The sequence below is a fragment of the Tamandua tetradactyla genome, chromosome 2 (genome assembly GCF_023851605.1).
Source record: "Tamandua tetradactyla isolate mTamTet1 chromosome 2, mTamTet1.pri, whole genome shotgun sequence".
Classification (NCBI taxonomy): domain Eukaryota; kingdom Metazoa; phylum Chordata; class Mammalia; order Pilosa; family Myrmecophagidae; genus Tamandua; species Tamandua tetradactyla.
In genome coordinates, this window is record NC_135328.1 from 44,638,158 (window position 1) to 45,185,621 (window position 547,464).

Sequence of the window (547,464 nt, forward strand, 5' to 3'; positions counted from 1 at the left end):
TTCAGGACCTTATGGTAGGCAATGAATTTTTACATTTTATGCCAAAAGCATGAGCAACAAAAGAAAAGATGGACTACATCAAAATAAAAAACTTGTACATCCAAGGACATTATCAAGAAAGTGAAAAGACAACCTATGGAATGGAAGAAAATATTTGGAAATTATATCTCTATTAAGGATTTTATATCCAGAATATATAGTCTTCTACAACTCAACAACAAAAAGATCAACAACCCAGTTAAAAATTGGGCGAAGGATTTGAATAAAAATTGGATGAAGCATTTGATGATATTCACATCATCAATCATATGAAATACAAAAATACACCCAACATCATTAGCTATTACAGAAATGTAAATTAAAACTGCAATGAGATACAGCTTCATACCCTGTAGCTTAGCTATTTAAAAATTTGAAAACAGCAAGTGTTGGAAAGGATATGGAGAAATAGAAACCCTCATACATTGTTGATTGGAATGTAAAATGGTGCAGCTAATGTGGAAAACAGTTTGGTAGTTACTCAGAAAGTTGAACACAGAATTACTATGCAATTGCATTCCTAGGTATATACCCCAAATAACTGAAAACAGGGACTCAGAGGAGTATACACTGATGTTCATTGCAGTATTATTCACAATAGCCAAAAGATGAAAGCAACCCAAGCATCTATCAACAGATGAATGGACAAACAAAATGTGGTATATCCAAATAATGGAATATTATTTCAGCCATAAAAAGAAATAAAATGCTAGTGCATGCTATAATATGGATGAACTTTGGAAATATCAAATTGAGTGAAATAAGCCAGATACAAGACTATAAGGCACAATAAAAACATTGAGTCCCAAGGAATGAATGGAGAAAGTGAGCCAACAGGACTCCTTTCTTTGAGTAGCATGATTGTTTACCCCATACAGAGCCTGGGGACTCAGCCAAACTTTTCCAAACTCCCCAGGCACTAAAGAGTGAGTCATCCTGGAATTCCCTCTCACCAGCTGTCACACAGTTCCCAAAAGATGTGGAGAGTCTCCATGGACTCTGAGACAGCAGAGAGGGAAGGAGGAGGCAGAAGAAAAAGGGGGGCTATTCCTTCAGAGCCCAAGAAGAGTATAAGTCTTCCCTACCTCTGGAATGTGGCACGTCCCTGCTACCTCCACCTTGCCATTCTCACCCTCAAAGCTGGACAGAAGCTTCTTTGCTGAAACAGCTCCCCACCTACCACCAACTTCTAGGTAGGTCCTAACAGTCCAATACCCACACACCATCACAGTGACAACAGGTAAATGTACCTAGAGCAGAGCATTTAAATGTCTGTGTGCTGGGGGAGAATGAGCTAAGAACTCAGGGTAGTGAGGAAGAGAGTCCTGTAGATTGAAAGGAAAGGACAATAGACAATAGATTGAAGCCATATGAGAAAGTAAAAGTAACAATGACAGTAAATATAAATGCCAGAACAACAGTATTTGGGATTTGCAGCTCCACTTTTTACTTTTGACAGGATCTAAAAGGCAAATGCATCAAATGTAATGATAAATCAGTGGTTTGGGACTTATAAACATGTAATTTTGACAAAGAACTACATAAAGGCAGGGGACGGAAGAGTATAGGAATGGAGTTTGCATTTACATTAATTAGCACCTCGTTTTACCTGATCAGTACCTTGCAAGACCCTCCATGTAAGTTGAAAATCGCACATAATAGCAAACCCCCTTATTTAATAAATATTTCTTATACAAACATACCTACCACACTTTTTATAAATAAGGCAAATAAACACTATAGTAACAATAAGTAAACAAAATTAATTGTAGAAATTATTTTAAAAATTCTAACTTTCTCACATGCACACCTTGCCCATCCCTAGCATTGTGTACCATCTCAAGTTCCCTTCATCCCCTCCTCTAAAGGAAAAAAAAATTGTCAGGGGCCAATGGGAGGCGGGGAAGGCACCTGACATCTGTGGGCCACCCAGGGCGTTGCCCGAGAAAGTGGCTGGGTCTGCGTTCTGCCTCTCCACCTCCATTTCCTCCCTGCGGCAGTGCTCCCCTCTGTATAGAGCACACATGGTAGCAAATCCCATTATTATTTTTTTAAGTATTTCTTATATGAATATACCTACCACATATTTTTATAAATAAGGCAAATAAGCACTCTATTCACAATAAGTAAACAAAAGTAATCATAGAAATAATTTCCACATTTTAAAATTCTCTCTGCCTTTATTATTTTCAGTTGCCAATTATGTATACCTGAATTCACATGAGAGTTAGTGTAAAATGAGGTCCTACTGTACTAGTGAAGTTAAGTTGGTATCAAGGTAAAGAAGATTGTTATAGATTTAGGGTATTAAATTTAAGCTTCAAGGAAACTACAAAGAAAATACGCAAGCTCACAGGCACAAAAAGTAAAGTACAGGTTGCCAGAAGTGGGGGACAGTGGGAATGGAGAATTAATCCATATTGGGTGTGGGGTTTATGTTTGGGTAGATAGGAGAGTTTTAGTAAGAGAAGGTGGTGAGGGTACTGCAACATTGTGAATTGATTAATCTCTCAATGGTGTGCTTAGGATTGGTTGAGATGGGAAATTTTATGTTGTATATATAGTCTCATTGTTTTAAAAAAAGAGCTAACAACCAAAAGAAATAATGACAAATTCAATACATGTGTGGTAGTTAGAATCCGTTGTCAACTTGGCCAGGTGAAGGTGCCTCCATCTGTTGCTGTGGACATGAACCGATGGCATGTGAACCTCATCTGTTGTTGATTATATCTGCAGTTGGCTAGGAGGCGTGCCTGCTTCAGTGAATGATGTTTCATTTAATTGGGTGGTGCTTAAATGAGAGAGCTTTACTTAGCACAGTCCAAGCAGCTCAGCATGCCTCATCTCGGCACTTGCAACTCAGCCCGGGCCTTTGGAGATGCAGAAAGAAATCGCCCCGGGGAAAGTTAGTTGGAACCCAGAGGCTTGGAGAGAAGGCCAGCAGAGATCACCCTGTGTCTTTCCATGTAAGAAAGAACCTTAGTTGAAAGTTAGCTGCCTTTCCTCTGAAGAATTAATGAAATAAATCCTCTTTTATTAAAAGCCAATCAATCCATCTCTGGTGTGTTGCATTCCGGCAGCTACCAAACTAGAACAACATGATTCTAGACAGGATCTAATAAGGGAGGAGAAAAGGCTCAAGAGGAAATAATTGGAACATATGAAAAAAATTTGAAAACAGACTGTAAGCTTTATGACAATGCTTAATTTCTTGAACTTGATAACTGCACTCGGTGATTACATAAGTGAACATCCTCGGTCTTAGGAAAAGCACATGACAATATTAAGTGTTCAAGGAGCATGATGTGTATAATTTACACTTCAGTGCTCAGAAAATGGATCGATGAATGGATGGATGGATAGACTGACGCGGCAAATGTGGTAAAATGTTAAAACTGGTAGATTTGTATATCTGAGAGGATGGGTGATGTTGCAGTTCTGTGTATGGATTTTGCATTATTTTTGTAACTGTCCTGTAAGTTTGAAGGCATTTCAAAATAAAGTTTAAATTAAAAACAAACAGGAAATTGAGCTAAGAAACTAAGTCTCAAGCCTCTGCATTATGCTACATGTAACCTGAATTTTAACAGTTTAGATTGTTATTTGTCAAATAAGCAAGCATGAAAGAAAAGAAAAGAAAATAGCAGCTCTAATAAAATTCAAGAATGTAAAAAAAAAAAGAAAAAGCAGTAGTAGCAACAGCATGGAGAGGTAGAGATGGAATAAGCATGGCTACCAGCTCGGAAGCTCACACATAATCATGATAATGAGGCTTGGACCAGGGCCATGAAAGTCCATGAGAGAAGTGGATTGGCCCAAGAGGTACTTACTGCAGAGGCACCACAGGCAGGTGAGGGAGAAAGTGGGAATGGAGTCATCCTCACAAGTTAAAGATCGTTGATTTCTTCATCTATGAAATAGGTATGAAAGTATCCATTCATAGCAGTTTGATAAATATTAAATGAGATCATGCATGCAAAATGCCTGGAGCATCATAAGCCACTCCTTAAACTGGGTAGAAAGAGAGGTAAAGACAAAAACATGTTCCTCTCCTCTCCTTCAGGTCACATATATATCGGTGTGTATGTGAAATTATTTGGTAAAGAGCGCTCCCCTCCTGCCAGCCTCAAAGTTCAATTACAGCACCCATATTCACACCTGTATCCCTTGTGCTCATACAGGGTGTGTCACATAGAGGGTGGTTAATAAATACTTGTGGGATAGATAATTAGAGACAGAATAATTGACAAATGGTTATGATTAAATCAACTGCTCAATTAATAATCAATAAATAGATATAGATAGTTGATAGGCAGATGTCAAAGGCATTAAGCCCAGAAACTGACAGATGAAAGTAGGAGTCAGACAAAAATAGGGATGTTAGAAAGATTACAGAAGACAATATGATCAGTTTTAGCCTAAGTGGAGCCAGAAGTCTGAAAGCCCAGTAACCTACAGTCTTCCATTTCCTCCCTATTATTGAGTAGCACCTAAGAACAACCCAGAAGCTGGAAACTTGAGTCTTCAGTCTCAGTGGCAAACTCCACACTGAACTACACTCCCCAACCCCACAATGTCAGGATTGCTCCTTATGGGTTGTAACACAAAAGAAAGAAGTTAATAGAGAATTAACTCTATCTTTTACACACACATACACACACACACACACACACACACACACCTACACACTCCATAATACCTACAAAAATGAAGTTCCAGGATTCTTGCATACAAAAATTTCAAAACACTTTAAAAGCTCTGAAGCCCCATTGTCTCAATTTTACAGGTGGAAACATGGAGAGGCGTTTATAGCAGCTCTGCTCCTCACTTTGTGAAGGTGAGTATTGTTTGCTTTCCCATGTCGAGAGACCAAAACATATAAGGTGCTGGTGAACAACTGGGTTCTGGATGCACAACTTCAGCCATCCAGCTGACTTCATTCACCGAGAACATGCAGTTGGGTGCAGCTGGAAACCCGTTGTTTTCTTTATTCCTAGAGGCTGGCTGATTTTCACAATTCACCCCACCAAGGAGAAAGGGAAGACACCTAAAATTCTGTATCCCTTAGGATATACAGATGAATTAGGCATGGTCCCAGACCTCAGGATGTTTAGCTAGGTAAGAGCAGACAACGCTGATAATTATAAAACAATGGAGTAGGCTATGATACAGAGGGTCCAGTATGTGAGAATCCAGCATGAAAGGTTGGGGAATGAGGTGTTCAGATAGATCTTCTTATAAAAGATGACCTATGAGTTAAGAAAGAACAGATCTGGATATGGGGAGGAGGCAAAGGTGGTAAAATGTGCTGCCCTGGGGCCCACTTTCTGATTGGAACAACCAGCAGTATGTTTTGTGTATATATATATATATATATATATATATATATATACACACACACACACATAGAAAATATATTTTGTGTGTGTTTTTTCATCAACCTGTTTTGTTCTGCAAATTAATTTTTTTCTCAATGAGTTTTGGAAATTTCTCCATATTGATTTTGTAGGTTGAATCCATTCCTGTTTAAGTACTGTGAGCCTACTGACAAACATTTAGTTTCAACTAATGTTTGGCTATTACAAACAGTCCAAAAGTGTACATTCTAGTGCCTGTATCCTGTGTACAAATGTGAGAGTTTTCAAAGACAAACACCAAGAAATAAAGTTACTAGGGTATGTAAAGTTCGGGGTAGTTAACTGTCAAACTCTCCTCCAAATGTCCCAATTTAAATTCCCACCAGCATAACATCATCAACATGTGATAACATCGAACTTTTTCTCATCCAAGCTTTGCTTTGTAGTAAGGCCCTCATCACCCTCACCAGGCACCGGTAGGTCCAAAACAGATCAATTTCTCTTAAAGGAAGAAGGAAGAGCACTTACTCCCCTCTGCCAGGCCCTATGCTGCACACCTATTGCCTATTAGAACTCTCCAATATAGATAATAGAATTCCTACTTTATAATGAAAAAGCTGAGACTGAAAGAGATGAAGTGACTTGCCTGAAGTTGCACACTAGAAAGTGGTAGAAGCCGGAATCAAAACCAAGTCTGAAAAACAAACAAGTCTGCATACTGTTAAGTCTTTTCATTGCTTCATGTGTTCAACTAAAATTGATTGATGAGTGATTATATATCAGACCCTGGAGATAAAAAAACCAAAAAATAAGGAAAAAATTAAACAGAAAAACGAATTGCATGTGGTTGATAGGGGAAATTTAGAGTTATACATGGTACCAGTGGGAAAGCCAATGGTTAAAACATGGAACTGTATAGCTCAGTAAATTCTGTGGTTGATGACAACATGATTAATAGTACAAATATACAAAATGTACAAATGTACAAAACTCTTGCAAGGAGTTAATAATAGAGTGGTATATGGGGGGAAATGCACCTACTACAACTTATGAACCATAGTTAACATGTAGTTAACTATAAAACATTTGATTAATATATAGTTAACCTTAATAGTCTCATCAACAGAAACAAATGTACTATACCAATCGATGGGGGATAAGGGGTATAGCATATCTTGGATTTTCCTTTTTTTTTTTTCTTGGTGTAATGAAAATGTTCTAAAATGTATTGTGGTGATGACTGCACAATTATGTGATGGTACTGTGAGCCATTTGATTGTATACTTCGGATGGATTATATGATGTGTGAGTATATCTCAATAAAATTGCATTAGAAAAGAAAAAACCTGATAATCACAATTAAAACGTTTTTATAAACATGTATTGCAGAGCCATACATAGCACACAATAATCCCTGATAAATGTTTGTTGAAGAAGAGACACATAAAAGATATTTTCAATGAAATGGCCAAGTGTCACAATGGATATATGCTCCAGTACCACACGATACAAACAAGGTAGAAGTGGAATTTTCTTTTGGTAGATCAGGGAATGCTTCACATTGGACACAGCTTTCATCAAACACAGAAAGAGGAAACAGGTTCTAGGTAGAGGGAATCATTGCAAAGGCATGGGGTATGAAACAACATTGCATTTTCTGGGATTTACACTGCTTTTGATTGCCTTAGAACTGCTTCCTTCCAGATTTCAGGTAGCACATCTAGTTCAATCCAATTCATTAGACCTTAGTTAAATTCTTGTTGTGTGTCAGGCCCTGTTTGAGGTGTTTTATATAAATTATCGCATTGAATCCCTGCAAAAACCTTCTACAAGCTTTTTGTTCACATTATACAGATGAGAAAATTGATGCTCAAAGTTGTGAAAAATCCAGTCCAGAAATACATTCAAATCCTCTGTTCTTTCTATTCCTTGCTCTCTCCCCAAGATACCAGACCACTGCTGCACTCTCCATTTCCAGGTCCTATACCAATGGGAAGATGTCCTCCCGGCAAATATCAAAACCTATAGCTTGTTACTCTTTGGATCAACAAGATTCTCTGCCCAGTCCATTGAATCCCCTTTCTTCCCTGGGAAACTGGAGAGGATATATATGGAGCTTTCAGTCCTTGACCCGACCTCATCATCTATTCATTTAACAAATAGTTATTGAGCACCTACTTTGCACCAGGCCACATCCTCAGTACTATGGATACAAAAGTGAATGACATACAAGACTCTTGTTTTCACGAAGATTAAATTTTGGTCACTTTGCAGAGTTAAAAACTAAGGTTTGGGGAGGTTAATTACCTTGTCTATGGCACTACACAATTTTGTGACCCATTTCATGAACTTTCAGTGCTTTCTCCTCTATCAAAGGCATGACCTCTCTCTCATCTCTCTCTTGCTTTGCTCTCCTCAGTCTCTGTCCAGCAGATGACCCCAGAGAATCTGACCTGGGCCAGGGTGGCCCCTGCTGAATTCATCCTCCTGGGCATCACTGATTGCTGGAATCTGCGCATAACCCTCTTCCTGATCCTCTTGCCCGTCTACCTGCTGAGCCTACTGGGAAATGTGGGCATGGTTCTGTTGATCTGCATGGATGCTCGACTCCACACACCTATGTACTTCTTCCTAGCCAACCTCTCCCTACTGGACGCCTGCTATTCTTCAGCCATAGGCCCCAAGATGCTAGTGGACCTGCTCCTGCCCCGTGCTACCATTTCTTATGCAGCCTGTGCCCTACAGATGTTTGTCTTTGCAGGGCTGGCTGATTCTGAGTGCTGCCTCTTGGCAGCGATGGCTTATGACCGCTACATGGCCATTGGGAACCCTCTTCTCTATACAACGGTCATGTCACGGCGCCTGTGCCTGGCCTTGCTGGGAGCATCAGGCCTGGGTGGTGCAGTGAGTGCCATTGTTCACACGACCTTCACCTTTCGCCTAAGCTTCTGCCATTCCCATGAGATCAACAGCTTCTTCTGCGATATCCCTCCACTTTTGGCCATCTCATGCAATGACATTAGTCTCAATGAACTTCTCCTCTTTACCATCTGTGGCTTCATCCAGACAGCCACAGTATTAGCTATTGCTGTGTCTTATGGCTTCATTGCTGGGGCTGTGATCTGCATGCGCTCAGCCGAGGGCCGACAGCGAGCAGCCTCTACCTGTGGCTCCCACCTCACAGCTGTGGCTATGCTGTATGGGACACTCATTTTCATGTACCTGCGTCCTAGCTCCAGCTATGCTCTGGACACTGACAAGATGGCATCAGTGTTCTACACACTTGTCATCCCAGCTCTCAACCCACTCATCTACAGCCTCCGCAATAAGGAGGTTAAGGATGCCCTCAGGAGGACCTGGAGCCATCTCCACTGTCCAGGGCAAGGGCACCAATAAGAGACTGGGAGGGCCCAATTAGGATGGGCTATGAAGAGACTGAGAGGATACTCTTTTTGTTCCTTGTCACTGTGGATAAAGATGGATGTGCTTCTAGCTTCAGTGTCTCTTCTAATTGTTTATGGGGCAACGACGGGAGAGGAAAGGAAGCACGTAGAAGAGAGGCTGAAATCTGGGGATAATATTAGTGATACACCTAGAGTTAGAACCAAGATGAGGTTAATGTCATTACTGAGCTGCCTTAGATTCCCCAATGTCCAAAGCATAAAAGTGCCTAGATGTTATCAGGTGAAGTAACATAAGGTTTATTTGCCACCTGTACTGATAAGCAGGCTAAAACACCAAATGAGAGCTGTGTTGACTCCAAGTTTCCCCATTTATGGTTCTTCATGGCCAAAGAGTCTGCTGCTATTCAACTTGATCTCAGGAGAGCATCTTCAGAACTCATTCATGCAAAGAATGGGAGGGATCTGATTAGTCAAATATCCCTCCCTTGTAGCCTGTGGATTCCATCCCTCAAGGAAACGGCAGAAGAGCATCAGAACATACACAAACTCATTCCTAAAATACCAACAGTTGGGCAGTGAGATGGTGGCTCAGTAGCAGAATTCTGGCCTGCCATGCCAGAGACCCAGGTTCGAATCCCAGAGCCTGCCTATGTAAAAAAAAAAAGGGTTAAAATGCCAAAAGTTGAGTTAGGATTTGGCCAACAGTAGATTAGTTCAAGCATAGGATAGGGTCAGAATTATGGTTATGGTTAGAATAGGATTAGGATTAAGGCTAGGTTATGCCTACGAGCAGAGTTAGGTCTTGGGTAAAACCAGAATTAGGTTTAGAATTGAGCTATTAGACAAATTCAGGATTGAATTTAAATTATATAGAATTTAGGATTTGGATTGGTTTTAATTAGGAGTAAATTTGGAATAAATTTAGAAGTGAGTCTAAGTTTGGGTAAATGTCACCTCTTATTAGAAATCTTAGAAATATTTTAAGGTTAGTGTTAGAGTACAAGATTAAGATTGTCCATTTTCCTTTTTATTGCTAGATTAAATGTGAATAGAGTTTAGATTGAATCAGAGCTCTGCTAGATTTAAGGTGAGTTGGTGTATGTTTGTGATAGGCTTAAGTCACAGTCTAGTTACTATTACATTTAGGCTAGGATCAAAACTAAAGTTAGGGATATAAAGAACATTTAAAGTTTCAAACTGACATGTTTTGGGTCACTATAAGACTTAGCGTTACGGATAATGGTTAATGTTTCCTAAAGCATAAGGGTAGAGATTGTGTACCTGTGACAATCCCGTGAGATCAACAATTTCTTCTGTGATATCCCTCCACTGCACACTCAGAGTTACGAGTTTCATTCAGAGTTATGAGCATGCTTGGGTGAGCCTGTGGTTTGCAGGGTTGATATCATGACTGGTTTGTGTCAAGATTACAAAATCCAGAGGCAGAGTTGGGGTTAGGAGAGAAAATGCTGTAATACAGACAGATCTCTTGGGCAGTGGTAACCACAGTGCTCTGAGCCTTGGGCCACACTGGACCCCCTAGACCCAATGCTTTTGGGACTGCCATCCACCAGAATTCACAGCTTTGACAGAATTTCTTTTGTCTCCGTGACACAGGTACACATGGGCAAGTTCCAAGGCACTGCATTCTGCCTAGGAAAGTTTCTCCATGCAGGAGCACAACAGGACTGGGCCCTGGGAGTTACATGCAGAAGTTTCCAAGGAGAGGTGAAGCATGGCCAGAGCCAAGTGTTATCTCCTTCCTGACCCGCCTTCCAGTTCCTCTGATTATGACCAAGGCAAGGCTAAAGGTAGACAACGTGTGGGATGCAAATATCTCAATATCACCACCTAGTAAGTTCACCATGGAGTCTCTCCCTTGGGCCCCAGCCAGAGACTAGCCTTGTCCTCCAACCTTCCCTTCAAGAAGAAATTAACCACTTGACACTTAGATACAGGGATACTTAAGGCTTTAGCCAGTATTAGGGTGGTGATGTCCCTTGCTAACATGACCTTCCCTCTTAGTAACTATGGCCTTCTTGGAAGTCAAATGGAGAAAGGGCTGTGGACAAGACCATCTCTTCAAATCTTAGGATTTCTAATATGATGACCCACTGTCATGATTTTCCTGGAACTCAGGGAGGTTCTTGGGATGTGGGATTTTAGATTTTAAAACTAAAACAGTTCTAGGCAAATTGGGATGAGTTGGTCATCCTATCAGGAAACCCATTTCTTAATGAGCCTGCATCTTGAAAGCAGGCAATGCAAAATCCCAAATTCAGCCCAAAGGAGCACATTTTGTCAAAATCTTAAATACATTCACATTGCTTCTCTTTTTCACAAGTTTTCATAATCCTTTCTCAGTTCACAATCTCCTCTAGCCTCTTGTCACCACAATGACCAACGAGTCATGACAAAGACTGGAGAGGCATTATCAGAAGAGTTGGCAACTGCAAGACTACAAATGTGAGGTTTTCTCCCACTTCCATCATGTTTATACTCAAAGACTCCATGGCCTCTACTTTTTTTACATGGGTTCTTAGGCTCTCAGCAACCACCTGGTTAGGGGAAAGTTTCCAGACAGGGATGGTCCCTCCCATCATCTTGGCCCTTCAGATGTCCATGTGTCCTTCCACATGTTTAGCATCAGCAGATTAGCCAGGCACAATAAATTCTATATAAATCCTACAAATCAACTATGTGAATAATTAAGTTACAGGCTAGATGCTATGCCTGTTTACTATATCAGAAAAACACGAGAGGAGAGGGAGGGATTAGAAGACAGTAACAGAGGCCAACCTAGAGAATAAAGGAAGAACTCTCCCTTCAAAAGTGAAACACTGAGGGCGGTGTGATGGTGGCTCAGTGGCAGAATTCTTGCCTGCCATGCCAGAGACCTGGGTTCAATTTCTGGTGCCTGCCCATGGTTGGGGGGGGGGGGGGTTGCCAAATGAGATGTTGAGTGAAACTCACTCAATTCTCATAAAGTACTTCCCTTTTAAACCTCCTTCAACACCATTTACTAAGACAGGAAGTCAGGACAGGAGCAGATTTGCGGTGAGGAAGCAGCACTTATTACACAAAATAAGTTAAGGGCTGAAACATGGGTGGGGTTTGAATAAGCAGAATTGAAGGAAAAGGGTATTCCAAAGGGGAAAGAATAGGATACAGAGAGGTAGGAAGATAAACGAAATCGGTGTATGCAAGAGATGCTAAGAAGACCAATTTAACTGGCTTGAAAGAGGTGTTTTGGAGAAGTGTAAGGAAGTTTGAAGATTGAGGATTTAGGAACAGGAAAGACACTCATGGCTGTTATATCATAAATACCAGGTAAAGGACTTGGACTTTATTCAATAGGTGATAGGGAATTATTGAAAGTTCCTATGTTCAAAATCTCCTCTATGGTTGTTCCAACACTGAGTCTTGCAAAGTCTTTCCCATCTGGAAAGATACATAAAGGCACAATTCCCTCATACAATAATGCACCCACCTCAACACGTTCCCCTTCAAACACAGACCTGGTCTCATATCAGAAACATGCACACAAAAAAACACTCTCGTAAGTATGACTACCCACAGATATACAGATACAGCTGCACACTCACATACTCAAGCTCATGAACACATACAGTGCCACAAAGACACATTCACTCTCTCCACATCCAGCCTTAAATCCTACACGCACTGTCTCACAAAAACACTCACAGAACCATATGCACTGACAGTCACCATAGATACATTTCCTCCACCCTCCTACCCTTCCTACAAGAAGCCAGCAGGCCACTACTGGGGGGATAGTAAGGTTAGTCTCTGTTGGTCTCTGTAGTTGACCCTGTAAACCCTGGACTCTCCTGTCCCTGTCCCTGGTCATTCTGCTTGGGGTTCAGGAGTTAGCCAGGCCCTCTCTCTAGCCACCATAAGACAGGAACTGGGGAGCAGCAGCTTCACCAAGCATAGGGCCCCTGAATATCACTCCTACACCAGACATACCGGTCCCCAGAGTTGGAGGCAGCAACAACTACTCACTCCCCCATTAAAGTGGGCCCTAGAGAGGAAGGATAATAAACCCCAGAGCCGAGCTGTTTCTTGCCCCAGGGATGAAAGGGATGGGATTGCCTCTGGAGAGAAGCTAAGGTGCTCCCAAGGCCCCAAATCCTGTAAGTGTGGTTAGTGACTCTCTCCTCAGACCTTCCAGTGAAAGGACACACCTGTTTTGTTCCCTGCTTTTGTGTCCCCCTGGTGTGGAGAGACCAGAGGGTATACCTGGAGGTAAAGGACCAGGCTGGAGAGTGTGTTGCTCTGTCTTCTTGTGTGTGGCAGTGTGCATGAATCACATGTGAGTATGAGAGTGTGTGTTATATGTTTGAGGCTGTGATTGGGTATCACCATCACTGCGTGATGAGGTCATTGAGTGAGGGGCAGCGTGGACGTGGATGTGTCCCTCAAGGGCAGTGCATGTCTGTTGCCCCCTATCATGAGCCTGTGTGACTGTAAACATGTGTGTGAAAGTGTGAGGCTGTGGGACCCTGAGACCATGCATGGGGATATGACGGTGTGATCAACAGTGTGACTGGTTGTGACTGGGTGTGCATGAACGACTTGGTAGAGTGCTTATGTACAATAGGTGGTCAGGGAAGGCATGAATGCACATGATGGGTCAGAGTAGCTGTGACGGTGGTGAATGCCTCCCTGAACAGGAGTATGTGCATAATTGTCATCCTCCAGCCTCAGCATGCTTGTGGGATGACCACATGATTACGTGTTTGCTTATCCAGATCTGTGGGTCTCTGTGGTTGTGCTTGTCTGCATATCCACTTAGGTATGAATGCATGGGTTGGGTCCACGTTTCTGTATTGTACCTGTATGCTTGATTGTGCCTGAATGTTTGCAGAGTCCAGCTTGGGGCTGCACGTCTGCATGTTAACACACGTTTTTGTTTGTGACTATATAGAAGTGTTTCTGAAAACAGTCCCAGATATTTGGATGTTCATTGGGTCCAATTTAGACATGTGTCAGAGCAGGTACAATTTCCAAAAGCAATTTTATAAATAGGCTCCCACCTCTCCATTCTACTCACTCATCCTGATCCACTGTCTTTCCTAGATGGTGGGGCATGATATGAGTCAGAGAAAAGGGGGTCAAAGCCAGAAGAGTCTTTCTAAGAAATGGAGGAATGAAAGAGACTAGGGTGGGAAGGTCCTTCATCTGATTTTGTTTTTTTTTTTTTATAGAGGACATAAAAGAAGTTGGGAACAATTCCACCTGAGTGAGCCATCTATGGAGAAAGGTGAAGCCAACCAACCCACCCAAATGCATTATTTACCACCAGGCACCACCTTGGAGAGAAAGGAGGGTAGAAGAAAAAGCCCTGAATGAGGAAGGGGGAGAGGGAATAACTAAAGCTAATCTACAAAAGCAAATGGCCCCACATTGCCTGTTGCTTCTCGCCTTCCTCACCTCTGTCTTCGTGAGGGGCCCCTCATGTCCTCCAATATGTGTTCTTAATAAATTTTCTGCCTTATTAAAACAAAATTAAAGATAATTAGTGCATGGAAAATAGCTCTTTGGAAATTAGAATTTAGTACAGATAGACAAAAAAGGAGAAAAGATGAAACTGCATTTAAGATACATAATGAAGTTACAAAAAAAAGAGACTAGACAAAGTGTGAGAGAGATAATAGCCAAAAACATAATAACTAAGAACTTTCCAAAATTTGATCACAGATATAAAGTTTCAAGTTAGGAGAAGCACCAAGCCCCAGTTAGTAAAATTAAAAGCATAAGTGAATAAGTAGATTTACACCTAGATATCCCATAATGAAACTATATCCCAACGACAAAGAGAGAACCTCAAAGCAGTGAAGACATTACTTACAAGGAACCACAATTGGTTGTATGACAGCAATGGGGTAGATAAGGGAAATTGGCACTTTCATACATTCTTATACTTTGGTATAATATAGTGGAGAGCTTTTATATAAATAAAAATCAAACTTAAAAATGTTGATATATTTGTCTCAATAATTTCATGTCTGATAATTTATCCAAAGGAATTATTTGGACAAGTATATGTTCTAGGTTGTTTATCACAGTTGTTCATGACATTAAAGAGTTATAAAGAACTTAAATTTGTATTGTTAGGGGACTGCCAAAAAATATAATGAAATAACATTCAACCATTAAAAAGAATGAGACTGGGCGGGCCACGGTGGCTCGGCAGGCAAGAATGCTTGCCTGCCATGCCAGAGGACCCGGGTTCGATCCCCGGTGCCTGCCCATGTAAAAAAAAAAAAAATAGAATCAGACTAACGTATTTATCTATATTGAGTTCTAAGGTGTCACCGTTTACCTGACTTGGGTATGTTATTTGACCTCTCTGAGCCTCAGTTTCATCATCCCCTAAATGGGGATAAAAATGGCACCTATTAGGGTCATTTTGATGGTTAAACAAACTAATGAAGGACATAGTGAACACTATATAATTGGTGTTTTAAATTATGTATTTCATTTGTTCAATAAGTATATAGTGATTACCATGTGCAAGGTACTAAGTGCTTTAGAAATACTCTTTACAAATATTAATGTGTTCATAAGTGAAAAGGCAGGCTAGCATATAGCATATGCTATACTTTATACATTATAATATATATAATAAACTGTTAACAGTCATTCTCTCTGTTAAAAACAAAATTTAAAGAAAAGAAGTGAGGAGGTCATTCCTCTACCGGGACAGTCTCCATATAGTCCACAGCAAGGTCCAGAAACTTGTATCCTAAAACTCCTCTTCTTTTAAAACCCCCTCTTAGAGAACGGTCCAGGGTTTATGCAGTGGGATCCCGACAGGGGAAAAAAATGTTGGCATTGAAATCTCTGTCCTTAAGAGTTAAATCTCTGCATCTACTGCAGGTGTGTCCATCTATCCACAGGTGTGTCTGTCTGCATGAGTTTCTCACAAAGAAGTGTGCATTTGCTAGGTGCTTAATAAGTGTTTGCTTTCATGTGAAAATGTTTCCAGGGATATGGGGAGTCAACCAGATTTTTTTGCTCTAGTTTTCCTTAACATCACAGAGTATCATACTTGGAAGTGGCGTTAAAGATCTCTTAATTCAGCCCCCTTATTTGACAGAGGAGGAGCCTAAAGCTCAGAGAGGAAAAAAGCTGTGGGAAGTTAAATGGCTTGTGCACAATCACTCCTGTGTGCAAAGTTAGTATTTAAGTAGTTGGGTCTATTTGCATCTAAACACATGCTATTTTTCATGGCCAGGAATCCTTGAGCAACATAGTCAATTCTCACCCTTTTTCTTAGATGTGAAAAGATGACCCGTCAGTCAAAAGGAACCTCTGGGGTTCCACACAAAGATCCAGCCCAGACATGGATACTTCCAACAAGTCTTCAGAGGAAGCCCTATTCATCCTATCGGGACTGACAACAAATCCCGGCCAGCGGCAGCCTCTCTTTGCACTGTTCTGGGTCTTGTATGTGGCAGGCGTCCTGGGCAACGGACTCATTGTGGCTGCCATCCGGGCCAGTCCAGCCCTTCATGTACCCGTGTACTTCTTGCTGGCCCATCTATCCTTTGCTGACCTCTGCTTCACCTCTGTCACTGTGCCTAAGATGTTGGCCAACTTGTTGGCCCAAGATCACTCTATCTCTCTGGCTGGCTGCCTGACCCAAATGTACTTCTTTTTTGCCCTGGGTGTAACTGATAGCTGTCTCCTGGCTGCCATGGCCTATGACCACTATGTGGCCATCCGGTACCCCCTCCACTATGCCACAAGGATGTCCCGGCCCATGTGCACAGCCCTGGTGGGGACTGCATGGCTGGTATCCCATGTCCACTCTCTCTTGCACATCCTGCTCATGGCCCGCTTATCGTTCTGTGCATCCCACAGGTGCCCCACTTCTTCTGTGACCATCAGCCTCTCTTAAGGCTCTCGTGCTCCAACACTCGCCACATCCAGCTACTCATCTTCACCGAGGGTGCTGCAGTGATGGTCACTCCCTTCCTGCTCATTCTCGCCTCCTGCGGGGCCATTGCAGCTGCCATGATCCGGCTGCCCTCAGCCTCTGGGAGGGTCCGGGCTGTGTCCACCTGTGGCTCCCACTTGGCCGTGGTGGGCCTCTTCTATGGTACAGTCATTGCAGTCTACTTCCGGCCCACGTCTCAATATGAGGCAGAGCGGGGCCGTGTGGCCGCCATCATGTACACCATCATTACTCCCATGCTGAACCCTGTCATCTACAGCCTCCGGAATCGTGATGTGCAGGGGGCACTCCAAGCCCTTTTCATGGGCAGAGGATCTCAGCTGGTGACTCCTAAGGCTGGACCCGATCAAGGACAGACCCTGAATCACCCACACTGTGATAATTTTATGTCACTTGGCTAGATTATGGTGTTTGGGCAAATACGGGTCTAGTTGTTGCTGTGGAGGAGTTTTGGTACACAGGGTTAGCATTCACAATCAGTTCACTTTAAGTAGAGAAGATCACCTTCCATAACTTGCACACTGGGCCACACCCAATAAATTGGAGGTCTTAATGGCAAGAACTGAGGACTCCCAGGATCAGAAAGAATTTTGCCTCAATACTATACATCCCACCACTTCCTGAGTTTCCAGCCCAAGGAGTTAAATCTTCAATGGCATTGTTCAGTATCACTCTTACCAGAATTTCAAGACTTCAAGATCACTCTTACCAGACTTTCCTGCCTCCAGCCTGCTCTACAGAATTCAAACTTGCCAGCCTAGTGCCAACAACTGTGTGAGCCGGTTCTTTATAATTTTTATGTATTTATTTTGGTTCTCTTTCTCTGGAACAGAGATACACACAGTGACAACTCATGGATTTGATCATCTCTTCTGTGTTTTTTTGTTTTAATCATAATAGCTATCATTTTCTGAGCACCTACCACGAAGCAGATCCTTACCTGATGTTATTTTATTCTCACAACAACCTTTGAAGCAGATATTAGGTTCCAGTTTTACAGACAAGGTGACTTCCCCAAGTTTAAATGATTCATAGGTGGCAAAACTTGGGTCTTTCCTGCCACATCACGTGCTCTTCTAATAGTCACTCCCAGGCACTGAGAGAGCATTTTAGGATGGAATGTGACCTGGAATTTAGGTCACATTGTTGTGTATACTCAAATAAATTAATGTTTACTTCTCAAACTGTCTGGGGCAGGAAAAAAAGTTCACATGCCAATGTATGAAGGGCTGAGCTCTCCCAAATACAGTCTGCTACGTGAGAGGCACTCTGGACATCTGAGATAAATAAATGATTGTATTTTTTTTAGAAGCAGTCCGTTTTCTTATTCTCTTTTCTTGTACTTGCTTGCTATGATGACACCTATTCAGTTATACATGGCATTCTGAGGAAGGAGCATGCCATGGACACAAAAGTTAATCAAAAAATAGCAAAGCAGAGAAGAACAGAGAAGGCATGGGAAATAGGCATTGGAGGCAGCTGGAGGAAGCATTTGATGTTACTGTATTGCCAGTACTTCACTTTTTTAATCCACAAAACACCTGGGTATTCTTATTGCCATTTTATGGTTAAGGAAACTGAGGCTCAAGGCAGGGGTCTAGTTGGTAGAGGCACCTGAACAAGACCTTATACTATTCAGGTCGCTCATGTGCATTTAACTGGGCTTCAGTAAAAGGACTTGCAAGAAGAACTCTCAGACTGGGGCAGATGCACCATCTCAGGCTACTGAGGAGAAATTTCACAGTTTGAAATGCCTTCATGATGTGCCCAGGTTTTTATTAAACAGGTTTGTGAGGCAGAAGCATTTATGTCCATGTCTTTCTCCAAGAAATGCACCCACACTCACCCTGTCCTTCCCACCCTCTGCCTCCAGAGAAGAGGGAAACTCAGCACTCCTGGAGCTGACTTAGCCACAGGCCTTTCCAATTTCCAAAAACAAGCCTGCTGGTAACTGGTTCCAGAACTACCACTGTATTAACCCACTGAGATCTAAAAGAGAGCTTAAAGGTCTTTGGTCCAGTGGCTTTCAAACTTTTTTATAAGCAGAAAAGACTTTTTTTTTCCAAGTTAAATCTTACATAGAAACCCAATTAATAAAACAGGAGGAAAAAAACCACAGCAGTACACTGTGAATGAGGTGAGGGTCAGAGGCCTTGAGTTCACCTTCTCAGCCTCCCCCAATGCTTTCTCCCTCCATCCTGTAGGTTCCCTGATCTAACTCAACTCCCTTATCTGATAAATTGGGAAAGTGAGGCCCAGAGTAGGTAAGGGACCTGCCCAAGACCACACAGAGTCAGCGGCAATATCTAGGCTTCCTTGCAGAGCCTGCCAGTGCTCCATAGCTCAGCCCCGCAGTGACACTTAGGCCATTCATACTTGGTCCCCCTTCCTCCCGTTTCATACCCATGTTATCATGCTGGAAAGCCTGATACTCTGTCAGGAGCTTGTCCCCTACATCACAACCCACTTACTTCCTCTGCCTTCTCTAATGCTGGTCATGATATACATCGACCACTCCACACACACCTGTATCATCAGGTGGCAGTCATCTGCTGACTTGTCAGAGACCTTGCCTGAGTTGTCTCTGCATCCGCAGAACATGGCACAGAGACTATTCTTATTGACATGCTGTTCCACTTAGTTCCTAATCAGTGTGACTTAATGCAGGTGCTAATTTTTGGTTAGACAGGATTGTCCCATGAATTGTAGGATTCTTACCACACCTCATATCTGTCTTCTGAGTAACAACATAATTCTCCAATCCTTGTGACAAACTCAAAACACCCCCTAATATTTTCAAAAGCCCTATAAGAGGTGTTATGCCTCTACCTGTGTAGACCCCAGTGTTGAGAGCTCCACCTAAATAATTTAAGAAGATTTTAGGATGATCTTCCTGGGCTCCCAAGTTCTTCTTTTCTCTAGTTTTTTACATCCCAAATGGGCATAAAGTCCCCTAAGGCACTGGTTGTCAAGCTTTAGCACACATCAGAATCACCTGAGATGCTTATGTCAAATACATATTCACTCTCACCCCCACCCCCACTCCCACTCCCCAAATTTGAGAACTAAGAAGGTCTTGAAGGAGGATTGGGATTGCATTTTGAATGAGCAGCCCTGGTGATTTGGATGCAAGGTGGTCTTCACACTTAAAGAATTGCTGACCTAAACTGTACCAAAGCCAGACAACTTGAGAATGTCAAAAGGGTGATGGCATCCTTGTCTGGGGAAAGTCTGAGCTGGTTGGTGTTCAGAGATGACAGGAATGCTGTAAGAAATATACGACCAGGAAAAAGATGGACAGACAAAGCTTATAATGAACACTTGGAAGAAGGAACTTCTGTAACTCTTACCAACTTTCTTGTGTGATATATTTCTTTCTGCTCTCTTGACTTCAACAGGAGAGGGCTTCTGGGATGATGGTGGACTGGAGTGGTGTGAGTTCACTCCTGCTCCATGAAACAAGATAGAAGACAGGGAGAAAATGTCCAGAACTGAAGGTCTCAGGGTGTAAATAGTCTAGGAGAGTCCTTAGGAAATTTGGGGGAGAAGGATCAGGGGAGAGTAAGGGGATCAGGTGACCGGAATCCCCATCAGGTGGGCTGTGGTGCAGTGGGGAGGTACGATAGGAGGGAACTGACCCTCCTCGGCTCTAGCCTGCACATCTGTTGGCTGCGAAAACCTCCCCACGTGGGTATGGTGGGCAGCGTCTGCAGGGAACCCAGAGGCCAGTGACTGTCCACCGCAGGGCGGGCCTCCCAATGGGGGGAGTGATTACCCGGTCGGGTACAAGAAAAGCCACTCGCCGTCGGGGTATCTGCTGGCCTACCAGCGCTGCGGATCAGCTAATCCCCTTCGCTGGTCAGCTCCCCAGTCCCGTCGTAGAAACCCACCTGCTGCCTGATTTCTGTCGAACACGCGAGTGGAGTTGCTTCGGCCAGCAGGGACAGGACCGAGGGAGGAGACTCTAGCATGCCATCTGCTGGCCACATGCGGTAAGTGCAGGTCGGCTGCACCAGACAGGGAGGGGGAAAGCTTGAGGGAGGAGGAGCCTCATGGTCACCACCTTCTGGGGAGACAGGGTAAGTGCAGGCAAGCTAACTCCCTGTTTAGGTCTTTATTTTTATTTTCTTTTTACTTAATATTCTTTTTTTCTTCCCCCCTTTTAAAACATAGTTTCTATATATTTTTATTGGTAGTATAATGATTCTTTTCATTTTTAAAAAAATTTTAATAGCTATTTATATTATATTTTTATTATTTTCTATTTTTATTTCACATATTATTTTTTATTATTCCATTTAATTTATCTTTATGACTACTATTATTATTTTTCCCTTAAATTTCCTCACCCTCTGCTGGGTGCCAGCCTAACTTCACTCCCAGTATATCCTGGGGTGTCTCCTTTTGATTCTGGGGCCTACTAATATTGGGGTGTATTTTGTTGTGGTTCTTTCTGCGTTTCATGTTTTTATTATATTATTACTTTACTTTATAATTAATATCTCATTTTTCTTCTTTTTCTCATTCTGTGTGTGTGTGTGTGTGTGTGTATGTGTGTGTGTGTGCGCATAGCTGGGAGTCAAGCCAGGATCTCCCACATAGTGGGCTGCCATTCTGTCGCTGGAATACCTGTGCACCCAACTTGGCTTCTAATAGGCACTTAAATTGAATTATATCTCCTACATGATATCTGGACCTTGTTTTGGTAGAGAACAACCAACAAACAAAGTTTAAAAGGAAACATTCAGCAAAAACTAAGTAAATACAAACTTTAGAAGAGTGAAGGAAACCAACTTGCAAAATAACCATATCAAGATGATCAAGTGCCCCGAACACAACAGAAAATCACAAAGCACATAAGGATCCAAGCAGAAATGACCCAGCCAAACAACCAAATCAAAATTCCAAAGAGAGTGCAGAATATGGAACAACTACTCAAGGATATTTATAAAGAAATAAAGGATGTCAGGAAGATACTAGAAGAGTATATAGAAGAATTTGGGAGGTTAAATAGAAAATTTGGCAGATCTCACAGAAATGAAAGATACAGTAGACCAAATTAAAAATATACAGGAGACACATGATAACAGATCCGAAGAAGCAGAAGGAAGAATAAGTGAGCTAGAAGATAGAAAAATAGAACTAGAGTGCACAGAAGAACAAATGGCAAGAAAAAATGGGGAAAATGCAACTGGATCTTAGGGAAATGATGAACAAGAGGCATGAAAATATAAGAATCATTGGTGTCCCAGAAGTAGATGAGAAGATTAAAGGGAAAGTTAGTTGAAGATATAATCAGAGAAAACTTTCCAACCTTTATAAAAGACATAAATATGCAAATCAAAGAGGTCCAGCAAACTCCAAATAGAATAAATCCAAACAAGTCTACTCCAGGACATATACTAATCAGACTTTGAGGTATTGAAGAGAAATAGAAAGGCCTGAAAACAGCAGGAGAAAAGCAATCTACAAGGGAAAACACATAGACTGACTTCAGACTACTCAACAGGCACCATGGAAGCAAGAAGACAGTGGCATGATATTTTTTAGATCCCGAATGAGAAAGGCTTTCAACCAAGAATTCTTTATCCAGCCAAGTTATCCTTCAAAATTCAGAGAGAGATTAAAACCTTCAAAGACAAAGAAAGACTGAGGGAACTAGTCAACAAGAGACCAGCCCTACAAGAAATATTAAAGGGAACCCTGTCAGCTGAAACAAAAAAACAAGAGAAGGTCTGGAGGAGGGCGCAGAATTGAAGAGTATGAGTAAAGGTAATTTAAAGGAAAAGGGAGAGAGAAGGAAAATAATATATAGATCTGACAAATTAAAACTATAGGACAAGTTGGTACAGTCAAGAACTGCTTTTACAGTAGTTACTTTGAATGTTAATGGACTAAACTCATCAGTTAAAAGATACAGACTGACAGAATGGATCAAAAAACATAATCCATCTATATGCTGTTTACAAGCAACACATCTTAGACTCAAGTACACAGTTAGATTGAAAGTGAAAGGATGGGAAAAGATTTTCTATGTAAGCTGTAACCAAAAGAAAGCAGGAGTGGCTATACTAATATCAGACAAAATAGACTTTAAATGTAAAGATGTCATAAGAGGCAAAGAAGGACACTACATATTAATAAAAGGGACAATTCACCAGGAAGAAATAACAATCATAACTGTGTAAGCTCCCTATAAGGGGCTCTGAAGTACATGAGGCACATATTGAAAATATGGAAGGGAGCTATAGACATATCAACACTAATAGTGGGCAACTTCAATACACCATCCTCTGCTATAGATAGAACAACCACACGGAGGATCAACAAGGAAATAGAGAACCTAAACAATAGGATAAATGAATTAGATCTAAGAGACATATATGGATCATTACATCTCAAAACATCTCAAAACAAAATTACATTCTTCTCTAGTGCACATGGAACATTCTCCAGGATAGATCATGAAGAAATTTTTAAAAATCCATAAGAGAATATTATAAGCAACTATATGCCAACAAACTAGACAACTTAGATGAAATGGACAAATTCCTAGAAACACATGACTTACCTGTACTGACTTGAGAAGAAATAGAAGATCTCAACAAGCCAATTAAAAGTAAAGCGATCCGGGGGGCCGGCCGCAGTGGCTCAGCAGGCAGAGCTCTCGCCTAGCCATGCTGGAGACCCCGGTTCAATTCCCCATGTCTGCATGCAAAAAAAAAGTAAAGCGATCCGAGGGAGTCAAGATGGAGGCTCAGTGAGGTGTGGTTCATCCTCCAGAACAGCTGGTAAATAGCCAGGAACAGTACAGCACAACTGCTGGGGACACATCAGTGACCAGACACACAGCGTGCCCCAGTCTGGACCAGCTGGACCAGCTGGGAGCCACCCCAAACTGTGAGTTCCCCAAGCCGTGGTGTCTGGTGCCCTTCCGCCACAGACTGCTATCCCAAAGGGGAAAGGAAAGAGACTTTAATAGCAGCAGGGGCTGAGCACAACAAAAAATGTGGAATTAGTTAACGAATTCTGACTACTAAAAATAGGCCCCCAGCTCAGCTGAACCTCCAGTAAAAGTGGAGGTCGCTGGTTTTTGCCCTGGCACAGAGGGGGCAGGGCTTACAGAAAAAGAAAAAAGAAAAAAACAGGGGTTTTATGGATCTGAAAAGGTCTAGCCCCTGCAGGAAAGGAAGAAGCACAACTGACCTAGAGATACACAGAGCAATGTACCAACTTAAGCTCTTGATTGCCAAACCTGAGGAACGGGGTCCTTCTCTGAAAAGCATTTTTCTTTTTCTCTTTTGTGGCTGTGTTTCTATGGACTGATTACTTTTTGGATACAGCTGCAAGACTTCTTGGGCTCCAATGCCCCAGGCATAGGCAGAATTAAGCTTGTTTGAGTGCTTGTCTGGAGCCTGTGCCTTCCCCGGTAGAGCAATGGGGTCCAGCTCAGGTGGAATCCCTCCCTCAAGGAGTTCAGATCCCAGGGACTGGAAAAGTGAAGCAATAAAAGCCAGCTACAACCTCTCCTCGATCTCCACCATGCCTCCAGCAGGGAGAGTCTGCTGAACCTCATCACCTTATGCAGGTGGGACCTGCAGGCAGAAAAGCACCACATATTGGGCAGGATAGGAAAAACGCAAAGTCCAGAGACCTCATAGGAAAGCCTTTTAACTTGCTGGGTCTCACCCTCAGGGAAAACTGATGCAGGTAGCTCTTTCCTCCTGAGAGGAGACCAGTTTGGTCTGGGAAAATCTGACTTGAGTCTATAATACCTAAGTAGACCCTCCTAAGGGGTGGGGGAAAGGCACCATACAGGCAGGGCAAGAAACAAAAAAACAAGAACTGAAAAATTCTGATCTATTAAACAAAACCTAAGCTAGAGGACTAGAATAAGCTGAACTGAATGTCAAAGAACAGAGAGATAACAAAGTCATCCAGGAAGAAAATCCTAGGGAAAAGAAAGTGAAAACAATCTCCAGAATAAACTAATTAAGGTAATTAAATGCCTAGACTCCAGCAAAAAATAATGAATCACACTAAGAAAATTGAAGAAATGGCCCAGTCAAAGGAACAAACCAACAATTCAAATGAGATACAGGAGTTGAAACAATTAATTCAGAATGTTCGAACAGATATGGAAAACCTCATCAAAAACCATATCAATGAATTGAGGGAGGATATAAAGAAGGCAAGGAATGGACAAAAAAGAAGAAATTGAAAGTCTGAAAAAACAAATCCCAGAACTTATGGGAATGAAAGGCACAGTAGAAGAGATGAAAAAAAAAAAAAAAAAACAATGCAAACCTACAATGTCAGATTACAAGAGGCAAAAGATGTGATTAATGCACTGGAGGATGGGACATCTGAAATCTGACAAGCAAAAGAAAATATAGGGAAAAGAATGGAAAAAAATGCGCAGGGACTCAGGGAACTGAATGACAACATGAAGCGCACGAATATACGTGTTGTTGGTGTCCCAGAAGGAGAAGAGAAGGGAAAAGGAGGAGAAAGACTAATGGAGGAAATTATCACTGAAAATTTCCCAACTCTTATGAAAGACTTAAAATTACAGATCCAAAAGGTGCAGCGTACCCCAAAGAAAATAGATCCAAATAGACGTTCTCCAAGACACTTACTAATCAGAATGTCAGATGTCAAAGAGAAAGAGAGAATCTTGAAAGCAGCAAAAGAAAAACAATCCATCACATACAAGGGAAGCCCAGTAAGATTATGCATAGACTTCTCAGCAGAAACCATGGAGGTGAGAAGATAGTTGGATGATATATTTAAGTTACTAAAAGAGAAAAACTGCCAACCAAAAATTCTATATCCAGCAAAATTGTCCTTCAAAAATGGGGGGGGGGTGAACTTCCAGTTCTGCAAGAAATTTGGCTTCATAAAAGATATATTGCAGACAATGACTTTTTGCAAGATTCCCAGTGAGGATGGACCAGACACTCTCGTTGGGGCAAAATCCAGAAGAATATGACATCAGCAGAAATTACCTCCAAGGCTAGTAGTGGTGGAAATCCTTCACTAGTCTATGGAACCCATGGCATTCTCAGAATTCCAGTAAATCAGAATTCTCACTTCACCCTGTGGCCCCAATGCCTCATCAAAAATTAACAAACAGACTTCCGGAGAAGATGGCGGCTTAGTAAGATGCACGGGTCTTAGTTCCTCCTCCAGAACAGCTACTAGGGGAGTAGAAATGATACAGAACAGCTCCCGGAGCCACGACAGAGATCAAGAAGACAGCGTACCCCATTCTGGAATGGCTGACTGGCTGGGAGAACCTGCTCCGGTGAGATCGCCGAGGGGTGCGGGCTTCCCCGGGCCGGGGCGGCAAGCGGCTGGAGTCCCTACCTTCCTCCTTCCCAGGCCAGCTGGGAGAATTGGACAGGCAGTCCCCTCAAGCCGCGGCGGCTGGTGCCCCCCCTAAGCGCGGACCCCCGGACCAACTGGGAGAATTGGATCAGAGATCCCCAGGCCACAGAGAACGGTGACCAGGGTCCCTTCCAAACACGTGGCTTCCTGGTCCGGCTGGGAACGGTGCACTCTCCTGGGCCGCGGCGGCTGGCGCACTCCCGCCACGTTTGGCGCCCCGGGCCGGCTAGGAGATTCGAACGGGTGCTCTCTGGGGCTGCGGCGGCCGGCGAACCTCCCCGCGTTTGGATCCCCAGGCCGGCTGGCACTGTTCCAAGCCACTTCGGCTGGCGAACCTCCCCCACGGCGAGAGTTTTCCAAAATTAAAGGGCCCACAGCACCTTTTACTGGTGGGACCCGCAGACAAACGAGTGCCACGAGCGCCACCTACTGGGCAGGATAAGAAAAACAGAACCCAGAGATTTCACAGAAAAATCTTTCAACCTGTTGGGTCCAACACCCAGGGAAATCTGACTAAATGCCCAGACGCCAGCAGAAGATAACGGATCACGCTCAGAAAATTGAAAATATGGCCCAGTCAAAGGAACAAACCAATAGTTCAAATGAGATACAGGAGCTGAGACAACTAATGCTGAATATACGAACAGAAATGGAAAACCTCTTCAAAAAAAATCGATAAATTGAGGGAGGACATGAAGAAGACATGGGCTGAACAAAAAGAAGAAATAGAAAAACTGAAAAAACAAATCACAGAACTTATGGAAGTGAAGGATAAAGTAGAAAAGATGGAAAAAAACAATGGATACCTACAATGATAGATTTAAAGAGACAGAAGACAGAATTAGTGAACTGGAGGATGGAACATCTGAAATCCGACAAGAAACAGAAACTATAGGGAAAAGAATGGAAAAACTTGAGCAGGGGCTCAGGGAATTCAAGGACAACATGAACCGCACAAATATACGTGTTGTGGGTGTCCCAGAAGGAGAAGAGAAGGGAAAAGGAGGAGAAAAACTAATGGAAGAAATTATCACTGAAAATTTCCCAACTCTTATGAAAGACCTAAAATTACAGATCCAAGAAGTGCAGCGCACCCCAAAGAGAATAGACCCAAATAGGCGTTCTCCAAGATACTTACTAGTTAGAATGTCAGAGGTCAAAGAGAAAGAGAGGATCTTGAAAGCAGCAAGAGAAAAACAATCTGTCACATACAAGGGAAACCTATTAGACTATGTGTAGATTTCTCAGCAGAAACCATGGAAGCTAGAAGACAGTGGGATGATATATTTAAATTACTAAAAGAGAAAAACTGCCAACCAAGACTTCTATATCCAGCAAAATTGTCCTTCAAAAATGAGGGAGAAATTAAAACATTTATAGACAAAAAGTCACTGAGAGAATTTGTGACCAAGAGACCAGCTCTGCAAGAAATACTAAAGGGAGCACTAGTGTCAGATAGGAAAAGACAGAAGAGAAGGTATGGAGAAGAGTGTAGAAAGAAGGAAAATCAGCTATGATTTTGTACATAATACAAAAGACAAAATGGTAGAGGAAAATATTATCCAAACAGTAATAATACTAAATGTCAATGGACTGAATTCCCCAATCAAAAGACATAGACTGGCAGAATGGATTAAAAAACAGGATCCTTCTATATGCTGTCTACAGGAAACACATCTTAGGCCCAAAGATAAACACAGGTTCAAAGTGAAAGATTGGGAAAAGATATTTCATGCAAATAACAACCAGAAAAGAGCAGGAGTAGCTATACTAATACCCAACAAATTAGACTTCAAATGTAAAACAGCTAAAAGAGACAAAGAAGGACACTATCTACTAATAAAAGGAACAATTAAACAAGAAGACATAACAATCATAAATATTTATGCACCAAACCGGAATGCCCCTAACTACGTGAGGAATACACTGCAAACACTGAAAAGGGAAATAGACACATATACCATAACAGTTAGAGACTTCAATTCACCACTCTCATCAATGGACAGAACATCTAGACAGAGGATCAATAAAGAAATAGAGAATCTGAATATTACTATAAATGAGCTAGACTTAACAGACATTTATAGGACATTACATCCCACAACAGCAGGATACACCTTTTTCTCAAGTGCTCATGGATCATTCTCAAAGATAGACCATATGTTGGGTCACAAAACAAGTCTTAACAAATTTAAAAAGATTGAAATCATACACAACACTTTCTCGGACCATAAAGGAATGAAGTTGGAAATGAATAATAGACGGAGTGCCAGAAAATTCACAAATACGTGGAGGCTCAACAACACACTCTTAAACAACGAGTGGGTCAAAGAAGAAATTGCTAGAGAAATTAGTAAATATCTCGAGGCGAATGAAAATGAAAACACAACATATCAAAACCTATGGGATGCAGCAAAGGCAGTGCTAAGAGGGAAATTTATTGCCCTAAATGCCTATATCAGAAAAGAAGAAAAGGCAAAAATGCAGGAATTAACTGTCCACTTGGAAGAACTGGAGAAAGAACAGCAAACTAATCCCAAAGCAAGCAAAAGGAAAGAAATAACAAAGATTAGAGCAGAAATAAATGAAATTGGGAACATGAAAACAATAGAGAAAATCAATAAGACCAGAAGTTGGTTCTATGAGAAAATGAATAAGATTGAGGGGCCCTTAGCAAGACTGACAAAAAGAAGAAGAGAGAGGATGCAAATAAATAAGATCAGAAATGGAAGAGAAGACATAACTACTGACCTCACAGAAATAAAGGAGGTACTAACAGGATACTATGAACAACTTTACGCTAATAAATACAACAATTTAGATGAAATGGACAGGTTCCTGGAAAGACATGAACAACCAACTTTGACTCAAGAAGAAATAGATGACCTCAACAAACCAATCACAAGTAAAGAAATTGAATCAGTCATTCAAAAGCTTCATAAAAAGAAAAGTCCAGGACCAGACGGCTTCACATATGAATTCCATCAAACATTCCAGAAAGAATTAGTACCAACTCTCCTCAAACGCTTCAAAAAAATCGAAGCGGAGGGAAAACTACCTAATTCATTCTATGAAGCCAACATCACCCTCATGCCAAAACCAGGCAAAGATATTACAAAAAAAGAAAACTACAGGCCAATCTCTCTAATGAATATGGATGCAAAAATCCTCAATAAAATTCCAGCAAATCGTATCCAACAACACATTAAAAGAATTATACATCATGACCAAGTAGGATTCATCCCAGGTATGCAAGGATGCTTCAACATAAGAAAATCAATTAATGTAATACACCATATCAACAAATCAAAGCAGAAAAATCACATGATCATCTCAATTGATGCAGAGAAGGCATTTGACAAGATTCAACATCCTTTCCTGTTGAAAACACTTCAAAGGATAGGAATACAAGGGAACTTCCTTAAAATGATAGAGGGAATATATGAAAAACCCACAGCTAATATCATCCTCAATGGGGAAAAATTGAAAACTTTTCCCCTAAGATCTGGAACAAGACAAGGATGTCCACTATCACCACTATTATTCAACATTGTGTTGGAGGTTCTAGCCAGAGCAATTAGACAAGAAAAAGAAATACAAGGCATCAAAATTGGAAAGGAAGAAGTAAAACTATCACTGTTTGCAGACGATATGATACTATACGTCAAAAACCCGGAAAAATCCACAACAAAACTACTAGAGCTAATAAATGAGTACAGCAAAGTGGCAGGTTACAAGATCAACATTCAAAAATCTGTAGCATTTCTATACACTAGTAATGAACAAGCTGAGGGGGAAATCAAGAAACAAATCCCATTTACAATTGCAACTAAAAGAATAAAATACCTAGGAATAAATTTAACTAAAGAGATAAAAAACCTATATAAAGAAAACTACAAAAAACTGTTAAAAGAAATCACAGAAGACCTAAATAGATGGAAGGGCATACGATGTTCATGGATTGGAAGAATAAATACAGTTAAGATGTCAATCCTACCTAAATTGATCTACAGATTCAATGCAATACCAATCAAAATCCCAACAACTTATTTTTCAGAAAGAGAAAAACCAATAAGCAAATTTATCTGGAAGGGCAGGGTGCCCCAAATTGCTAAAAACATCTTGAGGAAAAAAAACGAAGCTGGAGGTCTCGCGCTGCCTGACTTTAAGGCATATTATGAAGCCACAGTGGTCAAAACAGCATGGTATTGGCATAAAGATAGATATATCGACCAATGGAATCGAATACAGTGCTCAGATATAGACCCTCTCATCTATGGACATTTGATCTTTGATAAGGCAGTCAAGCCAACTCACCTGGGACAGAACAGTCTCTTCAATAAATGGTGCCTAGAGAACTGGTGATCCATATGCAAAAGAATGAAAGAAGACCCGTATCTCACACCCTATACAAAAGTTAACTCAAAATGGATCAAAGATCTAAACATTAGGTCTAAGACCATAAAACAGTTAGAGGGAAATGTAGGGAGATATCTTATGGAACTTACAATTGGAGGCGGTTTTATGGACCTTAAACCTAAAGCAAGAGCACTGAAGAAGGAAATAAATAAATGGGAGCTCCTCAAAATTAAACACTTTTGTGCATCAAAGAGCTTCATCAAGAAAGTAGAAAGACAGCCTACACAATGGGAGACAATATTTGTAAATGACATATCAGATAAAGGTCTAGTATCCAGAATTTATAAAGAGATTGTCCAACTCAACAAAAAGACAGCCAACCCAATTACAAAATGGGAAAAAGACATGAACAGACACGTATCTAGAAGAGGAAATACAAATGACCAAAAGGCACATGAAGAGATGCTCAATGTCCCTGGCCATTAGAGAAATGCAAATCAAAACCACAATGAGATATCATCTCACACCCACCAGAATGGCCATTATCAACAAAACAGAAAATGACAAGTGCTGGAGAGGATGCGGAGAAAGAGGCACACTTATCCACTGTTGGTGGGAATGTCAAAGGGTGCAACCACTGTGGAAGGCAGTTTGGCGGTTCCTCAAAAAGCTGAATATAGAATTGCCATACGACCCAGCAATACCATTGCTAGGTATCTACTCAAAGGACTTAAGGGCAAAGACACAAACGGACATTTGCCCACCAATGTTTATAGCAGCGTTATTTACAATTGCAAAGAGATGGAAACAGCCAAAATGTCCATCAACAGACGAGTGGCTAAACAAACTGTGGTATAGGCATACGATGGAATATTATGCAGCTTTAAGACAGAATAAACTTATAAAGCATGTAATAACATGGATGGACCTAGAGAACATTGTGCTGAGTGAGTCTAGCCAAAAACTAAAGGACAAATACTGTATGGTCCCACTGATGTGAACCGACATTCGAGAATAAACTTGGAATATGTCATTGGTAACAGTCCAGCAGGAGTTACAAACAGGGTAAGATAATGGGTAATTGGAGCTGAAGGGATACAGACTGTGCAACAGGACTAGATACAAAAACTCAAAAATGGACAGCACAATAATACCTAATTGTAAAGTAATCATGTTAAAACACTGAATGAAGCTGCATCTGAGCTATAGGTTTTTTTTTTTTGTCTGTCTGTTTGTTTGTTTGTCTTTTTTTTTTCTTTTTCCTTTTCTTTTTTTTTACTATTATTATTATTTTTATTTTTTTCTCTATATTAACATTCTATATCTTTTTCTGTTGTTTTGCTAGTTCTTTTTCTAAATCAATGCAAATGTACTAAGAAATGATGATCATGCATCTATGTGATGATGTTAAGAATTACTGATTGCATATGTAGAATGGAATGATTTCTAAATGTTGGGTTAATTTCTTTTTTTTTCTTTAATTAATTAAAAATAAATAAATAAATAAATAATAATAATAATAATAAACAGCACACAGAAAACCCAGAGAAGGTAAGAGGAAGTCTCTGAAGTGGGAAGCTCTAAGAAATGTGAAATCTGGAAAAGAAGGATCAGCAGCAGCTACCATGTGCCTCATTATCTGTCAGAGGAGCCCAAGCTCTCTGACAACCAGTCTTCAGAGAAGGTACCATCCTGTTGATGCCTTAATTGAGAAATTTTCATGGCTTTACAACTGTAAACTTGTAAACTAATTAATCCTCATTGTCAAAAGCATTTCTATTAATGGTATATCTCATTTTGTCAGCTTTATTAAACCAAAACAATCACAAACATTAGAAATCCAATAGAAAAATGGGCAAAAATTATCAATGGGAAAATAACCAATGAAAAAATTTAAAAAGATTAACAGATTTTGAATCAAATAAATGAAAATTAAAACCATAATGTACTCACTGACATTTTACATCCAGCAGATTAACAAAAAATTTAGAAAGTTGTATTGAGAATGTAGAATAATATAAATTCTTATATACTGTTGATGCTAATGCAAATTGATAGAATCACATTGGAAGACAATTTGGAAGAATCTAGAAAAGTTGGAGGTATGCATAAATTAATGCCTAGCAATACTACTCAATGACCATAATAGCCATAAATACATAAATAAAAGTAATAAGGACAAAAAATAAATCTGTAAATATTTGAAATTGTTATCAAGAGGAAATTGAATAAATAAATTGTTGGATAATAAATTTACAATGGAATTAATGTATAATGAAAGTGAGCACAAACACCCATGCTAATGAAAAAAAAAGTGAGTCTAGAAAGCATATATAAACTCAACAGGAAACTTTAACAAACACACATTATAAAGCTAATACAAAAAGCAAAGGAATGATAAAGGCAGAAGATGGTTACCTCTGCTCTGGGAAAGATCAGGAAAGACGTGTGAATATTGTGATTGCTGTATCTTAAGATGAGTGTTGGGCAGGCATTCATTTTATTGTACTTTATACACAATGTACTTATGTATACCTCCTTTTTCAATGATAAAGTATTTTATTTAAAAAAGAGGAAAGTGCAATTCAGATGAGAGAAACCAGGAAAGTAAATACAAGTGAAAAGAGCTCAACATATGAGAGCTTAACTAGAGAATAGCACGGTCTGTAAATCAGAAGATGGAAACTGACATTAGACAGAAAGAGTTTCTGAATTGTGCTAAAAGGGAAGAAAAGGGAAAGAGTACATATAAAAAACAGATAAGTATTTCTAATAAAATGTATAAAGCAAAAAAAAAAATAATAAGGGGGAAACAAAACATCTGCAGACAAAAAATCACTGAGATAATTCGTGACCATGAGACCGGCTCTGCAAGAAATACTAAAGGGAGCACTAGAGACAGATAAGAAGATAGGAGAGAGAGGTGTGGAGAAGAGTATAGAAATGAAGACTATCAGTAAAGGTAAAAAGAAGAAAAATTAAATAAGACATATAAAATCCAAAAGGCAAAATGGTAGAAGAAAGTACTGCCCATAGAGTAATAACACTAAATGTTAATGGATTAAACTCACCAATCAAAAGACATAGACTGGTAGAATGCATTAAAAAACAGGACCCATTTATATGCTATCTACAAGAAATGCATCTTAGACCCAAGGATAAACATAGGTTGAAAGTGAAAGGTTGGGAAAGATATTCCATGCAAATAACAATCACAAAAGAGCAGGAGTAGCTATACTAATATTCAATAAATTAGACTTCAAATGTAAAATAGTTAAAAGAGACAAAGAAGGGCACTATGTATTAATAAAAGGAACAATTCAACAATAAGTCATAGCAATCATAAATATTTATGCACCAAGCCAGAATGCTCCAAAATACATGAGACAAACATTGAAAAGAGAAATAGACACATCTACCATAATAGTTGGAGACTTCAACTTCCCACTTTCATCAATGGACAGAACGTCTAGACAGAGGATCAATACAGAAACAGAGAAGTTGAATAATATAATAAATGAGCTAGACTTAACAGATATATATAGAACATTACACCCCACAACAGCAGGATACACCTTTTTCTCAAGTGCTTATGGATCATTCTCAAGGACAGACCTTATGCTGGGTCACAAAGCAAGTCTCAATAAATTTAAAAAGACTGAAATCATACAAAACACTTTCTCAGATCAGAAAGGAATGAAGCTGGAAATCAATAATAGGCACAGTGCCAGAAAATTCACAAATATATGGGAGCTCAACAACTCACTTTTAAACAACCAGTGGGTCAAGGAAGAAATTACAAGAGAAATTAGTAAATATCTTGAGGCAAATGAAAATGAAAACACAACATATCAAAATTTATGGGATGCAGCAAAGGCAGTGCTAAGAGGGAAATTAATTGCCCTAAATGCCTATATCAAAAAAGAAGAGCAAAAATCAAGGAATTAACTGTCCACTTGGAAGAACTAAAGAAAGAACAGCAAATTAACCCCAAAGCAAGCAAAAGGAATGAAATAATGAAGATTAGAGCAGAAATAAATGAAATTGAGAACATGAAAACAATTGAATCAACAAAATCAGAAGTTGGTTCTATGAGAAAATCAGTAAGATTGATGGACCCTTAGTGAGGTTGACAAAAAGAAGAATAGAGAAGATGCAAATAAATAAAATCAGAAATGGAAAAGGAGACATAACCACTGACCCCACAGAAATAAAGGAAGTAATGACAGGATACTATGAACAATTTTATGCTAATAAACTAGACAATGTAGATGAAATGGACAACTTCCTAGAAAGGCATGAACAACTAACATTGACTCGAGAAGAAATAGATACCTCAACAAACCAATCACAAATAAAGAAATTGAATCAGTCATTAAGAAGCTCCCCAAAAAGAAAAGTCCAGGGCCAGATGACTTCACATGTGAATTCTATCAAACATTCAAGAAAGAATTAGTACCAATCCTGCTCAAACTCTTCAAAAAAATTGAAAAGGAGGGAAGGCTACCTAATTCATTCTACGAAGCCAACATCAAGCTCACACCAAAGCCAGACAAAGATATTAAAAGAAAAGAGAAATATAGACCAATCTCTCTAATGAATATAGATGCAAAAATCCTCAACAACATTCTAGCAAATTGAATCAAGGAGCACGTAAAAAGAATTATACAACATGACCAGGTAGGATTCATCCCAGATATGCAAGGATGGTTCAACATAAGAAAATCAATTAATGCAATACACCATATCAACAAATCAAAGCAGAAAAAACACATGATCACCTTGATTGATTCAGAAAAGGCATTTGACAAAATCCAACATCCTTTCTTGGTAAAAACACTTCAAAGGATAGAAATAGAAGGGAACTTCCTCAACATAATAAAGGGAATATATGAAAACCCACAGCTAACATAATTCTCAATGTGGAAAAACTGAAAACTTTCCCCCTGAGATCAGGAACAAGACAAGGATGTCCACTATCACCATTGTTATTCAACATTGTGTTGGAAGTTCTAGCCAGAGCAATTAGACAAGAAAAAGAAATACAAGGCATCAGAATTGGAAAGGAGGAAGTAAAAACTGTCACTGTTTGCAGATGATATGATGCCATATGTCAAAAACCCTGAAAATCCACAACAAAACTACTAGAGCTAATAAATCCACAGCAAAGTGGCAGGTTACAACATCAACACTCAAAAATCTATAGTGTTTCTATACACTAGTAATGAACAATCTGAGGGGGAAATCAAGAAAAAATCCATTTAAAATTGCAACCAAAAGAATAAAATATTTAGGAATAAATTTAACTAAAGAGACAAAAGACCTATACAAATAAACCACAAGAAATTGTCAAAAGAAATCACAGAAGACCTAAATAAATGGAAGGGCATACTGTGTTCATGGATTGGAAGACTAAATATAATTAAGATGTCAATTCTACCTAAATTGATTAACAGATTCAATGCACTATCAATTACAATCACAAAAACCTACTTTTCAGAAATAGAAAAACCAATAAGCAAATTTATCTGCAGGGGCAGTGTGCCCCAAATAGCTAAAAATATCCTGAGAAAGAAAAATGAAGTTGGAGGCCTCACGCTACCTGACTTTAAGGTGTATTATGAAGCTACAGTGGTCAAAACAGCATGGTACTGGCATAAAGATAGATATGTGGACCAATGGAATCGAATGGACCCTCTCATCTATGGACAATTGAGCTTTGATAAGGCAGTCAAGCCAACTCACCTGGGACAGAACAGTCTTTTCAATAAATGGTACCTAGAGAACTGGATATCCACTTGCAAAAGAATGAAAGAGGATCCATATTTCACCCTTTACAAAGATTAACTCAAAATGGATCAAAGACCTAAACATTAGATCTAAGACCATAAAACTTTTAGAAGAAAATGCGAAATAAGAAATATCTTATCAATCTTATAATAGGAGGCAGTTTCCTAGACCTTATACCCGAAGCACGAGCATTGAAGAAAGAAAGAAAGAAATGGGAACTCCTCAAAATTAAACACTTTCGGGCAGGCCACAGTAGTTCATCAGGCAGAGTTTTCACCTGCCATGCTGGAGACTCAGCTTCGATTCCTGGTGCCTACCCATGCAAAAAAAAAAAAAAATTAAACACTTTTGTGCATCAAAGATCTTCATCAAGAAGGTAAAAAGACAGCCTACACAATGGGAGACAATATTTGGAAACGATATATCAGATAAAGGTCTAGTATCCAGAATATATAAAGAGATTTTTCAACTGAACAACAAAAAGACAGACAACTCAATTACAAAATGGGTAAAAGACACGAACAGACACTTCTCAGAAGAGGAAATACAAATGACCAAAAGGCACATGAAAAATGCTCAACTTCCCTGGCTATTAGGGAAATGCAAATCAAAACCACAATGGGATATCATCTCACGCCCACCAGAATGGCCATTATCAATAAAACAAAAATGACATGTGCTGGAGAGGATGTGGAGAAAGAGAACACGTAAATGGATAGCACCCTTATCCACTGTTGGTGGGAATGTCAAATGGTACAACCACTGTGGAAGACAGTGTGGCAGTTCCTCAGGAAGCTAAGTTAGAATTGCCATATGATCTGGCAATACCATTGCTAGGTATCTACTCAAAGGACATGAGGGCAAGAACACAAAAGGACATTTGCACACCAATGTTTATAGCAGCATTATTTACAATTGCCAAGAGAAGGAAACAGTCAAAATGTCCATCAACAGACAAGTGGGTAAGCAAGCTGTGGTATTTACATATGATGGAATATTATGCAGCTGTAAAAAAGAATAAAGTCATGAAGCATGTAACAACGTGGATGGACCTTAAGGACATTATGCTGAGTAAGGTTAGCCAGAAACAAAAGAACAAATACTGTATGGTCTCACTGATATGAACCTGACGTTAGCAAATGAACTTGGAGAATTTCAGTTGGTAACAGAGACCATCAGGAGATAGAAATAGGATAGCTATTGGGTAATTGGAGCTGAAGGGATACAGATTGTGCAACAAGACTGATTGTAAAACTTCAGAAATGGATAGCACAATACTATCCAACTGTAATAAAATAATGTTAGAACACTGAATGAAGCTGAATGTGAGAATGATAGAGGGAGGAGGGCTGGGGGCACAAATGAAATCAGAAGGAAAGATAGACAATAAAGACTGAGATGATATGCCATCTAGGAATGCCTAGAGCGTATAATGATGGTGACTAAATGTGCAAATTTAAAAATGTTTCTGCATGAGGAAGAACAAAGGGATGTCAATAATGCAGGGTGTTGAAAATAGATGGTAATTAATATTTTAAAACTTTAACGTATGTGTGAGACAAGCAAAAATGTTTATTTGCTACAAAATCTATATTTTTGACTGGTGCATTTCCTAATATAACTTGTGTGGACAGCTTAATTGAACACCATAGTACTTGGAACGTTGCACAGGGCATGAGATTTTGTAGGTTTGTCCAGAGTGATCCCCAGATAAATCCCAGAGTGATTTGAACAGTGAATAGGGAAATATTTGGAGAGTCCCATAGGGGGAATGGTGAGAAAGGGGAAAATTCAACTTCCCCAAGTGGAGGATCTTGATGTTCTCACAGGCAGTGGGGACAGCCAAAGCAATAGGCCAAGCCTCCAATTTGGGGGTTTGTTCATATGAAACTTAATCCCACAAAAGATAGGCTAAGCCTACTTAAAATTAGGTCTAAAAGTCACCCCCTAGAGAACCTCTTCTGTTGCTCAGATGTGGCCTCTCTCTCTCAGCGGACACAGCAAACAGACTCACTGCCCTCCCCCTCTCTACATGGGTCATGACTCCCAGTTGTGTGGACCTTCCTGGCAGCATGGGACAGAAATCCTAGAATGAGCTGGAACTCAGCACCAAGGGATTAAGAAAATCTTCTCCACCAAAAGGAGGAAGAGTGAAATGAGACAAAATAAAATGTCAATGGCTGAGAGATTCCGAACAGAGTCGAGAGGTTATCCTCGAGGTTATTCTTACGCATTAAATAGATATCACCTTGTTAGTCAAGATGTAATGGAGAGGCTGGAGGGAACTGCCTGAAAATGTGGAGCTGTGCTCTGGTGGCCATGTTTCTTGAAGATAATTGTATGATGATATGGCTCTCGCAGTGTGACTGTGTGGTTGTGAGAGCCTTGGGTCTGATGCTCCTTTTGTCTACCTTATGGATGGACAAGTAAAACACATGGATTAAAAATAAGTAAATAATAGGGGGAACAAATGTTAAAATAAATTTAGCAGATTGAAATGCTGGTGATCCGTGAAGGGGAGGGGTAAAGGGTAAGGTATGAATGAATTTTTTTGTCTTCTTTTTATTGCTTTTTCTGAATTGATGCAGATGTTCTAAGAAATGATCATGATGATGAATATATAACAATGTGATGATAGTGTGAGTTATTGTTTATATAACAAGAATGGAATGATCATATGATAAGAATGTTTGCATTCGTTCGTGATTATGTAACATAAATAAAAAATTAATTAATTTAAAAAAGAAAGGGAGGGGTAAGGGGTATGGTATGTATGAATTTGTCTTTTTATTTTTTTTTCTGAATTGATGCAAATGTTCCAAGAAATGCTCCTGATGATGAATATGCAACTATGTGATGATATTGTGAATGACCGATTATATATGTAGAACGGAATGATCAAAAGATAAGAATATTTGCGTTTGTTTGGTGTTTTTTGGTATTTTAAAAAAAATTTAATTAAAAGAAAAAAGAGGTAAGGTATGTATGATTTTTTTCTGTCTTTTTATTGCTTTTTCTGAATGATGCAGATGTTCTAAGAAATGATCATGATGATGAATGTACAACTATGTGATGATAGTGTGAGTTATTGATTATATAACAAGAACAGAATGATCATATGATAAGAATGTTTGTGTTTATATGTGGTTATGTATCATAAATAAAAAATAAATAAATAAATTTTTTTTAAAAAGTAACGAGATCCAATAAGTCATCAAAAATTTTCCCACACACACAAAAAAGCTTAGGACCACATGGCTTCACAGGAGAATTTTATCAAATATTTCAAAAAGCACTAATGCCAATCCTACTCAAACTCTTCCCAGACACTGAAGAAAAAGGAATGCTACTATCTCATTTTATGATGCTAACATCACTCTAATACCAAAATTGGATAAAGATGATACAAGAAAAGAAAATTACAGACCAATCTCCCTAATAAATATAGAAAATTCTTAACAAAGTACTAGCAAATCATATCCAATGCCACATTAAAAGAATAATACATTGTGATCAAGTGAGATTCATACCAGGAATGGAAGAGTGGTTGAACATAAGAAAATCAATCAACATAATACAGCACATTAACAAATTGAAAGGGGAAAATCACATGATCATATTGACTGATGCTGAAAAAGCATTTGACAAAATTCAGTATCTTTTACTGATGAAAACACTTCAAAAGTTAGGTATTGAAGGAAAATTTCTCAATATCATAAAGGGCATATATGAAAAACCCATAGTCAGCATCATACTTAATGGTGAGAAATTGAAAGCATTCTCCTTGAGATCCAGGATGAGACAAGGAGGCCCATTGTCACCTATATTATTCAACATTGTGTTAGAAGTACTAGCTGGAGCAATTATACAGGACGAAGAATTAAAAGGCATCCAAATAGGAAAGGAAGAAGTAAAACTCATTATTTGCAGATGACATGATTCTATACTTAAAAAACCCTGAGAACGCTACAGCAAAACTACTTAAGCTAATAAAAAAAATTCAGTAAAGTGGCAGGATACAAGATTAATGTACAAAAATCAATAATGTTTCTATATGCAAGCAATGACCTATCTGAGGTGATAACTAAGGAGAAAATTCCATTCAGAAATTGTGACTAGAAGAATTAGGTATCTAGGAATAAGCATAAATTGGGATGTCAAGGACTTATACATGGAAGATTACCAAAAAAATGAAAAAAGAAATTTTAAAATGACAAAATAGATGGAAAGATATTCCATGCTCATAGATAAGAAGGTTGAATTTCGTCAAGATGTTGATTCTCCCCAAACTGATCTATAGATTCAATACAATACCAACAAAAATCCCAGCAATCTACTTTGAAGACTTGGAAAAGCTGTTTATCAAATTTATATGAAAGGGAAAGAGACCCTGAATAGCTAAAGATATCCTTAAAAAGAAGAGTAATCTGGGACCATAGGAAGAAAGGTTTATTAGGTCTGGAACCGAAAATTTCTGTGGTGCATAATCTAACTCAACCTATCTGTATCACTCATTTGAACAGTTGAAACACAGGGAGCCCAGAATAAGAAAGAGGTCATTTAATCCTGTATAGATTAATGTAATGCCTGGATACATCCTAGAATATATTAAGCAGATAATCAAAAAAGTATTGGCAAAGTTCCTTAAGGGATGGGAGAAAAATATGGAACTATTAAACCTTACCATCTGGGAATCTCCTGATACTGTGTCAAACTTTAGGGACACCCAAATCAATAGGCCATGCTCTTGATCTTGAGGCTTACTCTTGTGACGCTTATAGGCAGCAGAGAAGCTTAGACTATCGATAGGCGTGCCTAGGAGTTACTTCAGGAGGACCTCTTGTTGCTCAGATGGGGCCTCACTCTAAACCGAACTCTGCAAATGAAATCATTGCCCTATGTGGGACATGACATCCAGGGCTGAAGTCTCCCTGGCAACATGGGAGATGACGCCCAGGGATGAATCTGGCCCTGACACCATGGGATCAACAATTCCATCCTGACCAAAAGGGGGAAAAGAAGGTAACTAATAAAGTATCAGTGACAGAGAGAGTTCAAATAGAGTCAAGAGGCTATTCTGGAGGTTGCTTTTATGCATGCTCCAGTTATACATTGCTATCTATTATAACCTTCCAAACCCCAACCAGGATGATTCCAGCCAATCCTAAATAACACGTAGGGCAATGTATAAGATTCCACAAAGGTTCCAGGTACTAGAGCAACTCTACAGAAACCTACAACCTCCAGATGAGTCCCTGATCCAAATAAGTCCTGAAACCTAGCCCAGCCTCTCCAGAACATAAGATAGTTCCATCTCCCTACCCCCGTATTAGTGACAGACCCTTCCAACATGAAAAAGTTAGAGTGGCCATAGCCCAAACACCCCTAAGAGAAGGATGGAAAGATCAAAGGTGATGGTGGAGTTACACAGAAAATATAGAGTTAACAAATGAATATGAATGCTGACTCATTAAATTTATATCTCTTTTAGTCTCCAGTATCTTAGGGCAACTAGAAGTAAAAATCTAAAATTGTGGAACTGTAACCCATGTCAAACTCTGTAATATGTTCTACAACTAATTGTGGTGCTGTGCTTTGAAATGTGTTGCTTTTTTGTATATATGTTATTTTCCACAAAAAAAAAAAAAAAAAGAAAGAAAACAAAGTCGATTGTGATGACAAAAAAAAGTAAGCCTTCTAGCCTCCTATATTCTGGAGCAGCTAGAAGGAAAAATGTGAGAGGATCATATGGTAGCCCATGGCAAAGTCTAGGATCTGTCCTGTAACTATTTGTTGAAGAGTGCTTTGAAAACAATCCCTTTTTTATTTCTTTGCTTTGTATACATGTTATACCATACAATAAAAAAGTTAAACAAATAAATATATAAATAAATAAAGAGATCATCCTGGGTTATCCAGGCAGGAAAAAAAAAAAAAAAAGAGTAAACTGGGAGGTCTATGGTCTATCACTTTCTGACTTTAAAGCTTACTATACAGCCCACAACAGCATGGTACTGGCACAAAGATAGGACTGAGCAGTGGAACAGAACTGAGAATGCAGAGACTGACCACCAAATTTGATCTTCAGTAAGTCCCCCAAATCCACTGAATTAGGACAGAATAGTCTTTTCAATAAATGGGCATGGGAGAACTGGATTTCCCTAGTCAAAAAAAGTGAAAGAAGACCCTTACCTTACACTGTGTACAAAAATGAATTCAAAATGGATCAAAGACCTAAATGTAAGAGCCAATGCCATAAAATTTCCAGGAAAAAAATGTAGGGAAACATCTTCAACATCTAGTAAAACGAGGTAGCTTCTAAAACTTTATACCCAAAGCAGAAGCTGTGAAAGAAAAAAATAAACAAATGGGAACTTCTTAAGATCAAGAGCTTCGGGTGCACAGCTATTTCAGTGGTAGAATGCTCGCCCTTTATGTGGGAGACCCCAGCTGGATTCCCAGACTATGCACTGAAAAAAAAAAAAAATCAAGAGCTTCTGTGCCTCAAAGGACTTTCTTAAAAAGGTGGAGAGGCAGCTAACACAATGGGAGAAAATATTTGGAAACCACATATCAGATAAAGGCTTAATAGCCTGTGCACCTAAAGAAATTATACAGCTCAACAACAAAAGAACAAACAACCCAATTATTAAATGGGCAGAGGAAATGAATAGGCACTTTTCTGAAGAGCAAATACAGATGGCTGAAAAAGCACATGAAATGCTGCTCATCTTCATTGGCTATAAGGCAAATGAAAATTAAGACAATGAGCTATCACCTCAAACCTATAAGAACGGCTGCTGTTAAACAAACAGGAAACTATAAATGTTGGAGAGGATGCAGACAAATTAGAACAACTATTCACTGTGGGTGGCAACGTAAAATGGTTCAGCTGCTGTGAAAGCCATTTGGAGATTCCTCAGAAAACTATGACCCCTGACCCAGTAATACCGAGAAGAGTTGAGGGCAGTGACACGAACAGACATTTGCACACCGATGTTCATAGTGATACTATCCACAATTGCCAAGAGATGGAAACAATCCAGGTGCCCATCAACAGACAAGGAGATAAACAAAGTGTGGTATACAGATATGATGGAATATTAAGCAGCATTTAGACAAAACGATGTCCCAAAACAAATGACAATGTGGATGAATCTTGAGTACATAATGAGTGAAATAAGTCAGACACAAAAGGACAAATACTGGATGATTCCGTTATTACGACTCTGACAAAGTCACCAGTGTTTCGAAGCAGCTAGAAGGAAAAATCTGAGATGAGGGCATAGTAGCCCATGACAAACTCTAGAAACTGTTCTGTAGCTGCTTGTTGAAGTGTGTTTTGAAAATTGTTACTTTTTTCTTTCTTTTCTTTGCATATATATGTTGTATTTTGCAACAAAATATGGTAAAACAAAAACAACTATAGTCAGTGTCCTAGTTTGCTAGCTGCCAGAATGCAATATACCAGAAACAGAATGGCTTTTAAAAAGGGGAATTTAATAAGTTGCTAGTTTACAGTTCTGAGGCCGAGAAAATGTCCCAATTAAAGCAAGTCTATAGAAATGTCCAATCTAAGGCATCCATGGAAAGATACCTTGGTTCAAGAAGGCTAATGAAGTTCAGGGTCTATCTCTCTAATGAGAAGGCACATGGCAAACACAGTCAGGGTTTCTCTCACAGCTGGAAGGGCACTTGGCGAGCACAGCATCATCTGCTAGCTTTCTCTCCTGGCTTCTTGTTTCATGAAGCTCCCCGGGAGGTGTTTTCCTTCTTCATTTCCAAAGGTCACTGGCTGGCGGACTCTCTGCTTCATGGTGCTGCAGCATTCTCTGCTCTCTCTGAATCTCCTTCATTCTCCAAAATGTTTTCCTCTTTTATAGGACTCCAGAAACTTATCAAGACCCACCCAAATGGGTGGAGACATGTCGTCACCTAATCCAGTTTAGATGATCTAATTACAGTTTCAAACATAGAGTATTAAATAGGGATATATTCTACCTTTATGAAATGGGATTTTGATTGAAACATGGCTTTTCTAGGGGACATACATCCTTTCAAACTAGCACAAATGGTATCTAAGTTAGTGTTTAATACTTTGCTATCTGAATATGTAGACTTTTTCCTTGTTGCCTTAATTTTAAAGTAGCTTATGAAACTTACTGTGCAAACTCAGGCTTTACAATGATTATATGTACACCTTATTTAAATATGCCTATGGTTAAGCTAACTAAGATATCCATTGTCAGTGGTTCTAAGTGTATTGTTTGTTTCCTTAAATTAAAAAAAATTTAATAGGAACCTGCTTGGTCTTTTTCTCCATTAGTCCAGGACCCTGACAAGGCCATAGCATCTAAGGGGTGTGTGGTTCCTAATTCATAATGACCATCTGAGCCCCCTCCTCTATGTAAACCAACCCTATGTAAACACCCCTGCCCTAGTGTTAATTATACCCTCTTGGAACTCCTGGTTTGTGTGTCTTTTCCTCGCTCTCCTCCAACTACCCTCAATATACATCACACCAAAAATTCCTTCAGGACAGAAAATATGTCTGACTTCTCTCTCTGCCAACAAATAACATGGATCGTCCACAGTGGACAATTAGAAGAGAGGAATGACTGAATACACTTCCAGGAAGATAATCATTTAGAGTAACATGATGGTGACAGCAACCTGAGGCCTTCGGGTCGACGGAGAGCTATATGGAATAAACAGCTGAGAATGTGGATAGCTACAATTAACCGATCACCAACCATGGGACAGGCACCCCTCATCTCTTTCCAAGGCCTTCTTGCAATATTATTATCCTCTGTCCGTAGATGAGGCTACCTATAGGATTCTAAGTTCTGAACTTTTAAGTTCTAGGATTATGTCCTGACTCTACCACCTGCTAACTGGTTGAACCTGGGCAAAATGCGTAATTGTAAAATGAGGATAATACTATCTAACTGGGCTGGTTGTCAGAATTATCTAAGAAAATATGCAGAACAATGACCTAGCACATAGGAAGTCTCAATACATTTTGGTTAAGAGTAGGAGAGACAGTCATGAGGGATAAATGGGTTTGAGGTTTGGGTGCAAAATCAGTGTCCTTAACCACTGAACAACCTCCTCCACACCTCACAGCGTCTTTTCCCTAGTGGGCACCTCTGCCTTCTGAGTCTCTCCCTCAACCCACTTTTTTCTCACCCATAACTGAAAGTTAAGTGTGTGTATGTGTGTGTGCGTGTGTATGTGTATGTATGAAAGTTAAGGATATGTTTATGAAAGTTAATTGTATGTTGCATTCATCAAATAACGTTTTGTAATACATCATTTAAAGTGTGTGAATTTAATACTTTCCTAAAAACAAATGCTCTAAAATCATTCATATCTGGTGCTAGACAGATAGCCCCTCAGCTCCAAATGGGAAGTCTGCACCCCAGCTTCTTAACACAAAAAAACAAGCAAAAAAATATTCTCTCTTCTGCTGCCACCCTGTGGGCACATCAGGTTACAAACAGCATTTCACAATGGCAGGGCTGGGTGGGGCTTTAACTTGATCTTGTTAATTAGTTCTGAGTGAACATAGATAGCACACCTCTACTATGTGACATTTATGGAAAAGCAATATAACAAATGGTTTGCCCTATTATGGTGAACTCAGAGTACTCATCGCTTTATGGATTTTCCTCTCTTAAGTGGCAAATATTTACATATGTCAGCTGGAATCAGAGAGCAGAGATGACTGGACACAGTCCCTACCCCAGAGACGTCATGGTCTAATGTGCAAAAAAATACTTAACAACTCAACTCTGGCAACCACACACGCTTGAGATGGGGTTACCCTAGAGGAAAGTGAGACAGAGTCATTTAAGTCACCCAGGTGTTCACATTATAGCATGATGACAATAGATAGTTTATTGAGTTCTCTCTGTGTGTTCTAAGAAAAATGCTAAATGTTTTGCAGGTATTAACTCACTGACCTCTCATCCTAACTGTTCTTATCTTCACTGGACAGGAGCGAAGACAAAGGCACAGGTAGTACTTGCTGAAGTCAGGCTTTAAACCCAATCTGATCCCTCAGACTTTTTCTTCACCGATGTTGCCATAACCTGTAGCAGCACACTGAATGGTATCACTGCTTCTTTCCAGAGAGACAGTCTAGAAAGACTTATTAAGGATCGAGAGAGGATGTGAGATTTGAGCTAAAGTCTTGAAGGATATATGGAGTTTTCCTGAGATGACAAGGGGATCGGGGGTCTTAAATAAAGCTGTGTTCTAACAAATGGGTTGGGGCTTTGCATAGGATGGATAGAAATAAACAGATAATGTTTATGGAATGGTTATAATTTGCCACATTGTGCTAGGAACTTTAGTTCATTGAACTCTTGCAGCACACCTCTGAGACATTTACTACAATTATCCTCATTTGGGAGACCAAAGCTCAGGGAAACTAAGAAATTTACCTAGGGCTATCCTCACAATCAAAAATAAATTATTGGATTGCTAATTGCCATGGTATGCCAACCCCCAACCAACAGTATTCCTGTATACTCTTAAGATCACCCAGGGCTCTATCTGACACTCTATAAATGTTTCACTCCCTAAGTTTATTGTTCAGAAATCTAAAACTTCCAGATGGTTCCTAGGCCACATAAGCCCTAAAACCCCAAGTTACCAGCCTCTCCAATAGCATCAACCAGTTGCATCCTCCTACCCCATAATGTCAACACTTCTTTTCAATATTAAAAAGTTAGAATGGCCATTGCCCAAATATCCCTAAAGAGTGGAGAAGAATCAAAGGAGGAGGAGTTGTATCAGAGAAGATAGGATTTAACAAATGAGTATGACCCCTGAATCATACTGATACTTCTTTTCAGTCTCCAGTATCTCAGAGCAGATAGAAGGAAGCACCTGAAATGGTGGAACTGTAACCCATAGCATATTGAAAAATGTTCTAAAACTACTGCTTTTTGTATATATATTTCACAATAAAAAATGGTTTTTGGTGGAAAGAATAAGAATGGGTATGAGAGTCCTCTGAGAATAATTTCTTATATCGACTTTCAGACTAGATATATGTTTTACATGCTCAAAAGAAGTTAAATAAAAAAGGATGAGGCAAAAAGCAGATCTTAAATTTGAATCATACAAAAACAAATGAATCTACTATAACAAACTGGTATAACTACACAGAAGGAATTAATTCAAATAAATTTTTAATTCAGGAGGCTATACATCCTTAGCAGGATACACTCTAAAGGACAAAAAAAGAACTGCAAAGAAATATTGAAAACTTTGGAGATACTGTTGCTTAGCATCATAGACATACTTTGAAATTATTATGTATTTTATGATAGTAAAAATCTGCAAATATGTGGATGTTGGGAATGCTTTCATAGTGGGAGAAGGGAGAATGGGGGAAGGTAAGGAAGAACCACATGGTGACTTTAAATGGGAAGTATCACCATGAAGTCACTTTTAAAATATATATATTTTTTTCTCCTCTGTCCACTGAAAGGGCATAGAAGCCAACGGTATTCCAGCAGCAATGAGCATTACTTAGCATGCAGATTTTACTTCTAACTACCATTCTCCACTAAAAGAAACCAGAACTTCTTGGAAAAATGGCTAATCCCAAGTCCTAAGCAGAGAAAGTCATGTGATCCTGGGACATATTAGGCCCGAAAGAAAGGAATTGCTCAAAGACTAAGGGTTCACGTTGAAAGGACACAGGAACTGGTTTGAAAAGGCTACCCCTGGCCAAACTTGCAACAACTTGAGAATTGAAAAGAATCATGGCAATAGACACTGGGTGTTTACTCAGATTAAATGATACTGAGAGAGAGAAGGAGAGGTAGAGCTCTTCTTTGTAAAAACTACCAGGTAATAAATGTGAAAAGGAATGACAGAAAATCACCTTCTGCATACACCAATGTAATAATTTGGTTCAAGCACGGATCACCAATGGTTTCTAAAACTTAGCTGAAAAGGTATTGGGAAAAAAAGGATATTCACACAGTCTCAAAGTAGCATGTCACAGATAATTACTACTTACAACGGGTAAAATAATTTTGCAATGTAGAAATCTGGCACTCACCAACATCATAAAATGATTAAATTCAGCATCAACAAACATCATGTTCCCCTATCTTGAGACAGTAATAATTATGCAATAACTCTGGTCATATTAGTGCCAGAAATGAGGAAACACTCAGAGAAATCAGAATGTGGGGCATTCTATAAGTAAATAAGCCTGGGCTCTTTAGAAAGCCTCTGACATGAAACACAAACACAAACACAAAAACAAAGGTAGCTAAAAACAGACTAAAGTGACAATGTGTGAAGCTCGACTGGAGCCTGGATTTTAAAAAATCTTAAAAGAAATTTTGGGAACAAGTAGGAAAAATTGTATATGACTTATATTTTGGATATTGTTGAATTATCATTAATTGTCTTAGTTGCTATAAGGCTACTTATTGTTTTTATAAGGGAGAATGACCTTATTCTTAGGTGACCCAGCAGAAAGATTTAGGAGTGAAGTCAAAATATCTGCAACATACTTACAAATGTTTCAGCAAAAAACAGAGCACAGTAACTACTGATGAAGCTAAGTGAAGGGTATACAGGTGTTAACTGTAGTATTCCTTCAATTTTTCCTTCAATTCCTTCAACAGGTTTTTAAGTTTTCTAAATAAAAGGTGGATGTTAAAAGTTCATTGATTCATAAACTCTGAGAGCCCAAGGGTCTTAAAGAGATCCTTAAATTCAACCTCTCATTTTACAAAAGGGGAAACTGAGGCCCAGGGAGAGGAAGACAAGAGCATACGGTTGCTTACTGAGAAAGCTAGAGTTCATGTTAACTATTTTTCTGGCCCAGGTCACCGATAGCAAAACACAGGTGCCAGTAGTTAGGGAGGGGTATAGCGGGGCTTTGGGAGGACATGTGGAGAGATGTTAGAAAGGAAGTATCACAGCAGGGTCACATTGTGGGTCACAAGCACCGCTCAGACTTGAGGAGAATCTCATCTGAAACATAGGCCAACACAAGAGACCAAGGCTCCACCCAACTTAATTCCTTTTTCTGTCTTCTTTAAATTAATTCCTTTATTTTTTCCCTATAACCTATTCTCTGCTACTTAAAAAAAAAATTCTCTATTTTATTGCCCCTTGATCATTTTGCTTTTTCCACCAAGAATTAACATGACATCATGGAAGTAATACAGATACTGGAACTGGACAGTCTAGATCTGATAATAAGTCCTGTCCCTACCTACTAGTTGTACAATTTGGAATAGTTAGTCAATCCCATTAAGTCTTGGTTTCTTCATCTTTGAAAAATTACTACTTCCTACCTTGAAAGGATATGGCATGCAATAAGTCAACTTATTTTTATTCTTCACCATTGTTTACTAATCTCCTATCAAGTGCCAGGCACAACTGAGGACACTGGGGACAATAAAAACAGACAAGACTATTTGAAGGCTGACAGTGCACTAGGCCTTGTTCTAAGGGAAGGCGTTCAGTATCTTGGCCAGAAGGCCAGTAAATGTCAGCCAGCTCCCAGAATCCAGGTTCTAAACCATTGTTATTCACCAGGAAGGAAAACAAAGTCACTACTCTCATCCCAGAGGAAAGTGAAATACGGAAAACTACTGGGATATAGTTTATGCCAGACAAGTATTAGTTTCTTTTCCCTTCCCCCAATTTCAAGACTAAAAAAAGATAATCACATCAAATGAAGAGGAAGAAAAGCAATCTGAAGACTCTCCTGTTTCAGCTCCTTCCCTCCCTGACTCTTACTCAAAGAAAAAAGAAAACGTTAGTGAGCACTTGTTTTGTGACAGATGATGTCACTTGCCTTAATCCGTAGGTCAGTGGTCCTCAAACATTAAGGGCCTCTGAATCGCCAGAAGGCCTTTGAAAAACCAGTCACCCCCAGAGTTTCTGATTCAACAGGTCTAGGGTGCAGCCCAAGAATCTCCACTTTTAACAAGTTCCCAGGTAGTGCTGACACTGCTACTCTGAGGGCCACATGTTGAGAAGCAATCACAGAAGAACCCTATGAAAAGGGTATTTTTCATTGTACAGATGAAGACGTTAAGTCTCAAGGAGGGGAACAGCCTCACTAGAAGCTACACCGCTAGTAAGTGACAGACACCGGATACAAACAGGATCTTTCTGACCCCAAAGCCTATGCTGTTTCCACTACAACTAAACTAGGGATTTAATATTCTAGGATTTCCCATATATGTCTGCTCACTTTATTCTAGAATTTCTGTTAGTGAAATACAAAACCAGGTTTTGTGCATGAGTGCATAATATATTTTCATTCCCAATGCAAACAGAAGACTTTAAAAACACTATTTTTAAATGCCACTGTAGATTTGTCCAATAATTCCTCTTCTAGAAATCTATCCTATAAGAAAGATCCAAAATACCGCCTTCAATACAAATAGGTTTACTACATCTTTTAACAAAAAACTGGGAACCTAAATATTCAACATAAAGGGACTGGTTAAATAAATTATGCAATTTCCAAATGATGGGATATTATAAAATCACTAGATATTATTTATTCAGAATTTTTATAACATGACAAAATATTCATGATATGTATATAAAGCAGAACACAGACCTAAATTTAGTAAGCTCTCATTAAAACACTAAAAATGACCAAAAGGAAATTAAACTAGAACGCTGACAATATTAACTCTGCTTCTATATTTCTGTATTCTACACTTTCTATAAACATGAAATGCTTTTTAATCAGAATAACCAAGTATTTCTTTTTGTTAACTACAACAGACATTTTCACAATTCCTCTGCAGAATTTTGCTAGTCAATTAGCAAAATAAAAAAAAACTAGTCAGTTCCTGAATAGCCATGAAAATCAAAACTGTGAATCTCAAAGCTAATTATTTAATTCCAGATTTCATTTTCCCTGATCCAGAGTATACATTTTTAAAATAATAAGCAAGCAAAAACTAAGACGACAATCATTATTATAAATACCCAGAAAAAAAGATTAGAAAGATACCTGTATACATGATAATGGATTATTTTTGGTTGGTGGAATTATAAGGCTTTTTTCAGGTCCTTTCAGTTCAACAATTTTATTACATTTTCTATAACGAACAACTATTAATTTTGTGATAAAAAAAGCCTTTGCTATTTTTAAGCAAATTACAGTACATAACAGAATATCAATAGCCATTAAAAATGTTTCAGAAGGGCGGGCCACGGTGGCTCAGCAGGCAGAGTTCTCACCTGCCATGTGGAGGCCCAGGTTCAATTCCTGGTGCCTGCCCATGCAAAAAAATAAGTTTCAGAAGAGTATTTAATAACATGAAAAAAGTTTATATTATTAGCTGAACGTACTATAAAACTGTATGTCCAGAATGTTCCCATTGTTTTGTTTTTTAAAAAAAATTTTCTATGTATACATGAAAAACACCATAGAAGGAAATAGCCTAAGATTTAATAGTATTTGACTTTAGGTGGTAAAATCAGAAATTATTCTAATTTTAAATGCTCCTGTCATTACAAATTACTAATTTATTATTTAAATGCTCCTGTCCAATAGAAATTATTGCAACTTTCTTAATTTTGCTTCTATATTTTGTAAATTTTCCTCTAATGAACATGAATTACTTTTCCAACATGCCAAAAAAAAATGTTTTAACAATCTACATTAAAAAAAAAAGTTACACTGTTAAATAAAAAGACAAAGAATGAAATAACCAGGAGTATCTTATTAAAAGATCCTCCATTAAAAGTACTTTCCAGCGCTACCTTAGCTCTAATTTTTAGGCCGAGCCAGTATTCCAGCACCAAGAAGGCAGTCAGCATCACTCTCTCCAACTATTCCAGACTTAACAATGCTTGAACAGGATGCTGATTTCAGCAACAGAGATCACTCCTCTTATGGAACAAAATGTCATCATCTGGAATCTTTAAGCAAGACCTTAATAGAAAAGATCAGGGTCTAGGGTTTTGGAAAAATTAACTACTTTCTAGGACTGTGGATCTGATTATGAGTGAGTTTAATTGCAATCACTTGATTAAAGAAATGCAATATTTATACTGCAAATATCACAGTGACTACAGAATTATACTCTCAAAAATGGTAGAGAGCTCTGAGATCATCTGAAGATAGTTTCTAGGACACTTTCTTAAGGATGCTTTGTAAATATTGACTGGAAACAATAACAGATATATCATGCTAGAGAATCTTCAGTAAGCAGTTCGAAAGCCTGACTTCCTGTTCATACAATTGTAGGTCACTTTATCACTAGCCATAAGGTGATTCAACTTTCTGATTTAATCTAAGAATTTCTTGACTTTACACTTAATAAAAGGGACTACAAAGAACAGCTGAAAAGCCAGAAGACACAGGAAGAAACAAAAATAAATAATGAACATGTCTCTTCCAGCCCAAACAATAAGAAACCTGCAACTAGACTGTCAATCTATTTCCAGATCACTATCCTCACTGTGACAGGCAGCAGAGTTACAAACAGATGTCAGCACCAAAACTTCCTTTTCTGGGAGTAAACCAAATTCCTGTAGAAAAGCTTCCAGGTCCACAGCAAAGAAATCTTCTCCCAGCTGGTCAGTAACACGAACAAAATTGCCAATCAATTCGCCCCCCTTGTAGATAAGCAGGGCAGGAAGGGCATTCCTGGTAAACCGAGTGCTGGCCCCAATCACTGAGCTCTTTACCCGGCAGAACTTGACAGACGGGTACTCTGTGGCAAGGCAGATCATGCAACCATTCATGGCTTCAGTCCCTGGAATGCCATCCTCATAAATATGGACCATGATGAGGGTGCTTTTCTGTTCTTTATCAATCATGTCTAAAAACCCTTCTCCACTGGGGATCTCAAAAACCTGCTTGAACTGGGGACCCTTATGAAGCTGCTGCCGCATCTCTTCCATTCTCTGCTTCCGGTACTGCTGTAGAAACTCTTCATCATCTCGGTCTTCATTCATCAGGGCAAACTCCTTAAGAGTCATCTGCCAGAGGACCAAAAGCATAGGAGACATAGAACAAAACATTCATGAAAATAGTCAACATGAACTGCGTGCTTAACATCTATGAGCCACCATGCTAAGTACTTTCTATGCAATATACTTCACTGAATCCTTATGATAATCCCATCAGGAAAGGACTTTTATTACTCCCCATTTACAAATAAGGTTCCCAGACATGACATTATTTGCACCAGTTTGCACAGGTAGTAAGTATAAGATCAGGATTCAAATCAGATTTTTAAAAATCCAGATTTAACTATGTATCTTTGCCTCTCAATCCAAATAGGCAACATCAAATAATAGCACTTCCCTAGCTCTTTTTCTTTGTTAGCTGTGACAACAGCTTTTTATTTAAAAAACCAACAAGATGTTAAGGAGCTTTAAAAAGAACACATACTCTATGTCCAGCACCCTGCTCCTATACAAAATCAAAACATTCACACACTCACATACATGCTCTAAAAATTTACTTTTCTTTTTGATATGTTAATAGTCATGTGATGAAATAGTTTTGCTTTTATCACAGCCAACATCATGGGTATAACAATTAAGCTGTAGCGTCCTTTAGCCACTTAGCATTATTATATCATAAATATTTCCTCGTACTTACACATTTTTTAAATAAAATTATATATAGGAGGACAAATACTGTATGGTCTCACTGATATGAACTGACATTAGTGAATAAACTTGGAATATTTCGTTGGTAACAGAGACCACCAGGAGATAGAAATAGGGTGAGATATTGGGTAATTGGAGCTGAAGGGATACAGATTGTGCAATAGGACTGAATATAAAAACTCAGAAATGGACAGCACAATACTACCTAACTGTAATTACGTTAAAACACTGAATGAAGCTGCATGTGAAAATGATAGAGGGAGGAGGGCTGGGGGCATAAATGAAATCAGAAAGAAAGGTAGATGTTAAAGATTGAGATGGTATAACATAGGAATGCCTAGAGTGTATAATATAGTGACTTAATGTACAAATTTAAAAAAACGTTTTTGCATGAGGAAGAACAAAGGAATGTCATTACTGCAGGGTGCTGAAAATAGATGGTAATTAATATTTTAAAATCTCACCTTATGTGTGAGACTAAAGCAAAAAATGTTTATTTGGTACAAAATTTTTATCTTGACTAGTGCATTTCCTAATATAACTTACGTAGATAGTTTGATTGAACACCATAAGTACTTGGAATCTCAGGTAAGACATGAGATTTTGTTGGTTTGTCCAGAGTGATGCCCCGATGAATCCCAGAGTGATTCCATCAGTGAGTGGAAAAGTATCTGCAAAGCCCACTGTGGGGAATGGTGAGAACGGGGAGTTGAACTGTTGATATTCTCACAAGCAGTGTGGACAACCAAAGCTATAGGCTGAGCGCCCAGTCTTGGGGTTTGTTCATATGAAACTTAACCCCACAAGATAGGTCAAGTCTACTTAAAATTTAGGCCTAAGAGTCACCCCCAAGAGAGCCTCTTTTGTTGCTCAGATATGGCCTCTCTCTCCAGTCAACACAGCAAGCAGACTCACCACCCTTCCCCTGTCTACGTGGGACATGACTTCTAGGGGTGTGGACCTTTATGGCAACATGGGACAGAAATTCGAGAATGAGCTGAAACTCAGCATCAAGAGATTGAGAAAAACCCTAGAATGAGCTGAGACCCAGCATCGAGGGACTGAGAAAACCTTTTCCACCAAAAGGGGGAAGAGTGAAATGAGACAAAGTATCAATGGCTGAGAGATTCCAAACAGAGTAGAGAGGTTATCCTGGAGGTTATTCTTATGCATTAAGTAGATGCCACCTTGTTACTCAAGATGTAATGGAGAGGCTGGAGGGAACTGCCTGAAAATATAGAGCTGTGTTTCACTAGCCATGTTTCTTAAGGATGACTGAATAATGATATAGCTTTCACAATGTGACTGTGTGATTGTGAAAACCTTGTGTCTGATGCTCCTTTTATCTACCTTGTCAACAAATGAGCAGAACATATGGAGTAAAAATAAATAATATGGGGAACAAATGTTAAAATAATTTAGTTTGAAATGCTTGTGATCAATGAAAGGGGTATGGTATGTATAATTTTTTTTTTCTGTTTTCGTTTTATTTCTTTTTCTATTGTCTTCTTATTTCTTTTTCTGAATTGATGCAAAAGTTCTAAGAAATGATGAATATGCAACTAAGTGATGATATTGTGAATTACTGATTATATATGTTAATGTTTTAGCTCATTTGTTAAATTTTTTTTAATTAATAAATAAATTTTTAAAAAAATTATATATAGGGCAGGCCACGGTGGCTTAGCAGGCAGAGCTCTCACCTGCCATGCCAGAGACCCAAGTTCGATTCCCCGTGCCTGCCCATGAAAAAAAAAATTATATATAATATGTCATACTTTAACTACTTCCCAATTTCTGATATTCAGGCAGTTTCCAATCTTATTCTAATGCAGATAACTCAGCAAGACAAGGACAAACTCTCTCAAGATCAACCTATGTGATGTGCTGCTTCATTTTGATCTTTCACCTCAGTATAAAGCAGCAGCTGTTAGCAGTGTGCCTAATGCCTAGCAGCTAGCTTAAGTTCTAAAAGCTTCTTCCTTCTCCTGCCCTGATGCAGCAAGACATCCCTGGCTCCTGTAATAAATTCCCAGCTCCACCTAACCTGTGTAAAATGGAGTATGAGGGGTAGGGAAGGAGACTAGAAGAGAACAGATGTTACTGTATCATAACATGCACCATTCTAAGTCACTGTTTAACTTATTCCTAATTTTCTTACAGTCTCATAGCTCTCCACTCTTTCTCAGCTTACCAGAGTGTGGCTCTTCCTGTCATATTAAAAGGTCTTTGTTTGAGTCTAATGCCAGAAATAATCCTCCAGGTCCAGGCTAATGACTCCATGTTTAATCCTCTTATCTGCTCCCTAATCCTGACTGGTATTTTCAGCCAATAGTTGTTTTGGCTATAGCTAAATGATCTCAGGCACTCCCAGACATTCACTTATGGTCTGAGGGCATGAGGAGAAATAGAGGCTCCTTTTAACTTGGAGAAGGTAACGAAGGGAATCAGGGACCTAGCTTCAAATATTTTCCACAGTATTTTCTCACTAGAATAAATTCTCATGAACAGGTTTCCGGTGAAATAGAGTACTGCCACAGAAAGCATAAGAGAACCTGAATTAGGATCCTAACACCACCACTCACTAGATATGTAAACCTGAGCTAGTCACTTCCTCTTTCTAACACTGATTTCCTTATCTGTAAAGCAGGGATAATACTACCAATTTCAGGGGTTATTATAAATTTCTAGCCCAAGAAAAGTCCTTCCTAAAGGATAGGAAATTAATATTTACTGAGCACAGTCAATGAGCCAGGCACTGTAAGAGGCATTTTATCCACACAGGCCTAAAGTCAGGATACTAATCTCTTTTTTGGGGGGGGCGGGGGGGGATGCATGGTCTAGGAATAGAACCTAGGTCTCCCGCATGGAAAGCAAGCATTCAACCACTGAACTACCTGTACACCCAATACTGACCTCTTTTAAACAATGTAAACCAGACTGAGAAGGGAAGAGCTCATAGTGTCAGAGCTGAGATTTAAACTTGGGTTGTTGAGTTATGACATGACTCTGTACTTTTCCCTGCACTGCACAGCTTCTTGGAGGTCAAATCAAATATTCCCTAGCTCCTGAATAGCCAACCCAAGTCCTAGCAGCCAGGGCAACTTCTGAAAAAAGCCTGGATGCTGCTGATTACCTTCCCACTGATCCTCTCTTGAAGGTCCTTCTGTTTCTGTTGCTCCTCTTCTTCATCCAGATGGGACCTGCAAGTCATTGAGAGTTTCTTGATAAGCCTTTCCATCTCTCGGCACTGCTCCTCCCTTTGCTCGGTCTCTAGTTGCTTGAAACGACGCCAGTCATTGATCACACCTTTTGGACCTAAGCGGAGGTAAACACGGAAGAGACTGAGAAGAATGGGGACTGAATTAAGGACTAGCTGCCAGGAAGTCACATCCATCTCAAGCTTGCTTTACCTACTACACAGTAACACACAGGGGCAGAGTGACCTATACACAATGATGTCCGCTGCAGTGTGGTTTGCAATTATTACGGGAGCAGGCTAATGCACATTAAGAGATGAGTTAAATGAATTACAGTTCATTTACTCAAAAGAATATATTAACTCTTAGAAAAAATGACGCAGCTCTGTATTTCTTACCATGAAAAACATTTGAAATACACTATTAGGTTAAACAAAAGAGCAAAATGCAGAACAATGTCCAATTTTTATTAAAAAAAACCCTATGTGTATATATGAATATTTATAAACATTGATATACATATGTGTATAAAAAAAAAAGGGTTAGACGGATATAAAAACTGTTAACAGTGGTTGTCTCCAGGAAGTGATATCTGGGGAGACTGGTGAAAGAGAACTTTTACTCTTTTTTTTCTCTACTTTTGTATTGCATGAATTTTTTTTTTTTTTTTTTGAGAGAGGGAGGAAAGGAAGGAAAGACAGAGAAGGAAGGAAGGGAGGAAGAAAGGGAAACATTTTTAAACATTTTCTTGTTTTATTATATTTTGTTTGTTTGTTTGTTTGTTACATGGGCTGGGGCCGGGAATCGAACCGGGGTCCTCCGGCACGGCAGGCAAGCACTCTTGCCCGCTGAGCCACCGCGGCCCGCCCTGCATGAATTTTTATAACAAGTTTGTGGTAAGTGGTATAACTGTTCTCCATTATTTATGCCACCAACACAACACCACACCCCGAAAGAGGATTATACATTCCTGCCCTTTGTCATGCTGCCTGCAACAGCTTCTGTGGGTCAAATAAAGATAGCCCCAGCCCACTATTGTCAGGCCTAGCTAGATGACTTGCTTTGGCCAAGGGAACATGAACAAACATGACAAATACCAACTCTGAACTAAAGCTTTATGAGTCACTGCATGTCTCCAACAGTACTCTCTTGCTTCTGTGTGCTACCACGAAAATGCTGTGTACCAAATGGGGGTTACTCCTTCAGCCTAGCTCCTGGAATGAGAGGACTTATGAAACAGAAGCAGAGCCACCACTAACCCACAGACAGCATGTAACAGAATAGGAAAATGAACTTCTGTTACCATAAGAAGCTGTTGAGATTTGGGGGTCATTTATTACTGCAAAAAACCAACATAAGATATATTGAAGTATGTAACAACATGGATGGACCTTAAGGATATTTTACTGAGTGAGATTAGCCAGAAACAAAAGGACAAATACTGTATGGTCTCATTGATATGAATTAACATTAACGAATGAACTTAGATAATTTCAGTTAAGAACAGAAGTCATCAGGAGATAGAAATAGGGTAGACATTGGGTAATTGGAACTGAAGGGATACAGATTGTGCAACGGAACTGACTGTAAAAATTCAGAAATGGATAGCACAATACTGCCTAACTGTAATACAATAATGTTAGAACACTGAATGAAGCTGAATGTGAGAATGATAGAGGAAGGAGGCCTAGGGACACAAATGAAATCAGAAGGAAAGATAGACAATAAAGACCGAGATGGTATAATCTAGGAATGCCTAGAGGGTATAATGATAGTGACTAAATGTACAAATTTAAAAATGTTTTGCATGATGAAGAACAAAGGAATGTCAATAATGCAGGCTGTTGAAAATAGATGGTAATTAATACTTCAAAACTTTAACTTATGTGTGAGACTAAAGCAAAAAATATATATTTGGTACAAAATTTATATTCTAACTAGTGCATTTCCTGATATAACTTATGTGGACAGCTTAACTGAACACCATAAGTACATGGAACCTTGAGTAGGGCATGAGATTTTGTAGGTTTGTTTTGAGTGATGCCTCGATAAATCCCAGAAGGATTTGAACAGTGAATAAAAAAATATTCGCAAAGTCCACTTGGGGGAATGGTGAGAAAGGGGGAAAATTCAACTTCCCCAAGTGGAGAATTCTTGATATTCTTACAAGCAGTGGGGACAACCAAAGCAACAGGCTGAGCCCCCAATTTTGGAGTCTGTTCTTATGAAACTTAACCCGCAAAGGATACGCTAAGCCTACTTAAAATTAGGCTTAAGAGTCACCCCCAAGAGAAGCTCTTCTGTTGCTCAGGTGTGGCCTCTCTCACTCAACATAACAAGCAAACTCACTGCCCTCCTCCTCTCTATGTGGGACATGACTCCCAGGGGTATGGACCTTCCTGGCAACGTGGGACAGAAATCCTAGAATGAGCTGGGACTCAGCACCAAGGCATTGAGAAAAACTTCTCAACTGAAAGGAAGAAGAGAGAAATGAGACAAAATAAAGTCAATGGCTGAGAGACTCCAAACAGAGTCGAGAGGTTATCCTGGAGGTTATTCTCACGCATTAAATAGATATCACCTTCTTAGTTAAGGCATAACAGAGAGGCTGGAGGGAAGTGCCTGAAAACGTAGAGCTGTGTCTCAGTAGCCATGTTTCTTGAAGATGATTATATAAGGATATAGCTTTCCCAATGTGACTGTGTCATTGTGAAAACCTCGTGTCTGATGCTTCTTTTATCTACCTTATGGAGAGATGAGTAAAACATATGGATTAAAAATAAATAAATAATCGGGGGAACAAATGTTAAAATAAATTTGGCAGATTGAAATGCTAGTGATCAATGAAAGGGAGGGGTAAGGGGTACGGTATGTATGAATTTTTTTCTGTTTTCTTTTTATTTCTTTTTCTGAATTGATGCAAATGTTCTAAGAAATGATCATGATGATGAATATACAACTGTGTGATGAAAAAAAGAATGTTCATATGGTATGCTGATTGGTTTTATTAACAAAAATTTTTTAAAAATAGGAAAAAACCAACATAAATATCCATGTGAAGAAATCACTAAAATGTATCAAGAAACACTAAGACTTGAATAAATAGAAAAGCAACACCATGTTCTTGAATAGGAAGACTCAACATCACAAAGGTGTCCATTTCCCTAAATCATTACATATATTTAATGCTTTCTTAATTAAAATATGTGAGTATACATGAGTGCAAGCATCTACATTTGCTTTGGAAAAAAGTAAGAAAACAAAAGTTAGGAAAATACTGGCACAGAAGAGTATTGAAGGGGACCAGCTCTACCAGACACCAAAACTTGACACTACAGTAATTTAAAATGATGTGACACAGCCCACTAATAGACAAATCAAAAGAAATTAAAAAGTATAACTAAAGACCCAAATACAAACAGAAATCTAGTACGTAACAAATCTAACATCCACATTACTAGTTTTCTGATATCATGTGAATTGCAGGTGTGCATTTGAAGAACAGGATTCAAACCAAGCCAGGATGAGTCTGCTACCATGACATTATGGTACATTTACACTGCACAGGAAAGAAGCTGGAAGAATGCACAATGACCTGATTAAGGTTATCTCTGGAAGCCGACTAGTGTTAGAGAGAAATGAACTTTCTAATGGATACATATTTAATGGACATTTTTAAAGTCTGTTCACAGAGTTCAGAGTTTTCCAGTACCTGTGTTAACTGAGATGCCTTCGCCTACCAGCTCAGACTCTGCAGGGATCGAACTGCCAGCCAGGGCACCCCTGCCTCTGTCCTTGTCCTCTGGGTCACTGTCCTCATCTTCACTGCTACTATAGTAGTATTGCAGCTTCTCACCCAGCAACTTATCATCCAGGGTCGTCATGGTACCTGGGAGAAGGTAACATATTAGGTGCTCTGCTGGCTTGAATTGGACAGACATGAACCTGAGAGGCAGGAGGCACCCTTGTGCTGAGATGCTACAATTTACAGGGCACTAAAAATGATTTTCTTTTCCATAAAGTTGACAACTAATCCATACCACGACCTGCGAGACAGGAATTATCATGTTCTAATTAGGAATTTTTCTATACCAAGCTCTATAGCAAATGGTGGAGCTGGGATAAGGGCCCAGGACTGCCTGACTTCAAGAGACTGAAGGTTGAGTTGCTAACTTCTAATTGAAAAATTAGGTAAGAATCCTCAGGAAAAAAGTCAACACCAAGAAGAGCAGCATCAAAAACATGATGCTGAGTCTCAGTGTACCTAATACAATCATCCACCTGTCTCTTGGCTTTAGCCTCCAAGTCAGCATACCTCGAGGGTCTGGATGGGTAATCAATGAAGTCTATCAACTCCGACTGACTAAAAGAAGATTCCATAATAACTCCCAAGTGTATAAAGAACCACAGATTAGGACCAGGATTCTTTATTTTAAGAAACCAGGCACTTCTGGGGGAAAGGTGCAACTCAGCTCCTCACAGGGTTGCTTGAGAATCTAGTAGGGATGGTGAAAAAGTCTAGTGCTCCTTTCTCTAAGGACCTCAACACTATAGCCTTCATTAGAGATTTATCACCCAGGCCTGTCAACAAGGTGACTCCACAAAGGAGCTCTTGAAAGCAAGGTCTGCTAATCTCCGCTCTTAATGTCCAGCACAAGTCCTATGCACGACGTGCTACACCCATATAAAGACAGCCTGCATCTGTGAAGGAATCCGGGGACTCCGGCAGCTAGACAGGGAAAAGGGTGCAAAGGAGGTAAGGCATGCTGACAGAAAGGCACAGGTGCAAGAAAGGGTAGGGCAAGATCTCAGGTCGGGATCGATCATGCACTGACCAACGACGAGCCAGAGACGAGCCAAGCCGGCTCGGAGTAGGAGGAGCGAGACCGGAGGGAGGTGAGCTCGGTGAGGGCTGACCGCGAAACGGCGGCGGAGAGGCGCGCGGAGCCTTTAGAAAAGCTTAAGGGAGGTGGGGCCCGCCGAGACCTCGGGGCAGGGAAGTCGCGGAGACCGCAGGGCCACTGGGGTGCGCAAATAATGCCATTTTACACAGGCTGGCTGACTACCCTCCCTTCCGCATTCCACCGCCGCTATTCTTCTCCACTGACCCCCTACCTCCCACTTAAATTACCCGACCTAGCTCGGTCCGGTTCGCTTCCGGATGACACCTCAGGGCACGGGAAAGACGAGAGCGCTCGGTTAGAAAACGAGAACTAGGTCCGCGTTTTAAGCGCTAAGAGAAAAGCTGCAGAAGACCCGACTGCGCGGACCAATGGGGCGGCCCCCTTACGTCACGGCAAACACGCTACCCAATTAAAAGAAGCTCCGCCCGGCGGCCGCCAGGGAGAATCTACGGGTTCTGCTTTGACACAAAACACCCCGACAATAATAGTATGCTTTCAGTTGCTTTTGTTTTAGTTTTGATGCTCGACTTTGAGCAACAAGGATTTATTTGTCCTTTTAAGTTTCCAAAGATATCCCACATTTTTAATTGTTTTTGTCATAACATATACTAGGACGAAAAATATAGTCGCAGAGGCGTTAAGTAATTCGCCGAAATACACAACCCTTTAACACAAAGCTTGGATTTTTTTTTTTTTTTTTTTGGATTTTTTTTTTTTTTTTTTTAAGCCAAGTCCCTTGCAACTCAACGCGGTGTGAAATCCTGGATTGGATTCTGGAACACAAAATGGACATGAGTGGGACAGCTGACGAAATTTGAATAAGGCCTACTCACTAACTTTGTACTGTATCAATAACAACGATAATTGTATACGATTATATAAAATTTAACCTTTGGGAATTCTGGGCGAGGAGTATAAGGGTACTCGATATTCGTTTTGCAACTTTAAAAAAAAATCGAAACGTATTTAAAATTAAATTTTTTTTAAAAATCTAATCTCTAATTTAAAAAAAGTTAAAAAAAAACTAATCCCTGAAATATTTTGATGTGTCCATACACACCTAAGAAGCCGCTCATAGAAAGCTGTGCAAATTGAATCATTTAAAATATATTAGGACGACACACTGTTTAAAATAGGGCTCTTAATTTGAGTGAGAGACTCTTAATTTAGGGTTCTAGGAATCCCCCTGAAATTGTCTGAAAATTTGTGTATGTGCATTTTCTGAGAAACTGTTGAGGTTATCAAAAGGGTCAGAAGTCCTTCCAAACTTAAGAACTATTCATTTGACTTTTTGTATTTTTGTTTGCTGTGTGAAAAAATTTAATCACCTTTGTGCGAACAACAGACTTAAACAGCAGACTTGTGTGAACAAGCAGATTAAAGTGATATAACCAGCATCCTGCAACAGTGTCTGTACATAGGAGATCCCCATAAATATTTATTAAATGAATGTACAATGAATGCTTTGTTTTAATTTCGTTTTTACTCACATACTCCTGAAGTGGGAAGTGGGAGAGAGGGTGTCTCCCCCTTTGGTGGTGGCTTCTTGTCCTTCAAAATTCACATTTAATGTATGACTTTCATTCTGGAGAGAGCTCTCAGTGCTGCCTAATAATCCTACATTTTCCTAGGCAGATTACTCTCCCACTCTCCCAAAAGGAGCAATTCACAACCTTGTCTCAAATCTTCAACACTCCCTCATCTCCCTTGACTCAATTGAAGACCTTGATTTGTATTTCACTTGATAAGTAGAAGCAATCAGAAGAGAATTGCACTTGCTCCCATTCCCAAGTGTACAAAACCACCCCACACACATATACACATCAGTACCTTTTAAATGACCCCCAGTGAAACAGGAGATCCCATTGCTAAAGCCTAGTGAAGGAATTTGCTCCTGTAATTATCTCTTCTCCTGGATTATCAAGTTTTCTTCCTACAGTATACTAATACACTTTTATAGTTATTAACTTTAAATAAAGGAACTTTATGATGGCATTTACAACCTGTAAAAGTCAATAATGTACTCAGTGAAGCTGTGGATAATATATTGATTGCTGCTGGTAGAGTGTAAATTGATACAATTTCTATAGACGGTGTTCTAGTTTGCAAGCTGCCCAAATGCAATACACCTGAAATGGAATGCTTTTTAAAAGGGAAATTTATTAAGCTGCTAGTTTACAGTTCTAAGGCCGAGAAAATGTCCAAATTAAAACAAGGCTATAAAAATGTCCAATATAAGGGGGGCATCCAGGGAAAGAATCTTGAAGAAGGCCGATGACTTTCAGGGTTTCTCTCTCAGCTGGAAAGGCCGATGGTGAGATTGCTAGCTTTCTCTGGGTCTCTGTCCCTTCTCCTTCTCTTGGCTCTGTGTTTCTGGTGGCTCTCATGGTTCTAAGCTTTTTCCAAAAATGGTTCCTCTTAAAGGGCTCCATTAAGCAACCCCAACTTGAATGGGTGGAGACATATCTCCATGGAAACCATCTAATCAAAGGTTACTATCCACAATTGGGTGGGTCACATCTCCATGGAAACGATAAAAAAGATTCCACCCAGCGATATTGAATGAAGATTAAAGGATATGGCTTTTTTGGGGTACATGATAGCTTCAAACCAGCACAGATGGTAATTGAGAAATATTAAAATTGCTAAAACATGTATCTTTTGATCCAGCAATTCCACTTTTGGAAGTTCATCCTGTAGATATACTTGAATGGGTATCTTGTTTAGTTAAAAAAAAAAAAAAAAGCAAGGTGGAAAACAGTGTGAGTCTCCTGTCTGCAAAAAAAATTGGGGCAAATAACATTCTTACTTTAATATGCATGAAGAAAGTGTGGAAGAATATACAGTAAATAAAATGATTACCTTTGCTTGGGCAGATAGAATGCAAGAGTGGAAGTGAGATCTTTCATATTTAACTTTATATATGTAATTTTTAATCATCTGAATTTATTATCAATTCTGTTCCAAAATTAAATTTAATGAAAGTAAGTCCTCAGTTTACTTCCCATCCCTTTCCAACTAGTGTCTTATTTCTCTGATCCTCGTTACAACCAGACCAATCTAACAAAAGTAAAGTGAAATTTCACAGTTTATTTTCATTTCTCTGATAACCCAAGTGTTTTTGTTTCCTCACTTCTAAAGCAGATACCATGCAATGGGTTGGCTTAAACAATAAATGGGAATTTATTGGCTCACAGTTTTGAGGCTATTCAAAATCAAGGCATTATCAAGGGGGTGCTTTCTCCCAGAAGATTGTGACATTCTGGGGTTGGCTGCCAGTGATTCTTGGTCCTCGGCTCTTCTGTTATGTGGCAGTGCACATGGCAGCTTCTCCTGGCTTTTCTGGATTCCGTAGACTTCTGGCTTCTTTTACTTTCTGTGTCCTAATTCCATTCTGCCTATAAAGGACTTCAGCAATAGAATTAAGACCTATCCTGATTCATTTGGGCCACATCTTAACTGAAGTAACGTCGTCAAAAGGTCCTATTTACAATGGGTTCACACCGACAGGAATGGATTAAGATTATGTTTTCCTGGAGTACGTAGCTCCATAGCACCACAGGTGAGTGCAGAAAAAAAAATACATGAATTTAAAGTTAATCTAGTTCTTTTTTATTCTTACTTTACAAAATTAAGTGATTAATTAATCAAGGGTGCAATGCTCATTTCTGGCTGTTTGTATCCCAGGGAGGAAACTAAAAGTCTCTGTCACTGGTCTTTTTTATTTGTAGACTCTTGGGAGGAGGCTATCTACTTCTGGAAGTTGTCTGCTCTTGTAGGCCTTTTAGACAGACGTAGAGTCAGATATTAAGTGGGACTGGGTATCAAGATTGTAAGACCTTAACCATATTTATGCTGGGATATATATCTTCATGAGTGTATGTCCTAGAGTTTAAGAATAGTTTGTGTGTGTGTGTGTGTGTGTGTGTGTGTAAGAATATCTGAAATTTTCTTTTCTGGCACAATTTTAAGACTTACTTTCATAGGTGTCTCATTATATATATTCAGTCTCCTGGAGTATATCCAGTGATATCCTTTTGGGGAATGAAGCTTGCATCTGTTTGGAATATGATTTGTACACATGACAATAGCCAACAGGATCATTCATTTGTAACTTTGAAATGATATTGATAATGAATTTTTTAATGTGAGAACCATGTATAATTTGTAGTTTTTAAAGTAATTTTACCTGTGAGATTTTTGTTTATCACTAGAGTATACTGAAGGGATTCCCTAGTGAGAAAATCAAAATCCTTAAGCTGTTTTGTGACTGTCATTTAGTCATTTAGCAAGGGAAAATCTGAATCCAATTAGAATATATACAAACTACTATTAAAACATTTAAAGCTTTGAAGTAACTGAATGAAATTCATATATAAATGTTGAAATGCCTTGAGGCAGGGGTTCCAATGTTTGTTCCACTCTTACAGTTTGTCTAATTATGATAAAGCAAGATTTTATTTTCCATTGAGTTTCTCATGTAAAAAAATTTTTGAACAAATTTACCCATTACTAGGGCTATTTTTTTAAGTATTAAAGATCTAGAGATGGTTTTGAATGACACCAAGCAATACAAGATGATCTTTTCCTCTCTCTCCCTCCCTTCCTTCCTCCCTCTCTCCCTCCCTCTTTCCCTTCCTTTCTTCTGGGAATTGAGGCAGTTTTTTTGCAATCAAATAAGTCTTTCATATTTAGAAATCAAATTAAACTACTATTTTTATCATATTAACGAAGAATAAACCAGTAAAGGCTGCTTCCTTATATAAAAGTCAGATACTTCTTTTTTTAGTTTAAAAAGTATTATCTTCAGTATGGGCTTTAATTTTGTTTTCTGAAACTTTCTTCAGATTTGGATTTTCTTTAATAATCTGACATTAAATTTCTTTATAAATGTTTTATTAAGGCACCTGAGGAAATTAGAAAGCCTCTGTGCTTTCATAGATTTAGTAACGAAATTTTCTTTAAACAGTTCACTGATTTAAAATGTAAGGAGTGAAATTTCATTTTAAGAAATATTTGAGTTTCTCTTATTTTACATTATGTAAGTGCTTATTAATCTCTATAAGCCAATAAGAATGGAGCTCCATTAAATTTTAAGAGACTTTATAATCACTTCTGGTCTTCTAATATGGTACATTACAAAACTCAGATTTTCAAATGCTAAACCAACTTTGCATTCCTGGGATAAGCCCTACTTGGACATATATACTTTGTGCCTGTGTGTGTGTGAGTGTTGCTGGGATTTAACATTTTAAGGATTTCTGCATGTATGTTCATGAGGGATATGAATCTGTAGTTTTCTTTTTTCATAATTTGTCAGGTTTGAGTACCAGGGTTATGTTGTTGTATTAGGGTGCTCTAGAAAAACAGAACCAACAAGAGATATCTGTAAATATGATATTTATAAAAGTGTCTCATGCAACCATGGGGATGTAAGAATCCAAAATCTGTATGGCAGGCTGCGAGCTGGCAGCTCCAATGAAGGTCCTCAATGAACTCTCAGGAGAGATTGGCTGGCTGAAGCAGAAAGAGGGATTATCTGTCTCTTCTGAATCCTCCTTAAAAGCCTTCTGGCAATTAGATTAAGCATCACTCATTGCAGAAGACACTCCCCTTAGCTGACTGCAGATGTAATCAGCATGGAGGCAGCCAAAGTGCTCATGATTTAAGTCCATTATCCTCACAGCAACAGATAGGCCAGTGCTTGCTTGTCCAGACAACTGGGTACTATCACCTGGCCAAGTTGACACATGAACCTGACCATCACAGTTGTTATTTAAAAAAAAAAAAAGTCGTTGGGAAGTTTCCTCTACTTCCATTTTCTGAAAGCGCTTCCATAGAACTGGTGTTATTTCTTCCTTCAATGTTTAATAGAATTCACTTGTGAAAATATCTGGGTAGGGAGTTCACTATGTGGGAAGATTTTTAATAACAGATTCAATTTCTTTAATAGAGATAGGGCTGTGGTAGGCAATGTCTGAAATAGCTCCTGTGCCAATTATTATTACCTCTCAGCTCCCAATTCACTCTTCAAAATATGATTTGCAATAATGGACAGAATTCCTTTAACCATCTCTCCTTCGCAGTGAGCACAATGATCAGCAATAGAGGGTGCTAATGAGGCATTGCAGGAGGTAGTTTTTCCTGCTGTTTCCAGCTGCTGCAGTGGTGTGGATGTAAGGATATCTGGCAGAGCTCTTCCCAGCCATGCATCCAGTACACGTCGCCCCTGGATGGCCTTGCAACCTTGGTCTGCCTTAGCAATAATCTCCCCATGGCCCTCGACACAGAAACTGGTACCCTGAAGGATTCCTGCCCCCAACAGTATCAGAAGGCCTTCTGCCTGCATTGGCACCGAAAAGCCTTCTACCAGCGCTGATGCCCCAGTTCCCTCTGTAGGCTCTTGCACAGTTCATCTGTGGGGTTGGGGGCTGCTTCCCACTTGCCAGCAACCAGTTCTGGCCTGGGAAAACCAGAAACATCTCTGTTTTCCAGTGGGCTTAACTATACCTTCTCTAATGAGATCTGAATCCCAGCCTTAGGAAGGGGGCTCCCTTCCAAGTTTGTCCTTTCTTAGGTACTCTCCCTCAGCCATAGGGTTCCATACAGGATTTCCTTTTTATCTTATAGTCATTTATTAGAGTTTAATAGTTCTTTATATTTAACTTGACCTGTTTAACCTACTGTGTGGTTTCTACCTCCTGATTGACCTACACGACTGATATAGCTCCCAATAAGCACCGCCTCCTGGTATTCACGCCCTTGAGGAATTCCTTCCCCTTGATTATGGGCTGAACCTACTGATTTGTTTCTAAAGAAAAGAATATGACAAAAATGATGGATGTCACTTCCAAGGCTAGGTTATAAAAGGCTGTGACTTACTTCTGTCTGGCTTTCTCTCTTGGCTCCTCACCCTTGCTACTCAGATGAAGCAAGCTAACCATATTGTGAGCTATGGAGAGGTCTCATGTGGCAAGGCAGTGAGGGCAATCTCCAGCCAATAGCCAGCAAAAACTGAGACCCTCATTCCAACAGTCCATGAGGAATTGCATGCTGCCAACAATCATAGGAAGCAGAGCCTTCCTAGTGAAGCTTTGAGACGACTACAGCCCTGGCCAACACCCTGATTGTTGCCTACTGGAGATACCCTGAGCAGAGGACCCAGCTAAGCCATACCTGGATTCCTGACCTACATAAACTGTGAGAAAATAAATGTTGTTTTAAACCACCAAGTATTAGGGTAATTTGTTATGTAACAATAGATAACTACTACAAGGGTTATTGCAGTTTACTTCTTCATTCAGTATCAATTTTGGTGAGTTTTATTTTTCAAGGCATTTGTCCATTGCCTGTAAGCTAAGATCTTATATTCTAAGGTACTAATTACCTTCATAGGTAAACAAAGTATGCCAATTTATTTGCTCAAAGAATACTTCAAAATTGTCCACAGAAAAACGTATATATAAATACTCATAGCAGCTTTATTTGTAACAGCCAAAAATTTGAAACAACCAGAATGCCCTTCAAGGGGTAAATGTTAAATAAATTTTGGTACATACGTATCATGGCATTACAACTCAGCAACAAAATGGAACAAGCTATTAACACATGCAACAATTTGGATGGATCTCAAAGAAATTATGCTGAGTGAAAAAAGCCAATCTCAAAAGGTTACAGACCATAACTATTTCATTTATATAACATCCTTGAAATGGCAAAATTATAAATGAAGAACAGATTAGTGGTTGCCCATGGTTAGGATGGGAGAATGGGGGAGAAGTATGGGCATGACTATAAAGGAACAGCATGAGGGATCTTTGAGGTAATGGAACAATTTGCTTACACAAATTTACACGTGATAAAATTCCCTAGAACTACACACACAGACACACAAGTGCATGTAAAGCCAGTGAAATCTGAATAAGGTCTGTGGATTGTACCAATATCAATTTCTTGGTTTTGATACTGTACTATGGTTAGGTAAGATGTTACTGCTAGAGGAAACTAGATGAAGGATCCATGTGTCCTCTCTGTTCTATTTTTACAACTTCCTATGAATTTATAATTATTTCAAAATATGAATTAAAAAATAGTTCAGTTAATCCTATCTATTCTCATGGCTTTAAATACCTATTTTAAACAGCACTCCCCCACCCCGCCCCTTATCTCCATCAGAGTGCCCACCGAGGTTTACTTTTGAGTAAATAAAGACCGGAAGAAAGTGAGAGATCTAGCCATGAAGATATTCTTTGGGGGCAGGGGAAGCCTTCTAGTCTTAGAGAGCAGCAAGTATAAAGATGGGAGTATGCCTGGTGTGTTGAAGAACATCAAAGCAGCCAGTGTGGCTGGAACATAGTAAGCAAAATACCCAAGCTTTTACTCTTGAGTAACATGAGAAGCATTAGAGGGATTTTGAGCAAAGGAGTGAAATGACCAGACTTCAGTTTTAACAGGATCATTCTAGCTGCTGTGGTCAAAATAGGTCAAGGTAGGAAAGGGAAGAAGCGCAGAGAAAAGGAATCTATCACAATAACTTGATTGATATATGACTGTGGCTTGAATTTGACATTTGACAAGTGGTCAAATTTGGAATATATTGTGAAGGTGGAGCTGACAGTATTTGCTGATGGACTAATTGTGAGCAAGAGTAGTCATGGGGAAGTAACTGAAATGGGAGGAGCTACAGGTTGGGGAGGCAGGAAATACCAGAAAACTCACATTTGGACATGTTAAGTTTAATTGGAGATCCTCAGTAGACTGCCCTCTCTAAAACTGTCCATTATGCTGAGAATTACTAACTCAGAATTACTTACACAATGGATGTATTACTTCTATCTAAATTAACCTTTTACTCACTTCTTGTCTGTCCCTCCAACTATAATGTAAGTTTCATGAAGTTAGGGACTAGTTCACTCCTGTATCCTGTATCCTAAATGGCTGGTATATAGTAGGCTCCTAAAAAATATCTGTTAAAAGAATGTCTGAAAATCTTAAAGTCTTGGACATTTGAAGATAGATACTATTTGATGCACCTGTGCTAAGACAAGTATGGTTCCCAAATGTGACTGCACATTGGAAACACATAGGGAGCTTCAAAAGTACTGATGCCTTAGTCCCACTCTGAGATTGTGATTTAATTGGTCTGGAGTATGATCTGGTCTTTGGAATTTTTAAAAGCTCCCTACGGGAATTGTTAATATGTAGATAAGTTTGGGAACTACTGCACTATGGGGCTTTCAATTATTAAAAAAAATTTTTTTAGTCCTTATTAAAGCGCATAATTCAGTAATTCAGCAAATTTACTTTTAATTTTATAAAATAAATTAACTACATTTTATAGTTATAGTTAATATAGTATTAACTATAAAGGAAATAAAATCTTCCTGGAATTTTAGATGTTTCCTTAAATTTCCTCTCCTTTGCCTGGATCAATTATCCATGGTTCAATAGTCACTTTCTCCAAGGCTTATACAAGATTACAGGTTACAAATATTTGTCTCTTTCAACAAGTCTGGGATTCTCAGCCAAATCTAACCCAACTTAATGTGTATACATCTAACATACTCCCTATATGCAAGTAACAACAAATCCTGGCAATTGCTCTCTCCTATCTTTCAGATCCACCTCTTTCCCTCCATCTCCACATGGCTATGTTCTCAATATTTATCACCTAGTTGACCGGACCTTCTAATTCATCAATCTCAGTTTTGCTTTTCACACTGCTGCCAAAGTGATCTTTCTAAAGACTCAAGTTGTTCAGACCATTTAACTTCCAAGATTCTCTGGTAGTCTTTTTGTGTTGTAGTCTATGTTCTTCATAGATGGTCCCTATCTACTCCTTTTAGCTATGTGACCTTGGGCAAATTCTCCAAGAGCTCTGCCTCAGTTTTCTCATTTACATAACGGCAATAATGATGGTACCTAAGTTATAACATGTTATATTATAGCACTTACAACTATAACTATAATAAATGCTCTAAGAGTTAGCCATTTATATTATTACTCAGAGAATCACTGTTCTTAAAAACACCCCTTCCATTGTACCACTTATGGCTAAAATTCCTAACAACACACCCTGAGTGGTGGAAAGAGGGTGGACCTGAACCAAAATTCTGACTCCACTACTTCCAGTTATGAGGACTTGGGCAAGTTACTTACACATCTCATATGTAAAATGGGGACTATAATGTCTGCAGTAAAGGATTAATATATAAAGTGGGTTGTTGTGAAGATAGGGTAGGTGCTTAGGGTGTTTCTTCCCCTCGTCTCTACTCGGTAAAATTTTATTCAGCCTGTAAAGCCTAGCCAGGTCATTTCTGAGAGAAGCACCTCCTCTGACTCAACACTCCACTCCTACTTGCCCCTTAATTTCTCTTTTGGAGTACACATACACTCTAATAGAAGATAGCTCACCCATCTGGTTATTCAAATTTGTCTTTCCCATGTTACTTACTGTGAGCTTCTAGAAGCCTATAACTTTAATGACAAGCACAGATAGAGGCTTCAATGTTAGATGAGGGAATGCATAAACCTACTCAAGACCCAGTGAAAACAGTGTCCAGATCACTCAGGCCGTTCTCTTTTCATATTCTGAGCCCCTGGAGAACTGTCTTCTACTTCTTCTGATAAAGTGTTTTGAACTAGTTAGTTATTTGTCCTATTTTCTCCAATGGACTGTGAATTCGTAGCATTCTCCTACACGGAAAGTGCTCTGTATTAATGAAGTGACTAACAGAATGAAGGGGCATTTCACCCTCTCTAAATCTATTCATTTCTTTCAGATCCTTTCCAATGACAGAAAGGATAAAGCAGGTGAGCATTTCAACCCCAACTTAAGGAGTTCCTCGTAGCTTTGTTATGTCAAAAAATATACCAAAGAAATCAAGATAAATATGCCATAAATTTAATATTGACACTATACAAATATTTAAGGTGGACAAATAATTTTATTTTTTGCATGCAAATACATGTCAAGTACTGCAAACTTTTTCCATCAATTTTCTCTCAAACACTGAAAATCATGATGCTCTATTCTGTGAACAGCCAAAGCTAATATCTCTTCACTTCAGTGCTACAGCAAAAACACACAGAATTCACTCTTTGCTATTCACTATCATCACAACCCTCATTGTTTCATCTCTGCCCTCCCCCCATACATAGGCCTTATGAGTCCTAGCCTTCCCCTCTTTAATCCTATTTCTATAGCACAAAGGGAAACATTACAATTTGGAAATTCAAATTGAAATAAATGGAATAGAATTTATTCCCATATATATTCCCCATTTCATTGTACAGAATTATTTTAAATTATAGTTTTAAATAGAAGCTGAGTATATGCCTTAAAAATGAGCATTAAATCCATCTTAGAGATGGTGCCTGCTTTTTACATGATGGGTGTACACCATCTTTAATTTCATTTACATTTCAATCGAACAATAGATTTGCAAAGAAAATGTCTAATACAGACGTAAAAATATTCACACTAGAGCTTTACAATCGGTTGTACAATTGACAAACAGGCCTCTTTTCCCAAACTTTCCAGCTAAGCAAATTTATAAAATGTAATCAATGCAACAAGAAAAACATTTCTCTTTCACTTCCAGGGAAAAGAATATGCAATAAACAGTATAAATGCAGACAGCAGTTGCTGCAAGCTAACCACGATACTCCCAAGTGGCTGTACAGTGGATATGTGCAGTACGAATAAAAGCCACATGTGTTGTATCACAACTACAGTATAATTGTTTGCCCAGCTAAGAGAATGCATGCATTTCCATGCCTTGGGTTATTAATGTGAGGCCTTATTCTTGAGAGGTTGATGGCATATGTGCAAATGACCTTGGCTTTTGGCAGTACTAACTGCAGCCAGTATCTGTGTTCCACTGGCTTGAGGATATTTTAAATTTTATTAAAAGAAAAAACTGCCAATTTCAGACTGGGGGGAATAACTGCTCTTGGAGTAAAAATAAGACTCCATTCTAATGTGGGTTCTTCCGGTCTGTGGCTTGGACTCCTTGTATTCCCTTGCCTGCAAAGGGATACAAAGAAACTGCTAGTATAAAGGAGTTACTAGCAAATTTATTCAATTTATCCAGAATATGGGATACTCCTTGAGCATGTTCATTTGTGTTCTGCTTACAGAAGGGGTCCCTATACAGAAGTGTTAGTAAGTGATCCCATCAACACTCTTCATTCACTAAAACACAAGAAACTAATATATAGTTGCAATGCAACTTTTCCCTTTAATGTTTTGTTACCAATACTGGTGACAACCTGCTCAGAAAATGACTGAAAGAAGCTAGGGAAGAAATACTGTGATTCAAAGTGGAAATCACTTGCCAAATCTGTTAACAAGACAACATGGGTTTTAATATTTAAATTGCGATCTAAACTGCAAAAGCTAGCTAGATATTTTTAAAAACAATTTTAAATTTCTACAAGTTGTTATGCAACCTGTAATTTTCTCAAGGCAGCATACAGAATTTGGATGTTAGAATATAGTTAGAATCAACTCAAAATTTGAGTGAAAGTGACTAAGTCGATACAACCTGAAAACTTGGTTCTAGTACGGGAAGTTTCATTATTATTCTTTTATTATAGTAAATAGCTACCAGAAAAAAAAATTGGTGTCATTAACCTAATAAACTACCTTCTCTCAAAAATTATAGTGCACAACTTTCATGCATGACACTGGTTTATCATATGCCACTGAAAGTTATGGCAAGAAAGAAAAGGGAATCTACTTTGTTCAAGTACTAACCAAAAGAAATACATAGGTAACTTTCTCAGAATTCATAAAACGAAATGAGATCATAAAAGAAAACCAGTGATACCATGTCCACAGTGTCTGAATGAGGCATATGGACTTTGAAATAAGGCTTAGAAATAGGGGGAAAAAAAAAACAAAAACAAAATACACAAACAAAAAGAATGAAAGAAAAAAAAACCCACCACTTTCCTGCTCTCCAGACTAGAGCCCAGTTTTCCCTGATTATTAGGCCATACGCAATATGCAGATTAGTTATCAACATTATAAATTTCCTCTTCTGTTGGCTTTATATCCTTTGATTTCCAAGCATGTGTATATCACAATGTGTTGGTAAAACTATCAAATGACAGGAAATGCCCCCCAAATTTAAGAAAAGCAACCTAGATACTCTTTTGAAGGATCAGATAATCAGCTCTCTTCTGTAAAGAACCAATGTCTTTACTTCATGTGACAAACAGAAGGTGGCCACCAGACAGAAAAAGGATGCAATACATAATAATGCCAACCAGAAACAGTTTCTATGTTGTTAGTGAGAAAGAGAGTGAGTTTTTAAGAACAAGGAGGTATTGTTTTATGGGATCACTGCTCAAGACCAGCATGAAGTTGGCAGGTATATACAAAAAACTGAAGCAAATATAATTTCACTGGTAAGTAGGCAAACACTAAGCAGTTTACCTCAACCCCTTCCAGCAGAGCACAACCAAGTTTCAAAATTTCAATTTTAAAATGAAAAAGATATGGTTAAATACACAAGATCAATTTATGTAGTATATATTCACCCTCAGAACGTGCTGAAGATGTTTTGTGTAGTTCTGTTGCAAAGAGGGTTCTTTCCCTGAGGGCACATAAGGAGCTCTCAAACTGTTAATAGGTCTCTATTTTGTAACAAAATAGCAATTTTAAAATCTTAAAAAAAAATACATTACCTTCAACATGGAAGATCTCACTATTTTAAGTATCCATGAAATAGACATACTGGTTTGCATATCCTTTTTTGGAATTACAAACAGCAAATAAAGTATACTGGAAGCATTTCAAATGTAATAAGCACATATCTATAGAAAGGTTCTGATATAAATTATATAACAATCATGTTCCTATAATATTCTAGTCTAATTTATAATGTCAGAAATAAGTTAATGCAACATGGTTTAAAACTCTTGTTCCTATTCATTTCAGAGTGAAATAAATAAAATATCTTTGTAGGGATGGGGAGCACTGGCCATGGGAAAAGGTACAGTACTAACTAAAGGAAACGAAGTCAAGGCTACTGTACTGTTATGCTACAAACAAACATCTTCATACATTTGAATATTAAATAAATGTGTAAGATCTTCCATACTGACACCGGAATATCAAAACTACCCTTTTGTTTCTCAGGTATATTTACAACTTATCAGTCACCTTATGAGCATGTTCATTAAGACAGGTATCAAACACCAGTATTTACTTATTCTGATCAAGAAATTTCAGGGAAATGTCAACCCTCCCACCCCTGGAAATGTGCACAAAACTTTTTATCAAAATTTTATCTGATACAATGCTGTGGTTTTGTAAAATAACTAAATAGCTCAGACGACCAATAACATGATCCTGTTTAAGCATCGTGCTAGCAGGAAAAGCCCTTACATACAGTACACCTGGTGAAAGATCAGCTTGGCTTAAAATATTCCAGTACAATTTTCAGAGTAAACAACTTCACAGAAGTTAATTAAAATAATAATAATAAAAGTCAAACTAATCTTAAAGAAACAGGAGAAAAACAAAGAGACAGACTGTAGGTAAGATCACCAGGAAGGAGTACCCAGCTTTTGTTTTCAAAATGTTGACTGAAATTTAGGCTTCAATGAAATATCTCCCACAATTCTTGGACATGACCAGTTGATGCATGAACATACTGCATATTTTCAGATGCCAAGTCAAAACAATTTTCAGTCACATTAGCAAGGCATAAATTATTCATATTTTGAAGTACGAATAAAGTTTAGCCAATGTTCTATTACATGGTTCATAGTCTTATCAAACTAACAGTCAGAAAACAAGCAAAATTAAACCTGAACATGAAGTAACAATAAACAATATTTAACCAAAATAATGTAGAGAACATCCAAATTAATTAGTTTAAATTAAAAACCCAGCAATACCATCTTGTTAGTCAGTGCAAACGCTACATACAGGGTTTTCTCAAGAAAGCTGAAAGCACCTGATTCTTTTGCCAAGTCATCAGATTCAATAATGTACAGGCTTAAATCTGCATTTAAAAAACTGCCATTACATTAGTGCATAATTTATCAAAATTGTAAAAACGATTCTGCATAACTTAGGAGAATTTAATATCTAGTACATCAGCTGAAAGACTTAGGCACTTGGTTATATTTTTAATTACTTACTTCAACAAGTAGCCTGTGTATAAATATTAGTAGTAATAAAGCAGAAACTATTCTTGAAAAATGGAAAATTAAAAAAACGATTTCAATGTTACAGATAAAAGCACTGCACCACACTCCTACATATAATGCAGTAAAGAAAGCTAGTGTATAACCCTGTAAAATTCTATGGTAAGAATGCCTAACCTCACACTCTTCAAAGTAAAAAATAAAAGAAAAAAATTTTTTTAAATCCATGCAAAGTCTCATAACAAAAGATAAATAAAGCAGCTGGAATGAGATGGAATTTTTTCTCAGTGAAACATAAAATAGAAATAAATAAGTTAATTAAGTCTACTTTCACTAGATGTATCATTGTAGGATCCTGCTAGTTTAATAACTGAGTTGTTAATTTTCTATTGAAGCCATTTAAAATAGGAAATGGCTCAGTTACTGCACCGGATTGCTACAAACTCATAAAAAGCTGCTTGAAGCTTAAGTTAAATGTTGTCCAAATTCCAATCATTTCTGGAAAGTGAACATGTTATTCTAGTAAAGTAAATTCTTTTTTTTTTTTTTCAGAACGCTAATGCAAGAGGGCTTGAAGTATCAAAGAGTCCACAGGAAATGGATGCCCCCAGTAATATCTTCTTTTTTAAAAAAAATATACATTATATAATATATATTATATATATATATATATATAAAAAGCTAGTGTAAATGCTTCCATGGTGTAGTCACAAATTTGAAAGATGAACCTCCTTTCAGCTGTTAAGCATCTTCCCATTTGCAATAGGTTTTAAAAAGTCGTTTTTATCTTCAGACATAACGTGAGTTTTCAGAATCAGGTTGCCAACACTGACAGATGTGGTGATGGGGAGGCAATTTGCATTATTTATGGACACTGGAAGTGGCTGGCTAAAGCAAGACGTTACCGGCAGAACTGTTTTTTGTTCCTCCCTGTGGGGGGAAAATGACATTGAAAACAAATTAGCTCTAAGTGAAAACTTTTAGAATAAACATGTACGCTAAAGAAAAATTTCATCAAAATTTCAGAGCTCATAGCAAAGGTATAGCTTTATTCACTGACCGTATCAGGTCACTAAAAAAGGCCTGTTTTCTAAACATTATAAGTGAAATACTGCTAATTTAAGGCCACAAACTATAACGTTCAAGATTAAACTCATAATAGGACTGAATTTTTCAAACCAGTTACAGAAAATGGCAATATTACAGCCACAAAAATCTTAACATGAATTTTTAACAAGGAAAAAGGATTTTTTGTAGTCTATAGGTTTGGCTATCAGATTGAAGAATCTGATGTGGAAGGCAAAGACTAACTTGTATCCCAACAAAGAGCAAATTTCAGGCTATTAAAAAAAAACACTATATATATATGTATTGGTCAATCTGATGTATAAATTCCCTCACAGCATAAAGCCATAAATGAAACTGAACACTACATCTGCTATTTACTGGTTATGAATTTTCTGTCTAACACTCACAGAATCACATGGTCTTCACCTAAGCTCTGTCTCTTCTGCTCTAGTGGTTCCTTCTGATGCTGTTGGACTGGAAGCCCATTTTCTACTGCTGTCCCATTCAGCATCTGATCATTTTGAGAACTGATACCAAGTTGTATGTCCAGGATCTCCTAAGAAAATAAAACCTGTTAATCTTTCATTTAAAAGTATTTTATTCTTTATTTTCCAATGGTACAAAACCTCCTAAATATCTAATTGTGGTACTTACTTCAATTTGTTCACCTTGTCCGTCAGGTTCATCAGTATCAAGTGCTGAAAGCTCTAACTCAATATCCCTATCAGGCTTAGTATCTGTTGCATCTTCTGTATAATCACTCTGTAAATTAAAAAATACTGATTTTTTACTTGTGGAAACTGGGATTTCCCTTTTAAATTAAAGCAGAACTCCAATATTATAACTAAATATTTATTTAAGAAATCTGGGACCACAATCTATTTTTACTCAAGTTTTAAAAACAATTATCTATCAGAAAAAAGTACAATAAATGCACCATTATATAAACCAAAGTAGAGAAGCAGCAAATATAACAAATCATTAAACAAGATGTTGCGAGGTTCAGTTTTTTACCTCTCCATTTCTCAATTCAATTTCCTTGCTTAGAAGATTTAAGGAAAGGTGTCGGCCTTCATCCAGGGAATTCCACTTCTGTTGCATGGCCAGAGCATTGGCTTCCCTCTGAAGAAGTAATGAGTTACTCTTGGCCTGGGGGTGGGGTGGGGGGAGTAATAACTTTCAACCACAGCTTTCAAATCCAATTCAATTTTTAAAAAATTCAAGTCTGAGAAACATAGAGCCTACCTGCTGAAGTTCAATGCTCAAAAGATCTCCAGTACTGGAATGCTTTCTATGACCAGATAAATCAGTAACAATGAATCTGTCCCTTTAAAGAGAAATATTTTTTTTGTAGTAAAACTGAAAGAAATCAAGTAACTAAAGCAATAAATTATATAGTTCATGTAACAGATTGATGCTGAAAGCTTCAGTCATTATTCCGAATGTGAAAGGACAATTTTTTCACAAATTTGTTCCATAGCTCAAACAAAGCACATTCATGAACAAATGGGGGTAGGATTTGTTCTCTGAGGATACATATAAATCTGAGAATACAGAATTCTAAAGAATTAAAAGCATCTTTACCTTTCAATATAGTGTGCTGACGGTGTGGCCTCATTGCCATATGAGCTCCACCTTGAATCAACAGCATTGACATAAGGAACATAGTCTATAAAAATGTAAAAACAATAATCACATCAGTGTATAGATATGACTGCATACTTTTTTTTTTTAATTTTAAATAGAGTAGTAGTAGGTCCACGGGCAAATCATGCAGAAAGAGGTCACATATACTCCACCCCTCGCACAGAGTTTTCCCTATTATTGACATTTTGCATTAGTGCAGTACCTTTGTTACAAATGATGAAACAATATTATTATAACTATACTATTATTATAGTCCATAGTTTACATTAGGGCTCACTCTTTGTGTTGTACTGTTCTTTTTCTTTTTATTTTTTGAATGTATACTTTTTTAAAAAGATCTGTATCCTATCCTAATAGTCATGTGGTCCTGGTTAAACCATTTAATTCTGAGTTTACCGCGATGTTAAATGTAGGGAAAAGTTCATACTTTTGGTGCTGACAATGAAAAACCACAGTGCCTAGCACATGTCAGGCTACGTTAAATGGATTACCTGATACACTGATGGGCTTAGTTGCACTTCCTTGGGAAGCAGTGGCTTGGACAGGATCCGTGGTGTGGTAACCTGTTCGGGAAGATCTGGAGATTGCACCCCATTTTGAGATGATAGGTCCATCACTGAAAGGAATAATTGGGTCTTCTTCTTTTGCCCTTCTCTGAGTTTCAAATAAATGCACTCTTCTTTTAATATCTCCACTGTCCAGATCCTGCATAAATCAAAAAAGATCAATGAAAGGACTGTTGGGAATTGCTTCAGCTAGTAAATCAAGTATACGTTATTAAAAGATATATAATAATGGTAGCCTATTTCAAATTCTGGGATCTGTTCTATATCTACTTACTGAAGTGTGCTTTGAAAATTATTGTTTACTTTCTTTGCTTTGTATATATGCTACATTATACAATTAAAAAGTTAAAAAAACATAAGTTTTCTGGTAAATTTAACAATAGCTCTAGATCTCAATGATAATTCAATGTCTATTTTAAACCACTGAACTATGCTCAAATACTTTAAATGTGAAATGCAATTTATTTCAGACTTACCCAAATATAACCCTGCTGCTTACAGATGAGTTATATAGCAACAATATGCAGATGAAAGCATTCAATTATTCTTAGACTTGAGTCAACATGCATTATTCCCTCCCCCACAAAATCATACCATTAACACAGCATTTGAATTAGCAATTACATCTTTGGGCTCTGAATCGATGGCATTTATACAGGAGCCTATGGTGCCACAAGACCAAGGAGAATAATGGGAAAGATGATCTTCTTCGTATTTTGTACCACTCACACTTTCAGAGAACTGATTGGAGGGGGAAAAAAAGCATAGCCAATTAGAAAGAAACTTAAAATTTGTAAACTTGTAACTGATGTAAGTTAATCATTATAGTATACACAGGAGTTCATAATGAACAATTACACTTTTAATAAATAACATAAAAAAAACTCTCATAAATAACAAACAGTACTTATACTATTTGTATTTATATTATTTATGAGTAGAAAATAGCATGCTGGTTTCTTGAAGATGATTGTATAATGATATACCTTTCACAATGTGACTGTGTGATTGTGAAAAACTTGTGTCTGATGCTCCTTTTATCTACCTTTTCAACAGACGAGTAGAACATATGGAATAAAAATAAATAATGGGGGAACAAATGTTAAAATAAATTTAGTTTGAAATGCTAGTGATCAATGAAAGGGAGGGGTAAGGGGTATGGTATATATGAATTATTTTTCTGTTCTCTCTTTATTTCTTTTGCTGAATAGATGCAAATGTTCCAAGAAATGATCATGATGATGAATATGCAACTATGTGATGATATTGTGAATTACTGATTATATATGTAGAATGGAATAATCAAAAGTTAGGAATGTTTGTGTTTGGTGTTTTTTGGTATTAAAAAAATTTTTTTTAATTAAAAAAAGAAAATAGTATGCTTTGTCTTTTTGCTTCATCCTCTAAATATTCATAAAGAACCCTTAATAAACCATCAAAACCAATCAACACGTATTGCAACAAATAGCAATACCATTTCTAACTTGAAAAGGTAAAAGAAAAAAACACACAAACATACCAGCACATAGACACACATCACAGGCCCCACCCATCCTAAGGGTCTATAAATTTTTCGAGAAAATAATAATGTGTATATAAGGGAACATAACTAAAAAACTGTGTAGTATTTATTAAGTAATGCACAAAAGAAATTCAGAGAAGGCTATGGTAATAAAACAGGATAAATTTTAAAGAGATGTGAGAAAGTATTACCATAGTACTAGAACACTAAAGTTCTAACTATCATTAAATTTAGTTTACTATTTACACAGATAAAAGAACTTAAGACCAAAAAGATTAAATGCCTTATCCCAATTCATTTTGCTAGTTAATAGCAGATCTAAGTCTCAGGGAAAAAGTTACCTCCTAAAGCACAGTAGGAAAACTGGAAACACATTTTCTATCAGGCAAATGTCACTTTGTTGTCAAGATGTTTACCTGCTTTGAAGAAGTTTAAGTTTGATAAGATGGATATGAATCTAGTTTAACATATAATGATTTATTGAAATATTTATGAAATAATATAATATCTATGATTATTTCACAATAATCCAGTAGGAAGATGGGGTATGAAATCAAAAAAGACTGGCCATGAGTTGTTAATTATGGAAGCTAAGTAACAGGTGTATGGGTTTTTTTATACTATTCTCTCTACATTTGTATAAGTTTGAAAGTTTTCATAAAAAGATTTAAAAATTTTATTTTAGGACTACTAGGAGTAGAGAGAACAGAATAAATAAGAGGACACTATTTAAAAAATTTAACGTCCTAACATAACATAGATTATTACTGACTGAAAACACCAGGGTAAAGAGAAACCATCTGATACAAAACCTGGTTTTGCAGTGCAAAGTACAATAATTAACAGGGGTATAAGCAGCATGAGTAATAAAGTAGGCCATTTCTGTACCTCTTGTGATGTACGGAAAAAATGCCTCAAAGAGGATTCAAATCCCATGTCTACTACTTACAGACCTGGGCAAATTACTTAACTTCTCTGAGTAGAATTCTTCATCCGTAAAACAGGGAAAATACCTACACCCTGAAGTTTTTGTAAGAATTAAAAAATTAACATTATGTAAATGCTTAGTACAGTGCACGGCACGAGTAAGTATGCAATAAATGGTAGATAAAGTTCTTATTAATAAAAATCATAAAAACAATAAGAACTACACTGCTGGAAAGATTCTGGATTCTTGGTGGAAAAGGACCATGTATGTCTTAATGGTCTTCAGAATCTCACAACAGTAAGCCATAGTGTTTACACACTCAATGTTTACTGAACTATACTAACTGAACACCCAACCATTGAGAAATATCTAACATAGCTAATCCTGGTTTAAATGTGTGCTCTGAAGCCAGCTGTTTGATCTATCTTGGCAATGTTAAATGATTAAAACCATTCTTACATCAGTACGAAAGTCTACACTGAATAGAGGAGAAGGCGGTGTTGGTGACTGTGTTGCCACAGGAAGAGTTGAAGAGACAAGTGGTGCTTTCTGAGTGTGATACTGTGCCCACTGCTCTGGTTTTCTTCTTATCTGCTCTTCGTAACTGGTTTTCAAATGACCACAAGGTTCCTAAAGAGGGATAAAACAAACTATCTTAATAATCTAGGGAGCAGTAGATAAATTTAACTACCCTTATTTCAACTGATGAGAACAAATTATTATGTAACAACAAAAATACAGCAAGGAAGCCACCACACCCTATTCCCTATGCACTTGAAGTTATTCAATCAACTAATGTTAAAAGTAAAATTGGATCACTCACTTTTCTAATTTAAGAAGGTCAATTGTAAATATGTGGGGATACTGAAGAAAGGCCCTGTGCTTGTATTTTGAAGATTTCTTTCAATCTTCCCATCAGTTTCCTATCAAAATATAATATTTATTGAGCATTTATTTGTATCAGGCCCAGTTTTAAGAGGTTTGTTTTTTTTCTGATTTAATACTCACCACAGTTTAATGAGGTAGGTACTATCATTTCCATTAAATGGATAAATAAACTGAGGCTCAGAAAGGTCAAATAACTTTCTTAAGTCACAGAATTAATAAATGGAGGAGCCATGATATATATACCTGGGCAATTTGCTCCAGACACTGTGTTCTTAACCACTACACCATAACAGCATTTCTATTCCTATTATCACTTACCCTTGGTAAAGGCACAGTCGTCCTTGGCTCACTTGCTGGCTGACAAGCCACTGAATAATACCCATCTAATGAGTTATATCGTTCCCTCAAAGAGGTCTGATAGACAGATGAATGCATCACATCCATTGGAGGCAAAGAATTGCTTCTAATAATGTCATCTCGTTGGTACATAGGTGGGCGCCAGATGCGCCTGCTGTCATACACAGGAGCATACATTCCAGAAGGTACTGGAGGTACTGGTCCATACGGCTGCGGAGGAGGAGGTTGGTAAGGAGAAGAATTCATTCGATCTCGAGGGGAAAATGTACTGTAATGATCGGCATATGGCACGGAAGCAGGAGGGAGGGAGGACTCTGGAACATTATTGGACCTCACAAAGCGAGGAACACAAGGAGCCACACCAGCTGGTACCGTTGGAGGTGGTGGGTAGTACCCTTGAAAATTGGAAAGAGGAATATTTAATGTGATCTTAGTAAATTCAACATTATATAATGGCTTAAGTCTAAAGCAGCCTTTAATGTGGGAAAATAAAATAAGCTTTGCACCTTACCTTAGTTACCCTGTTTTATGAGGAGGCAACATACTTTCAAGACACCACTAAATGAAAATCATTAATGTTCAATACTTTGTTAAATTGCTCCTTATAAACACACGACAGAACTATTAACAGATGGTTGGTAAATTTCTTTCTAGGGCACTTATTGCCACAGGTTTTAGATTTAAATCATTGATACTCTTTAAAAAATACTTTCATTGAGACATATCCACATACATACAGTACAACCACATTATATAATCAATGGCTCACAATATCACATAGCTGTGTATTCTTTACCATGATCATTTTTAGAACATCTGCATCACTCCAGAAAAAGACAAAAAGAAAAAACTGAACCCATATATCCCATGTTCACCCTCCCTCTCATTGACCCAAAGTATTTCATCTACACAACTTTTACTCTTTATCCCCTCCCCTTATTTATTTATTTTTTATCCCCCCCTTTTTTTACTCATCTGTCTACACCCTGGATAAAAGGAGCACCAGACACAAGGTTTTAACAATCACACAGTCACATTTTAAAAGCCATATAATTATATAATCTTCTTCAAGAATCAAGGTTATTGGAACACAATTCGACAGTTTCAGATACTTTCCTCCAGTACACCACAAACTAAAAAGGGATATCCATATAACATAAGAATAACCTTCAGGAAAACCTCCTAATTCGCTTGAAATCTCTCAGCCAATGACACTTTATTTTGTCTCATTTCTCACTTCCCCCTTTTGGTCAAGAAGGCTTTCTCATTCTGATGCAGATCATTGATTCTTATCTTTTTGTGGGGGCAAGAGTTAAACATCTTTTTCAAAATCTATATAAGCTATGCATGATCTCAGGAAAACATACATGTCTAACCCAAACATTCTGCATACCATCTCAGGGAATTTACAGAACCCCCCCTGAAGTTCATTCACAGATCCTATATTAGAGTCATAGGAATTACAACTTTAAAAATACTGGTATATAATATATAAACTCAGAGATTCTCATGGCTGGAAAAAAACTTGGGTGTCACGTAGTCCAAAGGATTAGTTTATGTTGACATTTTAGATAGATATAAATAATCCACCCACTATCTAAAAACAAATGTTAAATCACATTTTTTTCCCCTTAGAATTATCTAAAAAGTCTAAAATTGTCAAAAATTACTTACCTGTTTGTGGATACTGTGGTACTTCAAAGGGTATCTGAGTTCTTGGATCTTGAAAATACTGAATGTTTTCAGAATGCTGAGGATATACTGGTATTCTAGTTACAAATGGGCTGGATTTTGGAGGCACAGAATTCAGCTCTGTTCCAACATTAGGGGGCCCAGCTGAGGTAGCTGCTACATTACTTACAGGAGTCTTGGGTGGAGAACCAACTTTACTGGGGAGAAAATTTAACAAAGGGCAAAAGACAAATCACTGTGACTGTTAAAGTCTCTCCCAAGAGGAGTTTTTTAGTAAAATTACACTATGAGACCATTTACAGAAAACATTTTAGACATTTCCGTACTGACATATATGGCAATGAATTTCATTGTCACTCTTCATTGCTAATTCAAAGGGTCACAGTAGCCTATACCATAACATTTAAACTAATACTATGAAAAGGCAAAATCTTAGAATTACAAGAAAAAGGCAAAAAAATCCATGACAAGGTAATCACTGCCTCATGAAATCATGCAACAATCAAAAAATACAGATTAAAGGAAAAAAGCTAATTTTCAGTCACATCCTAGTCAGACAATTAGATTACTACAGTTATACCCTAAACAACTTTCAGGATTCTAGGTTCTCCTTCACAACAACCCCTCTCATACCTCTGTGCTTTTAACTGTATTGGTCCTCTAACTGGAAGGCTCCTTACTTACCACTCACACTTTTAGAATTAGACCAGGTATCATCATCTCATCGCTAAGAAGTCTTCCACTATACTTCCCTGTAGAATTATTCATCTTTTTTTCTGTGTTTCCATAAAATTTGGAAAACAACTCCAGTATAGTACCTTCTAGAGTGTTTTATATTATGTGTTTACATGTTTATTTCCCCAACTAGACTGGAAGACCATTAAAAACAGGGACTTACAGTGTGCATGTAGGTGATCCATAATTTCTGAATGAATAAATAAATGCTATATTCAGACTCATTTTTAAAACATGTTCCTTGGTCCATCATTCTTTTTTTAATACAGATATAAGTCACATACCATAAAATGCACCCTTTTTATACATGTTCAATTCAGTGATTTTTGAGATATATATATATATATATATATATATATTTTCACCAGGTTATGTAACCCATACTACTACATAATTAGGGAAAATTTTCATCACCCCAAAAACAAATGGTCCCTGTTCACATTCATTCACCATTCCTCCCCTCCAGCAGCCCCTTGGCAATCACTAATCTTTCAGTTCCCATGGACTTGCCTATTCTGGAAATTTTATATGAATGGAATCATACAATATGTAGCCTATTGTTTATGGCTTCGTTTACTTAGCATATTTTCAAAGTTCAGCCTTGTAATGTGTAACAGTACTTCATTTTTTTTTCATTTCTATAGCTGAGTAATATTCCACTGAAAGTATATAAAAGGTTCACATTACCTTGCCATAACACTTCAAAAAGCTCATTTCCTAAAGCTATATATTATATATATACATCATAAAGTCTTTGTAATCTGGTATCAACTTATTTGTCCAATCTTGTTTTACTCCAGTCTATATCATAAACCTTCAGTTTTAAAAGGCTAATCTCCACAATAGTCAATAGAATTATCAACAAACTTAAATCAAGTTTTGCTGTTTGCTTTTCTGAAATCTCTCACATTTCTTCCAGCTATGTTATGTTTTCTTGTCTTTTAATCCAACTCCAGTATTGCTTCATTTATATAAATGTTATTTCCACAACTCTATCCTAAATTCCTTAAAGGCAGAGATATGTACTTTTTACATATTTCTAACGTGTCAAAAGCAGAATGATTGAACAAAAAACATCTGTTATCTAGACAATGTTCTGATAAATGTTTTCTAAAATCTCTCCCAGGTAAGATCATAAGAGTCCTTTAATAAACAATTCCCCTCATCATATGCTGAAGACAGAAGTAGAAATATTAATGTTTACCTAGTTATCATTTTTTATTACATGAAATCGATAGCAGTTTACTGTGTGCCCAGCATAATGTTTGTTTCTAACAAGTCTATAATCAATACTGACAGACTATTTATGGAAAACAAAAACTAAACATGCATTTAGCTCATATTTATAAAAGATGCCAAAAGAATACCAAAATATAAGATTTTAGAGTTAGAAGTAACTTTTCAGATCCTCTCAAAGTTTTCAAAATATTAATAATGGTGGTAAAATAATAATAGAAGATACTTATTGAGTGCTTACTATATGGAACTCAGTAAATTGTACATTGCATTTACAATTTAATCCTCTCAAGTAACATATAAAAATGGGTACTATATAAAAATGGGTACTATGATTTCATGGATGAATAAAATGAGAAACAGTACAGAGAGATTAGATTAAGTAACTGACTTAAGATCAAACAGCTAGGAAGCAGTGAGTCAAAGTTTGACTCCAAATTTCCCCTCTTAACTGTACACCCCATTAGAGAGTACAAATGAGGTAGATGGAATTGTTCTGGATGAAATGGGCTGCAGGATCAGTATCTCACCTGCTTAGGTAATTACTTAGCTCCTTTCCAGCACCTCTATGGAATTAATTCTAAAGTTCAAAGAAACAAGTGAAAAAAACCTAATTTGGTCTAACCCCATTAGTTTACAGTTAAGAACAACAAAAAACAGAGTTGAAGTGACTTTAACAAGGTCACAGAAGTAGCTATTCAAAGCTAGGATTAGAACTTAAATTTCTTGTAATGCTTTTTCTACTACATCAAACATTCGGTATAAAAATTCTGATTAGTTTTTACTCAGGATAAATAAAAACACTCAGGGGTTTCTAAAAACAATAAAGAGTTCACATTAATTGAGTTTTACCTAATACCTACTTTTCAGTTACAGACTCTGGAGAGGGCCCAGCAGCATTCTGACCATTAGTGCCAACCTTCCCCACTTTCTTCACAGTCTCCAGAGCTCTTAATGCATTGTCAGTGCTACGTGGGATTAGCTGGGATACACTGTTTTCTGCATTTGAAATCCCGTTTGTACTTGGAACAATTTTCCCAGTTGTTTCAGTACTTCCTATGACAGAAATGACATTTCCGGCTGTGGTTGTAACAGTGTTGCTTACACCAACTTTATTTAGAAGAGGAAACGTTCTTACAGTTGCACTGATTTTTTTGTTCCTTAACCGATACCTGTTTCAAAAACAATCAAAATATCAGTGAATATTTCACTAAATCTTACTCTAAAAAAAAAAGGCTAGGGAAAAGATTTTAAAAGGAGGACAAAGCTTTTTAAAAAGTTTCTTCAGCTAAATATTAAATATAGCCTACATCAAACTCTGCTGTGATAGATGCCACATGAAAATATGATATATGCCACTTACAGATGTACACAGTATAGTAGGCACATAATTAATTGCTTTAGCAAAGTGCACATATATTCAAAGAAGCTTTTTAGGGAATGGGAAGGGATTCTCTTGAAAACTGCATATAATTAGAATATAATGTACACCATGTGAAAATGATAAGAACTGATACCAAATTTAATTGGGAACACAGAATGAATAGAAGAAGAATGTAAAAGTTGAAAGCATTTTCTGCTATTCCTAAATTGTTAAAGCAGCATATAATTTAATAAATAAAAACATATAACTCATTCTTAATATGTTAAGTATTATATTTAATATCTGTACTTTTTAGATTAATGTTATGTGTAGAGTAAAAACATTCAGGTTAAAGACTTTTCTGATATTAAATTTTTAGTTTTATTTATGGTGACCAGATACTGTACTCCAAGAAAATTTGTTTTCACCTATATAACAAAAACTTCATTATAATGCAGTCCCTCCAATATTTTAAAGTAGAGAGCAATTATATTACATGAACAGAAATAAAACTATACACATTTGAGGTCATAATTATAAATAGATAATCTATTATTGATTTTTTATGAATAAATATTAATAGCATTAGTTATTATCAATTTTTCAGAATTGTTTCCCCATTGTTGTCCTTCAGTATCTATCAACAGTTTCATTATTCAATTCTTCTCTTTCTCTCTGTCTCAAACACAGACATATAAATATATACACACAAAATACACTAAATAAAACTGAAGTCTTTTCACATCAGACTGGCTGAAGGTGTAGTGATAGAAAATGAAGTTAAAACAACAACAAAACAGGTTATAGTCAGTTTACAAGTGCCATCTTGTGGGCACTGAGGAACCAATGATTGCTTTATAATTAAGGAGGGACATGAGTAGACCTGTATTTTAGAAAGACATTTTGGAGGTATGGAAGGGCCCAAAGATCCCTGTACTTTCTTCAACATGCTCTCTGAAACCTGCTCTTCATTCGTGACTTCAAAAACTCTTACACAAAATGCTTAGCTGCATCCTGCTTTTCATCTTCAAGGACAAACTGCAGATGTCCTTAAGTTACCAAAAACATTCTATTCTAGCAAGCAAAAAATAAAAGTTTTGATTGTGAGCCTAACAGAATCACCATTCAAAAGACAGCAGTTATGAGAAGTAAAATCTTAATCAAGGGAAATAAAGTGAATGACACGTATACACAGGGTCCTAGCATCAGAGTAGGTAAAGTCATTTCCTACTCAGGTAAGAACACTTTCATCACTTAGAATCTGAACCTCATTCCTGAAAAAGATAAGTACCCCTATTTTTAAAAAAAAAAAAATCCATGAGCTTCTGTAAACACTCACTCCATTCCTTATTCAGCTTAGAATCCACTATCCACCAATCTCCTGCAAAATACCTTAGCCTACTTCCCCTGTTGAATTAAACCGATAAAAACTCTAATTTTGGTTAAACACAATTCTTTACTTACTCAAACTTCATACGGCCAAAAGAAAAGTACTGATTTTCTATATGAAACCATTTTCCATCTTAGCAAAAGACACCACCCAATAAAGTAGGCCCCAAACCTTAACTCCTCTCTATTCTTCATATCCCATATTCAATCTGTCAGTCCTGTCAGTTCTACTTTCAAAATATATTTTAAATCCAACCACTTTTCATCATTTCCATTGCTACAGTCTAGGACCAAGCTCATCTGGACCACAGCAGCAGTTTCTTAATTGGCCTATATTCGTGGAGAAGACAGAGTGACATTTCTAAGACAAAACTGAAATCTCACCATTCCACTTGAATAAAACCCTATAATGCCTTCCTGTTGCAACCAGAATAAAATCCAAATTCCTTATTTCCATAGCCCACCAGAACAATATGATTGGGCCCTTGCCTACCTCTCCAACCTTATCTTTTTTCGTTCTTCTCATTCACCATCCTTCAGATGCACTGGTCTTTTTATTTCCTGAACATGCCAAGCTTGTTTCCAACTCAATCACTTCTGGAAAGTGAACATGTTATCCTAGTAAATTCTTTTTTTTTCCCTCCAGAATGCTAATACAAGAGGGCTTGAAGTATCAGAGGGTCATAGGAAATGGAGGTTCTAAATCACTTATGCTAAACTTATTCCTACATAAGTACAGTTTCAAAGCAAACCATTTTGCAATATAAAGAACTCTACAATGTGAAACGACTTGTATTTCTGAAATTCATCACAAACTTTAAGACTGCATATGACACTACAATAGTAACTAAAAATTAAACCTATATTAAAGAAAATTCTCATAACTTACTTTTCAAGTTCTTCCTGAGAATGGGCAAATGTACAATTTGTTCCTCGTGGACAACCCCCTTGCTGTCGCAAATCTCTGCACATGCTAGTCTTGTATTTGCTGTTTGGCTGAGGCTACAAAAAAGGAAAACATCAGATGCGTGTTACAGTAAAGATTCCAGTTGTTACTCTTGGAATTTCAGAACTTACTCTTTCACTTAGATAAGTAGTCCTTACACTGAAACAACTGCCCATCCATTGAAATGGTATTTCTGTTGTGAGCTATGTAGTATAACCTAGAGGTGGTATTTCAGAAATTTCTTCTCAGGAATATCTGAAACTGGCTCAACTATTGCTTGTTAGACAACACAATGCCCAAGAAAATAAATCAGTTTATTGCTGTCTTAAAATTCTGAAAACAAAATCTAACTATTTTTGTATGCTATGTGGTAGGGGTCACATTTCATTCTTTCCTACGTGAATATCCCATTTTCACAGGACCATTTTTGAATTTTTTTTTTTTTTTGGAGTGCACGGGCTGGGACTCAAATCCAGGTATCCTGGCACAGCAGGTGGGAATTCTACCACTGAACTACTCGTGCACCAATTTTTAAAAGCACAAAAAAGATAAGCTATAAGTTTTGACAACTTAAATTTCCCAAGAAAAGTAGTATATGGTTTTCACTGAGAGTGAAAATTTTTTTTTTTTTTTTTTTACATGGGCAGGCACCGGGAATCGAACCCGGGTCCTTGGGCATGGCAGGCAAGCACTCTTACCTGCCGAGCCACCGTGGCCCGCCCAGAGTGAAAAATTTTTAAATACCAATTCATTTGACAACTTTAGGATACAGTGTTCAGAACTGTTTAAGTTCACACAAACAATGAAGCAGAATACAAAAAAAAAACCCAATTATAATCAGTTGCAAACTATATTTTGCAGCAATATCTTTTTGCAATCTAAAAGGTCACTATTTTTATGACACTAATAAGACAGAAACATTTATCTTTCAGTTAATATTTGAGTATTATACCTTATAAATAATGAAAATAGATGAGTAGAAAGATCAGATTTTGGAGTAGTTTTGATCCCAACTTTCTCACATACTGCCAAGCATGACCTCAGATATGTTATCTAACCTCTTTAAACTTCAGTTTGAGAGCAGCAATCACTTTGTAAGTGATGGTAAGTATTAAGAAATAATAAATGTAAAATATCTGAACATAGTAACTGTTCCATAGTAACTTAATAAATGAACATTATTAAAAATAAAGGGGAAAAATAAATAAATAATAAAGAGTTAAATTTTAAATTAAGTCCTTCTGACCTTGAAAACGTAAATTCCAAACATTTATAAATTCAGTTGGGTGAGAGCAATGGAGAAAAAATGTGACAATTTCCCCATATCAGAAAAAAATTAGACAAAATGTTTGGAAGGAATCATTTATACTTGGTTCATAACATTATGCAGTGGACTGAATTCATATCCAAGAAACTCTCCAAACTCTTGCTGTGCTATGAAATGCTTATTCAGGTACACTAAAAGAAGAGAGATAATAAAAACTTATGATGGAGGAGCATCACATGAAGAGTCCACTAATCAAACAGCTTGTTTAAAGTTCAGGATGAAACTGTATTAGTGACAACAGCAGTCAGAAGTGCAATAAATGTACTTACTTGAGGTGTCTCATGGCCTTTCCTACTGTAATTTTGTATGAAGTCCACAAGACCATGAACTACTGTTTTAACAGCTACCATTGCATTTTCTAGCTGCTCCCAAGTTGGTGAAACAGCATCTAAAATAAGGCGCCAAGACGAAGGGATGAGGGGAAATTTTGTTAACAATAATTCTCTTGTGCTACTTACCTCAAAGATAGAAAAAGTATAAGCAACTAAGCATTTCCCACATACCTGGGTTAGGGTCTATATTTGCAAGAAGCTCTAAATGAGGTCTCAGTCTATTTAAGTTAGCTGGATCACCTGTTCGTTGTAAAACAATTGTCAATTCCTGGACACTCTTTGCAAATGATTCTGGAGACTGGAGCTAACAAACAAAAGAGAGAATGGCTTTTACCCTGGTTCTTATGGCACATCTGTATTCAAATGCTTTCATTTAGATTAACATAGTAGGTTTTCAAGTGTCTTCAGCTTCCACAGTAGGACTATCAATGATGAGCGAAATTCTCACCTCAGAATCTGCCCTATGAAATTCATCACTAGACACTTGGAAAACTTATTTATAAGCTTTATTAGTTCTGTGGGGTCAGAATGCAGATAAACCCGAGACTCTATAAGCCTGGCTTCTTTTGCTAATATCTTGTTTTTGCTTCCCTGTTGCCTCAGCTAGTTGATTTTGAAAGTTAAAAAATAAAATAAAATAGAAAAAAAAAAAGACAAGATAATTTTTAAAAATCTGGTATTTTAAAATGCAGGGCTCTCCTATTGGTTGCCTCTTCAGTTCTTTAAAAAATTCCATTCTCTTCAATATAACATCAATACCTCTTAATTTCACAAACCTTATCAATGATAGATTGCATGTGTGATTTATGTGCCAAGTCACCATACAGAAGTGAGGACCACTGCTCAGGTGAAATACGAAGTCCTGCTTCCATAGCAATATGAACAATCTGGGCATCATGCTCTCTACGTAATGCTTCATAACTCCGAAATTCCTCTTTCAACTGCATCAGGGAAGAATCTTCATCCCTTTTGGTGACCTTAAGAAACAGAATGGAAGGGGAAAACCCATCAGAATTGGCTTGTTCTTTTCACTCCAACCAATTCATTCATTTATTTGGTGGGGAGGGGGCATACCTACAAAATATCAGATACCACACAAAGAAGATACAATAATGGTCTCACAGAAAATCTTTTTGGAATTTACATAACCAAATACACAATCCACTGCTTTTAATGAGCTCAGTAGTGGTAGAGAAAACAGATTTGTAAACAGAAAATTACAGCATAAAGTTGCTATTTATTAAAAGGCTCTATGGCAACACAAAGGAAAGGCAATTGAATCTGACTGGTGAAGAAGGGGGCTGATAGCAGAAAAGGCTTTCCCCAATTGAAAGCTAAAAAATCTGAATTTAGAAGAATAAACAGGAGTTCCCCAGGCAGAGAAGGGTGAGGAATAGAATTCTAAAGGGTGGTAAGTGCATGAAATAAAAACATGAAAGAGCAGAACACATAGAGTTAAAGGCTAAGATGTAGGCTGGAGAAGAATCACAGAGGATCTTATATACTATGGTAAGGAAATTGGACATCATCCTGAAGGGAATGGGGAGCCATTGAGGATCTTTAAGCAGGGGAGTGGCATGATCCATTAATATGTTTAAAAAGCATTAGTTTGCCAGCAGAGGATAGACTGAGAGATAAAAATAAGCAAGAAATCCAGTCAACTACCAGTTGACCGCAGGGTGATTAAGAAATTTTCTGCCACCACAGAAATTATCACTAGGGTATTTATACAGCCTTAATCTATACTTGACTCAAGTGATATTAAAAAAAAAAGAAAAATCAAATTCAAAGTCAGAGTTTCACATGTCCCAGTGTCCCAGTAAAGTTACTTAATTACCCAAACATTTAGGTATATGGCTAGTTAATTTCCACAACAGATGATACACATTTATTCCTGAACTATTAAAACTTAATGGTCAGTGCCTGCCCATGTAAAAAAAAAACTTAATGGCCACAAAGAAATCTGAAACTCGGTTAGGATTCAGAACACCAAGGACTAGTCTAGGCTCTAAAACTTAGATCAGTCAAGTCATTCAAAATATTTGAAAAATAGTTTCCTCACTTGTAAAATGAAAATATTCCCAGACTACCTTACTATAGCTGTGTGGCATGAAAGCCCTCATGAATGTGAACATAGGAAAATGAAGTTAACGTCTGAGAGTTAAAAAATAATATCACTTTACCATGGATGTAATTAAATCTCCTTGGGGATCTATAAATTCATTATAGAAAGTTTTGGGTGCCCAAAATGCTGAATAATATAATCTTAGGTATGATAAAAAGTAGAATGTGATTAACTTTATAACTTGAAATAAAAAAGAATCTATATTCCACTGTATTACTTAAACACTGACTGAGGAAACAAAAGGAAAAATTATCAACTAAAGAACAGAAAAAAACAAATCCAAAGAACCAGAGGATAGTAACACTCATCCAAGAACCACCCAGGGTACAGAATTCCCCATCGGTAGCGTTAGTGTCTCCTTATTTGAGTAAGGATGAATGTAGGTGACTAACTGAGCCTGATATTATTAAAGTTCTAATAATATGAATCAAAACCATCTGTGAAGGGTGGCTAAGCAGGCAGAGTTCTAGCCTGCCATGCCAGAGACCTGGGTTCAATTCCTGGTGCCTGCCTATGCAAAAAAAAAAAAAAATCATCTGTGAAGATAAATCCTGAAAAGTAGAGGAGCCAGCATCTCCAGAACATCAACTAGTTTCATCCCCTTACCCCATATTATCTACAGCTCCTTCCCACATGAAAAAATTAGAATGCACATAGCCCAATTACCCCTAAAAAGAGGGAGAAAGATCAAAGTTGATGGTGGAGTTATACAGAAAAGGTAGGGCTTAACAAATGAATATGATTGCTGAATCATTATATTGATATTTCTTTTAGTCTCCAGTATCTTAGAGCAGCTAGAGGTAAACCTAAAATTTTCAAATTGTAACCCATACCAAACTCTGAAATCTGTTCTACAACTAATTGCTGTGATGCAGTTTAAATTTATGTTTTTTTTGTTATTTTTTCACAAGAAGAAAAATATTTTTCTTCTAGCTTCCAGTGTTTTGGAGCACATGGAAGGAAAAATCTGAAATAGTGGAATGGCAACCCTAACAAACTCTGAAATCTGTTCTGTAACCACTTGTTGAAATATACTTTGAAAATCAATGTTTTTTCTTTCTTATCTTTGTATATTTGTTATATTTAACAATACAAAACGTTTTTTAAAAATCATCTGTGAAGCTTTGAAAAATGCAATCTCAGGTCAACTGAACCAGAATTCCTAGATTTGGAGGCTATGGAAAAGCCTATATGAAAAAAACAAAGCATGTATGAAAAACAAAGCATATATGAAAGCTAAAGTCTTATTCCAGATACAATGAATCAGAACCCCTAGAGATGGGTGGGGCCCAGGAAAATAGATACTTTCAAAAGCTCATAGGAGATTCTGATGTGTGCCATTCAATTAAGAAGTAGGTACACTAAACATTAGAATCATTAACTTTCCTTCTTCTGATTCTATGCTCAGCAAGTAAACATTTGATAGCCTTTTACCGAAAAACATCTGCCAATATAAGAACTCAGAATATTTAAGAATTGTACGTCTCATTACAAATTAATTAATCTGATAATCTGGTGTATGTGACCTTGGTTAGGGTGAGTTTGTTCTTGAGGAAAGAATTCTTTTGTATGTACCCACAAAATTCAGGTCTCCAAGCCTATAAAGCTGAGGACGAGACCTTGGACAATGGTGAGTTTACTAAAGTAAATGCCACCCAAGTGAGATCTTTTGGCAATTAAAGTAAGTATGATATTCTTTTACACTTCTATAGACTATGCTTTAACATTTTAAACTACAGGGCTGTGAGGATGAAATGAGAGCATAAAATTGAAATAACTTCCTAAACTAGTATTATTCAAATATCAGATATTAGTAGCCATTACAGATCCAGAATAACAATAAAGTGCAAATCAATATAAAACCTATGAAGAAAAACCATCCAGAAACAGACAGTGTGAGAACCTAGTCAGTTTCTTCAGGATGACAAATGATCTCTGCCACTTGGGAGCTGAGCCAAAAACATTATGCTTGAGGAAATAAGAGAGTCATTTCAACTGTTGGCCTAAACATGAAATCAAGCACTATGACAATAACAGCAGAGATGGTGTCTAAGCCTCATTAGCTGAGTTAAGTGAACTCATTTGAACATACTTCCATCATCAATTACCCATTATCTCAAATTGAATAGTCTCCGAAAAAAACTTTTTCTATTCGTATGTACTAATTTCACTTTTGGGACCATAAAACCAACAAAATAACTTAAACAAACTTTGGTTTCAAACTTAGATTTTTACTTTCTATTTCCAAGTCCTTAGGCCTTTCACAAGTCATAGCCAGAAACCTTTACTCTTGTAATACGCAGTAACTTCAAGGATTCAGCCTGTTTTAAGGCTTTCCACTTCTCTCAGTACCTGTTGCCACCCACTAGATTTAGACAATGAAACCATACTTCTAAATATCTTGGAGTTCCTCCTCGCTCTTTTCACACACAAAAAAAACAAGACCTAAATGCAAAGTGCAGCAATCTCTTCAACTTTTCACTTTCTTGTTGTCCCTAAAACAGAAATGCCAAGTTCAGATTAAGGGCTTTAATTTGAATCACTAAAGGGAAAGAGCTAACAAAAATAATGAGGAAGTTAACAAGGATAATCAACTTCTATGAAGTTTTCAGTATGGTTTCTTATCCCTTTTAAGATGGAATGCAAATGAATTAGGCTTCCTTAGTTCACTTTACTCTTGTAAGCGTCAAGTTTACCAAACTATTTCTTTAAGTTCTGCTCCATGTTACTGACACCTTCATATATATGCTCTTATTACCAAAGGCAATTTCACAAATACAATCAATGCAGAGGTGAAATGTTACCTCTCAATTCTAGTAAGCATTCTGCATTTCTGAGCCCTCCAGATAGTGTAACACCTATCCTAGAAAGACTCTGTCTGAAATACAGGTGAGTAATCTGATTCCTAGCATTTAATTTAAAGCAAGTTTCTTAATACTTACCTTAAAACAAGAAGCTCGGTATAGTAGCTGTACCACATGCCCAATACTTGTTTTTGATGCCTGAGGAAATCTTGGTTCTAGTCTTTGCACAACAAAAAGTACCAGAACTTTCCTTGAGAGAGCAGAACCATCTTCTAATGCCAGTAACACCAGCTTCAAGGCTTCTTCTTGCATAGCTATAAATATTAAAGTACAGAACATGAATTCATGATACATGAGGAACCTTTTGGCAATGGTGAACAATGCTGCTATGAACACTGGTAAACACGTACCTGCTGAAATCCCTGTTTTCAACTCCTTTTGGTATATATCTGGGAGTAGAATTGCTGGGTCATACAAGTAACTCTATGTTTAACTCTTTGAGGAGCCAAAAAATTGTCTACTACAGCAGCTGAACCCTTTTACATTCTCACCAGCAATGTACAAGAGTCCCTCCCAATTTCTCCACATCTTTGCTAATACTAATTTTTTTTTTTTTTAATAATAGCCATCCTTTTGAGTGTGAACTGGTATCTTACAGTTTTGATTTGCATTTCCTTACTGACACTGAGAATTTTATCATGTGCTTATGGGCCATTTGTATATCTTCTTTAGAGAATGTCTATTTAAGAGTTTGGTCATTTTATGATTGGGCTGTTTGTCTAGTCATAGCAACAAAGATATCTGATACCTGGTCTAGTGATTCTTAGGTAAAAGCAAATAACCATGAGGAGACATTCAAAGGCAACATTCTTGAATTATATATAGATGAGGGTTTTTAAAGTTATGTTAAAATTTAACTTAGCTAAATTTTCTCTCTACACAAAAGTAGAGATAACACAAACCCATAAAGCAACTATTGCCAATTTCATATACCCTTTCATCCTCTTTTTTAGTTTGTCTTGGCTGGAGTATTTTGAAGTAAATCCCAGGTATATGTTAATTCACTCTTAGCTCAATATGCACTTTCAACAGGTAAGGACTTTTTGTGGTTTGCTAATATACACCATTATCACACCTAACAAAAGTAATAGTAATCCCTTAATACCATCTAATATCCAGTCTATGTTCCATTTTCCTGTTTTTTCATAATGTCATCTTAGAGCTGGCTTGTTTTAATTGATAATTAAAGTTCACACATTGCTTTTGGTTGAATTGTCAAAGTTTAAAAATCTATATATAATTATACTAGCTCCCCACCACCTTCTGTCCTCCCTTTTCAAACAAAATCCATTTATTTGTTGAAAAACAATGTCATTTTTCTGAAGAATTTTGCATTCTGGATTTGGCTAATTCTGCATCTAGTGTTTTTAAATATATTCATCTATCCTTCTTATTTCCTGTAAAATTTATTAGATTCAGAATGTTTTGTTCTTTGCCAAACATACACCTTATTCCACGTTATCACATCAGTAGATACCTAAGATCTCTCTCTCTCTCTCTCTCTCTCATTTTGAATAATATTAAGATTGGTCAGTGAGTCAAGACCTTATTTAGTCATTATAAATTCCCCCATCAACCTTTTACCTAATGGTTTTAATAGCTACTAATAATGCTTCCCTACACCCTTAATCTATTTGGGGTTGCACAATTGTGATTTTCTGTCACTTTTTTCTTAATTTATTAGCTGGAATTCTGTCTTTAAAAGAGGAACCATCCCTTAAACAGCTTGCATAGGAAAGTCAAGAAAAAAAAACTACTTGATTTCTCCCCGTCCTTGCCATTTCAATTTTCAGAATTACCTGTTGGTGCCACAGTAATCACCAAAAATAACCAATCAATGTTTTCTGCACTACTGAACTCATGTGTATTTTTATATTTTCTATGTTTCAACTTATTAGTTAGTAATTCATGCTCAAATTGTCCCATTTAGGGCCAATGGGAATTTACTTTCTTGCCTTTTTGACAAACTCCAGTAGTTCTGATAGCTTTTTTGCTGTCTAACACACGACTTCCCCGGCTCATAGTAACCCTAGAACTGGAATAAGGCATTTGTCAAAAAAGTCCTTCTTTTTAGCGTAAATACTATTCATTAATGACCATATTTTGGAGGCTACAGTTATTCTTTGCTTCTAGGACTTCTCAGGTGACAGACCTAGGAAAGAGGCATTTTTAGAAAGAGAAAAATAAGTGAGTTCTGACATTGCCAATTTAAGATCTGTATGGTTTATACTTAAATTCTTTGATTTTATACTTGCATTTTTAAAAAATTTTTTTTATTAATCAAAAAAAAGAAAAGAAATTAACACAACATTTAGAAATCATTCCATTCTACACATGCACTCAGTAATTCTTAGTATCATCACATAGATGTATGATCATCATTTCTTAGTACATTTGCGTCGATTTAGGAAAAGAACTAGCAAAACAGAAAAAGATATAGAATGTTAATATAGAGAAGAGAATTAAAATAATAATACTAATAAAAAATATATATATATAAAGGAAAAAGAAAAAAACAAAAACAAGAGATACAAACAAACAAACAAACAAAAAACCATATTTCAGGTACAGCTTCATTCAGTGTTCCAACATAGTTACATTACACTTAGGTATTATTGTGCTGTCCATTTTTGAGTTTTTGTATCTAGTCCTGTTGCACAGTCTGTATCCCTTCAGCTCCAATTACCCATTATCTTACCCTGTTTCTAACTCCTGCTGGTCTCTGTTACCAATGATATATTCCAAGCTGATTCTCGAATGTCGGTTCACATCAGTGGGACCATACAGTATTTGTCCTTTAGTTTTGGGCTAGACTCACTCAGCATAATGTTCTCTAGGTCCATCCATGTTATTACATGCTTCATAAGTTTAGTCTGTCTTAAAGCTGCATAATATTCCATTGTAGGTATACGCCACAGTTTGTTTAGCCACTCGTCTGTTGATGGACATTTTGGCTGTTTCCATCTCTTTGCAATTGTAGATAATGCTGCTATAAACACTGGTGTGCAAATGCCCATCTGTGTCTTTGCCCTTAAGTCCTTTGAGTAGATACCTAGCAGTGGTATTGCTGGGTCGTAATCCATTCTGCCATTCTATGTCTTTTGATTGGGAAATTCAGTCCATTAACTTTTAGTGTTATTACTGTTTGGATAATATTTTCCTCTACCATTTTGGCTTTTGTATTATATATATCATATCTGATTTTCCTTCTTTCTACACTTTACTCCATACCTCTCTCTTCTGTCTTTTCGTATCTGACTCTAGTGCTCCCTTTAGTATTTCTTGCAGAGCTGGTCTCTTGGTCACAAATTCTCTCAGTGACTTTTTGTCTATAAATGTTTTAATTTCTCCTTGATTTTTGAAGGACAATTTTGCTGGATATAGGAGTCTTGGTTGGCAGTTTTTCTCTTTTAGTAATTTAAATATATCATCCCACTGTCTTCTAGCTTCCATGGTTTCTGCTGAGAAATCTACACATAGTCTTATTGGGTTTCCCTTGTATGTGACAGATTGTTTTTCTCTTGCTGCTTTCAAGATCCTCTCTTTCTCTTTGACCTCTGACATTCTAACTAGTAAATGTCTTGGAGAACGCCTATTTGGGTCTATTCTCTTTGGGGTGCGCTGCACTTCTTGGATCTGTAAATTTAGGTCTTTCATAAGAATTGGGAAATTTTCAGTGATAATTTCTTCCATTAGTTTTTCTCCTCCTTTTCCCTTCTCTTCTCCTTCTGGGACACCCACAACACGTATATTTGTGCGCTTCATATTGTCATTCAGTTCCCTGATCCCCTGCTCAAGTTTTTCCATTCTTTTCCCTATAGTTTCTGTTTCTTTTTGGAATTCAGATGTTCCATCCTCCAGTTCACTAATTGTAGCTTCTGTCTCTTTAGATCTACCATTGTAGGTATCCATTGTTTTTTCCATTTTTTCTTCTTTGTCCTTCACTCCCATAAGTTCTGTGATTTGTTTTTTCAGATTTTCTATTTCTTCTTTTTGTTCAGCCCATGTCTTCTTCATGTCCTTCCTCAATTTATTGATTTGGTTTTTGAAGAGTTTTTCCATTTCTGTTCGTATATTCAGCATTAGTTGTCTCAGCTCCTGTATCTCATTTGAACTTTTGGTTTGTTCCTTTGACTGGGCCATATCTTCAATTTTCCGAGCGTCATCCATTATTTTCTGCTGGTGTCTGGGCATTTGATCAGATTTCCCTGGGTGTGGGACCCAGCTGGTTGAAAGCTTTTTCTGTGAAATCTCTGGGCTGTTTTTCTTTTCCTGCCCAGTAGGTGGCGCTCGTCTGTCTGCGGGGCCCACCAGTAAAAGATGCTGTGGCTCCTTTAACTCGCCAATCCGAATCTCGCAGTCGGCCTGGGAAACTGCGTGTGGAGGCGGGGGTCGCCGGCCGCAGCGGCTTGGGGGAGTGCCGGTCCAAATTGCCCAGCTGGCCCGAGACGCCAAGCGTGACAGGAGGGCCCCGCTATCCAACGTTCCCAGTCAGACCGGGGAGCCACGTGCGTGGAGGGGACCCCAGTCGCCAGCCGCCCTGGCCGGGAAAACGCGCGCCCCTCCCGTATCTCACCGCAGCGGATTCTCCCTGCCCGTTCAGCCGTTCCAGAATGGGGTACGCTGTCTTTTTGGTCTCTGTCGTGACTCCGGGAGCTGTTTTGTATTGTTTCTGTTTCTTTAGTTGCTTTTCTGGAGGAGGAACTAAGACCCGCGCGTCTTACTAAGCCGCCATCTTCTCGAGAAGAGCTATACTTGCATATTTTATACTTGCATATTTTTTTCAGTGTTGAAAATCTTGGTTCCTGATAGCATTAACATAATTTATCCTTTATCCTACTGTAGGTCTGTTTAAAATAATACAAATTACAAAAAATGAATACCCAGGACTCAGACTCTATAAAAGTTTCACTTACTAAGTTTATTTTTAACCGTCAGACAGTTCCTAGGCCACAAAAGTTCTGAAACCCAAAGTTACCAGTTTCTTCAAGACCATCCAACCAGCTGCATTCCCCTGCCCCATAATGTTCACATCCCTTTTCAACATGAAGTCAGAATGGTCATTGCCCAAATATCACTAAAGACTGACAGAAGCCTCAAAGGAGAAGTTATAAAAGAAAAGATAGGATTTAACAAATGAGTATGAATACTGAATCATTATACTGATATTTATCTGTAGTCTGTTCTAGAGCAGCTAGAAGGAAATCTAAAACTGTGGAACTATAACCCATACCATATTTTGAGATTTGTTCTAAAACTACTTGTTAAAATGTACTTTGAAAGTTATTGCTTTTTTGTACCTATTTCACAATAAAATATATTTTTAAAAAATACTGTGTTCTAATATCACCAAAAACACTTATTTTCTTTATGGATACATGCCTACTTAATGCATGTCTTAGTCTATTTTTAATTTTTAGGGACTGCTTCATTTTATTCCTTTTTATTAAAAGATTTTAAATTTATTTTCATTAAAAATTGCTTTATAATTGCTGGTACACTCTCCCATCTACTTTAAGAACTGGGGCACACATTGACTGATTTGTTAATCTGGATGACAAGTGATTTGGGCTGGAGTTTAAAATTGATATCCCCAAACAAAAAGAAGCAGTAGACAAAATTCCAAGAATCCAAGTGCAAATAGGTACAGTTCAGTTATTGATGTGACATTTCCAAAGATCCTTCAGGGACTGTGTTTCTGTCCTAGGATTTTTAATGCTTCCCTGGAAGTATCAAAGGCTGCATGGTAAAAGGCAGGATGCAGAGGCTTGGGTCTCGGGATTTAGAGTTGAATGGGATCAGATTGGAATCCCAGCTTTGCCACTGACTAGCTGTATGGCCTTGAAATGTTACTTAACCTCAAGCCATTCAAATTCTCTGAGCCTCAGTTTCCTCATATATAGAATAGAAATAAGAGCAGCATCTAGCTGTTTAGATAGCTGTAATGATGAAGTAAGGGGAAAGCTCATGCAGGACTCAGCACCAGGCATTGTGACAACTCAATCAGCCCCAGTGCGGGCCACCCTAAACATTGTATGTAACTCGAGATCAGCATAAGTCACGTTCTCCAACATACTTCAGCCTTGGCTGTCAAATAGCAACATAACCAAGTTCTCCTATAATAATGCTAATAAAGTTCTTTCAAATTAAAAAGAAAATATGCTTTATAATCACAAAGGGCATTTATATGGTTCCAAAGTTAAAAGTATAAAAAAGGGTACATTCAGAGAGTTCAGTCCCTGTCCTCTTTCCCTTGGTTACTCCCTCTGTAATTTTATTACTTTTAATCTTTCCTGCCATCATTTCTTTCAGTAAATATAACCTAGTAAGTAAATGTAGCTATCTCCCTCCCTTTCTTAAATACAAGGTAATATAAAGCACATTATTCTGCACCTTGCTTTAATTTTTTCATGTAACAATGTAACGAGATCACTGCAGCTGCATAGTATTCTTTTGGTAAGATATACCATAGTTTACTAAATTAGTCCCCGCCCATAAACATTCAGGTTGTTTTCAGATGTGTGCTATTACAAACAGAGCTTTGTAACTTTATGCATTTTCTATTTTTTGATATCATATATCTGGGATACATATTTAGAAGTAGGATTGCTGGGTCAAATTGTAAAGGCATAGGTGATTTTGCTAGATGTTGTCAAGTTCTTTTCTTTTCCTTAAAAATCTGTACCACATCAAGGGATTGAGAAAAACCCTAGAATGAGCTGAGACTTAGCATCAAGGGATTGAGAAAACCTTCTCGACCAAAAGGGGGAAGAGTGAAATGAGACAAAGTGTCAATGGCTGAGAGATTCCAAACAGAGTCGAGAGGTTATCCTGGAGATTATTCTTATGCATTAAGTAGATATCACCTTGTTATCCAAGATGTAATGGAGAGGCTGGAGGGAACTGCCTGAAAATGTAGAGCTGTGTTCCAGCAGCCATGTTTCTTGATGATGACTGAATAATGATACAGCGTTCACAATGTGACTGTGTGATGGTGAAAACCTTGTGTCTGATGCTCCTTTTATCTACCTTGTCAACAAACAAGTAGAACATATGGAATAAAAATAAATAATAGGGGGAACAAATGTTAAAATAAATTTAGTTTGAAATGCTAGTGATCAATGAAAGCGAGGGATAAGTGGTATGGTATGCATAATCTTTTTTTCTCTGTTTTCATTTTATTTCTTTTTCTGTTGTCTTTTTTTTTCTTTTTCTGAATTGATGCAAATGTTTTAAGAAATGATGAATATGCAACTATGTGGTGATATTGTGAATTACTGATCATCTATATATATGTAGAACGGAATGATCATATGTTTATGTTTTAGTTCCTTTGTTGTTAAATTTTTTTTAATTAATAAAAAAAAAAATCTGTACCACTTTGTATTCCTCCCATTACTGGAAGAAAAGTACCTGTTTCCCCACAGCCCTGGCATCAGAGTGTACTGCCAAACTTTTGGATATTTGCAAATCTGAAAGGTGAGGAATGGTATCTCAGTTTAATTTTAACGTACATTTCTCTTAATATGAATGAGGGAGGTTGAGTATCTTTTTACACGTTTGAGGGTCATTTGCATTACTGTTCCATGTTGAATTTTCTGTTTACATCTTTTTTTCAATTGGGTTATTGGTCTTTTTTCCCTGAATTTTAAAAAGCTCCTTAGTAACACTTTTATTAGCCTTGTATCTGTGACATAATTTACAAATATATACCCCAATTTATCTGTCTTTTTACTGCTTATAGGTTCTTGCAATGAAATTTGAAAATAAATTATGCAGACTAGTATCAATCTTTTCTCTTACTGCTTCTGAATTCGGAGTCAAAGTTAGAAGTGTTCCCTACTCGAATTATATAAAGGAATTCAGTCTTTTGTTTTTACTAGCATATTTTATTATTTTTAATCATAAGTATTTCTGACCCATTTGGAATTTATATAGCTATACAGTATAAGGAATATATCCAATTTTATATTTTTCCACATGACTATCTAGCTGCCCAATGACACTAATTAAAAAGGCTTCCCTTACAAAATTAAATTCTACCTGGACTGTAATTCTAAATGAGAAAGGTAAAACAATAAAACTCCTAGAAGATAACACAGGAAAATACTTCATAATTTGGAATAGGTAAAGATATTTAAAACGGAACATAGCACTAACCACACATACACAAAAAATTTTCTCCTGATAATTTTTACTTTCTTTAGAATATTTTAAGTTTTTAAAAAATCAAGAGGTTAAAAAATTTTTTCTGACCAAAAAAATGTTCACCTTTCCTTTACTATCTGGTAATCTTGGGCCCCTCTGACTCAGTTTCTAATTTGTAAAATTGGAGCTGGTCAACGACTATTTGAAGGCCGTTGAGGATTAATTGAGAAATTTGTTCTAAAAACACCGAAGCAGTATCTATTATACAGATTATGATTAACAAATCTAGTTTATCTCTAATTATGCCAAAATTTGTAAGTATAAATAAAGACGATGGGTTGAGTCTGAAAATTCTTACCTAGCTCTAGAAATTGGCACTCTCAGGTCCTGACAGACAATAAAAAAGGCAGACAATCACTGTAATATTAGTTGTTACCTGGGCCTAGAAACTGGCATCCTCGAGCCCTAACAGCAGCCCACAGATTAGCAGACAATTGCTGAGGGTTCTGGTGCTGTAATATTAGTTCTGTAACAGTTCTTTCTCCAAGTGAACGGGCTGCTCTCATGGCTCTTACACGACCTTCTTCCTCCACCAGTTGACAGTTTACAAGCGTCACCAGCTTCCTTTGCATTGGACGGCTCAGTGCACTCTGGTTCAAACTAGCTACACCTTTAGAGAAAAAGAAAGGAAGACAATTAAACTTCAAAAAAAAAAACAACAGGTGGTGCAATGATGGCTCAGTGGCCGAATTCTAGTCTGCTATGCCAGAGATCTGGGCTTCTTTTCAGACCCTGCCCATGTAAAAAAAAAAAAATCTACAAGCCAGTTTTCATTAACTGTATTTCTATATTTTAACTATTAAGACACTATTCCTCTGAAGACTCAAGTTCAATTCCCGGTGTCTGCCCGTGCAAAAAAAAAAAACAAAAAGAAGACAATTTCTAATAAGTCCCTTTTAAGATACTTTCACTTTTCCAACAATGAGTATTCTGTCTCTCTTTACTATTCTGTAATACTAAGAAGCCTTTTTAATTACTTTAATTATCCTGTTCTGTGAGTTTATGTCCTCCTTAAAACAGAGTACTTAGGATTTATTTAGTCTATCAATGGTCAATTCTCAGCCTTTATCTTATTAGCCCTTTCGAAATCATTCACTACAGCTGTTCACACCCTACTACTTTAAGCACTTTCTTTTCCTGGCTCCCAGAACACCCAATGCTCTAGGTTTTCTTCCTGTCTTCTCCTTTTTTCCCCCCAGTATTCTTTGCTGGTTTCATCATTTCTCCCTGGACACTTGATGTTAAAGGGCCGTAGGACCCAATTCTTGTCCTCTTCTCTATCTACACTCACTACTGAGGTGATTTCATTAATTCTCATTGCCTTAAATACCACTCCTAAAATTACAGCTCCTAGACTTCATTCCTTAACTTAAAACTCATTTATCCAACTGGTAACTTGATACAGCATCCAAGTGAAGAGTAAACAGCTCAAACTTAACATGAACAAACTGAACTCCTGATCTTGCCTAAATCTGATGTACCAACAACATGCCCTATTTCATTTTATAGCAACTCCTCTTATCAGAGGCTCAGCCAAAAAACAAACAAACAAAAAATCCTTGACTCTGTTCTTCCTCTCATACCACATGTAATCATTAAGAAACTCACTTGGCTCCACCCGTCAAAACATATCCAGACTGGACACTTCTTACCACCTGCATTGCTACTAACCTTGTCATATCAGCCTCTTAATCAAACACACTACTTCTTTTGCCCTTGTATTATGATTTTCCAACAGAGCAGCTACTGATTCTTTTAAAACATCAGATTGTGTCACTCCTTTGTTCAAAACCCTGCAAAAACTCCCCAATTTCACTCGGAGAAAAATCTCAAGCATTTAAAAAGCCCTGTAAGGTCACATTATCTGGCCTCACCACTTCCTCTTATTTCATTTCATCCATCTCTCTCACTCATACTCCTTCAGGCAGTCTCTGTAGATGCTAGGCATGCCTTGGGGACTTTGCCCTGGCTATTCACTGTGCCTGGAACACTTTTCCCAGAAACCTACATGACTATCTTACCTCTTTCAAGTCATTGCTCAACAGTCACATTTTTAATGAGGCCTACACTGACCACCCTATTTAAAACTGAAAACTGCCTTTTAACTCTACCTGATATTTCTAACAGTATTCTTTTTTTCATAGCAATTATCATTTACAACATACCATATAATGTGTTTATTATACTTATTATTTCTACCTTTACTAAAATATAAGTGTGACGAAGACTTATATAGTACCTGGCACTTAGACCATGCTCTATGGAATCTAATAAGTCAATGAATGAATGAATGAATGAGGTGGATATGTATCTATGCCTTAAATACTCAATAATGCAATGCACAGAGCAGGTACAAAACAAATACATGATTGACTGATTGATTCATTCATTCATTCAACAAGTATTTAATACCCTTACAATGTGTCAATCATGGGATAAACACTGATAAAATTCTGCTTCTATCTCAGCACTTAAAATAATCTAGACACTTGTCTCCCCAAACAGATTATGAGGTTCATGAAAGTATTACCTTAACCACTTTAAGTGCTTAATAAAGTTTGATAAATGGTTGACAGAATAAATGAATATATGAAGTTGTCTTAATAGGACTTATCAAAACTAATATTATACTATAGCACTATTGCTTTAATCAGGGGAATACAAATACGTGTAAATCTCAATATATAGCATGCCAAATGAAGTATTAAATTAATAACATCATGGCTATTTTCAGAAAATAGAATAATATATTCTCATTCAAAAAATATTTCAAGATTTCTCAGACAAATTCCTTTTCTAAAACTTGCATCAAGTAATAGGGCATCAATATCAAGTCTTCCAAAACAAATAAATTAACAAGTCCTACCTTTTCCTCCACTTAGTGGTTTTAAGTAGAGTGCCAAATCCTCAACGCATTTCTTTGCAACCTCATAGTGTTTGTTCTCACCTAGATTACTTAATTTTATTGACTGATGATCTGGTACCTAAAAAAAGAAAAACTGCAGAAATACTCATCTAGCCTATGCAAGTATTATTTATCTATTTGGTGGTTACCCAGATGAGTATAAAATTATACTATTATGAATATGGAGATAGTATATCAAAACCATTTAAGAAAAATCAAACCTAATTATGACACAATTGACTACAGATGTACCCTGATTTCAGAAAGTCTAACTTAATTATAAACTTTGAAAAGAGATTTTGTCCTTTAAAAGGGAAACTACTAATATTAAGATACTAAGAATATGGAGTATTTTAGTTCGCTAAATTTTCTAATTGGTGATTAATCAGAAAAATTCTTACTTTATTGTTTTAATACATAATGTACGAAGTATAAAATCTCATCTTCCTCACCTGTAAAATGGGGATAATAACTACATTAATAGTTATGGTAAGAATTAGTAATATTAGATGTTGAATGCTTACCATCATACCTCACATAAAGTAGACCCTAATTAAATGGAAGTTATAAACCTAGGGTCTTGCTCTGATTCAACAAAATGATTATAAACATGGAATACTCATTATATAGCACACAGCATAAGAAACTGCAAAATTTTTACTAATATATACCTCCCTAAATAAACCATAAAAAGGAATGAAGTTCTGATACATGCTACAACATAATGAACCTTGAAGGTTATCATGTTGAGTGAAATAAGCTAGACACAAAAAGTTAAATATTTTATGATCTTTCTCATATGAAATATCTAGAAGAAACAAATTTCATAAAGACAGATAGTAGATGATGGGTTGTCAAGGGAAGGGAAAAGGGAGGTATCACTTAATGTGTACAGAGTTTCTGTTTAAGGCAATAAAAAAAGTTTAGGTGATGGATGTAGATAATAGCACAATATTGGGATTATAATTTATACAACTGAATTGTACACTTGAAAGTGGTTAAAAAATTTTGAAGGGCGGTGCAAAGGTGGCTCAGTGGCAGAATTCTCACCTGCCATGCCAGAGACCTGGGTTCGTTTCCCACAGCCTGCTCATGTAAAAAAAAAGAAGAAAAAATCGGGTTCCATGTTACTACAATAAAAAGTGAAAAAAAAAAACAGAAACAAAAACCAAAAAAACCAAAAAACCTCTGAGGGTTCCAATAGATTGGATTCTGGCCAAAGCTTTGATTATATTTATTTTCATATCACCAACTGAACAAATATGTATGTGTGTTTACATAAAATATATGTATCTACCAATATCACTTACCAATTATAAAATTTATTATTTTGACCACAGGATTGAACACAAAAATACAAAACTGCAATGGCATTTACAGTTTTGCATATGGATTTATGATATTAATAAAAGAAAATCTCTTGCAAAATAGTGATGAAAATAAGATACAATGATACAATTTTTTATTTCTCAAATATCACTGCACATATTTTGTACCCTTACTGAACAAAACTCAGTAATTATTACATATACCAAATTAGTAAAATCTTGAGAGCTTACCTGGGCTCCAACTAACTGGAGAAGTGCAAAGTTGACAGGAAGCACATCAATATCTGTGTTGATGGCAGTCTGATCAAAAGGACAAGCTTTTCGGTGAAGTTTATTCAAGCAGGTCTTGCAAACAGTGTGTGAACAACCTAAACTGATGGGTTTGTGCACGTTCTCATCAAATTCATTATAGCAGATTGGACAGGACAGAAATTCTGTCCATTGAGCTGCCTGCACAGGCATTTTGGAAGCTGGATGCACAGTCTAGCAGATCATTATTTTTCTGTGTAGTGTTTTGTAAGCTGGAATGGACAAAAGTAAGAATTAATCATATAATCATTATTTACATTTCAGAATTACTGTTAAGACCAACTATCACAGCTTCAGAACCTAAAATATATACGAATATTTTGTTTTTTAATAAATTACCTGAATTAGATTTCTGAAACTCTGTTCAGAAATAATGCCCTAATAGTAGTCCTTTCAACTAAAGTCTGTGCTTACATCAGTTGCTCATATAAGAGTATCAAAACTTTCGTGTATTTTTCTTAGCGGGCATATCAAACAAGTAGATTTATTTCACATTCTATTTTTAGGAACAGATGCTACTTTGGATTGCTGAGGTTTTTATGTTTATTTTCCTTGGATAACCATTACCCCAAAAGATAAAGCCTAAGAATTAATGAACTTTGGAATATTAAATATGAATAATACTATAATGAGTCAAGTGTGAAGAAACAGCCTTGCCACCTTAATGACCAAGTCCGTCAAGGATATATTTAACTTGGCAGCTTCATGAAGAAGGACATTTCTGCTTAGAACTTGACTAAGAGGCTAAGTAAGTTTCTGAAAATCAACCCACAAGGTTATGAAGATAGAGCTACTTGCTTTGAGATGCTGAAAATTAAGAAGAGTAATAAATGAATGATGCTGACTGCTAACTATGGTACACCAAAGAAAATATTTAATTATTCACATTATCTTAAAAATTTTATAAGTGGTTCATAACAGTACTTCTGACAAAACCTTATCATTTAGTGATTGGTATATACATTGCATTACTAAAAAGCGTCAGGTCCAAAGAGGACACTATAGAAGAATAAAACATTATTCTCACCTTACAATTCTAAGTAGAAAAAAAGAAAAATGTAAATTTCTATCTATGCTGTGAATACAACTTGAAAAAGATCATATAAAAGATTTAGCATCAAGACTGTCTTCTAATTTTAAAAATTTAGACACATAACTTGAATACTCTATATTTCTGTATTTCAAAATCTTCCTTATCTTCCGATTCAAAATTTACGTAAGTCTGTCAAAAGACTCTCTGGTGAAGAGAAAATTTAGATATTTAGGGCAATTAACCAATAACCTTGTTCATACCTCTGTTTACCAACTCAAGCATAAATGTAGTCAGATTCAGGTGAGAAAACTATACAACTGAAAGCATGCTCTGTTATTTCAATATCCAAATGAAGAATAGTTTTAGTCTATATTGGGTTTTTATGTTCATAAAAACTAATATTTTAAAAAACACCTTGATAAATGAATTACAGGGCTTGTTAGGTAAAAAGTATCCTATACAAACTTTTTCTCAGATAGCTCTAACGTAAAATATCTGTTATTTTTTCTTTTTAATTGAGCCAAATCTTACAAGTCATAACTTACTCTTTTACCTTCACATCGCCACACTTATTAATGTCAATAATCTAAAAAACAGTTAGCTTCCAATTTTGAGATGAGCACTAAGCAGGTAAACACATCAGATTTAATGTTCACTTTTCTAGGCTGCAGGAAAAAGAAAAGTTCTGTCAGGAAAAATAAATTTTATCTTAAATCTACTACTGAGAACTCTATTTTAGTTAATAACTTGAACCAATGATTTATCAAAACAAGACTGGATTTTTTTTTTTTTAATAATGATCTATTTGGAAAAGCTAGTTCAGTGAGTTAAGGTACTATAGGCCCTTAGGTAACAGGATACAAATAGCAAAACCCTTTCCTTACTCAGTTTTCCAAGATTATCTTGAAATGCTTTACATTAAAAGTTAACTTTTGGGAGGAAAAAGGAACTCAAGTCTGGAACTACACATAAATATTTTAAGTTCTCATATTTTCACCTTCTATTCAGTTTTGAAGGGTTTCAAACCATTTCAGAACATACTTGATAGTTCTATGTTATAATATCCCACATATGCTTTTAGGAAGGAACTCTGTCAAATCATCCTCCTGTGAAGAAGTGTCAGATTCTAATTTTCTGACACAAAAATTTTAAAGTAAACTTTTCTTATATAATGAGCTATATGTAACATTTTTACTTTTTAAAAATGTTTTCTTCAATTACCTTATCAATAAATTATAGGTTTTTCAATTAAAGAAGAAGGCAAATTAAAATAAAACCTTATCTAAAACATGGACGATATTTACATAAGCCACTAAAATGTTTAGTGATAAAATTAGATTCTCATTCCTTTGAAAAAGATACTTAATAAAATTTTACCTAGGAAATATTTTGTAACTATCAAAAAATAATATAAATCCTATTATCTTTCTAATTAAAAAAAAAAAACTAAATGAACCATGGAAAGCTAAGAACATTTCCCAATGTGTAAAAATTCTAGATTTATATTATATGTTTTATTTTAATTGCTAATAAATTTATAGTTAATACTGACAGATATTCATGCTAAAGATACTCCCCAAACATGTCAAATTGAGATTAAATGGATATAAAAGCCAGTAACTAGATACCTAAGGGAATTACTTAAGAAAATTCTAATTATTTTTGTTAACTAATTTTAGGTACAAGTTACTTAGACTGAAGGACAGCAATATAGGTGTGTGAAACTCTAAATTATAAAGGTGGGACCTTAAACATTTTTATTCTAGTGGTTTTTTAGTCTGTAAGTTCTTTGCTAACTCATAACACAGGAAAAATAACAGACATCTCTCATGATTCAAATTACAAACTGCTTTATTAAAAAAAAAAAAAGGATTTGCAAAGTCCCCTTAGGGGAACGGTGAGCAAAAGGAAAACTCAACTTCCCCAAGTGGAGAATTCTTGATATTCTTACAGGCAGTGGAGACAACCAAAGCAATAGGCTGAGCCCCCAATTTTGGGGTTTGTTCATATGAAATTAACCCCACAAAGGACAGGCTTAGCCTACTTAAAATTAGGCCTAAGAGTCACCCACAAGAGAACCTCTTTTATTGCTCAGATGTGGCCTCTGAGAGACAGCCAACACAACAAGCAAACTCACCACCCTTCCCCTCTCTATGTGGAACATGACTCCCACCGGTGTGGACCTTCCTGGCAACATGGGACCGAAATCTCAGAATGAGCTGGGACTCAGCACCAAGGGATTGAGAAAACCTTTTTGACTGAAAGGGGAAAGAGAGAAATGAGACAAAATAAAGTGTCAATGGCTGAGAGATTCCAAACAGAGTTGAGGGGTTATCCTGGAGGCTATTCTCACACATTAAATAGATATCACTTTTTTAGTTAAGGCATAACAGAGAGGCTAGAGGGAACTGCCTGAAAATGTAGAGCTGTGTTCCAGTAGCCATGTTTCTTGATGACTGTATAATATAGCTTTCTCAATGTGACTGTGTGATTGTGAAAACCTTGTGTCTGATGCTGCTTTTATCAACTGTATGGACAGATGAGTAAAACATATGGATTAAAAATAAATAAATAATGGAACAAATGTTAAAATAAAATTAGTAGATTGAAATACTAGTGACCAACAGAAGGGAGGGGTAAGGGGAATGGTACGTATGAATTTTTTTTCTGTTTTCTTTTTATTTCTTTTTGTGAATTGATGCAAATGCTTTAAGAAATGATCATGATGATATACAGCTATGTGATTAAAAAAAGAATGTTCATATTGCATGTTGAATGGTTTTATTAATAAACATTAAAAAAAAACTGCTTTATTAAGAGCAAATTACATACACAGAAGTACTTTCATTTGTTATTAGTCCACTATATTGTGAAGGCAGTTCAGGACTATGTCATCTGATTTTAAAATGCCAGAATAAAATGCATGGCTCTTTCATAGCTACATAAGAACATACAGTATTTTACAATTCTCTGTATAAAGATGTAAACACTGTACTAAACTTAGAACTCAGGTATGTTTATTAAAATAATCACTTTAATTTCAGTTCACCCAATTGAGGTGAATTTGAGGTGAATCACTGGAATTACTGAAAGGACTGTAACAGGATTTCTCGATTCAGAAACCTTAAAAATAATTACTTTGGACTTAGAAATTATATTTAAAGCATCATAGGTGCAATTTAGGCCCTAAGCTAAAAAACAGAAACAGTGGAAATAATCTAAAATCTCTAAAACTCAGCATAAACCATAGCAAAAGGACTGAGAAAAAGGAGTTGAATTACAATTTTAAAGACTGCTTTTATATGTGACTTCATTGTAAGTAGAGAAGATGTATGATGAGCTTTACTTCTTAAAAGCATCATGGGTTTTATTAAATATGAGATTTAACTTTCAATACATTCTAATATGGCAGTCAGATAACTTCCTACTTTAACTAATTAACCAATAATGTTCTGCTTCTTTAGATATGACTACACTACTTATTTCTGAGAGAGCAATTACTAATTCTGACCTATCAATTAAGGGCCACTGGATACTTTATCCTTCATATTATCAAAACGCCTTAGTCCTCTGATTACTTAGGCTATAAGAGGCTACTCTATCAAGATGTTTTTGATTTTCATGTATCTACTATTACTCAGTTAATTCATTCCTTGGGAAAGGACATATTCTAGAACAACACTACCCAACAGAAATACCATATGAGGCACATACGCAATTTTAAATTTCCCAGTAATCATATATAAAAAGGGAAAAGGAAACAACCTGTTATTTAACCCAATCAAGCCAAAATATTTCAACACACAATCAAAATTAAAAATTATAAATGAGAGATATTTTAAATACTTTTTGGTGTGTATTTTACAGTTACAGCACGCCTCAATTCATAGCAGCTGTATTTCAAGTGTGCAGTTGCCACAAACGGATGGTACTGGACAGTTTAGCTCTAGAGTACTGAATAAAGTAAATTGAATTTGATGTGAAAGTCACACGTAAGAAGGCTTTCATAAAACTAAAAGCTCTGAGGATCATAAGCATGTAACTTACAAAATTCATGAGGCTGGGTGCAAAACATCAACTTATTTCTAATTTTTGGCTAGCTTTATTTTACCACATGCTTCCTTTTGCCATCACTAGAAAGTGAAACTTCAACGGACTCCAACCAAAACTATAAACAAGTACTTATAGTGACCTTGTTGTAAATTCATTTAGCATACTTAAGTATTGCATACAATACAAAATTTCTATTTTTGAATGTAAAATTCTGAGTTTAAAGAAGAATGCTTTGCCAAAAGAATTTTTTATTTTTTAAAACTGGAAGACACAAAATTACAAAAGCAGAAAGGGAATTAATGAAAACATACAAACAAAAAGACTTAAAAAGACTTCTGAGATGTCAGGCTAACATAACAGTAGTAACGGATCCGGAATAACTCAAAGTATCCACCAACCCGTACACTGAAACTAAATCCTCAAAGAATAGGAGGCTGTGTAAATTTTAGCTTTTGCTAAAAATGACTGTGATATATGTTTGACTGATCTTCTAGCAATTTCCCAAACGTTAACATTTGGAAAATACAAATCCCCAAATCAACAAAAATTGCAATATTGAGAAACGGTCTTTAACAAGATGCAATGGCCTCTTATTCACTCTTCAAAAACTGAATGGGGAAGTAAACAACACAAAAAAGGGATGTGAGCTTAGAACAGCCTCCTAACTTTTAAGACAGATAAAAGAAGCTAACAATACAATATATGAGCTATTCTTAATGCCTCAAAATACCTTAATATCTCAAAATAAAAAAATGCATTTAATCATATAATAACGGTGCACAGGTTAACTAAAACTCTGCTTCTTTGGTTTTGGGTGTTATTATATCAGTTTGGTGTAGTAACATTGGCTTTCTCCTGTTCACCAAAAGTTTCTACTGGAACTTAAAAGTGTGACCAATACAAAAATAGAAAAAAGATTTCTTAAAATAAGCACTTTGTCGTTCTAATCAAATTGGGATCAGGAAGAGTGGGAAGTAAAAGACGGGACCTAGGTAAAAAGAAAGAAAAGAAGAGAACCTATGTAGTTCTAAATAACAAACAAAAATAGCTTGGGAATTACTTGGTTAGATCTATTTTATGCCCAAGATTAGTTGAGAACATTTTGGTGTTAAGGCTCTATCTGCAGGCATCTTAAACTCTTCTCCTGTGAATCGAAGAATGGAAATGACAGTTACTCTCATCTTTTCCCTTCCTTAAAGCTAAGGACAGAGCAAAGTAGAGCTGCTTCTCTGAGAAACAAAGATGCTTTCTACCATTCTTCTAAGATGGTGGAAGTCTCTTCAAGTGGCTTCCCCAAGAAGGAAAAATGAAAGAGGGAAAGAAGGCCATAGCACAATTCCCTGGTTCTATTTCATACCACTGCTTCAAGTCACATCCCCTGTGCAACCACTCTGGTCTAGCCCTCTCTCTAAAAGGAGGTTAAGCCCTCCCAAGGCATTGTTTGGCAAGGTCCCTCTTTACCACTTCGTTCGCTTCCACCATCCCTGCGCTGGGGTCTCGGAAAGCCCCAGGGCAAAAAGCAGAAAAGCCAGGAGAGGACTGGGTTTCTAAGACCTCTTCCCAAACCCCTCTGAACTAGTATAAGGATGGGAAAAGGGGTCTGGCCTTTGCTAGACTGGGTTCTTTTGGGGTCAGAAATGTTCACCTCGGCCGGTGTCGACAAGAGGTAGCCATTTGCGCTGCTCGTTCCGCATTGAAAAAGCCCTGCCTTGGCAAGGGGCCTTTTCAGGCCCCGCGCTCCCTGTCCCGGTGTCAGGTGCGGCCCTCAGTTCCCGACCCGCGGGCTCCAGCAGTGACACAAGCCCGGGGCTGAGGCCAATTTCCCGCAGGGGACCGGGGACCGGGGACAGGGGTTGGGGCCCAAACCGCATCGCTCCCGCTCCCGCCCCCGCCCTACCTGAGGGGGCCCGGGTGGGGTCGCTAAGGGCCGCTCCCGGGAGCCCCGCGACGGCGCGTCTCGGCGACTGAGGCGCCTCGTCTTGCCGGGGCAGAGCTCGGCGGCGGCTCTACAACCTCAAGCTCCATCGGGAGCTACAGGGACAGCCCCGTTGGCGGCAGCGGCGGCGGCGGCGGCGGAGGCCGCTACGGGGCCTCCTCCCTCCGCCTCCTCCTACTTCTCTTCCTCCGCCTCCACACCACGGAGGCGGACCTGGAGGGATCCCGAACTAGAGCTCGCGAGAAGATGCTCCCCACCTCACGCGAGACTACACAAGCCCGGGAGTTGGAGTATTACAAGACAAACGCGATACACTCCGCTTGTCAACTAAATTGTAGATCAGCTTCACTCTGGTAGAGACCGTCTACCCCCATCACGTGACGAGGGAGCTCCGGTGCACTGTGGGAGGCGCTGTTAAAAGTAGGAAAGCCAAAGGGGTTGATGGGAAACTCCCTACATGTCATCTGCGCGTTAAACCAGCCTCCTAGACGTTGGTTCAAGAACCCTATGACTCACTCACCCCGTGAAAAGCGTGGTCTCCATCCTTGAGGCAGGATCTGGTCTGTGTTCCATTCTATTTCACCCTCCCCTAATCAAATGCTGACCGATCAGATCTCTCAGTCCCTTCACATAGGTGCCAAGCAATCTCCCAATTAAAATAAAAATGAAAAAAAAAAGTTTGTTTAGCAGGTGCTTCCACATACCTTACTTCTTATTGAAGAGAAAACTGAATATCGAAAAAACAGAAAGGGACAAAAATCCAAGCACACGCACGTTGAGAATTAAAACAAAACAGGGTAAGGCGTCATTTGGTTACTCTTGACAGTAAGCATGAACCTTTAAATTGACTTAAAAAAATTCAAGCATGTTATACCATTATATATATCTTATATAATCTTAATATCTTAATGAATATTTGTTTAACCTTCATAAATATCTTAATGAATATTTGTTTAACCATAGTTCCACAGCAAACTGGAAGATATAATCCTGTTTTTATAAAAGGTAGTAACCTTATTTTATAAAGGAACTGACAGTAGGATTATAGGAATTAAAATGTATGGACTACATTAGGTGATAAATTTTTCAATTTTCACTATTTAGTAATTTTATTTTTATATTTATATTTCATTTACTCACGATGATCCTAAAAAGCAGGTATTAACTACTTTCATTGAGAAACTGTGAACACTGGTTAAGAAAATAACCATGAATTCTAACTAAACTCAAGGCATTTTCCAATATGAAAACAGATGTCCAATAAAGCAGCTGTGGAAGTAAATTTACCACAACTTAGACGACATGGAAAAATCAGTGTAGCTTTCCAGTAAAAGATTCATTACTTACTTCAAAGACTTTTCTTCCATGTGTTAGCCTTTTCATTCTCTTCTCTTTATGAAAAATATGACAACATTCCAGAAGAAAGGTTTCCAGTATGGTTCACTTGTTTTAACGTTTCTTAACCCACTGGATAGTGTTGGATGCTGCATATATATTTTTTTTTTCAAAAGTGGCCTATAATTACAATTACAATTCTACCCCCATTTTCCCCTGGTACTCCCTATCCCTGCATCATTTTTTCCAAAACCATTTTCAGTATCTGACATACATAGACTTTATGTGCTTACTATTTATCTTCCTTCACTAGAATATGTTTCATAAGCACAGGGGTTTTTATATACCTAACTTCTAGTACAGTTACTATTGTAGGGAGTCAGCAAATATTTGTTTAATGAATGATGAAAGAAACAGCCAGCAGAAAATGTTTCCTCCTTTAAAATCCACAGATTTAATAAAAACACACAGCTCTCCATTCTCACCTCCAGTTTATTACTTCTAAGGCATAAAATAGTGATATCCAAAGAAAGAGGGCAAGGAATTTCTCTTACAACAAATTACCTTTTCAAGATCTTTTATACATCAACAGCAGTAAAGGATGAGCCTGAACTCAAACATACCTTGCATTTTCTTCATATCAGAAACACAAACAACTAAAAGAATATTTTACATGTATAAATTCTATACTTTACCTTGACATACCTGCATTTAAAAAAAATTCTATTTTCCTGAAACTATTTAGATAAATCATGCAGACACACACTCTTCTGGGAATGTTTTCAGATCACTCTGCTACTGAACAGAAATAAATATAATAATAAATAACATCCATCAGTTTCACAAAACACACCTCCCCACCATAGAAAAATCTCAAAGTGCATTACAAAATATTTCACAATAATCTTACAAGGCACACGAAAACTTAAACATAGTTCCAACCATGATTTTTTTTCAAACATCTAAGATAGTAGGTGCCAGTTTCTAAAAAAAGAAAAGTTTATACTATTCTTTTACCCTTACCCTTACATTCCAATCCCTCCCCCAAGAAATTTCATTCCAGGAAGCAAAAAAAAGAAAAATATTTAATCACTAGTAAATTCTTTTGGAAAGGAAATATTCCCATGCCTACAAATGGCCAATTATTAAGTCAAATGAGAAAGAAAGTTAGTACTGAGCTATCATGTTCTCCAGTGGAAGAAAAATACCATTTACTTTATAAAAATCCTGTGTCCAGAGTCCTCAAGTAGCAACATTCATAAAGACACAAAATACTCCTCTTTTGCTTTTCCCTCTTCTCTGCTCTCAGGAACTCATAAAATCATAGAATTTCAGGCCTGGAATTATGTTTTAAATCATAAACATCTAAACTATCAGTTTACATGTGAAGTTAAGAAGAGACAGTGTCCAGTAACATTAAATAGTAACCTGTGTATGAAGTCAATTTTCTCATCTGTAAAATACGAGAACTGGATTTTTAGTCTCTTCTAGAGTTAAAACTACATGAAAATTACATTTTCCACAAAGGTATCACAAAAAAGATATCTGACATTTATAACAATATGATTTGTCACTAAATTCTTATAAATAGTACAAAGTATATTACATTGGAAAATATGGAAGGGCTTTAATAGAAACTAAAAATAGCAGAAAACCTACATATTGCTGAGGTGAACAGAGGAGGAATAGAACCTCTTGCAAGTAAGATGTATCAATGTCAGGCTTTTTAACCTAAAATAGTTCCTGTGTTTCAGAATATATACTTAGCCCTGCAATACATTTTCTTTTTCATTCTAAAGAACAAAAAAATTTTGTATTATATGTAAGTAGGGATATTATAGAACTATGGCTCATAACACAATCTGAAATTTTACTCTCATTTTTTAAGTAACTGTACAATCACAGTTTTGATTTTGGCACATTTCTGGAACTTAAGGATAAAAGTTTAGGTAATGGAGTACCTGCTATATGATTCCATTTATATGACTGTTCTGGAAAAGGCAAAATTATAGCAATAAAAAAATCATCAGTGGTTGTCAAAGGTCAGGAGTAGGAAGGGTTGACTACAAAGGAGCAGAATAAGGGAGCTTCTTAGGTGATGAAACTGTTCTATATCCTGATTGTGGTGTTAGGTGCAAAAGCCTACCCATAGTTAAAACTCAGAACTATAGGAAAAGGTTAATTTTACTAAATGCTAGTTATATATATATATATATATATATATATATATATATATATTTATATATATATAAATATATATATATATAAAAAGAAAAGAATAAGTGGCAGAACAAATATCTTTGGCAAAGTTGGAATTTCAAAGAAATGTTATTTTACAGAGCTGATGCCAATCGTATAATTTTACTGGCCACAAAATTACTAAATACAACTGTTTTAAATAAAATCAAGAAAGTTGGACTCAATCATATAAAAAATATGTATACTAGTAATTCATGGAAATAATTTTAAGGAATATCAGTCCAAGAATTCACAAATTGTGCTACTCTTGAGCGAAATTAAATTATGTTTCTTTACAGTTTGCAGACCAGGTACCTTAGTATTTAATTTGGAATTCAAGAGTAATTAGTCAAAAGTTAAAAATTAAACAAGAAAAATCTTATCAGCTCTTAAAAGTAGTTATATTCAGTGGTAGAATGCTCACTTGCCATGTGGAAGACTCAGGTTCAATTCCCGGCCCATGTACAAAAAAAAAAAAAGTAGTTACACTAATAACTGTATTTAGATTTATTTTCTCTATTATTCTAATTCATAAACATATTATATAGTTGGATTTTATACTTAAATCAATTATCTAGAGACTCCAAATCAGAATCTGGAAATACTGCTGGATCCCATCTGTCATAGAATCAAAAATATTTTAAAAAGGAACACTATTTCTCTACATATACCACTGGGACATATACATAACGTATGAAGTAAGAGAGAATCCCATCAGCTTTTCCCTAACTCCCCCAACTCTGTAACTCTTAGTAGAAGTTCAGGAAGAATAACATGTGTAGGCAAACTTAAAGATGGAAGGAATGTAGTATTACAAATGCTGTATTTCTACAGAAAGATGTGGCTAACAGAATGATATATAGCAAATGTGTGATTCTAATTACAGTAGATTTTGCCTTTTAAGATCAGGCCTGGGTAGTTTTTCACCACTGCTTCTGCCATGGACAGAGGTTAAATGCTTTTTGAGGGCAGATTTGTGCTTGAAATCCATATCACAACAGTGGCATTTATATGGCCGATCACCACTGTGTATATTCAAGTGGTCCTGAAGAGTGCTTTTAGCAGTAAATGTCTTCAAGCACACACTACACTGAAAGGGCCGTATCCCCATATGCCCTCGAATGTGCCGGTTGAGATTTTTCTTCTGTGTAAATGTTTTCCCACACTGTAAACACAAGAATAGTTTATGCATCTTAAGGTGACGCAGATAGTTTTCAACGTGAAGAAAGCCTCGAGGGCACCTGGGGCATTGATGCCTCAGTGAATAACCCTCCTCTAGATTCTGAAACTCATTCACTATACCACAACTTCCTTCAGTATTCTCACAAAATAACCCCTGGCCTTGATTTCCAGAAACTTCTGCCACTCTGCTCTCAACTGTAGAATTGATCAGTGAATGCTGTGTTTCAGAGAAATACATGCTTGCCTTTGAAGAAGTACAAGGCTGTGAAAACTGCCCATTTTCTACATCGGCTGTACTGATAGATTCCACATGGAGGATACAAATTTCATTATCTTTAAAACCTATATCTACTGTAGATAGCTCTGGTGACTTCATTTCCTTTCTCTCTGATGTCAAGCTCTCTACTGTAGACTGTAAAGCATTATTCTCTTCTTTAATGTGGAAATTCATGTTTATAGGACTATCTTCTGAAATTTCAATTATCTCACAGTCTTTATCTGAATTTTCTTCTTCATTCTTTACATCTGGATCAGAGGATTGACACAAGTCAGTATGCTGGTTGTTGTTTTTCATAGAGAGATCAATTTCAAGATACTTTGACAAAGCTTCTGTGCATTTTTCCACAATGTGAACCATCTGTAGGTAACTAGCAGCAGTCAAATATTTCAAAAGTTCTTTCCTTTTAACTTCAAGTGCTCCGGTATAACAAGAGAGCAACAATTTTCTGCCAACTTCTGCACTTTGCAAGATAGTGATTCTGACATGTTTTGACTGGGTAAGTAGAAACTGATCTCTCATAAAAGTGGAGCAAGCAGCCAAAATCACCTTGTGTCCCTGGAACTCAGTGTCATTAATATAAATTGATACATCACAAAATAAATTCTGCTGTCTCAAGAGATTCATTTGTTGCAGGACCACATCCCCTTGCTGTTCAAATTGGAAGTGCAGAACATCAGATTCTGTAGCCATGGTCACAATCTAAGCAAAATAAAACACAAACTTGATGTAAGGATAGGGAATGCTTTCCTATACTGTGTTAGCAAAGAACAAAAACAAGAAAAAAACACAAAACTGAATTGGGAAAAAGAAGGCCCAAATTTTATTCTGGGTGCTATCAGTGAACCCCTATCCCACCATCTGAAAAACCCAGAAAATTATAATGCATTTCATTATACTTTTTTTTTGTTATAACATTTATCACACTGAATTATAGTTAGCGGTTTCTACTGTTTGTCTCTTTTGGTACATTTTATATGCCTTTTGGGGAAGGACACTATAGATTTTGACTATCCATTAACAAGCACTGTGCCCACCACAAGATATTTAACATAGTATCCCACTCCCCACCATTACTGCAGGTCCTCATTGTCTTAAAACAGGTCTCCTTGATACCAAACTGTCCTCTATTTTACACTACACTCCTGAGTGCCACCAGCATCAACTTCCTTTCAAACATTTTTGAGTTTTAAATTTCTACCTTCTGCTTTGAATCTTCTGTGGCTCTCCTCTACCTCCAGGACAGACAGACCTCCTTAGCACAGTATACAAGATCTTTCACAATCTGGTCCTAATCCACCATTATGGCTTTACCTCCCACTATTCTCTATTTCATACTACAAGCTCTTTCGATATTAAATTTTTTAGGATTGCTCAGACAGAAACAACCCGAATACACCTTTGTACATCTATTAGATTTTGCATCTTGTGATTTGCTTCTTTTAACGCCCAAATTAAATACCACTTATATGACTCCTCCTCCCGTCTTCCCGACACAGCTTGTTGCTCCCAAAGCACCGCGAGATGGTGCCTGTTCCATTTGTGTTCATGCACAGACCAGAGTCAAGCAAAGAGCAGAAGAGCTCAGGAACATCCGTTGAAGTGAAAAATCTTTAAGACCAGGTGGCCTTAAAGATCTTTGTAGGTCGGCACACAAGTCTCCCCGAGCCAAGCCTGCCCTAGCCAAGGCCCTGTCGACCAGGTGGTGGCAGCACCACGTTAGGTACCCGGGGTGGCGCTCAGCTCCCCTCCTCCTCCTACTCTTCTTCAGACCTCTCCACCAGCCAGAACCTCCTTTGGGCTCACTCACCGACTCTGAAACTAGAGTCGAGGCTACCGCAGCAGAGGTGGCCCAAACCGGAAGTTGGACTCAGTCTAGAAGGAAACTCATCCGGTGTCAACCACCTTTATTCTCCGCAAGGGGCGGGCTGAATGCCCCGGAAGGACATCTTTAAACGTGTGTGTGTGTGTGTGTGTGTGTGTGTGTGTGTGTGTGTGTGTGGACATCTTTAAACGTGTGTGTGTGTGTGTGTGTCTCTCTCTCTCACTTGGCCCCCACCCTTGGAGTCTTAGAAAGGCGCCCAAATTCCAGCGAACCCCATTTCTCCTGTCCCAGTTTCGGCACGCGATCCGTTCCCGTTCGTGAGTTCTCCGGCATGCCTGAGTCAACCGGGCGTGAAGTTGGTTTTCAGCGCGTCGAGACAAAGATTTCCTATCGCCGGGACCCCCGGGAGGCCTTTATGATTATGGAGGGAACGGGCAGTGCGGGGTCTCTTCTTACTATGGCCATCTACAACTTAAAAGGTGGCGGAGGAAAGGAAGAGGAGATTATCATAGGGATTTCTGTTTTGAGATTGCCTAATTGCCCCGTCAAGATCTGGCTCCAACCTCTGGATCTAACTTCACCATTTCTAAACTGTCCCCTACCATATATCGGGGAAACCCAGTTTCTGAACTTATGGCCCTCCTTTTTCTCTCTTAAAAACGTGTCATAAATCACATCATCCCTGAAGCCTTCCTGAACTGCCCCTAATTTAGCTCTCTCAGTTGGGAGCTTGTAATTCCTTTTCCTGCACTCATTAATACACCTATCACACCTGTACTGAAAGTATTTGCGTCCCATCTAGTCGGAGATATTTAGGAAAGTGATCATGGCTTACTCTTTGCATCCTCCAGTGCCTAGCATTTAGTAGGCAGCTACTTGAACGATTTCTTAGAATAGTTCTAAGCTGCTTATCGCAGCAATCAAAAGGTTCTTAGGGAAATACTTGATTCTAGTAATGACCAATTTCTGGTTTACCAAGCTTTCCTTCTGAAGGCAACCCCAGAATGCTTGATTAATAGTGTTTAAAAAAACAGGAGTGAAGAAGGCATTCCTGAATTCAAATTCAAGCAATTGAAATGCAAAGAAGGAGAAAGAGTGAGAATATAAACCAGACACCAGAGCTTTAATTGTCACACTTTTATTAAGGAAACTTCCCCATAATAAGTGAAGAGGTAGTTCATAGTATGTCTAACATACAACAGATTTACAACAGCTATTCATCAGCTGAAATAAGATGTTCTGGGTTGTTTTTTTTAGGACAATGTTAGAAGTGAGACTGGTCACCCCCCATTTATAGATCTTCTAATAAAGAAACTAATACAAATGAAAACCACATCTGATTTACCTCAAAGCCAGTTTGGAGTTTGTCTTTAAGATTAAATAATAAATAAATAACCGTGGCACAGTGATTTGTTTTTAAACCAAACTATGGTAAAGAAAGTCCTCTATCTTTTTTAGTTATCCTGGTATCCATAAAAGACTAATGCTGGATAACTGAAGTTTTAAAAATTCTTCTCTTCAATAATCTAGCATTGAAAGTCATCTTCCCCTGCAAAGTGTTATTTGATATCAGTGACTTAACCATTTTGCAATACAATGTAAGAACATGTATAAACAAAGGAAAAAAGACAAGTCCCTTGACTTTTGAAGAAAATGTCTCACAGAAACACAGAACATCTCTCCAGCCAAGAAATGGAGGCAATGGTAAATCACTTCAGTGATTTGTATTTGAAAAAAGTGAGAACTAAACGTTTTACCAAGACAAAATCTTCAAGATGATTTTTTAAATGATCAAAGAAAGCAAGACAGTTTTATTACTCCTAGTATAAAATCAAACTGAGACCTGTCTAAGATCACATGAGATTATAAACTCTATGGGTACAGGTACTATGTCAATCTTACCTTCATATCCCTAGTGTTTAGCAAAGTACCTGGCAACAGTAGGTGCTTCATAAATGTTTCTTGAGTGACTGAATTAACCCAGAAGCAGTCTCCAACCAAAGAGACCAATCTTATTGGAACCCAGGCTTTCTTAGTCTTCAAACCCATAACAAAAACAGGACATGAATGTTAGCAAAACAAGCACTCCAAATTGAAATTTCCCTGTGATGCAATAATGTTCTTAGATAATATCAAAAACATTGCTTGATATGTTGCATAGAACTGGTACTCTTTGTCTGGGTCACAGAAAAATCAGAATGCTAGGAAATATCATTAGACCAAATAATGAGTGACCTTAAGTATAAGATACCTACTGGTCTTATCACTCAATGGTATTCTCATTTTAAATTTTTGAATGAATGAGAGAAACTATGCCTCAAATCAGTTTCACATGCAAATGCCTCAAATTATAACAACTTTAAAAATTCCATCCTTTTACACAAATTAAGCCTAATTTTTTTTATCTGTGCATGCACTCTCATAGTTTGAAAATGAAACAAAAATTTGATAGAAACTAAAGTTTCCAGATAAAACAGTTTCATATTTGGATCCTTCTCAAATTATTACTTGCCAATAATGCCCTTTCCCTCCCTAATCAACACCCAGCAAATCAGTCATATGCTACTCACTCTAACCAGAAAACAATTAACTAACAAATAAATCCCTCTGTAATATTTGGTGGTAAAGTCTAGGCAGTGTTGGAGAGCCAACAGGGATACACAAAGATGAAACACAAAGCTGAGAGCATTTTGCTAGTAAATTATTCTTGATAATATCCTACATTGTTTTAAGGCTGGGGAAAGTGGGAGGATGTGAAGAGACAGCTCATATTTCGTCACTCATCTTTTGGGCAACCTTGTTCAGGCCACCTCTTTGGGCTCTGAGCCCCAATTTAAAATGAAGAAAGTAGAGAAAATGACCTCTGAAGGTTCTCTGAGGACCTAGCACTCTTTTTACTTAAACCTAACTCATGGGTCAAAAACAAGTAAGGATAAGAAGTTTTGTTTTTTTTTAAGTATAACACATGCTTTAGGAAAAACCGCTGCTTTGTTTTCCATATTGGAAAATCAACTTTGAATTAATGATCTATCACTAAGAGATGACAAGGCGGCACTATGTATCTTAGAGGACAATCTGAATGCAAAAATTTGATTGTCCCTTTCTGACCCACTTAACTTTATTCATCCATTTTTGAAATTAAGGTACACTAGGAATGACACTGTAGAGACTCCTGTAGTACAATGGACAAACTCTGATGGACAGACTCACCTGTCTGATGGCTAACCTCTGAAGCAAAGTCTACCAATTAGTCGCCTTTTAGAGAGACTGTTATACTTCCAAACATTTTAAGTGTGCATGGAACAATCTTGGCTTCAAAAACATCAAAGTATATTACATATTACTTAAAATTATCTGGCCGCCTCTTCATGGGATGGCCAGGAAAACCTCCCTTGTAAGTGCTATCTAATAACCATAGTTCTATCCTTTGTTGATTATAACTACAGTCTTTATGGTGATCCCTAACTATTTGTCAACAGGTGTTGCGGAACAATTCAGTGACATGAAGTTTGGCCATAATACTGTTGTAAAGAGTACCAAATAAACCAAAATTCTTTTTTATAACTAGCTCCAACACAAGTGCAGATGACGGCAGGCAGATTCATTCATTTATCAGACAGATGAATTATCAAAAGGCAACCAGAATTTCTATCACATATCAGGTCAACAGCAGTATCATTTTAAATATCATCCTATGTTCTGCCAAAAAAAAACATATTATGCATTTAGCATAGCATCTTTTAGTGGAGAGTAGATGATGCTGTTATCTTGTTGGTATCTTCAGAATGTGCCTGGTGAAAAGCCTAGAATAGTGTCAGTCTGAGACACAAGTCAATGTTAGGTAAACAAATGACATACTCCCTTGGGAAATGAAAATAAGACACAACACCATAAACAATTCAAAAAAGGAAGGCAACACCACTCCCAGTGGTAAACTGCCTGGTCTATTAGTGCTTTGATTCAGCCCCTGAAACCTGCACAGAGGCTTTGGGGAAGTCAAACTAGCAAAATCACTCCTACAAAGACTTAAGACTACTGCCCCATTCTCAGTCAGGTCTAATTGTGGGCATGAAGCCCCTGTTCAATTCACACAAGTACTATCATTCCTTAAGTTCAGGACAGCTTGGGCTAGTTTACCTGCATCCAGGACCTGGGTTGCATCAGACTGTGACTGACAACCTTTAGAGTCTGTGACTGTTGTACATGCAAAAGAATCAAAATCCACTGTGAGATCTTGCACATTTCTTTCATTGGCATTATCAAAGCTGTTTTTACCATGCAGTTGCTTAAGGTGTTTCCTCAAAACTGGCTTATGTGCAAAAACCATGTCACAATAGTTACACTTATGGGGCTTATCTCCACTGTGAAGGTTAAGATGATCCTGTAAGGAACACTTCTGAGAAAAGGTTTTCCCACAGATCTTACATTGGAAAGGTTTAATGCCGGCATGCACACGCATGTGTCGATGAAGGTTGCCTTTCTGAGTAAAAGTCTTGCCGCAGAGTAGGCACATAAAGAGTTTGTGCATTTTTAAATGGTTGGCGTAGTTCTCCAGGTGACGAAACACCCTGGTACATTTTGGGCACTGGTGATGCCACTGTAGGCCTTTGTCTACACCTCGGATATTAGGCCCAAAGACATCTTTTGAGGCCATGATGATGTTATCACTGCCTGTATAAGAAAGGGCATAATTGTGGAGATGATTTTGTTCTATTTCACTTACTCTGTTTTCCACAGTTGAATTTATCAGGGAGTGCTGGGGCTCTGATGAATGTAAAGCAGAGGGTTCAGAAGAAATAAACTGGTTCTGATCTTTTTTACTTCTAACCTCTGAGACATCCCCAATAGATTCTACCTTAACAATCTGAATATCACTGTCCTCCATATCCATACTGTCTTCAGATGGATGAATACAAGGTGAATCCTGCTTTGGGGAGCCTCTGGCATCTCCCTGTTGTTCTTTTGACTGGGGAGAAGCACTCTGCTGTTCACATCCCTCTTTACTATCCATTGGCTGTTTTGGCTTTATAAACTTCCATAGGGCCTGCGTGCATCGTTCTACAATGTGGCTCATCTGAAGAAAACTTGCAGCAGTCAAGTAATTTACCAGTTCCATCTCAGGGAATTCCAGCACACCACTATAACAGGATAAGAGCAATTGTCTCCCCACTTCGGAACTCTGTAATATGGAGATTTTCACCTCTTTGGAATCATTCAATAAAAACTGGTCTCTTAAGAAGGGGGAACCTGCAGCAAATACAATTTTATGTCCCTGTACCTCAATATCATCTATGAGAACTGTAACATCACAAAATTTATTCTCTTCTCTTAATTTGTTCATTTTTTGTAACATTGAATCTCCATAATTTTCAAACTTGAAGTGAAGGAGATCTGATCTTTCAGACATTTTGGCAGACCTAAAGAACAGAAATGTAAAAAGGTTGAATTTAAGAAAATTCAAACAATTAAGAAACTTGGATTTATTTTCCAAAAACAAATTTGTGTTGTCACATCTGCTAACATGTATCCAAATTAAATTTTTCCTTGAAAGAAGAAGCTACCATAACAGCTTCCAAAGGTAGTTAAAAAATCACCTCTTACCAACTTCAGTGTCAACTGCATCAAAGGAGTGACCATGTATCAGTGTAAATAGCCTGGGCATCCATTCAATTTTTAAAGACCCTTAATACAACAACGGGGCTTGCCTTAGTCCAAGAGTATTTTTTCTCTTCTCAAAAGAGAATTATATCAAGTTTCAAAAGCAAACTAAACCAAAACAAATAAAAACAAAGTAACTAATTTCTTTTCCACGAAACTGGGAATTTAACTGTTTTACAAAGTAAAACAACTCTTTTCCTTTGCTTTGTATTTTAAAGAACTGCAGCTACATTGCTTGCTCCACTCTGGACCAAACCCTCTTCTGTTTAAACTGATGTGAATGTATTCAATCAAGTATTTCTATGAAAAAATGAAAGTCACAGATCTAAAAGGACAAAACTTGGATAGTGTCAAAGACATAAATCTTTATCTTATGCATCCTGGACAAATTTAACTCTGCCCCCCCCCTTTTAACTCCCTTTTAAGAAGCATTTCTTGATATAGAAAAATCAGGTGAGCACTTAGTGGGTACCTGAGTAAGACTAAAATGAAGCTAATCAATCCCTAATTGTTTCAGTTCTTTCCTCTTTGTTATTATGCATTGATCATTACTCATAATCTGGTCTACTAGATTTAGAAACGTTACCTAACTGTTCCCTGGCTTCCAGCTACTATTCCTTCTTCCAACTAATGCACCACTACCAGTTATTTTTATAAAAACACAGACCTAATTATATTCCATTCTTCCTAAAGTCCTTCAGTGCCTTCCCATTACCTCTTGAATATGAACTGATTAATTAAACCTAGTAATAATTAAACACTGGTATAACCTAGTAATAATTAACATAAACACTGGCATACTAAAGTCTGGAGATGTCTTTACCAAAATACACACACAAACACACACACAAAAAACTCTGTATATTACTCCCTTTATATAGAATATCCGTTGGAGAAAGTTTCCATCATCTGGTCCCATATTCTCCAAATGAAAATTTTTATGATCATAACTTGGCTTCCCATGTGTCTCCCTAAAGGGAAGGATGAGTTAGCTATGCCATCATAATTCTAGTCGACCAGTCTTTATAAAAACAATAAGTTGGCATTCTGTGCTTATATATTAGTTTTCTATGAGATCAGGAGATATATCTGGTCTATCTTTAAGAAATAGCTCTACAATCTCAGTGCGCCAACAAATTCACCTTTTCAACAGTGTCAGTTGAGACAGTCAGCTGTTTTTAACCACTTCAGAACCCTGATGCCCAATCTTTATGACCTTACTCTCTAAGACTGTATTATAAAGGCTCATAAAACATTAACTCCTGAAGGCAAAGCCTAGGTCTTATTCTTATTCCTCAGTGCTTGGTGCATGATAGCACTCTTAATTTCAGCCTTAGCAAGTTTGTTTCCTTCGTCTGATATCACCTCTTAGCTAAGTCTGACTTGTCCTTCAGGTTTTACTGAGAGGGCCTTCCCTGACCCCTTAGGACTAGAATAGTTGTCACTACTAGGCCTATGGCGCTCTGAACTTCTATTATAATACTCAAGACACTTTATTAAATACTTATTTAATTATAAACCTTCCCTTCCAAACTGAAAAGTTCTACGACATTAGCGGGAAACATCTCGTATTCACTGAGGCTGAAACAGGGAACTTGGGTCTTCTAGGGCAAAACATTCCTTCTGCTTCAAATTCAAATTTCCTGCAGCCAAACTGCTTGTCCCATTGCTGGTAAACCCTCTTCTGTTCAAACTGGTGTATATCCCATCATCTAATATTGTACTAAATGCTCACCAGGTGCTCAGTTTGCATTTGTTGAACCTATAGGATTAGTTTGACAATGGAAAGAAAAAAATTTTTGTTAGTAAGACCAGCTTAATGTCTGCAGAAGCATTATAGACTTAATGCCATGAGGGCCTAGAGAGGAATGAAAATGGGAATAAGGAGCAAGGAAATGCAATAAAAGATATTTCAAAGAACCTGATAATTGACTGAGAATAGAAAATGAAAAACAGGAATAGATAAACTGAGGAGTTCAGCTGAATGAGAATGTCATTGAAGGAGGGGTGAAATTTAGCCAGGGGAATAATATGGCACAGTAGATTAACAAAAATATACATGCATTAAGTATAAACTTTTCCCTTTCATGATACTGTAAATGTACAAATAATGAAAATCACGATAAAGATAAAAACTGCATTGAGAAGGGATGTAGAAAAGCAAATGTAGCATCAGAGAAAAGACAAAACTAGTTTCTATCAAGATGACGAATATCAAATAAAAAGCAAATATCCAGAAGATGCAAAGAATGTATCAGTAATTTAAAGCAGCAAAATTGGATTATCTCCCAGAGTGAATTGAACAGTGAATAAAAAAGAATTTGCAAAGCCCCCTTGGGGGGATGGTGAGAAAAGGGGAAAATTCAACTTTCCCAAGTGGAGAATTCTTGATATTCTCACAAGCAGTGGGGACAACCAAACCAATAGGCTGAGCCTCCAACCCTGGGGTCTGTTCATATGAAACTTAATCCTGCAAAGGATAGGTTAAGCCTACTTAAAATTAGGCCTAAGAGTCACCCCCTAGAGAACCTCTTTTGTTGCCCACATGTGGCCTCTCTCTCCAGTCAACACAACAAGCAAATGCACCACCCTCCCCCTCTCTATATGGGACATGACTCCCGGGGGTGTGGACCTTCCTGGTAATGTGGGACAGAAATCCTAGAATGAGCTGGGACTCAGCATCAAGGGATTGAGAAAACCTTCTTGACCAAAAGGGGAAAGAGAGAAATGAGACAAAATAAAGTATCAATGGCTGAGAGATTCCAAACAGAGTCGAGAGGTTATCCTGACGCATTAAATAGATATCACCTTGTTAGTTAAGATGTAATGGAGAGGCTGGAGGGAAGTGTCTGAAAATGTAGAGCTGTGTTCCAGTAGCCATGTTTCTTGATGATGACTGTATATAGCTTTTGCAATGTGACTGTGTGATTATGAAAACCTTGTGTCTGATGCTCCTTTTATCTCCCTTATCGACAGATGAGTAACACATACGGAATAAAATAATAGGGGGAACAAATGTTAAAATAAATTAGTAGATTGAAATGCTAGTGATCAATGAAAGGGAGGGGTAAAGGGTATGGTATGTATGAATTTTTTGCTGTTTTCTTTTTATTTTTCTGAATTGATACAAATGTTCTAAGAAATGATCATGATGATGAATATGCAACTATGTAATGATACTGTGAATCACTGATTATATATAGGACGGGATGATCATATGTTAAGAATGTGTTGTTATATTTTTTAAAATTAAAAAATTAATAAATAGAAAATATATAAAATTGCATTATCACTGGTCAGTTTTAGCAATTACAGTAGGTTAACATATTCATTCTGTAAAAGTTAACTATTCTAATTTATAACATGAAATTATAATAAATATAATTGTTTTGAGTAGCCAGAGAAAAATGGTGTTCTTTTTGAGAGTTTAGCTGGTCCCACATGCATTAAAGTACACCACGATCACCCTCGGGTGAGTATTTTCCTCCTCACACCCAAAAATGAGCATTAATTGCTTCCACTATATTAGGACAGCACTCACAAAGCTTTAGACAACTATCCTCAGGGATGTAGTTCCTTGCTGCTCTGCTCCAAAGATGAACGTTTGGATGGTAAGGTTTAGTTCATTCTCCTATCTGTCAATTCTCAAGAGATTAACCAAATATTTAAAGGCACAGGAGGAGCCAAACAGGTATCCCAGGAAAGTGTTTGCTCTGATCTTATCTTGCAGCCCAAGAATTTGAGGAAAATTTACTCTGCTTATTTTAGGAAAGCTTTCCCTAATATGTGTCAGCACACTCTACTATCTCCCTTTGATAAACTCTTTTTTTTCAAACTGTTATACATTTTATTACAGGATTCTATACACAAAGTTTCTAAGAAGAGGATATAATGTGCTGAGTTTTCTAAAGACAGTTAGTCATTAAACCTCCTTTTTTCTCAAGAGAATGTTTAGTGGCAAAGGCATCATCATTATCACCCCTTTGATAAACTCTTATTTCCAGGCCACACAGTTTTTATCCTTTAACTTTTTCCTGCCACTAGTTTCATTTCCAGTAGACTGTTAGTTGCTTGAGGGCAAAGACCAACTGCTTCTCTTTACACAGCTCATTCAACAAAATCCAGCATAATAATTCTTTTTGTTTTTTTGTAATTAGTTTTTAATGTTCCCTATGAAATTATTTTTGAGCCATGGTAGAGATGTTTTTCATTATCTTGATATCTTCTTTTGAGTGTCCTGGGGCACATTTTTTTCTGGGGTTTATCTGCAAAATAGTTTTGACAACCTAAAACCAAATTTTAAACAAACTTTTATGTTTAACTTTTTAAGTAACTAAAATAAAAAGAAATTGTTTTGTTTCTTATGAGGTGGTTTAATTTTATTTAAAAATAAAAGAAATGATAGCTTACTTTACTGAGTCCTTGCTATATGCCAGGTAGAGTGCTAAATGCTTTATCTAAATCGACCCATTTAATCCTCAAAATCCCTATGAGGTAGGTATTATCATCTCCATTTTGCATATGAGGAAATTCAAGTTTGAAGAACCTAAGTAACTTGCCCAACTTGATAGAAGCAGAAAGTGTTAAATGTTAGAGCTGGGACTTGTGCCCATGCATTAGATTACTACACTAGCTGAAGTCTTAGCTTATGGAGAATGTCAAATGTAAAGATTTTGATTTACCTCCTCATATTGGGTATTACAAACACAGAACTAAGAATATCCACTGAGCTGTACATGTATGATTTGTATATTTTTGAGTATTCATGTTATGCTTCAATAAAAGGTTTAAATTAAGGTAAAAAAAAAAAGAACCACTGAGAGCAACATTTGTGTTATTGAGCTGTAGAGTTGTGATTTGTATATACTTTTTGTTATATCTGTTAAACTTCAAAATATTTATGTTTAAAAACAAAACCAAAAGTACAACAAAGTTAAATATGTGTCAAATATACAAGACTTTAATAGTAAGCCATTTATGCATTGGTTCATATTTCTCAGTGCATTTTATGCCCTTAACCTTGTTTTTCCTTTCATTTTCACTTATTTTGACTGTATGTTGTTTTACCATCTTTTGTGCATTCATCTTTGTAGTCTGAAATATGACACCATTTGTAAATACAATAGAGAATCTAAATTATGTATACACTTGACGTCAGAATACTCAAGTATAGGTAATTTCCAAATATAGTAATAATTTTTCACAATATTCAAAAAATCATTCACATAATTCTAGCTTATAGTAGTGCTTCTAGTAACTGAAAAAGAACTGATCAGGTAGAACAGAGACTTGGTCACAATACTCAGTTCATTTTATCCTCAAAATGATTTCCAAATTCTTTCTCTCTCTCCATTCTTACTGTTATTATAATGGTTCAAGCCCTTATCTGTCTCCTGAATCAATCCAAGGGCATAATTCTGTTTCTCCTCCCCCCATCAAGCCACAATTAAACTATCCAGTTACATTTTCAGAACAGATCAGATTATGCCACTGCCTACCGCTTCATCACACAGGAACAAGCAATTCTTTTAGAAAACTCACTAAATTTTCTTTAAATTATTGTTTCAACTGAACATTCAATGGTCAAAGCCTAAGAAATCATGAGATGGTCCAGTTTGTCCTTGAAAGAAACTTAGAAGGCCGCTGAAAACAGGAATAGAACACAATACCAACTGTGGGAAACAAACGAAAATTGTGAAAATTTGCACAACACTAAGCATCAGGAAAGAGACTAGGCTCTTAAACAGACTGCCTCATAAAATATTGCAACACCCAGGAGAGGTTACTATATCTGTCCGCAGCTAGATGATTGTTAAAGTTTCTTCAGACCCTAAGGATCCAAAATCCTTACCTGAAGAGACAAATGGTATATCCTGAATATCAAACTAAAAGGAGAGCAAAAAAGTGGGAATCTTTACTATCATCTTGTATGTCTATTTTCAAGAATCTACTAACTGGATAATAGAAATCAGAAAAGTAGTTGTCTGGTAGTAGAGATAGGCGAATGATTTCTGGAAAAGTGTACAAGGGATCTTTCTGGGGTGATGAAAATGTTTTAATATTTTCATTTGGATGGTGCTTGCATAGCTATATACATTGTCAAAACTCATCGAACTATATATTTAAGATCTGATGAGGGTGGGGAAACTGGGAGGTACAGCCCCTTGGAAGGCAGTGTAGTGGTTCCACAGAAGGCTAGGGGTGGCACTGCCATATGATCCTGAAACCCTGATGCTCAGTATATACCTGGAGGAACTGAGTATAGGGATATGAATGGACATTTGCACTCTGGAGTCTATGGTGGCAGTGTTCACAATCCACAACAAATGGAGGCGGCCTAAGTGTACAATGAGGAGTGGAAGGAAGAACTATGGTGTATACATACAATGGACTACTAAACAGCCGCAAGAAGGAATAAAATTGACAGGCATGAACTAAGTGAATGAACCTTAAAGACGGGACGTTGAATGAAATGCCAGGAAAAAAAAAGACAAATATTATCATCCCTCCCTCATATGGACTAAATATAATATAAAAACTCCATTAACTGAAGTTGAGAGCATGGGTTAAAAGTTGAGGCCTAGGGCAGGCCACAGTGGCTCAGCAGGCATTACCTGACATGCTAGAGACCCGGGTTCGATTCCCGGTGCCTGCCCATGCAAAAAATAAATTAAAAAGCTTGGGGCTATTGTAAAGGGTCCTAGATTGTAAGCTCTTACAGCAGTCACATACATTCATGAGTTGTAACTTATTTCTAAATTCTAAGATACTGAGCTGTCTGTTTATAACCCGGCCATTTCCAGAAACTTTAGGTATTTATTTTACACCTAAGAATCAGAATTAGAGCTCTGAAGCTATGAAAGTCAGCAGAACCCCATACAGGAACTGTTTAAAAAGCTGAAAAAGGGATCTAACTTCAAGAGAGATTTGAATGAAGCTGATCTGGATAGGACTAAAGTAAATCAGAATATAGAGTATGATATGGTCCACATTTTAAAACTTTAACTTGTGTGTTACACCAAAGGGAGAGATGTTGGTGCAGAATTTATGTTTTGGATAGCGCCATGTCCTAATTTCACTTGTATGGTCAGTTTAGTTGAAAATCATATGTACGTGGAATTTTGAATAGGGTGTGAGACTTTGTTGGTTTGTCCATGTTAGTATGATGCCCCAATATACCCCAGAGTAACTTGGGCAGTAAATAAAGAAGTATTTGCAAGGTGCCCTTAGGGGCTTGGGGAAAAAGGAAGAAATATTCAACTGGTATTCTTGCAAGCAGTGGAGATAACCATATAGGCAAGCCCTGGATCTTGGGGCTCACCCCTATGAAACTTATTCCTACAAAGGATAGGCTAAGCCTACTTAAAATTAGGCCTAAAAGGGTGGTGCAAACCTAGTTCAGTGGAAGAATTCTCACCTGCCATGAGGAAGATCTGGGTTCGATTTCCGGACCATGCACCTCCTCAAAAAAAAATAGGCCTAACAGTCACCTGCAGAGCACTTCTTTTGTTGCTTAGATGTGTACTCTCTCTGTAAGTTGATGAAGCAAGTGAACTCACTGCCCTCCCCCTCCTATGTGGGACATTACTCCCAGGGGTGTAAACCTCCCTAGCAATGTGAGACAGAAATCCTGGGATGAGTCAGTCCCGGTATCAAGGGATTGAGAAAGCCTTCTTGACTAAAAGGGGGAAGAGAGAAAAGAGACGAAATAAAGTTTCAGTGGCTGAGAGATTTCAAACTGCATACAGAGGTTATTCTTACACATTATATAGATATCCCTTTTTAGTTTATGGTGTATTGGAGTGGTTAGAGGGAAGTACCTGAAACTGTTGAGCTGTGTTCCAGTGCTTTGATTCTTGAAGACGATTATGTAACAAAATAGCTTTTACAATGTGACTGTGATTGTGAAAACCTTGTGTCTGAAGCTCCTTTTATCTAGGGTATGGAAAGATGAATAAAAACTATGGATTAAAAAATAAACAAATAATGGGGGGTCAAAGGTTAAAATAAATTAGGTAGATGGAAATACTAGTGGTCAATGAGAGGAAGGGGTAAGGGGTATAGTATGTATGAGTTTTTTAATTTCTTAATGTGATGCAAATGTTCTAAAAAATGATCATGGTGATGACTACCCAACTATGTGATGATATTGCAAGCCACTGATTGTATAACATGTATGGATTGTTTGCATGTTGAGATTTATCAATAAAAATATTTTTTTAAAAATCTGTGCATCTTACTCAAAGTATAATGCAAAAAAAAAAGGAAGTTAAGGCAAAAAATCCAGAGATATTTCTATCAGCAATTTCTGAATGTACTACCTCTCAAACCTCAATGCAATAGGTACATTCTCACTTAAGGTCACTTTATCTTTGTTTATATTTATATAGTGTTTCCATTATTTTCATAAGAAATGTGCCAACTGATTAAAAATTTTCCTTTATTCAAGCAGGAGCAATCAAAAAAGAACTGCAAATAAATATTCTAGGTTAGATAATAAAGTTTATTGTTATGCTATGGGCAATAACAAAGTACCCAAGTTTTTTTCTTTTATCTCAAATCTTGTAATAACTAGTGAAAAGAAAAGTTTTTCTATTCTATATAATGAACTCCAAAGCTTTATATCAGTCTGTTTCCTTATCTACCTTATAAAAGTGCCAGTTTTAGAGTGTAGGTCTCTTTCCTAATGCTTAGTTTCATGCCCTTTTGGTTTACTTCCCTTTGTCAGGAACTCAGCTGGTAATGTGCTCCATTCCCGTGTTCAATGGCACTACAAGTTAAAAGAAAAGGGAACTTTTATGAGGTCTGTGAGGAAAACATATAGCTTTGGAATCTTTTACACAGAATAGAAAAGCTTTCTGTTTGTCCCTCAAAAAACACTTTTCAAAATGAAAGCCTTCCTTTCTTTTCTTCTTTGGTTGCTTTCATGACACTACACTCTCAAGTTATCACTCTTTTGTTTTATTTTTAATTATAGATAATATACAGAGAAATATATCCTCCTGGGAACTTTTTTGAACATTGTAAATAAAGTAAAATCCCCTTTTCCCAACTGCTTTTCACTCAATATATAGTTTGTTCTAAATTTGGTCCTTCCAGAACTCCCTTCCCACTCATCTTAAAAATAACATTTCTATATGCCTAGTCATAGAAAATATAAAGTAAATGTATGTTTTTTTTATACATAAACTGTACATATGTTTTATAACAGGCTTTTTCCACTTACTCTATTTGAGAGAAATTTATGTTAAATAAATACAGATCAAATTCATTCTTTTTACACAGAAGTAGGCAAGTTATTTAACTACTGGGCTCAGTTTTCTACCATTCTTTTGCTGGTCAAGGTTTCACTAAATTGTTAAAGGTTAATATCCTTATCCTTCTAAGTTCAGTCCTTGATTTTTTTACTATACTCTTCCAAAGCTTACTTTCCAAGACAGCCAATATGGTATCCCAACATTTTATTATCTCTCTCTGTTAAAAATTCCTGTCAATATCTCCATGACGAACCTTACCCAAACTTAACCTCAATTAAGCTACTGAAAAATACCTTCACTAGTTACTTATCTATTGCTTCAAATGCATAATGCCTAAATTCTTTATCTAAAATTCATTAAGTCAAAAATCAAATTCATGGAGAAAGGCAGAGAGCAGTAGATGTGGAGACAAGGAGAACTGTTATTACACTTTCCCTGTAACAGATAATTACAGAATGGGGAGGTAATAATCATATAAAATTTGAGGGATATTTCAAATTAAGAAACTGGTAAACAGGAAATGGAAGAGGAATGGTCAAGATGACTGCAGGATATTTGGTTTGAATAACTGGCTATCTTTGGTTGGTGTCATTCATTAACCTAGGGAATACTGGAGGAGATGATCATGAGTCTGGTCTTACAAATACTGACTCTGAGAAGTGAGTATGACAGCACAGTTAAGATTCATTAGCTAGTTGGATATAAGGGTCTCAGCTGAAGAGGACACCTGTAGAGTGGAGATAGTAAGTGACAGATCAAGGGTAGAAGTTGACCTAAATTAGCACAGAGTGGAAGAGGGTCTAAGCCAGGAGGAAATAAAATAAAAAACAAATATATAACACAAACATAAATCCAAAACTTACCTTCTTCTCCACCTGGGTCTACTTCCAAGCCTTTCCATTTATTGTCAATAAACCTATCTTTTTTCTTTTTCCTATTCCCTTGACCCCCATATTTAGTCACTGCATTGAGTGGTGGGTAAAACCATGGATTCTGGAACCAGATTTCCTGGGACTGAAATCTGGTCAATGACTTACTAGCTGTGTGACTTTAGGCAAGTTACTTATCTCATCTGCATTTGAGTTTTACCATTTAACTATTAGTAATATTACTTTACAAGTTTGTTGTGGCAAATTAAATGAGTTAATATTTTTAAACAGTTTAGAATATTGCCTGGTAAATGCACTATACGCATTTGTTAGGTAAAGAAATAAAGCACATCAATTTTCTTTGTGCAATCCTTCTATGAGGACTTTTCTCATTTTCTTTTAAAAAAAAACCAGTTGACTTCCCCTTTTCATATACCATAACTTTATCACTCTATTATTATTCTACTAAATTTGCTTTTAAAAAGATCTCTACTAACGGAATGGTCAAAATAGGAATGTTTGCGTTGGTTATGTGTTTTTTGTATTTAAAAAAATAAAAAATAAATTAAAAAAATAATTAGAAAAAAAAAAGATCACTACTGGCCTCAAAAAATATCTTTTTTCCCCCTCATTCCTCAAATGCTCTGTATGAATTGACTCAGGAGACCCTCCTCAAAATTCTCTCCTTTCCAAAAAATGTTTGTTATAAAATTTATATTTTAACTAGAGCATTTCCTAATATAACTCATGTAGATAGTTTGATTGAATGTCATAAGTACTTGGAATCTCAGGTAACACATGAGATTTTGTTGGTTTGTCCAGAGTGATGCCCCGATGAATCCCAGAATGATTTGATCAGTGACTGGAGAGTATTTGCATGCCCCCTTCCGGGAATGGTGAGAGTGGGGAGAAATTCAACTTCCCCAAGTTGAATTCTTGATATTCTCACAAGCAGTGTGGACAACCAAAGCTATAGACTGAGCCCCCAGCCTTGGGGTTTGTTCACATGAAACTTAACAAAGGAAACAAAGTAAAGGTCAAGTCTACTTAAAATTTAGGCCTAAGAGTCATCCCCAAGAGAGCCCCTTTTGTTGCTCAGATGTGGCCTCTCTCTCCAGCCAACATGAGGAGCAGTCTCACCACCCTCCCCCTCTCTGTGTGGGACATGACTCCCAGGGGTGTGGACCTTCTTGGCAATGTGGGACAAAGATCCTGGAACGAGCTGAGACTCAGCATCAAAGGACTGAGAAAAACCCTAGAATGAGCTGAGAATTAACATCAAGGGATTGAGAGAACCTTCTCGACCAAAGGGGGAAGAGTGAAATGAGACAAAGTATCCATGGCTGAGAGATTCCAAACAGAGTCGAGAGGTTATCCTGGAGGTTATTCTTATGCATTAAGTAGATATCACCTTGTTGTTCAAGATGTAGTGGAGAGACTGGAGGGAACTGCCTGAAAATGTAGAGCTGTGTTCCAGTAGCCATGTTTCTTGAGGATGATTGAACAATGATATAGCTTTCACAATGAGACTCTGTGAATATGAAAACCTTATGGCTGATGCTCCTTTTAGCTACTATATCAACAGAAGAGTAGAACATATGGAATAAAAATAAATAATAGGGGGAACAAATGTTAAAATAAATTCAGTTTGAAATGCTAGTGGTAAATGAAAGTGAGGGGTAAGGGGTACGGTATGTATAGTCTTTTTCTCTATTATCATTTTATTTCTTTTTCTGTTGTCTTTTTCTTTTTCTAAATCGATGCAAATGTACTAAGAAATGATGAATATGCAACTATGTGATGATATTAAGAATTACTGATTGTATACGTAGAATGGAATGATATCTTAATGTTTTGTTTGTTAATTTTTTTAATTAACAAAAAAGTTAAAAAAAATAACACTATCTTGGAATAATATATAATGACAAGGTAAAAATTAAAAATATGTTAAATAACAATAGATTATAAAATATTAAAAAAAAATTCTCTCCTTTCGATTTCTGGGACTTCTTGGTTACTAGAACCCTGTACTCTTAAACTTCACCTCCTACTGTGTTTCCGATGCTATTCCTACTACATTGGGAGTTCCTCCTTCTCTTTCTACCTCAAAAATTCAGCCATCCCTTCTAAATATTTCCTTGTTTTTCCATAGTCCTTTCTTGAGGTCAGCTATTCCCATGGCTTCCACCTCTCTGCTGATGACACAAACCCTTTACCTTTAACCTGAGCTACAGATTTACATTTCCCACTCTATGCTGGACAGCTCCAGGTGCATATCCAATTAAATCTTTAATTCAACATATTCAAAAAATGAATCTGTAACTTACACTAAGCTTATGGTTTAATTTCAATAATGGCATTACTAGTCTTTAGGTAGCAAAGGCTAAAACTAGAAATCATCTTTAACATAGATCTCTCTCTCAATGTCCAATTAATCATGGAGTCTGTACACTATTCACTTTGGCATACTTGCCTCCTTTAAAATAACTCTGTCATAATTCTTTTTTTTTTTTTTTTTTTTTTAAGAGAGAGGGAGGAAGGGAAGGAAAGACAGAGAGAAGGAAGGAAGGATGGAAGGAAGGGAAACATCTTTAAACATTTTCTTGTTTTATTGTATTTTGTTTGTTTGTTTGTTTTTTACATGGGCTGGGGCCGGGAATCGAACCGAGGTCCTCCGGCATGGCAGGCAAGCACTTTGCCCGCTGAGCCACCGCGGCCCGCCCCTCTGTCATAATTCTATTTCAGGACTTCAACACCTCTCCCCAAACTGATCCCCTTTAGTCTAGTATTCAGAACTTATAAAGAGATTATTCAACTCAACAACAAAAAGACAACCAATCCAATTACAAAATGGGAAAAAGACTTGAACAGACACTTCTCAGAAGAGGAAATACAAATGGCCAAAAGGCACATGAAGAGATGCTCAATGTCCCTGGCCATTAGAGAAATGCAAATCAAAACCACAATGAGATATCATCTCACACCCACCAGAATGGCCATTATCAACAAAACAGAAAATGACAAGTGCTGGAGAGGATGTGGAGAAAGAGGCACACCTATCCACTGTTGGTGGGAATGTCAAATGGTGCAACCACTGTGGAAGGCAGTTTGGCGGTTCCTCAAAAAGATGAATATAGAATTGCCATATGACCCAGCAATACCATTGCTAGGTATCTACTAGAGGACTTAAGGGCAAAGACACAAACAGACATTTGCACACCAATGTTTATAGCAGCATTATTTACAATTGCAAGGAGATGGAAACAGCCAAAATGTCCATCAACAGACGAGTGGCTAAACAAACTGTGGTATATACATAAAATGGAATATTATGCAGCTCTAAGACAGAATAAACTTATGAAGTATGTAACAACATGGATGGACCTTGAGAACATTATGCTGAGTGAGACTAGCCAAAAACTAAAGGACAAATACTGTATGGTCTCACTGATATGAACTGACATTAATGAATAAACTTTGAATATGTCGTTGGTAACAGAGACCATCAGGAGATAGAAATAGGGTAAGATAGTGGGTAATTGGAGCTGAAGGGATACAGACTGTGCAACAGGACTGGAAACAAAAACTCAGAAATGGACAGCACAATACTACCTAACTGTAATGTAATTATGTTAAAACACTGAAGGAAGCTGCATGTGAGAATGATAGAGGGAGGAGGGCTGGGGACATAAATGAAATCAGAAAGAAAGATAGATGTTAAAGATCGAGACGGTATAATCTAGGAATGCCTAGAGTGTATAATAATAGTGAAATGTACAATGTACAAATTTTAAAAATGTTTTTGCATGAGGAAGAACAAAGGAATGTCATTATTGCAGGGTGCTGAAAATAGATGATAATTAATACTTTAAAATGTCACCTTATGTGTGAGACTAAAGCAAAAAATGTTTATTTGTTATAAAATTTAGATTTTGACTGGGGCATTTCCTAATATAACTAATGTAGATAGTTTGATTGAATGTCATAAGTACTTGGAATCTCAGGTAGCATATGAAATTTTGTCGGTTTGTCCAGAGTGATCCCCCGATGAATCCCAGAATGATTTGATCAGTGACTGGAAAAGTATTTGCAAGCCCTCTTCGCGAAATGGTGAGAGTGGAAAGAAATTCAACTTCCCCAAGTTGAATTCTTGATATTCTCACAAGCAGTGTGGACAACCAAAGCTATAGGCTGAGCCCCCAGCCTTGGGGTTTGTTCACATGAAACTTAACCCCAAAAAGGATAGGTCAAGTCTACTTAAAATTTAGGCCTAAGAGTCACCCCCAAGAGAGCCTCTTTTGTTGCTCAGATGTGGCCTCTCTCTCCAGCCAACATGAGGAGCAGTCTCACCACCCTCCCCCTCTCTGCATGGGACATGACTCCCAGAGGTGTGGGCCTTCCTGGCAACGTGGGACAGAGATCCTGGAATGAGCTGAGACTCAGCATCAAGGGACTGAGAAAAACCCTAGAATGAGCTGAGAATTAACATCAAGGGATTGAGAGAAACTTCTGGACCAAAAGGGGGAAGAGTAAAATGAGACAAAGTGTCAATGGCTGAGAGATTCCAAACAGACTCCAGAGGTTATCCTGGAGGTTATTCTTATGCATTAAGTAGATATCACCTTGTTGTTCAAGATGTAGCAGAGAGGCTGGAGGGAACTGCCTGAAAATGTAGAGCTGTGTTCCAGTAGCCATGTTTCTTGAGGATGATTGAACAATGATATAGCTTTCACAATGAGACTCTGTGAATATGAAAACCTTATGTCTGATGCTCCTTTTAGCTACTATATCAACAGAAGAGTAGAACATACGGAATAAAAATAAATAATAGGGGGAACAAATATTAAAATAAATTCAGTTTGAAATGCTAGTGGTAAATGAAAGCAAGGGGTAAGGGGTATGGTATGTATAGTCTTTTTTTTCTCTATTATCATTTTATTTCTTTTTCTGTTGTCTTTTTCTTTTTCTAAATCAATGCAAATGTACTAAGAAATGATGAATATGCAACTATGTGATGATATTAAGAATTACTGATTGTATATGTAGAATGGAATGATATCTAAATGTCATTTGTTAATTTTTTTAATTAATAAAAAAAGTTTAAAAAACAAAACAAAAAAACCTGATCCCCTTTAAAAGCATCTCCAATACAAGACCCTGAGATTTAGTGAAAAAATCCAGAATCAGTTTATGAATATCTCTTTTCCATAAGCTGACCTCCAAAATGAAATGAATATCTACAGTACAAATATGGCGATATCAGTCTCCTGTCCAAACTCTTAAAAAACTACTTATCTCCTTTAGGATTAAGCCTTTCACATCTGGACTTCAGTCTATTTTTTCAACCTTATAGTCTATCCTATGCACAAGACACCCCCTTGCCCTCCACTTCACACACAAGTTATGCTCAGTCACTTCACCATGGCATTGCAACTATTTCTGCAGCCTGAAAAGTTCTTCTCCACCTTATCCTCTCCACAAAGTACAATTCAGATGTAACTTTCTGAAACCTTCCTAGCAACTGTCCCATAATCACATACTTATGATTAATATATAAATCGCAGGAGCACTTATTTGTTATATCTGACTCCCAAACTTGAACCTGAAAATTGGAATTGTATCTTATGAATTCCCAGTACCTGACCTAGCTTCAGTTATATAAAAGGAGCCATGGCAAAAAGTCGACTTAAGGAAAAACAGTAATCTGGGTCAGTATTCTAGTGACGATCGTGTGCTGGCACTGAGGTCTTGCCTAGGGCAGGTTTCCCAGGCTCGTTTTCCCAGGGCCTTGTTCTCCAAAATGCCATTGTCGGGCGTCTAGCCTCAGCTGGGGTCCCAGGAGGCGGTCCCTCGGGCATCCTTAGGCTCCCCACTCCAGACGCAAGGAAGGGAAAGGGGCGGGGCACAGCGTGAGCCAGACCTTAAGCACCCTGGGCCTAGGCCAGCCAGCCCCAAGGTTCCCATCCCAGTGCGGGCCCCCGCCGAACCACGGCCCCAAGGGGGCTCCATCTTGAGAGACCCTGCACCCCCGCCCGGTGCTCCAGCCGCCTCCGCACTTACAGACCCTGGGGAAGGCCGCAGTCAGGATCCTGCACCACCAGGAGCTCCGGCCCCTCGGGGCTCCGGGAAGGGGGAGGGGCGGGGAACCCAAGCCAAAGGGGGACCCAACGGAACCGGAAGGGCAGCCCTTGCCGGACAAAGACAACTTCCAGGTCCCATGGTCCTCTCCGCCAATTGGAGGGCGACAAGGACTTTACGCGCTGTGGGCGGGCCATGGGCTGTGTGACTAGGGGTTCCCGCCCCAGCCTCTCAACTGAGTGGCTTCTAGGTGCACGGCCTCTGAGCTTGTGAGTTTAACCTCTTGTCGCTTGGCGAGGGTCCGTTTTTCTGGGACCACTTCTCAGTGGCTTCTCTTGGATTGACCCGCAGGGCGCCTCCGCGACTTGGTTTCTGAAAGCCTCTCCCGCCTAGGCGTGTGGACTTGCTGCGCTGAGGCTTTCAGAGCAGGCGTGTTAACTCGCCTTGCTTTTGGATGTTGGTGATTTTCAGGAATCCTGCCTTGATGCTCTTTCGCCTCACTACGCACTTCCTGGCTGATCTTTTACTTTCCCGTGGCTTCTATTTGCAAAAAACATGCAGTCAGTTTACAGAATTCTGTCCAGCCCAGACAGCTTCCCTGAGTTCCAAAACTGCCTAGAAGACATATCCAATTGGTTGTCTCAATGTTAATGTACCTGTTACTTATCTCAAGTTCATCTGTAAGCATAGACTGCCCCTCTTCTCTAGTCCTGTGTTGGTGAACCGCATCATCCACGAGGTCCTCTCCTTTGTCTTAGAATCTCGATGGTCTTAGAATTCTTTTTCCTCACCTCCTCACTAATCCAATTGCTGGGGATTGGATTCGTGGATTTTTGCTGTTTATTTAAAAAAAACCTCTCGGAAACTTCCCTCTTTTTCATTTCTTCTTCCCTAATTTAAGCCTTCTTCATGTTAGGCTGTCTCCAAAACTGTTGCCTACTCTACTGATATCAAAATGAACTTGTAAAGAACCCAAACCTGATGTTTTCTAAGGGTACACATATGTCTATAGATTGAACTTCAGTTTCCTTATTTTAACATTCAAAAACCTTTTCTTTCTGGCCCAGCCTACTGAATGGCTTCATTGTACACCAGCTCTACATCCACCATTACACACTTGTCTGGGCCCAGACCAAGTTCATGCAAAGCACAGGATGGTGCTGCTGTGAGATTGAAGAACTCACGAAGCACAGAAGTAGACACAGATTTACTATGAACAGGAGAAATTCTCCCGTGGTGGCTGGTCCAGAGGGATAGCTTTCCACAAGGGACAGGAGTACAAAGGGCAATATGTATATGATTGTAGAACAAAAACATTCCATATAGTATGAGGACATCAGGCCTTTAGTATAATCATTAAAGGCTTAAGAACTGATGTTTTACTAAGATTAACGTTAAAGACTAAGATACAATCAATGCTGTTTTACACCCATGATTAAATCATTTTCCTTAGGGGTAGTTGTTTAGTTTTTCGACCTTTAACCTGGTTAAGTAGTCTTGTTATATGCTTGAGGTCTTATTTCCTTTTAGGAGGGGGTTTAGGCCCTGGGCTGCCACAACACCCTAACCATATGTTCTACAGTAGGGAGTCAAATACTATAAAAGCATTAGGCATATTTGGAAACCAAAATTAGTTTTCTATGAATGAATAAGATATTAGCAAGTGGTAAGCATCAAAATGGACTCTATAAATTTATATTTAAAACGTAGCCCAGGATAAAAACAGCATCACTTGTTCCAGAGGACAAAGTTAGCATTGCTAACCACATATTATGCATCTAACATAACGAAACATGAAGTACATACAACACATCACCTGTGATGTGTGTTAGCCCAAGATGTTTGACTTGAATCTACTGAGCCTTGAGATAATAACTTCCGGTTTCCAGAAAATACGAGGTCTAGTGGAACAAACTAAATGACCCTTTGAAGCAATTATTCACATCTAAATGGTGGGAAATTTTGCACTTCCAAGTGGCCTAGTCTCTTCAATAAACTGTCATTTTTTTCTTTCCTTCTTAAGAGTTAGATTTAAGAAGACTTATCTGTAGCCAGATACAATTTGTGGCTCTGGATTTGATCCCGATTTGGGAAACTAGGTAAAAAATTTACTTGGAGGGTAGGCCACAGATGGTGGCTCAGCAGGCAGAGTTCTCACCTACCATGCCGGAGACCTGGGTTCAATTACTGGTGCCTGCCCATGCAAAAAACAACCAAACTTGGATTGGCTGAGATGATACTATTAAATTGTGAAGGCCAGCTGTAAAGAATATTTTTGAGTTGACAGAAAATTTGAATATGGTCTAGGAATTGGATGAGAGGAAATTTTACTGAAATGAAAAGATAGCTATTGTTAACTGAATAAAAAGGCAGATTAGAAAATAGCGTGATCTCATTTTACAACTTTTCTTAAATTGTGAAATATATACACAAAAAAACAATACATTTTGAAGTACAGTTTAGCAAGCAGTTATAGAACAGATTTTAAAGTCTGGCATGGGTTACAGTTCCATTTTTCATCTAGCTACTCCAAGACACTAGAAACCAAAAGAAATATCAGTATAATGATTTAGCAGTCATACTTATTTGTTAAATTTTATTTTCTCTGTTATACTCCTCCTTCTCGTTAAATAACATATATACATAAAAGCAATAAATTTCAAACTACATCACGACATTAGTTGTAGAATACATCTCAGAGTCTGGTATGGGTTACAATTCCACAATTTTAGGTTTTTATTTCTAGCTGCTCTGAGGTACAGGAGGCTAAAAGATATATTAGTATAATGATTAAGCACTCATATAGTCATTTGTTAAACCTGATCTCTGCATAACTCCACCATCACCTTGATCTTTTTTCTACTCTTCAGAAATATTTGGGGTATTCCCATTCTAACTTTTTCACGTTAAAAGGGGCTGTTGATAATACGGGATACGGAGATGGAGATAGTTGATGTTCTGGAAAGGCTGGCCCCTCTGCATTTCAAGACTTATCTGGAGGTTGTAGGTTTTGGGGAGTTAACCCTAGTGCATGGAACCTTTGTAAAATCTTACATAATGCCTTGGTATTCCTTAGGCTTGGCAGGAATTGTTTTGTTTGGGGTTTGGCAAGGTACGATAGGTAATCATTTCTAACTGAAGTATGCATGAGAGTGACCTCCAGTGTAGCCTCTCAACTCTATTTGACCTCTCTCAGCCAATGATACCTTATTTGTTATACTTCTTTTCTCCCTTTTGGTCAGAATGGCATTGTTGATCCCATAATGCCAGGGCCAGCCTCATCCCTGTGGGTCATCTCCCACACCACCAGGGAAACTTTCATCCCTGGATGTCATGTCCCATGTAGCAGGGAGAGCAATGGTTTCACTTGCAGAGTTGGGCTTAGAGAGAGAAAGGCCACATCTGATCAACAAAAGAGGTGCTCCTGAGGTGACTCTAAGGCATACCTGTAGGAAGGCTGAGTTTCTCTGCTACATACATATGCTTCATAAGAGCAAGCCTCAAGATCAAGAGCTTGGCCTATTGATTATGGTGTCTCTAATGTTTGACACAGTATCTGGGGTTCCCCCATTGTAAAGTTTAATAATTCCATAATTTTTCTCCCATCCCTCAAGAGACTTTGCCAATACTTTTTATCTGCTTAATATACTCTGGGATGTATCCAGACATTACATTAAGCTATACAGGATTAAAGGCTTATTCTTACTCTGAGCTCCGTGTGTTTGGATTGTTTAAATGATGTGATCTCATTTTGAAAATATGTAAACACACACACAGCAGGATATGCACTAAGGTATTAACAGTTGTGATCCCTGGTGGTAACAGTGTGGTGTTCTGAATTTATTTTAGCTTGTCTGTGTTTTCTATTTTTCTCCAAGGCACCTGTAGTGATTCTGAAATAAAGTTTTATGTTAAAATGTATGTTAACTGATAAGCCTGGCATCAGCACCATGGGATTGACATTGTCATTCTGACTAAAAGGGGGAAAAGAAGTGTAACAAATAGGGTGTTGTGTCAGTGGCTGAGAGAGTTCAAATGGAGTTAGAGGCTACTTTGGAGGCTACTCTTACCCAAGCTTCAGTTAGACACTGCTACCTATCGTAGTTGGCCAAACCCCAAACAAGGCCATTCCTGCCAACCATAAAGAAAACCTACAGTGTTATCCTAAAGAACATCTAGGGCGTTATATGAAATTCTACAAAGGTTCCAAGCACTAGGAAAGTAATCCAGAAACCTACAGATGGGTCCCTAGACCAGATAAGTCCTGAAATGCAGAGAGGCCAGTCTCTCCAGAACAGTGACTAGTTCCATCTCCATATCCCATATTACTGACAGCCCCTTCAAACATGGAAAAGATGTAGTAGTCATGGCCCAAAAACCTGGGAAGAGGGAGAAGGATCAAAGGAGATGGGAGAGTTGTACAGAGAAGGTAAAGTTTAACAAATGAGTATGATGGCTGAGTCATTATATTGATGTTTCTTTTAGTCTCCAGTGCCTTGAGGCAGTTAGAAATAAAAACCTAAAATTGTGGAATTGTGACCCATACTAAACTCTGAAATCCGTTCTACAATTGTTGGAGTATGCTTTGAAATTTATTGCTTTTTTGTATATATATTATTTTTCACAAAAAAGAAAAAAGTCAATTGTGATGATACATGCACAGCTATATGATGATAGTGTGAACCACTGTACACTTTGGATGATTACATGGTATATGAATATATAATATATATCAGTAAAAATGCATTAAAATTAAAAAAGGATGTCAAGATTTATGTAAATATTGGTGTCTACATATGAATCAAGAAATGCATGAAAAATGGACACCAAAATATTTAAATAAATTAAATATTAAAATATTTTGTTAGGATTTCAGATTTTACTTTCTTCCTAATACTTTATCTAATATTTGAATACTTTACATATGTGTGTATTATTTATTATTAAGTAACAAATAATACTATTTTCATGAGGTAGGGGTATGCAACTAAATCTATTGTTAAGATGGGTCACAAAGAGGACTGCAACAGAGCACAGTTGTTGGTTTGTCTTTGGTTGATTTCCATGCAATAGCCACTGAAAAACATTTCAAATGACTCATCTTCAGGAAAAGAGGATAATACCACTTGAATAAAGAATAGTGACAAGTAACAGGCTGTAAAAATATTTTATATGTCAAAACTTAAGTAGCGCCCAATCAACAATCACTACCTTTGTTATGGATATATCCTTTTCTTCCCAGATACACTGTAAATTCATTAAAGACATGTACTTTAAACATTATATTGCCAATGCTCTGTATTTTCACTTTTGAAAGATTTCTGAATAAAATTCCAGCCTCATCTCTGAGTAACACTCCAAAACAACCTTGGTCATTTCTGACCTCTTTTGTGTATGTGAAGTACCACAAGGCAGCTGTGTGTAGGCAGTGGCCCAGACTTTGGAGTCAGAAGTTTTGACTGTGACACCGAGGAAACGTGGGGTTCTCTGTCCAATGCATATAACAGAAATGCTATTAGAAAACTGTGGGGCCTGGGGCACCAGTAGCGCAGAGGGAAACCCGGTTGCCCCGCCTCTGGACTAAAAGGGTAGTGGCTGCAAAAGGCTCGATTACCGTGTTTACCTGTTCCCACCAGGCTGCAGAACTTTGGGCAACTGGAGTCCTTATTCTTTACGGTCATCACTGTACCACCAGTTTCGCCAAACTGATACCGATCAAAGGTGAGGTTCTTTGACAGAAGCGTTTAACAGCCTATCTATGACGCCCGGGTTCCAAAAGAAGAAAGAGTTTATTGCTACATGAAGCAAGGAGAACAGACGACCTGTTGGCCTAAAATCTCTCTCCATGAGTCTAAGGAGTTTACGGTTTTATGGATTCAAACAAGGAGAGATGGAGTTATTACTATTACAACAAAAAATATAAAGGTCTACAATTTACAAATGTAAAGGAGCAGAGCTAAACTAGAACTAAGCTAAACTAACCATTACAGTAGCAAGTAGCTAAAAATTACAAATATAAAGTAGTGGAACTAAGCTAGAAGTAAGCTAAAATAACCATGACAGTAACAACGCTACAGTCCTCCTTTAGTGTTGGGCTGACTCAAGTTTCTTCATTAACATTATAATCTTCAGTAACAGTTATTATAAGACTCCGAAGTTGTAAAACAGGGCAAGGGGGTATAAGCAGGCGCAGTCAAGAGGATTTACAATTTGCAATTCAGTGGGTTTCAGTAATTTCAGCTATTTCCTTTTGGCTATTATACATTACATTAGAAAGTAAGAAAAAGGCATCTATATACTACAACTTCTAGACTGAATTTTATAACAACGCCTTTGTAAAACAAAAAAACCCATACCTTTCTCGCAGGTTTGTGGTAAAGCCGAAAGGAGATACCCGTAAATAGACCTACCATAATCCCTCGCACTCTGCACCCAGAATAAACAGGTGAGTTAAGTCGCACTGTGAAATGCTCCTTTTCAAATAGCGCTTGAACCTGAAAGTTGAGCAGGAGGAGACTTGGCTCCACTTCGTGTACTCCGTAGAGTCGTACCCCCTACTAGACTCAGCAGGTGCCACTAGCCCAGCTACCTTCCATCACCAGTTCCACTCCGAGTCCCGGCTGCAGCAGACCCTGACCTAACAACCCTACGTCCAGCTCCCAAAGCGTACGCTACACGCAGGCGCAGAGTCCTGGGGCGGGCTAAATGCTCAGGCGGGGCTTCGCGGAAAGGAAACCCTCGCCTCCTAGTGTTGGGCCAATGAGAGCTCTCAGTTTAGTCGACAGCCTATAAGATGGAACAGAGGGCGGGGCAAAGGGCGGAAGGAGCTGCTCTCACGTGAGTAGGGGGCGGGTGGGAGGGGAGAGGGCGGCTCGGGAGGCCAAGGCGGTGAAGCCTCCGGGACGGCGGGCGGCGGCGGAGGAGGCGGCGGGTCGGGTAGGGTCGCATTTCCCTTCCCTTTATTCCCACCTTCTTATCCACCAACCCCTCGGGGCTAGCTTCTGACGGTTCTGCAGGTAGCCATGCTGTTTTCTCATTCTGCAGTCTGGGCTAGTGAGGCTGCGCTCAGTTCCCTCGACGGGCCGGCCTCTGAGGGGAGCCGTGATTGGGTGGGGGGAGGGCGAACGGGAGCTGCGACGGAAGGGCAGCGCATGCGCAGGCGACGACGCTCCCTTAGCCCCTACCCAAACCGGTTCCCCCTGTCTGGGTAGGTGCTTTCGGAGTCCTGCTTTTGCGGCTGTTCCTCTGGCCCACCAGCAAGGCTGGTTTGTCCTTTAGCTTTCATAGTCTGAGCCCAGTCATCTGGGGAATCTGGCCGTCCCCTCCACCTCAGTTTCTCCTCACGTTCTCCCCGTTGCCCTCGGGATCTGTATTTACTAATTTAGACTGACTTGGACCTCAGGCTTGACTTCTGGGCTGCGCCTAATTTAAAATACTTTCTTTATGGGTCTCTTTTCCATCTCATCGTGGTCTTTCTCTCTCATTTTCCCTGCCTGCAATTACAGTGTCCCGGCATTCCATTCTTCCCTTCTGCATCTCCCCCCCAATACCTCATTGCTGTTCTTATGTTTTGATTCTCAGTCGCCTTCATGGTTTTAGGTGATTGAGCCGGAGGGACAACCTCAGACTTTCAGGAGTTCGCTGTCCACTGTCCGATTGTACTGTGGCTCCTACTCTTCTAACATCCAGATTATTTATCGTCTACTCCTGCTCTTAAGAACATCTCCGTACTTACGGCTACTTTTATTATCTTAGTACCAAGTAGCCTAGGAGACCTTGTTAACAGTGATAATGCTGGTAGTGCTCCGTTGCTTTAAAAGTCATGTTCTAACTTGAATTTGAGGTATTTAGGCTTTTGTCTTGTTTTTTTTTTTAATTAGAGGTGAAAAATGACAGAGATAGGGTTTCACAATTCGTTGGATATTTTTATTCAAATAAACACCTGTATTCTCATACCCGTGACTGAAGTAAACCGTGTTTGTGTGTGTGTTTCCAGCTGTTTTACTGCGGAAGAAAAAAACAATAGAGGGTGAGTGGAACTGTGGCACACTAAACTGATCTTTGAATAGTAGATTAAAAAAAAAAAGGTTATGTACCAAGTACGTGCGCGTCCACCTTTTTTATATCAAGGACCTGTTGCTTTATTCACTTCTATATTGGTTGGAATTTTAATATATATTGGAGGCTTTTAAGTAGAGTTTACCTAGAAAAACTAAAAATAAATAGGGGCGAGAGTTCTTTATTACCTTCCTTTGTAGACTTCCTTTTGCATTAGTAAATTTGAATCTGTGATTGATTTGTATTTATCGGTAACCTTTAAAATTCACAAGTAGCTTTAAACAAAATGACTCAAATTCATGTGTTCAATTTTACAGCTCATTTTACAGTTAATTAACTCATTGTTGGCATTAATAAAATATATATTTGTCTAGAGAGTATACATTTTGTCATAGTGTTTTAGCAGTTTACTAATGCACGTGCTTAATCTGGATTACATGATAGTATAGTGGTACTCTGTAAAAGTGAAGATACCTGTTTCCTAACCTTTTTTTTTTTTTTTTTTACTGATTATTGAGAGAAGTGTATTATGCACCTTATCTATTTGAGGGGTTTTCCACACACTATAACTGAAATATACAATCCAGATTCTTTTAAAGAGGTCTTTGTCTTTGAGTCTATTTCCAGTTAAAGTAAAAGCTGCTTTTAAGGTATCATCATTTCACGGTAATTATTTTAACAAGTGACCTTTGAGTGCAGGCTTCAGAAAATGATTAAATTGATGCTACTGATAAGCTAAGATTCTGCCATAGGCTGCCCATAATGTTATCTTTGTAATTTTTAATATAATCAGATATAATTACACCTCTTAAGTGTGTAGAATAAATAAATACAGAGATAACCTTTCTTGGAGATACAACTCAAATATTACTTAAGTGCTAATTTTTTTTTTCTTTTAAAGAAGTGTTGATTTAACCACAGTACTTAAAGCAGCGTTTGGTATGACATTTTAGTGTTTTGTGTGTAACTGCCTTGTTTTATTGGTTTTCCATAGTCAGATCCCGAAGAAAGAAAATTCAAGGCTAAGGACTTGATGTCCATGGATATACCTGAAAAAACATCACATCAACTTAACAGTCATTTTTTTTTCATGTAATTTGATTGCATAGTTTTTTCCTTTAGTTTTGTCTTCTCTAAAAATCTTTATTCTTTTGAAGACTTGTATGTAAAAACAATATCACTAAACATTTAGACTTAGAATGTAACTATTCTTGTTGACCCTAATGGTTTTGTTTCTCTTCATGTGCAAAGAATATCTGACCAAATACGGCCATATGCCGGTCACGAACATGTTAGTTTATAGAATTTGACCTGAAAGTTTCCCCTCTTTTCCATATCAAGTACCGTACACAGAAGTAGTCACTAGTTGTTGATTAAGTGAGAATTTTTTGAAGCTTATTCTTCCTATCATGAAAGAGCTCTGTAAAGCCTATCTTTTCCAAAGAGTCCCTATCTCTGTGGATCAATAAAGAATAAAATAAAGCCCTCAACCTGTTTTTAAGTTTATGTTTCACATTAAATATATGTATTATCATGGCTCTAAAACATGAGAATCATGTCTTAATTGTATGGCTGTGCTGCCAGACTTGGGGGTTTACCCCTTTCCAAGAGTTAACGCATGGTTGTTATGTATCTCTAGTTAAGTTTGTATCAGCATTTGTGTTATAAAACACAATTCTTTGGGATCTGTAAATCTTTGTGTTAGTAAATTTTTCTGTATATAAACTTTGGCATTGTTATGTACATTAGTAAATTAGTTTCTGTGTTACTCCAACATGTTATTAATAATAACTCTCTTTAACCTTTCTCTTTCCCATTTTTCCTTATTTAGGTGGTAATTATAATCAATAGTCTGTGGTTACAATCTTGTTTTCCCTTTGCAAACAGTGATCCTTGTTTTTAGGAAAAGGAATTGATATGCAAAAATATAAAAGAGAGCCTTTAAGTCTAAATTACATTAAATATTGGACATTTTTAGAATGGTAATGGAAGGAACCATGAGTAATCATTTCAATATTTTTACCTTCGAGATGATAAACTCTGTTGTGCCCTTGAAGGTGTGCTGATGAACTTCTGGCAGTGTGAATGCAGGAACATGTCATGTAAATCTCTTTTGCTGTGCCACACTATTTTGTATGAATAGACCTCTGATATATCTGTAGAAGAGAAATGATCATATCCTTTTTGTAGTTACCTGTTGAATTCTCTGTGAAGTCAGGAAATAGATTATTATATATCTTCAAAAGCTAATACTTCTATCCAAAATCATACCTTAGCGAAAACAGTCCTATTTTTCATTTTTTTTTTTTTGTTTTGTTTTTAGTTTTGAGAAAAGATCTTTTCAGATAAGTTTAAAAATCGTCTGTGGAAAAAATCATCTGTGGAACTTAACTAAGTATTTGTGAATTTAGTATCTTCTTGCACAGTGCCTATTTCATTAAATGCTTGTTGACTGCCTGCCTGCCCGTCTCACACATTATTAAATCTCTTCATTCCTTTGTAACCATGAACCAGGCCTTTCTCATATTAGCAGGCACAGAAAACGTGCGTTTTCTGCCAAGCACTCGTGGTTTGCCTACAGACATTCTCCTGAAAATCAGAGGTCACAGCAAAGAGAATCCATATTTATTCTGTTTATCTTTGACTTTGCTCATCTATCAAATGATTTGCTTGCTTGACATTAAATTTGCATAGGTTAAGGAGCTGTGAATAAATCAGACATTACAGAACTAAATGACAGGTTGCTCTAATTGGTATAGATTCATTTTCTTAGCTGTGGAAGAGAGGAATGTGTTGACTGATTTCCTAAAAGGAGGAAAAAGTCTTTGGAAACCATACATTGTTTAAAAATAACCATATTTATAATATATTTTAATATATAATATACTTTAGAAATCTGTTCCAGAAAAAATGAAAGGTAAGGATACGTTTTTTAATCTAATATCAAGGTGAAAATATAATTGAACATGTCAATGAGTAGTACATTAATATTAAAGTAAATTTACACTGTATTCCCAGGTGTAGGTTTCTCTTACGGAAATGGCATCCAAATAACAATTTAAGTATTTAGTTTCAGAGATAACATGTTGAGGTGGCATAAAACCAGCATACCTGAGAGCTGGAAAATGTTAATGTGCTGCTTCATGAACTATACACAGGGGCATAGGGAAACCATTTATATGTTTTGTTTTTTCATGTATCAAGAGTATTGATACATGAAATAATCAACACAATTAAAGATGAATTGTTTTATATGCATTGTTTTTCTTTCTTACCTCTTGTACTTTCATTATAAATATCAGGGTATAGTAGAGAGAGTATTAACTTTGGGATCAGGGAAACATGGGTGTCCTCAGTCTTTGATTTAGTGTATGACTGGAGGTAAGATACTTACTGACTGAGACTCAATTTTTCATTTGTAGAAATGGAACTAATTATGTCTTCTTAATGTAATTGTCCTGAAAGCACCTGGCACTCCCCATCTCCTCCCCACCCCACTTGCCCCTTTCCTGGATACTCATAGTCACAAAATAATTGAAAAGGTTAAATCCCCTTGTTTTACATATGGGAAAATTGCAGTCACAAAATCTTCCAAGTCAAATGAAAAGAGCAGAAGAGTTCATCTTCCTGTCTAATGTTTTTTTTATTATAACAGATTGTTAACTTTAAAAGTCCTAATCAAACTTTATTACTGTGAAAAGTGAGAAATAATTCTGAAGACATTCGCTCTCTTCTTTTAGCTTCTTACTATACTGGTTTTATGATTTTATGCTTAAGGTCCTGTAATACTATCAGGCTTTTAAAATTTACTTTTTTGTGTTACAGAATCCTACATTCCTTAAATTAAGGTATCTTTGCTTAATCTGGAATTGGACTAAATGAGTCAGTATTTAAATAAGTAAATTGCCACAGGCATTTTAGATTAAAATTTGCCTTAGAGTAACTTTTGGGTATGCTGATTTTTCTTACCTTTCAGTGCAGTAGACCCAGATTAAATTTTTGTTCTCTTTTGTTTTAGGTTCTTAAACTATACTGAAATTAATCAGAAAGCTTAGATGAATATGGCTATTTTAGTTTGCTAAAAGAATTCAATGAAACAGTTCCCAAATTTAGATTTAGACTTAAAACAAAGACATGTATTGTTCAGCAATTGGTGGTAATAGAAAGGAATTTATTTTTATAAAGAAGATGGTTTTCCATTGAGTTTTGTTAGATTTGACCCACCCTTCCTAGGGATAGGCTTTAAGGAATTCATGTGAAATCACTGCAGGGAAACAGTACTGGGGTGGGGGCAGGGAGTAAGGCTGTGTGATTAAAAAAATTTTTTTTAAATGATTTTCTTTGTAACCTGATTGTTTAATTTTAAAAGGCTCCAAACCCAAGGAATTGGCCTGCTAGGGCATTTTTGAAATTTATTTCTTTTTACTACTGTTACATTCTTTTTCTGAACAGAGTAATCTTATCACATCTGTGTTTTAGAAGGATAAAACTGAGAGTAGAATAGAGGATAGATTGAAATGGGAAAGAGAATGAAGATAGGGACACTCAGGAAGGAGGCATTTATAATGCAGAAAAGGACAGTACCTAGATACCTGGATGTTCTAGTTTGCTAGCTACCAGAACACAGTATACCAGAAATGGAACCGCTCTTAAAAAGGGGAATTTAATAAGTTGCAAGTTAACAGTTTTTAGGCCATGGGAATGTCCCAATTAAAGCAAGTCTATAGAAATGTCCAATCTAAGACATATAGGGAAAGATACCTTGATTCAAGAAGTCAGATGAAGTTCAGGGTTTCTCTCTCAAGTGAAAAGGCACATGGGGAATGTGGTCAGGGTTGCTCTCTCAGGTGGAAGGGCACATGGTGAACACGGTGTCATCTGCTAGCTTCCTCTCCAGCTCCCTGGGAGGCGTTTTGCTTCTTCATCTCCAAAAGTCGCTGTCTGGTGGACTCTGCTTCGTGGTTCTGTGATGTTCTCTGTTGTGACTTTCTCTTAGTTCTGTCATTCTTCTGTGCCCTTTCTGAATCTTCTGCTTTCTCCAAAATGTTTCCTCTTTTATGGGATTCCAGTAAACTAATCAATACCCTCCTGTAATGGGTGGAGACATGCCTCCACCTAATCCAGTTTAATAACCACTCTTGATTGAGTCACATCTCCAGGGAGATGATCGAATTAAAGTTTCAAGCATACTGGAATTAGAAGAAATGGCTGCCTTTACAAAATGGGATTAGGATTATAACATGGCTTTTCTAGGGTACGTACATCCTTTCAAACCAGCACACAGGGTTTGGATCAAGTTCTTTGATTTTCTCTGAACTAGACAAGATGCTCCACCTGTCTAAACCTCAGTTTGTCTGTATATGAAGTTAATTCCCATCTGGCGAGGTTGGTATGAAGATTAGTAACAACACATATAAAACTTCTTAGTACCACGTTGGGCATGTAATTGGCACTGAGGACCAGTAAGTAGTATTATTAGATTTAGCAAGATGATTTAAACATCCCCCTTAAGATCTCTAAAGGTGTACTAATTTGCTCACTAGTTGAACAGCAAAAATGGTAAGGGGAGTGGGGGAGGTTGGGAATGAAGTTACCAGAATTTTAGAATCCAAGGGGTGTTTTGTGACTCTGTGTTTTACTGGTTTTGGCTGTTTCAGTTGAAGACTTGGTGAGGATCAATCAGGCACACTCAAGGATAATCCTTTTTATGTCATATCATACTGGTCATCCATAATTGTATCTCTAATTGCATGCATGTAGAATAGCATGCTCATATTATTTAGACCCTACCAGTTAAACACTGGTGCAAGAGTCTCATTCAGCCAACCACATTTATTGAGCACTGCCAATTAACAAGAATATGAAGATAATATGCATAAGTCACAAGATTCGTGTCCACAGTAGTTCAGAGAAACTGTGAATGTGCCTATTGTATTCCTAGCATTCAGCATGGTGGTTTTATATTTAGTAATTATTTCTAGAATGAATGTATCAATAAGTGAGGTAGAAAAGAGATATAATTTATATTACTATGTAATATGATTCTGTAATAAAACTAAAGAACAAACAAAATAACCTTAGGAACCCCAGAAGGAAATAATGAATATTGGAAAGAAAAAGTGAAGGAGGAAGTCAAATATTTGTTTTATCATTAAGTTGCCGGTGGGGAGTAGAGCTAAGTGGAGACATGAAGACATTCCTAATTTAGGGAACAACATGTGCAAAGGCTTGAAAGCATAAAAATGCAGTACGTATTTGGTGGTTTGTCTGGTATGATTAGATAGAAGATAGATTAGAATGGTAGATTGGCTCCAATGTTTGAAAAACTTTAAATGATAATATAAGGAGAATTGGATTATTCTGTTTTTAGTCAGGAGCAATCAAAGGTTTGTGAAAGGAAAAGGGGTGGAATATTTTATTGGAGAAATTAACTAGGGGGGCTTGATAATCTTCAGACTACAGAGAGTCCAAAAAGGGGAGACTTCTATTATAGCCAAGGAGAAGGAGAGCAAAGTGCTCATAAGTCAGTGGTGGGAGGGATAGTGGAGAAGAGATAGATTTGAGATACATTCTGAAACTAAAATCCGTTCACTTTCCAAGGGAGAATGAGAAAAGGAGTCAGGGATTATTTTGAGGTTTCTAAGGTCAGTGTTAACCGGGATAGGGAACCTAAGAGGAAGAATATGTGCTCGTATGATGGTGGTGGTGGTGGGGTCAAATGGTTTGGATTTGGACATATGGAATTGGTTTCAAGATGGCTGTGGGATACATGTAGCATGGTCCTTTAGTGTATTCTCATAACACCCTTTTTCATACCTGTATTATACCAAGCACTATATTGTATTGTAATTATTGTTTACTTGTCCATTTTCAAAGAGTACTTCTTATTCCTCACAGTAACCATATACTTAGAGCCTGGCATAGAAGATACTCAGTAATGGATAGAAATGAAAGAAAACTTGAGACAAATACCCATCAGGAGAAAGGACAGGGCTAGGGCTAGAGAGCATCATCAACGTACAATTGAATGTTGTAGCCAAGTTAATTAAGGAACATATGGAAAGGAAAATGTGGAAGAAGAAAAAGAGGAGCAAGGATGAATTGTAAAGAGTGGACAAAAGGAAAGAAACCTAATATGACCATTGAGTGAAGGGAGGCAGAGGTAGATAATGGAAAGAAAAAGATAAGAGTTGCAGGATAAGGAAATGATGAGCATTTTCATTTACCTCACTGAGTAGAAGTAAGATGAGAACTGAAAATAATTCTTTTGGTTTTGAAATTTTGTGTCCTTGCTGGTTTTTGAAATAGGAGGTTCAGTGAGGGTTTTTGAGGTAGGGAAGCTAGACTTTGAGAGGGACTATTCATTGAGTGTGGGAAATCACACTGAAGTGGTGTAAATGTAGGCAGTAAATACTATACCTGCAAGAAGAAATTCTTAAGAAAACCAAGGAAGTAAAGATGAAACAGCCTTGGACTTGTGAAGATAACATTTTATCTCTGGCATGTCAAGTTAAATTATTAGTGTCACCCACATCTTTTTATCAAGACTTTTACCTCTACCAATTGCATATTAGCAAATCCATGCTACCACAGACTATTCAAGTTACTGTTGAAAACCATGTTCGTAACTAGAAACAGTACAACAGTAACCCATAGTGTTCTACCCCCTTATCCTCACCTCCTCCCCACCCCTAAAGTCTGTTTTTAAAAACACTGATTATCCGGGAGTCAGTTGCTTTCGAAAGACTGTTAAAAGAGCCTGTGTCATGGTCAGTTCTTCCCATTTCATTCCCCATTTAGCTGGGTCTAGTGTTTAGGAGATTGAGAATGAAAATGAATCTTCATTTGGCAAGATTGAGGTACCTTTTTTGTCATGATCTTTGAAGTGCATAGTTGAATATAAAATTGTCACTTAGGGTACAGAGCAGTGAATTTAGGTAAAAAGTTTTCCCAGTTTTGGTATCATGAGACTGATTTCCATCAGAAAATTTTTACTGATCTTTTAAATATCTGCAGGGCCATCCCTGAACTTGCATGGTCATTTTGACCTATTGGTAATGGCTTAGGCTTCATCACTTTTGTAAAAGAAGAAAACAAACTTAGTACTTACCAAATATCTGGGGGTTTTTATGTATATTATCTTTTTTAAAATGGTTAAAAATCTTTTCTGTCTACACTACATTGATAGGATTAATCAAATGAGATAAAGAAAGTATATATTCTTAATCCATACAGTATTATACAGATATAAGGCATTTTTATTCACAATATTCCTTTGCAACTTTTTAGATTTAAACAAATTAGAATGCAAAATTAGGAAATCTATGTTTTTTACCCCCAAAATATATTTTCTATTCAAGTTACTTTATAAGTTAATTTTTGAAAAATTATAAGTTAGTTTTTGAAAAGCTAGAGCTATTGGATTGTTACAATGCTCTATGTGTATTGTTAAATGCTTTATATATATGTAGTCCTAAGTAATTCTTACAGTAAGCTCTGTGAAGTAGATGGTATACCATTTTCAGGTATGGCATATGAGTCTCAGTGTGACCAAGCTCATACTACTAGTAAGTAGCAGAGCCAGCATTCTAACGTTTTTTCCCCTAACTCCTAATCGTGTGCTTCACTATCACAAATGATTGCTGTTCTTATTTGCTAGTCTATAAAAGATGGTCTTACCTTTTCATTAGATAGCTCTTGCTTCTTTTCAGTTTTGCCATTTATTCTACTTTAATATTTGAGCATCTGCTATGTGCTAGCCATTGTTCCAGGTAGTAAGTGTACAACAGTTAATGAAACACATCTCTGCCCTCATGGAGCTTAGGTTCTAGTTTACATGATACTTCCAAACAAAATGACTAAAATGTAAAGTATGTCAAATGGTGATAGGTGTTATGGAGAAAGGTAGGAAGGGAGCTGACAGTGCAGAGTATTTTAGGAGGGAGCACTTACTTTATTGTCCGTGGCCATTAGCATTAGAATCCGAAGCATGAGGAATTTGGAGTAGGGGTTTTTGTGATGACTGATCTAAGTAGAGATTCAAAGCAAAACCCTTAGTTCTGATGGTCTCAAGACAGAGATTGTGACTACTCTAGAGTTTTGCCAGGAATACGCTAAGTTCTGGGTACTTCTTTATAGTTGAGGCCAGCAAAGGAAGGGTTGGTTATCTTATCTAGAACATTTAGGGTTCATGGACTCCTTTTTCACTTCTGGCTGTGGAGGTCAGAGAAGAGGAATCTTATGGTAGGCTTTTTCCTGCACTACTTAGTGTTTTGATGAACTTCATTCCCACTGATCAATCCAGTTGCTTTCAGTTGCCAAAACAGTAAAGTATTTCCTAAAGAATATTTTCCTATCACCTCTTCAAAGAAAACAGATGGACCTTTAAGCCTGCCAAATCTTCTCATCCCCTAAGTATAAGTAATAAAGTATATTTTCTCTCTTCTTTTCTTTTTTTTTACATGGGCAGGCACCAGGAATCAAATGCGGGTCTCTGGCATGGCAGGTGAGAACTCTGCCTCCTGAGCCACAGTGGCCCTCCCTGAAGTATATTTTTCAGTACAGAGTATTACAGAAAGTTTTTAGTGTCTCTGAGATCATAGTTAGGGATCTTTCCTAGGCCCTCTGCTATCCTATTCTTAATCACAGTTTTAAAGAAAAAAGAAAAGACTAATTAAGCATGAAAACCTCTTCTAAAATACAGGTTCTGCAAAAGATACAGATTCCTTTATCTCGTGGTATTTTGAGGTACGGCCCCAATTTGTGGCATAAGAAGAGCATCATAATTTAAGGATACAATTTTATGAATTCATAATCTAAGGGTTCGATTTTTGACTTTGTCTCTAAACAGTTACAGTACCTTGAACAAGTTACACTATCTCTTTAAGCCTCAGTAGCCACATCGGTGAAATACAGATGTGAAGATTAAATTAAGAGACTCACCATCTTGAAATTCAGGATTTTAGGTACTGGATAAAAAAGGTAAATGCTATGAAACAGAAAAGGGAGGCAAATCATTTGGCTCTGGGATGAGAATGGGGAAGTGGATTAAGAAGGCTACTGGGAAAAGGATGGTTAAATCATGAATGATGGGTTGGAGTTGATTAAGTAGAGAAGTAAGTAAACTGCTCTAGGACAAGGATACTATGAGGGCAAATAACTTGGTCATAAGTATATATCCTGAGCAAAGACCATTACCCCCTTTAAAATACTCTCCAAATCTTAGTTAGCCCCTCTCACAATATGTTCTCATAGATTTCTTGACGCTAAACCAGTACTTTTTGGTCTATATGATTTGTCTCTGTTCTCTGCCAAACTTGTAGACTCCTTTTGGGCAAGGATCTTATGTCACTTCTTCACCATATCCTGCCCTTTGATATACCAGACACTTAGTATTCACTGAATGGATAAATCATAGCTAGATTTTTTTTTCTTTAAAATTTTCAAAACTACATTCTGAGGTGTCTTTGAATGCTATGCTATGTATTTAGATTTGGTCCTATGAAATGTAGAGTTGTGATAGCCATTGAGCAGGGGAATAAGTTTAAGTAGCAAAAGGTCCAGGATTCTAGCCTTTGTGGTGCAATTAACTAGTTTAGTGACCTTATTGGGATTGCCATTTCTTCCTTATCTATTTTAATAGTATTGATGATTTCTAAATTTTCTTCCAAATGTGATACTCAGAGACTGGATAATTTCTGCTGTCAGATGTTTATCTAAATGCAGACCTTATGCTCACGCATATGTTCAATAAAAATTCCAAAGCGTAAATCAGGAATTCTTAACTGGGGAGATTAAACAGAATCAGAACCATACCTCTTTGAGGTGCAAGATGAACAGAGAGCCAGATCTACTTTTGTTAATTGGTTCAAACTCTCTTAGTATAATGTTGCATTGTTCTGTTGCTGTTTTTGGCAACCAAATGGAAACATTGTCTTAGAATATGCAGAAACAGGTTTTAAAATGGTAGATGAGTTTCAGTGTTATTCTGGGAGTCCATAAGTGAATAGTTTTTCATAAGTGACATAGTGTTGTACTTTTTTCTTAGGGATTTGTGGTCCAAAACTCTGTCATTAATACTTTTCTAAGAAACCATTGGGTGGGGAGATTGAGTTTTAAATGGACTTCGGATTTCTCACTGTGTGAGATATTCCCAGCTGTAGAGTTTATGTTTTCCTGTCTTGAATTTTCTCGGTTGGGTTTTAATGTGAAATAAGTATGAACAATGTTAGGAAACCTTTTTTTATTGTCCTAAGTGTTTTCGATTTCATTTGTGTACAGCTTTACAAATTTAGAAATAGAAAACAGAAATTTAGTACTTCATTATTTTTGGAGCCAAGACTAGAATCGCAATATATGCCAAAGAAATCACAGGGCAGGGTTATTCTGAAGGGAATATGTTTATTCATTTATTTTTTTGAGGTCTGAATCTTCTTGGCTCTAAATAACATAACATTCCTTTATTATCTGCAATAAAAAGCCTAAATTGTAAACTGTGATAGTCTTTGGAAAATATTGTGGAAGTATTTTTTGTTTTTGTTTTTAAGCTTTTTCACAGGTGTTTTGTAAGAATTAGAGCATAATTGATATCTGGTAAATATTCCATATGAGTGTGTTTATGGTTTTTCTTTTTCAGGCGTTTAAAAAAATATTTAATCATTCATGAGTTGAGCCTCATTCTTTGAGTCATGGATGACAAGGCTTCTGTTGGAAAAATCAGTATCTCCTCAGACTCAGTATCAACTCTTAATAGTGAAGATTTTGTCTTGGTTTCCAGGCAAGGAGATGAGACACCATCTACAAATAATGGAAGTGATGATGAGAAAACAGGACTCAAGGTAAGATTCCGTAATGTAAGTTTGTTTTGCTTAGCCCTTTAAATCTATTGCAGAACTTGGCCTTTAGCAGGAAAGTGTGTGTGGGGAGAACATGGGTATAATATACTTCTTTTTTTAATGGTCAAGATTTTTTTTTATTACTGATATTGAAGAATTTGTATTTGATTAAGGATTTTTGCTTTTATTAGCTTCTCTTCAATTTCCTAATATACATAACTGTTAAAACTGGTAGTTATAGTATAAACATTTTTTTTTTAATGTTTTCACTTTCTCATGGAATTAGAGGTGCTTATTTCTTTTGGGCCTGATATATGTAGTATAGGAACACTAGCAGGTCACTAATGCTATTTATAAAAATACATTTTAAGATTATTGAAACAGAGCTTTAAATACCTGGTTTTTGACCACTTCTGTTTGTTTATCTTCAACCAAATAAGTAAGTATTAATTTCTTTTCCCATTCTTTGTTATTCTGCTGCTTTCTATGGATATAAATAAAAACAATAGATTAACTGTTAAAGTTGTCATTTAAAATGTGAATAATTTTAAAACACTTCTTGTTTACATCAGTTCATTCAAATAAGGCTTTATTGACTACATATTACATATTAAGTATTATGCAAGTTGCTAGGGATAAAATGGTAAACAAGATAGATAAATCCTGCTATTATTCTGGAGCTTTTATCCTAATGGGGGAAAGTCACTAAGGAAATAAGAAAATGAATGATATGTCAAGTAAATTTAGGTACCATGAAGACAGGATAAGTGGATAAAAGGTGAAGGGCAGGTACTATTTTGAAGAGGCTCTAAAGAAGATGACATTTGAACAGAGACCTAAATGAAGTGAGGAAGAAATCCATGGGGAAATCTGGGAAAAGAGCTTTCCAGGGGAGCAGCAAATACAAAGACAATAAGGAGGACCACCCTTATAGGCCAGATGTGACCAAAGTATAAAATGATTAGGGATGAAAAAAAAATGATTAGGCGTAAGATTCTGAGATGGGTAGGGGCTAGATTATATAGAACCTTATAGGCCATAATAGGAATTTGGACTTTTAAAGTATGAAGGGAATTTTTGGAGGGTTTAAAATGGGTATATGATTTAAGTTTTTAAAAGCTCAATGTCTGAAGGGACTTCTAGCATGAGAGCATGAGGAGCTTTGTGGACCTGTTCCCCAGCAAAACTGTTCACCATTAATTAAAAACAAAAAGCATTTAAACCCTCTGGAAAAGGTCTCAAGGACATACACAAATGAAGAAACAATTACACAAGAAAATTTCTAAAATTCTATTAAGAGCAGTGAGAATCTGTGGTATTTGAACCAAGACCCACTCCCTCCTTCTCCCATCCCACTGAGCAAGGTGGTAACTCTGCCCCAGACTGGTAGAGCCAAAGACACAGGGCTCCAACTCATTCCAGCTCCCAGTCAGTGGCCTGTTTTTCCGAGAGGAGTAGGACGTCAGCATTTCTCATCCTGCCCTCAGCTATCTTTTGCTGGGTGAGTACAGGCAAGAGTTTGGGCTTCGCTTCTATCTAGCCCCCACTCGGGTCAGAGGCTGTACCTTGAGTGAGCACTGCTGAGAATGCTGAGGCCCTGTTCACCCTTTTGCTGGTTCATAAAGTGGTTCCAGGCTGGAAGAGGGAAGTTGAGAAAACCTGAGCCTACACAAAGTTATCCAAAATTCTGCACACCACAGTAAAATGGCTGAAAGCTACCTGTAAGGAGAATATCTTGAAAGCAGCAAGAGAATGCAAGTTTATCACTTATAAGGTAACCCCAGTAATAATGACATCTGACTTCTCAGCAGAAACAGTGGAGGCCAGAAGGCAATGGGATAATAGATGCAGAGTGCTCAGGTTAAAAAAACAAACAAAAAAAACACCTGTCAACCAAGAATTGTATATCGTATATCCAGCAAAGCTAGTCAAAGATGAAGGTGAATAAAGACATTCTCAGTTAAACAAAAATTGAGAATTTGTTGCTACTTTAAAAAAATGCTAAGGGCCTTCTTCAGGCTGAAATCAAATGACTCCAGGTGATAATTCCAGTCCACACAGAAGTTCAAAGAACATCAGTAATTACAAAATTATAGATAATTATAAAATTTAGAAGGTAATTACAAAATTATGACAGTATAAATGCTTTTTTTCCTTCCTCAACTGATTTAAAAATCACTTGTATACACAATATGTATTCATGAGCCTATAATGTATGGAAATGTAACATATTTGCCAATAATAGCCCAAAGAAAGTGGTGGGAACAAAGTTTTACATGGCGTAAGAAAATGACTCCATATAGATAACTTGAATCTCAAAAAATAAACAGAGAAACCTGGGATGTTAAAAAGGTTACTATAACAAAAACTGTAAATATATCTGAAATCTTCTAAGTTTTTGTAAAAGACATAAAATTATCCAAAGTAATAATTATACAGTGTATTGTTGGTTTTGTAATATTTTTATATGTTCCAGGTATGACAATAATGCTGTAATGGGGAAAAGGGAATAGTGCTATATAAGAATAATGTTTCTTTTTCTCACTGGAACTGAGTATAAGACCAAAGTTTGTTCTGATAAGTTAATATATATTCCTCAGAGCAACCAGTAAAAGGTATAATTAAAAAATATATAAATACATTTAAATACTACATTAGAAATATTAACTCACTAAAAAGAAGACAATAAAGGAGGAATAGAAGAACAAAAAAGATCTGACACATGGAAAGCAAAAAGTAAAATGCAATACATAAATCCAACTTTATTAATAACCAATGTAAATATGAACAGAATAATCAATCTAATGAAAAGGCAGAGACTGTTAGACTGGATTAAAAAAAAAACATGATCCCACTATGTGCCATCTATAGAGACAGATTTTAGATTCAAAAATACAAAGAGACAGAAAGTAAATGGATGGAAATAGCTATATTTTGTAAATAGCAACCACAAGAAGCCTGTAGTGGCTGCACTAATGCCAGTAAAATAGATTTTAATACAAAAATGTAACAAGAGATAAGAGGGACATTTTATGATGGTCAAAGGATAAATCCAGCAGGAAGATCTAACACATATAAACATATATGCATCTAATAGCAAAACATAAATACATGAAGCATCAAACAAAACTGACAAAAATGAAGAGAAAATTGGGTAATTCATCAATAATTGCTAGCAACTTCAGTATCTCACTTTCAGTAGTGGGTAGAAAAACTAGCAGAAGATCAACAGTTTGCTAGCTGACAGGATGCAATATACCAGAAATGGAATGGCTTTTAAAGAGGGGGATTTAATAAGTTGGAAATTTACAGTTCTAAGGCTAAGAAAATGTCTCAGTTTTAACAAATCTATAGAAATGTCCAATCAAAGGCATCCAGGGAAAGATACCTTGGTTCAATAAGGCCGATGAAGTTCAGGGTTTCTTTCTCAAGTGAGAAGGCACATGGTGAACACAGTCAGAGTTTCTCTCTCATCTAGTAAGGCACATGGTGAACACAGTTAGGGTTCCTCTCATCTGGAAGGGCATGTGGCAAACACGGCATCATCTGCTAGCTTCTTCTCCTGGCTTCCTGTTTCATGAAGCTCCCCAGGAGACATTTTCCTTCTTCAGCTCCAAGGATCACTTGCTGGTGGGCTCTGCTTCTCGTGGCTATTTCATTGTGCTCTACTCTCTGAATCTCTTATTCTCCAAAATGTTTCCTCTTTTGTAGGACTTCAGAAACTAATCAAGACTCACCCAGATGGGTGGAGATATGCCTCTACCTGATCCAGTTTAACAATCACTCTTGATTAAATCACACCTCCAGGGAGATGATCTGATTATAGTTTCAAAGATGCAATGCTGAATAGGGATTAGAAGAAACGGCTGCCTTTACAAAATGGCATTAGAATTAAACATGGCTTTTCTAGGGAACATACATCCTTTCAAACCAGCACAACAAGGAAATGGAAGAGTTGAACAAGACTATAACCCAATGTGTCCATAAAACAAAACATCTTTAGAACACTCAATTCAGCAGCAGCAGAATTGAAATTCTCAAGGACACATGGAACGCTCTCCAGAATAGACCATCCATTAGGCCAGAAAACAAGTCTCAATACATTTAAAAAAACTGAAATCATCCAAAATGTCTTTTCCAATTACAATAGAATGAAACTAGAAATAAAAAAAACAAGTAGAAGTAGAAAATTCACAAATATGTGGAAATTAAACTACACATTTCTGAATAATCAACCTGTGAAAGAAGAAATTAAAAAAGATATTAGAAAATACTTAGAGATGAATAAAAATGAATATGTACCAAAACTTATGTCTCTAAAGCATTGCTTGAAGGGAAATTTTTAGCTGCAAGTGCTTATCTAAAGAAAGAAGAGCGATTTCTCAAATCAATAACCTAACCTTTCACCTTAAAACCCTGGATAAACAAGGGCAAGCTAAACCTAAAGCAGGCAGAGGGAAGAAAACATAAGATTACAGAAGAAATTAATGAAATAGAGAATAGAAAAAAATAGAGAAAATCGATGAAATCAAAATTGGTTCTTCTGACAAGATCAATAAAATTGACAAACCTTTAGTAGATTAATGAAGGAAAGGAGAGAAAAGACTCAAATTACTAGAATCAGAAATGAAAGAGGAGACATTACAACCTATGTTATAAAGGATTATAAATGAATACTATGAACAGTTGTATGCCAGTAAATTAGATAACTTGATAAAATGGAAAATTTTCTAGAAAGACAGAAACTACCAGAACTGACTCAAGAAGAAATAGACAGTTTGAAGAGATTGAATTTGTAATAAAAAAGGTGCCAACAAAGAAAAGTCCAGTCCTAGGTAGCTTCGCTGCCGTATTCTACCAAACATTTAGATAAGTATTAATACCAGTACATTCTACACTCAAAAAATGGTAAAGGAGGTGAACGCTTTCAAACTTATTCTATTCAGACACAATTACCCTGATACCCAAAGCAGAAAAAGAGATAAGAAGAAAAGAAAACTATGCAATATCTCTTATGAAAATGAACCCCAAAACCCTAATAAAATACTAGCAAAAGTAAAATAAAAATTAAAAAATAAACAATAAAAGATACTGGCAAACTGAATTCAGTAACATAAAAAGGATTATATACTGTGACTAAATAAGATTTAAACCAGGAATATAAGTTTGACTTAACATCTTAAAAAAAAAATGTAAAACACCACATCGGTATAATAAACAATGAAAACCACAGGTTCTCAAGACACAGAAAAAGCGTTTGACAAAATCCAACATCTATTCATAAGGGGGAAAAAACAACCAAAACAACTCCACAAACTAGGAATAGAATAGACGTTGCAGCCTGATAAAGGGCATGCACCAAAAACCCACACTTAACATACCCAGTGACAAAAGACTGGATTCATTCCTCCTGTTTCAGGAGCAAAATTAGATGTCTGCACTCACCCTCTATCCAGCATTGTGCTGGAGGTTATAGTTTGGACATTTCAGCAAGAAAAAGATATAAAAATAAAAGACAGCCAGTTTGGGAAGAAGTAAAACTGTTCATTTGCAGATGAAATGATCTTACATAGAGAAAATAGTAAGAAATTCAATAAAAACTGTTAGTACTAATAAATGAGCTTAGCAAAGTTGCAGGATAGAGGATCAGTATGCAAAAGTCTCTTGTATTTCTGTACATTTGTAGTGAACAAGCCGAAAATGAAATGAGGGAAGAATCTGAATGGAGAGTTCCCCAAGGAAGATATGCAAATGATCAATAAGCACATGAAAAGATTCTCACCATCATTAGTGATCAGGGAAATGCAAATCAAAGTTCAGTGAGAGTCCACTTCACACTTACTAAGATCGCTATAATCAAAAAGTAAGATAAGTCTTGGCAAGGATGTGGAGAAATCAGAACCCTGATGTTGCTGGTAGGAATGTAAAATGGTGCAGTTACTTTCGAAAACTGTTACTCAAAAAGTTAAAGGCAGACTTTATATAAGACCCATCAATTCCTGATAGGTATATTTCCACAAAAATTGAAAATACATATCCACACAAAAACTTGCACATTATTGTTTACTATAGTTATAATAGCCAAAAAGTAATATTGTCCATCAGCTAATGAGTGCATAAACAAAACGTGGTTTATCCTTGAAATGAAGTATTATTGTGCCCTAAAAAGGAAAGAAGTACTAATACATGCTACAAGATGGATATACCTTGAATGAAGTGAAATATGTCAGTTACAAAAGACTATGTTATACGACTACATTTTAATGAAATGTTCAGAATAGGCACAACTTTAGAGATAGACAGTAGATTAGCAGTTGCTTAGAGTTAGGGGTGTTAGGGACATGTGGGTGGTGATACCTAGTGTGTGGTGTTTCTTTCTGAGGTGATGAAAATGTTCTAAAATTTACCATGGTGATCCTTGCACATATTTGGGTATCTACTAAAAACATTGACTTGTACCCTATAAATAGAGGAATTATATATTATGTGGAATATGAATTATATATCAATAAAGCTAGTTCTTTGTTTTTTTGTTTATTTTTAAGAAAAACTCACTTGCTGCTCTGTTGAGAAATGGCAGTAAAGGGGCAAGATTGGTAGCAAGGGAACCAGATAGGATGCTGTTGTAGTCATCAAAGGGAGAAATAATATTGACTTTGACCAGGGGAGTAGATATTTCTGACATAGACATATTCTGAAGGTAGAGTTGATTAAACAATTGGTGTTAGCAGTGGTAAATTAGATGTGGTGACTGAGGCAAAGAGAGAAGTAAACAGTGACTCCAAATTTTGGCCTGACCTGTTAGGTAAATAGTTGTAGCTTTTACTGAAATGGTGGTTTACTTTGCTAATCCTTCCAGAATGTAATATACCATAAATGGAAAGGCTTTTATAAAGGGGATTTATTAAGTTACAAGTTTACAGTTTTAAGACCTTAAAAATGTCCAAACTAAAGCTTCCAGATAAAGATACCTTGACTCCAAAGAAAGGCCAAATAGTATCCAGGATTTCTTCGTCAGCTGGGTATGCACATGGCTGGTGTCTGAGGTCATTCCTTCAGTTCATTGCTTTGTTGTTGGTGGTTTTTTTTTTTCATTTTTGGTTCATTGCTTTGTGCTTCTGATTCCAGTGGCTTCCTCTCTAAGTATCTGTTGGCCTCCCCCTACCTTGTCTAGGGTAAAACTCTGGGTTCTGGGTTGCTTAGCTCTCATGGGAAAGCACATAGAAAGTCTAACTTTTGTCAGCTCTCTCAGCTCCTTTTGTCTCCTGGAGCTTCTGCATTTCCAAACATCTGTGCCTCTCTCAGCTCTGAACAGTTTCTTTCTTCATAAGCTCTCTTAAGGACTCCAGTTAACTAATTAAGACCCACCTTGAATGGACAGTAACGTCTCTATCTAATCAAAAGATCATACCCACCATTGGGTGTGCCACCTCTCCATGGAAGTAATCTATCTAATCAAAAAATCACATCCACAATTGAATGGGTCACTCTCCATGAAAACAATCTAATCAAAAGTTCTACCCAAAGCAGTAGTTCCGCCTCCTCAAGATTGGATTAGGGAAAGAACAGGACTTTTCTGTGGTACGTAATAGTTTCATAGTGGCACAGATGGAAAAGAGAAAGGGAAGACCAGGATTGGAGAAAAGTGATGACAAATCATGTTCTTTTGGGACATGTTAATTTTGAGATGGCTGTTAATGTCCTTTTGGAAAAGTCAGGTAGTTAGTTGGATATATGAGATGTTCAGGAGAGTTCGTGGCTCTTATCAGTGTTATGCATATAACACTGATATATCATATTCAAAATTAGAATTAGATGACGTCACTGAGAGCATGATTATAGATATTAAGGAGAAGAATGGTAAGAGTTGATACTTAACGCTCTATTCAGATGAAGAGAAACTGGTGGAAAAGACTTGAGAAGAAATAACTAGTGAGATAGGAAAACTAGGAGAGTAGAATGCTTTAGAAAACTAGTTAAGAAATTGTTGCAAGAAGGAGTAATCAGGTATATGAGAATCTGCTGAGATGTTGATTAAAAGGTCACTAAAATGTGACAAGATGGATGTCTTGGTGATCCTTAAGAAGAGTATCTTTGTGAAGAAGTGGGAACATTATATGGATTAGTGTGGGTTTGGCAGTGAATGGAAGGTGAGGAAGAAGTTGCAGCAAAAAGTGTAGACAAATCATTTGAGTACAATGATTTGACAAATCATTTGCTACAAAAGGGGAGCAGAAAGGACCGATAGCTGAAGTGAGATTATGGAATCCATGGGGGAATTTTCAGATACTTATATATTGATAGGAATTATTCAGTAAAGAGGAAACGTTTGTAGTAAAAAAGCAAAATTTTTTATTAGATTAGGGAGAAGGGGCTGTTGTGCATGAGTGAAGGGGTTGATCTAGGAACAGATTCTATAATGAGAAAAAAAGGCAGTATAAAAGAGAATTGATGCAAACAGATCAATCTTTTCTTTTGAGTTCCTTCTATTTGAAAATTTTCTTGAAGAATTTTGAAATATTATTTGAGTTATTCTTCTTGCTTCTAAGTTGAAGAGCCATTAATAGTAAATGAGAAGAACCCTCGGGGCTCCTTCAGAGAACATTTTTGTTGTTGTTTTGTCATTTAGCTTCTTTACTGGAAGGAGATTCTTCCATTTTGTTGACAAGGAAATTGAGTGACATTATCTTCATATTTAAAATGTTTCTTCTGTTTTCCCATATAATTTCAGTACGTGTTTATAGTATATAAGCTATACTGTACGTAGAACTTTTAAGTGAAGAAGTAATACAATTATTGTTAGTTAAATCTTTTAGCTCTGTCATCTGACTAATAGAATTATTGGAGACATCTTGCTCAAAGATGCTCACTTTTGTTTTTGAAACTTTGTTTCTCAGCCACTAGTAAATAAAATAATTGAAAAAACAAAAGCAAGGATTTATAGACCATCTTACCTATCTTCCTAACAGTTTTGTTCGCCATATCAATATGATAACAATATGAAATTTAACAGATTGCAAGGATCTTTGAGGGTTTTCTTTATTTCTGTGGTTGTTCTAAAGTTTGTGGATGGAACATGAACAGTAAAAGTAGAACCATGTCCTTGTAGGAAACAGAACATTTTTGGAAGAATAGAGAAAAAGAGCCCATTTTAGTATTTGTGCAACTAGTAGAAGTAAAAATCAGTTGACATTGAGGAATAATATTTGTAAATTGCATTGACTTTAGAAAATACATTTCAAAAGTGAGTTATTCTTCCATCTCGAAAGTCGCAATTGAGTGATTTGTACAAACTTAAGTTGACCACTAATAATAGTCTACTAAAGACTGTTTTATGCCCTAAGGATAGGGACTCCCATTTTGGAAATGTGATGATCTAGAAAACCTAAAAATGTCAAACAAAATGCTTATGAAAACTGGGGAAAATATAACAAATACCTTTAAACTGAATAGCTGTTTTCACAGGATAGTAAAGAAAACCTCCAAAGAACAAAGTTAAAGAGGAAACTGAAAGTCAGAACTGTGCATATGAGCTCACTTTGAGGCTGAATGGAAGAATTTCCTTTCCTTTATAATGAGTGCTCTTGAGTTTGATAGCTAAATTGGGGGTGAGAAACAAAGCCTTGGGGGTTTAAGAGAAGAAAGGTGCTGGGGATTTAATCATGTCCCTATAGAAGGTATGTTCAGGTTCCACCTCCTGGTCCTGGGCACGTCAACCCATTTGTAAATTAAGATCATTGAAGATGTTGTTTGGTGAGGTGTGCTCAAACTAAATAATTGTGGGCCTTAATCCAATATGGCTGAAATCCTTATAAGCAAAGAAAATTGGACATAGCAAAGGAAGCTGTGGAGAATAGCCAGAAGCTGGAATTCAGGGGATCGCAGAAAAGGGAAAATAACACCATATGAGTAGCCACAATGATTAAAAAGCCAAGAAACTCCTAAGATTGTGGCCAGCCCAGAAGATACTGACTCTAGGAGGAAGTAAGCCTTGGCTTCTGAAATTGTGAGCCAATAAATACCTATTGTTAAGCCAGCCCATTGTATGATACTTGTTTTTGTAGCCAGAAAACTAAAGCAAGAGCTATTGGAACTGCAGTCTATTTATTCATAAAGCTAGTAGTTTCCTCATGGACTATATCTTGACTGAAAGGATAGATTGAAAAAATATGATCTACTGACAGTCACAGGAAGAAAATAAAGAAGCTTAAATTTCTTATATTGAACACTGGTTTGGAGGGTAGCTTGCCTGGAAATTTGTTTCCACAGGCTTTCTTCGTATGTGTCTGGGCTTGAATTTATACAACCTGCATGTTCCTGGGTGGGTAATGTTCTTGGAGCACCTGATGGGAACAATTCCAAAACTACTCTGGAGGATATACTTGCAGAATAAGCTGCATGGCATGGCACTTTATAGATAACCCTGCTAAAGAAGAGTGCACAATCCAAAAATCTAAAAATATATACAGTGGACAGTTCATCATGAGCAAAAGTCAACAAATCCCAATAGTTAAGTACTACCAAAACTTCAGGTATTAGAATTATTGCCTGTAAGCTATAAGTTTTAAATGACTAAAGATTTAAAGAAAAAATTGAAAATATTAGAAAATAACAAAATTGTCAAAACATTAAGATATTTATTTAAAAAATAGGAACATCTAGAACTGAAAATTTGAGTCACTGAAATTATAAAAGTGCCTCAAACAGCAGATCAAACATGGCTGAAGAGAGAATAGATACTTGGACAGTAGCTCTGAGGAAATTACACAGAAGATACCACTAAAAGATGAGAAAATATAAAAGTACAGCTAAGAGAAATGAAGTTGGATAGATCAGAATAACTACAGTTTATAAAGTGAGGCACCAAGAAATTTCTTGATTTCTCAGAGATCACATAGCAAGTGAGTGAGCAGATATGAGATTGGTAATTATATTTTCCAATATCCAAATTGAACTTCTGATTCTTCTTTTGTACTGTGCTTTCTAACAAACCCAAACTTTATAGACATGTTTCCTGGTGGTTCATTTACATTAAACCTGAGAAAATATATTCAGTTCTAACCATTTTCATTATGCTGTCACTGCAGTGTGAAACAAATAGTGGGAATTGCAGATTATCAGAAATTTGTGTTTAATTTTGTAAACATCTAGGGATTTCTCAAGCACAGGCTGCTAGTTTCTAAGCATACTTTCATTTTCTTTTCTTTTTTTAAAAAATATTTTCATTGACAAATCTTCACACACATACAGTCGATGCATGGTGTACAAGCACTGGCTTTCCGTATCATCACATAGTTGTGTATTCATTACCATGATCATTTTTAAAACATTTGCATCATTTCAGAAAAACAAATAAAAAGAGAAAACTCATACATCCCATACCCCTTACCCTCCCTCTCATTGATCACTAGTATTTCAGTCTAACCCCAATTTTTTTTACCCATTGTCCCCCTTATTATTTATTAATTTTTTTATCCTTTTTTTTTTTTTTAACTTATCTTTCTATACCCTGGATAAAAAGAGCATCAAACACAAGATTTTCACAATCACACAGTCACATTATTAAAGTTATATGATTATACAATCATCTTCAAGAGTTAAGGCTACTGGAACACAGCTCAGCAGTTTCAGGTACCTCCCTCAAGCCTCTCCAATACACCATAAACTAAAAAGGAATATCTATATAATGCATAAGAATAACCACCAGGATGACCTCTTAACTCTGTTTGAAATCTCTTAGCCACAGAAATTTTGTTTTGTCTCATTTCTCTTTTTCCCCTTTTGGTCAAGAAGGCTTTCTCAATCCCATGATACTGGGTCCCAGCAAATCCTGGGAGTTCTGTCCCACGTTGCCAGGGAGATTTACATACCCAGGAGTCATGTCCCACATAGTGGGGAGGGCAATGAGTTCACCTGCCAAGCTAGCTTAGAGAGAGAGGCCACATCAGACCAACAAAAGGGGTTCTCTGGGGGGTGACTGTGTGGGATAATTTTAAGTAGGCTTAGCCTATCCTTTGCAGGAGTAAGTCTCATAGGGGTAAACCCCAAGATCAAGATCTCAGCCCATTCATTGACTTGGCTATCCCCACTGCTTGCGAGAGTACCAGAAATGCTCCAAATGGGGAGATTGAATATTTCCCTTTTTTCCCAGTGCCCCAGGGGGACTTGGCAAGTACTTCTTTATTCACTGCCCAGATTACTCTGGGATTTATCAGGGCATCACACTAACCTGGACAAACCAACAAGATCTCATGCCCTATTCAAGATTCTGTGTTCTTACGGTGTTCAACTAAACTGACCATACAAGTGAAATTAGTTAATGTACTACCCAAAATATAAATTTTGCACCAAATAAACATCTCTCCTTTTGACCTCACACAGAAGTTGAAGTTTTAAAATAGGGCCGATATCATCCTTTACCCTGTATTCTAATCTACCCAGTCCTATCCAGATCAGCTTCATTCATATCTCTAGTGAAAGTCTGATCCCTTTTTCAACTTTTTAAACAGTTTCTGTATGGGGTAGCGCTGACTTTCATAGCTTCAGAACTCTAATTCTGGGTCTCAGGTGTCACATACATACCCCAAGTTTCTGGAAACAACCATGTTATATACAAACAGCTCAGTATCTCAGAATTTAGAAATAACTGTTACAACTCCTGAATATATGTGACTGCTATAAGAGTTTACAATCTGAGACCCTTGATAATAGGCCCTAACCTGATAACCCATGCTCTTGACTTCAGTTCGCTGAGTTTTTCTATTATAGTTAGTCCATATGAGTGAGGCATGATAATATTTGTTTTTTTGTTTCTGACATTTCATTCAGCATATAGTCCTTAAGGTTCATTTATCTAGTTGCTAAGCATGCTTTCTTGAAGACATATAATCTCTTCCAGAAAAGGGTCCCAAACTACCTGATGTAACTTTCTTTCTACAGATCGAATAAGACCTAGTTCATATTGTTGTAGTGAAGGTAGGTAGGAAGTATGTTCTAGTTTGCTAGCTGCCAGAATGTAATATACCAGAAACAGAGTGGCTTTTAAAAGGGGAATTTGATAAGTTGCTAGTTTACAGTTCTAAGGCTGAGAAAATGTCTCAATTAAACACGTTTATAGAAATGTCCAGTCTAAGGCATCCAGGGAAAGATACCTTGGTTCAAGAAGGCCAATGAAGTTCGTGGTTTCTCTCTCAAGTGGAAGGGCACATGGCAAGCATGGAGTCATCTGCCAGCTTCTGGCTTCCTGTTTCATGAAGCACCCTGGGAGTCATTTTCTTTCTTCATCTCCAAAGGTTGCTGGCTGGTGGACTCTGTTTCTCATGGCTACGTCATTCTGCTCTGCTTTCTCTGAATCTCCAGTCTCCAAAATGTTTCCTCTTTTATAGGACTACAGAAACTAATCAAGACCCACCACCCGAATGAGTGGAGACATGTCGTCACCTAATCCAGCTTAACAACCACTCTCGATTACATCACATCTCCAGGGAGATGATCTAATTGCAGTTTCAAACATACAGTATTGGATAGGGATTCTTCTGCCTTTATGAAATGGGATTTTGATTAAAACATGGCTTTGCTAGGGGACATACATCTCTTCAGACCAGCACGTTGTAAAATTAGAAGTTGAAAATTAAGACCAGGAAATGATGCTGGATGTTGCCTTCAGAACATTTTTTCCTTTGGCTCTCTAAAAGCAGTTTTGCTGGCAAGGAAATAGTCTTGCAGCCAGTTCTACCATATAAGTTATTACCTTTACATGATATATTTAGAAATTATAAATATTGAAATAATGCTTCTTTGGCACATGAAAAATAGGTTTGTTCTTAGCTATCTCTGAACCATGAAAGTGGAAAAAGTAGTTTTTTTATTTGTTGTTTCTTTTCAAACCTCAGTTTCATTAAGTGGACCAGTGTTCATTTAGAAATAGCTGAGAGTGGGGTGGAGGCATACTAACACTTACTGAATGTTTAATAATTAATAGATACTATGAAGTGAGAATTAAATGAGATAATCCCTATAAAATTTATAGGATATAATGACTGGAACATATTTATAATTTATAAATGTCAGTAATCAGATCATTATTTTCACATTGAATCCTCATAACAACCGTGTGAGATGGATGGTAACATCCTTAATTTACAGGAGACAATTTTTACCTGTAGTCACAGTTAGGGTATGAGTCATATCTTAAACCCAGGTCTGTCTTAACTATGGGGCCCAAATAAGGCTTCTAATTAGACCTATATAAGTACAATCAATCCCATGAGGCAGCTTTCATGTAAATAGTCTGTTGTGTGAATGGTGCCTTTTGGATTTGTGCCATATGCTAGCTCTGCCCCAGTTTTCTTTTTTGTTATTCCCACCCTGCTTTTTAACCAAAATTAGGCATAAATAATTCACAATGCGCTTTCTTCTTGCAAACGTTTATCTCTGTGCTTACAATCACTGCAAAATGGATTACTTTATGTTCACTATTTTTCTTTCTCCAACTGTTTCCTAAAGAACTGTCCCCTCCTCCTTTTTTTTGTAATGCAGTTTTATTGAGATATATTCACACACTATACAAACCATCTGAAGTATATAATCACTGGCTCAGAGTTATCATCAAATAGTTGTGCATATAACACCATGATTGATTTTAGAGTATTTTCATTAGTGCATAAAAGAAATAAAAAAAGGAAACTCAAATCCTCCCATACCTCTTGTTCACCCCATTATTGACCCACAGTATTTGTTACAGTTGATGAAAGAGTATTAAAATATTACTGTTAACTGTATATACTGTTAAGAGTATTAAAATATTACTGTTAACTATAGTCCATAGTGTGCAGTAGGTACTTTTTTCTCATATACTCCTCTATTATTAACTTGTTTTAATAGTGACGGATATCTGCTCTAGTTCATGAAAGAACATTTTTGTATTTGTACTGTTAATCACAGACATTGTCCACCACAAGATTCAATGTATTAAACATACCCATGTTTTAACCTACAGCTTTCCTTCTGTTAACATACATAACTCTAAAATTCCCCTTTCCACCATATTTATACACCTAATGTGCACTGTAATTCTCACAATAATGTTTAACTGTCACCTCTGTCCATTTCCAAATGTATACGTTCATCGTAGTTAATCATGCTGTACGTATTAAGCAACCACTCCCCATTCTTTAGCCTCCTTCCATATCCTGCTAACCTATATTCTATATATTATTCCTAAGATTTTTTTACAAAATGAGAATTTACTAAGTTGCAAGTTTATATTCTAAGGCCATGAAAATGTCCAAATTAAGGCAAAGCTATGAAAATATCCACTCTGAGGCATCCAGGGAGAGATACCATAGCTCAAGAAGGCCTGTGACAGTTGGGGTTTCTCTCTCAGCTGAAAGAGCACATGGCAGCTTCTGCTAGCTTTCTCTCTGGACTTTTTAAATGGTTTTCCCACGGCTTTGTCTGTTCTGTTGGCTCTGTTGGTTCTGATGGCTTTCAAGCTTTTTCCAAAATGGTTTCCTCTTAAAAGGCTCCAATAAGCAACCCCACTTTGAATGGGTTGTGATGCATCTCCATGGAAACCATCTAATCAAAAATTACCACCCACAATTGGGTGGGTCATATCTCCGTGGAAACAATCAGAAAGATTTCACCCAGCAATACTGAGTGGGAATTAAAGGACATGGCTTTGCTGGGGTACACAACAGATTTAAACTGTTACATTCCACCCTTTGGACCCCCAAAAGACATGTTCTTTCCAAATGTGAAATACATTCATTCCATAACAATATCAGAAAGTCTTAAACCATTTCAGTAACAATACAAATACAATACAAAGTCAGAAACAGTTCAGAATTTTATCAGTCAGCAACAGGCATGGTCTGTCCTAAGGCAAAATTCTCCTCTGGCTCTGGACCTGTAAAACTCAGAACAAGTTATCTGCTACCAATATATGAAGGAGGAGCAGTCGTAAGACTCATTTTCCTATTTTGATAGGGAGGAACGGAAAGAAACACAGGGGTCACTGGACCCATACAGTTCTGGGAACCTGCAGGGAAACTTCTGAAAGTCACTTATCCTTGAGGATTTAGAAAGTAGCAGCCTACCCCCCCCCCCCTTTAAATATATTTTTATTGACAAAGCAAAACAACATACAAACACAAACATTCTTAACTTATGAACGTTCCATTCTTGGTGTATAATCAGTGACTCACAATACCATCACATAATTTTATACTCATCACCATGATCATTTCTTAGAACATTTGCATCACTCCAGATAAAGAAATAAAAAGAAAAAACTTATACATACCATACCCCTCACCCGTCTTTCTCATTGACCACTAGTATTGCCATCTACCCAATTTATTTTAACCTTTGTCCCCCCATTATTTGTTCATTCTCCATCCATATTTTTTACTGAGTCCATACCCAAGATAAACCTTTGTTCCCCCTATTGTTTTCTATATCCCTTACCACTCCCTTCCATTGATCACTAGTATTTCAGTCTACTCAATTTATTTTAACATGTGTTCTCCCTATTATTTATTTATTTTCAATCCATATTTTTTACTCATCTGTCCGTACCAAAGATAAAAGGGGCATCACACACAAGTTTTTCATGGTCACACAGTCATACTGCGAAAGCTCTATCAATGTACAATCATTTTCAAGAAACATGGCTGCTGGAACACAACTCTGCAGTTTCAGGCACTTCCTTCTAGTCTCTCTGACACACCTTAAACTAAAAAGAGGAGATCTGTATAATGTGTAAGAATAAATTCCAGGATAACCTCTTGGCTCTGTTTGAAATCTCTCAGCCACTGACACTTTATTTTGTCTCATTTCTCTCTCCCCTTTTTAGGTCGAGAAGGTTTTCTCAGTCCCTTGATGCTGAGTCCCAGCTCATTCTAGGATTTGTGTCCCACTGTTCTAGTTTGCTAGCTGCCAGAATGCAAAATGCCAGAAATGGAATGGCTTTGAAGGAAATTTAATAAGTTGCTAGTTTACACTTCTAAGACCAAGAAAATGTCCCAATTAAAACAGGTGTATAGAAATGTCGAGTTGAAGGCATCCAGAGAAAGATACCTTGGTTCGGGAAGGCCAATGAAGTTCAGGCTTTCTCTCTTAGGTGGAAGGGTGCATGGGAAACATGGTGTCTGCACACTTTCTTGTGGCTCTACGAAAAGGGAATCTTTCCAAAATATTTCCTCTTTTAAAGGATTCCAGTAAGCAACTCCACCTTCAGTGGGTGGAGACACACCTCCATGGAAATCATCTAGTCAAAAGTTACCATCCACAATTGGGTGGGTCACATCTCCATGAAAACAAAATGCTCCCACCCAGCAATATTGAATGAGGATTAAAGGACATGGCTTTTCTGGGGTCTACCGCAGATTCAAACTTACACATCCACATTGCCAGGAAGGTCCACACTCCTGGCAGTAATGTCCCATGTAGAGAGGGGGAGGGCAGTGAGTTTGCTTGCCTTCTTGGCTGCGAAAGAAGCCACATCTGAGCAACAAAAGAGGTTCTCTTGGGGTGACTCTTAGGCCTAATTTTAAGTAGGCTTAGCCTGTCCTTTATGGGGATAAGTTTCATATGAACAAACCCCAAGATTAAGAGCTTGGCCTATTGCTTTGGTTATGTCCACTACTTGTGAGAATATCAGGAATTCTCCACATGGGAAAGTTGAATTTTCCCCCTTTCTTGCCATTCTTTGCAAATACTTCTTTATTCACTGTTCAAATCATCCTGGAGTTTATTGGGGCATCACACTGGAGAAACCTACAAAATCTAATGCCCTATTCAAGGTTCTGTGCACTTACGGAGTTCAGTTAATCTGTCCATTTAAGTTATTTTAGGGAATGTACTCGTCAAAACATAAATTTTGTGTCAAATAAACATTTTTTTTTATGCAGCAGCCTTATTCTCTCCGCCCACTGGTGTGGAGTTTGCAAACTTGGGGAACGTTGGTAAGACCACCTTTTTCTTGGCTCCACTCTCTCTAAGTGTTGGTGCTGCACCCCAGCTCCCTGTCTACTCTGGGTCACACTCTCAACCCCTCCAGAACAATGGGGTAGTAGCCAGTCTCTCCCCAATCCCTGGTTTATACATTCCATTCTTTCTGAGACCTGAGGTTATGCCTGTGATTTTACATTTTATAAATAGTTCATGTCCTAAGATCGTAAAATATTTATCATTTTGTATCTGGCTTATTTCACTTAAGACAAAGTCCTCAGGGTTCTTCTGTGTTGCCGTGTTTTCAGGACTTCATTCATTGTTACTGCTGAATAATATTCCACTGTAACTGTGTATACCACATTTTGTTTATCCATTCATTTGTTGATGGGCATTTGGGTTGTTTCCATGTTTTAGCAATTGTGAATAATGCCGCTGTGAGCATTGGTGTGTAGATACCTGTTTGCGTTGCTGCTTTCAGATCTTCTGGGTATATCCCAAGGAGTGGGATTGCTGAATTACAAGGCAACTCTATACTTAGTTTCCTGAGGAACTGCCAAACCATGCTCCAGAGTGGCTGTACCATTTTACATTCCCACCAGCAGTGAAAGAGTGATTCTATTTCTCTATATCTCGTCTCCAACATTTGTCATTTCATTTCCTGTTTAGTAGCAGCCATTAAAGGTGTGAGATGATATCTTATTGCAGTTTTGATTTGCTTTTCCCTAATAGGTAGTGAAGAAGAACATGTTTTCATGTGCTTTTTAGCCATCTGTATTTACTCTTCAGAGAAATGTGTATTCATGTCTTTGACACATTTTTTAATTGTTTCTCCTTTTATTGTTGAGTTCTAGAATTTCTTTATACGTTCTAGGTATGAAACTCTTATCGGATATGTGATTTCCAAATATTTTCTCCTGCTGAGTTGGTTGTCTTCTCACCCTTTTCACAAAGCCCTTTGAAGCACTGAAGTATTTTATTTTGAAGAGTTCCCATTCATTTTTTTTTTCTTTCATTGCTTGTGCTTTGGGTGCAAAGTCAAAGAAAATACTGCTTATCACTAGATCTTGAAGATGTTTCTTTATATTTTCTTCTGGAGTTTTATGGCATTAGTTCTTATATTTAGGTCTTTGATTCATTTTGAGTTAATTTTTAAATCTGGCTTGAGGTAGGGGTCCTCTTATTTGTTTGGTTATGGTTATCCTGTTCTCCCAACACCATTTATTGAAGAGACTTTTCTTTCCCAGTTGAGTGGGCTTGGAGCCTTGTCAAAAATCAGTTGACCAAGGTGCAAGTGTAGTTCAGTGGTAGAATTCTTGACTGCTGTGCAGTAGACCTGGGTTTGATTCCCAGCCCTTGAACTTTCCCATATAAACAAACTTCAACATATGGTGCTGCAATAACAGGACACTCGTGGAAAAAGAAGGAAGTGTGACTCTGTCATGCAGCATAGAAAAAAATAAAAAATAAAAAAAAGGAAAAAAAATTAATTGACTATAGATCTGAGGGGCTATTTCTGAATTCTCAATTTGATTCCATTGATCACTTTGTCTATCTTGATGCCAGTACCATGGTATTTTTTTTTTTATGATACCATATAATGAATTTATTATTGTCATTTTTAATGAATTAAACATTTAAAAATCCCCAGTTTTAGTTTCAAACATTTAAAAATTCCCAGTTTTAGTTTTTTTTTTAGTACCATGGTATTTTGACCACTGTGACTTTATAATAGACTTAAAAGTCAGGAAATGTGGTATCTCCCACTACATTCTTCCTTTTTAAAATGTTTTTAGCTATCCGGTACCCCTTCCCCTTTCAAATAAAATTGATGGTTAGCTTTTCCAATTCTGCAAATTAATCTGTTGGGAGTTTTATTTGTATTGCATTGAATCTGTACATCAATTTTGGTAGAATTGACATCTTAACATTTAGCCATACAGTCAGTGAATACAGAATATCTTTCCGTTTTTCAGGTTCTCTTTGATTGTTTTAGCAATATTTTGTAGTTTTCTGTGTATAAGTTCTTTACATTCTTGGTTGACTTTATTCCTAGATAATTGATTATTTTAGGTGCTATTGTAAATGGAATTTATTTTTGATTACCTGCTCAGAGAGCTCATTACTCTAGTATATAAAAACACTATTGATTTTTGCTTGTTGGTCTTGTATCCTGCCACTTGAACTCGTTTATTAGCTCATGTAGCTTTGCTGTCACTTTTTCAGGATTTTCTAAATATAGGATCATGTCATCTGCATATGGTGATAGTTTACTTTTTCTTTAGCAATTTGGATGCCTTTTATTTCTTATTGTTGCCTAGTTAGTTTTTCAAATAGTCCTGTATCATGTTGAGGAAGTTTCAAAATGTAAGATTTTTTGATGTTTTTTATTATGAAAGGATGCTACATTGTGTGAAATGCTTGTTTTGCATTAATCAAGATGATCACGTGGTTTTTCCTTTCTGATTTGTTAATGTATATTACATTAATTGATTTTCTTGTACTGAACTGCCCTTGGATACCTGAGATACAACCCACTTGGTTATACTATATCATTCTTTTAATATACTGTTGGATTCTACTTGAAATTATTTTATTTTGAGGAGTTTTGTATTTATATTCCTTATAGAGATTACTCTGAGAGATTGCTCTGAAGTTTTCTTTTCTTGTGGTGTCTTTATTTTTTTTTAGCTTTTTTCTATTAATTAAAATTTTTTTTACAATGAAACAACAAACATTCTTAACATATGATCATTCCATTCTGCATATATAATCAATAATTCACAATATCATCACATAATTGTATATTTGTCATCATGATCATTTCTTAGAACATTTACATCAATTCAGAAAAAGAAATTAAAAGAAAACAAAAAAATTCATACATGCCATACCCCTTACCTGTCCCTTTCATTGATCATTAGAATTTTGTTCTAGTTTGCTAGCTGCCGGAAAGCAATATACCAGAAATGGAATGGCTTTTAAAAAAGGGAAATTTAAGAGGTTGCTAGTTTACAGTTCTAAGGCTGAGAAAATGTACTAGTTAAAGCAAGTCTATAGAAATATCCAATCTAAGGCATCCAGGGAAAGATACCTTGGTTCAAGAATGCTGATGAAGTTCAGATTTCTCTCTCTTTCAAGAGGGCGTATAGTGAACACAGTCATGGTTAGTCATGGTTTCTCCCTCATCTGGAAAGGCACATGATGAACACGGTCAGGGTTCCTGTCTAATCTGGAAGGGCACATGGCGAACACAGCGTCATCTACTACCTTCTTCTATTGGCTTCCTGTTTCGTGAAGCTCCCCGGGAGGCATTTTCCTTCTTCACTAGCTGGTGGACTTTGCTTCTCGTGGCTATATTGTTCTACTATGTTCTCTCTGAATCTCCTTCATTCTCCAAAATGTCTCCTCTTTAATAGGACTCTAGAAACTTATTAGGACCCACCCAAATGAATGAAAACATGTCATATAATCCATTTTAACAACCACTTTTGATTAAATCACACCCCCAGGGAGATGATCTGATTACAGTTTCAAACATACAGTATTGAATAGGGATTATTCTGCCTTTATGAAATGGGATTTAGATTAAACCATGGCGTTTCTAGGGGGACATACATCCTTTCAAACCAGCACACATTTAAATCTGTTAAACTTATTTTAACACTTGTTCCCCCTATTATTTAGTTACTTATTTATTTTTATTTAAATTTTTTATTAGAGAAATTGTGGATTTACAGAACAATCATACATTAAATAAAAAATTCCCATACCCCACCGCACCACTAACACCTTGCATTGGTGCAGAACATTTGTTACCACTGTTGATGTTGTACTTTTTAAAAATTTTATTTATTTATTATTTAATTTTTAACATATTCCATTCTACATATATAATCAGTAATTCATAAAAGCACATAGTTGCATATTCGTCATCATGATTATTTCTCAGACATTTGCATCAATTCAGAAAAAGAAAAGACAACAGAAAAAGAAATAAAACGAAAACAGAAAAATAAATAAATACATAAATTATACATACCATACTCCTTACCCCTCCCTTTCATTGATCACTAGCATTTCAATCTAAATTTATTTTAACATTTGTTTCCCTTGTTATTTATTTTTATTCCATATGTTCTACTCATCTGTTGACAAGGTAGATAAAAGGAGCATCAGACATAAGGTTTTCACAATCACACAGTTACATTGCGACAGCTACATCATTATACAATCACCTTTAAGAAACATGGCTACTGGAACACAGCTCTACATGTAGTTTCAGGCAGTTGCCTCCAGTCTCTCCACTACCCCTTAACTAAACAGGTGATATCTATCTAATGCATAAGAATAACCTCCAGGATAACCTCTTGAGTCTGTTTGGAATCTCTCAGCCATTGACACTTTATTTTGTCTCATTTCACTCTTTCCCCTTTTGGGCGAGAAGGTTTTCTCAATCCCTTGATGCTGAGTTCATGCTCATTTTAGGATTTCTGTCCCACTTTGCCAGGAAGGTCCACACCTCTGGGAATCATGTTCCACGTGGAGAGGGGGAGGGCAGTGAGTTTGCTTCTCCGATTGGCTGAGATAGAGAGGCCGCATCTGAGCAACAGAAGAGGTTCTTTTGGCAGTGACTCTTAAGCCTAATTTTAAGTAGGCTTAGTCCATTCTTTGTGGGGTTAAGTTTCATGTGAACAAACCCCAAGATTGTGGGCTCAGCCTATTGGTTTGGTTGTCCCCACTGCTTGTGAGAATACTAGGAATTTTCTACTTGGAGAAGTTGGGTTTTCCCCCTTTCTCAACATTCCCCCAAGGGGACTTTGTAAATATTTTTTTATTCACTGTTAAAATCACTCAGATTTGTCAGGGCATCGCTCTGGCCAAACCTACAAAGTTTCATGGCCTACTCAAGGTTGCAAAGTTCTGGAGTTGTACTATGGCATTCAATTAAGGTGTCCACATTCCTTTGTTTTTCCTCATGCAAAACATTTTTAAATTTGCACGTCTAGTCACTGTCATTATACCCTCTAGGCATTCCTAGATTATACCTTCTCAGTCTTTTTATCGTCTATCTTTCCTTCTGATTTCATTTGTGCCCCCAGGCCTCCTCCCTCTATCATTCTCAAATTCAGCTTCATTCAGTGTTCTAACATTATTGTGTTATAGTATTGTGCTATCTATTTCTGAATTTTTACAATCAGTCCTGTTGCACAATCTGTATCCTTTCAGCTCCAGTACCCAATATCTACCCTGTTTCTATCTCCTGATGGTCTCTGTTACCAATGAAATTCTCCAAGTTCATTCACTAATGTCAGCTCACATCTGTGAGACCATACAGTATTTGTCCTTTTCTTTCTGTCTAATCTCACTCAGCATAATGTCCTTAAGGTCCATCCATGTTGTTACATACTTCATAACTTTATTCTGTCTTACAGCTGCATAATATTCCATCGTATATATATATACCACAGCTTGTTTCGTCACTTGTCTGTTGATGGACATTTTGGCTCTTTCCATCTCTTGGCAATTGTAAATAATGCTGCTATAGACATTGGTGTGCAAATCTCCATTTGTGTTCTTGCCCTCATGTCCTCCACATGGTTCCTAGCAATGGGATTGCTGGGTCATATGGAAATTCTATACTTAGCCTCCTGAGGAACCACCACACTGCCTTCCACAGCAATTGTACCATTTGACATTCCCACTGACAGTGGATAAATGATCCTGTTTCTCCACATCCTCTCTAGCACTTGTCGTTTTCTCTTTTTTTTGATAATGGCCATTCTTGTGGGTATGAGATGATATCTCATTGTGGTTTTGATTTGCATTTCCCTAATAGCCAGGGATGTTGAGCATCTTTCATGTGCCTTTTGGCCATTTGTATTTCCTCTTCTGCGAAGTGTCTTTTCATGTCTTTTGCCCATTTTGTAATTGGGTTCTCTGTCTTTTTGTTGTTGAGTTGAACAATCTCTTTATATATTCTGGATACTAGACCTTTATTTGATTTTTCATTTCCAGATATTGTCTCCCATTGTGTTGGGTGTCTTTTTACTTTCTTGATGAAGAAGTTTTATGCACAAAAGTGTTTAATTTTGAGGAGTTCCCATTTCTTTCTTTCTTCAGTGCTCATTCTTTGTGTGTAAGGTCTAGGAAACCACCTCCTATTATAAGATTGATAAGATATTTCCCTATATTTTCTTCTAACAGTTTAATGGTCTTGGATCTAATGTTTAGGTCTTTGATCCATTTTGAGTTAATTTTTGTATAGAATATGTGTTATGGATCCTCTTTCATTCTTTTGCACGTGTATATCCAGTTCTCTAGACATCATTTATTGAAGAGACTGTTCTGTCCCAGATGAGTTGACTTGACTGCTTTATCAAAGATCAGTTGTCCGTAGATGAGAGGGTCTATATCTGAACACTCTATTCAATTCCATTGGTCAATATGTCTGTCTTTATCCTAGTACCATGCTGTTTTGACCACTGTAGCTTCATAATACGCATTAAAGTTAGGTAACATGAGATCTCTGACTTCATTTTTCTTTCTCAGGATATTTTTAGCTATTTGCGGCACCCTGCCCTTCCAGGTAAATTTGGTTATTGGTTTTTCTATTTTTGAAAAGTAAGTTTTTGGGATTTTAATTTGTATTGCATTAAATCTGTAAATCAGTTTAGGTAGAATTGACATTTTAACTATATTTATTCTTCTAATCCACGAACAAAGGATGCCTTTCCATTCATTTAGGTCTTCTGTGATATCTTTTCACAATTTCTTGTAGTTTTTTTTGTATAGGTCTTTTGACTATTTAAATTTATTCCTAAATATTTTATTATTTTGGTTGCAATTGTAAATGGAATTTGTTTCTTGATTTCCCCCTTAGATTGTTCATTACTAGTGTATAGAAACACTACAGATTTTTCAGTGTTGATGTTGTAACCTGCCACTTTGCTGTACTCATTTATTAGCTGTAGTGGTTTTGCTGTGGATTTTTGGAGTTTTTGACATATAATATCTTATCATCTCCAAACAGTGAGAGTTTCACTTTTTTCTTTCCAATTTTGATGCTTTGTATTTGTATTTCTTGTCTAATGGACATTCTGGCTAGAACTTCCAACACAATGTTAAATAATGGTGGTGATAGCGGACATTCTTGTCTTGTTCCTGATCTTAAGGGGAAAGTTTTCAGTTTTTCCCCATTGAGGATGATGTTACCTGTGGGTTTTTCATGTATATCCTTTAACACATTGAGGAATTTCCCTTCTATTCTTATCCTATGAAGTGTTTTCAACAAGAGAGGATGTTGAATTTTGTCAAATGCTTTTCCTGCATCAATCGAAATGATCATGTTGTTTTTCTACTTTGATTTGTTGATATGGTGTATTACGTTAATTGATTTTCTTATTTTGAAGCATCCTTGCATACCTGGGATGAATCCTACTTGGTCATGGTGTATAATTCTTTTAATGTGCTGCTGGATTTGATTTGCAGGAATTTTGTTGAGGATTTTTGCATCTATATTCAGTAGAGAGATTGGTCTGCAGTTTTCTTTTCTTGTAGTATCGTTGTCTGACTTTGGTATGAGCATGATATTGACTTTATAGAATGAGTTAAGTAGCTTTCCCTCCTTTTCAGTTTTTTTGAAGCGTTTGAGCAGGGGCGATACTAATTTTTTCTTGGCTATTTAATTCACACGTGAAGCCATCTGTTCTTGATTTTTCTTTTTTGGAAGCTTCTTAATGACTGATTTAATTTCTTTACTTGTGATTGGTTTGTTGAAGTTGTCTGTTTCTTCTCGAGTCAAAGTCGGTTGTCATGCCTTTCTAGAAAATTGTCCATTTCATCTACATTATCGAGTTTTTAGCATAAAGTTTTTCATAGTATCCTCTCATTACTTCCTTTATTTCTGTGGGATCAGAGGTTATGTCTCCTCTTCCATTTCTGATTTTATTTATTTGTGTCCTCTCTCTTCTTCTTCTTCTTCTTTTTTTTTTTTTGCGTAAACAACAGGAATTTATTGGCTCAGTTTTGGAGGATGGCAATCCAAAGTCAAGTATAGACAGACCATGCCTTCTCTGAAGGCTGTATTGTTCTGATCATGGCTTGCTGGCAATTAATCTCTGCCTCTGTCATATGACGATCTGTCTCTTTCTGTGTCTTGTAGTTTCTACTCCTTCTGTGTTTAGAAATTCCTTTGCTTGTGAGGTTTCCAGTCATATTGAATTAAGATCCACCCTGATTCATTCTGATTTTAACATCTTCAAAGATCTTACTTTGAAATGATTTTGTAACCACAGGACTGGGCATTAGGACTTGAATATGTTTTTGTGGGGTACAAAATTCAGTCTACTCCAGTGATATATATTTTGATCTAGAAAAGAGATCTGGTGTAATGAGACATAAATATTTTATAGTTATGGTCTACTGATGTCTGTTTTTTAAGAGAAGCCTCTGTTTCTTTACTGGATTATCTGTTCATACTTCCTTTGGGACTTACAAAAGCCCTCACATTGAACATCTGTTTTTTTACATTTATAATAAATATTATTGTTGACTGTAAAATTCTATGGAAGTAGGTATCATTTGTCAAACAATTCACTCATGAGTCTGCCACTGAGCAATGTAGTAATCCGAGAGGTGATGCAGAATGTTTCCAGACAGAAATAAAGTTTCTACTCAGCAGATGCTTTCAGCGTAGACAATGATCACTTTCTTGATTCCTAGTATACCAAGGAGAAGGACAGACATACAGATAGCAAACATGTTCCTGGTCCGTTACACAGCACCAAATCTGGCTTCAGTTTGTAAGTCAGGGGCAAGGAGTACAGCATGGAGTACAAGGTGGTGAGCACTGTGGAGAGCCAGGACTGCTGAACCTCGAGGCTTCTTGGAATTTGGTGAGTTCTATACTTGGTTCAGGAAGGCCAATGAAGTTCAATGTTTCTCTCTCAGCTGGAAGGGCACATGGGAAACATGGTGGCGTCTGCTGGCTTTCTCTCTTCTTTTTGTCATCCTTGCTAAGAGTCCATCAATCTTATTTCTCATAGAACCAACTTACGTTTTGTTGATTTTCTCAATTGTTTTCATTTTCTCAATTTCATTTATTTCTGCTCTGATCTTCATTATTTCTTTGCTTTTGCTTGCTTTGAGGTTAGTTTGCTGTTCTTTCTCTAGTTCTTCCAAGTTGACAGTTAATTCCTCAATTTTTGCCCTTTCTTCTTTTTTGATATACGCATTTAGGGCAATAAATTTCCCTCTTAGCACTACCTTTGCTGCATCCCATAAATTTTTTTTTCGTAGAATTTTTTTTAGTCATTAATTTTTTAATTTTGTTTCAAAATACCAAAAACCACCAAACAAATGCAAACGTTCTTATTCCATTCTATATACATAATCAGTAATTCACAATATCATCACATAGTTGCATATTCATCATCATGATCATTTCCTGGAACATTTACATCTATTCAGAAACAGAAAACAAAAAAATTCATACATACCATGCCCCTTGCCCCACCCTTTCATTGATCACTAGCATTTCAATCTAAATTTATTTTAACATTTGTTCCCTCTATTATTCATTTTTATTCCATATATTTTACTCCCCTGTTGATAAGGTAGATAAAAGGAGCATCAGATACAAGGTTTTCACAATCACACAGTCACATTGTGAAAGCTATATCGTTATACAGTCATCTTCAAGAAACATGTCTACTGGAACACAGCTCTACAATTTTCAGGCAGTTCATTCTAGCCTCTCCATTACATCTTGACTAACAAGGTGATATCTATTTAATGCATAAGAATAACCTCCAGAATAACCTCTTGACTCTGTTTAGAATCTTTCCACCACTGACACTTTATTTTGTCTCATTTCACTCTTCCCCCTTTTGGTCGAGTAGGTTTTCTCAATCCCTTAATGCTGACTCTCAGCTCATTCTAGGGGTTTTCTCAATTCCTTGTGCATCTCATCAATTTTGATATGTTGTGTTTTCATTTTCATTTGCTTTAAGATATATACTGATTTCTCTTATAATTTCTTCCTTGACCCACTGGTTGTTGAAGAGTGTGTTGTTGAGCCTCCATATATTTGTGAATTTTCTAGCACTCTGCCTGTTATTGATTTCCAACTTCATTCCTTTATGATCTGAGAAAGTGTTTTGTATGATTTCAGCCTTTTTAAATTTATTGAGACTTGCTTTGTGACCCAGCATTGCTCTGTCCTTGAGAATGATCCATGAGCACTTGAGAAAGAGATATATCCTGTTGTTGTAGGGTGTAATGTTCTATAAATGCCTGTTAAGTGTAGCTCATTTATTGTGTTATTCAACTTCTCTGTTTCCTTATTGATACTCTGTCTAGATGTTCTGTCTTTTGATGAGAATGGGGAATTGAAGTCTCCAGCTATTATGGTAGATGTGTCTATTTCTCTTTTCAGTGTTTGCCTCATGTATTTTGGAGCATTCTAGCTTGGTGCATAAATATTTATGATTGTTAGGTCTTCTTGTTGAATTGGCCCTTTTATTAATACATAGTGTCCCTCTTTGTTTTAATTAATTTACATTTGAAGTCTAGTTTGTTGGATATTAGTATAGCTACTCCTGCTCTATTCTGATTGTTATTTACGTGAAATATCTTTTCTCAACCTTTCACTTTCAACCCATGTTTTATCCTTGGGTCTAAGACATGTTTCCTGTAGTCCGCATATAAATGGTTCCTGATTTTTAACCCATTCTGCCAGTCTGTGTCTAATGGAGGGAGGCAAATGCCAAAACTATGATTGGTGGCAGCCAGTCCTTTTATCATGAATAGTCATTTATTTTAGAAAATAAATTAAGACGATAAATCCTAACCCACTGGGTCTTTTTTTTTTTTTTAATATTTTCAATTTAGAAATATCCACACATATACAGTCCAACCATATTATACAATGAGTGACCCACAATATCATCACATAATTGTGCATTTTTACCATGATTATTTTTAGAACATTCGCTTCACTCTAGAAAAATAAATAAAAAGAAAAAAAAAAAAGAACTCTTGCATCCCATACCCCTTACCCCTCCCTGTCACTGACGGACAGTATTTCAGTCTACCCAGTTTTCACCCTTTATCTCCCCCTATTATTTATTTCTTTTTAATCTTTTTTTTTTTTTTTTTAACTCATCTGTCCATACCCTGGATGAAAGGAGCATCAGATACAAGGTTTTCATAGTCACATTGTAAAATCTGTATAATTATACGGTCATCTTCAAGAATCAGGGCTATTGGAACACAGTTCAGCAGTTTCTGGTACTTCCCTGTAGCCACTCCAGTACACAATAAACTAAAAAGGAATATCTATATAATGCGTAAGAATAACCTCCAGTATTACCTCCCAACTCTGAAATCTCTCAGCCACTGAGAATTTATTTTGTCTCATTTCTATCTTCCCCTTTTTGGTCAAGAAGCCTTTCTCATTCTTAGGATAATGGGTCCTGGTTCACCCCAGGAGTCAGGTCCCATGTGGCCAAGGAGATTTCTAGTCCTGGGAGTCATCTCGCACATTGTCTGAAGGGTGGTGGGTTCACCTGTCAAGTTGGCTTAGAGAGAAAGGCTCATCTGAACAACAAAAGAGGTTCTCTGGACGTCTCTTAGGCTTAGCCTCTCTTTTACACAAATAAGCTTCATGGGAGCCAGCCCCAAATTTGAGGGCTCAGCCTGTTGAATTGGATGTCCCCGCTGCTGGTTCTTAAACTTTATTGCATGTAAAACTCACATGGAGTGATTGTAGAAAATGTAAATTCTTGGTGCTTGTGTGCAGAGGTTCTTTTTGGGTGGGGCATTTTCAAAAATTACCAGAGATCTTGATGCCTATGTGGATCCTCTGAGAAATCCATGTTTGGATTTTTTATTTGAAGTAGTGTTTTTCAGTACTGGCTCTGCATCAGAGCCACCTATGAAAGGCCCGTAAAAATGCATATGCCCAGGCCTTGACCTCTGAGGCTCTAATTTAATTTAGTTGTCAGAGTGGAAAGTTAGGACTAGAGATGGGGTAGAGGGAGAATTTTGTATTTTTTTTTTTTTCACATGGGCAGGCACTGTGAATGGAATCTGGGTCTCATGGCATGGCAGGTGAGAACTCTACCACTGAGCCACCGTGGGCCCTCCTGGGATTTGAATTTTTAACAAACTCTCTAGTAATCTTGATAATTCTCTTACATAGCCAGGATTAAGAACATTGATTAGTAAGATTGGTTTCCAAAAGGTGGTCCCCAGACTAGTTACATTACCATCTTCTGGGAGTTTTTTTAAAAAATGCAAATTATCAGGCTGTACCTCAGATTTACCTCATTGGAAACTCTAGGATAGGACTTGTCTGTGTTTTAGTGAGCTTTATACGTGATTCTGATGCATGCCAAAGTTTGAGAACCTGGAAGGGCATTGCTGAATATTTCTCAGCTTGGCCTAGGCAAGATTAATTGACTGGGTTTTTTTTGGGGGGGGGTATTTCTGCTTATTTAAAATAAGATGGAGGAAGATGAAGTAGATGTACTTTTCTCAAGTCCTCCCAGTCAGTAGAATTAAAAACCTCAGACATTAAATATAAACAAACAAAAAAGAAGCTGAAAGGTAGAGAAAAAAGACAGACCAGCTAGGGTCCTTGGGACCAGAGAAATGAAATGGTGGTGTGTCCCCTGAGTTTTCCTTTTGCTTCATATACCCCAGACTTGAAGCTGAAGAAGTCAACAACCCAGAAATACCAACTTGCACAGACAAGAAAAGTCTCAAAAATCTGCTGTCTTTAGCCAGAACACCAGGAAAGTATCAAAATAACAAGGCAGAAAAGTTTTAGACAATAATTATTGTACTCCAGCCGAAACCAGAGAAAGGTTATGTGGCCCAACCCCTACCCCCACCAGCAAAGGCTGAGTGGGGAGCTTAGACTTTTAAATTTCTGGACTTTAATAACATGCCCCAATCCCTTCAACCCCTCCTCAAAGATACCTCCCAGTCTGTTGCTGTGTTGTCAGAAAGGGTTCCTCATACTGAAAACATGGAGCTGCACTTTCATCTCCATTTGCAGGTAGTAAAACACCACCTACCACATCAATGTTGCCTCAGTGGATGCATAATGAGGGGACAAGAATTCATTTCCCATGTGGCAGTTACAAAGTACCCCACCTTCTCTATGATGAGGTGGTGTCAGAGAAGACCTAATGGAGTGCCAGGATGTTCATCACTGTAATTGACTGTCTTTTAAAAGCAAACAAAAAAACTTGGTTGATTTGTTACGTGTATTATAATGTCACGGATAGTAATTTTGGTATTGCCTTAAAATTGCACAAATGAAGTAACGTTATTGCTGAGAACTGTATCTGACCTAATTTCCAAGGCATCTGTTAGAATGCTATTTTAAAATAACTTTTAAAAAATTAACAGTGTGTGTATATATTACTTTTTCCTGCTATTGAGGAGTTAAGGAAGTAAAAGACTTGGTTCTTATCTTTATTGAATTTTAAAACTAGGGAAGTTGCAATATAAACAAAAAAGACGTAAAAACATTTTTCTTTTAAGGATTAGGTATTTATCTGTGATTGAATTTATATTACAATGTCATCACCTCATAATCATCTCATAAACCAAAGAACAAAGCATGTAAATAGAAAGTCTTCCTTTAGTTCACTCTTTCAACAATAACCTTCCTACTTGTAATTACTAATTGCTTAAACATGGAGTATAATTTTTTCCCAACTCTTTTCAGGAAGCTGTAGCTATCCTATGTGTTAGTTCCCCTTTCCTCTGGAAAACAATCACTTTACGTTCAATTAATATCTTTTGTTCACAGTGTTTCTTGTCCAGGTTTGAAAGAATAAAAGGATCAGTGGAACTAAGCTCTGATTTCTTTTCTAGGTGCTTTAAAAAACTTTTAAAATCAGAAGTTTTGAAATAATAAATTTGATTATATGTGTGGATGTGTAGAATGAGGCATAACTAAGAGTTAAAATTGCCTTGACCCACTTATAGTTCCATTAGCAATAACATAAACATAAAGTGAAATTTACAGACTCAGAAGTTATCACTGAAGCCGAGAAGTTGAACGCCTGCCTGACCGTTATTTCCAAGGCAACAGTAGCTGATGTGTTAGAATTTCCTTGAGAAAATGTCAGCAAAAAAGGCTTAAGACTGTTTCCCAGTCATCCATTTATGCCCAGTGGCACTTGAAGTTTATATAAATGATCAAAACAATAAAAGATGTGTGAGCTGGGTTCCTTGGTAACCAGAAGGTTACCTTGATACCTAGAATGAGCTGAGACTCAGCACCAAGGGACTGAGAAAACCTTCTCGACCAAAAAGAGGGAAGAGTGAAATGAGACAAAGTGTCAATGATAATAAACCATCATGACTCCAGAAAAATACTTAACGTTATTGAAATAGGCCTCTTTTACACAGTCTTTCCCCAGCCTTTTCCAACAGCTCAGACTTTTAAGAATCTGTTACTATCAAAGAAGTGTCCCTCAGAAAACAAGACACTTAAAGGAAGTGTAATAAAATACAGATAGGAAATTTATTACCTATGAGATATGTTACTGTTGGTAACTTTTAGAAGCAAGAAAGTTTTCCTTATTTTTTAAAAATTTATTTTAACATTTGTTCCCCCTATTATTTATTTTTTATTCCATATGTTCTGCTCGTCTGTTGACAAGGTAGATAAAAGGAGGATCAGACACAAGGTTTTCACAATCACACAATCAAATTGTGAAAGCTATATCATCATACAATCATCAAGAAACATGGCTACTGGAACACAGCTCTACATTTTCAGGCAGTTCCCTCCAGCCTCTCCATTATATCTTGAATAACATGGTGTTATCTATTAATATCTATTTAATGTGTAAGAATAACCTCCAGGATAACCTCTTGACTCTGTTTGGAATCTCTCAGCCATTGACACTTTGTCTCATTTCACTCTTCCAACCCTTTTTGGTGGAGAAGGTTTTCTTAGTCCCTTGATGCCGAGTCTCAGCTCATTCTAGGATTTCTGTCTCATGTTGCTAGGAGGGTCCAAATTTTCCTTATTCTAAAAAAGTAAGAGTAGCCACTAAAGGTATTACTAGTACAAGCATAATTTCTCACCAGATGAGTAAAATATTAGCAATATTTTAATTGTTAGTTTAGGACACTGTAGAAGACTTTAATAACATTGAAAATAACATTAATATTGACATATTTATGAATATCATTCAAATTTCATTATACATTTTCATGAAAAAGTATATGAATTAATAGAGCAGCTGTAGCTCTTATTTGTTGCAGATCTTGATTTAGTCTGTTTTTTAAAGCATTCATAAGATATCTTTGTGTCAAAAGAAATGCTGACAATTTTCTTTAGTATGTAGATCCATTTTAATCGGTACCGGTCTCTTTCCCACTTTGCTTATTGTGTGTATTTTTGAACCTTAGATTATAGGGAATGGAAGTGAGCAGCAGCTACAAAAAGAGCTAGCAGATGTGCTAATGGATCCTCCAGTGGACGACCAGGCAGGGGACAAGGAACTTGTGGAAAGGTCACAACTGGATGGCGAAGGAGACGCGCCTCTTTCTAACCAACTGTCAGCTTCGTCCACCATTAACCCTGTGTCATTAGTAGGGCTCCGAAAACCAGAGATGAGCCTGCCAGTGAAACCTGGACAAGGAGGTTAGGATTGTTGTGTTGCTTGCTTAAGTGAAGTTTATTGTTTTTAATATTTGAGTGTCCTCTCTGAACTAGGTTTGCTTCAGAGCAAACAAAAAGCATTGCCTATGTTCTCTAGAATCTCTAGATTATATATCTAGGGGGATATGAGAAGAGTCAATACATATGCCATTCTAATTTCCCTTTAAATATACTTCATTTATACTATAAAAAGAGAAGGAGTAGTTCAGTGACACTGAGGAAATATTTTTTAAGTTTTTTTCCAGTAAAAAGGGGTTTGAGGAGTATGTTGGAGAAATGGAGGGGTGACTTGATGAATAGATGTTTGCTCCAGGCTCGTGTTGCTCACAAGTGCCAAGTTGAAGTAGGGAGACTAGGGGAGAATAAGGGAGTGGAAAGGCATAGCAGGAAAGCAGGAAAGGGCCAATTATAAAGACTCAGTGAAGGAAAAACAGTGCATTGATATTGTACATATTGGAAAGGGGACAGAGAATGCACAAGGTGTCTAAAATAATGAAGAAGTAATAATTATAACAGTGCAGATAAAAAGAAGATCAGATACAGGATTTTTCAGAGTGGATTTATATTTGGTCTAAATGCAGGTTATAAAGTCAAAAGACAGGAAGGTGAATCAGATCTGAATTGCAGGTCACTTTTTATGTTTGGGACTAATATTAGAGCAATACCTGGAAACTTTGGTGTTAGTAATGAGTTCTAGTAGGAAATTTCTCGCTTTCATGGAACTTTTCTTCTAGGAGTATGGCATATTATTTCATTAGTACTTCATTTTAGAATCTAAATGTTACTTGTAAATTTTTTACTTGCTATTCCTGTCAATAAAACATAAGCAAAAATAATCATTTCCATTGTTTCTTTCAGATTCTGAAGGATCAAGTCCTTTCACACCTGTAACTGATGAGGACAGTGTAGTTTTCAGTAAACTTACTTATTTAGGCTGTGCCTCAGTAAATGCCCCCAGGAGTGAAGTTGAAGCCTTAAGGATGATGTCCATCTTAAGAAGCCAGTGTCAGATTTCACTGGATGTAACCCTTTCAGTGCCGAATGTGTCTGAAGGAACTGTGAGGTGAGATCAGCTCCTTAAATCTGACCTCTGACCTATTGTTTTATAAAGAAGCATTAATGAACAAAATACATAACTGTTTAATTCATGTAATGGTCTTAAATTGGGCATTTGTGTTACATCTTCCAAGTATTGTGGCCTGCATAAAAGTGGTCACTGATTTGTAATAGTTTTTTGTAAATACTCTCTCCAGCCTTAGTTATGCTCAGCACATTAAAAATTTAATTGTATTAGAGATGAACTGAAATATGTTCTGTAATTCTGCATAACAAGTTAGTTTATATTTTCTATGTTCCTCTAATACAAGTACTAGCATGTCATATTAGTTCAATATGGAGTTTCATGCTAATTTTGGAAATTACAAAAATTTATAGGTAAATATTAACGATTACAGCCCAGGTCCTTAATTTTTTTGGGTGGGGTCTTTTGATTTTTTTTTTGTGAAAAATAACATATATACAAAAAAGCAATGAATTTCAAAGCACATTTGAACAATTAGTTGTAGAATAGATTTCAGACTTTCGCATGGGTTACAGTTCCACAATTTTAGGTTTTTATACCTGCTCTACGATACTGAAGATTAAAAGAAATATCAATATGATGATTTAACAATCATACTCATTTGTTAAACTCTGCCTTCTCTGTCCACTCTCAACTTTTTCCCACTCTTTAGGGTTATTTTGGTATTGCCCATCCTAACTTTTTTATCTTAGAAGGGGCTGTTGATAAAATGGGATCAGGGGATGGAACTGGTTGATGTTCTGGAGAGGCTGTCTAATCCAGGGACCCATCTAGAGGTTGTAGGTTTCTGGAAAGTTATCTTAGTGCATGAAACCTTTGTAGAATCTTATATAATTCCCTAGGTGTTCTTTAGGATTGGTTAGAATGGTGTGGGTTGGGATTTGGCAAGGTATGGTTAGTTAGCAGTGTCTAATGGAAGCTTCCATAAGAGTGACTTCCAGAGTAGCTTTTTAGCTCTATATGAACTCTCTCAGCCACTGATACTTTGTTACACGTCTTTTCTCCCTTTTGGTCAGGATGACATTATTGGTCCCATGGTGCTAGGGCCAGCTCTTCTTGGGGAGTCATACCTCATGCCACTAGGAAGACTTTCATGCTGGATATCACGTCCCATGTAGGAGTGTAGGCAATGCTTTCACTTGCAGAGGTGGACCTAGAGAGAGAGAGACCACATCTGAGCAACAAAAGAGGTCCTCTGGAAGTAACTCTTAGGCATACCTATAGTTAGACTAAGCTTCTTTGTTACGTACATAAGGTTCACAAGAGCAAGCCTCAAGATCAAGGGCTTGACCTATTGATTTGGGTGTCCCTAATGTTTGACACAGTACCAGGGGTTTTACCAGTGGTAAAATTTAATAGTTTCATTTTGTTTCTCTCATCCCTCAAGGGACTTTGCCATATTATATACTTTTTTTTTTACCTTCTTTCATTTTTTATTTTTATGTTTTATTGGTTTTTTGAATTGTGAAATATAACATATGCAAAAAAACCCAATATATTTCCAAGTATATCTTTTTTTTTTTTTTCACATGGGCAGGCACCGGGAATCGAACCCGGGTCATCTGGCATGGCAGGCAAGCATTCTTGCCTGCTGAGCCACCGTGGCCCATCCCCAAGTATATTTTAAAAAGTAGTTATAGAACAGATTTTAAAGTTTGTTATGGCTTACAGTTCCATGATTTTTCGTTTTTTCTTCTAGGTACTCCAAGACACTGGAGACCAACAGAAATATTAATATAATGTTTCAGCAGTCAGACACGTTTGTTAAATCTTCTCTGTTATACTGCTCCTTCCCTTTATATGACATATACATACATGAAAGCAATAAATTTCAGAGTACATTGCAACAGGTAGTTGTAGAACAGATTTCAGAGTTTGGTGTGGGTTACAATTCCACAATTTTAGTTTTTACTTCTAGTTTCTGTGTGATACTGGAGACCAAAAGAAATATCAATATATTTCAGCACTCACACTCATTTGTTAAACCCAACCTTCTCTGTATAACTCCACCATCAACTTTGATCTTTCTCCCACTCTTTAAGGGTGTGTTGGCTATGCCCATTCTAAGTTTTTCATGTTGGAAGGGGCTGTCGTTAATGTGAGATAAGTGCATGGCATTAGTAAATGTTTAGGAAGGGCTGGCCCTTCTGCATTTCAGGACTTACCTGGTCCAGGGACCCTTCTGGAGGTTGTAGGTTTCTGGAAAGTTACCCTAGTGCATGAAACCTTTGTAAAATCTTACATAATGCCCTAAGTGTTCTTTAGGATTGGCAGGAATGGTTTTGAATTGGGGTTTTGCAAGTTATCATAGGTAGCAATATCTTACTGAAGCATGTGTAAGAGTGACCTCTCACTCAGATAGAGCTGAGAGGCTGTGCTTCTCAGCTCTAGTTGAGCTCTCTTAGCCACTGATACCTTATTTGTTAAACTTCTTTTCCCCCTTTTGGTCAGACATGCATTGTTGATCCCACGGTGCCAGGGCCACCTGAGGGTCATTTCCCATGCTGCTGGGGACAAATACCTCTTTATAATGCAAGCTAATCCATTTCTACTCAGGGCATGTTTCTCCCTTGAACATTTCTGCGTTATCTCTTTTTTTTTTTTTTTTTTTAATATCCATATATATATATTTTTTAATTTCTTTTTTTTTAACTTTTTTTATTAAAAAAATTAACAAACAAAACATTAAGAGATCATTCCATTCTACATATACAATCGGTAATTCTTAATATCATCACATAGTTGCATATTCATCATTTCTTAGAACATTTGCATCAATTTAGAAAAAGAAATAAAAAGACAACAGAAAAAGAAATAAAACGATAACAGAGAAAAAAAAGATTATACATACCATACCCCTTACCCCTCGCTTTCATTTACCACTAGCATTCCAAACTAAATTTATTTTAACATTTGTTCCCCTTATTATTTATTTTTATTCTATATGTTTTACTCTTCTGCTGATATAGTAGCTAAAAGGAGCATCAGACACAAGGTTTTCACATTCGCAGAGTCTCATTGGGAAAGCTATATCATTGTTCAGTCATCATCAAGAAACATGGCTACTGGAACACAGCTCTACATTTTCAGGCAGTTCCCTCCAGCCTCTCCACTACATCTTGAACAAGGTGATATCTACTTAATGCATAAGAATAACCTCCAGGATAACCTCTGGAGTCTGTTTGAAATCTCTCAGCCATTGACACTTAGTCTCATTTCACTCTTCCCCCTTTGGTCGAGAAGGTTCTCTCAATCCCCTGATGTTAATTCTCAGCTCATTCCAGGATCCGCATCCCACGTTGCCAGGAAGGTCCACACCCCTGGGAGTCATGTCCCACGCAGAGAGGGGGAGGGTGGTGAGACTGCTCGTTGTGTTAGCTGGAGAGAGAGGCCACATCCGAGCAACGAAAGAGGCTCTCCTGGGGGTGACTCTTAGGCCTAAATTTTAAGTAGACTTGACCTATCCTTTGTGGGGTTAAGTTTCATGTGAACAAATCCCAAGCCTGGGGGCTTAGCCTAGAGCTTTGGTTGTCCACACTGCTTGTGAGAATATCAAGAATTCAACTTGGGGAAGTTGAATTTCTCCCCACTCTCACCATTCCCCGAAGGGGGCTTGCAAATACTTTTCCAGTCACTGATCAAATCACTCTGGGATTCATCGGGGCATCACTCTGGAGAAACCAACAAAATCTCATGTGCTACCTGAGATTCCAAGTACTTATGACATTCAATCAAACTATCTACATGAGTTATATTAGGAAATGCTCTAGTCAAAATATAAATTTTATAACAAATAAACATTTTTTGCTTTAGTCTCACACAGAAGGTGACATTTTAAAGTATTAATTATCATCTATTTTCAACACCCTGCAATAATGACATTCCTTTGTTCTTCCTCAGGCAAAAACATTTCTTAAATTTGTACCTTGTACATTTCACTATTATTATACACTCTAGGCATTCCTAGATTATACCATCTCTATCTTTCACATCTATCTTTCTTTCTGATTTCATTTATGTCCCCAGTCCTCCTCCCTCTATCATTCTCACATGCAGGTTCATTCAGTGTTTTAACATAATTACATTACGGTTAGGTAGTATTGTGCTGTACATATCTGAGATTTTATATTCAGTCCTGTTGCACAATCTGTATCCCTTCAGCTCCAATCACCCAATATCTCACCCTATTTCTATCTCCTGATGGTCTCTGTTACCAAGGAAATATTCTAAGTTTATTCACTAACGTCAGTTCATGTCAGTGAGACCATACAGTATTTGTCCTTTTGTTTCTGGCTAATCACACTCAGCATAATGTCCTTAAGGTCCATTCATGTTGTTACATACTTCATAACTTTATTCTGTCTTACAGCTGCATAATATTCCGTCTTATGTAAATGTCACAGTTTGTTTAGTCAGCTGTCTGTTGATGGACATTTTGGCTGTTTCCATCACTTGGTAATTGTTAATAATGCTGCTATAAACATGTAAATGTCCATTTGTGTCCTTGGCCTCGTGACCTTTGAGTAGAGACAGCATATACATGGGTCCTGTTTTTTAAACCGTTCTGCCAGACTATGTCTTTTGATTGGAGAGTTTAATCCATTAACATTCAGTGTTATTACTATATGGGTAGTACTTTCTTCTACTATTTTGCCTTCTGGATTTTATATGTCATATCTAATTTTCCTTCCTTTTACCTTTACTCATAGTCTTCCTTTCTACACTCTTCTCCACACCTCTCTCTTCTGTCTTCGTATCTGTCTCTAGTGTTCCCTTTAGTATTTCTTGCAGAGCTGGTCTCTTGGTCACAAATTCTCTCAGTGATTTTTTTGTCTGAAAATGTTTTAATTTCTCCCTCATTTTTGAAGGACAATTTTGCTGGATATAGAATTCTTGGTTGGCAGTTTTTCTCTTTTAATAATTTAAATATATTATCCCACTGTCTTCTCGCCTCCATGGTTTCTGCTGAGAGATCTGCGCATAGTCTTATTGGGCTTCCCTTGTATGTGATGGATTGCTTTTCTCTTGCTGCTTTCAAGATCCTCTCTTTCTCTTTGACCTTGGACATTCTGATTATTAAATGTCTTGGAGTATGTCTATTTGGATCTGTTCTCTTTGGGGTATGCTGCACTTCTTGAATCTGTAATTTGAAGTCTATCATAAGAGTTGGGAAATTTTCAGTGATAATTTCCTCCATTAGTTTTTCTCCTCCTTTTCCATTCTCTTCTCCTTCTGGGACACCCACAACACGTATATTCATGCGCTTCATATTGTCTTTCAATTCCCTGAGTCCCTGCTCATATTTTTCAATTTTTTTTCCTATAGTTTCTGTTTCTTGTTGGATTTCAGATGTTCTGTCCTCCGGTTCATTAATCCTACGTTCTGCCTCTCAAAATCTACCATTGTAGGTTTCCATTGTTTTTTCATCTCTTCTACTGTGTCTTTCATTCCCATAAGTTCTGTGATTTGTTTTTTCAGACTTTCAGTTTCTTCTTTTTGTTCCTTCCTTGCCTTTTTTATATCCTCCCTCAATTCATTGATTTGGTTTTTGATGAGGTTTTCCATGTCTGTTCGTATATTTTGAATTAGTTGTTTCAGCTCCTGTATGTCATTTGAATTGTTGGTTTGTTCCTTTGACTGGGCCATATCTTCAATTTCCTTAGTGTGATTTGTTCTTTTTTGCTGGTGTCTAGGCATTTAATTACCTTAATTAGTTTATTCTGGAGATTGCTTTCACTTCTTTTATCTAGGGTTTTCTTGCTGGATGAATTTGTTGTCTATCTGTTCTTTGACATTCTGTTCAGCTTTATCTGAACCTTTAGCTTAAGTTTTGTTTAACAGAGGAGAATTTTTCACTTCTTGTTTTCTTGTTTCTTGCCCTGCTTGTGTGGTACCTTTCCCCCCCACACACTTAGGAGGGTCTGCTTACGTATTGTAGACCCCAGCCAGATTGTCCCAGACCAAACTGGCCTCCTATCAGGAGGAAAGAGTCACCTGCGTCGGTTTTCCCTGAGCATGAGACCCAGCAGGTTGAAAGTCTTTCCTGTGAAGTCTCTGGACTCTGTTTTTCTTATCCTGCCCAGTATGTGGCACTTGTCTGACTGCAGGTCCCACCAGCATAAGATGATGCAGTACCTTTAACTTTGGCTGGGGCTTTGTTGGAGACAGAGGAGAGGTTGTAGGCTGGTTTTAATGGCTTCAAATTACCAAGCCCTGGTGTCTGAATTCCTTGGTGGAGGGATTCCACCTGGGTGGGCCTTCACCCCTCCCCTGGGGAAGGCACAGGCTCCAGATAAGCCCCCAAAAGAGCTCACTTCTGCCTATGCCTGGGGCAGTTGCAGCCTGAAAAGTCCTGCCGCTGTATCCAGAGGCAGTCAAGCCTTTGTAGATACACAGCCACAAAAACCTGTTTCCTTCTTTTTTTCCCCCTTTTTCTGTCAGTCCTGCCCCCTTGGTGCCGGGGCAAAAATGAGCAACCTCTGCTTTGATGCGGTTCACCTAAGCTGGGGGCCTATTTTTAGTAGTCAGAATTTGTTAATTAATTCCACAATTGGCGTTTGATTGTGCCCAGCTCCTGCTGCTGGTAAAGTCCTTTCCTTTCCCCTCTGGGAAGCGGCCTGTGGGGTAGGGGCGCTGGCCGTTGCAGCTTTGGGAACTCATGGTTTTGGGGGTGCTCGCAGCCGGTCCAACTGGTCCAGACTGGGGTACACTGTGTGTCCGGTCACTGATGTGGCCCTAGGAGCTGTTCTGTACTGTTTCTGGTTATTTAGCAGTTGTTCTGGAGGACGAACTAAAATGCGCACGTTGTTAAGCCGCCATCTTGACCCGGAACTCTCTGCGTTATCTCTTGAACATGAACTCTCTTTCTCCTTAATAAATTTTACTACTTATTCCCACTGGCCCTCTCATTTGTCTAAATTCTTTTAGCAGTAAGACTCCTGCACCTGGATTAGGGCTCAGTTTTCACCATTGTCAGCAGGGCACTAGTTTACTTCTATTATTATGATGGATTTTAAACAAGTTCTTCCAGAATGTAGATGAACTCATTCAAAATTTAGAGCAGAAAAAAAGGATTTTTGGTATCTCCAAAACTAAAAAATACATTTTTTCATGCACACGTGGAACATTTACAAAACATTGTCTCTGTACTAAGCTATAAGAAAAATCTCATATTCCATAAAGTATAAACCCATATGTTTCTCTAAAAATAAGTGCAGTAAAATGGACAGTTAGTAGTAAGTGCAAAATTCCTGTCTGTTTAGAAATTTAAAATTAACTTCTAAATAAATCTTAGGATGAAGAAGAAATTGAAGAACAAAAAATACAATTTTGCCAATACGTTTTGATAACCTGCTTAATATACTGCGGGATGTATCCAGGCATTACATTAAACTATACAGGATTAACAGCCCTCATTCTTATTCTGGGCTCCCTGTGTTTGAATTGTTTAAATGATCTATCCAGACAGATTGAGTTAGATTATGTACAACAGAAAATTTAGGTTCTGAACAAAATAAACCTTTCTTCCTTTGGTCTCAGAGAGTAGATGAGGTGTTAAAATATAGACAGTGTCTTCCTTCCCCCTGTATTCTGACCTGATTGGCTTTGTTCTTATTTCTAAATACCAGGTTATACATATATAACACAGGTTTTCATAATCCAGAAGTAACAATTACCACTCCAAAGTAAATGTGACTGCAATAAGAGCTTACAAACTAGGCCCGTTTTCTTATAAGTATTTTCTGAGACAGTTCAAAATTTGCTCTTTTGTTTCTGCCATTTTTGCCTCACCAAATGTCGGATAAGTTCATTCACAATAGTGCGAGCCTCACAGCTTCATTCCTTTTTGTAGCAACACAGTATTTGATCATTAGTATACACCATCCTTTGCCATTCTATTTATTGGTCAGTGCATCCTTCAGCCACCTCCATTCACTGGACATCGTATATAATGTCCAAAGTCAACAGTCCATCACTGTTCCCAGTTTTAGATAATTTTGTGTTCCCAAGAAAAGGATAACCAAAAAATAGAATGGATAACCTCACCAAATAGAAAATTTAAACCTCTCCTTAACTCTTATCCCCCCCACCCCCACCCATTATTTAACCCTGGTGTTGTGGTACTTTTGATGTTTTCCTCTCTGTACCCCAGACTTATCCATTCTGTACAAAATTCGCATGTTTGCAGTAGTTCATACAGGGTCCTTTAATTTTTTTTAAGTTCTTTTTATTGTATAACATACATACAAAGCAAAGAAAGAAAAAAAAACAGTAATTTTAAAGTTCTTTTCAACAAGTAGTTACAGAATGAATCCCAGAATTTGCCTTGGCTGCCATTCCATCATCTCAGATTTTTCCATCTAGCTACTCCAGAACACTGGAGGCTAAAAGGAATTCATGTATTTATTTTATTTTATATATATTTTAATCATCACAATCGACCTTTTTTTCCTTTTTTTGAAAAATAATATATAAAAGGCATTAATTTTGAAAGCACATTGCAACAATTAGTTGGAGAACAGATTTCAGAGTTTGGTATGGTACTATTCCAAACTTTTAGGTTTTTACTTCTAGCTACTCTAAGATAGTGAAGACTAAAAGAAATATCAATATAATGATTCAGCAATCACTCATTTGTTAAACCCTACATTCTCTTTAAAACTCTACCATCTCTTTTGATCCTTTTCCCACTCCCCAGGGTATTTGGGCCATGCCTACTTCATCTTTTCCATGTTAGAAGGGTCTGTTGATAATATGGTATAGGGAGATGAAACTAGTCAATGTCCTGATAAGACTGGCCCCTCTGCATTTCAGGACTTATCTGGTCCAGGGACCCTTCTGGAGGTTGTAGGTTTCTGGAAAGTTACCCTAGTGCGTGGAGTCTTTGTAGAATCTTATATAGTGCCTTGTGTGTTCTTTAGTATTGGCAGGAATGGTTTGGGTAGGGTTTGGCAAGTTATGGTAGGTAGCAGTGTCGAACTGAAGCTTCCATATGAGTGACCTCCAGAGTAGCCTCTCGAATCTATTTGAACTCTCTCAGCCACTGATACACTTCTTTTCCCTTTTTTGGTCAGGACGGTATTGATGATTCCACCGTGCCAGGGCCAGACTCATCCCTGGGACTCGTCTCCCACACCACTAGGGAGATTTTCACCCCTGGATGTCATGTCCCACGTAGGGGTGAAGGCAGTGAATTCACTTGCAGAGTTGGGCTTAGAGAGAGTGAGACCACATCTGAGCAACGAAAGAGGTTCTTTGGAAGTAACTTTTAGACATACCTATAGGTAGGCTAAGCTTCTTGGCTACATACATAAGCTTCACAAGAGCAAACCTCAGTATCAAGGGCTTGGCCTATTGATTTGGGTGTCCCTAATGTTTGTCACAGTACCAGGGGTTTTCCCGGTGATAAAATTTAATAGTTCCATGTTTTTTCTCCAGTCCCTCAAAGAACTTTGTCAATACTTTTTGATTATCTACTTAGGATATATCCAGGCATTACGTTAAGCATTACAGGATTAAAGGCTCTTATTCTTATTGGAGGTTCCCTGTGTTTACATTGTTTAAATGATCTATCCAGACAGTTTGAGTTAGATTATATGCTACAAAAAGGGGCCCTTAATTTTTTTTGACTTTTTTTTTATTGTGTAACCTATATACAAAGCAAAGAAATAAAAAGCAGTAGTTTTCAAAGCACTCTTCAATAAGTGGTTATAGGACAGATACCAGATTTTGTCATGGGCTACCATACTGTTCTCTCATATTTTTCCTTCTAGCTGCTCTAGAATATAGGAAGCTAAAGGGCTTAAATATTTTTTGATCATCACAATCGACTTTTTTTCCTTCTGTTTTTGTGAACAATAACATATATACAAAAAAGTATAAATTTCAAAGCACAGCACCACAGTTAATTGCAGAACATATTTCAAACTTTGACATGGGTTGCAGTGTCACAATTTTAAGTTTTTATTTCTAGCTGCTCTAACCTGGAGACTAAAAGATTTCAATTTAATGATTCAGCATTCATATTTATTTGTTAAATCCTATCTTCTATGTATAACTCCACCATCACATTTGATCTTTCCATCCCTCTCTTTAGGGGTGTTTGGGCTATGGCAGTTCTAAATTTTTGATAGTGGAAGGGTCAGTCACTAATATGGGTTAGGGAGATGAAACTATCTGATGCTCTGGAGAGGCTGGTCTAGGTTTTATAACTTATCTGGACCAGGGAGGGTCCCTTAATTTTTAAGGTGAGGAAACTAAGTCCCAGAGAAGTCTCTTGAATTTGCTATTTATTATTTATACTAGCTCCAACTAATAAAAATAATTAAAAATAGCCAATCAGGTATTCGTACCAAGCCACTAAATATAGCATTGCTAATTAGCTGAATGGAGCTAAGCATAAAATAACTTTTTTTTTCTGTTACAAAAGATACATGCTAATTTCAGAAAAATCAGGAAATGCAAGCAAGCAGAGTCACAAAATACTCTTAAATCTACTCTCACATTCGTAGATACTGTTAACATCTTTATCACGACCTTCTTTGTGTATTTGCATTTATGTCTGCGTCAGTGTGTGTATAGCATACATATATACATGTATTTATTTATGTGTGTATAAATATACAACTCTTAAGAGTCAACATCTTGCAGTTGTGTTTTCTTAATTTTATATTGTGACCTTCTTTCAATAGCAATAAATAAAGCTAAAAATCTTAACCTTATATAATGGCTACCTGAATGGATTATATGTAATATACCAATTTCCTTTGTTAAACAGTTTAGGTTTTTGGGGGGAGAAAAGCACTAGTAATAGCAAATGTTAATAAAGCTCTTAAGGCACTGGTGTATGAGTGCTTAACTTACAATTTTCTGATAGTTTTTTTTTAGCTAAACCTTTGTATATCTTTTTTTAAATTTCATTCGAATAAATTCCTAGAAGTAGATTTATTGGGTCAAAAGTTTGCCCATTTTTATTGGTTTTGATAAATTGCCGAAGAGTATAAATATTTATCCCATTTATGCTTTTATCAGCATTATATGAGAAAAATTCTTCTGATCTCTTTTTTTCTAAACAGACTGTTAGATCCTCAGACAAACAGTGAAATAGCAAACTACCCTATCTACAAAATCCTCTTCTGTGTCAGAGGGCATGATGGAACTCCTGAGTGTGACTGTTTTGCTTTCACTGAAAGTCATTATAATGCGGAGCTCTTTAGAATACATGTCTTCCGGTGTGAAATACAAGAAGCTGTAAGTGTTAAAGAGAAAACTGCCTGGGCGTGAAACTTTACTAGTATTTATGATGCTTATTCCTAAACCAAATGAAATTATCTGGTTAGTGATTCAGTGATTCCAGCCTGTTGGGCTTAATTATAAAACAAAGTAAAAGTTTAGTTAACCAATACTTTGTTTTTGCTATGTGTATCAGAGGGGACCAGTTTCCTATTTTTTGATTGGATTAGATAGGCATCATGGTTCCAACAACATATTTGCAAACCTTTTGTTTAGAGTTAAACTAAAGACCATTTTGATTACAGAATTAATTTGTTCAGATAATTTCTGATAATTTTGTTAATCATTTTTCATTTGAATTTCAAATGTCTACAACCATCTCTTTTTAAAGACTCTCTTTCTAGCCATTTTTAGTATTGCCTTGCTTTGTAGGTGTAACAAATTAGATAAAGGAATATATGGGGGAAAGATGTAAACACCCTGTCCTCAATCCTGTGACAAAAAAGGAAACCTTCCAGCTTTAGTAAAAGTATTTTATATTTGTGATAACAGCCTGTTTGTCTGGTTATTTGACTTTAGGTAAGCCGAATTCTTTATAGTTTTGCCACTGCCTTCCGCCGTTCTTCCAAGCAGACTCCACTTTCAGCCACTGCTGCACCCCAGACTCCTGACAGTGACATCTTTACCTTTTCTGTGTCTTTAGAAATAAAAGAAGATGATGGTAAAGGTTATTTTAGGTAGGGCATGTATATATTATTTCTTTTCTTTGAATTTGTATTAACATGGTAATTATCTGCGTTTTAAGGTAAACTAGTTCTTATATAACTTTCACACTATAAAATTATTGCTTTTTTGGTAGTTTTTTTTTTAGTGTGATAAAGAAAAATAGGCACATTTGCAGAGGCAAGAGTTGAAGAATTTAAAAATCCTTTCTTATGGTGAATTTTGACATGTTATCATGTTCTTTTAGGCCACTTCAAAGGAATTGCCTGCTAATGTGAATCAGACTTGTAGCTACATTTGTTTTGTTGTTTTTGTTTAGTTGGTTTGTTTTAATAACCTCAAAAGCTTAAGATTTTTGAAATCAAGTTTTATTATTAAAAGTTTATCTGGGATATGCCAGGGTAGTTAGTTCAGTGGTAGAATTCTCACCTGCCAGCGGGAGACCCAGGTTTGATTCCCAGCCCATGCACTTCCCATACAAACAAAGAAAAATTCAACAAATGGTGCTTTAATAAGGGGATATTCACATGGAAAAAGGATGAAATGTGACCCCCACCATACAGCATACAAAAAAAAATAAAAATTTATCTGAACACATCAGAGGAGGGGAAATGAGATCTGTGCTGGAAGTGTAACCTTCCGAATAAGGTTAGAAATAAACTGGTTTTGGTTTTTAAGTAAAAGAGTATGTCTTTGAATGGTAGAAAGAATCCTGGAATAGAAATCAAAGTTTAGGTTTGTTATCACTGCTATTAATGGTGTAACCTTTTCTAAAATCTCTTTATTTATTTAATGAAGTGGTTAGACTCTAAGGTCCTTTCTAACCCTAAAATTTTGTGGTTTCAAGATGACTGACATTTTTTCTGTCCATAGCCAAATCACAAAATGAGTGTTTCTTGGGATGATAAAAATCAGTGGTTTTATTTAGAAGTTTCTTTCCTCCATGACTACCTCATACAGTGGATGAAATGAAACTGTGTCAAAATATGAATGATTTCTAATACTTTCCTTTTCAATTAAAAAGTGTAGTGTTAGGACAATTGGTAATACTTGATCTTCCTTTAAAGATTTTGGAATTATCCTGCCATCTGGTGGCTAATTTAGTGTACAGTACAACTTAAACTTTGGTTAGAGCACTTAAATGTGAGATACTGTGCTTACTCCTTAGGCATATTTCTGTTTTTACAGCAACACTGAGATAGTACTTCAGTGTGCATTCCTTTACTGGGAAGTGGAAATTATGAACTGTAAACTTATTAATTTTTTCTTTTTTAAACAAAACAAAATAATGTTCTTAAAGCTATTTTTTTTAAAAGCTGTCTTTTGTTTCTTTAACTGAAGATTTTTATATAGGTGTTGTCTATAAATTCCAATTATTAATATGAAAGATTTCTAAAATCTCTCAAAACAGATGCAGTAGGGTAACTTCTCCCCTCTGAGATCAGGCATACTTAAGGTAGAATAGTCCCAAACATGCCTGTTCCATTCACCTGAATACCTAGGAAATGGTTTTACAGAAAATTTCTAGCTGGCCAGATTTGATTTCACATTTGTTATGGCTTTTTTCTCTTTTTGGTATGGGGTTTTACTGAATTTTCATTTTGTAGTAAAAAATGGTGTTGTGTTAACCTAATAAACTGCTGAAGTCTTTGAAAAATACGAATTCATGTGTCATATTTAAACTTCTTGTCAAATGCAGTTATTTTATCCGGTAATTATATACATGTCTCAGAATTTAACTACAGAAATCATCGAGGGGCCCAAAGAGTTATCAACAAAATTTTTTTTCTTAACACTACATATAATAGCAAAATTAAAAAGTGGGAATATATTAAATATTGAACATAATAGAATGGTTAAAATGTTAGTATATGCATAAGACTTACACCTATCTAAGAGATTTTTTTTTTAACTTTTTTATCGTATAATATAAAGCAGTAGTTTTCAAAGCACTCTTCAACAAGTAGTTATAGGACAGATCCCAGAGTTTGTTATGGGCTTCCATATGATCCTCTCAGATTTTTCCTTCTAGCTACTCCAGAATACAGTAGAATATTTATGCTAGAAAGCATACATTTTTTTTTTCATCACAATCAACTTTTTTCTTTTTTGTGAGAAACAAGGTATATACAAAAAAACATTTCAAAGCCGCTCCACAGTTATTTGTAGAACGTATTTCAGAGTTTGGCATGGATTACAATTCTACAATTTTAGGGTTTTACTTCTAGCTACTCTGAGATACTGGAGACTAAAAAAAGATAACAATTTAATGATTTAGTAATCATATTCATTTGTTAAAACCTATCTTCTCTGTATAACTCCACCATCACCTTTGATCTTTCTATCCAAGAGATGCTAACCACAGTAAAAGACAGATTATAGTTTTAGTGTAACGTAAGTATAGAGTACTGTGGGAGGCAGTGACACTTCTCTTTTGATTCCTGAGAAAGTGTAATACTTACATTATTATAATTAGAACCCTGGCTGTCAGTTTAGCCCTTGGAAATGAAATGGTGGAATTTTCCTTTATATGCCATTCAGAGCATACCATTCAAAGTTTTTTTTTTCTCTTTACTGTACCAAGCAACCCTATGAGATCGGAAGGGTAATTTTTATTGTCCCTATTTTATATATTATAAACCCAGGGAAGCAAAATTTAGTGCTTAATCTTTCTTAATGAATACAATGGGAATTAAATGTTAGATTACTTTGTTGGATCTATTGATTGAAATTTTAACAGAATCATAAATATAATCTAGTTCCTCTGACATGCAGTGAATGTCTTTCCACTCTGATTCCTGTTAATGTAACTTTTCCTTGCCCTTCAGACTCAGGACACCAAGGACATTTTATATCCATTGTTGTTATTTTAGATGCTGCTAAGAGATGACATTATATTTTTTTATGCTTTAACATCCACGGAACATAGAGAACCAGTGTTTCTATAATTAGTTATGTTGAGAATTGAGAACCATTTTTCTCATCATCATTATGTCAGCCACAAATATTTAACATATTGGTATGCAAAAAGTTTTCCTTGCAAGTGTTTGCCATTTCTAGACTACTGTGCTGAGATTCTTTGATTTTCTCATCGAAGTGTTATAAAATATTCTTGGCTGTAACTGCTGATGGGCTTTACATTTTTTAATGTTATATCTTCAGAACCACTTTTTTAGTAGGTACTCAGAGTTCTTATGAGACTATTTATAGTATATACTATTGATTCTGTTGCATTATCCTAAAGTTGCACAGAAATAAGACACAAATTAGATTTTTAGCATATTGACTAATTGCCATAGGCAGATGCTTTCATTGAAAAAGAATCTAGAGAAAGTGCTTTGTGGGAGATAGCATTATTTTGGTAAACTGGCATTTTAAGAATATTTTTGACCTTTTTATTAAGGTATAAAATATATCATTAATATTATTTCCATAATTATTACACAGGTTTTTAAGATTATCACATTGAAGGAAATGTTAGCATATCTTCTTCATCCTTAGTTTTAAAGGCACCTTGTGTTGAAATTCAGAGAATCTGTGATTATCTTTTTCTTAATTATATATGTAAGTGTGGCAATAATGATGTATTTGTAAACACCACTGACCAAATATAAAGGAAAAGGAACTAACGTTTTTCTTTTGAGTGCCCATATGCTACATCCTGCTAGGTGCTTTACAAATATCTAACTTAATTTTTGTAGCAACAAAAGAGGAAGCTAAAGCACATTTAAGGAGGCATAAGAGTGTTTTTTTTCTAAGTTTTATAAGCCTTTAATGGATTAAAGCATGCAGTGAGATAATTTACTCAGTATTTTCCTGTAAGGAGGCAAAAAAGATTTTTTCTCTTTTTTTAAAATTACTTGAAAACCAGGCACAGCTAAGAATCAGATATTTGAGGTCTTTGTTTAATGAAAGTGTTCCAGTATATTTAATAAGGAAATACTATGCAAAATTAATGAAACCTCTTGCTCTACAGTGCCGTCCCCAAGGATAAGGACAGACAATGTTTTAAATTGCGCCAAGGAATTGATAAGAAAATTGTCATCTATGTGCAGCAAACAACTAATAAAGAACTGGCCATTGAAAGGTAAGTCTTCTTATTAAAGAAAGCTTGACTATCAGGTTTTTTTTCATATGATATTTTACTAAAAAAAATGACTAGTGCCAACGATAAGGAAGCATTTAAAAGAATCAAGAAAATAACAATTATTAGAAACAGAAGTAAGAATAAGCAAACTAGAAGACAAGGCAAGTGATTTCGAACACTCAAAGCAGCAGATCACAAAAAAAGATGGAAAAATTTGAATTGGATCTCAGGGAAATGATGAACAAAACAAAGTGCACAAATAGGAGAATCGTTGGTGTCCCAGAGGAGAAGAGTAAAGGGATAGGAAGATTAGTTGAGGATGTAAGTATCAGTTTTGATTTTTATCAAATGGAGTACTGTATTCAATAAAGAATTTGCAATGTGTTTTGTTCCCTAGGGAACACTTGGGTTGATGAGGGGATAATTGCTTCATCCATTTTGAAATAGCTCCTATAAATCCTCAGCAACTGTGCTAACTTCAGCTATGTGAAGTTGAAATGTTCTTATCTCAATTACTGTACTATTCTTGACCTTAGCCAAAAAGCCAAGAAGTGATCCCAATTATTATAAGGTAAAAATTACAAAAATTATTGTTATAAAAATTATAATTTTGGCAGCACTAGTTTATTGAATTCTAATGTGTTCTTTTTTTTTAGCAGTAAGATTTTTTAAGTTATCTAATTGCACATTCTTTTATGTTACGTTTTTTCCAAATTAATGTTAGTTCTCATTTTACAGGTGTTTTGGTCTTCTCCTTAGCCCAGGAAAAGATGTACGAAATAGTGACATGCACTTGTTAGATTTGGTAAGGATTTTTTTTTATTTTTTAATGAAAAGTTGTATACTGTTATCTCATTAAAGTTTGTTTACTTTATCTTGTCTGAATCTATTATAAAAATATGATTATAAAGGATAAGTAACTACTTAGTCTCAGACTGGTTTCTTGACTGTATAGTGGTAATAATAATTCTTGTTTATCTATCATATAGGGTTGACTTGGGAACAGAGATGAAATTTTATGAGGGAATTCTTTGCAAACCGTGATGTGCTTAGTATTATTGCTATTATATGAAAATCTTTATTGCAGAAGTGTAAAATTACGCGGTAATTATTCACTTGACAGAATAATTCAGCATTAGATTTAGGTAGAGAATTTTTCTAACATTTTTTACAACTTTATTTGATCTATAAAAATTCACTTTAACCTAAAACTTTTGGAGAGAATTGCACAAATAATTGGCACAACTTTAATTTTAACTGTAATCATTCACATGAAGAACTACTTTAAAAAAAATCTGACCTTTTTCATATTCTTATCTTAATTCCTGCAATTGTATTTTTTATAGGCAGCAAACTGGAAATTAACGGTTGCTGACTAATTTTCACTCAAGGTTTGTTTTTATTCTTCTTTAGGAATCTATGGGCAAAAGTTCAGATGGAAAGTCCTATGTTATTACTGGGAGCTGGAATCCAAAATCCCCACATTTTCAAGTTGTAAATGAAGAAACTCCTAAAGGTGATCACTCATATAACTGTGTTATTTGTTTTCCATAATAATATTCAGGTTGTTGACATCATGCATTGCATGATATCATAACAGAGATTTTTAGTTTCAAGAAGATACCCATACTTTAGGACCCATACTTGTTAAACTAATATTCAGTGTTTGCCAAATTTTGATAAAACCAAAGAATTTGAATATACCTTTGTGTTTTTTAATTAAATTTGACCTTTAAAAAAAAGTATCATTTTTCCCAATTAATTTTTCCTTCCTTCCTCCTCTTCTGTTTTCCTTTCTCCTTTTTCTTTCTTTCCATTTATTTTCTTATTTATTTATAGACATCTAAATTTAACTATTTTTGTGGAGATGTAATGCATACACACAGTTAAAAATTCACAGAGTACAAAAAGGTGCATAGGGAAAAGTAAGTCTATCATAGTCCCCAGGGTACCTCCCCGAAGGGTACTCTGTTACCAGTTTCTTGTGTAGCTTTTCAGTTATTCTATGTATAAACAAGTTTTTTCAAAGTATTTCATACTTTCCTGTTTGTCTTTTAATGCTGCATAATATTCCAACCTGCAAATGCAACTTTTGATTAACTAATGCTGTTATTGAGCATTTATTTTTTTGTCCTTCATTTTTTCTTATCAATAGCACTATAGATGCCTTTAGTTTGCTGGGCTGCTATGGCAAATACTGAACAGTGTGTTGGTTTAAACAAGGAGAATTGATTGTCTCACAATTTCAGAGACTAGAAGGCTTGCTTCCTCCTGAGGTTGGTAATGTTCTGCTAGAGGCTTGCCGACAATCCTTTGTCTTCTTTGACTTTCTTACTGCATCACGGTGTCCTCTCTTTTTTCTCTTTGGGTTTCCACTGAATTTCCTGCTTCTCACTCCTCCCTAGGACTTTCTCTTTATAAGGCCTCCAGTAATCCAGATTAAGGCCTACTTTTATTCAGTTGGGCATCATCTTAAATAAAAATAACGTCTTCAAGAGGTCTTATTTGTAACGGGTTCACATCTGCAAGATTGTGGGCTAAGATTAAGAACATGTCTAAATTTAGGTATATAATTCAGGTCTACCACATGAAATAAATGCATAAAGGATATAAATAAATAGTTCATAGAAGTGATTAATAGATATGAGAGAAAATTAGTGTTGGTGGTAATTGAAAAGTTTAAAGTATGATATCTTTTTTTTTTAATTGTGAAGAATAACTTATATACAAAAAAGCAATAAATTTCAAAGCACACCGCAACAATTAGAGAACAGATTTCAGAGTTTGGTATGGGTAACAGTTCTACGATTTTAGGTTTTTCCTTCTGACTTCTCCAAGACACTGGAAAGTCACAGAAATGTCAATATATTGATATATTTGTTAAAATCCCATCTTCTCTTTTATAACTCCACCTACTACTTTTCTCTTTTTTTTAATTTATTTTTTAATTGATATATATTATATATTCATGTACCATGTAATCATCCGAAGTGTTCAATCATTGGTTCACAATATCATCATATAACTGCGTCTTTCATCACAGTTGACCTTTTCCTTTTTGTGAAAAACAACATGTATACAAAAAAGCAATAAATTTCAAAGTACATACCAACAATTAGTTTTAGGACAGATTTCAGGGTTGATACGGGTTACAGTTCCACAATTTTAGGTTTTTACATCTAGCTGTTCTGACATACTGGAGACTAAAAGAAATATCAATATAGTGATTTAGCAGTCATGCTCATTTATTAAACCCTACTTTCTCTGTATAACACCCCCATCAACTTTGATCTTTCTACTACTTTTTTTAATTTCTAAAATATTTTTTACTGTTAAATATAGCATATGTATAACGAAAAGAAGGAAAACCAATGATTTTCAAAGTGTGCTTTAACAAGTAGTTATAGAACATATTTTGGGCTTTGTTGTGAATTACCATTCCACTATTTCAGGTTTTTTCCTTCTAGCTGCTCCAAAACACTGGAGGCTGTAAGAAATACATTTTTTTTCCTTTTTGTGAAAAATTACATGTATACAAAAAAGCAATAAATTTGAAAGCGCATCACAACAATTAGTTGTAGAGCAGATTTCAGAGTTCTGATATGGGTTACAATTAAAAAATGTTATGTTTACTTCTAGCTGCTGTAAGATACTGGAGACTAAAATAAATATCAATATAATGATTCAGCCTTCATACTCGTTTGTTAAACCCTATCTTCTCTGTATAACTCAACTGTCACCTTTGAACTTTCTCCTGTTCTTTGGGGGTCTTTGGGCTATGCCCATTCTAACTTTTCATGTTGTAAGGGGCTGTCAGTAAATAATATGGGATAGGGGATGAAGCTAGTTGGTGTTCTGGAGAGACAGTGCCCTCTGCATTTCATATCTTACCTGGTCCAGGGACCCATTTCGAGATTGTAGGTTTCTAGAAAGTTGCCCCAAGTGCGTGGAACCTTTGTGGAATTTTACATGATACCCTAGATGTTCTTTAGAATTGGCAGGAATGGTTTTGGTTGGGGTTTGGCAAGTTATAGGGAGGAATGTCTAACTGAAGTGTGCTTATGAGTGACCTCCAGAGTAGCCTTTCTACTCTATTTGAGCTCTCTCAGCCACTGATACCTTATTTGTTACACTTCATTTACCCCTTTTGATCAGGATGGCATTGTTGATCCCATGGTGCCAGGAGCCAGCTCATCCCTGGAAGTCATCTACCACACTGCTAGGAAAATTTTCACCTTCATGTCATGTCCAACGTAAGGGGTAGGCAGTAATTTCACTTGCAGAGTTGAGCTTAGAGAGAGAGGCCACATCTGAGCAACCAAAGAGATCCTCCAGAAGTAACTCTTAGGCATACCTATAGGTAGGCTAGGCTTCTCCACTACATACATAAGCTTCATGATAAAGTGTGATGTTATTTTTACCAAGATTTTAAAGGTTGAGAATTCCCATAGTTGATGAGATTGGCATAAAGAAGCCACATACCACTTTTGGAAAATAATCTGACAGTACATTTCATAAGATTTAAAGTGTTTATCACTGTCACTAACCAATTCCCTTTCACCGAGACTACCCATGGAAAGAATTCGCAATGCAATTTTTTTTCTCAAAACAGCTGTTTGTCTTATTATTTTGGATTTTTATTTACTTGACAGTTTACTTTAAGATATTGTAAAAGTTTGTAATAAAAGTAATGACTTTTACATTGATCATAAGAATAAATATATTTGTATCTTATTACTTGCTTCTCTACTCTCTCTACAGATAAAGTGATGTTTATGACTACAGCTGTTGATTTGGTAATAACAGAAGTACAGGAACCTGTTCGATTTCTCCTAGAGACAAAAGTCCGTGTGTGCTCACCAAATGAAAGATTATTCTGGCCATTCAGCAAACGTAGTACTACTGAAAACTTTTTTTTGAAACTAAAACAGGTACTATACTTTTCTATAACTATGGGGGGGGCAAAATAACAAAGGAGAAATCACTTATGGGGTTGATTGATCATTTATTCCAAGGTATGTATCTTAACTATATTAAGAGGAGATAATATTTTTTGTATTTACCCATCTGTTTAACATTTTTTTCTCTTCATTTCTTTCTGAAGATACTACTTTTTCACCTGTCATTTACCTCCTGCCTAAATTTCTTTTAATGCTTCTTTTAGTGCACATCTGCTGAAGACATACTTTCTTCTTTATCTGAAAATGTCTTTATTTTGCCTTCATTCCTGTAGGAAATTTCACTGGATGTAGGATTCTTACTTGACAGTTATCTTTATTTAAATTTGGGTATGTAAGTCCTTCATCTTTAAACGTGTCATCCCATGATCTCTGGATCCATTAATTTATTTTTCAATTTTTTATTTAATTGAGGTAAAACAAATGAACATACAGTTTGCATTTTATCCATTTTAAATTGTGTGGTTCTGTGGCATTAGTTTCATTCATAATGATTTCCAAAACTTTCTCATCACTCCATACAGATGCTCTGTGCCCATTTAGCAAAAACTCCCCATTTGTCCAGACCTGTTAGCCTCTAGTCTACTTTCTGTCTTTCTGAATTTGCCTATTCTAGATATTTCATATAAGTGGAATCATAAAACGTTTGTCTTTTTGTGTGTGGTTCATTTCACTTAGCCTAACATTTTCAAAGTCCATTCATGTTGTCGCTTGTATAGGAACTTCATCCCTTTCACAGCTAATTAATATCCCATCATTTTTATATACCATATTTTGTTTATCCATTCGTTTGTTGAAGGACACTTGGGTGTTTTGACTATTGTGAATAATACTGCTATAAACATTAGCATGACAGCAATCTGAGTCTTTGTTTTCATTTCTTTTGGATGTATACCTAGAAGTGGGATTGCAAGATCATATGGTAATTCTGTGTTTAACTATTTGAGGAATCGCCAAACTCTTTTCCACAGGAATTGTGCCAGTTCACATTCAAACCTGCATGGTAGATTTCCAGTTTCTTTGATACTTGCCAGTACTTGTTATTTTTTTTTTTTTTTTTTTTTTACATGGGCAGGCACTGGGAATTGAACCCAGGTCCTCAGGCATGGCAGGCAAGCACTCTTACCTGCTGAGCCACTGTGGCCTGCCCAGTACTTGTTATTTTCTATTTTTAAAATAATGACTTTCCTAGTGGGTGGAAATTAGTTTCTCAATGTTGTTTTCAGTTGCATTTTCCTATTAGCCAATAGGAATGATGTTGAGCATCTTCTCATATGCTTACTGGTCATTTGTCTATGTTCTTTGGAGAAATGTCTGATCAGCTCCTTGCCCATTTTTAATTTGGGTTGTTTGTCTTTTTGTGGTTGAGTTGTAGCAGTTTTTTATATATTCTGCATATTAAACCTTTATCAAATACATGATTTTCAGATACTTTCTTGTGTTCTGTAAGTTGTATTTTTATCTTCCTGGTAATGTTTGATGCTCAGAATGTTTTGATATGATAAAATCCTATTTTTTTCTTTGTTGTTCATATATTTGGTGTCATAACTAAAAATCCATTGCCAAATCCAAGATCATGAAGAATTACCCCTGTATTTTCATCTAAGGGTTACGATTATTGCTCTTATATTGAGTTTATTAATCCATTTTGACTTAATTTTTATATTTTTCAGTTAGGGATCCAAGTTCATTCTTTTGCATATAGAAATCCAGTTTAGCCGGCACCACTTATTGAAGGGATTATTCTTTTCCTATTGAACGGGCTTTGTATCCAACAAAAATCAATTGGCCTTAGAAGTATGGGTTCATTTCTAGACTCCCAGTTCTATCCCATTGGTCTATATGTCTGTCCTTACAGCCCTACTACCTTGGTTTGATTATTGTAGCTTTGTAGTAAGTTTTGAAAATGTGAGGTGTGCGTCCTCTCGGTTTGTTCTTTTATACATATATATGGTAGCTTATTATCTTTGTTGTATTTTTTAATGTTTATTTGTTCTTTGGTTTCATTAATTGTCTTACTTTGTTTAAAACTTTTTATTTTGTTAACATATATCCATCTCACTATTTCCCATTTTATCCACTTTCAACTGTAGAATTCAGTAGTAAGTATATTCACAATATTATGCTACCATTTCTAATATCTTATACTTCAGTTTTTTTCATCACCTTAAACAAACTGTGCAGCTATTAAGCAAAAACTCCCTCTGTCCTTCCCTAATAACTTTGACTTATAATCTGTTCTCTGTCTGTATGGAATTTGCTTCTTCTGGGTATTTCATACAAGTAAAATTATACCGTATTTGTCTTTTTGTGTCTGGCTTATTTCACTCAACACAGAGTTTCAAGGTTTGTCCATGTTATAGCATGCATCACGACTTCATTTTTTTCTAGGGGTGAATAATATTCCATTGTGTGTATATAGTGCATATTATTTATCTTTTCATTCCTTTTTCCACCTTTTGTTATGAATAATGCTGTTGTTAACATTGGTGTGCAAATATCTGTTTGAGACCCTGCTTTCAATTGTTTTGGGTATATATTGAGAAATGGGATTGCTGGGGTATAAGGTGTTCTATTTTCAACTTTCTGAGGAACTGTCAAATTGATTTCCACAGTGGCTGCACCATTTTACAATGTCAGCAGAATTGAATAAAGTTCCTTTTTTCTCTGTGCTCTCACCCACAGTTTTTTTTATAATAGCCATCTTAGTGAGTGTGAAGTGATAGCTCAATGTCTTTTGACTAACATTTCCCAGATGACTAATAATTTTGTGCATCATTTCATGTGCTTCTTGAGCATTTGTGTATGTTCTTTGGAGAAGTGTCCAAGTCCTTCTCTTTTTTTTTTTTGTTCTTGTAGAGTTGCATTAGTACTTTGATCCATTTAGTTTAGTTTTTGATCCATTCAGTTTGGTTTTTGGTCTTCAATCCATTTAGTTTAGTTTTTTTGTATTTGGTGATTTTAGTGGTCAATTTTCCCTTTTTTTGCAAGTACATATCCAGTTTTCTCAACACCCTTTGAGTAGAGGCCATTCTTTTCCCAATTAAATATACCAGGCACCATTGTTAAAAATCAGTTCACCTGGACTTCTAGGAAGATGACCAGAAAGAGTAGCTTGAGATTAGCCCTGCCTCACGGAAAACTGAGAGAAGGGACAGGAGGGAGGCTGAGGCTGCTATTCAGGAGTGCGGTTGACCTAGGAGAGCCTTCTACACCGCGTGGGGCAGCGCTGGTTCCAGAGGCTGAGGAACTGAGAGGCAGAAAGCTAGAACCTGGCATGGAGGCACGGAGCCCATGGGAGTGCATTGACGGGAGCCAGGGACCAGAAAGTAAGCCAGGCTACGTTCCTTGGGTCCCCTACCCTCACCAGCACAGCCCTGTGACCAGCAACTCACCCCACAGCCTATGCACCCGAAACCCGTCACCCGTTCCCATTCCCTGTGCTCCAGGCACCCCCACCCCACCAACCCCCAATGCATGTACCTCCCTCACACCCCCACCCCAAGTGCAGTCCAGCCCACCACTCCTGCAGCCCTTCTGTGCACTGCCTCCCCCTCACTATTCCCTGTAGGCTGTTGCCAGCACATAAAGGCTGCGGGCACTAACCTCCATACCTAGGCTACCCATGCCCCAGTCCCACTGCCCATAGTGTCACACAGCCTCACTCCACCCTGCCTGAACTCTGCACGTCTGTTTACAACACTCCCAGGCCCATGCATGCACACGGACCCACAGTCACATCATTCAGCCCTGGGAACTACACTTTACAGCAGTCCTAGAACCGTGCATGTGCACAGCCATCAGCCACACTTCCAGCTCTGAGAAAGTGCTGACCTGTGTAGCTGGGTCACATCTGACCCCAGTCCACAAAGGCATAATGCCGACCTGCTGCCACAGCTCTACACAGGCGCACAAAGAACCCCGTGCCTTAGACCAGCGCATACCACAGTTACGCCCCCCAGACCAGTGCACCCGCACAGCTACATCCTCCCTGGCCGCTGGGCACCCATATTCACAAGCACCAGCATAACATCCCCAACCTGCCCTGAAACAAATCACTGTACTGAGTGCCCCACCCTATGCCCTGCTCCCTGCTATACAACCATCCTGTAAATACAAGGCCTTAGATTGCTGAAAGAAATCAGCTCCCAAAGTAAATCAAGATATTTACATGCCACGAAGACAGCAGAAGATCACTAAGCATATCACAATGCAGACAGATAAGCCCTGCCTAATGACCATATTAAAACACCAGAGAAGACATAGACGTTGAAACAACTAATCAAAGATGCTCATATAACACTATTTAATAAAATAAGTGGGATTACAAATGACATAAAGGAGTTCAAGAAGACAGCAGAAGAGCATAAAGAGGAATTGAAAGAATAAATAGAGAAATAGTGGATATCACAGAGATTAAAGAATCTGTTGATCAAATAAAAAACATTTAAGGTACACAACACCAGATTTGAAGAGATGGAAGAAAGAATAAGTGATATAGAGGATAGGATAATTGACTTTGAAAACTCAAAACAAAAAAAATACGAAAAAGGGCCACGGTGGCTCAGCAGGCAAGGATGCTTGCCTGCCATGCCAGAGGACCTGGGTTCGATTCCTGGTGCCTGCCCATGTTAAAAAAAAAAAAAAATACAAAAAAGATGAAAGAAACTGAATTGGATCTCAAGGAAATGGCAGACAAAAAAAGTGCACAAATAATATGAATAATTGGTGTCTCAGGAGAAGAGAGGAGTAAAGGGCTAGGGAGAGTAATTGAGGATATAAGAGGGGAGAAATTCCCAACCCTCATGAAAGACATAAATATACAAGTCATAGAAACCAGACAAACTCCAAACAGAATAAGTCCAAATAGGCCTTCCCCAAGGCACATACTGATCAGTCTGTCAAATGTTGAAGAGAAGCAGAAATTGCTGAAAGCAGCAAGAGAAAAACAATCTACTACATACAAGGGAAACCAAATTTGACTGAAGTTCAGACTACTCAGCTAGCACCCTGGAGGCGAGAAGGCAATGGTGTGATCTATTCAAGACCCTGAAAGATAAAGACTTCCAGCCAAGAATTCTGTACCCAGCCAAATTGTCATTCAAAATTGAGGGAGAAGTCTTGAGGTTTGTTCATATGAAACTTAACCCACAAAAGATAGGTCGAGCCTACTTAAAATTAGGCCTAAGAGTTACCCCCAAGAGAACCTCTTTTGTTGCTCAGATGTGGCTCCTCTCTCCAGCCAACACAACAAGCAAACTCACCACCCTCCCCCTGTCTACATGGGACATGACTCCCAGGGGTGTGAACCTTCCTAGCAACATGGGACAGAAATCCTAGAATGAGCTGACACTCAGCATCAAGGGATTGAGAAAAACCCTAGAATGAGCTGAGACTCAGCATGAAGGGATTGAGAAAACCTTCTCAACCAAAAGGGGAAAGAGTGAAATGAGACAAAGTGTCAGTGGCTGAGAGATTCCAAAAAGACTTGAGAGTTATCCTGGAGGTTATTCTTATGCATTAAGTAGATATCATCTTGTTAGTCAAGATGTAATGGAGAGGCTGGAGGGGACTGCCTGAAAATGTAGAGCTGTATTCCAGTAGCCATGTTTCTTGAAGATGATTGTATAATGATATAGCTTTCACAGTGTAACTGTGTGATTGTGAAAACCTTGTCTGATGTTCCTTTTATTTACCTTGTCAACAAACGAGTAGTACATATAGAATAAAAATAAGTAATAGAGGGAACAAATGTTAAAATAAACTTAAATTGAAATGCTAGTGATCAGTGAAAGGGAGGGATAAGGGGTATGGTATGTATAATTTTTTTTTCCTGTTTTCATTTTATTTCTTTTTCTGAATAGAAGCGAATGTTCCAAGAAATTATCATGATGATGAATATGCAACTACATGATGATATTGTGAATTACTGATTATATATGTAGAACAGAATGACCAAAATAGAAATGTTTGTGTTTATTTGGTGTTTTTTTGTTATTTAAAAAAATTAAATAAAAAAATAAACATAAAAATAAAAATAAAAGTAAAAAAATTGAGGGAGAGATTAAAGCTTTCACAGACAAAGAAGTCCTGAAGAATTTGTCAACAAGATAGTAAAAGGAGTTCTGCCGGCTGAAGAAAAAGACAGGAGAGAGAGAGAAGGGCACAGAATTGAAGAGTACCACTAAGGGTGATTTAAATAATACAAAGAGAAAAAGGGAAAAGAAGATATAATCTGACAAATAAAATAAAAAACATAAGATGATAGAATCAAGAAACACCTTTTCAGGAGTAACTTTGAATGTTAACAGACTAAACTTTTCAATTAAAAGATATAGATTGGGAGAATGGATTAAGATATATAGTCCAGCTGTATGCTGGTTACAAGAGACTCATCTTAGACACAAAGGTACAAGTAGATCAAAAGTGAAAGAATGAAAAAAGATTTTCCACACAAGTTGTAACCAAAAGAAAGCAGGGGTAGCTATAGTAATATCTGACAAAATAGACTTTAAATGTAAAGACATCATAAGAGACAAAGAAGGACACTATATACTAATTAAAGGGTCAATTCACCATGAAGCTATAACAGTCATAAATGTTTGTGCTCCCAGTCAAGGAGCTCGCAAATACATGAGACACATTGGGAAAAGTTCATGGAGCCATAGATTTTTCAACATTAATAGTAGGAGACTTCAATACAAAACTCTCCTCTATAGAGAGAACACCCAGACAAAAGACCAACAATAAAATAGAAAAGTTAAATAGCTTGATAAATGAATTAGACGTAACAGACATATGTAGGTCATTGAACCCCAAAGCACAAGGGTATACATTTTTCTCTAGTGCTCATGAACATTCTCCAGGATAGGTTGTATGCTGGGGCACAATACAGGTCTGTATAAATTTTTAAACATTGAAATTATTCAAGGACTTTCTCTGATCACAGTGGGGTAAAGCTGAATCTCAATAACCACCAAAGAACAAGAATATTCACAAATATATGGAGATTAAATAACACACTCTTAAAATAGTGGGTCAAAGAAGAAATTGCTTGAAAATAATTAGTTTACCATACATGGCGGACTTAACTTCTGAGTTGTGTGTTATTTTCTATATCTAATACCACACTGTTTTGTGAATATTGTGGTTGTGTAATAAGTTTTGAAATTGAGAAGTGTGAAACCTTGCACTTAGCTCTCTCTTTGCAGAATTGATTTGGGTATTCAGGGCCCCTTGTGATTTCATATGAATTTGAAGATCAGCTTTTCCATTTTTTGCAAAGAAAGGCTGCTAGGATTTTAACATACTGTATTGAATCTTTAGATCACTTTGGTAATGTTAACATTTTAATAATATGAAGTCTATCCATAAACACTAATGTCTTGCCTTTTATTTAGATCTTTTATACATTCTTTTAGCATTGTTATTTAATTTTCAGTTTATAAGTCCTTCACCTCTGGTTAAATTTGTTCTGGTATTTTATTCTTTTCGGAGCCATTGTGAATGGAATTTTTTTTTTTTTTCAAGTACAAAATTATTTACTAGCAAGAAAGATGATAAAGGTTGTTTGCATGCAAAAGCTATACAATGCAAAAACAAGTTCCGGGAGGTAAATATTTCTAAGGCTAGGATGTTAATTTCCCTTAAGCAAGTCTTTTCACACCTCATTGTGCTTTATCTGCATATCTCAGCTTCTATTCTAGTTCCAGATCCTGAAATCCCAAGTCTGCATTTCCTCATAGACTTGTGTCTGCAAACTTGGGGTTAAACATCAATTTTTTTAACTTCTACAAACAGTAACTTACTTTCTACTCCAAAAACCTTTTTATAATATTAGTGTAGACATACACACTGAGCAGCTAGGAAGGGGGAAGTTACCCAGGTAAGAGAGATTCCATCAAATTAGAGTAAAGTTGGTTTTCAGGAAGAACTCCAGGAGACCTATTTCCAGGAGGGCTAAAACTGCTAAACGAAAGACAAATACAAAGAACAAGAAAAGACAGTTAGTCCACAGACCCGGCAGGCCGGGATGTCCGTGTGTTGATTTTCTAATTTTTGGCCCTGCGTAGATCAGTCAGCTTATGGGGTGACTGAGGCAGGGCTCGGAGGTCTCCTCAGACTTCAACCGTGCATTAACCAGCTGCTTCCGGTGAGCTAGAGCAAGGCAATGACGGCCACTCTGGCCTCAGTCGCGGACTGGTCAACTCATCTCAGCTGCGATTGAGAAGGGCACAGTGACTCCTGGAGGACGGTGCATCTCAGGTGCATCTCAGGTGTTCAGGATCAGTGGTGCACTTCCAGGGGTGGTCTGCAGTGGCTCTTTTGACCTGAGAGTGGTGAATTTATAGGATGCTCCTCACGGCTTTGACAGCTGTTGGAATTACAGACAGACGGGTAGTGCTCTCAGAAACAGACAGATGGACGGTGCTCCCAGAAACCTGGTTCCAGAAACTGTCCCGGATCCATTGCCGCTCTGGCGCCCCATCCAGGGAGTTCAGAAATCCAAGAGACGGGGAAATGCCCCGCTGCCGGCACTGGATTCCATCGGGTCTCAAGTCAGGGCGCCGCCACCGCCATGGGCGAGGGAGGTGACAGTACACCTGCCTCATGTCCCGGATGAGCCCCCAGAAATGTAGCACGAAAACCAGGAACGAGGCCACAGGCCTCCAGGAACGTTCCGCTAAGTTAGAACAGGCTGAGACTAAGGATCTGCAGTTTTTGGAAGTAGGTTTTATTAGCTCGTGCGCACGAGGGACCAGCTAAGCCACCTCAAAAGTCTGAGCCAATGGAATTGTTTTTTATATTCCATTTTAGAATTGACTTTGGTGGTCTATGGAAACAACTGATTTTTGCATGTTAATATTGTAGCCTGCAATTTTCACAAATTCGTTTGTTTTATTAGTTTTATTGTGGATTGTTTGGAATTTTCTATATAAAGGATCATGTCACCTGGAAATAGAGATAGTTTTACTTCTCCCTTTCCAATTTGAAAGGCTTATATTTCTTTTTCTTGCTTTATTACATTGGCAAGGACTTCCGGTACAGTGTTGAATAGCAGTGGTAAAGGCAGCCATCCTTGTTTTGTTCTTGACCTCAGAGGGAATGCTTTCAGTCTTCACCATTGTGGATATTGTCAGCTGTGGTTTTTCATATATCCCCTTTATCGTGTTGAGGCAGTTATGTTGTATTCCAATTTTGCTGAGTGTTTTTGTCATGAAAGGGTGTTGCATTTTGTCAAATACCTTTTCTGTATCAGTTGAGGTGATCAGGTGATGTTTTCCTTTCATTTTTTCCTGTTAATGTGGTGTCTTCCATTAATCAGTTTTCTTATGTTGAACCATCTTTGCTGGCCTGGGGTAAGTCCCCACTTGGTCTTGGTGTATAATTATTTTTATATGCTCTTGTGTTTGATTTGCTAAAATATTTGAGAAGTTCTGCTTATGTATTCATAAGGGAAATTAGTCTGCGATTTTCTTTGTTGTGTTTTTATAGCTTGGTATTCGGGTAATTTTGGCCTCATAGAATGAATTAGGGGGATTTCCCTCATCTTCTGTTTTTTGGAAATGGTTGAGAAGGGTTTGTGTTAATTTTTCTTTGAATGTTTGGTGGAACTTAAAAGTGAAGCCATCTTGCCAACTTTCTTCTTTTTTTCAGGATTGTTTTGTCTATTCCTGGGCTCCTCCAAGTCCATGTGAATTTGAGGCTCACATTTTTCATTTTAATGAAATGGCTGTTAGAATTTTGATAGGCCTGCCTTTTTTTTTTTTTTTTTTACAGAAATCCTTTGATTTTCTTTATTTCTACACATTAAAAAATGAAACACTATAGAAATGATGTTCCATCGCAGACTACACATGGGTCCATTCAGACTTGCTTAGTGCTGCCAACATTATAAATGCCATCTAAGATGGCAGCTGTTAATCATGGAGCCGTTGTATTGAATTAAATGCAGTAGCATATACCCCTCAGCATGAAAGGTTCAGTTCCCCTCTTTTCTTGAATTAGGTTAAATGGCAGTGGTGTCCATATTTACAGACTTGAAATATATCAATGTGCCATTGTTTTTGATGGGAAATCTACTTTCATTTATTCTGTTTTTCCTCTGTGTAATGTTTCATTTTTTTCTGGCTGCTTTAAAGATTTTCTTCATATCTTCCGTTTTCAGGTGTTTATCAGTTATGTGGCTAACAGCTGTTTTCCTTCTGTTTATCCTACTTGGGAATTTGCTGGACTATTTGAATTATTAAATTTAATTTTTTTTACCAAATTTGTAGAAAGTATGGACCATTGTTTTTTTCAATTCCCTCCCCCATTTTCTCTTTCCACTACTTATGAGATTCCAATTGCAAATATTTTAGACATTTTGGAATTGTCCCACAGATCCCTGATGTTCATTTTTTCCTAGTCATTGTTTTCTGCTTCTTTTCACTATGTGTTTTCTCTTGCCCTGTCTTCAGGTTAACTCTCTAATTTTCTTATCTCTACTTTTTTGATAAACCATCCAGAAATTTTTAAATTTCTTGAAACTGTAGTTTTTAGTCTCCATTTTATTCTAGAATTTCTGTTTGGTTATATTTTTTAAAACATTTTCTGTTGTTAAAAATAACAAATACAAAGAAAAGAAAAAAAGCAGTGATTTTCAAAGTATACTTCAATAAGAAGATATAGAACAAATTTCAGTTTGTTATGGGTTACCATTCCACTTTTTCAGATTTTTTCTTCTAACTACTCTAACACTTTGGAGGTCAGAAGAAATATATATTTTTTCTTTTTTTGTGAAACTGTTTGCTTATTTTTTAAAAAATGTTTTTTTTTATAAAAGAACATACAAACATCCAACATTCCATACATGATGTACAATCAGTGGCTTTAAATATCATCACATAGGTTTGTATTCATCACCATAATCTTTTTTTTTTTTTTTTTAACGTTCGCATCATTTCTGAAAACTGAAGCAAGTAAGCTCAACCTACAACCTCTCCTGTGTCTCAACCATGAGACAGGGAGTAATTAAAGGCACCATACCACTTTACCATCTCACACTGTTGGGAAGCCATGGGCAGACAAATACCACATGCTGGGCAAGATAGGAAAAACAGAGTCTAGAGGCTTCTTAGGAAAGTTTGGCAACCTGCTGGGTCTCACTCTCAGGGAAAACTGATGCTGGGGACTCTTTGCTCCTGAGACATGGGCTATTCCAGTCAGGGAAGTCTGACTGCAGTCTATAATATCTGATGAAACCCTCCTCAGAAAAAAAAAAACAAAAAAACACCACCACAAAGCACTCCTTGTAAGCAGGGGAAGAAACAGAAAAACACAAACTGAAAAATTCTGATCAGTTAAACAGAACCGTGCTTGAGGTCTAGAATAGGTTGAACTGAATGTCAACAGATAGAGACCAAAGCCATCCAGCAAGAAAATCCTAGGTGAAAAAGTGAAGACAACCTCCAGAATAAACTAATTAAGAAAATCAAATGTCTGGCCAGCAAAAAATAACAGGCCTTACTAGGAAAATCAGAGATATGGCCCAGTCAAAGAAACAAACTAACAATTCAAATGAGATACAGAAGGTGAAACAGCTAATTTGGGCTGTTCCAACACACGTGGAATATCTCATCAAAAATCAAATCAACAAGTTGAGGGAGGATATAAAGAAGGCATTGAGCAAACAAGAAAGTACTGAAAGTTTGAAAAAACAAATCAGATCTTATGGGAATGAAAGGTGCAGTAGAAAAGATGAACAAAAAAGTAGAAACCCTCATTCTTTTTTTTGTGGCCACATAGTACTTCATTGTTTAGATGAATCATGGTATATTCAACCAGACCTTTGTTAATGGACATTTTAATTTTTCCATTTATTTGCTATTCTAAATAATGCTGCAGATAGAACCTTGTGCAGATACTTTGTTTTATGAAAGTGTGTCTTAGGGTAGTTTCCTGTTAGTGTAATCAGTTGGACATATGGTAAATACTATGTAATTTTTTAAATTTGTCACATTTCTCTCTTTAAAAGTTGCAGCCATAGGGTTTAGCAATATATATGAGTACCTTTGTCTCCATAAGTTTGCCAAAAGAGTGTGTTATCAAACTTAATCTGATATATTGAATAGTAGCATCCTAGGGTTAGTTGTACTGTATATTATGATAGATGAGGGCATCAAGTATTTTTTTTTTAATACGTTTAAGGGGCTTTTTTTCTTTCCTTCTCTGTGAATTGTGTATTTGTGTCTTTTGCACATTTTTCTTTTTAATTTTGGCTTTTCCTCTCAATTTTTGGGAGCTTTGTATTTAGGAAATTAATCCTTTGAGATATAAGTTGCAGATATTTTCTCCCTATTTGTCATTTGTCTTTTGACTTAAATTATGGTGGATTTTTGTTGTTTTTTGTTTTTATGGACTTAAATTTATCAGGTTTCTTCCCTTTAAAATTTCTGGATTCCCCTACTCCCAAATTATAAAGGAAGGAATTTACACATTTTCTTCTATGTGTATATGGTTTCATTTTAATGCATTTAATATACTTAATTCATTTAATACATTTATATCTCTCATTCACTGGTATGTTATTCTGGTGTAGTATCTTAGTTTGCCAGAGCTGCTGTCACAAATCACACATAATGAGTTGGCTTAACAACAGGAAGTTACAGAGCACATGAGGGCAAGGACGCAAATGGACATTATTTACATTATTTACATTTGCCAAATATTTAGCATTGTTTACAATTGCCAAGAAATGGAAACAGTTCAAATGTCCATCAACAAATGAGTTGCTAAACAAGCTGGGGTATATACATATGATGGAATATTACGCAGCTGTAAGGCAGATTAAAGTCACAAAGCATGTAACAATGACATAGATGGATCTTGAGGACATTATGGTCAGTGAAATTAGCCAGAAACAAATAGGCAATATGTGTGGTCCCACTGATATGAATAATAGTAATGAATGAACTTGGAGAATTTCAGTTAAGAACACAGGTTATTAGAAGATAGAAATAGAATAGAGATTGGGTAATTGGTGCTGAAGAAATACAGATTGTGCAGCAGGACTGAGTGCAAAAATCAGAAATAGATAGTCCAGTACTAACTGATTGTAGCACAATAACGTAAGTACTCTGAATGAAGCTGAATGTGAGTATGATAGAGTGTATAAAACCAGAAGGAAAAGATAGAGGATAAAGACTGAGATGGTATAATTTAGGAATGTTGAGAGTGGGCAATGATGGTGATTAAATGTACAAATTTAATAATGTTTTTGCATGAGGAAGAATAAAGGAATGGCACTATTGCAGGGTGCTTGAAATTAGATGGTACATGGGAAAAGTATAATCAATGTAAGCTAGGGTCTGTAGTAAATAGTAGCATTGTAATATGCTTCCACTGAATGTAACAAAAGGATTATGCCAAAACTAAATCTCAACAACTGGGGAAATCAGGAAAGGGTATGGATTATTTGTGGAAGAAAAGGAAATGTCTTCAGATATAGTATGGTGGCAAAGTCATGTCACTTAGGCTTGATTGTATGATGTGTGAATAAAACTATTACAAATTAACAGAGAGAACCAAGTGGAGAAAATATGGGGAAAGAGTGGTTCCTGTTCACTCTCAGTAGGAAAATGAGAGGTGCAGCCCCTTGAAAGACAGTGTGATGGTTCCACAGAAGGCTAGGAGTGTAGCCTTGCCATATGATCCTGAAATCCCAGTAGCTCAGTATATACCTGCGGAAGCTGAATGTGAAGACAAAAATAGGTATTTGCACACTGGTGTTTCTGGCAGCTGTATTCCTGATCCACAATGAATGGAGGTGGCCTAAGTGTACAAATGAGGAATGAAAGGGGAAACTGTAGTGTATACATACAATGGACTACTGAACAGCGGCAAGAAGAAAGGAGGTTGTAAGGCATGCAACCAGATGAATGAACCTTAAGAGCTGTATGTTGAATGAAATGTCAGAAACAAAAAGACAAATATTGTCATGCCTCAATCATACAGACAAACTGTTACATAAAAATTTGAACTAAAATCAAGTGCTTGGGATACCAAGTTGGGGCCTATTGTAAAGAGTCCTAGATTGTAAGCTTTTACAGCAGTCACATATATTCAGTAATGTAACTGTTAATTCTAAATTCTGTGCATTTCCTAACTTGTATGGTCAGTTTAGTTGAACACCATAAATACATGGAATCTTGAATAGGGCATGAGATTTTGTTGGTTGTCCAGATTAGTGTGATGCCCTGATAAATACCAGTGTGATTTGGACATTGAAAAAGAAGTATCTGTAAAGTCCCCTTGGGGGAAATATTCAACTTCCATACTCGGAGAATTTCTGATACTCTCACAAGCAGTGGGGACAACCAAATCAATAGGACGAGCCCTTGATCTTGAGGTTTACCTCTATGAAATTTGTTCCTGCAAAGAATAGGCTTAGCCTACTTAAAATTATGCTTCAGAGTCACCCCCTAAGAACCTCTTTTGTTGCTGAGATATGGCCGTTCTCTCTCTAAGCCCAATACGGCAAGTGAACTCACCACCCTTCCCCTACTACGTGGGACATGCCTACCATAGGTATAAATCTCCCTGGCAACATGGGATAGAAATCCAGGATGAGCTGGGACCCAACATCAAGGGATTGAGAAAACCTTCTTGACCAAAAGCGGCAAGAGAGAAACGACAAAGTAAGCTTTCAGTCACTGAGAGATTTCAGACAGAGTTGAGAGGTTATCCTGGAGGTTATTTTTACATATTAAATAGATACGCTTTTTAGTTTATTGTTTATGGGAGTAGCTGGAGGGAAGTTCCTGAAGCTGTAGAGCTGTGTTCCAGTAGTCTTGTTTCTTAAAGATGATTGTATCATGATATAGCTTTATAATGTGACTGTGTGATTATGAAAACCTTGTGTCTGATGCTCCTTTTATCTAGGGTGTGGACAGATAAGTAGAAAATATGGATTTAAAAAAAAACAGGAATTTATTGGCTTATGGTTTTATGGCCTTCTCCAATCTCTAGTTTCTGTTTTCTTCTTATAAAGCCTCTGGTAATCTGGATTAAGGCCCGCCCTCATTCAGTTGGGCTACATCTTAACTAAATAACATCTTCAAGAGGTATCCTATTTACAGTTGGTTTATACATACAGGAATTTTTAGGTTGAAATTAAAAACATTTCTATGAAGGTGTTCATGATTCAGTTTATCCATATTGTACTTTGATGTGTAGTGTAAAATATGAAACTGACTTAATCTTTTTCCAAATGGCTATCTACTCATCCCAACACCATTTATTCAGAAGTCTAACTTTTTCTCCCATGATTTCAGTTGCCATCATTATCACATATTAAATTTTCATGTGAATTCAGACTTGTTTTTGCTTTTCATATTTTGTTGCATTGCCGTTACTCATGCCAGTATCTCACTGTTTTTGTTACGTAGCCTTTAGAATATGTTTTAAAATCTGGTAGGTCTATCCTACCTCCCTAATTGTTCATCTTTTTACAAGTTTTCCTGGTATTATTTTTTTAATGAAGTTGTGGGTTTACAAAAAAAAAAATCATGCATAAAATACAGGGTTCCCATATACTAACCTATTATTAACACCTTGCATTAGTGAGGAACATTTGTTAAAATTGTTGAAAGCACATTTTTATAGTTGTACTATTAAATGTAGTCATTTTTTTAACTTTGGGTTCACTGTTTATGTTGTATAGTTTTATGGATATTTAAAAAAAATTATTCTTGTAACCTATATACAACCTAAAATTTCTTCTTTTAACCGCACTCAAATATATTATTCAGTGCTGTTAATTATGTTCACAGTGTGGTGCTACTATTACCATCATCCATTCTAAAACTTTCCCATCATCTCAAATAGACATTTTGTACATTTTGTATATAAGCTGTAACTCCCTATTCCCTGCCCCCCACCCTACCCTTTGGGAACCTATAGTCTATATTCTGACTCTCTGAGTTTGTTTATTTTAGTTATTTCACATCAGTGATCATACAATATTTGTCCTTTTGTATCTGGCTTATTTCATTCAACATGATGTCTTCAGAGTTCATCCATGTTGGTGCACATATTAGAACTTCATTCCTTTTTAGAGCTGAATAATACTCCATTGCCTGTGTGTACCACATTTTGTTTATCTATGCATCAGTTGATGGGAACTTGGGTTGCTTTCATCTTTGGGCAAATATTAATAATGCTGCTGTGAATATCAGTGTACAGGAGCTATTTGAGTCCCTGCTTTCAGTTATTTTGATTATATACCTAGAGGTGGGCTTGCTTGATCATATGTAATTCTGGATTTAACTTTTGGTCTTCTACAGCAGCTGTGCCATTTCACATTCCCACCAGAAATGGAAAAATTTCCTTTACTTGTTTATTTTTATTTCTTTATTTTTTTATAACTTTTTTATTGTATGGTGTAACATATATACAAAGCAAAGATATAAAAAACCAATAGTTTTCAAAGCACTCTTAAAAAGCGTAGTACCATAATTAATTGTACAATATATGACATAGGTTACAAATTCATAATTTTAGGTTTTTATTTCTAGCTGCTCTAAAATGCTGGAGACTAAAAGAGATATCATTTTAATGATTCAGCATTCATATTCATTTAAGGCTTATTGCTATGTATAATTCCACCATCACCTTTGATCTTTCCATATCTCTCTTTAAGGATGTTTGGGTATGGCAATTCTAAATTTTTAATATTGGAAGGATCTGTCATTAATATGGGTTAGGGATATGGAACTATCTGACGTTCTGGAGAACCTGGGCTAGTTTCAAGACTCATCTGGACTAAGCATCCATCTGGAGGTTGTGGATTCTGGAAACTTAAGGTAGTGTCTGGAACCCTTGTGGAATCTTATATATTGCAGCACTCCAGACTTAATGTGTCTGCTCTAAAAGCTTACAGTCTAGGCCCCTAATTTCTTATAAGCATTTTATAAAGGTAACCATACCATTGTTGTTTTTTCATTTTGGGCTTATTTTGTTCCACCAAGTGTCATACAGAAGGCCCAAAGTTACAGTCCATAAACACACCTTTGCCAAATAGAAAATCTAAACCTCCCCTTAACTCTTGTCCCTCACCCCGTTATTTACTTCTGCTGTTGCTGTGGTGGTGCTGATGGTTTACTTTTTTTTTTTTAACATTCTTAACTTATAATCATTCCGTTTACATATATAATCAGTAATTCACAATATCATCACATGGTTGCATATTCATTATCATGATCATTTCTTAGAACACTAGCTTCAATTTAGAAAAAGAAATAAAAGATAACATAAAAAGATATAAAATGAAAACAAAAAAAAAATTATACATACCCCTTACCCCTCCCTTTCATTGATCACTAGCATTTCAAACTAAATTTATTTTACCATTTGTTCCCCTTGTTATTTAATTTTATTCCATATGTTCTACTCATCTGTTGAGAAGGTAGATAAAAGGAACATCAGACACAAGGTTTTCACAATCACACGGTCACATTGTGAAAGCTATACCATTATAAAATCATCACCAAGAAACATGGCTACTGGAACACAGCTCTACATTATCAGGCAGTTCCCTCCAGCCCCTCTATTACATCTTGAATAACAAGGTGATATCTACTTAATGCATAAGAATAACCTCCAGGATATCCTCTCGACTCTGTTTGGAATCTCTCAGCCATTGACACTTTGTCTCATTTCCCTCTTCCCCCTTTTGGTCGAGAAGGTTTTCTCAATCCCTTCATGCTGAGTCTCCGCTCATTCTAGGATTTCTGTCCCATGTTGCCAGGAAGGTCCACACTCCTGGGAGTCATGTCTCACATAGACAGGGAGAGGGTGGTGAGTTTGCTTGTTGTGTTGGCTGGAGAGAGAGGCCATATCTGAGCAACAAAAGAGACTCTCTTGGGGGTGACTCTTAGGCCTAATGTTAAGAAGGCTTGACCTATTCTTTGTGGGGTTAAGTTTCATATGAACAAACCCCAAGACTGGGGGCCCATCCAATAGCTTTGGTTGTCCACACTGCTTGTGAGAATATCAAGAATTCAAGTAGAAGGGGTTGAATTTTCCCCCGTTCTCACCATTCCCCAAAGGGTACTTTGCAAATACTTTTCCACTCACTGATCGAATCACTCTGGGATTCATTGGGGCATCACTCTGGACAAACCAACAAAATCTCATGTCCTACTCAAGGTTCCATGTACTTATGTTGTTCAACCAACTATCTACGTAAGTTATATTAGGATATGCACTAGTCAAAATAAAAATTTTTTGCTTTAGTCTCACACATAAGTTGAAATTTTAAAATATTAATTACCATCGGTTTTCAGCACTCTGCAGTAATGATATCCCTTTGTTCTTCCTCAATGCAAAAACATTTTTTAAATTTGTACATTTAGTCACTATCATTATACATTCTAGGCATTCCTAGATTATACCATCTCAATCTTTATCGTCTGTTTTTCTTTGTGATTTCATTTCTTCCTCCAGCTCCCCTCCCTCTATCATTCTCACATCAGCTTTATTCAGTGTTTTAACATAATTGTATTACACTTAGGTAGTTTTGTGCTGTCCATTTCTGAGTTTTATATTCAGTCCTGTTACACAATGTGTATCCCTTCAGCTCCAATTACCCAATATCTTACCCTATTTCTATCTTCTGATGGTCTCTGTTACCAACGAAACATTCCAAGTTTATTCACTAATGTCAGTTCATATCAGTGAGACCATACAGTATTTGTCCTTTTGTTTTTGGCGAATCTCACTCAGCATAATGTCCTTAAGGTCCATCCATGTTGTTACATATTTCATAACTTTATTCTGTTTTACAGCTGCATAATATTCCATCGTATGTATATGCCACAGTTTGTTTAGCCACCTATCTGTTGATGGACCTTTTGGCTGTTTCCATCTGTTGGTAATTGTAAATAATGCTGCTTACTATAAACATTGGTGTGCAAATGTCCATTTGTGTCCTTGCCCTCATGTCCTTTGAGTAGAGACAACATGTAGATGGGTCCTGTTTTTTAATCCATTCTGCCAGTCTATGTCTTTTGATTAGGGAGTTTAATCCATTAACATTTAGTGTTATTACTGCACGGGTAGTACTTTCTTCTACTATTTTGCTTTCTGGATTTTATATGTCATATCTAATTTTCCTTCTTTTTACCTTCACCCATAGTCTTCCTTTCTATACTCTTCTCCACACCTCTCTCTTCTGTCTTTTCGTACCTGTCTCTAGTGTTCCCTTTAGTATTTCTTGCAGAGCTGGTCTCTTGGTCACAAATTCTCTCAGTGATTTTTTTTGTCTGAAAATGTTTTAATTTCTCTCTCATTTTTGAAGTACAATATTGCAGGATATAGAATTCTTGGTTGGCAGTTTTTCTCTTTTAATAATTTAAATATATCATCCCACTGTCTTCTCACCTCCATGGTTTCTGCTGAGAAATCTACGCATAGTCTTATTGGGCTTCCCTTGTATATGATGGATTGCTTTTCTCTTGCTGCTTTCAAGATTCTCTCTTTCTCTTTCACCTCTGACGTATTGATTAGAAATGTCTTGGAGTACTTCTATTTGGATTTATTCTCTTTGGGGTACACTGTACTTCTTGGATGTGTAATTTTAGATCTTTCATAAGAGTTGGGAAATTTTCAGTGATAATTTCCTCTATTAGTTTTTCTCCTCCTTTTCCCTTCTCTGCTCCTTCTGGGACACCCACAACACGTATATTTGTGCACTTCATATTGTCCTTCAATTCCCTGAGTCCCTGCTCATGTTTTTCCATTTTTTTCCATATAGTTTCTGTTTCTTGTCGTATTCCAGATGTTCCACCCTCCAGTTCACTAATCCTATGTTCTGTCCCTTGAAATCTACCATTGTAAGTTTCCATTGTTTTTTTCATCTCCTCTGCTGTGCCTTTCATTCCCATAAGTTCTGTGATTTGTGTTTTCAGACTTTCAATTTCTTCTTTTTGTTCATTCCTTGCCTTCTTTAAATCCTCCCTCAATTTATTGATTTGGTTTTTGATGAGGTTTTCCATATCTGTTCATATATTCTGAATTAACTGTTTCAGCTCCTATAGCTCATTTGAATTGTTGGTTTGTTCCTTTGACTAGGCCATATCTTCAATTTTCCTGGTGTGATTAGTTATTTTTTGCTGGTGTCTAGGCATTTAATTGCCTTAATTAGTTTATTCTGGAGATTGCTTTCACTTCTTTTACTGGAGTTTTATTGCTGGATGAATTTGTTGTCTATCTGTTCTTTGACATTCAGTTCAGCTTTATCTGGACCTCTAGCCTAGGTTTTGTTTAACAGAGGAGAATTTTTCAGTTCTTGTTTTCTTGTTTTTTGTTCTGCTTGTATGGCACCTTTCCCCCCCTCACTTAGAAGGGTCTACTTAAGTATATAGAGCCTAACCGGATTTTCCCAGACCAAACTGGCCTCCCATCATGAAGAAAGAGTCACTTGCATCGGTTTTCCCTGAGGGTGAGACCCAGCTGGTTGAAAGACTTTCCTGTGAAGTCTTTGGACTCTATTTTTCATATCCTGTCCAGTATGTGGCACTTGTCTGCCTGCATGTCCCACCAGCATAAGATGATGCGGTACCTTTAACTTTGGCAGACTCTCACTGCTAGGGGCGTGGTGGAGACAGAGGAGAGGTTGTAAGCTGGTTTTAATGGCTTCAAATTACCAAGCCCTGGGGTCTGAATTCCTTGAGGGAGGGATTCCACCTGAGTTGGGCTTCACCCCTCCCCTGGGGAAGGCAAAGGCTCCAGACAAGCTCTCAAACAACCTTGTTTCTGCCTATGTCTGAGGCAGTTGCAGCCTGAGAAGTTCTGCTGCTGAATCCATAGGCAGTCAATCCTTTGTAGAGACACAGCCACAAAAACCTGTTTCCTTTTTTTCCTTTTTCCATCAGCCCTGCCCCCTCTGCTCCAGGACAAAAATCAGGGACCTCTGCTTTGACAGATTCACCTGAGCTGGGGGCCTATTTTTAGTAGTCAGAACTTGTTAATTAATTCTACAATTGGCATTTAGTTGAGCTCGGCCCCTGCTGCTGGTAAAGTCCCTTTCCTTTCCCCTCTGGGAAGCAGCCTGTTGGGGAGGGGCGCCGGCCACAGCAGCTTGGGGAACTCATGGTTCTGGGGTAGCTCACAGCCGGTCCAGCTGGTCCAGACTGGGGTACGCTGTGTGTCCGGTCACTGATGTGGTCCCAGGAGCTGTTCTGTACTGTTTCTGGTTATTTAGTAGTTTTTCTGGAGAATGAACTAAAATGTGCACATTGTTAAGCCGCCATCTTGGCCCATAGGTCTCTTTATTTTTTAATTAAATTTTTTTATTTTTATTTTTGGGTGCATGGTCTGGGAATTGAATCCAGGTCTCCCGCATGAAAGGCAATCATTCTACTGCTGAACCACCCATGCACCCACTTGTTTATATTTTATATGAATTTTGTATTCAAATTGACTAGCTCTTGAAAAATATTTGCGTATTTATTAGGGGCAATTGATATCTTAAAGATGTTGAGTAATCTTACCCAGGAACATGGGGTATCTTTCCATTTATTCAAGTCTAGTTGTTTTTAAAAACTTTTTATAATAGAAAATTCCAGACATACAGGAAAATAGAAAGAATAGCATAATTAATCCCCATGCCCTTTTCCAAACTTCAACATAGCCATAGTTCTTTATTTACAAGATCCCAGCTCATGACTTATGTTTTTGTTTGTTTGTTTGTTTTTTAAGGCTGGTGGGTGTAGGGGCAGATGCATAGTCCGGAAACCTGGGTCTCCCACAGGATAGGTGAACATTCTACTACTGAACCACCTGTGCACCAGACTATGTTTTTATCTAACTTTAAAAGCTAGTATTGTTCCAGTCACTGTTATTCACAGAAAAGTTTTTTTAGGTGAGCAACATTATTACATAATATAGTCTATACTGAAATTTAAGATAAAAAGCAATTGCTGATCCTTGCATTGTTTCAGATAGCAATTAAACAGTGCTTCTGAGAGCACTTTATAACATAACAAAAAATTTAAATCCTATGCTCCATCAAAATTTTTACTTTAAAAGCATATTACAAATATACAATGCCCATGTATATGCTCACATATTTTAATTCAGCTCTTTAATGAGAATACAGGAAGATGGTAAAACTGGTTCTAAGTTTTTTAGGCACTTGGATTTATATAGTCCTTTAAAAAAAGAAAAAGATGTTAAGTTTTCTAGGTTAGATACAACACTGGTTGATGTCCTATAGGTAACCTTTGGGTTATCTTTTCTGTTGGACAGAAACCATTTGCATATATACTAGACTCACATGTACTGGTTAACACCTAACTTCCCAGAGTCTGAGACCTTTACTGTTAGTAAGTAGTTAAGTAAAAACTGGCTAAATATGCCCTCTAACCTGTTTTGTAAATAAATCTTTATTGGAACCAATCCATACTCAGTTATTTACTTATTATCTATGGCTGGTTTTGCACTGCAGTGGCATGGTTGAGTTGTTTCACAGAGACTGCTTCCCTGCAAAGCCTTAAATATTTACATTTAGGCCCTTTACAGAAAGCTTGCCAGCTGCTATATTAGACAGTCCTCCGGGATGATATTGAAAGGGTATTTTGCCCCTATCTTGGCCTTCATGTTCGGGATAACGTTTCTTAAGAATCCAGTTAAACATTGAGTTGATAATATTTCTTCTGCCCAATATTTCATTACCAAATGAAACACTTAATCTCCTCTTTCTGTCTTTTCTTATCCTTGTATATCCTCTCCCTGTATAGCATTTGAAATTAACCACCTTTCTAGTTTTCTCTGTACTTTTTCCTACAGTTCTCTGTTTTCTTCCTCCTCTTATTTCACTGTACTGTATTCTGTTCCTCCTTCCCAACTTGGCTATAATATGGTATATTAATGTATTTAAAATATTTATTATACTGGTGAAGTTTTATAGTCCCTCTTCTTAATTTTTGATTGAGGAAACTTTAAACTTTTATGTGCTTTTATCAAAATAAAACCGCAATACAAGCCAATTTGAGTTATCAAAATTTTGGGGTTTTTTTTGTCTTTTTTTCTACCACTCCCTCCCCAATGAGTTTTAGCTTTCAATTGAAGAACATTTTCCTATACTGTAAAGAGTAGAAAAAAAACATGGAAGAGTACTTTTTTGTCCTGAACTTTATGTTTTATAATTTTTTTTAAGTACCATATTTATATGGTAGCTGAGAAAAAATGGAAATAAAATTCAAAATAAAACTATTTTTACAGGAACAGTGAGAAAAATGTACTACTTAGGGAAAAATTTACCAAAATTTGCAAGCCCTGTATAAGACTGAGAAGTATTAAATAAATAGAGAAATGCAGAATAACATGTTCATGAATTTAAAGGCTTAATAAATATTACATAGTCATTTTTTTCCAAGTTGACCTGTAGATTGATATAAATTCCATTCGAAATGTCTGCATTCCCTGTTTTGATGCTCTTGCTTTTATTTTGTTTTGTACTTTTTTTAATATAGTATAACATATATACAAAGCAAAGAAATAAAAAACAATAGTTTTCAAATCACTCTTCAACAACTGGTTATAGGACAGATCCCAGAGTTTGTCATGGGCTACCTTATAATCCTCTCAGATTTTTCCTTCTAGCTGCTCCAGAATATAGGAGGCTAGAAGGCTTACATATTTTTTTTATCATCACAGTTTACTTTTTTCCTTCTTTTTTTGTGAAAAATGTATATACAAAAATGCAATAAATTTCAAAGCACAGCACTACATTTTTTCAATTATAGTTTTATATGAACCCTTGAAGAATACCTTAAAGTAACGTGAAAGATAAGGTAGTGTGCACATAGTGAATATTGGTAGTTGAATGTTTGCTGATATAGTGTGAAGACCATAAATCAAATTGTAGTGCAGAACTCCTGCTTATCAAATTCCTTCTTTCCTAAGAGTTTTTAAATTTAAACATTTGGCTTTCTGTTTACAAAATGTTAAATTTAGCATAGATATTAAAAATAACATCTTTTGTACTAACGTTCTGTAGTAAATAGACATAGTGGTTAGTTTTAAGATTTAAGAATTTTGCCACTTAATAAATGATTTTTTTTTTCACCCTCAAGATAAAGCAGAAGGAGAGAAAGAATAATACCGACACTTTATATGAAGTTGTGTGCTTGGAAAGTGAATCAGAAAGAGAGAGGAGGAAAACTACAGCCAGTCCCTCAATTCGCCTGCCGCAGTCTGGATCTCAGAGTTCAATGATACCTTCTCCTCCAGAAGATGATGAAGAGGAAGGTGAATTGTAGAAAGAGTTTCAGTTTATATTTTGTGGTGGAGGACCATGCAGACTATCATTGTTTTTTATCATGGAATTGATAATGTGACGTGGCATTTGGAATTCTTAAATAATTGTGGTCTAATATATGCAAGGAGCTGTGAGAGATTTAAAAAATATTAGCATTGGCCCTTCCCCATGATACTTGCAATCCAATTTAAAAAGTGAGATTTATAATTAGTGCTATTTTTATATCAGTGTAGTACAAGCTTGGTCTGTTGGCACAGTTTTTTGAAGATTTGACACAGCTTCCACTTATATAAATATTCCCATCTCAGTAATTCGTTTGATTAGGACAAGTTCACTTGCCGAAATGTGGCTCCCACATATGACCCTTTAACCAAGCATATATATATTAACATATATATAGATTTAGATTTAGATACTATTATGTGTTCATACTGATAACCGTTAAGAACAAACCAGTTCTTTTTTTTTCATTGCTGGATCTATTGAACTATTCTGTGTGTCATTCTTTGTTAAAATGTATCATACAAGAGTAAAGAACATATTAGAGAAGGATCATGGGAGAAGTCAGAATTTTAAAGACAGTTTCTAATTTATATTGTAAAACCTTTAATGTGGAAAGAAAAGCTGATTATTCGATTAGGTAGATAATAGATTATTTGAAATATTATTTGGTTAGATAGATAACTCATAAATTAGAAGACCACATGTTTGGTGTGTTTATGTTACATTTACAGGAAGTATTCTGGAAATTCATAGAGGAGAATGCCAATTTCACTGTGGGGAATGTGGAGGGGCTCATTAAGAGTTGCTTTTGAGGTGAGACTTTAAAGTGCAAGGAGAACTTAGCAGGCAGAAATGAATTTTTCTGGGCATTTCTGCAAAGAAATTATATTAACAAAGGTATGAAGCTGGCAGGAATTATTGGCTTGATGAAAAGGCATAAATATCCATGGTTATATCTTCTTTTTTCAGGTTAAGAGCAAAGCACTGGTTTTCCGGTTCCCATTGTTCCCTGCAACTCCTATTTCCCTGTAATTAATCCACTTCAGGTCATTTATTAGTAATATTAATGGCCACCAAATTGCTATCTGCTAGCTATAGCACGAGCTAGGTACTGTGCCAGGTATTTTGTTTGCATTATGTAATCCTCATAGAAATTCTGAAAAATTATGTTCATTATTATTTTCCTTATTGTGCACCATATGAGGAAATGGAGTCTCAGCAAAGTAAAGTAATTTGTCCAAGGTCCCAGAGCCAGAAAATGGCCAAGCTAAAGTTGAATTCAGGTCTGTGAAGCTAGTCTGAGCTCTAGTCTATCATCTCTGTGCATTTAGTTCAGGTAGATCATTTTGAAGTGCAAAGAAAGTACATGCATCCTATTTGAAGAAGATAGAGAAGCAATTTAGTGTCCCTGCCGAACCAATTTGAGCCAGGTGTTAAAAGTTGAGAGTGGTGAAATTGATGGCATTGAGATCATACTTTGTTCCCCATTGTTTGAGATTGTCTTTTGTGTGCCTGGTCATCTTGTACCTGCTAAGTCAACACCGGTTAAGATGGCAGAGTGAGTAAAAGTTTATATAATTCTCCTGCCTTAAATTCCATAATAAAGGCAAAAAAAAAAAATTGATAAAGACACTCCATTGAGAATGAAACCCAAGAATGCTCGAATCTCCATACTAAAGATTTTTAAGAGTATCTCCCAATTACAAAAAATGTGGACCAAACTAAAGGATAATATCAGGGCTGAAATCTTGTTCCTCTAATGTATAGCAGGCATAGATTTTAAAAATTTAATTGAGGAGGTTCCGAAGTCCTCTATAATTATCCTTAACTAGGGAGAAATAAGGGCTAGTGACAATAGGAAGTCCATGGGAGAATCAGGAAACACTAGGGCACAGCTCTGTAAAGAAAGACACTGTGTCTATTTTTGTCCCACCTTGTTTCCCTGTTGCATAGCATAATACATGATATATAATAGGTGCTCAATAAATATCGGTGGAATAGGTAAACTTGGGGCCAATTCCCTAGTGAAGATCTAATGAGAGGAGAATTTGGACTAAAGGAGGGACTATGCATATATGCCATTTTTCATTCTCTCTAACCCAGTATACAAAAAGGAAAAACCTGTCTTAGTGTGACAGGAAGGCAGCAACTATGGAGGGAAGGTATTCAGATACAACATTATAGAACTGAGACTCCCCAACTCTACCTTTTACCCTTATCTTAAGCAAATGGGGTTCTAAACACAGATTTCTAACTACTACTGTCCTCATTGGTTGAAAGCATCCAAAGTAGTAAAAGGGAATTTTGTAAGATAGATTTTCCTAATCTCTTTGATGGAATTGTTGTCTGTTGGAAACTTTAGTTCATTTTTTTTAGCCTACTTTTCCTGCCTCCAAAGCATTATATGCAAAATATATTGCTATTTTAATGGAAAGAGAAATACTTGAGGATTTGGAAATTAGTCCCAGTTCTAACAAGATAGTGAAGTTGGGAAAATTTCATCCAATGCCCTCAAGCCTTTCTCTTCTTTACTCTATTCCTCCTACACGCAGAATTCCCTACTTATGTTTAGTCCATCCTCTTTCCTATCTCAGCACCAAAACTGATGATAGTGTCCAAGGCCTTATAATGTAAAGAAGTTTAATAAGTATCATGGTAAAGAAGTTTAATAATAAATATCATGAATTTCTTAGCCTTTAAAATTAGTGTGGTCAAGTGACTGTCTCCAATAGGGAAGCAAATTCATGATGTAATCATCAGAGTTGTAGGCAAGTTAAGCCAAAAAATCAAAAACCACTAAATGAAAACAAGAAACAGTATTGTTGAGGGCACAGGGAGGCAGGTACTGTTGTATGCAACAGGTGGAAATGCAAATTGTTAAACCGCTTTGGAAGGCAGTTTGTCAGTAAGTTTCACAAACCTTAAAAGTATGTACTTTTTTTTTTTTACCTAGGGAGTCTGCTTCTGGGCATATATACCAAGTGGAATTGATGAGATATTCACTGCAAAGATATCATTCCCATACTGTTTGTAGCAAAAAAGTGAAAACTCCCCCACTCATCCAACAAAATAGGGTTGATTAAGTAGATATATTAGTTCATATTCCTTTTCCCCCTACTTTCATTATGCTTTTAAATTCCTCTCTCATGCCTTTATCAGTGTCACTTTTTTCACTATCTTTCTAATAATCTTCAAATTCTTATTTGAATTCACTGTTCTTTGTTTAAATAAGTTTGAAATGATTCATTTTGGTCCTTTCTAATATTGTTCTTAATATTTGTCATAATAGAAAATTTACTAAGTCATAAATATAAAGGAGGACAAAAAAAATCAATCATAACTCAATCACTCAGCAGCAAAAATTGTTAATGTCTTGACATAGTTCTTCCAGACTTCCTATTTATTAACATAGACTTGTTGACAATGTAGATTTGGCTCTTGATATTTTTGTTTTTCATGGTATTTTGCCATATCATTTATGTAACATTAATGGTCTTATACAATGATATTGTATACATGTATCATTCTTTATTCATCCATTCTCTACTCTCCTGTTGTTAGACTCTTAGGTGGTTTGTAATTTTTTGCAATTGTATTGTATACACGTATTATATTTTATTCAACCATTCTCGACTCTCCTGTTGGACACTTAGGTGGTTTGTAATTTTTTAAACTGTTAACACTGCTAAATATTATCATGCCTAAAGCTGTTTGCTTTAGAAAAGGAGGTAGAATGCAACATATTTTGAGCCCTATTATTTTGTAATTAAATGTCTCTCCTCTGTGCATCACATAACATAGATCTCTATGGAAACAAAAGAGAATTGACGAAGTTATGACAATATTCCACTTAGGACCATTTTTATTTTCTTTGTGTTTATACATATATATGAAAAGAAATTATGACTATGTTTCAGGCAAATCATTTAAATTTGACTCATATGTTCCCATGTCATTCTTCAGATTAGAATGGCCACTTTCGTTATTTTGGCATGTGTTTTGTTTATTAAAGATAATGATGAACCTCTCTTGAGTGGATCTGGGGATGTATCCAAAGAATGTGCAGAAAAAATTCTTGAAACATGGGGAGAACTGCTATCAAAGTGGTAAGTTATAACAGAAATTCTCCTTTTCATGTGCAAATCTCATTTTATATGTTGGGAATCTTATCTAATGACAATACTCAGTTTTGGAACCAATAAATGAAATCTAAGTAAGCATGAGGTTCACATTTTAGAGTCTGTTTTTAGAGGTCTATAAAGGGTGGGATTAGCAATTTGAAATCAATTTTCAGAATATCAGAAAGTATTACCCATGTAAAAACCTAAAGAATTTCCATTGCTAGAAAAATATTTATTCAAACATAGAGTTTCTGGGGGAAATAAATAAGAGGTCCTTTATATTGGAGATATTAGGAACCACTGATTGTGCATTCTTAAGACAATACAGAATAATCAGGCAAGTTCTGAGGATGCTCATGCAATGAATAGGACCACAGTACAAACCCTAGAGGGATGTTTTCTTATCTGTTATTTACCTGGAGTCACAAAATAAAGTGTCACAAATACAATGCAGTATTGTTTTTACCAGTTTCTGGTAAACTACCAGTTTCTGGTACTCTTTCAGTATCTGTTGATACTTAAATTTCTTATAAAATTCAGAAATTTCCCATCAGCTCAAGAGAGAGCTTGACAACTATAGGATAAAGCACTATCCTATAGTCTAAAAAGAGTACACTATCTCCAGGTATTTATTAAAATAACCAAAGGTGCTCTAGTAAGTCAAGGTGCTGAGTCCCTTTCTCCCTGAAAAATGTTGAAAAAATCTGAGCTTTAAAGTGATCCAAATATATCTTATTTCTGACTTTCTGAGGTAGTCATATAGGCCTGTTCATTTGGGGATTGATTTTTTTACAATTTTTAACCATTGAAGCCTTCCATTCTATTCATAATAAAACCGTATCTCAGTATTTTTAAAAAATTGATTCATGCTCTTGAGGAATAGGACTACAAATGGCCTATTAACTGCCTCTAACACTCTCACAACACTTTACACTTTCGATAAAATGCTCTCTGTATTGGGAAATGTCCTATATATAGGAGAAAAAATCCAATGCATAGTTTGTCTTAAATAATTGAACTCTGCAAGGGCCCCTACCTGCGTCCCCAGAGGAATAGTACTCATATATTTTAAATGTTCCTTTACCAATCAGGAGACAAACCTGCTGACATTCTTGTCACAATGATATTTTCAATTCAGTGAATTTGGAGTGTTTGCATTGCTAGTGGTAGGAAGCTTTCTGCTTCCTGTATAAAAAAAGTATAAAAAGCTTTCTGCTCAAAAACAGAAATGTAATTGAGCCTTGACATAGCTACATAATTGTGTATTTTAAATAATTTAAATTCTAGAGTTAGATTTTATTAGATGAACACATCAGTATTTTATACAATGGCTTGGAATTTGTTTTATCAAGTTTTGTTACTCATTTATTTAATTAATATCCTTTTACCACTTTTTCCTTCAAATATATTAGCAGGTTTTCCATCTTTCTTAACTGTCTTTAGTAGTTTAAAATTTTTTTGCTGGTTTCAGTTCATTCATGTCTTGAGAAAATGATACTTTAGCCTCTCATCAGTTTATTTCCCCATTATTATCTGTATGGAAGCACTACAGTATCAAGGCATTTTGGAGCCTTGTAGACTGACTCTCTTCAAATTCTGCCATTACTGCTTTTATTTGTTAGGCTTCTCTAGAGAAACACAATCAACAGAAAATATTCATAAATATAAAATTTATAAAAGTTTGTTTCACGTAACCGTGGGAACGTAGAGTCCAAAATCTGTAGAGCAGGCTGTGAAGCTGACGATTCCGATGGAGGGTCTGGACAAACTCCACAGGAGAGCCTCCTCAGCCGAAGCAGGAAGAGAACCTGTCTTCTGAATCCTCCTTAATAGGGTCCAGTGATTAGATTAAGCATCACTCATTAAAGAAGACACTCCCCTTGGCTGATTACACATGAAATCAGCTGTGGATGTAGTTGACTTGATCATGATTTAATTCTATGAAATGTCCCCCTAGCAAAGGCAGGCCAGCCAGTACTTGCCCAACCAGACAAACTGGTACCACCAGCTGGCCAAGTTGACACATGAACCTGACCATGACACTACTTTTGAGCTGTTGGGTTTTGAGCAAATTACCTGACTCTTCTGAATCTCTTTCTTGGTTTACAAATATATTTCTATAAAACTACCATTCACGATTGTTGTTGATTAGAAATAATGGCTGTCATAATTTTAGTTGTATTTCTGGCAGTAAAAACTAACAAACTTCTTATATGCTGGGTACTGTGGTAAGTTATGTGTACTATTTCAACTATAACTTCATTAAGAACAAATTTCCTTTTTTATAGTTGAGGAAACTGACACAGAGGTAAATCACACATTCTAGTTAGTAAATGGCAGAACCAGTTTTTTTAAACCAGTCAAGTCAGATCCAAAAGCTGATTATCTTTACATTAGATTTTATTGGCAGTATTATTAGTAGTAGCATTGAGCTCTAATTCTCTAAATTCATTTTAATGTAACTCTTCTTACTGGGTAAGTAACTACTGTCAGTTTAAAATAGTATGTTGAATTGGATAGGTAAAGTTAATATTATCAATGACATATAATTCTTTTGCAAATTACTTTACCAGTGTAAATGAAGCTAGGGCTCAGCAAACCTTTTCTGTAAAAGGCCAAATAGTAAATATTTTAGGTTTTGTGAGCCCTTAGTTTCTTTCAAAACTACTCATTCTGCCATTTTAATGCAAAAGCAGTCATATATAAAGGAATGTGTGTTTGTGTTTCAATAAAAGTTATTTATAAAAACAGGTAGCAGGCCAGATTTGGACCACAGGTCATTGCCAACCCCTGCATTAGGTAACAGAGCTACTTTTGCTCTTTCTCCTCCCAACTCTCCAAAAAAGACAAAGAGTATTGAATTGTCTATAGCCCAGCATTGAGAGAACAGCATCATAGAATTATTTATTTTTAAATGTATTGTGCATTATTTTCCTGGAATTCTGTAGAAATTTTGAGAAAAACCTCAGACTTCTTTATAATTTGTAATGGTTATTTGCTATCAGTAACTTCTGTCTAAATCTGATAGTCACAGGATCTTTTCCATGTCAGGACTCTGCTTTATGAATTTAGTAATGGGGATTCTCAAATCACAAAGCAGCTGTGATATAATGGATAGAATATTCATTGTTCTTAGAGTTTGAGAGCTACCTCAGTCATTTAATTGGCCTTCCTGAACTTCTTTCTCTCATGAAACTGGAAATATAAACATCTACGGCAGATATTTATTTTGAAAGTCAAATGAGATATTGTATGCAGAAGCACTTTGTAAATTTATACCAGTATTGCAAGATAAGTCCCTGCCTCCCAGTTTATAGATGAAATAAATGAAGGACACAGAATTTAGTGACTTGTTTTGATGTTATGTTAGTAAGAGGAAATTTTCTTACCCATTGCAATCATTCAAAAATGTTACTTGAGTGTAATGTATCATTAAAAATGACGAAAACATATAAAACTTTTAATTTAGAACATATTAATGTCCAATTCATTGGTCAATTTTTATGTAAGACCAAGCCCTTGTCTTTGACTATGTGCCCATTGCTTGGAATTTTGCTTTTCTTTCTTACATAAACCACAACTATAAAGCATCATCTCTGGTTAACACTTTTGCTTTTTGTTTAGGAAAAAAAAAAAAGGTAGATCAATAATTTAAAGATATTGGGAAGCAGTTCATAGAATCCATGTAGATTTTTACTCTTTCTTCCACCTAATCTTTTATAATTGTCTTAGCCATATCTAAATCAACAGTACTTTTTTTCCTTTAATGGTATGCCAGTTATCATAGTCTTTCTAAATAATTTAGTTTCGTATTAATAAAAATAATTCTTTAGAAAATCTTTCTTTTATGTATTTATGGGCTATGGCTTTATTTTTTCAGGCATCTCAATTTGAGTGTGAGACCAAAGCAGTTGTCGTCTTTAGTAAGAAGTGGTGTCCCTGAAGCTCTTCGAGGAGAAGTTTGGCAATTGTTAGCAGGCTGTCACAACAATGACCACCTGGTAGAAAAATACCGTATTCTCATCACAAAGGTAAGGGGATGATAATTCAGTTTCAGCATTAATTCTTCTAGAGACTTGTAATGAAAATATCAGTGTGATGATTTGATTTCTAAGAATTTTTTCTAATTCCTTTTTGTTGTGCATCTAGCCAAAAATTATTTCTAGCGATGACAGAAAGGAGAAGGCATGGTTTTCTTCCTTGAATGACTTTAATTCAGAGGCAAAGGAGGTCCTCTAGCCTACTGTGGATCTAATTCCTTCTTGACCATAATTATATTTTTAGTCAGATCAAATGTACTATGTGATGTGTAGAGCCTTTTGTTACTTTCAGTCAAATTCATATTTTATAGAAATGTAATCTTAGAAGGAAGGCCTAGTCCTATTTCTGCAACTAGAGGAATATGATTTGTAATCTCAAACCTATAGCCTTTACTCTATTCTTCTAAAGTGAAAAATCATCATTTTAACAGAATTCCCTTCTCAAGTTCACATATTCCTCACGGTTATTCAAGTGGGGCAACAAAAACTATTCCATTGTAAGAATTCGAGAGTTTTGCCACGCAAAGGAGGCCTCCAAGAGACGTTCTCTCATGCAACACGCAAGGGGTTTATTTTCCACACATGTGTGGGGCTCACTGAACACGCAGGAACAGAGAGCCCCGAGCCTGAGTTTTCAAAAGCTTTTTAAGGGGTAAGATGAGGCGGGTGGGGGTTGAGCATGGGTTACAGGTGCTATTTTGCAAAAAAAGCAGATAACGAACAGTTTTACAGCAAGCATTTCTTAACAGTTTTACAACAAGTAATCTTAACAGTTTTACAACAAGTAATCTTGGCGCCAGGATTGTTTATCTTCAGCCTGATGGGGCCCATAATTCTTTTCTTTATAATTCTTAACTCACACAAAATGCATAGCCGTGAATATAAAATGACACAAATGCTTTTGCTGGATATTTCAGAACTAAAATATATGTAAATAGCTAAATTAAGCAGGAAAAATTAGCTACTGTTAAGCTTTATAAAATTCCCTTTTACATTCCCCACTCCTTTTCGTATATATCTCTAATCTTAGAGATTTTCTGGATTATTTAACACTGAGTACTGTTGTCTGATGAGCATGAATTTGACATTTCCAATCTGCCCCTGTAAAAACTGTATAATTTTATTTAGAATACATGGTCCTATAGTTATTATTAAAAGTAACACAATTAAAGGCCCAACGAGAGCAGATAATAGCGTCGTTAACCAGGGGGACTTAGTAAACCAATATTCAAACCATCCCTGTTGCGCCTCTCATTTTTTTTTTTTTTTTTGTCTTTCACGAAGGCGCTCTCTGAGTTTTGTCATGGACTTTTTAACAACACCAGAGTGATCCGCATAGAAACAGCACTGTTTTTTTTAAAGCTGCACATAGTTCCCCCTCTTTAAGGAAAAGTAAGCCAAGTCCCCGCTTATTCTGCAGAACTACTTCTGAAAGGGAGGTTAGAGAGTTCTGAAGGGCTGAGACAGATCTTTTTATTTCTTTTAAGTCTTGATTTATCGTGGCTTGTAATTGACTGGTTTGTTGATTGCTATGTACAATGGCAGCAGTCCCTGTGCCTATACCGGCAGCGACAGTTACCCCCAGAGTGGTAAGATTACAAGGGGGTACCAGGAACAAAGACTCCCCTGCTCCTTCCCAAGTTTTTATAGTCTTTCCATTTTCCCATCTGGATATTGTTCATTTCCAAGGCTTATGCGGGTTGGAATTGGGTTCCCGTGGGGGAGGGAGGAGAAGGAGTAGTAATCCTACGAACCCGCAGCTTGAGAGGATTGTCAGTCCTTTCCAGTTTTCATTGGGACTCAGAGGGCGAAGGCGCAGGTTTGAGATGAGACGCATGGATCCAGGATGCGATGCCATCGACCTTGACTGAGGTGGGGGTGGTCAAGAGTACCTGATACGGTCCTTTCCAGCGAGGTTCAAGAGTCTGTACCTGGTGGCGGCGGACGTAGACGAAGTCTCCCACCTGATATTGATGTGGAGTTCTGTTGTCTCCTGGCTGGTAGGAGGTGGAGAGCTGCCGCCACAGGAACCACTGGGCTTTTTCCAAGGCTCGCAGCCTGTCAAGCAAGGGGGTATGAAGGGAACTATTAATCTCTAGAATGCAGGACATGTCCTTGACTGGAGTTGGCGCTCCATATAAGATTTTATAAGGGGTTAGATTACACAAGAGAGCAGAGGGGGTATTTCTGGCTCTGAACAGGGCATAAGGCAGGAGCATGGTCCAATCTTTCAAGCCAGTCTCTATAGCTAATTTGGTTAGGGTCTCTTTAATTGTCCTGTTCATTCTTTCTACCTGTCCTGAACTTTGGGGTCTGTATGCGCAATGCAATTTCCAATCAATCCCCAATATCCTGGCCACACCCTGACTTACCTGGACTACAAATGCGGGTCCGTTATCTGACCCTATTATCTTTGGTAGACCGAACCGGGGAAAAATTTTTTCCATAATTTTCTTGATTATGACCTGGGCCGTTTCTCTCTTAGTTGGGTAGGCTTCAACCCATCCTGAAAAGGTGTCTATAAAAACTAGTAAGTATTGAAGTCCATATTTTGCAGGTTTAATTTCAGTAAAGTTGACTTCCCAGAACTGCCCAGGTCGAGTTCCCCTTAGTCTTTTTCCGTTAGGTGCTTTTGTGGGGTAGGCGTTTATAATTTGACATGCCTGACATTTTCTGGCTACGCAATCTGCCAGTTCTTTCCTTTTTGAGGCTGCCAGAGGGTACAGTTCCCTCTGGTCTTGCAGGAGCTGCTGTAGTTTCTCTGTCCCCAGGTGAGTGAGCTGTATGTAAGCTAGGGCTTCCGATTCTCCTTGGGGTGTAATCTCAGATAGTGTTTCAGGGGGTTGCTGGTTTTCTTTGGTTACTAGGACCAAGTTTACAGGGTCCCTTAATGCTGCCGCTTTTGCTTCTTCATCTGCTCGCTTATTACCCATGGTTATTGGGTCCGAGCCTCTCTGGTGGCTAGCACAGTGGACAATGGCTAGTTTTTTGGGGAAGCATGACTGCTGCCAGGAGTTTAAGAATTTCTTCTTTGTGTTTGATTTCTTTACCAGTTGAGGTTAATAGCCCTCTTTGTTGGTAAATTACCCCATGTACGTGGGCAGTAGCAAAGGTATAACGGCTATCTGTATAGATAGTCGCTTGCTTTTTTTTTTTGCTAATTCTAGAGCTTTTGTGAGGGCAATTAGTTCAGCTTTTTGGGCAGATGTTCCCTCCGGGAGGCTAGAAGACCAAATAACTTTTGTCCCACTGACTACCGCCGCTCCTGCTCGCCTCTTACCGTGTTGGAGAAAGCTGCTTCCGTCCGAAAACTAGGTTACCTTTGAGTTAGGTAATGGTTGGTCTTTTAAGTTTCTGCGGATTCTGGTCTCTTCAGCTAATATCTTTTGGCAAGTGTGCAGCACAGGTCCCGCGGTCTCGTCCGGGAGCATAGCTGGGTTTAAAGCTGACGGGGTCCCGAAAGTCACCCTGTCTTTGTCTAGGAGGATGCTCTGATAGTGGGTAATTCTGGCATTTGACATCCATCTATCTGGAGGCTGGCGGATTATGCTTTCCAGGGCGTGAGGGGCTATTATGGTCAGCTTCTGTCTTAGAGTGAGTTTGTCTGTGTCTTTTGCCAGGAGGGCAGCTGCCGCGATGGCCTTGAGACAGCGTGGCCATCCGCTGGCAACTGAATCTAATCGCTTGGACAGATAGTCCACCGGTCTCCTCCAGGAGCCTAAAGCCTGTGTTAGGACCCCTCTAGCCACGCCTCTCCTTTCTTCTATGTAGAGTGTGAATAAATCTTTCACGTCTGGGAGGGTTAAAGCTGGAGCTGACAGGAGCGCTTTCTTAATGCTGTCGAAGGCTTCCTGCTGTTTTATTCCCCACTGGAAATCAGCGCTCCCTTTGAGCAAGGGGTATAATGGGGCAGCAAGGGCTGCAAACCCTGGGATCCACAACCGGCAGAATCCCGCTGTCCCTAAGAACTTCCGTAGCTGCTTTTGGGTCGTGGGCGGGGGTATTTGTGTTACAGTTTTCTTTTTAGCCTCGGTGAGCCATCGCTTTCCATTCTTAAGAATATATCCCAGGAAGATTATTTCCCTTTTACAGATTTGGGCCTTTTTGGCCGAGGCTCGGTACCCCAGTGCGGCTAGCTCACTTAATAATTTTCGGGTTCCATACTCACAGTCCTCCTTAGTGTCTGCTGCCAACAGTAAGTCGTCCACATATTGTAGCAAGGACTCTGGGATGCTGAATTCTGAAGGAGCTTAAGTCTTTATGAAGAGTTTCGTCAAAAATGGTGGGGGAGTTTTTGAACCCCTGGGGCAAGCGTGTCCAAGTCAGTTGGTTCGAGGATCCCGTCTCTGGATCGATCCACTCGAAAGCAAACAAGGGTTGGCTGTCCTTATGCAAGGGCAGGCAGAAGAAAGCATCTTTTAGATCAAGCACAGTATACCAAGTCTTTTCAGGATGGAGAGTGCTGAGCAGGTTATAGGGATTTGGCACCGTAGGATGTATATCCTGCACTCTGCTATTTATTTCCCGTAAGTCTTGCACCGGTCTATAGTCTCTAGTCCCTGGCTTTTTGACCGGCGATAAGGGAGTGTTCCAGGCTGATTGACAGGGCTTAAGTACTCCCAAGCCAAGGAGTTTCTCTATATGGGGCTTGATTCCTTCCCGGGCTTCCTTGCTTAGGTAGTATTGTTTTACCCGAATTGGAGAGGCAGTGGGCTTTAGGGTCACTACTACTGGGGGCTGATTGGCTGCCAACCCTAACCCGGCAACTTCTGCCCAGGAATTAGGGAATTCTTCAAGCCAGGCCTGAGGAATAGAACTGCGGAGCTGTTCTGGTTTTATATACAGCTGATATTCTTCTTCGACTGGCAAGGTGAGGGCAGTTATTACAGGTTGGCTTACTAGCAGGTTTAAAAATTCCACCTTTGGCCCCTTAGGATTGAAGGTGATTCTCGCCCTTAGTTTAGTTAACAAGTCTCTTCCCATAAGTGGGGCAGGGCACTCAGGGATGACCAGGAAGGAGTGTTGAACCTTCCCCTTCCCCAGGTCCATGGTTCTTTTGGTAGTCCAGGCGCGGTAGTGACTGCCATTTGCTCCCCGCACCAAGGACCTTTTTGTAGAGAGTGGGCCTATAGGTTCTTGGAGGGCCGACACTACTGCTCCCGTGTCGACTCTAAAATTAATTGGTACCCCCTCCACATTAAATTTTACCCTGAGCTCGGGGAGGGGTGCCGAGCCCTGACTTCCCTAGTCTTCACTTTCTAGAGCCAACGTGGCCGGTTGTTGCCAATTCGGGGGCCTAGTACCCCTCTGTTTTTTCGGACAGTTTTTTTTTTGTTTTGTTTTGTTTTGTTTTTGGCCCAGTGCCCAGTTTCTTTGCAGTAGGCGCACTGGTCTGGACTAAGAGGGGTACGATAACGCCGACCCGAGGGATTTTCTCCAGCTCGTCCTCTACCTTCAGTGTTTCTTTCAACTATTGTGGCCAGGATCTTTGTTAATTCTTTCTTTCTCCTTTTCTTTCTTATCAACTCTTTTTCCTCTCTCTTATAAAACATTTTTTCAGCTTCTTTGACTAAATTTCGCAAGGCTAGGTCCTGCAACCCGTCTAAGCGCTGCAGCTTGCGTCTAATGTCTGGAGCTGATTGGCCGATAAAGGCCATGGCCACTGAGGCTCTTTGATCCTCTGATTGAGGGTCAAAGGGAGTATACCTACGGTATGCTTTCATTAGTTTTTCTAAAAAGACTGAGGGCGATTAGTCCGCTCCCTGAATAACACCTCTCTTACTTTGGTCAAATTGGTGGGCCGGCGTGCGGCTGCTCGGAGACCTGCTACTAGAGTCTGGCGATAGATGGACAGATGCTCCCTACCTTCAGAGGTGTTGGGGTCCCAATTAGGGCCGCGCAGCGGGAACCGATCGTCGATGACATGCTGGAGTTGGGTGGGTCTCCCGTCTTGTCCAGGAACTTGCTTCCTGGCTTCCAGTAGGATTCGATCTCGCTCCTCCGTGGTGAAGAGAGTCCCCAGGAGTTGTTGACAGTCATCCCAAGTGGGCTGGTGAGAGAACATAAGGGACTCCACCAATCCAGTCAGCCTAGTGGGAGGCTCGGAAAAAGGAGGGTTATTATTTTTCCAGTTATATAAGTCAGAGGAGGAAAAGGGCCAGTATTGTAGAGCGGGCATTTCTCCCCCATGTCTATCATCCACTGGAGGCCTGTACGGTCTGAGGGGGAGAGTGACCGCCACATCAGATGGGCTTAGTGCTCGTCTGCTTCGTGTACTATATGCTGGTCCTGGTTCATCTGGGATCGTCTGTTGGTGAACCTGCGGAGAGGGAATGGAAGAGGGCAGAGAGAGAGAACTAGAGGAGGGAGAAGGTGAGCTAAGAGAAGGGGGGTCCTGTACCGGAGCTGAAGGGTAGGGAGGAGGGGAAGAAGGACCTGCGTCGAAGAGGAGTAGATCCGATTGGGATTCCGGTAGGACTGCAGGAGGCAAAGAAGGATAGAGTTTCGGAGCTTGAGAAGGACCCGGCTCCTTGATTGGAAGTACAGAGGGAGAGTCATGTTGACCAAGAGGAGTAAGAAACGGCTATACCCATGGAGGTGGGTTTTCATACAGGTCCTGCCAAAACATGATGTAGGGCTGCTGGTCCGGGTGGCCATATGGGTCAGGGCGGAAGATGACCGACTTGACGGCCCGAATCAAGGGGAGATGAAAAGCTCCTTCCCAAGGCCATTCCACATTAAAGAGGGCCACTCGGCCGAGCAGAAGGTCTGCCATTTGCCTTTCTTTACAATAAGAGATAGATTCTGACCTCTTTCCCTGACCTCAGACCAGTGTCTTAAGGTCAGAGAAAGTGGAGTCGACATTCCCTGACCCATCTTCGGTAAAACAAAAACAATTCCCAACACACAAATACAGACAGACACACACAGAGCCGGCACACCACATTTACACGGTTTCAGAGACACAGCTCAGACTGGCCTGATGACTGTGATCGAGTCTCCCCCCGTCAGAAGGGAAACAGAATCAGAGTCGGCCCTGTAGGAAGCCTCCAGGCGTCCCCGGAGGTCCCCCAATCCCGAGGCGTCCCTCAGGAGAGTGACCTGCAACCCCTGGACACGTCTGTCGGTTGCGGTCGGGGAGTGCTCACGCGACTCTCCGACAGTCACTGCCAGTCTGACAGACTAAGCGATCGCACCTCAGACAAAAAGGCCTCACTTACCCTGAGAGAAAGAGCTGTTGGAGCCTCCCCTTACGAAGAGCCGATCTCGGTGGGACCTCCAAATGTAAGAATTCGAGAGTTTTGCCACGCAAAGGGGTACTCCAAGAGACGTTCTCTCATGCAACACGCAAGGGGTTTATTTTCCACACATGTGTGGGGCTCACTGAACATGCAGGAACAGAGAGCCCCGAGCCTGAGTTTTCAAAAGCTTTTTAAGGGGTAAGATGAGGGGGGTGGGGGTTGAGCATGGGTTACAGGTGCTGTTTTGCAAAAAAGCAGATAACGAACAGTTTTACAGCAAGCATTTCTTAACAGTTTTACAACAAGTAATCTTGGCGCCAGGATTGTTTATCTTCAGCCTGATGGGGCCCATAATTCTTTTCTTTATAATTCTTAACTCACACCAAATGCATAGCTGTGAATATAAAATGACACAAATGCTTTTGCTGGATATTTCAGAAGCTAAAATATATGTAAATAGCTAAATTAAGCAGGAAAAATTAGCTACTGTTAAGCTTTATAAAATTCCCTTTTACACCATCTACAAACATACAAGGACTTAAAGTAATTTCTTCAGGGGTGGGTATTGCTTTTTACATTTGTACCCATGTTATTAGTTTTGTGCTTGATTTTTTTCTTCAACATTCTTGAAGTGTTTATTTTTAGAAAGTAGTTTCTCCAATGGCATGCAAATCCCAGACTTATGAATGGATTATTCAGAACGTTCAGTAATATATAAGAATTTCCAATGTGACAGAAAGTGAAACTTCTTTTAAAAATATTAAAAACTTATGGGTAATTTTATAAAGTTTTATCTTTATAGAGATAATAATATCTCTATAAAGCTGATGTGTGTGTGTATGGGTAATGAATAATATCTCTATAAAGTTGATGTCTGTGTGTGTATGTGTTGTAAAGCACTTACAGGATACAAACAGCATTTAAATATGAAATGGAACCTTTCCTTATCAGGAAATGACTTTTATTTGCTCAGAATATTAGTGTTCCTTCTGACCCTCTTACTTTTAGACAGATGTTTTACATTTTTTCAAGACTTAATATTCATATTCCTTCCATTGTATTAATGTAATTATTTAACTAGCATATTGATTGCCTATTATAATCACAAATCTGGAACTAGGAGGTTAAATGCAAAAGCATTTAATGGTCATAAGATTATATGTATCTGAGAAAGCACAAGAGAGCCATAAAAGGGAGTAATTAATTCTTCCTGGGAGTCTTTACCAGGAATACAACATTTGAGATGGGTTCCGGAAAAAAGCTCTCCAGGCATGGAAGGATGAGTAGAGCATTGTACTCAAAGTATGAAAAGAAGCATAAAAGAATGAAAATATGTTAAGGTGTATAGCTAGCAAGGAAACACACAATTATTTTCTTTTGTTGGCTAGTTATATTTGGGAAATATAATTACCAGTTGTGATGCTATCTTTCTGGTTCCTCTTTTGAAGTTGTTTGAAATGTCTGGCAGAAAAACTGTTAAAGAGATTAGAGCTTTAAACTGAGTACTTTTTGTGTGGCTATTCATACCTCTTTTTTTTTTAATTTTAAAAAAAAGTATGACAAGAAAGAAACACAGACATTCATAACATGTGATCATTCCGTTCTACAAAATCAGTAATTCACAATATCATCACATTGTTGCATATTCATCATCATGATCATTTCTTGGAATATTTGCATCAATTCAGGAAAAGAAATAAAAATAAAACAGAAAAAAATTCATACATAGCATACCCCTTACCATTCCCTTTAATTGATCACTAGCATTTCAATCTAAGTTTATTTTAACATTTGTTACCCCTATTATTTATTTTTCTTCCATATGTTTTACTCGTCTGTTGATAAGGTAGATAAAAGGAGCATCAGACACAAGGTTTTCACAATCACACAGTCACATTGTGAAAGCTATATCATTATACCGTCATCTTCAAGAAACATGGCTACTGGAACACACCTCTACATTTTCAGGCAGTTCTCTCCAGCCTCTCCATTACATCTTTTTGTTTTACGGGAACTAAAGCATTTTTTTTTATTTTTTTTTTTATTAATTAAAAAAAAATTAACAGGCGGGCCGCGGTGGCTCAGCGGGCAAGAGTGCTTGCCTGCCATGCCGGAGGACCCCGGTTCGATTCCCGGCCCCAGCCCATGTAAAAAACAAACAAACAAACAAAATATAATAAAACAAGAAAATGTTTAAAGATGTTTCCCTTTCTTCCTCCCTTCCTTCCTTCCATCCTTCCTTCCTTCTCTGTCTTTCCTTCCCTTAAAAAAAAAAAAAAAAAAAAAATTAACAAAGAAAACATTTAGAAATCATTCCATTCTACATATATATTCAGTAATTCTTAATATCACATAGTTGCATATTCATCATTTCTTAGTACATTTGCATCGATTTAGAAAAAGAAATAAAATGATAATAGAGAAAAAAACTATACGTACCATACCCCTTACCCCTCGCTTTCATTTACCACTATTTCAAACTGAATTTATTTTAACATTTGTTCCCCTATTATTTATTTTTATTCCGTATGTTCTACTCTTCTGTTGATATAGTAGCTAAAAGGAGCATCAGACATAAGGTTTTCACATTCACAGTGTCTCATTGTGAAAGCTATATCATTGTTCAATCATCATCAAGAATCATGGCTACTGGAACACAACACTACATTTTCAGGCAATTCCCACCAGCCTCTCTGCTACATCTTGAACAACAAGGTGATATCTACTTAATGCATAAGAATAACCTCCAGGATAACCTCTCGGATTCTGTTTGGAATCTCTCAGCCATTGACACTTTGTCTCATTTTACTCTTCCCCGTTTTGGTCGAGAAGGTTCTCTCATTCTCTTGATGTTAATTCTCAGCTCATTCTAGGGTTCTCCATTACATCTTGACTAACAAGGTGATATCTGTTTAATGTGTAAGAGTAACTTCCAGGATATCCTCTTGACTCTGTTTGGAATCTCTCAGCCATTGACATCATTTTGTCTCATTTCGCTCTTCCTCCTTTTGGTCTAGAAGTTTTTCTCAATCCCTTGATGCTGAGTCTCAGCTTATTCTAGGGGTTGTCTCAATCCCTTGATGCTGAGTCTCAGTTCATTCTAGGATTTCTGTCCCACATTGCCAGGAAGGTCCACACCCCTGGGAGTCATGTCCCACGTAGACAGGGGTGGGCAATTAGTTTGCTTGTTGTGTTGACTGGAGAGAGAGTCCCACATATGAACAACAAAAGAGGTTGTCTTGCGGGTGCCTCTTGGGCCTAATTTTAGTAGGCTTGACCTATCCTTTGTGGGGTTAAGTTTCATATGAACAAACCCCAAGATTGACAGCTCAGCCTATTACTTTGGTTATCTGCACTGCTTATGAGAATATCAAGAATTCAACTTGGGAAAGTTGAATTTTCCCCCTTTCTCAGCATTCCCTTAAGAGAACTTTTTATTCACTGTTCAAAGCACTCTGGGATTTATTGGGGCATCACTCTGGACAAACCAACAAAATCTCATGCCCTACTCAAGGTTCCATATACTTATGGTGTTCAGTTAAGCTGTCTACATAAGTTATATTAGGAAATGCACTAGTCAAAATATCAATTTTGTACCAAATAAAGATTTTTTTACTATAGTCTCACATATAAATTAATATTTTAAAATATTAATTACTATCAGTTTTCAATACCTTGCAATAATGACATTCCCACGTTCTTCCTTATATAAAAACAATTTTTTAAATTTGTACATTTAGTCACTATCATTATACGCTGTAGGCATTCCTAGATTATACCATCTCAGTCATTATCATCTACCTTTCTTTCTGATTTCATTTGCGTCCCCAGCCCTCCTCCCTCTATCATTCTCACATTCAGCTTCATTCAGTGTTTTAAGATAATTATATTAGTTAGGTAATATTGTGCTATCCATTTCTGAGTTTTTACAATCAGTCCTGTTCCACAATCTGTATCCTTTCAGCTCCAATTACCCAATATCTTATGCTATTTCTATCTCCTCATGGTCTCTGTTACCAGTGAAATTCTCCAAGCTTATTCACTAATGTCAGTTCGTATCAGTGGGACCATACAGTACTTGTCCTTTTGTTTCTGGCTAGTTTCACTCAGCATAATGTCCTTAAGGTCCATCCATGTTATTACATACTTCACAACTTTATTCTGTCTTAGAGCTGTATATTATTCCATATGTATATACCACAGTCTGTTTAACCAGTCTTCTAAATGAACATTTTGGCTGTTTCCATCTCTTTCCAATTGTAAATAATGCTGCTGTAAACATTGGTGTGCAAATATCCGCTTGTGTCCTTGCCCTCATGTCCTCCGAGTAGATACCTAACAATGGTATTGCCTGGTCATATGGCAATTCTATATTTAGCTTCCTGAGGAACTGCGAAACTGCTTCCACAGCGGTTGTACCACTTGACATTTCCACCAACAGTGGATAAGTGTGCCTCTTTCTCCACATCCTCTCCAGCACTTGTCATTTTCTGTTTTATTGATAATGGCCATTTTGGTGGGTATGAGATGATATCTCATTGTGGTTTTTTGTTTTGTTTTGTTTTTATATTTTTTTTTTGTTTTTTTTATTTTTATTTTTTTCTCTATATTATCATTTTGTTTCTTTTTCTGTTGTCTTGCTATTTCTTTTTCTAAATTGATGCAAATGTACTAAGAAATGATGATCATACATCTATGTGATGTTATTAAGAATTACTCATTGTGGTTTTGATTTGCATTTCCCTAATAGCCAGGGAAGTTGATTATTTTTCGTATGTCTTTTGACTATTTGTATTTCCTCTTCTAAGAAGTGTCTGTTCAAGTCTTTTGCCCATTTTGTAATTGGGTTGTTTCTCTTTTTGTTGTTGAGTTGAACGATCTCTTTATATATTCTGGATACTAGACCTGATATATCTGATATATCATTTTCAAATATTGTCTCCCATTGTGTAGGCTGTCTTTTTACATTTTGACAAAGTTCTTTGATGCACAAAAGTGTTTAATTTTGAGGAGTTCCTATTTCTTTCTTTGTTTCTTCAGTGCTCGTGCTTTGGGTGTAAGGTCTAGGAAACTGCCTCCTGTTATAAGATTTATAAGATATCTCCCTACATTTTCTTCTAACAGTTTTGTGGTTGTGCTGGTCTGAATCTGTGGTGGACCCCAGAAAAGCCATGCCCTTTGATCCTCATTCAGTATTGCTGGGTGGGGGCATTTTAATTGTTTCCATGGAGGTGCTCCACCCACAAGCAAGGTGGAGTTGCTTGCTGGAATCCTTTAAAAGAGGAAACATTTTGGAGAGACTCCCTTTTTGGTAGAGTCACGTGAAAGCCAGCAGACGCCGCCATGTTTGCCATGTGCCCTTCCAGCTGGGATAGAAACGTTGAACGTCATTGGCCTTCTTGAACCAAGGTATCGTTCCCCGGATGCCTTAAATTGGACATGTCCATGGACTTGATTTAATTGGGACATTTTCTCGGCCTTGGAACTGTTAACTATTAACTTATTAAATTCCCTTGTTTAACGCTATTCCGTTTCTGGTATATTGCATTCCAGCAGCTAGTAAACTAGAACAATGGTGTTAGATGTAATGTTTAGATCTTTGATCCATTTTGAGTTAATTTTTATATAAAGTGTGAGATATGGATCCTCTTTCATTCTTTTGCATATGGATATCCAGTTCTCTAGGCACCATTTATTAAAGAGACTTTTCTGTCCCAGGTGAGTTGGTTTGACTGCCTCATCAAAGATCAATTGTCCCTAGATGAGAGGGTCTATCTCTGAACACTCTATTCAATTCCATTGGTCAGTATATCTGTCTTTATGCCAGTACCATGCTGTTTTGACCACTGTAGCTTCATAATACGCATTAAAGTCAGGTAGTGTGAGGCCGCCAACTTCATTTTTCTTTCTCAGGATATTTTTAGCTATTCGGGGCACCCTGCCCCTCCAGATAAATTTGATTATTGGTTTTTCTATTTCTGAAAAGTAAGTTGTTGGGATTTTAATTGGTATTGCATTAAATCTGTAAATCAGTTTAGGTAGAATTGATATCTTAATTATATTTAGTCTTCCAATCCATGAACACAGTATGCCCTTCCATTTCTTTAGGTCTTCTGTCATTTCTTTCCACAATTTCTTGTAGTTTTCTTTGTATAGGTCTTTTATATCTTTAGTTAAGTTTATTCCTAAATATTCTTCTGGTTGCAATTGTAAATGGAATTTTTTTCTTGATTTCCCCCTTATATTGTTCATTACTAGTGTATAGAAACACTACAGATTTTTGAGTGTTGATGTTGTAACCTGCCACTTTGCTGTACTCATTTATTAGCTCTAGTAGTTTTGCTGTGGATTTTTCAGGGTTTTCGACATATAATATATCATCTCCAAACAGCGAGAGTTTTACTTCTTCCTTTCCAATTTTGATGCCTTGTATTTCTTTTTCTTGTCTAATGGCTCTGGCTAGAACTTCCAACACAATGTTGAATAACAGTGGTGATAGTGGACATCCTTGTCTTGTTCCTGATTTTAAGGGGAAAGTTTTCAGTTTTTCCCTGTTGTGAATGGTGTTAACTGCAGGCTTTTTATATATTCCCTTTATTATGTTGAGGAAGTTCCCTTCTATTCCTATCATTTGAAGTGTTTTCAACAAGAAAGGATGTTGGATTTTATCATATGCCTTTCCTGCATCAATTGAGATGATCATGTGGTTTTTTATTTTTTTATTTTTATTTGCGCTGCTGGATTTGATTTGCAAGAATTTTGTTGAGGATTTTTGCATCTATATTTAGAGAGATTGGCCTGTAGTTTCCTTTCTTCTAATATCTTTGTCTGGCTTTGGTATGAGGCTGATGTTGGCTTTGTAGAATGAGTTATGTAGCTTTCCCTCCTCTTCAATTTTTTTGAAGAGTTTGAGCAGGATTGGTACTAATTCTTTATTTCTTTTTTTTAAACATAATATGAAATAACTGTACATATATTTATATGTTGTTTCTATTTTACAACTGTAGCTGTACCCTAAGTTATTAAAATTTACAAGTGCTTAAGAATTTATTATGTATACTATAAATAAAATATATATATATATTGTTCACTACCAAGTTGATTGTTTTGATAACTCAATAGTGCTTAGCAAGGAGCCAAAACATGATTGAAAATGTATTGACCAACACAGTAATGTGACTGGATGTTCAAAAAGATAGGTTGCAACATATTCAGCAATGACCATAAAGTCATATTAGATTAAATCAATATTGAGAAAGTCAGGTTGAATTTCCTTCCCCTGGTGTTCAGTTAGCATTTAATAGCTGAGAAAATAAGATAGGTGGGACAAGTCAGTCATTTTTGTCTGATTTCCTCTCTCTCTCTACATTATACTGATAAAACTACAGGTCTTCTGAATAATGCTAATATATTAGAAGAAAAGGATATTTTGAACAGTAATACACCTTAAGCCACAGCTATTTTAATCCAATTGAGAGTAGAGAGTATAGTACTAATCTCAGAAATTAGCCTAGTCTTTCATCTCTGTTAAAGTTGCTGTTTTCCAAGTTAAATGTAATGGCATAGGTACTCTAGATGATGGAGAAGTAAAAGAAGAAAGCAGAAATTAAAAATAATGATGAGTGCATGTACCATGCTAGTGCTTTGACTTCTTTCATATTGAACTGGCATGATAAAATTTAGAATAGAGAGCTGGTCTATGGCATCCTCCAGCACTGTGGAGATCCTCAGTACATCTAGAAGAGAGAGTGACTCTGTATTTTCCTGGATGATTTCTACAACTGTATCTTGGACTATTTCTTCTTGTTCTATAGCACTAGGTGGTTCTCCTGTCACTGACACCATCACCTCAGAACGCCAAACTTTGGGAGGAAGGTTTGAGACTTCCAGCTGCCCTTCCATTCTTGGGTTAGTATTGTGACCCTCCATGGCACATTTATAATCTCACAAAAATGCCGTCACGGCTGTCTGCGGCGCAGGTACCAAACTAGGGAGTTTCTATCCTAATTCTTTCTTAAATGTTTGGTAGAATTCACCTGTGAAGCCATCTGGTCCTGGACTTTTTTTGGGGGGGGAGCTTCTTAATGACTGATTCAATTTCTTTACTTCTGATTGGTTTGTTGAGATCATCTATTTCTTCTCGAGTCAGTGTTGCTTGTTCATGCTTTTGTAGGAAGTTGTCCATTTCATCTCATTGTCGAATTTGGTGCATTCTGGCTCAGTGCATAAATATTTATGATTGTTATGTCTTCTTGTTGCATTGTTCCTATTATTAATATGTAGTGTCCTTCTTTGTCTGTTTTAACTGTTTTACATTTGAAGTCTAATTTGTTGAATATTAGTTTAGCTACTTCTGCTGTTTTCTGATTATTATTTGCATGGAATATCTTTTTGCAACTTTTCACTTTCAACCTATGTTTATCCTTGGATCTTAGATGCATTTCCTATAAACAACATATAGATGGGTCGTGTTTTTTAATCCATTCTGCTAGTGTGCGTCTTTTGATTGGGGAGTTCAATCCATTAACATTTCGTGTTATTACTATATGGGCAGTAATTTCTTCTAACATTTTGACTTTTGCATTTTATGTCACGTCTCATTTTTCTTCTTTTTACCTTTTCTGATAGTCTTCATTTCTATACTCTTCTCCACACTTCTCTCTCATGTCTTTTCTTATCTGTCTCAAGTGCTCCCTTTAGTATTTCTTGCAGAGCCAAAAATTCTCTCAGTGAATATTTTACTGCAAATGCTTGAATTTCCCCCTCATTTTTGAAGAACAGTTTTGCTAGATATGGAATTCTTGATGGGCAGTTTTTCTTGTTTAGTATCCTAAATATTTCATCCCACTGTCTTCTCACCTCCATGGTTTCTGCTGAGAAATCTACCATAGTTTTATTGGGCTTCCTTTGTATGTGATGCATTCTTTTTCTCTTGCTGCTTTCAAGATTCTCTCTTTCTTTTTGACATCTGACATTCTGATTAGTAAGTGTGTTGGAGAACATCTATGTGGATCTATTCTCTTTGGGGTACGCTGCACCTCTTGGATCTGTAATTTTAAGTCTTTCAAAGAGTTTGGAAGTTTTCAGTGATAATTTCCTCCATTAGTCTTTCTCCTCCTTTTCCCTTCTCTTCTTCTGGGACACCCACAACATGTATATTCGTGTGCTTCATGTTGTCATTTAGTTCCCTGAATCCCTGCACATTTTTTTCCATTCTTTTCCCTATATTTTCTTTTGCTCGTCAGATTTCAGATGTCCCATCCTCCAGTGCATTAATCGTGTCTTTTGCCTCTTGTAATCTGACATTGTAGGTTTGTATTGTTTTTTTTTTCATCTCTTCCTCTGTGCCTTTCATTCCCATAAGTTCTGTGATTTGTTTTTTCAGACTTTCGATTTCTTCTTTTTGTTCATTCCTTGCCTTCTTTATGTCCTCCCTCAGTGCATTGATTTGATTTTTGATGAGGTTTTCCATGTCTGTTCTAACATTGTGAGTTAAGTGTTTCAACTCATGTATCCCATTTCAGTTGTTGATGTGTTCCTTTGACTGGGCCATTTCTTCAATTTTGCTAGTGTGATTCGTGATTTTTTGCTGGTGTCTGGACATTTAATTACCTTGATTAGTTTATTCTGGAGATTGTTTTCACTTTTTTTTTTCCTGGGATTTTCTTGCTGGATGACTTTGTTGTCTATCTGTTCTTTGGCATTCAGTTCAGCTTATTCTAGTCCTCTAGCTTAGGTTTTGTTTAGTAGATCAGAATTTTTCAGTTCTTGTTTTTTTTTTTGTTTCTTGCCCTGCCTGTATGGTGCCTTTCCCCAACCCCTTAGGAGGGTCAATTTAGGTATAATAGACCCCAGTCACATTTTCCCAAACTGGTCTCCTATCAGGAGGAAAGAGTCACCTGTGTCAGTTTTCCCTGTGGATGAGACCCAGCAGATTAAAACGTTTTCCTATGTAGTCTCTGGATTCTGTGTTTTTCCTCCCCTGCATAATATATGGCGCTTTTCTGCCTGAAGGTCCCACCAGTATAAGGTAATGCGTACGTTTAACTTTAGGAGACTCTCCCTGCGGGGGTGGGGGGGATATGTTGTGAAGACAGGGGAGAGGTTGTAGGCTGGCTTTAAGCGCTATAATTTTCCAAACCCTCCATCTGAATTCCTTAAGGGAGGGATTCTACCTGAGCTGGGCCCCACCCCTCTCCTGTGGAAGGCACAGTCTCCAGACAAGCTCTTAAACAAGCCTGTTTCTGCCTATGCCTGGGGCAGTGGAGACGAGAAGCCTTGCAGCTGCCAAGGAATAATCAATCCATAGAAACAAAGTCACAAAAGAGAAAAAGAAAATCCTTTTCAGAGCAGGACCCTGTTCCTCAGGTTTATCAATCAAGAGCTTACGTTGCTACATTGCTCTGTGTATCTCCAGGTCCTGTGTGCCCCCTCCTTTCCTGCAGGGCCCAGACCTTATCAGATCCAAAAAGACCTTTTTTTTTTTCTTCTTCTTCTATCAGCCCTGCTCCCTCTCCGCTGGGGCAAAAACCAGCCACCTCCACTTTTACTCAAGGTTCAGTTGAGCTGGGGGCCTATTTTTAGTAGTCAAAATTTGTTATTTCATTTCACAATTGGTATTTGGTTATGCTCAGCCCCTGCTGCTGGTAAAGTCTCTTTCCTTTCCCCTCTGGGAAGCAGCCTGTGGGGGAGGGGGAGGGGGTGCCTGCTGCCGGGGATTGGGGAACTCACGGTTCTAGGAGTGCTCGCAGCCTGTCCAGCTGGTCCAGACTGGGTTATGCTGTGTGTCTCGTCACTGACGTGGCCCCAGCTCATACCTATTTTTTAAATGCAATTTTATTGAGATATGTTCATACAGCATAGAAACCATCTGAAGTATACAATCACTAGGGCACAGTAACATCACATGTTGTGCTTACAGCCTGATGATCAAATTTGGAGCATTTTTATTATTCCAGAAGGGAAATAAAAAAGAAAAAAGAAAACTTTTATCCTCCCATGTTCCTTATCTGCCCATATTATTGACCCATAGTTTTGGTGTGGTACATTTGTTACTGTTAATGAAAGAATATTAATTATTACTGTTAACTATAGTGCACTGTTTGCAAAAGGTAGTTTCCCCCCATATACTCCTCTATTAATAACTGTTTATAAATAAATTTTAAAACATTTGCTCTAGGTCATGAATTTTTTTTTTTTTTTATATTTGTGCAGTGCATTATGGACATTGCCCACCACAATTCACTGTGTTTATACATTCCTGTGTTTTAACCTCTAACTTTCCTTCAGGTGACATACATGACTCTAAACTTCCCCTTTCTACCACACTGACACACTGTTCAGCACTGTTAATTATTCTTGCAATAATGTCACCTCTGTCCATTTCCAAATGTTTAAGTACACCCTAGTTAAACATGTTGTACATATTAAGCAACTACTCTGCATTCTTTAGCCTTGTTCTGTATCCTGGTAACCTGTATTCTGTATTACATGTCTGTGAATTTACATAGTATAATTAGTTAATAATCAATGAGATCATAAAATATTCATGTCTTTGAACCATTTTTTAAATGATTAATTAAAAAAATTAAGAACAAACAAAAACATTAATATATAATTCTGTTCTACATATATATTCAGTAATTCTCAATATTATCACATACTTGGATATTCATCATTTCTTAGAAAATTTGCATTAATTCAGAAAAAGAAATAAAGACAATAGAAAAAGAAATAAAACAAACACAGGGAAGAAAAAAAAAAAAAGATTATACCTACCATACCCCTTACCCCTCGCTTTCATTGATCACTAGCATTTCAAACTAAATTTATTTTAGCATTTGTTCCCCCTATCATTTATTTTTATTCCATATGTTCTACTCGTTTGTTGACAAGGTAGGTAAAAGGAGCATCAGACACAAGATTTTCACAATCACACAGTCACATTGTGACAACTAACTATATCATTATTCAATCATCCTCAAGAAACATGGCTACTGGAACACAGCTCTACATTTTCAGGCAGTTCCCTCCAGCCTCTCCATTACGTCTTGGATAACAAGGTGATATCTACTTAATGTGTAAGAATAACCTCCAGGATAACCTCTCAACTCTGTTTGGAATCTCTCAGCCATTGACACTTTGTCTCATTTCACTCTTTCCCCTTTTGGTCGAGAAGGTTTTCTCAATCCCTTGATGCTAAGTCTCAGCTCATTCTAGAGTTTTTCTCAATCCCTTGATGCTGAGTGTCAGCTCATTCTAGGATTTCTGTCCCAGGTTGCTAGGAAGGTCCACACCCCTGGGAGTCATGTCCCACGTAGACAGGGGGAGGGTGGTGAGATTGCTTGTTGTGTTGGCTGTAGAGAGAGGCCACATCTGAGCAACAAAAGAGGCTCTGTTGGGGGTGACTCTTAGGCCTAAATTTTAAGTAGACTCGACCTATCCTTTGTGGGGTTAAGTTTCATATGAACAAACCCCAAGACTGGGGGCTCAGCCTATAGCTTTGGTTGTCCACACTGCTTGTGAGAATATCAACAGTTCAACTTGGGGAAGTTGCATTTCTCCCCATTCACACCATTCCCCAAAAGGGTCTTTGTAAATACTTTTCCACTCACTGATCGAATCACTCTGGGATTCATTGGGGCATCACTCTGGACAAACCAACAAAATCTCATGTCCTATCTGAGATTCTAGGTACTTATGGCGTTCAATCATACTGTCTACGTGAGTTATATTAGGAAATGCAGTAGTCAAAATATAAATTTTGTAACGAACACTTTTTGCTTTAGTCTCACACAGAAGGTGACATTTTAAAATATTAATTACCATCTATTTTCAGCACCCTGCAATAATGACATTCCTTTGTTCTTCTCATGCAAAAACATTTTTTTAATTTGTACATTAAGTCACTATTATTATACACTCTAGGCATTCCTGACCAATTTTTTAATAGGGTGGTTTGTCTTTTTTTTTGTCTTCTTATTGTTGAGTTATAAGATTTCTTTATATATACTGGGTATCAAATCCTTATCAGATATGTGGTTTCCAAATATTTTCTCCCATTGAGTCGATTGCCTTCTCACCCTTTTCACAAAGTCTTTTGAAACACTGAAGTATTCAGTTTTTGAGGACTTCCTGTTTGTTTTTTCTTTCATTGCTTGTGCTTTGGTTACAAAGTCAAAGAAAGTACTGCCTATTCTTAGATCTCGACGATGTTTCCTTCTATTTCCTTATAGGAGTTATTGGCACTACTTCTTATATTTATGTCTTTGACACATTTTGAGTTACTTTTTGAATAGGGTGTGAAAGGGGGTCCTCTTTCATGTTTGTTTATGGATATCGTGTTCTCCCCACACCATTTATTGAACATTCTACTCTGTCCCAGTTGAGTGGGCTTGGAGCTTTATCAAACATCAATTAACCAGTTTAATTGAACACCGTAAGTACATGAAATCTTGAATAAGATGTGAAATTATTTGGTTAGTCCGGCTTAGCGTGATGCCCTGATAATTCCCAGAATAATTTGGACTGTGAATAAATAAGTGTTTGCAAAGTCCCCTTGGGGGACTGGGGAGATATGAGGAAATATTCAACTTCCTCATTTTGGAGAATTTCTGATATTTTACCAAGCACTGGGGAAAACCAAATCAATAGGCCAAGCCCTTGATCTTGGGGTACACCACTATGAAACTTATTCCTGCAAAATATAGGCTAAGCCTACTTAAAATTATGCTTAAGTTTATCCCCAGAGAACCTCTTTTGTTACTCTGATGTGACCTCTCTCTCTAATCCAACTCCGCAGGTGGACTCACTGCCGTCCTACCTACATGGGACATGACTCCCAGGGTATAAATTTCCCTGGCAGTGTGGGACAGAACTCCCAGGATGAGCTGGGACCCAGCATCAAGGGACTGAGAAAGACTTCTTAACCAAAATGGGGAAGAGAGAAAAGAGACAAAATAAATCTTCAGGGGCTGAGAGATTTCAATCAGAGTCAAGAGGTTATTTTGGAGGTTATTCTTATACATTATATAGATATCCCTTTTCAGTTTATGGTGTATTTGAGTGACTAAAGAGAAGTACCTGAAACTGTAGAACTGTATTCCAGTAGCCTTGATTCTTGAATATGATTGTATAAAGGTATAACTTAAAATTTGACTGTGTCATTGTAAAAGCCTTGTGTCTGATGCTCTGTTTGTCCAGGATATGGACAGGTGAGTGAAAAAATATGGATAAAAAATAAATAATAGGGGGGACAAAGGGCAAAATAAATTGGGTAGATGGAAATATAAGTGATCAGTGAGAGAGAGGGGTAAGGCATATGGTATGTATGGATTTTCTTTCTTTTTATTACTTTTTCTGGAATGATGCAAATGTTATAAAAAGTGATCATGGTGATGATACACAACTATGTGGTGATATTGTGACGCATTGATTGTACACCATGTATGGAATGTATGTGTGTGAAGATTTATCAATAAAAATATTTTTTTTAGAAATTACTGGACCATTGATGTGAGGGTCTATTTCTGAGCTCTCAATTTGTTCAGACATAGTTAAAGATACAAAGTCTCTGTGTTTGATTGGGTTCTGTTTTTCCGGTTCCATAAAAATAGGGACAACTATTTTTAGAATAGAAACCTAGTAGTTTTATGATTTATAAAAAGATCTGCTGTTAACAAAATCTGATATTTTGATTAATGTTTTATATGTAGTGATGTCGTGTCACATTAAAAGCTTTTATTTTGCATATGGCTAGAACTCAAAAACGTGTTTTTGTTTAATTTAATTTTATTGAGGTATATTCACACATCATACAATACATTCAAAATATTCAAGCCGTGTCTTGCAGTAGTATCACATAGATGTGCGTTCACCAGCACAGTTTTAGAGCATGTATTTATTTATTTTTGATACATAACCACATACAAACACTAACATTCTTATCATATAATCATTCCTTTCTTGTTATATAATCAGTAACTCACACTATCATCACATAGTTGTATATTCATCATCATGATCATTTCTTAGAACATCCGCATCAGTTCAGAAAAAGCAATAAAGAGAAAACAGAAAAAAATTCATACATACCATACCCATTACCCTTCCCCTTCACCGATCACCAGCATTTCAGTCTACTAAGTTTATTTTAGTATTTGTTCCCCCTATTATTTGTTTATTTTTAATAAACAAAATTTTTACTTTGTTTACTTTGTTACTTTTTACTTTGGTTATCTGCTTTTTTGCTTGCAAACACAAATGTTTTTAACATACAAACATTGCATACATTGTGTACAATCAGTTGCGCACAGTATCATCACATAGTTGTATATTCATCACCATTATCATTTTTTAGAATATTTACATCATTCCAGAAAAAGAAATTAAAAAAAACTCATACATGCCAACCCCTTACCCCTCCCTCTCATTGATCACTAATATTTCCATCTACCCAATTTAATTTAACCTTTGTTCCCTTTATTACTTATTTTTTATCCATATTTTTTACTTATATGTCCATTCCTAGATAAAGGGAACATGAGACACAAGGTTTTCACAATCACACAGTCTTATTATAAATGTTTTGTCTTCATACATTAATCTTCAAAAAACAAGGCTACTAGAATACAGCTCTACAGTTTCAGGTATTTCCCTTTAGCCGCTCAAATATACTAAAATAAACTAAATATATAACAGTAACCGCCAGGATAACCTCTCAACTCTGTCTGAAATCTCTCAGTCACTGACACTTTGATTTTTCTCATTTCTCTCTTCTCTGTTTTGGTTAAGAAGGCTTTCTCAATCCCTTGATGCCAGGTCCTGGCTTATCCCGGGATTTCTGTCCCACGTTGCCAGGAAGATTTACACCTCTGGAAGTTATGTCCCATGTGGGAGGGGAGGGCAGTGGCTTCCCTTGCCTTGTCAACTTCGAGAGAGGCCACATCTGAGCAACAAAAGAGGTTCTCTGGGGATGAAGTGAAGCAAAATTTTAAGTAGGCTTAGCCTGTCCTTTGCAGGAATAAGTTTCATAGGGGTGAACCCCAAGATCTAGGGCTTGACCTATTGATTTGGTTGTCCCCAGTGCTTGAAAGAGTATCAGAAATGATCCAAATGGAGAAGTTGAATATTTCCCCCTTTTTCCTCATTCCCCTAACAGGACCCTACAATTATTTCTTTATTCACTGTCCAAATCACTCTGGTATTTATCGGACATCACACTAACCTGGGCAAACCAACAAGATCTCATGCCCTATTCAAGATTTTACATACTTATGGTGTTCAACTAACCTGACTATACAAGTTAAATTAGGAAATGAAGTATCCAAAATATAAATTTTGCACCAAATAAACATCTCTCACACAGAATTTGAAGTTTTAAGATATGGACGATATCATCGTTTACCTCATCTGCTGATATACTTTAGTCCTGTCCAGATAAGCTTCATTCATATCCCTAGTCAATGTTTGATCACGTTTTCAACTTTTTGAACTTCCTATATGGGGTACTGCTGACTTTCATAATTTCAGAGCTCTGATTTTGAGTCTCAGGTGTCAAATAAATACCTGAAATTTCTGGAGAAGACCAGGTTATATACAAACAGCTAAATGTCTCAGAATTTAAAATTAACAATTACACCTCCTGAATATATGTGACTACTGTAAGAACTTACAATCTAGGGCCCTTTGCAGTAAGCCCCAACCTGATAACCCATGCTCTCAACATTTTTTAACTTATGTAAATTTTTTAGTGACTGAACACATTTAAATTTTTGATTAGTTTAGAGTAAACTGTAGTTTACATAGGGTAAAATACACAACTTTTAAATGTACAGCTCAGTGACATTTCACATATAAATATACTTCTGTGGCCACGACCCAGAGCAAGAACGTAAATCCATCACCTCAAAAGGTCATCTTTCTAGTTGTAACCACCCCTCTTCCACCTCAAGGTAAGCCCAATTCCTTTCTCTCCATATATAGTTCTGATTATTCTTGAACTTCCCTATAAATGGAATCATATAGTATATACTTGTTTGGGTCTGACTTTTTTATTTTAGTTTTGTTTTTATTGCAAAATATAACATACAAAAAAGCAATAAATTTCCAAGTACATTTTTGCAAGTAGTTATAGAACAGATTTTAAAATTTGGTATGGATTATAGTTCCATGATTTCTTCTTTTTTTTCTTCTAGCTGCTCGAAGACACTGGAGACCAATAGAAATATCGATATAGTGATTCAACAGTCATATACATTTGTTAAATACTATCTTCTCTGTCATACCCTTCCTTCTCTTTAAAGAAAAAATATACATAAAAGCAATAAATTTCAAAGTATATTGCAACAATAGTTGTAGAGCAAATTTCAGGGTTTGGTATGGGTTACAATTCCATTATTTTAGATTTTTAGTTCTCGCTGCTCTATTGTACTGGAGTCAAAAGAAATATCAGCATAATGATTCAGCACTCATACTCATTTGTCAAACCCAACCTTCTCTGTATAACTCCTTTGATCCCTCTCCCATTCCTTAGGGTATCTGGGCCATGCCCATCCCAGCTCTTCATGTTGGAATATGTATTAGCTAGGATTCTCTAGAGAAAAAGAATCAGGAGGAAATATCTGTAGATATAGAATTTGTAAAAGTGTCTCATGTAATTGTGGGAATGTAGAGTCCAGGATCTGTACGGCAGGCTGCACCCTGGCAACTTTGATGAAGGTCCTCAGCTAACTCTGAGGAGAGTCTGGCTAGACAGCCATGGAATGGAAGAGTCCAGAATCTGTAGAGCAGGCTCTGAAGCTGGCAGCTCTGATGAAGGGTCTGGACAAACTCCACAGGAGAGGCTTACTGGCTGAAGCAGGAAGAGTGACTGTTTCTGATGAATCTTCCTTAAAAGCCTTCTGGTGATTAGGTTAAGCATCACTCATTGCAGAAGACATTCCCCTTATCATATTATAAATGCAGTCAGCTGTGAATACAGCCAATGTGATCATGATTTAAGTCCATGATATGTTCTCATAGCAGTAGACAGGCCAGCGCTTGCCTGACAAGACAACTGGGCACCACCACCTGTCTAAGTTGACACATGAACCTGACCATGACAGAAGAGATTGTCAACAATATGGAATTAGGGGTATGGAACTAGTTGATGTCTGGCCCCTCTGTATTTCGGAATTTATCTGAATCAGGGACCCATCTGGAGGTTGTAGGTTTGGAAGAGTTACCCTAGGCCCTGAAACTTTTGTAGAATCTTACATAATGCCTTCTTTAGATTTGGCAGGAATGGTTTTGGTTGGGGTTTGGCAAATAATGATAGGTAGGGGTCTGACTTCTTTTGTTTATCTATTTTAGTAGTATTCCTTTGAGTGAATAAGCCGTAATTTTTTTAATCCATATTTCTTTTATGGATTTTTGTTTTGTTTCCACTTTTTGACTATTTTGAATAAAGCTGCTATGAACATTCTTGTATATAGCCAGATTTATATATATTATACATATGTAGATACTAGTATTTACATATTTATACATATTACTAGTTTCTAGGAGTTATTTATTCTGAACTTGAGTTTTTGTCAGATACATACTTTGTACTCTTAAATGTTACGTGTAATATTACTTTAGAGTTTTTTTGGTTTTTTGTTTTTTTTTTTGCTTAGCTTCTTCTAAAACTAAATTTAAAGCAGGTAAGAGTGACTTGATTTAGAGAATAAAGACCAAAAGAAATGAACTTGGAAAGCAAATCTGATGAATATCTTTGTCATCGCCTTGGTTTAATTGTCAAGCCTGTCTTCTAAGATATATATATAGGACTTTCTCCATGTACCTTTCGTAATCCACAGACAAATGACCTGTCAGTAATATAAAGTGCATAGTTATATATTTCTAAGGTGGATGTTACTTCTATAAAGCATTGGGATTACTTTAGAGACACTCTTCCCCCTGTTTTCCTCTTTAAAATGTAAAATTTTCAGATTTTTTTATCTCTAGGAGGAGAATAAAACATCTTCCCTTTTTTGATCATTTACACACATCAAATTCTGTGCAATAGCGTTTTATATCCATTATTTCATTAAGAAGAAAATTCTTATGAAATGGTAATTATTCCAATTTTAGAGTTGAAGAAACAGATTCAGTGAAGTTTAATAATTTGCTCATGATCACTCATGTAAGTAATGGTACAGACAAAATAACAGGACTCAATACCGTTACTCCAAAACTGGCTCTGTTTTAGTAGTCTATGAGCCCTTTCCTTGTACGTACATTACAGTTTCTTTATACAGGTATGTACTTATCTAGAATTTTATGTAAATGCACAAATGTGATTATATACTTACTAGTCTTTTTAATTACGTTACTTAGTTTTTAAATGTAGTCTTTTATTCAGCCATTCTCTTCTTGGTGGGCATTTGCTTCATTTCTGGTTTTCAGCCTCTGAACAGTGCTTCAATTAATATTGCGACACATGCATGGCTTTAGGTCTTTTATAAAACATATCCTGTTCAGGTTTTTTTTGGGGGGGGGGCAGTTTTCATTCTATCTGAGTGGTTTTCTTTTATCTCTGACTTCACATTTCCATTAGGAATACAAGAGTTTTTTCAGCACTTGTTAAATATAATTTTCTTCTTAAATTCTTGTTGAAATAGTACATAATCTATCAACATATGATAGACTTCTTGATAAAGTTCTTAACTTAATGGAATAAATTTCTATAGACCAAGTAATTCCTAAATATTTTGTTTTCTCGACTTTCTGGTCTTTGATCATGTGTTCCCTAGCACTGATCTGTAAATGAAGTTCTGCACGTGGACCATTCATTTCATGTTTTCTGAAATGAGGTTGATGAAATAAATGATTGTTCTTCATTTAAGTTATATCATCCTGGAAAATCAGATAGTGGGTTTGAGTCCTGCCCTCTAAAATAGGCCTTATTCTACTGGTTTGTTTTTGTTTAGTTTAGGGTACATGGGCTGGAAATATTCTACTGTTTTATAACTGAGTATTCTTGCTATCTGATTCTACATGAAAATAGAACTGTATTGTTTGATCCCATAAACAATTGCCATAGCAGGAATTTCCTGTTAATTGTGAAAATAATGTTAAGTCCCCCACATTCTATCACTGTGAAGCCATTTCCCCATTAGTGAGTTTGCATAAGTGGTATCTGTCAATGGAATTCTAGAAGTGACCTTATAAGAGTGGAAATATTAGTGAAATTACTATTAAAATTACATATTAAATTTTTGTGTTTTGGCCTACAAATCAGCAATTTCATACGTATCAACCTAATAATTATAGGTAAATTTTATGGTTACTTTACTTGAAAGAACTTCCTATCTAAAAGCAGAATCTCCTCTTATTTTATTGGGCATTTGTTTGTATATATATTTAATCAAAAATACCTTTGAAAACCTGCTATAGTAGGGGAAACAGACAGTGAACTAAATAATTACAATGAAGTCATATGAGAGGTAAAGAATAGAAAATACATATTGCTATACTGCAAATGCAGGAGGGACTTCTCATCTAAGAGGTCATAAAGCTCTCTTGTTCAAGAATTATCCAGAAAAGGGATAATTATTGGGGTGGCCAAGAGTGCAGCATGTCAGGTGTTGTATTAAGAGTCAGAGGGAAAAGCAAGTACCCAAGGGTGAGAAGGAGATAAGAAAGGAGTATGAAAGGTGATAAGACTGAAGAGGTAGGTAGGGGCCAGATCTTAGGAAGTCTTGTAAGCCATGTTTGAAATTTGGGGCAATGTAATGTCATTGAAGCCTTTTAAGCAGGCAAGTCATATATTTAGATTTAAATGACAGTAAAGTAGAGTGGTTTAGAGTGTCCCTCTAAAGTTGCATTGTCTTGGTTCTAGTCCTACTTCTACTTCATTTTAGCCATTGACCCTGCAATTTAACATTGCTTGGTATTTTCTAATTTAGGTTTGTTTTCTAATCTACAAAATGAGACAATAATGGTACCTTATTTATAGGGTTGTTAGAATTAATTTAGATAATGTATGAAATACTTAATATAACTTATACCCCATAGTAAGTGTAAATGACTGCTTAGTTATTGTTATTTGTGTTACTAGTTTTAGAAACATTAATCATGTTACCTGGATTAGAACAGAGTAACCTGTTAGCAATTCAGATAAGAGATAGCAGTGACTTGAATTAGAGTAGTGGGAAAGAGATAGAAGAGATTCTATTAGAGAGAAATTTCAGAGATTGATCCTTGGCACTTGATGATTGAATGAATGTGAGGAGATAAGGGAGAGGGCATTTATGTATATGAAAGACGAAAGATGTTCTTGCCCACTCTGGCCTCCTCACTGAACTTTCCCTAGTTTTCTTCTAGACCTGAGGACAGTTCTGTCAATGAAATGAAGCCAGGACTTTGGCTTTATACAACCACATTCATTGTGAGATCTCTTTACCCTCCTGTCATATTGTTGTAAAATAAAATAAAATAAATGAAGGGCAAATGTATAGAATAGTAAATAGCTGGGTTATCTGGGAGAGCAAGGGGTTTGGGGAGAGCAAGCAGAGGAGTGAGATCAGATTGGAAAGGCAGTAGGGAGCCATTGACTCTTTTTGGACAATGAAATGCCATAATAAAATGTATACTTCTGGATATTTTTTTTCTTCAGTGATTTTTTTTTTATTGAGATACCATCTAAAGTGTAAAATCAGTGGTTCACAGTATCATCATAAATTTGTGCATTCATTGTTAACAATAAATTTTTGAACATTTTTATTATGCCAAAAACAATAAAAATAAGAGTAAAAATAAAAGTAAAAAAGAACACCCAAGGTACATGGGTGGGTCAGTGGTAGCATTCTCACCTGACATGTATGGGTTCGATTACCAGACCATGCACCCTCTCCAAAAGATAAAAAGAACACCCAAAGCATCCCATAACCTCCTTAACCCCCTATTCATTTGTTTTTTGTCTTGTTTTTTTCTTACTCATCTGTCCATACATTGGATTAAAGAAGTGTCAGTTCCAAGGTTTTCACATGCACACGTGATCACACCTTCAAAGCTCTATAGTTAGTCATCTTCCAAAGCTGTTGATTCAACATTTTCAGATATTTCCCCATGCCAAAAAGTGAAAAGAAATATCTATATACTGAATAAGAATAACCTCCAGAAAAACCTCTCAACTCTATTTGAAATCCCTCAGCCACTGAAACTTTATTTTATTTCACTTTTCTTTACCCTTTTGGTCAAGAAGTCTTTCTCATTCTCACAAGGTCAGGGCCAGGTTCATTGCTGGGAGTCATGTCCCATGTTTCCAGGGAGATTTACACCCCTGGGAGTCAGGTCCCAACTAGGGGGATCAGCAGTGAGTTACCAGTGGAGCTGGTTTATATAGAGAGACCACATCTGAGCTACAGGACAGGTTCTCTGGGGGTGACTCTTAGGTATAATCATATGTAGGCTTAGCCTCTCTTTTTCAGAAATAAGTTTCGTAAGGGTAAGCCGCAAGACGAGGGCCTGTTCCTTCAAATTAACAGTCTCCAATGCTTGTGAGAATATCAGGTCTTCGAAAGGGGAAAGAGAGAAATGAGGCAAAATAAAGTATTAATGTCTGAGAGATTCCAAACAGAGTTGAGAGGTTATCCTGGAGGTTCTTACGCATTAAATAGATCCCACCTTTTTAGTTAAGGTGTAACGGAGAGACTGGAGGCAACTGCCTGAAAATGTAGATCTGTACTCCGGTAGCCTTGTTTCTTGAAAATGATTGTATAATGATACACAGTATGACTGTGTGATTGTGAAAACTTTGTGTCTGATGCTTCTTTTATCTGCCTTATGGACAGATGAGTAAAAGATATGGATTAAAATTAAATAATAGGGGAAACAAATGTTAAAATAAATTTAGTAGATTGAAATGCTAGTGATCAATGAAAGGGGGGTAAGGGATGGTGTGTATGAATTTTTTTGTTTTCCATTTGTTTCTTTTTCTGAACTGATGCTAATGTTCTAAGAAATGATCATGATGATGAATGTACAACTGTGTGATGAAAAAAAGAATGTTCATATTGTATGTTGATTGGTTTTATTAATAAAATTTTTTTTAAAAATCAGGTCTTCAAGTAGGGAGGAAAGTTTATTATTTCTACCTTTCTCCCATGTCCCTCAAGAGGGCTTTTTTTTTTTTTTTTTAACTTTTTTCATTGTATGGTATAACAGCTATACAAAGCAAAGAGATAAAAAAGCAGTAGTTTTCAAAGCACTCTTCAACAGCTGGTTGGGTTACAGGACAGATCCCAGAGTTTGTCATGGGTTACCATATGATCCTCTCAGATTTTACCTTCTAGCTGCTCTAGAATATAGGAGAGTAGAGGGCTTAAATATTTTTTATCATCACAGTCGACTTTGTTTTCCTTCTTTTTTGGTGAAAAATAACATATATACAAAAAAGCTATACATTTCAAAGCACAGCACCACAATTAGTTGTAGAACATATTTCAGAGTTTGACATGGGTTGCAATTTTAAGTTTTTACCTCTAGCTGCTCTAAAATACTGGAGACTAAAAGAGATATCAATTTAATGATTCAGCATTCATATTCATTTGTTAAATCCTATCTTCTATGTACTCCACCATCACCTTTAATCTTTCCATCCCTCTCTTTAGGGGTGTTTGGGCTATGGCAATTCTAAATTTTTCATATTGGAAGAGTCTGTCACTAATATGGGGTAGGAAGATGGAACTATCTGATGTTCTGGAAAGGCTGGGCTAGGTATCATGACTTATCTGGATCAGGGACCCATCTGGATCCCTGATGTTACTCTAGTGCATGGAACCCCTATTATATCTTATATATTGCCTTAGGTGTTCTTTAAGGATTGGCTGGAATGGTCCAGGTTGGGGTTTGGCGGGTTATGATAGGTAGATAACAAGGTGTGCTGGTTTGAAAGGAAGTATGCCCCCTAAGAAAAGCCATGTTTTAATATAAATCCCATTTCTTAAAGGTAGAATAATCCCTATTCAATACTGTATATTTGAAACTGTAATGAGATCATCTCCCTGGTTGATGTGATTTAGTTAAGAATGGTTGTTAAACTGGATTAGGGGATGACATGTCTCCACCCATTTGAGTGGGTCTTGATTAGTTTCTGAAGTCCTAAAAAAGAGGAAACATTTTGGAGAATGAGAGATTCAGAGAGAGTAACACTACAAAGCAGGGAGTCCACCAGCCAGCGACCTTTGGAGATGAAAAAGGAAGACGCCTCCTGGGGAGCTTCATGAAATAGGAAGCCAGGAGAGAAAGCTAGCAGATGACGCCGTGTTCACCATGTGCCCTTCCAGCTGAGAGAGAAACCCTGACTGTGTTCGCCATGTGCTTTCTCACTTGAGAGAGAAACCCTGAACTTCATAGGCCTTCTTGAACCAAGGTATCTTTCCCTAGATGCCTTTGATTGGACATTTCTTTAGACTTGTTTAATTGGGACATTTTCTCGGCCTTAGAACTGTAAACTAGCAACTCATTAAATTCTCCTGTTTAAAAGCCATTCCGTTTCTGGTATATTGCATTCCAGCAGCTAGCAAACTAGAACACAAGGTCTTACTGAAGTTCGCGTAAGAGCAACCCCAGAGTAGCCTCTTGACTCTATTTGAACTCTCTTTTCCACTGATACTTTATTAATTGTACTTCTTTTCCCCCTTTTGGTCAGGATGGAAGTGTTGATCCCATGGTTCCAGGTCTGAATTCATCCCTGGGAGTCATCTCCTACTTTGCCAGGGAGACTTTGACCCCTGGAAGTCTTGTCCTACATAGTAGGGATGGCAATGATTTCACTTGCAGCATTGGGCTTAGAGAGACTGAGGCCACATCTGAGCAACAACAGAGGTCCTCCACAAGTAACTCTTAGGCATGCCTATAGGTAGTGTAAGCTTCTCTGCTACCTACATAAGTTTCACAAGATTAAACCTCCTGATTGAGGGCATGGTCTATTGATTTATATTCTTTCTCCCCTCCCTCAGAGGACTTTGCCAATACTTTTTGATTATCTGCTTAATATACTCTAGGATTTTTCTAGGAATTACAGTAATCTATACAGGATTAATGGAACTCTTTCTTTTTCAGTTGTTCAAATGAGCTATACAGATAGATGGAATTAGATTATGCACTTCAGAAAATTTCAGTTCCAGATCAAAAACACCTTTCTTCCTTTGGTCTCAAAGAGTATGTGTAGTTCGAAAATATAGATATTGTCTTCCTTACCCCTATGTTCTGAATTACTTTAGCCCCAACCTGTTCGGCTTTGTTCTTATCTCTAAATATCAGGTTATATATATAAAACAGCCTCTCAAAATCCAGAAATAATAGTTACCACACCAGACTTAATGTGTCTGCTCTAAAAGCTTACAAACTAGGCCCCTGTTTTCTTATAAGCATTTTCTAAAGGTGACCATACCATTCTTGTTCTTTTCTTTCTTACTTATTTTATCTCACCGAATGTCCCACATGTTCATTCACATCGTTGCATACCTCACTACTTTGTTCCTTTTTGTAGCAGCACAACCTTCATTTGTATGTATACACCAGCATTCACCAATCTACTTTTCCATCAGTGCATCCTTCAGCCAACTGCATTCATCGGGCATCATGTAGAGGGCCCAAAGTCCACAGTCCATCAACATTCTCAATTTTAGATAATTTCATTGTTCTCAAGAGAAAGAAAACCATTGAACACACCTTTGCCAAACAGGAAATCTAAAACTCCTCTTAACTCTTACCTCTCCCCCATTATTTACCTCTGCTGTTGCTGTTGTAGGGATGATGGTTTCCTTTTGAACGTAGCTCATAGCATGCAATAGTAGTTTTCCCCCTATACTCTGGACCTAAACACTCTTTGTACAGCAATCATATCTTTGAAGTAATTCTTATAAGAATTGATTCATATTTCTAGTGTGAATCAATGGGACATGTAGGTCTGAACAGCCCCTTTCAATCTTGTTCATCTTCAATTTGGTGATATTACTTAAACTCCCACTAGAGAATCACCTTTGCTCCTATCTATTCCCTGACATTGTAGTTCAACTTCATTAGCTAACAGTTCACCCATCTCTAGCTTCTGTGTATCTCTAAGTCCCCTATATTCTGTATTATAAGCCTCCAATTATATCATTATGCTGGTCATGAAAGTGGAATCATATAGTATCTATCCTTTTGCGTCTGGCCAATTTCAGTCAGCATTATGTCCTCAAGGCTCATCCATTTTGTCATGTGCTTCAGGACGTCATTTTGTCTTACTGCTGCATGATGTTCCATCTTACGTATATACCATATTTTATTGATTTGATCCACTCGTCTGTTGATGAGCATTTGGTTTGTTTCTATCTTTGGTGATTATTAATAATGCTGCTATGAACATTGGTGTGCAAATATGTTAGTGTCGTTACTTTCAGCTCTTCTGGGTATATACCAAGTAGTGCTATTTCTAGGTCATAGGGCACCTTGATATTTAGTTTGCGAAGGAACCGCCAGTCTTCCATAGTGGGTGCACCATTATACATTCCCACCAGCAGTGCATGTGTCCCAGTTTCTCCACATGCTCTCCAACATTTATAGTTTCCTGTTTGTTTAATAACAGCCATTCTTATAGGTGTGAGGTGGTATCTCGTAGTCTTGATCTGCATTTTCTTTATAGCTAATGAAAATGAGCATGTCTTCATGTACTTTTGAGCCATTTTTTTTGCTCTTCAGAAAAATGCCTATTCATATCTTTAGCCCATTTTATAATTGGGTTCTTTGTTCTTTTGTTGTTGAGTTATATGATTTCTTTGTTTTTTTTTTTTTTGGCTTTTAAAAAGGGAATTTATTAAGTTGCAAGTTTACAGTTCTAAGGCCATAAAAATGTCCAAACTAAGACATCCAGAGAAATATATCTTAGAAAATTGCAATTTTTCTTTCTCCCTTCGGTGCTCCTGCTCCCAACCTCCTTTGTGCTCACACATACCTAAACATACTTCACTTTTACATGGTGACTCCCTTTCATCATTCATATCAGGCAAACCTATATAAGTAATACCCCACCTCATTACTTCTATCTATGCCCTGTTTATCTATTTGTTTTTCATCATTACATTTATGACATCTTTATACAATTGTGTCTTCCTTTATTTGCTTCCTTTCCATATTCCACAATGAAACCTATAAAGTCATCTGTGTGTAGAACAATTAAAATTTGCTGCAAATTGTAAAGATCTGTGGTTCAAGGCCCTCTCATTTTTTTCTCTCCAACCCACAGTCCATTAAAGATACAGGGACCTTGAAATTTGTTCCTAAAAATCCCTGGGAACAACTGTGTGGACTGGAAACATGCTTTCCTTTATAGTACTGTTATAGTTTGCTAGCTGCCAGAATACAACACACCAGAGATGGATTGGCTTTCAATAAAAGGGGATTTATTTTGTTAGTTCTTCAGAGGAAAGGCAGCTGACTTTCCACTGAGGTTCTTTCTTACGTGGAAGGCACAGGATGGTCTCTGCTGGTCTTCTCTCCAGGCCCTGAGTTATATGATTTCTTTGTATATGCAGGAACTCAAACCTTTGTCTGATATGTGGTTTCCAAATATTTTCTCCCATTGAGCTGGCTGCCTCTTCACCTTTTTGACAAAGTCTTTTGAGGTACAGAAGCATTTGATTTTGAGGAGTTCCCATTTATCTATTTTTTTCTTTTGTTGCTTGCGCTTTGGGTGTAAAGTTTAGGAAGCTACTTCCTATTACTAGGTCTTGAAGATGTTTCCCTACATTTTCTTCTAGAAGCTTTATGGTGCTAGTTCTTTTTATTTAGGCATTTGATCCACTTTGAGTTAATTTTTGTGTAGAATGTAAAATAGGGGTCCCCTTTCATTCTCTTGGCTATTGATATCCAGTTCTTCCATGCCCATTATTGAAAAGACTATTTTGTCCCAATTCAGAGGATTGGTGGAACTTGTCAAAAATCAGTTGACCATAGATTTGATGGTCCTTTTCTGCACTCGATTTGATTCCATTGATCAGTGCTTCTGTCTCTGTGCCAGTACCATGCTGTTTTGACTACTGTGGCTTTATAATAGATTTTAAAATTAGGAAATTTTAAACCTCCTACTTCATTCTTCTTTTTTTAGGGTGCTTTTAGCTATTTGGGGTCTCTTTCCCTTCCAGATGAATTTGGTAGTTAGCTTTTCCAAATCTTCAAATTAGGTTATTGGAATTTTGATTGGTACTGTGTTGAATCTGTAGATCAATTTGGGGAGAATTGACATCTTAACTATATTTAGCCTTCCTTTCCATAAGAAGAGAATGTCTTTCTACCTATTTAGATCTCTTTTGATTTCATTTAGCAATTTATGTAATTTTCTGTGTACAAGTGCTTTACGTCCCTAGGTGAGTTCATGCCTAAGTATTTGATTCTTTTAGTTGCTGTTTTGAATGAAATTTTTCCTTAACTGACTCCTCACCTAGGTCATTGCTTGTGTATAGAAATGTTACTGATTTTTGCACATTAATTTTATATTCCGCCACCTTACTGAATTTGTTTATTAGCTCAAGTAACTTTGCTGTAGATTTCTCAGGATCTTTTAAGTATAGTATCATATCATCTGCAAATAATGAGATTTTTACTTCTTCCTTTCCAATTTGCGTGCCTTTTATTTCTTTGTCCTGCCTGATTGCTCTAGCTAGAATGTCTAGTACAATGTTGAATCATGGTGGTGACAGTGGGCATCCTTGTCTTTTACCTTATCATAGGGAAAAGGCTTTCAGTCTCTCTGCATTGATTACGATTGCTGGCTATTGGTTTTTCATATATTCCGTTTATCGTATTGAGGTAGTTACCTTTGATTCCTATCTTTTGGAGTGTTTTGATCAGAAATGATGCTGAATTTTGTCAAATGCTTTTCAGCATCAGTCGAGATGATCATGTTGATTTTTCCCTTTTGATTTGTTAATGTGCTGTATTATATTAATTGATTTTCTTGTGTTGAACCCTCCTTGCATTCTTGGTATAAACCCACTTGGTCATGTTGTATAATTCTTTTAATTTGCTGTTGGATTCGATTTGCTAATATTTCATTGAGAATTTTTGCATCTGTGTTCATTAGGGAGATTGGCCTGTAGTTTTCCTTTCCTGTAGCATCTTTACTCAATTTTGGTATTAAAATATTAACTTCATAGAATGAGTTAGGTAGAGTTCCTTTTTCTTCCATTTTTTGGAAAAGTTAGAGCAGAATAAGTCTTTTGGGAATGTTTGATAATATTCCCCTGTGAAGCCATCTGGCCCTGGGCTTTTCTTTGTAGGAAGATTTTTTTTTTTTTTTTTTTACATGGGCAGGCACCGGGAATTGAACCCAGGTCCTCTGGCATCACAGGCAAGCATTCCTGCCTGCTGAGCCACTGTGTCCCGCCCTGGAGGAAGATTTTTGATGACCGATTGAATGTCTTTACTTGTGATTGATTTGTTAAGATCTTCTGTTTCTTCCTTAGTCAGTGTAGCTTGTTTGTGTGTGTCCAGTACATTTCATCTAAGTAGTCTCGTTTGTTGACGCATAGTTTTTCATAGTATCCTCTTATGATTTCTTTTATTTTTTTAGGGTCAGTGGTAACACACACCTTCTCATTTCTGATTTTGTTTATTTGTATCATCTCTCTTTTTTTCTTTGTCAGGCAGGCCAAGTGAGGCCATGTGACACTGTGGGCGGGGTTTGTGGGGCAGGGGTAACCTAGCTATAGAGGTTACTGCTCACAGCCTTTATGCGCTGGCAACAACCTTCAGGGAATAGGGAGAGGGAGGTAGTGCTCGAGATTGGCGCAGGAGGGGTGGATTGGGCTGTAGTTGGGGTGGTGGTGTGGGGCAGGTACATGAACTGGGGGCTGATGGAGTGGGGGCTCCTGGAGTACTTGGAATGGGAGCGGGTGACAGGGTTCAGTAGTGTGCAGTGACTTGCCAATCACAGGACTGCGCTGGTAAGGGTAGCATGCCCTAGGAACTCCTATCTGTGCACTCCTGTGGGCTCCACGCCACTGCGACAGGCTTCAGCTTTCTGCCTCTCACTTCCTTGTCCTCTACAACCAGACCTTCCCCATATGGTTCAGAAGGCTCTCCCAGGTGAGCTGTACTCCCAAATCACTACCTCTGTTCCCCTCCTGTACCTTCTCTAATTTTTCCATGGAGCAGGGCTAATCTCGGGCTACTGTATTTGGCCATCTTCCCAGAAGTCCTACTTTTGAATATTTAGTTAGGCAAAAATGAAAAGATTAGAAAATGAAAGGGACCAATTACAGAAGCTAATTAATGATGTCCTAAAGTAAAGAATAAAAAAACCAAAAGGAGGAAATGAAATGAAAGCCAAATTCTAAAGATTCCCAGGATTTGGTGACTAGAAACAGTGCATCAAGGCAGAGAGTATTAAAATAATCTCTCAGTTTCATGCCTGAATACCTGTAAACACATTGGAAAAAAAATATGTGTTCAAGAATGACTTATTTGGTGGGAAAAATATATTTGATTTTGGACATGCTATGGTTGAAGTCTTGGCAGTACAGACTGTAGAGTAGAAGTTGTGTGATTAGCAGGCAAATTGTACATTTTATGGAGAGCTCAGAAATGAAGTCAAGGTTGGAGACCTACGCAGAGAAGTATTTGTGTAGAGGAAATAACTGGTGCCAAATCATTGTTCCTTCTTTCCAGGTACTTTAACTGCCTTACATATGTGTAGCCTCGGTGTATTTGAGGAGTGCTTGAGAGCATTGTGTGCCTTAGAACTAGGCAGTCACAGTAAGATAGCGTGCTTTGGGATTTAGAGGGGCCTAGCCTCAAGCAGTGTAACATGATTTTAGATTGGTGAGAAAACACTTCAGCAGATGAAACTCCTAACTAGTTAGAATGGCTATTTTAGTTGTATATGAAGACAGTGAGTAAAGATTTATATCCCCTATATGCTGGTTTGAAAAGATTATGTGCCCTAGAAAAGCCATGTTTTAATCCTGATCCATTTTGTGGGGGCAGCCATTTCTTTTCATCCCTATTCATCACTGTAGGCTGGAGACTTGATTAGATTATCTCCACAGAGATGTGACCCCACCCATTCCAGATGGGTCTTGATTACTTTATTGGAATCTTTTTAAAAGAGGACACATTTTGGAGAGAGCTTTAGAATGGCAAGAGAGCCGCCAGAGAGCCAGGACAGCCACAGAGAGCCCTGGCAGCCAGAGACCTTTGGAGAGAGAGAGAAGGGAAATGTCCTCAGGGGAGCTTCATGAAACAGAAGCCTAGAGAGAAAACTAACAGATGTTGCCATGTTTACCATGTGCTTTTCCAGTTGAGAAAGAAACCCTGAATATCATCAGCCTTCTTGAACCAAGATATCTTTCCATGGATGCCTTAGATTGCACATTTCTATAGCCTTGCGTTGGGACATTTTCACAATCTTAGAACTGTGGACTTACAACTTAATAAATTTCCCCTTTTAAAAGCCTTTCTGGTATATCACATTCTGGCAGCTAGCAAACTAGAACACCCTGTGTGCTAAATATTGTTAAGTCTTTTGTATGACATTGTCTCCTTTAAGTCTTAAAAACTCTTGAGAAACAGAGTGTTATCCTCATTTTACAGATGAGAACCTAAGTGATATTAGAGCAAGGATTTGAACCCAGGTTGATATATCTTTAGTACCTTTGCTGTTTTTACTGTGCTGCATTTTCCATGTTTTCTAGTGAGACCTGTATAGCTCTCTTTAAGCTTCTGCTTGAGTAGGTTTTTGAGTTCTTTGCCAGGTATAGAGACCACCTGGAATGTTACAGATACCAGCATTCATTTATTTTCTTTCATCTGCTGGCATTTGCTGGATATGCATAAAACTTTATTTAGAAGGACTACTTGAGAGTTCAAGGGTACCTGAAGGGAAAAATACTAAAAATAAAAATTTTCCACTCATCCCACTCTCCAGTTATTTGAAAATTGCCATCATGTGTCATATCATCAGAAAAGCTACAACATAAACCTAGTTTTATATTGTTTGCAGTAGGCACAAGCAAGATGGTATATTCTTCAAAAGCAAAAGCTAATTTATACCATGAAACTTCCTGTAATTATTAACTGTAGGTGGAAATGGATATATTTACTTTTCCAGTCTTTGTTTGAATTTTTGTATACTACTTCTCAGCAAAACTGGAAAAAATGCATCTAAAAGCTATAGGTAGTGTCAAATATAGGAACAGTGTCATTCCTTTTTTAGATGTGTGCTATTTTTGTAATATTCAGATGTGATGAGGTTTTTTTTTATATTTTTCACTTAAAAACTGATTTTAAAGTTTGCTTGTTATTTGATTATCACCTTCTTAATATTGGCTGATACCCAGTGGATCATGAGAAAGAGAGTTAATACTGAATTTTTAGTCTTCTAGTTAGAATTTCTTATGCAGCTGAATTACTCCTCAGTTGCTATGTTTAACACAAAAGTGTTAAACATACTTTTTTATTCTTTAATATCGCTTTGTTTCTTGGGAAAATGCCACAGGAAAATAGGAAGTTTCCCCTCACCATCACCCCTTTGGCAGTTGTTTCTTTCTAACTCCTGGCACTCTGTCCTGGCTACTACCCCAGCTCCTTGCTAGTAGTCTGAATTTTGCTCATCTGTTAAAAGGGGGATTCCAAAAAGACGAAACAACTTTCAAATGCTGCACTGCAGTTTACAAGCACGTTAAATCATTACTGCACTGTGCAGTCCAGAAATGTGGGAGCACCTCTCTGGTGATGCAATCTAATGAGCTGTTCTAGATGCCAGAGTGTGTGCGCACAGGCATTTTTTCCCCTCCCCCCTTTCTCCCTTTTCCCAAAACCCCTCCTCTCCGTTTCCCCTCCTACTCTTTTATCCCCTCCCTCTGTGTCTCAGTTCTGCAGTAAACGGAGCTGAAGCACATATCTGCTTTGCAAGGCTTTCTGTTAAGGATGTATTGTGGCTTTTGTTTGGATTTCAGTGTGCAAAATTACAGGTAACTCTGAAATTGATCTAAACAGATAAATTCCATTGGAATATTTCAGAGAGGCAAAGTATTACATTGAAATCAATTATGAAAACAAGTATCTTGGCTAGTGATATTGTGTTATATGTTTTCAGAAATTCTAAGCTAATGCGGGGGAATAAAAAACCTAAGCAGATTCCTTTTCTTCCCTCAAAAGGCTCAAATGAAATGAAATAAGGGTAGATTGATCAGATTGCAATTGATTTTGTGTTGATTTTGAAAGCTTGTTGTTGCTGTGCCTCCTTCACAGAGTAAGGACCAGATTTGAGGATGCTGCGGGGGTGGGGATATCCATGGATAGCAGTACCTGGGGTGGGGTGGGGTGCGGTTGGATGGGGTGTGGTGGGGTGGGAAGGGTGATACCAGCCTGATCTAGCCAGATTCTTTGATTAGGGTGTGTTGGATGTTGAAATGTAAAATGCTCTCTCCTTTTCTTCTATCAGTTGTTCAGAGGAGACTCATTACAACTCCTGCTGAAGCTCCTAATTTTCCTCCCTTCTCTTCTGCCCCTTCCCCCTTTCCTCACTTGACCTGAAGACATTCTTCTCCGAGTTTGCCTTACTCCCTTGGTGCTGTGTGTATGGTGAACCTGTCACTATGACTGCTTCTGGAACTGGCCAGATAACTGCTGTTAGCTTTTACTATTCCAAGAAGTATTTAAAGGGGAACTGTACTGCAGACAATGTACCAGAGCAGCAGCATCAAGAGCTTGGAGACTAAGGCTCCTCTGATATTATTACACACACGCAGAGCTGACAGCAGTGACAGCAGCTGCTCCTTGGAACTGCTGGAAGCAGCCAAGCGACAGCATCAAGTGAGAGAACACTTCTGAGCTCAAGATGAACTCCACCATGGATGGTAATCAGAGCAGTCGCCCCTTTTGCCTTTTGGCATTTGGCTATTTGGAAACTGTCAATTTTTGCGTTTTGGAAGTACTGATTATTATCTTTCTAACTGTTTTGATTATTTCTGGCAACATTATTGTGATTTTTGTATTTCATTGTGGACCTTTGTTGAACCACCATACTACAAGTTATTTTATCCAGACTATGGCATATGCTGACCTCTTGGTTGGAGTAAGCTGCCTGGTCCCTTCTTTATCACTCCTCCAGTATCCCCTTCCAATAGAGGAGTCCTTGACTTGCCAGATACTTGGTTTTGTTGTATCAGTTCTGAAGAGTGTCTCCATGGCCTCTCTGGCCTGTATCAGCATAGACAGGTACATTGCCATCACTAAACCTTTAACCTATAATACCCTGATTACACCCTGGAGACTTCGCCTGTGTATCTTACTGATTTGGCTGTATTCCACCCTGGTCTTCCTGCCTTCCTTTTTCTTTCGGGGCAAACCTGGATATTATGGAGATGTTTTTCAGTGGTGTGCAGAGTCCTGGCATACTAACCCATATTTTACCCTTTTCATCGTGATGATGTTATATGCCCCAGCAGCCCTCATTGTGTGCTACACCTATTTCAACATCTTCCGCATATGCCAACAGCACACAAAGGAAATCAGCGAAAGGCAAGCCCGCTTCAGCAGTCAGAATGGGGAGGCAAAGGAAGTACAAACTTTTTCTGATAAACGCTATTCCATGGTCCTGTTCCGGATCACTAGTGTATTTTACATACTTTGGTTGCCATATATCATCTACTTCGTGTTGGAGAGCTCTTCTGGCCACAACAATCGCTTTGCATCTTTCTTGACCACCTGGCTCGCTATTAGTAACAGTTTCTGCAACTGTGTCATTTACAATCTCTCCAACAGTGTCTTCCAAAGGGGACTAAGTCACCTCTCAGAGGCCATATGTACTTCTTGTGCAAGTCAGACCACAGCCAAGGACACTTACACAGTTAGAAGTAAAGCCTCCCCAGATGAATGCCAGGCCTGAAAATGATTCAGATATTGGGTCACTTTGTGTGTGTGTGTGTGTGTGTGTGTGTGTGTGTGTGTGTGTTTTATCTCATTGACTTTCTAGTTGACTGGAAATCTGGAACAATATTATTTAACTCAGCAATAACAAACAAATGATCTATTCAGAGTACTTTCTAAGTTTGCAGAAATGATTTTCTAAACATTATTTTAGAACCAGAAGAATCATGACCATGAACATAATTGCTCTTGGTTCCAGTTTTTGAAATGTCATAGAAGTGTCTCCAGTTCTCAGATTTAAATTGAATAAAGCCATAGCTAACACCCTTTCCTACTAGCATGACTAAATCTGGGTGTGAAATGCTTCAGTGTTTAGGAAGTCATCATTTTCTTGTCACTTTTCTGGATTCTTTCCAGCTGTTTGGGCTACATGTACAGTTTGTTTCTTTTAACTGAATATTAGCATACAGTGATGAATTTAACAGGGTTGAAAATACATAGATTTTATTTGTGTATATATATGTGTGTGTGTGTATGTATATATATCTGTATGTGTGTGTGTGTGTATGCCAAAGTACAACTGCACTGCAAGTTTCAACTCTGTCATTTAAAAAGCTGAATGTCTAATTCTCTTGGGAGAATTCTTAATAGGATTAATAATGTGAATACTTAACATTAATTTTAGAATTTTGCAGTTAACCATGAAGCAAAAGTGCAATCAAATTATATGACTTATGAAAAATTGAACTACTTTTTGTGCCCTACTTCATGAAGAGCTAAAAGAAATGTGTGCATACAAGTAATTGTGTTGTAATATTTGTGCCTAGGCCTTTGTGCATGTGTATGTATATTGAGAATATTTGAATTGAGTTGGATTTCTCTTTTACTACAAAATGTGTTTTAATATAATTAAATGGTAGGATAATGGCTACCATTTTTATAATGGTGAGAAAATATAAAAATGCATCATTAGTCTTCTGTTCTTTTTTTTTTTGGGTCTTCTATTCTTTTTATCCAAAGACTTTTGAAATATTGGAACATCAGGGAGAAGGGTGTCATATGCAACCGAGTAAGAAAATATACTATGCATTTAACTAGTTCTTTTTTAAAATAGAAGGGGTGAAATAGATTCAATTAATATAGCAGCAGTATATTTTAAAAGTATAATTTTTTTTGAAAAAATAAACATTTTTTAGTACTAAGGAAACCGTATTTGAAAAAGGTATAAGCCATATTCTGGTTAATTGTAGTCCCTTATTGCTGTTTTCTTTCTGGAAAAATATCCCTTAGGATAAATAAAGTTCTTTCCTTAGGAGCAGTCTTTTTTTTTTAAGCCAAAGTATTAGCATTTATTACTGTTCTAAACAATCTAATTGAGAGTGGTGTGTTTGTATGTAGAGGTCAATCAATGGTTTTTGTTTTTAGAAGTGATTTTCTTTTGAGCAAGTAGTTTATTTTTCTTCCCGGCTGCTAGGCATGAGAGCATTTCTTCTGCTTCTCTCCTGGTTTTAATGTTTTGGAAATCATCAGGGGACTTCTTTGATCTCTGCCTTTGGCTAGATGTTGTATCTGAATGTGACAGTGGGATTCATTGAGATGGAAGATGGAAGAAACCTAAGAGATACTGCTTAAAGTAGATTTCTGAATCCAAGGAAGGAAATAGACGTTGATAAAACATATATGCTATATGATATTGATATATATATATCATGATCCTCCCCTTCCCCTGCCTGTTTTTTTTTTTTTTTTTTTAATATGAAGGGCTGCATTCTTAGGATGTTAGGTTTTAGACATCAATTTGGTCTTTATTTTTGCATAGGCATGCACTAGGACTCGAACTCAGGTGTCCAGCACGGCAGACGAAAACTCTGCTTATTGAGCCACCATAGGCCCATCCGGTTTTAGACATCAATTTGATTTTAAACCCAAATGTATACTATGTAATCTTTTCAATTTTAAATGAATAAGTGTAACTTCATCTTTAGAGTTCTTTCCAAAGCTTGCTTACTTGTTCTTTCTTTATATCTAGTATTAGAAAATTTTATTCCAGGCTGTTTCAAAATTTAGAACTCATACCGAAATTGCAAGTAATGTTGGAAATGGTTTTGTTGAATTGCTGTTGCAAGTGGAAAACCTTTTCTGTTGGATTCAGAGAAATAATTGAACACTTTCCCCTTTATTTAAGTAGTAAAAATCTAAAAAACAAAATTTACCTTTTTTCATATATGTTAGAGAATGCACCCTGTTCAAATGTGCAGTTTTCTTGTGAATTTTTACCTCAATAAATATGGGCATCCTAAAGACTTTTAATTTTTCTAGAAAATTGATGTTAAATCAGTAGATTTTACTTTCTTTGGGAGCTAAGTTCTTTTAATGTTTTTCTCCAGTAAGGTTCTGTCTTGTGAGAATGAAAAAGACAAAATGTCTAAGAATGATGATGACTCATTTTATTTAATGAGCCTTCATTTATAGAATTTGCATTCTTTTCCTAGTACCAAATTCACATGTTATTAGAGGCATTTTTTTTTCCACATTGGGATCTGTATGAATATCACAGCATAAGACTAAAGTAGAAATTAAATATTTAGATATAGTAATTTTAAGCAAAAGTAAAGATGCCCTGCCTCCTTTCTTGATATCAGGAGTCTTTCCAGTTTATCTTGTCTTCATTGTGCTCATAAGCTCTAAGGTTTCTTCCAGATATTAACTTCTGCTGTTTTCATGTTTGTTGTCTATACTGTCTTATAATTTTTATTTTTGATGTATATGTTATGGTGGGAGGTGGGGATAGCAGGGAGCAGGTGCCTGGATACAGTCATGCAGTCTCCTGGATACAGTCATGCAGTCTCCATGGTTAGGGACAATTGCATTGTGATATATTTTGAAAGTTTGTGTTTTCTGTTTAAGTAACATTTTCACCCTGGCATATTGAATGTAAGATTTGATGATGTTTGGGTTAAATGCTGTTCTGACTACTTCAGAATGGGTGGGTGGGGGGGGGGGGTATTGTGTAATTTTAGACATAGTTGCCTGAAGTTTTGGCAAAACGTCTCAATTAACTGTATATGGTTTTATATGATATCAGAGAAGAACACTTTTGGTGATTGTGCTGGAATTATTTCATGCAAATTTTGAATCATTTGATGCATTTTTAAATTAGTTGTGTGTTTTTATATAATGATTTCAGTGAAGATGTATTTTTTCCTCTTAAAGGAGAAAGGACAAGTGTTCGACTTTGGTGAAAGAACTATCTTACACCAGACTAACTATTTGAATTTTCATGGGCCTGTTGATTCTTACCCAAAAATGCATTTGGGAAAAGGTTTTCTTTAAGCTTTATTGCTGGGTAAATTCTTTTTAAGCCTTTTATAAAGACTATTCTTTTTTATTTGGATAATTGTCTCAGTATTTTAAAGATTGGGAAAACTTGAATTTTTGTAGAATAAATGCATTGTGCACCTCTTTGAACTTGAAAACTAAGCAGCAGGTATACAAGCTCCTAAACAGTGGAGTGGTTTCTCTGAGGCTTTCCTCAGCTTTTCAGGTTTAACTAAAAATCTGCAGTGACTTTCTAGGAAATGTCTTCATTTCACTGACATCGTGTTTTTATATCAGAAGCGATTTGTGAGCTAAATTGTTGACAATCCAGAATTTATTGTAAGCAGATTTGGGGAAGTTTAGAAATAGAGAATTGTGACACTATTTTTTTTTTATCTTCATAAGTCATTTTATGTGTTGGTTTTTGCATAGTTTTTCCATTTTAGGTTGAAGAAACTTATAAATATTTGTATGGAATGTACATATTGCTAATATATTGTGCAGCCCTTGAGAATATTCTAGAAATTTATTATGGCTGTAAATGGGTTATTTGGCATTTCAAAATTTGGGTTCAAGAGGGGACATGATAAAAATAAACTTTGAAGTGAGAATCAAAACTGAGTTTCTGTTACTACTTAACTAGTTGTATAAGTTAAGTCCTTTCTCTAAACATTTAATTTCTTCTGTTAAAGAAGGTAATGATCCCTTTATACCTCATAGGGTTACACTGAGACTGAATTAGATAATGGATGTGAAAGTACTTGGTAAATGGTGGAGTGCTGTGCAAATAAAAGCATTAACTGTTATTTGTATTTGCCATGCTTTTACATGTAAGGAAGTCATGTCTAGTGATGGAGTGTTCTCACATATTAAGATCTTTGACACTCGATAGTAGATCATTGCTTAATGATTCTTAGTAATCCCAAACTTGAGAAGTGAGGCAAGATAAATCTTCACCTTTCTTAAAAGACCGTAACTTCAAATTCAGCGTAAAACTGCTTTCATTTATTTCCTTTATTTTCTGCACACTGTGACGGCAAGGGGCAGTGTCTTTTCATATGTTTATCTCCAAAATCTATCATAGGGCTTTACTCAGAATAGAAGTTTAGTAAATTTTACAGACTATAAGTGATTTTTAAAAAAATAGTTTTCTTGAGAAATCTTTACACACATACATTCTATAGATGGTGTACAACCAGTGGCTCAAAATATCATCACATAGTTGTGTATTCATTACCATAATCATATTTTAGAATATTTGCATCACTCCAGAAAAAGAAATAGAAAAAAGAAGAAGCTCATACGTACCATGCCCCTTACCCCTCCCTCTCATTGACCACTAGTATTGCCGTCTACCCAATCTATTTCACTTTTTGTTCCCCCATTATTTATTTATTTTTTATCCATATTTTTTTCCTCATCTGTCCATAACCTGCATATAAGGCGCATCAGATATAGGTTTTCACAATCACACAGTCGCATTGTAAACGTTGTATCTTTATGCATTCATCTTTAAAACTCTAAGTGCTGGAACACAACTCAGCAGTTTCAGGTACTACCTCCACCCATTCTAATACACCATAAACTAAAAAGGAATTTCTACATAATGCATAAGAATAACCTACAGGATAACCTCTTGACTCTGTTTGAAATCTTTCAGCGACTGAAGCTTTATTTTGTCTCATTTCTCTCCTCTCCCTTTTGATCAAGAAGGCTTTCTCAATCACTTGATGCTGGGGGCTGGCTCATCCTGGGATTTCTTTTCCACATTGCCAGGGAGATTTACAACTCTGGGAGTCATGTCCCATGCAGGAGGGAGGGCAGTGAGTTCACCTGCCGAGTTGGCTTAGAGAGAGAGGCCACATCTGAGCCACAAAAGAGGTTCCCTGGGGGTGACTCTTAGGCCTAATTTTAAGTAGGCTTCACCTATCCTTTGCAGGAATAAATTTCATAGATTGTTCCCACTGCTTGCGAGAATATCAGTTGGGGAAGTTGAATATTTCCTCCTTTCTCCCCAGTCCCCCAAGGGACTTTGCAAATACTTCTTTATTCACTGCCCAAATTAGTCTATTTATTGGGGCATCACACTAACCTGGACAAACCAACAAAATCTCACTTCCTATTCAAGATTCCGTGTACTTATGGTGTTCAATTAAACTGACCATAAAAGTTAAATTGGGAAATGCACTACCCAGAATAAAAATTTTGCACCCAATAAACATCTCTCCCTTTAGTCTCACACAGAAGTTGAAGTTTAAAATATGGATGCTATCATCCTTTACCCTGTATTCTGATATACTTTAGTCCTATCCAGATTAACTTCATTCATATCTCTACTCACTGTCCGATCACTTTTTCAGCTTTTTAAACAGTTCCTGTATAGGGTACTACTGACTTTCATAGCTTCAGGGTGCTAACTCTGAGTCTCAGGTGTCACTTAAATACACCAAAGTTTCTGGGAAAGACCATGTTATAAACGAAAAGCTCAGTATCTCAGAATTTAGAAAGAACAGTTACACCTCCTAAATAAATGTGACTATAAGAGGTTACAATCGAGGACCCTTTACAATAGGCCCCAACCTGATAACCCATGCCCTCGACTTTAGTTCCACTGAGTTTTTATATTATAGTTAATCCATATGATTGAGACATGATAATATTTGTCTTTTTTGTTCCTGACATTTCATTCAACATATAGTTCTTAAGGTTCATTCACCTAGTTGCTTGCCTCACAACTTTATTCCTTCTTGTGGCTGCTATAGTAGTCCATTGTATGTATACACCACAGTTCCCCCTTCCATTCCTCAGTCATACCCTTAGGCCACCTCCATTCATTTTGGATCCGGAACACTTCCTCCAGAAACACTAGTGTGCAAATGTCCACTCCTGTCCCCTGCTCCTCCAGGTATAAACTGAGCAACTGGGTTTCAGGATCATAAAGCAAAGCCACCCCTACCCTCCTGTGGAACCACCACACTCCCCTCCAAGAGCAGCACCTCTCATCTTCCCTGCCAACAGTGAACAGGTACATCTCTTTCTCTGCATTTTTCTCTAACACTTGTTTCTCTCTGTTCATTTTTAAATAGTTTTATTCACATTTCATACTATCAAGCCTGAGTGTATAGACATGCCTTCACCACCATACTCTATCTGAAGACATTTCCTTTTCTCCCACAGAGAATCCATACCCCAATTCCCGATCTCTCTGCTTGTTGACATTTAGTTTTGGCATACCTTTGTTATATTCAGTGGAAGCACATTACAATGTTACTGTTGACTGTAGACCCTAGCTTGCATTGATTGTACTTTTTTCCGTAAACCATCTATTTTATATGAATGACTTTTTTTAATTCTTACTTCTAGTCACCAGCCTTTTTCTTTTTGGTAAGGGACTTAGGGTAGTAATGCTCAAAAGTAGTCCAGAGCTCCACAAGCAGTCTTCCATTTGGTCTAGACCATTCCAGATGCTGAATAATGAATGAAATTTCTCTTTAGTACCAAGAGACCAGGTGTGGGAATATGAGTGCCCTATATGCCAAGAAACTTTACTCCTAGAAACCTTATAGCCATGGCCTAACAATCATCATTTAATGCTACCAGAGCGCCAGATTGCCACATTGGATAACAAATATGCAGCAGAATTACACCTTTTCCTTCCTCTGGATCCAGATAAGGGAGGCTGTAAAAACAGCCACAAGTAAAGAGGAGCTATGGAAAGCCTTACTGAAAGAAAGAGATTATTGCTTTCCTCCTTTTCAGTCTTTACCAGTTTTCCAACTCTTTTTTCTTTTTCTTAACACACTGTTGCAAAGACCAAGTAGCCTGAAGGAAGTCCTTCAGATGATACTGCCATAGGGTGGAGAGAGTTGTTTTATGCTAGGCAGTGGTTTTTAGGAAAAGTTTAAGAAGCAATCAAGAAGAAGCACTTATTCAACAGATTCTGCTGTGTACAAAAATAGCTGACCTCAGAGAGAGATGTGAAGTATTACATTATTCCTTTCTTTTAGAACGTTAGTCTTTAGATGTTTGACATGAAAAAAAAGTCTATAATAATCTTTCCTTAAGGAAGCCTCACAAGGTCTCTTTATGTGAAGGAATTTACAAGGCCACCTGTAAATGGCTCTAGTGAGTCTGTGTTTTAGGGTGAGTTCACATAGTGCCAGTATATACAATCATAATGTCACTTTATTAGCTTAAAATAAGAAATAAGATTCTGGCAGTAGGGGGCCATGTTTCCCTACTGGTAGGTCTCCATGGGAAGCAAATCATTCTGAAGATTGCTTAGTGAGGATGAATTCTCAGAACATGGTTCTGTAACATGAAAATTAACTGGTACAGACTAAGCCTAATTTGCCATTTTCACAATTGGGAAGGCCTTATCATTGGGATCATAATAAAAGTTGAAATCATCTCTGCTTCCAGTACTGGCCACCCTACCTTCTCATCAACGTATTATTTCTTTAGTTAAATTAAGATATTTTATTACCTGTTATTTAGTCCACTTTCTTGAAAGTTTTAGTAGTCTTACAAGCCTGAAACTCATTCTTTTTTCTTTAAGGTGGTTTTATATATCACTTCACTTATCTTTTATCATAAAAGATAATGATTTCATGATTTAATACTCAAAGGGCAGCCTTATTCCTTTATTCCTAAAGGTTGGGGAAACAACTCAGCTTCTTTTTTTTTAAAACATTTTTAAATTGTGAAATATAGCATATACAGAAAAGTGATAAATATTAAAGCACAATTTAACAAGTAGTTATAGACCAAATTTCAAAGTATGGTATGTGTTACAGTTCACAATTTCAGCTATTTCCTTCTAGCTGTTCTAGTATACTAGAGACTAAAGGAAATATCAATGTAATGATTCAATAGTCAAAATCATTTGTTAAATCCTATCTTCTCTATACAACTTCTCACTCTCATTTGATCCTTCTCCCAATCTTCAGGATATATGGGCAATGACCATTCTAATTTCTTCATGTTGAAAAGGGGTGTGGACACTGTGGGATAGAGGGATGCAACTGGTCAGTGTTCTTGGAGAAACTGGTGCCTCTGGGTTTCAGGGATTATCTGACATAGGAACAATCTGGACATTTTAAGTTTCTGAAAAATAGACTTAGTGAAACTTTTATGAACCTTGGATAGGGCCCTGGGTATTCTTTAGAGTTTTTAGGAATACCATTCATTGAGGCTTTATATACCGTGGCAATTTGCAATATCTAGCTGAAGCTTATATAAGAGTAACCTCCAGCTTGGTTTTTACATGTAGAGCCTACGCACTGCCTCATTGGAAAAAGCAAGATATATGCAAATATCTATAAAAATAAATTGTCTGTTAAATAATGAGGGCTGAGACATTAAATGTATAAAATGTCAGATTATATCTAGCACAGGGTATGGGGAGGGACATTTGAGCTGTAAGGGACCGTAGGAAACTGAGATTTAGAGTTGTCAGAATCACATAGCTAATAAGTGGTATATCTGGAATTCAAACCTGGATCTTTCTACTCTAGGGTCTATGTTCTTACCTCATTTAATTCTCACAGTAACTTATTTTTATTATCCCTGTTTTACAGGTGAGAAAACTTAGGCTTAAAGAAGTTAAGAAATTTCCAAGGTTACACTCTTAGTGACAGTGTTAGAATTCAAACCCAGTTCTTTGATTCTAAAGTCTTTATTCTTTACCAATATATAAACTCCTAGAGTTGAAAACTATAGGGCAGACTTCTTTTTAAATATAGTAGATTGAATATGCATGTTTAATTCTGTTACCTCTACTAAAAAGAAAAGTAAAAACATAAAGTGTATGGACAGACAGAAGTACAGCAGAGACGATGGCAGATTAATGATACCAACAAAATTTTGAAATATAGGATCCCAGTAGACAGGTGGCAACTGATGGAGCAGAATGGACAAAGGTCAGTCCTAAAGTCAACAAGAGATGGGGGGTGGGTGCTAAAAGAAGCAAGCTGATCTGCCCATAGAACCTTGGAAATACTTGGGAATTGGAGTCCAAGGATGCTTCTAAAAGTGGAAATTGGATGAGGCTGAAAACAGAATTGATAGAAAGTTTATGTAAGGCACATTTAGACACCATCAACCCCCAGTCCTCCACTTCACCTCACTGTTATCCCATCTAAAGGTGGCTTAAGCAGGCAGCTTGATTTTCCCTATCCCAGTAAAAGATGAATTATTTACTTTTGGAGAAATTGAACCAAAGATTCTCTGGGTTACAGTCATAGCTGAGGATGGGACTAAGGTACCTGGTTAAAAACATGAGTGACAAGAGAAAGTCTGAATATTAAAAAAAAAGTCCCCTTATCCCACTGTATTCCTATAATGCACTTAAGTAGCCTTAAATCTTCTGAACAGGAAATAAGAGGAGTATAGTTTGAGGACTGACATTGAGGATTCCCAAACAAAACAGGTATGTTCCCTGCTTGATCACCTTATGGTGCTGCCCAAAAGTCAACAAATCCCACTCATTCATACAAAGCTTTCTCTATTTTAATGTTAACAAACAGCTAGAGATCCCTGGACTTTTGAGAAAATCTTTTCACATAAAATACAGAGTTCAAAACAATCATAAACAAAAACAAAACAAAACAAAAATAATGTAGGATAGAAGAAAACTTCCCCCCCAAAATCCCTCTGTAACTAGTACTCTCAGAGAAGGTTTTGTTTCTTTTAAAGGAGAGCAGAATACCATAAGAAAGGAGCATTACGAAAGTAAGAAAGAGATTTAAAGTATGATATAAGACATTATAAAAATCAACAGAAGAGTCGGAAGAGAAAGTTGAATTATGCTGTAAGAGTTGAAGTATGCTAGATAGTGAAACAAAGATGAACGTACATGAAAAGCAAGGAAATTAGAGGCTGAATCAAGGAAGGCAGCACAAGATCTGACAGGATTTCTAGAAACTTAATAGAGAAAAAGAGAGAAAGAGATTCTCAAAGGAATATCACAAGGAAAAATTTTCCAGAAATAGAGGATGTGTGTTTCCAAAAAGAAGAGGCCAGCTCAACAATAGAAAAAGACACACCATGGCAAATAGTCATAAAATTTCATGGTTAAAGAAGAATCTTAAAAGCTTTTTAGTCTGGGGTGAAGGTGGAAGAATAGAAACCTATGCAACTATAGGGATCTGAATGACGCCGGAATTTCAGTCACTTTGAAGTAAGACAATAATGGGGAATAAAGTCACAATTTTGAAGAAAAGTGATTTCCAATCTAAGATTTTATGCCCAAACTATCTTTCATATGTAAGGTCTCAAAACATTTATCTGTCTCACATACTTTCTCAGGAAGTTACCAGAAGATATGCTTCCCCGGAATGAGGATTGAAACTAAGAGGGGAAAATACAGAGCTCAGCAAACAAGAACTCCAATATAGGTGAGATATGAAGAGAATTACCATAGTGACAGGGACTGAAAGCCCAGGAAGAGAGCTGTGCAGCAGGCCTAGAGAGCAATTAGTCCAAATTGGAACAGAAAGAAGGGCAGTAAGGAAGTGTGTATCTAGGAAAGAACAGTTGAGGTTTTGATCATATTGAAAGGAACTTTACAGTTCTGTCAGATTTCTAGGGATAGATACCTGGAAAACCAAGCAAAAGAAAAAAGCAATAGCTTCAGAAAAAGAAAAGGAGGAAATTGAAGGGGAAATCTAATTATGATACATGTACTCTGACTCAATTATAAACAGTATCGATTTAATAAAATATTTTCAGCAAAACTGTTTTGACAGGATATAGAAAAGGGCAATATGTTGTGTGTGTTTGGTGTGTAACAGAGCAATGGTATCATCTTCCATGTTAGAAAGTTGGGAGATAATGTCTGAAAATGAAAAAAGAAAAAAGAAAGTGGCTTTTAAAGAATTTTATTAGAAAATCCCCAAAAGAAACAGCTGAAAAAAAAAATGGAAATGGTTGCCTCTGGGAAACAGGGAGCAGAGTGGAAGGACGGAAGGGATCTGCTGTTTTTCATTATAAGCCTTATTTTTTTTCACCTTTGCAACTGTATAGGTGGAGGAAATATAGATGGAGAACTTATTACTGAAGTAGAAGAATGCAGGCATAATAGCATATTGTCTGTGGTCCTTTTCAGAGCAGTTCCTGTTCATCATCTTGTTATATTCTCTTAGGAAGATAGGCAAGATTGATATTATTTCTTCTTACAGTTGTGAAAACTAAGTTTTAGGGCTGCAAGACCTAATCTACTGTGTCAGTATGCTCACAGGTATCTATTTGAATCTTTTCAGATTTTAAAATTTGGGTTTTTACCAAGAGAAGATAGCGGGTACTAGAAAACATCTTTCTTCTTTAACATCATGGGAAGGAATGTATGATAAGTATATATGTATATATACACATGTATAGGTATGTGTGTGTGTCCCAGTATGCAAATATCTATAGTATCTAACCTGGTATTATGAGATCATGAGAGAAAAGCACAGTGCTATATGTTAGGAGGGGAGTGGGTATGGATGGATTTCCTTAGAAGGCAGTATATGAGATGATCTAGGCTCTGAGTAGAGTAGTATTTTGATACCCTCCCATATACAGACATACACATACACGACCCCCTTTAAAGATGGACAGAAAGTATCCAGCTAGACAGGATAAAAAGAACCCAAAGTATCAATAGACAAAAAGACCCTGGTAAAATGACCTACAGTTATCAAACAATGTATGACATGGAAAAGGGCAAAGTAAAAAGCACATCTGTATGTTCATTTATCATGATTGTAATCATTTAATGAGATACATTGTTAAAAAAGGAAAATGCAGAAGTAATGATCTTTTCAAAGTAGTACTTGTTGAATTGCATTGAATTGAATTAGTAAGATAATATTTTGGAGAGAGAACAACATGATTTATTTCTGGAATTTCTTCTGTATAAACTGAAGAAACTTCCATTGCCAAAGCCATTTATAGCTAGACATGTCCCCTCAAAAAAAAAAAAAAACAAAGTTAAAGACCATATGCCAAATGTGGAACTCTGATCATTGTCTCCTAGGGGGCAGAATATGACTTAAAAGTCTTTTTCATTTAAAAAAAGTTCCCTCCTAGAAGCTAATTCTACCTATGATTATGCCTAAGAGTTGCTTCCAGAATACCTCTTTTGTTGCACAGATGTGGCTTCTCTGTGTCTCTCTCTCTTTCTCTCTCTCCATCCTCTCCAAGACCATCAACTAATTTTATCCCCCTATTCTATATTGCTGACAACCTTTTTCAACAAGAAAAAGTTAGAATGTGCACAGCCTAAAAGACCCCTATAGAATGAGAAAAAGTTCAAAGGAAAAGGAGGCTCTATAACAGAGAATGATAGGATTTAACAAATGAATATGAATTCTGAATCACTATATTGAGATTTCTTTTAGTCTCCTGTGTTGTTTGGGAGCAGCTACAAGGAAAAACCTGAAATTGTGGAACAGTAACCCATACCATACTTTGAAATTTGTTCTGTAACTACTTGTTAAAATGTACTTTGAAAATTATTGTGTGTGTGTGTATATAAATTTTTTTTTGAATTCCCTTTGTAATGTGATATGTGTAGGTTATGTTAACATCATGAATTGTATTGAAGATGTGTGTTGTAGCCTCTCGAGCACTGAAAGTTAAAAAAAATTTACAGAATTTCTGGCAATTTATTAGATCATCTTAAGCTGTCTGAATTTCAGAAGAATGCTTTTCTTTAAATGAAATGACACCAACATTACAGGAGTCTGTTCAAGATGAGATATGGGCTACGTTAAAAGTAAGGGTTTTTACGTTGTTACAGTCTGTTGTGTTACTTTATACTTTTGGAATCTTTTTTTTCCTTCAGATAAAGCAGAAGTTAGTGAAAAGAGCATGGGTTTTATAGTCTCTGGCCCTTGCTTTTCTACTTTGTAAAATGGGATAATGTGTCTTTATTAGAATTACTGTGAAAGTTAATTCTATCTAAAGTATGTAAAATTGTGCTTGATGTATTGTAGAGCTCAGTAAAAGATTGTTGTAATTATAATGATGTCGCACAGAGGTCCATCTTCCCCTGACTTCTAGGGCCTGCTGCAAATTGGCACATAACCTCAGAAAAAAAGTCCTAGGTGTATGTGGAGCTGCCGGTATGCTTCCTTCTCTCAGGATAGCTACCCTCAATCTTGCCTGTGAAGGTTTGCTTCAGTGCCTTCAAATTTCTGTTTTATGTTATTGCCCTGCTTTTATGGTATGTTCTGTAGAGGGATTAGTCCTATCAAACTCTCAGACATTAGGATACATATCATAATTAGATTATTTCATCAAGAAACAGCGCATTGAGGCTTACAATGAAAGGTTTAATATTTTAAAGATAGTTGGTGTCAAAGCGGCAAATAAATGTCTCCTTAAATGAACTTTATAAATGAGTTGGTTTTAGGAGGAAAATAAATTTATGGCAAAAGGCATTTTTGAGCTTCAGAGAAGTGCTGTTTATGTACTTAAAGAATAAGAAAAAAATCATGTAATACATACATAAAAGTATGTACTTGAGAGGCAGAAATATCTGGATTTGAATCCTAGCCCTTTTACTTACTAGCTCTGAGACCTGGGGCAAGATACATATCTCTCTTTGTCTCAGTTTTTTAACTATAAAATCCAGTTAAGAATCTGGAAGGATTATTGTGAGGATTAAAGGAGCTAATGCGTGTGTGTAGCTCTCAGCACAGTGTTTAGCACGCAGTAAAACTCAATACTTGTTAGCTGTTGTTGCTATCTTCTTTGTGAATAGGGTAGAATGGGTGGATCAGAGGTTTCCCATTGAGATGTAATGGAGAATAAAAAAAATAAATAAATAAACTGAGTCTAGAGTAACTGGCTAAGGGGGTATTCCAGGTAGAAAATGGAGATGACCTTAATATTTCTGAGTGGATGCATGACATAAATACAGAGTCCTAAAATTACAGAGCTAGAAGATCCCTTAGAGGTTGTAATATAGATAGATCCCTTTCACAAAGGAGATAAGGAGGTGTGAAGGTTAATTAGTTGCAGAATTGGAACTAGAACCTAGGACACAGACTTCTCAGTCTGTTTCTCAGTCATGCCACAAGAATAAGTCCAAAGGATTTTTCAGCGTTTGTGAGGTTCTTAGAAAGTAGAGTTACTAGTAGGTTTTGGAAAAATAAAAAGAAGTGGGGAAACAAACATTCAAATGTTGGTACTTTCAGCCAAACGAATTAAGATTTGAAAGATTTGAAAAATCTTAATTAGCTAAAATGTTATTTTATTTACTGGCAGCAGTCTAAGAGATATTTGTTAGAGGAAGTAAAAATAAATAAATGGGTGGTTCTGGAATGCCTTCATTAGTTTTTTTTGGTTTATTTTTTTTATTATAAAATAACATATATACAAAAAAAAAGCAATAAATTTCCAAGTACATTTTAACAAGTGGTTATAGAAAAGATTTTAAAATTTGGTATGGGTTACAGTTCCACGATTTTTTGTTTTTTTTTCTTCTAGCTGCTCCAAGATACTAGAGACCAACAGAAGTATAAATAAATGCTTTAGCAATCATACTCATTTTTTAAATGCTATCTTCTCTGTTGTATATTTTTCTCTTTAAATAACATATATACATAAAAGCAATAAATTTCAGAGTACATTGCAGCAGTTGGTTATAGAACAGATTTCAGGGTTTGGTGAGGGTTGCAATTCCACAATTTTAGATTTTTGTCTCTAGCTACTTGCTCTAAGGTACTGGAGTCTAAAAGAAATATCAGTCTAATGATTCAGCACTCATACCTGTTTGTTAAACCTGATCTTCTCTGCCTTCATTCATTTTTATAGTATTTTTACTACTAGTGAGATTGGAGGGTAAAGTTTTTGCTTAAATGGAATTGAAGATAACTGACTGTCCAGTAATTTTTAAAGGTGTAACATAAAAATAATTTAATTCCAGAAAAGCTCTTTGGAGCATGTTTTAACTTTTTCATTTATTACATAGACACTAATAGATTTTGGTTGGAATTATTTTGTATGTGCTGAAAAGTTTTAAGTTTTTAGGTAAGTAGAGTAAAAGATATTTACTTAGGGGGGTGCGAGGGTAGTTCAGTGGTAGAGTTCTTGCCTGCCATGAGGGAGACCCGGGTTCGATTCCCAGCCCAGCACTTCCCAAACAAACGGAAAACAAAACAAAACAAAAAAATTCAACAAATGGTGCTACAATAAGGGGATACTCATATGGAAAAAGAATGAGATGTGACTGCCGCCATACAGCATACAAAAAAAAAGGTATTTACTTAAGCTTTATACATTAATGATAAAATAAGCTAGGTTTCAAATATTTAAGTTTCTTTTTCTTGGTGATGGTTACTTAAGAATAATTCTTCAGTAGAAAAGTTAAAATCTTAAACATGATGATTTTTGTATAATGAAACTCCAGAAAACTTCATTTTTGACTGAAATTTACATAAAAATGGATAATTAAACATCGAAACTCAGAATATATACCTATGACTTTTGAATGTATGTGAATGCAAGCCTCTTACAGAAATTTAAATGCAAGTCGACAATTCCAGCAGTTCACTGATGAAGAGCTTTCATGTCCAATATCATTTAAACATAGCTTCTCATTTAATGTTTAACTGTTTAAAGGGCAAGAAACTTCCATAGAATTGTAAAGTTTTACGTCAGCGTATCTAGTCATTCTATAGCTGTTATGTTTTTGCTACTCAATTGGTACACTTAAATCTCTTCAGACTTGCTTTCAGAAGTAACCTTTTTAAAATAAAGTATTTGTTAAGCATGAAATGTAGTGTTTTCTTGAAAATCATAATTTGATTGATTTGGTTAGGTAAAAATACAGCTTGAAGAATGTAGGGCTTGGTCATTTATGTATGTGTGTTTTGTGTTTTGAGTGATTTTTGACAGGCTTGTATTCTTAGCCTATAATATGAGTTATAAAACTTTTAAGGAAATAGTATAAGTCAAATAATATAATCAGTATTAAGCTGTACTAAGAGCATTTGATATAACTTAGTAATATAAATAATACTCATTGAAATAAGTATTTGGAAGCCATCACAGTTACCAGAAACATTTGTTCAGAATATAATAACTGTGTGTGTAATAATTTTGTCTTCTAATTTAGCTGACTCATAAATCATCCCACCACCACTACCACTACCACTTTTTTACTCAGAATGACACTTTGTGTGTTTACTTTTGTCAGGTAAAGTTGTTGAGTATTTCCTTTTTCGACCTCTTTATGATGGGCTGCTGTGAAGGAGAATCAGCAGTTGGGAAGCAGGAAATGGACAGTGCAGTTAACATTTATGCCTTATCTATACATGATTTGAAACAGTTTTGCCAAACGTTGAATAATTTTCCTGTGGGAAACTAGAGCCCTAAAAGGAAACGAGCATAGCTAAAGGTCTGCATATCACATGGGATTCAGATTTATTTTTAGACTGGCACCATAATGCCATATTTGGATTGAAACAAAGTAATAGCAGTATGTTATTTTATTAGAGCCATGTCTTCTGAAGAGACTTTCTGCTCTTCTAAAAAAATCATCATTGTGTTTGTTTGCTATAGATTTAACATAATAAATATATAGTATTGTTTAAAACTATGTATTAGAGGCACTTATTTAATAAACATTTCTGGAGCAGACGTCTTGAGTCTCATTTCTGTAATAATTCTATAGCTGTTCATTGATTACATTGCATCGTTGTCTTGTTGTGCTTTTATTCGAGGTGGGTAGTTTTCTTCATTGAGAGGGGAAAAGTCCAGAAAAGATTAGAGACGTTTGGGGTTGTTATAGTTATTTGATTATCTTGAAATGAAATAGTTCCTTACTAAAAGAAACCATGGTAATAGAGAAACGAAAATGGATTTTGTTCTCTGAGAAATGATGTAAAAAAATAAAGATAACCAGCCAAGGTATTTTATATTGAACTATATATTGTTTTGGTTAACATAGAATTATTAAAAAAAAAAAAAAACCGCCACCTTATTGTACCATTTACATTTTAAGTGCCAGTTTTTATGCTGATTTGTCTTTATAATTTCATTGGATTAAATCATTTATGAAGTTGGTAATATACAATGAATTTCTGAATTATTTACTGTTTAAGGTTGCAGATCCTGCACAGAGCACTAAGTCTAAAACACAGGAAAACCTGTATATGCCAACTATCATAAATCTCAAGTTTGTTTGGTAAGAGCTACTACTGATGTACCAGACCTTATGCCACCTCCTCTCTGTTCATTATTGTCCTTTGCTTCTGATAAACTCTGGGAGGCAGCAAATAGTATATCCATTTTACATTAAGGCTCACACAAGTTAAGTGACTTGCCCAAGCGTATACAAGTAAGTTAATTAGATGGGAAGGCAATATTCAGAACCACACTGCCTGACCCCCTGGAGTTTGTGTTTTATCCATTACATTGTGTTCTAGGTTGAGCACTAAATTCCTTCTTCTCCATTCTTTGTGAGAAGCCTACCTTTACACAGTCTTTACACAGTCTTTACACAGTTGTGGCCAAATTCTGAAATGTCTGCAGCTCCCACATGATGATAGAAATGTAGTTCCAGTCTGTTCTGTGTTTGATGTCTTCAAGGTTCGGAATGGAAATTTTTAAATATTAGTGATGAGTTTTTATACAGTTTGATTTATTTCTTTAAATATTTTAAAGATAAATTTCTTTTCTCTTTTTGATCCATGTTTTGAAGTCTGTTATTAAGTGTTAATCTAATCATAGGCAATTTTACTGAAATTACAGTTTTTGTCTCCAAGAGCAAACCACCAGAATAAATATACCAAGTGCAATATCTACCCAGAAATCTGTTATCCACTAAAACCCTTGCTATTGCATTGGTGTAAAAGAACAGTACTGCCGGACAAAGCAATCCCATGGTTCCTAATAGAAAGGAAAATACTGACTGCTAGTCACAGAGACGAGTGGGTTTGCATGGGTTCATACTGTGTTCTTGAAAGGTAAATTTAAGATGAACATGTTTTTGTATTGTCAGTATTAAATGAACTCCTCAATCAAATATTTATTTCTAGAATTCTTGTTGATAGGACTGTGGAATTTACTTTGAGGGGCTTTAATTAGTTTTACACAATCATACAATGCCTAAGATATTGAAGTATCTTATGAGACTATCAATAGCATAGAAAAATGTTAATAAGGGTGCAATTTGGAAAATATAGGTAGAATGGGAAGATAATATCTACACAGATATACAGGTCGTAAGATCTTTTGTAGTGTAAGATCAGGCTATGAATTTGGTTCTGAACTTCCTTGAGGCCTAAGCAGAAATGGATATTTGATTATTGTCTGTAAAGGAAAAATGCATATAATTTTTCTAGGATAAACAATTTTTGATAGGACACTGAGTAATATGGTAGGAGGTCTCCTCAACACTATTAAGTACAACATATCTAAAACAGTTTTGTTTTGTTTTTGGCAGGGTCCCAAAACACGCCACTAGTACAATTTAGGAAACATAAGTTCCAGAGGCCAAGATATTGTAGTTCAAAAATACATCCATGTAGTGGTAAGCCCTAATCAAAGAATAAAACCCAGAATATTTTAAAGAATACTTTTTGTTGTTGTTTTGTGTTTTTCAGGTCTGAAATTATCAAGATAAGTTGGCGATAACTCAGCCTTTAGGGAAAATGCCTTTTCTTTAACTTATAGAAGGGCCAATGGTTTTGTGTGTTTGTTTACTTTGTTATTGTTTGAGAAGCATCATATATTTCTCTGTCCACATGTTATTAGGGCCTTAGTTATTTTTGCTTTTTTATAAATACTGAATAACCTTCATCCAAAGAAACACTTTTCATACAATCTAAAATAAAAGATCCATTTTCAAAGTCAATGTCATGTCAATTTTAGCTACAAAAAGCCCAAAGACAAAAACATTTTTTTAAATATATAATGCTATTCACTAATGATAAAGGAATTTCTTTACTTCTATAGCATATTTATTTGGATTAAGAATGTGGGCTAGGAGGGGCCACGGTGGCTCAGCAGGTAAGAATGCTTGCCTGCCATGCCTGAGGACCTGGGTTCGATTTCCGGTGCCTGTCCATGTAAAAAAAAAAAAAAAAAAAAAGAATGTGGACTAGGAAGCCAAAAGAGTTGGGTAATGGGACCCAGCTCCTCTACTTTCTATCTAAGTGATTTTAACCTCTTTTCTCATTTGTCAACTTGGGAAAATAATGTTATGTATGTCAGAGGGCTATTAAAAGGAATATGTGATCTATCTATATATAAAATGCTTAGAAAAGAGATTGCAGATAGTAAGTGCTTTATACATGTTAGTTCTTAATGTCACTTAAATTATTTTTAAGTCTTTATAAATGAATTTGTCAGTAGGGAACTTCTTTTAGATAAATCCTCTTAACCTTATTGTGTTATTGTGTGTCATATATTCCCATGAGAATTTATTTATTCAACAATTATTTAATGAGTATCTGCTGTGTGTCAGGCACTATTGTTGATGCTCGAAATAAATGTGAACCAAACAAGATAGAAATTTCTGCCCTTGTGAAGCTTTAACATAATACTGAATCTATTAAAAGCCCTAAACATTCTTCTTAGGAAAACACATAAAACTTTACATGTGGTATCAGAGAAGTTATGGTAACCCTGAAGTCTGAACACCGCACATGCCTTCTTTTTATTTTGCAGAATTCCTGTGATGCATTCCTTAAGATAGTTATAGTATTTCATTTTATGAGACAGAGCTATTTAATTGTTACTGCTTTTCTTGATCACCCTTTTTCGCTCTATCACATTAGAAATGCTGTTTGATTTATGACCATTTGACATAAAATTTCCAGTTTTTGCAGATTTTTGTAGAAAAATCTTGGCCTTTTTCAAACACAAGAACATCTGTTTTCATAGATTTAAGTGTCTTATCTCATTCATTATCTTGTTCACTTAAGCAATTTTGCTACTTCCAAAACATGTAGGAAATTAAATTATAAATGACTGGAATGATGCATACTTATGAGAGAATATTTTTACCTCAGGGAGGTTTTTAGACCTTTTTACTTGCTAAGCATAGCACCACTTGAAATCATTTTCCTTCTTTTAGGGTTTTTATACTCCCTAGTTGGGGATTTAGAAGAAGGTAGTCTTTAAAAATCACTTCGGACAAACCTGTAGCTGACTTTTTCAAAGCAAATTGTAACCCCCAGCACCCAAACCACATTGTTTTATTTCTGTGGAACATACTACAGTAAGATGCAGTATAATGTAGGGTTTTTAGTGATACTTTTTTAAAATTCTGTCTTAAGTTTTGTATGATTACTTCTTAATGTTTTTTAAGTTGTGAAATATAACATATATACAAAAAGCAGTAAATTTCCAAGTACATTTTAAGAACTAGTTGTAGAACAGATTTTAAAGTTTGGTATGGGTGGCAGTTCCAGGATTTTTAATTTTTTCTTCTAGCTGCTCCAAGACACTGGAGACCAACAAAAATATCAATATAATGATTCAGCAGTCATACTCATTTGTTAAAGCCTATCTTCTCTGTTATACTCCTCTTTCTCTTCTTTTTTCTTTTTTCGTGTAAAATAACATATATACAAAAAAGGAATACATTTCAAAGTACATCGCAACAATTAGTATGGGGCAGATTTCAGGGTTTGGTATGAGTTGCAATTCCACAATTTTAAGTTTTTACTTGTAGCTGCTCTAAGGTACTGGAGACTAAAAGGTATATCAACATAATGATTCAGCACTCATACTCATTTGTTAAAACCTACCTTCTCTGTATAACTCTATCACCTTTGATGTAATTACTTTTAAACAAAGCATTTATAGCCTTATGGAGTAGTTTTAAGAAGAACTAGCTTTTATTTAGGTTAACAAGCTACTTTGGGAGTAACAAACTTTCATATACTGGTTTTATTTTTAATGGCAGCCTTCCACTGCATTTTCTTTGTTTGGCTATTTTCTTTTTCTTCCTGCCATTCTTAGTTTTCTATTTTTCAGCTGGTTTCAAAGGGTGTGTATTCAGAGGGTTTCCTCCAGTTTCCCAGTACCTTGTTAATCCTGAGAAATTACCCAGTGGGCCAATTCTCACAGCAAAATATAAAAATAGCCATCCAGAAAGATGACAGAATGTGGTACCACTGTGATTAGAACTAATAGTTTTCAAAACAAAGATGAGAAGAAAACAGCACAAATGTTATCATTTCCTTAGGTTTTTCTCTGCACGGACTATTTTAGAAGAGACTAAAAAAGAAAGACTTACCATTGTTTTTCTCATGTACTGTAAAAGAGCATCTGAATTTGGATCAAGAAAGAAATCACCTGAAAGTCAGGTACATAAGCAGAGTCTACCTTTGATGGTACTTTTGAGCTTATACCCACAGTGTTCCTGTCACCTGTCTTGTTCTACGGATTCAATCCAGCATCTTATTGAGTACCTAAGAAGTGTAAATCATTACTGACACATGAACTTGAAGTGGTTTAACCTTTCTAAACCTAAATTTCCATGTTGTATAATGAAGTTGTAATGCCCTCCTTTTGTTACCAATAAATTTTACCTTTTGGAACAGTTTTCTATTTACAGAAATATAAAAAATAGTATAGAGTTCCCATCTACCCTGCACCCAGTTTCCTCTATTATTAACGTCTTATATTAGTATAATAGATCTGTTATAATTAATGAGCCAATATCAATACATTACTAACTAAACTCCATACTTAATTCACATTTCCTGAATTTTTACCTAGTGTCCTTTTTCTGTTCCAGGATACCACATTTAATTCTTTTATCTCCTTTGACTTTTCTTTGCTATGTATGACAGCTTCTCAGACTTTCCTTGTTTTTGATGATTTCTAGTCAGATATTTTGTAGAATGTATGTTTGGGGATTTATCTGATGTTTTTCTCATGGATAATGGGTTTGTGGGAAGAAGTTCATAAAGGTAAAGTGCCATTCTCATCACATCATATCAAGGGCACATACTATCAACATGACTTAATAACATGATGTTGACCTTGATCATCTAGACAGCTAAGGTAATGTTTTGTCAGGTTTCTCCACTGTAAAGTTACTCTCCCCACTCCTATACCGTACTCTTTAAGGAAGGAAGTCACTATGCGCAGCCCACACTTAAGAATTAAGGAATTATGCTCCCCCTCCTTGAGAGCAGAGTATCTCTGTTAGTTATTTGGTATTCTTTCCATGGGAGATTTGTCTCTTCTCCCCCATTTAATCATTTATTTAAGTGTGAAATCATGGGTATTTTTTTATCCTTTATGTTACAATCCAGTACTCTTTATTTATTTTGTTAGTCAAATTGTTCCAACTTCAGCCATTAGGCATTCTTTCAGTTGGTTCATGTGTCCCTTAGACAATATGCCCATCATTGTGGGTTGGTTTTCTTTTGCGTGGGTGGGTAAATACTTTTTTTAGTTTTTTAGTTTCTGATACTACAAGATGTCCCAGACTCATCTTGTGTATTTCCTGCTCCAATCTTAGAACCAGCCCTTTCACCAAGGAGCCCTGGTTCTTTTTATAGATAAGTGGTATTAGAAACTAAGACCTGGACACTAAGTGTGCTCACAGGTACTGGGCATTATTGCTTCTGGGCCCTCTCAGCTGTCAGAAGTAGGAAATACATGTGTGGTAATTCCTTTTTTTTAATCAGCTATTCTGTCAGTTCAGCAGACCATGCATTGGAGATAGGATGGGATGAGTCAGTAAAGTTTATGTCAGAGCACTTCAGGAAGGGCCCACTATTCTCTTCCTTTTTAATGTTATTAAGATACAATTCTTAGTTATGGAAGACTAGAAGGAGGGCAGGAGAAGTACATAAATGATTATATCAAAACAGAGCAGGGTAGTTGCTGTAAGAATGATACCAATGTGGTGTATAAATTGATACAACTTTTCTGGAGGACAAATTGATGTGTAACTCAATCCAGAAAACAAGAATTAATGCTACATCTTTGGGGGAATGGAGTGATTGTGGAAACCACCCTTTCTCCTATAAGAATTACTGTTCTGCATTACAGTTTTGTTCACAGCAAAAGAACCAGAACAGCATGAATATCCCAAACTAGGAGTTTGCCATGTAACAAGTTACTGTGAATAGAAAATGATAGGGTAAGATAATCGTTAAATAGCATGAAAGGATGTCCACAATATTTTTCTGGTTAATAAAAATATAATTCAAAACAGTCTAAACCCGTTTAATAAAAATAATTTTGTAAATAGTTAGGTATATGGCCACCAAACATGATCACAGTTATTTCTGGGTGGTCAAGTCACAAATTTTTTCTTTCTACCCCCACCCCCATTATTATATAAGTAAGCATGAAAGTTTTTATTAAAATAAGAAAAACTGTTTTCATATTATATTAAGAAAGCAAAAAACTAGATTTTTTTTTCTTTTAAAATGCAGTAAAGTATATAATTAATTTGGGTTTTGTTTGGGTAACAGTGAGAAGTCCCACTTACTAGGAGTATGGGAAGCATGAAAGGGAAATTAAAGAGATTTGAATATTAAAGTGAGGTATTTAACATACTTTTAAAAATGTATTGGTATTTTAGAATACTGTTTTTAATGAAATTACTTCCTTTAGTGCTCAGATTCTGCTGTGCCAGTTACTCCTTTTTCTCTTAAGATTTTCAAGGAGATAAACACAAAGGAGAACTAACAAATGGAGAACAAGATTTAACTTAATTGTTGGCTACATTGAACTTGGAACATATGACCTGGCTCAAGCCCTTTCTGTTCCTTAATGCCTCACCAACTAGCTCCTACATCCCAAGGGCAGCATGAATGTAAGAGAGAGCAAATAGTCCTGGGCTGCCTTTTAAGCAAATACTCTTGGTATTCTGGAGTCAGGTTAGTGATCCCTCTACTCCTAAAACAGTGAGGATGGCAAAGGTGGCATGGACTTCTTCTAGTATAAACAGTAATAGGAAATCAGTTAAGTTTTATGATCAGCTAAATAATCCGATCTGGCTGTGCTTTGGGAAAATTAATCTGACACAGTAGTATTGATAGCAACAAAGAGATGGAAAAAGATCAAGATAAGCTATTGCATTAGTCTTGGTAAGGTGAAAAGTAGGTGTGACCTTGTATGGAAGAATGATAAAGGAAAAGACAACTCAGGCTTTGCAGAAGAAGGATCTCCTGATAAGTGATTATTTATGGGAACTAGAATAAGGTACCAGTTAGGTTCTGAGCCCAAATGATGGAGAATGTGGTAAAAACTGCTGCCTTTCACAAAAATAAGGAAGTCTTGAGAAACATGAGTGGAGATGGTGAATGAGATTAGTATTTTTTTAATGAAGTAAAATTTTCATACAATAAAATGTATACATCCTAAGTATTCAGTTTGGTGAGTTTTGACAATTATATGTGCCTCTGTAACCACCAATAAGACAAGATACAAACATTTCCATCATCCCAGAAAATTCCCGTATGCTCCTTTCCAGTTAATTCCCCTCTCAACTCAGATAACAACTTTCTGTTTTCTGTCTCCATAAAAATTGTTTTCTGGTTCTAGGACTTTTTATAAATGGAATCATCATTTGGTATGTACTATTTTAAAGTGTCTGGGCTTATGTTCAACATAATGTTTTTGAGATTCATCTATATTGCTTCATGTATCAGAGGTTTATTTTTATTGTTGGGTAGTACTCCATTATATGAATATACCATAATTTGTTTCCTTTTGATGAGTGTTTGAGGTTTCCAGCTTTGAATATTATGAATAAGTTATTGTGAACATCCTCTTATATGTTTTCTTACTAACTCCCCTGGACATATACTTTGACTTCTCATGTGTAATATTGAAGAGTAGAAGTGCTGAGTCAGGATAGATACATATTTAACTTTATAAGATCATAAATTACTATGTAATTCACCAGAGTGGTTGTAGCACTTTACACTCCCTTTAACAATGAATGACAGCTCAGTTGTTTCATAACCCCCAAATTTTTTTTCTTTTTTAATATTTTATCGATAAATCTTCGCATACATTCATTCTGTACATGGTGTACAAATCAGTGGCTCACAATGTCATCACATAGTTGCCTATTCATCACCCATGATCATTTTTTAGAACATTCACATCACTCCAGAAAAGGAAATTAAAAAAAAAACAAAGCTCATATACACCATACCCCTTACCCCTTGCTCTCATTGACGACTAGTATTTCTATATACCCAATTTATTTTACCCTTTGTCCTCCTATTATTTATTTATTTTTTATCCATATTTTTTTACTCCTCTATTCATACCCTGGATAAAAGAGGCAACAGACACAAGGATTTCACAATCCCACAGTCACATTGTAAAAGTTTTATCTTTATACATTCATCTTCAAAACTCTAGACTATTGGAACACAGCTCTAACATTTCAGGTACTTTCTTCTACTCACTCCAATACACTGTAAACTAAAAAGGGATATCTATATCGTGCATAAGAATAACTTCTAGGATAACCTCTTGACTTTGTTTGAAATCTGTCAGCCACTGAAACTTTTTATTTTGTCTCATTTCTCACTTCCCCCCTTTTTTTTTTCACTTCCCCATTTTGATCAAGGTTTTCTTAATCCCTTGATGCTGGTTCCTGGCTCATCCCAGGATTTCTTTCCCATGTTGCCAGGGAGATTTACACCCCTGGGACTTATGTCCCACATAGGAGGGAGGGCAGTGAGTTCATCTGCTGAGCTGACTTAGGCCACATCTGAGCAACAAAAGAGGTTCTTTGGGGGTGATTCTTAGGCATAATTTTAAGTAGACTTAGCCTATCCTTTTCTGGAATAAGTTTCATAGGGGCAAATCCCAAGATCAAGGGCTCAGCGGCCTATTGATTTTGTTGTCTCCATTCCTTTGGAGAATATGAGAAATTCTCCAAAATCACCAACATTTGATACTCTTTTTACTTAAAGATTTTTTTTTTCATTTTAGAATTATATAGTTCTCCTGAACTTAGTTATAATTTTTAAGAAACATATAATGTGAAGTAGCAACATACAGTGGAGCCTTAGGTGTATATTACTTTCTGGTGATTAAGAAATATTAATTATTATTATTATTATTATTTTTTTTTTGGCTTGAAACAATTGTTTTATTGTGTCTCACAAATGTTGGGTGTCAGGAATTTGGGGCAGGGCTCAGCTGGGAGATGATTCTGTTCCATTCTGGTGTGGACTGAGGTCATTTACAACTGGCCTAGAAGACACAAGACAGCTCAGAGAGGATGGCTGGAAGGCTGGGTTCAGCTAGGAATGTCAACTGAAGGCCATCTTTGCATCTCCAGCATGTTAGCCTTAAACTAGTCAGCCTTCCTGTATGGTGGCTCAGGGCTCCAAGAGTGAAGTTCCCAGCAGAGAAGGCAGAAGCTGCTTGACCTTTTATGACTGAGGTTTGGAAGGAGAAATATTAATATTTAGTAAATCTCTAATCATTTTATGCTCAAACAACCAGCAATGGGCCATAAATAGTTGCAGCTACAATCCTAAAACTGCGATGCAATCAAAATTTATCTCACTCTGATGAGAAAATAAATGATAAACTGAATTTCATTAAAATTTAACATTTTTACTTAGTAAAGACACATATATATTATATGTATATTGCTTGCCTATTTATTTTCTTAATGGTATCTTTTATAAGCAGAAATTCTTTGACCCACATTAATATAGTATATATTTCTGATATATAGTCCCACCCCACCCTCGTCATTCCTCTTGATAATTGTGGAATGGTTCATTTCACATTTCAAGCTCAGAGATTCGTAGTCTTTACTTTTACATAATCCCTGCTCTATTTCATTTCAACAGTTATTTATTTTTCCCTGTTGTTTTATACATTTTGGTTGTTTATCATTCAATATTAGGGCATGCTTAGTTTTTATTTCTTATATTTAGTTGGAATGTCTTTTAATTATTCAATTAATAAAGTTCTTTACATATTTCATTTGGTACCTCATTGACATGGGTCTTAGATTGAATTGAACATAGCGTTAGAGATTCTGGTTTGACCACGTACCTATTGCCATTGCTTAATCCTAAGACTTTTATTAGGTATATTTATCAAGCATTGACTGTGTACTGTGGATTGTGCTAAGGCTTTGAGGAGGTTATGAAACTGAATCATAGTTTCTGTCCTTAAGTAAATACTCCTATAGGTAAGATAAGAGATACAAAAATAAAAATATGTATTCTAAATGCTATGTATGTGTGTGTGTGTATGCCGTTTATTAAGAACTATTTGTCAGTGCCATGCGTGTGTGTGCATGAATGTGTTCAGACAGAAGACAGCCCTAGATCTCAGTAGTGCTGGGGACTTTGCTTTTACTTGTACAAGTGTCTTCTGTATACTTCTGTATATGTCACATACTCTTTTGGGGCTCTTTATGTATTTCAAATTTACATAAATATATAAACATATATAACAAATACGTATTTTACGTTACCTCTCACTACAGTGTATAAGGTAGACGGTATTAGCCAGAGAACATCAACTTGCCTAAAATTATTTAGAGTTAGTAAGAGACTGAACTAGGTTTTAAACCCATGTTGTCTGTCTATGAGTTATGTCCCTGGTTTTAAGGCCTTGATGTAAATGTTAAATATGGATTGTTTGACCAAAAGGGGGAAAAGAAGTAAAACAAATAAGGTATCAGTGGCTGAGAGAGTTCAAATGGAGTCGAGAAGCTACTCTGGAGGCCATTCCTACATAGTCGTTAGTTAGACGTTGCTACCTATCATAGTTTGCCAAACCCCAACCAAAACTATTCCTGCCAACCCTAAAAAACACCTAGGGCATTGATTGTACACCATGTATGGAATGTATGTATATGGAGATTTATCAATAAAAATATTTAAAAGGAAAAAAAAATTGGTGAGGATATGAGATTCTACAAATCTTGAACTTGGGTTGCTTTCCAGAAACATGCAACCTCCAAATGAGTCCCTAGACCAGATAAGTCCTGGAATGCACAGTGGCCAGTCTGTCCAGAACATCAACTAGTTCCAACCCCTTATCCCATATTATCAGCAGCCCTTTCCAACATAAAAAAAATTATAATGGGCATAGCCCAAATATCCTTAGAGAGTAGGAGAAAGATCAAAGGAGATGGTGGAATTATACACAGAAGGTAGGGGTTTATCAATAAGTGTTATTGCTGAATCATTATATTAGTATTTCTTTTAGTTTCCAGTGTCTTAGAGCAGCTAGTATTAAAAGCCTGAAATTGTACAATTGTAATCCATACCAAACTCTGAAATATGTTCTACAACTAATTGTTGCATTATGCTTGAAATTTATTGGGTTTTTTTTTGTATCTATGTTATTTTTCACAAAAAAAGGGGGAAAAGTTGATTGTGATGATAAATGCACAGCTATATAATTATATTGTGAATCATTGATTGTACACTTTGGTATGTGAATATATACTGATAAAATTGCATTAAAATAGAAAGAAAATTACAAAAATGTTGCATCAAATGCTATCATTTGTCTACAGAAATTCACATATGTAGGCTGAGACCTTATTTCTGGCTCAAATTGTAAGAAACTGATAGCAGATCTTCAGGAGAAAATGGGGTGGCTGGGAGTGATATGAGAAAAGGATCTCCCTTTGTATTAATCCTTTGTGTCAAATCATACTGTGACCATTTTACTTATGCAAAGAATTACTTGTTTGATTAATGAAATATCCTGAATATAAAAGTTAAAAAAATATGAATTGTTCTGTGTGTGTATGGATAGGTAGGTAGGTAGGTAGATACATGGAGTAGTAATGGGAGTATTTAAAATCAAAAGGCCTTAAATTATTCTGGGGCTCTTTCCATTTATCTGAGTATCTTTTTTTTTAATTTTATTTTTTTTATATATTTTTTTGCATTTTTTATTTATTAATTAAAAAAATTAACAAACAAAACATTGATATCATTCCATTCTACATATATAATCAGTAATTCTTAATATCATCACATAGTTGCATATTCATCATTTCTTAGAACATTTGCATCGATTTAGAAAGTGAAATAAAAAGAAAACAGAAAAAGAAATAAAACGATAACAGAGAAAAAAAAGATTATACATGCTATACCCCTTACCCCTTGCTTTATTGATGACTAACATTTCAAACTAAATTTATTTTAACATTTGTTCCCCCTATTATTTATTTTTATTCCATATGTTCTACTCTTCTGTCGATATGGTAGATAAAAGGAACATCAGACACAAGGTTTTCCCAATCACAGAGTCACATTGTGAAAGCTATATCATTGTTCAATCATCATCAAGAACATGGCTACTGGAACACAGCTCTACATTTTCAGGCAGTTCTTCCAGCCTCTCCATTACATCTTGAACAACAAGGTGATATCTACTTAATGCACAAGAATAACCTCCAGGATAACCTCTCGGACTCTGTTTGGAATCTCTCAGCCATTGACACTTAGTCTCATTTCACTCTTCCCCCTTTTGGTTGAGAAGGTTCTCTCAATCCCTTGATGTTAATTCTCAGCTCATTCTAGGGTTTTTCTCAGTCCCTTGATGCTGAGCCTCAGCTCATTCCAGGATCTCTGTCTCACGTTGCCAGGAAGGTCCACACCCCTGGGAGTCATGTCCCACGCAGAGGGGGGAGGGTGGTGAGACTGCTCGTCATGTTGGCTGGAGAGAGAGGCCACATCTGAGTAATAAAAGAGGCTCTCTTGAGGGTGACTGTTAGGTCTAAATTTTAAGTAGACTTGACCTATCCTTTGTGGGGTTAAGTTTCATATGAACAAACCCCAAGACTGGGGGCTCAGCCTATAGCTTTGGTTGTCCACACTGCTTGTGAGAATATCAAGAATTCAACTTGGGGAAGTTGAATTTCTCCCCGCTCTCACCATTCCCTGAAGGGGGCTTTGCAAACACTTCTCCACTCACTGATCAAATCACTCTAGGGTTCATCGGGGCACCACTCTGGACAAACCAACAAAATCTCATGTCCTACCTGAGATTCCAAGTACTTATGGTGTTCAATCAAACTATCTACATGAGTATATTAGGAAATGCACTAGTCAAAAGATAAGTTTTGTAACAAATAAACATTTTTTGCTTTAGTCTCACACAGAAGGTGACATTTTAAAATATTAATTACCATCTATTTTCAGCACCCTGCAATAATGACATTCCTTTGTTCTTCCTCATGCAAAAGCATTTTTAAAATTGTACCTTGTATATTTCACTATTATTATATACTCTAGGCATTCCTAGATTATCCCATCTCAATCTTTAATATCTATCTTTCTTTCTGATTTCATTTATGTCCCCAGCCCTCCTCCCTCTATCATTCTCACATGCAGCTTCATTCAATGTTTTAATATAATTATATTACAGTTAGGTAATATAGTGCTGTCCATTTCTGAGTTTTTGTATCCAGTCCTGTCACACAGTCTGTATCCCTTCAGCTCCAATTACCCAATATCTTACCCTATTTCTATCTCCTGATGGTCTCTGTTACCAACGACATATTCCAAGTTTATTCACTAATAAAGTTCATATCAATGAGACCATACAGTATTTGTCCTTTAGTTGTGGCTAGTCTCACTCAACACAATGTTCTCAAGGTCCATCCATGTTGTTACATACTTTATAAGTTTATTCTGTCTTAGAGCTGCATAATATTCCATCGTATGTATATACCACAGTTTGTTTAGCCACTCGTCTGTTGATGGACATTTTGGCTGTTTCCATCTCCTTACAATTGTAAATAATGCTGCTATAAACATTGGTGTGCAAATGTCTGTTTGTGTCTTTGCACTTATGTCCTCTGAGTAGATACCTAGCAATGGTATTGCTGGGTCATATGGCAATTCTATATTCAGCTTTTTGAGGAACTGCCAAACTGCCTTCCACAACGGTTGCACCATTTAACATTCCCACCAACAGTGAATAAGTGTGCCTCTTTCTCCACATCCTCTCCAGCACTTGTCATTTTCTGTTTGGTTGATAATGGCCATTCTGGTGGGTGTGAGATGATATCTCATTGTGGTTTTGATTTGCATTTCTCTCATGGCCAGGGATGTTGAGCATCTCTTCATGTGCCTTTTGGCCATTTGTTATTTCCTCTTCTGAGAAGTGTCTGTTAAGTCTTATTCCCATTTTGTAATTGGATTGGCTGTCTTTTTGTTGTTGAGTTGAACAATCTCTTTATAAATCTTGGATGCTAGACCTTTATCTGATATGTCGTTTCCAAATATTGTCTCCCATTGTGTAGGCTTTCTTCTTACTCTCTTGATGGAGTTCTTTGATGCACAAAAGTGTTTAATTTTGAGGAGTTCCCATTTATTTATTTCTTCAGTGCTCTTGCTTTAGGTGTAAGGTCTATAAAACCGCCTCCAATTATAAGATTTATGAGGTATTTCCCTACATTTGCCTCTAACTGTTTTATGGTCTTAGACCTGATGTTTAGATCTTTGATCCATTTTGAGTTAACTTTTGTATAGGGTGTGAGATACGGTCCTCTTTCATTCTTTTGCTTATGGATATCCAGTTCTCTAGGCTCCATTTATTGAGGAGACTGTTCTATCCCAGGTGAGTTGGCTTGACTGCCTTATCAAAGATCAAATGTCCATAGATGAGAGGGTCTATATCTGAGCACTCTATTTGATTCCATTGGTCAATATATCTATCTTTATGCCAATACCACGCTGTTTTGACCACTGTGGCCTCATAATATGCCTTCATGAGACCTCCAGCTTCTTTTTTTTTCCTGAAGATACTTTTAGCAATTCGGGGCACCCTGCCCTTCCAGATAAATTTGCTTATTGATTTTTCTGTTTCTGAAAAGTAAGTTGATGGGATTTTGATTGGTATTGTATTGAATCTATAGATCAATTTAGGTAGAATTGACATCTTAACTATATTTAGTCTTCCAATCCATGAACACGGTATGCCCTTCCATCTATTTAGGTCTTCTGTGCCGTTTCTTGTGGTTTTCTTTGTATAGGTCTTTTGTCTCTTTAGTTAAATTTATTCCTACGTTTTTTATTCTTTTAGTTGCAATTGTAAATGTAATTCGTTTCTTGATTTCCCCCTCAGCTTGTTCATTACTAGTGTATAGAAACACTACAGATTTTTGAATGTTGATCTTGTAACCTGCCACTTTGCCGTACTCGTTTATTAGCTCTAGTAGTTTTGCTGTGGATTTTTCAGGGTTTTCGACATATAGTATCATATCATCTGCAAACAGTGATAGTTTTACTTCTTCCTTTCCAATTTTGATGCCTTGTATTTTTCTTGTCTAATCCTCTGGCTAGAACTTCTAACACAGTGTTGAATAACAGTGGTGATAATGGACATCCTTGTCTTGTTCCTGATCTCAGGGGAAAAGTATTCAGTTTTTCCCCATTGAGGACGATATTAGCTGTGGGTTTTTCATATATTCTTTTTGTCATTTTAAGGAAGTTCCCTTGTATCCTATCCTTTGAGGTGGTTTCAACAGGAAAGGATGTTGAATTTTGTCAAATGCCTTCTCTGCATCAATTGAGATGATCATGTGATTTTGCTGCTTATATTTGTTGATATGGTGTATTTACATTAATTTATTTTCTTATGTCGAACCATCCTTACATACCTGGGATGAATCCTACTTGGTCATGATGTATAATTCTTTTAATGTGTTGCTGGATTCGATTTGCTAGAATTTTGTTGAAGATTTTTGCATCTATGTTCATTAGTGAGATTGGTCTGTAGTTTTCTTTTTTTGTAATATCTTTGCCTGGTTTTGGTATGAGGGTGATGTTGGCTTCATAGAATGAATTAGGTAGCTTTCCCTCCACTTCAGTTTTTTGGAAGAGTTTGAGCAGAATTGGTACTAATTCTTTCTGGAATGTTTGGTAGAATTCACATGTGAAGTCGTCTGGTCCTGTACTTTTCTTTTGGGAAGCTTTTTAATGACTGATTCAACTTCTTTACTTGTGATTGGTTTGTTGAAGCCATCTATTTCTTCTTGAGTCAAAGTTGGTTGTTCATACTTTTGAGGAATTTGTCCATTTCATCTACATTGTTGTATTTATTAGCATAAAGTTGTTCATAGTATCCTGTTATTACCTCCTTTATTTCTGTGGGGTCAGTAGTTATGTCGCCTCTTCCATTTCTGATCTTATTTATTTGCATTGTCTCTCTTCTTCTTTTTGTCAGTCTTGCTAAGGGCCCATCAGTCTTACTGATTTTCTCATAGAACCAACTTCTGGTTTTATTGATTTTCTCAATTGTTTTCATGTTCTCAATTTCATTTATTTCTGCTCTGATCTTTGTTATTTCTTTCCTTTTGCTTGCTTTGGGGTTAGTTTGCTATTCTTTCTCCAGTTCTTCCAAGTGGACATTTAATTCCTGTATTTTTGCCTTTTCTTCTTTTTTTGATATAGGCATTTAGGGCAATAAATTTCCCTCTCAGTACTGCCTTTGCTGCATCCCATAAGTTTTGATATGTTGTGTTTTCATTTTCATTTGCCTTGAGATATTTACTGATTTTTCTTGTCATTTCTTCCTTGACCCACTGGTTGTTTAAGAGTGTGTTGTTGAGCCTCCACATATTTACCAATTTTCTGGCCCTCTGCCTATTATTGATTTCCAACTTCATTCCTTTATGATCTGAGAAAGTGCTGTGTATGATTTCGATGTTTTTAAATTTGTTGAGTTTGCTTTGTGACCCAACATATGGTCTGTCTTTGAGAATGATCCATGAGCACTTGAGAAAAAGGTGTTTCCTGCTGTTGTGGGGTGTAATGTCCTATAAATGTCTCTTAAGTCTAGCTTATTTATTATAATATTCAAATTCTCTGTTTCTTTATTGATCCTCTGTCTATATATTCTGTCTATTGATGAGTGTGGGGAATTGAAATCTCCAACTATTATGGTAGATGTGTCTATTTCCCTTTTCAGTTTGCCTCATTTATTTTGGGGCATACTGGTTCGGTGCATAAATATTTATGATTGTTATGTGTTCGTGTTGAATTGTTCCTTTTACTAGTATATGTATCCTTCTTTGTCTCTTTTAACTGTTTTACATTTGAAGTCTAATTTTTTGGATATCAGTATAGCACTCCTGCTCTTTTCTGGTTATTATTTTCATGAAATATCTTTTCCCAACCTTTCACTTTCAACCTATGTTTATCTTTGGATCTAAGATGTGTTTCCTGTAGACCGCATATAGAAGGATCCTGTTTTTTAATCCATTAACATTTAGTGTTATTACTGTACAGATAGTACTTTCTTCTACCATTTTGCCTTTTGTATTTTATATGTCATATCTTATTTTCCCTCTTTCTACACTCTTCTCCACACCTCTCTCTTCTGTCTTTTCGTATCTGTCTCTAGTGTCCCGTGTAGTATTGCTCGCAGAACTGGTCTCTTGGTCACAAATTCTCTCAGTAATTTTTTGTCTGAAAATGTTTTAATTTCTCCCTCGTTTTTGAAGGACAATTTTGCTGGGTATAAAATTCTTGGTTGGCAGTTTTTCTCTTTCAGTAATTTAAATATATCATCCCACTGTCTTCTCTCCTCCATAGTTCCTGTTGAGAAATCTACACATAGTCTTACTGGGATTTCCCTTGTATGTGATGGATTGCTTTTCTCTTGCTGCTTTCAAGATCCTCTTTTTCACTTTGAGCTCTGACATTCTGACTAGTAAGTGTCTTGGAGAATGTCTGTTTGTATCTATTCTCTTTGATGTGCGCTGCATTTCTTGGATCTGTAATTTTTGGTCTTTCATAAGAGTTGGGAAATTTTCAGTAAGAATTTCTTCCATTAGTTTTTCTCCTCCTTTTCCCTTCTCTTCTCCTTCCAGAACACCCACAGCACGTATATTTGTGTGCTTCATATTATCATTCAATTCCCTGAGTCCCTGCTCATGTTTTTCCATTTTTTCCCCTATATTTTCTGCTTCTTGTCGGATTTCAGATGTTCCATCCTCCAGTTCACTAATCCGACAGAAATCTACCATTGTAGGTTTCCACTGGTTTTTTCATCTCTCCTATTGTATCTTTCATTCCCATAAGTTCTGTGATTTGTTTTTTCATACTTTCCATTTCTTCTTTTTGTTCATTCCTTGCCTTCTTCATATCCTCCCTCAATTCATTGATTTGGTTTTTGATGAGGTTTTCCATGTCTGTTTGTATATTCTGAATGAATTGTTTTAGCTCCTGTATCTCATTTGAACTATTGGTTTGTTCCTTTGACTGGGCCATATCTTCAGTTTTCCTGGTGTGGTTTATTTTTTGCTAGCATCTAGACATTTAATTACCTTAATTACCTTAATTAGTTTATTTTTTGCTAGCATCTAGACATTTAATTACCTTAAATTAAGGTAATAAGAGATTGCTTTCACTTATCTTACCTAGGGTTTTCTTGCTAGATGAGTTTGTTTTCTATCTGTTCTTTGACCTTCAGTTCAGCTTTTTCTGGACCTCTAGCTTAGGTTTTGTTTAACAGAGTATAATATTTCAGTTCTTGTTTTCTTGTTCCTTGCCCTGCTTGTATGGTGCCTTTTCCCTCCCCACCCTTAGGAGGGTCTACATAGGTATTATAGACTCCAGCCTGGTTTTCCCGAACTAAACTGGTGTCCTATCAGGGGGAAGAAGTCACCTGGGTCAGTTTTCCCTGAGCGTGAGACCCAGCAGGTTTAAAGACTTCCCTGTGAAGTTTCTGGGCTCTGTTTTTCTTATCCTGTCCAGTATGTGGTGCTTGTCTGCCTGCGGGTCCCTCCAGCAAAAGATGTTGGGGCTCCTTTAACTTTGGAAGACTCTCCCTGCTGGGGGTGTAGTGGAGACAGAGGAGACGTTGTAGGCTGGTTTTAATGGCTGCAAATTGCCAAGCCCAGGGGTCTGAATTCCTTGAAGGAGGGATTCCACCTGAGTTGGGCTTCACCCCTCCCCTGGGGAAGGTACAGGTGAGAGACAGCCCTGAAAGCAGTCCATTTCTGCCTATGCCTGGGGCAGTTGCCCCCCAAGTTGTCCCACCACTGAATCCAGAGGCAGCCAAGTATTCGTAGAAAACAGCCACAAAAACCTCTGTTTCCTCCTCTTTCCTCTTTTTCCGTTAGTCCAGTAAGCAACTTCCTCCTTGACCAGGTTCGCCTGAGCTGGGGGCCTATTTTTAGTAGTCAGAATTTGTTAATTAATGCCACAATTGTTGTGTGGTTGGACTCAACCCCTGCTGCTGTTAGAGTCTCTTTCCTTTCCCTCTGGGCAGCCACCTGTTGGGGAGGGGCGCCGGGCACCGGCCACCACGGCTTCGGGAGCTCACGGTTCTGGGGAGGCTCGCAGCTGGTCCAGCTGGTGCAGACTAGGGTACACTGTGTGGCCACTATCGTGGCTCTGGGAGCTGTTCTGTACTGTTTCTGGTTATTGAGTAGTTGTTCTGGAGGAAAACTAAAACGCGCACATTGCTAAGCTGCCATCTTGGCCCTTTTTTAATTTCATATTTATTCAGGGGTAATTTATATATAATAAAATTCCCCAGTTTTAAGTGAGCAATTCAATGAGTTTAACAAATGTATTACGGTAGTGAAACCATCATAAAACGTGATCGATGGTTTTTGTCACTTCAAAGAGTTCCCTCATGCCTCTTAATAATCTTTCTCTTCTTTCACCCACAGCTCATGCCAACACTGATCTGCTTTCTATAACATGGTTTTGCCTTTTTTTAGAATTTCATATACATGGAATTGTAGAATATATAGTGTTTTGTTTCTGGCTTCTTTTCCCTTGTTTCTGAGATTCATCCATGGTATGCACAGGAATGTTTTCTTTCTTTGTTGTATCTGAGTAGTATGTATATGCCACGTTTGTTTGTTTATTCACCCACTGAAAGACATTTGGGTTATTTCTACTTTTGACTATTATGAATAAAACTGCTATGACCAGTTGAATTCAAGTCTTTGTATGCATTTATGTTTTCTTTTATCTTGGGTAAATACTTAGAAGTGGAATTCCTGGGTTGTACGGTAAGCTTATAAGGAACTGCCAGATTGTTTTCAAAGTAGTTGTACTATTGTGAATTCCCAGTAGAATTGTATGGGAGTTCCAGTTTCACATCTTTAACACACTTGGTGTCTTGGGTCTTTTTAATTTTAGCATTTAGTGGATATGTACTGGAAGTTCGTTGTGATTATAATTTGCATTTCCCTTATGACTATGAACTTAATGACTTTTCATATGCTTACTTGCCACTTGTATGTCTTCTTTTGTGAAGTATCTGTTCCATCATTTGCCCTTTTTAAAAAAATCAAGTTGTCTTCTTAATAGTTTTCTTTTTATTTCTCTTTCTGGAGTGATGCAAATATTCTAAAAATGATCTTGGTGATGAATACACAACTAAGTTATGGTATTGTGGGCCATTGATGGTATACCATATATGAACCGTATGTGTGTGAAGATTTGTTAATAAAAATATTTTAAAAAAAGATATATCCATATATATATGACTCTGGATACAACTCCTTTATCAGATATGTTTTATATATATGTTGTCCTGGTCCATTCCTTGCCTTTTCATGTTTTTTAATGGTAGATTTTGAGTAGTGAACATTTTTAATTTCAGTGAAGTCCAGTTTATCATTATTTTGTGATTTATGACTCATGGAGACCCCGTGAAGTGTCTCTTTTGGCCTCTCTGTTCTACTTTTCCTTTTCCAGTACTGTACTCTGAAATTCTAGCCACTTTGGCCTCCCCAAATTCTGTTCTTTCTCTTCAACTCGGATAGACATTCCCCCCCGCCCCGATTCTCAGATCTGTTTTGTGTCCCATTCCAATGTGCTACAGCCTGGAAGCTCCTACCAGGCAATGAGCTGATGCACTCTTAGATCTCACCTTGGGTTTTTTTCCTTTTGTCAGGGATCACAGAACTGCCTTAGCTATTGTTACTACTGTGTTGACAACTAGTAGTACTATGTGCCAATACAGCTCTTTGTAAAGTAGTTTGGCAATGTCTTTGAACATTGGTTAAGAAAGATCATAGGCTTTTTATAGCATAATGTTGGGTTCAAATTCAATAACTAGAAAGTATTCATAGCCCTGGAAACATGAAAGTCTAAAGGAATTACTGGACAAGAGAAGAATATCATTTTTTTTTCATCTTGAAACGGAAGTATTAGGCTATTTGATGGTATGCTGAATATGATGTAGACTCACCAAAGAATAAGCTCTTTTGCCATTGGCTCTTAGAATATACCCAAATTAAGTCCCCAATTAAGGGACTTATCTGTTCTATTTGAAAACCTGACATATGGGCTTCATGCCAGAAGATCAATTAAAGCAGCAGTTTTTACACCCATTTTTTTCTAACAGGAGCACTTATCTCCATCCTTTGAAATTAGGTTGAGTGTTTTCCTATGTGACATTTTCCCAAAGCACATGTCCGCTCTCACAATAGAAATGTCCCCAGCTGCACGTCATTGCACAAGATGGAATATAACATGAGGTGTATGGTGTGAAACAAGTTGCTTTTCTTCTATTTTTTACCCCTTACATTTGTTTTAGTTTTTACTTGAGTGGTTGGTCTCTGAAGAGGCAATAGCCATGGGGCATGCGTGTCTGTATGTCCTGGCAATATTTTAAAGTATGTAAATGGGAAGAACTTGTTGTATAGATCTGAATGAACATGTAGTTGACCATTAAACCCTTTCTTTCCTTATGTTTACACAGGAGTCTCCCCAAGATAGTGCTATCACCAGGGATATTAACCGAACATTCCCAGCCCATGACTACTTTAAGGACACTGGAGGAGATGGACAAGATTCCTTATATAAAATATGCAAGGTAGTACATGTCTCCAAAAAAAGGACCGAGTTTTGAGTGGTGGTTCTGGTTCTTTGAAATTATATAAGAAAAAACTACAGAGTATAATTTGTATTTGTTTTTTCAAGAACACAGAAAAAGAATACTTCCTAAGCTCAAAGGTCACGATACAACTTTAGACTCATTAAAGAACAGAAAATAATTTAAAAAAATAAAGTGGTGTGGTTTCTTTTCCCTTTTTAAGCTTAGAATTTTTAGATGACAGTACCCTGGCTCCACTTTAGACTTTCAAAATTTGGTTTTATGTTAAGAGCCTATGAGTTCTGTTACATTGCAGGCATCCAGGTGGAGCCTTAGGCACTGTGACATAAATGGTGGGAAATACTTGTTTTTGTCAAAGATCTGTATCTGAAAACTGTAAAGAAAATAATCACCTGTTCAATTTCGGTAATCCATTTTTAAATAGATTTCGGTACTTTAGAGTCACAGAGCTAAAAGAAGGAGTTGGGAACAGATTTCTTCAACCTTCCTCTCTCCTCAGAACTAATCATTAGTCTTCTCCCCTAAGAACTAATCAGGTAGTCATTGAGCATCTACTATGTCGTAATTATGGGCAAAGCATGAAACATGTCCTTAAGGAACTTACGAACTATTATCAAGGAGGCAAAACTAACAACTAGTTTTAGGGCAGGCTAGCAATAAAGGACAGGATCTCCAGTGATAAACTGGATGCTTTAAATTATAAAGGGCAGTTAGAGTTTAGAGACAAGTTCTTGGGTTTAATTTTTATTTCCCCATAGATTTCCACAAAGGTATGATTTCTATTTTAATCCTATTCTCTGATCATCCTTTCTTAGACACTTCTCAGTCGTGCTTCCCACCAAGTGACCATTGCAGCCATTTTTCATTTACATCAAAATTTCTCAGAAGGAAACCTTGTGTTCACTGCGTTTCCTCATTGCATACTCCCTACCCTCCTGCACTCTACTTTCTGTCTCATGGTGATGTTTCTTGGCTTTCTCTCTGCTCTTGACTTTCCCCTTCATGATTATGCTCTTAAAGCTTTCAAACAGAAGTCTTCTCCTAGGTGCTCAGACCATAACTCTTATAGCTCTACATTATCTCCCTTTTACCCTCAAAGCGTTAGTTGCCACCACTACTCTCAATGTCTAAATTTCCAGCTGCCAGTTGGTCTACGTATAAGTTTGTCATGTTCATCAGACAAAATGTGTCTAGAGTTCACTTAAAAATACATTTTATTATGAAATGTTTTATACATATAGAAAAATTGAATAGTATACTGAGTTCATATATATCTTCCACCCAGATTCAGTGTTTATCAACATTTTGCCACAGTTGCATCATCTGTCCTTTTCCTCTTTTTCCTGAAGTACTTAAAGGCAAATCTCAGGCATCATACTCCTAAATTCTTTTCTGTGCCTCTCTAAAAAATGAGGACATCGTAAATAACTAACCTCATTATCCATCTAACAAAATTAAAAATAATTCTTTTAATGCCATCCAATGGCTGTACCGTATTCTGATTTCTCTAAATGCCTTTTACAGTTTGTTAGAATCCACATTCAGCAGAACCCACATTCAGACCCATCAGTCATATTGATTAAGATTTACTCTAATCCAGTTTCATCTCGTCTTAACTAATAATATCTTCAAAGACCTATTTCCAAATGGAGACATATTTATTTGACTGGGAATTAGGGCTGGAACCTACCCTTTTTGGGGACACAATTCATGTACTGAGGACAAAATGAGAATATACCAATTTGGTGAAAAATACTCTTGATATTCTCATCCTACAAATAAAGAATGTAAGTAATATGCCCAAGATACAACATAGACAAAAGCAGCTGTGGGATTTGAGCTCAAATCTGATTAACTCTAAAGAGTACACTTTCTTAACCAGTAAACTCTTGATTAATACCTTCAAAAATATTGTGAAACTGCTTTGTAAAGGGTGGTGTGCTGGTGGCTCAGTGGCAGAATTCTTGCCTCCTAACTGGAGACCTGGGTTCAATTCCTGGAGCCTGCTTATGTAAAAAACAAAACAAAACAAAAAAATGCTTTGTAAAAAGCTGGGTTGGCATACGTTACCACTAATTTTTAACACTGTTTTAACATTGCTATAACATTTGTTAGTTTTTGCTTATTTGATACGTGTAATGTGGTGCCTTATTTTGTTACAAATAGATCATTTCTAAAGCCCTCTATACACATCTTGTCTTTGGAAGAGTATTTGTACTTCTATTACTGTTTTCCTCTCATCAGATAAGCTTTGATGAAATTGGGGTATAATGAGATTCCATTGAATTTTACCTAAATTTCTGAAAGTATGGTTATAATATGTATATTTTTAAAAGCTATAGCTTGACCAAATATATGCATTAACCAGATTGTTGATATGTTATTAGCATAACATAATGCCTAAGTGATCTGAATGTTGAAATATCCAATTCTAAATTTATTTGTTGGAACATAGAGGAACCTTGACACAAAAGAATAAATGAAGAATTAAGGGACAGTCACCAACTGTCAAACATGGAATAACATCTTGAATCTATAGGGGTGTCCTTTTCATCACAGCTTATATGAGAACTATAAGCATTAATCATAAAAACAGGGCTCCGAAAAACAGCTAAAAACCCAAAGCAAAGCTTAAGAAATTTGGGAAGTCAATATTCTGTTAAAGATAATGTTCAGAGGAGATGGGTAGTAATCATCTGCTGCTAAGAAAAACACAAAATAAGAATTCTAGCAGAACCCACAAATAGCTTCAGAGTAATCCCTTTTATCAGAGAAGTTATTACTGGTATTGTGAAAGAATTACATTTTAGTGTCTTTGCTGAAAGACTTTTTCCCAGAAGGAAAAATGAATGACATTTACAGTTTTTAGTGAGTGTCTGCTATGTGTGAGGTACTGTCTAAGTTGACTTTAGAACATCACCCCAACTCTGAAGAAGGTCACTTCAAGTTTTTATAAATAAAAAAATTAAAATTGGAAGAAAATATTGGCATCATTCATTGACTGTCAAAATGCTACAGTGGGGTGTATGTCTACCAGGCCCCTGTTTTCAAAGCCCTGTAAAATAACTGTCCCACAAGCAGCTCCATTCATTTTTACCTCTTGTGGTTTTTTTCTAGGCTTATTCTGTGTATGACGAAGAAATTGGCTATTGCCAGGGCCAGTCATTTCTTGCTGCTGTGCTGCTTCTTCATGTGAGTAGTTAGGTTTCTTTTGTTACCTACACATGACCTTCCTCAGCTTATATTATCTTTACACTTAAGCATGGTTTAGCCAGACTCTCGGGCTTGAATTTTAATTCCCAATCTGGAAGTTTTGTACTTAATGTCATCATAGAAGAGAAACTTGGTGAAAATAAATGACAGTATTGAAAATTAGTGCAAAGATAAACTTCATTTTTATTACCGGGAAGACTCTATAGACTTTTACTCTTGGTTGAATCCTTAGGTACATTTTATCTTTGCTGAAGTAGCCGCTTTCATTAATATTTGTTTTGGAATATATAATATTGGGGTGGGAAGAAGGCAGAGAAATTAGCTTCTTTAGTGACATTTTATTCATTCATTCATTCACTCATTCAGCAAAGACTTTTTCCCTCCAACTTTATTTTGAAAACTTTCAAATCTGCAGAAAAGTTGAAAAATATAGTGAATACCCATATGCACTTCACCTAATCTGCCAGTTAATATATTTCCAAATTTTCTTTTTGTCTCTCTCTTCACATCTCTCTTTTCTTGGTCTCTAAATACATACACACACACACATGCATTTTATTTTTACTGAACCATTTGAGTGTAAGTAGCAAACATTATGATACTTCACTCTTAAATACTTGAGCATGTATTTCTTAAGGAGAAGGATATTTTACAGCATAGCCATAACATCACAGTCACATCCAAGAAATTTCACATTGATTCAGTAATGTCTGAAACACAGTCCACATTCAGTTTTTTCCCAAATTCTAGGCAAAGTCCTTTAAAGCTTTTTTCCTAACCAAGATCCAAGTAAGATTTAGACATTGTATTTTGTTCTCATTTCTCTTTATTCTCTTTTACTCTAACCTAGCTCCTTGCCTTTTCTGTTTTTCATGTCATTGAAAATTCTGAAAAATTCAGAGCAGTTGTCTTGTAAAATGTCCTACATTCTTTTGATTTGTCTGATTGTTTCTCAGTGTCAGACTCAGACTAAAATGCTTGACAATAATAACACACACATGATGTCAGCAAAGAGGTTTTGAGCACCTTTTAACATCTATACTGTCTTAAAGATCAAGGAGGAATAAGATAGACATGGTCCCAGTCCTCATGGATACAGGACTAGTGAAGTTGACTAGCTTTAAGCATATAATCACCAAGTATCTCATTAATGTCAATGGTGCTATGAAGATATAGTAAAAATTGTGATGCAAGATTATAACAAGGCAGCCTTATGTTGTTGCTTATGTTGTCCATACTGTAGATAAAAGGAGCATCAGACACAAAGTTTTCACAATCACATAGTCACATTGTGAAAGCTATATCATGATACAATCATCTTCAAAAAACATGGCTACTGGAACATAGCTCTGTAGTTTTAGGCATTTCCCTCTAGCCTGTCTATTACATCTTAAACTGAAAAGGGGATATTTATATAATGCGTAAGAATAACCTCCAGGATAACCTCTCAACTCTGTTTGAAATCTCTCAGCCACTGACACTTTATTTTGTCTCATTTCTCTTTGCCCCTTTTGGTCAAGAAGGTTTTTTCAATTCCTTGGTGCTGAGTCCCACTCATTCTAGGATTTCTGTCCCACATTGCCAGTGAGGTTTACACCCCTGGGAGTCATGTTCCAGATTGTTGGGGGGTACAGTAAGTTTGCTTTCCGTGTTGGTTGAGAGAAAGATAGGCCACGTCTGAGCAACAAAAGAAGTTCTCTGGGAGGTGACCCTTAGGCCTGACTTTAAGTAGGTTTAGCCTATCCTTTGTGAGGATAAGTTTCATATGAACAAACTCCAAGATCGAGGGCTTGGGCTATTGATTTGGTTGTCCCTACTGCTTGTAACAATATCAGGAATTCTCCAGACAGGGAAGTTGAACTTTCCCCTTTTCTCATCATTCCCCCAAGGGGACTTTGCAAATACTTCTTTATTCACTGTTCAAATCACCCTGCAATTTACTGGGGCATCGCACTGGACAAACCTACAAAATCTCATGCCCTATTCAAGGTTCCGTGTACTTACGGTGTTCAGTTAACCTGTCCATATAATAAATAATATTAGGAAATGGCCTAGTCAAAATATAAATTTTGTATCAAATAAACATTTATTGCTTTAGTTTGACACAGAAGTTGAAGTTTTAAAATATAAACGACCATCTATTTTCAACCCCCTGCAATATTGGCATTCCTTTGTTCTTCCTCATGCAAAAATTTTTTAATTTGTACATTTAGTCACTATCATCTAGGCATTCCTAGATTATACCATCTCAGTCTTTATCATCTATCTTTCCTTCTGGTTTCATATGTGCCCCCAGACCTCCTCCCTATATTATTCTCACATGCAGCTTCATTCAGTGTACTTATATTATTGTGCTACAGTCAGGTAGTATTGTGTAATCCATTTCTGAATTTTTACAGTCTGTATCCCTTCAGCTCCGATTGCCCAATATCTACCCTGTTTCTATCTCCTGATAACTTCTGTTCTTAATAGAAATTCTCCAAGTTCATTCATTAATGTTAGTTCTTATGAGTGAGACCATATAGTATTTATCTTTTTGTTTCTGCTTAATCTCACTCAGCATAATGTCCTCAAGGTCCATCCACATTGTTATATGCTTCATGACTTTATTCTATCTTACAGCTACATGATATTCCATCATATGTGTATACCACAGCTTGTTTAGCCACTGGTCTGTAGATGGACATTTGGGCTGTTTCCATCTCTTGGCAATTATAAATAATGCTGCTATAAACATTGGTGTGCAGATGTGCGTTTATGTCCTTGCCCTCATGTCCTTGGAATAGATACCTAGCAATGGTATTGCCAGATAATATATAGCAATTCTGTACTTAGCTTCCTGAGGAACTGCCAAACTACTTTCCACAGCAGTTGTACCATTTGACATTCCATATCAACAGTGGATAAGTGTGCTTCTTTGTCCACATCCTCTCCAGCACTTATTGTTTTCTCTTTTACTGATAATGGCCATTCTGGTGGGTGTGAGATGGTACCTCATTGTGGTTTTTTTTTTTTATTATTAAAAAAATAAAATAAAACAAAATACATAATCAGTAATTCACAATATCATCACTTAGTTGCATATTCATCATTTCTTAGAACATTTGCATTAATTCAGAAAAAGAAATAAAAAGACAGCAGAAAAAGAAATAAAACAAACACAGGAAAGAAAAAAAAAAGATTATACCTACCATACCCCTTACCCCTTGCTTTCATTGATCACTACCATTTAAAATAAATTTATTTTAGCATTTGTTCCCCCTATTATTTATTTTTATTCCATATGTTCTATTCCTTTGTTGACAAGGTAGATAAAAGGAGCATCAGACACAAGGTTTTCACAATCACACAGTCACATTGTGACAGCTGTATCATTATTCAGTCATCCTCAAGAAACGTGGCTGCTGGAACACAGCTCTACATTTTCAGGCAGTTCCCTCCAGCCTCTCCATTACATCTTGAATAACAAGATGATATCTACTTGATGCATAAGAATAACTTCCAGGATAACCTCTCAACTCTGTTTGGAATCTCTCAGCCATTGACACTTTGTCTCATTTCACTCTTCCCCGTTTTGGTCGAGAAGGTTTTCTTAATCCCTTGATAGTAAGTTTCAGCCCATTCTAGGTTTTTTCTCAATCCCTTGATGTTGAGTCTCCATTCATTCCAAGATCTCTGTCCCACGTTGCCAGGAAAGTCCACACCCCTGGGAGTCATGTCCCACGTAGAGAGGGTTAGGGTGGTGAGACTGCTCGTTGTGTTGGCTGGAGAGGGGCCACATTTGAGTAACAAAAGAGGCTCTCTTGGGGGTGACTGTTAGGCCTAAATTTTAAGTACTTGACCTATCCTTTGTGGGGTTAAGTTTCTTATGAACAAACCCCAAGACCGGGGGCTCAGCCTATAGCTTTGGTTGTCCACACTGCTTGTGAGAATATCAAGAATTCAACTTGGGGAAGTTGAATTTCTCCCCATTCTCACCACTCCCCAAAGGGGGCTTTGCAGATACTTTTCCACTCAATGATCGAATCACTCTGGGATTCATCGGGGCATCACTCTGGACAAACCAGCAAAATCTCATGTCCTACCTGCGATTCCCAAGTACTTATGGTGTTCAATCAAACTATCTACATAAGTTATATTTGGAAATGCACTAGTCAAAATATAAATTTTGTAACTAATAAACATTTTTTGCTTTAGACTCACACAGAAGGTGACATTTTAAAATATTAATTACCATCTATTTTCAGCTATTTTCATCTGTTTCAATGACATTCCTTTGTTCTTCCTCATGCAAAAGCATTTTTAAAATTGTACCTTGTACATTTCATTATTATTATATACTCTAGGCATTCCTAGATTATACCATCTCAATCTTTAATATCTATCTTTCTTTCTGATTTCATTTATGTCCCCAGCCCTCCTCCCTCTATCATTCTCACATGCAGCTTCATTCAGTGTTTTAACATAATTACATTACAGTTAGGTAGTATAGTGCTGTCCATTTCTGAGTTTTTGTATCCAGTCCTGTCACACAGTCTGTATCCCTTCAGCTCCGATTACCCTATATCTTACCCTGTTTTTATCTCCTGATGGTCTCTGTTACCAACGACATATTCCAAGTTTATTCACTAATATCAGTTCATATCAATGAGACCATACAGTATTTGTCCTTTAGATTTTGGCTAGTCTCACTCAACATAATGTTCTCAAGGTCCATCCATGTTGTTACATACTTTATAAGTTTATTCTGTCTTAAAGCTGCGTAGTATTCCATCGTATGTATATACCACAGTTTGTTTAGCCACTCTTCTGTTGATGGACATTTTGGCTGTTTCCATCTCCTTGCATTTGTAAATAATGCTGCTATAAACATTGGTGCGCAAATGTCTGTGTCTTTGCACTTGTGTCCTCTGAGTAGATACCTAGCAATGGTATTGCTGGGTCATTGGCAATTCTATATTCAGCTTTTTGAGGAACCGCCAAACTGCCTTCCACAGTGGTTGCACCATTTGACATTCCCACCAACAGTGGATAAGTGTGCCTCTTTCTCCACATCCTCTCCAGCACTTGTCATTTTCTGTTTTGTTGATAATGGCCATTCTGGTGGGTGTGAGATGATATCTCATTGTGGTTTTGATTTGCATTTCTCTCATGGCCAGGAACATTGAGCATCTCTTCATGTGCCTTTTGGCCGTTTGTATTTCCTATTCTGAGAAGTGTCTGTTCAAGTCTTATTCCCATTTTGTAATTGGATTGGCTGTCTTTTTGTTGTTGAGTTGAACAATCTCTTTATAAATTCTGGATACTAGACCTTTATCTGATATGTCGTTTCCAAATATTGCCTCCCATTGTGTAGACTGTCTTTTTACTCTCTTGATGAAGTTCTTTGATGCACAAAAGTGTTTAATTTTGAGGAGTTCCCATTTATGTATTTATTTCTTCAGTGCTCTTGCTTTAGGTGTAAGGTCTGTAAAACCGCCTCCAATTATAAGATTTATAAGGTATCTCCCTACATTTTCCTCTAACTGTTTTATGGTCTTAGACCTGATGTTTAGATCTTTGATCCATTTTGAGTTAACTTTTGTATAGGGTGTGAGATACAGGTGCTCTTTCATTCTTTTGCATATGGATATCCAGTTCTCTAGGCACCATTTATTGAAGAGACTGTTCTGTCCAAGGTGAGTTGGCTTGACTGCCTTATCAAAGATCAAATATCCATAGATGAGAGGGTCTATATCTGAGCACTCTATTTGATTCCATTGGTCAATATATCTCTCTTCATGCCAATACCATGCTGTTTTGACCACTGTGGCTTCATAATATGCCTTCATGAGACCTCCAGCTTCTTTTTTTTTCCTGAAGATACTTTTAGCAATTCGGAGCACCCTGCCCTTCCAGATAAATTGGCTTATTGATTTTTCTATTTCTGAAAAGTAAGTTGTTGGGATTTTGATTGGTATTGTGTTGAATCTGTGTATCAATTTAGGTAGAATTGACATCTTAACTATATTTAGTCTTCCAATTCATGAACACGGTATGCCCTTCCATCTATTTAGGTCTTCTGTGATTTCTTTTAACAGTTTCTTGTAGTTTTCTTTGTATAGGTCTTTTGTCTCTTTAGTTAAATTTATTCCTACGTTTTTTATTCTTGTAGTTGCAATTGTAAATGTAATTTGTTTCTTGATTTCCCCCTCAGCTTGTTCATTACTAGTGTATAGAAACACTACAGATTTTTGAATGTTGATCTTGTAACCTGCCACTTTGCTGTACTCGTTTATTAGCTCTAGTAGTTTTGCTGTGGATTTTTCAGGGTTTTCTACGTATAGTATCATATCATCTGCAAACAGTGATAGTTTTACTTCTTCCTTTCCAATTTTGATGCCTTGTATTTCTTTTCCTTGTCTAATTGCTCTGGCTAGAACTTCCAACACAATGTTGAATAACAGTGGTGATAGTGGACATCCTTGTCTTCTTCCTGATCTTAGGGGGAATGTTTTCAGTTTTTCCCCATTGAGGACGATATTAGCTGTGGGTTTTTCATATATTCCCTTTATCATTTTAAGGAAATTCCCTTGTATTCCTATCCTTTGAAGTGTTTTCAACAGGAAAGGATGTTGAATTTTGTCAAATGCCTTCTCTGCATCAGTTGAGATGATCATGTGATTTTTCTGCTTTGATTTGTTGATATGGTGCATTACGTTAATTGATTTTCTTATGTTGAATCATCCTTGCATACCTGGGATGAATCCTACTTGGTCATGATGTATAATTCTTTTAATGTGTTGCTGGATTCGATTTGCTAGAATTTTGTTGAGGATTTTTGCATCTATATTCATTAGAGAGATTGGTCTGTAGTTTTCTTTTTTTGTAATGTCTTTGCCAGGTTTTGGTATGAGGGTTATGTTGACTTCATAGAATGAATTAGGTAGCTTTCCCTCCACTTCAGTTTTTTTGGAGAGTTTGAGCAGGATTGGTACTAATTCTTTCTGGAATGTTTGGTAGAATTCACATGTGAAGCCATCTGGTCCTGTACTTTTCTTTTTGGGAAGTTTTTTAATGACTGATTCAATTTCTTTACTTGTGATTGGTTTGTTGAGGTCATCTATTTCATCTTGAGTCAAAGTTGGTTGTTCATACTTTTGAGGAAGTTGTCCATTTCATCTACGTTGTTGTATTTATTAGCATAAAGTTGTTCATAGTTTCCTGTTATTACCTCCTTTATTTCTGTGGGGTCAGTGGTTATGTCTCCTCTTCCATTTCTGATCTTATTTATTTGCATTGTCTCTCTTCTTTTTGTCAATCTTGTTAAGGGCCCATCAATCTTACCGATTTTCTCATAGAACCAACTTCTGGTTTTATTGATTTTCTCAATTGTTTTCATGTTCTCAATTTCATTTATTTCTGCTCTGATCTTTGTTATTTCTCTCCTTTTGCTTGCTTTGGGGTTAGTTTGCTATTCTTTCTCCAGTTCTTCCAAGTGGACATTTAATTCGTGTATTTTTGCCTTTTCTCCTTTTTTTGATATAGGCATTTAGGGCAATAAATTTCCCTCTTAGCACTGCCTTTGCTGCATCCCATAAGTTTTGATATGTTGTGTTTTCATTTTCATTTGCCTCGAGATGTTTACTGATTTCTCTTGTAATTTCTTCCTTGACCTACTGGTTGTTTGAGAGTGTGTTGTTGAACCTCTGTATATTTGTGGATTTTCTGGCCCTCTACCTTTTATTGATTTCTAACTTTATTCCTTTATGATCCAAGCATGTCTTCTGTATGATGTCAATCTTTTTGAATTTATTGAAACTTGCTTTGTGACCCAACATATGATCTATCCTTGAGAATGATCCATGAGCACTTGAGAAAAAGGTGTATTCTGCTGTTGTGGGGTGTAATGTTCTATAAATGTCTATTAAGTCTAGTTCATTTATTGTATTATTCAAATTCTCTGTTTCTTTATTGACCCTATCTTTAGATATTCTGTCCATTGATGAGAGCAAGGAATTAAAGTCTCCAGTTACTATGGGGTAGTGTCTGTTTCTCTTCTCAGTGTTTGCTTCATGTATTTTTAGTGCCAGAGTGCATAAATATTTATGTTGTTATGTCTTTCTGTTCCATTTATTAATACATAGTGTCCTTCTTTGTCTGTTTCAGTTGTTTTACATTTGGAGTGTAATATGTTGGATATTATTATAGCTACTCCTGCTCTTTTCTGATTGTTGTTTGCATAAAATATCTTTTCCCAACCTTTCACTTTCAACCTATGTTTGTTCTTGGGTCTAAAATATGTCTCCTGTAGACAGCATATAGATGGGTCCTGTTTTTTAATCCATTCTGCCAGTTTTGTCTTTTGATTGGGGTGTTTAACCCATTAACATTTAGCATTACTACTGTAAGGGCAGTACTTTCTTCTACCGTTTTGCCTTTTGGATTTTATATGTCATATCTAATTTTTCTTCTTTTTACCTTTACTTATAGTCTTCATTTCTACACTCTTTTCCACACCTCTCTGTCCTGTCTTTTCTTGTCTGTCTCTAGTGTTCCCTTTAGTATTTTTTGCAGAACTGGTCTCTTGGTCAAAAATTCTCCCAGTGATTTTTATCTGAAAATGTTTTAATTTCCCCCTCATTTTTGAAGGACAATTTTGCTGGATATAGAATTCTTGGTTGGCAGTTTTTCTCTTTTGAATCTTAAATATATCATCCCACTTTCTTCTAGCCTCCATGGTTTCTGCTGAGAAATCTATGCATAGTCTTATTGGGCTTCCCTTGTATGTGATAGATTGCTTTTCTCTGGCTACTTTCAAAATTCTTTCTTTCTCTTTGACATCTGACATTCTGATTAGTAAGTATCTTGGATTATATCTATTTGGTTCTTTTCTGTTTAGGGTTCGCTGCACATCTTGGATTTGTAATCCAATTTTAAGTCTTCCATATGAGTTGGGAAATTTTCAGTGATAAATTCCTCCAATAATCTTTCTCCCTCTTTTATATTGTCTTCTCCTTCTGGGACACCCACAACATGTATATTTGTGTGCCTCATGTTGTCATTCAATTCCCTGAGTCCCTGTTCATATTTTTCCATTCTTTTATCTTTTCTTTTGCTTGTCGAATTTCAGATGTCCCATCCTCCAGTTCCCTAATCCCATCTTCTGCCTCTTGAAATCTAACATTGTAGGTTTCCTTTGTTTTTTTTTTCATCTCTTCTACTGTGCCTTTCATTCCCATAAGTTCTGTGATTTCTTATTTCAGACTTTCAGTTTCTTCGTTTTGTTTGCCCTTTGCATTCTTAAGGTTCTCCCTCAATTCGTTGATTTGATTTTTGATGAGATTTTTCCATGTCTGTTCCAGCATCCTGAATTTGTTGTTTCAGCTCCTGTATTGTATTTGAATTGTTGGTTTCTTCCTTTAACTGGGACATATCTTCGATTTTCCTGGTATGACTCATTAGTTTTTGCTGGCATCTAGGCATTTAAAATCCTTACTGGAGATTGCTTTCACTTTTTTACCTAGAATTTTCTTGGTGGATGGCTTTGTTCTCTGTCTGTTCTTTGACATTCAGTTCAGCTAATTCTAGACCTCTAGCATAGGTTTTGTTTAACAAATCAGAATTTTTCCATTCTTGTTTCTTGCCCTGCCTGTATGGTGCCTTTTTTTTCCTTAGAAGGGTCTACTTAGGTATTACAGACTCCATTCAGATTTTCCCAGACCAGACTGGCCTCCTCTCAGGAGGAACAACTCACCTGCAACAGTTTTCCCTGAGGGTAAGGCCAAGTGTGTTGACAGGCTTTCCTATGAAGCCTCTATACGCTGTGCTTTTCCTATCCTGTACCATATGTGGCACATGTCTGCCTGCAGGTCACACCAGCATAAAGTGATGTGGTATCTTTACCTTCAGCAGGCTCTTCTTGCTGGGGATATAGTTGAGACAGAGGAGAGGTTGTACACTGATTTTAATGGCTTCAGTTTTCTAGTTCCTGAGGTCTGAATTCCTTCAGGGAGGAATTCCTCCTGAGCTGGGCCCCACCCCTCTCCTGGGGAAGGCACAGTCTCCAGGGAGTTTCCTCCTTTCACCTGACCAGCCTGTTTGTCTCTCAGACATGCTTATTCCACCGTTGCTTTGGGCATTGGGAGCCTGAGAAGCCTTGTAATTGTATGGTTCTAGGTGGAATCGCAGCTGGTCCAGCTTGTCCAGACTGGTATACGCTGTGTATCCAGTCCCTGATATGGCCCCTGCAGTTGTTCTGTACTGTTCCTGGCTATTTACTAGCTGCTCTGGAGTATGAAATAAATTCCACACCTCACTAAGCCACCATCTTTCATGTAACATTTTTAACATTGTTTTCACAACAGTAAAATTAAAAGAATGGCATGTAAGTCATTACCAGCAAAGAGAATAATACAGTTTATCGAAGTCCTGCAATGGGGAAGAGCTTGGCATATGGAAGAGTTGAAAGAAGGCAAGTGTGACTTGAGCATCATGAGTGATGGGGAGTAGGAGAGGGAGTGACAGAGGTAAACGAGGACCAGCTTTGAAAACTAGGTGAAGGTATCTGGATTTTCATTTTCTAAGCAAGGAAAAGTGTTCGCAGGTTTTAATCCATTTTGTGTAGGTTGTAATACAAGCAAAACAAAAATCACTTCATATTTTCTTATTGTGAACCTAGCGTGGCGGTGTTAGTAACCATATAAAAATATGATAAAGCTACAGCATTAATAAATCAAATTTTTACATTTTGTTTTGATCAGATTTTACATCTCAAAGGCACCCTCACAAGCCTATCTGGTTTGTCTTTGTTGTCAACTTCAGACCAAGGACATTTATCCCCATTTAAGTATCACAACCCCTTGAAAATGGGTTTCCTAATCAAATTCATGGTGTTTTATTTTGAACTTTTGTAGTTTTCCTTTGCAGTAGCTTCTTTGCAATAGTGTTGTTCTTAGATAACATCAGTTATCTGGTAGTGTTATCTGTTAAGATAAATGTTTCTTTCATAATGAAGGGAGATGGGGTACAGAAATGCCATCCTGGGTCAACTCATGTCTCCTCTTCCTGTAGGGGAGTGCTGTTGCCTTCTATGACAAAGACCTCAGAGATCTGGCTCTTTGCCCCAAATATCCTTGCCTTTCCAGTAATAAGTTGCTATGTTTCTCCCATTTATTATTCAATCTGATTTGCTCTTTAGCCTGCTTTATTCCCAGTGATATCTATGCTTAGCCCACCTCCATCAGCTTTCTCCACAGAAGTCCACCCACCTTCTTGACTTTTTTGAAGGCTTACCACAGTCATACCAAAGCTTTAAAATAACAGTGTACCACTTTTTTTTCTTTTCTCTTTTGGAAACTAGACATCTTCCTATGTTCATTAGGAAATATTTTTCCATAAAGTCATGGAGGATGTAGGTGTTGTTACAAATGTGTAACATTTGTAAATAGAAGTAGGTTTTTGTAGTTCTTGAAGTATTACTGCAAATTTAACTCTTCCTTATACTATTCTTCTAAAGATACCTATTTTTTTAAAAATGACCAGGGGAAAAAATATTTTTACCAGAATGAAAATGTTATTAGAATAAAGCAATAACTTTGATTTAACAAAGATGTCATGACAATTTGGGAAAGAACCTTTATGTTCTATACTTGTGTACCTGCCTATTCCTTCTCAGCTCAAACTGTATACTCCTTCCAAAGCCTGTTCTTGACTCCCTTTACAGACTCAGTCTCTCCTGCTTTTGTGTTCCTTCTAATCTTTCCACCTAATTCATATTATGGTTTTCTTATTACATACTAGTTACATGGGAAACTTCTTGAAGACAAGAATGGTGTCTGACACAGAATAGGCATAATTAAATATTTGTTGGTTGAGTGAATGAATGTTACAAAAACAACTATAAGCCCAAGTTGCTGCCTGTTGTTGCATTTTCTGGTATCCAGATAAAATAGAAGGAAGAGTTTTATATACTAAGAAAACATCTGCACATGTTTTGTTATTTTTTCCCTATTCCCTGTTACAGATGCCTGAAGAACAGGCATTCAGTGTTCTTGTCAAGATCATGTTTGATTATGGTCTCAGGGAACTTTTCAAGCAAAATTTTGAAGATTTGCATTGCAAATTTTACCAGTTGGAGCGCCTCATGCAGGTAAAAAGGGAAACCAGTCTGCATTTGATAAGGAGTGCAGGACTGGGAGAATTAGTTTGATGAAATGGTGCCAGGAAGCACTGGTGATTGCCTTTGCCATCCATGGTCAATACAGGTTTTATTTTTATCATAATTATGTGATAATAGTGTTTAGATTAATAAGATATGACCCTAATGGGCTTGAGCTGGGTTTTCAATCTTACAAACACCAGGAAGGTCAAATGACTTCATAGGGGCCTTTCCCACTGCAAACTCAGTCAGGAAACATTCACAGGCTCTGAAGCTGACTTGTTAGGAATCTCATAGCAAAAGCAAAACAAATTTTCCCTAATGTTTCATTTTGGAAAGAAAAACTGACCTTCCAAATGCTTGTCACCATTTTGGGTATTCCTCTTTATTTAGAACTAGGAAAGACTGGGGAAAAGCTAAATACCAACTTAATGATAAGTGTTTCTTCTGAACACTCTGTATTTTTTTTAGAAAAACACAAGTATGTGATTTTTTTGGCCTATTCGTGGCAGATTTATAAGCCTCCTGAATGGGACCTGGACAGCTGCATATGTGTCCAAAACTAATTAGTTTGCTGTTTCAGGAATGCATTCCTGACCTGTACAACCACTTCCTGGATATAAGCCTTGAAGCACACATGTATGCCTCCCAGTGGTTTCTTACGCTTTTCACTGCAAAATTCCCTCTCTACATGGTCTTCCATATCATCGACCTGCTTTTATGTGAGGTATGTATCAGAGTCCATAGGCCTTTGGCTTTCGTTTGTAGTGTCTTCTTGTGTCAACTCTATCAAAACAAAATTTGTCCCCCTCAGTTATTTTATTGCAGTGCTGGAAAATCCACATTTTATTAAAGGTACTCTCTGCTAAGAAAAGAAACACTAGACATTTATATTAGTTAGTATTAGGTTTGGCTACATTGAATGAATAAACCCAAGATAATCCAAAATAGGAGTTTATTTCTCTCTCATGTGAAATAAGTCAGAACATTAGCAGTCATCTGCCTTCCAAAGAGTATGACCCTCAAATGGCTGAGTAGAACTCCAACCATCATACCTATATCTAAGCAGGAGATTTAGGGTAGGAGGGAGAGTGCTTCCCGTAGTTTAAAAGGGACTTCCTGTAATTTCTCCCCAACATTATCATTTATCTCTTATTGACCAAAACTTAGTTATGTGGCCATATCTAGCAGCAAGATAGATTTTATTTCAGCTTGGTTAGGAATATGCTAAAACTTGGGGAATCGATTAATAAATAAAAAATAAATATTGAGGTAAATAACATTCTTTGCCACATTTGTTTTGAGTTTTGTGTGTGGGTTTAAGGAAAAATAACTACTTAATTGCAGAAATAATAGATATTTATCATAGAAACTGTAGAAAATATAAGTAAAAATAATTTTGAATGCTGTAATCCCACTCTAGGTATAAATACTTTAAAGACTTAAACCACTTAATTTTAATAATGGATGTTAGCACTTCTCCTTGTCTATCCTTTCCCCCACCACTTCCAGAAAGATTTAAATAAAGAAAGACAGACTGAAGGGAACTCGGTGCAGATTTAGTTCAAGGATATAGAACGTATGGCAGAGTAATTGCTGTACTTGGAGGGGGAAGTACAAAATAAAACTCTACCAGGAGTGATTTCCTGATAGGTCGCAATTTTATGACTACAATGTTTCAACTTGGAAGCCTGGAATACTTTTGAAAAACATTCTTTCTTGAATATGAGTGGAGGGCTAGGAAAAACTCTTATCTCAGAAAAATGGAAGAGTAGCCCCACTTTAAGTGGCTTTTTGTTCGGTGGCTTTGCTATTTTTGTTTTCCAAGATACTCCATTTCCATACTTACATTTTCACAATTTCTGTAAAATTGTAGGGTATTCTCATGATTTATAGCATAATAATTCTGATATTAACATTGATAATATTATTTTTGTCTTTTCTCTTCTAGGGAATAAGTGTTATTTTTAATGTCGCCCTTGGATTGTTAAAGGTAAGCTCAGTTACTTGGCATTAGTTGTTCACCATTGCAGTGTTTTGGTCTTAATCTCATTCTAAGCAGCCACTTGCTGTGCTCTAACATTTTTGTCTAACATTTTGAGTGTGAGTGGATATATGCAAGTTGCTCTGACAAAAGTATCTTCTAGGGGATTATAAAGAAGCTGAATTTATAAGAGGCTTCTTGTGCATCTTCATAGCAAACATTTTTCTGTATGTGGGTGTATTTTCTAACTTTCTTCTTTAAGACTTCCAAGGATGACCTGCTGTTAACAGACTTTGAAGGTGCCTTGAAGTTCTTCAGGGTTCAGCTTCCTAAGAGATACCGCTCAGAAGAAAATGCAAAAAAACTCATGGAATTAGCTTGCAACATGAAGGTATAATAATTTTCACACTAATTCAAATGACTTTATTTGTTATCAAACAATTAGCATTTATAGTAGGCAAATATTTTCTTTTGAGTGTATAACTTCTATCCTTTTTTTTTCCAAATGCTTTCATATACATTATCTCTCAAAAATGAAATCTCATTGCTCCCTTTAACTCCAAGAAAGGTATTATTATCCCTATTTTGAAGAGGTTTTAGCTCACCTAGAGTCATACAGCTATTTAGTTACAGAACTCAGGTTGCATGATTTCATATACTATTTTTTATCTTTCAACTTTATCATGGTCAGAAATTCCCTAAAATAAAATTAATAATTTGTGAAGGAAAGCCACTCAATTTTATCACTTAAAATTACACTTATGATGTGTAAATTATCTTAAGGTAAAAAAATACAGAATTTCCTTGTGATTATGTTAAATTAAAGTTGTTTGTGTGCCTCCAGAGGGTAGAACTAGGATCAGTGTGTCAGGGGTGTTGATGGGGGATAAGCTTCACTACCTATTAAATAGAGCCCAGTATTATATATTTGAGCTAGAAGTTCCTTTACCTATTTAAGGCTCAGTTTTCCCATCTTAAGATAATATTGGACTTCTGGTTCTGGTTGTATGTCAGACTGTGCTAACTCAAACCAGCTTTAAATCCAAAGAAATACTGGATAGACTATAACTGAAGAGATGTTTAAATACCTGGATGAACTTGAAAGAAAAAAGTGAAATACCCAGGTGCTTCCAACAAAGCAGCTCAAAGCTGGTATGCGTGTAAGGTGATCACAACAGCAGACCAGGGAAATATTGAGCCATATGTAGGTATTAGGGTTTTTAATCCTCACACAGATATGATTCAGGGCATTTAGAAGTCAGCTGACTCTGAAGCCCCTGCATAAAGGTAGCACCATGGAATAATTCATCTGTCTTTTAAAGAGGGAATATAAAACTCTGCCTATTAGCCCAAAATCATAACATAAATTGAATGAGGGATTTGAAAAAGGACATAGAACTCCTAGAAATTAAAATAATCATTAGTTGTAATTAAAAAGAAAATATTACCTACTTCAGATGTATTATGGCTAACATTTAATGATAGTCTTACCATGTGCTGAGTACTGTTTTTATCTGCTTTTACATGTCAGGATTAACTACAATATCAGTGCTTAAAATAGTACCTGGTAATTACGAAGGATTCAAGAAATAATAGCTACTACTATAATTATTTCCTCTCTAGTCTTTAAAGCAGATGTCAAATAAGTACTTTCCAGTAATATATTGAAGGAGAATTGTGCATATGGCATAGAACCAAGTGAGTCTGAAATTCAAGTCACTCTTCCCATTTCAGCCTGAGCCAGGTTCAGCCCATAGTAAGATGCCACTTCCTATTTGCTCATGATTTCTTCCCCTCCAAAACATATTCCTTTTTTAGTGTGCCCATCTCACTTATGTTTAAGCCAAAAACCTTTTTGCCCCCCTTGACTCCACTCTCTTTCATACTCCACATCCTGCAAGCCCCATCTGTATCCCGAATCTGATCACTTCTTGCCACCTTCAATGCTAATACTCTAGTCTTACTGCCATCATCATTTCTTTTCTGGATTATTCCAGTGGCCTCCTAAATGGTCTTAGTGTTTCCCCTCCCAGGTTATTCTTGATCATGTCTCTCCCTTGTTTAAAACCGTCTAATGATTAGCTTCTTAGAATAAAACTCAAGAATTCTTGCCATGGCTTAATAGCCCCTGGCTACCTCTCTGATTACATTTCCTACTACTCTTGACCCTTTCTCTTTCCACTTTGTACATCTTGTCTTTCTTGCTGTTGTCAAACATGGCCAACCATGTTCACTCCCTCAGGTCTTTGCATTTGCTGGTCTCTCTGCCTGTAATATTCTTCTTCTAGATATCTACATGGCTTTATTGACACCTCATTCAGGCTTCTACTCATAAAATCGTGCCATCAATGAAGCCCTCTTTATTTATAGTCTCTAAAGTAGTAGCTCCCCCAACCTTTTTTCATTCTTGTCTCCTTACCCTAAATCTTACCCTCCTTACCTCATCAATTATTTCTACCTGACATTATTTTATGTTTACTTGATTGTCTGTCTTCCTCCACTGGAATGTAAGCTCTGTAAGAAAAGGATTTTCTTTCTTTTGTTTACTGCTGAATTCCAGACACATAGAACAGGATCTGGTATATAAATATTTGTTGAATGAATGAATTAATTAATATGCTGTTGAGTCTACAAAGTGTTCTACAAAGAAGAATTAACATGGGTTTGAGCAAGGCTTACAAAAAGCTTTTCAGCTGAAGGTATTACTTTTTTGAGTTTTTAATAGCTTGAAACACTTTAATAATATATGGATCCTTTATTTCCATAGTCTGGGTGAGAAGTGTCTAATGTCTTTTTTTTTCTTGCCCATGCTTTCAGTGAGTTAAGGTCAGCAGGACTGCCTTGCATATGTTTGCATAGCACATATATTTTGTGCTTATATATATATATAATTCCTTCTAGCCCTGGAGGATTTGGCATGGTTGTGGGATACCTTGGATGATTTCCTCTATTTGCACATGATTTCAAGGTGAGAAAGATAGTAATTTTTCTAGAAATTGACTCACAGCATGTAATACCTACAGATGCACCAGGATATGAGAGAATGAGATTTTCTACTAACCAGTGAGACAGCGTGTACATTTTTATTAGCAATGATTAGGTGTACTGTGGCAGCTATACTTAATACGAAGGATATTAAGAGAGTTATAGACAATAGTTGAGCCAATTATCCGGTGATAATTTGCCAGATGAAAAATAGGAGAACTCATTGGCAAGCTCTATCATGAGCCTTGGATTTTGTGAAATGTATGAGCTATGAGTATATCAGTCAGCACAGGGAGTCCATGTTTATCAGTGGTTTCAAAGCCCTGTTCACACATGGCAAAGTGGGTTCCTGCTATGTGAATGGTTTGGAAACTAGCTTTTGAATTTTTGGTACAGAATTTAGAAAGGAAACATTGACTCTGCAACTCATTTAAATCCCCTTCCATTATTATTATTATTTTGACAATCCACAACTGCAACTGCGAGTATTTTAATATATACTCACAGTAAATGAAAAATAAAGGGAACAACATGTATTATTCAACTTACTTTAAAACACAGCTCACGAGATATTTCTAAGGAACATCTAAAGAAACTTTTGACAAAGGAAATGTACATTGCTTTTAATCAAACATAATAATTCAACAATAGGGATTGCACTCAGCTTGGAGTAATAGGAAACTCCCATAATCCACCTGATTTTAAGGAAAGTGAATATTCCCTCATGGAATGACCAGCTCAGGGCGGTCATTCAGTAATGCACTAAAGGAACCTTGTGCTTTTTTAGCTTCATTATAGCTTTCATAGTAGAATCAGGAACATAGTACAACAAGCAGTATTAAAAGAACAAGATGTTCACTATACAAATTAATTATGATCTAGAAAAGGAGGGGGGTCACAGCATCAGAAAATATCACCATGACAGTCTGATTTAGTGGCCTGGTGGACATATTAGGCTTGCAGAAAGACAGTGAATATCTAACCATGGAAATATATCCATGATAGGGGAGCATGTAGAGATGTTTGGAAGAAACCTCTGAGTAAATGGAGGTCAAGTAATTGGTGTTTGCTTTGAGGATACTCTTGCTTAGTGGGGCTAGAGATTGATAAAATGAGCTAGAAGCCCGTGTCCACAAAGCCCCTATGAATCTGTCTCTTTGTGTGGTGGCTTCAAAAACTTAGTGATGGCTTTTTCATTTCTGCCTTCCAAATCTCATGCAAGTTACCAGCTGGTGAATTGTAACATGGAACCATAAAAGGCAGGCATTTGGGAAATGTAGTTGCCGACCTTACCCACATTGACATAACATGGTCCAGCCCAACCACTTGTGAATTTCATCACCGTATAGATTTCTTGTCAATGTAAAGCCTGTTGTCCAATTCCTACCCAGAGGCAAGGACAAAAAGCAAATTGCAAAAGATAAAAACAATTTATATTACTCTTAGCTTATAATATCTGCCTATTTGTTTATAAGCAAGAGAAACCATTCCATTATTTTTTAATTGTTCTTCAGTTGGGACTCAGTTCACTTATATTTTCTAATTAAGGTGGAAATTGAAAGTACTTTGGCTTACATGCCAGTCCAGGAATCAAAACCTATTTTTATTGTCTTTGTCATGTTTTAATTTTATCTTTATGATGTTGTTGTAATGTCCAATTGTGTAGCCCTTCCAAGCATCTCATTTCTTTTTTGCAGTACTCTGTGAGGTAGGTAGAGCAAATTAAGTGTGGAAACTAAGGCTTATAGAAGTCAAGTGACTTACCCAAGAGTTATTTGGCTGTACAGTGACAAGAGCCCTAGTTGAGCTCAGACATTCTGATTCTTCATTCCCAGTGCTTTCCAATTCACTGCTTTGACTCCTCTGATTGCAAAAGTGCAACAGTAATTAAGGTTGGTGTAGTAGTATCTGAAATGGCCACAAGATGGATGTGTTGTTCAGAAATGCCTGTATTCCTCTCTGTGTCCATAGTTTTCTTTCTCTAAATCTTTCTCTGAATCTTTCTCTGAATCTATTCTTACCTTCCTCTCTCTGCTTCTCTCTTTTCCCAGGCCTTTTACATCTCATTTTCTCCTTCTTTTTTCTTTAAGGGAATTTAATATGAAACTGAAATATTTTATTTGTTTGTTGAAGAGTTTGAGATCTCCTCTTAATCTAAAATTTAACATTCATCAAAACTCATTTAACTGTCGTTGAATTCCTTACCCTTTATGGATCAGTGAGTGACCTGTGATAGAAAAATTGTTCACACTTCTGATAAAAGACCTAAAAGAGGGCGGGCCACGGTGGCTCAGCAGGCAAGAACACTTGCCTGCCATGCCAGAGAACCCAGGTTCGATTCCCGGTGCCTGCCCACGTAAAAAAAAGAAAAAAAACAAAAAGACCTAAAAGAAGTTCTACCTTGGATAGATTGCTCCAGGAGATCATGAATTGTTCTGGGGATCCCAAATCTTTTCATACTCATAACTTTGTCATATATGGTCTTTAGAGGATGAAAAGAAAAAAATAAATAAATTCCTGGGTCTTTTAAAATTTTGATAAAAGAAATACATGAGGCTTCCACTCTATGAACTAATTTTGCCAGTGGGTTTCACACAAAAAAGAAGTAGCCCCAAGGAACCTTCTGGAGTTATCTATATAGAGAACCACACCTGGAAAAATCAACAATGCCTGTTGAAGGAGGAAAATCCGATATGGAGAGGATCGGCCTCTTCAGTGAGAGGGAATATATTACTGTTGGTGATAAATATGTGTCACCATTTAATAGACCCTTTAATGAGGCTGCAAGCAAAAATAGACAGATGCTACCAGGGGGATCCAAAGAAATGTCAAGTCTCCAACCAGGTTATTTTGATTCCCATTTTGTAAGGATTTTTGAAGGTGAAGGCTATGTAAATCTGAATCAAGTGAGGAGACGGCATATGATGGAAGAAGCCAAAAAAAATCTAAGCAAAGCTTTCCTCCCCAGTAGTGGAGATAAAAAGCCATGTGGATTAGGAAGCTACTATGGAACAATAGGCGGTCCAGTCTCATTTTTTAGCACACCGCCCAGACCGAGAGAAACATACCAGGCACCTGGAAAGAATTTATACACAAACCCAGGAAAGAAAGGAACTGGATATGGCTATGCAGATGTTACCATAGGTAAACAGCTTCCACATTCTGCTGATTTCTATGATGCACCAAAACTAAATTATAAGATCCTCTCAGCCTCTTTGAAAGATGAGCTTTAGTTCGCTGCATCTGACTTGGATTCTCTAAACTAGCTATGAGACTTCTATCAACTTGGCCTGATCAACTATGTTATTTTAAATAGACGTATCCTACCCTAACCCTTAGCCTTATCCCCAACACACCCAAATATTTTATAACTAAGAAAGTAGTAGCAGTAGTTTTGGGCTGATCAAGAAGCCACTACGGTTGCATTCATTCTGAATGAATGGGATGGAGGAGAGGTGGAGAGAAGGGAGAAAGCAGACATCAATACCTATAGGAGAAAGAGTGAAAGGGCAGGAGAAAGCCATTCACTTTATTAAATGGCAGCCATAAATACTAAAATATACTGGCATATGCTTCAACACTCAGTTTAAACAGTATTTAATTTACCATGAAACCTGTTCACTTTGATGGGGAATACCTACCTGAGAATGAGTAAAGGAACCCTTATAAATTTTAAAACAATATCAACATAATTTAAAGAAAACTGGTAGTAATGAAAAACCAAGTTAGTTTAGACTCTAAGCAACAGAAATTAAATGGCAATCACTTCTTTAGTTAATTTGTTTTTGTATTTTAAGGCATGCAGACTTCAACAATTTCGTTGTAGTGATTTTAAATGGCAGTAACTCTGGGACAAAAGGACAGTGGTCAGTTTTGCAAATGGGCATGTCCAAATAGAGGAAAAATGTTCTATTATATTGGGTAGGAAGCTTGGTTATTTGAAAATAAGCAGCTCTGTTTCTATGCATGGACTATAAAATGTATATAAAATTGTATGCAGACTACTTTTCGTCTGGAATAATAATACATAAATGGATATCAATGTAAAAAAAAAAAAGAAATACATGAGGACAAGAGTTTTTTTCTTCATGTCTACAGAGGGATTTTTGAGAACAATTCAAATATGTGACACTAGTTTGAGAAAAGCAGGAACCATGCTAAAAGAGATGGTGTAGCGAATATCTTAGATCTTAAATGTTAACCGTAGACTTTACCCTTTTGCTATAGAATCCTTTGCCTTAGGTGAAATAGAATTTCTGAACTATTGTTCCATTGGAATTTATTTCAAACATAAAGTAAATGTGGTAGTCTTCAAAATACCTACAAGAGGGCGGGCCGCGGTGGCTCAGCGGGCAAAGTGCTTGCCTGCTATGCCGGAGGACCTCGGTTCGATTCCCGGCCCCAGCCCATGTAACAAAAAAAAAAAAAACAAAATACAATAAAACAAGAAAATGTTTAAAGATGTTTCCCTTTCTTCCTCCCTTCCTTCCTTCTATCCTTCCTTCCTTCTCTCTGTCTTTCCTTTAAAAAAAAAAAAAAAAAAAAAAAAAAAGTACCTACAAGAAATTACAAAAGTCAAATAGTAATATCTCCAAATTAATGTAATCCAGTTTGCTATTTGGAGAAACTGAAAACCCCTTGGCATTCAGAGGTATTTGATCTTTAGGGGCATATTTTTATTTGTTAGCTAAAAGCAATACTAGCTTCACTTTCATTTTCTGATGACATCATTTTTTGTCAGTGTATGTTAGGATTTTAAGCTTTATCAGGGCATCCATAAGCCTTGTTTCTTGGTGTTTTCACAGAATTATGCATATTGCCTGCACACAGTGAATTCATCTTCACAGTGACCATTTGAGAGCATTTTACAGATGTTTATACTGAAGCTTAGAGAAGTGTAAGGGTATAAATTTGGTTAAGTGATGGAGTTGGGATCAAATCCCAGGAGTTTCAGATTCTGAAGTCAATGCTTATAATCATTGTGCTTTACTATAAAAGGGATTAAATGGTAAGATAGTGGGTAATTGGAGCTGAAGGGATACAGACTGTGCAACAGGACTGGATACAAAAACTCAGAAATGGACAGCACAATACTACCTAACTGTAATGTAATTATGTTAAAACACTGAAGGAAGCTGCATGTGAGAATGATAGAGGGAGAGGGCTGGGGACATAAATGAAATCAGAAAGAAAGATAGATGTTAAAGATAGAGATGGTATAATCTTGGAATGCCTAGAGTGTATAATAATAGTGAAATGTACAATGTACAAATTTTAAAAATGTTTTTGCATGAGGAAGAACAAAGGAATGTCATTATTGCAGGGTGCTGAAAATAGATGATAATTAATACTTTAAAGTGTCACCTTATGTGTGAGACTAAAGCAAAAAATGTTTATTTGTCACAAAGTTTTTATTTTGACTAGAGCATTTCCTAATATAACTCATGTAGATAGTTTGATTAAATGTCATAAGTACTTGGAATCTCAGGTAGCACATGAGATTTTGTCGGTTTGCCCAGAGTGATGCCCTGATGAATCCCAGAATGATTTGATCAGTGACTGGAAAAGTATTTGCATGCCCCCTTCGGGGAATGGTGAGAGCGGGGAGAAATTCAACTTCCCCAAGTCGAATTCTTGATATTCTCACAAGCAGTGTGGACAACCAAAGCTATAGGCTGATCCCCCAGTCTTGGTGTTTGTTCATATGAAACTTAACCCCACAAAGGATAGGTCAAGTCTACTTAAAATTTAGGCCTAAGAGTCACCCCCAAGAGAGCCTCTTTTGTTGCTCAGCCTACATAACGAGCAGTCTTACCACCCTCCCCCTCTCTGCGTGGGACATGACTCCCAGGGGTGTGGACCTTCCTGGCAACGTGGGACAAAGATCCTGGAATGAACTGAGACTCAGTATCAAAGGACTGAGAAAAACCCTAGAATGAGCTGAGAATTAACATCAAGGGATTGAGAGAAACTTCTCAACCAGGGGGAAGAATGAAATGAGACTAAGTGTCAATGGCTGAGAGATTCCAAACAGAGTCGAGAGGTTATCCTGGAGGTTATTCTTGCGCATTAAGTAGATATCACCTTGTTGTTCAAGATGTAGTGGAGAGGCTGGAGGTAATTGCCTGAAAATGTAGTGCTGTGTTCCAGTAGCCATGTTTCTTGATGATGATTGAACAATGATAGAGCTTTCACAATGAGACTCTGTGAATGTGAAAACCTTATGTCTGATGCTCCTTTTAGCTGCTGTATCAACAGAAGAATAGAACATACTGAATAAAAATAAATAATAGGGGGAACAAATGTTAAAATAAATTCAGTTTGAAATGCTAGTGGTAAATGAAAGCGAGGGGTCAGGGGTATGGTATGTATAGTCTTTTTTTTTCTCTATTATCATTTTATTTCTTTTTCTGTTGTCTTCTTATTTCTTTTTCTAAATCGATGCAAATGTACTAAGAAATGATGAATATGCAACTATGTGGTGATATTAAGAATTACTGATAGTATATGTAGAATGGAATGATATCTTAATGTTTTGTTAATTTTTTTAATTAATAAAAAAATGTTTTAAAAAAAGGGATTAAATGCATAGGATAAGAACCACTTATTATATTGGTACATTTTTGGCGATGTGTGTCATGTAAATAACAGGTAACTTGTTCTCTGCATCACAGTTGAAAACTTATTCTGTACATTGTAGCCAAATTCAGCTTACCTCATAGTTATATCAGGGTAAAGTTTTATTTCTTTGCTTGTTCCTACCTTTTAGAACTGGATTTCATGAGAAAATTTCTGAATGGGGGTGCTCTCTTTCTCTATAATAGACTAAATTTTGCCAGTTGTTGCAAGGGTAGCAGTGGGCACTATCTTCTTATTTTAGTAAGTCTTTGTTGGTCTTATCTGTTTGGTTCCTTTACTACTAATTTGCTTCTTGCATTTTAGAAAAATACTCTAATAAAAATATGGTGATAGGACCAGAATGCTAAATTCTGTTGAATGATCTTCGAAAGAGTTTAAATCTGAACTATTTGGACAAATTAAATTAAAAGGCTCAGAAATGACACCAAATGTTTGTTTCAAGTGGTTAGGGGTACAGGTCTTCAGTTCCACAGACCCTGGCTCTGATTCTAGCTCAGTCTCTGCTGTGAGAAAGTTAACAAAACAGGGTTGAGTGAGAAAGAAAGATGCCTTTAAAGAAGCTGCAACTCTTCTTGTGATGACCATTACCATCATCCCTAAACCACCAGTGTTTTTTTGACTTGATCTGTTTTGATGCCTCTACCCAGGCATCCAGAGCACTCTACTTAAGTTAGTTATGTCAACAAACATTTATAAATTTTCTTATGTGTGAATAACTGTGTTCAGTACTGGGCAGACTACAAAGATGTATAAGAAACAAGAATCACCCCAGATTTGCATTTTTGTGTAGGTATTACCACTTAACAGATGGGTTGTTTGACTTCGGACAAGTTGCTTTACCTAGGTATGTCTCAGTTCCTCAACAGTAAAATAAGGGTGACAGTTCATGCTCTACCCATCTTAGAATGTTGCATTGAGGTTTAAATAAAATAGTAGCTGTGGAAGTATCTTTTTAACTAGAAAGTTATATGTAAATCTCAGTACTTTTAATCAGGTACTGAAAAACAAAGTCCCTCCTCCAGACAGTTTACATTCTTAAAAGAAAGATGGGCTTGTCTCAGATTTTATTTGTCTTCCTGTAATCCTACCACACAGCAGTGAGGAATTGGGGTCAGAATCTCTTTAAGGTATCATACCTCCTCCCACCACCTTACCCCACTGTCTACCCACTCACCCCCCAACAGACTTTGTCCTTGTCACACTGGCCATGCAGAGCTACTAACATTCATGCAACCCCACCCCCACCTTCACTCAATTCCCTATGACTCTAATCCAGCAGGGAGTCAGATCTTTGCTAACAGTGTTTTAAGCCTCACTTAGAAATCAGTTTCTCTTTCAACGGGCTACCTGTTTCAATCTCTTCTATGTTAAAAGGACTTTGTTTAAATAGTTCATTGTTTACAGCACAAGTTCAGATGATAGCTCTATATCTGTGGACATGATGCCAGATTATGATAACAAGTAATAGCTATTTATTTTAAAAAAACCTAACTGCCAGACACTCTGTTGGGTACAATATATTTGTTTTATATCCTTTAATCTTCATAACAGTGTCTTCCTAGGGACTGTTTTGATTTTTACAGATGAGGAAACTGAGTTTTAGAGAATAAGGCAGCATGCTTGTGTATACAGTAAGTCATCAGGGAAGTCAGGGCTAGAACCTTGGTTTGTTGAGCTGCAGAGCCCGAGTTCTTAGTCAGCAGGCTGAACCACCTCACTCCTGCCCAGATCGGCAGCCACACTCACTCCTACATGTGAGCCATGACATCCCTGCCTGTTTGGGAGGCTGATCAGGGACTAGCTTCCCCAGAGCAGGTAGCACATATTTTAAGAGAGAGAGGTGTCCATTAATGACAAGTAAGTGAACCAAAGGAAAGGCGTTTTGGACTAAATATGTGTTTCTACCAAAATACCAAACAGGCATGTGCCAAGTCTCCACCTTCTTTCTGATTCAAGGTTTCTTAACCTGGGACTATCTCTGGGCCTTAAGGGGCCTGTGAATCTTCTGCAGTGGTATGTAGAATGTTTTATTCAGGGGTATGGGAAGGAAGCTGCCTGCTGTGCCCTTTGATAGGGAAAAGCCATGACTCAGAGGAGACTCTCACTGTGGTACTGTCCCTAACAGCATTAAGAATCATTGTGCTAATTTTATAGTAGGGTTTGTTTTACCAAAATTATAAACCCAATTTTATGCCAGGAGATTGTTAGCATCATCCTCACCCCCACCCCTGCCCAGAATACATTTGAAAAGAACGAAGATTAAATTTCAAATTTAATTTTCTTTGAGAGCAAAAATACCTCTGCATGAAGCTGTGATTTCCCCAGCCTTCTGATAGGAGTCAGCCAGCAGTGGGTGTGACATGACTCAGAGTTCTGGGCCTGATTTTATTGCTTCCTCTACTTCCTGAATTCAATTAAAATGTCATTTGTATAAGACCTAGACAAAATGAATCTTGGACTTTTAAGAGTAAGAACTATATCTTCATTCATGTTTATAGCATGGTATATTAGCTAGGGTTCTCTAGAGAAACAGAATCAGCAGGAGCTATCTATAGATATAAAATTGATAAGTGTACCCTGTAATCGTGGGAATGTAGAGTCCAATGTCTGTAGGGCAGGCCACAAGCTGGCAACTCTGAAGTAGGCCCTCAGCAAACTCCTAAGAGAGGTTGGCTGGACAGCCATGGAATGAAAGAGTCCAAAATCCATAGGGTAGGCTGTGAAGCTGGCGACTCCAATAAAGGGTCTGGATGAATTCCACAGGAGAGGCTTACCAGCTGAAGCAGGAAGAATGACAGTCTCTTCTGAATCTTCCTTAAAAGGCTTCTGGTGATTAGATTAAGCATCATTCATTGGCGAAAATATTCCCCTTAGCTGATTACAAATGCAGTCAGCTGTGGATACAGCCAACGTAATCATGATTAAAGTCCTTGAAATGTCCTCATAACAACAGACAGGCCAGCACTTGCCTGACCAGATGACCAGACACCACCACCTGGCCAAGTTGACACATGAACCTGACGATGACACATGGATTATTGTGATCTGTGTACAAGGCATTAGTAATTTCATAATATCAGAATTACTGCCCTGTTGGAGTTTTTGTATTGTGATCTGTATTCATCTTTTGCTAATAATATCTAGCAAAGAACACTGCACATTATAGTGCTGAACTTTGTTTGCATACACGCATCTACTGCATCTTAATTAGGTCAAATGGAGGGTGTTAGGCTTTGATTCATTCAGTGTCTGTTTACTGAGTCCTGATCACATTCCAAGCATTGAGTTAGACACTGGAAATACATGGCAAGCCAAACATGTTGATCTATTATATAGTGGGAAGATAGACAATCATGTAAGCATGTAAATAAATAATTATAAACTTGACTGGTGCCATCGAGAAAAAGGGCTTGATGCACTGATAATATATAACAGAAAGACTTAGCTAATTAAGGGGGAAAGAGGTAGAGTGGTATCAGGGAAGGATTTTCTAAAGAAGTAATGTTGGAGTGCTGATCTGAAAGGTAAACAGGAGTTAACCAGGGATGGGGGCTATCTGAGCAGAGGGAAAAAGTATTACATGGCCACTTTGGTAGCCATTTCCATTCAGAAGAAAGGTCAAGGCAGGGAAGAGAGGATCCTTTCTCATTAATTTATCAAGCATTTCTGGGTTTGTCTATGGTCATGTGCAGGACAACAATGAGTGAAACACAGTTCTAGCCTGGAGAAACATCCATAATCCTAAAGGAGCTGAGCTGAGATGTGCTTGTCTTCTTTAAGTGTGGCCTCATAAGAAGACGTCAGTAATTTCTTCTGTTGCTGGCACCTCCAGGTTCCCTAGCCAATTATAGCGTGTCAGTCTTTTTCATGGGGTTTGTGTCTCAGAAGCAGTCTAAACAAGTTGGCTTTGGTGTACAGACACCCATGCTCCAAAAGCCAGGATTATCTGTGAACCCATTGTAAGTTGTGTTTTTATTTATTTATTTTGTTAGGGTTAAAGGGAGGAAGGAAGGAAGAGAAAGACTGAACAAGTAACAAGAGAAGCTGAAGAGTGGGGAGAGGAGATTAAGCTAACAGAAAAGTCAGAGCTCTGAACCAGCAGCTTCTGGCTGTGCAGGGTTGCAGAAAATTGTAGAGCTATGTCTGTGTACAGCCTTGAGAGGTGACCCCTGAGGACTGATGCAGACACACAATGGAGGCTGTCATCTGGAGAAGTGAGCAGAGCTCTGTCATACATCCAGAGAAGCCCAGAATAATTGAGAATTGTTTTTAAACAGCATTTGTCTTTCTTAATTATAAAGATAATTTATGTGCAATGCAGAAAACATGGGATAAAAAATGCACATAATCCCATCACCAAATTGTAAGAACCAAATGAAAGATTATGTATAAAGCTTCTTGAACTTATATAGGTCCTTATTATAATTAACCGTTTTTATAAGGCTGAAGGAGAATTAACCCATTTGTATGGAAAATGAGGCAATTATAATAAGCAACAATGAAATGTAGAAGAAATTATTTTGTAATTATCCTTTTTTAAAAACTTTTTTTATTTTGAAATGCTTTCAAAACAGTTGCAGAAATAACACAAATCCTATATCGGGAATTCCAGCATACCCCTATCCCTCCAGGTACCCAGATCCACCCATTTTACATTTTACTACATTTGCCATATTTACCAATATCCTTCTGTATGTCAGTCCATCTGCTTGTCTGTCACTATATTTATGTCTGTCTTTCTGAACACTATATTTAGTCTTCCAATCCATGAACACAGTATGCCCTTCCATTTATTTAGGTCTTCTGTGATTTTTCTTAACAATTTCTTGTAGTTTTCTTTGTATAGGTCTTTTGTATCTTTAGTTAAATTGATTCCTAAATATTTTATTCTTTTGGTTCCAATTGTAAATGGAATTTTTTTCTTGATTTCCCTCTCAGATTATTCATTACTAATGTATAGACACATTACAGATTTTTGAGTGTTGCGCATGTAACCTGCCACTTTACTGTACTCGTTTTAAGCTCTAGTAGTTTTGCTGTGGATTTTTTGAGAATTTCAGCATATATTATCATATCATCTGCAAATAGTGAGAGTTTTACTTCTTCCTTTCCAATTTTGATGCCTTGTATTTCTTTTTCTTGTCTAATTGCTCTGGCTAGAACTTCCAACACAATATTGACTAACAATGTGACAGTGGACATCCTTGTCTTGTTCCTGATCTCAGGGGGAAAGTTTTCAGTTTTTCCTTATTGAGGATGATGTTAGCTGTGGGTTTTTTCATATATTCCCTTTATCATGTTGAGGAAGTTCCCTTCTATTTCTATCCTTTGAAGTGTTTTCAACAAGAAAAGATGTTGAATTATGTCAAATGCCTTTTCTGCATCAATCGAGATGATCATGTGGTTTTTCTGCTTTGATTTGTTGATACGTTGTATTATATTAATTGATTTTCTTATGTTGAACCATCCTTGCATACCTGGGATGAATCCTACTTGGTCATGGTGTATAATTCTTTTAATGTGCTGCTGGATTCGATTTGCAGGAATTTTGTTGAGGATTTTTACATCTATATTCTTTAGAGAGATTGGTCTGTAGTTTTCTTTTTCTGTAATATCTTTGTCTGGCTTTGGTATGAGAGTGATGCTGGCTTCATAGAATGAGTTAGGTAGCTTTCCCTCCTCTTCAATTTTTTTGAAGCGTTTGAGCAGGATTGGTACTAATTCTTTCTGGAATGTTTGGTAGAATTCACATGTGAAGCTATCTTGTCCTGGACTTTTCTTTTTGCGGAGCTTCTTAATGACTGAATCAATTTCTTTACTTGTGATTGGTTTGTTGAGGTTGTCTGTTTCATCTTGAGTCAAAGTTGCTTGTTCATGCCTTTCTAGGAAGTTGTCCATTTCATCTACATTGTCGAGTTTATTAGCATAAAGTTGTTCATAGTATCCTGTCATTACTGCCTTTATTTCTGTGGGGTCAGTGGTTATGTCTCCTCTTCCATTTCTGATTTTATTTATTTGCATCCACTCTCTTCTTTTTGTCAACCTTGCTAAGGGCCCATCAATCTTACTGATTTTCTCATAGAACCAATATCTGGTTTTATTGGTTTTCTCAAATGTTTTCATGTTCTCAATTTCATTTATTTTTGCTCTAATCTTTGTTATTTCTTTCCTTTTGCTTGCTTTGGGGCTAGTTTACTATTTCCCTAGTTCTTCCAAGTGAACAGTTAATTCCTGAATTTTTGCCCTTTCTTCTTTTTTTGATACAGGCATTTAGGGCAATAAATTTCCCTCCTAACACTGCCTTTGCTGCATCCCATAAATTTTGATATGTTGTGTTTTCATATTCATTTGCCTCAAGATATTTATTGATTTTTCTTGTAATTTCTTCCTTGACCCACTGGTTGTTTGAGAGTGTGTTGTTGAGTCTCCGTGTATTTGTGAATTTTCTGGCACTCTGCTTATTATTGATTTCCCAACTTCTTTCCTTTATGATTTTAGAAAGTGTTTTGTATGATTTCAGTCTTTTTTTTATTATTATTAATTAACGGAAAAAAAAAGAAATTAACCCAACATTTAGAAATCATACCATTCTACATATGCAATCAGTAATTCTTAACATCATCACATAGATGCATGATCATTGTTACTTAGTACATTTGCATCGGTTTAGAGGAACTAGCAACACAACAGAAAAAGATATAGAATGTTAATATAGAGAAAAGAAATAAAAGTAATAATAATAGTAAAAAGAAACAAAAAAAACCTATAGCTCAGATGCAGCTCCATTTAGTGTTTTAACATGATTACTTTACACTTAGGTATTATTGTGCTGTCCATTTTTGAGTTTTTGTATCTAGTCCTGTTGCACAGTCTGTATCCCTTCAGCTCCAATTACCCATTATCTGACCCTGTTTCTAACTCCTGCTGGACTCTGTTACCAATGACATATTCCAAGTTTATTCTCGAATGTCCGTTCACATCAGTGGGACCATACAGTATTTGTCCTTTAGTTTTTGGCTGGACTCACTCAGCATAATGTTCTCTAGGCCCATCCATGTTATTACATGCTTCATAAGTTTATCTTGTCTTAAAGCTGCATAATATTCCATCGTATGTATATACCACAGTTTGTTTAGCCATTCTTCTGTTGATGGACATTTTGGCTGTTTCCATCTCTTTGCAATTGTAAATAACACTGCTATAAACATTGGTGGGCAAATGTCCGTTTGTGTCTTTGCCCTCAAGTCCTTTGAGTAGATACCTAGCAATGGTATTGCTGGGTCGTATGGCAATTCTATATTCAGCTTTTTTTTATTTTATTTTTTTTTATTTTTTATTTTTTTATTAACGGAAAGAAAGAAAAAAAAAGAAATTAACACAACATTTAGAAATCATACCGTTCTACATATGCACTCAGTAATTCTTAACATCATCACATAGGTGCATGATCATCATTTCTTAGTACATTTGCATCAGTTTAGAGGAACTAGCAACACAACAGAAAAAGATATAAAATGTTAATATAGAGAAAAGAAATAAAAGTAGTAATAATAGTAAAAAAAGAAACCTTATAGCTCAGATGCAGCTTCATTCAGTGTTTTAACATGATTACTTTACAATTAGGTATTATTGTGCTGTCCATTTTTGAGTTTTTGTATCTAGTCCTGTTACACCGTCTGTATCCCTTCAACTCCAATTGGCCATTATCTTACCCTGTTTCTAACTCCTGCTGGACTCTGTTACCAATGACATACTCCAAGTTTATTCTCGAATGTCTGTTCACATCAGTGGGACCATACAGTATTTGTCCTTTAGTTTTTGGCTGGACTCACTCAGCATAATATTCTCTAGGTACATCCATGTTATTACATGCTTCATAAGTTTATCTTGTCTTAAAGCTGCATAATATTCCATCGTATGTATATACCACAGTTTATTTAGCCATTCTTCTGTTGATGGACATTTTGGCTGTTTCCATCTCTTTGCAATTGTAAATAACGCTGCTATAAACATTGGTGTGCAAATGTCCGTTTGTGTCTTTGCCCTTAAGTCCTTTGAGTAGATACCTAGCAATTGTATTGCTGGGTTGTATGGCAATTCTATATTCAGCTTTTTGAGGAACCGCCAAACTGCCTTCCACAGTGGTTGCACCGTTTGACATTCCCACCAACAGTGGATAAGTGTGCCTCTTTCTCCGCATCCTCTCCAGCATTTGTCATTTTCTGTTTTGTTGATAATGGCCATTCTGGTGGGTGTGAGATGATATCTCATTGTGGTTTTGATTTGCATTTCTCTAATGGCCAGGGACATTGAGCATCTCTTCATGTGCCTCTTGGCCATCCGTATTTCCTCTTCTGGTAGGTGTCTGTTCAAGTCTTTTTCCCATTTTGTAATTGGATTGGCTGTCTTTTTGTTGTTGAGTTGAACAATCTCTTTATATATTCTGGATATTAGACCTTTATCTGATATGTCATTTCCAAATATTATCTCCCATTGTGTAGGCTGTCTTTCTACTTTCTTGATGAAGTTCTTTGATGCACAAAAGTGTTTAATTTTGAGGAGCTCCCATTTATTTATTTCCTTCTTCAGTGCTCTTGCTTTAGGTTTAAGGTCCATAAAACCACCTCCAGTTGTAAGATTCATAAGATATCTCCCTACATTTTCCTCTAACTGTTTTATGGTCTTAGACCTAATGTTTAGATCTTTGATCCATTTTGAGTTAACTTTTGTATAGGGTGTGAGATATGGGTCCTCTTTCATTCTTTTGCATATGGATATCCAGTTCTTTAGGCACCATTTATTGAACAGACTGTTCTGTCCAAGGTGAGTTGGCTTGACTGCCTTATCAAAGATCAAATGTCCATAGATGAAAGGGTCTATATCTGAGCACTCTATTCGATTCCATTGGTCGATATATCTATCTTTATGCCAATACCATGCTGTTTTGACCACTGTGGCTTCATAATATGCCTTAAAGTCAGGCAGCGAGAGACCTCCAGCTTTGTTTTTTTTCCTCAAGATGTTTTTAGCAATTCGGGCACCCTGCCCTTCCAGATAAATTTGCTTATTGGTTTTTCTATTTCTGAAAAATAAGTTGCTGGGATTTTGATTGGTATTGCATTGAATCTGTAGATCAATTTAGGTAGGATTGACATCTTAATTATATTTAGTCTTCTAATCCATGAACATCGTATGCCCTTTCATCTATTTAGGTCTTCTGTGATTTCTTTTAGCAGTTTTTTGTAGTTTTCTTTATATAGGTTTTTTGTCTCTTGAGTTAAATTTATTCCTAGGTATTTTTTTCTTTTAGTTGCGATTGTAAATGGGATTCATTTCTTGATTTCCCCCTCAGCTTGTTCATTACTAGTGTATAGAAATGCTACAGATTTTTGAATGTTGATCTTGTAACCTGCTACTTTGCTGTACTCATTTATTAGCTCTAGTAGTTTTGTTGTGGATTTTTCCAGGTTTTCGACATATAGTATCATATCGTCTGCAAACAGTGATAGTTTTACTTCTTCCTTTCCAATTTTGATGCCTTGTATTTCTTTTTCTTGTCTAATTGGTTTGGCTAGAACCTCCAACACAATGTTGAATAATAGTGGTGATAGTGGACATCCTTGTCTTGTTCCTGATCTTAGGGGAAAGTTTTCCATTTTTCCCCATTGAGGGTGATATTAGCTGTGGGTTTTTCATATATTCCCTCTATCATTTTAAGGAAGTTCCCTTGTATTCCTATCTTTTGAAGTGTTTTCAACAGGAAAGGATGTTGAATTTTGTCAAATGCCTTCTCTGCATCAATTGAGATGATCATGTGATTTTTCTGCTTTGATTTGTTGATATGGTGTATTACATTAATTGATTTTCTTATGTTCAACCATCCTTGCCTACCTGGGATGAATCCTACTTGGTCATGATGTATAATTCTTTTAATGTGTTGTTGGATACGATTTGCTAGAATTTTATTGAGGATTTTTGCATCTATATTCATTAGAGAGATTGGTCTATAGTTTTCTTTTTTTGTAATATCTTTGCCTGGTTTTGGTATGAGGGTGATGTTGGCTTCATAGAATGAATTAGGTAGTTTTCCCTCCACTTTGATTTTTTTGAAGAGTTTGAGGAGAGTTGGTACTAATTCTTTCTGGAATGTTTGATAGAATTCACATGTGAAGCTGTCTGGTCCTGGACTTTTCTTTTTAGGGAGCTTTTGAATGACTAATTCAATTTCTTTACTTGTGATTGGTTTGTTGAGGTCATCTATTTCTTCTTGAGTCATAGTTGGTTGTTCATGTCTTTCCAGGAACCCGTTCATTTCATCTAAATTGTTGTATTTATTAGCGTAAAGTTGTTCATAGTATCCCGTTATTACCTCCTTTATTTCTGTGAGGTCAGTAGTTGATTTCAGTCTTTTTAAATTTGTTAAGACTTGCTTTGTGATCTAGCACATGGTCTATCCTTGAGAATGATCCATGAACACTTGAGAAAAAGGTATATCCTGGTGTGTGGGGTGTAATATTCTATAAATATCTTTGAAGTCTAGCTCATTTATTGTATTATTCAACTTCTCTCTTTCTTTATTGATCCTCTGTCTAGATGTCTGTCCATTGGTGAAAGTGGGGAATTGAAGTCTCCAGATATTATGGTAGATGTGTCTATATCTCTTCTCAGTGTTTGCCTCGTGTATTTTGGAGCATTCTGGCTCTGTGCATAAATATTTATGATTGTTATGTCTTCTTGTTGAATTGTTCCTTTTATTAATACGTAGTGTCCTTCTTTGTCTCTTTTAACTGTTTTACATTTGAAGTCTAATTTGTTGGATATTAGTATAGCTACCCCTGCTCTTTTGTGATTGTTATTTGCTTAGAATATCTTTTACCAACCTTTCACTTTCAACCTGTGTTTATCCTTGGGTCTAAGATGCGTTTCCTGTAGACAGCGTATAGATGGGTCCTGTTTTTAATCCATTCTGCCAGTCTATGTCTCTTGATTGGGAAGTATAATCCATTAATATTTAGTGTTATTACTGTATGGGCAGTACTTTCTTCTGCCATTTTGCCTTTTGGATTTTATATGTCATATCTAATTTTTCTTCTTTTTACCTTTACTGATAAGTCTTCATTTCTACACTCTTCTTCATACCTCTCTCTCCTTTTAGTATCTGCCTCTAGTTTGCTCCCTTTAGTATTTCTTGCAGAGCGAGTGTCTTGGTCACTAATTCTCTCAGTGATTTTTTGCCTGAGAGAGTCACCTTGTGTCAGTTTTATCTGAGGGTGAGACCCAGCAGATTGAAAGGCTTTCCTATGAAACCTATGGTCTCTGCGTTTTTCCTATCCTGCCCAATAGGTGGCGCCTTTCTGCTATCATAAGGTGATGCTGTACCTTTAACTCAGCCGACTCTCCCTGCTAGGGGCATGCTTGACACAGAGGAGAGGTTGTAGGCTGGCTTTAATTGCTTCACTTTTCCAGACCCTGAGGTCTGAATTCCTTGAAGGAGGTAATCCACCTTAGCTGGGCCCCACCCCTTTCCCGGGGAAGATATAGGCTCCAGACAAGCACTCAAACAAGCTTAATTCTGCCTATGCCTGGGGCAGTTGGAGCCCAAGAAGCCCTGCAGCTATATCCAAAGAGTAGTCAAGCAGTAGAAACACAGCTACAAAAAAGAAAGAAAAAAATCCTTTCCATAGCAGGACCCCCATTCCTCGGGTTTGCCAATCAAGAACTTAAGTTGGTACGTTGCTCTGTTTTCTCCAGGTCCTGTGTGCCCTTGCCTTTCCTGCAGGGCCCAGCCTTTTCAAATCCAAAAAAAAAATTTTTTTTTTTTCTTTTTCTTTTTCCATCAGCCCTGCCCCCTGTGCACTGGGGCGAGGGTTGGGGGGAACCAGCTGACCTCCAGCTTTGACTGGAGATTCAGCTCAGCTGGGGGTCTATTTTTAGTAGTCAGAAGTTGTTACTTAATTCCACAATTGTACCTTGGTTGTGCTCAGTCCCTTGCTATTAGTAAACCCTCTTTCCTCTCCCCTCTGGAAGCAGTCTGTGGGGAAGGGGTGCCGGCTGCCATGGCTTGGGAAACTCACAGTTCTGGGTGGGCTTGCAGCCGGTCCAGCTTATCCAGACTGGGGTACGCTGTGTGTCCAGTCACTGGTGTAGCCCCAGCAGTTGTTCTGTACTGTTCCTGGCTATTTACTAGCTGCTCTGGAGGACGAACTAAATCCCACTCCTCACTAGGCCACCATCTTAGCCCCCCTCCTCCATTTTCTGAACACTAGAGGGTGGGTTGTATACATCAAGTGCCTTTTCTTCTCCCTTATTAAAATCCTACCCAGGATCATGAATTTTATTTAATTGTCATTGTCTCTTTAGCTTATTCTTGATTTTTTTTTTAATTGTGAGAATATACAAACGGCATAAATGTTTACATCTCAACCACTCCCAAGTATACCCATTCAGTGGGATTATTCATAGTTATACTGCTGCGGTACCCTCATCAGCTTCCATTCCATAAAACTTTCAATTTCCTCAGATTCCCTTCATCTATTATGCATTTAGTCCTCATTTCCCCTCCACTCTTCCTCCAACTGTATTCTAATTTCTTTTTCTGTAAGCTTGCATATTCTCCAATATTTTCTTTGGTATTTGAGTTTAATATCTTAAATCTATAACTATCTCCTTTGCCTAGATACCAAGTTTTACTTTAATAGTATAGACAAACTATGTGCTCACAGCCCTCCATCTTCCCAGTTTTATGTATTTGTTGTCACAGATTGCATGTTTATACATTGAGTCCAAAACCGATTTATCATTACATTTTATGCATTTGCCTTTTAGATCCTATAGTAAGCAAAAAGTGGCATTACATAGTACTGGTTCTTTTAAATGGACCCATGCTATTACCATTATTGAAGATCCTTCATTACTTAATGTGACTTCATGTAATTACCCTTTAAAAATATGTTTGTGACAATAAGAATTGGGGTGGTAGGGACCACACATACTCTTCGAGACCAGTGGAAGAAAGGTTTATTTGATCTGGAACTGAAATTTTCTGTAGTGCATAATCTAATTCTACGTATCTGTATAGCTCATTTGAACATCTGAAACACAGCACTGAATGAGAAAGAGGTCTGTTAATCCTGTGTAGATTATTGTAAATGCCTGGAAACCTCCTAGAGTATATTAAGCAGATAATCAAAAAGTATTGGCAAAGTCCCCTGAGGGAGGGGAGTAAGAATATGGAACTATTAAACCTTACCAACAGTGAATCCCCTGATACTGTGTCAAACTTTAGGGACACCCAAATCAATAGGCCATGTCCTCGATCATGAGGCTTACTCTTGTGAAGCTTATGTAGGTAGGATAGAAGCTTAGACTTCTTATAGGCATGCCTAAGAGTTACTTTTGGAGGACCTCTGTTGTTGCTCAGATGTGGCCTCAGTCTCTCTAAGCCCAACTCTGCAAGTGAAATCATTCCCCTCCCCCTATGTGGAACATGACATCCAGGGGTGAAAGTCTCCCTGGCAACATGGGCGAGGACTCCCAGAGATAAATCCAGACCTGGCAGCATGGGATCAGCAATTCTATCCTGACCACAAGGGAGAAAAGAAGTGTAATTAATAAAGTATCAGTGGCAGAAAGAGTTCAAACAGAGTCAAGATACTACTCTGGAGATTGCTCTTACACAAGCTTCAGGTAGACCTTGCTACCTGTCATAACCTGCCAACACCCAACCAGGACCATTCCAGGCAATTCTAAAGAACACCTAGGGCAATTTATAAGATTCCGCAAAGGTTCCAGGCACTAGAGTAACTTGCAGAGAAACCTACAACCTCCATACGAGTCCCTGGTCCAGATAAGTCCTGAAACCTAGCCCAGCCTCTTCAGAACATCAGATAATTCCACCTCCCTATCCTATATTAGTGACAGACCCTTCCAATATAAAAAATTAAGAATTGCTATAGCTCAAACAACCCCAGTGAGAGGTACGGAAAGATTAAAGTGATGGTGGAATTATACATAGAAGATAGGACTTAACAAGTGAATATGAATGCTGAGTCATTAGATTGATACCTCTTTTAGTCTTCCGTATTTTTGAGCGGCTAGAAGTAAAAACCTAGAATTGTGAAATTGAAAACCATGTCAAAGTCTGAAATATGTTCTACAACTGATTATGGTGCTATGCTTGGAAATTTATAGCTTTTTTGTGTGTATGTTATTGTTCACAAAAAAAAAGAAGGAAAAAAAGTCAGTTGTGATGATAAAAAATAATAAATGTAATTTTAAAAACTTTTACTACAGTGAATGATTAGCTGTTTGGGAGAATGATACCCTAGGTTATGGTTTAGATTAGAGAAAGAAAAGGGGCCAACCAGGAAAAGAAGGGAGGAGGACCTCTTAGGTAGAAGGAAAGCCAAGAGAATAAAGGGGAGTGAGAGAGTTCCTAAAAGGAAGAATGGCTGGGTCATGTTAAATCATGAAAGTTAATGAATTTTGAAGTTCAGTTGGAGAAAGGTAGGATCACTGGATGGAGTAGAAAAGAAATCACTGGTGCCCTTCAGGAAGGTACCTTCCATAGACTAGTTAGTGCAAGCTGGATTTGGAGAGAATAAAGAGGGAGAGGCCATGAAGCAATGGTAGTGAAAGGTATCAGGCCTTTGGTTTGCAGTGGTTGGTAAGGAAAGGCTTTAGAGAACGATGACAGTAGTTTGATGAACCTAAGGGCAGTAAGTGGATGAATGGTCAGAAGAGCTATGTTTTTAAGGGGAGATAGAATGTACCTATTTGAAAGCAGCACAGAATGAGCTAGTGGAGATGAAAGGTGATAGATGATGGGATATGGTGAGGCACCTATAAGCTTGGTCTGATTGGAGTCCAACTGCCTGGGCTCAATCCCAGATCTGCCAGTCCCTAGGGCACCTTATATAGCCACTTAATACCTCAGTTAACTTGTTTGTAAAATGAGAATGAAAGCGTATTTTGTAGAGGTATGAAATCACAAGTTTAAAACTATTAGCAATAGTGCTGGTATATGCAAAATAAAATATAGCTTATTATTTATTATTGGAGACAAATAGGACTCAGAACTCAGGTGGGAGGGGGTTATCTATGGAGTGTTCGTTCTAACGCTGTCAGTAAAAATCTTAGGAACCAAATGGATTCAATAGAAGACTGTTCACGATAGTCATTTTTGCTCCTGGATTCTGATGATTTCCCTCCAAAAATAGGAAACACCATTTTTATAGTGACTAGGGATAATCAGGTCAGCAGAGGTCTTGGTCTTAAGTGCAGGCCCTTTTAATTTGTATTGGTTTATCCTACAGATTAGTCAGAAGAAGTTGAAAAAATATGAAAAAGAATATCATACCATGAGGGAACAGCAGGCCCAGCAAGAAGACCCCATCGAGCGATTTGAGGTTTGTTCACTTAACGGCTTGAATGATGTGAGGCGCTTTCAGCCTTTCATTTCATGTAATTGTGCCTGTTAACTAGTTTTATCAAGTCCTTTACAAAATTCGGTCCCATCGTTTCTAGGTTCAAGTTTGAGTTAATAAGAAATAGCTTATTAACTAGGTAGGTCATTTGAATCAGCTAAGTATTTCGTTATGTAGATAGAAAATAAGTACTTGTTGTTTAGAAGTATATCAGGATAAGCCACATCTCCCAATTTTTCTATAAGACTCAGAAATTCAGTTTTGAGATTTATTTAGTCCTAAGAAACTGTCATTTCCATCTTGTTTGTATTTGTCCATAACTGGTTTCTTTTTACTCTTCAGCGGGAGAATAGGCGTCTGCAAGAAGCTAATATGAGACTGGAACAGGAAAATGATGATTTAGCTCATGAGCTGGTGACTAGCAAGATCGCACTGCGAAAGGACCTAGATAACGTGAGTCTAACTGGTCCTAAAGAAAGGTCATATTGAATACTTGATTTCCCTCTTAATCAAGTGAAATCCTTGAGTTTTAGTGATTGTTGTTCTAGTTGAATACCTACAAAGTTTTCATTTTGTGATGCAACTTGTATTACTTCACTTTTCATTCAGGGATTTATCAATATTCTTGCAACAGTCTTCTCTCATTTTGCATGTAATCCTTGAGCTCCTTTCTCAAAGTAGTTGGAATTAAATACCTTTTAGCTAATTTTTATGCTATTACAATTGGCAATAGCATTTTAGTTGTTATATTTTCCTTAACTTCTCCCTCAGCACAAGCTTCCTAAACTTGGGATGAGATTTTGTTATCCTGCATATTATATGCTTACTCAAGAGTAAGCATTGCCAGTTGCAGTGCAGCTGAGTACCTTAGCAACTTGCAATTCCATCAGTAGTTTCAGTTGACAAATGTTCCGTTTTTCTTTGCTTTTCCTAATCTTAAAAATTTTGAGATGGTGGTTTTCCTAGCAGGGTTCTTGTCGCAACTACTCAATTCTACTGTTGGTACAAAAGGAGCTATAGACAATGTGTAAATGAACAACTGTGGCCGTCTTTCATTAAAAGTGTATTTGCAGAAATAGATGGCAGACCAATTTGGTGCATGGGCCGTAATTTCCCAAACCCTAACTTAGATTCTTTTACCAAGATTGGCTCCTAGGATTGCTTTTCTGCTTATTGGTTTCCTAAGGTTCTAGGGATTAGCTCACCTTTTCAGGGTTTTCAGCGTACTTACATGATCCATGATCCCATAGCATCACTGAACTTCAGGCAAAGGTCCTTGACATCCACCAAAATTGTATGTATTTCTTTGGGTGGAAAATCTGTACTTTCATTTGGACAGACCTGAGTTCTAATACCAGCTACTCTACTTTAAAGCTCACCTTAGAACCCTGTAAACTGTAGGGAGAGAGAATAATAGCTATGCCACAGGGTAATCTTGAAAATTGTGCAATTTGATGTATATGAAAAGCACCACCAGAAAAAATCAGGCACAGGTAGTGTTGGTTCCTTTGCTTGTCTGATTGTCACTACAAATGGTGACATTTAACTGGGCGGGCTTCTTTTTCCAGTTTTTTTTTTTTTTTTTTTTTTTTCAGGGAGAGTGTTTTAAGGTCATTAGTTCTCAATATCAAAAACCTGAAGCTCTCACTGATTTTTTTTTTTTTTTTTTTTTGGCATGGGCAGGCTCCAGGAATCAAATCCGGGTCTCTGACATGGCAGGTGAGAATTCTCTCACTGACTTTTGGTTTGCCACAGTCTACTTACCAGGTTTGAGGCCTGAGTTTCCTTCCATAGTGTAAATGGAACTTACCCTCTGATCCTCTTTCTAGAAACTCTTTATTATGAGTCACTCCCTTGCTATTCAGGCATTTCTTCCTAGTGAGTGGAGGGGAGGGGAGATGTACATTGAGCACTGCCTAAAGAAGTAGGGTCAGAAGTGTACACCTAAGATGGCCCCCATGTAACTGTGGATCATGCAGAAAAAAAAAAAAAACAGGAAAAGGAAAGAAAATGGGAACTGGGCAGGAGCCTTTGTGCTCTACAATGAAATTGAAGAGGCAGCTTAGGCTAAAATTCCAGGTGGAATTTTAGTTTGAGCTGTTACATTTTCCATCTGACAGGCCCAGTAATAACACTGACATCCCATTAGTTTAAAGGTGGATTGTAGGCATCTTAGGTCCTTGCAGCCAAAACCATTTTTCAGAGAACTAGTTTGTATTTTTGATATCAGAAGTGAGAAATAATAAAAATAAACTCCCATGTACTGAAGATCTGTGTGCCAGACACTATAAGCCCTTTTACTGAACCCCAGTATATTGTATCCTTACCTCAGCCTTATAAGGAATGTAACTTGAGCCTCATTTATGGATGAGAATTTTTTTTAACATCATAAAACTTGAGACTGAGAAAGATGAAGGCACCCAGAAAAAAGTAGAACTGGGAATTTAATCCAGGTCCAATTGACTGGAATGCCCAGTACTGTCTCCATAGTAAATATGGAACAAAAACTTATGGATTGATGTCATAACCACATCAGAAACACCAGTCAAGGAGTACCAGTGATTCTGACACTTAATATCTATAGCTTAATAGCTCATGTCTTGAACACTTATTGAGTGCTAGGTACTATCTTAAGTGCTTTGTATTATCTGATCTAGTCCCCAAAATTACCCATATTGTATAAGGGATATAATTATGATCCCCATTTTACTGATGATGAGAAAGTAGTCAAAAGAGGTTAAATATCTTATACAGGTCACACTGGTAGTCAATAACAGAAACCTCAGAGGGAAACCCAAATGGCCTTACATCAGAGTTCATGCTCCTAACCAGGCTGTTTTTGTCTTCTGAGAGGAACAGAGCCCCTGTAACCTTTAAGGCTCTGGAGTATCAAACTTGAGTGCCAGTTCCATCCCTAAATTGCTGAGAAGTATTGAGAAGACAGGTCTCCTTCCAAGCCAAAGTGGCTGTCTTCTCATTTCTTTTGAGTCATCACTGAAAACTGACTCAGTTCTTCCTTGCATTGAAATGGAGAACATGGGGCTCTCTGACCTTCACTTATTTGGACTTCAGGGACTAGCCAGGTTTATAAAAGAACTTCATACCTTTCAGTTCTTCCCTTTTTGGATCCAAAAGCTCTGGTATGTGGCTTATAAAACTTCCCGAGCCCTCCTTATATTTCCGTTGATTTTACATCACTTTTCTTACTCATTATCTGTCACTTTTGTTATTCTTCACACAAAAGCTATGGAGGAATTTCATGCCAGCCATTTACTCCCTGGGTGACTGCAAGCAAGCTTTCTCCTCAATGAAATGGGCCTGACATTATGCTGAAGGCATTAGAGGGAACTTTTGTAGGGTACCTGGTAAAGGGCTGACAGGACCATGTCTGAGTTCTCTCTGTCAAGTGTGTTCCCCCCTCTACATTAAGGTAGTATGATGTAAGAGGGAAGAAAACAGACTCAGGAGGCCACCTGCCAGGATCTGAACTCTGGCTTCACTAGCTACTTCTGTAACCTTGAGCAGGTTACTAAACTTTTCCCTTTGAATTACCTTGGCCCCTTTATCAAAATTCAACATTTAATTGAATAAATTCAATTCTATATGTCTGGGCCCATGCCTCAATTCTCTCTGCCTATACTTATACCAGTACTACAGTATCTAGATTACTATAGCTTTAAAATAAATCTCAGGTCATGTAAATCTTCTAACTTTGCTCTTTTTCAAAATTGTTTGGCTGTTCTAAGTCTTTTGCATTTCTATTTATTAGATTCTATTAGATAGAATCAGTGTGTCTAGTTCTACAAAGAAAAGTCTTCTGGGATTTTAAGTGATGTTATATTGAGTTTATAGATTGTTCTAGTTTGCTAGCTGCCAGAATGCAATATACCAGAAACGGAATGGCTTTTAAAAAGGGAATTTAATGAGTTGCTAGATTACAGTTCTAAGTCTGAGAAAATGTCCCAGTTAAAACAAGTCTACAGAAATGTCCAATCTAAGGCATCCAGGGAAAGATACCTTGGTTCAAGAAGGCCGATGAAGTTCAGGGTTTCTCTCTCAAGTGAGAAGGCACATGGCAAACACAGTCAGGGCTTCTCTCTCACATCTGGAAGGGCACATGGCATACACGGCATCATCTGCTAGCATCTTCTCCTGGCTTCCTATTTCATGAAGCTCCCCAGGAGACATTTTCCTTCTTCATCTCCAAAGGTCGCTGGCTGGTGAACTCTCTGCTTCGTAGTGTTGCTCTCACTGAATCTCTCATTCCAAAATGTTTCCTCTTTTATAGGACTCCAGTAAACCAATTGATACCCACCCAAATGGGTGGAGACATGTCATCCCTTAATCCAGTTTAACAACCACTCTTAACTAAATCACATCAACCAGGGAGATGATCTCATTACAGTTTCAAATATACAGTATTGAATAGGGATTATTCTGCCTTTAAGAAATGGGATTTATATTAAAACATGGCTTTTCTTAGGGGGCATACTTCCTTTCAAACCAGCACATAGATCAACTTGGGAAGAATAGATATCTGAAAAAAAATTGAGCCTTCCAGTCAATAAACATGTTATAATTTTCCATTTATTTAGGTTTTCATTTCTCTCAACAATGATTTTTATTTTTCAGTTTACAAGACTTTCACATATTTTAATCTATTGTAAATGGTATTTCCTTTTATTTTCAAGCTTTGTTACCTATGTAGAAATTCAATTGGTTTTTGTATATAATTTCTACATGAGTATTTGGTTTTGAAACTCACTTATTGGATCTAGTAGCAATTTTGTACATTCTTTAGAATTCTTCATATATCATATCATCTCTGAATAAAGACAGTTTTACTTCCTTTCACATTTTTATGATTTTTTTCTTGCCTTACTACACTAAAACCTTTAGAACAATGTTGAATAGAAATGATGAAAGATGATATGATTTTCTTGTTCCAGATGTAAGCTATAGGTTTTTTGCAGGCCAGGTTAAGGAAGTTCTCCTCTATTTGTATTTTACATGGAGTTTTTGTCATAGATGGGTGCTGGACTTTGTCCATTGTTTTTCCTACATCTGTTTTAGTGATCATTTCATATTTTTCCTTGATTCTGTTAATATGGTGAAATAAATTGATTTTTCAATATATTAAACCAACCTGTATTCCTAGGAATAACCTCACTTGGGGTATCTTTTTTTTTTTACTTTTTTTATTGTGTAATATAATATATGTAAAGCAAAGAACCAAAAAAAACGTTTGTTTTCAACACACTCTTCAAGTAGTTACAGGACAGATCCCAAAGTTTGTCATGGGCTACTGTGTCATCCTCTCAGATTTTTCCTTCTAGCTGCTCCAGAATATAGAAGGCGAGAAGGAATAAATTTTTTTTTTATTATCACAATTTAATTTTTTGTGTGTGTGAAAAATAACATGTATATAAAAAAGCAATAAAATTTAAAATACAGCATAGCAATTACTTGTAGAACAGATTTCAGAATTTGGTATGGGTTACAATTCCACAACTTTTAGTTTTTACTTCTTGCTACTCTAAGATATTGGAGATTAAAAGAAATATCAATTTAATGATTCAGCAGTCATATTCATATTCGTTTGTTAAACCCTACCTTCTCGTATAACTCCACCATCACTTTTGATCTTTCTGTCTCACTCTTTAGGGGTATTTGGGCTAAAGCCATTCTAACTTTTTCATGTTGGAAGGGTCTGTCACTAATAGGGAGTAGGGAGATGGAACCCTAGCTAATGTTCTGGAGAGGCTGGGCCCTCTAGGTTTTAGGACTTACCTGGTCCAGGGACCCATCTGGAGGTTGTAGGTTTCTGGAAAATTACTCTAGTGCATGGAACCTTTGTAGATTCTTATATATTGCTCTAGGTGTTCTTTAGGACTGGTAGGAATGATTTTGGTTGGGGGTTAGCAAGTTATGATAGACAGCAATGTCTAACTGACTCTTGTGTAAGAATGACCTCCAGAGTAGCTTCTTGACTCTATTTGAACTCTCTCTGCCACTGATCTTTTATTAGTTACACTTCTTTTCCCCCTTTTGGTCAGGATGGAATTGTTGATCCCACGGTGCCAGGGCCAGATTCATCCCTGGGAATCATCTTCCACGCTGCCAGGGAGACTTTTACCCCTGGATGTTATGTCCCATGTAGGAGGGAGGGCAATGATTTCACTTACCAAATTGGGCTTAGAGAATGAGGCCACATCTGAGCATCAAAAGAAGTAACTCTTAGGCATACATATAGGTAGGCTAAACTTCTCTGCTACCTACATAAGCTTCATAAGAGTAAGCCTCAAGTTCAAGGGCTTGGCCTATAGATTTGGGTGTCCCTAATGTTTGATACAGTATTAGGGGATTCCCTGGTGGTAAAGTTTAATAGTTCCATATTTTTTCTCCCATATCTCAAGGGACTTTGCCAATACTTTTGATTATCTGCTTAATATATTTTAGGATGTATCCAGGCATTATATTAAACTATACAAGATTGAAGGCCTTCATTCTTATTTTGAGTTCCCTGTGTTTCAGTTGTTCAAATGAGCTATCCAGACAGGTTGGGGTAGGTTATGTGCTACAGAAAATTAGGTTCCAGAAAAAATAAATCTTTCTTCCTTTGGTCTCAAAGAGTAGGTACGGTTCTAAAATATAGACAATGTCTTCCTTAACCTTGTGTTGTGAATAACCTTAATCGGGACCTGATCGGCTTCATTCTTCTCTCTAAATACCAGGTTATAGGTATATAAAACATCTTCTCAGAATCCAGAAATAATAATTACAACTCTGGACTAAATGTGTCTTCTATAATAGCTTACAATCTAGGCCACTTGGGTTGTCTTTTAAATATTTTATTAAAAAAATTCACATTCGCCATTGCAGTTAATATGAGAACATTCTCATTTCTTCCAAAGCAAAAACACCACATATATCCCCCTATTATTGACATTTAGCTTTGGTATAGTGTTTTTCTTACAATTAATGAAAGAATATTACAATATTACTGTTCACTAGACCGTAGTTTATATTAATTGTATTTTTCCCCCATAGAACACCCTATTATTAACATCTTGTAATAGTGACATATGTTTGAAATAACTTTCTTACATTTTACAATTAACCACCATCATGTCCACTCTGGGTTTCGCTAAGCTATACAGTCCTAGTTTTATCTTCCAGCTTTCCTTCTGAGGACAGGCATGACCCTAGCCTTCCTCTTTGAACCATACTCACACTCTAGTTTGTTAATTATACTTACAGGATTGTGCTACCATCACACGGTATTGTGCTATCCATTTTTCCTTATTCTTTTAATGTTTGTAGGAGTAGAGGTGCCCCCTCTTTCTTTTCTGATATGGGTAATTTGTGTTTTTTTCCTTTAACAATCTAGCTAGATTCAGTTGCATTGACTCTCTAAAAAAAAAAAAGCTTTGGGCTTCATTGATTTTTCTCTATTGTTTTCTCTTTCATTGATTTCTGTTCTTTCATTCCCTTCTACCTTCTTTAGGTTTAATTTGCTCTTCTTGTTCCAGCTTCTTAAAAAAGAAGCTTAAAATAATTGACTTTGGACCTTTCTTTTCTGAAATAAGATTTTAAATTTCTCAGCCTCCCTGTAAAGCACCACTTCACTGCATCCCACATATCTTGATATGCTGTGTTTTCCTTTACATTCAGTTCTCATGATTTCTTCTTTGACCCATGAATTAGAATGTTGTTCAATTCCAAATATTAGAGATTATCCCCAGAAGTTTTTCTGTCATTGATTTCTACTTTAATTATGACCAGAGGACATATCCTTCCTGATTTTTAATCCTTTAAAATGTATTTATACTTATTTTATGGCCTAGTATATGGCCTATTTTGTTGACAGTCCCCCGTGCACTTACAAAATACATATAATCTGTTGTTGTGGGTAAAGTATTCTATAAATGTCAATTCTTTCAAGTTAGTTAATAGGGTTATTCAAGTCTTCAATAAATTTTCTGTCTACTTGTTCTGTCACTTGAGATATCAGTGTGGAAACCTCCAACTTTAATTATGCATTTGTTTCTCCTTTCAGTTATGTCAGCTTTTATGTATTTTGGCATTCCACATACATTTCAGATTATGTCTTTTTATTGAAGTAACTCTTTTATCATTGTCTTCTGTCCTTTTATCATTTATCATATATTCCCTGGTGATGTTCCTTATTCTGAAATCTACTTTGTTTGCTCAAGCTTTCTTAAAATTAGTTATTGCGTGATACAGCTTTTTCTCCCTTTAAAATGGGTTTTTGTAGCTGATAGGTCGTTAGGTTAGCTTTTTTAGCTTCAACCTCTGCCTTTTAGTTGGAATGTTTCAACCAATTGCATTTAATGTAATTCTTTATATGATTGGATTTAAGTCTGCTATCTTGCTATTTGTTTTCTACATGTCCTATTTACTTTTTGTTCTTCTCTTCTGCCTTCTTGTGGTTTAATTGGGTATTTTCATAATTTCATTTTATCTCTGTAGCCTTCTTATTAGCTGATCTGGAGCTCCCTCTTCTACAGAGCTCTGCCCTGCACCATCCAACCAACTTAGCTTCCGTGACTTCCCAACTGTTTTCTTAACCCTTTGAGAACTCCAAGATCTACTTGGCCCAAAAAGTACCTCCAGTCAGAAAGCCAAGGTGGTAGTAGGATGCACCTTGTTTTCTTTCTCTCAGGGACCACAGTCCTGCACTCATGCTTTAAATGGCTCTTTACTGTGGAAGGGGCAAATCTGGTCCTTGTTACTTCTTCATGACCATTAGTGGAAAGCTGGATTTACGTTTATTATCACCAGATGTTTTCTTCTCACAATTATGGAAATAGAATCACTGTGCAGTCAGAGTGTGGGACCATTGGAATATTCCGGCTAGATCAGTCCAGTGGCCTCTGGACATCTTCCTTTTGGCAGAACATTGAGAGGCTCTTGGAGTGGTGGCACAAATAAATGCTGGGCTCAATGTCAGACAAACTCATTTTAGGTTCTAGCTGTGCTCCATACATTGTGAGACCTTTGGGAAATCACCTCTGTTCCTTGATAGGACCGAAAAACACCACTTTTTTTTTTTTTTTTTTTTTTTTTTTTTTTACAATTTGGGGAGTCGGGGTGGGTATGGAAATTGGTGTCATGGTAAAATCACAGACTATTGGGTCAGAGGACCCAGGTTTATGGCCTGGATGTACCATCCTTTTTAGAATCAGCATTGGTATAATCATTACCTACCATGGTAGCAAAATAATTCAGTGAGAGAACATAAAGCATGTAGCATGTGTTTCAAAGTAGTGCTCAAAAGATGTTAACTGAGTCTAAGGGAGGAGAAATAATAGGTTGTTGTATTGTTCTAAAGTAAAAGAAAACTGTTAACAGGACTTCTTTACCAGTATTTCCTGTCGTTTGATTCTCATTTCTCTTTTGATTGCTTTTTGGGTTTGAACTAAGTAGATGATAAGCCACTCCCCCAAAAGGGCAGGCCTTAACTCTAGGAACCCCATGTAACTACACACAGGTGCAGTTTTCCAGTAACTAATGGCCTTTTGTGTTTGCATATCATGCCATTCTTATACTCCTTCAGCTACGTGACATCAGAAACCCTGTTTAATTTCAGGGAAACCATCATCCACCAGCAAGGGAAGTTGTATATAAGCCCAGTAACAAAGACCCTCTTTCTAATCTCTAACTAAGGGCTTCTAACCTATTTCCTTGACTGCTCTGATATTCCTGGAATATCCATTGTCGGGAATTTTTACGTCAGAGGTTATCATTTTCACCTGGAAGCCCACAGATCTGCCCATGAGATCTTTACAGGCTGTAGAAAAAGATGGGGGTTGGAACGTGGCCATTTCAGATAATAAAGGGAGTGTGCCAGTAAAAGAGAAGTCTCCTTTATCAAGTGACATGAACAAAATGCAAAACTTGGTTGATGCAGAAGAGGAAATACTGAGAGTTTGGAAGAAGAAAACCAAAATTTATTATTCCTATTAATAATGACACCTACCTTTTATTGAGTATTCACTGTATTACAGGCAGTGTGCTGAGTACTTTTTGTGCCTTTTCCTTAGATGAAAAGCCTGAAGCTCAGAGAGGCTCAGAGTGACTATAGTGACTTAAGTGGCGCATGGTCAGTGAACACTGGGAGTTGAACATAGGCTGTCTGATGCCAAAGGCTGAGCTCCTGGCCACTGCCCAGCACCATCTCTGCACAGGAAATTGGGCCAGGCATTGCTGTATAGTATAGTATCAGTTCTGATATGAACTTGCTCTGTGATCTTGGGATATTATCCTTTCTATATGAATAATTACCCTCCCCACCCCCATCATTTAAAAATGGGATTATGCTGGACAATTTAAGCCCCTCCTGATTCTCAGTTCTGGTACTGAGAATTCTCAGATTCTCAGTACATGGCAATGTATCTTGAATATATGTGTGTTCCAGGCTGAGGAAAAGGCAGATGCACTGAATAAGGAGTTGCTTATGACTAAACAGAAGTTGATTGATGCAGAAGAAGAGAAAAGGCGATTGGAAGAAGAGTCAGCTCAGGTAAAGGAAACTTCGCCTCTCCCTCATATTCCTATGTGTATTGCAAATGCTTGAGGATTAGGAGTTTAGCTTGTGTGTGTCTTCCTGTTCACACTGGAGAACAGCTGGCTTTAGTTTCTCTCCAGAGGCTCTTTTTATTTACTGTATAAAGCATAATGATTCTTCATAATTAAAGTCTAGGCGAGTCGGTAGGTCAAAGCCCATCCTTTATTGGGACAGGAGAAATTCCTAATCAGCATCTGAGTGTAATGAAGAAGAGGGTTAGCACTTCTACAAAAGAAAAGCTGATATCATATGTCTGGCTCTTCCTCTACTTGTCCTCTGATATCTCCGTAGAGCAAACTGGAAGTTTTACTCTGAGCCAGCTCTTCACACCCACTGGGGACACAGACCTGCAGCTACAAGAAGAGCTGTGGGTGCTGTGTGCCCTGGAGAAGCACCTCTCCCCTCTCCCACCCATGATTCTCCATGATGGTAAACCTCCCTGACTCTGTCAAGACTACCTGAGCACTTCTACATAACCTGTGAGGTGCTGAAAAGACTACAATCCTCAAGTCTGTTTGGTTTGGGCTACCTCCTCAGCAAAGGTTCACAGGTGAAGTTGCACTGGCAGGGAGGAATTTCAGCAAAAGCCCCAGTATGAAATGGGGTTTAAGATTTTCAGTAAAAAAAAAACTACTGAAAGAGCCAAGGATTAGTGCTGCTGAGAGTAAAGGAAGAAGACAGGTAAATTAGAACCCTTTCCGAAGTAAATTAGGAAATTTTTGGAAAGCCTAGCACTAAGCAATTAGTTCCAGAACTTCCTTTATTTTTTCCCTTAAAATATTGTCTTTTGCTTTTTCATATGTGCAGTTAAAAGAAATGTGCCGTCGGGAACTTGACAAGGCAGAATCTGAGATTAAAAAAAATAGTTCTATCATCAGTGACTACAAGCAGGTGGGTCCCATGAACCCTGGGATTGGGCTGTATACGCTGGTTGCCCTGGGTGAAATGTATACCCTCTGAATGTATACCCAAACACTTAAAACACTTGCACTGACAAGCTATTTCACGTCATTAGACAAGCTACTTCACTTCTCCGAGTCTCAACTGTAAAATAAGGAAAATAGTCTATCTGTCAGGACTACTTGTGAGGATTCAACCACATCATTTTCATAGGATGCTGGCAAAGTGTCCGGCATTTTGTAGGAACTTAATATATCCAAGTCACAGCATGTTCTTGGGAATGTTTCACTTTCAGAATTACAGACTTCTGTTTACGTATAGGTCATATGACATAGAACCATTTCTCTCCTTGAACTGGTTGAGTTTTAAAAGCATAATTGGTCTTATTCTTTTCTACACCCTGGATCTTGGCTTATGAGTCTGACAAGTCTACATGATGTTGGCTGAGTGTGGCACCAGTGGGTTCCTGCAAGTCCCAGGCCAGTGGATTCAGAGATGGCACAGCTGGAGAAACCTCTGCTCATCTGTCAGTTCCACATCCCATCCTATGCAGTAGCAGTCTATTTTATATTGTGTCAGTTCTGCTTTGCATACTCCAGCAACATTCTAGAATTTACCCTGAACCCAATTATGCAGGTGATTACATTGTTAAAAAGATTGTTTTATATTTGTTTAGATTTGCTCTCAATTGAGTGAAAGATTGGAGAAGCAGCAGACAGCTAATAAAGTGGAAATTGAGAAAATTCGGGTAAGTCCTTCAATCTTCCTTTCTAAAGATACTTTATACTACCTAGTTCACTTTATGGCTGTATTCAACACAACAGATTTTGGGAGGAGGCAATTTTACCTTGATTTTAAAAGTAAGAGAAGCTGACATGTACCAGGTAAATAAAGTACCTGTCTTTTCCAGAAGGGGATAGATTACACAAAGGTGTTCTGGCTTTAGATCTCAGAATACAAGTGCTATAGAGCATCTCCAGGATTTCCAGATGTTATCACTCTGGTAATTGATCGTTGCAGTGTATTAAAGAACCAAACTGAGGTTAAGGAGTCTTCAAGTAATAGATTTGGCTAGAGGTGAGGGTGCAGAGGCAGGACCATACCATGGGCTGTGATTTACCATTTCCCAGTGTTGTTTTGCAGAACAGAGAAACCCCCTCACATGAACTTCTCCCTTCTGCCCATAATGGATCCAAATACAGTGAAAAGGAGTGCTAATAATATTTTCCTGTGTGATTTTTTAAAAATAGTGTTAGGTGGGTTTTATAACTTGATGCGTTCTTTCTTTGAGCCATTCCTGTATTAGAATACTTGCCAAATTTTATAAAGGTGAATAATTTATTGAAAAATGCTTCACCTACATATTTACAATTCAGTGGACAGAAATGTAAGAAAGTACTTAAGTCAAAGGTTTATTCTCATGGCCTTATTTACACAAAGTCACATTGGGGGAGGGGAGCTGTGCCTATGGAGCAAAATTATACCTGGCTTCCATCATAATTAGAGTTTAACCAGTAATGTCTACATTCTAAAATTAATGCTCATTGTGGAAAATTTGTACTATAAGAGTAAATAAGAAAAAAATAACTTAGGATCCCATTAACCACAGATAACATCACTTGGTGACATTTAACACTTGGTGTATATTCTTTCCCTATCTTCTCTATTTACCTTTAATGTATGCAATTTCATTCTAACATACATTTTTTTTTCACATTTATAGCTCTGAAACTGGGACATGTTTTGTAATAGAGGACTTTTTGTGATTTAATTGGTAGAATTTTTCTTAGAGGAACATAAAAAAATGGTGTTTTCAATTTCAGCAAAAGGTGGATGACTGTGAGCACTGCCGGGAATTTTTCAACAAAGAAGGGCGTGTAAAAGGCATTAGCTCAACCAAGGAGGTTTTAGATGAGGACACGGATGAAGAGAAGGAGATGCTCAAGAACCAGCTGAGAGAGATGGAACTCGAACTAGCACAAACCAAACTCCAGTTGGTGGAAGCTGAGTGTAAGATACAGGTAATAGCCATAGGCTCTGGACTCCCACCTGTGAGGGGCCAAATGTTGGTACAGTGGGGCTCAGACACATCATGCAGTGGGCCTAGATTCCTGATAAGGTCTAGATACCCCAGAAATCACCTTTATGGTTTGGGAAATTTTTTTCCCCTTTTTACAATTTTGACCATAATTCTCAATGGGAAGAAGCCCGATACTTGTATTACCACTGGATGTTTAAGTCAGCATTTGGAATGTCCTAAGGAGTAGATTTTGTCATATTGAAAATTATCCACAAAACTTGGAATCTTTGTGATGGAGCATAAGAGCACATGCTTTGAAGTTACAGCTACACTGCCAAAACTCTTTGACCTTACATTATTTTCCTAACCTCTTTGCTCAAATGTGGATGATGACAGTTCCTATCTGATAGAATTATTTTGAGGACTAAGCATAACACATGGCAAGCGCTCAACACAGTGCCTGACTCTTAGTGAGGGCTTCATAAACACAAACTTTTATATCCCAGCTCCCATAACTTACTAGCTTTGTGACCTTGAGCACATTATTTAACAGAGCTTCCATTACTGATGAAGAAATTAGGGTTATTTCCTTAGACTACTACCTTGCTAGTTTCATCAGCACCCACACTTAGTATAACATGGAAGGAAAAGAGTTCAAGAGTAGAGCTTACATGTTCACTGGGCATCTGCTCTTTGCAGGCCCTGTTCTAATTGCTGGGACTGAAAGCTATATGACATGGCTTGTGTGACTGTCCGGGACAATCAGGAAAGGCATCAGCAAGGTGATGCAGTGTCTGAACTGTGATAAAAGGTTGAGCAGGGGTTTTTCAGTTGCAGAGGGAGTGGCATATTCAGCAGCACAGAGGGATGAAAAGGGCCCTAATTAGGAACCTCAGGAAATCTTTCCACATACTAGGGGTAGAGGTGGGCACTAAGGCTGGAGAGAAAAGGTGGGTCAAGATTGTGAAAGGTTTTTATTGGAAATTAATGATGCAGTCAGAGATAGAGCATTAGCTCTGTCTGCCTTGTGTGCAGTGGGAAGAGAAGAAAGGGATATGCTAAATTAGGAAGCCGTTTTAATAAACAGGCTAGGCAGAAAATGAGACAGGGAATTTCCTCTCAAAAGTAAATAGGGCAGGCAACAGTGGCTCAGTGGCAGAGTTCTCGCCTGCCATGCCAGAAACCTGAGCTCATTTCCCGGTGCCTGCCCATGTAGTTTTGTTGCATGGTAGCATAAAAAAAATTTTTTTTTTTAAATAGACTGTAGACTGTTGCCTTGGCTCAACTTTGGGGAGATGTTGTCATTGGCATGGGAACCCAGTCATGTGCATTGTTCCTCTTGCAGGACTTGGAGCACCATTTAGGCCTTGCCCTCAATGAGGTACAAGCAGCCAAGAAGACATGGTTTAACCGAACACTGAGCTCCATAAAGACAGCAACTGGAGTTCAAGGGAAAGAGACTTGCTGAGAGCATCTGCCACCTCCAGACACCTTCAAAAAACAAAACACCTTTTGTTGCCTTTTTTGGCCAGATGTGTGATTCTGTGACATGTCCCAGGACCAGAATGTACCTAAGTCAGATCCATAGTAACATGTTGGTAGGTCACTGGACCAGAGCTTATGAAGCAGGCAGCCTCTGGGGCAGGCCTCTCCTAACTACTGATACTAATCAGCCTGCTAGCACAGCTGATGCTCTGGACACTCTTGAAAACACTCCTTGGTATGACCTTCCATGTCTTTTCTTGGTGTAGTTCAACACTTTACCTACAAACCCAAAGGCTGAGTTTACATTATCAGAGTTTGGGGATCGTTTGGTAGGTTGGTTTTTATTCTTTAACCTTTAATCTTTTATTTTTTAATATATATATGTAGGGGACAGCTGGGGATCAGTAAGTCAAATCATTCTTAACTGCTTCAGTACCAGCGGTCCCCCAGGTAGACATGGAAAAGCACTTTGTTTTAAATAGGAGGGTTTCATGGTTGCAGCTGAAGCCACCCAGTCTTGTTAAACTCTACAGTGCAGTTTTTCATTTGGCATTATTCACGTTTCTGATCAATTCTATGCAACTCTCATCATTCTTGTTTTTGTTTGGTTTTTTTAGCATTAGCTGCCAAAATGGACTTCACAGTGCTGGGATGAGTGACTTGACTGTGAGACTGGATTAATTGTAACATGGGCAAATCTTACTTTGCTTAATGTGTCATGTATATACATATACATATATATATATATATATAAATATCTTTTCCCGGTATACCCACTTGACAGTGTTTCAATCCCAGACTAGGACTGCTGATCTGTACAATTTAATTATGTGGTTATTAAGGCACTTAATTTCACTTAAGGTTTGTTGGGCTCTGCTTTTCTCCCTGTTGTCCTGGGGGCTGTGAAGAGCTCCCTCATTCAAGTTTCCTAGTGTTTCTGCACAACAGGTCATACAAGTGAGAAAGACACTGAGTTGTGTGTATTTGGTAAAAGTGCATACATGAAGATGCACATACCATTAGGCCACCATCCTCCTGGCCTCTGTCCTCTCTTTCCCTGCCTACCCAGCCCCTTCTGTTATGCCTGAGCCTCTGGACCCTCCCCAGAGTGTGGCTAGGTACAGATCTTACTTTTCATATGGGTTGCAAGTTTTCACTTTGAAGCTATGGAATAGAGATTGTAGCACCTTTTCTAAATAGAAAAAAAACTTTGACTTTTAATTTATATAGTGATATGCTGCGTGCAGCATGGAAGTAGCTGGTTACAAGAGGCACTTGTTTGTATTGTATATAGACACTTGAGTTCTTTTGTATCTCTTTTCTTGTTGGCTGTACTAACACTTGCTGAGGTCCTGTGATAAGGGAGGTAACAAAAGCAACCCTCGCCCTTAAACCATCCCCTCTGCTGCTTTCTGTGTCTTTCTTGTTCAGTTACCAAAATGGCTGTAAGCCCATCTAATAATAGGTATGTGGAAATTGTGCTAGGGTAGTTTCGGTGTGTCAACTTTATGAATTGAAATACAAACCAGTAAAATTGTATTACTGTTTCTTTTGTTGGTTTTATTTTAACAAGCATATTCATTAAATATTTTGGTACAAAATGTTTGCTTTGTAAAAACTGGTTTTATCATTATGTGCTCCTTTCCCCCCCTCTCCCCCCACCAAGCCGAATAAAAAAGGCCATCCCTTTGTGCTGTCAAATAGGTTTGTTTACCCTCAGGCAGTGCCTCGCCTTAATGAGCAGCTAATGTGTGCCAGACCATGTAGGACAAGGTAAGATGCAGGTTTTGTCCTTTGGGAGACTGATACCTAAAGTAATAATTAAGCATTGCCCCCTCTCTAAGATATAAAATGCTGTGATAATGGGGTGAGACACTATGTATTTGAGGTTTAGGGAAGTCCTCAAGGAGGTAAGATTGGAGTTAGGCCTTGAAAGACAAAAGCATCTTTCCAGGCAGAGATGGGGGAGAAAAGTCTACGCCCCAAAATGTGAATGTTGAGGAGAAATCACTGAAGTATATAAAATATCATTCAGAGTACCCAGGGGCCCAGTAATGCTCTCCCAAGTTTTAGGAAAAAATGGGGGCATAGGCAGATAAATCCTTTAGAAAGCTAGTTCTGGTGACCGGCATATTCACACTGCCGCACCAAAGGCATGAAGATCCCAGGCCTTCTGTGTCCTCTTCATTCCTTCCCACCTTGCCCCTCTTCTCTGCAACAGGAGAAAGAAAGAGTGATGTTTTCCTAATCCTCCAGCACTCCACCACCACCCAGCCCTTGAATGGAAGCAGGCCAAGATGCAGACCACTGGCTTCATGTCTGCAGAAAGAAGGAAAGATGGTAAGTGGGGAGGGGCCCCTGTCTACTTTACAGAGGCTGGAAAAGTACCCAGCAAGACCCTGTCCCCTAGCAAGTGTTCAGCAGAGGCCCTAGAGCACAGTGAAGATCCCTCTGCCAGGCTGGAGGGCATATTTCTGGGATTCACCCTCCTGGCCAACCCGTTCTCAGGCTAGCAAGGGTAAGAGTCCAGAAGGACCAGCCTGTTCACAGCCTTTCCAGTCCTGAGATTTTGGACTCGGCAGAAATCTTCACCCCTGCTATCGTGCCCTGGCCCAGAGAAAGGAGAACATGTACTAGTCAGCTCTGTCACATAGGTCTAAAATGACTCAGAGCCCTGCCCCCAAGGAGGTCCCTTGGTTAGGTTGAGGCTGAGATTGAGAATACTTATAACCCTGTATGGTCAATGCTATAACAGGTGTATAGGATCTTGTGGGAAATGGGATAGTATGTCTAACTGCAAGGGAGATGAAATGGCAGTGACAGTTAATTTTCACTGACAACTATGCAATCTACTGAAGGAGGAGGGAACAGTATTTTAGTTGAAAGAAATCGTTGTTAGCACTGTAGTGGGCTTGAGGAGGACTGAGGAGCAATGAGACTGGATAATTAAATTGGAGCCAGATAAGGAATTTGAAGGCGATGGAAAACCAATGGAGAGTTTCAAGTGGATTTGCATTTTGGGATGCTCTCTGTCAGTCACTGAGAAAGAACTAGGGTCTGAGAAGTTATAGTAAAGGAGATGGAGTGAGAAAGGAGACAGATCTGAGAAAAATCCCTGGATAGGCAATCCAACTTAATGAAAGGGAGAGAAAGAGCATACCAGGAAGATCAACTGAGCACTTGGTGTATGGATTTGGGGCAGTCTGGGACATCCAGGTTGGAGATACCCAGACTGTAAAGAAGCCCAGTAACTGCCTGGGCAATACAGGGTTTATGAACCTTGACGCAATGAGTCTGGATAATTCTCTACTGTGGGGGACTATCCTGTGCCTTGATTTAGCAGCAGCCCTGGCCTCTACCCACTAGATGTAGTAGTACAGCCACCCCTCTTCCCAATCCTACTTGTGACAACCAGAAATGTCTCCAGATAAATTTCCTGACAGGCAAAACTCCCCTTGATTGAGAAGCACTGCTCTAGCGTGTAAGCTCTAACAGTGGATGAGAAAGTCCTGGGTGCTAGTGCTTAGGTACCACCATTCAAGGGAGAGAAGAGAGGACACGGAGAATGGAGTAAGGCTATGGGCATGGGCTTCTTGAATTTGGCAATTAATTGGGGGGTTGCTATGACCTGCTGAGAGCAGAGTGAGGTTGGTGGGGTGTGGTGGGGATGCCAGATTGCAGTGAGTTGAGGAGTGGGAGATGAGGAAGCAGAGACAGCTAGTGTAGATTTTAAGAAGGCTTGCTATAAAAGGAAGTAGGAAAAAGTTGGGTGGTTGGAGGGAACTGTGGTAGGGAAAGAGCAAACGAGCATGAGGTCTGATGGCAATACCTGTATTCTGGATCTGTGACGTTGGCACCGTATCTTCCCTGGCAACTCTCAGGGTTGCTCACAAGGGCAGTGGAAATACTTATCAGGCTGAGTGGACTGTCTACCAAGTCCTGCTGCAGCCTGTGCTCATTTCCCCCAGAGCCTTGTTAATAGTTCTCAGGGGCATGGCAGCAGCTCAAAGCAAAAGGCAGGAGATATCTGGCTCAGTCTCCCTAGTACTACTGCTACCTCATCTGTTCTGAATCTCAAGTTCCAGTGGCAGGGGATGAGCAGTGAAATAAGTGAAGGAAAGAAAAAGCCACATGAGCAAAATAAAAATAAGCTCAGAACATCATTCCCGGCTCTGGAACTGATCTGCTGTGTTGTGAAGAACAGAGCCTATGCAGAGAGGAGTGCAGTAGGTGACAAGGGTCCCTCCCTCATGGCCTGGGAGAGTCAATTTGCCTTTCAGAGCCTATACCTCATTGTCTGGTGGCTGTTTAAGGGATTATAGTGCCTCACTTGTCCAGAGATGTCCCCCCCCCCTTTTTTTAATTGGAATTTAAATCTTGTAAGATTCATTTGGAGATGGTGACAGAACAGGAGAGATAAAGATAGACATGGGGCTTGGAACCAGACAGAATGAGTGAAGCACTTGCTCCTAGAACAAAAGGATTGAGCACTAAGTTCTCTGCCACCCCCCATTATAGAGGTGAAGACACTGGGGCCCATCGAGAAGATCCTCAACAGCCCATGTCATACTGCTGGGATGTTAACTCAATCCTCTGACACCCAGTAACCAGCTAGGCTCTTGCTTTAAAATAACCTTGTGGATAACAAGTAGAGAGAAACTATCACATCACTTCATTACAATCAGCACACATAGGAACCCAGAGCCAAGACCCTAGATTCAAGGCCAGGCCACGGACCTTGAAGCACAACTCATTGGAGAAAGCCACCTAACCTCTCCAACTTGGTTGGGTTTCAGTGCCTATTCCTAGGAGTTCCTGAGCTACTGGAAAGCTCCTGATTCTCCTCTTGCATTCTTCTCCCTAAAATCATTATTCCCAGGTTCAAAAATAAAATGCTTTGGCCAAAACTGAACATCTGGAATTTCTATCGTTTCTACCACATAGCACCATTTTTTTCAAGGACCCAAGAGCAGGAAAAACAATATTCCCTTCTACCACTCCCCCCATTTCCAACTCAACAGTGCCATCCTGTGGGTTAAGCCCTGTGCTGACTGTGGTCAAGAAAGCCTGTCCTCCTTTCCCTCCAAGCTGAAAAAGACGAACCAAACTCGTGCACAAGAATTGGGTGCAGGGTACTTGGGGACTGGCATAGCAGCAGGCGTGGCTCAGCCAGCTCTTCCATCATTCAATTCTAGGTTGGCTACGAATCCAAATTGATGGTGTGCAGGGAGCAGGTGGGGCTCGGAGTTACAAAATGAATGTGAAAACCCACTGCCTTTGTCCCCACAGCTTTCCACTTACCTGGAGGGCAACAGCAGCAGGCACTGACCTGGATCCCTCCCCGGACTGGGTGCATTTTCTTTTCTGCATTCATCATGGTGGGGTGAGGTCTCACTGTGGTCACAGGCTCTCCAGGTTACAAGAGCAGCTTTAGTGCAAGGACTTTTCAGGATGCAGCAGGAGGAAGAGCTTCAGCTTTAGATTCAAATTCCTGCTGCCACTTAGAAACTCTATACCCTTACGCAAGTCACTTTGTCTCTGAGACTTAGTTTTCTCATCAGTAACATAGGTCAATGCTAACCCCTAAAAAAAGGTATGAGGGTTGAGTATGATGTAAGTGAAAAGCACCATTAAGTTCTGAGGTTTGGGATTTAGCATTCCTTCAATATTTATAACTCACCGCATCAGGCTGTCAGAGTTAAAGTTACATCATTGAGAAAACTTTCTCTTAAACAGAGAATCAAGAGATTTAAGGACCATAAACAGGAACATGAATTAGGCCCTGGCTCCACCACCCAAACCAGTGGCCATCATCAGAAGCCAAGCTAAGACCCCCTTCCCCTCTTCAAGCTTCCGCAGTCCCTTGTCCTTTTGCATGACTGAGCTGGAGTGTCATAAGGGCCATGAAAGGGGGGGGCCTGCACTTGGATCTTTCATCAAATTCAGTTCCTTCACTTAACAGAGCGAGTCCTGCACAGAACAGTTCATCCTATTGCTGTTTAAGACAGAAGCTTTTATTTCTATTGATCCAAATGGGGAAAATGCAACATGTTAGGGCATTACAAACAAACTGCAGCGGCCAGACAAGAGGGTCGGTCTATGGCAGAGTCCAACATACTCAGTGCGAAGGAGCCACAGTGTGGGCACTGCCTGTGGAAGTTGGGGCAGCAGAGAATCCCTTTGGATGAAGGCCAGGCATCTCTGTGTGAGCAATCGGTGGCAGTCCACACATGAAGGCGGCGGCGGCTGCTGCTGCTTCAACAATGCCGGAGGTTCAAAGTTCAGAGTCCTACATGTAATCATCGCCCCAAGGAAGAAGATTGTGTTTTCCAATTTTTTTGGTAACATAACACACAACAAAGTTATTGCCAAGGACTTTGCACTGCAAATTATACTATTTACACGTGTATTCAGAAAAACACAGTAAATAGATACAAACAGGTATTTTAAATAAGATTTCTAAAAACTAACCTGACCATCACCAGACCAGAGTGAATTACAGCCAGGAGTCCAATGTTATACATAACTGTACAGTAGGAAAAGGTTTTCTATCCACTGCTACATTCAACATTCTCTGACCTCCTAACCTGTGGCAGAGGAAGGGTTCACTAAGGCTGAGCCAGGGCCACCTTACTCCTTAGTGAGTGGAGCCCCTTCCTGAACTGCCCAAGGCTTCAGTTCTACACTGGCTGACTCCTACTCCATCCCAAACAACGAATTCTGCTGGGATAAACAAGTCTTACAGTCCATCTCCCTTAGGAACACCACAGAACAGGCAGACCAAGATGCATGGGCTTGGGGTACTGGCAGTAGTGCCAACAGACTGAGCCAGGCCCCAGGCCTGCCCCAGCCCTTCCTAGCCAAGGACTCCATGGTGAGCAGGACTATCAGCCTCACTGTTCACAGAGGTGTCCTTGACCTAATACGGCTACCTCAGGAGACCTATCTTCTGAGGATGTAGTAGCTGGGTCCTGATCAGCCCCTTATAGAGACCAACGATTCAGCACAACAGGCCAGACGGGGTTCAGAGTGAAAGAAAGGCCTTTCAAAGATGCTTTGGGAAAACAGAATAAACAATACTGAAGGCTAAAATATGTGAAATCTGCCCAAAAGAAGGCAGTTCATGACTCATAAGATAAGCAGGGCAAAGGCAAAGGTATTCCTGCCTTGACCAAGCATTCACTTTGCCTTCTCAAGCCCTGGTGTGATGAGAAATAAGTTTGTCTGAAAGCTGGAGACACAGCTTGCAAGATAGCCATCACAGCTTGATCGCTGTGAGATGAAAAATCAGGCCCTTAATTAAGGGACTTAAGGATGCCTGCAATTTGGTTCCTTATCTGAGTTTTTAAAAACCTTCCTTTACCAGAAAGGTAATCATAAATGGCAGCTGAGCTACCTCCCACATTTCAGGTCCCATCTCTGAAAATCGACCATAAGTGAGCAGGAGGGAAAAGTAGCACTCAGTACCCCCTTTCAGAAGTGAGGATTGTAGACTGAACCCTGCCTGATGGGGAAGGATGGTCTAAGCAAGAAATGAAGCCATGGTTACAGGAAGGGATGCACTGAATTTCTGACATAATAACAAATGAAAGGAGATATCTTTGGAACCAGAGCTTTCCTGGCTAACTTCCAAATCATACCTCATACACAGGCTATCATCACTACTTCAGAGGTCAAGGCCGTAGCGTTAGGGAGCCAGTGAGATGAGGTACACAAGGAGGCTTAGAAAGTTGCATGAGCACGTGAAGGAAATGAATGTATCTGGACCAATGTGTTTTATCAGTGACCCACCACATCAGATGCCTACTCAAGGCAGGGGAGTATTTGTGAGCAACAGAAGAGGAGAGCACAAACTATCCACAAGAGAGGGGAAAGAAGCTAAAAACTTAAAATGCATCTTTCTAAAGTACAAGTGGAGAGGGGACTTCTTAAGCACGGTCTTCCTAGAAGTCTGAAACTCCTAGCCCTATTCTTGATTCACCACTATGAACAGTAATACAATTCTGATTTCCAGAGCAGGAGGAATATTTAGGTTAAAGTCAGAAGAGAATTTTCTAACCATCATCTCTTCAAAACTAAGCAGGGTAACAAGACAGAACAGAGCCTAGCCTAGGCAAGGCTCTAGCTCCATAAGTGACTTCTGGTGCCTGGCGCTATGGTAGGGCTCAACTGTCTGAGAAAGGCACACCTGACATTGTAGGTGAAGGGAGAAACTCCATCTCTACAAAGGTGTGAATCTCCATCTGTTGCTGGGCTCACGGTTGTACTTTTCCTTTCCCTGAACACAGAAAAACACTTCTAGAAAATGAAGTGTTCCTTCTCTTAAGAAGTTACACACCTGGTGTATCAGAGCCTGAGAAACACCCCACACTCCAAGGAGGGACAAGACCACTTGGTAAAACCCAAGTGGTATACCCCACCCCCTTCAAGAGAGGGAGCCAGATAAAAGCCTGAAGATAAGAGCCAATATGCTTCACAGGCACAATCTTCAATGACCCTTTTTCCTTCCATCACCTTCACCTAATACTCAGAAATTAGAAAACAACTTCACTGAGAGCAAGCAGCATCCAATTTCCTAAGTTTTTGGTGGTTTCCTGCCTATGCACCCACCCTCTCCCCACCATCACCCACCACCAACAGTCCTCTCTTTCCACCAGAAAACTACTCCCCTAGAGCCAGACAATAGTCACCCTATTGTGAGGCACACTTTCCCAGGGCTCTTCCCACTCCAGCTCCAACTCACCACCTGACTTGATACCAGAGGACAAGAAGCCTCCATAGGCCAGATGGAAGCTGATTCACAGTACTAGACTGCCAGCCTGTGGCTCCCACCCCGTCAGGATCATGTCAGCATTCAAGAGATACCTCGGAAGAGCTGAGGGGAGCCTCATGCCACCACTTCCCAACCATATGATCTTAGGCAAGTGCCTTCCCTTTTCTAAATTCACCAACTCCTACAGGGCTGTTGGGGATTAAATGAAGTGGCTCTGTAAGCACTTATGTCTTCTTACTCCAGGCCCTTCTAGGAGGCCCTGCTATGGCACCCACTATACTCCTGCTGTTGCACATGCAGCACCACACCACTTCAGGTTAAGAAAACAATGGCATTTACTGCCATCCGTGACACTTCACAGATGCTCCCTTCAACCAGCCTGGGGACTCTTCTCTGAGGTAAAGGATTTTGGAGGATATAAAGCACTATATACATTCATGGTTTTTTTGTTGTTGCTGTCCCAATTACACTAAGCCCACTTTGGGGCAGGCATCATGTCTGTCTCAATTTCAGTCTCCCCAACACCCAACAGAAGGTCCGGCCCAAAGCAGTTTTTGATGCACTGGAGCAGCATCTAATTCTGCCTTTATGCACACGCAGCTTGCCTTAGTAATTGTTGGCTTCTTGAAGTGTGTATAGCCCACCATCTCTCAACTTCTCTGAAGGCCTCCCCTGTTCGCTGCACCCAGGTACATGCAGAAAGAAAGAAAATATAGGCACCACCGTTCTCTCAGACAACCCCTCCTCAAAACTGGACTAGGAGAAGTGGGGAGAAGTGGTCTGCAGGCCCTCATTCTCCTTGGTGAGCAATCAGGCCTGTGAAGTCTCCATCCCTGCTTCTCCACCCCTGCAGCCCCATCAGCCTCCCTCATTCCTCACCTGGCCATTCACAACAGCCTCTTCCCCACCAGTCGTCCTGCCTCTGGTCTTTCCCCATCAATTACTGAAATCAGTCCTCTAGCATTCTCTTACCATTGTGGATGTCAGAAATAACTGAAGGGCACAGCACTCAGGGTCTTGTGCAAAATGGCCCCAAACTACAGTTCCATCTTTTTCCACTTCAACCCTCCAAACCAAGCCGGGCCCCATAACAAGGAACTTGGTGCTATCCTGAGTAGGCCATGCTCTTTTGATGCATACTGTGCTCCTTCCCCCTGAAATGACCCTTCCCATTCCCCTACTGAGCAAATGATCCACTTGGAAGTCAGTCTCAATGGGAAGGCTTTGCCCCTTCTATCAGAGCTCCTATAACTCTCTGTAAATTACTCAGCTCTAAGCACTTCTCTTCCAGTATATAACTGCCTTTTTATAGGCCTGGCTTCTCTCCTGGACTGAGTGGGAGACCTAAGAATGGGCCAGCAAGCACCCAGCCCTGGGCCAAGGAATAACATCCCTATCAGGAAGGGAGGAACTGGCCAAAGTTGCTTATTCTGTTCAAATTCCCTGAGCATCTTCCTCTCCCTTCCCACATGCTCCATCTTGATCAGAGGCTTTGCCATCTACTCAGTTGTCTAAGCTGAAAATCTTGACATTTTCTCCAACTGCTCTCTTCTCTTCCAACACAGAGCCTGATAAAAAGTTGTAGAGACAGTGAATAATTTCTCAATAACTACATGTACCTAAGAGGAGAGAAGTAGTCTTGCCACTGTCACCAATCACTTTTAGAGTTCAGTCCAAACTCACATCCTATGGAAGAATTCCCTTTACAGTATCCAAAAAACTGGCTTCTTGCTTGAACAATTCTGGTTACAAGAACCTCGGTTCTTAACCCACCTACTCCCCCAAGGCAATCCTGTCTGTTATTAAAGGGGGCAGACTTTAGCTCAAATTGCCCAACTGGCTTCCCATAACTGCGTTCCTCCTTCTTGGAGGCACAAATAAAAATAATCCCTTAAAATAGCTGGTGGAACTGTCCACGTTCTACCCAAGTCTCCCTTTTTGTTAAGATTGGTCTTAAAAATCTTGTTTCAAGGTACGTCCAGCTTTCTCGAGTCCCTCAGGTGCCAACCTCCACAGACTTTTCACCTCCTGATGATGCCCACCATCTTTCTCTCACTGTAACCTCCAAGGGCATGAACGATTTGAAAAAGCTGAGCAACCTCTGAGACTAATCTATAATGTAACAAGGCTCGAATACAATCCCAGGCATTGGAGCATTCTGGAAAAACTATGAGGGTGATCCCCACCCCCCCTTTAAAGTACATTTTCAAGGCCTAGCCAGGAACAGATGGCAATAGACAACCAAAACGTTGGTGAGGCTGGACATAAAAAGCAAACTTCCAACAACAATCCGCTCCCCTCCTTCTAACCCTTGAGTATATCTCCAAATGGCAACTGCTAAATTTTTACTTTATCACAGGTTCAGTTATAGTACAAATAAGTTGGTTTGTGGAAACTGACCAACTGTGTAGCTGGCAAAAAATACGGTGCCCAGTCCAAGGCTGACACTGGACATCTTGCCCAGGAGCAAACAATCACTTCTTCCAAACCAATCAGAAAAAGAATGAGCCAGGAAAGTTTGGATTGGGAGGGGGATCCAGGAGGAGCTGGGCTGGTTTGTTTTCTTTCAAGTCCCAGGATAAATCCCAAAAGTCTGGAAGAAAGGTGAGCAGAATGCATCATAGAAGGAGTTGTTGCTAGCTGGCTTTGGAAAATAGAATAGGTATCAGTCTAGACTAGTAATACAAAACACCAATATTGAGGTCAGTGCTATTAGAATGTGTGGGCTCTACCACTTATTAGCTGTATAATTTTGGGCAAGTCATGTTCTTTCTCTAAGCTTCCATTTTCCTCATCTGTAAAAGGTGAAAATTTCTATATCCCACAGTTGTGGTGGAGTTCAAAACTAAGCCTTAAGAAAGGGCTCTGTTAACTCTAAAATTAAACGGTTTAAGATATGTTATTTATCCCATGTGGTTTAAAACCTTACTAATAAAGAGCCACAATGTTTTCCCATAAGCAAGATGGGTGGTTTTGAAAAGTCTCTGGATTTCAAATTTCCTTGTCGGTGGAGTAGAGACAACAATCCACGCATTGCTACTTCTCCAGGATTCTATGGGTAGAGTAGGAAATGAAATAATGAATGGGAAAGGGTTTTGCAAAGTGTTGGGTGTTCTACAAATGCCAGGTACTCATTCTCTCTCACACACAAATCAGTACTCTAGAATTCATATAACCTAGGTTAAAAGAAGGTTCTTTCTTCCTGTTCCTCTCCAAGAGGAAGGCAGTTTGGGCAGAAAAATTGCAGACTGTCAAGAAAGGTGATGAATTGGGGTGGGTGAGGAATATCTTTCCCTGAAAAGGATTCTATAATCCATCCCCATACCCACCAGCGTATAAGCAGAAACCCAGCTGGCATTAATTAGCAAAAGAGTAGGACGTGGCAGCGAGATAATCAGACACATTCAGCAGGCAGGCTAACATGCAGCAATTCTGAAACCTCAAAGCCATCCAAGCCAGGGCTCACCATGCTCGGGGCAGACCCAGAGGGATGATGCCTGTCTCCAGGTTGGCAGCCTTCCCCTGAAGCCTAGTCTAGGGGAAACTCCTAACAATTAGAATAGGCCTCTGCAATCTGCCACCTTTCCCATCTCTGCTATCCCCACCCCACTTGCCAGGAGACACCTCTTTACACTTACACTTGGGTGGCTGCCCCACCCCCCACCCCCTTTGTGCCCCTTACTTTTACCCAATGAGCCAAAGCCTCACCAGCCTTCAGAGCCTGGTTCAAATCTTTTAAGACACCCCCAGCATCTATATCACATTGGGAAGAGAGCAGGCACTCAGAAAACATTAGCTAAATAAAAACACGCACCTCAGTTTCTCACTGATATTCAAGCAGAAAAACAAGCTTCGACTACAAAAAGCAAAAAATGGAAAAAAAAACAAAACAAAAACTTCCTGCTTATTTATAAATCTTCCAGTCTATTTTTTCAATTTATAAAAACCAGCTTTTCCTATCAGATTAAAAGAAAATATCCCAATCCCTAAACCAGGATATCTGGTCTGGAATGACCTCAAGTCAGAGGGCCTAGAATCCAGCACACTGTTGAGGATCTGCCCCTGAGTCTGGAGCCAGGGACACCAGAATTATGATCTGATTCCTAGCAGAGCCAGAAGATCTGTGAGAGTCCTGCCTGAGGCCACTGGCTGGTGTTCAGGCCCTCCTTCTAGCTACTACTGGCCCACTTGGCCTCGCCACACTGCCTGCATACCTCCTGTCTGTTGTCCTACGTGCTCCTCACCTTCATTCCCAGACATTTAATCCACAGCAATGGTGTTGTATAAAGAGGCTTTGGTGTTGAAAGAACTGAGCTTCATTCCTGAATCTAGCCTTAAAGAACTGAACCTCAGTTTTTTCATCTGTAAAACAAGGATATAGCACCTCCAAATAGGTTGTTCTGAAATTAAATCAGAAGAATGTCCAACTGCCTGGCATCCAAGAGATACCAATTTTAGCACCTTTCCTTCCTCTCTTTTCTTTCTCCCATTCCTGCTTATTAAAAAAAAAACTGCTGCTGACAACCCAAAATGAATTAAATTGAAGGCTCCTGTTAATTACCGGGGCATTCAGCTGACATTTTAATACAATGAGGCCATTAGACCAAACTATACAAAGGGATCAAGGTAAGAGAAACTAAAACAAAGCACAGAGGGACAGGGCTCCCAGGCAGTTGTGACAGAATGTCCTAACAGCTGGTTGGCTAATCCTGTTAATTCCTGCTGACCATCCAGCAGCAAAGAAGATGGCTCCAGAAGCATCTTCTGTGTGCCAGAGTGTGTTGGTCAGATGCTCTTAATTCACCTGTAAAGACGGAGACCATCTTCACCCTACCCACCATCACAGTTTGCAGAAATGCAAATGTCTGCCAAAAAAGGTCAAGACTCTCCTTAGAAAGACTAAGTAATTAAAAGATTTATAACTGATTAGGGCAAAAAAACATGCTCTCCTTCAACTTTGGCTGAAAGAGCCGATGATTTTACCAGCCAGCCACTGCTAGGGAGGAATGGGGTGACTTCTGCCAGGAATTTAGTGATACAAATATCTCCTGGATTTAAGAAGAGACTCTTGACTATAATGCAAGTTTATCTTATTTGCCTTCTTAAAGGTATCACTCAGTCCTTGGCTACAGCAGTTTTTACAACTTTAGAGCATTTCAGAACTCAATCTGTATTCCTCATTTAGTTCAACTCATCAACAGATTGGAATATCTGTCCACTTTTCTTTAGAGACTCCTAAAGTATCTGTAGACGTATGAGAACCAGAACTGGACAGTAAACTATGTGTTCATTATTCAACCCAACTTTGTAAATTTTACCATCTACCCTTTTTCCCTCTTGTTTAAAAGCAACTGTCCAACTGTGTCTAGACAGATAGAGAAGAGAGAGAGATAGACAGACAGACAGATGTTTTTTCTAAGGTTAATAGAAGGGAGGCCTCAATGTGCTGGTGAGTAAAGATTTTTTTCTCCCAAAGTGTTAAAGCAAAGTGGAAGACACAAAGCTGCAGGGATGTGATTCAGAGAAGCATCTGAGTTAACAGCCTTTTAAGCATGCCACACAGTCTCCTCCTTTCCTTTCCATGGTTTATAATTTGCTTTCTACCTACCAATCACTGCAGGGCCCTGCATATTGAGTTCCATGGATAGCTGTAATCAAAACATACTTTTTTATTATTAATGCATTGGCAGAAACTTAGAATCAGCAGGTAGGTGTTCTAAGCTCAGTCCTTTTGAAGTTCTGAGCACCCTGAAAACCCAAACCAAGTATTGATAATCCCGTGGTAGCAAACTGTCCAGTGATTTAACTACTACAGCAGAAATGTAAACAATTCAGCTTGAAACTGCAGCAGCCTCACACTACTTCTCTCCAGGTCTTTGTATTGTGTTTTTCATCTAACCTCCAGAAGCTAGGAATCCTCTCCCAAAGCCTGGGTGCTGCCCAAACCAGTCAGCAAGAAGGAGCCAACACATCTCCACCCCAGCAGGCCACACAGTTGATTCTCAACCAACTATGGAGACACCCTTGCATTACTCACATGCGTCTTTTTCACCTCAACTAAGTATGGCAGGGATAGTAAACATTTACTGGGCAGTTACTATGTGTCAGGTACTGTTTGAAGCACTTTACATGTATCAGCTCACTTAATTCCTGAGCCCCATGTGGATTTGCTGAAGGGAGAGAATTAATTTGGCCCAAATTCCCACATGGTTTCTATTCCCTATTTCTAGCTGTGCTGTAAATCTTACATAACCTAATTTGCATTATGATGCTATTTTAAAAAAACTTCCAAAAATCACTGTTTTAAGTATCAATGGAAGCTGTTGGTGTATACCTAAAAATGATAATATGGGAAAGGATATCTATTCTTGCAACCAACTCAACTTGAATTCTTGACTTAAAACCATTTTTCTGGAAGATGCTATTACAAAAGTGACTCATTCTTATATAAGTACCATCTCTGTGCTCTGTGAATAGTTGCTAGAGAGAAACCTAGCAGTATTGAAACTCACCTCAGCAGTAGTTTCTTGGCTCTGCAGCTGTTACTCATCTACCACCCATCTATCTCCCTTCCAGGCCTCCTAGTAAAAACTGAGAAATCTATGGTCACTGGATGACATGGCATCTTATGGAGTATGGCAACAGCACCTTTCTTGTGCTGGATGACTCAGGAGACAACCCCATCCTCCTCAGGAAGCACTGGCATAAAATGAGAGAATTATAGGAAGACTATCCACAGAGCAGGTGTTTTCAGCTTTAACTGTTCTTAATGTTCCTGGTTTTGAATCTGCCAGGGTAGGCTAGGCACCCCATACCTAGGACTAGAAATCTACCTGCTGAGGAAATAAAAATCTCCCCACTTCTTTCCTCAAACTCACTACTGAAAATTTTTTCATCCACTATAGTTCTTAATGAAATCTAATAAACAAAAGGAAATTATAGTGAATGATTGATTTTAACAGTAAAATTCCCCTCATCTGGGGCGGGCCGCGGTGGCTCAGCGGGCAAAGTGCTTGCCTGCTATGCCGGAGGACCTCGGTTCGATTCCCGGCCCCAGCCCATGTAACAAAAACAGAGAAACAGAATACAATAAAACAAGAAAATGTTTAAAAATGTTTCCCTTTCTTCCTTCCTTCCTTCCTTCTCTCTGTCTTTCCTTTAAAAAAAAAAAAAAAAAAATTCCCCTCATCTGTCATTAAAAAAAAAGTGGTCAGTATTTAACCACTTTGTACATTGCTATACTATAAAAACTGATTTTAAAGGACTGGGGTATTTGTACTTAATTTCATTCTGTTCATCTTCTCGGATTGAGGGTTCCATAAACATAAACCAAAGTTGGTTTCAGGCTCTCAAAACTGCCAAAGAAATATTTTAAATGAGTGAACTTTCAAATGATGCCCATTTCAGTAATGCCAGAGGGCTCACATTATTAAACAGGAAAAATGATTAGCCTTTGCCACTGCTAATGCTCTATTTGTCTCCCAAACTAGGATATTTATAGTAGGTTCAATTCCACCAAAAAGCCTGTTTCCCTGGTACCCAGGAAAGGACCTGGCACATAACAGGCACTCAGCTGCTTTAGCAGAATTGGACCGTAGCTGGTACTAGTCAGCTATACCTCGTATACAACCCTTTATAAATGCCAAGGCAATATTAAATGTACATACAGATTCTGTGGGGGGTGTGGATTGGAGTTGTTCCAGCAACCTTCAAGTTAGTAATAAAAAGAAAACTGCTACTTAGAAACAAATAAAAAACATAAAATTCATTTAGATCTCTATATATCAAGTACAGCCTTAATAAAGAACATCTAACACATGTGAAATGCATTTATGGAACACTAACTAAACAAAGCAAATCCTTATTAAAATATTTGGCCTAATAAAATCATCTAACTACCTAACCTGGAAAAGACAGACAACAATAGCCTTGAGTCTATTTGTTCTCTGCAGACTAGGTATACACCATTCTGAGTCTTGCCAAAGCTGGTTCTGGAAATAGCTAAACTCAGTCAACTATATTTTCCATAGTTACCTTAAAATTTTGGATGCTATTTTTTGTTGTTGGTGTTTTCATTTTCTATTGCTTTTTTTTTTTTATGGCTTCTTGCTGCTGTTGTAGTGGGACATACAACACAGATCAGAGATTTTCATTTCTCAGAGAAGTTTCTTTCCTTGAGAAATTGGCACTTTGATCTCCAGTTTGTGTAACAGCTACATATATAAATGGACCCCACACCAGCACTGTTACCAATCTTACGGCTTATGGAAATTTCAGCACTTTGGCCAAAAGAGTGCCCTGACAGTAAAATCTTCTTAGGTGAACTTTTCCTACCATTGAATTCTTGTATCTAAACAGGTACATGTGTGTATATAATTTATATACATGTTATATTGTAAGTTTCTACATACATATACACACACACATAACCCAGCAAAAGTGAAATTTCTCTCTTGAACAAAAAATAATTACATGGGTGTTAAATGCTGAAAATGACTATTTTACACATAGACCATAAAATTTTAAAGTTAATGTGATGACATAAGACCTAAGGGATCAAATATACCATATATGATTGTCATATATGCATGCTGTGTGTAAATTGACTTTAATTATTTTTCTCTTTAATCAGAAAATAAAAGAGCTTACCTTTTTATACTGAGATCACAGCTTACAGTCACTATATTTCAGCCTATTTTATACAAGTGATATGGCTACGAAGGTCCGAGGAGAACGAGAATAAAGTGAGATAAACGTGCTGAAAACTGCTTAAAAGTATTAACCTGAAATACACAGAGGGTCCAACACCAGTTTTAAAAATACATTAAGGTATTCCCGGCTCTTCAATTAATAACGGTGACTGACTGATTCATGATTTTTAAACATTCACCCAAATTTTTTAAAGAAGAAGAAAAGAAAAGGCAAGATCTATCAAGTGGTCTGTTCCCGAGGTTAACAATTTGAGCAGACTACAAATGATTTAAGGAACCATGTATACCCAATTCCTTGCTTCACCGTACCATGCATCTCATCAGCATGAGGTATGTTGGAAATCTACTAGATCAATTACCTTGCACAAGAGACAGAGTGCTCCTGCAGCCTGAAGAAACAGACTGCACGCTACATCCCTGGCCGGGCATCAGCCCCCATGCAAAGGATATGGCTTTGAGGAGGACCCCTGTCTCTGAAAAATTATAAATGCGCTAACTGACGCAGTTAGGAATGCATCTATTCAATTTATGTGCTAAAAAGTTTAAAAACTGTCAGAAGATAGCACAGCTCATACACTAATTCTAAGTTCTATATTGGTCTGTAAACTCCTGACAAGACTACACTAAGAGGGATTAAGTACAGATATTGCTAGGTTGCTAAAAGAAAAGTTTTAAACACGACATCGTGGCTTTGAATAAAGTATTGCTCTTCTTGAAAATGCTCAGTCACTGCTCTCAAAAAAGAAGGTGTCAGAGTGGTGTATCTGAAAGCTGGAAAGCCTCAGGGGGTCACATTGCTCTTAAGACCAAGATATAGAAATTGTCATTTCAAGCCAGACAACCTGATGGTTCTAGAAGTCAGAGAAGAAATCTTGAGGGCCCAAGTGAATAATAAATGGTGCGACGCTCAGAGGCTGGCAATAGGGGCTGTCAATGAAAAAACCACCTACAGTGGAGAAAAGAGCAGAGAAGCAAAACTTTATGTTAATTTCACACAATTTGGTGAAGCCAAGAGCTTCATTTATATTTCTCTGCTCTTTCAGCTGTATGTGGAATTTTCATTACAAAATGGAGGGGTAGGAAAGAAAAGGGGGCAAGGGGGTGGACACTTAATTCATTACAGAATTTAAACAGTTGAACTTGCATGGTTACCACTTCTAACAAAGAACTGACAGCTCAATTATTTTAAGTAAAGCAGAGAAATGTAAAAGTTTGCAGCAACTGGGCAGGTTTACAACATGGTTAGTAACTTCCAACAAACAACAAAATTAAAAAAAAAAAAAAAAAGACTTGGTAGAAACCATTTGAAATGACTGCCATCATGTTGGAAAACAGCACAGCTCCCTTTTCGCCATTATAGAGTGTTGAGTTATGAAGCACAGTCAGCTACTTCAAAAGAATTTGCTAAAGAGAAATCTCCAGAGAGATTCCAACTTGGAAGGCAAATTTGAAGATCAATTTCAAATAACAATACAGCTGCAGCTGCCAATTAATAATATTCCAAAAACAAAGAGGACTATTATAAATATTGAATTAATAAACACTGGACACTAATAGCCATGCTTTTTCTTCTCAGTGATGGCTCTGTTTCATCCATAGGTCAGCAAAATGAATCAATGAAACATGAACTCTCCCAGCTGAAATGGACTCTCTTGTTTATGTCTAGTCACTAATGCACAGGATGAGAATGATAAGTTCACAGCTATTTCCAGCAACTGATGAGATTTTATTAAAGTATCACCCACCACTAATAAAGAAAAAAGGTCAAGGAGCAGAAGAAACAAACAAATTAATGGGTAATATACATCTGAGAAGATTTAAACAAATTTAAAACATTTAACTCTCATTTAATGGCCCCAAAGAAATACAGTGTATAAATTTGCCGTATTTTGTGAAGCCCGTTCTCATTGATGGGTAGTGTTCAGTTCCTAAAAATGAAATTTAAGAGGGAAGAGGGAAGCTCAATCATGGTACAAGTAGACATTTGAAGACACACGGGCTTTTAAATATTGACATGGGACCACACTGTTGACTTCATGGGGGTGAGTACCTTAATGAAACCATTCCCTTCTAGTAACATTATAGGCTTTCCAAACAAGGTGAGAAAGCAAGTGGGAAGACTTAAGTCTGCACCCTTTACAGAACAGCACAATGTTACTGACTGATCATTTTTCACCAGCATAATCAGGTGTCTTAAAAATAAATGCTGACCCATGGCTGAAACCTGTCACTTTTCACAGCAGCACTCAACAAGAACTGGGACAATTGAAGAGCAAGTTTTTATGGGGACCCTGTTGCTGCTTTAGATTCTGATGTAATTGAAGAGGAAAGGAAACCCTTCAGTGAATCCCAGAAAAATCACTAATCTTCTATCTGCATGAAAAAAGCCAGGGAGTGAACATAGTATCTTACAGAGTGAAGAAGGCCACAAGAACAAGAAGGTGTTGATCGATTAATTTATTATTTTTAAATCTTGGATATTCAGAAACTAAAATAATCACATTCCTCCTTCCCCATCTCTGGATAATGCCATCATTTTAATAAGCAATGCTCTGAAAACAGAATGTAACCTTTATTATTGGGGATACCCTTGTCCAACAGGAGTACCAAGGGCTTACAAAGTAAATATACTGGCCCAAACTAACAATCATCTTTGCTTTGTTTAGCAGTTTGCTTACAAATGAATGGGTTTCTAGGACTAAGCTATAATTAGTCTTCAATTCCTTATAATTTGATACCAAAACATATCAAAAATAATAAGCTAAAACAATATTCAAACCCATATTTTATTGGCTTTAATTACACACTTCAATATTTACAAAGTTAAAGTTAAAATGAAAAGTCTCTATAGTATTAAAAAAAATAACTACAGCCCGAATTAAAGTGCCCTGGGCAAATACATATCAATCAGCTGAGAATCAGTGACTGCATTAGGAACCAGGCAGTACTCTGTGTTACAACAAAGCAGTTTATTTGTGATCAGTGTTTGAGACTCTATACATCCTTCACAAATTTAACTTTACATAATCTGATACTTCTCTTAAAACTTAAACTTTGAACTTCTAGACTTTTATTTCCTTAGAACAGAAGGGCTGGTATAAGTAATTTTCCAGAAATGAGGTACCGTTTCACATAACTGGTTTCTTTTTGTTTTGTTTTGTTTTCAAGTTTTAGAGAACTAAATTTGCATTTGTTAAAATTAAAAAGTAGGAAAGATGTTCTTTACAAATAATTTTGATCAAGTATGTGTTCAAAGTAAGCAGGATAAAAAGGCTTTTTTTCTAACATTCTGTATTATACTGTATAGTTGTTCAATAGGAATTAGCTTCTGTCATTGGCTAAAAGAATGAGTAGTGGGGAACAGGATATGTTGGGAATTTCATAACGGGTAACAGAACCATTCTCTTGGGCAAACCTACAGAGAAAAGAAACGGAGAGGACTCCAAATAAGTTTAATAATCCAATAAAAATTTCAGGTAAAAAAAATCTTACAGTAATTATCATTAACCTTTTCCAGATTAGTCAGTCAACATGTACCATTTTGGAAGAGGCCTACAAATCCTTCACAGATCTATTTTGAAATTGCTTATAATATTTTGATAAATAATAACTTCCTCTCAAAATTAAGACAGCCACATCATAGGAAGAAGGATAATCAGAAAGCAGTTTCATTTGAGTGACCTGCCATGAATTCTAAAGATCAAAAACAATGCTAATGGATCAATAGCTGAAATTATTCTAAAAACCATACTGGTTCTCAGTTTGGTACATCACATATTATAGGAGAAAGAGGTCACGATTCAAAACACAGCTTTGCTGGGCAGGCCTCAGCTCCCCAGAAAGATAGCTCCAAGTGGAACCTTAACAGGGAATGCATTTTCTTAATGGCTACTGCCAATATTGGCATGGCAAATCTGGAAAGATTAATTATTTTCCTAATTTCATAATTAATACGTTCTTGTGGCCTCACAAACTTCTGCATACTCAAGCATGATTTGAAATCTTCTCCTATTTCTATTCTAATATTTAACCTATGGAGAAATCACAAAGCAGCAACAGCAGGTATTCAAGAGCACCAGATGATCAAAGGGAAATTACCCCACATGCAACAGCTTTACAAAGGCCAAAAGACATATTTACCTTACAGCCAAAATAAAGCATTGTTTTAGTAGGTTTGCATCACAGTAACATTTAAAAACCAAATCTTTTATGTGAAAAATGGGGGCATCAAATTTCATCAGCTTTGGAAGTCAGTTATATGACATATGAAGAGAGAAACCTTTTGAAGTGGGGCTCAGAGGCCACAGGGTGAAAGTATGTTAAAGGAGGAAAGAGAGGAACAAGAGAGAAAAATTTAAAAGACCAAGGAAAAACATGAATCTAGATTTAAAATTGCCTTAAAGGGAAAAATTAAACTCTAGCAAATCTATACTAAAGAACCTGAGCCATAATATATGTGGTCTAAAAGAGACTTAAAAATCTGCTCTAAAGGCAGATGACTTGGTATCACAAAAGACATATTATACTACAGTGAATCTAGTGAGTCCAAACTTATTTGGATATAATGACCAGAACTAATTCACAGGAAGGATGAGGTAGTCAGAAGATCTAGAAGCTGGCTATATAGTAAGACCAATAAGCCAAATCAAAAGAAGCTAGAATTTAGAAGAAATTCTGAGTGAAAGTATGTTCTCAGGTCATCCCCAGTTCACAATTACCCCATAATTGTTCCACCTTGGGTTATGAGAAAGTCTTGACCAAAACTGAATGTACCATAGGAAACATTCAACTAAAGGATGTAACTTAAGATGTACCTTAAAGAAAACTCGTTTGACCCTTGCAGCTTACCACAGAATATAAATTCTGTATCTTGGGGAAAGTGGTCAAAGCATTCACTTTCTCTGTACTTCCGTAATAATGAAATGAGATGAAGCTACAGTTTAACAGTATCTTAAGGATGTCTAATTTTCATCCAAACAAAAATGGAAAAGCTGATGTATGAAGAGAAAAAATATAATGCAAAGGTCTTGAGGCTCATATGGAGGACTAAAGCCACAAGTAGCAATACATTGTAGGTCTTTCCCTTCTGCGTACATGCACGCCCAGTGTGGGGTTGAACAGACACTCACACAAGCATGCATACACTCTCACACTCACATGTGCATGCACACTTCCTCTCTTCTCTCAATGCCTAACATCCTGCAGATGGCTAATTCTATAACATGTAGCATCTGAGTTAGGAAAAATGTTTAAGAGCATATCACTGACTCCAAACCTTATTGCCTCCATTGCCACATAAACCTCATTCAAAGTTATCCAAAGGGCCACTGGGGATCATTTATGCATTTGCTTTTATTTTATATTTTTGAGGGGAGGGGAGACATGCCTACAAAATTTTCTAATAACCTGCTGGTGACACCTCTTATCACCTTCTCTCTAGGATAAATTATACCCTGTCTATTCCACCCCCCAAGCAAAATTTATAGAAAAGGATGATGGCAGCAAATTTGAAGTGAGCATTTCCTATCCCAGACTCAAATCACCCACAGTTCACACAGTTCCAAATCAGAAATGTAAATGTAATTATGTAACTGACAAACAGCCAAGCTAGAAACTGGGTATGGCCCTTCAGTAGTCTTTGAATGGAGTATAAGTTGGCTGTAAGAAGAAACTACTTAAAATATTTAATTTCAATATGGTCAGAAACAGGCAATTAGAACAAGCAGTCCTTCAATCAGGCAAAGCAGAGAAGAGCAACTCCAACCAAACCAAGAACCACAAGGTTGTGGCATTTCAAAGGGAATTTAAGTTGGGTCACTAGAATGAATAGGTCTGAGATCCTCTGAGTCATTTACGAAAACCCTAGATACAAACTGTTTTGGATTGCTGTGGCATCCAATCAACAAGAGATATCAGTAAGATGGTGTACATACCATAGGCAGGGGCAGCTGTGCTGTAACCATAAGGTGTTCCATAGCCTAATGCAAAGAAGAAGAAAGCAGATCAGTCCACGGCAAAAAGGAATGACAGTGGCCCAATTCATACCACCTGTCCTGGCACCCCGAGACCTGAGGCGGTCTCCTTCCAGGGATATATGTGAATGATTCCCAGAGTAGTCCTGGCTTAGCTGATCCTTCCACGCCTCTTAGATACAGAAGCTTTATTTCCCCCTTTTTTTCAAAAATTTATTTTATTTATTAAACACACCAACATACAAACACAAACATCCTTACCACATGATCATTCCATTCTACATATATAATCAGTAACTCACAACATCATCACATAGTTGTATATTCATCACCATGATCATTTCTTAGAACATTGATGCAGAAGCTTCTTTAAATGGCCTACAAAGCAATCCTTGATATACCAGAATATCCTATGTCTCTTTCTCACTGCACATACCACACTGTATTGAAATAATCAATTCCTTATCCGTCTTCCCCACCAGAGGGGCAGAGACAAAGTCTTATCTTCGTGTGATATGATCTAGCAAAATGTTTGGCATATAATAAGCACTCACTAAATATCATTTATTGAACAAACGTTCTTGGAACCATTCAAATTACCAGTTTCTCAACGTTGGACAATAGAAATTTCCAACTCTATTTTCAAAAAACAGCAACAGAGCAGGTTAAGCCCTCAATTCCTATTAAAGAACACATGTGGATTAGGTTGGGAGCTCAAGTGCAAGGTCTGTGATTTGTTATCCAAATTCCTGGACCCAACACAGTATCTGACAGAGGAAACCCCAATAAATGGTAAAATTGACATAAGCCTCTGGTGCCTATGAAAAAGGCTTATTTTGTTATATAAAAACGAGTACTAAATATCATTTATTGAACAAAACATGGAAGTTTTTGAACCAGTTTAGTTCTGGCTGCAGTTTCCTTAGACATAGAACCATCTGAGTCTCCATCTTCTCATCCGTAAAATGGGGAGCATACCAAGCTACTTTAAAAATTTTGCTGTGGGGATTAGAAATACATATCAATAGAAGCTGCTACCTTTAATCTTTCAGTAAAACAACTTAAAATATATAAACAAAAACCATTTGGGTAAACTTCTAGGAAAAATCAGTTTCTGAGGGAGAACAAGGGCACAAAATCTACATGAGCTCTTCACACTACTAGAACCCAAACAAAAGTTTTTTTCACATTACAATCCCTTTTTCCTATATATACCAATTTGCTGCTCAGAATGACTTTTTTCTCCTTCCCCTATCTGACCACTATTCATTCTTGAGATCAGGGTCAAATATCACCTCTTTTTTGTAAAGTTTCCCAAGCTTTCTGTTCACCCTTTGCCCACCCCATGTTATGGCTTACAACATACTGCATTGTGCATTGTGTTTATACAAGGGTTTATTCCTACCCCATCACCCCACAAGTATTCTTTGGGGCAGAGGCTAGGTCTTAGTCATCTCTGAATACCAGTTCCAAATCCATTTGGGACGAAGCACTCAACTGTATACTGAATAAGTGAACTGCTTTTAGAGATCTACTGAAACATTTCCTAACGGATGAAATTTTTTCACATTTTTAGTCTAAACAGGCATACATCATTTTATTGCACTTTGTTTTATTGCTTTATAGAAACTGCATTTTTACAAATTCAAAGTTTGTGGCAACCCTAAGTCAAGCAAGTTTATCAGAGCCATTTTTCCAACATATGCTCACTTCATGTCTGTGTCACATCTTCATTAAGATATGTACAATTTGTTTTGTAATCATAATGCGAATGCATACTTAATAGATTAAGTATAGTATAAACATAAGTTTTATATGCACTGCAAAACCAAAAAGTTCAAGTAATTCGCGTTATTGCAGTGTTTGGTAGCCAGACATGCATTATCAACAAGGTATGCCTATACTTAAGTCATATAAAACTGGGGGTAGTATAACTAGTCTTGGTGCTTATCATGTATTTCAAGGGGACACAAGCAGTGGAAATAGGTAACAGGAATGGGAGACAATACCAGAGGTCAAAAAAGAAATTACTGCTTAAAAAAGAACTTTGTATATTAAATCTATTTCAAAAAAAAGTAGCTGTTCCGCTAAGGCTACTGTTTAAAGGGTTTCAACAAAACCATCAACAAAATCTACTAAACTGGCCAGTGATCAGATGATTGAGGGTCTATAATCCTGACTTCACCTTTTACTAGCCAGCTGACTTTTGAATTTTACCTGTTAAAATTTTAACCTCTCTAGTGAGTCTTCTGCTACAATTGAACTGGTAGGAGAAATTAATTACTACATGCCAAAATACCTACTACAGTCCCCTGTTGCACAAAATTTACTCCATTAATCACATATAATCTATTCATAACCTAAAGTGACCTAATCTGAATCTTCTCTGGGTCACAAAAGTCTTCATTTTTAAAAGCTTCAGGAACAGGCCTTTTGCAGAGGTCTATGCAATTACAAAAAAGAAGATAAGCTGTTATAGGGCAAAAGAACCTAGCAATAAGAAGGATATAGATGATTCCTTTCAAGATCACTGCCACTGAACAATACCTGTTTATTACCAGTCTAGGAGGAGGTAAACTTTCCAAAATCACACCACAAACAAATTAAACCAGATTAAGCCCAGCGGAATGTATCATCAAAGACAATAAAGGTCCATCTCAATAACCTACTTTTAAATAATATATTGATGGAGGCTAAAAATATTAAATTTCACTAGAAATAGTGAGATGCACAAAAGAATATTTTAATTTTTCATGCATAAATCATATCAAACTATAAGAAAGTCACGATCTTTTCCCCCAACATTCATCTTGTTTTTAGCCAGTTTCTCCCAGGAAATATCTTTGAAACCGCATTCTTTTTTCATTCTCCATATCCATCAATTGCACTTCCTAAATATCCCTTCAATCTATCCATTTCTATCTACTTCCCTACATCCACTGAAGATACTTCCATTTTCTCTTGCCTGGCCTACCAGTTTACAAAAGCCTTCTAACTGGTCTTAACATACCCACTCCTGCCCCTACATTCTCTTCTTCACACTACAGAGTGATCTTTAAAAATAAAATCTGATCTTCTCAGTGTCATTCTCCACAGAACTCTTCAAGAGTTCGCATTGTACTGAGGCTACTAAGACCAAAATCAAAGCCACAGTCTCCAAGACCGTGGAGATCTTAGTTCACATCACTCCCCACATCTACACCCCCATACTGTGACCTTCAGACATTCTGGCCACTTTCTGCTTCTTCACATGAGCCAAGTTCCCCACCAACAGCACCACAGGGTCTCTGCACATGCTGTTCCCTGTGTGTAAAATACTCTTCCATCAAGTCTTTTCTGAGTTATCTTCTCAGAAAAGGGTCCTTTCTTCAGCGGGCTTTCTGGGGCCCACTAAACTAAGTTGCTCTGTTAAACACTCTCATGGTATTGTGTCTTCCTTCTTCATCACATTCATCTTACTTTATAATTGCATGTAATTATCTGAGTACTATATTTTACCCTTTAACTGTAAGGGGCATGAGAGCAAAATCCATGTCTCTTATCTGCCAATGCTAGCAAATAATATTTGTGGAGTAAGTCAGTGCACTCTTCACGAGAAACATCTTTAAGCACTGCACTTAAATGGAGGCGTCTAGAAATATAGTTTCAAAGCCACATTATTTATACAGCTTCCCAAATGGCCTGTTTTAATTCTTTCTTAGAGGAAAACACAATCTAAGTTAACTCTTAGGGGTGTTCCCTAAAACACAGGGACTGGATAAGACACACTCTTATGACAATTTCATTCTGATCAACTGCAAACAATTTATTTTTTCAGATAAAAGTTCTACACTTCTAATATTGCCACAAACTTGATTTTCACAAGACAGCTGTACATCTACCTCTAAAATGACACAAGGATTAGAACAAAAAGCAGAGAGAGAGAGGGCATCTTTCTTCATCTCCCTAAAGCCACATAATGAAATGTAATAAACTTTAGAAATGCAAACACCTGCATTCAAGTCTTTCTCTGCTACTTACTAGTTGTTTCATCCTGAACTAGTTGCCCCATTTCCCTAAACCTCAGTTTCCTTCTCTGCAAAATGGAAATAATTTCTATCTTGAGGAAACAATATGAGGATTAAAATCAATTAAGTGAAATCACTTTTATAAAGTATACAGCATATGGTAAGCTCTGGATAAATAAGTTCCCCCTTTTTTCTCTTTGTATTCCTTTAGCTTTTGATGATTCTCAAATATTAATAATGCCAAGCTTCACCCCAACTAGGTAATTTTTTAAAAATTTTTTCTCACCTGTAATACTGTCTTCTATGTTGCTACTGAATACACCCTGCTCAGATGTCCAAACACCTCAATTCAGGGGACATCTTATAGGTTCCTCATTGTTCAAATATGCCCCCTCAACAAAGAACAATATTGCTCATCTGTCATCTCCCTCCAGGAGACCTCAAGAATCTTGGCAGATCTGTGAGAAAACCTATGACACGCTGTAGTTTCCCTTCTTTTGAATTTCTGTGTATATCCATCTTATACCTTTGCTGTATTTCCAGAGATCCGTATAACTTTGGAAAATGAAAGAGATGCTGTTCTTCAAAGTGTGGCCCAGAAAAGGAAGCGGACCTCTTACAGGCTGTACTATACCTGGAGCTATGTAGCCAGGAGCAGCTGTGGCCCCAACAAAAGCGCCCCGTGTTAGAGTTCCTCTTCCTCTGCCCCGAACAGCTTGCACTGCTGCAGACACAGCTGTATTCACAACACCCTTTGCCTGTTAAAAATAACACACATTTTCACTAATGAGAGAAAAACTATCATCCTCTCATCTGTTTATTATACAACCTCTATGAGAAACTTGAGCCCCTAGTTGAGACAATGATCCACTTTGTGACCTTGAACCTTCAATTTAGCATCTGTAAAATGAAAATAACACATATCTAAAAGAAGGCACTTGGAAAATAAACTGGGCATATAAAAGCATACAGATAACTTTTCTTCATTCGAGAGTTACCCAGAAAGAGCTGATTTTCTACAGACAAATTTCAGTAGTCATATTATATCCAAAGTTATTTTAGACCTGACTAAATTAATTATAGACACTTGGTACCTACGTTCAAAAATCCACTGAATTCTCTGCCAAGAAGCAGGAAACACCCCAGCAATAAGCCACCTAAAATTAACTTGAACCTGAGTGGGGTTTAAGAAGAAAAAAAAAAAAAGGTACTAAGACAGGAAGGCCAAAGATGCAGATGTTAGTAGTTCCTGCTCTGCAAGTAACTGCTGTGATCTCAGGAAGATCATGTTATTTCTTTAGGTCTGTTTCTTCTACCATATATATGTATGTATATGGACATATGTATGCATGTATGTATGTATTTATGTTATCAATCATTAAATACTACCTCTAAAGCTCCTTTTTGCTCTAAAATGCTCTGGAACCCAGATGAAGTCACATAATCTCTCTCTAAGGGGGTCTCCCCAATTGTAAAAAGTGGATAATGAGACCTACTTTGTATTTCTTACTTTAGAGATAAAAAAGTGATTGAAAAAATAGGTATGAAACACTGAAAAATAGAATAGATAAATCAATAGTAACAGAATGAAAATAACCTTTTTGCAGAGAACAAAAAAGTATTTGCAAAGCCCCTTTGAGACACTGGGGAAAATGGAAATATTAAACTTCCTCCTAGGGAGGACTGATATTCTTGCAAGTATTGGGGACTGCCAATTGAACAGGCCAAGTCCTTGATCTTGGGGCTTGTTGCCCTTATGAAACTTACTGCTGTAAAGGAGAAGCTAAGTCTACTTATAAATATCGCCTAAGAGTCGCCCCCAGCAAACCTCCTTTGTTACTCAGATATGGCCTTGCTAAGCCAACTTGGCAGGTGAACTCACTGCCCTCCCTGTTTGTGGGACATGGCTCACAGGGATGTAACCCTCCCTGGCAACATGGGACATGACTCCCAAGGATGAGCCTGGACCTGGCATCATAGGATTGAGAAAACCTTCTTGACCAAAAGGGGAAGAGAAATGAAACAAAATACAGTTTCAGTGGCTGGGAGATTTTAAATAAGAGTTGACAGGTCATTCTAGAGGTTATGCTTATGCATTATATAGACATCCCTCTTTAGTTTTTAGTGTATTAGAATAGCTAGAAGGAAATGCCTGAAACTACTGAACTGTAATCCAGTAGCCTTGATTCTTGAAGACAACTGCATAACTATATAGCTTTTACACTGTGACGTGACTGTGAAAACCTTGTGGCTGGCACTCCCTTTATCTAGTATATGGATACGTGAGTAAAAAGTAAGGACAAAAACAATAAATAATAGGGTTGGGAAAGAGTATGGGATATGTTTAGGATGTTCTTTTTAAATTTTTATTCTTATTTTTATTTTTTTTTTTGAGTAATGAAAATGTTCAAAAATTGATTGTAGTGATGAATACACAACTGTAAGATGATACTGCGAACCATGATTATACACTTTGGATGAATATATGGTATGTGAATATACCTCAGTGAAATTGCATTAAAACAAACAAAAATCACCCCTTTCCCAAATTGAAATTTTAAGAAAACCAAAGGGTGTCTAGTTTTAAATATTATGCTTATTTTAAAAATAAATAAGCAACAAAAACTCAAGTTAGAAACTATTAAATTCCCCTACTATAACCGAGATGCAAGCAAGGTGGTAAATTTAACAATATTTCAGACATCTTTAATGGTCAAAGTATAAACACCTTTACCTCACATTTAAAAATCTTCATCTTTTATTCCTCCCAGGATACTACCTCTAGTATGACTAAGCAGAAGACAGTTTCAAGGTCGAATATATAGTGCATAGAGAACAGCCACTTTTCTATTTGGCTGAAATAAATCTAGCCCACACATCTAAAATAGACTGCTCCTGGCTGTCAAGCACATTGAATAAACAAGTTTTACAGCTTCTAGTGTGGAAAATTTCTAAAAATGAGTGAAACTTCATGTAGACTTTTTTTTTTTTTAACCCAGCTTAGTCAAAAGTAGTCGGGAAGCAATAATCTGGCAGTAGCAGAGTAACTCCACACAAATCTAGCCCGAGTCAACTAGAACCAAATTAACTGCCCAATAAATACCTACATTTAGGCTTTTTTTTTTTAAACATACATGCTTTTTAAACATTAAAATTAACTGACCAAGTATAAGATGTAACTCATGGGGAAAAAACATACAAACTAAACAAGGTAACAACGTAGAACATATTTTGTTGTATATTTACTAGATGATTTTAGGGAAAGAAAATCCACTTATTCCTTATATGTATATCACTGCAATTTTAAAAGGCTTTATTTTTATTTCATCTCAAGTAAAAGTTATTATTCCCTGTTTATATTTTAAACCGTAGAATTTAAGCTGTTTTAAAGACAAGAGCACACACACAAAAAAATTCTAAGACCGATGTGATACACAATAGTAGAATGATCAAGGCCTTTGGAAGGAGAAGAACCTGATATTAAAAAGAAGCTCCACCATTAATTAGCTATACTACTACAAACAAGTACCTTCATTTCTTTGGGATTCATTTCCTAATCTGTAAAATGAATCCATTCTACTCTCTTACAATGGACTTAGCATATGTAAAAGAAACTAACGGTGATACTTAACATAGACACTTAAACAATCTAAGTTTCTTTCTATTGGTCTAAGTATTTCAATTGATTTGTTTCCATCACATAAAATATACAAACATTATTACACCAATACTCTCCATAGGGCAGACAATGTGTCTTATATTTACTTAAATATCGCTTTCACTTGCCCCATGCAATGATTTCCCTTGCAATCATTATAAAGGCATAAATGAGTACATGAAAGAATTTGATAGCCAAAAGCATGTAATTCTAAGTACCTTGCTGTTGTTATCCTGGACTAAGACATTCCAAATGAAAGTAAGCCCCAAATTCTCTTGGCAGCTCCTCCAAACTAAACAAATGCTAACACCTCATTAAAGTCCAAATCATCCCGATATTTTACTTAATCAAGACTGATGTCAAACCCCTAAATCATGCTAATGGCCTTTTTTTTTTTTCAAATTTGCCTAGAAAACCACATAACAAGGAAGCACTAACCAGATTTATATTATTCACTGGCCTAATCCAAAGAAACAATTGCCAAATACAAGAAAAATAACTTCAGAAAAAGCTAAAGTAGCACAAAGATACGAAAAGAAATTTAATTCCTATGACAATTTTTAAGTTATTGCAAAGGTTTAATACCTGAGGGATAATCTTCTTTTTCTTATTATTTGCTGCATTGGGTCCAGAAAACAGCTTCTCTAGGGCAGCTAAGGCTGCACTTGCCTTTGCTACTTTCTTATTTGGACCTGCACCTCTGAATTTCTGTCCATCTACTTCCACCTAAAATTGAGAACAGTGCTTTGCAATTATTCCACGCAATTTCTGTATATAATTGTAATTTAAATGTATCATAACACGGTAATCACCAAAAGTCAAATAGTATCACCACAAATGTTTCAACCTAAAACTTAAAAAAAAATTTATTCAGAACAGTCTATATCTTTGAGGAGAAAAAATAAAGATGACTTGGATTTTGGTACATACCTCCATTACAAAGCGTTTGTCATGGCTTCCACCAGTCTCCGAGATAAGTTCATACTTAAGACCTCTCCTTTTTTCATTAAGCTCCATTACAGGATTTTTGCCACTTGCTGTGAGAATAGGGCCCTGAGTTCTTACCTAAAGGAGAGAAGGAATCTCAGTATTTAATCAAGTAAGAGTTTAGAATATTAAATTTCATGTCAATACAATTGTGTGCTATGACTGTTGAAAGAGAGGCTCAAAATTTCTACTTAAAAGCATTTAGGAGCTAGAATGAATGCTCATCTCTATATAGAAATGGTGACATATTTTTTAAAAGTGTAGGAACTCTACAAACAGTAAACACCGCAGTCGGTAATCTGGCCCGACTGCATTCAAAGCACAGCTGTCCCTGCAGACAATTATTTGAGATCAGTGTATCCTCACCACTACATAGCACTCCAGGGTCTGATCTTTGGTGTTCTTTATCTAAGTTACATTCTAAATATTGAGTATAGAACAGATGGAATTCTAACAGCAACTGGGGATTCACTGTTACTCATTTTTAGGGTTAGGAAGAACTAATTTTCAATTTGGGGGAGAGGCAGCCTCTCAATCTCTAGACAGATTTAAGGGCACCTAAAGTAAAGACAGTGGGCTACATACTTTGGATTCTGAAATGAAAAAATAATAAAAGGCAGCAGTCATTCCCTACTCTCAAGAGCTAGAATCTAGCAAGAGGGACAGGTTCAATAAATAATCACTGCAAAACAATGTGAGACGAATTAGAAACACTTGTTTCTTGTGGAAACACTGTAGAGGGAATTGCTTTCTATGGCAACCAGGATAGTTTTCCTGAAGGCGACCTGTGAACTCAATTTTAAAGGATAAGTACCAGATCATCATGAGGAGGAAATGAAGGAGAGGGCATTCTGAACTGAAGAAATAGTGATGCAAAGGTCTAAAAGAGTAAGAGAACATTCATTTGGGGAACAGCAAGAAGTTCAATTTGGCTGTTTATGGAATGAGGAGAGAGAAGGGTGGTGTAATAGGATCTGATTAGAAACAACCTCAATGGTCCCAAATTGTATGAGACTTTGTATGCCAGGCAAATAAACATTTATTTTATCCTGGACCACTGAAAGGCTCTAAGCTGCAAAACTACCTGATTAGATTTGTGTTACTGAAAAAATGACTCTAGCAGTAGTGGAAAGGATTGACTTCAGGGAGTTTATATAAAAACAGAGGTAGGAAAGAAAAGTAATTCACGTTAAGAGTATGAAGGCTCAAAAGAAGAAAAAGGCTACCAAACAAACAAACAAACAAAAAAACAGTACAACCATACTTTTGAGAAAGGAAAGATCAAAAGGTTGCATACTCTTTGAGGTTAGAAATCAGGCCTGCCATTCCAGCACAGTAAGTGTTCAATAAATGCTAAAGAAAGTAAAGGAATGTCACCAAAGAATTATTTTGACTGTGAACCTAATAGACAGTAAAGCTTTTAATAAAATCTTCTATGCTGATATGTGAAGTAGTGATGCTGCAGAAGTAAAACACTGAACAATTTTTAAAGACAAGTTACATTCTTTGTTTTTATTCAATAAACATGCCTTGTTTTTTTTTCATTTCTTGAAGAGTTTTTATAATTACCTTTTAAAACTTTCAGGACAAAGTTCCACTATCCATTTTTAAAAGATAAGAGTAATTTTTGAAACTATGTCTAGAGTAATCATTCCCTACTTTGCAAATCTGGATCACTTCTATAAACATGAGTAAAGATACAAAAATTTTTATTTCTAACCACTTACTACTATTTTAAAAGAATAATAATTTCCACATTACTGTAATAAACAGAAATAAAACATAGATCTATTCACTAACAAAAAGTCCATATACTCATGTTACCTATTATGAGCACAGCCAATAGTCTTATTAGCACAGACTTGACAGTCTGAGCCTCATAATTGGTGAGCCCTTTCTTTGCTTAGTGTATGTATATATATACACACACACACTAAGATGTAACAGTTGCCAAAACAACATCTTGCCCTGTGAATACCAGCTGTGAATGACTGGTTATCTCAAAAGTCAGGCACCGTATCTTCTGTATTTCACACTGTCACCTGAAGAGTCAGGCATGGCACTCACAGGCCAGAAGCACCATCAGTCCTCTTCAGCCTAGTCCACTCGGCATTTCCCAAACACGTACTTCACAACTCCAGGTCAATATGCCTACTTTTCCTGCCTAAAATGCCTTTTCTCCACCTCTTCACCAAAACACAAAATCCTACTCATCATCTAAAACCAAACTCATATTTTACCTCCTGTGATTTTATGAGTGTATGTCTGTGTGTACATGTGTATAGGTCTCAATCATTTCTTCCTTGCATCTTGAGGCTGTGGACACAATTTCTGTAGTACGAGGCACTGAGCAGATAGAGTCAATGAACTGAAAAAGTCAGAGACTTAGTAAGACCTTATACAGGGACGAATAATGTTCCCAAAAATGCATGGCCACTCAGAACATCAGAATGTGACCTAACTTGGAAACAGGGTCTTTGCAGGTGTAATTAGTTAACATGATGTTATACTGGATTAGGGTGGGGCCTAAATACATAAAGACTGTTATTCTTAAAGGAAGAGGGATATTTGGACACAGATACAGATATTGCGGGAAAATGGCTATGTAAAGACAAAGGCAGAGATTGGAGTTAAGCTGTACAAGCCAACAAACGCCTGGTACTACCTGAAGCTATAAAATTTAAGGCAGGATCCTTCCCTGAAGGATTCAAAGGGATGAGAGCCCTGATTTGAGAATTTTAGCCTCCAAAGCTGTAAAAGAATAGATTTTTGTTGTTTTAAGCCACCCAATTTATGGCAGCCCTAGGAAACTAATACAGTCCTTAATAAATTCTTAATCTTAATAATCTTAATTATTAATAATCTTAATTAATAAGTCTTAATCTTAATAATAGGCAGAGCACAATTTTTTTTTAAAGTAAGCTGCTGCTGTTACTTTAAAACCAATTTTCCTTATTGTAGAATGCAATAAGTGAAGGTTCTGTGAATTCCCAAATGTGCTATGCTCTGTATTTGGATCTTGTCCTATTTTCTTATCTGTGGGAATAAACTCATAAATCTGGACTTACTCAGAATTTGTTACCTACTGAATCAGGCTATGCTTTCCTTCAGAGCTGGACCAAAAAAATGATGACCCATGATCTCCCACAGCTTAGCACAAACTTCATACCTCTCCCACTAGACCCTTTAGATTTTCATCCTTCTTCAGTTACTGTTAACAACCCTGATGCATAATAATTATGAAATACTGGGAGCAGCTTCCATGACCAGCAATATGAAAATGGCTAATTAAATCAGGTTACATTCATGCAGTGATGTGTTGTGCTGTTATATACTTCAGTTTACAGATATTTTTTAGAATTAAATGAAAAACCAAGATATACACTGCATGAAAATATAACTGACTTCATTAAAATACAGAAAAGAAGCTGGAGGGAAATAAAAATATTAATAACAGCTGCCTCTGGGAGACAGGTTTGTATATGCGTTTCATTTTATTTATACTTTTTCATATTTCTCAAATTTTCTACAATGCACACACATCTTTCTTTTTTTTCTTAAGGAAAAAATATATATAACTATACCTCTAAGGTACTGGAGGTTTCAGTTGTAGAATTTCCAGTATTATTGCTTGAATTTGAAGACACTGTTTCATTTTTGCCTTCATTATCTGATTTTTCATCGGAACTCATACATTCAATATCTGCATCAAAGCCTGTTGGGTATCCCATTGCCTGCAATACCTGTACAAATTATATTAAGATTCAGTTTTATTCAAACACCAGAAATCACAGAGAATAGATAAAACATTTATATTAAAACATAAACTGTTAAGTTTCTAAAGATGCCTGTATTTGTTTCAGTTCCTAACGAATTTATTTAGGCTCTTCAAGAGTGCCATATTTCTGTACAATCCAACTGTACCAGCAGGTATTCAAAACACTATTTGAGGTGCCACATAAATGAGAAGCCAGGCAACCCAGCTTTTATAAACAATGGCATCCTGTACAAAGAATTCTTCAACACAAATAAAATAGTATTACAAAATACGGATATAAGTAGAACTCTGTACCAAGATAACATGAAATTCAATCAATTCATACTGAGAATTTGGCATTCTGCTTAACACTTTGAATCATAAATAAATTCCTTATATATATTTGGGAGTAAAGCCAATAAGCTTTCTTCTAACATCTTAAGTTTTAGAAGTACTCAGATAGTACTTTACACTAAGTACACTAACATCATTTGGTTATAACATCATCAATATTTTATAAAGAAAACACCTTCTCCACTACCTGAGTCCTGAAAATATTTTCTCTCCCTGAGAAATCTTATCCTTGGGAGATTAGCTAGCAGTCTGGGAGCAACATGAGCTATTATAGGTTTTAAGTCAAAAGCTATTATAGGTTTTAATTTTAATTGGGAAATTGTGGTATTTCCCAATTTAACATACATAACTGTAATATTCTAATGTCCATAATTAGTAAACACCACTTTTCCCTGTCCTTTTCTCACATATCAGATTCATTTATTTACATGCTACTGTAGCAGCATAAGTGTAGCAGCATAACAATATATTTTAATTTTTTTATATAACTGATGACAACCTCTCAAGGGATACAGTATCCATTTGGAATACAACAAAATTTGCAAAAATATTCAAATTAAGTCATTTTCTATGAACACTTTTTTTATGATCATTCTGTTCTTGTTACATCATCAATAACTCACAATATCATCACATAGTTGTATATCCATCATCATGATCACCATGAACACTTTTTAAGTGTGTTATTATTAGTTTATGCTATAGAAGCCAAAAATTAAAGAATTCACAGTCCTCTGGAACCAAAATTGTTTGTTTTTTTTTTAATCAATCTTAAGGACAAAATATTGGTAATATCAAAGAAAAGTTATTTTCAAGTGTCTGGCAAACAAATTCCAACCTAATAAACATAAGTGAGCTGAAAAATCACAAGATGAATCTTTGAAATAAGGTGACTGGGAAATCCAGCAGTGTGTTAACATGCACCTTTCCTCCTGGACAGACTGAGAAAAATGATACTCTCAAAGACTAGAACCCCCAAGTGAAAAGAAAACATATGGCACTCTAACCCATGACTGTACACTCAAAAGAAACAAATATTCTATTCATGACTTCTGTACAATGCATATGCTCAGGAAATCTGATGGCTCTAGGAACCTCTCCAAAGATCCTTCACTCCTTGTGCCCTTCCAGCTGATTTTTCCTCACAATAACTATGGTGCTTTTCAAAGAATGTAGCTGATTATGTTCCTAAGGTGACCTTTATAAGAAACTATCATGGAAAAGAACTGGAAGAGGAAAAGAAATATTGGCCACTAATCTCCATCACTTTAGGATGCCTGCTGCTGGGCTGCCAAGCTCATAAGGCAGGAACTGATTTCTTATACTGCTTTGATTCGATTCTCTCCAGTGATTTAAGTACAGACCCACTATACGAAGCTATCAAACGAGGAATCGAGGAATGCAAGAATTTTTATTTTGTGGGATCTAGAATTTTAGATATAAAACTCTAACACAAACTCAATTAAGGAAAGAATCTGGTAATATGTGGAAATATATACCTGGCATTATATAGTATACACACATACACAATTTTTAGTGAATTAATCAAATGTGCTTTCCTCTTGACTTAGTGACTCTATCTCTAGAATTTTCAGAGTTTAAAAAGTTATTACAGTTGCAATTTCCCTAGTAGGATCTCAGAAGTATCCATGTCTGCAAAGAAATACTTTAAGTATTCATATTAAATGGAGTAATAAAAACTAAAAATAGCTCCACATCAATTCAAGTCAGACTTTGTCACCCAGTGAATCTGTTTTAAAGAAAACTTTTTCATTGTGCTTTTTGAATTCTGGAATTATAGATAAAGGACAGTAGACCTGCATATACTTTAAAAAAAAGAAAAAGTTTAGAAAAATACATACCAAAATGTTAATGGTTATTATTCCTAAGTGTTGTATTACGGGGAATCTTCACCCCCATCTTCTAAATTGTTTACAATAACTATATATTACACATTTATAATAAGAAAAAGAAAAGTCAAAAATATTTACGTAAAATAATCCTGTAGCTTTTAGAAAATCAGATATACAACAAAAACTCTGTGAAGTCCTTAAGGAGACTGTCTGCCCCAACACAGAAAGTGAACTCTGGTATATAGTTACCCAAACACATAAATCTGGGGAGTGAAATTATGGAGGCCCAGAAAATACTGCAGACTACTTCTGACTGAGATTGAGTAACAGGCCTTCAAAGCAAACAGCTGATTAAAAATCTTAAGCCAAATAAAATATCCACAGATACGCCTTTACCACCAGAGCTAGTTTACTCTGATCCATAGTTTATTCTACCTAGGTGGATCAAAAGTCTAGCTTATCCCATTTTTTAAAAGGGCAAATCTCAACTCTTCTCAAATGTAAAACTTACTATTCTATCCAAATACCCAAAACTTATAAATTTTATCCATTTTGCAACTTAGGGCAACTAAAGGTCTGATGGCCATCTACTCCACACAAGTTGTCGTAGGAGGCCATTAACTCTTCCCTTAGATCCAATGTCATGCAGTTAACATCTACATTCCAGATGTTTGCCAGAGAATTTAAACCCGTGTGTACAGCTCCTCCATGTTTACCAAAAGCTAAGTTCAACAAAAAATAATATTCAGAGTGAACAGACCAAAGCATGTCCAGACCATCCAAGTTCCATTATATTATAAAAATAAATTGCTAAATCAAATGAGAGGAATAGATAGCACTGAAATTTTGTCTTACTGTAAAATGTACCACTCTCCTATACCACCCTCCCCATATTTTACTGAACTGCAATTTGCTATGTATGAGGCCTCTAGGTTATTATAAGAAACAATTCCACAGAATTTATCACTGTATCATGAATCCTTTAATGGGTAAAGTTGAGGATATCTCTCTTTATGAAGACTTCCCCAAGAAGAGATGCCCATCTGACTTGTATACCAAAACAAGTGCAATTCTCATAATCAAATATTTGACAAGATTTTTGTCAGCTGCTAGAACACTCAGGTTTAAATCTGTGACTCATTCTTAGCACTCATTTATAGCTATATTATTAAACAGAATTTTTAGCCTTATTCCAGGTATTCACTTTTCCTCTCATTCCTGATTTTCTTTTTTCTACCCCATTTTCTACTCATATTATTTCATCATACTTTAGGTATCTCTTTTGTAAATAAGGCAGAACATAAATAATAAATTTCTTGATACTTTTACACCTTAACAATTTTTATTTTTCTGCATTATTCTTATCACTACCTGATGTATTATATATACATTTGTATATTTACTGTCTGTCTCCCAACCTATCCACGTTAGAATGTAAGCTCCATGAGGGCAGAGACTTCATTCTGTTCACTGCTGAATTCCCTAGCATTTAGGATGGTGCTTACATGCTACATTAACAATACCTGCAAAATGGAATAATGATGAAAACAAACCAATTATATCTTATGCCGCATGTTCTCTAAAACAGAATTTTTCTTACATGAAAACTGATCCTCAACCTACAAGATATTTGATATCTGAACATTAGTCTGAATGAGACCAAATGTATTTTTAGAAAGATCCCACTACTTAGGAATATGCAACTCAATATAAGTTTGATTGGTCCAATCCTGGATATTATCCCCTTTGGAAATATTCTAAAATACAGAAAAAGAACCCTGAATAAAGATTTTGATCAAATTTATTTATAACAGAAATAATCTAGGAACAGAAAAAAATTTGATAGGGGAATATTTAAACAAATAATACTATGTTCATATTGTGTTTATCACACAGCCATAAAAATTATCTATGAAGATTTTAATAACATGGAAAAACACTGATGATATGTTAAATAAAAATGGAAGAAAATAATATTGCATCTACACTGTGAGCACAACTTAAAACAAACAAACAAAAAACAAGTAAAGGTTAGAATAAACCAAATACTGTAACTATGAATGATCTCTACCTTAGAGATGTGCAATTAATATACTTTTTGTTTATTTTTTTCTTTACTTTCTGTACTTAATAATTTACATATATTTCACAACAATTGTGATTCAGAAATAACAAAAGTCTTTATCATTAAAATCCTGAAAAAATTCTGTTAACTTGCTACAGGAAAATAAGCACCTTATTTTCAATATAAAAAACAGCATAGTAAGTAAAATAAACATTTTTACCTTCACAGCTACGTGAAGTTTTGCTGTTTTCTTGGATGGTCCTGAGGCTTCATATGTTGTGCCATCCACATCTACAGACATTGTGAAAACTGGGGCATGAACAGGGCCAGACTGAGATAAAAGCTTATATTGTAGTCCAGGCCGGATCTGATTCAGCCTCATTAGTGCATTCATAAGGTCTATTGCTTTACTATCCAGAACTGTTAAAAAAAAAAAAAAAGGCATATGATCACAAATTAACTAGAAAACCATTCTGCTTTAACTCACACATTGTTTGACTAGTATAAATCATCATGTTTTTTTAAAAAAGAGTTTCACAAAAGATGGATTCAAACTAACTTTCCTTCATAAATAACTCTAAAGTTACTCTTTTTTTTGGGGGGGGTACACGGTCTGGGAAACGAACCCGGGTATTCCGCTTAGAAGACAAGCATTCTACCACTGAATCACCTACTGCACCCTCAAATTACTTTTTAAATTATTATACTATTTTTGTAAAATAATCCGCATTGCTATATCTATACATTAATTTTAATTTTTCAATATAAGGTATTTTAAGTAATGAACTTGGATATAGAAAATAAAGTTATTCAATCAGCAACTTCTCAGTTAAAATCTATTCTTAAAGCTCCAATTCAAGTCAGTTGAATTCCTCACTTATTGATTTTTATTTTCTTAATTGAGGCTATAAATCCTTTCTTGTTCACATCTATTACACTGGAAAGAAAACTAAGAATAAAGATTTTTACTTACTTTTCCTTAAGTTTCGTTTCATCTTCTTATTGGGATCTTTATCATCCCCCAAGCCATCTTCAAATGGCCTCTTCAGAGCTGAAGAACCAGCACCTAAAAAAAAATTAAGACTCATTAAAAGAAAAAATAATTTTACTTATTCTACCAAATGCATCTAATATGTTCAGGTAAGAAAATTTTAGGTATCATAAAACCCATACAAATTTCTCACTGATCAATTAAATTATCAAATTCATGATAACTGTGAAAAATTCAAATGCAAATCTTCTTGAAACAATTTAGTATACTCCCTTTTTTAAAAAATGCATTTTTGCATTTATTCACATACATACAAATATCTATGCATATATTCACACATCTATATGCGTGAACAGAACAGTATATGCATGAACAGAAAAAAATCTGGAAGGATATATATCAAAATGTTAGAGGCAGTTGTCCCTGGTACGGTTTCTTTTCACTTTTGTCTTTTCAAATATTCTCATAATTTAACATTTATTATATGTACACATTTTAAAAGCCTATAGGTTAAATCTTATGCTTTTGGAAATATGATTATCAACTTATAAAACGTTCTCGATTGCCTATCATACCCTATTCAAGATTTTATTCACATTTCATCTCCTCCATGAAACTTTTACAGTTTTTTCTCATAAAAACTCTAACATACAGTTTCTGTAGTATCACAAATATAAAGTATCATATGTGGTCTTGTATTGTTGCATATAGATTTTGTGCATCCTTAGTGTTCTTTGAAAGTCAAAGATCTTTTCAAACTAACACAAGATTTAAAAACAACATAATGGGTATGGAACAAAAATTAACTGAACTGATGTTTATCTATTTCCTGGATAGAGCAGCTAATTAATAACACTGCATAAGGAAGGAATTTTGCTATCCAAGGTACAAATAATCAAAGAAAAGATGGATCTATCCAAATACTTTAAAGAACTTTCAGCATCTTCACAGATACAGTTGCACAACATTTCTATAAGCCTCTCAAAAAATAGTTGTTGGGTTTTTCCTCAAGGAAAGTTAGGCTCAAGAGATTCATGCCACAAGATTTCCAGATACTTCTAGTGAAAGCTTGTAATAATACTGAGATTAACTACATATTCTCTGATCATCAAGAATTATTGTCCCTTGGGGTAAACATTGACTTCAGCTTTTGCTTGGGTCAATACTTACCCTTCAGGTCAATCAATCTTGATGTTCTCTTCAACAGAAGACAGTATCTGCTTAGTATTTATTTTTTATTAATTTATTTTTTGGGCACGGGCAGGCACCAGGAGTCGAAACCAGGTCTCCAGTATGGCAGGCAAGAACTCTGCCTGCTAAGCCACTGTGGCGAGCCTTTGAGCCACCGTGGTCCACCCTAGTATTGTATTTCATTTGCATTACATAAGACTGTGGGTGTGCCAGTCTCTCAGAATGCAGTCTTTAAGAGGTAAAAGTTAAAAAGGAACTATACCTATTCAATCACTCTCTTGTCCATCAAGTTACATTAAAAACAACTCCCTGACTGCCTGGAAATCACAAGCTGGCTTGAACCCACAAATTTATCCTATAAATATTACAATTATATAAAGAGAATTTCATGGATTAAGCATCATTTTACCATCCCAGACATTGGAAAAGGGCTGTAAAGTGAGGGGTTAATCATAATAGTAATCTGAAAAAAAATACTGGATCTGTGTGCTGGTTTGAAAGGATACATGTCCCCCAGAAAAGCCCTTTTTAAAAAAAAAAAATTTGGAAATGTTTTTTATTTAACCCACTTAATCCAAAACATTTTCATTCTACAGATGCACAATATCAAAATGCATTGATGAATTGTTTTACATTTTTTTTAAAAAGCCATGTTTTAATCCTAATTCCATTTCATAAAGGCAGCTGTTTCTTCTAATCTCTATCCCTATTCAGTTTTGTGTTTGAAACTGTAATTAGATCATCTCCCCGGAGATGTGATTTAATTAAGAGTGGTTGTTAAACTGGATTAGGTAGAGGCATGTCTCCACGCATTTGGGTGGATCTTGATTAATTTCTGAAGTCCTATAAAAAATGAAACATTTTGGAGAAGGAAAGAGATTCAAAGAGCAATTTAGAGAGAGCAAAGCAGAATGACATGGCCACGAGAAGCAGTGTCCACCAGCCAGCAAACTTTGGAGATGAAGAAGGAAAATGTCTCCTGGGGAGCTTCATGAAACAGGAAGCCAGGAGAGAAAGCTAGCAGTTGACGCCTTGCTCAACATATGCCTTTGTAGCTGAGAGAGAAACTAACTGTGTTTGCCATGTGCAAACATGTTTCTCTCACTTGCGATAAAAACCCTGAACTTGGGCGGGCCGCGGTGGCTCAGCGGGCAAGGTGCTTGCCTGCTATGCCGGAGGACCTCGGTTCGATTCCCGGCCCCACCCCATGTAACAAAAGCGGAGAAGCGGAATACAATAAGACAGGAAAATGTTTGAAAATGTTTCCCTTTCCTCCTTCCTTCCTTCCTTCTATCCTTCCTTCCTTCTCTCTGTCTTTCCTTTAAAAAAAAAAAAAAAAAAAAAAAAAAAAAAAAAACCCTGAACTTCACTGGCCTTATTGAACCAAGGTATCTTTCCCTGGATGCCTTTGACTGGACATTTCTATAGACTTGTTGTAATTGGGACATTTTCTTGGCCTTTGAACTGTAAACTAGCAACTTATTAAATTCCCCTTTTTAAAAGCCATCCCATTTCTAGTATATTGTATTTCGGCAGCTAGCAAACTAGAACAGTTTGCTTTATAAAAACAGGCTTACAATAATCTAGTAATGAGAAATGGTCTTTCCTGAGACAATTTTTTAAGATAACATTTGAGTGCTTACCATATGCCTGGCACTGTTCTTAGCACTTTATATGTAATAACTCATTTAATCATGAAAAGTACAGGCTTCATAAAGTGCTTGTATCAATTCCATCATAAATTCATTACTCATGTACTTATTCAACAACAAACATTAATTGAGCATCTACTACACGCAGGACAATTTAAGGTGCTGGGCATTTAACAGGGGATAAAACAATGTTCCTGTTCTCAAAGAGATTAGGCTATAGTTGCAAACTAATTATAACATGTCAGATGACAGTGAGAGCAATGTAGAAAAATAAAAAAAAGCATTAAGAGGCATTTAGTGCTCAGATAGGTGTCAATGATGAGTTGACCTTCTAACAAAGACCTGAAGAAAGTAAAACTGAGCTTTTCAGCTATTTGGGGAAACAGAGTTCCAGAGAAAAGAGCAAGTACAAGGTCTTAAGCAGGAACATGGTAACTCACAGCATAAAGGTGAGTGGCTAACATGGTTTGAACAAAGAGGGGTGGCAGTAGAAGACAAGGAAAACCAGATCATATAAGACAATAGCTCTCAACCCAAAAGGAACTTTTACAAAGTATCAAGGTTTCACTTTCAGTATGGTAAAGTAGGTATATGAGTAGAGTAAGTAATCTTGATAAGAGCAATTAAGAAAAGCCAGATAAAACGTAACACAAATGTGTTTCTAGATAGTAAAAAATTATAGATTCAGAAAATGAAGGAGGCCCAGCATTGGGTTCCCTTATGGGCAGCTTCCAAATGCAGAAGAGGCTACTAAGAACTTAGCAGAGAGGACTTTCAAGAGGCTCCTAGGCCTCAAGGGTCCAAAACTAAAGTTTAAGGACCATCAGGAAGAGGAAGATCTGGTAAATCTCCGAGATTCTGGATTAGAGTTTTGAAATGTTATACACTAGCAATAAGAGGAACTAGAAATAGTCTGAACTTCATAAAGCCTGAAGTCCAGCTTCAAAGCATTTGCCATCAAAATGATCTGTGACTGCCAGTTTCACTCGCCATTTCCCAAAGTAAATATAAATACACTATAGAGGAAGATATTATTATTTGAGGCTTTAAATTCTCCTTAAATTCTTTAAATTTTTCATCTATCCAGGATCACAATAACCAGACCTATGAGAAGACAAGATACTGTGATAAAAAATGAAGAGAAATAGTGGACAACAATGACAGACCCAAAAGGGAAACAGAAGAGCATTCAAAAACAAACTTCATTAAAATTTTTTTTAGAATGTTCAAAAAAATGAAAGACAAGAGGAAGAATTTCGGGTGAAAATCTGAAACAATGGAGGCAAATTCTAGAAATTAAAAATATAAGTTAAAAACTTTGCAAACATACAAGGGGAAATAAACAAATCCATATTACAGGGGAGTTAACATACCTCTCAGTAATTTAATAGAACAAGCAGACAACAAAATGAGTATGGGTATATAATATTTGAACAACACAAGCAACAAATAAGAGCTTACATGTAAAGTATATTCTGACAAACAACTGCAGGGTATGCATATATTTTTTAAGAGTATGAATCATTTACAAAAACTGACCATGTGCTGGGCCATAAAGTAAGTCTCAACAAATATCAAAAGGCAGAAATCATAAAAAGTATGTTCTCAGATCACAGAATAAGCAAGAACTCAAAAATAAAGAGATAACTAGAAAATCCCCTATTTTTGGAAACAAAGCCACAATATCTAAATAACTCCTGGGTTAAAGAACTGTTAACTAGAGAAGATAAAAAAACATTTTAACTAAATGATAATGCAAATACTAATGTCAAAAAAGTACAGGGCATGTGGATCTAAGTTTAAAGGGAAATTTACAATCTACATACAAAAGAAGATCAACAAAGCCAAAAGTTGGTTTAACTTACCTAGTGAAAATAATCAAGTCCTAGTAAGAATGATCAGGATATAAAAAGAAGATACAAAATGTATAAACGGGGACATCAAAGATACTCCAGTCAATAAAAACACAGAAGAATCTAATATTCTTGGAACTATTTTATTTTTTTCACTCCAAAATATTTTAAAATTTAGATGAAATGGACAAAAGGACAAATTTCTAGAAAAACACAATTTACCAAAACTGCCACAAGAAGATAGTCCTATGCCTATTAAGGAAATCAGATCCAAAATTTAAAGCTTTGTCTGAAAGAAAACCCCATGCTCAAAGGCTTCACTAGGGAATTCTTGCAAATGCTTAACAAGAAATAACATCAGTCTTACACAAGCTCTTCCAGAGAACAGAAAAAGAAGAAATACTTCCCAGCTCATTTTCTCAGGCCAGCATAACCTTGAAGTCAAAACCTGACCAAAATATTACAATAAAGGAAAACTGCAAGCCAATCTAAACAGTGTTTTTGTGAACTACTTACAGAAAGCTGCATGTGATTGCTTATGCAGATTTTTTGCTATTACAAGTAAAGCAGCCTCACATAATAGCCAAAAACTGGAAACAAACGAAATGGTTAAATTGTGGATTATTTCATTGATCCAAGACAGCCGGCATAGTGAGGTGTGGGATTTAGTTTGTCCTCCAGAGCAGCTAGTAAATAGCCAGGAACACTATAGAACAATTGCTGGGGACACATCAGTAACCAGACACATAGTATACACCAATCTTGATAAGCTGGACCAGCTATGACCCCACCCAGAACTGTGAGTCCCCCAAGACACAGAGGCCAGCACCCCTCACCCACAGGCTGCTTCCCAAAGGGGAAAGACTTTACTAACAGCAGGGGCTGAGCTCAACCAAACTCCAACCTTAGAATTAATTAACAAATTCTGACTACTGAAAATAGGACCCCAGCTCAGACAGAACTTGAATAAGAGCTAGTTACTATTTTTTTGCCCTGGCACAGAGGGAGCTGGGTTGACGAAAACACAAACAAACAAACAAACAAAACCAAGAGGTTTTTTTGGATCGGACAGCACAAAATACTTGAAAAATTCTGGACTATAAAAAAAGAGGACAGGGGCACATAGGACCTGCAGATATATGGAGCAATGTACCAATTTAACCTCTTGACTAATAAACCTGAACAACAGGGGTCCTGCTCTGAAAAGGATTTTTTTCTTTTGCTTCCTTTCTACTGCCTAACTGCTCATAAAACACAACTGCGAGGCTACTCACGCTCCAACTACCCCAGGCAAGGGCAGAATTAAGCTTGTCTGAAAGACAAAGAAGCTGGTCAGGTGAAAGGAGTTAATTCCTTGGAGGCTGTGCCTTCCCCAAGAGAGAGGAAGGGCCCAGCTCAGGTGGAATCCCTCCCTCAAGGAATTCAGACCCCAGGGACTGGAAAACTGAAGCAATTAAAGCCAGCCTACAATGGCTTCTCTTTCTCAACCACACCAGCAACAGGGAGAGACTGCTGAAGTACCTTTGTACTGCATCACTTTATGCTGGTGCAACTCCCAGACAAACAAGCACCACATATTGGGGAGGACAGGAAAAACACAGAGTCTACAGGCTTCATAGGAAAGTCTGTCAACCTGCTCAGTCTCGCCCTCAGGGAAAACTGATGCAGGTGATTCTTTCCTCCTGAGAGGCCAGTCTAGTCTGGGAAAATCTGATTGGGGTCTATAATATCTAAGTAGACCCTCCTAAGAAAGAAAAAATAAGGCTCCATACAGACAGGGCAAGAAACAAGAAAACATGAACTGAAAAATTCTGTTCCGGTAAACAAAACCTATGCTAGAATAAGCTGAACTGAAAGTCAATGAACAGATAGAGAACAAAGCCATCCAGCAAGAAAGCCTTAGGTAAAAGAGTGAAAAAGATCTCCAGAATGAACTATTCAAGGAAATTAAATGTTTAGATGCCAGCAAAAATAACTGAGTCATATTAGGAAAACTGAAGATATGGCCCAGTCAAAAGGACAAACCAACAATTCAAATGAGACACAGGAGTTGAAACAACTAATTCAGGATGTTGGAAGAGATATGGAAAATCCATCAAAAATCAAATCAACGAACTGCGAGAGGATATAAAGAAGGAAATGGGCAAACAAAAAGAAGAAATCAAAAGTCTGAAAAAACAAACCAAAGAACTTATGGGAATGAAAGGCACAGTAGAAAAGATGAAAAAACCAACAGAAACCTACAATGTTAGATTTCAAGAGGCAGAAAAAAGGATTAGTGAACTTGAGGACAGGTCATCTGAAATCCAACAAGCAAAAGGAAAGATAGGGAAGAAAATGGAAAAATATGAGCAGGGACCCAGGAAATTGAATGACAACATGAAGCGCACAAATATACGTGTTGTGGGTGTCCCAGAAGGAGAACAGAAGGGAAAAGGAGGAGAAAGACTAATGGAGGAAATTATCACTGAAAATTTCCCAACTCTCATGAAAGACTTAAAATTACAGATCCAAGAGTGCAGCATACCCCAAACAGAATGGATCCAAACAGACGTACTCCAAGACACTTACTAATCAAAATGTCAGATGCTAAAGAGAAAGAGAGAATTTTGAAAGCAGCAAGAGAAAATCAGTCCATCACATACATAAGACTGTGTAGATTTCTCAGCAGAAAACATGGAGGTGAGAAGACAGCAGTATGATATGTTTAAGATTCTAAAAAGAAAAACTGCCAACCACGAATTCTATATCCACCAAAATTGTCTTCAAAAATGAGGGGGAAATTAAAACATTTTCAGACAAAAAAAATCACTGAGAACATTTGTGACCAATAGACCAGCTCTGCAAGAAATACTAAAGGGAGCACTATATAGAGACAGATAAGAAGACAGGAGAGAGAGATGTGGAGAAGAGTATAGAAATGAAGACTATCAGTAAAGGTAAAGAGAAGAAAAATTAAATATGACATATAAAATCCAAAAGGTAAAATGGTAGAAGAAAGTACTGCCTGTACAGTAATAACACAAAATGTTAATGGGTTAAACTCCTCAATCAAGACATAGACTGGCAGAATGGATTAAAAACCAGGACCCATTGATATGCTGCCTACAAGAGATGCATTTTAGACCCAAGGACAAACAGGTTGAAAGTGAAAGGTTGGGAAAAGATATTTCATGCAAACAACAATCAGAAAAGAGCAGGAGTAGCTATACTAATATCCAACAAATTAGACTTGAAATGGAAAACAAAAGAGACAAAGAAGGACACTATATATTAATAAAAGGAACAATTCAATGGGAAGACATAACAATCATAAATATTTATACACTGAGCCAGAACGCTCCAAAATGCATGAGGCAAACACTGAAAAGAGAAATAGACATATCTATCATAATAATTGGAGACTTCAATTCCCCACTCTCATCAATGGATAGAACAGCTAGATAGAGGATCAATAAAGAAACAGAGAATTTGAATAAGACAATAAACAAACTAGACTTAACAGACATTTATAGTACATTACACCCCACAACAATAGGATACACCTTTTTCACAAGTGCTCAAAGCAATTCTCAATTCTCAAGGATAGACCATATGCTGGGTCACAAACCAAGTCTCAATAAATTTGAAAAGACTGAAATCATACAAAATACTTTCTCAGATCATAAGGGAATGGAGTTGGAAATCAATTAACAGGCAGAGGGCCAGAAAATTCACAAATATGTAGAGGCTTAACAACACACACTGGGACAACCAGTGGGCCAAGGAAGAAATTACAAGAGAAAAATATCTCAAGGCAAACACAAATGAAAACACAACATATCAAAATTTATGGGATGCAGCAAAGGCAGTGCTAAGAGGGAAATTTATTGCCCTAAATGCCTATATCAAAAAAGAACAAAAAGTAAAAATTGAGGAATTAACTGTTTACCTGGAAGGACTAGAGAAACAGTAGCAAACTAACGCCAAAGTAAAAGGAAAGAAATAACAAAGATTACAGCAGAAGTAAATGAAATTGAGAATATGAAAACAATCAACAAAATCAGAAGTTGGGTTCTTTGAGGAAATCAATAAAATTGAAGGACCCTTATTAGCAAGGTTGACAAAAAGAAGGAGAGGATGCAAATAAATAAAATCAGAAATGGAAGGGGAGACATAACCACTGACCCCACAGAAATAAAGGAGGTAATGAGAGGATACTATGAACAACTTTATGCTAATAAACTAGACAATGTAGATGAAATGTACAACTTCCTAGAAAGGCATGAACAACCAACATTGACTCAAGAAGAAACAGACCTCAACAAATCAATCACAAGTAAAGAAACTGAATCAGTCATTAAGAAGCTGCCAAAAGAATAAAAAAGCATTTGCAAAGTCCCCTTGGGGGAATGGTAAGAAAGGGGGAAATTTCAACTTCCCAAAGTGAAGAATTCTTGATATTCTCACAAGCAGTGGGGACAACGAAAGCAATAGGCTGAGCCCCCGATCTTGGGGTTTGTTCATATGAAACTTAACCCTGCAAAGGATAGGCGGCTAAACCTACTAAATTAGGCCTAAGAGTCAACCCCCAAAGAGAACCTCTTTTCTTGCTCAGATGTGGCCTCTCTCTCCAGCCAACACAACAAGCAAACTCACTGCACTTCCCCTCTCTACCTGGGACAGGACTCCCAGGGTGTGACCCTTCCTGGCAACATGGGACAGAAATCCTAGAATGAACTGGGACTCAGCATCAAGGGACTGAGAAAACCTCTAGAATGAACTGAGACTCAGCATCAAGGGATTGAGAAAATGTTCTCAACCAAAAGGGGGAAGAGAGAAATGAGACAAAATAAAGTGTCAATGGCTGAGAGATTCCAAACAGAGTCGAGAAGTTATCCTAGAGGTTATTCTTACACATTAAATATGACCTTTTTAGTTAAGGCATAACAGAAAGGCTGGAGGGAACTGCCTGAAAATGTAGAGCTGTGTTCCAGTAGCCATGTTTCCTGAAGGTGATTGTATAATGATATAGCCTTTGCAATGTGACTGTGTGATTGTGAAAACCTTGTGTCTGATGCTTCTTTTATCTACCTTATGGACAGATGAGTAAAACATATGTATTAAAAATAAATAAATAACAGGGGAACAAACATTAAAATAAATTTAGTAGATTGAAATGCTAGTAATCAATGAAAGGGAGGGGAAAGGGTTATGGTATGTATAAATTTTTTTTCTGTTTTCTGTTTCTTTTTCTGAATTGATAAAAATGTTCTAAGAAATGATCATGATGATGAATATACAACTATGTGATGGGAAAAAAAAAAGGATGTTCATATTGTATGTTGACTGGTTTTATTAATTAAAGCTTAAAAAAAAAAAAAGAACAAGCTCCCAAAAAAGAAAAGTCCAGGACCACATAGCTTTACATGTGAATTTCACCAAGTATTCAAGAAAGAATTAATGGGCAGGCCACAGTGGCTCAGTGGCAGAGTTCTCGCTTGCCATGCCAGAGACGTGGGTTCTATTCCTGGAGCTTGCCCATGCAAGAAAAAAAGAAAGAAAGAAAGAATTAGTACCAGTCTTGCTCAAACTCTTCAAAAATAATCAAAGAGAAGGGAAGGCTACCTCAATCTATGATGCCAACATCAACCTAATATCAAAGCAAGACAAAGATACTACAAGAAAATTACAAACCAATCTCTCTAATGTATTTAGATGCAAAAATCCTCAAAAAAATTCTTGCAAATCGAATCCAGCAGCACATTTAAAGAATTATACACCATGACCACCTTGGATTTATCCCAGGTATGCAAAAATGGTTCAATATAAGAAAATCAATTAATGCAATAAACCATTATCAACAAATCAAAGTAGAAAAACCACATGATCATCTCACTTGATGCAGAAAAGGCATTTGACAAAATTCAACATCCTTTCCTGCTGAAAACACTTCAAAGGACAGGAATAGAAGAGAACTTCCTCAACATGATAAAGGGAATATATAAAAAATCCACAGCTAACATCATCCTCAATGGGGAAAAACTGAAAACTTTCCCCCTAAGATTAGGACAAGACAAGGATGTCCACCATCGATTCAACATTGTATGGAAATTCTAACCAGAATAATTAGACAAAAAAAAAAGAAATACAAGGCATCAAAATTGGAAAGTAAGAAATAAAACTCTACTGTATACAGATGATATATGTTGAAAACCCTGAAAAATCCACAGCAAAACTACCAGAACTAATAAAAACTAATAAATAAGTATAGCAAAGTGGTAGGTTACAAGATCAACACTCAAAAATCTGTAGTATTTCTATACAATAGTAATGAGCAACCTGAGGGGGGAAATCAAGAAAAAATTTCTATTTACAATGCAACCAAAAGAATAAAATATTTAGAATAAATTTACCTAAGGATACAAAAGGCCTATATAAAGAAAACTATAATTACTAAAAGAAATCACTGAAGCCCTAAATAAACGGAAAGGCATACCATGTTCATGGACTGGAAGACTAAATTTAGTTAAGATGTCAATTCTACCTAAATTGATTCATAGATTCAATGCAATACCAATTAAAATCCCAAAACTTACTTTGCAGAAATACAGAAATAGAAAAATCAATAACTAAATTTATCTGGAAGGGCAGGGTGCCCTGAATAGCTAAAAATATCTTGAGAAAGAAAAATAAAGTCAGAGGACTCACACTACCTGACTTTAAGGCATATTATGAAGCTACAGTGGTAAAAACAGCATGGTACTGACATAAAGGTAGATATACTGACCTATGGAATTGAACAGAGTGTTCAGATAAAGACTTTCTCATCTATGGACAACTGATCTTTGATAAGGCATTCAAGTCAACTCACCTGGGACAGAACATCTCCTCAATAAATGGTACTTGGGGAACTAGATATCCACATGCAAAAGAATGAAAGAGGATCCATAAATCACACCCTATACAAAAATTAACTCTAAAATGGATCAAAGACCTAAACATTAGCACTAAGACCAAAAATCTTTTAGAAGAAAGTGCAGGGAAATATCTTATAAAACTTGTAATTGCAGGTGGTTTCCTAGCTCTTACACCCAAAGCATGAGCACTAAAGAAAGAAATAGATAAATGGGAACTCCTCAAAATTAAACACTTTCATGCATCAAAGAACTTTGTCAAGAAAATAAAAAGACAGCCTAACACAATGGGACACAATATTTAGAAACAACATATCAGATACGGGTCTTCTATTCAGATTATATAAAGAGACTATTCAATTCAACAACAAAAAGACAAATAACCCAATTACAAAATGGGCAAAAGATATGAACAGACACTTTTCTAAAGAGAAAATACAAAAGACTAAACGGCCCATGAAAAGATGCTCAACTTCCCTGGCTATTACAGGAATGCAAATCAAAACCACAATGAGATATCATCTCACACTCAGAATGGCCATTGCCAATAAAACAGAAAATAACAAGTGCTGGAAAGGAATGTAGAAAAGAGATACAATTATCCACTGTTGGTGGGAATGTAAAATCGTATAAGCACTGTGGAAGGCAGTTTGATGGTTCCTCAGGAAACTGTATAGAATTGCCATATGATCCAGCAATACCATTGCTAGGTATCTATTCAGAGGACATGAGGGCAAGGACACAAATGGACATTTGCACACCAATGTTTATAACAGCATTATTTACAACTGCCAAGAGACAGAAACAGCCCAAATGTCCATGAACAGAAAAATGGCTAAGCAAGCTGTGGTATATACACACAGTGGAATATTATGCAGCTGTAAGACAGAAGAAGTCATGAAGCATGTAACAACATGGATGGATCTTGAAGATGTTGTGCTGAGTGAGATTAGCCAGAAACAAAAGGACAAATATTGTACAGTCTCACTAATATGAACTAACATTAATGAGTGAACTTGGAGAATTTCAGTTAAGAAGAGAGGTTATCAGGAGATAGAAATAGGGTCGAGGTTGGGTAATTGGAACTGAAGGGACACAGATTGTGCAACAGGACTGATTCTAGCACAATAATGTAAGTACACTGATTGAAGCTGAATGTGAGAATGATAGAGGGAGGAGGGCTGGGGGCACATATGAAACCACAAGGAAAGATAGACGATAAAGACTGAGATGGTATAATCTAGGAATGCCTAGAGTGTACAATGATAGTGACTAAATGTACAAATTAAAAAATGTTTTTGCATGAGGAAAAAAAAAAACTGTGGCTCATCCATAACCATGGAATACACATCAGCAATAAAAGGAAGGAACTATTGTCCCATGCTACAACTTAGAGAGACCTCAAGGGCATTAAGTTATATGGGAAAAAAATCCACACTCTCAAAAGGTCACATGCTACATAATTCCATTTATGACTTATATGAAATTCTTGACATGAACATAATTATAGAGATAGAAAAAAATGAGTGTTTTTCAGGGCGTAGGGATAGTGAGGGATTGGTTGTAACTATAAATAAATAATATGAGGGAAATTTTTGACATGATGGGTAAAGTTCTGTATCTTGTTTGCAGTGGCTATTACATGAAACTACCATGTGATAAAATGGCATAAAACATATACGCAAATGTCATTTCCCTGGTTTTGATGCTGTACTATACTTATATAAGATTTAAGCATGGGAGAAACTGGCTCCTCTCCATACTATCTTTGCAACTTCTGGTGAATTTATAGTTATTTCAAAATAAAAAGTTAAAAAAAAAGAACTTCTGCTTTGTTGAAAACAAATTACAAAGGTAAGGACAGAGGCAAGCAAACCAAATAGGAGTTTACTATAATAATCCGGGTAAGGGATGATGGCAGTTTATGAAACGATGGTAGCAGTAAGGAGTTTAAAAAGTAGCAATTGAATTTTGGACATATTTTGAAAGTAAAAGAAAACGATTTGCTGATGGTTTTGGTATGAGCAAAAGAGAGAACGTTCTGAAAAAAACATCTGCATGCATAAAGAAATTATCAAGAATTACAGTAGTAAAGTCTAAATATGAGTGTCAGGAAGCTAAATCCTAAAAACACGAAAAGTATGAATGAGAATGCACTAAGGATCTGATGATGACAGCCTTGGTTCCATCATTTTATAGCCAAGGCACAAAATAGTTAAGTGACTTATACAAAGCCAAGCAACAATAAAATGATCAAGCTAGAATAGAAACACTGGCAGACTTTATTTTATGCTTTAATGAATATACCAGTGGTTCCTAAACTTTTGAAAAAGATCTTTAAAGTAAAAAAAAAAAAAATTAAAAAAAATCAAAGTCATATAGCAGTTTTATTAATTAGTCACAAAGAAAATATTAACTAGTCATAGAAAATACAAAAGAAAAAAGGCTAATATCACTTCAGTTTCAGTGACTGAAATAAAATTTTGTTATTATGCATAAGATAAAATTACATATATACATATTTTGAAAATGTTTTTTCAATTATTAAATCAACAGACAATGTTTGACATCACGTGCACTTGTAAAGTCTTTTCAATAATTCTTTGCCATTTTCTCTCTTTGGAGAAAACAGAGTTCATTCTATACAATTTTCTGAGCACTGGTATGTTTGTAATAATGACATAGAAGGACCTGGAATACTCCTTGCCCCTGAGGTATGTATACTCTAAGGCAGCAATTCTCAAACTTTTGGGTATCAGGACTTTTTTACACCCTTAAAAAAGTATTGAGGACCCCAAAGAGCTTTTGTTTTATTTTTGTTTCAATATTTACCATATTAGAAATTAAGACAAAAAAATTTGACATGAGACTACACCAAAAACCAAAACAAAACAAAAAACATTCCAGTGGCCAACAGAGCAATCATGTCAGGTGTGGTAGACTCTGGATACCTATACTATACACTGATGAAAGAAAGGATGAAAAAGGCAACAACTGCCTCAGTACTATCATAGTTTTGACCTTGTAGGCACCCTAAAAGGTCTTTAGATCCACTGGGATTCTGTTGCTAAATAAATAAATAAATGGGACCACTGTACTATTTGACATATAGGAATTCATTGAATAATATCAACCACAGGAAGTAGGTTGGGTCCTAGAATATCTGGTGTTAAATATTCCATCTTCTAATATTACAAGAGATGGAAGCTAAAACTAAGATGAAAAAGGTTAATGTTTTTTGTGGCACAGAGAAGAAAATTAACAGATTCACATTTGAATATCTGCTGCATTACAGGCATTCAGTTAGTTGTTTTAACCTGACAACAGCTAATAAAGTGGGGGTGGGTTGTGGGGGAACATCCCTACCAAGAGAGACGAATTGTTCAAAGCCTAAAACTAGCAAATAGCTATGATCGGGACCCAGGACACAATGACCCCAAAGCCTATGTTCTTTCTGCTGATTCTCTAAGTTCAGACAGAGTTCTAACAAATGGAAGATGGTACTGAATTTCGCAATATGCTTTCTATTTCCTAACATTTTTGCTTTCTCTTTCTTGGCTACATAATAATGGCATGTATGATAAAGATCAACAAACTCTGACAGTGATAAAGTCTCTTCTCATACTATGCTTATCTCTTTTCCTTAGAATAGGTGTTCTCAAAGTATGGACCCTACATCTATGTAAATAATGGAGTCTGGCCTAGCCCACAGCCAAGTAAGTTCATCACTAATAAGAATAAATGATAGCAAGCTGTTGTCACTGATGAGGACAGAAGAGAAGAAAGTCAGAAAACCAAAAACTTTAAGTTTGGATTAACAATTATTAAGTTCCCTCAGTTGCCATAATCAGTGGTTCCACCACTGCCAATCTCCATCCCCAGTAAAAAATTTCAACACTCACCTTCTTTATCAGTAATTGACCAGGAATATTTCTGAAAAGGCTTACTGGATGGAAGGGGGTCCATCTCCAGAACTTTATAAATCTGGCCAAAGGCTGATAGTCTGAGTGCATGCTAAAGAACAAAACATTATATTTATTCAAATTTCACTAGCCATTCATAAAACCCTTAGAACATCTAGCTAAAAAGATATTAAATGTTGATATTATGACAGCAAAAGATTCTTAACAAGCAAGAAAAAAAAGGGTTTAAATAGAATAGTTCAGAAAACAAATTTATGATATTCCTCTAATAAATCACAGTGTTATTATACAAGCGCAATATTACCTGTGCGCTGTGGGTAATATCTTCTTTTTGCTGAACGGTCATATAACTCAGAGCATCTGTTGGGTCTCGCTCACAAGGATCATGAAGACCAGGACCCCCTTTGGCAAAGGCAAAAAATAAGGAACATTAGAACTGAGCTTAAAATCCAGTAAACTAATACAAAAGAGAGAAAGAAAAGAAAGGGGTGGGGGGTATGGGAACCCCCATACTGTAACTGAGGAGCTAATTTAAAGTCTGCTCTATTAACTGGAGAGTAAAGGATACATTCATTTTCATTATGTTTAGCACTTAAATGTCCTTATTTTACTTGAATATATCTAAGTAAAGCACATCTAAGGACAAAACTGGGTTTACGCTGAGAATTTAGAAGCTTTCTTTAGAAAGGTTTAAAGGAATTGCATATGAGGGATAAACGCAAATTTAATTTATCTAAATTTAACACCAGTCTGCAAACTGAATGAACTTTATACATTTTAACCAAACATCTATATTTTCAAATTCAGAGTTCTAGGTAAAGCAAATTCATAACAAACACAGTATCTTATTAGTACCTTTTATGTTAGTAAATATAAAACACTGAATTACAATTATTGTGCATTTTATAACACTTTTCTAATACTCAAATATTCTAGTTGCTAAATACTTCAAATGAAATAACTCCTACACATCATTTTCCTGTGCAGAGGACAAGTTAGCATATATTTAGAAAAATAAACTAAAATGAGATTTTCTGATTCTTCTGCCTCCAGAGTTTGAAACCCTTACCAGGAAGTAGTATTCCAGATGCCAAACACTCCATTACTCGTCTCAAGGCCTCCCCAGCGCCCAAAGGTCTATTACAAGTACCTATAGACTTTTCACATATAAGTTCTAGTGGCTAGAAGATATTAAATTACAAATTAGTACATGCACCAAGTGTTAAAAGGATTCTAGCTAAATGTGAGCTGACATTTCTATCTATAAAGGGAGATTAAAAAGTAAAAGTCAATTTAATATTTAAGGGCCCCCTTAACTTTGCCTCCATAGGTGTGATTATCAACTTTTACCCTAGCCAGGTTTGGGTTTTTTTGCTTGTTTTTTTTTTAACTGTATAACATATATACAAAGCAAAGAAAGAAAAAGTAATAATTTCCAATGCACTCTTCAACAAGCAGCTACAGAACAGATCCCAGAGTTTGTCATGGGCTACAAGTTCAGCATCTCAGATTTTTCCTTCTAGGTGCTCCAGAACATTAAGGTTAGAAGGAATTTTTTTTTTTTTTAGTCATCACAATCGACTTTTTCTTTTTTGCTAGCCACAGTTTTTAATTGAGTATTTTTGAGATGATATATTCAAAAAAAATTTTTTTTAATAAAAACTTTATTTTCAGTTACCCTGAAAATATCACATCACTAAAGAAACCATGGTCATCTAATTGACTTAACTAAGATTTAACAAGACTTACTAATAGCTAATAGTTAGTCAAAGTATAAACCCAGCCCAATTATCACCCACTCAAATTAAGAAGCACTCAAAGCACAAACATCTCAATATAAGGTCAAGACTTCATTTCAAGACAGTAGGCCTCAAATACTACACTTGGAATTTAAAAAGGACCAAATCTCCATATTTAATGAACTTAAGACTCATAATACCATATATATCAAATGGATATTTGCTAGATCAATTTATATCTTTATAACTTCATTTAAATTAGGCCAGACAAAATAATTTCCAAACAAGTTTTCAACATACATTAAATACTATATCCATATTTGGGCTAAGTGTACTGTTTGACTGATTTTACTTACTAATATGAACCTATTTTAAGTGTCTAAACTAAAAAAGAAAAGAAAGTATAGGATCCTTACAGTGACAAATAAGATAACTTTTAGTGTAAACAGAAGTAAACCTAAAAGAGAAATTTGCCAATTAAGCAGGCTTTCAGGGACAGTAGGTCAATAGTGATTACCTATCAACACAAAATAAAATGCAGGAAGATATTTGCTTCTAATAAATATAAAACCCTTTTGTCATTAAAAATATCTCAGGATCTGTAACATAAACATGACAAGATAAAAGAGACAGGTTATATGGACGCAAAAAAATAAATAAAAAGATGCTTAATTTTTTCCTTAAGCAGAAGTAGATAATGCATATTTTAGTTAATTCAGAACATAGCTATTTTACAGCAACGTAATTTCTATAGGATTTCCTCTGACTACAGCTTCAGAACTTGCTATTAATCATGTTTAAGCACTTACCCATCCTTTTAATGGTGCCCATGTGGGAACTCTGTTGCACAAATCACGCAGAATGCGCAGGACAATTACACATGATTTTAATCCATTTGCCCTTGCCTAAAAGAAACAAAATGATCCCAATATCCCTGTGAAATTCATTCTTCACTTTAAGGACACTGATCATGGGTAGGTTCTTCAAAGTGAATGTTAATCACCCAATCATTCATCAGTTGTCAAGCAAGCCAAAAATTCAAGTTATCAAAAGCAGTAAAATTTTAATTTAGAAGGCAAATTTAAAAGTAAAAGAAGCATAATATTAAAATAGCTTTCGTAACTTCATAACAATCCCATTCATTCCAGGCAATCATCTACCATAACTTTTAACTTTTCTCACCCATACTTTTGTTTTTTGTCTTTTTAATTGCAAAATCTTCACACCCTTACATTCCGTACATAGCATACAATCAATGGCTAACAATATCATCACATAGTTGTGTATTCATCACCATGATCATTTTTCAGAATATTTGCATCACTCCAGAAAAAGAAATAAAAAGATAAAAGAAACGACTCACACATACCATACACCTTACCCCTCCCTCTCACTGACCATTAATATTTCCATCTACCCAATTAATTTTATCCTTTATCCCCCTACTATTTATTTATTTTCTATTCATATTTTTCACTCATCTACCTCTCACCCACCTTTTTATTTTATGTGCCATCTGTAAAATTCAGAGTACTAAGCCACAAAGTATTATACGATAATAAGATATCATTAACTACAGTAGAAGCTAAACTAGGCACTTTACCTAAACTAACTCATTTATTCTTACAGCAACAATCCTATGAGGTAGAAAGTACCCCCAGTTTTATATATTACACAGAATCCATTAAATAGCAAGTCCATGAACTAAACATGCACAAGGCTAATATTATTATAAGATAATAACAAAGAGCCAACCTGAAACCATTTGGCATGTCGAAGTGACGCCAAGGCATTCAGGCATTTCTGCCTGTCCAGTAAATCCGGAGGATCTTTCACCGCAACATTTTCTAATGGTAAAATGGGACAAACAAAGACAGATACAACTTGACCAAGGGGTTCCTCTCAAATTACCCAACAATAAAACATAAAAACAATAGCAGATTTGAGTGAATGAATAAGACTTCCAGACGATTTCATGATATTTGGGCTTGATGCTTTTTTTTTTAATTATGTGCACTACCATAACTTAACAAGCCATTAGAGTAGTTCTGTGCACATATACAACAGGTGTGTAAAGTCATTCATTCAGTAAACAAGTCAATGATCAATGCTACATAAATATCTGGGATCTTACTAAACATGTATATCACCACAGGGCACAAAATAAGTACGCAGCACTTTTTCCTTTGGCAAGGTGTAAAGAGGGAAAACCCAGGACCAAAGGTATAAACAACTTTTTTTATAGAAGGGATTCTGATCCCCTGTCAGTTCCTAAAGAAAATTGGGGCTTTTCAATATAATAACCCATTTGAGATAAACTCACACAGAAAACAACGAGTATGGCAATTTTTCTCTTAAACAACTAAACTCATCCAAAAAGATGGCCACTAATAGAAGCTTTACCTCACTGATGAGAAGATAAATTCCTCAAATATCATTCTAGAGTTCTTTCATCGTTTCGTTTCTAAACCAAACTTATTTAAACTACAAAGATAAAATATATTTCAAGTTTTACATACTTTATTTAAAAGGAAGCAAGAATACTACATACCTTATTTAAAAGCAAGAATACTATCTAATTATAACTATTTGAAATGCTTTAACATTTTTTGGATTAGACAGCCCAAAGCAGCAAAATTAAAAATCCAAACATCTGCTTAATGACAAATACCCGTATTTGGAGAAGATGTCACATAATCCTAATTCAAATTTGGAAAGCCTAATTTATTTCCTCTGAGCTACTAGAAAGTTGGTCTTAAGATTTCTGAAGACTTGGGACATTATTCAAATGCATACAACATACAAATATTTCTTGGGAAATAATTCTTTGTCTAAACCAATTAAGTCAGAATCACTGTTTTCTTTTAAGAGCTCTCTTAAATGTAGGACAGTGCACCAAGACCTCTTCCCAGCACAACCATGATAGCAATAGACCTGTTATTATGTTTGTGCTGGTCAACTGGTATAATAAATGGAGACAAGATTACTAAAACTTATTGCTTTCCTCAATTATTAAAGGACTCTTTTATGGCAATTTCAATATACATTCTAATTGATAAAATGTCATTAAAACCGAAGGCCACAATGTCCAATAGAAAACAAATCTATTAGAAAAAGAATTGTAGTTCTCTAAACAGGCTACAACACTCTCAAGGCTGAAGTGCTATACACTTATTTTCTGACCAGGTGAAATCTACAACAGATATTTGTACTGTTTCCATTAGCCCCTACGAACAAATCACAACACTGGATTTCACTTCAATATCCCCCTTTTCTCATAAAATGGGAAGCTTCAAAATAAATTGTTAGTATGGATTTATTTATAAACAAACATAATATGGGTATTCACTTCATAGATGATCTAGCTCTTGGACTTACTCACTTTGTTTCTATAATGACACAAAATACACAAACTATGGCGACACAACTAACTAATTTAATGTTTTCATGGCAAAATGCTATATGTAATCAATACAAGCATCTGTGTAAAGCTCACATACCAGATAAAACTAATATAAATGAATTATTAGAATTTTTTAAAAATTAAACTTAACGTCGACTGACTGCTAAGTAATGTAATCACAAGAAAAGGTATGGATCATGCTTATTTTTTAAGATAACAATTTTTAAGTTAACAGTGAGGCAAGCTAAGTTTTACTCTATTATTAAATCAAGTAAGGATGTCAGGAAAAAGGAAGTGGAGCTGAAGTTTGGACAGGAAAAGACAAGGCAAAACAAAGCATATTTGTACTTTCTGGTACTTTAATTCAGTGTCAGAAGGTATAAATAACAGTGTCAGAGTGTGTAAATAACATCTCATTCTGACACAAATATTTTTAAAGAGAAACAATGGGGAAAATAGCAAGATAAATCCTTCTATCCCCAAAGTTTGATGGTAATCACAATTGTTAAAAAAAGGAAGGGAGGAGGGGAAGAGGAAACATCAGCTTGCTACAGACAGTCAACATTTGGAAGCAGAAGATCCTACAAAAAAGAGATGAAAGAGACAGGCAGTGAACAGAAGACTTGCACAGGATTCCCTTTTACATCATCATCATCAGGATGGCCACGTTTCTTCATGCTCTGATAATCAAAAAGTCAAAAGATTCAAAATATTTCAATACTCATGTGATGGCAAACAGCAGAGGAGATACAATAACTTGTTGCATTTTATCTTCCTCAACATTTCTTACATTGCAACAATAAAAATTCATATGGTACTGCAGTGTTACTTACAAGCCCAGCTTGCCTATCTGTTTTACATAATAAAACACAGTTTTGTTTATTTCTATTAGTTAAAAAAAACAACATCCTTAATGTGGAAATCACAGATTCGAAGTAGGGAAAACTGCTACTTCTGGTAGCAGAACCTCAAGTTTAATGTCTCTGAATGAAGTTTAGGTGTTTCAAGTTTGTGAGGAAGCAGAGTTTTTCTGATTAAAAAGTTATCTCAGAATTCTTACTAATTAAGAACAATGGAACTGAGATCCATTTCATTTTTTCCTACAGTGACCACTGAAACAGTTAAGATGCAGCACGATGTGCAAAGAAATTGGTGAGGAGTAGGGGTGGGGAAAGGCAAAAAGCAAAGAAAAACAGCTTTCAAAAATGTACTACTCAGTAACAACAGCTTCAGGGCATGAAAATATATACAACATTCTGTACAATGGAAGCACTGAAAAAGAAGTCCATTAGGCCTAACCTTGTTTATTTGGTTAAGGTTAGATCAGTCACCAGCATCACACCATACTGCAGGAAATGTTGGTCAGTTTCTCTCAATCCCTCAATATGTAAGCTAACTATATTCCCCCATTAACAAAAACAATATACTGGAGATAAGGTTGAAAAAAAAAGCCAGAACATAATTGTATTAAATAAGAGACATATATATCTGAAACCTAGACTCTTCAAAAGCAAAATAACTAAGCTGGGTTATCATGAAGGTTCATGGACAATCTAGATGAAGCTGAGCTACTGAGTTCATGCTGAGAGAATTTCTAACTAACCTGAAGGCATCTTGGCAGCCCCTTCTTGAGACCCCTGAGACGTTTTAGAGAGAAAGACATTATGCTCCAAGCCACTGTCTAGGTAAAACATCAGGACACAATAATGTGGATAGGTAAATGTAGCAATAAGGCAAAACAGAGAGATTACTATTCTAATTTGTCAGTAATGCCACTCCGTATGGCTTTTTTCTTCAATACCTCCCTAGGAAGTCAATGACTTGAAAGATAATGGCTAAATATTTGCTCTGGATCGTGTCAATCTAGCAGCTGTGGATATAGGATGCATCATTATATTCCAGTTGTGATTTTTAACTTTGAGAATATACTGCCTTGACTCTAGCTGGATTCATGCTAGTGAACTTAGATGTTGTCCATGTGAACTTTGAATGCAATGCACAAAAAAGTATATATACTCTGGCAACTTCTCTGTGAGCTCCTGAAAATCTACTCCAGCACTGGGGGCAAGGCTAAGGCTGTTTGTAGTTTCCCTAGTCGTATGGCCTTAAATTGCATTATTAATATAATTACAGCTGATTTATCACCCCCAGTACCAAAAACACTAACTGGTTTAAAATGACAAGCCCCAAAATAAGCTGCGAATAACTAAATCACTTAAAGCATTCATATATTCATCCCAAAGAGAAGACTAGATTGCACTTAAGAGTCAGAGGAGCTGGGTAAAATGAGACTTTCCTCATTTATACAACAGGGCTATTATCTACCTCACATGGCTGCTGTAAGAGTTAAATAATGTATGAGGACATACCTGTGACACAGTAGGTTATAAAACACCTTAACAGCATTAAATCTTCTATATATTGCTTGAACGCTGAGATGTCCATTGTTAATGTTTCTTACACACCAGGGACAAATCTTTTTTTTTTTAATTTAAATAAATCAGATAGTAAGCTTGCTACCTAAATTTAACACGTTTTTTCATTGATTGCCTACAATGTACAGAGTACAATAGGATAAAGGAATGAAAAAAGCTAACTGTCCCTCGAAAAGTCATAAACAATAAACCAATTTAATATTAACAATGCACCAAATGCAGTATACCAATTCCAATACTACACTTCAGTGGACCTTGTAATCATCGTCTTTAGGGTCAGTTCTTCAGACCTGTTATGAACTCACTGTTAACACAAGGCAATGGGAGTAGGTTGGGTTTGCTCTGGGAATCTCTGAAGTGAGCTGAGTACACTGGTATTTATTGAGCTAGGTATAGTACAAGTCTCATTATATAAGTTCTCTCATTTAACATCAGCACAACTTTTTGAGGTATTTATTATCCACATTTTAAAATGAAGGAAATTGCTGAAGGTCACACAGCAACAGCAACTAATGGAGTTAGAAATCCAAATGTCAAGGTTTTTTCTTCTATACCTTCTTTAGCAGGGAAGATACAGTAATTGGGAAATAGTTACTCTATGGGACCTTCAAGTAGTGGGTTAAAATTCGGAAAGAAGACTAACAGCATAGGAGGCATCTTACCTGTGAAATAGTAAGCAATATTAAAGAGAGTCACTATATAGTCTGGTAATTTAAAATGTAAAGGGTAGTTTGAAATGGGTAGTTAGATTCACTTCTGCAGACACATCCCTTAGATGTAAGTGTGATGCTCTTAATTTCTCCCAGTCCTCCAGTTTTGCCTACTCTCAACCATGCGTTTTCCTTTTTCTAGGTTTAACCCAAATATATGGAAAGTGAAAACAGTAAAGAGAAAGACGTAAGTTATGATGACTAGTTTGTTTGCTTGTTTGTTTTAGAGGGGAGTGAAGGGAAGTTGAGATATTATATTGTGTGTTTTTTTTTCAACTTTGAGGAAAAAAAGGAGCAGAGATGCAAAAAAGGGTATCTTTCAATCCTAGAAATTTCTGGAGCCTGAATCAAACTTTTGCCTTCATCCCAATAGCTGAAGAGAACCATATCATGAAGATTAGGAACTGGTTAGGGGGAGAAAAATCAAGTTTTATAGAATTATATAGCCCAGGTCTCAAACATTCAATGATGTTGGATCCTCTAAGCTGGCAAAACTGCTAGCACAGAGCAAAAAAAAAAGCCTGACAAAGCCCAGGTTAGATAAAACGAGCACACTATAAAAGATATCAAGTGAGTCCAAGGGCAGGGAGGTTTAGGAAAATGTACAAATGGTAAAGCAAATCTTTATACCATTTAAAAGTAAAGAAAGTAATGTGTAAAACATTAGAGCCAGGCTGATTTTTTCACCCAAAGAATGCTATCATCAGCTTGTGAGGTCCAGCCCACATAATGGTAACATCAGTTTGTGAGATCCAGCTCATAACCCAAACACCTTGAACAGAGACTATGAATGCCCCTACTTTATTTCAAATTTCATTCTATAATAAATAGCACTCTAGAAAGGGTGTAGTATGCTAAGAATCTTTTTCAGCTTCTCTGAATAGAAATCAATGTGATAAAGCAATAGAGAGAGTTTAATTACTGCTAAAAGCTATGACAAAATCCCATGTAAATATAAAAACCACAGAAAAAAAGAAGTCTGATGTTCCCTTAATACTTTCAAAGAAGTAATGTAAAGGATGCTAGTAGCGAATATATAATTAACCTAGTCTTTGGGCAACTTCAGTCTTTTTTCCTATGCCCCTACTCAAGCAATTTTTAATAATACCTATAATTATAACTTAAAATGGTTAGTTTTACATTAAGAGGGGCAAGAAGTTTCTCAGAATTAACATTTATCCTGATACTGCAGAAATCATTTTATAATTCTCCAGTTAATGGTAAGCTGTAAAGCTGTTACAGAAATTAGGCCATTTAAGACTGCTTCTTCAGAGGTGCTAAAGATACCATATACAGCAAAAAAAAAATGTACAGGCCTAAACCCAATTATAGATTAGATGCATTTTTTATAAACTGACTCATAAATGTGTCTGGTTTATATCTGTTGGAAATGGTATAGCTGATTTCAGTTAGTCCAAAAATTTTTTAAGGGAGTCTATCATTTTTTATAAGTGGCTCGAGTTATATTTACCAAACTCAAGATTCTAATTTTGCTTGTAAATGTGTCATTTCTCTACCCTTATCACCAATATGAAATAAGCTAGGAAACTGACCAATATTTCTTACCGCACTGGTATTTCAGGGAGGGGAGTAAGCAGTGGGATTTGCTGAAAGTCTACTGGTGAAAAATAGCAACAGGGATTCCCCATTGTTCCAGATAGGCCCAGATGCCTCTGAATTGTCATGACAGAGAATGGCCAAGTTGGTCAAAGATCTGACACAGGAGAAATATCACATGGCAATTTTTTAGGGACAGGATTAAGAGGCAGAAACAAGTTAACTTGAAGGATAAAAACAGCAGGGGGAAAAAAACAGCACAGCTCTGTTAATACCTCACAAAACTACTGAAACTGAGTAGATTTCTCATTCTACTTTTACAAGGATGCCAGGACAAGCAATTCTTTCTAACTTTAGCAGAAAGAAATTTTAAAGCATGATTTCCACACATATCATACTCAAAGTGTTAATAAGATCATAAACCTCTTGGAAAATTACTAAAAGTTATTTATTAAAGAAAAGAAAAAACAAACAATTTACATCTTTTACTCTATAAGGCAAATCTACACAGGAGCAATTAAGGAAACCATAAATCTCACAAAGTTGTGCACTGTTAGAAATCAAGGACAATGTGCAAGTGAGTAATTTTGAAATTACAAATGAGTAAATATGAAAACAATACTGTTTTGAGCCCATTTAATCCTGAAATCTGACCAGTAAGCCAAACTACACAGAATATGTTGACTGTTATCAATAATTTAATACAATACTAAAGTAAAACAGGTCACCAAAATGTTACAAAAATCAAAAGAGTTGAGGCCAACATGATAAACACAGGTTTTTGAATTAACATTTATATTTTAAAGTTATACGTCTATGCAAAATATACTGACTATATAGAAACAGCCACTTAAAATATTATGGTAGTATTAAACAAATGAAGATAGTTATTTCTTAAAACTATAAAGCATAGTTAACATAGGATTCAAGAGAGGTCACACGAACTAAACAAAAAACATATATACGTACCTCCATCTTTCTTCTCCAATTCGTCCCTAATTAGAGGGGAAGTAAGTATCACCTTTAAAGTTAGCGTGGGTTCCTTTGTATTCTGAATTATAATAGATGCCTCATTTATACATTGTTCCACTTGATATTTCTCTTCTGTGAGTTTCTGAAAGTCAACAAGATTTAAAAAACATCCAGTTAACTAGAATAAAATCTCAAAAAATGATTGCTTGCCCCTTATTTCTCAAATGTTGGTAACTATTTGAATTACTGTGTCAAAGGGTAAGGTCCTTAACTAATTCTTTAATTTGGGGATAATAATTCTCTCTTCTCTCAACTTAGAAACAAACTATCTTTCTCCATTTCTCAAAAAGCAACTACAATGTAAACAATCTATACAATTATTAAACAACTTTTAACACCATTCTTTCTAGTATTTGAAAGTTAAATGTCAACAGCATCATTTATGTGATAAAGGGCAAATTGTTGTTCTTGAAATTATAGAGAACTACAATAGAATAATAAATAGCTGGGAGAGCTTTTTAAAACAATCGATAGAGCTGCTTAAACAGAAACTCCTACTTGGCAAAGATTTACTAATGGCCAAGATTTACTAATGTAAGATTATATATATTTTTGAAGTAAATCAAGTAAGCACATGAAAAAAAAAATCTCGTCTGCACAGTTACCCACTAGTGAAAAATGAATATAAACAACTAACTTCCCTTCTCGGATGACAGCTTTCAAATGATCATTAAGAACTATCATCATGGGACAAGTGTTTGTCCACAGGGAAACTTAAGTACATTGCTTCGTTTAACATACAATTATAAACACATAATTAAAGGGCCTTCCACAAAATAATCACCCAATTATGGTCATGTATTAAATTATGGTGGTGGAATTTAGTATCTATTACCTAACATAAAATAACCAGACAGAATGGAGACCCTACTAGGTCTCTGCCCATTAGGGTGCATTAAAAGAATTTACATAAAAACAGCCCTCTACCATTAAACATTCCCAAGAAGGGACAGGAAAGAGAAAACTCATTATGCTAATTTTGAGTAGAAGAAACCTAGAAAAGGAAAGGCCACACAGTGAAAGGAAGAACCAGAACTAGAATACAGAGAAAAAGCAGAAAACTGCTCACAATTACTTTGTCATTCAAAGAGCATTATAGACGTCTATCAGAGAATGAGTCAAACTAATTTTCCAATTATGCAGGAAGATAATAGTTGAAGATACAAAGTAATAAACATATGATGAGATATGAACTAGACTAATTGTGATTTCTTTTTTCATCATTCTTCTAAAATCACCCTAGAAAGAGTATGGTGGAAAAATGTAAAATATAACCTCAATTAATTAAGATGCTCAATTAATTGAAAGTTTTGCTATGTTAAGTACTCAAGTAAAAGATCTTTAATTCATAAGAAAACAAGATCATATCAGAAACTGGTTTCAAAGGCCTAAAGATATTTATGTCTACTAGTTTTCTCTTTTTTAACCTAAAATGGCCCATTCTGAGATGTTTACACAGCCTGTACTTGATGCTTCCTACCCCCACACATTTGCTGGCTGGTCAAAAATACTTTAAAATTGATGGTGTCCAAAAATAAAGACCCTCACTCAGGGGATGAACAATGCAGAATTCACACAGTTGTGATCCGCACAGAAAAAGCTCTATTAAAGTAGATTCAAGCTGGGCCCAATCTCCTGTATCTTCAATACTGGAGAGATATGATAGATTTTTCAGAATGAGAACCCAGATTTATTATAACACTGGTTCTCAATCCTTTTCTACCCAACATTCCCAAGGAATATGCTCACTTTCATGGGAAACAGAACTTACTACAACGAACAGAAAGTGAGATGGCTGAAAAAGCCCTCCAGGTTGCCATTCTGTCATGCCCCTAATCCTTCCAACTCTTTGAGCAGTATTTTCTTATAGACTCCAAAGTAACAAAGTTCATGATACTATACCTAAAGCAGAAATACAGAAAAGATTTTAAAGCAATTTAAAAAAAAATTGAAACAGGAATTCCAACATTCTAATAACAAAAAGTGGAATTAGCCAGAATCCCATAGCTGAGCATTCCATTTCTCAAAATTTTATATTATACTACTAAACTATTATAATCCCTGCCAATCTCCTTCTCCAAATGATCACAAAAGCATGAAAAAAAGCAAACAAAAAAGGAAAGTTAACCCTATGAAACACCATAAAACAAATTCTCCATCAAAACTGAAACTGGAAAAGCACTTAGAAAAACTCATCTTAAGCTCTAAGGCAGAATGATAAAATAATAATAATAATAAAAGGGAAACTGTCAATCATAGACAAAAAATCAGGTAGATGACTGTGAAGGTCAATTGGTAAATATGAAGAAATTGATATATTAACAAAGCTAAGAAAAACAAAGTAAAAATTTACATTATTTGAAAAAAAGAGCCCTTTTAGAAGAAATACAAATAAACAAAACCAATAAAAGAAAAGGGAGCATTCAACAATTCAAAATTTGGACCTTGTGGGCTGACACCTTGTGCTCGTTTGAAAGGATGTATGCCCCCTAGAAAAGCCATGTTTTAATCAAAATCCCTTTTCATAAAAGTAGAATAATCCCTATTCAATACTATATATTTGAAACTGTAATCAGATCATCTCCCTGGATGATGTAATTCAGTCAAGAGTGGCTGTTGAGCTGGATTAGGTGACGACATGTCTCCACCCATTTGGGTGGGTCTTGATTGGTTTACTAAAGTCCTATAAAAGAGGAAACATTTTGGAGAATGGAAGATTCAGAGAGAGCAGAGAATGCTGCAGCACCACGAAGCAGAGAGTCCACGAGCAAGTGACCTTTGGAGATAAAGAAGGAAAATGCCTCCCGGGAGCTTCATGAAACAGGAAGCCAGGAGAAGAAGCTGGCAGATGATGCCGTGTTTGCCATGTGCCCTTCTAGATGAGAAACTCGGTGTTTGCCATGTGCCTTCTCACTTGAGAGAGAAACCCTGAACTTCATCGGCCTTCTTGAACTAAGGTATCTTTCCCTGGATGGATGCCTTTGATTGGACATTTCTATAGATTTGTTTTAATTGGGACATTTTCTCGGCCTTAGAACTGTAAACTAGCAACTTACTAAATTCCCCTTTTTAAAAGTCATTCCATTTCTGGTATATTGCATTCCAGCAGCTAGCAAACTAAAACAGATTTCAGTACCGGAGAGTGGGGTGCTGCTGATGCAGTTTGCAAATACCGAACATGTTGGAACAGCTTTTTAAATGGATAAGGGGAAAGTTTTGGAGGAGTTGTGAGGCGCTTGATAGAGAAGGCCTAGAATGTTTTGAAGAGAATCTTGGTAGAAATGTGGACTCTAAAGATACCTCTGACCAGGTTCTAGACAGAAATGAGAAATGTGTCATTACAGACTGGAAGGAAGATGAGCCTTGTTTTAAAATGGCAGATAATCTGGCAAAACTGACAACTGGTTTTGGCTGGAAGGCAGATTTTAAAAGCCATGAACTTGGATATTTAGCAGAAGAGATCTCCAAATTAAATGTGGAAAGTGCAGCCTGGTTTCTCCTCGCAGCTTATAGTGAAATGTGGTAGGAAAAGAGATAAGCTGAGAACTGAACTCTTGGGTACAAAGAAACCAGAAATTGATGCTCTGGAAAATTCTGGGCTTCCAGGAAGGGAGATCCCAGAGAATAGTGACCCACATGAGGTCTTGGCCAAATGTGGAACCAGTCAGCCATTTCAGAGATAGCCAGGATTGGACATGGAATTATCCAGGAAGGATCTGTGGGAACTCCTTATGTCTGATAGGCATGATCCAAGGCTACTGCATAGAAAGCCAATGAGAATGCTGTGGGACCTGTATAAACAGAGCCGCTGCCAGTCTGGACTGGGGGGTTCAGAGAAGAGACACATTGGAGGAAAAATAAATTCAGAGGCAAAACCATGGAGACTGAGATCTGAAGTCATGAAGCCTCAGGCCAGGAGAACAAACCCACCCAAGCCCGTGGAGAGGGTGAGTTTGCCCCAAAGGCAGAGAATGGGCCTTCCACCTGGTTGCAGTGGAAGAGTCATGATGCCTCAGGTCTGGAGAGGGTGAAGCACATTCCCTGGAGCTTGGGGAGAGCCTGGCTGCCACCACATGGAGGGGTTAAGCGCATGCCCCAGAGATGGCAGAGAGCCCAGGTGCAGCCCTGAAGCTTGGAGAGGGTGGAGCCTAGAAAAAGGTGGTCTCCCCAATGTCCCCCAAGGTTGCATTCGAAGAGAGGCAAGCCTCTGCAAAGGCCCTTGGAAAGGGTGGGACTGCCGCTTTCAGAAGCCCCAAAGATAAATGACTCTCAGACTTTGAAATCTAATGGACTTTGCCCTGCAGGTTTTTGAAACTGTATGGGTCTGGTGGCCCCTGTGTCCTTTCCTATGGAAATGCATGTATGTATCCCATGACTGGTCCTCCTTTGTATGTTGGCAGCAATTAATTTGTTATAAGTTTTCAAAGTCCAGAGCCAGAGAACTTTGGCTTAGAACAGACCATGACTGTAACTAACTTTGATAGGAGTTTGTACTGTTTCTAACTTTGTATTGCATTTGTATTGCTACTGAAATGGTTTAAGGATTTCTGATATTGTTATGAAATTAATGTGTTTTGTATATGGGAAAAACATGTCTTTTTTAGGGGCCAGAGGGTGGAATGTGCTGGTTGGAAAGGAAGTATGACCCCTAGAAAAGCCATGTTTTGATCAAAATCCCATTTCATTAAGGTACAGTAGTCCCTATCAATACTGTATGTATGAAACTGTAATCAGATCATCTCCCTGGATGATGTGATTTAGTCAAGAGTGGCTTTTAAACTGGATTAGGTGATGACACGTCTCCACCCATTTGGATGGGTCTTGATTGGTTTACTGGAGTCCTATAAAAGAGGAAACTTTTGGAGAATGAGAGATTCAGAGAGAGCAGAGAATGTTGCAGCATCACAAAGCAGAGAGTCCACCAGCCAGCAACCTTTGAAGATGAAGAAGGAAAACACCTCCCGGGGAACTTCATGAAACTGGAAACCAGGAGAGAAAGCTAGCAGATGACGCTGTGTTCATCATGTGCCCTTCCAGCCAAAAGAGAAGCCCTGACTGTGTCCACCATGTGTCTTCTCACTTGAGAGAGAAACCCTGAACTTCATTGGCCTTCTTGAACCAAGGTACCTTTCCCTGGATGCCTTTGACTGGACATTTCTATAGACTTATTTTAATTGGACATTTTCTCGGCCTTAGAACTGTAAACTAGCAACTTATTAAAATCCCCTTTTTAAAAGCCTTTCCGTTTCTGGTATATTGCATTCCGGCAGCTAGCAAACTAGAACACACCTGTTTTGTGACATGGACTTTAGGATTAACTGATGTAACGTTATTAAAAAGCAGTAATCTAATTAGGCCACAGTTAGGATAAATCTAAAACTGAAAGATGATCTCAGCTTCCCAATCAGCCATGCAATCAGCCCTTTAGGGTAGGCAGGCTGGCAGGCCAGGCTCTAGGGTAACCAAGAGTGCGGACTGCTGCCTTCAACCCTGAGGAGTCTGCAGCCTTCAGCAGCATCCTCCAGGAAGCATACCAGCATTAAATTCTTCTAAATGCATCCAAGGTGAAAAGTTTGGAAACATGGAATTAATATTGACTTTCATGAACACAAAGGATGGGATGACTATTACATCAACTGAGTCTTTATTTTAAAAGTTATTATCTATGAAAGTCTCCTATCTAGGCACTTTTCAAAATTTCAATTCCTTTATATTCCTTTCAAGAGTTTTATAATGCTGGAAGACCTAATCTGGAAACCATGAAGCCTCTCAGCAAGATACAATTAAAAAGTACGAATTTATCATAATAACCATCTTAATTTGGTAAATATATCGTGAACATTAATTTCCAGAGCTTGGTTGAAATGTCATGAATTGGTCACTGATCCAAAGTAAGGAATATTTCTTTTTTTGTACTTTTGTACCTTTACTATTATTTTCTTTACTTAGTCAATTCATCAATCATCACCTACAGGTGCAGTTAAACTGTACTCACCTGAATCTGAATAGGAAGATTATCTTTGACTGTATTTAACAGGGTCTCTGTGGGTTTGTCTTTGCACATTAAAACCAGCTCCAAGTCCATATCATCTTTAATCAGCAAGCCTTTTGCAACCAGGCCAATCCTCATTACACCACACAATGTCCGACCACCTTGATCCCTAAAAATAAAGGTCTGAATGATTACTTTTATGAGCTATTTCCCAAACTCTAACTTAACTGCCACTCCTTAAAAAGACCCTAAAATCCACAAGTGTGGATTTGCATATCCAAGATATGCAAATGAAATTACAAGGTAGTATGTAATCCAAACATTCCAAAAACCCACTGAATTCCATTTCAGATTTAAGGGTCATAAAGTATCTGTCTACCCTGAGGGATCAATAGGGAGTCTATTTCAGACTATACAGATCTTTAAATTCTTTACTACATCTATATATTGCTTAAGAAAAGCCAAAAATACAGTATCACCATAAACATTTAATCAAATTGTTTTTTTCTAAACTTCCCATTATAGTTTAATAGCAATTAAAGAATTTATGAGAAATATGAACACCATGATCTACTGAGGAAGAGCATCAGAGTAGAAATCTAAAAACCTGGATTCTACTCCTGATTGTACTTGCTAGCTTAAGTATCCACACTGTAAAATGGCTATTGGCTAAATGAGCTATGGTCCCTTCTAGTAGCATCATTCTAGGAATCTACAAAAGCCTGTGCGGAAAGCAGAATAATATGGTAACAGTAAAGAGCTGAGGAAGAAAGGGGTACACCAAAGATAATCTGCCAATAAGTACATTCTAAATCCAGTAGTAGCTAAAAGAACAGACACTCAACAAACATCAAGTCACAAATGGTACATATTCATCTATTCTTGATATTAATTCTAAAAGTTTCTTGTTGGTTTATGTCCCTTAATTACAAGTGAAAATGTTAATTAAGCTTGATACTCATCCAACTAACAAGCAAGTACTTAAGTACGGAAAGCATTCTAAAGGAGATCCAGTCTCTCTACTCCTGACTTTCACTGTAGTTAAGTAACAATACAAAGCACTAGATGATTAAGCACATGAACCTCTTCTTAAAAACAGATGAGGGTGGAGCGAAGGTGGCTCAGCAAGCAGAATTCTTGCCTGCCATGCCAGAGACCCAGGTGCGAGTCCCAGTGCCTGCCCATCCAAAAAAAAAAAACAGATGAGAAAGTAATACAGAAGAATGAACTGTATGCTATATATAGTCTCATGAAAATCTAACAACAAGCCTACCAATTGCAGGAAAGTGAACCTCCTGCAATTGGTCAAGTGCTCTACAAAGAGAATAAAATGGTGAAGCCTGGATTAAAACCCAAGTTGTCTGACTACAACACTCAGGTTCTTTACATTATATGGTTGCTTCCAAAGTTCATAAGTGAGAGAGGTCAAAGTCAAAGAGATCAAAGCAAAGTAATCTAAAAGTGTAACTTCAGCAGAGCCTTGATTTGGAGGCAAAGAGGAGAGTTGGCAAAAGACAGTAGAGTTGAAAATGAAATGGAGAGGGGAAAGAAACAAAGTGGCAGTGTAAATAAAACTGGAAGTCATAAACACTCCAGCCACTAGCTCAGTGCCACACACACTTTAGGCACTCAATAACATTAAATCAATGAAAAACTGTAAAGGTGGTATATGTATAGAAAGAAACAAAGAGCATTTTAAAGCAAGTGACCCAAGTGTAGGGTATTATTTAATATTAGGAATAGTCAGTCATCTTTGATACTTCCTTCTTCCATACCCTGACCCTCTCATCTTCTCACACCTCCAAATCCTGTAATGGTTTATAAATTACTCCTCCACAATCACTATCAAAGCACTGCCTTCAAACTAGTTTCCTTTCAGGCTTTTATTCCTTTATTTATTTATTTATTTATTTTGCACGGGCAGGCACCGAGAATCAAACCCAGGTCTCTGGCAGGGCACACAAGAACTCCGCCTGCTAAGCCACTGTGGCCTGCCCCAGGCTTTGAGTCCTTGTCCTAGATTACCTTGATAACTTCCTCTTCATTGGCCTTACTGAATGACCTCTGCCACCAGAATAATTTTTTAAAGGCACTCATCAGGTGTCAGTTCTCTGCCTATTATTCTCCTTCACTAACCACTGAATGCTTAAGACATATAGCATATTGGGAGGCCGTTTAGAACAGATTAACCCTGTTCAAATCTTACTTCTGCCATTTGCTATATGATGCCAGACAAATTACAAATTTCTTAACTTCTTTGAACCTGTTTCCTCATTTGTAAAACAGGAATAATATTCCTCTCATAGAATGATACTGAGACTTATCATTGAATTTAAGATAAGCTAAAGAATTTGGTCCAAAACTTGGCATAAATTGATAGCTCAATAAATAACAGCTATTATTCCTTAAACAGTCCCTATACTTTCTCACACCCTGATCCCTACTAAGGTTTATTTTTCCTTCACTGTCTACCCAAACTGCTTATCCTCTGAACCTATTCCAAATATTTCCTTCTTCTCAAAGTCTTTCCTGATCCCTGAACTAGCACATAATTTCCCCTGCTCTGTATTTTCACATTTTATTCTTGGGAAATCGAAGCCTAGCTATGAAGAAAACTGGATCTGAAAACAACTATACATGAATATGAATCCTGGCTCCATCACACAATTAAGGTTCCATGATCTTAAGCCAGTAAAAGTTTGTTAATTATCCTAAGTCACTCTTTTATCATAAGTAAATTTGGAAGACTGAAAATTTCACAAGTAAAATTTGGCTGAAGTGGTAATAACAAAAGAAACTAGCAGGCTTAATGTAAGATATTGTGAAATAATATGGTACAATATCTGGCATTCAATAAACTATAGCTATTATTGGCTAGCCATTATTAACTAGTCAACAAATTATTAAATCCCAAATCATAATTATGACATACTTGGTCTTATTATCCCATATGTAGAAGATACTGTGATTGAGTGGAGAGACTAAGTCCCAATCGAACAGTCTTGAATTTGAATAATGAATCTGAATATTGAAGATATTATAAAGCAATATCCCAAACAAAGGGAACAACTTAAAATTAAGAACATAGTTCCATTATTCCTTATACAAAATGTGGGGACTTGTGAAAATTATTTGACTTCTGAGTCAGGTTTTTTTTTTTTTTTTTGTATAAATGGGATAATAGTAAAATAAGACAACTTAGTTGTAAAAGTTGCCTGACAGTGCCTGGCAATAGAAGGTGCATATAAATATAAGCTATCCCTCATCCATCATTATACCCTCAGCAGTGCTTAGCACATACCAGGAGCTCAATGTATTACCTAACACAGTTTTGTTTTTTGATGATGTGTCTACCTCTGTTTTATACCAAGTAAGAAAAGAAGCAATCTGTACTCCTTGAGTTCTACAACATGGGAAGAATCATAAACAAATGCTAAACCTGAGACTGTTCCACAAAATGAAAAGACTTTACATAGACAACCAAGAGCATTCATATATACAGCTATACTAAAAGCACAAATGTCTGGAGTACACTGCCCTTTAAAAACCTTTAAAACACAGTAACATCAGCCATTTAAGCAAAAGTTTTCAGGAATGCTTTCCAAAAGACTGCCAGCCTTGAGAAGAAACAGTACAGAAAGATGTATTAAAAAGGCTTGAACACACACCAAAGTGCAATTTAAATATGGAGTACATAAATCAGCACAGGAACTCAGATATATAGCGCCAGATTATTAGATAATATTGCTAAATGACATGGACCCCAAATTTACCAGTATATTTATAGAGCCATCATATATATTTGAGAAGAAAGGATTTATCAAACTAAGACCATGGTTAGATACAGTGTATAAATATTTCTTATAAAAAGTTTTGTAATATCAGATTAAAAAAAAAAAAAACAGGGGGAGGCACCAGGAATCGAACCTGGGTCTCCGGCATGGCAGGCAAGAACTTTCCCACTGAGCTATCATTGCCTGCCCTCTTATAAAAAGTTTTAAAATTATCTTTCTCAGCAAAAAAAAAAAACTGACACCATCCTTTCATCTGAAGATGAAAAGATTAAACTATTTTTTGGTGAAGAAAAACAATTTATCAATACTTTCCCACTACGCGTAAACTGCTGATATATTACTTTACAACTGAAAACTGAAGAAAAATTCTGTAACTTCTATCTCTCCATTTATAAGTTATAGTCAAAGCAATGTTTTTAAACAGAACAGTCAAATAAGCGTCATCTTTCAAAGTAAGTTATACACTTATTCCAATCATAGTGGCACTGCTTAAAGCAATAACTTTAAGCTTAACCTAGCATAAAAAAGTTTCATAAGCTGACTCCACTAACATTTCAGCTTTATCTCATTAATTACTACGACTACACTTAGAATACTATAATTGCTGAAGGGTATGGCTCCATCCATTAGACTTTCATTCATTCCACAAAGATACAATGAGCATTTACTATATGCCAGGCACTGTGCTAGATCCTGGAAAACAACAAGGTAGGCAGAGTCCTTGACCTCACAGAGCTTACAATTTTCTAGGGGATATAAAGAAGAAAAACACAGTGTTAGAAGCACTGTTAGGAGAATAATGAGCATAACATTCCAGTATCCTGACTTTAACCTAGTACAAGTTTATTATACTTCATCCTTTCAAAAATACCTTTAAAATCCATTTTCTTGCATGTTTTTTCATGATCAGAAACACTAGTATTTATTTCAGAATTTAGGAGGGTGAACTAACACAGGAAAGAAATGACATACCGTAACCTTCAAATGTAAAGATTTTAAAAGGTTTTTGACTCCAATTATATTCCTTCCTTGCTTTCCTTTCAAATTACCTCAGAAAAAAAAAATCCACATAATATCTACTCCTAATTATAGTCATACACATGAGAAAATACAAAGAACACATAATAAACTTAATCCAGTGGGACCTCCAGGGTTCTCTGTGCACTACAGTAAATCACAATGGTCAGTTCATACTCACTTGGAATAGTTTTCTATGGCCTCTTCTTTCTTCACTTCTGTCTCACCCTCTGTTTTTGTGCCTTTATTTGTTTCATCCAACCAATCTGAGACATGTTTAAGAGCACATTCAACAGTAGACACCATATTCTGAACAGCTTCAAGTTCCTCTGGAGATGGATAGATCATTGAATGCTTCACCATAACATGGCGATCATCATTGGCAAAAGATCGAATAGATCTCTATCAGAAGAAAAAACATCATTGTTACTTCAGAGAAAGAAATGTTTCCTGAAAAGGATTATATATAAATATATTTAAATCAACTCACAGCATTAATTGTCAAACAGTTGAATGTTGCAACATTAAAAAATTGCTCAGACTGGAAAATAAAATCCATTCTATTTAACTCTGCATTGCCAATATGTAAAGCTAAATAGCATGTATCTACAGATGAAAATCAGAGATACTTCATTAATGTTTTGGTCAAAGTTCACCCAGGTCACATTCAGAGCTATGTACTTGCTATCTTTTAGCTGAACCTATGCATTATGAATACCACTTCAAAAAGGGTCATTCATATCATCTGTAAGAAACAGACTCTCCTAGCTTCAAGAAAATGTCTAGAAATACATGATGGTGAGTCATGACACCCAACCAGGGCTTTTCAAACTGCTGGAGACCTCTGTACCTTGAAAAATTGAAATTTCCTAATAGTAATGATAAAAAATGCAAAGTTAAATGTGAACACCATAGGAAAAGTGGATCACGTTAGAGTATTATTTAATATGACATTCAAACCTTTGGTACAAGTTCGTAGCTATAAAAATACATTAGTGGGAGACATTACAAATTCCAGAATAGAGAAAATACACATTGCAAAAGATTCAAGTTCCCAAGCTAATTTATTATTTCCAACCAAAATCCTCTCAGGATCAATCAACAAAAATAATTTTAAAGCTCATTTGGAAAAAAAAATCAATTAGAGTATCAAGAAATATTCTGCAAAGATGGACTGCCCATGTTATTCATTATAACAAAATATAAAAAATGAAAGTTATAATTAAAATAAAATGCTGGCCCAGGAATCAGTCAAATAGACAGAGCCCAGAAACAGAATTGCATGAGAATTTAGTAAGTAGATCTTTCACATTCATTAGCTACACATCTAAAAATCTTTGACTATTTCCAAATTTACAAATACCATGAAGACATTTATATCAGTACACAGCAAAATGAACAAAGATAACTTGGTGTGCTGGTTTGAAAGGATGTATGCCCCCTAGAAAAGTCATGTTTTAATCAAAATCTCATTTCATAAAAGTAGAATAATCCCTATTCAATACTATATATTTGAAACTGTAATCAGATCATCTCCCTGGATGATGTGATTTAATGAAGAATGGTTGTTAAACTGGATTAGGTGACGACATGTCTCCACTCATTTGGGTGGGTCTTGATTGGTTTACTGGAGTCCTATAAAAGAGGAAACATTTTGGAGAAAGAGATTCAGAGAGAGCAGTACCACAAAGCAGAGTCCATGAGCCAGTGATCTTTGGAGATGAAGAAGGAAAACGCCTCCCGGGGAGCTTCATGAAACCAGAAGCAGGGAGAGAAAGCTAGCAGATGACAGGGTGCTTACCATGTGCCCTTCCAGCCAAGAGAGAAATCGTGACTGTGTTCACCATTTACCTTCTAAAATGAAAGAGAAACCCTGAACTTCATCAGCCTTCTTGAACCAAGGTATCTTTCCCTGGATGCCTTTGATTGGATATTTCTATAGACTTGTAATTGGGACATTTTCTTGGCCTTAGAACTGTAAACTAGCAACTTATTAAATTCCCCTTCTTAAAAGCCATTCCGTTTCTGGCAAATTGCATTCCGGCAGCTAGCAAACTAGAACACTTAGTGTGTTTTTCCATAAAGGTGGTAAGTATTCAATTTAAAGGATTTTTACACTGTCTTTACTTATGTGAAATTATGTGCTAGTAGATGATAATTATTTTTGTTTTAAAGTACTTACTGCGAAACAAAAAACAACAATTATGAGTCTTGCCTTTTTTGTTTTGTTATTGAGTATCATTGTTTAAAATCATTTGAAAACTAGCAAATTAACACGATAGTAACACTGTCCCTTCTAAGTGAAGAAACTGAAAAAGTATATAATCCTTTAAAACCTTTAATCATTATTAAACACAGGGCTAAAATCAATCATAAAGCTTTTTTTCTTTCCCCAAGATAAAAACCATCTCTCTCTAGTTATTTTTCCTGGTTAACTTCTACGACAAGTTTTCCAGTTGGAACCTTTGTCACCAAAAAACTCATTTTTAATCACTTCAAGAAATTTAGTCATTTATCCCAAAACAAGGAACAAGAAAACAAAAAAGCCATTTAATGAATAGAAGGTGGTAGGTTGTTTGTTAGATTGATGCATTAGCTAAGTTTCTCAGTCCCACACAATAGCCTCACCTTAGCTGAATTCCATAATGCTAGGTAACACGAACTCTGTAGTTTTTCACAAATAACAAAGACTACCAATGTTAAACCCAAAAACTTTAAATATGCGAGTCTACTGAATGTGATAGATCAAGCATCATTAAGCAATGATGAAAGGAAGAACTGAATAAATGGCATTAGAAAAAACTGAGAGTACAATCATACTTGCCCAAATAAATTTCAAATGAATTTAAGTTAAATATTAAAAATTAAATTGAAAGAATTAGGAAGAAAGAGAAAGATCTCTTAAATCTGAGATCTAAGAATTAAAGTAATAGATGAAACTGGAAAAATACCAACGCAAAATTTGTATGCCAGGAAATTTAAGCTAAATTTAAAAATAAAAACTAGGTAAGGAAGTTTCACCGACTATGGCAAATTAGACATATATAAGCCTTTATTCAAGTTAAAAGAATATCATGACATAGGTAAATTAGCTGAAGAGGCAAATACCTCATATGGGAGAAAATACAAATAACAGTGGGTTTTTTTCATATCTCACTTTAACATTAAATGACAGAGAAAAATCCATCTTAACATTTCTTCCCTACCATCCAGAACTAAAATATTAGAATTTCTTCTCTTAGATACAAGTCAACTAAGTTATAATAGGTAGCACAAACTTTTAAAAAAATCCAGTATCACTTAAAGAATACCAACAAACTTTTCTCAGCAACATATTCCAAACATACTGGTGATTAATATTTTTATGCATTTCTCTCACTTATGAAGTTTTTTTTAAGCCTTTTCTCACTTAGGGAAAAACTTCACACAACATCCTCCAAAACCAAAATACTAAGGGAAAAAAACTCAGTACATTTCACCAGTTAAAAAACCAGGTACCCAGAGGTTATGAGCCTCATCTAACATCACAAATTCAGTCTGAATTGTCCACCAAAAAACAAGGTTTCTTTGATGTTTAGTTTAGGCCGCCTAATGGATGTAACAGTTGACCCTATTATAATTTTTAAAGATGTGGGGAAAGTGGGGTTTTTATTAGTTAAATGCTCACACATTTTGTTCCTACACCACTCATATCACTAACCACAGTATTGGTTCTAGATTTTAATTTTCAAAGGAAAAACTGAACTTCAGGTAGAAGACTAGAGAAAAGTTACATAATATCAAATTCAATGTCACCTAGCCATTTATATAGGTTTGCTAATTTATTAGAAAATATTATTTATGAGCATTCTCTCCTCTGAATTTAATAATTTATGATATGTAGGCTCATAGGGCTCTATCTTATAGTTTAAAGGGCTCATAATAAATCTGAATTCATTTGCTTTGATTAAATAGTAGAATGCCATCTTTATGTGATACACTAGATCCCAAAATTAACACCATTGCTTTTCACTTGTCCTGACTGTTAACACTTCAAATTTTATACTATTGGAATTAAGGAGTTGTAAACAGTAACCTACCATGGTTTTCTATAGTATTTTAGCTTCTTTTTCCTATCCTTTCCCCTCTTTCTTGTTGTCTTCACTAGACACTGTTTTGTGAGACAGAACCTCCTCATAAGCCTGAGTCCCCTGACAGCTCAGCGTCAATACAGCAGAGATGTTTGAAGACCTGTTCTCTGGAATGTACCTGAAAGAGAAAAAAAAAAACCAACTTTTCGAAAATGTTAATGTACAATTAGTTTCAAATGAGTGTGGAGTCCATAAACATTTTATTGATTAAAAAGAAATTAATTTTACAGAGAAAAAGTACCACATTTCAAACAAAAGTTAACAAACACATCCTTGGAAGGCCTGGCAGAACAGCCTATGTAAGATTAAACAAAGGTGATATGGACAAAAAAACCACAACCCTCCTGGTAAGTACAAGGTGGCAGCTGGATGATTTGCATTCAATTAGATAAACACATAGCAAACACAAGATTCAGTCAAGAAGTAGGACTTGAGAAAGTATTCTACTCTTTGTGGCTACAATGTTACAACTGACCCAACAGATTTTTCCACTGGAAATTGACACAAGTAAAACCTATGTGAATTCAGTAGATGAAAGCTGAAAATATAACAGTATCATGGGTTGTAACCTTAATGCCAATATCAAAATGTTTTTCCATTTGAGAGTGACACTAGACTAGACAGATAACATATGTTGGCACAACATTTGTTCTGTAATCATTTTCAGGCTTAAAATTCAGAATGCTTTTCTGGCTCTGTTCACCTTCATCCTATATGCATTGTTATACCAGACTCCTAAATATTCGCTAGATTCTGACTTCTTTGCCCCCTGGAATTTCACAGTATACTTCTTCCCAGAAATCTAATCACCATTTGTTACCCACTTTTTACCACCTTTATGAGATTTTATTTAATTCCAGATAGGGTAAAAGTAAGCTTTTCTGAGCACTGATGAAATCTTTATACATTATAAACACAGCTGTTTAAAAACAAAAGAATACTAGAAGCTAACACCAAAACAGAACAGACGCTTTAACTACAGGGATATCGGGAATAACTTACACAGCATATAGAGACTCACAAGGCAAACGGCTTCCTCTACTACTAAATATACTTCCTTTAAATTAGTGGGGGAAATTCCCATTAAAGACAATTATCAATTACAATTCCTAATTCTATCCTAATTTGAAGAGTTGCCCTCTTAAAGAAATACTTTTTTAACTTTTGGTACTAGGAAAGTTATAGGTGTGACATTCAGTTCTCCTCAACCCTTCACATGAAAACACAGACACACAATTATATAGTCAAATGATACTCAGCTGTGACCTAATGGGAACCTATTTATCTCTTGTAACCAACTTTCCTAACTCTGGTTTACAAAATCCACCTGAAAAAAGATAATGATGCTTGATTTTTAAAAATAAGGTTATGTAATATTATTAACAGCCCCTTCCAACATGAAAAAGTTAGAATGGGCATAGCCAAATACCACTAATAAGTGGGAGAAAGATCAAAAGTGATGGTGGAGTTATACAGCGATGGTAGGGTTTAACAAATACATATGACTGGTGAATGATTATATTGATATTTCTCTTAGTCTCCAGTGTCTTGGAGCAGCTAGATGTAAAAACCTAAAATTGTGGAATTGTAACCCATACTAAACTCTGAAATCTGTTCAACAACTAAGTGTTGTAACCCATATCAAACTCTGAAATCTGTTCTACAACTAAGTGTTGCACTGTGCTTTGAAATTTATTGCTTTTTTGTATATATATTTTTCACAAAAAAGTCAATTGTGATAATAAAAAAATATTTATTCCTTCTAGCCTCCAATATCCCTGAGAAGGTAAAAGGAAAAAATCTGAGATGATTGTATAGCAGCCCATGACAAATTCGGGGATCTGCCCTGTAACTACTTGTTGAAGAGTGCTTTGAAAACTATTGCTTTTTCCTTTCTTCACTTTGTATATATATCATACAACAAAAAAGTTTTTAAAAAATAAGGTTATGTAATTGAGCAGGTTCTAATACATGGAACTTACTTTGATTACACAAATCACATTAAGGTAAGGCAGGAATGCACAGATGCTGCATTCCTAGAGTCTTTGTGTACAACTAAACTAAGAAAAAGAAACCAAAACATGATCCCAAGTAAGAGACACCTCAAAAATTCTTTTTTTGCTAAAACTGTGCCTTTGGTGCAAAGACAACTTAAAGGACTTAAGCCTTTTCCATCCCCCACCAACCCCATTCTAAGGATTTTTCAACATTTCTCTACGTAGCTATGAATTCAACAGCAAAGACTGCTATGTGTTCAGCTACAATGAAACAAAACTTACAAACCAGTGTGTAGAAAGGGTGAAGAAATAAATCAACCATATTAAGAAAATTGAATAGCAGAAAAAGCAAGAATAAAGCCAAGGAAAAGCTTCTGGTATGGAGGGGAAAACTTGGTTCACCAACATAAAAGTATGCAGTCATTTAGCATAGAGAATAATTACCCTAACACACAGAAAAACCTCTGGGAACTTCAGAACATTATAACATGGTGCCATAATTAATTATAGAAGCACAGATTCTCAGAATCAAATTCTGTTGGCACAGGAAAGGGATCTAAAAACCACCTGGTCCAACCCCTCACTCAGTTTAGAAATGAAATAGAATCAGTGATATTAAGGTCACACAACTACTCAGACGCAGGACTTAAATCAGAGCCCAATGCTTTTACCCCACTCTATCAATCTAATTAAGAAAAAACTATGTTTGGCATGCTCTAAGCAGAAAGGAATAAGCCATCATTTTTAGAGTTTCTCTAAAGCAAATGACTAAATTAGTGGATAAAATTCTGGCCTTGAAATTAAAAAAAAAACAAACCTCAGTTTTGCCACATTAATAACGTGACCTCAGAAAGTTATGTGACTCAGAAAATTAACTTCTCTGGGTCTCAGTGTCCTATCCCTATAAAATGAGAAACTGTCCTACTATTAATCGCTAATATTTATGGAAGTCATACTATGTTATCAGGCACTGTTCTAAGAGGTAGTCATACATTAATTCACTTAACCCTCACAATCTCAATTATTGCCTCCATTTAACACATAAGGAAACTAAAGCACAGAGAGAATAAATAACCTGATTAAAATAAAAATGCAAGCACACTATAGAGCCAAGATTCAAAGCTAGGCAACCTGCTTTAATAATGTTTCAACTCAAAAGACACTTGACACTTGAGCTATTTCAAAAAATACGTCTACGTGAATTACTGGGGCCAGATAGCTCATCACAGGCTCTGGAATCAAAAGGCTGAGATACAAGTATCAGCTTTGCCTTTTAACTTCTCTGAGCCAGTTTTTCTACCTGTAATATCTACTTCAAAGCAAATGAAACAGGTTTTCCAAAAATATCTAATAGTATCTGCCAAATAATATGCATTCAATCAGTGCTTTCTTTAAAGGAGAAAGAAAAAACAACACAAATTTCCTGAAGACATATAAAAACATATTACTTGTTTATATAATAGATATTTGTAAACTACGCTGAAAAACCAAGCTCGGAAAAATGTTAGCTACACTCTACTTACTATTAAGACCAGCTGTATGTAACAGCTGGAATGCATATATATAGGCATGTACCACTCTTCTTAACTGACCTTCAAAGGCTTTAGATGTCAGTTTATCAAGCTTGTAGGCTAGTTTTTTTTAAATACCAATATTAGACCCCTTCCCCAGAAGCAAATTTCAAAACTAAAGAATGGCTATGTTTGCTATATTCAAACAAAACATAATAAAACAAAGATTTTTTCTGAAATGGAGTAGAAAGAGTATTAAAAATTAAGATATTTTAAAAGACTTTCCTAAAAATTCTAAGTGATATTTTACAAACAGTTTGGCACGGAATCCAGGAAATTATTCATTCAAAACAGTAACTGAATAAATTAAAGATGAATCAACTCAGAACACACTAAGAGAAATAAGAGCAAATACATATAAATTCCATTCCCCCCATTCCAAATACTTTCAAATAAATTACACTTTCTCTATATGTTGGCATTAAATTTCTGTGTAAAACTAAAGAGAAAATGATACTGAATTTCAGTATTTTCCTCAGGAAATTCCCTTTATTTCTTATATTAAAAAGCTACCTGAAGAAAAAAAAAAAAAAACAAAAAGCTACCTGCCAGAAGGCTAAACAGAGAAGCCTATACATTACATACATATTAACAGCCAACACAAAATCCTTAGTCCAAAAATCCAGCTATTCATTCCTACCCAAATACATATACTAATGGAAGATCTTAATCCCTTTAAATCATTTGAAGCCTTGCAACAGGCAAAGGCCAAAAGGTCCTTTCTCAATTAACAATATGAACAAGGGTAATGCAATGGTACAATTCTAACAGAAAATACACTGTACAGTCTGGTTAAGTTATACAGAACACTTTCTGAGTTGTCAAGGGAACAAAATGGAAAGCTCTTATCAAGCAACCAATCAAAAGAGATGATAAAAGGAAAATATACCTCTACTCTTAAACAGACATTAACCCTTCCCAGTTCCCTAAAGTGCCTTAAGTTTGACTATGAGGTTGCTCAACTAAGGACGACAGAAAATATTCAGCCAGTTAGAGGACTCATTTAGATGAAGAACCAGTAATATAATGCATTTCAATAATTATTTAATGAGCACCTACCTATACGAGACACTGTTTTAGGCACATCACTGAACAAAAGAGACAAAAATGCCTGACTTTGTGATGTTAAATCCAGAAGGGGAAAACAATCAAAAACAATACATATAATTAAATCAGATAGTATGTTAGAAGGTGTGAAATGCTATGTAAAAGAGAAAGAGCATGCACGAACACAAGTTATATGTGGAAAGGAATGCAATTTTAAACTGTATGCTCAGGCCTCATTCAGAAGGTCACATCTGAGCAAAGACTTGATGGAATGAAGGAGTCAACCATCGCAGATATCTGTGGAATGAGGACTCAGCTAAAACAAAGACCTTAAGGAAGACTGTGCCCAGTAAACTGGTGGAACAGCAAAGAGACCAATGTGGGATGCAGGGGGGTGAGTGAAGGGGGGAGTAATAGGAGATAAGGGCAGAGAGGACAGAAAGGTGGGGCTGGAGGGACCATAATACCTAGAGTAGAAGCCAGCAATCTTTCTCAAAAGCAACCAAAGATGATATATAAACAAGAGGTATGTTTTCCAATAAAACTTCATTTATAGACACTGAAATTTGAATTTCATATAATTTTCATATTATTCTTTTTACTTTTTTTCAACCATTTAAAAATATATAAACTATACTTAGCCTATCGGCCATACAAAAATAAAAGTAAACCAAATTTGGCCAATAGGCCATACTTTGTTGACCCGAATTTAGGGACACTTTAAGGACTGGCTTTTAAGCTGACTGAGATAGGGAGTCCTTAAAGGGTTTTGAGCAGTAAAGAGACAAGCTCTGACTCATATTTTTAAAAGATCATTATAACTGCTATGTTAAAATACCTTGTAGAGAGGGGATGCAGAGAAGCAAGGAGGGGCTATTTAGGAAGCTACTGCAACAAACCTGCTGAGAGATAATGGTTTAGGCAAAGATGGTACAGCACAGGACATGTGAAAGTGATCAGATTCTAAAAATATTCTGAAGGTAAAGCTAACAGGACTTCCTAGCAGACTGGATGTGGGGTGAGAGAAAACAAGAGGCACTGGGGGTTTGAGTTCAAAGTTTTGGGTCTGAACAAATGAAAGTATGGTGTGGCCATCTGAGATAGGGAAGATGCCAGGAGAAGATCAGGAATTCACTTTTGGACATGGTGAGCTTGAGATATTAGATAACCAAGTCAGCAGCTGGATATGGGCTTAGAATTCAAGAGTCTGGATTAGAGGTATAAATTGGAGTCTTCCGCATATAGATAGCATATAAATTCCCAAGACTAAAGGTGATCACAAGGGGAGTGGATGTACCAGTGAACAGGATAAAGCAGGAGGAAGAAGGCATATCTACATCAAAGATACGCCCATAGATACAGTCACTAGAGAAAGAGTGATCTGAGAGGTAAGAAGAAAATTATGACTGTGTTATCCTGAAAGCTAAATAAAGAAGACTGAGAAAGGAGGCAAGACCTTTCAATTAAACACAGGAAAATGGACACAGCATGAATGAGAATGGAAATCCTGAGTTTTAATCCTCATTTTACTACTATAGGTCATTATAATTCAAGAATGCCTATATTGGGAAGTCTTGTATACTACTCTATGAAGCAGTTTTACCAGACCAGGAATTTATCCTCTCCTACTCTATTTTACCACTTCAACCCATCTCTGTGAAAAACTTAACCCCTGAACACACCCATCCTTCTTCAAAATTTTCAATGACTCTTCATTACCTAAACAACTGGAATTCCATTCAGGTATCTGGTCAAGTATCTAAGGTCCTCCATAATACACTACTAATGCAATTCTTCCCCTGTCTTTTCTCTCACCACTGTTGTTTCAGTCAAAACATGTCTAATGATTCTGTCAAAACACCTTGCAAGGTGCTACCAGTAGCTTTAAGTTATAACATCCTCTTATCTGGAATGCAACCCCTACTCCATAATAATTTATCAGTGTTCTACTCATCAAATGCCCATCTCATATCTATACTTCCATGAAGCACCTATTTGAATTTGATATTATTTCTTCCTCCTTTGAACCACCCAGTACTTTTTCAACTTCCTTAATGACATTTATATTACAAAGTTTTAGGTATTTTTATTATTATTTTTATTATTATTATTATAAGCTCTTTAATGAAATGACTTACCTTTATCTCCACAATACAGGAGAGGTTCAGTAAAAATTTGAATTCAACTCTAAAATTGTCTTTCCTTAGATAGTGCCAAAGCTGCAGAAAATAAAGAGGTTCCCATGTGAGAGGTCACCATCTCATCCCACTTACTTTTAGGCAGTCATCATTACAGTAAATGCAGCACTTACACAGAATTTCTGAACCTTCTCCATAAACAGGAATTCAATCATTTATTTGAATTACTTCCCCTATCTTAGATTAAATTCCCCTCCCCATTACCACCCCCATTTCTTCAGGACTAGTACCCACCTCACTGACCCATTTCTCCACAGTACTCCTGGCAAAATTCTTGGCTATTTCAATAATCATATAGATGGCCTTTCAAAAATTCTGGCCTTTCAGTTCCTTGTATTCCTTTCTTCAAATGTTACCTTCTTTCTTACCTTAACCATCCACTTTCCATCAGGGCCTATATCCAGTAATCCTTTCACAGTCTCTCTCTCTTTTCAAGCCCTCACTTCCAATCTTAACCAAATGAAATTACATGGTGCATCATTATATCACTCCCTTGCTTATACCAGCAAGTCTCTCTGCTATCCTCACAAAGCAAAACCGTGGTTAAATTCAACCCTCTTGGCTACACCACACCTGTATCCCTAGAGGGCTGAATGTGGCTAGGGGGAAAACAAAATAAGATACACACAACTGTGTTAACTAGTCTTTCTAAAATCATGACTGTTAACCTCAAAAGGCCCATTTCCTACCAGTAGTTCTCAACCAGTGGTGGCACTGGGTTTGGAAATGTGAAGTGAAGTTTTCCAATTGTCACAATGATTACTGGGTGATACTGGCATTTGGTGGGCTGGGATGCTAAACATCCTATAATGTCCAAGAACTGCCCCACCCAAAATACAAGTAGGACACCCACTGCAAAAATCAATCAATCAATCAATCAATGTTTATTAACTCTCCCATTCTAATGATTATTTCACATTTTTTCCTGCCTCTTCAAATACCTGTACCTCCTTCCCACCTCCTCACCTTCGACTGGTTACCCTGTTTCCTATTCATGTAAATGGCAATCTTCATGCCTCTTTACCTATATATTCTTGCTTTCTTACTGCTTTTATGAATGAATTGTCCCTATTCCTACCTAAAGCCAATCCCTCAACTCAAACCCCATTAGATTCCATCCACTTTTGTATTCAAAGACATCACTCCAGCAATCATCCCCTCTTCTCTCTGGACTCATCAATTTTCCCCATTCTACTAGTTCGTTTCTCTCTGCATTCTCACATGTTTTAAGAGCACCAATCTTTTGATATCATCCCTGTTTTAAAACTTCAACTTCTACGTGAGACTAAAGGGGAAAATGTTTATTTGGTGCAAAATTTATATTTTGGGTAGTGCATTTTCTAATTTAACTTGTATGGTCAGTTTAGATGAGCACCATAAGTATAGGGAATCTTGAATAGAGCATGGGATTTTTTGGTTTGTCCAGATTAGTGTGATGCCTCGACAAATCCCAGAGTGATTTGGACAGTGAATAAAGGAGTTACTTGCAAAGTCCTCTTGGGGGAATGTGGAGAAAGGGGGAAAGATTCAAATTCCCCATTTGGAGAATTTCTGATACTCTTGCAAACAGTGGGGGCAATCAAATCAACAGGCTGAGTCCTCAGTCTTGAGGGATGCCTATATCAAACTTATTCCTGCAAAGGACAGGAGAAGTGTACTTAAAATTAGGCCTAAGAGTCATTCCCAGAGAACCTCTTTTGTGGCTCAGATGTGGCCTCTCTAAGCTGACATGGCAAGGGAACCCACTGCCCTCCCCCCTCTATGTGGGACATGACTCCCAGGGGTATAAATCTTCCTGGCAACATGGGACAGAAATCCTGGGATGAGCTGGGACTCAGCATCAACGGATTGAGAAAACCTTCTTGACGAAAAGGTGGAAGAGAAAAATGAGAAAAAAAAAAAAACACAGGGTCAATGACTGAGAGATTTCAAACAGAGTCAAGAGGTTATCCTGGAGGTTATTCTTATGCATTATATAAATATCCCTTTTCAGTTTATGGTGTATCTGAGTGGCTAAAGAGAAGTACGTGAAACTGTAGAGTTATGCTCCAGTAGTCTTGTTTTTTTTAAGATGACAGTATGAAGATACACAGTATAATATAACTATGTGACTGTGAAATCCTTGTGTCTGATGCTCCCTTTATCTAGGGTATGGACAGATGAGTAAAATATATAAATTAAAAAAGCAAATAATAATAGGGGGAACAAAGGTTAAAATAAATTGGGGGGGGGGGGGGGGACTTCCGGAGAAGATGGCGGCTTAGTAAGACGCACGGGTCTTAGTTCCTCCTCCAGAACAGCAACTAAAGAAACAGAAACAATACGAAACAGCTCCCGGAGCCACGACAGAGACCAAAAAGACAGCGTACCCCATTCTAGAACGGCTGAACAGGCAGGGAGAATCCGCTGCGGTGAGATACCTGAGGGGCACGCGTTTTCCCGGCCGGGGCGGCTGGCAACTGGGGTTCCCTCCACGCACGTGGCTCCCTGGTCTGACTGGGAACGTTGGATAGCGGGGCCTTCCCGCCACGCTTGGCGTCTCGGGCCAGCTGGGCAATTTGGACCGGCACTCCCCCAAGCCACGGCGGCCGGCGACCCCCCTCTCCACGCGCGGTTTCCCGGGCCGACTGTGAGATTCGGATTGGCAAGTTAAAGGAGCCACAGCATCTTTTACTGGTGGGCCCCGCAGACAGATGAGCGCCACGAGCACCACCTACTGGGCAGGAAAAGAAAAACAGCCCAGAGATTTCACAGAAAAACCTTTCAACCAGCCGGGTCCCACACCCAGGGAAATCTGATCAAATGCCCAGACACCAGCAGAAAATAATGGATGACGCTCGGAAAATTGAAGATATGGCCCAGTCAAAGGAACAAACCAATAGTTCAAATGAGATACAGGAGCTGAGACAACTAATGCTGAATATACGAACAGAAATGGAAAAACTCTTCAAAAACCAAATCAATAAATTGAGGGAGAACATGAAGAAGACATGGGCTGAACAAAAAGAAGAAATAGAAAATCTGAAAAAACAAATCACAGAACTTATGGGAGTGAAGGACAAAGAAGAAAAAATGGAAAAACAATGGATACCTACAATGGTAGATCTAAAGAGACAGAAGCTACAATTAGTGAACTGGAGGATGGAACATCTGAATTCCAAAAAGAAACAGAAACTATAGGGAAAAGGATGGAAAAACTTGAGCAGGGGATCAGGGAACTGAATGACAATATGAAGCACACAAATATACGTGTTGTGGGTGTCCCAGAAGAAGAGAAGGGAAAAGGAGGAGAAAAACTAATGGAAGAAATTATCACTGAAAATTTCCCAACTCTTACGAAAGACCTAAATTTACAGATCCAAGAAGTGCAGCGCACCCCAAAGAGAACAGACCCAAATAGGCGTTCTCCAAGACACTTACTAGTTAGAACGTCAGAGGTCAAAGAGAAAGAGAGGATCTTGAAAGCAGCAAGAGGAAAACAATCTGTCACATACAAGGGAAACCCAATAAGACTATGTGTAGATTTCTCAGCAGAAACCATGGAAGCTAGAAGACAGTGGGATGATATATTTAAATTACTAAAAGAGAAAAACTGCCAACCAAGACTTCTATATCCAGCAAAATTGTCCTTCAAAAATGAAGGAGAAATTAAAACATTTATAGACAAAAAGTCACTGAGAGAATTTGTGACCAAGAGACCAGCTCTGCAAGAAATACTAAAGGGAGCACTAGAGTCAGATACGAAAAGACAGAAGAGAGAGGTATGGAGTAAAGTGTAGAAAGAAGGAAAATCAGATATGATATATATAATACAAAAGCCAAAATGGTAGAGGAAAATATTATTCAAACAGTAATAATACTAAAAGTTAATGGACTGAATTTCCCAATCAAAAGACATAGAATGGCAGAATGGATTACGACCCAGCAATACCACTGCTAGGTATCTACTCAAAGGACTTAAGGGCAAAGACACAGACGGACATTTGCACACCAGTGTTTATAGCAGCATTATCTACAATTGCAAAGAGATGGAAACAGCCAAAATGTTCATCAACAGACGAGTGGCTAAACAAACTGTGGCGTATACCTATGATGGAATATTATGCAGCTTTAAGACAGACTAAACTTATGAAGCATGTAATAACATGGATGGACCTAGAGAACATTATGCTGAGTGAGTCTAGCCCAAAACTAAAGGACAAATACTGTAAGGTCCCACTGATGTGAACCGACATTCGAGAATCAGCTTGGAATATATCATTGGTAACAGAGACCAGCAGGAGTTAGAAACAGGGTAAGATAATGGGTAATTGGAGCTGAAGGGATACAGACTGTGCAACAGGACTAGATACAAAAACTCAAAAATGGACAGCACAATAATACCTAAGTGTAATGTAACTAAGTTGGAACACTGAATGAAGCTGCACCTGAAATATGGTTTTTTGTTTGTTTGTGTGTTTGTATCTTTTGTTTTTGTTTTTTTCTTTTTCCTTTTTATATATATATATTATTATTATTATTTTAATTCTCTTCTCTATATTAACATTCTATATCTTTTTCTGCTGTTTTGCTAGTTCTTTTCCTAAATCGATGCAAATGTACTAAGAAATGATGATCATACATCTATGTGATGATACTAAGAATTACTGAGTGCATGTGTAGAATGGAATGATTTCTAAATGTTGTGTTAATTTCTTTTCTTTTTTTTGATTAATAAAAAAAATTAAAAAAAATAAATTGGGTAGATGGAAATACCAGTGGTCAATGAGTGGGAGGGGTAAGGGGTATGGTATGTGTCAGTCTTTTTTTTCTTTTTAATTCTTTTTCTGGAGTGATGCAAATGTTCAAAAAAATTATCATGGTGGTGAATACACAATTGATATTGTGAGCCATTGATTGTACACAATGTAAGCAATACTTGTATGTTAAGAATGTTTGTGTTTGTATGTTGTTTTATCAATAATATTTTTTAAAAAAAGAGCATCCATCTTTAAAAATAAAAAAGGAAATATTTTTAAACTTTCCTTGACCTCTGCTCCCCTTTTAGGACAAAATTCCTTGGCAGTGTACCTTTCAATTCAGTTTCCAGTTCCTTTTTTCCTACTCTCTCTTACATCCATTCCAATCAGCATTAAAGATTCTTTAGATGTAGACCCACTATAAGTAAGGATCTTTTGATAAGGCTACTTCAGTTAAGGAGTGTGCTGGTTTGAAAGGATTTATGTACACTTAAAAAAAAAAAAAAGCCATGTTTTAATCCTAGTCCAATCTTCTGGAGGCAGCCTTTTCCTTTAAACTCTATTCTGTACTATATGTGGGAAATTTGATTAGATTATCACCAGAGACGTGACACTCCCATTCCAGATGAGTCTTGATTTATCGGAATCCTTTAAAAGAGGAACCATTTTGGAGAGAGACGTAAAATGACAAGAGAGCCATGAGAACCACTAGAGCCCAAGCAGCCAGAGACCTCTGGAGATGAAGAAGGAAAACGTCCCCAGGTGAGCATCATGAAACAAGAAGCCTGGAGAGAAAGCTAGCAGATGTGCCATTCCAGTTGAACTCCATCAGCCTTTTGTGAGTGAAGGTAACCTCATGTTGGTGCCTGAGTTTAGACAATTTTTTAACACACTTGCTTTAATTGGGACATTTTCATGGCCTTAGAACTGCAAATTTGCAACTTAATAAATTCCCTTTTTAAAAGCCATTCTGTTTCTGCTATATAGCATTCTGGGTCCTAGCAAACCAGAACAGATTTTGGTACCGGAAAAGTGGGGTGCTGCTGCGATTTGTAAATCCCAAACGTGTTGAAATGGCTTTTTAAATGGATAAAGGAGAAGATTTCGGAGGAGATATGAGGAGCTTCACAGAGAAGGCCTAAAATGCCCTGAAGAGACTGTTGGTAGATATGTGGGCTCCAAAGATACCTGTGAAGAGGCTCTAGTCAGAAATGAGGCATGTGTTATTGTAAACTGGAAGGAAAGCAATCCTTGTTTTAAAATAGCAGATATTCTGGCAGAACTGACAAGTGGTTTTGGCTGGAAGGCAGATTTTAAAAGCCATGAACTTGAATATTTAGCAGAAGAGATTTCCAAATTAAATACGGAAAGTGCAGCCTGGTTTCTCCTTGCAGCTTATAATGAAATGTGACAGGAAAGTGATAAGCTGAGAAATGAACTCTTCTGTAAAAAGAAATCAGAAGTTGATGTTCTAGAAAATTCTGGGCTTCCAGGCAGGGAGGCCCCAGAGAATAGTGTACCTTCTCAGAACTTAACCAAATGTGGAACCACTCAGCCATTTCAGAAAAAGTCAGGATTGGAGAAGGAGTTATGCAAGAAAGATTTGTGGAAACTCCTTTCGTCTGATGGGCACAATCCTTGCTTAATATACAGAAGGCCAGCAAGAGGACTGTGGGACCTGTATAAGTGGAAGCACTGCTAGTCTCGACTGCAGGGCTCAGAAAAGGGAAAGACTGAAGGTAAAATGTCTTCAGAGGCAGAACCAGGGAGGCTGGGGTCTGGTCAAGAAGCCTTAGACGGGCACCAAGATGGCGGCTTCGCAAGGTGTGGGATTTAGTTCATCCTTCAGAGCAGCAAATAAACAGCCAAGAACAGTACAGAACTTCTGGGGCCACGTCAGTGACTGTCTGTGAGCCCACCCAGAACCATGGGTTCCCCAAGCCATGGTGGCTGGCACCCCTCCTCCACAGGCTGCTTCCCAGAGGGGAGAGGAAACAGAGTTTACCAGCAGTAGGGGCTAAGTACAACCAAACTCCAATTGTGGAATTAATGAAATTCTGATTACTAAAAACAGGCCCCCAGGTCAGCTGAACCTACAGCAAAAGCTGAGGGCGCTGGTTTTTGCCCCAGCGCAGAAGGGGTAGGGCTGACAGAAAAAGAAAAAAGAAAAAAAACAAAAAAACAAAAAAAACAAAAAACAGAGGTTTCTTAGGATTTGAAAAGGCCTGGGTCCTTAAGGAAAGGAGGGAGCACATAGGACCTGGAGATACACATAGCAACGTACCAACTTAAGCTCTTGATTGGCAAACCCAAGGAACAGGGGTCCTGCTCTGAAAAGGATTTTTCTCTTTCGTTTTGGTAGGTGTTGTTTCTATGGCTTGACTGCTCTTTGAATATGGCTGCAAGGTTTTTTGGGCTCCACTGCCAGAAGTATAGGCAGAATTAAGTTTGTTTGAGTGTTTATCTAGAACCTGTGAGGGGTGAGGCCCAGCTCAGGTAGAATCCCTCCCTCAAGGAGTTCAGACCCCAGGGTCTGGAAAAGTGAAGCGATTAAAGCTAGCCTACAATCTCTCCTCTGTCTCCACCATGCTCCCAGCAGGGAGAGTCTGCTAAAGTTAAAGGCACAGCATCACCTTATGCTGGTGGCACCTGCAGGCAGACAAGCGCCACATACTGGGCAGGAAAGGAAAAATGAGAGCCCAGAGGCTTCAAAGGATAGCCTTTCAATCCGCTGGGTCTCACCCTCAGGGAAAACTGACACAGGTGACTCTTTCCTCCTGAGAGGAGGCCAGTGTGGTCTGGGAAAATCTGGTTGGGGTCTAAGGAGACCCTCCTAACAGGGTAAAAAAAAAAAAAAAAAGGCACCATACAGGCAGGACAAGAAAAAAGAAAAGAACAACTGAAAAATTCTGATCTGTTAAACAAAACCTAAGCTAGAGGTCTAGAATAAGCTGAACTGAATGTCAGAGAACAGACAGACAACAAAGTCATCCAGCAAGAAAATCCTAGGTAAAAAAAAAATGAAAACAATCTCCAGAATAAACTAATTAAGGTAATTAAACTCCTAGATGCCAGCAAAAAAATAACGACTCATACTAAGAAAACTGAAGATACGACCCAAAGGAAAAAACCAACAATTCAATGAGCAGTTGAAACAATTAGTTCAGAATGTTCGTACAGACGTGGAAAACCTCATCAAAAATCAAAACAGTGAATTGAGGAAGGATATAAAGAAGGCAAAGAATGAACAAAAAGAAGATATCAAAACGCTGAAAAAAACAAATCGCAGAACTTATGGGAATGAAAGGAACAGTAGAAGAGATGAAAAAATAATGGAAACTTACAATGTCAGATTTCAAGAGGCAGAACATAGGATTAGTGAACTGGAGGACGGGACATCTGAAATCCAAAAAGCAAAAGAAAAGATAGAGAAAAGAATGAAAAAATAAGAGCACGGACTCAGGGAACTGAAGGACAACTTAAGCGCACAAATATACGTGTTGTGGGTGTCCCAGAAGAAGAAGGGAAAAGGAGGGAAAAATCTAACGGAGGAAATTATCACTGAAAATTTCCCAACTCTTTTGAAAAACTTCAAATTACAGATCTAAGAAGTGCAGCATACCCCAAAACAGAATACATCCAAATAGATGTACTCGAAGACAATTACTAATCAGAATGTCAGATGTCAAAGAGAAAGAGAGAATCGTGAAAGCAGCAAGAGAAAAGCAATCCATCACATACACTGAAGCCCAATATGACTATGGGTAGATTTCTCAGAAGAAACCATGGAGGTGAGAAGAAAGTGGGATGATATATTTAAGTTACGAAAAGAAAAACTGCCAACCAAGAATTCTATATCCAGCAAAACTGTCCTTCAAAAATGACGGAGAAATTAAAACATCTTCAGACAAAAAAATCACTGAGAGAATATGTGACCAAGAGACCAGCTCTGCAAGAAATATTAAAGAGAGCACTAGAGGCAGTTATGAAAAGACAGGAGAGAGAAGTGTAGAGAACAGTGTAGATGAAAACTACCAGTAAAGGTAAAAAGAAGGAAAATTAGACATGACAAAAAATCCAAAAAGGCAAAATAGTAGAAGGAAGTACTGCCCGTACGGTAATAACACCAAATGTTAATAGATTAAACTCCCCAATCAAAAGACACAGACTGGTAGAATGGATTAAAAAAACAGGAGTCATCTATATGCTGTCTATAGGAAACATATCTTAGACCCAACGATAAACATAGGCTGAAAGTGAAATGTTGGGAAAAGATATTTCATGCAAATAACAATCAGAAAAGAGCAGGAGTAACTATACTAACATCCAACAAATTAGATTTCAAATGTAAAACAGTTGATATAGCTGATATTAGCTATATCAATATCCAACAAATTACACTTCAAATATAAAACAGTTAAAAGAGACAAAGAAGGACACTATGTATTAATAAAAGGAGCAATTCAACAAGAAGAAGTAACAGTCATAAATATTTATGCACCGAGCCAGAATGCTACAAAATACATGAGGAAAACACTGAAAAGAGAAATAGACACATCTACTATAATAGTTGGAGACTTCAATTCCCCACTCTCATCAACAACAGAACATCTAGACAGAGGATCAATAAAGAAACAGAGAAGATGAATAATACAATAAATAAGCTAGACTTCAAAGACATTTATAGAACATTATACCCCACAACAGCAGGATATACCTTTTTCTCAAGTGCTCATGGATCATTCTCAAGGATAGACCATATGCTGGGTCACAAAGCAAGTATCAAGAAGTTTAAAAAGATTGAAATCATACAAAACACTTTCTCAGATCATAAAGGAATCAAGTTGGGAAATCAATAATAAGCAGAGTGCCAGAAAATTCACAAATATATGGAGGCTCAACAACACACTCTCAAACAACCAGTGGGTCAAGGAAGAAATTACAAGAGAAATCAGTAAATATATCAAGGCATATGAAAATGAAAACACGATATATCAAAATTTATTGAATGCAGCAAAGGCAGTACTAAGAGGGAAATTTACTGCCCTAAATGCCTATATCAAAAAAGAAGAAAGAGCAATAATCAAGGAATTAACTGTCCACTTGGAAGAACTAAAGAAAAAGAATAGCAAACTAACCCCAAAGCAAGTAAAAGGAAAAAAAAACAAAGATTACAGCAGAAATAAATTGAGAAAATGGAAACAATCAAGTGAATCAACAAAACCAGGAGTTTGTTCCCTGAGGAAATTAATAAAATTGAAGGACCCTTGGCAAAGTTGACAAAAAGAAGAGAGAGGATGCAAATAAATAAAATCAGAAATGAAAGAGAAGACATAACCACTGACCCCACAGAAATAAAGGAGTTAATGAGAGGATACTATGAAAAACTTTATGCGAATAAACTCAACAATATAGATGAAATGGACAACTTCATAGAAAGGCATGAATAACCAACATTGACTCAAGAAGAAATAGACAACAAACCAACCACAAGTAAAGAAAGCTCCCCAAAAAGAAAAGTCCAGGACCATATGGCTTCACATGTAAATTCTACCAAACATTCAAGAAAGAATTAGTACTGATCCTGCTCAAACTCTTCAAAAAAACCTGAAGAGGAAGGAAAGCTACCTAACTCATTCTACGAAGCCAACATCACCCTCATACCAAAGACAGACAAAGTTATTACAAGAAAATTACAGACCAATCTCTCTAATGATTATAGAGGCAGAAATCCTCAACAAAATACTTGCAAATAAAATTCATCAGCACATCAAAAGAACTGTACACCATGACCAAGTAGGATTCATCCCAGGTATGCAAGGATGCTTCAATATAAGAAAATCAATTAATGTAATACACCATATCAACAAATCAAAGCAGAAAAACTACATGATCATCTCGACTGATGCAGAAAAGGCATTTGACAAAATTCAACATCCTTTCCTGTTGAAAACACCTCAAAGGATAGGAATAGAAGGGAACTTCCTAAACATAATAAAGGGAATATATGAAAAACCCACAGCTAACATTACCCTCATGGGGAAAAACTGAAAACTTTCCCCCTAAGATCAAGAACAAGACAAGGCTGTCCACTTTCACCACTGTTATTCAACACTGGGTTGGAAGTTCTAGCCAGAGCAATTAGACAAGAAAAAGAAATACAAGGCATCAAAATTGGAAAGGAAGAAGTAAAACTCTCACTGCTGCAGATGATATGATACTATGTGTTGAAAACCCCAAAAATCCACAGCAAAACTACTAGAGCTAATAAATGAGTACAGCAAAGTGGCAGGTTACAAAATCAACACTCAAAAATATGTAGGATTTCTATACATTAGTAATGAACAATCTGAGGGGGGGGAATCATGAAGAAAATTCCATTTACAATTGCAACCAAAAAATAAAATATTTAGGAACAAATTTAACTAAAGAGTCAAGAGACCTATACAGAGAAAACTACAAGAAATAGTTAAAAGAAATCACAGAAGACTTAAATAAATGGAAGGGCACACCATGTTCATGGATTGGAAGACTAAATATAGTTAAGATGTCAATTTTACCTAAACTGATTTACAGATTCAATGCAATACCAATTAAAATCCCAACAACTTACTGTTCAGAAATAGAAAAACCAATAACCAAATTTATCTGGAAGGGCAGTGTGCCCCAAATACCTAAAAGTATTCTAAGAAAGAAAAATGAAGTCAGGTCTTACACTGCCTGACTTTAAGACATATTACAAAGCTACAGTTGTCAAAACAGCCTGGTACTGGCATAAAGATAGATATACTGACCAATGTAATTTAATAGACTGTTCATATAGAGACTCTCTCATCTATGGACAATTGATCTTTGATAAGGCAGCAAGCTAACTCACCTGGGACAGAAGAGTCTCTTCAATAAATGGTACCTAGAGAACTGGATATCCACATGCAAAAGAATGAAAGAGGATCCATATCTCACACCTTATAGAAAAATAAACTCAAAATGGATCAAAGATCTAAACATTAGATCTAAGACCATAAAGAAAAAGTAGGGAAATATCTTATAAAACTTATAATAGGAGGCTATTTCCTAAATGTTACACCCAAAGTATAAGCATTGAAGAAAGAAAGAAAGAAATGGTAACTCCTCAAAATTAAACACTTTTGTGCATCAAAGAACTTCGCAAAGAAAGAAAAAAGACATCCTACACAGTGAGAGACAATATTTGGAAACAATATATCAGATAAAAGTCTAATATCCAGAATATACATAGATTGTTCAACTCAACAACAAAAAGACAGACAACACAATTACAAAATGGGCAAAAGGCTTGAACAGACACTTCTCAGAAGAGGAAACACAAATGGCCAAAAGGCACATGAAGAGATGCTCGACTTCCCTGGCTATTAGAGAAATGTAAATCAAAACCACAATGAGATATCGTCTCACACCCAGCAGAGTGGCTATTATCAATAAAACAGAAAGTGACAAGTGCTGGAGAGGATGTGAAGAAAGAAGCACACTTACCCACTGTTTGTGGGAATGTCAAATGGTACAACCACTGTGGAAGGCAGTTTGGTGGTTCCTCAGGAAGACAAGTATAGAATTACCATATGACCATTGCTAGGTATCTACTCAGAGGACATGATGGCAAGGACACAAACAGACATTTGCATACCAATGTCTATAGCAGCATTATTTACAATTGCCAAGAGATGGAAACAGCCCAACTGTCCATCAACAGACAAGTGGCTAAACAAGATGTGGTATATACATACGATGGAATATTATGCAGCTGTAAGACAGAATAAGTTATGAAGTAGATAACAATATGGATGGACCTAAGGACATTATGCTGAGTGAGATTAGCCAGAAACAAAAGGACAAATACTATACGGTCTCACTGATATGAACTAACATTAATGAATGAACTTGAGAGAATTTCAGTTAAGAACAGAGGTCATCAGGAAATGACTCAATTCTCCTACCATTTTCTCCATTTGAACTACTGTGTCAGGGCATCATTTAACCTTTATTTGGTGGGCACACACTGTAATGCATTAAGTTCCCCTCTGCTATTTTCTCATTAGCACAATTAAAGTTTAAAAACAAAAACAAAAACAAAAAAGAACAGAGGTCATCAGGAGATAGAAATAAGGTAGATTTTGGGTAACTGAAGGGATACAGATTGTGCAACAGAACTGATTATAAAAATTCAGAAATGGATAGCACAATACTATCCATACATACCTAACTGTAATACAATAATGTTAGAACACTGAATGAAGCTGAATGTGAGAATGATAGAGGCAGGAGGCCTGGGGGCACAAATGAAATCAGAAGGAAAGTGTTCTAGTTTGCTAGCTGCTGGAATGCAACACACCAGAGACGGATTTGCTTTTAATAAAAGGGGATTTATTTCTTTAGTTCTTCAGAGGGAAAGCAGCTAATTTTCAACTGAGGTTCTTTCTTATGTGGGAAGGCACAAGGTAATCTCTGCTGGCCCTCTCTCCAGGCCTCTGGGTTCCAACAACTTTCCCAGGGGTGACTTCTTTCTGCATCTCCAAAGGCCTGGGCTGAGCTGTGAGTGCTGAAATAAGGTATGCTGAGCTGCTTGGGCTGTGCTATGTTGACCTCTCTCATTTCAGCATGAGCCAGTTAAGTCAAACATCATTCACTGCAGCAGGCATGCCTCCTAGCCGACTGCAGATGTAATCAGTAACAGATGAGGTTCACATACCATTGGCTCATGTTCACAGCAACAGAACTAGGTGCTTTCACGTGGCCAAGTTGACACTTGAATCTAACTACCACATGTCCACCCCTTGTCAACTAGGCAACTACATGCATCACCTTAAACAATATTAAGGTGCAAAAAATTCTCTTCTAGCTATGGACCTGTGAATTTCAAAACAAGTTGTCTGGTGCCAATATGCAAAGGAGGGACAGTCACAGGATCCACAGGGAGAAACTGGAAGGAAAACCTGCAGGGCAAACACCACTGGATTTCAAAGTCTGAAAGTCATTTATTCTTCACCTTTAGAAAGCAGAAGTTCCAGCCTTTCCAAGGGCCTACATAGCAGCCCGCCTCTTTCTGAATATAACCTTGGGGGACATTGGGGAGACCACCTTTTTCTCGGCTCCACTCTCTCCAGGCATCGGGGTCACCCTTGGGCTCTCTGCCATTTCTGGGGCACACACTCAACACCTCCATGTCGTGGCTCTAGGTTCTCCCCTGTCTCTAAGGAGCGTGCTATATCTTTTCCAAGACCTGACGCTTCACAACTCTTCCACTAAAACGAGACGGGAGACTCATCCTCTGCCCTCAGGGCAAACTCACCCTCTCCATATATATGGGTGGCTCCACTCTCCTGGTTGAGGTTTCTTGGCTTCAGACCCGAGCTTCCATGGTTCTCACTCTGCAAATTCCAATTTGTCCCTTTGTGTCCCCCTTTATCCAGATCGGCAGTGGTTCCCTTTACACCAACAGTCTCTTCAAGCACTCCAGAACTTCTCCATCATTCTCTTCACAGTTCCTCCAAAATCTTCCCCTTAGCCATCCAAAAAACCATTCCAACATATCTGGTATTTGCAAACCGCAGCAGCACCTCACTCTCCAGCACCAAAATCTGTTCTAGTTTAGCTGCCACAGAAAGATAGACATTAAGAACTGAGATGACATAATCTAGGAATGCCTAGAGTGTATGATAGTGACTAAATGTACAAATTTAAAAATGTTATGCATGAGGAAGAACAAAGGAATGTCAATAATGCAGGTGTTGAACATAGATGGTAATTAATATTTTAAAACTTTAACTTATGTGTGAGACTAAAGCAAAAATCTACTTGGTACAAAATTTATATTTTGACTAGTGCATTTTCTAATATAACTTATGTGGACAGCTTAATTGAACACCGTAAGTACATGGAACCTTAGGTAGGGCATGAGATTTTGTAGGTTTGTCCAGAGTGATGCCTTGAAAAATCACAGAAGGATCTGAACAGCGAATAAAATGTATTTGCAAAGTCCCCTTGGGGTAATGGTGAGAAAGGGGGAAAATTCAACTTTCCCAAGTGGAGAATTCTTGATATTCTCACAAGCAATGGGGACAACCAAAGCAACAGGCTGAGCCCCGAATCTTGGGGTTTGTTCATATTAAACTTAACCCCGCAAGATAGGCTAAGCCTACTTAAAATTAGGCTTAAGAGTCACCCCCAAGAGAACCTCTTCTGTTGCTTAGATGTGGCCTCTCTCCCACAGCCAACACAACAAGCAAACTCACTGCCCTCCCCCTCTCTACATGGGACATGACTCCCAGGGGTGTGAACCTACTGGCAGTGTCGGACAAAAATCCTAGAATGAACTGGGACTCAGCACCAAGGGACTGAGAAATTCTTCTCAACTGAAAGGGGGAAGAGAAAAATGAGACAAAATAAAGTGTCAATGGCTGAGAGATTCCAAACGGAGTCAAAAGGTTATCCTGGAGGTTATTCTTTCACATTAAATAGATATCACGTTTTTAGTTAAGGTATATTGGAGAGGCTAGAGGGAAGTGCCTCAAACTGTAGAGTTGTGTTTCAGTAGTCATGTTTCTTAGCTTTCGCAATGTGACTGTGTGGTTGTGAAAACCTTTTGCCTAATGCTCTTTTTATCTATGATATGGACAGATGAGTAAAACATATGGATTAAAAATAAATAATAGGGGGAACAAATGTTAAAATAAATTTAGTAGATTGAAATGCTAGTGATCAATGAAAGGGAGGGGTAAGGAGTACGTACATATGAATTTTTTTCTTTTTTCTTATTTCTTTTTCTGAATTGATGCAAATATTCTAAGAAATGATCATGATGATGAATATACAACTATACGATGAAAAAAAAGAATGCTAAAAATTAAAAAATAAATAAATAAATGAGGGGGGAAAAAGCCTCCAAACAAGAGAGCGGACCCACCCAACCACTTGAAGTTTGCCCTGAAGGCAGAGGGTGGGTCTTTCACATTTTTACAGTGGAAGAGTTCTGCTGCCTCAGGCCTTGGAGAGAATGGAGCACATTCCTTGGGGACTGGGGAGAGCCTGGCTGCCACTACATGGAGAAGTTGAGCATATGCCCCAGAGATGAGAGCCTGGGTGCAGCTTCAATGCTTGGAGAGGCTGGAGCCGAGAAAAAGGTGGTCTCCCCAATGTCCCCCAAGGTTATATTCAGAAAGAGGCGGGCTGCTATGTAGGCCCTTGGAAAGGCTGGAACTTCTGCTTTCTAAAGCTCTGAAGATAAATGACTCTCAGGCTTTGAAATCATTAATGGAGTTTGCCCCGCAGGTTTTCAAGACTGCTTGGGTTGGTGACCCCTGTGTTCCTTCCAATTTCCTTCTACAGAAATGGGTATATGTATCCTATGAACTGTTCCTCCTTTGTATACTGGCAGCAAATAACTTGTTCTGTTTTACAGGTTCAGAGCCAGAGAAGAATTTTGCCTGAGGAGAGACATGCCTGTAGTAAACTTCGATGAGATTTTATACTATTTCTGACTCTGAACTGCATTTGTATTGTTACTGAACTGCTTTAAGGCTTTCTAATGTTGTTATGGAATACATGTATTTTGTATATAGGAAAAATATGTCTTTTTTAGGTCCACAGTGTGGAATGTGCTGGTTTGAAAGGATTATCTGCCCTACAAAGGCCATGTTTTACTCCTGACCCATCACGTGGAGGCAGCTGTTTCTTCTAATTCCTATCTGCATAGGGGTGGAACTGGTTGGAAACTTGATTGGATTTTCTCCTTGGAGATGCAACTCTCCCAACTGCAACACCCATTCCAGGTGGGTCTTGATTACTTTACTGGAATCCTTTAAAAGAAGGAATCATTTTGGAAAAACCTTGAGAGCCACGGGAGAACCATGAGAGCCCACACAGCCAAAGACCTTTGGAGATGAAGAAGGGAAACGCCCCTGGGGGAGCTTCATGAAACAAGAAGCCTGGAGCTAGCAGACATCGCTACATTCACCACGTGCCTTTCCAGTTGTGAGAGAAACCGTGAACTTCATCGGCTTTCTTGAAGCAAGATATCTTTCCCTAGATGCCTTAGATTGGACATTTCTGGAATATTTAAGTGGGACATTTTCAGGGCCTTAGAATCTTAAACTTGCAACTTAATAAATTCCCTCCCTCTTTTTTAAATTAATTTTTTAATTTTTTAAAAAATATAACAACAAACACAAACATTCTTAACATACGATCATTCCGTTCTACATATATAATCAGTAATTCACAATATCATCACATGGTTGCATATTCATGATCATTTCTTAGAACATTTGCATCAATTCAGAAAAAGAAATAAAAAGACAACAGAAAAAAATCCATACATACCATGCCCCTTACCCCTCCCTTTCACTGATCACTAGCATTTCTATCTAAATTTATTTTAACATTTGTTCCCCCTATTATTTATTTTTTATTCCATATGTTTTACTCATCTCTTGATAAAATCCCCCTTTAAAAGCTGTTTCATTTCTGGTATATCACATTCCAGCAGCTAGCAAACTAGAACAAGGTATGACCCACCTCGTTCAGGATGTGTCTTAAAACTTTTACTAGAGTCCTTTATAAACAGGGTAAATACAAAGAGAGAAAGCAATGGAAGTAAGAAGCTGAAAGCACCAAAACCTGGAAGAGAAAGGAGAGATGAGCGAATGCCATCATGTGCCATGCCATATAAAACAGAAGAGTCTAGGATCACTGGAAGAAAACATTGCCTGATATGGACATGTTTTTTCAGCCTCAAAACTGTAAACTAATGAACTGCCACTGTTAAGTCAACTCATTTCGAGGTATCTACTTTCAGCAGCTTAGGAAACTAAAACATCATCTATACACTAAGGACTCCCTAAATTTATATCCAAGTTTCTGGTTTATACTCAAATACATACTCAATATCCACTTGGATGTCTAATGGGTATCTTAAATTTAAATGTGTCTCAAACCAACCCTGACTACTCCCCCACCCCTGCAAAAAAAACCCAACTTTGCTCCTCTCACTCTTCTGCTTGCCTCTTAAGAAAAGACAACTCCATTTCTCTAACTGCTCATACCAAAAAACTGAGACCCCTCTCTTACTTAATAACAATAATCTAGGTGAGATTATAAATAATAATCTTGCTTCCCCACGCAGAATTTATTCTCAGCAATACCATCCCAAGTATTCTTTTAAATTCAATATGAGGTCATGTCATTCCTCAGCTGAAAACTTCCAACGGCTTCCCATCTCTCAATGAACACCTCATAATGGTCTATAAAGCCCTATAATCTAATTCCCATTAACTTCTTGGCCTCATCTATTACTCTCCTCACTCACTCTGCTCCAGCCACTGGTATCCTTCCTATTCTTCAAACAATTCACACATGCTTCCACCTCGGAGCCTTTACACTTGATGGTTTCCTCCAAATATTCACATAACTCCTTCCTGCACTTGTTCAGGTATCTGCTCAAACGTCACCTTATCGTGAGCCCATTTCTAATTACTCTATAAAAAAACTGTATCCTGCCTTGCAGCACACCTCTTACCCTGCTTCTATTTCTCTCCGTAAGATTCACCAATGGCATTTGATACCTTTACTTTGTTTACTCCTTTTCTTCCCTAACCAGAATGCTGTCTGAACAGACTTTATTCTGTACCATACACCTAGGAAAAATGCCTAGCACAATGAAAATATTTTCTTGTACACATTTAATTCTAACAGCTCTAAAAAAGTAGTAAAGAACAGAATCAATGGTATAAATTTCTCTTGTAATCATTTACAACATGAGAGCAGAAACACAGAAAGATATAATATCATGTCTGTGATCACACAGGGAGGTAATGGTAAAGCTATCCCTAGAACAGGAGTCACCAACATGTTTTCCAATCCACTTCAGTCTCCGTAAGTAAAGAAAAGAGAAGGTATATATTTAGTTTTGTACAATGACCTTTTAAAAGCTTAACTTGACATGTATTCCTTGAAATCATGATCAAACATCTAGCAGCACCAGACCTGTACATGTCTCAATAGTATTTATTTTCTTCCCACTAAAAGGCCTGACAGAGGTCATCAGATTGTATTTAGAATTTACAGCTCTCACGACAATACTGACCAAAATGAAAGGGGCGATGTGTCAAGAAGCAGCTAAATATTCAAGTAATCTTCATCCTCTTATGCCACTGCAGCACAGTTAACACTGAAGGGTAAACAAGCATGTTGGTAAACAAGCTTCAAGCAGTGCCTGATTTTCAAAAGGCTTTCTATATTGCCATTCTACAGAACAGAGCTGGACAAAGAAACAAAATTTGGAGATAGAATGGACACAACTATTTCTCTTTATTAGACAGGTTTGCAAAATGATATCAGAACCTCAATCTATTTATAAACAAGCAGTACTGTTTAAAAATCACCAATTTTAAAACAAACAGAAGTCATTTTGAGTTTTTATCTTGGTAAAATAAACTACAATAAGCTTTAACTTTCAAAGAAGACAAAAACTCATAAAGTAGTAGAACATTACTGGAAAGTCTTTTTTTTTGGTTTTACAACAGTGCTAAAAATTAAGAAAGATACTAGATTCTTCAGTAATATAATAAAATTTCCAGACTCTCGCCAACACACATTCTCCTCTTTCTGGCATCCCCTGCCACAGTTGGAAACTGTGTATCTAGGTCAGAAAAGACAAATAGCTTTTCAGAACAGCTCAAAATCTTTGGCACAAGTGTGATCTTATAATTGAACTCTTTCAGAAACTCCTTTTAAAATATACCCAGATGTAAATCACAAGATAGAAACATCAATATTTATGAAAAGTCATTAGAAAAAAATAATTCATTAAATGTTAGATTTAGAAAACTGATAGAGGTAAGGGAATAAAGGAAAATATGAGACAGGAGATACAATGGAATTAGTGTAAGAGCAACCGATTTAGGGTCAGAAGACTTACATTCTAGTTCCAGCTCTGGTGCTAATAAGCAGGCCAAGTTTGAACAAACCTCAAACTCAAGATGTTCAAGGTAATGACAAGATTGGGAGAGTAGGTTAACTCTGGGAAAAGATGGCATAAGACAGGATCAGGGAGGGATATACAGTTGGTACATATCTGAGCTGTTATTTGGTAGAAAAAATACCTGAAGCAAGTATGGCAAAACATCAGGATTTGAAAAAGCTGTATGGTGACTAAACAGCTATTTATTAAATTCTGTCTATACATTTAAAAGCATTTATAATTTCAAAATGTTTTTTAATTATATCCACATTTGTAAAATATGCAAGAAACCATTTTAATACTTTAGCAAAGAAGCTAGCTGTGTTAGATTCAGTTGTCAACTTGGCCAGGTGAGCATACCTAATCTTGTTGCTGTGGACATAAGCCAAGGGTATGTGAACCTCATCTGTTGCTAATTACATCTGCAGTTGGCTAGGAGGCGTGTCTGCTGCAATGAGTGACGTTTAACTTAATCGGATTGTGCTTAAATGAGAGAACGCAATGTAGCACAGTCTAGCAGCTCAGCATTCCTCATCTCAGCACTTGCAGCTCAGCCCAGGCCTTTGGAGAAGTCACCCCGGGGAAAGTTGTTGGAACCCAGGGGCCTGGAGAGAAGATCAGCAGAGACCATCCTGTGCCTTCCACGTAAGAAAAGAGCCTCAGTGGAAAGTTAGCTGCCTTTCCTCTGAAGAACCAACAAAATAAATCCCCTTTTATTAAAAGCCAATCCATCTCTGGTGTATTGCATTCCGGCAGCTAGCAAACTAGAACACTAGCTATTCAGTGTAACTAAATATGATTTTGGATAAAAGATGTAAGAGTCTCCTCATCAAACAAGGTACAAGATGTGAAAAAAAAATAGGGGCGTAACCAAGGACATTCAAGTTATAATACACATTCCCATAACCCAAAATGCTTCTCGTTCTGCTTTCCTTTTCATAAACTACTTTCTTTCCTTTACTCTTGCTCTACACCACAGCAATCTCAGGACTTTAAATAAACATCAAGTGTAGTGTAAATAAATATTGGTTATAAAATCAGAACAAGAAAAGCAAATAATTTCTTAAAGAAACAAAAGCATTAACTATAAAAAATTCTGAAAAAGAAACTTGAGTATATTAAAATAAAGAACTTATGGTCATCAAAAGACACTTGAAGGAAAATATAAAATTGCAAATTGTTAAGATTTTTGGAATATGTACATATAACAAAAGATTAGTATCAAGAATATAAAAGAAGAATGTGGGAAGATGGCAAGGTAGGAACCCCCAGGAATCACTCCCTCCACCAAAACAACTATTTAACTGGAAAGAACTGTTGAGTCAACTACTATGAAACTCTCGAGTCTAAGAGAACAACACAGTACAGCATCCAGGGAAAAGTAAGAGAAAGAGGCTGGTAAATTTGGTAAATATCAGTGAATTTCACTCTCCCTGCAGTAGCTACCATCCCCCACACCCTACCACACCCCTATTACATGGCAGGTAGGAGTGGGGACTGCAGCTAAGGCTCCTGCTCCAGCTTGCTGGTGTCAGAGTAGTCTATGAGGACCTAGTCTCCGAAATATGGCAATGAGTGATCTGTCTGTTGATCACTGCTTTTAATTAGTTACTTCAGACAGCTGGAGAGGTCTGCTCTGAGGATGGTCATTGTTCCAACCTCTCTCACACAAAAGCAGTACAGTAGTCTGAAAGAGATAGTACCTGTTGCTGTTTTTCCTCTCTTCTCTTTCTAGTTCTCATTTGGGAGCAAAAATAGTTTGGAAAAGTCATAAACAGATCCAGCACTTATAAAAAAAAAAAAAAACAATCCCAGAGGAGTGGGAGAACTAGATTTCCTGTTATAACAAGATAATATTCTGAAATCCAGTTCCTGACAAAAATAACACAACACACAAAGAAACAGGAAAGTATGGCCCTTTTACAGGAAAAAAAAATTGCCAAAAACTATCCCTCAGGAAGCTCACTGATTGGAACCATGACTCAACTGTCTTAAATATGATCAATAACCTAAAGAAATCCATATACAAAGAACTAAAATAAATTAAGAAAATGCTGCCTGAACCAAACAAGAGTTAGAAATCATAAAAAGGAACCAAAGAGGGGTGCGAGGGTGGTTCAGTGGTAGAATTCTTTCCTGCTGTGCAGGAGACCAGGATTCGATTCCTGGCCCATGCACTTGACAAACAAACAAAAAACCAAACAGAAGAAAATTCAACAAGTGGTGCTGCAATAAAGAGACACTCACATGGAAAAAGAATGATGTGACCCCCGCCATATAGGATACAAAAGAAAAAAAAAAGGAACCAGACAGAAATTTTGGAGCTGCAAAGTATAGGAGTAAATGAAATTAAACAAAAAAACTCATCAGATGGATTCAACAGTGGGTCTGAGCAGGCAGCATAATGGATCCTCAAACATGAAGACAAAATGACTGAAATTATCCAGTGTGGAGCAGAAAGAAAAAAATAATGAAGAAAAATGAGCAGGGTGTGAGGGGCCTTTAGGACATCATCAAGTGTATGAACATACACTTCACTGGAATCCCAGAAGGGCAGGTGGGGGGGGGGAGCATTTGAAGGAATAATGGTCTAATACTTCCCAAATCTAAAGAAGGACATGAATACACACATCTAGGAAACTAAACAAACTCCAAGCAGGATAGACTGGGAGAGATCTACACCAATACACATTACTGCAAGACCATCAAAATCCAAAGACAGAGAGGATCTTGAAAGCAGCAGAAAAAAGGAACTTGTCACATGTAAGGGATACCCAATAATATTAACAGAAGATTTCTCATAAAAGACAGGGGGTTAGCATATTTAAAGTGCTTAAAGAAATAGTCAAACGAGTTCTACATCAGGCAAAACTAACTTTCAAAAACAAAGGAGAAATTAAGACATTTACAGATAAACATAAGCTGGAAGAGCTCATTATCAGAAGATCTGCCCAACTAGAAATGCTAAAGGGACTGCTTCAAGCTAAAATAAAATGACACTAGGCAATAAAGAACACCGGTAAAGGAAATTATTTGGGTAAATATAAAATCCTATACAATTGTACTTTTTGGTTTGTAACTGCTTTTCTCCTTATATTATACAAGCAAATATGTAAAATAACATTTAAAGTCTATGTTAGTGGGAATGCAATGTATCAAATGAAATCTTTGACAATAAAAATATAAAGGGGAAGATACAGAGATATATAGGACTACAGAAGTAGAACTAGTCCTAAATAAGTATATGCACCTCACAAAAAAGCGCCCAAATAACCACTAAAACAAAGTTGGCACCAGTGAAACTAGGTTATTATTATTAGCTTAATATGTTAATTGTGATTACAAAGGTAAGCACTAAGACAGAAAAAAAAAGCATAAAGAAAAGGAAAAAAGAAGGGACTCAAAATTGTACACTACAAAAAAAGCAACTAAATATCACCCCACCCCACCCCCAAAAAAAAACCTAGAATGGAGTAACTGAGGAACAAATAAATAAATATGCAAGACATATAGGAAATAAATAGCTAAATGGCAGAAGTAAATTACTCTCCCCAGTTATTATCTTAAATGTCAATGACATAAATTCTCCTAATAAAAGGCAATTGGTATATTGGATGAAAAAAATCATGATCTGTCTATATGCTGCCAACAAAAAGACTCACTTTACATACAAAAACACAAAGAAACAGAAAGCGAAAGGATGGAAAAAGATACTCTATGCTCAAAAAGTAATAAGAAGGGAGCTAGAGGGACTATATTAATGTCAAACAAAATAGACTTGAAGTAAAAAAAGACTAAAAGAGAAAGAAGGATATTATATATTGATAAAATGTGCAATCCAGCAAGATAAAATGATTATAAACGTATATGCACCTCACAAAAGAACCACCAAACAGATAAAGCAAACACTGACAAGAATTGAAGCAGGAAATAGAAAGTTCTTCAATAATAGTTGGAGACTTCAATACACTACTTTCAGTAAGTGACAGAACATCTGGATAGAAGATTAATAAAGAATAGGGGACCTGAACTATGCTATTAACCAATTAAATCTAATTCGATATATACAGATCACACCATCCACAACACATTCATCTCAAGGGCACACGGAATATTTTCCAGGACAGATTATATGTTACTTTACAAACCAAATTTTAATAAACTTACAAATACTGAAATCATAAAAGTATCTCCTCATACCACAATGGAATAAAGCTAGACATCAACCACAAAAGAAAAACAGGAAAATTTGCAAATATGTAAAAATCAAAACAACATATTATTAAACAAACAATGGGTCAAAGAAGAAATCACAAGAAAATTTAGGAATTATCTTTACACAAATGAAAACATAAACACAATATACCAAAATTCATGGGCAATGCTCAGGAAAACGTCTATAGCTCTAAATGCATAGACCAAAAAAAGAAGAAAGATGACAAATCAGTAACTGAACTTCACACCTAAAGAAACTGGAGCAGAAAAATCAAACTAAACCCAAAGTCTGTCAACAGAAGGAAATAGTATGGATTAAAACAGAGAGAGATGAAACAGAGAATAGGAAAGTAACAGAGAATCACCAAAACCAAAAGTTGGATTTTGAAAGATCAATAAAATCATAAACCTTTAGCCAGACTGACAAAGAAAAAGAGAGAGAGGATACAAAGAACTAAAATAAAAAATCAGAAATCAAAGTTGGGACATTACCAGTGACCTTATAGAAATAAAATGGATTTTAAGAGAGTATTAGGAACAATCATATGCCAAATTAGAGAACTTTAATAAAATGGAAAAATACCTTAAAACATACAAATTACCTAATCTGACACAGAATAGAAAAAAGTAACAGATCTATGACAAGTAAAGAGATTGAATCTCTAATTAAAAACCTTCCAGGTGGTGTGATAGTGGCTCAGTGGTAGAATTCTCGCCTGCCATGCCGGCGACCTGGGTTCAATTACTGTGCCTGCCCATGTAAAAAAAATACAAAATAAATTTAAAAAATAATAAAAATAAATAAATTTTAAAACCTTCCAACAAAGAAAAGTCCAGGTTTCATCAATTAATTCAACCAAACATTTAAAGATTTGACACCAACCCTTTTCAAACACTGTAAATAAATAGAATAGGGAGGATTACTTCTAACTCATACTATGAGGTCAGCATTACCCTGATACTGAAAGCCAGATAAAGACAGCACAATAAAATTACAGACGAATAAAACACTTTGAATACAGACTCAAAAATCCTGATCAGGAACAAGACAAGGATGCCTATTGTCACCACTATTATTCAACACAGTACTGGAAGTTCTAGCCAGAGCAACCAAGCAAGACAATTTAATAAATAAAAGGTATCAAAATCAGAAGAAATAAAACTTTCCCTATTTGCAGTTGACAAGATCCTATATATATAGAAAATTCTGAAAAACCCACAAACAAAGCTACGACAGCAATAAATTCTACAAAGCTGCAAGGTTTAAGAACAACATAGAGAAGCTGTTTGGATTTCTAAACACCAGTAATGAAAAATCTGAAAAGGAAATCAAGAAAATTCCATTTATAACAGCATATAAAGGAATAAAATACCTAGGAATAAATTTAACTAAGGAGGTGAAAGGCTCGTACACTAAAAACTACAAAACACTGCTGAAAGAAATTAAAGGCCTAAATAAATGAGAAGACATCCTGTGTTCATGGACTGGAAGACCTAATATTGTTAAGAAGTCAATCCTAATCCTGCCTAAAGAAACCTACAAATTCAATGTAATCCCTACCAAAATTCCAGCAGTCTTTTTTTTACAGAAATGGAAAAGCTGATTCTCAATACATACGGATGGAATTGCAAAGGGTCCCAAATAGTCAAAAGGATCATGCAAAAGAACAAAGCTGAAGAACTCACACTTCCTGATTTCAAAACTTACAAAGCTATAGTAATTCAGTGTGGAACTGGCATAAGGACAGATATTTAGTTCAAAAGAATCAAACTGAGAGTCCAGAGATAAATCCACATATCCACAACAAGTTGATTTTTGACAATGGTGCCAAGTTCATTTAATGAGGGAAAGAATAGTCTCTTCAACAAATAGTGGTGGGACAACTGGAAATCCACACACAAAAGAATGAAAGTGGACCCCCACATCTAACCATATACAAAAATTAATTCAAAATGTACCAACAACCTAAGTAAAACAATTATTAGTATAAAATTCATACCAAAAACATAGGGAAATATTTCTAGGGCTTATTTACAGGAGGCAATGGATTTCTGGATTTTACACAAAAAGCATGAGCAACAGAAGAAAAAAAATAGACAAAATGGACTTCACCAAAAATTTTTTAAAACTACATGAAAGGACATTATGAATAAAGTTAAAAGATAACCAATGGAATGGAAAAAAATATTTGCAAACCATATATATAATAAGGGTTTAATATCTAAAATATAAGAAGAAATCCTGAATCTCAACAACAAAAAGACAAACAACCCAGTTAAAAACTGTACAAAGGAAATAAATAGATATTTCTCCAAAACAGACCTTTAGATGGTCAACAGTAAAAGATGCTCAACATCATTAGTCATTAGAGAATTACAAATTAAAACTACAATGAGATACTACTTCACATATACTAGGATGGATATTCTTTTTAAAAATGAAAATAATAAGTGCTGACAAGGATAAAAAGAAATAGGAACCCTCAAGAATTGTTGGTGGGAATATAAAACAGCACAGCCACAGAGGAAAACGTTTGGTGGTTCCTTAGGAAGGTAAACATAGGATTACCACATGATCCAGCAATTTCACTCCTAGGTATATACCCAAAATAATTTAAAGCAAGAACTCAGATATTTGTACACCAATGTTCACTGCAGCATTAATAACAAGAACCAAAAGGTGGACACTTTCCAAGCATATAACCAATAGATGAATGGATAAACAAAAATGTGGTACATCCACACAATGGACTATTATTCAGTCATAAAAATAAGAAAAACTCTGGTATATACCATAAATTGAATGAACCTTGAAGACATAATGTTGAGTGATAAAAGCCAGATACAAAAGGACAAATATTTATGACTTCTCTTATACAAAATACTTAGAATAAGCAAATCAATAAGGACAGAAAGCAGAATACTGGTTACAAGGAGTGTCAGGGGGGAAAACAGGGAGTTATTACTAAATCAGTATGAGTTTTTGTCTGGATCAATGAAAATAGTCTGGAAATAAATAGTGGTGAAAGCTACACTGTATTTTCAATGGAGATAATGTCAAAGAACTGTCCACTTAAAATGGTTAAAATAATTTATGTATATTTTACCAAAATTAACAATGAATTATTAAAAATATATAAAGAACTCTTAAAAAATAAGAATTATTTTTAATTATTTTAATTATTATTTATTTTTAATAAGAATTATTAAAAATAAATAATAACAGGCTATAACGAGACTATGGCTAATTACTGTCCAACGTTTCTCACATGTTGCGGTGGGAGAAAACATTTTCAATTATCTCCTCAAACTGAGTACTGCCATACCCTCTAATTTGGGGATTTTACCCCTACGTATATACCAAGAGAAATTTTACACATATATAACAAGACACTTGAATTAGTATTAGAATGCTCGTAGCAAAACTGTTCACAATAGCAAAAATCTTGAAAACATTCAAAATTTCTATCCACAGGAGAGTGAAAAATAAACTGTTACATTAATACAATGTATTATTATTCAGTAAAGCGAATTAATCACAATGAAACACAATAACAGAAAAGAATCCTAAGATGATTACAAATAGAATGGTACCCATTTTATAAAATTAAAACAAAAATTAAAAAACATACTTTCTAGGAATTCATAAAGATGTAATAAAGCTACAAAAAAATTTTTGAAAAGGAAAGCAAGAAGGCAATTAACACAGAATTCAGACTGATGATTATCTCAAATAAGAAGAAGGTATGGAAAAAGATTACCTAAGAGAACCTATACAGTCAGATGTAGGTTATTTTTAAGCACCTACCTTTTGTTCTGGTGGTAGGTTCAACAGGTGCTTATGAAATATTAAAAATAAATAATAACAGGCTATAACGAGACTATGGCTAATTACTGTCCAATTTTATGCACATTATATCTACTTTTTGAAAAAGCTTCTTAGCCTACATTATTTATTATGTAAATATTATACTCCCATCAGGTAGACAAATAAATTCAGTTTGTCTACCCGATGGGGGTATAATATTTAAACCAAAACTACTCAACTGTAAACAGTAATTATACTATTTTCCTAATATGGATAACAAAATTGAACGTTGATAAATATAATATTATAAAACAGTATGCCTGAGTATAATTTGAACCCTATGATTTGGCTCATGGTATACAATACAAAAGTATTTCTGAAACTACAATTTGATAAAAACTCAGCTTGCTACCAATTACAAAAGGGAACAGAAACCTCCATAATCCTTAGAAAATATTCTTGGTTTTCACAAGATGACTTGTTCCTCACTTAACCCCTAAACACAAAGATCAACTCAAAAAAATCTTACTCATGAGATTTACAAGTCAATGATAGTATTTTATTTTTGCACCTTTGGATCAAATGTAGAACAAGAAAAATGCAAAAATTCTTCCATAATACAATTTTCTAATGATCAGAAAACTTAAACTTAAAACTTAAAATTTGGGTATTTCATAATAACTAATTCAGCCACTTACTACACACACACACACACACACACACACACACATTTAAAACTTTAGGAGAAAATAAGATTTAAAAAGAATTTGTTCTAAGGATCTTCAATTTCTGTGTTTTACTATTTCCAACGATTTGGTATTTACAGAACTTTATATTCACCTACCTCTGACAGAAGTATGTGGGGAAAACAGTATATAAATCAGAGATAAGGATTCAGGAAGAATGATCTTCAAATGTAAAAAGGGTCCCCTTGTCTGAATTTCCAATGGGAAACAAATTTCAAACTTTTAAAATGATATATTTATTAGCTGCAGGGCTTCAAATTATCCAACTATCTAGGTAATACTAAGCAAAAAAGAGACAAAGAATAAAGAACAAGTAACACAAGTAATGATGTGAAAAATGCATTCAGTTATTTTGTTAAGTGTTATTACTTACCTGTCAAATAGTCGTAGATCTCCTTGGCTTTCCTGAGATAAATTCTTCACATCACTATCAAGGATATTACCCCCAAATAAGCAGGATAAGAACATTAAAGACAATCTAGAAATTGGAACGTTTCCTATCTGCATTATCTCTAAACAGGCAAGACACCAATTAGTGATTGGAACGGAGATTTAATATGCATTCCTGTACAGCAATATACAAAGCAATTCTTATAAAGCATGGTGTAAAGCAAATTCAGCATCACAGACCAATCCTGTGTAGTTTCAAGTATTACCATTTGACAGATGGAAAGAGACTCATAAATTTAATAGCTTTCACATGATCAAACACTAATAAATGGTAGAGATGAAACGCAAACCAGGTCTACGGACTGCACTTCTAGTCACGGAAAACTAAAGGGAAAAAAAAAAAAAAACGTAAGTCAGGAGACTAGGGCTATAGCATTGAAATAGCCCCTGACAGCCATAAAGGCCATTCTCCTGGACCTGTGATCTGCTTCCTGAAAAATAATATCTTCTGTTCTAAGTGCTTCACAGGGCTACTATAAGGATCAACGGAATAAAAGATATGGAAGTATTCTGAAAATAATGAAGTCTTACATAAATAGGGGAGACTATCCTTCCAACACAAACAATGATACTGAGTCCTGAACTCAAGGTTCATGGGGTTTTCTGTGTCGGCAATAAATCCTGCAATCCAAGAAGAATCTTGACTAAATTCTCAATTGTTCAGAATGTGTGATTCACAAATGGAAAAATGCAATCAGTACGTTCATTTATCAAAACTAGATAGTAAGACAGGACAACTCAATAGACTAACTGCCTAAAAAGGTCTCCCTTCCCATCCTTAACAGCAATAATGATGATGCCATAAATAACAGCAAGTGCTTGTTGCATTCCAAGCACTTTACATGCATTACTTCATTTAATCCTCAAAAACACTCAGTGGAATTTGTGATTATATCAGTTTTACAGAGGAAACTACACTTTAAAGGAGTAAAATAACTTATCCGATCAAGCAGCTAGTCAGAGTCAATAAAATATCTGATCAAGCAGCTAGTCAGTGGCCGAGTCAGGATTTGAACTTGACAACCTGTCAATAAAGCTGAGCTTTTCATGACTCAATCTGCTAAAAAGCCTCTGCCAAAAATTCCCACCCATTGTTCAAGAACCAACTCAAATGTCTGCTCTATCCAGGAAGCCTTTCATTATCCCATCCCAAGTGTAAAATTTATTCTCTCTCCTCTTTGTTCGCAAAACAGTTTTACTTCCTATCTGGTGACGTGTGCCTACCCACCTGACATTCATATGGGTATGAATGAACATGAAGATTTACAATTTATTATAAATCTTGACTTTATACATTATAGCACATTTTATTTATTCATTCATTTAATCTTGGCTTTTTCTTTTTTAATTTACTTATATCTCTGGACATAGAGATTACATTATAATTTGGTGTCTACATTTGATCCCGTTTCCCTCCCATCCCTTGCTAATAACCATAGACCTTCATCTGAATATTGACTCCACCTTTTCAAGATTAGAGGCCTTGAGCAGGCATGTAATTTCTCTGAGTACTGGGTTCCTCACCTCTGAAGAGTTGTTCTGAAACTAAATAATAATGTCTACAAAGTGCTTAATAGAGAAATTAAGTAATTTGTACAAAAATATAGCACTGGCGAGTTAGAGAACAAAAATACGAATTCATGTTTATGTTTAATAACCTATGTGTTTACCAAAGTCTGATACCAAAGTCCAATGTTTTAGCACTATACTACCCAGCCCACCCACTTATTTTATTTAATCTTTCAGATTTTAATTCCTAGGGTTGGAGTTGGGAAAGGGACCAGAACCTTGTTCATCCTATTTACTATTTAGTTAGACAACAAATATTTGTCACACACAGCATTATAAAAATAATAAATATATTGCTGGCAATAATTTTTAAAAAATCCATAAGAGAGAAGGCCCTCAGCTTCCAAGTGAGACCTCACCTCTTGTATTTCCAGTACACACTGTTAGATCCACTCCCCATAATAGCTTGAGAAAGAAAGGGTTTCTGAAATCTGATGCCACTTTTCTGCTAACGATTATAGACTCAAATATGCTTATTTAGTAACCTATTCTCATAAAACAAATAAGATGTACGACACTTGGACTGAATTCTTTCAAAATACCATATTTAACTTCTTAAATTTGCCAATCTCACCATGCTCATGCTTGCTCCAGAAAGCTTTCTCTGATCTTCACCTCCACTTCTACTTCTTCCCAATCCTCTACCCAATTAGGACAGAGATCCTCCAAGAAGCTCCCATTACACTAGTTTACCCTTATGTTTTACCACTTAACCTATTCTGTAGTTACATGTTTTGTGGAGGCAGATATTATGTATTGTTCCTAGCATACATCACAATGCCTTCATAACAGGCTATCAAATTTGACAAACGCCAAATGAATAAACAAATGAATAAATGAAGATGATGTAATTTGGCTCTTGGTACTTCTGGTGGAAAAATTATGGCTCTTGGTACATCTAGTGGGAAAAATGTACAGCTCCTCATCATTCTCCATAGCTGTAGCACAGCTACACTTAAAAATTACAGCAGACAGAGCTGTCTATCAGGCTCTAAGGATGTATATGCTATAACCAAATTGCTGTGCTTATCACTCTTCAGCTGCCGAGAAGCAAATTCAAGCTCCTAGATATGCGTCAATGGGGATGCTATTCAAGATGTTTTATAACCAGATAATTCATTTAAGGGAATCACTCCTATAAAAAGCAAACACTGCTATCATATAATGCATAATTATATTATCAACCTCACAAAACCACAGTGAAATGCCACTTTACACCAACTATGATGGAAAATTTTTTTGTTGTTTTTTAGCATGGGCAGGCACCAGGAATCAAACCCAGGTCTCTAGCAGGCAAGAAGTCTGCCTGCTGAGCTACCGTGGCCCACCTGATGGCTATTTCTGAAAAATGAGAATAATAAGCGCTGAAAAGGATGAAAAGAAATAAAAACTCTCGTAAAATCATGTTGTGGATGTAAAATAGTGCAGCCACTGAGGAAAACAGGTTGGCAGTTCCTCAGAAAACTGAACAGAGGATTACCATATGACCCAGCAGCAATTCCATTCCTAGGTAGACATCCAAAATAATCTAAAGTAGGGACTCAGCTATTTGTACACTCATTTTCATCACAGCATTATTCACAACAGATAAAAGGTGAAAGCAATTGTGAACTGTGTCACTTTGAACACTGGTGTGCAAATGTCTGCTCCTATCACTGCATTCAGCTCTTCTGGGTATATATTGAGGACTAGTAGTGCCAGATCATAGGATAACTCAATATTTAATTTTATGAAGAATCGCCAATCCAACACTTGGTATATACTCAGAATAGCTGAGGGCAGTGACACAAACAGATATTTACATACTGGTATTCATAGCAGCATTATTCACAATTGACAAAAAATGGGAATAACCCAAATGCCCATCAGCAGATGAGTGGATAAACAAAATGTGGTTTTTACACATGAAGGAATACTATACAGCGGTAAGACAAAATGATGTCCCTAAACATATGACAACATGGATGAACCTTGAGGACATATGCTGAGTGAAATAAGTCGGTCACAAAATGACAGATACCATATGACTTCGCTATTATGACTCTGGTAAAAGTAATCTCAGAGGTTACATGGTAGAATATAGCAGACCTAGAGGTACACAAAAGAGAGACAGAGGAAAGGCTATCTAAAGAGGTTAAATCGAAATGCAAGGGAACAGATAGAAGTGAAGATAACTAAGTAGCGGGTTTATAAGTAACCTGCCATATTGAAGGTGAGTATGATTGAAAAGGAATGTATAATACCATGTATCCCAATGATTAAATTTACTACTATAAATAAGTTCTCACATGAACTATTTCAATGGTTCGATAGTGGACAGTCAATAGTAGCCGGATATGTAGAGAAAACTAACAATGTATTCTATGGCCAATAGTTAACAGGAAAACATCAACAGTACCACAGCCCCACCAGGTACAAGTAAAAATCACGTGGGGGGGCACACGTAGAACAAGTGATGGGGTAGTTCTGATTCGATAATTGGTGATGTTATGTTTGCTGGTTCTTCGTCATAATGGACCAATGAAAACTGTCTAAAATTGAGAGTACTGCTGATTGTACACCCAAATGAAGATACTGTTAAGACATGATTTGTTTATTTTGGACATTATCCATGATGCCCAATAGATAGAGGGAGCCAAAGGATACAATGACTGAGAAGTACAATGGAGAACAGTGATACATTTATATGATGGAATTTGGTGCAGCTACAAAAGAGAGGATGTCAAGGGGCACAAGACGGACTGAATTAAACCATGGCGACAATGAGCTGTGCAAAATAAGCCAGAAACTAAAGAACAAATATACTAAGGTCTCTTTGAAAAACTTACAATTTTTAAAAATGGGAGCCCTTATAGTAACCACATTTGGTCTGAAGTTGTGGATGTATTTCTGGGTTCTAAGACACTGAGCTACATGTGTATCAGCTGGTATTGCCCTGGAACTTTGAGTAGCTCTATGACATCTAGGTTCCAGAAATAAAGTGTTGTAGACTGAAAGTTAGCATAGCTATATATACTGACAGTTAAAGTAACCGATAAAGAGATCAGGCCTCAATTAGAGTTTAAAACAAAGTCAATCTGGCTATATCTAAGGTAAATTAGAATGCAGAGTAAAAGCTGATAGTGTATATAGCTCTAGATCTTCAGCTACTGTATGAGATCAAAGGCAGAGAGGTTTATTATGTCTAGAACCTAAATTTTCTGTAATACATAATCTAAATCAGCCTGTCTGGAGAGCTCATTTAAACAACTCAAACTCATGGAGTCCAGAATGGGAACAAGGCCTTGTAACTTTCTATAGCTTAATGTAATACAGGGATATATTTCAGAATACGGTGGGCTGATAATTAAAAAGTATTGGTAGACTATCATAACCTCCCAAACCCCAATCAGAACCATTCCAGTCAATCCTATATAAGAGCACTTAAGGCGATATGTAAGATTCCACAAGGGTTCCATGCATGGGTGTAACTTTTTAGAAACCTATAACCTCCAGATGGGTCCCTGGACCAGATAAGTCCTGAAACCTAGCAGGCCCAGCCTCTCTAGAACATGAGATAGTTTCATCTCTCTACCCCATTACAATGACAGACCCTTCCAACATGAAAAGGCTAGAATGGCCATAGCCCAAATACCCCTAAAGAGAGGGACAGAAAGATCAAAGGTGATGGTAGAATTATACAGAGAAGATAGGATTTAACAAATGAATGCGTTCGCTGAATCATTAAATTGATATCTCCTTTAGTCTCCAGTATCTCAGAGCAGCTAGAAGTAAAAACCTAAAATTGTGGAATTGTAACCATGTCAAACTCTGAAATATGTTCTACAACTAACTGTGGTGCTGTGCTTTGAAATTTATTGTTTTCTAGCATATATGTTATTTTCTACAAAAAAGGAAAAAAAACAAATAAATTGTGATGATAAAATAAACTTTATTCCTTCTAGGTCCCTATATTCTGGAGCAGCTAGAAGGAAAAATTTGAGAGGTTCATATGGTAGCCAATGACAAACTTTGGGATCTGTCCTGTAACTACTTGTTGAAGAGAGCTTTGAAAACTATTGCTTTTTTCTTCCTTTGCTTTGTCTATATGCTATACTATACAAAAAAAAAAAAGTTAAAGGAAAAAAAAATAGTAGAGTCCCTTGAGGATCTGAAGGGGGAAAAATACATATATGTATATATGGAACTATTTAAACTCTCCCATCTGGGGAACCCCGGGTACCATCTTCAACCAATGGGGACTGCCAAGAAAATTGGTCAAGCCCTGGAATTTGAGGTCTGCTCTTATGAAACTTATTTCTGCAGTGAAGAAGCTAAAACTACCTGTAACGAAGCCTAAGAATTGCTTCCAGGGAGCCTCTTGGGAGGCATGTAAATAGGTGAATGAACATTAAGGATTGTACGTTGAATGAAATGTCAGAAACAAAAAGACAAATATTATCATGGCCCACTCATAAAGACTGACTGTAATATAAAAACTCAGTGAACTAAAGTCAAGAGCAAGGGTTATCAAGTTGGGGTCTATTGTAAAGGGCCCTAGGTTGTAAGCTCTTACAGCAGTCACATATATTCAGAATTGTAACTGTTATTCCTAAATTCTAAGATACTAAGCTGTTTGCACATAACCTGGTCGTTTCCAAAAACTTTGGGTATTTATATGACACCTGAGGACACAGATTTAGAGCTATGAAGCTATAAAAGTCAGCAGTAACCCATACAGGAACTGTTTAAAAAGTTGAAAAAGGAATCAGACCTAAATTAGAAATAGGAAGCTGATCTCACAGGACTGGGGTAGGACAGAATACAGGTAAAGGGTGATATCATTCATACTTTAAAACTTCAGCTTCTGTGTGAGACCAAAGGGAGGGATATTTAGTTGCTGCAAAAATTATATTTTGGGTAGAGCATTACCTAATTTAACTTGTATAGTCAGTTTAGTGAACACTGTAAGTACATGGAATCTTGAATAAGGCATGAGATCCTGTTGGTTTGTCTAGTTTAGTGTGATGCTTCCAATATATCCCAAAGTAATCTGCAAAATCCCCTTGGGGGACTGGGGAGAAAGGAGGAAATATTCAACTTCCCCATGTGGAAAATTTCTGATATTCTAGCAAGCAGTGGGCACAGTCAAATCAATAGGCTAAGCCCTCAATCTAGGGGTTCGCCCCTATCAAACTTATTCCTGCAAAGAATAGGCTAAGCCTACTTAAAATTAGGCCTAACAGTCACCCCCAGAGAACCTCTTTTGTTGCTGATGTGGCCTGGCCACTCTCTCTAAGCCAACATGGCAAGTGAACTCACTGCCCACTCCCCTCATGTGGGACATGACCCCCAGAGGAGTAAACCTCCCTGGCAATGTGGGATAGAAATCCCAGGATGAGACGGGACCCGGCATTAAGGGATTGAGAAGAGAGAAATGAGACAAAATAAAGTTTCAGTGCTAAGAGATTTCAAACAGAATTGAGAGGTTATTCAGAGGTTATTCTTACACGTTTCACAGGTATTTCCTTTTTAGTTTATCATGTATTGGAGTGGCTAGAGGAAGTACATGAAACTAGAGCTGTATTCCAGTAGCCTTGTTTCTTGAAGATGATTGTATAATAATATAGCTTTCACAATGTGGCTGTGTGATTGTGAAAACCTTGGGTCTGATGCTCCTTTTAGCTAGGGTAAGGACAAATGAATAAAAAATATGGATAAGAAACAAATAAGAGGGGGAACAAAGGTTAAAATAAATTATATAGATGAAAATATAGTACTCAATGAGAAGAAGGGGTGAGGGGTTTAGTATGTATGAATTTTTTCTTTATTTCTTTTCCTGGAGAGATACAAATGTTCAAAAAAATGATCACAGTGATGAATATACAACTATGTGATGATACTGTGAGCAACTGATTTGAACCACTAAACTGATATCTCTTTTAGTTTCCAGTATTTTAGAGTAGCTAGAAGTAAAAACTTAACATGGCGAAATTGTAACTCATATCAAATTCTGATATACATTCTACAACTAATTGTGGTGCAGTGCTTTGAAATTTACAGGTTTTTTGTATACATGCTATTTTTCACAAAAAAGAAGGAAATAAAGTTGATTGTGATGATAAAAAAATATTTAAGCCCTCTGCCTCCTATATTCTGGAGCAGCTAGAAGGAAAAATATGAGAGGATCATATGGTAGCCCATGACAAAGTCTGGGATCTGTCCTGTAATCACTTGTTGAAGAGTGCTTTTTTATTTCTTTGCTTTGTATATATGTTATACTATTCAATAAAAAAGTAAAAAAAAAAAATAAAAGAATTATACATCATGACCAAGTGAGGTTTATACCAGGAATGTTAAGGTGGTTCAACATAAGAAAATCAATCAACAAAATCTAACACATTAAGAAATCAAAATGGAAAAATCACAAGATCGTAATGATTGATGCTGAAAAAGCATTTGACAAACTTCAGCATACTTTCCAGATAAAAAACCCTCAAAAGGGAGGTATCGAAGGAAACCTTCTCAATATCATGAAGGGCATATATGAATAACCCATAGCCAGGATCATACTTAACTGAAAGCATTTCCTCTAAGATCGGGAATGAGACAAACATGCCCATTGTTACCACTATTATTCGAAATTGTACTAGAAGCTAGAGCAATCAAGCAGGAGAAAGCAATAAAAGGGATCCAAATAGGAAAGGAAGAAGTAAAATTTTCATTATTTGGAGACAACATGATCCTATACTTGGAAAACCCTGAGAAATCTACAATAAAGCTAACTGAGCTAATAAACAAATTTGGTAAAGTGGCAGGATACAATATTAATCTACAAAAATCAGTAATGTTTCTACACAAAAACAATGAAGTAATTGAGAAGACGAGGAAAATACTCCATTCAAAATAGGAACCATAAGAAGCAAGTATCTAGGAATAAGCTTAACCAGGGATGTCAAGGACTTGTATACAGAAAACTATAAAAATTGCTAAAAGAAATAAGAAGTTACCTAAATAGAAAGATACTCCATACTCATGGAAAGGAAAACTGAATGTCATTAAAATACGTCAATTCTACTCAAACTGATCTACATATTCAATACAATGCCAATCAAAATTCCAACAACCTAGTTTGAAGAACTGGAAAAGCTAGTTATCAAATTTATTGGGAAGGAAAAGAAGCCTTCCATAGCTAAAGATACACTAATAAAGAAGAGCAAAGTGGTTTTCTGATTTTAAAGCTTACCATAAAGCCACAATGGTCAAAACAGCATGGTATTGGCACAAAGACAGAAGTATTGACCAATGGAATCAAATTGAAAGTGCAGAGACAGACCACCAAATCTATGATCACTGATCTTCACTGAGGCCCTCAAAACCACTGAACAGGAACAGAACAGTCTTTTCAATAAATGGGCACAGAAGAACTAGAATAGACAAAAGAATGAAAGAGGATTCCTATCTTATACTCAACACAAAATTTAATTCAAAATAAATTAAAGATTTAACTGTAAGAGCCAGTACCATAAAACTCAGAAAAAAAATGTAGGAAAACATCTTCAGGACCTAGTAATAGGAAGCAGCTTCACCTACTGTATGAGAACAAAGGCATAGAGGTTTATGGTGTCTAGAACTTAAATTTTCTATAACATACTATATAAAGCCCCTATGTGGATAGCTCGTTTAAACAACCTAAAAACTCATGTAGCCCAGAACAGGAACAGGCCTTCTATAGCTTAATGTAATACCTGGATACATCCTCTCTTTCTCTCTCTCTCTCTGCCCAACCCTGCAGGGAAAACCACTGACCTGCCCCCTACGTGGGACATAACATTCAAAGGTGAGGGTGGGTCATGATTCCCAGGACAAGTGTAGCCCTGGCACCTGGGGCTCGACAAAGCCTTCTAAACCAAAAAGGGGAAAGGGAAGTGTAACAAAGAAGGCATCAGTGGCTAAGAAGAGTTCAAATGGAACCAAGAGGCTGTACTGGAGGCTACTCTTATGCAAGCTTCACATAAATACTGTAAATTGTCATGTTTTGCAAAACCCCAACCAACGTCATTACTGTAAACTCTTAAGAACACCTAGGGAGAACCCACGTATCCAGAGACCTTTGGAGATGAAGAAGGAAAACACTCCCAGGAGAGCTTCATGAAAGAAGCCAGGAGAGAATGCTAGCAGATTTCACCACGTGCCCTTCCAGCTAAGAAAGAAACCCCGAACTTCACCAGCCTTTCCTGACTGAAGGAAATCAACCCTTCAAACCAGATATAACATTACATTTGGGATAAGAAGAGAAGCTTTTCGATGATGGAGTCAGAAATTCAAGATGAGAATTTAGTGTTTCCTGAGACAGTGACTATTTCTCCAAGTTCTCATACATGGAGGCAGCTACTTTTGAAACAACCGGTCTTTTGTCCTCTTATATTCTGAATAAAACAGAGAAGACCAAGAAAGTGATGTAAGATGCTTCAGGATTCAATTCCCACACAGAATCTCTGAAAATCTAGCAGAAACTGGTAGAGCAATCTTCCTAAGAGCTCCAGAAAATATTCAAAAGTTTCAATAACTGCAATAGCACTGAATCAAGAAAACACTACTTAAAAGGGAGAGGCTGAAGATTAGGAAAAAGAACAAAGGAGAAGGTAGAGTTATACAGAAAAGATAGGGTTTAACAAATATACGTATGATTGTTAAATTGTAATATTGATATTTCCTTTAGTCTCTTGGAGCAACTAGAAGTAAAAACCCAATATCGTGGAACTATAACCAAACCTAACTCAAAATATGTTCTACAACTAATTGTTATGTTACGCTTTGAAATTTATTGCTTTTTTTGTATATACATTATTTTTCACAATAAAGAAAAACAAAGGTGATAAAAACTCAGGGAAAAAAAAAGAGAGAGAGAATATCAAGGGCTCTAACTGAGACTCTATAAAGTTTCATTATTTGTTGGATGCAGGTGCCAGGAATGGAACCTGTGCCTCCCGCATGGCAGGTGAGCATTCTACCACTGAATCACTCATGCACCCAACTTTTATGCCCTAAGCTCACTTTCCTGAAACCTATAACCTCCAGAGGTTCCTAGGCCAGATAAGTCCTGAAACCTAAGTGGGCCAGCCACTCCAAAATTATCAACTAATTACATCCCCCTATCACTTACTGCTGACACCCCTTCTCAACATGAAAAAGTTAGAATGGGCATTGCTCAAAGCCCCCTATAGAGTGAGAGAAGGATCAAGGGAGAGGGAGGAGTTGTGACAGAGAAAACGGAATCTAACAAATGAGTTTGCTGTTGAATTACTATATTGATATTTCTTTTAGCCTCCAGTGTACTGAAGCAGCTAGAAGGAAAAATCTGAAATAGTGGAACTGTAACCCATAACAAAGTTTGAAATCCACCCTATAACTACATTTTGAAATATACTTTGAAAATTACTGCTTTTTCTTTATATATGTATCACACTTCACAATAAAAAACATTTTAAAAAAACAGCATGTACTTGCACAAGGACAGGCATACAGACCAATGAAATCGAACTGAGAGCTCTGAAATTAACCCTCACGTTAATACCAACTGATTTTTAACAAGGGGGCAAAGAATACTCAATTGGGAAAGAAAAGTCTCTTCAAGAGATGGTTCTGGGAAAAAACTGGATCCCCATCTGGAAAAAAAAAAAGAAAAAAGGACGACCCCTACCTCACACTCTATACAAAAATAAACTAAATAAACAGGAATCAAAAACCCAAATCTGACCTAAACATAAAACTCCAGAAGAAAATGTAAGGAAGCATCTTCAGGACCTTGTGTTAGACAATGGTTTCTTAGACTTTACACCCAAAGCATAAGCAATAAAATTAAAAATAGCTAAATGGGACCTCATCAAAATGTAAAACTTTTGTGCCTTAAGGAATTTTATCATGAAAGTAAAATGACAATCTACACAATGGGAGAAAATATTTGGAAACCACATACCCGATAAAGGTTTATATCCAGAACATATAAAGAAAACTTACAATTTAATAACAAAAAGATAAACAACCCAATTTAAAAATGGGCAAAAGGCCTGAATAGACATTTCTCCAAAGAAAATATACAAATGGCCAGAAAACTCATGAAAAGATGTTCAACATCATAAGCCATCAGGAAAATGTAAATTAAAACTACAATGTGATATCATTTCACACCTACTAAAATGGCTAATTGAAAAAAAAACAGAAACTTCAGGTGCTGGAGAGAATGTGGAGAAAGAGGAAAACTTACTCATTGTTGGTGGTGCTGTACAATGGTGCAGCAGCTGTGGAACAGTTTGGCAGTTCCTCAGGAAACAAAGTACAGAAATACCATATAACCCAGCAAGCCCACTACTCATATATACCCAAAAGAACTGAAAGCAGGGGCTCACACACTGATGTTACAACACTGATGTTCATAACAGCATTATTCACAATTGCCAAAAGGTAGAAGTAACCCAAGTGCTCATCAACCAATGAATGGATATTAAAATATGGTATATACACACAATGGAGTATTATTCAGCAGTAAAAAGGAATGAAGTCCTCATACACACAACATGGATGAACCTTGAAAATATCATGTTGCATGAAATAAGCTAAAAGGTCAGACATTGCAAAATCTCACTGATTTGAAACAGTAAGAATAAGCAAACTCAGAGTCAAAATCTAGAATATAGGTTACCAGGCGTTTTGGTTTGCAAGCTGCTGAAATGTAATATAACAGAAACAGAACAGCTTTTAAAAAGGGGAATTTATTAAGTTGCAAGTTTACAGTTCTAAGGCCATGAAGATGTCCAAATTAAGGCAAAGTTATGAAAATGTCCAAATAGACACCAACAAGAGGTTACCTACATTCAAAAAAAGGCCAATGAAGTTCAAGGTTTCTCTCTCAGCTGGAAGGGCACATGGCAAAGTCTTCTAGCTTTCTCTTCCAGCTTCTTGCTTCATGAAGCTCCCCAAAGGCGTTTTTCTTCTTATCTCCAAAGGTCTCTGGCTACGTAGACTCTTGTGGCCCTAAAGCTTTTTCCAAAACGGTTCCCTCTAAAGGGCTCGAGTAAGCAACCCCATCTCAAATGAGTAGAGACATACATCCATGGAAATCATCTAATCAAAAGTTACCACCTATAATTGGATGGGTCACATCTCCATGGATAATCAAAAAGCTCCCACCCAGTAATATTGAATGAGGATTAAATTAGGACATGGCTTTTCTGGGGTATACCACAGATTCAAACTGGCATACCAGGGGACAGGATCGGGACAGGCGATGGAAAGTTGTCTTAAAATGTAGAGGGTTCCTGTTTGGAATGAAGAAAATGTTTTGGGAATAGATGGTGGTGACGGCAGTACAACATTGTGACCACAATTAACAGCACTGAAATATACACCTGTATGTGATTAAAAGGAAGAATGTTAGATTGTATATATGGTAAGGTAATAAAAAGTTTTATTAAAAATCCGTGGAACTACACTACACAAATAGTGAATCCTAAGTCAAACCATAGGCTATAGTACAATTTTTTTAATATGCTATCATCAACTATAAATGTTCCACAATGCAAGGTGCTGGTGGTAGATTAATGTATAGGAATCTTGGATTTTATGTGTAATTGGTCTGTAAACCCACAACTTTTCTGATAAAGGAAAAACAATTAAAAAAAAGATGGATTGATGGATGGATAGTGGGGTGAATAAATGGGTAGATATCTGATAAAGCACATACAATGTTAATTGTACAACCTAAGTCATAAAAATTGTAGAACATGAATATTCACTATTTTGAAAAATATTCTTTCAATTTTTCTGCATGTTTAAACTTTCATAATAAAATGCTTGGAGAAAATTTATCATCAATACATCTGCATTGACTTTTATGGAAAAGATTTATGTAAATGCATATGCTCATATATTAACTAATCGCCTTGCCCTTTGCCTTAAAATGGAATTTCAAAAGCTTTTATAAGTACAAAAGACAATTTCCTCTCATTTAGTGTTCAAAGTATTTTGTCTATCTTTCCAGTTCACATGCTCCTTATAGTGACAGCAGTGAGGCATACTTAAAATGTAAAACTAAATACTTCCAATTACACACACACACACACACACACACACACACACACACACACACACACACACGTTTCCTTTAAAATTAGTTTTTGAAAACAAACATTAGATTGGATGAGTCAAATAATACTTTCTATTATCTTGATAATTTCTATTATCAAGACCAATCATCAAGACAAAAGAAAAAAGGCTTACAGCTGTTAACTTATTCGTGACAGAACAGAAAAACAGATTAAGAGTAAAAGAATCATAAACTGCTAAAACTGGTCAACAAGACTAATATAAGATCCTTATATCAAAGAGACAACTAAATCCCACAGAGGTGAATTATCTTGCCCAAGGTCACCAAAAAGCTTTTTTTTTTTTTTTTTTTTTTTGTTTTTTTTTTTTTTTTTTTTTTTTTTTTTTTTTAATTAAAAAAAGAATTAACAAAACAATTAGAAATCATTCCAATCTACATGTACAATCAGTAATTCTTAATAACATCACATAGTTGCATATTCATCATTTCTTAGTACATTTGCATCGATTTAGAAAAAGAAATAAAAAGACAACAGAATAAGAATTAAAACGATAATAGAAAGAAAAAAAAACAAAAAAAACAAAAACAAAAAACCTATACCTCACATGCAGCTTCATTCAGTGTTTTAACATAATTGCATTACAATTGGGTAGTATTGTGCTGTCCATTTCTGAGTTTTTATATCCAGTCCCGTTGTACAGTCTGTATCCCTTCATCTCCAATTATCCCTTCTCTCTTTTTTTTTTCAAAAAGCTTTTTTAACAAGGGTCAGATACAAATCTTAAACTTATGACTAAAAGTCCAGTGCTCTCTAGAAGGAAAAATATGAGAGACTCGTATGGTAGCCCATGACAAACTCTGGGATCTATCCTGTAACTACTTGTTAAAGAGCGCTTTGAAAACTATTGTTTTTTTATTGCTTTGCTTTGTATATACCTTATACAATAAAAAAGTTAAAAAAAAAAAAAAAAAACGAGAAGATACTGTTCCAAGAAAAATAATTTTAAAAAAATTAAAAAACAGAATGAGTTTGCTGCCTTTAACATGGGAATATGCAGAAGTCTCCACCTTATTTTCCTATTAATAATCCATCTGTACAAATACTTAATATTCTCTCACATTCCTCAACTTCCAATCCCTAAATTAGATTACTAAAAACGCTGCAGCTGAAGATGTACATGTCAACACTGACGAAATACTCAAAATACTTTAGAATGACACCTTACATCCTAGTGTCAACAAGAAAGGACTCCTCCAGCTGCTAAAATTTGCAGCAGAAAATGTTCCTAATTTCTATAGTAGCATGTATTAAAATGGTTTAACCACACAGCACTGTGAAATTATATACATATGCACTGCATTTCTCTGTACTAAGAGATAATACAACTGCCCCAGTATTGTATTTCTACTTTTTAAATTCTTTTAAATTCCTTTGCTCTTTTTAAGGTCTCTTTATGCAATGGAAGCAAGAGTATAAAAAGTAAATTCTAAAGAAATTAAAATCGCTGTTATGTGGTGTGGTGGTTTGGAACCGTACATACCCCCAAAAAACACATTCTTAAAGAGAATCCATTTCTATGGTGTAAACTGATTGTAAGTAGGACCTTTTGATAAGGTTATTTCAGTTAAGGTATGGTTCAGGGTGGGTCTTAATCCTCTTACTGGAGTCCTTTATAAGGGGATGAATACAGAGAAAGAGAGAGAGAATGCCAGGGAAGCAAGAAGCTGAAAGCAACAAAATCTGGAAGAGAAACGAAATACCAGTAAACACCGCCATGTGCCTTGCCATGTGGCAGAAGAGCCAAGGACAGCTGGCAGTTGGTCTTTAAGGGCATCACATAAGTTCAATAAATTGTACAGGCATAAAGGTAATTCAATTATAACACTATTTGGTTTCAGAATAAGAATCTTCAAAAGTTACTAAATATTTCCTCAGCAGTGGCAACAGCATTTATGCTTTGCTATCCCTAAAATTAAAGCAATACATTAAAAAACAAAATGGCATCAGTATAGAATCCCAATATTGCTCTCCCCGCCTACCCAAATCTCACCTAATTTTTTTTCTAGGTCACATTTAATCTCATCTCCTCAATGACACCTGCCCCAAGGAAGAAGACGACCCTATCTGTACCATAAATCCTGACACTTTGGCATAAACTACCTTGCGTTCCCTTCCAAGGAGTTCTGGAGACTACTTTTATGCAAGCTTCAGTTAGATAGTACTACTTGCCATGGTTTGCTAAACCCCAACCAACTTCACTCCTGTTAATTCTTAAGAACACCTAGAGCTCGAACTAAGACACTATAAAAGTTTCACACACTAAGTTTGCTTTTCTAGAATCTATAACCTCCAAGGGTTCCTAGGCCAGAAAAATCTTGAAACCCAGTGGGACCAGCCTCTCCAAGACTATCAATTAATTCCACTCTCTTTCCTTTAGTATTGACACACCTTCTCAACATGAAAAACTCAGAATAGGCATAGCCTAAAGATACCTATAGACTAGAAGAAGGATCAAAGAAGAAGGAGGAGGTGTAACAGAGAAAACAGGATTTAACAAATGAGTAAGTCTGCTGAATTACCATACTAATATTCCTTCTAGCCTCCAGTGTTTGGGAGCAGCTAGAAGGAAAAATCTGAGATGGTGGAATGGTATCCCATAACAAACTGTGAAATCTGTTCTGTAAATACTTGTTAAAGTGTACATTGAAAATCACTGCTTTTTCTTTCTTTTCTTTGTATGTATGCTATATTTCACAATAAAAACGTTAAAAATTTTTTAAATACCAAAAAAGAAAGTTATAAAATATTTGATAAATACAAATTAATAAATGAAACATTTACGTTGATGAAGTACACTAATAAAATAGGTACCTGAGAACCAGCCACCCAACTTAATAACTGTTTCAGCATGCTAAAGCAGTCAGAATGAAATATACAATAACCATGGAGATTTATTAACTTGCATTTTATAGTTCTTAGGCTCTGAAAATGTCCAAGGCAAGGCACCAACAGGATGATACCTGGACTGTGAAGACAGGCTGCTGTCACCCAGGATACCTCTGTTACATGGGGAGGCACATGGGCAGCGTCTACTATCCTTTGCTGCCAGGTTTTGTTGCTTTCAGCTTCTGGTTTCAGTGGCTTCCTCTCTGAGTTCTCTGGGGCTTTTCTCTATACTTCTCTTGGGCTTTTTCTATGAGCTTCTCTTAATATCATCTATTTCCCCCCTGAATGAGGTGGGTCACATCTCAATTGAAATAACCTAATCAAAAGGTTCTACCAACAATAGGTCTACATACACAGGAATGGATTAAACAATATGGCCTTTTCTGGGATACAAAACAGCTTCAAACCACCACAAGACCATCCAAGCCTTTGCCAGTTCTGCTTCCATCACTTGCAGATCTCGTAATGTTCCAGTGGTCCAAGGTTCTATCTCAGGCCCAGTTCTATTTTATCAGATACCCTAAAGGACCTCCTCCCATTTTCATTACGTTATATAACATCTGCATATGGATCTCCATGCTGTATCTCCAACCTTGGCCTCTAACTGAACTTCAAATTGATAAACATATCATTGATGGCAGACATCACCAAAAACATAAAGCTATTTCTAGATTCTGAGATGTTTTGCTATATGTGTATAAGCTGGTATTTCCCCTGGAACTGTGGGTACCTCTGTGATACCTAAAACTCAGAGCTGGAGTTCTGCAGCTCTGAAAGTCAGTATTGCTATATACAACAACTGACACAGTAGCCAAAAAGAGATCAGGCTTCAATTAGAGACAAAAACAAAGGTAATCTGGTTGGGATTAAGGTAAATCAGAAAACAGGGCAAAGGATGATAGTGTATATACTCTAGATCTTCATGTTCTGTATGAGACCAAGGCAGAGAACCTAAATTCTCTATAACACACAATCTAAATCAACCTATCTGGATAGCACATCTAAATAACCCAAATACATGGAGCCCAGAAAGGGAATGAGGCCTTGTAATTCTGTTCAGCTTAATGTAATACTCACATACATCCCAGACTATGGTAGGTTGGTAATTAAAAAGTACTCCTAGAGTCCCTTGAGAGGCTAAAGAAAAAATATGGGACTACTAACTTTCCCATCTCAGAAACCCTTGGTACTCTCTCAAACATATGAGACTATCAGGAAAATAGGCCAAGCACTTGATTTTGAGGTTTGCCCTTATGAAACTTATTCCCATAGTGGAGAAGTTAAGAGTACCTATAGTGAGGCCTAAGAGTTACTTCTAGGAAATCTCTTTTGCTGCTCAGATAGCCCCTCTCTCTTTAAGCCCAACTCTGCAATGAAAATTATTACCCTCCCCCTACCATGTGGGACATGACACTCGGGTGAAAGTCTCCCTGAAAACGTGGAGCCTGATTCCCAGGGATGAGTCTGGCCTTGTCACCATGGGGATCAACAAAGCCTTCCAGATCAAAACAGGGGAAAGAAATGTAACAAAATAAGACATCAGTGGCTAAAAGAGCTCAAATAGAGTCAACAGGTTATTCTGGAGGCTACTCTTTTGCAAGCTTCAGCTAGATATTGCTAACTGCCATGGTTTGCCAAATCCCAACCATCATTATTTTGTTAAACAACTAGGACTCTAAGAGGCTACAAAAGTGTCAGGTACTAAGTTTACTTTCTTGAAACTTATAACCTCCAGAGGTTCCTAGGCTAGATAAGTCCTGAAACCTAGAGGGGCCAGCTTCTCCAAAAATATCAACTAATTTCACCCCCCATCCTATATTGTTGACATTCCTTTTCAACATGAAAAAGTTTGAATGGGCATAAGCCCAAAGATTCCTATAGAGTGAGAGAAGGATCAAAGGAGAAGTTATAACAGAGAAGACAGCATTTAATAAACAAGTACGCCTACTGAATCACTATATCGATATTTCTTTTAGCCTCCAGTGTTTCGTAGTGGCTAGAAGGAAAAACCTGAAATAGCGGAATGGTAACCCACACCAAACTTTGAATTCTCATCTGTAGCTACTTATTAAAATGGATTTTTTAAATTGGTGCTTTTATGAACGTATAATGATATAGCTTTTGCAATGTGACTGCTGATTGTGAAAACCCTGTGTCTGATGCTCCTTTTATGAGTAAAAAATATGGATTAAAAATAAATAAATAATAGGGGGAATAAATGCTAAAATAAATTGAGCAAACTGAAATACTAGTGAACAATGAAAGGGAGTGGTAAGGGGTATAGAAAAAAATAGGGGGAACAAAGGTTAAAATCTATTGAGTAGATGGAAATACTAATGGTCAATGAGAGGGAGGGATAAGGGGTATGGCATATGTGAGTTTTTTCTTTTTATTTCTTTTTCTGGAGCGATGCAAATGTTCTAAAAAATTATCATGGTGATGAATATACTATTATGTGATGATACTGTGAGCCACTGATTGTACATCATACCCGGGACATTTGTACGTTAAGAATGTTCATGTTTGTATGTTGTTTTGGTTTGATAATACAAAATAAATTTTTTTTAATTGGTGCTTTTACCTTTTTTTTGTATATATATTTCACAATAAAAAAAAAAGAGAGAGATCAAAACAGGACTAAGACATTTTTGCAAACCTGCTCCTCTCCCCAGTATCATCCACTTAATTAAACAATAACAATCAACCCTAGCTTGAGATGGGGAGTAGGGGTTAGGGAAAAAAAGAGGCATTATCCCTGACCCGTCTTTCCTTCAGCCCTCGCAAACATTCTGTCAATTCTATCTCCAAACTATATTCCAAATCATTTCCATCACAATCATTCACTTGGACTACTGAAATGGCTTCTCCCTGCTTTTGTCCTGGTCCCTATTCACAATCTTTTTTCCATAAAACAGCCTGAGTCATTTTTTTAAACACTGAACCTTTTCACTTGCTTATTTAAAACCCTCCAAAGGCTTCTCATCATCCTCAGAATCCTCTGAATAAAAATCATACTCCTTACTCCTTATCCTGGATTACAAAATCTCAGCGACTCTGGATCCTGTCTACCTCACTGACCTCATCTTGTACCACTCCCTCTCTCACTCATTACCCTCCAGCCACCCTACTTTCCATTTTGGTTCCTTACACTTACCAATTTTGTCCCCACGCTGCTCAAGCTGTTCCCTTTGACTACAACACTCTTCTCCCTTTTCTTTCTAAGGCTGACTCTTGACATTCAAATTTCATTATAAATGAGATTATTTCAGAAGCCCTACAATTAAGTAGCCACACAGTCATTCTATTTTAATAAAAACCTATTTTAATTCTCTGCACAACACTTAACTATGTATTTCTTGATCATCTGTTTACAATTTCCCCACTAAAACATAAGCTCAATGAGAGCAGGGAACACACCTCACATTTTAGCACTATAATCAAGTGCCCAGAACAGTGTCTGGTATATAATAGATACCCATAAGGATACTGAGGGGATAAAATTAATAAATAATTGAACATTTTCTTCCATTTCCAGTGCTCTATTGGTGGTGATTTTTAGCATCAAAAAGTGGAGGAAGATGGTTAAAAAGTTAAGATTTTAGTAGTTATAAACAAATCTCTTGGTACAATATAAATTCAGTTAATTTACGTATTTTCTGTACAGAACAACTTTTCTCTAAGTTCATTCCAATCTATTAAAATACAATATTAAAGACTCACCACAGTAAAGAATGCCAATGTTTCTCAAATTAATCTATAGATTTAGTGATGTTCCTAGCAAGGCTTTTATTACCTAGACAAACTCATTCTTAAATATATGGAACTTGATGACAGATGGTAGGACTTTCAGGAGAATGGCAGGGTGAAATGGACTGAATTCACCCTGTTCTGTGGGGCAAGATAAGGGCCAGGGAAAGACTGACTGGGAACTGTGGTCCCAGGGGGTGAGTAATCAAGGAGAGTTTTCAGTGTTCTGCGAGGAGGGAGAGAGGCAGGGGGATCGAGACAGGGAGGGAAGGGTGAGTCTGATAGTCCATGATCCCCACCAGTAGCAGGCTGCAGTGCACAGAGAGGTGCTAATCCAAGGGAAGTGCCCAATCCTCCACTTCAGCCTGCCCAAGTGGTTCTGCAGCTGGTAGCACCTACAGGGACTCTAGAGGCATGCCTGGCCATCTGCCATGAAAAACCACACTCCTGGGTGCTAGGGATCAGCCGCCCACCCAAGCTCTGCAAATAGCCATCCCTTTCAGTACAGTGAACAGCGGATCTGCCAGGCGCTGCAAATCAGCTGCACCCCACCCCACACACACACAGGTGCTGCTGATGGCTCCCCCAGCCCACACGCTACCAACCGTCCCTGCTGCCAGAGGCTGGGAGCACAACCCCACAACGCAAACCATCTTCTCGGCCAGCTGCTATGGTAGCGGAGAGGCAGCCCTAAGGGGAGAAAGTGCTTCAGGAGCGCCATCTATTGGGAAGAAGTGGTAAACGCAATCTGGCAAACTCCCACTCTGCCCATGGGTTTGTTTTTTGATGATATCTTTTCTATATATTTTTATTAGTAGTTATTATTTTCATTTTTATTTATAAATATTTTATATACTTATTTTTTATTAATTTAATTTTTTCTTTTTTTCTTTTTTTTTTTTTTTTAAATCACCCTTCTGTGGGCACCAGTCTAAGCTCATTCTCAATATATCCTGGAGTGTCTCCTTCTGCCTTCGAGGCCTGTTACTCTTGAGGAGTCTTTATTTTTTTTTTTATTTTCCATATATATATATATATATATATACTTTTTTTGGGGGGGTGCATAAGCCAGGAATCAAGCCCAGATCTCCCACATGGGAGGCAAACATTCTGGCACTGACCTACCTGTACACCTGTGACTAGCTTTTAATAGACCCTCAAGCAGAATTATACCCTCTACACTAGATCTGGGCCTTGGTTTGGCAGAAAGTTATAACAAAGGGAATCTTCAATGCAAAACCAAGTAAATACAAAACTTTAGATAAGTGAAGGAAACCAACTTACAAATAATCTTATTAAGATTATCAAATGCCCAAACGAAACAGAAAAAGCACAAAGCATGTGAAGACCCAAGTAGAAAAAGCCAAGCCAAACAATCAAACCAAAACACTGGAGGGGACACAGAATATGGAACAACAACTCAAGGACACTTATGAAGAAATAAATGAAAAAAATAATAAAGGATATCAGGAAGACACTAGATGAACATAAAGAAGAATTCGAAAGATTAAATAGAAAAATGGCAGATCTCAGAGAGATGAAAAATATAGCAGACCAAATTAGAAATATACTAGACACACCTGATAGCAGGTTCAAAGAAGAAGGAAGAAGAAATGAGCTAGAAGACAGAACAATTTGAACTAGAACAAACAAAGAACAAATGGAAAGAAAGATGGAAAAAATGTAACTAGCTCTTAGAGAAATGATGGACAATGAAAGGTACACAAATATAAGAACCACTGGTGTCACAGAAGGAGAAGAAATGAGTAAAGGGCTGGGAAAGTTAGTACAGGATATAATCAAGGAAACATTCCAACTTTTATAAAAGACATAAATATGCAAATCAAAGAAGCCCAACAAACCTCAAATAGAGTAAATCTAAATACTTAGTACTCCAAGACATGTACTAACCAAACTGTCAAATGCTGAAGAGAAGCAGAAAGTCCGGAAGGCAGCACAAGAAAAGCAATCTACTACATAAAAGGAAAAATATGTAAGACTGACTTTGGACTACTTATCAGGGGAGAGGAAAGAAGACAGTGGTTTGGTATATTGAAGATTCTGAACAAGAAAGTCTTTCAACCAAGAATTCTTTTTTTTTTTTAATATTTTTATTGTAAGCAACATATGTAACACTCTTGACACACAAACATTCTTGACATGCTTACAGTCAGTAGCTCACAATATCATCACATAGTTGTGTATTCATCACTATGATCATTTTTATAACATTTGCATCTCTCCAGCAAAAGAAATCAAAAAGAAAAAACCCATACATGCCATGCCTCTTACATCTCCCTCTCTTGACCACTAGTATTTCAATCTACACAATTTATTTTAACTTTTGTTCCCCCTATTATTTATTTATTTATTATCCATTTTTTTCTATCTGTCCATACTGTAGATAAAAGAAGCATCTGACAAGGTTTTCACAATCACACAGTCACACTGCAAAAGCTCTATCTTCATACAATCATCTTTAAGAAACATCCAACCAAGAACTCTTTATCCAGCCACACTGCCCTTCAAAACTGAAGGAGATGGATGGGTGATGGTAGTGCAGTGGCAGAGCTCTTACCTGACATGCCAGAGACCTGGGTTCATTTCCCAGGGCCTACCCATGTTAAAAAAAAAAAAAAAAAAAATTGAGGGAGAGATTAAAATCTTCAAAGACAAACACAGACTGAGGTAACTAGCCAATAAGAGACCTAGACCTACCCTACAAGAAATTCTAAAGGGAGTCCTGTCAGCTAGAAAGAAAAGGCAAGAGAGGGAGGTCTGGAAGAGGGCACACAATTGAAGAGTATCAGTTAGGGTAATTTAAAGGCTAAGGAGAGAGAGAGAGAGAATATGGATCTCTGACAAATAAACCAAAAAAAAATGGCAGATTCAAGAACTGCTTTTCAGTAAACTTTGAATGCTAATAGATTAAACTCACCAATTAAAATATACAGATTGGCAGAATGGATTTAAAAATATAATCCATTTATGCTGTTTACAAGAGAACCTAAAAAATGTGATGAATGAATTAGATCTAATAGACATATATAGCTCATTATACCCCAAAACACCAGGACATAGATTTTTTTTCTACAGTGCACATGGAACATTCTCCAAGAAAGATCATATGTTAGGACAAAAATTAGTCTTTATAAATTTAGTAAGAGTGAAATTATCCAAAGCACTTACGCTGACCACAACAGAATGAAACTGGAAATTAATAACCACCAAAGATCAGAGTTTTCACAAATACATGGACACAAAACATTATACTCTTAAATAATCAGTGGGTCAAAGAAGAAATTGCTAGGTAAAAAACGGCAAATATATGGGCACAAATGATAATGAAAATACCACATATCAAAACTCATGGGATGCAGCAAAGACAATACCGAGAGGAAAATGTACTGCCCTAAATGTTTATATCACAAAAACAAGAATGAGCATAACATGAGGGCTTAACAGCTCACCTGGAGAAAAGAGAGAACAGCAAACTAACCCCAAAGCAAATAAAAGAAAAGGAATAAGAAAAATCAAAGCAAAAATAAACAAACTAGAGCACAATAAAACAATAGAAAGAGTCAAAAAACCCAAAAGGTAAATTCTCTGAGAAAATCCCTACCTAGACTGACAGAAAAAAAGTAAGAGGATGCAAATAAAATCAGAAATGAGAGGGGGTCCTTACCATGGACCCTGAAGAAAATTGTTTAAATTACAAGAGATGATATGATACTATATGTGAAAACCCAAAAATTCCACAGCAAAACTATTAGAGATAATAAATGAGTACAGTAGAGTGGCAAGTTGTAAGATCAACACTCAAAAATCTATACGGTTTCTATACACTAGTAATGAACAACCTTGGGGGAAATCAAGGAAAAAAATCCATTTATAATTGCAACCAAAAGAATAAAATATTTAATAAATTCAACTTAGGATACAAAGAAAACTGTCAGAAATTGCTAAAAGAAATCACAGAAAACCTAAATAAATGGAAGGGCATATCGTGTTCATGGATTGGAAGACAAAATAGCATTAAAACATCAATTCTACCTAAATTGATTTACAGATTCAATGCAATACTAATTAAATTCCCAAAAACTTATTTTGCAGAAATACAGAAATAGAAAAATCAATAACCAAATTTATCTAGAAGGGCAAGGTGCCCCGAATAGCTAAAAATATCTTGTGAAAGAAAAATGAAGTTGGAGGTCTCCTACTGCCTGACTTGGAGGTGTATTATGAAGCTATAGCAGTCAAAACAGCATGGTACTGGCATAAAGATAGATATACTAACCAATGGAATCAAACAGAGTGTTCAGATATAGACTTTCTCATCTATGGACAACTCATCTTTGATAAGGCAGTCAAGCTAACTCACCTGGGACAGAATAGTCTCTTCAATAAATGGTGCTTGGAGAACTGGATATGCACATGCAAAAGAATGAAAGAGGATCCATATCTCATACCCTATACAAAAATTAATTCAAAATGGATCAAAGGCCTAAACATTAGAGCTAAGACCATAAAACTTTTAGAAGAAAATGTAGGGAGATATCTTATAAAACTTGTAATAGGAGGCAGTTTCCTAGATCTTATACTCAAAGTGCAAACACTGAAGAAAGAAATAGATAAATGGGAACTCCTCAAAGTTCCCATTTGTGCATCAAAGAACTTTGTCAAGGAAGTAAAAAGGCACTCTACATAATGGGAGACAGTATTCAGAAATGACATATCAGATAAGGGTCTAGCATCCAGAATATATAAAGAGATTGTTCAACTCAGCAACGAAAAGACAAACAACCCAATTACAAAATGGGCAAAAGACTTAACAGACACTTCTCAGAAGAGCAAATACAAATGGCTAAACGGCACATGAAAAGATTGCTCAACTTCCCTGGCTATTAGGGAAATGCAAATCAAAACCACCAGATGGCCATTATTAATAAAAGAGAAAATGACAAGTACTTATCCACTATTGGTGGGAATGTAAAATGTATAACCGCTCTGGAAGGCAGTTTGGTGGTTCCTCAGGAACCTAAGTATAGAACGGCCATATGATCCGGCAATATCACTGCTGGGTATCTACTCAGAGGACATGAGGGCAAGGACACAAACAGACATTTGCACACACCAATGTTTATAGCAGCATTATTTACAATTGCCAAGTGATGGAAACAGCCCAAATGTCCATCAACAGAAAAGTGGCTGAACAAGCTGTGATATATACATACGATGGAATATTAACACAGCTGTAAGACAGAATAAAGTCATGAAGCATGTAACAACATGGAAGGACCTTGAGGACGTTATGCTGAACGAGATTAGCAAGAAACAAAAGGACAAATATTGTACGGTCTCACGATATGAACTAACATTAATAAGTGAACTTGGAGAATTTCAGTTAAGAACAGAGGTTAACAGGAGATAGAAATAGGGGCGAGATTGGGAAATTGGAGCTGAAGGAATAGAGATTGTCCAACAGGACTGATTGTAAAATTTCAGAAATGGATAGCACAATACTACCTGACTGTAGCACAATAATGTAAGTACAACAAATGAAACTGAGTGAGAATGATAGAGGGAGGAGGGCTAGGGGCACATATGAAACCAGATGGAAAAACAGACGATAAAGGGTGGGCCACAGTGGCTCAGCAGGCAAGAATGCTTGCCTGCCATGCCAGAGGACCTGGGTTCGATTCCCAACGCCTGCCCATGTAAAAAAAAATTAAAAAAAAAAATAGACGATAAAGTCTGAGAAGGTATTATCTAGGAATGTCTAGAGTATACAATGATATGACTAAATGTACAAATTAAAAGATGTTTTTGCATGAGGAAGAACAAAGGAATGTCAGTACTGCAGGGTGTTGAAAGCAGATGGTCTTTCAATAAACTTCAAAAAAAAGAAAACAAAACCAGAAATTCTCAAATGGGATAGTTGAATATTTCCCCCCTGTTCTCCCCATTCCCCAAGGGGACACTGAAAATAGTTCTTTATTCACTGCCCTGGACCAAGTAACAAGCTCTCACACCCTTTTAAGACTCCATCAACTCATAGTGTGCAACTAAACTGCCCATAAAAGTTAAATTCGGAAATGCACTACCTAGAAAATATATGCTGAAGATTTTTGCCAGCTGCTTTGTGTCTTGGCACCACCCTGTCTCCTTCTTTTGTTCCCAGCTGCCAGGTGCACAACGTCCCACTGTCCCACTGACAATGCCTCAGGCCCTATGCTTCCCCACGACACTGAGCACGGTGCATGCACAGTCACCTCTAGCGCCCCAGCCCCACAGCCCCTGACAACTGCAGTACAGCAAGGCAGCTGGCTGGGTCCTGGGTATCCCTGACTCTCCTGGTAACAAAGACAAGCAGGTCAGCAAGGCAATGGAGGGCCTCACAGGGCTGGGGGTGGGGAGCAGGTGGGCCTGGGCTTGTGTGGTGCTTGTAGGGTGGGATAACATTCACCTCTGACTGGCGGATGGGGGAGGCAAACACAGGGTCCACAGCCTCTGCATCACGAATCCCTGTTACAGTCAGTCAGAGGGCGGGGCCATACTAGGTAAGAAAGAAAAATTATAAGAGAATGCTATGAACAACTATATGCCAACAAACTAGACAATTTAGATGAAATGGACAAATTCCTAGAAACACACAAACTGCCTATATTAACTCAAGAAGAAAAAGAAGATCTCAACAAACCAATTACAAGTAAAGAGATCCCAATCAGTCATCAAAAATATTTCCACAAAGAAAAGCCTAGGGTCAGAGGGTTTCACAGGGGAATTTTATCAAACATTTCAAAAAGAACTAGCATGAATAAGGATCAAAGTCTTGCAAAAATTGAGGAAAAAGGAACACTACCTAACTCATTTTATGACACTAACAACATTCTAATGCTAAAACTGGATAAAACCACTATCAGAAAGGAAAACTACAGACCAATCTCCCCAACGAACATAGATGTAAAATTCTTAACAAAATACTAGCAAATAAAATCCAAAGACGCATTAAAATAATTATACATCACAACCAAGTGAGGTTTAAACCAGGAATGCAAGGGTGGTTCAACACAAGAAAAATCAATCAACAGAATATAGCACATTAAGGAACTGAAACGGAAAAATCACGACTTTACCAATTGACACTGAAAAAGCATTCAAAAAAATTCAGCATCCTTTCCTGATGAAAACATTTCAAAAGGTAGGAGTTAATGGAAGCTTTCTCAGTATCATAAAGGACAAATATGAAAAACCCATAGGTAGCATCATACTTAATGGTGAGACTGAAAGCATTCCCCCTAATATGGGGAAAAAGATAAGGATGCCCACTGTCACCACTATTATACAACACTGTACTAGAAGTTCTAGATGGAGTGATTACACAGGACAAAGAAATAAAAAGCATCCATAAAGGACAGGAGGAAGTAAAACTTTCATTATTTGCAATCAACATGATCCTATGTTTAGAAAACCCTGAGAATTCTATGGTAAAGCTACCTGAGCTAATAAAGAAAATCAGCAAAACTGTCTGACATATGAGATTAATATACAAAAATCAGTTGGTAGAACTTTGGGAAGATGGCCGCCTAGAGCCGCTTGAGATTAGCTGAGTTAGAGAACCAACAGGAGGGCGACTGAAGCAGCAATTCGGGAGTGCAGTTGACTTAGGACAGCCTTCTGCACCACATGCAACAGCCTCTTGCAGAGGCCAAGGAACTGAGAGGTAGAAAGCTGGAGTCTGGCGTGGAGGTGCAGAGCAGAAGACCCCACGGGAGTGCACAGACTGGGGTACACAGCTCTAGGAAGTAAACCAGGCCATGTTCCTTGGGCAAGCTACCCTCACCAGTGCTGCCCCATGATCAGCGACTCAACCTATGCCCCATGCACCTGAACCCCCTGACCCACTCCCATTCCCCGCGCTCCAGATGCCCCTACCCCACCAACCTCCAATGCACATACCTGCCCCCCACCCCCACCCCAAGTGCAGCCCAACCCACTTCTCCTATACTCCTCCCAAGCACTACCTCCCCCTCCCTGTTCCCTGCAGGCTTTTGCCAGTACATAAAGGTTGTAGGCACTAACCTCCATACCTAGGCTACACCGCCCTCCCACCACCACCAACACCACCCATAGTGTCAGTGTAGCCTCACCCCATCCTCTCCAAGCTCAGCGCATCCGCTGAGGGGAGAAAAACAATGGAACTATTAAACCTTACCATCAGGGAATCCTCTAACACTGTGTCAAACTTTAGGGACACCCAAATCAATAGGCCATGCCCTCAATCATGAAGCTTACTCTTGTGAAGCTTATGTGGGTAGCACAGAAGCTGAGAGTACCTATAGGCATGCCTAAGAGTTACTTCTGGAGGTAACCTCTGTCATTGCTCTGATGTGGCCTCAGTCCCTCTAAGCCCAACTCTACAAGTGAAATCACCGCCCTTCACCCTACATGGGACATGACATCAAGGGGTGAATGTCTCCCTGCGATGGGGGAGAGGACTCCCAGGGATGAATTCAGACCTGGCATCGTGGGATCAACAATTCCATCCTGACCACAAGGGAGAAAAGAAGTGTAATTAATAAAGTATCAATGGCAGAGAGAGTTCAAATAGAGTCGAGAGGCTACTCTGGAGGTGACTCTTATATAAACTTCAAGTATAACCTGCCAACCCCACCCAGGACCATTCCAGCCAATCCTAAAGAACACCTTGGGCAATATGTAAGACTCCACAAGAGTTCCAGGCACTAGACTAACTTGCCAGAAACCAACAAACTCTAAATGGGTCCCTGGTCCAGATAAGTCCTGAAACCTAGTCCAGCCTCTCCAGAACATCAGATAGTTCCATCTCCCTATGACATATTAGTGATAAACCCTTTCAATATCAAAAAGTTAGAACTGCCATAGCCCAAACAAACCCAATGAAAGGTATGGAAAGATCAAAAGTGATGGTAGAATTATACATAGAAGATAGGACTTATATGAATATGAATGCTAAATCATTACACTGATATCTCTTTTAGTCTCCTGTATTTTAGAGCAGCTAGCAGTTAAAACCTAAAATTGTGAAATTGTAACCCATGTCAAAGTATGAAATATGTTCTACAACTAATGGTGGTGCTGTGCTTGGAAATTTATAGCTTTTTGTATATATGTTATTGTTCACACAAAAAGAAGGAAAAAAAAGTCGACTGTGATGATAAAAAGTATTTAAGCCTTCTAGCCTCCTATATTCTGGAGCAGTTAGAAGGAAAAATATGAGAGGATGGTATGGTAGCCCACGATAAAGTCTGAGATCTGTCCTGTCACCAGTTGTTGAAGAGTGCTTTGAAAACTACTGCTTTTTTCTTCACTTTGTATGTATGTTATATTACACAATAAAAAAAGTTTTCAAAAAAATCAATAATGTTTCTATACACAAGCACTGACCTATCTGAGGGCACAATTAAGGGAAAAATTCCATTCAAAATAGCAACCAGAAGATGCCACTGGCAGGCCTTCACCTATGCACCACATATCAGGATCAGGGTCTGATGAAGAGAGCCCCTCATACCTCATCCCAGGGAACGGGGCATGGCCAGATAGGGGGTCACCTCCTCACCCGTCCACTCACTGCATGTTCACGGGTAACCTGGTGCAAAACTATTCCTAAACCTGCTCCTAAGTCAGGAGTTTCGTACATAGTAGAGCAATTCCTTCCTTGTGATCTATTGAAAGTCAGCCCTCGACACGGGTTTGTGAACAGAACTAAAATTTTTAAAAAGTCAAGAAAAACAAAAAAGTAAAAAATTAAAAAATAGCAACCAAAAGAATCAGGTATCTAGGAACAAGCCCAACCAGGGATGTCAAGGACCTTACACAGAAAATTACAAAACATTGCTAAAAGAAATTTGAAAATTACCTATATAGATGGAAAGACATTCCATGCTCATGAACAGGAAAGTTTAATGTTGTTAAGACGTCAATTCTACACAAACTTATCTACAGATTCAATGCAATACCAATCAAAATTCCAACAACCTACTTTGTAGAAGTGGTAAAGCTAGTTATCAAATTTATTTGGAAGGGAAAGAGACCTTGAATAGCTAAAGACATCCTTAAAAAGAAGAGCAAAGCGGGAAGACTATCACTTCCTGACTTTACAAAGCTTACTATAAAACCACAGTGGTCAAAATAGCATGCTACTGGCACAAAGACCAATGGAATCGAATTGAGAGTATGGAGACAAACCACCAAATCTTTGGAAAACTGATCTTTGACAAGGCCCTCAAATCCAAGGCACTGCATTGGTAATCAATAGCCAAACGAATGAAAGTGGACCGCTATCTTACACCCTATACAAAAATTAATTCAAAATGGACTAAACCTAAATATAAGAGCAAGTACCATACAACTTTTAGAAGAAAATGCAAGAAAACACCTACAAGATCTAATAATAGGATGTTACAACTAAAGAATAAGCAGCAAAAGAAAAAAAAAGATAAATGGTAATTCCTTAAACTCAAGAGCTCCTGTGCCTCAAAAGGTATCTGTCAAAAAGGTGAAGAGACAGAGGGCTTTCGGGTCAAGATGGCGGCTTAACAACATGTGCGTTTTAGTTCGTCCTCCAGAACAACTACTAAATAACCAGAAACAGTACAGAACAGCTCCTGGGGACACGTCAGTGACCAGACACACAGCGTACCCCAGTGTGGACCAGCTGGACGGGCTGCGAGCCACCCCCCGAACCGTGAGTTCCCAAAGCTGTGCCGGCCAGCGCCCCTCCCCCAGAGGCCACTTCTCAGAGAGGAAAGGAAAGGATTTTACCAGCAGCAGGGACTGGGCACAATCAAACGCCAACTGTGGAACTAATTAACAAATTCTGACTACTAAAAATAGGCCCCAACTTAGGTGAACCTGATCAAAGCAGAGGTTGCTCATTTTTGCCCCGGCGCCAAGGGGGCAGGACTGACAGAAAAAGGGGGAAAAAAAGAGAAGGAAACAGAGGTTTTTGTGGCTGTGTATCTACAAAGGCTTGACTGCCTCTGGATACAGCGGCAGGACTTTTCAGGCTGCAACTGCCCCAGGCATAGGCAGAAGTGAGCTCTTTTGGGGGCTTGTCTGGAGCCTGTGCCTTCCCCAGGGGAGGGGTGAAGCCCAACTCAGGTGGAATCCCTCCCTCATGGAATTCAGACACCAGGGCTTGGTAATTTGAAGCCATTAAAACCAGCCTACAACCTCTCCTCTGTCTCCACCACGTCCCCAGCAGGGAGAGTCTGCCAAAGTTAAAGGTACTGCATCATCTTATGCTGGTGGGACCTGCAGTCAGACAAATGCCACACACAGGGCAGGATAAGAAAAACAGAGTCCAGAGACTTCACAGGAAAGTCTTTCAACCTGCTGGATCTCACCCTCAGGGAAAACCGAAGCAGGACTCTTTCCTCCTGATAGGAGGCCAGTTTGGTCTGGGAAATTTTGACTGGGGTATATAATATCTAAGTAGACCCTCCTAAGTGTGTGTGTGTTGGGGGAAGGCACCACACAAGCAGGGCAAGAAACAAGAAAACAAGAACTGAAAAATTCTTCTCTGTTAAACAAAACTTAAGCTAAAGGTCCAGATAAAGCTGAATGGAATGTCAAAGAACAGACAGACAACAAATTCATCCAGCAAGAAAACCCTAGATAAAAGAAGTGAAAGCAATCTCCAGAATAAACTAATCAAGGTAATTAAATGCCTAGATGCCAGCAAAAAAATAACAGATCACACTAGGAAAATTGAAGATATGGCCCAGTCAAAGGAACAAACCAATAATTTAAATGATATACAGGAGCTGAAACAATTAATTCAGAATGTACGAACAGACATGGAAAATCTCATCAAAAACCAAATCAATGAATTGAGGGAGGATATAAAGAAAGCAAGGAAAGAACAAAAAGAAGAAACTGAAAGTCTGAAAAAACAAATCACAGAACTTATGGGAATCAAAGACACAGTAGAAGAGATGAAAAAAAACAATGGAAACCTACAATGGTAGATTTCAAGAGACAGAACATAGGATTTCAAAACTGGAGGACAGAACATCTGAAATCCAACAAGAAACAGAAACTACAGGGAAAAAAATGGAAAAATATGAGCAGGGACTCAGGGAACTTAAAGACAATATGAAGCGCACGAATATACGTGTTGTGGGTGTCCCAGAAGGAGAAGAGAAGGGAAAAGGAGGAGAAAAACTAATGGAGGAAATTACCACTGAAAATTTCCCAACTCTTATGAAAGACTTCAAATTACAGATTCAAGAAGTGCAGCGTACCCCAAAGAGAATAGATCCAAACAGACATACTCCAAGACATTTAATCATCAGAATGTCAGAGGTCAAAGAGAAAGAGAGGATCTTGAAAGCAGCAAGAGATAAGCAATCCATCACATACAAGGGAAGCCCAATAAGACTGTGCGCAGATCTCTCAGCAGAAACGATGGAGGTGAGAAGACAGTGGGATAATATATTTAAATTATTAAAAGAGAAAAACTGCCAACCAAGAATTCTGTATCCAGCAAAACTGTCCTTCAAAAATGAGGGAGAAATGAAAACATTTTCAGACAAAAAAATCACTGAGAGAATTTGTGACCAAGAGACCAGCTCTGCAAGAAATACTAAAGGGAACACTAGCGACAGATACAAAGAAGAGAGAGGTGTGGAGAAGAGTGTAGAAAGGAAGACTATGAGTAAAGGTAAAAAGAAGGAAAATTAGATATGACATATAAAATCCAGAAGGCAAAATAGTAGAAGAAAGTACTACCCATGTAGTAATAACACTGAATGTTAATGGATTAAACTCTCCAATCAAAAGACATAGTCTGACAGAATGGATTAAAAAGCAGGATCCATCTATATGCTCTCTACTCAAAGGACACGAGGTCAAGGACACAAATGGACATTTACACACCAATGTTTATAGCAGCATTATTAACAATTACCAAGAGATGGAAACAGCCAAAATGTCCATCAACAGACAGTTGGCTAAACAAACTGTGACATTTACATAAGATGGAATATTATGCAGCTGTAAGACAGAATAAAGTTATGAAGTATGTAACAACATGAATGGACCTTAAGGACAGTATACTGAGTGTGATTAGCCAGAAACAAAAGGACAAATACTGTATGGTCTCACTGATATGAACTGACATTAGTGAATAAACTTGGAATATTTCGTTGGTAACAGAGACCATCAGGAGATAGAAATAGGGTGAGATATTGGGTAACTGGAGCTGAAGGGATACAGATTGTGCAACAGGACTGAATATAAAAACTCAGAAATGGACAGCACAATACTACCTAACTGTAATGTAATTATGTTAAAACACTGAATGAAGCTGCATGTGAGAATGATAGAGGGAAGAGGGCTGGGGACATAAATGAAATCAGAAAGAAAGATAGATGGTAAAGATCGAGATGATATAATCTAGGAATGTCTAGAGTGTATAATAATAGTGAAATGTACAATGTACAAATTTTAAAAATGTTTTTGCATGAGGAAGAACAAAGGAATGTCATTATTGCAGGGTGCTGAAAATAGATGATAATTTATACTTTAAAATCTCTCCTGATGTGTGAGACTAAAGCAAAAAATGTTTGTTACAAAATTTATATTTTAACTAGAGCATTTCCTAATATAACTCATGTAGATAGTTTGATTGAATGTCATAAGTACTTGGAATCTCAGGTAGGACATGAGATTTTGTTGGTTTGTCCAGAGTGATGCCCCAATGAATCCCAGAGTGATTTGATCAGTGACGGGAAAATTATTTGCAAGCCCCCTTTGGGGAATGGTGCGAGTGGGGAGAAATTCAACTTCCCCAAGTTGAATTCTTGATATTCCCACAAGCAGTGTGGACAACCAAAGCTATAGGCTGAGTCCCCAGTCTTGGGGTGTGTTCATATGAAACTTAACCCCACAAAGGATAGGTCAAGTCTACTTAAAATTTAGGCCTAAGAGTCACCCCCAAGAGACCCTCTTTTGTTGCTCAGATGTGGCCTCTCTCTCTAGCCAACATGACGAGCAGTCTCACCACCCTCCCCCTCTCTGCATGGGACATGACTCCCAGGGGTGTGGACCTTCCTGGCAACGTGGGACAGAGATCCTGGAATGAGCTGAGACTCAGCATCAAGGGACTGAGAAAAACCCTAGAATGAGCTGAGAATTAACATCAAGGGATTGAGAGAACCTTCTCAACCAAAGGGGGAAGAGTGAAATGAGACTAAGTGTCAATGGCTGAGAGATTCCAGAGTTGAGAGGTTATCCTGGAGGTTATTCTTGCGCATTAAGTAGATATCACCTTATTGTTCAAGATGTAGCGGAAAGGCTGGAAGGAACTGCCTGAAAATGTGGAGCTGTGTTCCAGTAGCCATGTTTCTTGATGATGACTGAACAATGATATAGCTTTCACAATGAGACTCTGTGAATGTGAAAACCCTGTGTCTGATGCTCCTTTTAGCTACTATATCAACAGAAGAGTAGAACATATGGAATAAAAATAAATAATAGGGGGAACAAATGTTAAAATAAATTTAGTTTGAAATGCTAGTGGTAAATGAAAGTGAGTGGTAGGGGTATGGTATGTATAATCTTTTTTTTTCTCTGTTATCATTTTCTTTTTCTGCTGTCTTTTTGTTTCTTTTTCTAAATCGATGTAAATGTACTAAGAAATGATGAATATGCAACTATGTGATGATATTAATAATTACTGATTATATATGTAGAATGAAATGATATCTTAACGTTTTGTTTGTTAATTTTTTTTTAATTAATAAAAAAAGGTGAAGAGACAGCCAACTCAATGGGAGGAAATATTTGGAAACCACATATTGGGTAAGGGTTTGATATCTGTGCACATAAAGAAATTATACAGCTTAACAACACAGGAACAATCCAACTATAAAATGGGCAGAGGATATGAACAGACACTTTTCTGAAAAGCAAATACAGATGGCTAAAAAACACATGAAGAGATGCTCATTTTCATTAGCTTTAAGGGAAATGCAAATCAAGATAACACCTCACACATAAGAATGGCTACTATTAAACAAACAAAACTACAAATGCTGGAGAGTATGTGCAGAAATTGGAACACTTATTCACTGTTAGTGGAAATATATAATGGTGCATCTGTTGTGGAAGACAGTTCGGCAGTTCTCGAGAAAACTAAATATTGAGTTGCCCTATGACCAATTCTCAGTATACATCCAGAAGACCTGAAAGCAGTGACACAAACAGATATTTGCACACAAATATTCACAGCAGCATTATTCACAATTGCCAAAAGATGAAAACAACCCAAGTGCCCATCAACAGACAAGTGGATAGAAACAAAACGTGGCATATACATATGATGGAATATTATGCAGCAGTAAGATGAAATGAGGTCAGAAGCATATGACAATGAGGACAAAATGCTGAGTGAAATAAGTCAGACACAAAATTTCACTATTATATGTCTGA

At 37.0% G+C, this 547,464-nt stretch overlaps 10 protein-coding genes, 1 non-coding gene and 1 pseudogene across 45 annotated transcripts; 5 read left to right on the plus strand and 7 right to left on the minus strand.

Annotated features, from left to right (window-relative positions):
• The first annotated feature begins 7,829 nt into the window (after nucleotides 1-7,829).
• Nucleotides 7,830-8,877, plus strand: OR5C1 (olfactory receptor family 5 subfamily C member 1). Its single transcript, XM_077133361.1, has one exon. It carries the CDS (start codon nucleotides 7,830-7,832, stop codon nucleotides 8,790-8,792), a length of 963 nt encoding a protein of 320 aa, XP_076989476.1. The 3' UTR covers nucleotides 8,793-8,877.
• Nucleotides 8,878-16,172: 7,295 nt separating this feature from the next.
• Nucleotides 16,173-17,121, plus strand: OR1K1 (olfactory receptor family 1 subfamily K member 1). The gene is given in 3 exon segments (XM_077133366.1): nucleotides 16,173-16,689; nucleotides 16,692-17,087; nucleotides 17,090-17,121. Coding segments are annotated over 3 exon segments (945 nt in total).
• A 26,690-nt stretch (nucleotides 17,122-43,811) lies between these two features.
• On the minus strand, nucleotides 43,812-62,456 carry PDCL (phosducin like). 2 transcript variants are annotated; one of them, XM_077144131.1, is made up of 4 exons: nucleotides 62,303-62,456; nucleotides 60,879-61,055; nucleotides 57,103-57,284; nucleotides 43,812-53,327 (listed from the first exon to the last, which is right to left on the minus strand). In XM_077144131.1, the coding sequence occupies exons 2-4, from the start codon at nucleotides 61,048-61,050 to the stop codon at nucleotides 52,776-52,778; spliced, it is 906 nt and encodes a 301-aa protein (XP_077000246.1). In that variant the 5' UTR covers nucleotides 61,051-61,055; nucleotides 62,303-62,456; the 3' UTR covers nucleotides 43,812-52,775. The 2 variants fall into 2 exon arrangements, with proteins under 2 accessions (XP_077000246.1, XP_077000247.1); XM_077144132.1 differs by having other exon boundaries at nucleotides 62,298-62,456.
• A 10,540-nt stretch (nucleotides 62,457-72,996) lies between these two features.
• RC3H2 (ring finger and CCCH-type domains 2) lies at nucleotides 72,997-118,361 on the minus strand. Of its 8 annotated transcripts, none has more exons than XM_077144140.1 (22): nucleotides 117,954-118,361; nucleotides 112,557-112,668; nucleotides 110,893-111,182; nucleotides 109,295-109,412; nucleotides 106,805-107,038; nucleotides 98,299-98,474; nucleotides 94,008-94,208; nucleotides 93,403-93,535; nucleotides 93,169-93,287; nucleotides 91,516-91,628; nucleotides 88,738-89,046; nucleotides 85,886-86,100; nucleotides 84,173-84,606; nucleotides 83,426-83,596; nucleotides 81,141-81,257; nucleotides 80,442-80,655; nucleotides 79,888-79,972; nucleotides 79,549-79,630; nucleotides 79,318-79,452; nucleotides 78,958-79,065; nucleotides 78,711-78,859; nucleotides 72,997-78,165 (listed from the first exon to the last, which is right to left on the minus strand). In XM_077144140.1, exons 3-22 carry the CDS (start codon nucleotides 111,121-111,123, stop codon nucleotides 77,970-77,972), a joined length of 3,540 nt encoding a protein of 1,179 aa, XP_077000255.1. In that variant the 5' UTR covers nucleotides 111,124-111,182; nucleotides 112,557-112,668; nucleotides 117,954-118,361; the 3' UTR covers nucleotides 72,997-77,969. The 8 variants fall into 8 exon arrangements, with proteins under 8 accessions (XP_077000255.1, XP_077000248.1, XP_077000249.1 ...); XM_077144133.1 differs by having other exon boundaries at nucleotides 81,111-81,257; nucleotides 117,954-118,360; XM_077144134.1 differs by having other exon boundaries at nucleotides 81,111-81,257; nucleotides 112,549-112,668; nucleotides 117,954-118,360.
• On the minus strand, nucleotides 93,620-93,730 carry LOC143675387 (small nucleolar RNA SNORD90). The gene has a single exon (XR_013171612.1). It is a non-coding gene; the product is annotated as a small nucleolar RNA SNORD90 (small nucleolar RNA).
• A 1,440-nt stretch (nucleotides 118,362-119,801) lies between the features above and the next one.
• ZBTB6 (zinc finger and BTB domain containing 6) lies at nucleotides 119,802-152,437 on the minus strand. 6 transcript variants are annotated; one of them, XM_077144286.1, is made up of 2 exons: nucleotides 152,335-152,437; nucleotides 119,802-123,726 (listed from the first exon to the last, which is right to left on the minus strand). In XM_077144286.1, exon 2 carries the CDS (start codon nucleotides 123,715-123,717, stop codon nucleotides 122,446-122,448), a length of 1,272 nt encoding a protein of 423 aa, XP_077000401.1. In that variant the 5' UTR covers nucleotides 123,718-123,726; nucleotides 152,335-152,437; the 3' UTR covers nucleotides 119,802-122,445. The 6 variants fall into 6 exon arrangements, with proteins under 6 accessions (XP_077000401.1, XP_077000410.1, XP_077000420.1 ...); XM_077144295.1 differs by lacking the exon at nucleotides 152,335-152,437 and adding an exon at nucleotides 146,694-146,769; XM_077144305.1 differs by lacking the exon at nucleotides 152,335-152,437 and adding an exon at nucleotides 146,698-146,767.
• ZBTB26 (zinc finger and BTB domain containing 26) lies at nucleotides 125,972-153,805 on the minus strand. Of its 8 annotated transcripts, XM_077144232.1 has the most exons (4): nucleotides 152,335-152,440; nucleotides 147,368-147,547; nucleotides 147,155-147,251; nucleotides 125,972-130,266 (listed from the first exon to the last, which is right to left on the minus strand). In XM_077144232.1, exon 4 carries the CDS (start codon nucleotides 130,254-130,256, stop codon nucleotides 128,931-128,933), a length of 1,326 nt encoding a protein of 441 aa, XP_077000347.1. In that variant the 5' UTR covers nucleotides 130,257-130,266; nucleotides 147,155-147,251; nucleotides 147,368-147,547; nucleotides 152,335-152,440; the 3' UTR covers nucleotides 125,972-128,930. The 8 variants fall into 8 exon arrangements, with proteins under 8 accessions (XP_077000347.1, XP_077000373.1, XP_077000339.1 ...); XM_077144258.1 differs by lacking the exons at nucleotides 147,155-147,251; nucleotides 147,368-147,547; nucleotides 152,335-152,440 and adding exons at nucleotides 153,122-153,205; nucleotides 153,301-153,444; XM_077144224.1 differs by lacking the exon at nucleotides 147,155-147,251.
• On the plus strand, nucleotides 153,559-394,963 carry RABGAP1 (RAB GTPase activating protein 1). 9 transcript variants are annotated; one of them, XM_077144151.1, is made up of 27 exons: nucleotides 153,559-153,647; nucleotides 166,405-166,606; nucleotides 200,003-200,237; nucleotides 201,114-201,318; nucleotides 212,412-212,586; nucleotides 213,148-213,305; nucleotides 217,268-217,378; nucleotides 218,117-218,183; nucleotides 218,792-218,894; nucleotides 222,140-222,309; nucleotides 246,456-246,630; nucleotides 250,656-250,749; nucleotides 254,645-254,795; nucleotides 335,909-336,022; nucleotides 339,161-339,235; nucleotides 351,261-351,386; nucleotides 351,979-352,122; nucleotides 353,347-353,388; nucleotides 353,642-353,770; nucleotides 378,318-378,410; nucleotides 378,771-378,881; nucleotides 380,112-380,147; nucleotides 388,870-388,974; nucleotides 389,827-389,910; nucleotides 390,596-390,667; nucleotides 391,743-391,940; nucleotides 393,285-394,963. In XM_077144151.1, exons 2-27 carry the CDS (start codon nucleotides 166,457-166,459, stop codon nucleotides 393,405-393,407), a joined length of 3,246 nt encoding a protein of 1,081 aa, XP_077000266.1. In that variant the 5' UTR covers nucleotides 153,559-153,647; nucleotides 166,405-166,456; the 3' UTR covers nucleotides 393,408-394,963. The 9 variants fall into 9 exon arrangements, with proteins under 9 accessions (XP_077000266.1, XP_077000293.1, XP_077000303.1 ...); XM_077144168.1 differs by lacking the exon at nucleotides 153,559-153,647 and adding an exon at nucleotides 153,686-153,727; XM_077144161.1 differs by lacking the exon at nucleotides 153,559-153,647 and adding an exon at nucleotides 164,620-164,750.
• On the minus strand, nucleotides 255,489-262,209 carry LOC143673392 (uncharacterized). Its single transcript, XM_077147843.1, is given in 5 exon segments — nucleotides 255,489-255,497; nucleotides 259,422-260,086; nucleotides 260,134-260,569; nucleotides 260,572-261,548; nucleotides 261,551-262,209. Coding segments are annotated over 5 exon segments (2,217 nt in total). The 5' UTR covers nucleotides 261,681-262,209.
• On the plus strand, nucleotides 295,405-299,893 carry GPR21 (G protein-coupled receptor 21). Its single transcript, XM_077144143.1, has one exon. It carries the CDS (start codon nucleotides 295,896-295,898, stop codon nucleotides 296,943-296,945), a length of 1,050 nt encoding a protein of 349 aa, XP_077000258.1. The 5' UTR covers nucleotides 295,405-295,895; the 3' UTR covers nucleotides 296,946-299,893.
• On the plus strand, nucleotides 353,777-360,682 carry LOC143669717 (cilia-and flagella-associated protein 96 pseudogene; annotated as a pseudogene).
• Nucleotides 394,964-399,416: 4,453 nt separating the features above from the next.
• On the minus strand, nucleotides 399,417-475,939 carry STRBP (spermatid perinuclear RNA binding protein). 7 transcript variants are annotated; one of them, XM_077144207.1, is made up of 20 exons: nucleotides 475,826-475,939; nucleotides 471,928-472,148; nucleotides 466,939-467,104; nucleotides 460,881-461,025; nucleotides 453,562-453,653; nucleotides 452,616-452,711; nucleotides 451,137-451,248; nucleotides 450,372-450,469; nucleotides 450,047-450,158; nucleotides 434,535-434,627; nucleotides 433,782-433,981; nucleotides 429,117-429,275; nucleotides 425,476-425,610; nucleotides 425,131-425,271; nucleotides 421,522-421,645; nucleotides 416,842-416,886; nucleotides 410,847-410,980; nucleotides 408,710-408,896; nucleotides 407,806-407,845; nucleotides 399,417-405,249 (listed from the first exon to the last, which is right to left on the minus strand). In XM_077144207.1, the coding sequence occupies exons 1-17, from the start codon at nucleotides 475,826-475,828 to the stop codon at nucleotides 410,976-410,978; spliced, it is 1,947 nt and encodes a 648-aa protein (XP_077000322.1). In that variant the 5' UTR covers nucleotides 475,829-475,939; the 3' UTR covers nucleotides 399,417-405,249; nucleotides 407,806-407,845; nucleotides 408,710-408,896; nucleotides 410,847-410,975. The 7 variants fall into 7 exon arrangements, with proteins under 7 accessions (XP_077000322.1, XP_077000321.1, XP_077000317.1 ...); XM_077144206.1 differs by having other exon boundaries at nucleotides 399,417-407,845; nucleotides 408,710-408,788; XM_077144202.1 differs by having other exon boundaries at nucleotides 399,417-407,845.
• Between the last annotated feature and the right edge of the window lie 71,525 nt (nucleotides 475,940-547,464).

What these genes read in the sequence shown, in the direction of transcription:
- OR5C1 (XM_077133361.1), top strand. Translation starts at nt 7,830, where the DNA reads ATGACCCCAGAGAATCTGACCTGGGCCAGGGTGGCCCCTGCTGAATTC.
- PDCL (XM_077144131.1), bottom strand. Translation starts at nt 61,050, where the DNA reads ATGACGACCCTGGATGATAAGTTGCTGGGTGAGAAGCTGCAATACTAC. An exon ending in AGGCATCTCAGTTAACACAG is followed by an intron (nt 57,285 to 60,878) that starts GTACTGGAAAAC and finishes ACCTCCGCTTAG; the next exon opens with GTCCAAAAGGTGTGATCAAT. An exon ending in AAGAGAGGATCAGTGGGAAG is followed by an intron (nt 53,328 to 57,102) that starts GTAATCAGCAGC and finishes GTCCTCTGGCAG; the next exon opens with ATGACTCTTAAGGAGTTTGC.
- RC3H2 (XM_077144139.1), bottom strand. Translation starts at nt 111,123, where the DNA reads ATGCCTGTGCAGGCAGCTCAATGGACAGAATTTCTGTCCTGTCCAATC. An exon ending in GTGTAGACTTTCGTACTGAT is followed by an intron (nt 81,258 to 83,425) that starts GTAAGAATGGTT and finishes CCCTCCAATCAG; the next exon opens with TTCTCTGAAAGTGTGAGTGG. An exon ending in ATTCAAATGCTGTGTTAATG is followed by an intron (nt 80,656 to 81,110) that starts GTATGATTTTGT and finishes TGATTTATGCAG; the next exon opens with GATCTGGACAGTGGAGATAT.
- ZBTB6 (XM_077144286.1), bottom strand. Translation starts at nt 123,717, where the DNA reads ATGGCTACAGAATCTGATGTTCTGCACTTCCAATTTGAACAGCAAGGG.
- ZBTB26 (XM_077144212.1), bottom strand. Translation starts at nt 146,908, where the DNA reads ATGGCCCGCCCACAGCGCGTAAAGTCCTTGTCGCCCTCCAATTGGCGG. An exon ending in TGCGGCCTTCCCCAGGGTCT is followed by an intron (nt 130,267 to 146,693) that starts GTAAGTGCGGAG and finishes TCTGTTCTTTAG; the next exon opens with GTCTGCCAAAATGTCTGAAA.
- RABGAP1 (XM_077144151.1), top strand. Translation starts at nt 166,457, where the DNA reads ATGGATGACAAGGCTTCTGTTGGAAAAATCAGTATCTCCTCAGACTCA. An exon ending in ACATGCACTTGTTAGATTTG is followed by an intron (nt 218,184 to 218,791) that starts GTAAGGATTTTT and finishes ATTCTTCTTTAG; the next exon opens with GAATCTATGGGCAAAAGTTC. An exon ending in TTTTTTTGAAACTAAAACAG is followed by an intron (nt 222,310 to 246,455) that starts GTACTATACTTT and finishes TTCACCCTCAAG; the next exon opens with ATAAAGCAGAAGGAGAGAAA.
- GPR21 (XM_077144143.1), top strand. Translation starts at nt 295,896, where the DNA reads ATGAACTCCACCATGGATGGTAATCAGAGCAGTCGCCCCTTTTGCCTT.
- STRBP (XM_077144197.1), bottom strand. An exon ending in ACAAACGCTTTGTAATGGAG is followed by an intron (nt 425,272 to 425,475) that starts GTATGTACCAAA and finishes TCTCAATTTTAG; the next exon opens with GTGGAAGTAGATGGACAGAA. An exon ending in TCCTGGCTACATAGCTCCAG is followed by an intron (nt 416,887 to 421,521) that starts GTATAGTACAGC and finishes TCTTTGCATTAG; the next exon opens with GCTATGGAACACCTTATGGT.